This window comes from Triplophysa rosa, linkage group LG7 (genome assembly GCF_024868665.1).
Source record: "Triplophysa rosa linkage group LG7, Trosa_1v2, whole genome shotgun sequence".
NCBI classification, from domain to species: domain Eukaryota; kingdom Metazoa; phylum Chordata; class Actinopteri; order Cypriniformes; family Nemacheilidae; genus Triplophysa; species Triplophysa rosa.
The window spans coordinates 3,859,324-4,273,679 of NC_079896.1; the positions used below are offsets into that span (position 1 = coordinate 3,859,324).

A 414,356-nucleotide genomic window follows, 5' to 3' on the forward strand; every position below is an offset into this window, starting at 1 on the left:
TACATTCTTCAAAATGTCTTCTTTTGTGTTCAACAGAACAAAAAAATGATAAACTAATTTTTCCTACTATAGGAGTCAATGGGGGTTGAGATCTGTTTAATTATAAGCATTCTTCCAAATATCTTCATCAGAACAAAGAAATGTATACAGATTTGGAACAACTCGTAGGTGCTCAACCATCACATCTTCCAGAACGGCCAGAAACCTGGGAGTGGTGATCGACGATCAGCTTTACTTCACTGATCATGTTGCCAGCACCACCCGGTCCTGTAGATTCATCCTCTACAGTATTAGGAAAATTAGACCTTTCCTATCCCAGCATGCTATGCAAGTCCTAGCCCAGGCTCTTGTTCTGTCCAGACTGGACTACTGCAAAGCGCCACTGGCTGGACGTCCAGCTTGCACAACCAAACCTCTACAGATGATCCAAAATGCGGCAGCAAGAGTGGTCTTCAATGAACCGAAGAGAGCGCACGTCACTCCTCTCTTCATTAGGTCACATTGGCTCCCTATAGTCGCTCGAATCAAATTCAAGACTCTGCTCCTGGCCTACAAGACCACCACTGATTTGGCAGCCCCTTACCTTGACTCGCTAATGCAGACTTATATACCCGCCAGATCCCTACGCTCTGCAAACGAACGACGTCTTGTGGTGCCATCCCAAAAAGGTCAAAAATCTCTCTCACGTACCTTCTCGGGATCGGTTCCACATTTATGGAATGATCTGCCCTCTGCTACAAGATCAGCAGATTCTGTAGCCATCTTTAAGAACCGTCTGAAAACACATCTCTTCCGCCAACACCTGACTGATCAGTTCTGACTTCAATCTCTTTTCTACTCTTTCAACAAAAAAAAAAACTCAGCTCTGTATACTGTGGTAGGCTATATGAGACCAGTTTTCATTTATTGCACTTTTTGTTGTCCTTATGTTGTTCCAATTGCTTCCATTGTTTCCCTCATCTGTAAGTCGCTTTGGATAAAAGCGTCTGCTAAATGTAAATGTAACCAAACAAAGGCTGTATGAACACAAACCAATGCAAGTCAATGGGTACCACTGTGTTGTTTCGTAACCAACATTCTTTAAAATATCTTCTTTTGTGTTCTGCAGAAGAAAGAAAGCCATACAGGTTTGAAATGACAACAGGGTGAGTAAATGATGACAGAATTTGAATTTTCATTTTGGGTGAAATATCTCTTTAACAGTTATATTAGTTTAGGCGTTAATGTGTCAATGCACCTTAACATTGAGACATTGTTTAAAGTGAAATTAGCTCATTACAAATTGAAAACTTTGAATTGAAAATTGTTACAATATAATATAATTTTAATAGCTTTAAAAATAGTTGTAACATTACTTTTGTATCCCTTTGATTTTGGAGTGAATGTGACCTGGAGGCATTTCTGTGCCATTCCCCAGTGTTCTTTTGGTGTCTTGCTTTTTTCATTAGAGACGATGCAAATTACACTTCATTAAAGGAATAATTTTCAGAATTGATACTGGAAATTGAACATCATCTATATTCACCAGGCAGAAATTCTTGCCAGATGAAGAGTCTGATTGGATCCGCTTGTGATTATAATGTCACTGTAAATGCCTGACGACTCCATGGAAACAATAGGTTTGATCTCGGCGAGTTGTCTGTCACAGCTTACGTGGATGAAAGTTGGGCGGTGGAAGCCAAAGGTAGCGTGCAATTTGTGTGTGAAATGCTTTGTGGTTAATTAACTAGGAAAATGAGCCAAAGTTCACAAAGCACCAGCTAAATGACATTTTCCAGCTCGGCACCGGAGGCTACGTGACACTCATGGATGCATTGAGGTCCAAGAATTCAAGATGCTTGGCTTGTTGACAAAATGCTTTTGTGTTCTGATATTATTTATTGCAAAGGGATGCAGTGCTTTGTACTATGAACTTTACTGTATTATTTCACTGTATATTACTGTACATTGTGTCAAAGACAAATACTAGATATCTCAAATACTTCTCATTCCAGACCTCTTATAAGAACAGAACCCTATGAATAGTTTAAATCTCTTTGCAAGAAGTCTATAGTATGATGCATTAAATAAAATCAGTTGTAATACTAAAATATTCATAAAATATTTATAAAATGACATATTTAGAAGTGCATTAACAGCACAAAGAGGTTAAATTCCCAGGGAATGCACGTATGTGCACATACTGATAAAATGAATGCATTCGCTTTGGATAAAAACGTCTGCCAAATGCTCAAAATGTAAATCTAATTTTCAGCCTGTAAATAATCTTGCTATCACACATAATAACACAACAGGTTCCTCTTAAACGCCTTTTAATGTCAGGTAAGCCATCGATAGGGCACGACTCACAAAGAACATACTAGAACTGAACACAAGTTCATGGCATTATATGGCATGAAGCACTTAGAGACGATGTTTGTATAGTTTGTATAGTTTGTATAGAGCTCTGTTCAACTTGGCATTCAACTAAGTCAAGATTATTGCCTTAAGAACAAACATTTTAGAAGCCTTCAACACTGTCCCTCAACATTGCAATTTATCGGTACACAGGAGGCTTAAAAGAGCGAATATTGACTCAAGGCTTTCAGTGATCAACAGATGTGTTAGTGACTGCGAAAGTACATGAGAAAACATTTAAAAGCTATTGATGGTCTTTTTATCCTCAGGCTAGCTAGAGATGGAATGGAGGGCATTTGTCCATAAAGTAATCTAGACAGTCAACAACTGTTCAACTGTAGGAGGATCAGATCCCTGTCATACGTTTTTAATCAATCTATGTTTTTCTCTCGAGTAAAATTATATTTGATGCACAATTTGTATATTTATGAGCACCATTTGCCTGATTTATTACAATTTACTGTATATTACCATAGTTTAACTACATCATAGTTAGTTACTATAATGAAACTATGGTAAATTTGCGGTTCCTGTGCTATACTGCAAATACTATAGTTATTCTATGCTTACTATAGTAAAAAATATGGTTAATTATTTCATAATTTTATTGAGATATCAGCAGATCACAAGTTAACAAATGCACATTTCTAAAAATTTGCACACAGAAATTGATAAGTGGAATTTAAATTTCAAGTATCCGATTCCTAACCTTTCGATTCTGAATTGGAATTGACCCTAACACCGTGCCTACACTGGACGCGGTGATGCGACACACGGCTTGTTCTAATGGGATTGTCACGTCTCGCCGCATCCAGTATGGACAACATTTTAAATTATAATGGGTTCTAATGCGTTCTATTGTCTCTTGTCGCTTCGAGTAGCGTCCGGTGTAGACACGGTGTAAGTAAAACTAAACAAATCATAACAAAGACGAGCCATGTTTTAAAAAAGGAATTTAAAGCTGGCTAAAACAGAGCCATGATGCACCAAGGAAAGTTTTTCAAATGTTGTGTTTGCCACAGCCAATTTCATTCCAAATAAAATCCAGGCCAAAAGACTAACATTACATTAATTCCAACCAAACAGGCAAAAGAGTGCACTTGTCTTGAAGTTAAAGCTTGATCTGGCTTTGGTGCAAAAGCGTATGTGTATAGCTAGCAAACCTTGTATTACACACCCTGCAAACATGCTGCACAAGCATAATGTGAGGGAAATATTTATTTGATCCCCTGCTTACAAAGAAATGAAGGGTCTATCATTTTTATGGTAGGTTTATTTTAACTGATAGAGACAGAATATTAAAAAAAATCAGTGAAAAAGGTATTATATAAAGGTTATAAATTGACTTGCATTTCAGTCAGTGAAATAAGTATTTGATCCCCTACCAACCAGCAATTCTAGCTCCACAGATTTGTTATGTGCCTATATGGACCACAGATTAGTCCTGTCACTTTAAGAAAGTACTCCTAAGACAGCTTGTTATGTATATAAAAGATGCCTGCCAACAGAATCTGTGTCTTCCAGTTCAACCTCTCCAACACCATGGTCAAGACCAAATAGGTTTCAAAGGATGTCAGGGACAAGATTGGAGACCTGCACAAACCTTGAATAGGCTACAGACAGAAGCTTAGTGAGAAGGAGACAACTGTTGGTGCGATTATTTGCAAATAGAAGAAATACAAAATAACTATCAACCCTGGGTGTGGAGCTCCCAGCAAGATTTCCCAAATGGGGTAAAGATGATCATGAGAAAGGTTAAAGATCAGCCCAGAACTACACGGAAGAAGCTTGTTAATGATTTCAAGACAGTTAGGAACACAGTTAGCAAGCAAACCATTGGTAACACGCTATGCCACAATAGTTTGAAATCCTGAAGCACCCGCAAGGTCCTCCTGCCCAAGAAAGCCCGCCTGGCTCGTCTGAAGTTTGACAATGAACATCAAGATGATTCAGAAAAGGTTTGGAGACGGTGATGTGAGACCAAAATTGACTCCTGTTTTTGGAGGGAGAGAAATGCTGACTATGAGCCCAAGAACATCATGTCTACAGAGAAGCACAGTGTTGGAAACATTCTGCTTTAGGGCTTTTTCTCTGCTACAGGTATACAGGATGACTTCACCACATTGAGGGGCTGAGGGACAGGCCCATGAACAGTAAAATCTTGGACAAGAACCTTCTCCCCTTAACTAGGTCACTGAAGATGGGTCGTGGATGTGCCTTTAACATGACAAAGACGCAAAACATATTGCCAAGACAACCAAAGAGTGGCTTAAGGAGAAGCATATTAAATGTCCTAGCCGGTCTCTAGACCCTAGTCCTATAGAACTTCTGTGAAGGAGGCTAAAACTCCAATTTGCTGAGCGACAGCCGAAAACCTTAAAGATTTACAGAGGAGTGGACTAAAATGTACCCTGACACTTGTGCAAACCTGGTGACCAACTATCCGAAATGTCTGACCTCTGTGGTGGCCAACAAGGGTTTCTCCACCAAGTACAAAGTTATTTTTGCTCGGGGACCAAATACTTATTTCACAGACTGAAATGCAAATCAATTTATAACCTTTATATAACATTTTCCCCCCTGGTTTTTTTTTTAATTCTGTCTCTATTAGTTAAAAGTTGTAAGCAGGCAAACTTACAAAATCAGCAGGGGATCAAATAATTATTTCCCTCACTGTACGTTCCTTCATTAGATATTTTAAGCGCCAAACATACGTCTGGGGCAGCTGTGGTTTTCAGAAACTTTAAGAACATATGATGTCAGCATGTGTGGATCCAGGATTTGCCAAAAAAATAATGAAATTAAATCATTTATGCAAGGCTAGTTGTATGATTTTTGCTCCTCTGAACCCAAATCTGTTCATTTGCTTTCTTATTAAACACCTGTTCACACTTTTACATTGATAAGTAATGTATAATTCTAAGTCATATACATTACTAATATAAACAATATGCATTATGCAGAAAATGAACAATATCCCATTAATAGATAAAACAGGCATGAATGTCCTTAATTTCTTTATACTTTTTAACAGCTATCCAGAAAACTAAGAGATATGAAGAAGACATCATTGCTTCTCTTCCCAGCAGTGAGGATACATCAGAAGGAAATGTGCAAGAGTTCTTCTATAAAACCTCGTCGGTTTTATAGGTCTCTCACTGTTAAAGACCTCAGACCAGACCAATCGGTCAACGGATGCATCGGAGATCTCCTTCATCTCCTTCCTTCTTGAGGGAGAATATAGGGTTGATGAAGTACCTGGCTGTGATCAACTCTGTCATCCTGATACCCACCGGAGCAACGCGAGCCTCGGGTTGTGCTTGAACTTTCAGAAGATCAAATGCATCACTAAGTTGGATCTCTATCCTGTTAAATCGGAAGAGGAGCTGGTTTCCCCTCAGCCTCCGTAAAGGATGTTGGCATAAACTAAATCCTATTGACCACAGAGAGCTGCCGGTTTCTTTTCAGGGTGGACCAGAGTTCAAGTGTTTGATCTGCGTCCAAGTTTGGGCAGAAATTTCACACCTGTCAAAGTTGGAAAACTCTTAAAAACAGTTTTAAAAACGTATCCTGTGTATATGCAAAGATACAAAGAACTAAGTCAACATTTTCAGGCGTCTGTAGTTGAGAGAGTATTACTAATCTAAATTGTCTAAGAAGTCAATCATAAAATATCTGAGTGATGATGTACCTGTACGCCTCAACCTGACCTTTCCATAAGAGCCGCCCTGTGATCCATGTGACATTTTATCACATCATATGTTAAGGCGACAACACGCATCGGAATTATAGTGTGCTGGATTATAGAGGCTGGTCACGCTTCACACTTGCATTCGAAAATAAATTGAACCACAGCCAGTACATCATAGTCTTCACAATTCTTAAGGCAATCTCTGTACTGAGTTCACATTAATACTGTAAAAACAGCCATGAAAGCAGATTTTCATGTTCCCATGTAGCACAACTTGTGTCCACCATTGTATTTTTAGTTAACTACCGTTGGAGAAACTAATAAAAGATTAATAATACGACTCAATTTAATGCCTTAAGTCGAATATGAATTGCAATCAGAATCCTAAACGTAACCTATTGAAAATCAGAAATATTCTCCCTAAAATGTACCTTTAAAAACATCCAAACACCTCATTCCTGATTTGAAACAGAGGACAAACGGCTCGTGACATTATCACAACAGCCTCTCTGAGAATGTTAATAGTCGGGATATGTCTTATTGACCAGGTGATACGCCACACTTAATATTGATTACTCATTTAGACTCACAAATAGGCAACGACAGCAGCACAACATGAAAAGGGCACCGTCAGCACAAGAGGGCTAATTAGTAAACTGGATGAGACAGTTACACTTACGCCCGTGTACTCCACTCATTCTCCCTCTCCGGGTCAGATAGACACAAGGAAAAGCAGAGATGAGATAAAGGACAACAACCTAGCATGGCAAGAGAATCTAATCTTCTAATGGTGCTAGTTTACAAGGTTTTTCAACCAGTGCTAAATGTAATTTTAAATGTACTGCGAATACACCTATAAGATTCTAAACGTGGATACAGAACATATAAGCGATTTAATCAGAAGAATTTACGGTCTGTGTTTGGTAATCGGTCTGGCTAGTAACATAATGATTAATTTTATACTTTATTTATATTCATATTTTATTGAATTTCAATTGTATCCAACTAAAGGGACACTTCACCCAAAAATGAAAATTCTGTCATCATTTATGCACCTTCGAGTTGTTCCAAATCTGTATACATTTCTTTGTTCTGATGAACACAGAGAAAGATATTTGGAAGAATGCTTATAACCACACAGATTTTGCCCCCCATTGACTACCATAGTAGGAAAAAATACAATGTGTCATGGCTCTGCTTCCTTAGTCATGTTTTTCTTGGTCCTGTAGCAGAGCCATGACAAAGTCTTTGGTTATGTGTGGAGAGAAACATATTATTGTCCTTTTGACAATAATATGCGTTCTCTCCAGTGTCTCGTCATTGGCCCCGCTCCTCTCGTTTCCTTGTTATCTTTCCCTTAGTGTTTGATTACCCACACCTGCCCTGTGTTGTTATCCCTCGTCTGTGTTGCCTATATATACCCTCTTGTTTCTTTGTCCTGTGCATGTATTACATACGTGTATGTGTATCGTGCCTGTCAGTGGTCCTGTGATCCTGTTTTGAGAACCCAGTCCAGTCTTAGTAAGTGTTTGAGTTTAGTTTATGTCAAGTATTGTTTCTAGTTTAGTTAGTTTTCGTCCCCGTTTACCCCTATTATTATCTTGTCTTGTTTACACCCCCTCGTGGGTTTTTGTTTTGTTTTTTTTGTATAATAAAGTCTGTTGTTAACCCCTTCACTGCCGCTGCCTGCAATTGGGTTCTTCCACATTGTGATTTCCTGACACAATGGTAGTCAAAAGTGCCCCAGAACTGTTTTCTGTCCTACATTCTTCAAAATATCTTCTTTTGTGTTCAACAGAACAAAACAAATGATAAAATAATTTTTCCTACTAGAGTCAATTGGGGGCAAGATCTGTTTGGTTATAAGCATTCTTCTAAATATCTTTCTCTGTGTTCATCAGAACAAAGACATTTATACAGATTTGGAACAACTCGAAGGTGCGTAAATGACAGAATTTTCATTTTTGGGTGAAGTATCCCTTTAATATACCATAAAACCGTCTATAAAGGATGATATTGATTAAAAATCCTTCTAAATTTAAGAAGAGTAGCAAAGTCTAGTTAATGGTCCTTTAATTTGAATGACTATGAGGATGAAAGCTTACAAAATGTGTCATTTTTTACACATCGTTGGGTCAATTGGGTTGAAACTTTTTCAAGCCAAAATGCTGGTTATATAATAAATATAAACATTTTCTGGGTCAATTTAACCCAACGGTTGGGTTCGCTTCTTTTTGACCCAACGCTGGGTTTAAAATAAACCAGCATTTTTAGAGTGAAGCTTTTAAGGAACAGGAAATCACCTGTTTTAAGGCTTAACAGTAAACTGCTGGGCTTTTCTAGCCGGACAAAAGGCATTCTTAGCCAAAAAAAGAGATTGGTAAATGTAAAGGCCGAGGGCATTGTGATAGTTCTCCCATGGTAATTTCTCAGAATGAAGTCGATCAGACTGCAGCTCATTAACTAACTGTTTTGACCAGCCGAGGCTTTCTTTTCTTTTTATTTTGGTATTTCTGTTCTGATATAGAGAATAAGTCATCTAAAATTAATGGACACTTCTAAATGCGCGGACGCTGTAAAACACAAAATAATTTTTAAACCATTATGCAAACCGGAACCCACATTACATTACAGCGGGTGATTGCTTGTTTGGTTATATTTTAATATGATCACTAGTTTTAAAAGCAGACGTGCCAGAGTAGTTGACCTTTAGTTTTTTACACATTGAGGCTTGTACTGCATCCCGTCTGTTCATGACAGCTCCTACAAAAACATTTTTTAATAAGCGGCAGCAAGTTGCAGCAAACTACTGCCCAAACATTGCGATGGGTTTATATTTTTACACGCAAATGGGACACAAATTATCTACAGATTTACCAAATACAAAGGTCATATACTGTACATAGGTTAAATTCCCAGGATAAATTAAAAAACATGTATAAATGCACTTGAAGTCGGTCTAGATAACAGCATCTGATTCTACCAAATGCAAAAAAAACAAACCATTGGTCATTGCAACATAGTTAAAAAGCATCAAAAAATGATGATTTTTTTCTCTGTGATGCATTTTCTTCTAAGAGCGATCTGTTACATTTGCTTACGGCCTCATGCTGTCCAAACAGCAACCTCTCTGAGTGCTTATTTCAGCATTTATATTTGAATAAATATATATCCTGTGCTTTCCCTCATCACTAAAAACATCATTACTGAGGTGAAGAGAAGAGTAAGAGTCCACTGGGAGAGATGGTGAGCTCCTGAGAAAAAAAAGCATTAGTAAGAAGCCAAGGAATTAAATAATGATCTTCCGAAAAGAATGCAGGCTAGTGAGAAACTGCCCCATATGTACAAACCAGCAATTAATGTAAAAAGCCTACAGATATGGGGCTGTCTGAAGGGCGTCATTCATTTCTTTATTTTGGCTTCCATAGCACAGCCTGTCATATTCGTGAACCCCGTGTGGCATCACAAAAAAGCACTTGAAGGCTATACAGGAAATTTTATATCACTACTAAATGTTATTTATATCTGAGGGATGGAACTATTGATAGTTGGGAAAAATAATTTTTTTCAAAGTTAAGGGAGATCTGCCATTATGCAGTCTAGAGAAACAATTTGAGACCAACTATGCTATTATACTCATTTAAAGGCTGAAAAAATAAACACACTTATTTTTGCAAAAAATTACAAAATGGACCAATAAACTAATTAATTTGTGACCCTGTTTGTGACAAACAAGCTAAAGTGTCCTATTCTAACTGAGAAAACGAGCATCAAAATTTTAGTTCACCCATTAATTTCACTATAATCTCAATCTTTGACATGGCCTTACTCACTCAATATTAAAGATAGGCTATCAAGGTGATATTTTTTTAAAGAATGTTTTTTACATTATGTAGTATGATTTTATGTAGAAAACAGTAAATCACAAAAATGACTTTATCTCGGTTTTGAAAGACTGTCTGGGTCAAATTTGATAAGCAGCCATGCAACATGTGGAATAATAATGTACAATCAGACATTTATTATAACAAAATAAAGGAATTATTGTTATTATTAAGGGATTATTTGCCTTCTTTATATCAACAAAAAATACTGAATGTACTTTATCCTTGATCTGTACTTTATCCATCACATCTTTCCAAATTTATGCAGATGAGATTTGAGAGACAAAGTAGAAAGGAATTCAATGAATATCGATATACATTTTAGTAGAGGTTGACTGTCCCTTTAAGAAAATGTCTTTCTCAAACACACATACTGATCAAATCCACATCCTGTAAATGTACAGTAAGTGACTTTGGATGAAAGTGTCAGCATAAATTTAAATGTAAATATAATAGGGCTGTCAAACGATTCATCGGATCCACAATAAAAAGTTTGTGTTTATATTTTGTGCATATTTATTTTGCCTTTATAAACACATACACATTCGTATGTACTGTATATATACAGTATTTAGGAAATATTTACATGCATTTACTAATATTTACCAATCATTTAAATTATGTATATAAATGTTTATAATTTTTTTTATTTTTCTTAAATATATCCTGGTTGTGTGAATTCGTTTATAAATACACAATTATTATGCACAGTACACAGACAAATATTTCTTTTATTCTGGATGCGATTAATCGTTTGACAGCCCTAAAATATACATTACAGATAGTATGTAAAGTACATGTTTAGCGTTAGGAACTATGGTCATATCTGTAAAGACAAACAAAAAAGATTAATTGTGTTATCGAGCACTGTGAGATTTTAAAACTCAGCAAAAGTCTGCAGTACTGTGTCATTCCCATCGACAGACTGAGAAAGAAAAGAGGCTGAACTAACAACTATTAAACTAACATTAATCTCTATTGATTTCCCCCAAGCGTTTTAATTACTTCGGCCCTTACTGTTTTTACTTTCAGAAACCTGCTGCTAATGAGCCACATTTGTCTGAGCTGTAAGATATGGCCCGACTCTTCAAAGCAAAATTATTGATTGTAAAGGAAAGTGATGAAAGACTTCTGCTTCACAGTGCCAGAATAGTAACATTTCAAATGGACAGGCCTATTAAATATTTATAATAATAGAAGTTAATTAAGTTTTGCACTTTTAGCCTTCACTTCGCATCAGGCTCGTTCTGAAGCAGCAAGCGTTCTGTACATCTCGTATTTTCTGTTTACTTTTCGTTACATTTCTGACAATGGAAACGAGCGACTTCAAAGTGTTTGGCGCCGCGAGATGACAGCGGAACAGAGAAACGATGGATTACCAAAAATCACTGACAGTGCAAAATGTAGTTTGCATCTTCAATTCCGTTTTATCTTGGTTTAAGATGGCGCTTCTTCTCCCTTCTGATACAGAGCGTGGCCACATCTTGCAGTCGAGGCTCAGCGAGCAAAGCGAATCAGAAAAGATCAGTCCATGAGACAGTAAAACCAATGTTTCTTTTTATCGTCTCCCCTCAAGTGTTTGTCAAACAAATGCACAAAACGTGGACGGGCCACAAGATCGGACAGACATCGTCTGAGGGTCGAGGGAAAGTCAGAAGATCTGATGTGGCAGTTCGGGTCAGTCAGACACTGCAGAAAGGGGTGTTCTTAATTCTTATTCAGGCAGCAAGCCCCGTTTTATCACTAAGGCAGAAATGTTACTCTTATTTTTTTACCTGGCCTGCCATTGTGATTTGAACTTTTTATATATATATAAAATTCAGCTTGATCTCCCTTTTTAGAGATTTCCTCAGTTGTTTTTAGACAGCAGTGACATCTGCCCTTATGTATAAACTTTAAGTAGACATCATCCTTAAAGGTGCAGTGTGTAATTTTTTGGATGATCTATTGACAGAAATGCAAAATAATATACATAACTATGTCTTCAGTGGTGTATAAAGACCTTACATAACGAAGCGTTGTGTTTTTTATTACCTTAGAATGAGCTATTTCTACATAAACCGTGGGTCTCCTTACATGGAATTCGCCATGATGTTTCTACAGTAGCCCTCAACTGACAGACTGCATTGAAAAGTACACAAAGACTAAATGAGTATTAAAATGTGCGTATGCCATTTTCAATGTTCATTAGCCTATGGAGAGATGTTTGTTTACAGAGTTTGTTTTCCAGCTTGGAAAGTAACCAGCTTGTTTTGTGTACCTAAACATCCCAAGGCATTTTGTCTTGCCATTGTTGCACTGTTGCCAAATATCATCTCTTGAATAGAAGAACTTGGTAATTCCTGGATATAAAGAATCTAAAATCATGCTTTTTTAAATATCAACAATGTGTCAAACTGTGCCCAGATTTGCCAAAGTACCAAACTGTCCAAACATCACGGCCTAGTCCTGCTAAAAGACCACTAGAACGGGACACCAGCAGTTGCAGGTTAGATTTACATGGCTATGTTTTTTAAACAGCTTTACCAACAAAAAAACTAACTAAGCAGCATTGAACTCTTTCATTATTAAATGATCTGAGCTTTACTATCCACATTCATTTTATTCTAACACTTACTGTGTGTTGACAATAGTCTCAAATGTTTCCTTTTAATTTGCATTGCACTGATTTTTACTGGTGATTGATTTCAAAGAAGCCGCTATAATCGGCCATGTAATGACCTCTGCTGAGGTAAAAAATAACATTTGTCACATAGCTATTTGGCAGCTCTATACAGTGGTAATATGATTAGGCTATATACAAAGGCATTGATGTTGCATAGCAGCAGTTCAATTTCGTTAGACAACAATGACAATTTCAAGAGCTTCCTACTCTAATCTGAATGTTCTTTGCTCTAATAACGATACAATAAGCCAAAAGAGCTACTGAAAACACGCAGAAATCTGCAGCCAAATATGCTGAATAAATAAATAAATAATGTCTGATGTTGCCGCATCCTTTGCACTTCAAAGACTATCCATTTGTGACTGCAGGCCCAATAACTCTCCATGAAACTAGCTTTTTATGGATGAAAAGGATCATGAAAACAACTCTAAGTGGTAATTTCAACTCATTTGTTTTTAGATAGTATTGTTTGCACGTCTCGTGTTTTTTTTTTCACTCTGCAAAGTGCAAACAACATAATATGGTTTAATTAACACATCGAGGGAAGGATGCTGAAATAATGTTTGTCATATTTTTTGCTAATTTTGTAAAAAATGACAACAGTTAATATGAGCTTTTTGTTTGTAATTTAAAACTTTATATACTTTTATTCTATTTAAATAAATTAATTCAAGGAACCTAAACTGTTAAGTTGAAGAAACCCATCATTGTTCCACTGTATCATTCAATATACTGTATCAAATACACCTAAGGAATATTTAAAGGGGTCATATGGCGCGAATACGTGTTTTTCTGTGTCTTTGGTGTGTTATAAGTTGCCCATGCATGTATTAGACACGTAAAATCGCAAAAATGAAAGTGTGGGAACAAAAGATGCATCCTATCTAAAAGCGAATGCTTACCCAGACCTGCCTGAAACGCCTCGTGTAACCACACCCCCACGAATGTACGTCAGTTCGTGGTATGACTTGACTAAGACCACCCAAATGTATACGCAAGTAAGGTGGGCGTACTTGTAAATCTCATTGTATCGTCGCCTCCGCAGCTATGTCGAGGAGACGCTGTGTGTTTCGTTGCGAAAAGAAAAAGACTCTTTGTTTGCCCTTCCTAAAGATGAGACAACTAAAAACGAATGGTTACATTTTATTTGCTGGCTCCGCCTTCACACAATGACAAGGACCAATGCCAGCTCGAAATGCATTTTCATGTACCATTGAATTTTGCAACACCCAACACGCTGTGTAAATGAAAATGCAATCCCAAATGTTCAACCTGTTAATGCATTTAGGGAAAATAACATTAGAATTTTCATTTTGCTACAGTTTTACCTGACTATCTTAAACATATATAATCAATCCGGGGAATGCGTTTTCATTTTAATTTTGCAACTTAAAGAGTGTTAAAAATATCCATTTAAATAACATATTAAAACTAGTGTAGGAACTGACAAATGTAATTGATTTTTTTTCATTTTGCACTAAATGTTGCACATATGTTATTTCAAATGTATATTTAAATACACAATTGCATTGTCATTTTACATACTGCATTGCTATTTTGCGGATTGCATTTCAAACTGAAAGTAGCAACCAATATGCTTCCATATTTTTCAGGGTAACGTTAGGTCTATATCTCAAAGAAATAAACATGAAACCAATAACTTACACCTGTTATGCTTGTTCAGACTAAAGAATCATAATAACATTGGAAACGTAACAACGACGTATTGTGTTATCTGAACAATACGAACACGTCATAAACTACGCTAGCGCAAAAGACGTTTTCTAGCATTCACGACAAGATCTAAGAATCTTCTTTATAAGAAGTGCTGTAGCATTGCTTATCTGGCTCACAGCCTCGCTAAGCCATTTAGAAATAAAAGCGTTATAAAACCTGCAGAAAATAACAAATGAATTCACCTGTACCGACATCCACCAAACAAGTCAGAAGATGTGTGTTCCGCTTCAAGCGGCGCATGACCTCAATGTACCGCGAAAGGGATTTCAAAACATGCTGAGCGGTTTGCTCTCGAAACGCTCTCGCGGTACTTCGATATTACGCGCCGAATCCGATCGCTCTGCGCAGCACCGCATGAAATCTGAAAGAGAAACCCCAAACTGTTTTAAAAACGTGGATCGATCTCTGCGTCTGAAATCGCGTTATGCATCAGTACGTGTTAAAATGGTATAAACTAAGTTACCATTTTCTTGTCCATCAAACTGTAAGGTCTGTATAGTTGGCTGTGTGCAGTGTGCTTGTATTCCTGACACACAACATCCTCCATGTTTCATTGTCATGTGACCCGTATGTTCCCAGCTGTTCTCTGGTATTTTTATCAGATCCTGTATATTAATTGTCAATATATTAAATCATTTAACATATTCTTGAAAATAAATTGAATAATACATTGTAATATATACAATGTATTGAATAAGATAGAAGGAATTGTCGCTTTTCATATATTGAAAAATATAATCACATAGTTCCAATAGGCCTATTTGGAAATGTATTATTTAATATATTGCATTGAATTTTCCATATGTTTATATACCATATTTTTTGTTTCGTAAGGTTAGGCTACAGTATTTGCAACACTCATTTTACATATTTTGTATTATAGCCTAAGTAAATGACAAGGCTAATAAGTCTGGTATCTTACATATGCATATATTTGCATTTCAGTTTATTTTATCAATGTTCAGGAGCACACAGATTGCCTTGATGATACCAGTCATCGCAGACATTAGAAAGCCACACTGAAGCCGCAAAACTCTGAAAGCCACAAATTTTTATCAGGTCTTGACTTTGAGAAATATCTCTGCCGCTTTTTAAAATAATCGTATGATGCACTTAGAACCACAAACCACATTAGGGCCCCCCAGCTCACCTCCACAATATTGACATTGTTAGATTTGAAAGCCTTGAAAATTGAAGTTATTATCTTCAAACAGTTTTGGCACAGGATTCCTGCAAGATCATCACAAACCCTCTTTCGGCCTGTTTTCAGACCATTTTGGTCATTACTGCAAAATGTATGCAGCCTTTTGCGTGCACCAAATCCAGGTGTTTTGGTCTTTAATTTTGAATAATGAATTACTATGTCAGGCATGTATCTGCTGCTGAAGCTTCACGGATTGCATTGATTTTATATGGTTAATAATCTAATTAAAGCGAAATATGATAGTCTGTGCCAGCAGATATGAATGTACATCTGTGAGTTGTAATTGGATTGTGACCCTGTGTGTTTCATGTAAGATATATAAGCTACCACACAGATACTCTGCCTTACATGACCCTGACATGCTATGAATATAGGACCGACTCATTTCGCAGGCAAGAGGTTTGAGGGAAGAGGCAATAGGTTTTGCAATCCACTGGGACAATGAGTGAATGTGCAAATACATCTTCATTCTTATTCATTCACCCCTTTGCAGCTGGCCATGAACTGACAGGGAAATGTTAAAATGCCCTGAATGATACGCGCTTGGCATAGAAGCCGTGATAGTCAGTTTCTCTTTACAGAAATATTCAAGAAGAGATACTTTTCTCTTGCAGGGTACGATGAGCTCTGTTCTGTCTCTTCTTCATAAATAATTAACAGCCTAGTGTTTAATGCTTCCAGCAGAAAGAATTCAATGAGACATTAGTCCGTTTAATCTTTAAATAAAATGTGTTTTATTTGAAACTTGAAAGGACGATTATCGCTGAGGATTCAGCATACCATTTTTGATGAGAGACATACAAGTCATTTTCTCTTTCTTGTTCGCCATGTTTGTCTTCTTTATGCATATTTCTTTTTAATAATTCCTCTAAAGTTCAGCATTTCCTTCACCAAACATTAATTTGGGTCCAATAGTCACCCAGTCAGTTAGCCGTTGTCTTAAAAGTGGAGGGTCCTTGTTTATGTTGCAATAATGAGCATCTGACCGTACGATCCTGCTTTTTTAATGGCCACTTACCAAATCAATCAATAAAATATCGATTTAAATTGGAATTATTTTATTATGTAAAAGGGAAGAGACCACGAAGTGATATGAGAGACGTTAAACTCAAACTGCTTTGGAAATGGGTTTGCTAGGACAATGGTCAATTATGGCGGATAGTTTAGACGTCATTATGCAGAAAGATTTGACAGCGGAAGGCTGCGATTGACCCATCAGAATCAACCACCCCAGACAGCTGCGTAATAATAAATTATAATAATGAAAGGGTCGCTACAAGGGCATTGGCTGCCTGGTCTTGTTTTATGTCTTGCAGTGGCGTATAGACTACACTGATGTGTCTTCACTATGGCTGGGTTCAGATATATTCACTATCTATGTATGTATAGTGACTTACATAAACTTTACACAAAATGTACAGAATTTATGGATTTCCCAGCAGACTCCATGAATTGTGTTTCACCGCAAATTATCTTGATTTTTCTAGACAGATGTTGCACTGATGGATGTTTGCTATCCAGTCAGTACCAGAACTGGCTCAAGCATATCAAAATTCTTGGCAATGTTCCAGGTCACTTGAGTCTTGGGTCATGATGAATTACAGTGGGGATCTGGCTTGGATGCATTGGCCCTGGAATGCATCCCTGGAATCAAATCAATCTAATGCGAAGACACTGCTACATCTCCCTAGGAATGGCCTGAAAATAAAAGCAGTACGTCAGAATCATTGTCACATGAAATAGTGGTAAAACTGAATCTGTCTAGATGCAACACATCAAAGATGTGTACACATCAAAACCATATAATAATTATGTTATAGTTATTTAATATCTCGATTATTTCTCATTTACAGCAACGTGATACTAGACAGCATAGAGATATAGGGAATGTAATGTATATGTAAATATAGTTAATTATGATTCCATGTTGAGTCCTCCTTCTTAGATTTTTATCTAATATTTATTAGATTTGTTTATCAAGATATACCAACGCTTGCAATCTTAGTCATTTTTATGCTCCTCTGAAGAAACAACGAGACATGATTTTCAAAAAAAACGACCAAACTCTTAAGCAATAAAATTTGTCTCCGGGTTTGTAGTCACACGGTGAACCTTCAGATATGTGTACTTGTGTAACAAAATTGCATAACACTGTGCACCAGTTTCACTGTGTAAGACATCAAATGTTTTTCTGTGTGTGGAGGAACAGTGGAAAAGCGGATAAAAACAGGTACAAGTGGATAGAAATGCATGTCTGTGTCGCTCCCAGATTGAATCTGTGCAGATGTAAGCAGTAGTAGGGTTGTCCTCAGATAAGCAATAAAACCAGTTCCAGTGTATAAGTCATTTAAAATGCACACAATATGGTAAACATGACACAGAACATCTGTTTACCTAGCTAATGTATGTCACTGCATGACACCTCTTGAGACCATCCTTCTTGAAAAAAAACAATAGAACCCTGCACAAAACGCAATAGAAAATTGCACAGATTTTATGGTTATAATGGTAATTGCATTGGTTTGAATGGAAATTATAATTTTGTCTACTAGTATGTGATGGATTCTTTTGGTGTGGTGTTGTCTGGCTGATTAAAGGAATAGTTCACCTATAGAATGAAAATTCTGTCTTTATTTATACTACACCATCTTGTCATTTCAAACCTGTATGACTTTCTTTCTTCGCAGAACACAAAAGAAGATATTTTGAAAAATGATGGTAACAGAAAACCATTGGTTTTGTGTCCATACAATTGAAGTGGTTTTGGATACCAACATTTTTCAAAATATCTTCTTTTGGGTTTTGCAAAAGAAAGAACGTCACACTTGTTTAAAAAGACAACAGGGTGAGTAAATGATGACAGAATTTTGCTATAGTTTTAATGGAAAAAGCTAATTGTTCATAACGGTATTTTAATGGCCCATTAGAATTTATTTGATGGTTTCTATTGGGTTTCTATAGTGTTTTTCAGCTTGGATGCCTGGGTCTAGTCTAGAGGGTTTTTGAATAAATTTTGATTCAATTCTGTGTTCTTTATGTTTTGTATGATTTTTAAAAACGAATGTGTATTAACATCGTTCACGTATTTTAATGCTTATGAAAAAATAATGACTAAATAATTATTCTCTGAATTGCCAACAGGTAAAAGGTCAACACATAACAACACTAAATACACCTGCTCCTCCCCTCAAAGCTCCCAAAAAACTGATGGGGAACAGGTAAGTCTTTCAGGCCACTCCCTCTTTCCTTGTCCAGACTAAAACACACACAAAAGAAGAAAGAAATTGCCTACAAAATTACAAAAAGAACAAATCTAGCAGTCTATGTGTTACATGGTATTATATTGTGTGCTTGTGTCATTTGTCTGCTTTTTTTAGAACTAGAAATAAACAAAAATATTCATCTGGGGTTATTTAGAATGCTTATAGCACCATCCATGCATGGAGTGGCATAGGCCCGCAGCACTGGGCCCTTCATTCGTACTCAATTTATCCGCCTAAGGTGTTGATAACCTCAGAAACTTGCTGGCATCTCAGCCCAGGGAGGACGGGCATCACTGGACCGCTTCTCGTTAATCATTGTTGACATTAGCGGGCGTGGCTTCCTGCTGTCCACGCGAAGGACAGCGAGAAGCGGCTCACCAGCTGACACCAGGTGCGCGGATGAGGCACAGAGTCACGGCAACAGACAGCGACAGGAGACCGCTTAATGGAAGCAAGCGTTCGTGCATCACTTCAGTTCCTCCGCCGCAATAAACAGAGAGCAGGGGAGAAAGAAAATGAGAATGTGTTGGAGAACTCTCATGGATTCCGTGCCAACCTTTGTTACGACAAGTCAGAAGACTCCCAGGGCCACTCAATCACACGCCGCCAACGGCTCGTATTCACACCAATAATAAGCTTTCATATTTGTATACAAATGCCCCTGTTGTGGCTGCATTCATACCACGTTGGAAAAAGTTGTAGCATTGCGGATTTACCTTTGGGCGACACTGTGCTGATTGATTTTGGAGTGGCCTACCCAGGCTAGACATTAATATGGGAGCCGTTCTAAATATCCCATATTTCAGTATAAAGAGACAGAATTTTTCATGCATAAGTTTGCCTGATTCATTTCTTAATGCATTATTGACATGAAAACATGAGATCTCAATTATTTCTTCTCAATGAGATTAGATGGAGAGCAAATAGAAACGCTTGTTGTCTCCTGCATCTCTTTTCTGAGAAAAAGAGCCTGAAATCTCAATTTTCAGAAGAGATCTCAACAGTGTCAGGAACTGAGCTCTGATTTGTCAAGTCTGCAATCAAATGCCATTGTTAAAGATTTCAATATGAATTTAAACATTTCTCATCAAATTTACCCCAATCCAGATTATTTTACCTGGACAATCTACATTCGTTTTGCACCTCCATACTTTTCATGTATAGTATTTTAACATTTATCTCATGTGTATTTCTCTTTAGGAGAAAAGGCAAATAGACAAATCTGAGAGTAAATTGCTCTATAAATGAAACAGATGAGAACTCCGTCAAATCTATGAAAGAACAACCTATGGAATAAAAATGTCCTCTTCATAAATATATTTTCTAAGCATTCTTTAAAACCCTTAATTTTTCAACTTTGATATGTAACTCTACTGCACTGTTTACAGATGAACGATGCCTGAAATCATGTGGTTGTCGTGAAGAGCTGTGATGTAGCTTTGAGAAACATTTTCACGCATTTTCATTTTTCAAGTATGTGACTAATCTGGAGAATGCTGAAGGACAATTTCTGATGCATAATATATTCTACGAAAAAATGTCTTACCTTATCCTCATCTGTGAATTAAATCTATGCGTGCATTGTCAGTGAAAATTAATTCATTTCTACTTCATTTAATGCCTCCGAGGTGAAAATAAAATAAAGTAATTTACAATAGTGAAACCTGTCTGTTTGGAACATGTCATTCTGTCATCAAATCTGGCCCCAAGATGAGAGGGTTACTATAGCAACAGCCTGGGTTAATAACCCCTCCACAACAGTGTCTCCAAGCTCGACATTTCAACATGTAATATATATAATTTATATTCTGGATAAATGGGGCTCTATTGATGTGTCATAATGACACATGTGAGAAATACTGGCTTATGAAAACCGAAAAGTAAAGATATCAACCAATCTTACAAATACATGCATATTCGTTTGAGTAATGTGAATAAATCAAGGAATAAGAGACGGGAAAGAAATATCACAAATATAATATCATTAATATTATGTAGACAGAAATGACATTAAAGCACATAGTGAAGTCAAATCAAAAGATTTTGAATGTTTGAGGCTCCTGCTTCTAGGATGTCTCAAAATATCTTGAACATTTTTTCAATCAGTTATTCTAATATCAAATTAACCGAGCAATGCAATAAAAATACCTTGTATACCTCTGCAATCTAACGGCATGTAAAAATTGTCTCTTAGGAGTCTCAAGGGGAATTTGAGAAAAACATTTGAAAAAGAAACAAAAATGAGATCTGAGCTTTGAATGAATAATCTCTGAGCAATAAATGTTTCCTTCGGGAAGGGTTTATTTTAAGTCACCCCCCAAAAACTATTTTATTATTGAAGGGGAGTTCAAATCGCACCGTTTCAAAGAAACGCTGCCTCTCTTAGAGACGTTTTCGAAACTTTTGCCCATGGGGAGCTGATGGGGACAGGTTTTATCGTTTGCTATGACTGCAGGCAGCATTTTAACCCAGTATTTGAGAGCATGCAAGGTAACCTGAAGGCTGGCCTCGGGAGATTTCAAGGGTAACATGTCTATTTAGACTTACCCCAGAGGATTATGGGTCAGAGGCAGGTAGACAATGTATGGCGGTTACTTACTTTTTACTGAAAGATCATTTATACAGTATATGCTGCCTTTATATTTTCTAATTCCATTGCAGCCAGGAGAAAAAAGGATAAGGCCGTGAAGTAAATCACATCTAGAATCAAGATATAACATCACATTCCCCCTGGCACTGAAAAATGGGGCGCATTCATTTCTGTATGTTTCTATAATGCCTAATCTGACGCGTACTTTCATTCTACAATACGACAAGGCTGTATCAATTGAAATCGATTGTGATCTCAGGGCTTACAGCCGTGGCTAAATTGTAAGTGTCAGTAGGAATCAAAATTCTATTATTTTCCAAACAATCTGATAAAGCTATATAAAAATTCCAGTGCCTGGCCAGTGAAGGCACTTGTTTGTTGTACCTGATTGAGCCTCGGTCCTGTCCCGTGGGACACGCTCAATTTTCCACCGGCTTATCTAGGCAAGGTGGCCAATTTAGGTCTCTTTTGCCGCTTGGCTTCTTGAGATATGGGCCCGTGTTACAAAGGCAGGTGGGGACCTTTAAGTTTGTTGGGACGGTTACAGATTTCTGAAGGATTTGGAGTTCAATAATGTATTCATTGCCTAGTAGTGGATGTTTTGCAGTCATATACTTTTAACATTTACTATCAAAAGCAAGTCCTTGGCAGCATCTCAGATCTGCAAATAGAACTGATCGAACCCAGCCGGCCTGTCTTTCACTCCCTCATCCATAAACAAAGAGCTTTGAGACGCAGAGGGTCTCCTGGCGGTGTACATGGTTTTTTAAAACCATCTCGGTTTTCTACACCAGCATTAATAAATATGATCGACAAAACCCACACCCAGTATACTAAGAAATGGCATCGTTTAAAAGGCATAAAACTCCATGATAGAGCAAGGATGCTATTCTTTATAATAACGTTTTTTTGTATATATAGGCATGGTTAAATATTAAAGTTGATGTATTATTGACATAACTCAGTGTACAGTTGTATTTTAAATTTCATTTAAAATCAAATCTCACCGCTGTTGGCTCATGTATGCGGTTGTATTAGCACATTGGCGTTGTTACACACTGCCATCTACAGGAATAAATACGCTATTACAGTCATTTTACTAAGCCAGAGAAGGCTTGGGGTTAAGTTCCTTTAAAAATATTTATCACCGTAACTACTCACGCATAGTTGCTAGAGTTATTGTTACTATTATAAAATAAATAAATCGTGCAAATATATAATGATTTTTTTTGTTTCTCAACGGTCGCAGTTTCGCTTACGTAGCGGAAGGGAGGCGGGGCCATCGGACGCTGCTCAAGCAAAAGAGTGATAACGCTTCAATCTGATGATGACTAAAGTAATGCTGGGCAAAACAGATGAAAACTACATTAAATGATACATATATGTCATTTGGGACACAGCTATAGACTTTGGAGCGATGGAACCGGAAGTCTTAAAATGCTAACTCGCTTCCAGGTTTTGCATACAAAAATACGTCATCTCTGAGCCTCCCTATTGATTGGGTGCGTAAAAACAGCTGTTACTATATACTACATAGTAGGCGAAAATGAGCGTGAGTCAAGAATAGTATGACCGAAACCTCAGTATGCAAAAAATAGTAGGCGAGAAACACCCGGATGGTCTACTACTTCCGCCGAGATTTGTGAGTGTGGGTCGGATGGACACTTCTCTATCCCATGATGCCACGGGAGCTGAGCAGCGGTCAAATTTAAAAAGTAAATCAAATAAATATACATTTAGTCATTTAGCAGACGCTTTTAACTTACAGAGAGTTCAGGGAGCAATAAGCGATATGTCATACAGGAGCAATAATACAATAGGTCCTAGAGAGAGGGTTAGTGTATTTTTTATATATAGCGGAGAACTTTAAGGCGGATGTCCGTTTTTGATGTAAGTACCAATAAATGAATTTCTCGTGACTACATGTTTTTATCAACGCTCACGAATAGGTTGTTGTTAATACGTCATAGGTCAAAGATACGGGTCACATTACCATAAAACATGGCGGAAGCAGTATTTTATATATACAGTATATATATATATATATATATATTGAAAATAGTACAAGGGATGCATTTCAATATTATGTATAACAATACATTTGTAAACATAATACACATAAAAAGAAAAGAAAAATAAATCATAAATTTAAATGAAAAATAATGATGAAAATTATAAAAAGTACTTTTTTTTAGCAGAGTAAGGGGGTTGAAAGGAATCAATTAAACATATTTCTGTTCACTGGTGATCTAACAATTACATCTAATATTTTGTGCGTTTTAACACTTTTTTTGTTTGCGGACGCAGTATGTCCGAAAGGTATTCATACTACTCCCACTCATACTATATTGAATGTCCTGATAGGTAGGTACTTATTCAAATTCAGTACGTACTGTCACAGTATGCGATTTCGGACACAGATTTTGAAATTAAACTGGCAACAGACTGACAGTTGAAGGGGATGAGTAAACGGATGCTCCGGCCAAGCCGTCTAATTTACGTCATATCAGGTGGATAGTCATTTCAGGGCGGAAGTGCATTTTCAGATTTTAATTTAAGATTATGAGGGTACATGAATTTTAAAAAGAAAACTGATAAGATATTTACTATAAACGCTGCAATATTTCATGAAAAAATGAGAATTCTCATTTTTAATTTCACTGGGACTTTAATCTAAATAAAACAGCACCATTGTTTTGGTTCAAAAAGCCACGTACGGTATTGCGTCGTCTTCTGTACTAAATATTAATATTTTAAGTTGTATATTTAGCGTTTAATAACACTGTTTATGTATTGTAATAGACTAGGCAAAGACTATATGCAGCAAACCCTGCAATGACATCTACTGTGAATAACGAAAAGTGCAACGCTGCGAAAAAAGTATTCTACCGCCTTCTAATCGTTTGGAAAAGAAAAAAATTTCATCTTAAGAAACAACATCATGGTAGAGTTTATGTCAAATAATTAATTGTTCGTCTGAAATAAGCTGTTTAAATGTGGCCTCAGCGCGATTTTTAAGATATAGGTCTGCCCGCAGACGTAACGTAACGTAAACTTGGCTGCCGAGTGCGGTTACTTTTTGTAAAGGGTCTTTGGTTCTGACCAGGCAGGCTGTGTTCCGGCGGAAGTGTCTTTCTATCCGCAGAGTCAAGAACATGGCGGCGCTCCGTGTGGTTGTGTTCTCCGGAACCGGGAGAGCCCTCCTGAACACATCCAAAGCATTTCATACTCCACGGGTATGGATACATGTAATATTTATCTGCTTCTTCTTTCTGTTTTGTTTATCCGGCGTGTGTTGGACGGAGGCATACGCTTTTATTCATTGGGAAATCCCGGCGTCTAATAAGAGCGGACCGTGAAGAGCAAGGTCACAGCTGCAGTGGCTACTACGTGCAGTCGTGTCGCGATATTTATGTTGATATTTTACATTAATAACACAGTTGATATGTAGTATTACAGGAAATATAACCTTGTACATTTGGATGAGAAAACACGTTTGAGTCTAATAATAATAGGATTGGTTCCTTTAAGCTAAAAGGTGACATCACGGGGCTTAAAAGCTGTGATGTAATTTTAATAATGTTTATTTAATTTAAGGCAGATGACAACTGCTTATTTATTCCACATGCACTGCTATATGTTTTTGTAATGACTTAATTCACTTGTTGAACTTTATGGGGCGGTTTCCCAGACAAGGATTATCTTAAACCAGGACTAGGCCTTAGTTAAATTAGGATAATTAAGTTGTTTTAAAAAACATACTTTACAAAAAAATATTACTGTGTGCATCTTGAGACAAAACAATCACAGTGATATATTTTAAGATATGTCAGTGCAAGTCGTTTTCGATCAAGGCATCTCTCACATTTAAGTTAGTCTGAGACTAGGCTTAAACCCTGTCTGGGAAACCGCCCCTATATGGAATAGAATACATGGAGTCATATTAGAGTTACAGTAGGAACTAATATTGTGTAATTGAATTGATACTTTTTATGACCTAATTTATTCATATTTTTCTACATTTTAGAGTAAAGGTCAACTAAATCAAAACTATGAAACGACACAAATGTTACTCTAAGAATTATGTTGTGAATAAAAAAATGATGGTTTATCAATATGGTACATAATTATAGTGATTGTTTTTTACTATTGTGTGTGTCAAATTACTATAGTACACCACAGTACGCAACATAAATTTTTGTGTCATGTTTTGCAGGCCAATATGTCATTTGCAAGCCTGCCGAAGGGGAGTAAGATCGCCCTGACCACGATTGGAGTGTTGACAACAGGAGGAGTGGGTCTGGCTCTGATGCTCCAGCAGTCAGTCAAAGCCTCAGATCTGGAACTGCATCCGCCTTCATACCCCTGGAGCCATAATGGCATGCTTTCCTCCCTCGACCATGCCAGGTAAAACAAAAAACCTCGAACATGCCAGGTAAAACAAAAAAAAACTTGATTGTGATGGGTAAAACAGAAAAATCTTTCATTTGTTGTTCACCCACATTCTTCTGTGGGGCACAAAAGAAGATATTTTGTAAAGTGTTTCAGTGGGTTTGTGTCTGTACAATGTAAGTCAATGGGGGCCAAGGTTGTTTGGTTACCAACATTCTTCAATTGCTTTGTTTTTCAGTATTCGTCGTGGGTACCAGGTATATAAACAGGTGTGCTCGGCCTGCCACAGTATGGAGTACTTGGCCTTCCGTAACTTGGTTGGTGTTTCGCACACAGAGGCCGAGGTCAAGGTCCTGGCTGAGGAGGTAAACAGTTTGGATTTTCTCTTGCTACATTAACACAGAGGTTTCTATCTAATGTAACTAATGTTGATTATGTTGTCCTGTTGTAGATTGAAGTGGTAGATGGTCCTGATGATTCAGGCGAGATGTTCACCCGACCTGGAAAGCCCTCTGATTACTTCCCTAAACCGTACGCCAACCCTGAGGCTGCCCGTGCCGCCAACAACGGCGCTCTGCCCCCTGACCTCAGCTATATCATCAGTGCAAGGTAATGAATTCGTAAGAATCACCTGATGATAAACAAAGGAAATGGGAAGTTTTTCTCTAAATTTTCACAAACTTATCATGCTGGGCTGTACAATAAAAGTTATTGTTGTTTCCTTGTTGGTTAAGTTTACTTTGTATATGTAATTTTTTTGTACACAGATTTTTTGTGCTAATTTGTACTAATTCTGCAGTCTTTCATAGGGCTGTATCTTGTAAAATCAGATATTGTTATTCTAACTGTCTCTTGATGTGCAACTCTCTTTCTTTCAGGCATGGAGGTGAAGATTATGTGTTCTCTCTTCTGACGGGTTACTGTGAACCCCCAGCTGGTGTGACTTTGAAAGATGATCTTTATTACAACCCCTATTTCCCTGGCCAGGCCATTGGTATGGCGCCACCTATCTACAATGAGGTGTTGGAGTATGAGGACGGTGAGTTGTGTTTTATCTACTTAACATTTTATTAGACTCTGATACGCAGAAGAAATCATGATATGACCTTTTGTGAATTTAAAGGCTACAGTTTACAGTTACAGGATCATATCTGAATTGAAAGTGGACCACTAAGAACTACAAGGCAGGAATTATTATTATAATTATTTGTCCAAAAAATGTATTTGGGCATTTCTTGAAATATCATTGTAACATAAACATAATGGTATGACTTTTTGTCCAAATCATGCATTCTTAGTCAAAAACTCACAATGTGCCACTCCTCTCCCTATATAGGAACCACTGCCACCATGAGCCAGGTTGCTAAAGACGTCTGCACTTTCCTGCGGTGGGCCGGCGAGCCAGAGCATGACCAACGCAAGCGCATGGGCCTGAAGGTTTGTACGCACCCTAGAGGGTATATGTCAAATGTCACGTCACTAAACCGGTAAACAGGTCTCGTTACACCTGCTTGTTAGAAAAAGTGTCTTAACAGTATTACCTATCAACGATATCTCTGGATTTTTAAGGTAAACTGTTTATGTGATGGGCATCGATTTTGATCATCTTTGGTAGCTAATTTAAAGGCATTTTGAGTAAAACGACTCTTTATGTAATGAAGTGCATACAAAAAAACTTAAACTGGATGTGATGAGACTTGTTTTCCGGTTTCTGCGTGTTTTGTTCCGCATAAAGCCTATTCCAATCTCCAGGAGTTTATTTTTGTTTATTTTTTTGAAGTCAAAGTAACAGTTAGATGGTTATGGAACATTAATCTGGTTTTCTTTGCAGCTGTTGATGGGCGCTTCCATACTTGTCCCCCTGGTCTACTACATGAAGAGGCACAGGTGGTCTGTGTTGAAGAGCAGAAAGATCGCCTACAGGCCTCCCAAATAAAGCCACCCGGCTGCCTTCAGCACTGCAGCAGGCCTTGACACAACGTTAAAACCTGATTCACGTTTGTCCGATCTTTTACAGAGCGCGCAATGCATCGAGATAAGGTTGCTATCGTCAATAACTGCTGGACATCCTTTCTATTAGGTGTCCTTTCTCCTAAATGACTTGGGGAGGGGGGCTCCAGATAGACATGTGATGTTTTACTGTAAAATAAATCATCTGAATGAATTGTTGGGGTTGTTTGCGAGGGGATGTGTTCAGAGGAAAGTAAAAAATACACGTGCAACCTTCTCATGCTTTGGGAGATCTGTCTTTGCAGTAGATTCTCTACACGTTGTTGTGTAAATATTTAATAAAACTGGTATAACCAATGAAACCCTTACCAGCTGTTGCCATTTGTGAATTTATTTCTTCTGTTTGAGCTTTATAAAAATGTGGCACAAGACTTTAATAAAACGTAGGTACGAAAGAACAATAGTAAAACAATTTAGTGTTTTTAAAGGAATAGAATATGTTCCTCAGTACAAGTTGCCTCTATCTGGCAGGCTTTTTAATAGGATTCAAGTGTCTGAAATGACCTGGACGTGCCAGAATATAAACTTTCTATTTTCTTCATAGTTTTGTCCTTAAATTCATGATTAGTTCATTTTTAACCTCTTACCAAGAAGCATTGTTTGATGTCAGGACACATTCCCAACATTTCATGTTTTGTGACGGCAGACATCATGCATTATTTAAAGTTCGCCTTTTCTTAAAGCTGCTTTCAGAAGAGGCTAAATTTGTGTATGTCTGGACATCTTTTCTCAATTGTCAGCATTCTACATTAATATCACTATGATCATCAATTAAAGTAGTGTCCAGGTTGTGTCATGTTTTTTTTCATATTGAAAAAGCATCTTGTTTATGCATTTAGCCTGATCTCTTCATATACCTTAATATACTTGCACATAATACCTACAGCGAAAGGGGAATTAAACACGTTTCTGATTTTTAGAAACCAAAAATTAACACCTTTAATACTATTTTTAATATTTATATTAATATATAATTAATTTAATACAATAGCTTGTCATTTTAACATTATAGAGAATACTTGTAATTTAAAAACTTTATCTATTACTTGGTCTATTTTTGTTTAATTTCATGGCTGTGTTAAAAGTTGAGTAAGTTAATGGTTTCGGTTTCTGTCAAGTGTAGAGATGTCAACGACAGTCCTACAGAAGTAGAATAAAATATAAAGATCTAGATTCGTTAATGAATGAATGGGTATAAATGAATAAACAAATCAGTTCAAAATATTTCACTATTTTACTGCCAGTCTGCCACTAAATGAGGCGCCCGCTACGCGGTGGAATCTGGTTGGCTGAAGGACTTTCATCACTTCCTTTTTGTCCCGGAAATGGGTCACTGGAATTCGATGTGACGGCTAGCTTTACAGCCGTACGAGAGGGAGAATGGACGCGTTAAATAAACTGAAACAATTTGATGCTTATCCCAAGACTCTAGAGGATTTTAGGATCAAAACATGCGGTGGAGCAACGGGTGAGTGAGAAAACCGCTGCGAGCTTCTTTACGTGCTGAGCGTCATTCATACAGACAAGCTCGTGAACTGAACAGGCTAATTATCATAAAGTCCTAAAATATGTGCATATAATTACATATTAAAATGAGCATTTTTGACAAAATAACGCAACGTGAAGGAGTCAGTCCTCTTCATGAATCCATAGATTCAAAGATCTGTCATTAAAATGATATTTAAGGTGGCTCTGGTTTAAATGCCATGTATACATGTATGTAATGTAATTGTATGAATTATAAAGTTGGGTCTGTTTTCTAATAAACATGATCCTCCCTTACTCACTCAATAGTAACCATCATCAGTGGACTTATTATGCTGATCCTGTTCTTCTCTGAGCTCCAGTATTATCTGACTAAAGAGGTGGGTGTATGACTGTATATAAACAACAGGTTCATATTGAATATAACATTATTTGTATGTCTGTCTATTCTATACATGTGCATAATATAGTTTTTATATTATGCATATATATTTTTTTTTAGTAATTCGTTTTTTTAAATAAACAGCGCTTTTGTGCACCGTTGCATATTAAAAGAGATTGATCATAGATCAGTATTATATAGTACTACCTACCTGAGTGTGGTTTTGTTTTGTGCGTTTCTTTTAGGTTCATCCTGAACTATTTGTAGACACCTCTAGAGGAGACAAGCTCAGAATCAACATCGATGTTATATTTCCACATATGCCATGTGCCTGTAAGTACACATTATGTTTTGTATATTTGGGTGTCCAACCGTAGTAATTTTTTTTGCATCAGTTTTCTTTGTATATTTGTCAGTACAACATCTTTGTGGCTCTGTATTGTGAAATATGTTGCATTTATTTATTATTTACTTATTAAAGTAAATTGAGCATAAACGACGGTGATATAATTTATTCTTATTTTAAGTGATATTTACCTATACACCTGCCTGTGCTTAGGTGTCATAATATGAACATTAATGTTTGATTGTAACCACAATGTAAAACAGTACACATCATTATAGGTATGCTACAGCACTTTGTCATCCAATAAAAAGTGATTTTTTTATGGCCATCCGATAAAAAGATTGCGCCCTTCTGGTTAAAAAATGTAATACAAAGCTGGATGCTCCGCTTCTTTAACTGTATAAATGTACACCTCTGTTTTGGTTTGTCAGATCTAAGTATTGATGCCATGGATGTCGCAGGAGAGCAGCAGCTAGATGTGGAGCACAACCTGTTTAAACAAAGACTTGACAAAGATGCCCAGCCAGTCACAACAGAGGCTGAAAAGCATGGTCAGTATCATCTTTTTTTAGTGCACGTCTGATATATGTTACTTTTAATATTTAATTGTAGAAATAAGACCTATGCTATACTAGCAGAACGCACATTAGGATTTATTAATTGTTCCTCAACCTTCATTGATTTTTGTAGATTTTTGGAATACTGTACATTTTCCCCAGTTTTATGTGTAGAAACTTAGCTGCAAATGCATCTTGTTCCGAACTTCCTTGTTCTGAATTTTGAAAATATTTTCCTGAAGATATGCACATTTTCTTTAAAATAAAAATAAGACATTACATTGTTCATTACATTCATTACTGTTCATTAAATCAACACATGACTTTGTCCATGCTGTTTTCTGTGCAGAGTTGGGTATAAAGGAGGAAGAGGTTTTTGATGCCAGTAAGCTGGATCCTGACCGCTGCGAAAGCTGTTATGGAGCAGAAACCGAAGATTTAAAGTGAGTTCTTCTTGTTTGATAACCTACGACTCACTAATATAGCTGCTGTAGTACAGGGGAAAAAATCTGCTGGTAGAACAGGTCTGTCTACTGCTCTGAAACAGGTTCTAGACATCTTACTACACAGATTATAGGTTGAATTTGTTAACTGACCCCGACATCTAAAAGGAAATTCCTAACCGCCACATTGAATAGTTCTGCCAGATATGAAGGTCTGCTAAATGAAAAAAAAACCTTTGAATAGTAATTTACTAAGACTGTGATTTTAAACTGTTACAAACTTGTTGTCTACAGGTGTTGCAATACATGTGATGATGTGCGAGAGGCGTACCGGCGGCGCGGCTGGGCCTTTAAGACTCCTGACAGCATTGAGCAATGTAAGAGAGAGGGCTTCAGCCAAAAGATGCAGGAACAGAAAAACGAGGGATGCCAAGTCTATGGTTTTCTAGAAGTTAATAAGGTAACATGCAAGCGCCTAACTGAACTTACAATGATACAGAATCGATGTTTGAACAAAAATCACACAAAAAAATATTTTTCCAGGTGGCTGGAAATTTCCATTTTGCTCCTGGAAAGAGCTTTCAGCAGTCTCATGTACATGGTAAACAACATCTAACTAATCTAACCAAGTCCAAGCTCTCTGGTCTGTGGCATAGGCACTGTTTAGCATATTTCAGGAAAGGATGACAAATGATAAAAGCTTTAAAATCCAGTAAATGTGCCAGTATGCATCAGACCAGAAAGTGTGATTTGTATGCATGTCTTTCTCGCTCTGCCAAACGTTGTGTTGGGATCTGTTCAATGTCGCAGTGACCGCATTCGTATGTTCTTACAAAATACAGAATGTGTTTGCTTTCTCTGCCTTCTTTTTCAAAGCAGTTGATCATTCCATGATCCTCAGCGTCTGTGATTTTAACTCAAGTTCTGCTTTATATCGAGCAGTTATCTGAGATTCTGAGTTTCTAGACTGATGAACAGTGCTTACTGTCTGCTTTGTCTTTTTGTATGCAAGAATGCATTTAATACCCCTGTGACCATTGATGCTGTAAATCTATGCAGTTTCATTAATGAAATTAACCGTTTTTGGGAAGTCTGTGTTTATTTTGGGACAAAGGTGTCTATCCTTTCCAACCAAAGCTTGTAATCTTTCCAAGTAACAAGGTACAGAACTAACAGCAGTTATGTTTGGACATGCACAAGCTATTCTTCCAGTGCATATCTAATACTTTGATGCACTTAAAGGGACCCTGGATTTATCAAGCAAATTTAAATATTTTCTGCAAGGCAAGACTCCCCCCAAAAAACTGTCTACTATTGGGATGAATTTTAAGCACCAGGGTTGTCAAAATGTCTTAAAAACTTTGCTTTCAGAAAACAAAACCAATTAAGTGACTATTTTCTCTTCTTTCTGCAGTGCATGCTGTGGAAAGTAAGTCGACCTTTTATATTTTAATACATCTTTTTTTAAAGCCTCTAGACCCACATTCTTTACATTTAAACTGCACTGACAGGTTAGAATTTACCTTGTTACTACATCAGTATATTTTCAACTCTTCTTTCTCTGTATATTATGTGGTTTAGTATTTAACAAATAGTTTGTGATTTGATGTTGCAGTGGCTTTCTGAAGTGCCAATTTATTTTTCATGATTCTCATCACTTAACATACTATTGCTTTGCCTTGAAAAATTTGAAGAATTTGTCTAACTTACAGAAAACTCTTATGAGCATTGCTTAATTATTCATTTCTTTATTTTTAGTTCATGATCTGCAGAGTTTTGGACTGGACAATGTAAGTGGATTCAAAGCTGTGAACTTGCTATAAAGTGTGTCTGCCATCATCCACATTAGACCTAATTGAATTTGCTTGGTGTGACTAGATCAACATGACACACTTCATCAAACATCTTTCATTCGGCAAAGACTACCCTGGAATCGTCAACCCTTTAGATGGTACCAACGTAGCAGCACCTCAAGGTCAGTGCATGCTGTTTTTATGCCTAAAGTAAAAATCTGACAGCAGAATACAGTCTATGCAGGCTGTGTGTAGTGTCCAGGATGAACAACCAAAGAGTCAATGTATAGGCAACTCTACTTCAAATCCATCTGGTTGACCTTAACCTGCATTTAAATGATTATAATCTAACATCTAGATCTTACAATGAGCTCAGGATCTACAGAAAATCTGTCCATTCGATTGGATCAAATCCCTCTTTTTATTGAAACCCGTGTCCTTGAAGATGTGTCATCAAATCAATGAATCCAGAAATGATTTAAAGTCCCAAAGAGGTGAATTTTAGTGTGAACTCAGCAGCGGATGCCCATCCCGATCGCCATGAAGGTTCCAAACGTGCCTCCGCTTTGCATCATAGTTTTTCCAACTCCTCCCATCAACTCTCGACCCCTCATGCCGATCCTGGACAGAACAAAAAAGTACAAATGAATGCAAAGTGTATCAGTTAGCCATATTGTAATACAATGGCAGTTTATTAACATGTTCATTACATTAAACTGCTGATTGATATATCGTTTACATCACACCTGAGACAGGAGAAGGTTCCGAACATAGCGCCTGCAGCCATGCCCACTGCGAAACCCATCATGAAGCCCATCTTCACTCGGTCAAAGCAGTTGGGCTGAGCCTGGCCATACGGTCCTACTGACACCGGCATCTAGAGAGAACAAAATATGGGCTGTTTCAAGTGAACACTACCTAGGCAAATGCTTCCAAGACAGTATATCTGATAGACATTTATTTATAAATGAATATCCCAAATCGTAATAATTGAGTGCGTGCAGTATTTTTGGGCAAACTACCTGGTCTACACAGACAGTATATATATATATATAGCAAAGATACCTGATTTAATGTTGAATGAGTGTTGAATATAACCAATTTAACATTGACTCAACATTAAAAAAATATATTTATCAAGAGCACATTAACACCGTTTTGTAAACTTGCACCTGTCTGGGTGGAACACCTTTTGCAAACTTGGAATGCTGCCTACCAAGACAGCATTTTTGAGCAAACCTACGGTGCCGCCTACCTATGTAGTGTGTTTTGGAGTAAATATGATGCTGTCTACCCCAAACAACGACTAGATGCTTTCATAAAGCCCACTATTGTGATTTTACGAGGTTTTGGGACACAGCCAGACCACTGATTAACTAGACAGCATAAGGCGAGGTTGTAACGTAAGAACACGAACCAGAATTAGCTCGTTTTCCTAAATATATTTAACATAAAACGTACAGTTTATATAATACAAAGAAATGTTGCACGTGAATCGTTTGATCTTGTTAGATGTCATCAAGGTCTGGCCTTGAACGAATAACTCATCGAGACGCACGTGTGAAACGCGCTCGTCAAACTCTGAAGAGATTTAACGTTATCTGAAGAAAGACTGCTTACCTCGCTTAAATCTGTTATATTAGTAACTGGATTTAATAGTCTTCTTACAGCTTCGGTCCTGTTCAATATCTGCTGCAGGACTGTATCACACGGACGCCATTACTCAACAGGAAATGCTATAAAAGTGTAAGCGGAGAACAAAGGGAATAAAGAGCGCCCTCTAGCAGCACGGCGGCGCATTGCTTGCACAAATCTTTTTACATTTGCATTTTCTTTGTATAACAAAAATGATACTTTTTCTTATATTTATAAACATTAAACACTTGAATATATACATTCAGTATGCTGTTTATATACAGTTAGTGCAGAGGTGACGGCTATTATAGGTGTTCAGTTGAGAGAGCAAGAGGGAACCTCAGAGATAGATTGATCTATGTGCCCTTTTGTTTTTTACAGCTTCAATGATGTATCAGTATTTCGTCAAAATTGTACCAACAATATACGTTAAAGGAGATGGGGAGGTAAGTGTAAGTAAACAATAAGTTGACCTATTTTAATCGTTTCATTTTTGATGGAGATTGTTGAGGCATTTGTGAAACCGAAACTTGTCCTGTGTTTTTAGGTGGTTAAAACAAACCAGTTTTCAGTAACAAGACACGAAAAAGTAGCCAACGGACTGATTGGAGATCAGGGTTTACCTGGTGTGTTTGTGCTTTATGAGCTGTCTCCGATGATGGTCAAATTCACAGAGAAGCAGAGGTATGTTTCAGTAACATTATCTGAGCGTCTGCTATTTGTTTCCACAGCTCATTTATGTTAAAAAACTATTTGTTTTTTTATCTCAATAAAATGCACCTATTTGATATGCAAGTAGAGTTTTTATGTTTGTCTCCTCAGGTCTTTCACCCATTTCTTAACAGGAGTCTGTGCTATTATAGGTGGTGTTTTTACAGGTAACCTTCTATTCCATCTTCTAAATGAAAAAGAAACCTATTGTGTTAGAAATATATTTTTAGACCCAATCGAGTGGTACTGAAGAGCTATCCAGACTGTTTTGAATGCAAACTGATGTTTGTGTTGATGTCTCACTTCCTCCTTTTTTGATATTCTTTTAGTTGCTGGGCTTATTGATTCTTTGATATACCACTCAGCAAGAGCCATTCAGAAGAAGATTGAACTGGGAAAAGCATCCTAGCATCACAAGGACATATTAGATGCCTAATATTCTGAAAAAGCTCTGTGTTAAAGGGAAGATGCCACAATAAAAGCCCCAGACTGTTTTCACATGTGGCCACAGAGACATGCCCATTCCCTTCAAACAAGCACAGGATCTGCACAAGGACCTGTGCCGGCCAACTGCGGAGCTTACGGAATTTAAACTTGTTTGTATATCAGAGATAAGTTATGTCAGTAGTTCAGCTCTAAAAATCGAAACGTTCTTTTTGAAATTTTGGCCTTCTGTTGTGTTTCACTGATTTGATTTGAATCACTTGAACTAATTGTCTTAACTGATCACGACCCAGTGTTTTTCCGACTAAACCAGCAGCTTTGATTGAATTTGGTCCAGAAATAAAATGAGCAGAATGGAAAGCCTTTTTATAACTGGGAAGAGTCAACCGGGTCGCTGTTCAGTCCTCAAGCACACAAACTCCGTACGGAAACACAGACTGTAGTCTGTACAGGTGTCTTTTGTTGTCATGGTATTGGCACCTTTAACTCTTAATTCAGGTGCCGGGTTGTGCATGTGCGTGTATGCAGACGGGTGTCTGGGTAATCTGAGTGAACGTTTCTTTTGTGTTGTTGGCGGCTTCTCTTGTGTGCGGGACAGATGTATTTATATTTTGATTGTGCGAAAACGTTTTTAAAATGAAATAAATGTAACACTGAACTTTTAACGGCCTTGAAGTGCATAGCTTTGTTCGCATTGGTGTCGTTTCGACAAAAACAGTTGGGACATGTTAGTGTTCCCTCCCCCTTTTAAAACAGCCAATAGCGTTTAGTTCACCTCACAGCCTGGAATTAGATGAGAAGCTTGAAGTGCAGAATGATGTCATAGAAATCATTGCTACATTTCGGGTGGAAGTAAGCGATTGTACGTTTTGAATGCGTACTGTATATCCTCTACATGGAAATGTAGGATATCCTTAAAGTCACCATGCAATCAAACAGGAAAATTATAAGTGTTTTACACAGTGTTGAAGTGAATATTATTATTGATTTATCCGTGCACACCATTACTTATTCAAAATTCATCTGCACTTGTAATTTTTAATCAAAATCGGCTTCTGAAATTAGAAAAAATGTAGGGCGGGCTTTATTTTGCCCTTCCTTTTTGATTGGTTTGTTGTAAATTGGGCCTGGACGGGAGAGCTATATAGTCCTACCTCTTTTTGTTGCTGACGTCATGTGCTGAAGAGTTGTTGTTGAGAGGGGGGAGGAGCTTAACGTTTTTGATTAAAGATTAGAAGTGCAAAGGAATTTTGAAAAAAGAATGGTGTGCACGGATGAATCATTAATAATAATCCCTGCGACACGGTGTAAAACACTTCGAATTTTCCTGTTTAATTTCATGGTGACTTTAAGACTAACGTATTCAAACTAAAGCCCAAAATGTTTTGTTTTTAGAAAAAATCATGACCTTTTTCATTTGTACGTAATACAAAATACACCCTGACGTATTTATAAAGCTTCCTCCTCAGCATCAGCGAGTCTGAAACTGAATATGTATTTGCAGATGTTGCGCTGCATTAAAGGTCACTCTCTGACTTTCGCAATCTTTTGCTATGTAATAATTATTTCATGTGACTGATCCAGTGACCTTTTTCTGCAAATCCTTTCCAACAGAACAAAGAACAGATTGTGTTGTAATGATCTGCATCTTTCTGTTTAGCCACTAGAGGGAGCCCTTGTATTCTTCTGCAGGACAGGAAGTTACAGTTCTCTCATTTCTTCTTGGGATGTAACAGTTTGGGAAACAGTTTATAGCAGTCTGCAGTGAGTAATTTCCGGGATGTGTGTCATAACTGACTTAAAAAAAAAAACCTTAAATGGGTTTTGCAGTGTTGCTGTACGTCAAAATGGGGGATGTTTGGGGGTAACTGAAGACTGAATTTGACTTTTGTCTAATTCGTTCCATGTGAAAGCTTTTTCCTCAGACTTGTGCTTCCAGTCAGGGTGAACAAACCCAGACATTTAAACATGAGCCAACAGGTTCATATTTACCTACATTGCAGCCAGTGTGCATTGAATATATATTTAGGCATTTTGCCAAATTTGAAAACTAACTTGTCCATATTTATCTGCATAGATTTAGAGAGTCCTTCGCCAGGCAGAATTGTTTTCAGTCTGGCACGGGGGTTTTCGACATGCCTGTACGATAGGGAACAAAGGGAAAATCTGACAATTTTATGCAACATGAGGAAGGATTCGCAGTTTGCAAACGTCGCAAAATTGAGGCAGACTCTAATATTAAATGTGCTGTGCAATACTGATTCATTGTCTGATGTGTCTGATAATGCAGGTCTGTATCATTGTGAAACAAAGAGGGAGGGGAAGGAGAGATTAAAGAGGGAACAGAAGGACAGTTTGGAGAAAAGATGCTGTTGGGGATTTGAGTTTGACAGCCAGTGAAACGAGACGAATATCTATTGTCATTAAAATCATTTGACCCCTTATTCAAAGTGGCAGTATTGATTTGTAATAGACATGATGGAGAAATCTTTACGTGGTAATTTAAATTTAGCACACCATCAAAACGTTCACTGAAAGATCAGAAAAGAGGTTGTAGTTCAGCACCGAAAGGAATACCAAATCTGTTTTGCAATGTTATGCTATTATTGCAATGACAGGTTCATGTTGGTTCTTCTATATGACATACGGTTGTTAAAGGGGTAGTTCATCCAAAAATGAAAATTCAAACCTGTATGACTTTCTTCTGCATAAAATGAAAGAAGACATTTTGAAGAATGTTGGTAGCCAAACAACATGGGTCCCCATTGACTTCCATTGTATGGACACAAAACTACCGAGACATTTCTCAAAATAGGCTACTTCTTTTGCGTTCCGAAGAAAAAAAGAAACTCATACAGGTTTTGAATGACATAAGGATGACAAAATTTATTGAAGGATTAACTATCCCTTTAACTGGACCATTTATTTAAATACGGATGCTAATTTGCTTTCTAAAACTGAAGTGAATGTTGAACACAAAGAGAACCCTTTGGAAGAGTCGCGAGGGTACTTACCATCTAAATAATTGATGGAAAAGGCGGTGATGTCATTAATCGCTGAGCGTGCACCGCACACTAGCCGCTCGTCACGGCACGATCCATGAAACCTCAGCATCCCTGTCAATGATGATGGATTAGAGACACAGGAGGAAAAATCAAACTGAATTTAAAGCATCGCTTGACTTCGTCCCTCCCTATAATCTGCGGCTAATCTCTCCCATATATATTTATCCAAGCGTGCTTTGAGATGCAGATCATTAAAGAAAGACAGAACACCAGGCCTGGCAGCTTATGCAAATGCACGATGCTTCATGTGAAGTTTATTGATTGGTCATGTGACCACCTGGGGTATTGAGGAAACTAAGTAGACTTGCAGTCTGTGCATATAGAGGACCAGCGGAGAGACAGCAGGGCTCACTCCACCGCTGAAGTGTTTGGTTATGCGCATAGAACAGAAGTTAGTGAGCAGTTAGCACTGATAGGCCGATACACGCCAGGGATGATGGGACAGCTGTTACAGCACAGCTCAATCATTCATTGGCGGTTCAGAAAGATACCGAATTGCCCATCCATCTTTCTGAGATAATAGTGATTATAGGCCAATTGACTCTTGGGTTGATAAGTTGACATTATGAAATATACGCTACGAAACAACACAGAACGAGGCAGTAAGACTGTAAATCCACCTTTATGATGATCAGTGCCATAAATCTTTAGGTAAAAACAAATTGGCTATTATTGTTTTAAATCTTGGCTATTTCATATAATTTTTTTGATTTTGATTAGTGTTAGTAAAACTTATGTTGCCATGGTCACATCATTTTTTACAGTTTAGTATCCTATACAGGCTGCAGAAGTATGAGATCACAAGAAAAATAACTTTATATTTGTTAATATTTTCAGCATTTTTCGAAATATTGAGAAAATTGCCTTTCAAGTTGTTAATCAGAGGCGCTGTAGCAGGCCATCCACTCACAAAAATAAAGTCTTTATATATTTACGGTAGGAAATGTACAAAATATCTTCATGGAACATGATCTTTACTTAATATCCTATTTTTGGCATAAAAGAAAAATTGATAATTTCGACCCATACGATGTATTTTTGGCTATCACTAAAAATGTTCCCGTGCTACTTAAGACACATACAGTATGTGCAATCAAATTTTTCTTTATTTTCTGCCCGAACCTATTCTTTAAAATCTGTTTTTAACTATATCCGATTTACATTTTTCAAAACGCGTTTCGTTTTATTTTGAGCATTTGAAAACATTCCCATGACCCATTCCCTTTTCCCATAACTAGTTTTAGGTTGGAGGTGTGTCATGGGCTTGTTTTCCAGGGATCCCACGTACTGATTAAATACCATAAATACCTTGAATACACTGTATGCTGCTTTCAATGTTGGTCGAATGAATAAAAATATACATGTCTTTAAACTCAAAGACTTCTAAACGTTGATGAAATACAGTACACACAATCTTTCTAAGAGAGCAGAGTGTTGTAATCTAGGGTAGAAGTGAAACCAAGTTATGTAATTCACATGGGGAGGTGAACATCAGCATGTGAGCACCGCAGGACATTGTGATGCAATCCAAACTGTATTTATTGCAAATCCACTGCCCTGATTGTCAAAGCTATCCAAATATTTGTGCATTGCTTTTATTTCAATTCGTGATTTTACTGTAGTAAACCTCAACATTTCTTTTGTGCAAAGGGATAGGCTGTATAACGCATCAGTAAAGGCCTCAGGGTCATTCCTTAACAATCGGAAATAACATAAGTGCTTTATGAAAAGTGTCAATCTGTAAAATGATCAGTCGTCAGAAGTTGACAGGATAATACGGTTTGCATCTCGGCTTACTTTAAGAACGTCACAAATGGTTTAAACACTATACTGTAAATTGCAATCCTGAACCGAATGCACCGTGAGCAGTCTCGTGATTTCAAGAATCAAAAATATAGAAGCGCACATGCAGTAACGTCAAGGCCAAAGTTTTCCATTTTAAGACAGCGTTCAGCGCACAGTGAGACATTGTTTCTGGGAAGTCGGAGATCCCAGGGAATGAAGGGTTCAGTGAATGCGGGGTGGCACGCGTGGCGTCGGGTTGCGGGTCAGTTGTGGTCACCAAATGCTATGGGGCAACTGTGCCAACTCTTTTCCCTATATGGTCAAGAGAAACGGATGTGGTGTTCAATGTTCTGCTGATTCAGGGCCCCCTGGCATCTGTGGTAGCTTCACAGAGTCGCTTTTACACCCGGTGCTCGGTCTAAATTTGGGTGTACTATAGTCGTGCCCTCTCTCACCTATCTGATTTCACTCCACTTTAAATCAAGTTCTCCGCTCGATCTTAGGTCACCTCTCTGTCTCTCTCTCTCTCTGCAGTCTGGCTTTTCCCCGACACTCTTTACTGTCTAGAATTCCTATACTGATGGGAACATTCAAGGAAGAGGCTCAAATAAGTTCCTCCCCTTCACATTACTGCTGAACACTCATGTGGGTGCCATGTGAATTTCACAGAAGGAGATTTAAACAGAATCAAGGATGATTCTGATTCTGATTAAACGTTGCCGGTGCCGTATATTTTCCACTCAAGAAAGCTCACCCCAAAACTCAAATACCTTCAAACAAATACCTTTCTGTAATTTATGGAAAATGCGTATCTTGTCGTTTTTGTAATTGATATACAATCACAATCTTTCACATTGGCTATTTAGACGACAAGGAAACATTAAGGTACTTGTTGTACTCTGTTTGTAGGAAAGTGCCAAAAAAATCTTAAAGGGATAATTCACCCAAAAAATTCACCCTCTTGTCATTTCTTCTGCAGCACGCAAAAGAAGATATTTCGAAGAAAGTTGGTAACCGAACAGCGGCGGCACCCATTTACAGTACTTCTATTGTATGGAAACTAGGGCTGCACGATAATTTATCGCGATATGCAATGTGTCGACATTCTTTTAATGCGTAGCTTGTCCGTGAAGCACGTGTCTGGGATCAGTAGGAAATGCTGCTCGATCTTAAAGCAGTGCGAGTTTGAGTCGCTTATAACGTGCATTTGAAAAAGCAACACCCGTCAAACATGATGATTATAAATATACTTTATCATAAAAATACCTGATGAGGCTTGAGTAACAGTGATAAAAAGATGTCCATAGGCATTTCCTAGATTCTAGAAGGTGTTATGGTCTTCTTCTGCAGTGCGTATTTGGAGTTCCCGCACGAGAGCGCCCTCTGGCTTTCGGATGCAGCAGCATTTTCCCGTACTTCACTCAAAAGCTGTGCATAAATCACGTGATATTTATCGTCGGTTTATCGTGACAGCCCTAATGGACACAAAACCAATGCAAGTGAATGGGTGCCAGTTATCAACATTCTTCAAACTATCTTTTGTGTTCTACGCAAGAAAAAAGTCATGCAGGTTTGAAACGACATGAGAGTGAGTTTTCATTTTTAGATGAATTATCCCTTTAGGACTGATTTGCTTCATCTAGCAGCGATGACCTTGACTCGCACTGTCTGCTGTAAATGCATACGTGGAACCCTCAAGGAATTTTATATCGGGACATAGTTTGAGTTTCTCTTAGCAACCCTCTCTGATGGAGAGTTTCCCTACAAAAATAAACAGATGTTTCTTATAGAGAGACTGGAGGGCTGGTGTGTGTGTGTGTGTGTGTGTGTGTGTGTGTGCGCGCGCGCGTGTTTGCATCTGTTTTTCATTCTAATACTGAGCTCCTTCTGTTCCTCTAGTTGTCTTGGATGGACATGCGTGTGTGGTTGTGTGTTCAATGACATTTTACGTTCTCAATCTTTGCACAAGCCTTGAAGGCGCTCAAGTTTTTCTAAAACAAACCAATGATGTATTGCAAGCATTTTTTCAACTCCGAGTTGGGTGGATTTTAGCAGTGGTACATTAGCTCTTGCTCAGACTCAGGGAAAGCCCAACCGCTAACGAAACTTTATCATTTGTGTGACAGATATGATCGTGATGACACTGAGATGATAGCATGAAACGAACAGTTCACCTGAAAATGACAAACCCTCAAGTTGTTCCAAATCTGTATAAATTACTTTGTGCTGATGAACACAGAGAAAGATATTTGGAAGAATGCTTGTAACAGTTCTTGGCCACCATTGACTAGTAGGAACAATTGCTTTATACATTTCTTTGTTCTGTTGAACACAAAAGAAGATGAATGTAGAAAAGCAAACAGTTCTGGGGCACTTTTGACTACCAATGTCATTTTCCCTACTATGGTAGTCAACCATAGAACCGTTTGGTTACAAGCATTCTTTCAAATATCTGTTCAAATTTATCCATATTTGACAACTGTCAAAATGTAAAAAGTTACTTATAGATTTCACGAAAAGTTCAATTCTACATTGAGGCCTGAAACTGCATGATCAATGCAACAGATAAACTACATGTGAGAATGCACACAGAAGGCCTATGAAGGTTTTGATTAGTTAAACAAACAAACTGGTGATTTGTTTAATAAAAAAGCTGTATTGGTATTGTATAACATTATAATAAATGCTACTTTAGCCTTGGTTTCGATGACGCTTTTTGAAATGTAATGTGAGTTCTATTCAGTAAGTCTGTCTAAAAGAAATAAGCGTTGCATAAGTAACGTTCAGAACTGCTGTAGTGGCTGATTCATCCCCATTTGAGGGGCCCCTGCTATACACTCTTAACAGTTAGTGGTATGTGGTCAAATTGTCAGTGTATCAAAAGCAGAAGTGAAACCTGTCATGGCAGAAAGAGTAACAGTAAACTGGGTCTGCTTCTTTGAAACTCTTGAATGAATACTTTAAATTTTACTAGACCATTATGATTTCTCATTAGGTTTATGCCTAAAATCTTCTAATAATAAAATGAATATGTCATCTATGTTTAATACATACAGTTTATCAAACAGTTAAACTGGACGGTAAATTTATCCTTAAAATTAACATTTTAAATGGATCTTTAGCAAACAATTGCAGTGAAACACAGCAAAAGATAGAAAGAAAGAAAGAAAGAAAGAAAGAAAGAAAGAAAGAAAGAAAGAAAGAAAGAAAGAAAGAAAGAAAGAAAGAAAGAAAGAAAGAAAGAAAGAAAAAGAATTGTCAAAAGATAAACAAGAAAGAAAGAAAGAAAGAAAGAAAGAAAGAAAGAAAATGAAGATCCTAAATCAGAATTGTCATAAATATTTACACTCATTCATTCATTCATTCATGCTTTATCCAAGGCAACTTACAAATGAGGAAGCCTTATAGGAGCCAAAATGTTCACTATTTCCCAATAAAAATGTTCAAAACTTCAAAAAAAATATTTTTGCAGTTTTTCTGAAACCTTCTGAAACCTCTGTTTTTAGGAAATGGAAAAACATTTAACTTTTTAATCCTAACTCAATCATGAACATAACTTATAAAAAATGAAGACACAAGGTTTCAAAATGACAGAAGCAATATGCCTATTTTAGACGCCCTTTGTTTGGCCTGGTTGACTTCTGCTCTTACTGTCTCATTTTAAATAATTAAATAATTCTGTCATTCGCTTGGTAAACTCACGACAAAATGTGCACGCTTGTGTGTGTTTGATGTTTAAATCTATCTCACATGTTCTAACAAAGAGGAAGTTCAACCAACCAAAAAAAGGATGCAGGTAACTCAAAATCAGTCACAAAGGAAGGTGATTCTATAGAAAATCCATATCTGTTTCTGAGGAATTTCCCTCTTTCGTTGAGGCATCAGTTACAGTCTGTGTGAGCGCAGATATACTGATGTTCATTAGGACCCCTGTGGGGGAGCAAGTTCTCAGTTTAAAAGATCTGCTATCACCAAATTACAGACGACCATCCCACACATCCCCCAACACATACCACACACTACTAAGGAACGTTGTGGCTGCTTCTCAAGCAATGCTTGGTCGCCTGCTGAGAACATTGTAGGATGGTGTCTTATCTCCCTCGTCTTCCTGCATTGGCACCCCTCACTAAAGATGACAATATTATCAGAGAAAACAGTAAAACCACAACATGCCTTTGTGAATCTCTCTTACAACACCTTGTGGTAGATCTCGGTATGAGGAACCTGGTGTCCAGCCGAGACAAGCTGACATAAGTCGAGTCGGCGAGGTTAGAGGTCAGACTTTCTCAGGAACCTCTACGAGAAGATGGATCCTATTTTAAAACCAGACATGGTTTGGTGCAGATTTAGGTGGCCCTTGGGTCAGCCTCGGTCAAGATGCACGACTCAAGTAACATTACATCATATGTACATAAAACACGTTGTAGAATCAAAAGTTGAAAGTCATATAACGTTAAAAAAAACAAAAAACCTTTGTCATCATATATTTATCCCAAAAAAAATTTGTGGAACACAAAAGAAGATATTTTGAGATATGTCTCAGTGGTTTTGTGTCAATGTTGTTCGATAACCAACGTTCTTTAAAATATATTTTGTGTTCTGCCGAAGAAAGTGAAACAGGCTTGAGATGAATTATAAATTGAACGTTCCCTTTAAAATATTTACATTTTTAATACACAAACAACAAGCACTTGAAAGAAACACGCTCTTGTACAATGATATTAGCTTCATTTGATATCTCGTTTACAGTGTTGGGTAAGTTACTCTGAAAAAGTAATTAATTACTAGTTACTAATTACACATTCGATAATGTAATTAGATTACTGTACAAGTTACTCTCTTCAAAAAGTATTTAATTACTTATTACAAATTACTTTCTATATCCTACATCAACCTTGATGAGTTAAGTGATTCAAGGATAGACATGAAACGGCTCTTTTAATTCATTCAAATAAATAATATAAAAGTACATAAAGTATTATTATCAATTACAAATGTGAGAATTATACATTAAAGCATGGATTTTAAAGTTAGACTTTGAATTTTGATGTAAATTCCTCTTCTGCACACACACATATTACACAAAGTATTTAGTTCAATTACATCAGAAGTAACTGTAATTAAATTACAGAAAAATAAGAGTAATCCCTTACTTTACTTTTTCAAGGGAAAAGTAATTAAATTACAGTAACTAATTACTTAGTAATTAGTTACACCCAACACTGCTCGTTTATACTTTGACTTAAATATCTGTGTTCATCTATCCAGGACATATTCATCTCCAAAATCGGTCATTTCCTAAAAAAATGAAAAGAACACGTGCGTATCTTCTCTCTACAGCTCTGCTTGTTTGCTCAGTCAACTCATACTGTACATACTCCACCTTGGTCACACAATGTACTTAAGCAATTTCCACCTGCCGAACGCTACAATATGACAGTGTGTGAATGTAACCTCTGTGCACCTTATGCTTATCTCACAGCGTACGTCCGTCTTTACCTCATACAGTCCTGATAAGAGAGAAAACTCCACATTTCCTTTCAGATGTTCCCAACAATCGTTTTCTTTGTTCAGTGAAAGCAACCGATTTGAATTGCCTGTCCAAATGGCTGAAACCTGTAGCCGGACAGCATGTGGGAGCCATTCTAGAAATAGCTAGAAGCAATATGTACGGCTGATGCAGGACATTTAAACATGGATTCCAAGATGCTTCCCATTGAGTTTAATAACCACACACAGCCACCACAAACCACATCAAAGCCGATCCAGACGCTAGCGTTCTCTCTAAAGTGTATCCCTGTCAAATACAGAAATTAACAACGTAAAGCTGCACATATATCTTTCTACTTTCCCATGTCCAGCTCTTCACATGTCCTGTGTATTTCAGCTGCAGCTTTTGGTATTCATTGCATTGCTTTTCCTTACAAATACGAAATTGATTGTAAATCAAATTGCAAAGAGCCAAGAAGTCATGGGACTAATATAGAATACTTATGTTAAACACTACATGGCAGTGCTTAGAAGGAAAGTAAACCAAGCAGTGTTGTAACCCTGCCTGGAGGTCACTAGGGCTTGGCACACTAGCATCATTCCGTTTCTGACCTCTAGATGGCACACTGACCGTTTCATTTCTCAGGGACATTTAAAGGAACGCTTATGTTTCATTGTTCTCTTTCTGTATTGTTCCTAAATCGTTTTTGGTCGAGTATTGCATGAATCCCTGCTTTTAACACCACTGCTGGAAACTCTCTACAAGCATGCGTGAGAATTAGTGTTTTCTTTTGTTGAGTACTCGTGAAGCATGCAGGAATCTGCCCGTATGTTCAATTCAGGAGACTCATAAATCATCATGTCACCTGAGGAAAGCCATTGAGCAGGATGTATTTAGTTGCGTAATCATATCTTCGTATAAGTCTATAAACGTTTGTCAATGTGAACATTCGCTACCAAATGTATTCATTTCATTCGTTAAAACGGTATATGCATCTTATTTGTGTACTTTGGTGTAGTGCCAGATCTTTGTGCATTTTAGGGGTGTGTGTCGAAGAACACTATGTCCTTATACGTATCTTACCCGCCAAAACAGACCACATGACAACGTGATCTCGTTTCTTTCTCTTTTTTTATAGCCACTACTATCGCCATTGCAAAGAAGAAAACGCAGCACCCGGCATTTGTGAACTCGCACACGTGCTTTAGCCAGAACCCGCCTTTCCTTTCTTGGAATTTTACGGTTCATTGAGTACACGATCCCTCCGCCGGGCACTAGGTCAGCCGTACATCGCGTGGACTCAACGCCGGCTCCTTACTTGCTTTTGCGTAAAAGATTTTATCAAACAACGGAACGCAAACTATAATTAGGCGTGGTTTTAATGCCGGTTTGCATTCAGCCTTTGTCGAATACGTTTTGGCGCGAGTTTGCTTAAGCGCAAGGATACGGCAGTGCGTCGGCCTTTAAAATGAAATGGTCCCAGTTTGCCGGTCGCCACACCCACCACTTTCTTCTGTCTGCGTGGGCGCTGTCATGCCGTAGCGAGGGTTTGCGGTTTTTGTAGGTTTTTTAAATTAATTTTAAACAAACGACCGTTTTGGAGTCGTGTACGCCGTTTGCTGACATTTGCTGGTTGTTTTTTCGGCGCGATTTGTGAAGAAAGGTAAGATGTGACTTTTGCTCTCGTGCATGTGGTCTGACCGGTACCGGCTTCAGCCAGATGATACTACAACGCGAACCTCTGATCGCTTTGCTTTGGCATGACATGCATTACACGGAACACAAAAACGTGCTTGAATATTGATTTGTGTCATTTTGATCATTTTCGTGACTTTGTTTTTTATTTAATATGCAATACAACAAATGCATAGAAAACAACTGCTGTTTAGTTCGCAACATTGGTTTGACTTTATTTGTGCTGTTAAACTTATATTTTATTTACGATTTTTAGTTTTATTGGTATCATAAGAACAAGGGCGTTGTTATAAACTTAAAGGGTTAGTGCGTTCTGTTATGACATTATCATAAAACTCCGCATTGCTTATTGATCGCAAATTTGTTCTAACTCCACTGTAATGGTAAAGTCGCCTTTTCCACCTCGCAAATCTGTTGGAAACTTGTGCGGAATGAAACCCTCGTGCCGGGTCTTTCCAGCTGTTCAGTAACGTCACGCACCCGGGCGACCGTAACACCGCCCCGTGGGCGGGGCTGACCATTGTAAACACGAATAAATAGTTGCGCTTGCCGGGAAACTTTACAATCGGCAGTGCACAAGAACAACACTTCGCAGGCCGTTAGAAAACACTTTGGATATATTGTTTTGATATTTATTTCAAGGATTTTGCTCTCGCGCAGGTTTTAAGAAGATGCTGCTGGCTTGTTCTCCGTCGCACGACTGGCTCTGCGAGTCGGAACCGCTGCTTTTTGACGACGAGTTTTGTCAGAGTCTCATGAAAGATTTGCAGTCCATCCCCACGCCGCCACAGTCTCCTCCGATGAAGCCCGGACTCGTAAAACCCCTGACCACCGTGGAACAGTTGGAGTTGGTATCAGAACTTTTGATGGAGGACAGCGGCTTTCTCCACTTGGACTGGAATTGTGATTTCAATGCGGCAGCGGAGGATCCGCTCTCGGACGACTGTCTGTGGCACACCGGCGGGGATAAACACATGGAGGATAAACTTTCAGCCGTCCTCTCCACGAGTCCCCTGCTATCCGATATTGACACTCAGATTTTTGCAGAAATCGCGGGCTCTACGCTGGATTGCCACAACGTGGCGCTCGCCTGTCAGGCTCTGGAGAGCGACGATTTACCTCTGGAGAGAGAGGAACAGATCGAGTCCACATCAGACTATGGTTCACTGTCCACTGGAGGAGAATCATCTGCTAGTGATTCTGGTGAGTCTTTACCATTTACAAAATCTTTACTTTCAATTCTAATGGTTATAAGATAAATATTGATTTTAATTGTCTCCACTGGTATTGAGTTGGGTCTATTAATTTTATTTTTATTTTCACAAAGCTTTGGTGGTCATCAGAATATTACTTTTTATGAATATATATAAGGATAACTTTATATTGTTTATATTGAATGTGTGGGTAGGTAAAAAAATGGTAACAGCACCCCCTACTGTATAACAGTAAAAAAAACATGGATTGCCGGAATTTTGTCAATTGAAAAGATTTCTCGTTAACATTTTTGCGTAAATTTGCTTTAAATATGCTTCAAGTTTAGTTTAATAAATCGTATCGATCTTCTTTGTTTTCCGCAGATGAGGAGATTGACGTTGTGACTGTCAGGCGGCCAAGCGCATTGACGCGCTCTCAGCATCAACAGCTTCTGGAGGAGCAGCAGCGTGCTCTCAAGCGCCATCATTTTGAAATTCAACAACAACACAACTATGCAGCGCCACGGCCAGCTTCCCCTCCTCCGGCCCCGCCCTCTCCTTGTTCCACCCCTTCTCTCAAGCGCAGCCGCGTGCTTGGAGACTCCCACCGGAGCGGGCAGAGCTCGGGGCGCTCCCGGAACCTCGCTTCACGGCAAGGGGCGGACATGGAGGACGAGGAGGAGAGACGGAGGACGCACAACGTGATGGAGAGGCAAAGGCGCAACGAGCTGAAGAACTGCTTTCTGAGACTACGGGACCACGTCCCCGAACTGTCCAGTAACGACAAAGCTTCAAAGGTTGTGATTTTGAAGCGAGCTAAAGATAGCATCAGAAATCTGGAAGCAGAGAACAAGAGACAAATTCAGGACTTGGAGAGGCTTGAAGCGAGGAATCTCCGGTTGAAAGCCAGACTAGACGAGATTAAAAGACGTTGAACTTTTGGGGGAAAAGAAATGTTTGGGACTGCATTAACCAGCTTTGGTTACTGGTCAGAAGACCGCAACGGAGGTGTGTACTAGCAAAGCAACACTTGTTGACTGACTGAAAAAATATACCTCAATGTCTGTGAGGAGAGTTTGGATTGTTCTGATGGAAAACATGCATGGTCAATGCAAGAATTGTTCTCAGTGTGGTGACTTTGCCAAAGTCATATATTCACGAGTCTTAATGTTTCATATACTGTACGTTTAAAGATTCATTGCCAGTTAAAATCCTTGTTAGCCTTAAATCAACATTACACATTCTACCGTTTCTTGTTAGCACACAGTTATATTTGGGCTGGATCCAAAGGATGTTAAAAACAAGGGTTAATCTGTTTAATTTTTAAGATGCTGTTGATGTCAACTGGAAATGTAAAGTATATTGGATTTCCTGCGGTTTGGAGTTAAGGGGCGTGTTCATCACACTCTTGTTTTCAACACCACGTTTTACTTGGTCATTTATTGTATGTTCCTTCCCATTTTTTTTTTTTGTCTACCTCTACCAGGATAATACCTGGTTATTTTATTGCCTTCATAATGGCAAGTGTACAATTTTATTTTTCATGTAAATACAACCTGTTAATTATGTATCATAAATTATTTAGTCTTTTTCTTGGTTTATTTGCAGGTTTCGAAAAAATAGTTCTGTTCTCATCTGCACTTTGTTTTATAAAGTAATAAAGAATGGGCAATATAACATGTTTGTGTTTGGGTGTGTATTGGGGCCATCCTATAAATCGTGTGTCTTATCAGCAGACTGTTAAGAGGAAGGCGTGGCTTTCTGTGAGGTTAAATTTTTTGGCGCGGGTCAAAACCTTTGAAGAATGGGAATGTTTGTGAGCTGCGATAGAAATCAGGCCAAGGTAACGGGTGGTTGTCATCTGCTGGCCTGGGGGTATTCTGGAAAGCTGGTTATGTGACATACCCGGGTAAGTTTAAGGGTTAGTTAGCTGATAACCTCAACTTTTGGTTCAAAAAACGGAGGTAACTTTCTGGGTATGTAAGTAACCATAGCAACTCGCTCTCAGGAAAGGTAGATTATGGGTCCAGGGTTAGTTCATTTCAAGGAAATGTTACTGATCTTCAGGGGTTGTGCGCTTTTGATGAGCGTCAAGTGGCGTGGAAGCACAGATTACGTATAATATATTATGTTACAGTATTACAATGATAAAATAAAATAATCTTTAAATAAAACAATGTGAGCTGTTCTTAATGAATTTAAGGCATGTGTTTACATTGAATACTGTACGTACTTTTATGTTAATTTTTTAAATCTCCAAATATGATTGGATGCATTAATAGTATGCACACCTTACAATTCTTGTAACTTCAGAACAATTTATTAAGCGTTTGGATCTCATTACGCTTCCCACTAACTAGGTCATATTTGATGCATCTCAGGGCAGTCGTGGTGTAAGGGTTAGAGAGATTTATAGCCCAAAGGTTGCACGTTCGATTCCCAGGATAAGTTTAATTATAGGTTATCACCTATGGCATAGTGTATAGCAAAGTGTTTACAGATTTAACGTCCCTTTATCACTTTAATTCAGATACATAATAAATTACATTACAAAGTGTATTCATATAATTCTTAATAATGTTTTTCTGATCCTCAGTATACTCTACAGTATTGAAAGGCCTTTCTCCAAATTACAATTTGTTATTGGTCTTTGAAGATAGGCCTTTTACACCTCATTTAACATTTGGAAAGCCATGGCCTTTTAGCCAACAAATTCAAAAGAAACTGTATATGGATTTGAAAGGGATATATATTAGGCCACGTGACATATTGGACATGTGACTGGGCCTAACATTTTAAATTGTTTTTACAACTTTTTTAAAGTTCTTACTAAATGTTAAACTTCGATATCTAGTCAACTGGAATCTGTAACAAGCCATTAGAGATGTCATGTATAAGATGAGGCGTAAACCACAATCTCTGTAACTGCTTATATGGCGTAACGGAGCGCGTCTTCCCACCAGAAGTGCTTGTAAAACATTCAAAAGCCTTAAAGGGGAGATTCTTTCTGGTTACGTCATTTGCATATTAGAAGGAATATTTGAAAGTCAAATTCTCACCTATGAGAAAACATTGGTATGAGGAACCTGGTGTAAATGTTTGATTTATTGGCCGTTGGTTTGAGTGGCACAATTTCATGATTTGTTTATGAAATCTTTCCAAAGTAACTTTATATAGTTTAGAAGTGCTATACATACAAATGTGACAACCTGATCTCACCGGAAGAACAATTTTACGAGGTGGCTTTGTACGTTGTGAATCGTACAAAAATGTACGATTACTAGAAAAAGCAATACTTAAGCCCCACCCCTAACCTTAACGCCACTGGCGCAAAAGCAAATACTAAAATTCATGAATGAGATCGTACAAATTAGCCAAAATTAGCCACATCATAGAATAAAGTTGTTGAACATACTCTGATAAACAGAGCAACTATATTTGAAGAGTTTGGTTCCGAAATGAGATAACTGTCAAGATAAATGTTCCAATTCATATCAATCAAACTGCAGTTGGTTTGTTTTGATTCAAGCCATAATAACTAAAAAGAATAAAGCTAACTAACACAATAAAAACATGATAACATAATAAAAAACATGATGATGAAAAACGGAGTTATCTCATTTTGGAACGAAACTCTTTATGTTTATTTTATGATTATTTTTTATTTTATTTATAAAGATAAAACTGTGGAAGAATGCTTTATCTATCAGTGCAATGAAAAACACGCCAACACACTACAATATTGTTATTGAGAATATTTATTTTTGTTTAGGTCCATTTAATGTATTTTAATTTCATTGTTAAGCGCCAGTACACCAAGACTAGTTCATTTTGTAAATGTAAGTTCACAGTACTTGGCAAAAAAAAGGTGATTCTGATTCAACTTTTAGACTTAAAGTGACTGTTCTCCATCTAACATAATCCAAAGCATGACCAGGCCCAAAGCCTCTATGAGTGGGTTTTGGATCCACATTTCATCTATTGAGTCCTTTCATCTTTTGTGCTCTTGGATGCATTGGGCTGAATGAAAGCCGTGTTTCCTGACGATCGACATTGTGAATTCTGCATTCCGCCTTTAAATATGTAAATGTCCTCTCATCAGGATAACTGGCCCCTAAAAGTCTTAACCTTTGAGACGTGGAGGTGCTAAAGGAACGGGTCGAGCCAGGCAAGAACGTAAAAGATGAGATTTTGAAGAAAGATTACAAATTTTTCGAAAACTCGCCATGTTTCATGTCAAAGCCCATTTTCAAACTATCGCTTAGATTTGGTTAGAAAACAAATCAAATTGTGGTTTCTTAAGTATAAATTAAGCAAATGACAGATTAGGCAAATTTCCTATTCAAATCTCCAAAGGCAGCCGTTACATGTCATTCGGTGTGTGATGTAAATGTGAGGAACAAAAGTGAGAAAATCTGTGAGAAGGTTAAACACAAACATGTCAGGGCATGTTGAGCTCGTACCCTGAGGCCGTGTAGGAGGGAAGAAACAAAGATTCCAGGGATTCAAACGCTCACGTTTTAACCTTTCAGGAACATCACTTCTGATCCTAAATGATAAAAAACACAGTGGGAATATGCAAGAGATACGCATCTGTTTACTTTAGCCTGAGATTCATCACAACAAGTATTTCTGTGAAAACTCACGAGTTCTGCTCCAGTCATCCTTGGGAAAATAGTTTGTGTGTCTTTTCGGGTTTGTTGAACTGAATAAGACCAGAAGTAAACTTTTGAAAAGATCATTTTGATCACAAATATCATTCCAGATCCCACCCAACCGATCATGAAGTTACAAGCCAATGAAACTTCTCTTTCCCCAAAGCATTGTTTTTAAAGCCTCTCTCTTTTTCTTTCAGAAGAACTTCCAAGATGCGATACGTCTGTCACTACGTGACAATTTTGCCCTTTTCTCTCACGTGTGTGAAACTGGGTTTACCAGCGTTTTGTAGGTTTAAGTGCAGCGGAGTTTCTGCCTGTTGGTCTGATGTGGATTGAAGCTGTTGTGTTTGCTGTCATCACACAAAAGTGTCAAACCATATGTTCTTTCGCAGAAAGGTGACAACAGACACAGGTCATGTTTGTACTGGGAATGTCTCGGCTTTGTGTTCCTCTAAAATAAAAAGTAAAATTAGGAGCCGATTATTTTCAGTCTATAGGTACGTGTTTAAATAAATGGATCATTTTTTGTTTCATTCCTTGAACCAGTGATACGCTTCTTCCAAATTCCACATGAAAATATTGTTTTTATGTGCATTTATTTGGAGGAAAATGAAACCGGGAGAACTGGTCAAAACAGCAAAAAGATGCAATGTTTGCAGATCTTGAATACTGCAAAGAAAACAAGTTCATATGCATGTTCAAACAACACATTACTAATGTTTTTATATGTATTTTCAAAAATAAATGTTTGACGGATTAAGCCTGATGTTTGCATTCTCTCAGTCTGCCGTTGGGTCGTTTTATGTCATTCCTGATGTGCGGAAATGCAGATTAAAAGCAAAACAGGAGTGCCCTCTTCATTTTTACCGCAGCTATAACGCACATCCCAAAATATAATAACCACACCCCCAATGTAACTTCATTTACAGTTTTGCATTCAGCAGATGCTTTAATCCAAACTTTTTACTTTCCATCGCTTTTTATCACTGGCTTTATTCCCTGAGAGTTCAACTCATAAATTTGTCGTTGTTAGCGCCATGCGGTCTTGAGCACTGAGGACAGGTGTGGGATCAGTTCGGGGTTGGGATTCACCCTCTGGGCTGTGGTAGAAGGGGCAGTCTTGGATTTGCATGTGGATCAGGGAACAGATTTCAAGACAGCGGGTCCTCTGGTTTGTGTCAGGCCGTGATTTATGAAGACAATCCATGCCGAAACCACACAGCTAAAGTTAGTACATCCCAAAGCACATCTTCCTTGCCCTCACAACTGACAACGGAAAACAGCACAGCTGTACTAGAAATTTCCAGAAGAAACATCTCCGAGTGTCTTGAACTCTCAAGCAGAGCCTGCATCGACATGCTGTTTTCAAGAAGTTGACCATTTGAGACAGCAAGAATATTTTCATAAAAAAAACATTTCAGGTTATTACGACATTTCAGGTTATTCCTTACACAATGTCATAGATATACATTTTACATGCACAGGTAGCGTTAGCCTTTATCTAATCAAATTACAGTACACTAAAGCTATATATTTTACCATTATGTGCGTTAACTGGGATTTGAACCCATGAGCTTTGCACTGCTAACACAATGATCTAAGGAACAGTTCACTCAAAAATGAAAATTCTGTCTTCATTTACACGTCCTCAAATTGTAATCTGGATAAAAGTCTGTGTTCTGATGAACTGCCCCTTTAAGTCACAGCAACAAGCTGAAAGTTATCTGAAAGTAGTTGAAGTAACATTAAAAGAGCATTTTATCAACATATGCGCCATTGCCAATGCTTAAAATGTTCAGAAACAACATTTTCATAACTAAACGAGAATGTTAGCGTACGTTCTTAGAGCAAAAATCTGTCAACAGGAGAGCAACAGGATGGCCCACTGTATTTTCACTTTCATCATCAATGACTTGACTAATAAAAGTCACGTCATACTGTCATCAAAAGTGCCGACGGCCATGTGTTTAATCATTTCCTCGTATTTAATCTACAAGTTTATGATACGGACTAATTAAGCATGTAGTCGAAATAGCACAACACAGTTTATCTGAACTATCATAGCCTAAAACTATAAATCTTATCAACTAAACCTTATTGTCGAAACGATTAGCGGTTTCAAGGAATAACCAGCACTTCCACAAAATCATCTTAATACAAAGTAGCTTTATCTTAATCCCAATCTAAGCGCATAATGACTTACTCTTAAACCTGCTTGAGAGTAGTTCATATTTCACTTTATTTTCTGGATGTAGAAACATGAAATCTATAATTAGTGTCAAAGCTAAAATGCTTCATCAACACAATCTCTTGAGAATTCGTAACTTTACGAGGCGGCTGAATTTGTTTCTTTTGCATTGTTGACGTTGAGGTTTCGGGGTGGGGCTTAATCATTTCTCTTTTTCTAAAATCGCACATGGTTGTACGATTAACATCATATGATTTCACACAAATTAGCCACCTCTTCAAAATCAAGTTGTCTTATTTCAGTATTTGTCTTTCTTTACGATAAATCCAACGCGAACACAAACTACACTTTAATAAACCCACTTTCAAATGTCCTTTTGGTCCGAGTTCAGTAATCCCACTGAGATGAGCATAAGGGTGAAGGAGGTTTTAAGGTCACCCCCTAATGAATGCTAATCCCCCGAAGGTTAAAGGTCACCTTGTATTCACTTTCCAGGGCATAAGAAGGTTCTTTCTTTTGTGGATGTTAAACCCCCTTTTATTCGTGCCCTCAAAGGATAATGGGAGCGCAGTCACAGTAAGAGTAATGCCCAGGGTGATTAGGCGTAAGAGCTGATAGAGCATCTATAAAACATTGATGGAATGTAAGTGGATTATTCGAAGTATGCCAAATTGTATCAGAAACATTACTACACGTACAGTCTTTCGTACTGAAATATATATTTTGTACATTTCTGTATATCTGTGGGCGGCGAAATGCAGCGTTATCGCAAGCAGGCAAACAAACCCCTGCTCCACATTTCAAGAGTAATTCAAGATTGGAGCAAAGAGTTGTTGATGCTGCCCATTAACAGAAGGAAGGATTGTAAATCACAGAGCCTTCCAAGAACCTTCCAATGTGGATGGGGGCCGCGGGCCTCTTTTCCTGCATGAGGCCTTTCCTCGGGCTGTTTCCGACTCTATGGGGGGCTTCACCCTTTAGCTTCTGTAGGTGTGCGTCTGTCATCTTTAGGAACGTCCTGCAGCACATGTACGTACACATGCAGTGAGGTTAGGGCACACTATAAAATCTTCCCTCATTTCCTAGTTCGGTAAATGATTAAACCGTGAGCTCTCAATCTTTCTGCTGAACTTTCGGTTTTACACAAATCATTAGAATGCACACAACACACAAGTGTTTTTTCATGAGACACAACTGACAGTTTCTAAATGGACAGATTGTCTTCAGAAACTTTTTAGTTAGACATATCTGCACACTTTTGTAAGTAAACAGCGCTCTTTAATATTTTAATGGGACAGTTCACCCCAAAATGAAAATGAATGAATAAAATTAATGGTAGTCAAAGGTGCCCCAGAACTGGCTGTGTTCCAAAATTCTTCAAAATATCTAATTTTGTGTTCAACAGAACAACAAAATATACAATCTTTTTTTTCCTGCTATGGTAGCGGATGATGTCACAGAACTGAAAATTGCTAACATTCTTATAAATATCTTTCTATGTGTTTAACGGAACAAAGAAATTTATATAGGTTTGAAACAACCTAAGGATGAGTAAACGATGACAGAATTTTTATTTTTGGGTGAACAGATTTTCCCTTTAAGTCATTCCGAACCTGTATGACTTTCTTTCTTCTGCAGAACATAAAAGAAGATATTTTGAAGATGTGGGTAACCAAACAATATTGGCCCCCATTGACTTCCATTATACGGGCACATTTCTCAAAATATCTTCTCTTGTGTTCCACAGAAGAAAAAGTCGCGTTCAGAATGACACGAGGGTGACTAAATGACAGATTTATTTATTTTTGCTTGAACGATCCCTTTAAGTGAACTTCTCGAAGATGATTTAATGGGCACATATTTAGAATTTAGAGGAAGTTAGTGAGAAGCAGGGGGCAAAGAGAAGAAATGAGAAGTAGCGAGAGGGTGTATCACCAGATTAGCATCTGATGTTTTCATGTAGCAACCTCAAGAAAATAAAAATGTTAAAAACAACCACCATGCAGTTCCTCTGACTCATGAGAGAGTGTCCAGAGTCCCCCATGACTTTACATGCATCCCACACATGGGATGTCTTCAAAGGTCAGTAATTCTTCACCTCATCACAAACTATGTATGATCTGTATGATCTGTTTTAGAGCAATTCATGTTAGATTGTATGATCTCTGTAAAGATATTGTGTTAGGTTTGCTTTAACCTATGATGTAAACGGGTTTAAAGAAAGTTTTAATGGGAGTGCGTGGGCTTTGACACGTTGAGCTGTTGTGCTCACATGGACGATTTGAGTTCAAATCCGGCTCGCGACATTCTGTTCCCTCTCTATCCAAATTATTTCCTGTTCTCTCTCAATTAAAAGTTCAAGAGGAATAAAACACATTTACAGGAGCTACAGAAGATGATGGGAGTCAACATGAGTGTGTGTGGAAATCTACCTTACTGTAGGCTACATGTTTGGCGAGCAATACTAGCATACTGCAAAATAATAGTCCAGTACACATTATATAGATGGTTTCAGCAGCAACATTAACTTCTGGTAGAACTTCGCAAAGAATCAATAACTGTTGAGTAGTTTTAGTGTAATTTAATATAATTAATATACAATAAAATATTAATATATAAAATAAATTATGGTTATATTATAACCAAACACAGACTGGAAGTTAACTTCGGGCCAGGCGTGTGCATCCAATGAAACCGTTTATACTGTATTTAAAAAAATGCAATATCCAAAAATGAATGTTTATCCTCATTATGTTGCATTTGTAATAACGAGTGGAGTTTTGTCGACTTCATACTCAGAACCCAGATAGTGAAGATTACTGGTTTAATGTTGAATCAATTTTTTCTCAGCATTGATTCAACATTAAATCAATTTTCTTTGCAATCTGGGAAAGACTACAGCACTTCCTTTAGTTCGTCCATCCGGGTGTGTGTTCTCTCTCCGTCTTTACCGAGCTAATAGTTCAAGACAGCCCGAGGTCTCGGCCTGTCAGCCCTACCTGCAGGGGTCTGGCCCGACACCTCCTCGGGGCAATTGTTCTGCCTCTCACAACCCCCTTTACAAGCTTTAATCCCTTCCCCCAAGAATGCTTCCCGAGGGTCAAGGTGTATGAGAAGAGAAGAAAAGAACGGGGGGTTTAAAAGAGGAAAAGAGCGAATGTGAGAAAGCGAGCCCAGTTGCTTTGAACTCTCACTGGTTCAAACTAATTTTAACTGTGAATTTGATCTCGGCGCATCTGCACATCATGTCTCCAGTAAAACAACTTTGAGAATGTTACCGTTACGTAATAGTACGGCATATTGTACACTGTAAAAAAAAGTAATTTTACAGAATTTTGCTGTTATTTTTTTACGATTTTTTAAAGATTCATGTATAATGTCAAAAAACTTTTTTTCACGTAGTTTTTAAAAATACAGTAAAAATGGCACCCCAGCTGCCAGAAAATTTTGTTTTTTAAGGTATCTTCCGTAAGCAACACTCTTAAAAATAAAGGTGCTTTAAAGGTTCTTCACAGCTATGCCTTAGAAGAACCATGTTTAACCATCTCTTTCTTACTTTTTTTTCTTACTTTTTTATAATCTGAACATCTTCAGATGTTAAAGTCCTCGTGAACCGGAAGTTGCGATCGTTTTTACTTCCGTATTCTGACACATTTCCAAGTGAAAAGGAATTTCAAAGGAGAAAATTAGTGGGCGTGGCTTGCGTTTTTCACTGCGAATTGATTGGATGTGTATAAACAGCTGTTGCTTTTGATTGATTTTGAAATGAAACTGGAAACAGACTGAAAGTTAACGGATGCTCCGGCCAAGCCGTCTAGTTTACGTCATTTAAGATGGATAGTCATTTCACGGCGGAAGCGCATTTTCCGATTTTAACTGAAGATTATGAGGGTACATTCATTTTAAAAAGAAAATGACCCACAATGATAAGCTATTTACTATAGACGCTGAAATATTTAATGAAAAAATAAGGATTGTCATTTTTAATTTCACTGGGACTTTAAAGGTTCTTTATGGAACCAAAAGGTTCTTCTATGGCATCGAAGGACCTTTTGAAGCACACTTTTTTTTAAGAGTGCAGAGAATCTGAAGTTTCTAATTTTTAATACAAGAAAATTTTATTTATATAATTTTAATGAAAACAACAGACTTACAAGAGTTTAATTGAATCAAAGTGCTTTAGTTTCATAATTGTTTAACACGCAGTACTTATGAAAAAACATCAATACAAGTTTTACAAAAACAATGACAGACACATTTATACCATTTATGGAAAGAATAAAATGCAATAAACATTTTGAAATGATTTGTTTAGAAAGAGTAAGGTAGAATCACACAGCTCGGAAAGGCCACACAGTGAGAGTCAGTGAGTTCTTCCGTGCTGTTTTTGTGGGTCAGTTCAGGCACCTGTTAAACATTCACTAGAGAGGAGACATTTTGTGAGATCTTTTCCTAGAAACTCCCCCCTCTTCGGTTCGGCTGAACAGACAACTTTCTTGATGTACGGCCATGTGCACGGAGGGGCTGAGCCTATGGTGTGGAGAAAAGACATTCGTACCGGCCTATCAGCGACGAGGGTGTGATCCCAGACATGTGGACTGGAGCCCAAAGATTCATAGTCTCACAGAAACGTACTGTACCACACTGTACATGGGAACACGCTTGCAAAATAACAAAAACAAGTGTGATCACGGTCAGAGAATGAGAACTGCGGCTATAGTTCAAAGCTGAACATATGTTTTGCTGTAGAAAATCAGATAACCCAATGATATAAAAACGAAGTTAATAATACTTGTATTTAAATAGCAGACTTTAAAGCTGCAAACCATGACATTTTTGGGGTAAAAATAAACAAAAATCTGTTATTGAGGAAGTACTTAAAAACATTAGGGTTGAAATTCAAAACAGTAAGCTTGTAATAATGATTTTAAAAAGCTAAAGGGTACGAATTTGGAGGATCAGTTGGATGTCATTTTACTTCACGTAAAATCACGTAAAAATAAGAACGTAAGGTTACGTAAGTAACCTGCAGTTCTAGGTTTTAAACAGAGATGGCGATAGAGAGCCGAAAAGTTGCAGCTTTAAAAACAGCAAAGTTAAATACAAAAATAAAAAGACACAGTTAGTAGGAATTTAAAAATGGAAAAGAAAATTCAAAAGAAAAGTTAGCAAGGTTAGCTAATTATTTTATTTTGGGAGATTTTGTTTTGTTTTTAGTTCTCATTCATGGAGGATGAAACCTGCAAAACAATAAATAAATAAATGCGGAAACAAATTTTGTCATTTCCCGGTGAATTACAATGAATTAGGTATATCAAAACTTATCCTTACATCCATAACATCAGCCATCGTGCGTGTATTTCATCAGAGCGTATTCTTTCCCTTACATATCCTCCATAGAAAACTACCATCTGTGAGAACAAGAAATGACTTAAAGTCTAGAGCACTGATGGGGAGTGAGAACATGATCATTTTTCTTTCATTTCCGTTTAATTCATCTATTCATTCATTTACTGATTAATTTGTTTTTTTTATTGGTACATTTATCTATTTATTATTCTAATTTACACTTAAGTCACTTGCCTCGCTCTCAAGTGCTTTCTACTGCCATGTTGCTTTTTTTTTGGTGCCGTTGCCATGGTGAATCGTCAGATCTGAGCTCCATTGAACATGGCTTGTCGTAGTTGTGGTGCAAGCGCGTAACTCAAGGTGAGTCTACCCAGAGTTGATAGAACTAACTCAAATCAGCTGTTCTGAAACCAAAAACTCAAAGTTTCGCACCTTGGTGTAAATCAACTTGTTGGTTGAACCTCCTTATTGAAATGGACCCCAGCTAAGCTCCACCCACAAAATCGCGTCACAATGTTTACCAACAGGAAAGGCGTCTATAACCCTCTGCTTCAGATAAACCTGATTTTTCTTTTCCCTTTTTCAAAGAGCAGAACATTGCGCTAACACCCAATTCCCAGGGAGTCCAAAAGATATAAATAAATAAAGTTCGGCTTTAGGTGGCATCATGCATGAGTTTTACACCGAGAACCCTTTAAACCCTACAAACTTTTATTTCTTGTTCTCTATTTTATCTTTGAGTCAACCAGAAACGAGGACTAAATTTAGTCTCCTGAGTAGGCGTTTCAACCTAAACCTTTTTTTTGCCATGAACGTCAGATGATGAGTATGATTTTGCTGGAGGTGATTCCCCGTCCACTAATGTTTAATTCTGCCAATTCATCTCCAACGTCTGTGTGATCTGATACAGTAACTGATCAGAATCTCGTGTGGTTTTATCAGGGTGCAGGATATGACCACAAAATCTATGTATGAGCTTATTGAAAGCGTCAGAGCTTCAGAGATCATTCATATTCAAATTCAGTTATACGGGTGGTGGAGGATAATTTTAGATGGGAGTTCTCGTCATACACTTCTTCTGTTTAAATGATGCACTGATGTGATGGTAGATCATCAATGCCACACTACTCTCTCTCTCACACACACTCTTTGAACTCTTCTGGTAAAAAGGGGGAGGTTGTTGGTGGTATTACTCATGATCTTTAGATTTAAAGAGTCTCCTGTTCTCATAAACCGACACTTATTGGTTCTTGACCTCGTTGTGTTGAGATATCTTTAAAAAAAACAGGGATTTCACACCTGACATTTTGTCTATAAAAAAATGGAGCATCACTAAACCTAGATTATCTGTCATTTAACAACTGAGCCGGCTTCATTAAAATATAGAACGTTTCTGAAGCTCAACAGGTAAACCATGATGTTTCCAGTGTCATGGGTTCGATTCCCAGTACATACTCAAATGTACGGTATGTTGCTTTGAATAACAGCGTCTGCCAAATGCATAAATGTAAAAGAAACTATTGAGTTTAGATTGAGACAATACATTATGAGTGTCTTTATGAACATTTAAGCTAAAATGCACTCTTTTGTATAGTTGCAGGGAATTGATCAGACTAAAAAACTACATTTTGTGCACATTTATTATTATCATTTTTTAAGTCAAAACTCACCTTCAGGAACAAAGACCAATCAGCTCTCTAGTTTTGTCAGCCTGTAAAATGAAGCGCCACAGTTTACCGGCCATTCATTCAGAGGTCTGATTCTGACCCTCTGCCAGCTGTTGATTTTCATAACTTTTGCTCAAAAACAGGATGAAGCGTTTAAAGGGTTTCCTTGAAATTCCACAACATTTCTGCCAAGTAAACAATACTACAATCAGAAATAAAATCAAGCCTTGCAGTTAAAACAAAGGCAAATATAATATGGGATCTGTAAAGGGTTAAATTTAAAAGGGTAGGTTTTTTTGACATCATTTTCTCACCCTCATGTCACTGCAAACCTGTATGACTTTCTTTCTTCTGAAGAACACAAAAGAAGATATTTTAAAGAGCGTTGGTCACCAGACAACATTGACCCCCTTGACTCATTGTATGGCACAAAACCACTGAGACATATCTCAAAATATCTTCTTTTGTGTTGCACAGAAGAAAGAGTCACACACAGGGTTTGAATGACATGAGAGTAAATAAAAATGACAGTTCTGTACATCCACTTCCTGTTTGAATTCTATAAAGCTAAACTGATTTTTTTCCACTACAGCTTTATAAAAGTCAGCAAAGCTTTATTACGTAATTGCAACTAACGGAGCCCTAAAGACTGAAGTTAACAACAAGGTGGAAATCATGCAAATGAGCTTGATGAGAGAAACTCTAGTAAGCAACAGGAAATTGGTCTTTTTTATGTTAAACCCAGATGGGGAGCTTCCCCCTTGAGTTTCCTGCGAGTAAAGTGCTAGCATATGTGCTATAACAGAAAGTACGGGGTGAAAACCTATATGACATTCATGTGAAATGTCCCTAAATAGCTCCATTGTATAGGCTGAGCTCACGTCTCGGTGCACTTTTCAAACCGCAAATTAGAATTTCTCCAAGAAAACTCCACGAACTATTCCACATGACCTTACATGGACTTCATTCAACGAGATTTACCAAAACTGGACAAAAGTTTAGTGGTAAATTTTTTTTATTAAATTTTTTTTTTTGAGGATCTATTGACAGAAATGCCATATAATATACATAACTATGTCTTCAGAGGTGTATAAAGATCTTACATAATGAAGCGTTATGTTTTTATTACCTTACAATGAGCTATTTCTATCTACATACACCGCGGGTCCCCTTGCATGGAATTCTCCATGTTGTTTCTACAGTAGCCCTAAACGGACAAACTGCTCTACAGAGCGCGCTTCATAAATACGTTATCTCCTTCGTGAAAGAAGTGAAAATGTCTTTGTCCTGTGTCAGCCACCGTAGTGCTTCGAAAGGGAGGGGTGGAGTGAGCCATTCGCATCCTCACCGCTAGATGCCGCTAAATTTCATACACTGGACCTTTAACTAAAACGTAAACACATATAGTAATGTTTTATAAGACATTTTTATACATATATATGTCCCTTCAGGAAAGGTTACAAGGTTGCAGGTTACAACTTTGCATTATTTTTACTACAGTTTTTTTGGCTATTAAAACTGCAGCCGTTTTGCAAAATATGCCATTAAGATTGTCCATTGGGCCTCTTATTCCGTTACCGGTGTGAATGATGCATGTTTCCACAGCGCATGTCGATCAATGGGAGGATTTCCCCTTGTTGTTGAAAGCTGCACTCATGACTCACTCTCTCGCTCTCTCTTTCTCTCTGTCCGAGGGGGCTTTTGATTGTTTTGGCCTGAGGAGAAATGGGTAAGGTGGCAGGGGGTGTTTCAAGCGCGATATGAGTAAACTGCAAAGGTGTAAATGCATGACTGCAGGCAGGTGGTTAGATGCTTCAGTGGTCTTGAAGATGTCACAGCTCCCACATAGCCTGCAGTCAAGTCAGGTGATGTTTGACTCCCTGCAGAGACAAAGATGTGAGCGTTTATATTATAAAAGACTTACAAGTCACTTTTTAGTGTTGAAGAAGAAACATTATTTGATGGCATTTAGGAAGACAGGACCGTTTGCAAAAACAGACAGAAGTGATTCATTCTGTAATTGCTTAAAGTAAAATCAAGTACGCTAAAATAAAAAAAAATGCTTGAGGGGGAAGTGAAAACTGCTTTACATGCTTGTCTGAGGTTGACTCATGAAACCAGACTCCAGAACATGTATGGCCTCTATTTGATTAAATATGAAAGATAAAATAAAGAAATTATACTTCACTTAAAGACAATAAAGTATACTTTATTCTACTTTGGGGCATTATATTTAAGAGTTCCACTAAAAACGTTCATTGCTGCATTTGAATATACGTATATATACATCTAATATTTGTTGAATTGGCTTTAAAGGGATAGTTCACCCAAAAATCTTGTCATCTAGTCATTTTTAACTTTCTTCTGCAGAACACAAAAGATGATACTGTATGTTGGTAACAGAACAACGGCGGTACCCATTTACTTCTATGGTATGGACACAAAACCAATACCGTCGTTGTTCTGTTACCACTGTTTTCTGCGTAAGAAAGAAAGTCATACAGGTTTGAAATGACAAGAGGGTGACTAAATGATGACACGATTTTCATTTTTGCGTGAACTTTTACTTTAATAAATGCTGGTTAAAAACCATTGTTTTTTAATTATTTTACAATAAACTAATTGCGAACGAAGGGAATTCCAAAGAGAAAAAATAGAATATGCGCTTTGTTGTTCTGAAAAGAGTTCGAATCATCCTAAAAACATTTTCTTGACATAAAAAATCATTTCTGCTGTAAAATGTGAATGGTACATGTTTCATTGAGATCCACCCATGAGCTTCATTCAGAACAACCAGCGGCAATCCTTTTTGAATTTCATAAGCTGTCCCTGCAGAATATGATAAGATCTTTACCACTCTGGAATGTGACAACACACAGAACAAACACCTACAGGCGAATACTTCATGCAAATTCATTCAAATAAAAAAGACAGCAAAATAACATTCCAAAGTTCAAGGGGTGTGTAAGCGAACAGATGAAATAATACTGTGCCGAAGTTCACTAAAACATGAATACAATATTCCGAAAACCCTGACATATGCGTGTGTTTTGTTGGCTGATGCGTCACTAATGACTTCATACGAAATGGACAAACTGGAGAATAAGCGGCATTGGAGTTTGCATTGGATTGATTCGACACCGTATGCATGCCAGCTTGATAAAAATACAAAGATAGTAGTAAACTTTGATCCTGTTTTTCAGCCAATCTTCGAGTCCAGGAAATCTTTCTCAGAAATGAGATTTTCATGTATTCGCCATGTACCCAGAAAACTCTTAAAGCAAGGTTAGTCTGAATGTGTCCTAAGTTGACGGTGGGGTGAACAGATTCCCTTTGGAGGCACAGTTTAATTTGCTTGGCTAAAATTAGCTCGATTCCAAGCGTGCTGCAAGAAATTGGGTTTCGTGAAAATCGTCGGTCACAAATCTAAGTGCACTTGCAAAAAGCAATTTATGAACCTCTTTTGAACAAGGATCTCGTCAAAGAAATGAAAACTGAACAAAATCTCTAAACATAACCATAAACTACCCCTTAAACTAGGAAGAAAATGAATGGTTCTCAAGCCGAATGATTCCTAAACGTAAAGATTACCATTAAACCAACACTAAAATCTGATTGGTTGTCTGATTCAAGGACCAATAGGGATGTTGTCACAGTAACATTAGACAAAAATATACAGATTGAGGATTTTTCTGTGTATGGCACTATACAGTAGGTGAAATTAAAATGTTGTTTTATGCAATTTTAGTAGTGTAAGCGTTCGTTTCATTTAAGCTGTTTTCTATTATTCATCCTCTGTCTTACCGATTTGAATAAAGGCAACACATCAAAATCTCAAGACCCCTCAAAGTCAACTCGTGTGTTTTCGGCACGTGCGTGAGCTGTCAATAGGAACATGAGAGATTTGTGGGAAAATGTCCTGCGAGAAAAGCATGAAATGTGACACAGAGCAGCTGAAGGACCAGAGAGAAGAGCCCTCCACAAAAGGACACTATATGTCTGCTGTGTTTAAGCATCTGTGTATCTGTTTGGGACTGCAGTAGGCCAAACCGTTTCACATTCCTCCGACACAGTTGTGTTTTGCCTGATTTATAGTTAGTTTTAATCGGTGGGTCAAAGGTATAATTATGGAACATTCTGTACCTTTTTTTTGCATATGGAAATACACATGGTCTGCGTATGAGAACAGATCATTGACTTAATGACCGGCTTCAAAATCTTATATTTACAGAATGTCAAGCGTACTTGAATTATACATTGAGCCTATATTAACCCATTCATGCACACAGAGTGAGTGAATGTGATGTGTCTTGTGCGCAACACTTCAGCCAAAAATGAAACGTCTGCCATCATTTACTCCCTGCTTACAGAAAATAATGTTTTTAAGCAAAAAAGGCAACGCAAACCATTTTTTCCAGCAAAATTATGTCTTCCAAGAAACCTGGCTTGGTGAAATTGCATTTCATGTTTATCACTGGTGAATTAGGCAATCCAAGAAAGCACAGCAAAGAAAATGTAAATACGAAAGGTTTACATTTATTTTGCAGCTAAAAGCTAATATACAAGTTAGCTTATATAACTCTAAACTCCGCTAAATTAATTTCATCCGTCTAGTCCTGAGAAAGGGTTTACAAACGGTTTAAAGTTTATCAACTCAAAACCAGCTGATACACGTCAGGAATTTGAGGTCCGCTGAACCCTCTTTGTGCCGTAATGAGGATCCATTAACGTGTAACTCTACACTGTTCCTGGATCAGAAGCGACAGATGCTGATGTCTTTAACAGGCTTTTTATGAGGAGATGCTGTTTGCATTAAATGAAATTAAGGAGAGTAAAAAAATGAAGAACTTGAAGACAGCGGCCTGAAATAAAAACAGCATATGTTGAGTTTTCGATTCTGGCCCCCCAGAGTGGGCTCCTGGTGTCCTCGCCAGACTTCTTAACAAACTTAGCAAGACTTTCTTGGAAAGCCGGTTTCTCCAGAAAGACGATATTGTTTGACGAGTTAGACCACCACTAAACCAACACTGACCACCTCATAAAACAGCCTTAAAGGGACAGTTCACCCAAAAATGGAAATTGTGTCATTCACCCACCTGTCATTCCAAAACTGTGTATGATTTTCTTTCTTCAGTAGAAAACAAAAGAAGATATTTGGAGAAATGTTTCAGTGGCTTTGTGTCCATATTATGGAAGCGAATGGGGTCCAATGTTGTTCGGTTACCGACATTCTTCAAAACATCTTCTGTTGTGTTCTGCAGAAGAGAGAAATGAGGGTGAGTAAATCTAATCTTTAGTAAAAATGTTGAACGTTTAATATTAAGTTGATCTCTATATACTGTTTCTATCATTTCTATAATTCCAGATCACTTCACGATCTGCATACAGGATCTCAGTCTGTGAGTTTTGACCTCCCCCTATTGGAGATGTGATGAGTATTTTTAAGGCCTGTCACTTAAGTGGGGTCAGGAGGTGAGGTCACCAACCAAAAACCAAATAGCCGAGACAACCCCCATGCCACCTACAGACATCAGACAAAAGGATGGGAGCCAGTCAGATTATCTGATCTTAAAGCTCACCTGTATAAAGAATAAAGTGCAGTCTATCTAGTGTACTTAAAAAACAATTCATCTCTTTCGCCGCTCAGACAAAGAGTTCCTCCCAGATTCCACGGATAAACATTCGTGATCCCATTTTTGAAAGTTTGAGTGTTTAGAGACATGTTGCCGGGTTAAGTAGAATGAAAGTGCACTTGAAATGCAATTATGCCAATTATAAATAAACAGATTAAAAGTAGATTGTCAATTAGGTTGCATCTGAAGTGCTGTTATGCGACAGACAAGACATTTAAAATTCTGGTTCAGTGTTTTTTAAATTCACAGTGGATGAATCATCAGAACCACGTGATAAATGTCCGTGTGGTTCATTCTTAGAAACCTTCTGAGCGTTTCCCTTCAGAGAATCTGCCTTTGAGGTCAGGCGTATATTATTATATGTAATCTCTGTTTAAAAAACACATGGATTGATGCTACATGAGCAAAACACGGATTAAATGTGCTGGGCCATATTTCACCCCAGAAACTGAAAACAAGAAAAAATAAATGAGACATCTGCTTTTAGCATTATGCCATTTCATTATTTAAAATATAATACAGTGTTATAGTGGCTGCATGTTTTATTAAACGAAGACAAATCACGGGAAAACATGAAAGGATTTCTCTTTTATGGTGCAAAATCGAGCAAAGAGGACATATGTGTTTAAAACAGCGCCGACCTTAGTAGGCAACACAGCTGACCAATAACACTAAATAACATTTATACCCCCAGAATTGAGGTTTTCTTTGAGGTTTTATTTGAGTTAAGCGTCACATCACAGATGTACTCAAACTGATTCACTGTCACCTTGTTCCCTGCGGAGAGACGCTCCTGTCCAAACAAAAGCCCGCTCATCTGGACAAATGTTTTTCTCTCCGTCCCGTTCAGATGTCATTTCTCTTAGACCTGGTGGAATAAAAGTAAACAAGAGAGAGAAAGTGAGAAGGAAAGTGTTTCTGCACTGATGCAGATATAATCACCTTCACAGATGCTGTACATGCAAAAGGAGCAGACACGAGTGATATTTACCTGCGCAAAGCCTGCCAGCGTGTTGCATACATTGTTTTAAACAAACTTTGATATAAGACTTAGTTTAATACTTAGGGTAATGGGGGTTTTATACATTTCCAACACTGAGCCTTTAAATACCTTAAATAACAAGCATCCATTATGTACACATAGTGATGTTTCCTTATTGTTTGTCATTTAATACTAAGCAAAAGTGCATGCAAAATTACTACTCTAAATTGATAGTAAAGGTGTATTAGGAAAGAAGATTAGGCTTTTAAAAAGGTCAAGTGTTAAATTTAGCGGCATCTAGAGGTGAGGTTGCAAATTGCAACTAACGGCTCACTCCACCCATCCCTTTTGAGGCACTACGGAGGCGGACACAGGACTAGGATGTTGTCACGTTTTCGCTTCTTTGCCGAAGGAGATAACGTATTTACGAAGCGTGCTCTGTAGAGCAGTTTGTCCGTTTAGGGCTACTGTAGAAACAACATGGCCAATTCCATGTAAGGGGACCCGCGGTGTATGTAGAAATAGCTCATTCTAAGATAATAAAAACATAACGCTTCATTATGTAAGGTCTTTATTCATCTCTGAAGACATGGTTATGTTTATTATATTGCATTTCTGTCAATACATCCTCCTAAATATTACACACTTAGTGTTGGGTGTAAATAGTTACTAAGTAATTAGTTACTGTAATTTAATTACTTTTCCCTTAAAAAAAGTAAAGTAAGGGATTACTCATTTTTTTCTGTAATTTAATTACAGTTACTTCAGCTGTAATTGAACTAAATACTGTGTAATGTATACAACAGTGAGATTGACATCAAAATTCAAAGTCTACCTTTAAAATGCACGCATTAATGTATCTTTCTCACATTTGTAATGCTAGTCAGTTAATAAGAGTACTTTATGTAGTTTTATATTATTTATTTGAATGAATTAAGAGTCGTTTCATGTCTATCCTTGAATCACTTAACTAATCAAGGGATATGGGACATAGAAAGGAATTAGTAATAAGTAATTAAATACTTTTTGGCGAGAGTAATTTGTGCAGTAATCTAGTTACTCTACTGAATATGTAATTAGTAACTAGTAATTAATTACTTTTCCAGAGTAACTTACCCAGCACTGTACACACTGGACCTTTAAGCCTTGTCTGTGAAACCGGGCAAACGTATATTTCTGAGAAGTACATAAAGAGCACTGACTTATACATTCTTACTTTAGTTTAAAAGAAGCATACTTGAATAAACTTTTTGCAAGGGTCTTCTGAAACAGTCACATAAGATGTTTACTGTTTGTTTCGGTCTCTTCGTGAAGATAGACCTAAGGTTGACCTAGTGGTATTTTCTATCCCCTACCACCTAACCACACCCCGTTCCCAGAAATCTATTTGCATTTTTACATTTTCAAATAAGGATAATTTAGTATGTTTATCAATCAATTTCCTTCATGTGGACCACTGGCTGGTCACTGTAAGTGATCTCATTTTTTACTATCCTCGTGAGGACATTTGGTCCCACTCCCTACAAGGATAGACAAACAATAACACGCATTCAGTTGCATATCCAAACCTACACGCATGCAACATTCTCATGTGTCTTTACATGTGTTTCTCACCCACTTCCTGCCAGCTTCTAGAGTACTTCCTGTTTTTTTGTGGTTCTTGCGGTTACACATTAAGTTTTGTTTTACTACAGGTGATCCCTCTATTGCATAGCCAAACATTGTTTTTCAAACAGATCAGAGTAACCTGTACGCATAAATAAAACAGGATTCAAAGATTAAACGAGTTAAAATGATGTCACAACCCACCTCTGACATCAACAGATACCTAAGAAATACTCAAATTCCTCCAGTGCCCTTTGATGGGAAGTGCTAAAATGAAATGTGAAATTCTATGCATTGAATCACATAAATGCGTTTTTGGCATTGACATTTTTGTTTCGCTGTCTCATTTTGTTTCTGTGAAAAGGCCTAAAAAGATGTAAGAAAGAGACTTTCAGAGTTACAAAGTAACTGTGGGAGGCAACGTGGCTCCTCATCGGCTCGTCTTGTGATAACTTCAGTATCAGTCAACAGTCACTGAAAGAGTAAAGAACATTCTCAGAAGTGAAGTCTGTACAGTTAGAAGTGCTGAACGTGCCAGATGGTCCAGTATGATGCAGTGTTTCAATCAGGGTGGGCTTTATTAAACAGAAGGGGGGCATTTATCTTCCAGCAAGCTCTGTAATGAATACACCCTCAGAGAAAGCTTTAAATGACCCCCCGCGTCTAGCCCACCTCACACATACATTATTTCACACATAGGCACATTCATGCAACTTCGCTTTCATCCTGCCCGCCTCAATCTTACCCAAAATGCCATTCACACATAGTAGAGATAAAAAATGGCCTTTGGTGTGAATGCCATTGAATGGCTGCTCTTTTGATCATTCTACATTACAAAAGAACTTTAAGGAAACAACAAAGCGTAAAAGGGAGCGACATTGATGTAAATAGAGCATCGCTCTGTGGTTTATGGGAGAAAGCGGCTGATCGTGCCCACGCAACACAACAATGGGCCTACGTATTATAGCAAAAGCCTACGCTCAAGAGAAATGGTGTATGCACACATAGGCGGTGAAATTTATTTGCGTTAGCGTTGTGGGTTGCTCTTTGTCGTTTAAGCGTGGAACTACAGCAGCCTGACAGGAAGTTTCCAGTGTGGTTACCATGACGAGGGTCCTGGAGTCCAGGAAGTGGGAAGTTTTTAACATGTAATGAGACCTCAAATTCAGCAGCTTGTTGAGGAGAGATGCGATATTATTTTTAGGACATGTTCAGTGTTTTGACTGAAAAATGTTTGCATAGAAGGACGCATCTAAGCCAGATGTTTGCAACCAAGACTTCTTGAAAATGTGTTTTTAATGACAAGCCGTTCCACTTTTAAATGTAATTGCTTAAAGGAATAGTTCACATAAATATGAAAGTTCTCTCATAATCTGCCGGTTTAAATAAACCCATGTTTAGACGGCCGTGAGGTCGGACACTTCGTGCTTCCCGTAGGGAGCTGAACCTACAGCAGACCACGGGATATTATTTTCTATATCACTGATGAAGTGAATATGATGGGAATACCTGTGTTTTTGCATTAAGATCAGTACAATAAACATAAGATGTGATATAAAAATCAAATGTGTGTGAGTATAATCGTAACCGAGTGTGTCAGAATAAACACACAACACATGTCATACTGTATGTAACACGTGAACATTCTGGCCAATGAGAATAAAGTGTGTGGTCATCAAGGCTTGTGTGGTCATCACAATCTTTATAGATGAACTCATTATTTGCTATTTTTGAAGCCTGTAAAAACAATCACCAGAAGTAAAAAGTTAACATGAGGCTATAAACAGACTACACTGCGGTCGATCGATATCAACGTCACCACCAAGCCTCCGACAATTTTTTTAAACTTTCATAAAAACTTTCATAAAAAAGTAATTACTCTGTGAATAACCCTCCATCCACATTTTTAGAGTTTTGTGCCCATGTTGGATTATTTGTGAGAAGTTTAATGTCCCTGCCAAAATAGACGTTTTTAGAAAATTGTTAGCAACCGCCGTTTTTAAAATCACGAGCGGGTTAATACTGGTGTGTTTTATATCATAGATGAAAACTCGAAAATATTTAGAGGTTTTGTTAACAACAGACCTTATTTTAGGCATGAACCCATTAAAAACTTTGGGGCGATGGAACTGAAAAGGCTAAAATGCTAAGTCGCTTCCGTCTTTTGCATACGAAAATACGTCATCTCGGCGGTATTTGAATAAACTGCACTGAACTATACAGTATGTTGCAATGCATTCACAACATTTTGGTCACCAAACAAGCTCGAAATACAAAATGCATCGTTTCACTTTTAAAGACTTGTATTAACCCACCGATAGCGTGACGGTATTTTACTCTAAACTTATTTGTGTTTAACTGAGGAAACTGAAGTGTTTACCTGAAGTCATATATCTGAGATGGCATGAGGGGGAGCGAATTATAAGAATTTTTGATACTTTAGTGTACTATTCCTTTAATCAAGACTCTTTCATTATCAAAGTAGGTCAATTCTTTCTCCTTCACAAACACCGGTAACAGAAGTCCTCGCCACTCCTTGTTTAAACAGAAGGGAGATTTTTTAAGTTCTTTGGTTATCCATTATATTTGCACTTTGAGTCATATCAGCCACGACTCTTCGTTCATGATTCGACTTTATGACTAAGTGGAGACATATGAGTATCACTCGAGCACTTTAATCGTCTGTTGCATGGAGGGCCTCTCTCATGGGGACTTCACCTGTGACACTGAGACACCGTGCTATTATTGAACCTAAAAAGTCTTGACAATGGATATCCCAGGGCATTGTGTGTAACACTGCTAATTTTCTATGAAATGACTATAATGTCTTGTGGCTTATAATGTGTGCTTGAATCGTATCCTCCAAGCATAATATTCAACACCGTTGTTCCCTGAACAATGAGTCATCTACCTTCCATATGGCTGTTGTGGCTATCTCTCATTATCTTTCTGTAGCGTGTTGTTTACGCTGCCTCGTGAGCGAATGTGTCATATCGTCTCTGTGTCCGATTGGGTTACAGATGAATGTGGCCGGCGGAGATACAGATAACAAAAACATTGTGCTTAACTGAATCCTTAAAGAAACAGTCCACACGAAAATGAAGGTCGATTTGTTTACTCACTTCTGTGTCGTTCTGAAGATCGCAGACTTTGACATGAGGAGAATGTTTTGAGATTGTTCTGTTAAAGGGACAGTTCACCCAAAAGTATAAATTCTGTCTTCATTTACTCGCCCTCGAGTTGTAACAAACCTGTGTCAATTTCTTTGTTTAGAAGAACACAGAGAAAGATATTTTGAAGAACGCTTGTAACCAAACAGTTCTTGGTCACCATTGACTACCATAGTAGGAAAAATTACAATGGACGTTAAAGGTGCCCCAGAACTGTTTGCTGTCCTACATTCTTCAAAATATATGTATCTGTTTTCATCAGAACAAAGTACTTGAGGGTGAGTAAATGAATGCAGAATTTCCATTTTTGGGTGAACTGTTCCTTTAAATACAAAAAGGACAAAATGCACAATAAAGTTTCACTTCGAGAATGGACAAATTTAAAAATGTTAAGTTAAGTTTGGTTGTTGCATTACATTTGAAAGTATTATCAAACGGGCTGTACAAGTCACTTAGTTATTTTCTTTTTCACTTGAATTATATTAAACTGACTTCGTGTTGAGTTGGAACCTCATACTAAAAAAAACAGTTGAATTGCTTAAATTATTTGAATGAGTTTAAGGAAAACCAGAAACAAAACCAAAATGTTGTCATGACTTATTGATCACATCATTTTTTTCCAGTGATAAATCTTCTGTATATTATTCAAGACTTCTGGGGTCATCCAGTAACGTTTTGTATGGAGCGGACCAAAATATTTGCAAGATTTACTAATAAATCACTCCCTTCTTGGATCATACAGATTTGGAAGGACACAGGTAAATAGCGGCAGGATTTCCATTTACGGATGAGCTATTTCTTCAAAGACGTGAATCTGATCTGGAATCAGCGGGAGGTATGTGCATCTCTTGCGACCGCTGCAGGCGCAGGGGTGGATTACTCGAGCTGTGTCGCTGCAGGTGGTTTTAGGTGAGGTTTATGGTGAAGAGAAAAACACATCATTGGGTTGTAAACACCCGGGCGAGTGTGACCAGGGACACGAGCGCATCATGGACCGCTTTTACCGTCCCCCTTGCGATTCTAATGACGCCTATTAAAGACCAAATTGAGAGTCAAAACTGAGGTGTGACCTGGCAGGAAGTAAGCAGATAACAGATCTATCAGAGAAGTGTGTGTGTGTGACTGCGCGCGTCTTGCAGCCTTTAAAGATGGACAGGAAGAGGGTGTGTGTGATAAAAGCATACTGTATTGCTGTGTAAATAAAACAATAAACACCTGTCACTTTTCTTTTTCCGGTTTTTAAGGATAACTTCTTGCAGTGTGACATTCAATTCAACTATTCCAATCATGCATTATCCAGCAACCGCAGAGCACACAGAGCAGACAACAACTCCAGCATCCCACAATATTACTCAATCCCAAAACCATCTCCAAACCCGTTTTAAACCAAACCCTGACTGAATGAAAGACTGGGTAGAAGTCTGTACTGCTCAGACCGCACAAACGCACACCCACAGATCCTAAAGGAGATTCAGGTTGGTACAACATCAGGAGGCTCTTCCAAGTTTTGTTTGAACAAGCCACCCTACTTTTCGATGCCTCCGAGCGTAATTTTCCTCGTCCCTTTAATGCCTTTCTCACGGGTTCTTTTGTTCGATTTAAGGATCTGAATGATTCATGGTTTCGGTGAGCTTGTTCTGCATACCCGTATTGCAACTTTATGGCACTTAAAGAAAACATGGAAAAGTGGTTTGATAAGACTCACATATAATCTCTTTAGGAGTGTGTGAATTTATGTGTAGGTGGAAGCTAGGTCTCATTTACTGCATTGAAGAATTAATATCTGGTTCTCTGGTTACAGCGCAGACAGTTTGTGACATATTTCTTCATCTCTTGTTTAATGTAATCTGACCTTAATGCATTCAACAATCATGAACTTTTACATCCATTTACATTCATAACTATAATAACAATTATTACTTTAAAGGTTCAATGTATGATTTTTGGAGGATCTATTGACAGAAATGCATTATAATATACATAACTATGTCTTCAGAGGTGAATAAAGACCTTACATAATGAAGCGTTGTGTTTTTATTACCTTAGAATGAGTTATTTCTATCTTCATAATCGACATACACCGCGGGTCCCCTTACATGGAATTGGCCATGTTGTTTCTACAGTAGCCCTAAACGGACAAAATGCTCTGTTTTGTAAATACGTTATCTCCTTCGGCAAAGAAGCGAAAACGTGACGACATCTTAGTCCTGTGATAGCCACCGTAGTGCTTCAAAAGGAGGGGTGGAGTGAGCCGTCGGTTGCTGTTCGAAACCTCACTGCTAGATGCCGCTAAATTTCATTCACTGGACCTTTTATGTCATATTTATATCAAAAGAACAATATCACTGACTATGTTACACAAAATCTCAATCAGCACCATATAACACTTAAGTGTTTTAATGCACTTTTTTTTACTTAACGATGCATGGTGTAATGTTTTTGTAATATGAAACTTGTCATAACTTTTCACACTTTTCAGGCAAGACAATCGAAAAGTGAAAACACTTTCACAAAAAAATGAGTGCCAACCGCATTCTAATGGACAGCAATCTTCAGCTGACAGAAGACGATAATTCAGTTACTCAAGACAGTAATTATAACATCATGACTGACAGCTTGCCAAAGAATGCCACTCATTCAGCAAAAGCGCTGTGATGTTGAGTCAGTAAAACCACACGTTTGTTTTTGCATTCCTGCCGCCCACCACGTCACCTAAATCTGAGAATGTGTCAATACCACTCAAGTCATTTCACCTGTCGAACCTTGAGTCACTTTAAAAGCTTTCTTTGCTCTGACCCTTCCACTCATTTACTTCAGAACATACAAGCAACTCTAAAAAAAACATTTACACCAATGATGATAACTATGGAGATCAAGTTTTAAAATCATCCTTAATTTAAGAATCTCACTTTTAGAGCGTTTCGAATGAATGATACATTGACAGCAAATAAAAATCCACTGTAATTTAAGGGTCCAGTTTGTGAAATTTAGCGACATCTAGTGATGAGGCTATGAACTGTGACCAATGGCTCAGTCCGCCGCTCACCCCTTCCTTTAATATAATAAATACTATACTCTTGTATTTTTTCATGTGAGAATGTAAAAAATAAAAGTAGTTTCAAAGAAATAAAAGTAGTTAAATTACAGCTTAGCTAGTAGCTAAGCTGTAATTTAACTACTTTTATTTATGAGTAGCTTGTAGCTTATCTAACTACAATTTCAAAGTAGCTTCCCCAACACTGCTTCTTAATATCACACATTGCACCTTTAAAGGGCGTGTGCATTTAAAATGTGAAACTGCATAGTTGCATATGAAGAGTTTGGTTCCAAAATGAGATAACTCATGTTTTTTATTATGTTATCATGTTTTTATTGTTTTATTGTGTTGGTTAGCTGTATTTTTTTGTTATTATGGCTTGAATCAAAACAAACCAACTGCAGTTTGATTGATAGTAATTGGAATTCGCAATAAAAAGACATGATTTTTGAAAAAACATTAAAATGGAGTTATCTCATTTTGGAACCAAACTCTTCATATATAGTTATCTTTATAGTTACAGTATCATTCTTGGTGTGAAGGGGCCTTAAACAAAATGTACAGTTTTACACACAGATCAAAGTAAATGTAGATGCTAAAACATTAAAACCACAACTAATTGGCACCTCCTCTGGTCTCTCTCTCTCTCTCTCTAGGTTTGGTAAACCCTGCACATACATCATTTTATCACACCTGCATGGCTCTGCTTTTTTTTTTAAATCATTTGCCAAGGATTTCATTTTAATTGAAATCCAGTTTCGCTCTCCTTCAATATGGAAGCAGTGGCTCAGCTGTGTATTTGCTTTCAAAGCCCTGGGGGTTAGTCATTTCATAAACGCCTTCAAATAATAAGAGATACTTTCCCAACATTTACTGTGTGTGAATAGACAGTAACGGGTTTGGCATCTACAGGATGCTACTTGTAAAACAAGCCCACACAGTGTTCAGTAGTGAATCACACATTCCTAATAACCCATTATCAGTGAGAATAAACCTCAACCTCTCTCTCTCTCTCTCACACCAAACTAACTTAGTAGAGTTCTCAAAATGTCCAGATGTTTAGCACCTCTCCAAACCAAGCAAATAAACAAGAACATTACTCAAGAACACAAGTCAATAAAATTATTTCATCATCAGTCATTTTTCGCCAACTGTTATCACTTCAAATATACTCCAACCTATATTCTGTCAGTGTGTGACACGTGAACAAACACAATTCATTCATCTCTTCATGTTCCTTTCCAAACATAAGAGCAACATTTGTCCCTGTGTTGACCTGCGAGGTCAGGGTGACATTTGTGTTGCTGACCATCATGTTCTTTGCACATCCAGAGCAAAATGACCATTCAATATTACTCTACTACTTTAGCCTTTGTTGCAAGTTTTGAACTTGGATCTGAAATTTTGTTAGGTGTAAATATAATAATAAAAATGAATACTTTGTGGACTGACTTTATTACAATTTTAAGAATATTTTTTTAAAAAGTACGACAAGTTCCTGGATCAACATCACTGTTGGCCCACTAACCTTTCTATCAACCAATCAGATTGTAGGATTAGGTTTGGGATCAGTGTTAGTTTTAGGTTTAGGACAGGCTTGTATCCCACTCTTATCAGCCTCTTTTTCTCATTGCTGATTTTAGAGGTTAGCTGTGGTTAGGGATTGGGTTATAGGTTGGGTTTAGGTTAGGACATAACCAAGGTCATTTTGGACAGGGATGTTGATCCAAGAACACAATTGCTTACTTGGAAAAAGTGTTCATTTATAGCCTTTACCAAAAATCCTGTTTTATTATTACAATGGTGGTATTGGAGTAACATGCTTTTTGGAGTCATCATCAAATATATGAAACCATTGTCATCAGAGTTTATAAATGGACTGTTTTGGAGATTTTGGTTTTAACTCAAGTACATGCTGTTCTTGCAGGACAAGAAAACCTAGGACTCAGCAGTGTCACCAAGATAGCCACTAAGTGGACTGACTCGTTTTAAAAAGGCTGAGAGTTCCTAATCTCCAGTCTGCTCAACTGAAGTTGTTAATTTAAGGTAAACAATATAGACAAGGTCATGGTAAAACAGACGTGAATGTAAACACGGCAGGATTAGCAAAGCATAAAAACGCACACTGGTAAATTTCTGTAACTTTGCCTCAGGATTTTGTAAATGTTAACCATAGAGAGAGTTATCATCGTTTTTCTGCACGCCTGGCTCTTAAAGGGATAGTTCACTTAAAAATGTAAACGTCAAAATGTACTTACCCACATGTCACTTCAAATCTTTGTGATTTTACTCTCCATTTCTTCACAGGAACACAAAATAAGTGTGATGAGTGATGGCAAAGCCTTAAAAAGACAAACAGAAGTACCTTAAAAGTAATCGACAGCTAGACAAAAGTAGAAACTATCAGATGTTTATTCATGAAATCACATGCCCCCATTATGATTATTATTTTTTTATTGCAAGAAATAATCTGATGTTATTGTCAATACAAATGACTATTTATGTATCTTAAAGGGATAGTTCAACCAAAAAAACTGTCAGCATTTACTCACCCTCATGTGGTTCAAAACCTACATATGACACTTTCTTCTGTAAAACAAAATACAAGATATTTTGAGAAATGTTCATACAATGGAAGTCAATGGGGGCCAACGTTGTTTGGTTGCCAACATTCTTCAAAATATCTTCTTTTGTGTTCTGCAGAAGAACGAAAGTCATACAAGTTTGAAATGACATGAGGGTGAGTAAATGATGAAAGAATTAGCATTTTTGGGTGAACTATCCCTTTAAGAAAACAAAAATCTGATGGAAAAACTGCGGATTGACATAACGCCCCCATACACCGGGAGACAGAGGTGTCAGTATGGTGTCAAGCATGGCGCGGGTCTCCTTTAACACTGCTTTGGGCTTTTGAAGCCACCGCTAGCCAATCAACAGTACACAATGTTCAGATATGTAATCGACTCATATCTCTCGACACAACTCAGAATAGCTACACTATGGTGGGAAAATATGTCCTCCTTCACATATGGAGAGATAGAGTTTAGTGTCTAGCTCAAGCACGGACCAACAGCGAAACATACACTCCATGACCCAACAGAGATACCAAACCCAGTTAATTCGATTATATTCATTAGCTGGAACTCAAGACTGCCTGAGGCCAACATGACATGTTTCAAAGGATTTGAAAGTATGTAACTTTTGCTCTTGCAAAAAGAAAAGAAAGGTCACACTCTCAACCCGTGATGTGGTGGCGTAAAATGCAAGAATTTAAATGGCAATAAAGTGATGTAGTTGAAAGAACAAGATTACGGGTTCACTGGCTAATGTTTGCTAGCGGCTGACCTGGCCTACATGATAAGGCCAACAGATGCAATTTCTCACGGCGGCAAACTCCGCTTTGACTTCTTACAAATCATCCGGTTTTGTTTGCGTAGTGGCGCAATGGGTGAAGCGCTTGTTTGAGTACACATTAAAAACATTGCGTTCAGCTGGATGCAGGTTCAAATAATTTGATCTGTGATCTCCAGGCAAACTGGTTTGTTTCCCCATCGCCAGAGTAACACTTATCGGTTTGATGAACTGTGATGTTAGTGTGACATTTGTAGCTATCCGTCGCGTTCTCTGAACATCAAGAGCAACACGACCATTCAATATTGACTTACTGCAAACTCTTACGCGAATTCCACAGTGGATTCATTGAGAACGTGTTTCAATGAAACACATGGACCAATTGTTTGTGAATAACGCGCTGATATGCTAACAGAGCGACCAAAATAATGCTAAAATACACAAAAAAAACTACAAAATGTACCTATATTGAAAAGAATGACTGCATCAAGAACAATAATAATAACAACAACACTATTATTATTATTATGGTCATTATTATTATTGTTATTTTTATCATCTATTAATATTAATAACTGATAAAATTGTATGCTTTATGATTTTCTTTACATTTGTTTTTTGTATAATTAATAAAACCAATATTCTCTGCCATGATGTAGTTTTTGCCAAAAAAATTCAAATATATAATTTATATATATATATAAAAGTTTAGTGTTTTGTCCTTTTTGTACCATATAGCTCATATTTTGATGTCTTATTCTAACTTGGAAATGAAAACCTATCATGCTTTTTACGTTATAAACAAAACACGAATCTTCATTGAGCCTTTCAAGAGAAATGCTGTATCCAAAGTATAGGGCAAAAAAGCGACGTTAGCTTTGGTTTATTTCACAACTAAAAACCTCGCCAAGCACTCTGTTGTGAAATTTAAAGAGGTGCGGTGTACAAAGCCTCTTAACCACCCATAAAGTTTTCACTACCTTTGCTTTAAATTCTTGTGCATGAGCGTGCATGCGCGTGGCAAGCGTGTTTGCGTAGGACGACAGCACAGCTCGCAAAACGAATGCTTTTCCATTCTTGGGTCTAGAACTGTGACTGTGTGTTAGCTGGATTACAGACCACACAGTGTCCTTCATCTCGATTTTATACACTGTGGTCTCTGAGGGCGTCTGAGGATTTTCCCTATGTTCCATCATGACCTGTCAAGCTGGGATTTAAATGACCGTGCGCGTGCACACGACAAGCACATACTTATACATACGCGTGTTATGCGGACACATACTATGCATAGTTCATTGGCCCCTTGAGTAAATAACCGCTCGGGCCCAGCTCTGGACGATGTTTTAAAAGCAAGTGGAAATATTAGGAACACATGTGGTTGCCATAATGGTAAACACATACTGTACTTCTCTGTGCAATTCAGGCGAGTCTGAACTTTTGGATGTTTATGTTTCTGAGCGTCTTTAAAGGTACACTTTTATCCAATTAGTTGCTTTGGATAAGAGTGTCTGCTAAATGAATAAATGTGAATTGGGGTGGTTGCTTATTGTCCCAAGTGAAATAAAACCTGGCCCTGAGCACCAAAATATCACAGACTACACTGTAAAAACATACAGCCGCGGAACTTAAGAGACCATTACAAATTTTCATTTATTCAGCATTTCTAGCTGTATTGTGGCCATTCCAGTCCAGTGTTTCAACAAAATCAAACCTCGGGAGTGACATAAGCATGACAAGACACACGGAAACTGTGATAAAATTGAGGTTATCACATAAAAATAATCATAATTTTTTTAACTTTTCCTAATTACATGTAAAAAATATTACTGTTGCATTGTTTGTAGTTCACAGAATGAAATAAAAATGATCATTTTACCTAAACACATACCTTCAAGTAGTGAATTCAGAAAAACGAAATGATTGAAATGGTCTCAAATTTCTTCCACGGCTGCATATACTGCCTTAAACTTCTAAGGACACTCAGTTTGGGTTTTACTTAGGTCATTTAAATTTACCGTTTTGTTTAATGTTTTTAACAATATTTTAACTTTAATTTCAACTTGTTTTTTAAGTTATAAGAACTCATCAAAACTTAAAGCAACACTTTAGAACTTTTGCTCACGGCTCCCCGTGTGGTTGATAAGTGCAATTGTCTGTTAACAGTGTCGTAAATAATGTCTCTGTATAAGCTTTCCCGTGAGCAGCGCAATACACGTGAATTTATTTACTAAGCAGATGAAACCGGCGAATGCAGAAATGTCATTTGGAAACCATGTTGCACTCTTCGGCAGGCAGGGGATGGGTGGGGCTGTGTGTACCGACCCGAACACAGAACTTACAGAGTGTGCTTGTAGCTGCTGAGGCTGTTCAGGTAGCAGCGGGAGTACAATTCTTCCACCACTGAAATAATTTTAGAGACATTATTTTAAAGGGATCATATCGCGCGAATACATACAAGTTTTTCTGTGTCTTTGGTGTGTTATAAGTTGCTCATGCATGTATTAGACACGTAAAGTTGCAAAAATTAAAGTGTGGGAACAAAAGATGCATTCTATCTAAAAGCGAATGCTCACCCAGACCTGCCTGAAAGGCCTCGTGTAACCACACCCCCACAAATCTACATCAGTTCGTGGTATGATTTGATTAAGACCGCCCAAATGTAAACGCAAGTAAGGTGGGCGTACCTGTCAGTACAATTGCTTTGGAACCTGATGTTCCAAATATGGTAAGAGGCGTTACATTTCCCTCACACGCTTGCAGTATTCGACCAATCACCACGCACTGGTTAACCGGCCAATCATAGCACACCTCGCTTTTTAGAGCGATGAGCTTTGTAAAAAATCTGCGCGTTTCAGAGAGGCGGAGCAAAGAGGAGATACAAACATGCACGGTGTGTGGAAAATACAGTGGTTTTGAACCTTAAATCGTGTATACACATTGCATTACATCTAAAACAAACCAAAATATTTGTTTTAGCCGTGTCATATCACCCCTTTAAGGTCGAAAAACTACAAAGTGTTGCTTTAATATAGCAAGTTGAATTGACTTCAACTAAAGCCAAAACAAAGAAGTCTTTCCCCGATAATTTATTTAACGTTGAATCAATGTTAAATTGGTTATCATCAACATTGATTCAACATTAAATCAATTATCTTTGCAATCTGGGCTGGCAACCCTTTCAATCACAAAAAAGTACATTCTATAATCAAAAATGACACAATGCGCCCTCTCTTCAAATCTCTGTCCACCCCGATGTTCTGTTCTCCTGTCATCGCATTACGACCATTTCCATCTCGCCACATCACCATAAGGGCCTGAATACGACAACTGTTGGGGTGATCAAATGTCACATTGCACTACATTGCAAGAGAAAGAGAACTGAAACACACAGAGAGGAAGGCAAAGAAAGGGTTAGCTACACAGTTTTTCCTTTTTCATTTGCTAAAGAACTGACGTCATTTAAGAGAAGGGGAGGTCCACTTTGCCCCATTCCTGAAGGCAAATGTTAAAGATACACCCAGGAGTAACATGCGCAGCACGCGGAGAGAGCGTGGTGAGAGCATGGGAAGACCTGTCAGTTATGAATGGGTGGGATTATGAACAGGATGATGGGACTGGAGTGTAAGAACAGCTTTCGACATGCATAAGTAATGTGAGAAGGGGGGGTGGCATGGGGGCTTTTCTCAGGAAACGTGAAGGCTATTGGAGTTCTTCCGTGAAAATGCGACACGTTGACTGTTGACAGTGCCAATGGTTCTGCGGCGTGCTTGTGTTTGCTGAGGCCGACTGGCTTTGTAGATATAGGCAAATGCTGCAACTCTATTCATAGCGTTTCAGTAGCGGATTTACTACATAGCGAGAGGCCCACCGCCAGGCTGAAGCTGAAACCAGCGCCGCCCGTTTCTCATCCCCCCTTTTAAGACTTCTTTCCGGAATCCTGTGCTTCACGTATTCTCCGTTACGCTTGACATGTCCTTATTCTCTATTACGCTTTTAAAAGTCTAATTTTAAAGGTAATTCATAAAAAAAGGTTTGCTGCTACAGCAAAGATAACCTCACAAGGACCTCGATTCAAACAAATCATCTGACCGGATGTCTGCTGAGGTAACACTGAAATATCCAACTTAGTTTTCAAACGGAAAGGGGAGAAAGAAAGGCTGGTACAATGCAGCACGCTTCCTCATTCATTGTACCCTGCGTTTCTCATTTTCCAGACTCACTCCGCGCAGGGTCTTTCTGAAGGAGTCTTTCTGTGAGGAATGTGTTTGGAAGAGCGCCAGTGTGTTTGCATAGTGCGGGAACAGTCCCTCCCTTTGTCAGAACTGTACGCCATTGTAGTATCCTCTGCCAGCTGCCGTTCCGCACTGCGATTGGCCGACGTTTCGCGCGCTTTACCGTCTCCTGCAGCAGAGTGTGAGAGAACAAAAGGTCAATGAGTCCGTTGCGCTGTAAAGGAGGGGCTGCGCTCTATACGCCATCGCTCTCTCTCTCTCTCGCTCTCTCGCTCTCTCTCTCTCTCTCTCTCTCTCTCTCTCTCTCACACACGCTTGCTCTAGAAAGAACTACGAAGGAGACTACTTCCTCTCTCGTACTATAAACATATGGTTTACAGAAGCTACTGGTTAGGGGGAATATAATAATGCCTTGGCACATTTGTTTAGAGAAAGATGGATGAATGGATAGACAGACAGACATATGATTGAATGGCAGACAGAAAGACAGATACTGTATATGCATTTACAGACAGACCGACAGATGGTGGATGGATCGACAGACAGACAGGCAGGAAGACAGATACAGTATAGAGATGGCCAGACAGACAGACAGAAATAAAGATGGGTGGATGGACAGACATTTGAAATATTAACAGATGGATGGATGGACGGACATATAGACAGACAGGCAGGAAGACTGATATAGAAATGGATGGATGGATGATAGATGGACGGACAGACAGACGACAGATTAATAGATGGACATATAGACAGTCAAACAGGAAGACGGATGGATGAATGGATGGATGGACGGACGGACAGACGACAGATTAATAGATGGACATATAGACAGTCAAACAGGAAGACAGATATATAGATGGATGGATGGATGGACGGATGGACAGACAGATGGTAGATTACAGATATAGAGATGGATGGATGGATGGACAGACGACAGATTAATAGATGGACATATATAGACAGTCAAACAGGAAGACAGATATAGGGATGGATGGACGGACGGATGGACGACAGATTAATAGATGGACATATAGACAGTCAAACAGGAAGACAGATATAGAGAGATGGATGGATGGATGGATGGACAGACAGCATCCACCATCCACCATCCATCTCTATATCTGTCTGACTGTCTATATGTCCATCTATTAATCTGTCGTCCGTCCGTCCGTCTGTCCATCCATCCATCCCTATATCTGATAGATGGATGGATGAGATAGATGGATGGACGGACGGACGGACGACAGATTAATAGATGGACATATATACAGCCAGACAGGAAGACTGATATAGAAATGGATGGATGGATGGATGAATGAATGGAAAAACAAATGATAGATTAATAGATGGACATACAGACAGACAGATATTAAGGTGAATGGATGGATAAATGATTCAATGGCAGACAGACAGACAGAAGCTAGAATGAGGGTATGGATGGATGGACAGACAGACATGGATGTATATCTGGATGCACAAACAGATAAGCAGAAGGACAGACAGACAGAGATGTACTGATATCTGGATGCACAGAGCATTATACATGAATTATCATTCCTTTAGAGTCAACACAGACAGAGTTACTAGCAGTGACGTCTCATTTCTACTATGAAGGCAACACAACATGCGTCTGACTAACATTACAGAGGCATCTAGTGGTTAACTGAAGCCATGGCGACACACTGCTATTATCTTACAGTACATTCACTGAGTGCCAGTGTCCAATCAAGAACCTTTCCATTTCACAACCCATTGTGAAGATGCTCTTTGAAGTTAGAGAGGGGGACGTGTAACCCAAGAAGCTCAGAGGTAGCGAGAGATGCTGGGGATATGCCAAAGTGCATTACCTCAGCATGACACACACACACAAATCTCTGAACTAACACACCATCAGTGTGTGTGGCATCACACACACACGGGCCTCCGCTTTCACGTGGCTCAGGGTGGCATTAGAATCAGGTTTCCGTGGTAACCATGGACACTGGATACAAGGGCAGCTGCAATTTGGCGGGAAAGGTCCCTCGGAAACATGCTTTTGTGTACTTTGGTATTCTTTGTACCGGGCAGAGCGGTAGATCTCCTTTCAGCTTAGGGAGGGCGAACAGAAAACAGGAACGTTTTTCTTCTATATATCTATAAAAAAGCATGTGCAAATATTTTGTAACACACTAATGTAAGCTGTGTTTGCAAAGTACTCATTTCATTCAACAAAATTAATGGTCCCATTGTGTCACAAGGAAATTACATTTCGAAACTCATCACTCTATCAAACGTTATCACAATCTAAGGAATCGTTATCGCAATTTTTGGAAGGGCGCAATAAAACGCTCCATTGACAAACTGCCTTTTGCATCAGACTGGGATGAAGTCCAAAAGCTGTTTCTCACATGACACGGCGTGCCCACAACGCCTCAAAGACTTTTAACTGATTCACACATCAAACATAACTATAGCTACATATTAACACATTTATTGTACAGTCAGTATAATAGGATTGGTGTCACAGAACAGTTTGTGCAGAATAAGTTGGCAAACAGAAAAATAGCGCGGTTTATCTAACCGTCGAGGTCGGAAAATCATTTCCTGCCTACTGGGTGACTACACAATGCCGACTGAGCTAAAGGAATCTCTTAAAAACATTAGCAAATTTGTGAAGGAAACACTATTTAATAAAAGGGTCACAAGTCTAACATTGATGTGAGATATGAGATACTCAGAAGTAAACACACCGAAAATGATCTACACTGACTCGAGTGACATCAAATCATTAATAGCCTTTAAATATCAAATATTCATAACACGCACATCGACGTGTGTGATCGACCCAAAATACAAAAGAACGAACACACACACTAAACCAAATACGGCTGGCTTTCTGTCTATCGCCTACAGGCCGATTTTATCTAACAGCGTGTTAGATGAAAATAAATGTGAACTATGCTAATATAGTAAAATAAAGTTAAAGAGATCACCCCAAAATAAAAATTCTGTCATCATTTATTCACCCTCATGTCGTTCAAAACCTGTATGTGACTCTCTTTCTTCTGTGGAACACGAAAGGAGATATTTTGAGAAATGTCTCGGTGGTTTTGTGTCCATACAATGGAAGTCAATGAGGACCAGTGTTGTTTGGTTACCAACATTCATTCAAATATCTTCTTTTGTGTTCTGTAGAAAAAAGTAAGTCGTACAGGTTTGGAAGGATATAATGGTGTATAAATAATGAAAGAATTTCCATTTTTGGGTGAATTATCCCTTTAAATAATGTTTTCCTACTTAATGTCTATACTAATTTTATGTTCCATTTTGGACACACAGCACTGTTGTAAAATATGTATTAATGTCACGGTTTATATTTCCATGTGAATACCATGGTCTTAAATACCAAAAATCACACAATGAAATTCTGGGAACAAAAAGTCAATTGTTTTGTCTCAACAGTCATGGGAGAGCGTCAGTGTTACGAGACAGACAGACTCTGGCGTGATGCAGCTATCAGCATCAGATCAGAGCAAGTGTCACACATCTCCTTCGTGACCAATCACAGATGCTGGCACCACTACTGAAGACACAACCAGACATACGTTTATTCCCACTGTCCTGGGGGTAACGAGAAAGACATTGCGTGCCATGAACACTCAGTCCAGCTTTGGCAGCGCTTAAAAGTGACAGTGTACCCAAAAATGTGAATTTTATCATCGTTTACTCACCCTCATGACGTTCTGAACCCATATGACTCGATTCTGTAAAACGCAAAAAGGAAGACCAGTTATGCTGTTCTTTCTATGTAATAAAAGCATCTGGTGAACACACGCACAAAAAGTACTCCATTCTTCATTTAAAAGAGATTTTAAAGAAAGAGTTGCAAAGACACACAGAAAGAACTATACTGAATGGTTATTTTTTACATTGCTGACATTGCGTGCATTAATGACTGATGTGAATGTGTCACAGGTTGACTCGGACCTAAACATACACACAGAAACCGTCAAGGTCACAGACATTGACAAAGCTGGCGATTTACGTTATGGGGAGATCCCAGGGGAAGGCAGATGCTTACAGTTTAGGGTTAAACATACAAACATACATAAAGAGATAAGCCGGGAGAATAACTGGAGTAAAGGTCAAGTTCAGGGCTGGCGGTGTGTGTGTTGTGGTTAGGGAAACTGTTATTCTAACGGTCTGGAGGTGACTCAGTGCTTAATGCACCGCAATAGGATGAAAATGAGTCACTTTCCCTTTTAAACACACATACACCGAGAAGCTGTAGCGCTCACCTCTTAACTCATCCCAAATGGGTAGTCAACAGGATTACATAAGGAAGAGTAAACAGAGGGTGATGGGAAAACAAACACAGAAAAACATAAATCACCTGCAGTCTTTTAACGGTGCTTCTGAGTGTCTTTGGCAGGTGAAACTCGTTTTAATGGAGTTACCAAACGCTCCTAATATTACCAAATGTTAGTTTGATCAAATACAAGCCATGTCCAGGATTTCTTTTTTTTCTCGTTAAAAGTCACATTTTATTTTTATATATTTTATGTTCTCATTTTACCCTTAATCGGATATTATTACTATTCACAAGCATGCCAATGAAGTACCTTTAAAATGAAAAAAAAAAAGGAATATTACAATAACCAAGAAGAGTATTTTAGACACTTACAGTAAAGTAACTCTTTTCTTTTACTTTTCAGACATGGATCATGACAAATGTCAATGCATGATTTGTGTACCAAGATACCACCACAATACTTACAAAAATAAAGGTCCCCAGAAAGATGTATGATGCTGGGATGTACAGTTCCATAAAAGTTCCACCGACTAGAAAAAAGGTTGTTTTTACTAAAAAGTTGTTGGAAGAAACCCCAAAATGCACATTTTTGATTTCGTCATCTCTTTCAAAGAGAGGTTTTGCTATGTATTGCAATTGGCAGTCACATTTTTCACTGCTTTATGTCCAACCAGCTTACTGGGAACGTTCTCTCAACGTTATTAAAACATCCCTACAGTAACATTAAAAAGCACCTCATCATTTATGTCACTGCTAGACGTTGGTATAAAAACGGTATTCTTACATCGCAAGTAGTAGTAATAGTTTTCGTAGTTTGACTGAAATATTAGCACAACGTTCTTAAAACATACTTTTCTCAGCAGGCCACGGATCTCCTCCTTTTAACAGTAAATCAACATTTTCTTTTTCACACAACAGCTGACAGGAAATGTCGGATAGTATGAATAGTTTGCACATGACCACTTCGAGTTTGATTCATGCCTTGAGCCACTTCACTATCTCCCGGGAATACTGATTCCCCCACCTACTATTTTAAGCAGGAAAAGAAGCCTCTGTTCCTGGAAGTGACGAGGGGTCCCGGGCTTATTCAGCGGTTTACAGCGCCCTCATGTGTCAGCTGGTGAAACAGATCGAGGTGAGTCAGCATGGTGCAACCACACAGCAACACCGATAGAGTGACATTCAGGCCAGATGAGATCACCGGATTAACGTGGCCGGCAGTCATACGACTGATATAAAACGCTTAGTCACTGTGATACAGCTGCGTATTACATCTGAGAGAGCAACACCAAACCGGATCTCTTACACAATATGAGTCACCCGGTTTTATGTACAAAACAATGAATCTAAATGTTTTTACATAACCCCCACTAAACAACAATATAATAAAGTGAAGGTCCTTGTTATGCATTATGTAAATGTGCTGATTTATGATTACGCGCATGACGCGACAAGGTAGATTTTGAGGTCCAATCTAATAAAATCTATGTATGTATGTATCTATCTATCGCAATTGTTTGCAGAAACTCTGAGGGAATAATATTATAAAAAAGCACTTAAATCTTAGATTTCTCTTAGATTCCACTGTAATTGTATCGGAGTAAACTGCAGCTGTTAATCATAAAACAAAGTGTATAAAATGAAAACAGGGACTCAGATTTTCTTTTTAAACATTGATATATTTTTAATCCCACATTCCATTGTTTTCTGAGGCTTGAGCATTGACTTCTCTCTCTCACACACGCACGCACGCACGCACGCACGCACGCACGCACACACACACACACGCGCACACACACACACACACACACACACACACACACACACACACACACACACACACACACACACACACACACACACACACACACACACACACACACACGCCTGGCCGTAATGGTTTTTATACTGTACAAACTGTATATTTTATCCCCTAACCCAACCCCTAAACCTAAAGATCATAGAAAACTTTTTGCATTTTTAAAAAAATATTGTTCTGTACAATTTATAAGCTTTTTTGCTCATGGGGACCTCAATTTTGGTCCACACGGTTACACGAGTCCCCATGTGTTGGGGTGCATTCAGGTTTAGGTCCCCACCGGGATATACAAACTGTCACACACACACTTTTCTGAGGCTTGAGCATTGACTTCTCACACACACGCACGCACATACACACTCGCACACACATGCATGTTTTATTATCTCCGTGGGGACAGTCCATAGACGTAATGGTTTTTATACTGTACGAACTGTATATTTGATCCCCTACCCCTAACCCAACCCCTAAACCTAAAGATCGTAGAAAACTTTTTGCACTTTTTTTTAGATTTTCAAAAGTTATCGTTTTGTACAATTTATAAGCTTTTGTGCCATTGGGGACCTCAGTTTTGGTCCCCATGAGTTGGTGTGCATTCAGGTTTAGGTCCCCACTAAAAACCAAGTCCACTTTTCTGAGGCTTGAGCATCGACTTCTCACACACACGCACGCGCACACACAGGGTCAGTTATTCACACAGCTCTTTCACATCCCCACACTCTTGATGTCAATGCCAAAGCATCTTTAAATTTCACATCCAACAATAATAATACCTCCTTTTGAAATAAACACAGAATTTATCTCCAATCTTGCCACTTGCTGTAGGTTTAAAAAACAACAACGGTTGAATACATTTTCCATGTATATCAACATGTCAATATTTTCCATGTATATCAACATGCATAATGACCTTATAATGTCTTATCGCATTACTCTCTGAATAGTACGCATCAAAGAATCAAAATTAACATTTTTGTGTCTTTAATATGCTATTGGTCTATTTCATTTGGGTACATTTTATCATGACATGGCACTATTGCGGACGTCAATTTAAGGCATTAAAAAAGTCAATCTAAGCAAAGCAAATAAGAGAAACATTCTTAACTCTAACTTTTATTCAACACCCGTTGGGTAAATTCCCTCGTTTCCACCTGCTGATCTAAGAACAGTACAGTCTCTGTTTTAACAAGCACAACTAGAAACGAGTCATAAAGGCGTAAGCAGAAGTCAGACCTGCATACAAGGACAAAACACTGTATCATAGCAGACAACACTCGCTGGCCTAATAACAAGACCTTGTCCTTACACACAACTCCTTAAACGGCTTTAACATCACCACCCAATGCAAATGAGTGGAACAACATCTCACCTTTCAGAGTAAAATGATATTATTTTACATTCAAACTGAGAGAGAGAGAGGCAGCTGCAAGATAATCCTTCAGTACAAAACCCGAAGAACATTGTGTCAGGAGTCAACTTCTGTAAATCACTGTAGAGAGAGAAAACAATCGGGCATACAGATGAACAGGGGCCGAGAAATCCTATACTGGGGCGGACAGGTGTGAAGTAACCCTAGATTCAGAACGAGATGAAAAGGAGATAAAAGAGCAAGAAAACGGGGAGTAAGGTCAGTTCATGTGCAGTCATTTTATAGACGGAGAAAGGAGAACTTCAAAAAGTCTAAACAAATACGAAGCGCACCTGCCAGCATGTGCGAGATGGAAATAGTAAACGATAAGACGCATCAAAGAGTTCAGACGTCTTCCGATGGGTGCTGCCACAAAACAAAAGTGTACACACACACACAAGCACCAAACTTTGAGTCATTTCTGAATATCAGGTTTATTTACATACAGCATCATACATGGATAAAAATAGTGAGAGTACAAAGATGATGCTTGATGCAAGAAACCTGGTATTAAAAATGTTAAAACGGGATGCACTTCAAGTCAACGTCCAGCGTCGGCTTCCAATTATAAAAAGAAAAAGGCAGCAAAACCAAGAGAATTCTGGGTAAGGCGCTCTCAGATCAAATTCTAAAATGTATTTAAAATAAAGATAGGCTAAACTATGCTTGATTTTATACAAACAGTCTCCAAACGGCTAAAAAGAATCATGTGGAAAAGTAAAATAACACAGAAAAAAAAACAGGACTGATCCTTCGGTTTCAATATTCATGACAAAAGCATCTTTACGCAAACTGCATTTTATTCCCCAGGTGCGGATAACGTTGCCATTTGGGTTTAAGCTGTGAAGGATTTTGCTTTTTAGGTGCGTTTAGATGATGAGGGCCTTAAAATAGTTCACTTTGTGAATATAGTATTTCTTATAGTGTTTTATGTGAAAGAAAAGTAAATACCTATAAAACATCAATGAGTTGCAATTTTTGAAATCCAAGGCTTGTCTGTCGTAATGCAACCGTTCAAAAAAAGTCAAAGCGGGCCACAAGTTTGAGAATCAGACATGAGTCTTTATACCAAATACCTCAAGGACAGCAGCGTCGTACGCATCTACAGAGCTACAGCGTCAACGCTTTGGTAAACAAACGATTAAAAAAGATTCGCAATCAGACAGGTCGAATAAATAACCACAGTGATGCCTCGTAAGCTCTCACAGTTATATGCAACACAAATATGACGCACTATTCCAGTCCTTCATTCATCCACCCAATTCTTACTTCCTCCCTGCTTTCCTCTGATTGGCTGCGTTTACTGCAACCGCAACGCATGTCCAGTAGTTGGGCGGATTAAAGGCAGTGGTGCAGTTTTCCTTTCCTCTAAACTGTACAAAAATAGACGTCTAGCGCTGCTTTATGTAATTTCCGAAACAAACAAAAAACAAGAATAATACAACAATCTCTCAGTTCGCTAATATATACAGAGGTTTTTGATCTCTAACCAGAAGGCCGAGTGCTTTTCTTCCGCAAATACAACATAAACAAATAAATTTGATATACCTTAAAAGCTTGAACGATCAATCTGTAAATCTAAATACATATATATATATCTGTATCTATATATCAGTTTACATGTATGAAGCGCACAGCCTGCAGAATGAACTTTAACGTATCGAGGCGACATTCGTACGGACACTGCATCTACAACTTTTCCAAGTCTGACAAAGTTTGATCTTCAAGCACAGTGTAGATAAATCAAAACGGATTTTCCAGAACCGAAAATGTCTCGTTGCAGGAATCATTCATAAATGAACAGTTTTTTCTCTACTTAATGAAAGTATACGCAAATGTCACCAATAAAAAATGCTGTGAAACGAAAAGTCGCGAAGCCACACAACTGTAAAAATCTACTGATCCATTCGGCGAAAAGATCAAAGTTCAGTTGAGATGGTCGGGTGTGATGAAAGGTGCCGAACGATCGTTGGTAAGTGTCCGACGTAGTTTGACTCTGCGGATCATGCTCAGCATGTCACCTCCGCTGCCCGGATCGGGAACGCTGTCGGAGCGGTTCACAGCAGGTTGGGTCAAGTCGGGCTGGACGCTTTCGGTCGGCGCGCTGGAAATGTGAACCGTCGCATTCGGCGGCTGATGTTGGTTCTGTTGCTGTTGACAAGGATGTGTTTGAGGCTTCTGTTGTTTAAATTTCTGCTGGAGCTCTTTTTGACATCCCAGTTCTTGATACTGCTGCTGCTGCTGTTGATTGTATTGTTGCTGTCGTTGACTGTATTGCTGTTGTTGATTGTAATGTTGTTGTTGATTATACTGTTGTTTGTATTGCTGGTGTTGTTGACTGTATTGTTGCTGCGGTTGTTGACTGTATTGTTGCTGTTGTTGTTGACTGTATTGTTGCTGTTGTTGTTGACTGTATTGTTGCTGCGGTTGTTGACTGTATTGTTGCTGCGGTTGTTGACTGTATTGTTGCTGCGGTTGTTGACTATATTGTTGCTGTTGTTGTCTGTACTGTTGTTGTTGATTATTTTGCTGCTGCGGCTGTTGTTGATTATTTTGCTGTTGTTGCTGACACTGTTGTTGATACTTCCTCTGCTGTTGTTGATGCAGCGCATACTGCTGTTGTTTGCTCATTTGATAAAGCTGCTCTGCGCCGCCCACCGGTGGCTGCCCGGGGAACATGGAATAGTACGGGGGTGGCATGGCGCTCAGGCTTTGGGTGGACGTACAGAGGTTATGTTTGGTGTGAGCCAGATCTGATCCAGGTAGGCGGTTACTCTGCATCACGCCTGTCGGGCACACGGCCTCCTCGCTGCCGCTCAGACCGGCTGTGGAAACAGACGCCTTCAGTGGAACCTAAGAGTGAAGATAAAAGCGGTTTTCATACCGTACTACAATAAGAAAACAAAACCACAACTATGATAAATAGTTATATATAATAGATATACAAAATGTGGCAGTTTGTATTTTGTTGGAATTAGTTTGCTTCTAAGCCACTTGTGTTTGTTTACAAAATTGTCCAGATTATTCTAATCCCGAAATACCTGTGGTGTGGAGATCGGTATGGGAACTCCTCCACTGATGGTGCCACGGCGAATGTTGGGCTTGCTGGAGGGTTTACGGCGAATAGTTGCCGTGTGGGGCCCTATAGGCTCGGGGTCCATCAGCAGGCTGACGGTGGATGCCGGCCTCTTACTTTGAAACATTTTGCGGTAATTCAGACTCAGGTCGCTGTTGCGAGGAATCGTAGATGATTTATCAAAATCTGACTGACCGTGGCCGTCCTCTCCACCATGAAGAGAGATATAATCATAATCTGGGAGAGAGACAAAACAAAGAGAAAATGTCAGTTTAAAACAAGATCGACTGTAGTCTTTAGTAATTAGTGATAGCACTTTTAAAATCGATTAAAAAAAGAAATGTTGAATTTATATATTCAGGCAGCGATTATTGAAAAAATAACTGATCGTACACATTACATTATAACCATAACAAAAACATCATTTTTCATAGTTTTATATAGTAAAATAAACATTTTGTCGCCTTGGAACTGTAAGGTTCTATCTGACGTTTTTGTCAAAATTTAGTTACTCACATATTCTTATTCTGTGACAACTTATTTACTGTATGTGATGTTTGTTTCTTTATGTTGTGTACATTTTTTTCTTACTTTTGTTTGGAGTCAAATGGAATACAGAAACTTTGAAGCTCGTTATCTCAAAACTGACAGAATGCAGATAGAACCTTAAAATTCCAAGGTGACGATTTGTTTAAATATAAATAAATAATGGAAAAGCTATGTAAACACAACAATAGTACTGAATTATCTCCCTTAGAAAATGAATAAAAATGACTTGCACAAACTGTGAGCTCTGTGTTTTAACTCATGATATGTGAATATGGACAACAGAGATGACAGCCAATGAGATGCAAGAATCTCACGATTATACTCGATCAAGCATATAGATAACAGTCTTTAAACAAGCGTACGCCTGCGACATGACATGGATTCCTCTTAAGAAATGACATTTTATGCTGTTGATTATTTGCATATGAACACAATGAGAGCAATCAAGTCAGTCTGTGCAATGACATTCAGAAACCTACCATATAGAGGTGGTTCTTTCTTTATCGCTGTAAAAGAACAATAAAGTACGTTTAACATACATACAAAAGGCCCAAAACACGCACTGGCGAAAATCTGTGTCTGTGATATGCGAAAGCACATCAAATTGGATCTAAAATGATTATTTTATGTCAAAAAGGCAAATGTGATTCCCAAACCACAAATCAGATTATGGTGTCTATTGAGCATCAGTGATGTAAAATGTGACGTCACTAAATTGTGCTCAAGTAAAATACGCTACACCAAGGAACAGAAAAATAGGTTTAAACAAAATGAGCAAAAGTAAAATAGATGGTTTTAAAATCTCTCTGCATGTGTGTTGAAGTGTGCATGTGTAATAAAGACTCAAAAAATAGCTCATGCATAAATGTGTGATACTGACCATGCTGTGAGGGTATGGTGTCTTCAGAGCACGACGGTGTAGTGGTCTGCGTGCTGTATCCACTGGAGCAATGGAGGGAATCTCGGCTGGTCCGAGGAGCTTCCGAGTTAAGCCCGCCTCCCAGCCCAAGAGTCAGCTGATCTCTGCCTGTCTGTGGCTATGGACGGGGATGACAACCAATCAGAGTTAAGAGAAAAATTCTAAAGTCACGGTCATTGCAAAAATATATTAATAAAGTCGGCACACCAAAGCTTTACAAATGGATATAATAACAGACTCTGTGTGAGAGTGTGATGTGTCAAAGACTTTATATTTGCATTTAATTGCAGAAAATGAAAACTGGAGACAGAACTGTCAAAGTGACAGATAAGATGCTCTGTATTTTTTCAGACCTCAAGTTCATTTTTATTTTAAAGCATTACAACAATAATAATTGTATTAATACTTTTAAGGCTAATAATGTGATAATAATTTTATGTGATAACCTCGATTTTTATCACAGTTTTCATGTGTCTTGTCATGCTGTCAGTCTTTCACATTGCTGTCGGATGACCTTATGTCACTCCTGAGGTTTGATTTTGTTCATTGAAGCAGTCTGAATGAGCTCCATTTTAATCTCCATTGCAATCATATTAATGCACCAGCTCTTTAATACTTCATTATCACCCCACACTTAGACTAATAATACTATACAAAAAACGACAGTGTTCACAAGGAAGTTATTCATGCAACATTAATCAGACTTGTTCCTCTTCGCAATGTTCTGCAATTAATTCAGCCATTAACAGTACAGACTCCACTTTAAACGTCCTCTAATAGATCATTTGAAGCGTAGGTGTGCTATTATTTTTACTTGTGTAAATGTTATACTTTGTGGAAAAAATTGTGGAACACGAGCAATATGCAGAGTTATTCACAAACCCTTAACAGTGTAAAATACTTAATTCATCAATTCTGTACAAAAACAAGCGTTTACCTTGCTGGAGGTGGACAGGGTCCTGGATCTTTCCTCATGACCACCGTACACTTTGTGTGGTGGGGGCATGGAGGTCCCGTTCTCTGTGCCTGGGGCGTTTGGACCTTGCCAAGGCTGGCTGTTAATGCCACTTTGATCCTACAACAAGAACAGAGTTTCTTATTGTTCCATTGAAACACAGGTCAGGCAATGGAAAAAATGATGTACTCGAAGATTTGTGAGTCAGTTTAGAAGCAGCCATGCGGGTTATAATGGTTAATGTGCTTTTGTGTTAACGCAGAGGGGGGACATGATACAACTGATGTGACATTTAAGTTTATGTGCAGTCAGGTAGTCAATTATTGTAAATCAGACCCTGCAAAAAATCATATAAATATTGAAAAGATATTGAAATGAGCACGGCAAAGAAAAGATGACTAATAAAATCAAATAATTGTGTTTCTGCACATCATACGTTACATGACTGCACACAATTCTTCATACAACTTTCATTCAAGAAAATAAGTATACAAAGTATGAACGATGGTACAATCCATAAATAATCCATATAGGATTATCAAAAGGTGCACTTCCGTAATGGCCTGCAGAGGGAGCTCTCTGAGCCACAAACACATCCTCCACACACAGACACTGACAAATACCCATTAGAGGTAAGTGTACAAAAGTACATGCAGTGATGATTTAGTCATTGACAGTCCATTCACAGTTAACACACAGCACGACAACGAGTCGATGCTCACAGTGCTCCTGTGGCGTGGGTGTGGCCCGCGACGGGCGGTGCGGAGGATTGTGGGAGAACTGCTGTGTGAGCGAGCGCCCTCCTCTCCTCCCGGCAGGAGGAGAGGACTGCGTGAGCGCTGAGGGGTGGAGATGAGGAGCAGGGAGAAATGCAAGAAGAGAAACGTCATTAGACGGTGTCGTATCCAAACCCTGTCAAATTCTCAACATTCATGTTCTAAAAGCTCTTTGGCTCTTTAGACCTTTAAATTTCACTGGTTTTGTGAAGTCAATTATTATCATAGAAATTATACACAGCCGCAGCGTGATGTAAACAAAGCCGCATATAGTCCATTTCTCGTTTTCTGTATTCTTGATTGGGGTCTGGATTTGGCATTTATCCGGGCTTAATGTTGCTGAATGTGTATTTTAAGTGACATGCTGAAACAATTTGAGTTTTGTAGCTCTAGATTAGTGTTTGGCACTGGTAAGAAAGGAAAAAAAAGGAATGACATAGTTTGTCTGTGATACCTGTGTTACGTCTGGTGGCCGCAGGTGAAGCCCATCAACTGCACTTGATATGGAGTCCAAAGATGGGACATGACGTACAGAGGTGTAGGTACTGAAGAAAGTGAGAGATCATGTCCCTATTATATCACAGATAAAATTCTCAAAATATCAAACCCACGAGGATCCTTAGCTTGCTTTAAATCTTTAGTTACAACTTGTTAGACAAACTTTTAATTAAACGGCCTTTCACTCAACTTACCTGCTGATGCTGCTCTTGCGTGATAACGTGTTGCTAGGTGACGCAGGTGGAGTCTGATACGTGTAGCTGTAGTCAGAGCTTTTAAGATCAAGAATAACCTGCATGAAGACAACGAAACAAAACATCAGTGCGAGCAAAACTGAACGTAAGAAAGAGTAAGAATGAACTTTAAAATAGTGAGACAAGACAACAGGGAAAAGAACAGGACGAAAGGACATCAGAGAGTGAGACAGCACATCAGAGAGAGCGAGACCGGGCATCAGAGAGAAAGTGAGGCAGGACGTCAGAAAGCACAAGACAGAATGTCAGAGAGAGAGCGAGACAGGACATTAGAGAGATAGTGAGAGCGAGACTGGACACCAGGGGGAGAGCGAGACAGGACGTCAGGGAGAGCGAGACAGGACGTCAGGGAGAGCGAGACAGGACGTCAGGGAGAGCGAGACAGGACGTCAGGGAGAGCGAGACAGGACGTCAGGGAGAGCGAGACAGGACGTCAGGGAGAGCGAGACAGGACGTCAGGGAGAGCAAGACAAGACGTCAGGGAGAGAGCGAGACAGGACATTAAAGAGATAGTGAGAGCGAGACAGCACATCAGGGGGAGAGCGAGACAGGACGTCATGGAGATCGAGACAGGATGTCAGGGAGAGCGAGACAGGACGTCAGGGAGAGCGAGACAGGATGTCAGGGAGAGCGAGACAGGACGTCAGGGAGAGCGAGACAGGACGTCAGGGAGAGCGAGACAGGACGTCAGAGAGAGAGCGAGACAGGACGTCAGAGAGAGAGCGAGACAGGACGTCAGAGAGAGAGCGAGACAGGACGTCAGAGAGATAGTGAGAGCGAGACAGCACGTCAGGGGGAGAGCGAGACAGGACGTCAGGGGGAGAGCGAGACAGGACGTCAGGGGGAGAGCGAGACAGGACGTCAGGGGGAGAGCGAGACAGGACGTCAGGGGGAGAGCGAGACAGGACGTCAGGGGGAGAGCGAGACAGGACGTCAGGGGGAGAGCGAGACAGGACGTCAGGGGGAGAGCGAGACAGGACGTCAGGGGGAGAGCGAGACAGGACGTCAGGGGGAGAGCGAGACAGGACGTCAGGGGGAGAGCGAGACAGGACGTCAGGGGGAGAGCGAGACAGGACGTCAGGGGGAGAGCGAGACAGGACGTCAGGGGGAGAGCGAGACAGGACGTCAGGGGGAGAGCGAGACAGGACGTCAGGGGGAGAGCGAGACAGGACGTCAGGGGGAGAGCGAGACAGGACGTCAGGGGGAGAGCGAGACAGGACGTCAGGGGGAGAGCGAGACAGGACGTCAGGGGGAGAGCGAGACAGGACGTCAGGGGGAGAGCGAGACAGGACGTCAGGGGGAGAGCGAGACAGGACGTCAGGGGGAGAGCGAGACAGGACGTCAGGGGGAGAGCGAGACAGGACGTCAGGGGGAGAGCGAGACAGGACGTCAGGGGGAGAGCGAGACAGGACGTCAGGGGGAGAGCGAGACAGGACGTCAGGGGGAGAGCGAGACAGGACGTCAGGGGGAGAGCGAGACAGGACGTCAGGGGGAGAGCGAGACAGGACGTCAGGGGGAGAGCGAGACAGGACGTCAGGGGGAGAGCGAGACAGGACGTCAGGGGGAGAGCGAGACAGGACGTCAGGGGGAGAGCGAGACGGGACGTCAGGGGGAGAGCGAGACGGGACGTCAGGGGGAGAGCGAGACGGGACGTCAGGGGGAGAGCGAGACAGGACGTCAGGGGGAGAGTGAGACAGGACATCAGGGGGAGAGCAGGTGAGGTAGGATGTAAGAGAGAGAGTGAGACAGGACATCAGAAAGATCCAGACAGGATGTCAGAAAGATTGAGACCGGATGTCAACAGAGAGACAGGACATCGGGGAGAATGAGGCAGGGCAGACTAAGTGAGGACACAAGACTCAGAGAGAGAGCGAGACAGGACGTCAGGAAGAGCGAGACACACAACTTTATTTCTATCAAAGACACACAGTACCTGTTCACTTGCAGGGGGCAGTGAGTTTGGATTGGTCGTCAGGGTGCCAAGATCTTCTAGAATCGTCTGTAAGTGAGTGACCTCCCCCAGCATGCTTATCTCCTCGTCCTGACAGGATGTAAGACAATATTGAGGCAAAACTAAGCAACCATCGAAATTTGGCTAGACAGTGATGTATTGTGTATGAAATTGAAGACAACTGAATATTTAGCAAACGGAATATTAAACGACCTGCGCAACCAACAAACCGCTGGAGAAAATTACGATGTATTAACTTTTACAACTTCAACATGCTCACGTTTCTGCACTGTCATCCACTAGTGAGCAAATCATTCAAAACAGATATTAACACCAACTGTAACGCTCCGTTTAAACTCTCACCAGGACGGGTTTGAGCATCGTGACGAAGGAGCAGAAACGTCCTCTTTCCTCGATAAGTGCTCGACACACGGCTCTCTTCTCCGTCTCCTCCAGCACAGCGTAGCGCGTGTTGACGTCTTGAAGAGCAGAGTCCAGCTGCATCCTCACCTCGTCTTTACCTGCGCAAACACAAACCAATGAAAATATCAGAATTACGTTTTGCCACTAGGTGGCAGCACAACCTGCGCTTCACAATGTTTTTAAACCCATGCAAATGATTGCTGCAAAATCATCAGTCTTTAGCAATCAGTCCGAGAGCATCTCTGAGCTCATTCCATTGACCAATCACATTCAGGCATGACGACAGATCTATGGTTGTGTTCTGGATGGTAACAGCATTGACATTATCTATAGTAAGAGCGCACAGGTGGTGTTTATGGTGTGCATGTGTTTCATTTAAAGCACAGCTGACAGAGACAGGCCTCACATCATATAATACCTCCTAGACAGTGTTACTACACAGCACGGACTGTACGGTGTGGGTTTCAATGTTGATATCTACCAAGCACGGTAGTTGACACCATTGAATCTATGTGATAATATACAATTTAGCGATTGCAATTAGAATTTACACAAAGATGCTGAAAGTAAATTTAACATTTAATTCAAAGAAAAGATGCATATGCTTAAAGGGATACTCCACCCAAAAAGAATAACTCTGTCATCATTTACGCAACCTCAAGTTGTTCCAAACCTGTATACATTTTTTGGTTTCCGATGAACACAAAGAAAGATATTTGGAAAAATATTCGCAACTGACATTTCTGGGACATCGAGTACCATAGAAGGAAAAATTATTGTATCATTTTTTTTGTTCTGTTGAACACAAAATGAGATATTTTAAAGAATTAAGGAAAGCATACAGTTTCAGGGCACCTTTGACTACCATTTTTTTCTACAATGGCAGTCAATGATGTCCCAGAAATCTCAGTTGCTAACGTTCTTCCAAATATCCTTATGTTCAACCAAACAAAGAAATGTATATAGGTGTGGAACAACTTGAGGGTAATTCATGACTGGCTGAACTATTAAAATCTATTTTAAAACCTTTTAAAATCAACAAAATATTCCCCTTCATATCATGTATACATCGTGCATATTATATCATGATACAAAAAATACAAGATATTGCAGAGCTATGGCGATTTCTTTTTTCAATATGACGTCTCTTCAATCCTATTGGCTGAGCTGCCAACGCTTGATCCACATCAACAAATCTGCTCATGTTTGTTGTGTTCTTCCATATATTCACGTATCAAACTGTGCATTTTCTCTGTTACTCCGACAAACATACATTACATAGATTGATTTCATAAAATGACTGATCCTAGACATTATATAGATGGTTTCAAAGCAACAACATAATCAAACGTCACGGCGCATGCACGCGTTTGTGGACGGAACTTAACTTCCTGAACACATCTGCAAACAATATAGTGCCTGTAGATTATTTCTGATAACAAGCAAAAGAAACCAAGAAGGACCGTTACTTGGCTAAACGTCAATATTTTGAATTTAGACTGCGATACCAATCTCAACCGATTATTAAGTTACACGACCCATTCAACAAATTGTTTATTCCATAAAATTAACATTCAACAAAATTTAACAAATCGTTTATTTAATACAATTAGTATACAATAAAAGAATAATATAAATCAATTTAATTTTCAATATAAATTAAATATAAATAGTTATAATATTAGCCAATAGCCAGACCGATAAACAAACACAGACAGGAAGTTACCTTCCATCCAGGCGCAAGTGTCCGATGAAACCGTCTATTATTAGTTAGTTATAAGAGTTCCAAGTTCGCCGATTACTTGCAAATTAGACAAAAGTCTGGTTAAAATTTATTTAGGCATTTACTGATCTTAAATTTAACTTAAGAGCATGTGCAAAAGACCAAATAAATATAAAATGAACATTGCACAAAGCCACATTACCTAAACCTGAACCTAAACAACCCCTGCAAATCCATTAAGTGCTGCGTATGCGTTTTTAAGATTCAAGCAGTTCATACTTCTCGTTACGGTTGCGAAATCCAATTAAATTCTTTGACCTTCCGAGCATAAATGTAAACCTCAGTCCTTGAGTGTAATGACCTTGTGCTGTAGTATGTGTGATGTTAAGACCATTACACCATCATACATGGCCTAAAGGCATGACATGAAGATATGAATTTGGGTCGGGCAGGAGCAGTTTATGGACGGGGTCAGTTAAAGTGTAAAGGTAAAGGTCAGTAGGTCTGTTGATAAATCCCATGACTTGTCCACAAGATAAAAGTACAGCTTCATTTGAAGTACATCACGGGAGACTATTTGCCGTTTTAGAATATAGACGTTTCATCTTAACAACATAAACAAACGTTACTGCGCATGCGCACTTCTGTGACCCCCAACTGAACTTCCGGTACACATTCACAAACAATACAGTGCCTGTAGATTATTTCTGATAACAATCAAAAGAAACCGAGAAGAACCGTTACTTGGCTAAACTTGCCTCTCCGATATTTAGAATTTAGACTGCGATACCGAGCTCAACCGCTAGATGTCATTGTACCATACAGTTTCTTTAAATGCGACTGAACTACAGGACCTATTAAACAAATATTTAATTAAATATTATCATATTTAATAAAATGAACATACAACAAAATTAAACAAATCGTTTATTTAATACAATAATTATACAGTAAAACAATAATACAAATTAATATAAACAAACTAAAAAAATAATAAAGTGTTATATTATTAGACACTAGCCAAACACAAACCGAAAGTTAACTGGGGGTCAGGCGCGTGCGCGTCCGATGAAACAGTCTTTAGAGCCTTGAGTTAAACAAAGCGCAAAATAACGTAAAACACAAGACATTTTTTATTATGAAGCAAAATCAGGAGGAAAAGCCTAAACCATTAGGAGGAGCTGACTGTTTTATAAAGGTGTTGTGGTGGGAGCGACACGGTGGTTACTCATAAAACAAAGTCTTCATTTAAAGAGGAGATGAAGGGAACATTGTCAGGCTCTTCAGACGGAGGTGTATGAGTGTGTGTCATGTGCTTGGAAGCTATGATGTCATCACCAAACGCCTCCCCGTAAACACATCACGGAGGCAGGTGTGCAGGTTTTCTGGGAGCAGAGACGTTTAACATTAAGAGCCTTTCTTTTGTCGAACCCCAAAACGAGATATTCTCAAAAAATGTCTGAGTAGTTTTGTGTCCGTACACAATGTCTAATGTTGTACACCAGCATTTTTCGAAATATCTTGTTTTGTGTCCTACAGAAGTAAAAAAGCATAGTATGCAAACTAAAATTAGGATACAGCCGTGATGTAACTGATGTGGAAAGAAAAGGAAAGGCAAGCGAGGGGCTGTCAGGAAATCTCTCCAGAGACTGTGTTCTTCACACCATCTTAAACAGACCAACAACATTATAGGAATACTAATGTGCATGTGTTTTAATAATTCAGTTTTGCTCGGTCTCCCCCTATAGACCTCTGAGCAGAACATATATGTGGGATGTAAAGGTAAATGTGCACTTCAAGAGGCAACAGGGGTCTAGATGCCATATTTACACGCGTCTACACTAGACGCGGCGTGGTGCGATGCGACGCGACACATGGCTTGTTCTAATGGAATTGATGCACCGCATCCAGTGTGGACAAAATGTAAAATTATAATGGGTTCTAATGCGTTCTATTGTCTTTTGTTGCGTCACAACGCTCCGCGTCCGGTGTAGACACGGTGTTACAGTAATTCTCCCCCCATCTGTTATGGCAGCACACGGATGGGTTTATGGAATCACCTCTGAATCATTCAGCCCCATCCGATGAATCAGACTTCGTAATACTGACCTCAAGACATGACTGTGTTTTTCTCATACTCCCACACACACCAGGACTTGTTATATCAAAGGTCTCTCTTAAGGAGAGGCACTACAAGTATATGATTTTGGTTGATTTATTTAACACTTTATAAATCAACATGTTCATAAATATACACATACAGCCACGGAAAAGATTAAGTGACCATTCCAAAATATTGTTTAAAATCAGCATTTCCAGATGTATTGTGGCCATTCCAGTCCAGTGTCTGTTGCGTTTCAATAAAATCAAATCTCAGGAGTGACAAAGTCATCCAACAGCAATGTGAAAGACACATGAAAACTTATAAAAATCCAGGTTATCACACGGAAACATTTTTTTTAAACTTTTCCTAAACACATGTACAAACATTACTGTTGCATTGCTTCAAAGTGAATATGAACTTGTTTTCTTTGCAGTATTTAGGTCTGAAAAAATACAGAGCATCTTTTATAGTTCTTTTAACCCGTTTATCCAGTTTTCATTTTCTGCAAATAGAAACAATATTAGTATTTGAAATTTGGTCAAATATTGTTAGTTGTTCACATAATGTAAGAAAAACTATCATTTTTACCTAAACGCATATCTACAAATAGTACATTTTAAAACCAGGAAAACCAGAAATGGTTTATGAACGCAATGTTGGGAAAGATGACATGTCACTGACAGGAAGGACGTGAGACCTCTTTCCGCTCTGATAGTGTAGTAGTTTGTGCTATAAAATATTTTGGTGACAATTCATCAAAAGCATTTTGCACACGTCTGCATGAACTCATCAATTAGCCATCTCAACTCCTGATGATAAAAAACCCTAAACTGCAAATAGTGCCTGGTGCCTCATCTTTTCAACATGGTAAAACACACCACCATTCTTTCAGTCTATGATCACACTTATGTTTGAATCCACAGCAAACTGATGTTTCTAAAATCATTTGATCATGTCCTCCGGTACTGTTGACCAAGCACTTGTGTAAGAGTGGATGCGAAGTAAAGGGAGCAATGACCTCTAAAACAGACGTTTGATGACTGTTCAAGTCTCTTACTGCTGTCCACACACACACACTAAAGCGGTCGACACCCACTATAATGACAGAACGCATCTGCATGCTGTACACACAGAGAGCTCTTTCTTTCATCCCGTCTCGATTCCATTTCTTCACCTGCCTCACAGCAGAACATAGCTGTGACTTTCCTTCCATCTTAACCTTGTTTCTAACACTCAAAATTATGTAAATAATATTCAAATTATAATCAAACCTCCATTAACTGTCTATTACAAAAGGGTCGAAAACAAGTTTGGGGCTATTTTTAACGCAAAAGAACAAATCAACAAATGATATTTTGCACTAAAAAATGAGGCATACTAAATCCTACATTTTAGTTTTGCATTAAGACAATTGTTCTGAAAATAAATGACATTTTGTTCTTTAAATTCTCATTATCATAATGTATCCAAACATTGTACTTTAAGTCGTTGGAAAACCAATGTTATTGATGATTGTCACTGTATTACATTATATATTTTAAAATCAGCATACATCAGGCATTACAACAAATATTTCCATGACGTACTTTACAATTTAAAAAACTACTTGACAGTATTTTGAGTCATATAGAAATGTATTTGACCTAAAAACGGTGGCTTCATTTTTTTAATAAGCGAACTATAATTCCCCATTTCTTTCGTTTAATTTCAGAGATAAAATATGACACATTGTTGATCGCTTTAGTTAGTTTATGTTGCCAAATATTCCTTCATGATCATGCCTAGAATTTCCACGTATGCCTTGCTACAGTATTTGTCGCGCGTTTTAACGAAGCTGAGAAACAACTTAACAGAAACATATCACGTTCAGTTTAACCGGGGACAAGATTGGCAAGGATGTTGCTATAACAACACGAGGCGTGGTACTATGACAACATGGGGTGTGGTGCCAACAGAAGCCACGGGCCTGTCCTATTGTGTTAACACAAAGAGACCTGATGGAGAAACATGAGTGTGTGTCTGAAAAGATGATCAGGAATTTCTGCAACCACAAAACAAAATTACAGCACTATTTACCAAAGGTGTCCTTTTATGTTCCCCTAATAAATGACCTCAAAACCACTATAGATGGTTCTTACCTTTTTTAACTTTCTTCTGTAGTTTTATTGTGTCGGAGGATTTCTTCTTGATCTCCGAGCGTGCTTTTTTATATTCTAAAAACAAAAGAGGTGAAAGAAAACTTTAGCCTTTTCAGTAAGAGCATGATACATGAAAGACAGTCCATGTCTGTTTTGGGAAAGGTGCCTGTGCCAAAGTCAAGGTGTTTTCCAGGCCTTTGCTACAGCATGCTGTTGCTAAGCTGTTCAGAGTTTTTAGTCTGTTGCTATGTGGTTGAACCCCGGTCATCCCTGGATATGGCTTGAATCCCTCCTTCAATGGCAGTCTACAAGGGTCTGTTTAAATCGTAACCCCTAAGTATGAACAACATGAATGATGCTTGTCTAAGCAAACATCACTAAGAAGTTCTTCAAACTGACGTAGAATGAAACGAACCCCACCGTGACCTCAGAAAAACGATTGGGATAGCGTGTGGGTGTACGGGCATGCTAACTGCGGAGTAATTGACCGACTAATCTTTTATATGACATATAATGATTTGTTCTTATGAATTAATGATCCATTATGTGCTGTAATAAAAATGTTCCGAGTGACTCCCGCAGAGAAAAGCCATTCAATTATTAATAGCGTTCACCAAACACAGCTAACAGGATGGTTCATCTGACAGTGTTGGTCTTCAAGAATGAATATCTTTAGTGCTTTCGTAGTTAGCCTGAAACAGTCCCAAGTAAAGGATTACAACGGTCCTTTACCTCCTGGGTCACAAAATGATTCCTCCTAAAAATACTAAACCCATCGAATCCAGATTATATCACACAGGGAAAGAGGCTGATACCTTTGGCATGATCTTTATCCAACTGACTGGAAACCTTCTTCCACTCCTCAATCTTCAGTTCTAACGGCGCTATCAAGTTATCCATAAGGGCCCTGCAACACACACAATGATTAAACTTCTGTGCATAATGTGCTGCATAACACATAATAATCGTTGTTAATAATAAAACTAATCATCTTATGAAAAAGAAAACTGAATTGAAGAGTCTTACGTGGTGAACAATTTGAGTTTGTTCTCGATGCTTCTATGTCTCATGCACATCCTGGTCAAAGCAGATCCAATCTCTTTTGTTGCTCCTAGAGGAAAAAAGGGGGTAAAACAGGATTTACATCATTTTTCTTAATCTCATGATTATCCATTTTGCGTAACACATAACAAAAAAAAACATAACAGCAGAAAAAATATCATTACATTCATTTCTTTCTATTCCTCTCTTACTTTCTTTTTTAATAAGAACCTAAATAGACTTTATTTTACACACAGCTTGCAGCATGACCCTTATCTTTCCTAGAAACGTGTAACTGAATCTAATCACATCGGGTTTCAACAAAAAATGAAATTTGCAAAACATTTTACTTGTGTAATGTGAAAGAATATTCATTGAGAAAAGCGCAGACTGGACTTGATCGAATCTATCGGAAATAGACTGGATTGTATAGACTGAGCACATTTATATATCATTATTCTAGAAGTCATTTTAGAGGCGGAGTCGATTCGATTTTGATGAAGGATTTTGAAGACAAAGCTTTTTTTACTCTGGAATAACATGACTAGTTCACAATAAGAATAAGAACATGCATCCAGAAAGTCCAATTTTATTTCAATAACATCAATATTGTAGCTGGTTAAAATCTCTACCACACACAAAGCATGATGGGAAGCACCTAGTACAGGCCTTGTACCCGCCACAGTCAGAGCATTCTGAGTCTGACCCAAAACACAGACATCTTGACCGATCCTTGATCCTTTCAAAACACAAAACTCCTCCAAGAAGGTTCATTTAAAGATTAAAAATAGGAAGAGCAAGATAAGATCTGCAGAAGCGAGAAGAGCATTAATCTAGAAGTATGTCCTGTACTTTCGCTAACAGCTGAAAATGAGCTTATTTTGCTTGGAACCGAAACTGACGGTCCTCATTTGACCCGAAGGCAAAAATTCAACCGAGAAAAACATAAGCAGCTACATTTCTGGACAAGTACACATGCAGGAGCACAGCCAGTAAAACTGGTCTCACATCAGTGATCAAATTCAGCTTTGAGTATTTACTTAATAACGGTTCAGGTTAACACCTACAAAGAGAGAAAGATTAGCTTACCAGCACATTCGCTATGATAAATTACAAGTAAAATACTTTTAATTTTCAGAAAGCCATTAAACTGGTTTAACTATGCATTACATCTATTAACCTGCTTAGTCATGAACATAAAATGTTCAATTATCTAATGAGTCTAAATAACTGAAATAACAAAATAGCTATTAACATACTGGACTCTGTGAATCAGTTACTGAAATATTTTAATAATAACATCAGGAGTGTACAAACAGAAAATACGTAAAACAATTTGCCAGTTACTGAACTATGGACTATAGGCACGGTACGGGCAAAAATATATAATTTACACCCTCTTTGCATTCACACTGTCTCTAGCTTCAAAAGTGAATTCACTTCTTTTTGTTGGCATTATAAATCATTTTGAAATATTATAACAAGTTAAATTTTTACGTATAATAGGTTACTACAATTATAAAAATTAATTAAAAATAAAAATAAGTTAATGAGCGATTACAAAAAAAATGTGTTGAAAACTGTCCCCTTACCCCGATTGGTAAGCTTACGATGAGACACAGAGAGAACATAACAGCATTCTACGTTACCGTTATATGGTAGCAATACAAAACGTGGGAATTTGTTCATAAACAGTTTCTGGATATGTTAACGTTCATGTTCATACATGTTACGTGATGGAAAAAATAGTTTAAAGTTGGTTTACGGTCCACATAAGGTTGCGAACGGCTAGCCGTCATCTTGTCCGTGACGTCAACTGATGCGTCTCGCTGAGGTCGGGGTTGATCGATCTGCTCATTGGTCGGATAACCGACTTAGTTTTTGCCGCTCCAGACGTTTATTTCCAGGAATGAGGTCGAGAATACTCAGAATCCGAGTTGTCTGGAACGCAGCATCCCGATTTTGCTAAAAGGTGTCAGTTTGACGTCATCTGACTTCAACTCGCGTAAAACAAGCTCGTAAAGTAACTTGCCATTTAATTTTTGAAACAGAGATGACGATAGGGAAGAAAAAGTTACACATTGCAGCTCTACGGAAGAAGTTCATTTTTCTTTAAAGAGGCCTGTGTTAACTTGTAGCACACATTACATGTGAAGGTTGTCCTTGACAGCATTTTCTGTTTTAAGTCTTTAACGGTTTACCCTGTGACTTCCTAATATGTATTTCCCAGGTTTGTAGCCGGGGGCCGTGTGTGTGCGTCAGGTTCTCTAAAATCCAACTACAAAACCGCAGGAGATCACCCAGACGTGTCGGATCATGCACCTCGCACATCTTTTTGTCTCTGCGCGCGTGATCTTCGCAGATGTTTTAAAGTGAACTCATTCGGCTGGGCAGGTGAGGAGACCCGTCACACCCTGACGCCTCGGGCACACGCTCAATGAACCACGCTACTGCCGTGACATTTCACACCAGATTTCTCAGCACGCTCTGTGAGGGGAGGGGACATGGGACATTAAACATTGTCAAATGTTTCTGGTGTCAGGCAATTGGCGTCAACAAAGGAGACGGCAGAATTATTTTCTAGCGCTATAATTACAGGTATTTGTGTGTAAATCCCTTTTAAAAGGCAGGCGGACTGCCAACAAGCCAGTCGCCAATATAAAAACAGTGTGAAATTCGTTATTCTCACCTTGGAGCGATTCAGAAGAGCAACAGATCAAATTGATAGTGACAGTTGGTTTGTTCTTGTGGCCAATTTTCCAGCCATATTAAAAGCAACTGTTGTGCTTGGCTGAAGCACAAAGGGGAGCGTTCAATTAATTTCTTAACCACGCTTTATTGTGTGAAGTTGAATCTATTATTTGTGACAACACATTCGATTAGTTTGTTCATAAATTCCTGTCCTCCCTCTACTGTGCCTAAAAATAGCTGTCAAAAGGTAGCCAAAGGAAATAAAACTTAAGAGTATATTTGACAATCAAGAACATTTTCGGTACTTTAAAAGTGGGTTGAAACATAAGACATCATTTATTCAGAGCTAATGATATTTGATCTTTCCCAGTACAGTTCTATTATTAAAGGGGTACTTCACCCAAAAATCTTCTGTAGAACACACAAAAAAGATATTGTGAAGAACGCTGGTAACCAATCAACATCGGCCCCCACTGACTTCCATTATAGACACAAAACCGCCGAGACATTTCTCAAAATATCTTCTTTTGCGTTTCGCAGAAGAAAGAGTCACATAAAGGTTTGACATGACATCAGAGTGAATAAATGAAGACAGATTTTTTTGTTTAGGTGAACTATCCCTTTAAAGGTTAGAAGTAAGAAACCTCTGAATTGTATGGAATAAAACCACATGTAATTTGCATTTTCTAGCATATTCTAGGATTATTGCATAATTCAGATGTGTATTCTTGCAACTTCTTAAAACGTCTTCTGGATAACATACAAGTACTGTATAATAATCGCTGTAGTATACAGTACATTGATTTTCATACAATTTACAGGTAAGGTGTGGAGTATTCCCATCATATTTTGAGGCCGAAAGCAGGTAAAGACCCTGGACAGGTGACCAGGTATAGAGGAATGTGATGAGATCATAACACTGTGTCATATTTTTAGTATCTTTAAAAGGCAATTCAACAATAAAGAGTGTGAATAAAACGAAGTATGAAAACATTTGCAAACCTGTTTTTACAAAACCTGCCGAAAGCCAAATCAAACTAAATGAATACAATTCAAAGTCTTAAAAACATACAAACCACAACGTGAGAGCCTGAGAAACGGATTCAAAACAAGTCTCTAAGAAAGCAGATTAAAACATACAAGCGTGCGTGCTGGCGTCTTCTCCGTCTAATACAAAAAGGTTCTTCACTGTTCTTGCCAATATGATGTATGATCCCCATTAAACCTCTTAATAACACAAAGCCGGTCTTTATCACCGACGGAGAGACTGTGCGTTTCAGTGTTTCTGTCAGCGTTCAAATACTTTCCACTAAGTCGTGCCACTAGAAAATAATTCAATTCAAGTCTTTTCACACAGCGTCTTAGAAAAACAACACGCACAGTGACGCGCACCTAACAGACCGCCTCCTCTAAAAACGTTTCTGCTCAAGAGTAATAAACTTTCCACGTTTTCTTCAACGGAAAAGCTTTTTCTTGGCCACGATTGAATTTCCCTGCACGTACGTTGTCTGTATGAAGAGAGGCAGAGAGGACAGAAAGCTCATTGGTGTTTCACTCTCAGGTTTTCTATAGAGTTTCTCCGACCGCAGGTCTGTCACAATATATTCATTCAGAACGAAACCGTACCAAGCGCTGTCTGTGATACGATGCTTAACGGAGGCCGGTCTGTGGACAAAAGCGCTCATTCACGTACACAGCACACCTTGGTCGCACACACCCACATGCGCAGAGATAAAATAACAGGACAGCCCCACAAACATGCATGCGTGTGTTCACCCTCACACCGCATCCTAACCAAATGCGATGCGGTGAGATTCCTGCGCTAAGCAATTTGTTTGTCCATACCGAACGCGAAAAAGGGGCGGGACGCGACAATCAATCGCAGTTTTTATTAACTATTTTTACCTTGTCCTGGCACATCTTAAAGACCCCAAAAAATCTAAATGATACTTTTAGTCCATATCTATTAATACATCCTCTAAAGGTTGATAAAATATAGACAAACATGTCTTAAAGGTATAGTTCACAAAAAATAAAAATTCTGTCATCATTTACCCACCCTCATATTATTTCAAAACTGTATGACTTTCATTCCTCTGCAAAATAGTAAAAAATATATTTTAAATGTTGGTAGCCGAACAACGGTGGTCCCCATTCACTTCTATTGTATGGACACAAAACCAATGCAAGTGAATGGGTTCTACCGTGGTTCGATTACTAACATTCTTCAAAATATCTTATTTTGTGTTCTGCAGAAGAAAGAAAGTCATACTTCTGGAATGAATAAATAATGCCAGAATTTTCATTTTTGGGTGAACTATCCCTTTAAAATACCATGTAATGTGTCATGCTGAACCATAATGTTGCATCCGAATTTTGACCGTTTACACTTTGCTCCTGGAAGTAATAAAAACTAATAGGCCTTTTTTAACTTCTAAGGCTTCGAATAATGCTGACGTACTCCAAAAAGAACACTCAAACCCAAAGAAGCTATTTCACTGTACTGACATCAGCCAGCAAACGCCCGATGGCTAAACTGGATGGGCTTAACTACTCTCAGTTCTGAAAAAAATCCATGTGAAAACACTGAACCTTAATGACCCCACGTAAGGAAATGAAATATTAAGAGACCCTTAATGAAACTGCTTAAGGTCTCCTGCAAGCAAATTGGATTAGCATAAAGTGAACTGTATTGCATGCGCATCTTAAATGAATCTGTTGACAAACAATAACACTGCAGAGGAACAGTTGTGGTTATGCACGTTATCACAAAATGCAAGAGAAATAGGGTATCAAATAGCTGTTTACATCTTTCTTCTGAAACAAAGATAAATACTTGACGTCGAAATGTGGAATAACCTAAATATAAATGCACCACCTGTAAAATAAAATGAAATTCTGTAAGAAATCACATGAAGAAATTAGATGAAGATGCAGTACAAAAAAAAGCTCTTGACTGAATAAGGCAGTCTTGTCAATGAAGACGACCCTCCAGCACACGTCAGCACAATCTCCTGCCATCCTGCACACACTTCAGCGACCGGTAGACTTCAGGGTTACCAATACAGCTTTTAGCACCAATACTGTTATTATTCACCTGTACCTAAACTGCTCAATAGTATGTAATGGCAACATTTTGCCTCCAAAAAGCTTAAAACAAAACTCCATTCAAACTATTTTCCTAGTGACCTCATACCACACACTTAATTGCACCCAAGTGTCACGGAACCTCTCAAACGTGGCTACTGTTTTTTGAGCCGTGTTCGAATTCAAGCCAAAAATAGGAGGGGTTACGGGTCACTGCGCTGGGGGGTTTGCTCGTGTGTTTCAGAAGGAAACTGTCAGCCAGCTGCCTTCCTTACTGAAGGGTTAAGAAACTCTCGTAAACCACGTCTGGGGACAAACTTCCTCTCCAATCTGACTTTTAAAAGGTGTCACGGCATTCCTAGGCGTCGCCAGTTCTTCCTGACCTTAAGGCGTTGTCCATATCATCCATCCTTCACAACACAAATGTATCCATCCGAGAATGCAACACACACAAATACAGCCTGACGAAAAGTTTACTTGAAATTTCTCAACGTGAGAGTTTTATGTTAGTATGTTGCTTATCTAACAATGCAACAACGTAATAAGCAATGAACGCCAGATATCAATATCGATAATGAAACGAAACATTACGACAAAAAGATGTTAAAATTTGGGTTTTCAAACTGAAAACATTTTACGGTGTTGGCCCTTTATTTACACAACAGTGGCGCTTTGGGGACCCGAATAAGCGAACTTTTAAAAACAAGTATCAAAATACACGTATTTGAAAATGATATTGTTATCCTCTCTCCTATAAACAACAAAACTTTCCTGTAGCTCAGCATGGCGCTAGCAACGCTAAGGTCATGGGTTTGATCCCAGGGGATTGCACATACTAGATACAAATGTATAGTATAATGCAATGTACGTCGGTACTTTGGATAAAAGCGTCTACCAAATGCGTAAATGTAAAACGCAAATTTGTGATGTCATGCGCATGCATATTACATCACAGCTCTATAGATGAATGCGTATGTGCGCAGGCACGTATAGTGCTTCTTTACAATGTGACATCGGCAACTACTAACCTGGCATACAAAATACAACGTTTTAATATGTTTTTCGGATCAAATCGCGAACGGATTTAGCAGAATGTGAACAGAATGTACGCAGAGCCTATCAAGAATGCAAAGAAAAAACGTTTTTTTGTTGTGTGAACGCATCCTTAAATTTAACTATTTTTAACGCTTGCTTTAGTTTTAAACAAAGTAAAAATATTTATAAACAGTTCTCAGCTTATCCGACTAGCTTGATGCGTTTACTTTTCTCATCACAATACATTCTTCCTGAAATATAAGCACCGTGCTACCTTAGTTGCATCTCGCCCATTTTGAAATAGCCTTTATGTTGGTCGCATGCCATAAAATGTCTACATAGTTAAGTCGCTAGATTTAGGCACAAAGTTAATAAAAATGTGAATACATGTACATGCACATTCTTGTCTATTAAATCAAACAGGATTGGTTTCAAAGGTTTCCACAGTAAACTCATATCTCAGGTTATATCTCTCCCTGACACAAACACTTCAAACTCTTCCCACATGGACGACATTTCAGAGCCACAGACGTGTTTGAAATCTTCTTACAACCAAACACTATCGCTCAACAAATCTGAAAATAACTTGAGCTGGTACACGCTGCCAAGGAGGTTTAGACGCACATCATCAACATATCGGTAAACTGAGAGCCGGCTATTCCCTCCAACCGAGCGAAATGCTTAAAAAAGCACTGCTACAAAAGGTCATTTTGTTTTGCAAGTCAGATCATGTTGTAGGAGAGCTGACACAGTCAAACTGATTGAATTTCACAACATGTCTGTTAAGCAGCAATCTGGTGATGGTTTTGGGAATTTTTTAAATATTAAACTGGAATGTGGAAACTTAATACAAATGTATAACTTGGACTTAAAGGAAAGTTGAATCAACTGTGCGACTCCAAAATGTGTCTAAGAAAAGAGGACGTTTTCTGCTGGATCACAGGGTTGGGTTTGTACCACTTGGTTCCCTTCTCCATGTGAGTCACGGGGGCCCTCTTGAGCCACGAGCCTCAGAACAAGATAAAAGCTCAAGGCAGTTTATGTTCCAGATGAGCACTGGGTCATGCGAGTTCAAAATGTTCACCACCAAAATGCCCTTAAGCAGAGCAAAGCAGACGCTAATGAAAGATTTCGGTGGGAACTGACAACACTTTGTTTTGTACAAGCGTGCGAGTTGCGATTTTCAATGAGAAACTCCTTAGCAAGCAGATGATCTGTGGGCACAGATTGCCTAACATCTGGGTTTGGTTTTGACACGCGGCTCGAAAATCGAGAAGTGGTCAAAATGACATTATACAACGGTTAGTCCTGGTCCTTGATTCTGATTGGCCTAAGTTCTAAGACGTTATAAAATACCCCCGATTTATAACGGCTGACCGCATTACATAGCCTAAATATAATTTTATTTACTTCATTTTATGAAACTTTGCTACGCATATGGAATAACCGTTTTATAAAAGCAATAAGCCCCGCGAAGCAGTGGGTTACAGTGCATTTTATAACAGCTAAGGGGGTTTTAGGCAGAACACGAACGCCCTTAGCTGTTATAAAATGCACTGTAACCCACTGCTTCTTGGGGCTTATTGCTTTATCATGGCTTCAGTTGCTCGAAAAGTCTATTTATGGTGTGGTTTTATCCTTTACGAAACTTGACAAATGCACTGCTTGTGTTATGACGCTGTGAAACAAAATATCTTCGGGTATTAAACACGTAAAAGCAAAACCAGCTTTCTCGAAACATCCTATCATCTTATCTGTAGGTCCTCGTATCCCTTAGAAAAGCTCCAAAATCAACTTCACACTGTTTTCGTCCTTCTGTAAACGCTAGTTTAACAGCTGCCCACTCATGCCTGTCCTGCACAAAGCAAAGCAGTGTGTCTGCGGCACAAAGTCCGTCACTGATCTCACATACTCACTTCACCCACGGACTTCCTCCTCAGCACAGGCTCGACATTCAACGTGCGCTCATGATTCATGCGCCTTTCCTTTTTATTTAGACATTTATATATGAAGCAACAGATGTTTATAAACGAACACAAGGCTGTGCTCTGGATATCACCCCAACATTAGTTACTCACCCATGTGTAGGGCGGTTCAACGATTAATCGCAATTAATCGCAATTAATCGCATCCAGATTAAAAGTTTGAGTTGACATAAATATATACATGTATGTGTTTAAAAATACAACATAAGTATATACAGTGCACAGACATATAATATGTAAACACAAACTTTTATTCTGGATGTGATTAATCACGATTAATTGTGGAACAGTCCAGAACAGTAAAGAGTGATGTTTTAAAGAATATTCCAGGCAATTTTCTTAGTATAATGAACATAAAGGGACCTTTTGATCTGATTTATACGAGTGCAATATATGGGTGTGCTAAAGGACATCTTGTCTACTTGCTAGTAAAGTATCTCAAACTAAATTCCTGAAAAACGGTCTCAAAATTCACGAACTGGGTCTTTCCTTGGAAGTGCTTATTGTGGCAACCTGGGAACCTGTAAAAAACGACTAAAAACCTGTGCAACTTGACTCAACTTGATCATGTGAACTCAGCCAACGGTCGTAACCACAAATTTTTATCATTTTTGTGTGCCTCAGATGCACAGTGACTGTCGTGAACAGTCGAGAAGCGGCGTTCGATTATGCTCCACACTGTAAATAAACGTAGATGGATAGTTTAAAGGTGGACTATTCCTTGGAATTTAAACATCAATGAACGTCATACTGCATTTTGTCATGTTAAAACAATGACATTAATCTTTAAAACTCCACAGGCAGTCTCGCCTCAGACGAAACACTTGGGTGTGCCAATTTAATTATGTAACTGACACCACGACAGACCTGGCAGACAGTCAGGAGCTCCAAGACTTCCCCAAGAGAAAATCACTTTAAAAAACATTTTAAAAGCCAAAGTCATCAAAAACTGCCGCAAGGCTTTTTCATGCACTTAATGCCACTAAACAAATGATTCACACGCAGGGTTTTTGCAGGCAAAAAATACCACGTTTAACAACCAAATACTTACAAATACAACCAAAAACGTACGTTTATTATTAGTGCTGCTATCCAAGGCAAGCATCCCTACTAATAATCCATATAGTTCAATGTTGGCACCTAATTCACCCCAAAAGGGCTGTGAACGCTACAAACTCCGTGTCTTGTTGACAACAGATGCGCTTATACTATTTTTTAAGTCTTAAAACTAGGGCTGTTCAATGATTACTCGTGATTAATCGCATCCAGAATAAAAGTTTGTGTTTACATATTGATATATGTCTGTGCGGTGCATATTCATTTTGTATTTTTCAAGGGTCATGAAACCCTCCCTTTTCAGCTACAGTCTACCTCGATGTCGTTTTGAAAAACGCAACTAAAATGGGCGTGAACGCTGCGAGAAGAGTGGGCGGGGCACGAGAGAAAGTGATCCGATTCCATATCTTAAAATATATTAGTCATTACCTGCTTTATACAGTCTATGGTCATTACACGAATCATACTTTCAAGCGACATCAGTTTTACAGAAACCACTAAATGTAACATGAGTATTTAGATTTAACAAAATGCAAGAATAACTTTTCTAGTTAAAATATGACCACATTTGATGGAAAAGTCCTCAGGTCACAGTACCACATTCCTGACACAGACTGCCTTCAAGAGCCAGTCCAAAAGTCCACTTGTCTCCATTTCTAAAAGCTATCCCGAGTAAAACAGTTTGCTACTGTTCCGGCCTTACTCGCATCCATGACAAGCAGGTTTCAAACCGGCGATCGGTCCGGCATGAGAGACGGGCGCTGTAACGAGGCGACTAGCATTTGTCGCAGTGTTACCAACCGTTTGTTTGCCATGGCATTCCGCTGGTCGGGAAACCCCCTTTCGTCCGTTTCGGAAGTCCCTTCAGTCTGTTTGAGTTCCGAACGTGACACATTGAGCTGTACTGGTCCACATGAGCTCCGGCCCACCGAGAGCTCCAAATGGGCATTCGCGCCTGTTTCTGTGCCCCACAATTTCAACAACTGTCATGTATTTATCACTTTCAGTGGAGAAGCCCTTCCCCCACATATATACCGCATTTAGTGTATTTCACATAAAAATACACTTTTATATATAATTATTGGAATATGTATTTTTGCAACCCCTGGTAAATGTTCTGCTTTTTCTTCATTTATCCATCAGCTTACTAATCATGTGCCATGAACGCCTCTCTCTGAAGGGTCCGATAGAAACACACCATGCGCTGTCATGAATAATTAGGAGAAATGTCTTCTCATTGGAAAAGAAAACACAGTCTCATGAATAATTATGAGACACCTACGCGTCATCAATGTACTATCGTACATCGCCACGTCACATCCTTTGACGTCGGCCAGATGAGGATTTTAAGCCCGGAAGGCAAAAATATCGCAAAAAAGCTCAAAATTAACTAGGTTTCTTTACTGTAATAACTTACAGTTGCTAACATTGTTTTCTATGATGTGCAACACAACCAACTCTTCCAGTTTCGTGGCTCTTTAAACACATACACATACATGCATATATTTAAGAAAAAAATATAAAAATGAATTAATGTTTATATATAATTTAAATTATATATTAATACAGTATATACATGCAAATATTTCCTAAAAATATACATGCGTTTATATATACAAAATAAATATGCGCAGTGCACAGACAAATATTATTATGTAAACACAACTTTTATTATGAATACGATCAATCGCGATCAATTGCTGAACAGCCCAAGTTAAACCGGTTTAAGTTTCAAAATGACCAATTAATATTCGTAAATGTATCTTGAGAAAATCTGTTCAGTGAGATTAGATACTGTTAACACAATGCTGTATGACGTACACATTTGGGCTCATGGGACGAAACAGCTGTCCGCCCCATGCTCGAACCCTCTCAGCTGGGGTCGAGAGGGGTGGCATGGAGGGTCAGCTCTCCCGATGGCTTAACTCTCCCTACAATAAAGCAGACACCCTCGCAAACACATCAAGACTGACTTTGAGGTCCTTTCACTGCTGGCTAATCCTTCCTGTATTTGAAATGTTTGCAGTGTGGTCTGATGTTTGAGGGACAGGCGTGTACGCACATAGCCCTTGTATTTACAGACAGCTGGGGCCGGTGAGGTCCATCTATGAAAGCGTGGCAGCTGACAGCCAGGCGCAGCTTTAAACAGGTGTGGGACCAAAACAGTACCCTAGCAAGTGACGCTACAGAGGCTCTGTTGACTTTGAGACCCTCTATATGTTCTTTAGTTCTTATGAAATCTGATACTTGATTATTACATAATGTTGGTCTGACATTGGTCTATATACATGGAGACTAGAGATGCACCGATATTAGATTTCTACAGTGATACTGCTAGCCGATTAGACGAGTGATATCTGTCCATACCGATACTGAATATTGAATTAATATTTCTTAACTTTCTGAATTGTATTAATTCACTATTAATATTAAACATCAAACTGGTGATGTTTCTTAACATTATCCAAAATACAGAGCACAAATTCACTGCATTTTCCAGTCCTCTTTTGATTGACAGGATATATCGGCCCCGATCATCGGCTGTTTTTAAACTATCGGCTTTTATTCCGACTATTAGGGATGTAACAATATCAAAATCTCACTGTACGATAATACCTCGGTATAAAGTCCACGGTGCGGTATTTATTGCCATATTTAAAATGACAATCGATGACTTGGAAACGTGTCATAAGCATCCTCTTTATCCTCTAATCATAACTGTTGCTTGTATGAATTATAGTTGTGAGATGGGTCAAATGACCAAAAAAATCTCTTTTATAAAATAAAATAATTGCACCAGATGGACCTCGGCAAATATACATTCTGGCAAATGTACGAAACACTGAGCAGAGGGGTGTGTGAGCAAAGCCGGGCCTGTGCTGATCAATAAGTCCATCGATCACTTTTAAGACATGTGGGCCGGTCAGCATATCAATACAGAGACTGATTCCAGGGGGCTGGTAAAGATCAGACAGCCGCCAGTTTACGTACTGTATATGCTGGGTTTTAAAGGGGGCTTCAAAAAACACTTGTTGCTATTTTCTCCATAGTAATATACTCTTCACATACAGCATATGAGCAGCTGACATGCATGTTGCACATCCAGGGTTTTCTTGCCTTTTTTGTTGACAAAATGTTTATATGATCTCCTACTTGTAAGTCGCTTTGGATAAAAGCGTCTGCCAAATGAATAAATGTAAATCAGCAGAAAAAAATAGATCAATAATACAAGCTAGGGCTGAAACGATTCCTCGAGTAACTCGAGTAATTCGAATACAAAAAATCATCGAGGCAATTTTTGTTGCCTCGTTTAATCCATTTAACTACAGTAGGCTACACACGGAGCACTGCGTTTCCCCACGGACCGTTATTACTGACGCACAGCCCGCTAAACTCTATTCATGTTACAGGGCTCTCCAGTCTCACGCATTCACCGTGAGACACACGCATTTTAGTCTGTTCACACGCTCACACGTGTGTCTCATGCTGATAAATAACTGATAGCTTATTGAAATGGTCAACTACTATTTTACTTAGTTTTAGTCTATTTTGCGAGTGAAACTTGTTTTCCGGCTGCATTGAGTCCATACAACTAGATGCGGACTAACGTTAGTGGATGCCGAATCCTGTTATTTACACATGTCATCTGTCTGTTCTGCGTGTCTGCGTGAATGAACTGCAGTTTAACGTGCTACACGTGATGCTCATGAATTTGTCTGCGTCTGCGCTTTATGAGGACATGAACTTCATCTCCAGAGTTGCTCTGAGAGTTTATTTCAGAACATTTTACTGAGTGAAGCTAACACACTAAAAAAATAAGTGTCTTCCGACAACCTGCCAAAATAAAAGTACGGGTAACACGGTATTTTTATGTGGACAAATATATTACTATTTAATAGTAAAAAAAGAAACTAAAACTAATTTAGATAAACTAAATGCATCATGCATAAGCTGAAGTTAGTTGTTTACCTTTGAAATTATTCTTTCTATTTTTATTAATGTTTTTTATTTATACATTTGTATTAGTCCTATATTGCATTTTGATTGTAATATGGCAATGGAATGTAGTAAATGGGTTTAGTTTTCACAGATATGAATGTATGCAATTTCAGCAATAAATATGTTAATTTTTCTAAAAAGGAAACAAATTGGTTGTTCATTTTAAGAGACCTGTCTTATTTTCTCTTGTATATTTAGTATTGCTCTTTAACAAAGAAAACGTACTTATTATCCGAATACCCGATTAATCGATGGAAAATCAGTAGAATACTCGATTACTAAAATAATCGATAGCTGCAGCCCTAATACAAGCTGACACTTCGAGAATCTCCTCGTACTGTGAAAGAGATGCAAAGTATGCCAACAACAATAACTTTCTAATCAAACACAGACTACGACTCCTGTGAGGCAAAACCACTACCTTGCTCCCTCAGCACAGTTAAGACCAATTGTCCATTGTGACAGAGATATTCAGGAGGATCCTAACAGCAGAACTTAGAGAAATTCTCGTCCGGCAAACACCATTAAATGGCGTGACACAGCAGGCTCGAGTCGTGACTTTTCTTCAACGCTAAGGTGTGTCAGGTAAGTCTAAAACACTCTTCTAGTCCACCACCTTGTTCTGGCGTGTCGAGCTCTTTCCAACATTTAAGTAAACGAATTCTCGAGGGTATGCAATCATTTGCGTTCCCACCTGTGGAACTGAATAACAAACTGAGAAAAAGCTTCAAGCTAAATGCTTATATTACAGCTGTCCTGCTGTCTAATGCCTATCTAGGCAGCTGTCTTCGAAGGGAACGTGCTAGCTGAAATGATGCATCATTAGCGACTGGTCTGGAATGCAACAATCTAGCAATGGAAAAGTGCATTAGGTAAAGGCATTAGGTTTCAATTATAAAGACAACAACTCACAAATAATGTCCTATTGTTGCCATGCTTCTATGTTGTCTAACTAATGCATAAAATGGAGCGAGTCAACAATATTAAGCATACAAGCAATTTATGTCTAAAAAAATGTTTGTCACCGTCCATCCTCTGTTCAAGTAAGAGTAGTGAGACTACATTTAAACTAGACATGAAGCGTGAACAGAACTGTCTATGTTATTGTTTTGCTAAAACCATGGAGAGTGAAGCGACGCACGGTCAAGGTAAAATTCTTCAACTATCAGCAGCACGAACAGCGTCAGGGCTACATCACACCAGCGTTATAAAGACCTAAACAGACAGAGAGCGTAATGGCTACAGAAAACAAACATGTCACCTTAACTAGAAGCGGGGCTGTGTAACCTAATCCGGGTCACTGTGAGACAGTCAAACCTTCCTCCGATTGTCTGAGTCGAGAACAACAGCGTGATGACCTTCCTTTCACTGAGCAAATAAAGCTTGTGCGTTTGTTGCTTGGGGTGACAGAATTTACACTGCCCTAATGGAAACATTTTTTATTCGGTTATAATACAAATGAAAAGTAATACACTTAAGGTAGACAAGACAGAATAAACCGTATTACCGGGGTAATATGTTTGTACTAAAATGCAACTACAATTTTCAGTAATAACAATTTCTCTTAAAGCAGCAATCGGCAACTTTTTTTGGTTGAGAAAATTTCAGTTTGACATCATCTGACTTCAAAGGTATAGTTTGTTCTGTTGAACACAAAGAAAGATTTTGAAGAATGTGAAAAACTAAACCGTCATAGTAGTTTTTTCCTTGCTGTGGAAGTCAATAGTGCCCCAGACCTGTTTGGTTACAAACATTCTTCCAAATATCTTTCTTTGTGTTCAGAACTAAACAAACACATGTTTGGAACAACTTGAGGGTGAACAACTGATAAAAGAATTTTCATTATTGGGTGAACTGTCCTTTTAACCCACATTAAGTCAAAGTAACCTGCAATTTTATGTTTCAAACAGAGATGGCGATATAGAGGCAAGTTTTTATGATATGTAATTCGAATAGAGAATTGTCGTTTTGATCTGTCCACGCATCTCATATAAACACCCTCTAAAACAAGGGCTGGGGTAGTTGACAAGCACATTAGGCAACCCACTGACTAATCAATTATGTACATAAAACCAAGAAAAGTATGCAAAGCTAAGCTGGACTCCAGTATATTCTCTCTACTACACAGACTATATCAATTTTTATCATTTTTGAATGGTGTGCTTCAAACCTGCACCATATGTGTAAACAGTTCCAGTTTTAAATTCCAGAGGTTTCACATGGATTTACTTCTTGGTTTTATGTGCAACATCAGGAGTACTATCATTCTGAAAGCTGTAAAACATGCCGTTTTCTTACGTCAGGGTTACATCACGCATATCTGCCTTTAAAAGTTAAAGACGTTGGGCCCCTAGCATTCTGGATAAACCCGGAGGTGTTCAGAGTTAACGCAGTTCTGATGAATAGCTGTTCCTGTGAAGTACGATTTGTCTGTTTTGCTCATTACGAGCACCAGAACGACAGTCTGTTTGTGTCAAGAAACCGAGAGAGAGAAAGAGAGAGAGAGAGAGAGAGAGAGAGAGAGAGAGAGAGAGAGAGAGAGAGAGAGAGAGAGAGAGAGAGAGAGAGAGAGAGAGAGAGAGAGAGAGAGAGAGACTAAGATGGTAAAGATCTCATCTTACCTCTTGTTCCAGTTGCAATGTCAGCCACTTTCTGGAATGCGTCCAGGAACGAGCTAGTGACAATGATTGTCGTCCTAGACAAAAGAAAGAGAAAAAGGCTGTTTATAGGAAAATGTACAAACTCTTCAGTAAAGTATTTGCCTGGATTTCACTACATCAAAACAAAAACATCCACAGACAGATTTTTGGAAGTTGCAGCAGGTATCGTCATACGAGCCAACATTAACAATACTGCGTAGACCGCAATGCTTTGGAGTAATGATGTTTAAATACCTGAAGATGTTGATGATCACTAAAGTGCAACTATAGTACTAAAAATCTGATTTTTTTGCACATATTGTGGAGGAAAACATTTGATGGTCTTCCACCAAGATCATTTAGGTAAATATTGTTCATGAAACAAGAGTACTACATTCTTACATTCTTGGTAATGGCTAAAAACAAGCAACTAAAATTTTAAAATGAACAGCAAGGGGCTTCGAATTTTAAAAATGACAAGAAATCGTATTCTGCGAAAACCGATTTCTGTTCAATTCTGCAGGTGAAGAACCTACTTCATTCATAACTCGGATTTCTCATTTTATAAGTGAAACACCATTACCATATATTTAACGTATACCCTTATCCAGGTTAGATGGAAAAATATACAGCTAGAGGTCAATGGAAAAAGTTCATCAGCTGAGACGAGGGCCCATGCTCTGAGGGTCAATGGTACTATTGTAGAGATTCATTCAGAGCCTTCATTCTGAAGAGAGAGATCTCAGCTTATCAGAGAGAGCTCAGTAGTATCAGGTGATACAAACTACAAAGTACAGCCTTTCAGCAATTCCTCCCCGGAGCTCCCCCCAAAGTCCTACTAAAGCTTTTGTGCCCGATATGTAGACGCTCATGCAGACATCTCCATAAGAGCTCTTCTGGTTCGAGTCTAAAATACGTTCACACTTCAGTGAAGCCGACTTAAAATTGAAAACTACTCTGTACTTCTACTGTTTTCGTGTTGACTAACATTTAAGCTAGAGTCTATTTGCATGTGCTATGATGTAGTTCACATAATAGGTAAACATTACTCAAGAGTCAAAAAGATCTCAGCTCCTGGTAGTTCAGACAGAGGAGCTGGCAGCAGAGACGGTTTATGTGAGTGAAGCGTGTTTGATGTTTATCTGCAGGAATGAAGTGGACCTTTGGGAGGGTCATTAGCCTGTTTACACTCCCGGGACATAGAACAGAGAGGTCATGCTGAGGGAATATGCCGTAAAATAAGGGACAAACAACTACAAGATCTTCTCCTTTCTGGATATGGCTCCGTTTCTGCATGCTTCTATTGATTTAGAGTACACGGTACGGACCTTAGTCAGGGTAGACTCTATCATTAGATGCAAATAAACTAGGGCTGTGATTGACGGAATTACAGTTTGTTCAACAAGTTGCACCCTGGCGTTGACCGTTAAGCTGATGAAACAAAATGTGCCTTTCGATAACGTACAGCTAACAAAAAAACAAGATAACATGGGTTATGAAAATGAGTGCAAATAGGCCAATCGGTTGTGAACATGTTGCACTGACCCTGACTAAAGTCCACATGTCTCAACTCAAGCCCCTTCCTACATCTTTCAACGTCTTTTGCCTACAACGCCTCTTTTAAAAGTCAATTTTTGACTTGGCTGCGACAGTGAATCTCTGTCAGAATCTGTCAGACAGCACACCAGTGTTAAACAAAACCACACAGGATTATGCCAGAAAGCCCGTTTTGTCTAGCATTTTCATAAGCACAGATTGCGATGTGTTAAATAAAACCGTAACCGAATGCAGAGAGTTGGGAAAATGGGAGAGGCGTCAGATCGGCGTAGAGACCGCTCTTAAAGGGGCCGCAATATTAAACCTGCTGCTGTGACTCCTGTCACTAATGTTAATCAAACAATAAAAGAAAAGAGGAATTCAATGCGCTTTGTAGCTTTAATGAGAATTCGTCTGTATTTAATGTAGAATTTAGCATTTAAGATTGTAAAGTGTCTGAGAACTTCATTCAATTTCTGTATATTTTCTACTTGTTAGACATGATAGCTCTCAGTTATACTGTTGAATGGCTATAATGAATGTTAAAATAAATAAAAAAATAAATCAATTGCAGTACTAATATCAGAATGTTGGCTTTCATACATAAAATAATGCTGTTAAAGAAATCAGTTGTTTCGACATTAATTTGGAGATTAAATGTGAAATTATTAGAATATGTAAAAGTATATTTAAAACATTAATGTTGTGTGCGATTAATCGCGATTAATTAATTAATTAATTGTGATTAATCAGATTATTATTTTTATTGATTGACAGCACTACAATTTTTCAAATATTCCTCCATTAGCTGTATTCAAATACAATACCTTCATGACAAATAATTTCAGACTGATGTAATTATGAAGCACATTTCCTGCTTTCAAAACAGGATTACTATAATCAGTCCTTATTCAAATGAACACAGAATGCATGTGTATGGAAGGAGGTCCGTTCTTACCTCAGCTGAGATTGCAGCTTAGCCCCTTTAGTGACAAAGTCCTCCCAAGCAGGATAACTCGCCTATAGAATAAACAGAGTGAGACAGAGAGGTTAACCAGGGTAAATCAGGGTAATCATTACACTTTACCCAAAGGGCACTGGTCTTCATGACAATATCGGTCGGTTTAAAAGACAATTTGTAATTATTGACTAAATCCATATGGTATCCCAGACATGCACGAACTCCACTGATCGTTCCACCAAAAACATAAATGGGAGTCACGTAATGTAAATTAGAAACAAAAACTAGATTTTTAAAGTTTCTGAGAAACATTGTTGCTTGTTTGCTATAACATAGCTATGGTATTGTGAATGTTTGCTATGCAGTTGCTAAGGTGTTCTAGATGGTTGATCAGTTATTGCTCACTCATCAAAATCATAAGAGCCCACGCCAAACTCTTTCTGATATTCTTGTTCCTAGAAATGCTTTGTGCACCTCTCAAACACCCAATGTGAGCAGTTGCTACTAAGTTGCTTAGTATAGCTATGCAATTGTAAAGCTAAGGTCACATGACAGGAAGTTGTTGCTAGCGTACATTGTGTTTACACCATAAACCTTTCATACTGGCAAACACAAGGTGAAGGCTTCTAAGGAAAACTTTAGGAGTGTAGCCAACAAATGGTGATGAGTCATTCACCTTTTAAAACAGGTTGTCACATCCAAGTTCGCTGACTAACTGGTTACACAACAAATCAAAAGTAGGTGCTGCTAGCTGGATTTCAAAGCTACGAATCAAAGTATGAAAGGTATTGTTCAAACCAATTCCCTTGTTAATCAAACTCTTCATGTTATAGTCTGTTCTCACTCAACCAGTTCAGTACCACAGACTATTTGCATAAATCAAACGTTTTTTCGTTTTGTTTGTTTTCCTCAGAAGATTCTTTCTCATGAGTGACCGCACGTTACCTGAAGAAATGCTTCCAGAATCTCAAATGAGTCTGAAAATGTCACTTGTCAAACAACTACATTCCATTGAGGCGGCATCCATTTGTTGACCTACATTTGAACCTTATTAAATTCTTCAAAAACAGTTCTTGAAAGCTGACAGAAACATACGTGCACATACTGACTCCAATTTCTAAACATTTTAAGGAAATTAACAAGAGCTATTCATAAAATTTTGTTGTTTACATCCCTAATTTGTCACTTATTTATGCTTTTTATCCATGTACTAGGGCCGAGAGACGATGACATTGTCCATCGCAGATGGCTGACAGCCATCATGATGTTGGGCCGGCATCGTGATTCCCAAGCATGACGCAATTTTCGTCATCAGGAGGGTCCGCGGTCATCCGCTGATGCGTACAGCCCATTCCCAAGACAAATGTTGATAGCTGAGTCCACAGTATGACATTCTGCGCATGTGTCGAGCTCGTCCATTCGCGCTTATCCGCGGTTGAATGTGATTTGGAAGCTGCGCAATGCGTGTGTGCACGAGACTGAGATGGACGTAGAAAGTGAAAGCAAACAGTGAATCGTAGTTATTCTCTCACGTTGTGTGTGTGTAAACATGTCAATGACGACCTGAACTGTGCTAGTCCGCGATGGTACCGGGAAACATCAGTGAAGCGTGACTAGGGATGGGTACCGAGAACCGGTACTTCTTTGGACCGGTACATAATTGGGTCGATACCAGAGTATCGATAAGCTTCATGACAAACGATACTGTTATCGATACTTGCGTTGTTTTATCTCTGTGTATTCGTGTGTTAAATGGCGAATTAGAGGCTGCTGCCTGTCATTTTCCATCCCTGAATGATGTCCGAATGGCTTAAGTTTGCTCGACGTATGTGTGATATCTAGGGTCATATGATTTCCGCGATGTATTTGTAATCTGCTTGTTTTGCGTGTTTATGAGTGAAAGAGTGGCATGGTTGCGCTTGTGGAGCTTTCAGCGTCCGCGTTTCACAACGAGGAAGCTTCCGTCAAACACCCCTTTGCGGAAACCCGTCAAAATAAAAGTCCTTTATTTGAGAACAAGTTATAACATTGTTTTTAATAATTCGGCCACGGAGTATATTTACTTACTTTAGTAAATTGAAGTAAATGTGCTAGTAAAATTATAAAAAATAGTACATATAATTTAAAAAAAAAACTTTATTATACTAATAGTATTTATGTAGACCTAAAACCAGAAAGGAAAAAAGAAATACGGTCTACCAGCCAAATAACCATAGTGATGTAAAGTAAATATGTTGAATTACATTATGATGTGCTCCTATGCACATGTACTGTAAGTGCCGTAAGTGGTATGCTAAGGAACACACACACGTTTTGTTATGTGGCATTTTCTGTTTGCTCAGAAGTATTTGTAAACTGCCGTTCTAAAGCTCAGCTGTAATAAAGAAACTTAAAATGTTTAACATCTTGTCACATCATGTGTTTTTGCATCAAATTATAGAGCGTAGTATCGATAACAGTATTGATAAGTACCGGTATCGATACGCAGTATCGATATCGATACAATCTTAACGATAACCATCCCCAAGCGTGACCCACGCAGTAGGGTTGGGTGATGTCTACCAAATTAGCATCGGACGATGCCTACAGTGAAACATTGCGATGGACGATGACATCGCACTGCGGCATTTTAAAGTGAGGCGCGTCTGGCACGAGCTACGCAGAGACACATCTTTATACAGCGCGAGCTGGGCAGTTATCACTTCAGGCATCTGTACAGCGTGAGCTTCACAGTTATAAAGTGAGGCTTGATTGTATTCTTATTCTGATGTTATATTCAATAAAAGAGTAAGAAAGTGAGGCGGGTCTGCTCAAACTGCGCGTCCTCTTTGTACCGCGCAAGCTACACATTTATAAAGTCAGGCTAGTCTGATCTGTACAGTGCAACGTTTTATGCCTCTTAGCCTTATTCATATTTGTTTACAACACGCAGCCCGCAGCAGCGAGTCACGTGACGAAAGTGAAACATTTGTTGGAATCACGATGCCGGCTCAACATCGTCATGTCTATCAGCCATCGGCCCAACCCTACCGCGCTGTTGACTAATAACACACACATCCTAAACTGGTGGGCTCACGATCTACTCGTCTTTCCACATGAAATAACAACTGGAAGAAATATCAAATTTGCAGGTCGTACATGCGCGAATACTTGAATATAAATGCTCATGCTGTCTTAAAAACGGGTCACAAAATGCGATTTGGTCGCAGTCTGGAGCCCCGATATAATTGTTTTTAATGTTTTGGCAGATGGTCAGCTAGCAAACTGATGTACTGCTCATCTCTGAGAATGACACATGGTACAAATCAAAGGTAACAGCTTAATAAAACATATATAACAAACATCTACACCCTCGCATGGACATTCTGTATCTCATCTTGATATTGGACTGTCAGTGTCAAATTATTGAAATGCAATGAAACCTGTTTACAAGGTCAAACAACAAGTGCAAGTGTGTCGCAAGCAAGTTTGAGCGAACAAGGCTGCAAAACCTTTTCCAAAAACAAACAAAAAAACAGTTATCATCTGACAATAATGTGACAAACAACTGCCTGATGAAACAATAACAACAGCAAGTATGCCATGTCAAGTGATAACGTGTATAATATATAAACAGTAAATGTGTTGTGGTCAGCCAATTTTACTTCAGCAAAACTGCAAACCAACCAAAATTTGGATTTTAATATTGGTCCAAAGAAATGCTCAATATTGTTTATTTAAAATATAATCCAAATCAAGATAATGCTGCAATAACCGATAATCTGTAACCGCTAATCCTTCTTAAAGAAAGCAGCATCCGCCTCATAAACCGCTGACTGCTCCATCTGCAATTAATACGGTTATATTATAATTAAGTTGTTTGTGGATTAATTCATCTGTAAACAAGTACAGAGAATACTACAGATATAACGAACAAAATGTTACATGATGGCAAAACATAAATACTGTATAGCAAATGTTAAGACGCATAGACATTTTAAACTGATTTCTCCTAAAGATTGTCCACTTCAGATCCACATGAATAAAACTGTAATATTGATTAGTTGAAATGATTAATAAATCTAGAATTGACATTCAGACAACGAACAGACACTGTTTAAATGTAATTGTGGTCTATAATTTCCCTCATTGTGGGACTTAAAGGGCTCTGTTTTCATAATAGCATAAAGTTCCTGTTTCTGAAATCCCTCTCAACCTATGTAAATGTTTTACTGGAGTATCACATGATCACGTTATTTTATGAGACTTTGTTTTAACAGCTTCATTTCAAATCAGAAAGAGGAAGAGATTCAAATGCAAATCTGCATAACTTTTGCACATTTTTCTCCCAAAAGAGGAAATAGTCTGAGCTAAAATCACCAACAACAAACAAAAAAATGTAAAGACCTTGACATTGTTTCAGAACAATACTATTATTCAGCTCTTTCATTATTTTCAATTCCTTATTTTCCATCACAAACAAATGCTAACTACTGTAAAATGTAGACGTGATGCCCGTCTGCATTCTCATACTGACCATCTCTCTGATAACCATGGTTACAGAACATAAGGTTATCACAACATGTGCTTTATCTCTTAGGAAACAAGTGGACGTGATTTGTACAGACAGCTCCAGGGCTTTCCTGAGCCTGTCAGAAACTTGAAAGAATGATCCACCCACAAGAACCCGCCTTCGAAATGTCTTCCTCGAACTCTCTTTCAAACTCTCAGCTCTTTTTATGTCTTCTGTGAAGTGACCCCCCTGAGTTCTGCTTTCAACCGCATGAAAGAAATATATGATCAGTTTCTGTCTTCAAACCATCTCATCTTCGCCTGTTACCGTGGTAAAGAGCCGGTGACAAAGCGAAGACAAAACCTGTCGGTCCACTGTATCAAATAACAAAACAGATCCATGCATAGCATTCGCAGGCAAAGGTTTCAATCAGAATTAGGGATGAATCTCAAATATAAAAAAACTCTTACTCGCAGACGAATGCTTTGATTAATAATACATGTAACGAAAACAAAATCGTTCTTAGTCTCATAACCGTTAACAGGGGGCCCAAGGTAGAGATGTAACGGTGTGAACATTTCAGATCACAATTATATTTAACAACATTATCACGGTTATCAATATTATCACAATTTTATTAACATGCTCTGGAAATGTCAAAAAACCTGTTTACCTGTAAATGCACTTTTTTTTATTTACATCAAATAAATAACATTAATATTAGTCATGGCAGGTTGGGGGCATGAGGTGAAAGTTTCCTAGTTCAGATTAAACACAACCTTAAGTGAGTAAATCAGATTTTCATATATAAACAACACAATTCAGCAAATCATCCGTCTGCACGTGTTGTGAAAAGGGATGTACTTTAGGACAAAGGAGAAAGCAGCATGACATCGGTGCTCATAACAGCGCTCATAGCAGAAGAACCAAGCTGAATGGAGTTTCAAACTCATATCACATCATTTAATGGAAAATGAATAGAAATGATGGGTGTGCATAAAGAAATATGAAGTAAACGTGTGTCAGTATTAGGGGTGCTCCGATCAGGATTTTTGGGGCCGATCACCCATCCTCGATCACTGAAAGCTGTATCGTCCGATACCGATCACCGATTACAGGAGCTATTTGAAGCTTTCTCAGTAGCAATATTTATTAAACTATATTTAACAACAATGTATATCAAGTATTCAAATTAAGAGAAGAGAAAGTCTCATGAATTGACAATTGAATATCGGCAAGTAACATATTTACATAAAACATAGCAGCCTGTGACATGAGTCGCAGAAAATCTTCGTCTTCCACAATATATAGTGGCTGATGATCAAAGAAAATGTATTCCATTATTTTATCTGATATTTCTGTATGCTTCTTACTGTCCTTGCAGTAGGGTTGATGCTTTTGAAACATCTCTGTTACCGACAGCTGAGAAGAGGTTGCGCTAGGCTTTCATTTTAGACTTTTCATTTATATATTTAATGTTTCTGTCATCAGACATAAAATAATAGGCTAATTACAGACAAATGTTTATGTTCAAATGTCCAATCAGTGACAATGACAGGTGCCTGTAAAAGGTGTTTTGTACTCTGTACAAGTAAGCAAGCTGTGGTTTGGTCATATATGTGCTGCTTCTGCCGCTCACTGAACAGAGAAAACACAGAGAGAGAGACATTTTTCCACTCACTGAAAGCTATTATTTATCAAGAAAGATCTCTGATGACCACACGTGCGTTTTGCAAAACTGACCAGGCATTTGAGAGTAAGCTAATGAATAGGAAACACACGTCCCTTCGCGATAGCCTACCTCCTGCCACTCACAATCACGTTCAGTCCATTAACGATCACATTCTGATGAAAGGAAATTATAAAACGGGGAATTACAAATTAACTTTATTGTAACCCGTCAAAATTACAGATTGCCTTAAGATTTTTCCATCACTGATAAAAAAATCACGGAGAATTTTCGGTTAACGCGAATCACGATCTCTGCAGCCAAGTGGCGCTTGAGCTGCTGAACGGTCCCGCTCCCTCTTAGCGCTAGCTAACTTTGAAAACTACTCGCACTCCTTTACGTGACTAACCTTCAAATGTCTGATCAGGTTGGTGATGTTAAAATGTTTTGGGTGCTTCATGCCTCGTGGAATTTGCTTGGTACACACGTTGCAGATTGCCTAATGTATTGTCTTTTTCACACACCTTGTAGAATTGCCAGACCGGTGAACACATTTTCTTGGGCATAAAAAAAGTTCTCGCGCATTTTGCGTCATCTCATCGGCTTTTCTGGATCGGCCTTTATAGAGACCGCCGACCGATCAATCGGAGCACCTCTAGTCAGTATATCTACATTTTCACGAATGTAAATATTTTTTAATTAAAGTCCTAATTAGTGAAGCACTGTCATCACAAACTCACAGGAGCAGACGTGAATAAATAGGTATGTCTCGCATTATTTTGTTGTTAATGTCAATACTCCTGACTCCTGATTTACTCTCCTGACATAAATGAACAAAACCCACGTTTCATGTTGCATCTACGTTATACTCTTGATAACTTTGTTTGATGGTGGACAGGGTTTTTCAAGCCGTAATACTAGGGATGTAACGATTCACTCAGCTCACGATGCGATGCGAGTCACGATTATGATCTCACAATGCGATTTATTCACGATTTACTCACAATTTATTTTTACAAAATGAGTTGAAACAAATTAGAAATGAACAACTTCCCTTGCATTATTTCTTAAATGCTTCACGTTTCTTTGTATAATAAAATAATGTTTTATTTCAAATAACAAAACTAAACTGCAATTTTATAACAAATTAATAATAGAAAAAGTCTCTTTAATATAAACAAACTAATACTGTCTGAGCTTTTCTTGGATTTTTTGCATTTAAGAAATATCAGCATGTCCACGTTTAGATTTGCAGTGAAAATAGCGGCCCCTGCTGTTCAAAAAATGTATTGCGATTCAGTTCACACCTCAAACGATTTGAATCGTCACTCATTATAACCGATTTTCAACCGGCTCACGGTGAATCGTTACATCCCTACGTAATACTAACCGCTGGATGTTCTTATCATGGTAAACCATTAAATCGGTAATCATTACATCCCTAGCCAAAGGGAAGTGTCGTATGATGATTGGTGTAACCCGTCAGCACCCAAAGTGCAGATCTGATCCAGAGATCGAGAGAAAATTAAATTGCTATAATCCGATCAGCGAATCCGAGAATTATTCATTGCGAGCTAAAAACATTGCAATAAAAAAGGAATGATCGTCATAGTTTTTAATAAAAATAGACTTAACACAAAATAATTACAATGTGACCCAAATAGGCTAAAATAACAAAATTGGGATGCTTGTCATTTACGATCTAAACACAGGCCTCAAAGTAAAGTGCAGTATGCTAGCAGTTCATTCTAAACACAGCCTAGCATAGCCCTTTCAATATCAAAGAACCTTAAACAGTCTAACGCCTCTCATTAGCAAAAGCTTTGCATGCCTCAAACGGGCACCTGCGAGGGTGTGTCCACATGAGGGTGTGTCCTGTATGTTTGCGTGGGTGCATGCATGTGTCCTAGGATGCACGGGTGGCCTTTGAACGCTGTACAAAAGGTGATTCACAGGCAGGCCTGTGCACGGCAGCTTCAGTATTTAAACGCTAAAGACAATTCCTGTGATGTCGGGGGGTTGGTGAGGGGAACGTCGTGAAGCAGGAATGCACACAGGCAGCTCCCCGGCTGTAAACTGCCGTCATCCTAAACCGGGAGGACAGAAATCATTACCTTCTCCAATACGCCTAAACTTCTCTGGAACAGACCGACAAACCCCTTTGATGATCAGAGTGATCTGGTTGAGGGGGAAGGTCACAAAATGGCCGTAGTCGTACAGAGATAGCTAACAAGTGGTGGGTTATTAGATGTTTCTAACACGCTTTAATGTGGTTGCTTGTTGGCCAAAGTAAATACAGCTCTTTCCCAAGCTTCTACCATCTTAAGACAATAAGGTTTCCTTGACACCAAACATCCCCCTAAAATACAAAAATACATATCAAAAACAGTGCAACAGAAGGGGAAAACTCTCGGGTTGCCTGCTGGCCCCCCGTTCACCGTCTAGTCTGTTACCTCATGAACCCTACAAAGAAACATCTCTCCACCCAGGTCTGTGTATTATGATAGGAACTAATATTTCACGGTATTTTTGCAGGTGGGGATTGACTTCTGTTGATCGAGTTTTGCTATGCCTTTGAACAAATATATCGAGTCGTCCAATGATACCAACAAAGCTTAGTCTGTTGCATTGTACTAAGCCAAGAAATAGTTCACAACACGCATTTCTTTAATGGTATGAGTACATGCAACTGTTTGAAGGCCATACAGTATTGTTTCGCCAATCAGGTTAGTAAGAAAAGTGTTTACGCAACAGGAATGCTTATTCTGTTGAAGGAGCTGTAATGCTTGTGAAGCAAAATCAGAAATTGGTTTGGAATCAATGATGAAAAAAATGAATTTCTCAATAGTGTAAAAGGAAAAAATGAAGTAATGCGCATTCCTTTGCAAGCAACATTTGCTTGAATCCATAAACTGTCAGGATAAGCACCAAAAAAAGTTTTAAATGCTCCTGTAGCCTATTTGTTTCTCCTAAATATCTTGTATACTAGCATGAAATTCTTAGAAGATCAACCAATGACATTTTGTCTACGTAAATTATATTTGCACTTTTGGATTGCACAGCCTACGCTTCAACTGAGTGCTGTCTCGCCATGCAAGTGACATTTCACATGAGCAAGCAGCTGCGAGATACTCTGAGCATGTTAAACGCTGCGTCTGTGAGTTCGGGATACATGCATCGCATCCAAAATACATGAACAGTAGGAAAATGCTCATGTATTGTGAGTATTAAAAAGTGCAAAGCTATGAAATTACTTTATATTCCCAAGCCCAGCACATTGCTGCTGTCCATCGTATCTTCATATCTGGTGGTGATTTTTATTTTTTGCCATAAATCATTATTGGTAGTCACCCTTTATGTTTGTCACTGGGTTTTGCAAATATCTAACCAATAAAATATATTAATAAATGCTTGTCAACTTTGACAACACAGTTTGAAATCATTTAAAAAGTGCAGTGTTTTTTCAGTTTTCTGGAAAATAGCAAATTTGGACATAGTAGGTTTTGGAAGGACAATGACAATATGCAAGTTAAGAACATTGCCAATTTGGCTATTTGCTAATCATGCTAACTTGACCAATATTACTGTTAGATTTAGATCTTCCTTAGTAAAATAATGCAATCACAAAGCAACCTATAACAGAGTAAGGAAATTAGCAAGCAAGATCTGATCTTAATAGATTAGTTTAAGGAATAAGTCCCATTAAAATTCAAGTATGGCAGCACGTCTCAAAGGTCTCGTGACTAGCCATATGACACTCTTGTTCCGCAAGAACCAAGAAAGCCGTATTTAAATGTGACTCTTTGATCTGCTCGTTTATATCAAAACATAGTGCATTATTCACTAAATATGCTCTTAATGTTAATCTTTTCTTTCAATATAAGTACTATATTATGAGACAATTTTCAGATTTGGATAAGATAAAAAAAGTGCATTCTTTTACTCACCCATATGACACTCTTTATTCACAAAATTTCAAAGCTGCTCTTTGGCATACTACAAAAATTGGAACAAGCATGAGTTGAACAGACTAACTTTCTGGGGCTTTATGGGCTTGATAGCCATTATATGCTTTCATTCTGAAAAACATAAGAAAAACGTCTCAAATTGAGTTCCACATAACAAGGACACTTTCCTAGAAAACTATGAAACAACGGCATACATTCACTTTTGGGTAAACTATTCCTGTAAAGTATCTAATCTGGTCTAGTATCTATCTTCTCTTATATCTCTCTCAGCTTACACCTGCACGTAAGTGCACACTAAGGTCAAAGATATTTATTGAGTATTAATAAGCCCAAAGTAGCCTATGCCCTACAGCTGTTTTTCTGTGAATCATAGGTTTCCATGCACGCAAATGCATGTGTGCACGCGCAAACACACACACACACACACACACAATCATGGGGATATCCTGTACACTTCCCCCTTCCGGCGAGTCCAGAGACCTATTTCCACATTAACAGCCTGCATACAAAATGAATCACCAAGACTCTGACAATAAACTGAGATGCAAATGTCTTCTCAGAGCATGCTTCAAATGAGTGCAAATAAAACCATAAAAATACACTTAAATGCAGAAAAATATAGCTGCTTGGCCTAATAACTTGAGTAGAAAATGTTCATGACTGATAAGCAGCAATAATGTAATGTACATTTGCAAATATAAACCTACGACTAGAAACATACTCTACATTAAATGTTAGGCATTACATTTACACTTATGGATTTGGCAGACGCTTTTATCCAAAGCGACTTACATTGCATTGTATTATACATGGCTTGATACACAGCAGCCACAAAAGGTAAACACTTAAGACACATTTCAAACTGTAATTAAAAAATACAGATTTTACATTGGGCCACTCCAGGTTCAAACATTACATAAACACAAAACCTGCAGTTTGCTGTCCATTTGCAATAACACAAAGTAAACAAGATCAAACCAAAGGCAATCTCACAGCACCAAATTTATCTCTGACTTGGATTATGGAGAGTAAACACAAATGTTTTGAAACATCGACAGTCAAATCAGACGTGGGCAATTCCGCGAAAATGTCAACCTAGCCACGAAAAAATTAAGTTTTTACCAGCGGTTTTTACTTTGGTAACAGCACAGATTTTAACATTTGGTGGTTCAAATACCCATATGAGATCTCTCTTCAAATTTGTAAAGCATTTGTTTTATTTTTAGTGCATGATTTTTCATAGTCAGGTAAGTGCCATTTTCAGGATCGTCACATCCATAACGCTACATATTCCTCATAAATGGACACATGAAAATGAATATAAAGTAATTATTTTATGTTCTATAAAGAGGCATCCCTTCTCCATTCATTGGTTATTATTGCTTCAGGATTGTGCATTTTATTTTATAGAAATCCTACAAAGTTTATCGTCTCCCAAAAACCGCGTCCTTTTTTTGTCACATCCATAACGCATGTTTATTTCCCTTTTTTAAATATTTTTTTTTTTCATAGACTGACATTTTTTGATGTTTAGACTCTATCACAAGGGTTCAGTAAAATATAAACAGATGGTTCAATATAATCATAACAAATTCATTCTCTGAGTATTTTTATGTCACGTCCATAACGCAAAATGTCACGTCCATAACGCTGGAATTGCCCAGGTACAGAAGTGTAGTTTTGTAACATTACACCTTCACAACCAAAAACGTATTGATTTCATGAACATGACGTTGCGTAAAAACGTCAAAAAGCCTTTGTGTGTTATAGAAACAATTCTTGACTCATAGATTGAGCCATGTTTACAACAGGATATGACATGCGCTCAATAACTTCCCGCTCACCTGTGCACACACACACACACACACACACACACACACACACACACACACACACACACACACACACACCTGTGTGCTTTCTATTAGGCAAATGATTAGTCAGAGTTATTATAATGGACAAGAACGAACATTGCATATGCATGTAAAAACACTATATACGTATGTTCTCTCTCGGTCCTCGCTTATCTTTATACAGGGCACCAAAAATGACAACTTCCTTTTTGAGAGAAATATAGACATCATACATGGGTCAATAGCATAACGTTATAGGTCTGATTCACTCTGTGAATGTGAAATAAGCCCGACTGTTCTTATGGTATAATGACATACATTACACTATTAGCGTATTATATTAACATGGTACTAAAATTGATACCGTCTCTTTTTCCAGAAATTCTTCATTATATTACCATAGGACTATGTTAAAGTGAATAGATGGTAATACACCATGGAAAATAATATGATTACCATGTTCATCATTACCATGAGATCTAATAGACATATACCACAGTACAAAATAATCACATATCTATGCCACTCCAAGGAACCTATGACAAAAAAACGATTACCATAGTACTCATGGTGACCACAACATTCGTTTTTGAGTCCAATGGATGGAACTGTAAACCAGAATAGGCTAATATTTACCTAAATTTGACATAAGAAAGCACCACCATCTTTTAAACTTGCAGATGAACGCACACATCCAGATACACAGATGGTGAATTGAAGGGGACACAGACACACATCACATGTATCAGCACCCGGCCAACCACAGAACTGTTGCCAACCCTCCAAAACAGCTGGAAAATAACTAATTCCGAGCATTTTCCCAAGCAGAACCCCAAACCACCCACAGTTAAATCAGAGCATCTCTGTATTATTTTAATGTGACGGGGACTCACCTTCATGTCGTTCATGATGGTTTGGAAGAGCCCTCCCAGAGCGCTGCACTCCTTCTCCATTCCTGCATCCATTTTAGCTGCCCAAAAAACACGCACGCAGCCCTGACACTTCTCCTTCCCACGAAAGCCCGGCTCGAAATCTGCTGTCAACGTTTAAAGGGCGCGGTACGCGGCTATCTTCGAACGTCGTTGTGAGTAAATCAAAATACGGTAAATTAACCATAAAAAGAGTGTGTTACTAGGTTGTCGCGCAGTTAGCGCGCTGACTGGCCGCCCGGCGTAAGTAAACTAGTGCTAGCCGCGCAACTTACTAAACCTCTGAAAATACATCGCATCGCCACGGTAAAAAGTACACAAAACAGGTAAAAACCGAGGTGTTTTAAACTCGTCTCCACGAATAAAAAGTGCCACGTAAGCACAGGTACGACAGCAAAAAACGTCGGTTGAAAGTCAGCGCCGAAGTACCTGGCTCGGCGTTTTCAAACACTCGGATCGATAGTAACGTTAGTTTAGATCGTAACGATCTCCGCGCTTTTTATTCCTCATGGTTTCATTCAGTCGTTCCCGTCGCTGTATCCGCAAGTGTATTGATTTCGAGCGGTAGCGGTTTGAATGGGCCTTTCGAGCGAAATTAATACCGCAGTACCTGACTAAAGTTACGACCTCTAATACATTCCACGGTGTGAGTGGTAAACATTATTCACTCATGACTCGCTCTCTCGCTTTCCATTCGTTTTGCGAGGATCGCCTGGCGCACGAACTCAAATGTGGAGGCGGGGCGTAGACGCTTCGGGCATCTTCGTCCTTTTCCGTCAAAGTTTTTTTTGTCGTCAACAGACGCATGCTTTACCTTGCAAATTTTCTTTGTGCAATGGTAAACGTTGTTTATTTCTTTTTAAAACACGTTCCTGTACATCCAAAAAAGGCAATTAATAAATACAATTTAAATTCAGTTTGTTTACCAATGCCTAAATCCGCTTTAAACGTACCCTACTTTGAATACAGACAGACCAACTCGTAACTGTATCTTGTTATATTTCTCTACAAAGAAGTGGGTTTTCAAATCACATGTATGAGTCAGCATCATTGTAATGTTACACAACCCTTTGCCATTACCTGACATTACAAAATGAGTCCACCTCTCAGCTCAGCACGGTCTCATAGCAACACAGACATGATAAATTCAGCATCACGTCCTCTAGTGGCCACCTGTCTCTCTGCTAAGAAAAGAGAGGTCACCTTGGACACAGTGGGCATCTACCCATGTACAGCATAATCATTCGGGTAGGTCAGTTGGTTAGTCGTTAGTGTAATAAGGGCTATTTCAATTTAGTAGCCCTAGTTAATTTGAGGATATTAGTCCAGAGGAGGTTTTATCATTCACAAATATTGTATATTATATTTGTTTGAAATCAAACACAAAGTACATACTGTAGATTAACACTTTATACTATGCAAATGTACATAAGTATGCTACTGCAGCTATATTTAAAACGCACTTCAACTAGTTTAATGCACTTTAACACTTGCACTGGCTGGAGCGATGATTTGCTGCCATCTTATGGTAAAACAAGTAGTTCAGGAGTGTTTAACAGATGTGAGCTATGTTGAGACTGGAATACTGGCGTACTGTATACTTTATCCTGTGCAAGGTTATTATAGTATACTAAAACTAAACATTTCTTTATTTTAAATCAAATAAAATATCACTAAATATCATATGAAAAACTCAAATTAAACGAAAATGATAAATATTACCTCAGCAGTATTCTAAATTAGGCTGTTTAAGCACTAAAACTCTTAACTGAACCTAAATAAAAAATAAAATAAAAATACATTAAACTTATACAGCAATATAAAAATACACGATCAAAATGACAAAAGCACATAACAAAATTGCTAAAATTAAACTAAAATTGTTATGAAAAAAAATAATTCAAAATATGAATAAAACTGAAAACAAAACTATAATTACTGATCTTGTGTACTGCCTTCCTAAAACTATGTGAAATTGTATACAGTATGAAAACATGGCTAACAGGCATATTCAGAAGTCCCCATAAAGGGATAGTTCACCCAAAAATGAAAATTGTGTCACGAATAACTCAACCTCAAGTTGTTCCAAACCTGTATAGATTTCTTTGTTCAGTTAAACACAAAGAAAGACATTTGGAAAATGTTAGCAATTGAGATTTCTGGGACATCATCCCCCACAAAAAAACAACAACAAAATAGTAGTCAAAGGTGCCCCAGAACTGTTTGGTTGACTAAATTCTTCAAAATATCCCCTTTTGTGTTTATTATACAATATTTTTTACTATGGTAGTCAATGGTGCCTTAGAAATCCCAGTTGCTAACATTCTTCCAAATATCTTTCTTTGTGTTCAACCAAACAAAGAAATGGATGGAACAACTTGAGGGTGAGTAATTCATGACAGAATTTTCATTTTTGGGTGTCATTATTTAAATTCAATATTTATACTCATGTTCTATGTACGCACCGTTATTTATACAGACATGCTCAAATTTGTAGGTACCCTTACAGCTCATTGAAATAATGCTTCATTCCTCCTGAAGAGTGATGAAATTAAAAGCTATTGTATCATGTATACTTGCATGCCTTTGGTATGTCATAGAATAAAGCAAAGAAGCTGTGGAAAGAGATGAATTGTTGCTTATTCTACAAAGATATTCTAAAATGGCCTGGACACATTTGTTGGTACCCCTTAGAAAAGATAATACATAATACATAAAGCCACAATCCTTCTGGGAGAATGTCCTTTGGACAGATGAGTCAAAACTGGAGCTTTTTGGGAAGTCACATCAGCTCTATGTTCACAGACGAAAACAATCAAGCTTTCAAAGAAGTGAACACCATACCTACAGTGGAACATGGAGGAGACTCTGTTATGTTTTGGGGCTGCTCTGCTGCATCTGGCACAGGGTGCCTTGAATCTGTGCAGGGCACAATGAAATCTCAAGACTATCAAGGCATTCTGGAGCGAAACGTACTGCCCAGTGTCAGAAAGCTCTGTCTCAGTCGCAGGTCATTGGTCCTCCAACAGGATAATGACCCAAAACACACAGCTAAAATCACTCAAGAATGGATAAGAACAAAACATTGGACTATTCTGGAGTGGCCTTCTATGAGTCCTGATCTGAATCCTATCGAACGTCTATGGAAAGAGCTGAAACTTGCAGTCTGGAGAAGGCACCCATCAAACCCGAGACAGCTGGAGCAGTTTGCTCAGGAAGAGTGGGCCAAACTACCTGTTAACAGGTGCAGAAGTCTCATTGAGAGCTACAGAAAACGTTTGCTTCCAGTGATTGCCTCTAAAGGTTGTGCAACAAATATTAGGTTAGGGGTCATTTTTGTCCATGACATCTTCATTTGTTTTATTATTTACAATATGTTGAAGAAAAAATCAAAAGCAAAGTCAGATTTTTTATTAAATATGGAATAAACAATGATGCCAATTAATTACTTTTGTCAGTTTCAAGTTATTTCAGAGAAAATTGTGCATTCTTCGCTTTTTTGTGGAGGGGTACCAACAAATTTGAGCACGTCTGTATATTCACACATATTAGCGTACACATGTATTTTTTTTATTAACCTGACAAGTAATTCTTTCTAAATGTTTTCACAGTTCTTTGTATTTTTACTTTTATTGCCATCCCTGAACTATACAGCAAACATTTCACTATTTATCATATTGCGTATGCTGAACATGAACTGTATGTGTGATATACATACATGTATCCACATTGTAATGTGTATTTGTAATTATTTATGTTTTATTAATGTGTGTTCTGAGCCTGTTTAAATTATTACTGTAGCACACTGAGTTTTAAAAAAACAGTGCAATGCCGGCCTCTGCCAAAAGGGGGCGCCTAGGGGTTGTCATGGTGACGCGCGTGTGTTTACCTCAGACGCTGCCAGCCGCATCTGAGGAAAGCCACAAACCGTTTCTTGTGAATATTTCTCCTGAAATTTCAGGTTTTTAATCTGCCTACGAGTTCCACAGACGGGACCCGTAACATATACATACTAAATGCAAAAAAAAAGTATAAGTAGTATCGTAGACCAATAAAGAAAGACACAATGTTTTTCTCACTCGTTTTAATAGTGTCTGACAGCATCAATTCATGTACTAAATTTCATATCAAAGTTTTTTTCCAGAAACTTACTAACAAATTTTCATTCTCAACATTCTCAAATTAGAGCTGCCAGGGATAAAAAGAGGCAAATCACACAGCAAAATGAGATTTTAGAATTAAATCCATGTTTCAAAATAGAGACAAGTACTTTCTTACTGTATACAAACATGATATGCATTCAATATGTTATTGTGCAACATTTGACAGAAATCCTTCACCTTTAACATGACTCATTTACAGGTTAGAGACTAAATTAATCTCGTAGGCAAAGTTACATATGGCCCATAAATCTCATTGCATTAATAACCATGTTATGTAGGACACGTCATTTATCTACACAATGTAATTCAAGTTAACTCACAAGGATAATCATGTCTGATGGACATAACTGGCTTTATAGTTGCTGTGCACAAAGCCCTCGTGTGGGCAGTTTTGTAAGTGCAGCCTGACCTCACAGAGGTTTTGGCTTCGGGTTATGCAGAGTTCACACTGCATGATTTTGGCCCCGATTTTCAGTCGCAGACAGGTTTTGACAAATCACAGACAGATTTCCGAAATCGGTGCCCGTTCACGCGAGTGACAATCATGCATTGTGATGCCCGTGAAATACTTGCCATGCTAAATATATGCACCTGTCGGCGACTCAAAATCCTGTTGTGTGAAATGAGTTCTGACTGAAAAATACAACGGCGATGACCTACAGCCAATGAGAAGGCAAGATACAAGGCAAAATGAGGTTCGGGGAGAAGACCACAACATCGGCAAGCATGGCTTCCAATGTCGCGTGAGAACACTGATATCATGTTTCACTTCTCGCCTGCGTTTGGTTGTGAAATGTTGTTTGTGGACCAGACAGTTGTCGCGATTCTGACCTATTGTAAAGTCATGCAGTGTGTAATCTCCTGTCGCCGATCCGTCGTTCAATGTGAACACTGGAGCAACTGAATGCTATCCCAGATAGTCATGCTGTGTGAAAAGAACAGTGATGCAACGACTTTGAAAACTGGGCAATGTGAACTTGGCATTAGTAAGAGCAGTAGACAGTTCCTCACTTTAGACCATCTGTTCCAGTTGTAGGTATAACCTACGGACAGTGGCATACTCTACTAGTATGTCCAGAAGAGAAACATTTTTAGGTAGTATAAAATCTTGTAATGCTGGTTCATTAACCCAAATAACACTGCTGAAAAAGAATAACGAACAAATATAAAAGCTAGATTCCATATTTATACAAAGAAAACACACCGCATATCAGCAATACGTAATGCTATTACGTTTTATGGTGTCGTGCTTATTTTTCTGAATAGAACGAAAACGAGCATGTTAGTACCAAGATGATACATCCACAGTATTTGCCTGGCAAAGTTTAGTTTTGAGTTTTCCTCACGTCACATGAAGAAAATGTTCTGACCATAAAAACACACTGTGAGTACAAACGTTAATTTGGCACAACATGAGACGACGGCCGTAAGAACTAGATTAGTGTTTCGGGTGAGCAGGCATGTACAAGAAAAAACCCTTAAGGCGTAAAAGCACCTTCCGTCCGTCAATGTTTAGACTCACGTTCATATTAGTCAAATATTTACAACAAAAATCTATGTCAGTGCATTTACAGTTCAAATCCTGCTCTTCATGTGCAAGATTTTGCTTGGGGCAGTACAATGAGTACTTCTCCATAAGCTTATGGTTCCGGAGTGATTCGAGCATTCATTGATGGAAGCTGGTGGCAAAAACGGGTCCAGATACTTATAAAATATCCCCCCTTTCGCCCTCTTAAAAGTCTTTCCACCTTTTATGGTCCTGATGCTTTTTATGCCTCCAAGTTGCAGTTGGTCAACTGATTAACCAATAAGCTTGTTATTCGGTTTTCTGTCGTACTTTGCCGTACCGTATTGTGTTTACGTGCAATGTCACATGCAATAGCCAGAGCACCGCCTTTCAGAAAGCGCACAAAATTTTCACCCACCAGTGGCCCCATGGCATACATACCCGGCCCCTTCGAGCACTCATACGTGTATGGATCCACATCCAACGGATTTCGCCGGCAGCTAATTGGCTCTTCGGGATACAGCCCCAGCGGGCGGCCGTGTTCTGAGAGAAATGACAGGTTCGGATGGGCACCGATCAGAACAAGCACCATTGACACCTGCAGAGTGGCTTGTAGCCCTCCTTCACCCTCTAGGACACATTTGCCATCAGACTTAAAGGCAACCACACGATGATTTGGGAAGCTGAGGTAACCTGGGTAACTGGTGTAAGGGATTGTACCATCAGCAGGTGAAGCCACAGGTGGGTTGGAAAGAATGACCACCGTCCCGTCCTCTTTGTGCTGCTGTTGGATCATCATCTGATGCACTTTGTGGTACTCAGGGTAGAGGAGTTTGGGCAGCTGGTTGAAGATGAGTGCCGGATCGGTCACGGATCTCCGAAAGGCGTGATATACCGGCGTGTTCAAGTGGTGAGCTGCGAGAACAGCATCTGCTGCTGTCAGCCCAGCACCCACCACAAGAACTGGTTCGGAGGCTCGATCCAAACGTCCCGAGGATATAGCAGCCTCCAGCTCCCAGAAGCTGTGGCACACAAAGGGAAGATTCTCACCCTCCACGGCGAGACGGGCCGGGATGTCGTGGGTTCCTGTGGCAAGCACAACGTTCTCTGCATAAACCGAGAAAGGGACCTCAACCTCTTTTTGTCCTTCACCTCGCTTGGCTCTCTTTTGGAAACCTTGGATCTTCCAAACGGTGCGGCCGGATTCCAGTGCAACCCGATGGACTGACGTCACGGTGGTGCCGCAAGCAAATCTCTTCCCCAGTCCCATTTTACTCACATAGTGCTGGTAGTAGGATGCAATCTCAGCTGGTGTGGCTCTGTCGTTACGTAAATTTCTAATAAACACATGAAGATACAAATCTGTTACAGGTTTTGCCTGTTTTCGGCATTGAATGTAGATTAAACGACTGACAGTATCTTAATAAAGTGTGAGGTATTCTTTACGTCTCAACATTTATTCATAACATGCATTGTAGTAGCGGCCTAAAAATAAAAATAATTTAGTTCTAGAACAAACTCAGTAAAGAAGTCAAATTATTTTAAAAATGTATTTTAGACTTGACAGAAACTCTAAACAGAAAGAATCTACTAGAGACAGAAGTAAAAACAAACTGCCTTGGAATGCTGTTTGCTAGGAACGCTAGCCTTCGTTTTCACTGACTGTTCTAAAGATAACTGATGTGTTGATTATTTACAATTAACATCTTCGTACCTTCGTTTATCTCTCATCCAGTCCTTCAGCTTCAGACCGGGGAGTTCCATCCAGTTTGCCAGGCTGAGAGTCAACATCGAGCCCTCCATTGCCTGTGGGCATCAACCACAATAATCAACAACTTCACATGCTGCTTTATAATTAACTGCAAGCAAAGTAAAAGAATCTGATCACCAGATAGAAACACTCAATAGTAGAGTTGTTTACAAAAGTGCAAACTTTGAATCACATGAGGCCTTTTTCCCATCAGACCTGCAGGGCTGTACTTTTGAGAATAAAGCCTATAATTATGTAATATATGTTATATTCTAATATCTTTTCTTTGCATGGAAGTTAATTTAGCTTTAACTCTCAAGGGATAGTTCACCCAATAATGAAAATTCTGTCACCATTTATTCACCGTCTTGTCATTTCAAACCTGTTTGACTTCCTTCCTTCCGCAGAACACAAAAGAAGATATTTTGCAGAATGTTTTTAACCGGCACCCATTCACTTGCATTGGTTTAGTGTCTATACAATAGAAGTGAATGTGTGCCGGCACTGTTAAGTTACAAACTTTCTTCAAAATATCTTCTCGGAAGAATATCTATCTCACCGCTAAATTTTATAAACTGAACCTTTAATTAAGAGTAAAAGGTTGTTGAAGTGTGATGACTTACATGCCAGGCCCCTCCAGGTGGTCCCTTTCCCAATACAAGGTGGGGTGTGGCTCTTTCCGGCTCGTATCGCCATGTCAGTGGTGAGGGGCAGTCCACTCCAAAGTCTCCATCAGGGAGCAGGAGGGCATCGAAAAGCACAGCCACAGGGTTCGATGAACGACCCTCCACACCCTCACACAGGTATTCTAGATCCTACATGCACATAAAAATATTCATTTGAGCATAATGATTTTTTTACTATGCAGATTGAAACATAATGCACTCGGCAAAGAGTTGCTTAGTACGTTATGCAAACACATGCAGCTGCCATTCGCTGTGAGGTTATTATATAATAACTTGAGCCGTGATTGACTCTGTTGAGACTTGCATGGTATGCAGTCAAAAGCTGACTGAAAATCAACACTAAGAAGCAGTTGTTATATAAATAGACGTAGAAATAGTGTTTATGGTAATTGCGTTCTGTGTATGTATATGTGTGTTCATTACCTGGTCAAACAAAGACAGATTGGGGTTTTCTGACAGTTTGTTATGCAAAATGGGGTTGGGATGGAAGCCGTCGGAGGATAGATAAGGCGTGTAACCCGACAGCAAATACGAAAGACAAATCCCTGATGGCCCATTACCTGTAAGAAACAAAGCCATGCAGGTGAAAATTAGAAATGCTGTTCACGACTACCCATTTTTTTGTTGTTGGAAAAACATGTTTTTTTTAGTACAACATGAGCAATTTGTCCTAAAAAACATCAAAAGTTCCAAAATAGAGAGTTTCAAAATTGGTCAGATTGTCTAGTCTACAATAGAGGTGGGCGGAATGAGTCATTTTATTTCACGGTAACGGTATATTTCAAGGTAACAACCTCCCATTATAATTCTATATATTATACCTCATTTTTCTGAGATTGATTTGATTTATTTATTTGTTATTTTCCAGGATCTCTGTGTGAAAAGGGCTTTACAGTTCATTTGAATGCTCACCATAGTTATAACGTGTGCAAGTTGTGAAAATGCACTAAAGATATCAAATTAAGTTCTGATAATGAGATTTATTATTTATTCATATTTATCTTCTGGCTATATCATATGTATACAGTAGGAAGAGAGACAACATGTATAACAATTAAGTATGAATATGCACAAACAATGAGTACAGTACAGACTGGTGTTATTAACTGGTGGGGGTTTGTACTGTAGGTCATCATCGCTCTTCACTCTCTATAAGATGCGGACTTTTAGCGTGTTGCGACTCTCTGTCTTTAGGTTTGTTTATTCTCGCGCTTGTCTTTGCACTGCGAGTCTCTGGTGACTCCACACGAGTCTCCCAAAACGGGGGTTTGCGGCACGTCGCGTCAAAGCGGCGAGCATCATTATTGCGCATTTCAACGCACGTTTCGCCTAAAGTTGAACTTTATTAAAACTATTAACAGCTTTACAAAACAATCTGACTTTTGAAAAACGTGAGAATGAGCTTTTTTAAAATGCACCCCTGCACGAGCACTGCGGTTGAGAGAGAAAGCGCCGGACTGGAGCGCATCACGTAACTACAGACTGAAATAAGGTCCTGAAAAAGATTTGATTTGTTGATTTGTTATGGGTGCATTAATTCACATGGTTTTTCATCCTAACTCCCAAATTGCAGAGCGCCGAGTTAACCACGCCTACTTGTTTACATTCCGCGGATACACGGAATACAAAAATATCTTACGGTTGACGGCAATCCTTCATTCCGCCCAGCCCTAACATAAATGAAAGTAAAACAGAAGCAAAACATCAGTGAATTATTACAGGAAAGATCAGTATAACCTATTACCATACTGAAGAAAACACAAAACAAGCATAAAAACCAAAATACAAAGACTCTTACCGACAATGACAACAGGCAGGACGTCATCAGAAAACGTGTCTTTATTATGGAGCTCCATATCGTCTCACCTGTTAAAAGCAAAAGGAGATTAAGTTAAGTATCATTCTGGGCCTAACATCACAACCATACAACCTACCCATCCCTTTGTGCTTTAAATAAGGTCATGACATTTTAGTTGCCTGCCTGTGGTCATCAGTGTTGGGTAAGTTACTCTCAAAAAGTAATTAATTACTAGTTACTAATTACATATTCAATAGTGTAATTAGATTACTGTACAAATTACTCTATACAAAAAGTATTAAGTTACTTACTACGAATTACTTTCTATATCCCATATCAACCTTGATTAGTTAAGTGATTCAAGGATAGGCATGAAATGGCTCTTTTAATTCATTCAAATCAATAATATTAAACTACATAAAGTACTCTTATTAACTGACCAAAGTATTACAAATGTGAGAATTATACATTAAAGCACAGATTTTAAAGTTAGACTTTGAATTTTGATGTCAATTCCACATACATATATTACACAAGGTATCGAGTTTAATTACATCAGAAGTAACTAATTAAATTACAGAAAAAATAAGAGTAATCCCTTACTTTACTTTTTCAAGGGACAAAGTAATTAAATTACAGTAACTAATTACTTAGTAACTAGTTACACCCAACACTGGTCGTCATCTATTAAATGACCCTTTGAACACTTCTGGTATGCAAAGACTGCATGTAGTTCCACTGCCACTTGACATGATTTTGACAGAGGGCTTACTACAAGAGGAAGGTCGGGCATCCTATGTAAAGAAATATATATAAATAAACTGTCAAAAATAATTGTGGAAATTCTCATCGTAAACATAATTTGAACATGTCTAAACTCATTGAAAACGTATGAATACAATGTTCCAGGAAAAAGTCTATTGAGAATAAGCTGCAGTGTTGTTATATAACAGCTTCACTGTTTGGTTAACAATGACTCTGCAGAAATCTTAAACCAACAGCACGCACGTGACATTTCACGCCAGTCACGTTCGCTGAGTCATTCTGACTGGTGACCACACCACCATGTGAATGAAATCGAACTGTGTGCCACTTTTTACTCTCAAGTGCAATTTTAATATAATTGTTATATTATTCATCAGATTTGAAACCAACAAGAGCGCATGATTATGCGCACGTGTTTTTTTTACACAACTGTACTGCACGGGGTCCAGAGGGGGCGTGTGAGCTTGAAGCATATTTACGTGCGAAACGTTTTCTGTATCCGAGTGGGTTTACGACAAGAATAAAAGTTGTCCAAGTCTGAAGTCATAAACAGGCAAATTTAATGAAGACATAGGTCAACGTTTAGAAAGTGAGAATGTGGTGCGTCAAAATAAAACGCTTATTAACAAACCCGAAGCAAAATCTATAGAATTGCACGTTTTATCGATTTGTTACCGCTATATCGTCATTTACGCTAACTTGATCCCGATGATCAAAACTTCCGAAGATCACCGTGACAGCAAGCCTCGCGCTCTCGCGCTTACTTAACTGTACGCTTCACGAAAGACGTTCGCAAGTGGCCAAAATTAGCCGTCAAACGCATGCTCTATAATTTATAATCTATTCGAGATGGTCAGCATCCCCCCCCACAGAACCTTCCAGATGAAGCGACATGCTCTTGTCGGTTTCATAGTTCACAGTCGTACTGCGAAACCGGCCACTCTGCCCCTTTAACTGGCAGGATGCGCGAGTAGCCTGACACCCACCGCCGGACATTAAAAGTGGACTTCCTTTACGGGAGATTACGCAAAATCCCATTGAAGAATCCAGTAACCACCTTGTGCGTGACCCAGATGCTTGAATGAATACAGTGCGCGTGTGCTTTCATAACTCCGGTGCTGTCCGCTGTCCAGACATGCCCACCACACACATGTCCATATCCGACGGACGCATTACGAGGCGACACCAAATTAAGAAAACAACGTTCGTAAAACCCAACACGAGTAATAACGATCCATGAAATGAAATGGTGATGCAACACGTAAACATCAATCATCAAAACTAACGTAACATATCACTTAAAGCCGCGTGACGAAAGCGAGTCATCACAAATGAACGTGGAAATTCACCTCACCTGTGTCTGAATTGAGAATGAGACAAGAGCGGCTGCGAAAATGTTTTAAGACGCAGTTACACACGTGCAGCTTCTATACGCCGTGGCCAGTGGTTGAATCTGATCTTACAGAGAGACGCGGCGCCGTAAAATACAACCTACTGTAGACACTCGTGCGGTGATGGGTTTTATAATTCTTCACTATCCGGCCCATGCCAGCCAATCATTGACCAAAAGACGTGACGTTTAGGACTATGATTGGTGTGGTGCCGAATGACGAAAGCTTCGACCTTGTTTTCCTGAAGATCCCCGATTGGCCTGCTTCCCGGCATCAGCCAATCAGCAAACGCGAACGGTGCTGCTGTATTAACCTTGCAACGGCACAATGAAAGGTAGATGTAAAATCTTAACAGTGTACTGTAGGCGGGGTCTTTCTTATTAGTCAAGATATGGTTTGTTTGTAATAAGTGATAGTAACACATTTCGATTTATTACAGTACACATTTACAAAAGACACTCTGAACGTACAGTTGAGAAAACAGTGGTTCGTGACTGGGTGACATGCTTCATGACCCCCAACCTTCCCATAACGAAAGAATGTTTTCATTGTTGAGAACAACTAATAACTTAAATCCTCATTCTTTTCTCATGCTTGCCCCCGTGGTTTTTCTTTTGTTGTGAAATAAGACTTTCTCACAATAGGTGAAATTTTACGTGTGAAATAATTATATGAAGGACATTTACAAAAAATGTAGGCTATTGTGGCCTTTATCTGATATAGTGGTATCAGATAGTACTACCATGGTATTTTGATATCAGCGGAAGATTACAATATTTGTTGTGATATTTACAAGGACTGAGGTACAGTGAGATTACAATGGAAAATTTGTAAGAAATCAACGATTGTAAAATGGTACCATTGTCCAGAAAATAATGACATAATCATAACGTCTATGAAAATGTCTGGGGTGGGAAGGACTAGAACGTTCAGAACGTTCTTGGACAGTACAGGTGTCTTTTTGCAAGATTAAACCTGTCCAACGTGTAAATGTGTTTTCAAAGATTAAACGGCAATGGGTTTTATAATTCTTCACTACCCGTCCCAGGCCAACCAATCATTGACTAAAAGACATGACACTTCGAACTATGATTGGTATGTTGCCAAAGGTTGCAAACGCCTCTTCGAGCCCGTAGTTTTCCACTCATTGAAGATGATCTAACCCCTGATTGCTCCGCATCGGCCAATCAGCAAACGCGAACAGTGCTTCTGTATTACCGTTGCAAAGGCACATTGAAAGTAAAGAAACTTGTACAATAACCCATGTTGGTTTTCACATGAAGGAGATTTATAAAAAAAGTAGGCTACTTGTAAAAAAGACATCATCATTATCATATGAAAATGTCTATTGATGGGTGGATAAAATGATGGGAAGGACTAGAACGTTCGGAATGTTCTTGGAAAATTCCAGATTAGAAGATTAAATGTGTCATCACAATCTCACTGGATAATAAAAATCTTTAAAAAAAGAACGATTTAATGGCTGGAATACACAACAAGACTTTTAAAATCTGAACAGACATCATACACTTGCAGACTTTTTGACAGTTTCAGATAGAAACACGCCAACTGATAAAATTTGCAGACTGGCTCAGACTTTCTGCAACAAGTCCAGACTGAAAATCTGGGAAAAAGTCTTGTGTATTTTAGCCTTAAGTAAAAGCAGTGTAATGCATTTAATGTTTTGACACATATCTGGATAATTAAACTCACTTTTTGTAATTCTATTAAATGAACCTGTTTGCATTTCACTTGTTTTATACACTCCACTGAGTTTTAAAGTAATCACACATCAAGTTTTACCTTTAAAATTATGGCGTGGGTACATTTTCCTGTTTGTAACAAGTGGTTTCTATCAAACATTTTGTCGTAGACCAAAAGTTTTCCTTTTAACCCTGGACCCCAGGAGCCTCCTACATCGGCTGGCTGGTCAGCATATGACTCAACAAGTTTCCATTTGATGAGTGGCTCTTTTCAATAGGCTTCTAAAAGCATTTCCCTTTAGTCTATCCAAGAGTCAACGGGACTCACAAAGGAAACCGAGTCTGTGTCAAAACAATATGTCGCCTGACCAGCTCAGGAGAAAAAGAATGGTTCAATGTTTAATGCCATCTCATTTGTTTAGTGTTTAATGCTCCCTCAGTCGGGTTGTATAGGCATCTGCTTAAGGAAATGTAAAGGTTAAGTCTGATTCAACGGTTGTGGTTGTGGAGAAGTTATGTAAATGCTTATGCAACATTATCCAGACAGTGCATGCAGAAAGTGCTGTGGTCTCAGTGTGACATGTGAATGAATTGTGCTGTAAACTTAAGATGTAGTTGGCAAGACTATTGTTAACAATGTAAAACCAATTACTCAAGTCAAAATAGATAAGTCAAACAATCACTGAAATATTCACTTATGATTTACCAGAACTGTCAAGTTGTCACATTTATAGACAAATCGTTAAAGATAAACATTTAAATGAAAATGATCTATAAAAAATGTCTATGATCAGGATATCTTCCTAAAAACCCTATAACTATCTCCATTGAATAAGGTGAAAGGACACGCCCACATACAGACAAAATAATGTATTTGAATAATGTGGTTGCTACTGTATGTGCATTGTCATTGTGACTTTTACAATGAAGTCTGGCTTAAATTCAATGTTAATAAAAACATAATCTTGCTATTTTGTTAGATCGTACTACAGACAACACTTTCCAAATACTACCATAAAATATAGGCTACTAAATATAAGGGACCAGGTGCAGGGACCCTACAGTATATTGCGTACTTCATAAAATGAAGCATTGCATTTTAGGTCTGGTCATAGATAATGCTTATATCACATATTATATAAAGTCAATTCCTCTTTTCAAAGAGACACTCCACCCAGAAATGAAAATTCTGTCTTCATTGACTTACCCTCAAATTGTTTAAAACCTGTACAAATGTATTTGTTCTGATGAACACAAAGACACATATTTGGGAAAATGTTAGCGACATCTCTGGGACATCATTGACTTTCATTGAAGGAAAAATTATTGTATCTTTTTTTTGTTCTGTTGAACACAAAATGAGATATTTTGAAGATTATAGGAAATCAAACAGTTCTAGGGCACCTTTGACTACCATTTCAGTTTTTTCTACTGATAGTCAATGATGTCCCAGAAATGTTGCTAACATTTTTTCAAATATCTTTCTGTTCAACAGAACAAAAAATTTACACAGGTTTGGAATAATTAATGACAGATCATTTTTGGGTGGAGCATTATTTTACATATGTTCACTATAAAAACAAATCTTCTGGCAGCTGCGGTGCTATAGAAAAAGATTGTAAAATTACCTTTTTTCATGTAAAATTACACATTTAAGTGAAACAAAACTATCACTGAAATATTCACTTATGATTTACTAGAACTGTCAAGTTGTCACATTTATAGACAAATCGTTAAAGATAAACATTCAAACGTAAATTATCTATAAAAAAAGTCTATGATCATGTTATCTTCCTAACAACCCTATAACTATCTCCATTGAATAAGGTGAAAGGACACGCCCACGTATACAGACCAAAAAACTTATTTGAATAATGTGGTTGCTACTGTATTTGCATTGTCATTGTGACTTTTACAATGAAGTCTGGCTTAAATTTAATGTTAAATAAAAAACATAATCTCGCTATTTTGTTAGATGTGTCATCCTACTACAGACAATATACTTTCCAAATCTGAGATTACTACCATAAAATTTAGGATACAAGGGACCAGGTGCAGGGACCCATATGAATTATTGCATTTTAGGTCTGGCATAGAATGTAATGCGTAAAGCACCATATATTATACAGTAAATGTATTCACATACTTTGTTATAATGCTTATATCACATATTATATAAAGTCACATACTCTTTTTAAAGGGATACAGAAATGAAAATTCTGTCTTCATTTACCTACCCTCAAATTGTTTAAGACCTGTACAAATGTATTTGTTCTGATGAACACAAAGACACATATTTGGGAAAATGTTAGCAACTGACATCTCTGGGACACCATTGACCTTCATGCAAGGAAAAAAAATTCTAATTTTTTTTGTTCTGTTGGAACACAAAATGAGATATTTTGAAGATTATAGGAAATCAAACAGTTCTAGGGCACCTTTGACTACCATTTCAGTTTTCTTCTACTATGATAGTCAATGATGTCCCAGAAATGTTAGTTGCTAACATTTTTCCAAATATCTTTCTTTGTGTTCAACAGAACAAGAAATTTACACAGGTTTGGGATAATTAATGACAGATCATTTTTGGGTGGAATGTTATTTTACATAATATGTTCAGCTGCGGTGCCAGAAAAAGATGTAAAATTGCTTTTCTTCACGTAAAATTACACATTTTTCATGTAAATTTGCCATCTTTTCACTGTAATTTGACAATATGGCCGTATCTCAAAATTATGTGGGAAAACAGTAAAATTCTGTAAAATGTTTAGTGTGTAGGAGAATGTTAACTATGGTTGATAGATACCTTAATGTTGTATTTTTGTTTCCATTATTTTAAAAAGAACACACCATTAACTCTGGCCTATTATACACATTTATGCAATTGAAACTGAATCTCAAGTGCTTTTATTTCATTCAGTTTTCTGGAAACAGAACTAATTTTTTTACCGTTTACTCGTAACAGGGCTACACACTCATGAAAGCAAATCTGTCATCTATACGTACAAAGCTTATAGGAAAGTATGTTAGTCAATGACAGCTATATTTCACAACAGACTAATCATTTGCGAAGATCCACAGCTACTGGACTACATTGAATGCTTGTATTCTTTTCTCTGATGATCTAATAATGGCAATGCTATTCACTTGAACTCTGACATACAATCCCCGCTGACAGAACAGATTACACTTCAGGTTTCTCATGAAAACCCATGACAGTAAAAGGCTGAAAATAAAGGCCTTTTGTCTTAAAGTAAACAAATCATAAGACTTCTTGGAACACACCCAAATAACCGACCAAAACGGGTGGAGAAGTTTTCTGGAGGTTTGACAACATGTGGCAAACGGTAATCAGGTTGTGGTTGAACTGAAAACGAGACAAATGAGAAATATTCTTTATTGGCATTTTCATCAAAGAATTTACAAATCATTTAAAATCAGTGTTATGACAACCAGCCAAACTCACTCTTGGCTCCAATAGGGAACAGGGCCAGGATGAAACATAAGTGATGAATAATACAAGTGTGCACATTTTCGTAATAGTGTAGTGAAGTGAATAGTCATTCAAAAACAGAGAGAAGTTTTTCAAATAAAAAATCCCTGCACCATTCCTTATGTGAGCAGGATAAGCCCTTAATCATGCTATCCACTTTATAACATTCTCCATTCCATACAAAACATGTCCAGTTTAGTACCGACAAACACGTTGCAAACACATTCAACTAAGGTACGTTTTTTTTTTACCACTTTGTCCCTTTATTAATGTGTAAATAAAAGCAAATGCATGAACAAAGTACCTCTCACCAAGTCAACATTAATTACTTATAAAATAATAATGTTAAGAATAATGATGTCATCAAGGTCAGTAGCTTCAGTCAATATATAATATTAGTCCTGTAGGTCACTATACAGTACAATACTGACGAAAACTTTGTTCTTTTACATAAAAATGTTAATTTGCTTTCTGTTATCGTTAACAACATATTGCATTTAAATGCACCGACGAGATATCATTTGTTTGTAAACCTTGGCTGTCTGCATCCTTTATGACTGAAGTGATAACTTTCACATACTAGACTTTGGATCAGACGACCTCACAATCTTATGTTTACATTCTTCTACCTGGTCAAAGCGCAGATTATCTGAGAAAAGGAAAATTCTGAAAGCAATACAGACAATGTAAAATTCCTCATTCAAGGAATACAAAGAAGAGGGACTATCAAATAGCTGTGCAATTGTTTGGATCACATGATGTCACGTGGCATTCTGGGTCCAAAGCTTGCCGGGTGCTTCAGAATTCACTGCAGGTGTGGTTTAGGCGTGTGGTTTCTAATCTCACGCAAATCAAAGAGTGGCACGATTGGAATAAATAAAATCGCAGTGCAGGTTAACAAAAAATAAAAACGAGCAAAAAAAGTACAAAAAGACCTGGAGCTACTTATATGACTTATTTGACAAAAATCGTATTCATAGTTTATAAACTCTCCATATTGGATGGTCTGATAAACCTCCCCGAAGGCCCTGAAGGGTCAGTCAGTTTGGGCGAGTTAGCATTGTCGTGTTACGCCCTCTGCTGACCAGGACTGCAAACAACAAAAGCATTCATAGAAGAAAAATAGTCTCTCAGTCACTTTTGTCAAAGTCTTACAAACAGCTTTGGTCCCACATCCAAACATGAGGTAAAACTCACAGATGCCCAAAAGAAAAACAGTGGAGAATTACATGAAAGCGGGAGCAGACAGAAGTTAGAGCATAATGATAAATAAAATGTAAACCATAAATAAAAAAAGAAGACAAGAGAAACGATGGATATGGGGGCGTGAGGCAGCCGGTGAGGTCTCTCAGTCCGATGATTGAGGGTCATTTTAACACCAGCGTGGCTTCAGTTCCATCCTTCTTCTTCAGGTACAGACCGTGAGTCAGGTGATGTTCTCGACGCAGGTACGCGTAGAAGTAGTCCGACACCAGTAGGATCTGTTGGGGAGCGGACACACAAACAAAACAAAAATATGTCATCTATAGGATATACTGTGAATTTTAAAGTAGATTTTATATACAAGACTAAATTAAAATGTTAATTGCTTGTAGTTTCCTGACTCGGGTATTATTCAGAAAAAACAATTTCTTAGTGTTCGTGCATACAGTAAACAATTGGAGGAATGGTCATGGGTGAGATACTTCTCATCTCCACAACATATTTTTGACGGAAAAGGAGGAACGTGATCTCAGATTGTGAATCAGGTGCACGTGTCTATGAGATAAACAGCTCTTTCACTGGCGAACTTAATACGCGCCTGTTTGGCTGAAACTGATACAAGTTAATGAATAATGAAACCTTGTTCCTACATCGATTTTCCACTCGCTATTGGTCAGCCAGGTAGCGGTAAAAACATCATCTTAGCCAAACCCTCTTAACATCAAGTTAGTGAGTTATATTGTTAAAAACAAGTACCACCATGTTTGCATGTAAAAAAGAGTATTGGTAGGTTTAATTAAATAAATGTATTTAAACACCAACACCAGGTCAAGGTCTAATGAGCGACCAGATAACCAAACGGATGCTCTGCCTGTACAAGTTCTGATGTTTTATTCAAACTGTACCTGTCCAACGTTGAAGAGCAAGGTGATGGCGTAGTAGAAGTTGGAGTTGGCACTGCCAGCATAGATCCAGAGATGCCAAAGTACAGGAAATAGCGCAGAGCACGCCAGCAGCACGCATGACACCAGAAAGATGTTTCTCAAAACTTGAGGGAAAAAATGAAGAAATGTTGCGCAGACAATATATTATAAGGAGAAAATCAGGAACTGTAAATGGTTCGATTATAAACATGTCAGAGTGTACAATCTGTCAAAATTGGTAATTTATCAAACGCAAGACACTGACGTAAATCATTTGCTATGCAAATGTGAAGCGAATAGTCCGTCAACACAAGAGAAAATGTCAAACCCGTGAGGTCCTTTAAAGCAGATAAAAGGGATTCTCACATCTGTAGAGATGATCCCAGGCTGGTAGAAATGCCATGTAGAGAGCGACGTCTCCTACTGTGGGGTACGACTTAAAGATGGAGATAATGGCAATCTGCATAAAGATGAGGAACACTGGATGCTCCCTGTGTACAGTCAAACATATTCAAATGAGTCTCATGCCTTTACAGGAAAGTCCCACGCGTACCAGAACAACTGCTGTTACGACATGCAAAAATTTACATTCAACCATATTTGTAATAGTTTATCATTGTAATCTGGGGAGAAATCCATTAAGTGAACATGACGATCTTCGTTTAGATGCAAAATGAATTAAAACATGCGAAATAATGCAGATTTCTTCTTTTGTGATTACGAGGGTGCTATAAATATTAATTATACTAAAAGACCTTCTGGAAGACGATTGCAGTTTCATTTTTATTGTATAGATAAACCGGATGCATGCGTCTGGCCCAAACTTAACTTCGGTCATGTCTGTGTTTGTTTTATTTGTATCAATTTCTATTAACATTTTATTGTATATTCATTTTTTTTTTAAATAAACAATTTGTCGAATGGGTCGTGTAACTTTGTCACATTTAAGATTAGCCAAGTAACGGTTCTACTTCTGGTAACCCAAAATAATACTGGCTTTTGTTAGCTAATGTAATTTACTTGTTATTTCTTTTGCTTGTTATCAGAAGTAATCTACAGGGACTCTAGTCTTTGCGGATGTGTACCGGAAGTTAAGTTTGGGCTACAAAAGCGCACATACGCAGTAACGTTTGTTTATTGCTTTGAAACTGTCTATAATGATCATTTAATGTTCATTACTTTTGCCTCTCTATCTCTATCTCTGCACATGATCAGCTGTATCAGGGACCTACTTGAGTTTGATGGAGAGAGGAATGGTGTAAAAAAAGACATTGATCTGGAAGACGCAGATGAAGAAGAGACGAAAGTGCTCGAACATCTCGGCGAAGAAATACCAGAAGAGTCCCATGTTCGGGGTAAGATCTGGAACAGTTAAACTGTGGAAAACACACGACCAAAATCATAAAATGCACAGCTCAAACATCATCATCTAAAAAACAGTGTGATGATAAGATATGACCATTGCACATCAAAACAACAACAATTTAACTGTTATCTCGTCAATCTTTAATAAAAGTGTATAAAGCTTCGTTAGCAATAAAATGTCTAACAAAACAGGAAATGCTTGTAATGAGTGCACTGAGTGCGAACTCACATGAATCCATAAACAGAAGGGATGAAATCCCAGGAGCCCAGGAGAAAGAAAGAGAGTCCAGTGATGACCACCACGCTGCCCACATATATGAAGACATACTGAGAAGTAAAGAGCCAGAAACTGCTCCTCCACAGATTCACAGGGATATACAACCTCTGAAAGACAGCCAAGAGAGGTCATGAAACTCCCAAAAAGATGCAGGTTCAAGTCTGGCCTGCATCATATTCTAGTACTTTTGAATCAAAGCATGGAAGAAAATATATTGCTTGAATCAGAAACATTAAGACAGGATATTGATTTTAAAAAATGGGACAGTGCAATACTGATACTCTCTCTTTTTTGAGTGGGATTCATTGGCAAAAAAAAAGCAAAATAAACTCCATTAAAAATGAATTTGACAATAACATTTTTTTTTAAGATTGCATAGATATCCGGCTAACATTGTGAATTCATTTGACCACAATAACCGTGTAGCAAAAATCAGATATTGTGACAGCCCTACTGCACTACTAAACATTTATTTTGACTGATGTTTTAAAGTTGTTTTGTATTCTAGACTCACCTGAAGGAGAAACAGTAGAGCAGGAGCGAACAGAGTCAGAGGATAGATAGACTGAGTCGTGGCCAACGCTAGAAATATCCCGCTCAACAAGGCACTACCTGAAGAAATAAAAGGCAACACGTGGTAAGCATGTACAATACTGTAAGCTATAGATAATGTCATGAACATCTACAAACAATACTTAATCATAACAGCTCTGAAGGTCTTTTCACACCAAGAATAACTATTAGCATCCACAGCAGATGATATTGTTGTGTTTATTCGAAGCTCACACGCCACAGTTTTACATTGGAAATGCTAAGCTTTATAAATTAAAATAAACTTTGATTTTTAAAACTTTATCTTTATTGTGCTTGGTCTGAATGGGACTTTTTTTTAACATCTTCATAATAACTCAAGACTGCTGACCCTCAATATGTCTGATCTCAGTTTTGTTGACAAACCGTTAAACGTTCTCTCATTTGTAAGTCGCTTTGGATAAAAGCATCTGCTAAATGAACAAATGTAAAATAAATGTAGATTCCCAAAAGTGTGTACTTTACTTTCACCACTCGAGCAATGTGTTGTAGAAGAAAGTGAATTGGGATGCAATCCAAGACCAAGTGTCAAACACACTTCAGGAGCGCTTACCGTTTAGTGTACAGAGGATGAAGAGAGCTATAATGGCATTGTTCAGTCCACATGTCGACTTGGCCACACAAGACAGAATAGTGAAGGGGTTTAACAAATAACTGCAAGACAAACAATACACCATAATTAACGCCTTAGTTGAAACGTTATTAAAAACACTATCTTTTTTGAATAAAAAAATATACTTACAACATGGCAACCTTGAGAGGAATGTAGAACATCTCCTTGGGAGAGCGGAGAAGCTCCAAACTATCGTGTGGATACCGATCCGATTCCAAGGCATACTTCTGTTTTCTAAACTATGAAGTACGCACACACAAAACACAAAAAATGAAAACATTTACAATAACTTGTGACGTATGCACTGCTTAAACCTAACAAAATGGTACTGTATAACAAAACTTACCACATTCTTGTTATAAGTCTGGATTGATAGATAGAGAGCCACTGCTGTAATACCATCTGCTATCTGGTGACGACAATCAAAAAAACACTTAAAAATCTCAAAATATTTCCTCAGACGTCCTGTTGGCATCAACCTAAACCATGAGACATTTAAAGTAGCACACCATTCACCACTGAGATGTCAACAAAGTACTTACTATGAAAACGATCTCTGCATAGTCGACCATAAAATGAAAAAAATATATCATAAGGGGTGTCTGGAAGAAAGACATAGAAATATTCAAATGCTAACATTTAAGCACAATTGAAAAGAATTGATCATTATATATATATATATATATATATATATATTCTAAAAGGTACACCAAATGAGTGAACTTACTTCATGAAACACATCTCCTGAGTAAGGCGAGACCCCCAAATCCAACAAGGCAAGACCCTCCACAACTGTTTAAAATATACACAAACCAACCACATTGTTGTGCATACATTCTGCCAAATTATTATAGTTGTTGCAAGTAATATGAGAGATTTATAGGTTAAAATTGGGGTGTTAAGGTTATAGTTCACCCAAAAATGAAAATTCTGCCATCGTTTACTCACCCTCTTGTCATGTCAAACCTGTGTGAGTTTCTTTCTTCCGCAGAACACTAAAGAAGATATTTTGAAAACTGTTGTTGACCGAACAGCGATGGCAGCCATTCGACTGCATTGGTTTTGTGTCCATACAATAGAAGTCAATGGCTGCCACCGCTGTTCGGTTATCAACATTCTTCAAAATATCTTCGTTTGTGTTCTGCAGAAGAAAGAAAGTCATGCAGGTTTGAAATGACAAGAGGGTGAGTAAATGATGACAGAATTTTCATTTTTGGGTGAACTATCCCTTTAAGACTTGCTAAAGTCAATATCTGCCCAACAAAGCATTAGTTGCAGTTGAACATTTTTGATCAGTTGAAAAAATGACAGTAATATCATTAACAGCCATCAAAGCATAAATAAACTATGAAAGCATCCCGCGCAGTCAATGTCTTTAAAAGCGTGTCTTTATTTGACAGCTCAGCAAGCAATGAAGCTGCAATGCAAACCAACACCAAACAGCAAATCCATGTAGACAAAATGCACGAACAAACCTCGTTTCCACGCATTCAAAGGCGACACAACCTCGACCCTCTCCGAAATTAATTCTGCCAAACTGGATCGGAATAAAACGGCTCTTATTGTAACAGCCACTATTAGCAGGAATGTTAAAGGAGCCGCCATTTTTGTCGCGAGGAAGAAGCTGTCGTCGCGATGCACTCTGGGATACGACGTTCACTGTCCTTTCCTGCGCACAGATTCCAACGTGGTAAAGCTCTGTGTTGGACTACAATGACAGGAAACGCTTTAAAATGTGAATTATACAGTATTTCCTGTGTATGCTATTTCTTTTTAATAATTAATAGTTTTATTTAAGATATACAACTATACTTAACTGGCAAAAGAAAGATTGAGGATTTTAAATCGAGTACGATTGATACAAGATGATACAAATAATAGTGGGCTGTTATTATTAATTTAAAGCTCTTTTTGGGTGTTGCCATTTCACTGTGTCAGCACATAATGAAGCATACAAGATGGCAATAAACTGGTTAGTAAGTAGGCACCGTTTTGAATAGATAATAAAAAGCTTTTTTAAAGTAATTTTAATTGTAGTCTTTATAATCGTAGTCGTATATCTTATGAACACTTGACATTAAACGCGGAACACACAACTCTATTTTACATTATTGATTCACCAAATTTGCACATATCAGACCTGTACATACATAATTGTCTATATTGTATATTGTGTTTTTGCTGTTTTGTACATTGCCTATTTCTATATTAATGTATATTATTATTTTTTTATCATCTGTGTTCTGTCCTGTTGCTGTCTTTCTGTTGCACTGTGGAGCTTCTGTCACTATAACAAATTCCTCGTATGTGGAAACATACTTGGCCAATAAAGCTCATTCTATTCTATTCTATTCTATTCTAAAATATGTCATTCTGGCTGGTGCACTGTGAAGGCTGCCATCTTATGTATCTGTTCCTGTCTGTTATATTGTTTTTTTTAATCTCATTATTATTGTATTATTTTGGTTTACAATTTTTTCATTTTTTTTCTATATCAGATTTTTGTGTTAAAATGATTTTTTTTTTTAAGTTACTTTGCAACAATCCCATCGTGAAATATAAATTAAATTGAACACTGATGGTCGTTTTTATCATCATCAGGTTAAGCATCTGATTTCATGATATTGATGAAATTGAAAATAATTCATTTATTTTATACCAAAGAGTATGGATATTATCAAGACGACTCAGTGCTATTACTGTGAATGGGGGAAAGTGCAACACTCAGTATAGCCACTCCAGCGAATGAAGTTCCCCTTCCAGTAAAAAGAGCCAATCGTCAAAGAGTAATTATTTTTGGGGGACGGGCTCTAAACCCTCGCGCATGCGCAGTCGCAGCCTGTAAAGAGTTTTTAACGCAATTTAAGATTAAGAAGCAACATTTTGGTACAGTGTTATATAGTCTTGATGTCATATATTGTTTAATTGTGACCTCAGCACGCGATTTTAAAGTTACCAATCTTCCCCAATACAAGTAGATAGGACTTGGTCTTGTATGACTAAAATAGCTGCATGCGATGACTTTCCTTAGAGGGACTTTGAACTGATGCGAATACTGGAAGGCCTATTTGCCGCGGGAGACGAAATCTGTTGTCTCGTGTGTAAACAAACCCTCTGGATTCTCAACCTTTCAGCGCTACAAAATGAGCGAAGAAAGGTACGTAGAAAGAAACTGGACGGAATCCGAGACGAGAGCGCTGCTCCGCATCCGAGGAAACGAAGAGTTAAGTCGGCAGATTAGCGGAACCGTTCGCGATTCTCTCATTTACGGCGAAATCACGAGGCTCCTCCGCGCGCAGGGGATAAACAGAAGCCATCGACAGGTCACGAACAAACTAAAGACCCTCAGAAATAAATTTCGGAAAATTCATGAGCATCACAAAAACAGCGGCCTCGGTAGAGTTTATTGGAGTTTTTACGATCTTTGCAAGTCCATCTGGGGGACCAGGCGCCCCGCAAACACCTCGGTGCCTAATGCTAAAAACGTGAAACTCGAAGAACCCCAAAGCACGTCCATCGAAGAAAACAGATCCACTGACATTGAGGTATCGGTCAGTAATGATGAAGAGACGGATATCACACCAAAAGGTGGGTTCCTGCTTGGGAAACTTTCCATGGGAGTTAACGGGAATATATTGGAATTACCGGGAATAAACTGGAAAGTTGCAAAATTGCAGTTAAAACCAGAGCAGGGAATTTACGCGTAGTGAAAAACAAACAAATGTAATTTAAGTTTCTGAAACGTCACCCTGTGCTTTCTTTAATCCCTTGCACAACGCACTTCCTGCAACTTGGTATATGAGGCCACACCCCCTACACACACTGAGCATTCCGACGTCACATAAACAGATAATTTCCAGAATCATTTAGAGCAGTAGTAGGACACTTCTGTATTTGAGCCCAGGGACTACATACAGTCAAGTAAGTTTTTATAATATTACTACGGAAAATATATTTGATCTATAAAATTAAAGTTTTATTCTCAAAAACTACATTTAAAAATGTTTATACAGTAGCTTGCTAGCGACTAAAATAAAGATAGCTCACACCATTTCACTAACCACTTAAAAGATTGTTATCATATCGTGTAATCTAGCATGTTCTTATTTTGAGCCTTTTTCTGTCTCTATTGTTGTGGTATTTCATAGTTTTTCATAGGAGTTTTCTATTATTCTAAAACATATAAAAATGAAGATTAAGTGAGTGTTTCAAAACTTTCAAACGGTAGTGTATATCCATGCATGTCACTGCATTAGTGTTTTTGTCTAATCTTATTCTACAGAACAATGCCACGTCCGTTGTCTGATGTGTGGATACATTTCATCTCAGCCAGTGTAGAAGGAAAGGCTATGTACATTTGCAAATACTGTGGAAATAGCTATGTTAAGAATGCCACAAAGATGCAGAAGCATATATCCAAGTGCCCAGAGTTTCCCCAGAGCTTAAAACAAGCAACACCACCAGGCAAGAGTTCTTCGGCTTCCATTCAAAGTGAAAATGATTCAGATTTAGACATGATTAAAGACTGACTGAAACACTCAAAGCTGATTCGAGTTAAAACTACTCACAAATGTATCATGTCAAAATGTTTATATTTAAGTGGGTATTAGTTTGCATGCATGTTTGCTTATGATAAGTGAAGAACATTTTTATATATATTTGGATTTGAAACGGTTTGTATAAATTCCCACAAATGTCCAGTTAATTCCTGTAAATTTCCGTTAAGTTCCCAACTTGGACTTTTTCCAAAATTTCCCAGCTTAACTTCCACTGGAAAGTTTCCAATGATTTATGGGAAATTCCCCTCTCCTTTCCAACCCTAGTCTCTACTAAAAATGTGTTGAGTTTTTGGATGTGAACCAAAGAATACCATTAAATCCCACTGGAATAAAGCCCCGCACTACATATAGAAATGTTGTTCTGGTTGTTGTCATGAGAAAACGTTGTGGTTCATACTTGTACCTGTAATGACAACCTTAGAACTTTGTTTTCTTTCATCTTTGTATTGAAGATGAATAGTTGTATTTTCAGTCCAAGTAAATACAGCATAGAATTTCCATGTAGACTGTAACGGTCTGATTCTAAATGTTTGAGGAAGTTACGCCGATGTTTGGTCTGGTTTATTTGTCATTAAAAACGGAAGATGTGCAATAACTGGCTGTCATGTGCTGTACTTTTAGTTACTGAGCCTCCAAAGAAAAAGGCAAAAAAAGACCACATTGCTGAATCCATAGGAGATGAAGAAGCTTTCCATATCCAGGACGAGAGAGAGTATGAGGAACGGTTGCGTAGAGAAGCCAGGGAGGAGCAGAAGGAAGAAAGGGCAAGTCTGATGTCGATGTGGAAGGAAATGATGGAGTTCCAAGGGAACCTCTTAAAGGAATTTATACACCACCCGTCCCGGCCTGCATCTGGGCCTTACCACAAACACGCTCATTACAACCAGGGGTCCTCTTCTTTTGCAAGCACTAGCTACACGGCACCATACGACTCGCCGGGGTAAGTCTTGTGCCTCTGTCAAACACGTATGATCCTGCTGTATTTATTGACCCCAAAATGACAATATTCTCATCATTTACTATTTAATTTTGTCTTCTCACAGAATGGAAACTGAAAACGAAAGTGCGATCTCACAAGAGGAAGAGGAGGAGAAATACCTTCCGTCTGAGATTCCTGTCATCGTAGACGTTGCATCTTTGAAACGTACTAACGACGACCAATCAAATATCACACTGCCTCTTTCGCCCCAACCCACACAATCGACAGAAGAGACAGATCTACAGATGTCTGTGCTCCGCAGACAGGAAAAAGTGTTGCAGCTACAGGAAGAGTATTATACAATCAAAATCAAGTACCTGAAAGACCAGATGGCCAGAGATCAGGGACAGATTATTAAGTGTTAACCATATTAAAACGTTTTCAAATGTAACAATTTTTGTTGTTGTTTTTTAAGGTTTTGACTGTGTCAACTGTATAATGTTACTGTGCATTTAAGCAGTCCCTACCTTACTCTCAAATGTGTAATGGAATGTCGCATATTTTGACCAGTAGATGGCGGAATGGTTCCTTTTTTTTACTGCCGTCACAAATTCGAGAGTATAGGCTAATAAAAACCCTTACTTGTAAAATCGTGAACCACATAAATATCCATACATTTATTCTCGAGAACTCCTTCAATTGCTAAAGCCATGCTTTGTTAGTTTTATGACAAAGAGAGTGCATTTTTCATTGGAATCCTGTCCTTGGCGTCAACATAAAATCTTCATTAATGAACTTGACTTTGTTTTTTAATGTTTCATTAAACTGTGTACATTTGAAACTGCGCTTTAATCAATTCCAACGCCCTAAATTTAGAATATCCTTAAATAAAATGGTTGTTTCTTATTTTGATTTAGCTCTATGTTCTCTCAAGCCTAAATGCTGTTTTGCGCTCCAAACGTGATCATTGCTTTACTTGAACTAAAAACATTAGCCTTTCATCATCATAATTATTTAGAAAACAAAATCAAAGGCATTTTATTAGTGGTTTAAGCTTATTCTATAGCTCGAATCATTTTTCTCCTCAAATGTTTTTATATCATATCTCTTTCTCTTATTCCCCCCTGCTTTTTCTTGTCATAGGCAGAGATTGCATTTATAAGGAACCACTCTGTCTTTGTTCGGCGTTCTTGTTTTGAAACAGCGTGTGATGGCATATTGGCTTTTCTTTTTCATTACTTGCACTTTGTTCGTTTTTTGTACAGGTAAATAAAAGAGTGAACCAATTTCAGTGAACTTAAACAGATTACATTTATTTTTTAATCAAATTGTTTGTCAAACAAGCTTCATATAATGATTTAAAAACAGTATAAAACATTCTCACATCTCAGAATAGTATAGATGACTACACTGTTTATTTGTTGATTTCATCTCTTGTTCCTGTAATATCACAAATGAATGATTAAATATTTCAGAATAGATATATAAGAAGCTCATAAGTATTCTCACATGTATGAGTTTACAATAAGAGGCGTATAGCTGTTGGGAAATGTCAAGTATAATGGGCATGATTTTCTGTCAGGCAGTTGTTCTTGGGGTCTTGCTGAGTGGGATTACACTTAACACTTCCCTTCTGGGTGAAATGTCAGCCTCAGACTTGAAGAATGGCTTTTACGGTGCTACAGTCAATATGAAAAAATCTGGGTTAGTCTAGACTTGGATGTTCAGTACAGTTAAAGGGATACTTCACCCAAAAATGAAAATTCTGTCATCATTTACTCAACTTCGAGTTGTTCCAAATCTGTATAAATTTCTTTGTACTGATGAACACAGAGAAAGATATTTGGAAGAATGCTTATAACCAGAGAGATTTTGCCCCCCATCGACTTGAAAAAAAAGTTTGCTGTCCTACATTCTTCAAAATGTCTTCTTTTGTGTTCAACAGAACAAAAAAATGATAAACTAATTTTTCCTACTATAGGAGTCAATGGGGGTTGAGATCTGTTTAATTATAAGCATTCTTCCAAATATCTTCATCAGAACAAAGAAATGTATACAGATTTGGAACAACTCGTAGGTGCTCAACCATCACATCTTCCAGAACGGCCAGAAACCTGGGAGTGGTGATCGACGATCAGCTTTACTTCACTGATCATGTTGCCAGCACCACCCGGTCCTGTAGATTCATCCTCTACAGTATTAGGAAAATTAGACCTTTCCTATCCCAGCATGCTATGCAAGTCCTAGCCCAGGCTCTTGTTCTGTCCAGACTGGACTACTGCAAAGCGCCACTGGCTGGACGTCCAGCTTGCACAACCAAACCTCTACAGATGATCCAAAATGCGGCAGCAAGAGTGGTCTTCAATGAACCGAAGAGAGCGCACGTCACTCCTCTCTTCATTAGGTCACATTGGCTCCCTATAGTCGCTCGAATCAAATTCAAGACTCTGCTCCTGGCCTACAAGACCACCACTGATTTGGCAGCCCCTTACCTTTACTCGCTAATGCAGACTTATATACCCGCCAGATCCCTTCGCTCTGCAAACGAACGACGTCTTGTGGTGCCATCCCAAAAAGGTCAAAAATCTCTCTCACGTACCTTCTCGGGATCGGTTCCACATTTATGGAATGATCTGCTCTCTGCTACAAGATCAGCAGATTCTGTAGCCATCTTTAAGAACCGTCTGAAAACACATCTCTTCCGCCAACACCTGACTGATCAGTTCTGACTTCAATCTCTTTTCTACTCTTTCAATAAAAAAATAATCTCAGCTCTGTATACTGTGGTAGGCTATATGAGACCAGTTTTCATTTATTGCACTTTTTGTTGTCCTTATGTTGTTCCAATTGCTTCCATTGTTTCCCTCATCTGTAAGTCGCTTTGGATAAAAGCGTCTGCTAAATGACTAAATGTAAACGTAGGTGACTAAACGATGACAGAATTTAGATTTTTGGGTGAAGTATCCCTTTAAGCCTAGATTTCCAGCATCTTGCTGTGGTGTGCAGATTTCTGATGTTCTTTCAGTTACAGTAAATACATGTTTGTGAGGTTGTCGATTTATGATGCAGAAATCTGTTTACAGGGAATTTAAGTTTGTGTGCCTTTTTTTGGGTAGCCTGGCAAACGTTTCTAAAATGTGCTTGCAAATCCAATGTCTGGTTACTTTGAAATGCTACATTTCAAAGTTTATGTGGGTGCAAGACGTGTTGTACTTTTGACTGTAACACTTTTTAATAGGGTTGTATTTGTTTAATGCATTAGATCCTATAAACTTGCAATAAGCAATACAGTTTTTCAGCATTGATTCATCTTTGTTCGTGTTGATGTCAGTCATGTTAGTTCATTAACCAATGTTAACATTTATATTTTATTTTATACAGTAATGTATAAGTAAATGCTGAAATGAACATGAACGGAGATGAATAAGTGATGTAGAATTATCGTATATTGTTAGCTAATGCATTAACTAATGTTAACAAGTACTGAACTTTCATATTTGGGTGAACCTGTCAGGCTGGTCTTAATGTACAAAGTAACAATGTTTTAATAGCACCACAAAGCTATTCTGTAGACTTTATGGGTAAATCAACCCATAAATCGTTTAAAGAATTTAACAGGCAATAAAAATCACATTTTGTCCAATAAAGCACCGTTATGGCCTTTCCTGTCTGTCCACCTTTCTGTATTTTATTCATGTGTCAGTTTTTCCTTGCACTGAACTCTACGTATAACCCAGGCAGGCTTGACGGACGGTTGAGATGTCGACTGTTTTCTCTGCAGATCGTCAGTAAAAGGCTGCATACAGGCTATGCTTATCTGTCAGCTTTATGTGGCTTTGCGACTCTACGCGTTGGGATGATATCCACGCTGTTTCTTTGTGACACTCAACAGCCCAAATATAACCGCTGTGCACTGAGTCAACTGTCACTGAAACTTTGCAAGACCTGAGAGGCGCACCAACAATAACTGTAAACAAGTTTGAAAATATGCAAGACCCCCTTGTCACCGACGTGTCCAGTTCTCCAACAGACAGAGGCGGTGACATGTGGTGGGGCGGCCCATTATAATGAGCGCTATTCTTGTACGTTACGTTAATTTATTTTTTTTCTATTCCCCGTGTTGTCACAGGGTTGTGACAAGCTCTGTCACCTCAAGGTAAGGCTTTGCCATCCGAAAGGCCATCCTGTATTTAGAACAGTCTTGACAATTCCACTATAACCGCAAGTTAAAGCTGTCGCAGGTTACCTGCGTTGGGTACATTTACATTTGCAAAGTACTGAGATGGTGAGATATTCCCTATCGTTTTCTGTTTATTGATTCTGAACCCCACTTTCTTTGCCAAATGTATAAGAATCATATTTATGTTGAAAGCATGTTACCTTTGTGCATTTGGCTGATGTTTTTATTCAAAGTGACTTCAATGCATTCAAGATATAGATTTTTCAGTATGTGTGTTTACTGGGAAACAAACACACAACATTTGTGTTGTTAACACAATTTTCCAGCAATTGAGCTACAAGATTGTTAAACCATAAAAACCAGAAGGCTACACTCTATTTAGGTAACCTCCAACGGCATGGTTATCCAACTATTGGGTTTATATTGACTAATGATGTCAAATCGATTAATCGCGATGAATCGATTCCAAAATAAATGTTTGTGTTTGTATATTATATGTATGTGGCATGTATGTTTATGCATATATAAATATTAGGGCTGTCAAACGATTAATCGCGATTAATCACATCCAGAATAAAAGTTTGTGTTTACATAATATATATCTGTATACTGTGCATAATAATTTTGTATTTATTAACACATACACATACATGCATATATTTAAGAAAAATCAAAAAAATTATAAACATTTATTTCTAATTTCAATTATTGGTAAATATAAATAAATATATTTAAATATTTCCTAAATATGTATTCATGTGTATGTGTTTGTATTTATAAATACAAAATTATTATGCACAGTACATAGATAAACATTATGTAAACACAAACTTTGTTCTGGATGCGATTAATCGCGATTAATCGTTTGACAGCTCTAATAAATACACAAACATATATGTACACATATATTTAAGAAACATTACATTTTCTAGGTTCATTTAAACCAATGGTTGGGTTTGTCCATATTTTACCCAACCATGACGCAACCCAACATTTTTAGAATGCACCATACACCATTTACAGCAGACTGGTCATCTGATTTTCTCGATTCTTGATTGAAGCCGGCAGGTCTAGACGCCATGTGCCTTATTTAGTTAGACAAGAAAACATTAATCACAATTGCATCCCAGTGGCTTCAAATTAATGCACCCTGTGAACTCCATATCTGACACTAAAGAAGAGATTGATAGGAGCCGAAGGACAGTTCATTAGATCTGAGACGCTTTATAGATTGACTCTCTCGCTTTCATTTTTCCCTCATCTGCTTCTGAGAGATTAAACACTGTAACGTATCGATTAGCCTCTATCTGTGAACCAATGGCAAACTTCGTTGGAATGAATCTGTCTGTCTGTAACATTTCGCAGGTCTAATCCAATCACTCATTTGGTCCTCATGCAGGATCATAGACAATATGAAGTCTAAAAGAAAAAAAACAGGCAGTGAGTATATGATTTGTGTTGACCAGGGGTTGAGCACGAGGCGTAAAAATGAGTAAGTATGCTATAATCTGGGTTATGCTGAATATGTGCCTCGGTTTTAATTCAAAAATAATCTAAGATTTATTGTTATGTCAATGAGTTTGGAAAATTAGCTTTTTTCACATGTACTGCAGCAGTCGAAAGTTTGCACTAATTAAATGGCATAACTTCAACTTTTTAAGACTTCAAACACTCGATTCTGGTATCTGATAATAAAAGCAATAACTCAGCCATAATCTTCTATAAACTCTCTCTGGTTTTATATGCCCCAGTTTACCTGACAATAGCTGATTCGGCAAAACTGTTTTTAAATTGAGAAAATTATAACCAGGTTTGTCATATTGTTGTCAAGAGGGCTTGCCTGGATGTCAGGTTGTGTTAAAAAGATTTGCCATTATTGCAAAGGTAATAAATATAGATCATCTAGTGTGGGGGTGTGACTAGTTATACCACCCTACCACTAGAGGTCACCATCTCCTATATACTGAATGACCAGGTCATTATTGCTCACATGCTTCATTTCTTGTTTTTAATATTTTCAGCCTATATGTCAGATGTTGCTCATACTCATTACTCATGTCACTCAAAACCTGTATGAGTTTTTCTTTCTTCTGCAGAACACAAAAGAAGATATTTTGAAGAGCGTTGGTAACCAAACAACACTGGACCCATTGAACACATAACCATTTATACATTTCTCAAAATATCTTTTATGTTTCTCCCAATGGGCAATGCCGGGTCTCAGGTTATTATTCCATTCATTCCCTTTATATCTCTGTTTGGTTTTCAGTGCAGCACATATATGCACATTACATCATTTGCTTCCCCAAAGTCATGATTTGGGATTTGTGTGAAGCAGTCATAATAATTGCATTGTTCTTATACAGTATTGAAGAGCAACATCTTTCATGCTTATCTTATAAACAAGCTAGGATTGAGAAAAAAACATTTTTAGAGTGCCATAAAGAGAATAGGAAAACTAATGAAACAGTCTGCATTATTGATCTGAATTTACAAAGATGCTATCAAATAAACAGACTTATTTCCTCATTGTTGATGCTGAATCATATTGGTCTAGTAAAGCAGCATTTTCACTGCAGTAAATTCATACCCAGGAGAGCTGCGCCTGCTTTGAAAACTTTGAACAACTCTAAAACTTTGAGTGTGCACAGATTTTGTCATCTGTGCATACACAAAGATTTAACTTTGCAAATGATTATGCATGAGTTATGCAAGTGTTGTCACATTTGCATGCCATTTCATCTAAGAGTGCAAAAGTGGTTGATCTTATGGTGGGAAAATACTGTATTTTGATAAAAATGGGTATCGGTGAGAATGCATTCCATTCGGTTGAAAGTGATACACTCTTACAATTTACATCCTCCATGAGTGTGGAGGAGAAAGCATCACTTTTATTTGTAAATATATTTCGTTTTGGTGACTGCACAATTCCCTAAAAATAGACTGCAGTATATTCTGCGACACATAAAACCGAAGAATCAGAGAAAGAAGAAAATGTGATTTTATTAATAATAGATTAACACACAGGCATGCGCACACACCCACATTTATGTGTAGGTCTAATATACAATAGTAATGAATTTCTGTAACTGATTATTTTTTAAATTATTTTAATGACTGTAATTATTATATATATAATATTTGTTCTCATTTGTAAGTCACTTTGGATGAAATGAATAAATGTAATTTATATAATTTACATTATAGCCTATATAATGTGTATTATTTAATAAGAGAAAGAGAGAATAGTCACACTCAATAATATAAGTCTATTTTTATAAAATATATATAAAAATACAAGAATACACGAATATATATAAGAATAAAATAAACGAGGCATTACAATCGTATTGTAATAATGTTTCTTGCTTCAACACGATTCATAGTAATACCAAACTTTGATTTACTTCTATTTTTTAAAAAAATAAAAAATTCCGTTGTCAGAATGATTCAATGATTAGAGATTTGAACACGAGATTGCAGCGGATCACGGCGGACTCTTCACTCCGGGAATCACACCCCCTGCACCCGCTTCTGTGGAGGCTGTTTTGACTCTGTCACGACGGTAACGCTTCGTTTTCAGATTTGTATTTGCTGTTGCTCATCTTAGCTTTACATGTAACGTGAACTAGCAATACATTTCTGCATTAACTATTGGCAAGAGTTTAGAAGCGGCGCACTGCAACACTTTATTTACAATAGTTTTCACTTCCGGTGGGCTAAACAGGTGCGCGTGGCTTTAGTGACGTTAGCTGCTTAGAGGCAGGTGAAGTTATCGTTTTTGTTTTATAATTGATATAACAAATTGTCGCAAAATTACAAAACAGGTTTCATTACAATTAAGAATAGACTCGTGGAAGACGTGGTTGGCAGGGCGTTGCTATGCAGTTGCTAACATGTAGCGTGTTGCTGTACGTTAACGTTACGTGTTTACAAGTGAAAAAAAGCTAGTGCCAGCCTTTAAGACAAGGCTCGAATACCTCTCTTTATGTAAATCTACGAGTTTCCCCCCACATTATTAGCTGCCAGGTGTAGGCTACTTCTGATCGTTTAGAAATGTAATTTTATTTCATTCCTGCCTGAGCGGTGCAGGATGATTTATACGCATAAGTTAAATGACTAATAATGAATATTGATGATGCACTAGCAAGCTCCATTAAATAATGTGTTCAATAAACCGCATTTAACTTTTAATTCAATCATAGTATAATCTCAGTCTTAGGTTATTAACCTCAGTGGCACTCATACATACATGTCTATACATTTGGGAGAGACAGCATCAAGCAGAAATAGGCCATAAAGCATTAGCATATGGTACTCACAAGTGACTGACTGCTCATTGCCGTCCACACACGGCCTCCTGGCCACACGCTTCCATATCCTCCCCGCTGCTCCCAAGGCTTTTGTGCTAGGCTGTGATCCGTGGATCCGAGATAATGTTCTGTTTGCTCGTTCTGGGTTTAGCATGCCCAGTACCGCCAGGGGGTAGCAAGGCTGATGAATAGTGAGCAAGCCCATGTCGAGGTTCTTCCCTTGAGGACGGGCATTGGCAGGCTCACGTGGAGCGACAGCCACACTGATTTGAACTGCGTCTGATGGGGGTTCAACCTTTACGATGGCGATATCTAGTGTGTTGTTAGTTATCAGACTCTTCAAATGTGGGAGATTGTCTGTTTGTGTCTTCACAAGGGCTGCCAAAGTTAACATGTTCACTTTTGAGATAAACGAAATGTTGGATGTCAGTGTTTTGCTAACTCTGCTGGTGCTGGTGGACTGATAAAAATGTAGGGCTGTCACGATAAACCGACGATAAATATCACGTGATTTATGCACAGCTTTTGAGCGATGTACGGGAAAATGCTGCTGCATCCGAAAGCCAGAGGGCGCTCTCGTGCGGGAACTCTAAAACCGCACTGCAGAAGAAGACCATAACACGTTCTAGAATCTAGGAATAGCCTATGGACATCTTTTTATCTCACTGTTACTCAAATGGTATGCGAGAACTTGGATGCTCTGAATGCAGATAGAACCTTATAATTCCAAGGCGACGATAACATGCAACTTTATGTTTCAAACAAAGACGTTTGACGTTGTTGTCTTTGATGCGTATTTTTAAAATCTAGCCTACCTACTGTTCTAATGTTTCTTTATCTAATGCATACTCTGCCTAGCCAATGCTAACGTTTATGAGCAACTCAGTGTGAGATTGAAGTTGATTTGTCATTGTCGTTTTTTTACGACGACTTGACTTGGCCGGATGTTGACGAACTGTGAAGTCGTCTAAACCACAGTAGCACAGCTCAGATGGGATAATCGGTTAATCCATTATCTGCTTAGCTACGGAGGTGGTTGCCCGTGTGTGTCTCATTGGCCCTTATTAATTGATGAAGAGACTTTTCACAGGGAGCGAGAACTAAAGGGGGATTTCGAAGAGCAGGTTTTTTGACAGATCAAAAGCTTCGCACAGCTTTTTACAGTGCTATCCTTACCTGACCTGTGACTTAATGAAACGGTGAATCTCGGTTGCCATTTCAACGGCCTCTTCCAGGCTTATTATTGACAATAGTGAAGATCAAAGGGACGAATACCTCGTAAATCCTTGTTGTGATTGCTTCTGTGGAAAACATGTTTGCTCAGATACAAAATGCCCCATCTTGGCATTCACCTTTCATCTCCAAATCCATCTCTCAAAAGTTCTGTGACAAAGTCTGTTCTTTTAGCGCTAACTGTCAAAACTGGCTTTTTTCCTGAGGAGGGATTATATATCTTTTCGCAAGCCTTTCTCGGGTCTTTCAGTCTTGCTGTTAGATGTCTCTTTACTTCAGGCAACAGGAGACGTGTCTTGTCCCGCAGGAATGGCAGGAGCGCCTGTAGGGATTAGCATTAGCGTTGGATTAGCGGAGTGCTACCTTTGCCAAGCTCCTTTTGCATATCATCTAAATGTAGAGTCGTGTGTCCACTTTATGTGTCCACCCAACTTGTGTGAACACACAAGCATCTAGTCTGCTTTGATACAACAGAAGCCAATTGGTTGCAGTTGTTGAGCCTTGCTATTTATAATTAAGAACGGGATCAGATCACCTTCAGTTGCTTAGTTAGACCAGCTGAATCTGTGACCAATTCCCTCTTAAAACCACCTGTTAATTCCTGTAATCCTTTGCCTTTGTAGATTTACCTTTTGTGGCTGTAAAAACTATAGTTTAGTTCAACCAAAAATGAAAATTCTGTCATCACTTACTCACCCTCAACCCTGATAGTCCACACACATCTGGGAGACGTCAGTTTGATGTCTGCATTTACATTTGCAAGACATATTTTTTTTATTTTTGCTCACCTGCAATACATCTTTGAGATGTCTCCTGTCAGATGTCATATGGATTCATGTTCATGATTTAGAATGGATGTAAAACTGCTTTTCGAAGACGTTTATCAGATGTTTATACACAGCCGATGTTTTCCAGATCTTTAGCAGAGATCTTACAGACGTACCAGTGCGAGGTTGTTTTAAACATGTAGAAATTGTTAAACACAAAAGATATTTTGACGAATGTGGAAAACAAAACAATTCTGGGGCTCCATTGATCACAGTAGTTTGTAAATACTTGTTATTAATACATGTTTGGAACAACTTGAGGGTAAGAAAATAATGACAGTTTTTTTTATTTTTGGGTGAACGGTCCCTTCAACTACAACTTTGCCCCATCATTTGATGTATCTTAAAATTGTACACGCTGTAAATAAACTACTTCTAATATAGGGCACATGTAATGTATTAATATACATCAATACAGAATATGTCTTTTTACAGCTGTTTTTGTGATTTTTGTTGCCTTAAATTATTACAAATATTGGCTAATATTTTGGTAGAAAATTACCAGTACATTTTCAGTTTTTACTTTCATGTTTTTTTTACAGTGAAAGTGCTAAATCGAATTGTAAAGGAAAAATGTGTAAATAAGAATATTTAACCCTTTGTGGTGCTTGGGTCTATGGGACCCGTTTTCAGAGTAAAAAAAGAAAGATTAATTTTAGTAATTAAATTTTTCAATCAGACATTTATATTTATTCTTTTCGCACATGCCATAGATTTTCTTGTCTATATTTGTCCGCCAAAACTGCACTTGAACTGCTTTATTCATAAATGTGATTTAACAGAGGAAAATGACAAATATTAACCATACACTATGTTGTCTATGTTTCTTGTAATTTGGATAACGTAAACATCTGTAAAATATTTTTGCATAATTTGGCTGTACTGATTTAAAAAACATTAATGCAAAACATGAACACCATACAAGGGTTATTGTTAAGTGAATATATTTAACCTTAAAACCAAATTATATAATTTAAAAACATTTTATATCATTATTTATATTATGTCTTTTTGCCATTTGGCGATAATGCATTATATTATGGAGAATAGAATATTTTACATTTATTGCACAAATGCATGCAACACATGGTGTGAATTTATATTGGAAAAAGTATGTGCAATGATGTAAGATATAGCACGTGTGCAAAGATTTCAGAATTTCACCTCCTTGTTGCAACTGAACCCATATTTAATGTTGTCCAAGTTATGTTTTCTTTCATCTTGTGTAGCTTACTGTAGCTGCTGGGTTACAAGAATGGGGCAACTTGTCCATGTTAAAATCTTTAGTTCACTAGCTTCTACCAAGTGGGAAATGAATTTTGGCAAAAATAAAAGCATTTGATTGGACATGACCTGTGACACTCCTAGCCATGCACAGATTCAGCATGTAATTATAAGCATCCTTTTCCCCTGCTCTCCTAGTTTTGGGTCAGGACCCACCAGTTCACAACCCCTGCCCTTTTGTTATTCTAAGAGTTTTGTGCACCCTTGGGCTTGTTTATTGTAACCAAATTTGAATTGGATACAGACATTGAATGCTAATGTATGAGTGTGGAGTAGCGTGATCTGACAGGCCAAAAGGTTACACAATTGAGTCCTGGGATGAGAACTACACGAACAGTTGAGTTGTTGAAATCTGTACCAGGTTATATGGAGGCTTTCCAGGAAAAAGTGCAAAAATGAGAGCTGACCGTGTAGAACATTCTCAAAAATTCAAACCTTTTCCTTCTTTTAAGATTGATTAGACTGCTAGATTTGTTAAAATTCGGATATAAAATGAATTTCAATCCTACCAGCAGAAAAACATGAAGTATTAAGGTATTGTTGTCTTTGTAGTATCCTAGCACAGCTTTGTGTTTGTGTGTACGTGTGTGTATGCGGTGCACTGCTGTGCGATGATGATTTAATAACAGCCGAGAGATGATTTCACTAGCACAGATCAATGCTGAGTGGCCAGAGAAAGAGAAAATTATTACTCTGCGCTCCCAATACTTTTACAACAGAATCCTCTCATAGCATCCCATTGCACCACTTTTATCAAACTGATATGGAGCGGGAGAAAATCATATAAAAATGCTATTTATTTTTCATATCCTCTTATATTACACTTGTGCACTTCTCCTGCCTCGTCTCCCTGAAGGGTTTGAGGTAATCTTTGGGGCGAAATTGAAACAAATGCTGCGCTTTCTATGCGCGTAGGCTTTGGTGTGTCGTACGGCGGGCTAAGCAAGATGTATGTATGGACAGCGTTTTTGTGTCATTATGTTCTGTTTTGAATTGAAACGTGCATTGCATGTTCATGATGTGGCCAATCCGTGTCTTTTATAACTCAGAATTTACCTTTTAAGCATCTCGTGTGGACCTAAATATGACCTACGATGCCAGACACGAACAAAAACGAGTTCTTAGCAACTGGTTTAAACGTCTGAAGTGTAATAATTTCATAGCATAAAGGCAAGAGTTCTTTAATTAATCCCATAAATTTTACCCCAGCAATTACACCGAGACGAAAGAAAGCTGTTTTTGTGACACAGAAAATGTATGATTTAACACTCCATTCAGAGTGAAAATGAACTCTCAGGTTCTTTGTGTGGGGGTTGACATGCAGAGCCTGATTGCCAAGATTATTTAATTATTTTTTATCCAGAAAAGTTCTAGAATTTGGTATTCTTGTCAGTTGACTTTCTAGTTGACAGGCAACCATTCGGCATTGTTCTGGCTATTGATATCGTCTCGCAAATATTGACCTGAAATTAGACGAATTATGTTCGAGTTTGAGAGCGTGCACGCACATGCACAAGATGACAAACTTCTTACTGCTATGTTGTTTAAACAGATCGGTATTGGAACACATAAATTATTCATATTGTTAAAATCCTAATTCCCATGGCAATGACTGTTTACGCACTGAAATCCTGGCGGGGCTACAAAAAATGTGATGTTGCTTTTAAATATCTATTATGACTGCTATAAAATCCACACTATATAAATATATTTAGAATTTTATGGTTGGCACTCAATTGAATTGAACGGTTTAAAGTTGTGTTAAAGTTGAAGCGTGTAATTGTTTTGACTGTGAAATACTTTGTTTTATGCCAGTTAGACATGTTGCAAACACTTTGGCTCTATAAAAAAAATCTTATACTAAGTTTCCCAACCAGTGCAAGCATCATTGCTTTGGCCAATAGCTATCTGTGTTTCTGACCAATGAATGACCAGGAGAGGCTAGAAAAAATATTGAAAAACATTCATTATTTTTTAGATATTTACCTCTTTTGTCCAATGCATTTTTTCCTGTTGCAGATCTCCGTTTAATATATTTATCCATTTCTTTGCAAAATTGAAATCTAATTTTGGTCTTTTGGGAAGCGCTCATCAAGTCCTCCATAATTCGCTATATTCTGCCACTCTGTGATTGAATCAAAAATATATTAACCGTCAGAGTCAGCACTTATGAAAAGTAGCGTTGGTCTGCCTCTGAGGGTGTTATCAGACATTATGGTCCAGGCCTCATTCGTGTGGGTGCTTTTTGAAATGATAGACTCTTAATGTGCACAGCACATAAGATTATGACTATTGATTACACAATCATTAAATTATGTCCAAGGTAGTGCATCGAAATTGATTCATGCAGTTCATGAGATGAGTAATGGGTTTCAGCCTTCGCTCAAGTTTCACACTGAATATACCTTTTCCAGCGTTTACCAGACCTTGACTGCTTAACGGACCCAAAAATGACAGTTTTGTCAATATTTACTCAATTTAATAATTTCCATACATTTTTAATAGGGTATCTGTGAATAATAACTTTGAAAAAAAATTGAGTCTGTTGCTCGCGAATAAGCTATCCGCTTGTCAAAGGGTAACTCTGCCATTAATTACTCACCCTCAAGTAGTTTAACATCTGTATGACCTCCATTTTCCCCAAAAACGCAAATTAAGGTAGTTTTGGAAGCTTTCTGACTCCTCCTTAGATTGCAACACAACTTCTGTGTTAATTTGAAAGTGCCTAAAGACATCGTAAAATTGTCCACGCGACTCCGGTGGTTCAGTATAAATTAATATAATGCGACGAGGATACTTTTTGTGCGCAAAAAGTACCAAAAAAATACTTTTTGGTCCTTTAAGCCTGACGTCCCTTCAATTTCCGGGTCCACACACAAAAAGTAGTAATTCTCAGCTAGTTGTTCTTTCACAACAAGCTATATGACTTCATAAGACTTAAAGGGATAGTTCACCCAAAAATGAAAATTCTTTCATCATTTACTCACCTTAAGATTGTTCCAAACCTGTTAAAATGTCTTAGTTCTGCTGAACTCAAAGGAAGATATTTGGAAAAATGTCAGTAACCAAACAAATCTTACCCCCCATTGACTCCCATAGTATTTATTTTCCCTACTGTGGCAGCAAATGGGGCATGAGATCTGTTTGGTTACTGACATTCTTCCAAATATCTTCCTTTGTGTTTAGCAGAACAAAGTAATTTATACTGATTTGGAATAATCTGAAAGTGAGTAAATGATGACAGAATTTACATTTTTGGGTGAACAGTCCCTTTAAAATATAGTTTTCTGGGAATACAGTCTCCTTTTTTTGGAGCGCAACAAGGTGTGGTCTTTTTAACTGTCATTGTATTAAAATAGTTGTTGGAAGATTCTTAAAAATTCTTATTTCCACCAGAAATAACAACATTCAGATTTAAAACATTATGAGGGTGAGTAAATAAAGAACTTTTATTTCCTTTAATCTTGTTAGAACTAATGAATGGAGTCTTTGTGTCATCTTCACAGCGCACTTGAAACGCGGCCCTCCGGATCCATCCGAGGTCTTCGTTCCGGTAGCCCACTCTTGTCAAACAGCGGGGGGTCCCAAACCTCTCAACCACACATACGTTGGTATTAAAATGCCAGCGAGGCGGTTCCCCAACGCAGAGGTGAAGCTGGTTTTACACACATTAGTCTTCTCATTAAAGGGGTCTGCGGGGAGAGACGTTGTTTGAGCGCTTTTAATTGAAAGAGAAGTCATGGGTGGGAGCCATGTTTCCGTGTGATGTTAAGCAGTGGAATCAATAGGGAGCTGCCCTGGAACAGAGGACCTAATATCCCTCGAACCCGTCGATGCTAGGCAAACGAGGTTTTCTAAGTTTCGCCATTGTGTAATCTATTGTGGATGATGGTGACTGCTCATATGGAGCTCATTACACAAAACTTGGTTTGATTAAACTTCTTTCATAATTGCAGCTGTTTGCGAACGTGTTTGTGAAGCTTAAAGGCGACGGAGGCAGTTAATTGAATTGGAAGTTGTGTTTTGGTGTCGGCTGAGGCTTGAAAGTTGGTCAAACACTCAAACTTTGTACGATGCAAGAACGGAGACGTTTGAAGTCGTTTTGTTGTTAGTTTGTCCTTGGGTTTGTCAAACTTGAGGTCGTTGGTCATGTCATAGGGTTGGTTCATGGAGAAAGGAAAGTTTGATCATTATTCCCTTAACAGTATTTTTCTGTATATTAACTGTCAATATGAAATAATTTAATATATAGATGGTTTGATCGGCAACGACATAAACAAACGTTATGTGGCCCAAACTTAACTTCCGGTAGATGTCTGCAAAGAATCAATAACTGTTAAGTAGTTTTAATTTAATACAAAAAAATATTCATGTAAATTCATATTTATATGAATTAAATATAAAATATTTAATTTTATATTACTAGCCACTAGACAGACCGATAACAAAACATTGACTAATACATTCTTAATATATCATAATATTGAAGTATATTGAATAAGATTGCTGCTTTTCATATATTAAAAAAAATATTATAAATATAAGCACTTTGTTCCATGGAAATGCTTTATTTAACATTTTATTATACTTTCCAGTATATTCCTACATATATATATATATTTGGCAGGGTTTACTAATCCTCATTTTGTTTCAAACCCATTTGTCTTTTTTTCTGTGAAACACAAATATGATCAATTTGCTTTTTTACATCCAATAAAGTGAAGGGTGTCAGGCATTGTCCAGGTCCAGAAATGTCAAAAATATGCCATAAAAGCAGTCCATGTATGTTTGGTCTTCTGGTATTCTTTTTAGACATCTGAATATCCTACAATTTTTGTGTTCCATGGATTTAAAAACAATACAAATGTGTTTTGAATGACAGGAGAGGAGGATGCACAAGAAACGATAATATGAGAAATTATTATTTTTTGGGTTGAACTGCTTCTTTAACCTTAGTTCAAATGAAATCGATGTCAGTCCTGAGATGATGATAAGAAGAAAATGATTGAAGGAACCGAAGAACGATTTGTTAGTCTCACAGTCATAATGTCCCAATAAACTGACCTTCAGACCCATTCTGGTCTTCCATGTCGCTCAAAAATCTGATCTGGCCGGCCACAATTTCCTGTTGTGCTGTCTAGTGTATTTAATGAAGGAGAGCGTGTTATGACCGAGAGTGTGCGGGAGGAATTAAAATGAAGTTCTAGAGGAGTTTTGAAGGTTGTTGGCCCAATTGCGCAGAGAGTGAAAATTAAAATCACTCAGAGATCTGCACTGTAAACAACAGGCTTTGTGTTATAAAAAGCAAAAACTCGAACGCAGACAAAATACAAATGGAAATACAATAGAATAAAAGCTTTTTAATATGCCCAATAAACCCTTGATGGTACAGCTCTTCGCAACAAGCCGACATTTCTTTATAAATTTAGAGATACGTTTACAAAGTGCACAATGTCTGTATGTAATATTTGCAGTGATAAAATCGCAGCAGTAAAAGTCACATTAGGAAACGTCGTATAGAATTATTGTCAATAAAAAAACTTTTGCACTGCATTTGGATGCTGTTGAAGATTCTATGAAGACTTGTAGATTTTAATCAATAAGTTCAAAACTAATATGTATGCATAATGCATGAATTTAACACCGCGCAACAATCTTGCCCTCTTGCTTTTTCAGGAAACGTATCGAATTCTCAACAGCAAGTCCAGGTTCATAGTGATTAGAAAACACTTTTCCCACCGGTATAACTCGGCTGCAACATACTGCTCAGAGAAATATCATTAGCTCATACATTCTGGGATCTCCTCTTAAATCTTCCATCTCGGCCCAGCAGGCTTTGAGCTGCCCAATTAAATCTATTGACCGAGCGAGAGATGTTCCCAACACGCTAAAGAAAAGATGAGAGGCCGTCGCTCCTCATGCATCTGATGATGGACAATCAATCTGACTCCGCTTTCTAATGACCTTTCTGATGGGGATGAGCATGTAGATGAAACCTGCAGCACATATTGCACACATCTATGCTGTTGCAGGACCTCCTGGTGGCTGTAACTATTGGCAGGTGTGTGTGGGGGGACCGCCTACCTCTCTCAGCAACAGAATGATTTGCACCTACAGTATGAGGCTTTTCAATCCACGACTCCAAACTGTTTATTAACTTCTGCTGCCTCTCGAGTCTGTTCTTATTCTGAGTCTGTGTGTGTAAACACATATATATTGTTCACCCAGAAATGCAAATTCTTGCATTATTTACTCACACTTACTATATTATTCCAAACTTGAATGACTTTTCTTTCTTCAACAGAACACAAAAGAAGATATTTTGAAGAATGTCAGTAATCAAACAACATTCGACCCCCTTACCTTCCATCGTATTGACACATCATTTCTCAAAATATCTTCTTTTGTGGTCCACAGAAGAAAGAAAGTCATACAGGTTTTGAGTGACGTGGGGTTAATAGACCAAAGGTTCTCAGACTTTTTCAGGCCCCCTTTGTGTAGAGTACATCACTCTGTGGCCCCCCCAAATAAAGACGTATAATATAACATTTTAATTCAACCAAAAACATATTCAGTTATACCATGCTGTAACATTGATTCTTTTGGTTGGTGGTTCTGATGTTTGATTGCAAAAATCGGTGATACATTTCTATATTTTATGAAATGCCACAAAATCTGTGGCCCCCTGGATCCATCCTGGGGCCCCCCAGGGGGCCACGCCCCCAGTTTGCGAACCACTGGAATAGACAGTTCGCCCCAAAATAGAAATTCTGTGACCTTCTCTTTATCCATATGATTTTAAATAAGCGTATTTTACTCATCCATTTCGCTCCGCTTCATTGCATTGTTGTTATGGCCAAATGCCATAAATTGGGTGTCAAGCATAAAAATATATGATGCTTATATTTTATAGCACCCATTACAGCGACACTCACAGCGTTAGACAATATTACAGATTTACACAGTTCTTTATCATGTAGCATAAGTTAATATGGTTCCACTTTATTTTAACCTGCAAGGCTTTTTCATGAGGTGAAAAACAACAGATGATACTGAACATCACACTGCGTCTGTGTATTCATCGAAAAAATCCCAACTACTGCATGGTAGGCTGAAGTTCTCCTATTGTAATACTGACTTGAAGTGGTGGTATTTTGCATGGAAATAAGTCCATGGTGTGATGCAGAGCTGTTAAACTGGGAGTGGCTGACTGGAGGCGTGGGGGGCTCACATCGATATTAAGTTTTAGAGATGTACATTTAGGATGTGCTCTCTCTCTCTGTATTTGATTACCCACACCAACAACTTTCACACAGCATTTGTCAAACGCAGTTGTATGAGTCATACTGTAGTTTAGCTGCATGTGTCAGTGTTACTCTGTTGTGTTTGGATAGAGAGATAAATGTAGTCTTGCACTCTCTCATTATCCTGTTTATGGTTATTCAAAATAAATGTATTAAGACAAAGATCAGAAGTTCGCTCAAGAAATGCCAAGCTCGCTGTCACGATACTCGTGTTGGGTTTTTTAGGGCTTGTAAGCAATACGATGTTAAGAGTGGTTGTTGCATGATGCTATGCAGTTTTTGTTGTGTGGGTGTGTCTTTGGGTGGTTACTAAGGTGTTGCTAAGGTGTTTGTGGGTCTTTGGTTATCTATTCCAGACTTGTGAACAGGAATATTAAAAGGGAACAATTGAGGGTGTGGCCTGTTTTTCATTGGAAGCTGGCTGGATGTAGAAAAGTAGGCAGTTCATTCAGAGTTGGAACTCGCAGCAGACTGACAGCTGGAGGGGAGGAGTTAATGGATGTTCTGGCTAATCTGTCTAAATGACATCATCAGAATCACTTTTTTTGTGGAATGAATTGTTCACCAGACCAGACAACTAGAAATGCTTGCTATCAAATTAAATCGAGTTACATTTGATTTCATGCAGTTTTTTAAACATTTTCAGATTGTTGAGTTTATTTAATAAGATGAGCTTTGGGCAGAGAGAATGAAGGCTCATGTGATATGAGGGATGAAAGGGCACCTTTCTGTGTTAATGAGGCATTGATTTCCACATCACTAAATAATGAATTCATAAATTAGGTCCAACCATTAAACACTGAAACTTAAATCTGCCCACTCAGAATGCCCCCCCTGTAACAATGACTTAAACGTTGTTCTACCGCCTCTCGCTTACATTGACTTAACCTAACATCATCAGATTTATTTATGCATTTAATTTGAACAGCGTCTGTTGTTTTCTAAAGTAAAAAATGACAAAACTCTTTCCCTTATGAAAATGAATTAGGTTTAATTACAGTGACATATAGTAACAGTTGTTTATGGCTGATTGATTACTATTTGTGTTAAACTATTTATTGTGATTTTAGTTTAAATACCATGTTCAACTATGGTCACTGTAGTAAAAGCATGTTTAAATTAGTAAGACATGAGGAAAGGCTTTTATTTTATTTTATTTTATTTTTTTAGAGCAACTTTATTTAATGCAATGATGCATTCATGCATTTTTTAATGTGGCGCAGGTGTTGAAATACTTTGAGGGGCCACTGTGCCATGTATTGTGCAAAACACAGAAACCAGAGCCTCGTCGAACCTCCCTTATTCATTGCTTGGAGTTCTTTTTGGTATAGAATTACTTTTAGTCAAGTGCGCACCCTGCGTAAGCGCGCACGACATCGCGCAGTGCACTACAGAGCGTTCATCTCTCTCTCTAAACTCAGCGCGTAACCATCACACACGCACTGGCAGTTTGGCATTGCGCTTCGGAGCAGACTGGCACCGACGGGCAGGTCTAAGGACCTGGGGGATACTGGTACTCTCTCCTCGTTCATTCGCACCCACACTACTCCACGCGCGTGCTATCGTGGCAGTACAGAAGCCCAACAATCAGACAGCTGTCGACTTCATGTCCGAGTCGCGCGCTACATCACCAATGCCGGGATACGGTGCGCGCAGTCAGATCTCCAGCGTGAGGACGCACGGCGAGTATGTGAAGTAGTGACCGCAAGAATGGACCGAAGGAAGTACTTCACCCTTCTGCTGCTTGTTTTTCACCTTCAACGCGCGTTCGGAGAGTTTTTTCCAGGCAAGTTTGCATTCTCTTATGCGGCTTTTGGCCACTTTGTGTGCGGTTTGAATTCCGTAACCCAAGACAGGATGAAAGTTTAATCATTTCAGCCGCGCGCGGAAGACGAATTTAACGTTGTGCATATAATTCCCACCACGTAGCCTAGTTGTGAGTTTGGTGTTGCTTTCAGTCTTTATTTGTTTATATTGAGAATAGTAGAGAATGGCAAAGCATTTCAAGTATGTATCTGAATTAAAAGATGGCTAAATATGTGCGAGAATAGATTAATAAAGTAGTCTCATATGCAGTATGTGCAAAGACCGTTAGAATAGTTTAATTGACATTTATGTTGTGATGCGAGGCTCAACGTTGACGTGTATGTCCCTATGATACTCGTAACCTCTCTAAAGAAAAGTTTACTCTGTCAATAATTAATGAATTGTGAGTTTATCCGGATTAAAAAAAATATCTATTGGTAAATAGTGACTTAAAGCGCTTAGTGTATTTTTTTGCATTTATAAGTGATCGCTTTGGGCATTGGTACGAACAGGGATCAGATGTATGAAGTGAGAGACTCGACCACCCGTCTGCTCACAGGATGCAGTTCGTCACTCTGCCAGCGGATGGCGCTCTGGGTACATCCAACCGCAGCTGCCCGCTTTATTCCCACATCCATGTAAAATCTTCTTTTGTTTTGAATGTCATAATTAGTTTTAAACAGCATCGTTTCTGAACATTCTGTCGTGCTCAAAGAAGCTACTTAAACAAAACAAACCAAATTAAATTTTAATAATGATGCTGAATTAATGATGCAGCCAGTTGATGTGCTGTTCTTTCTAAAAACAACTTTCCAGATGTGTATGGATTTAAATGACTTAAGAGAAAGTTAACAGCTGTTTTATATTTATTGTCTGAGAGGTTGGTGAAGTCATTTCAAATAGCTGTTAGTGTACTTAATGCAGAAAAAGATGTTCACATCATCTCATCATTTGTGGCAAATAATAAATAAAGCTAGCTGCTACCTAAAAACATTCATTAGGACAAATATTGTTCTTTTTTTTAGCATAAAAGGGAAGTAATTAATTTCCAGGAAACACACTTCACTTCATTGATTTAATTGTTTATGCCTATTTATCTACAATACCTAAAGCCTATTTAAACTTATTTCCAGAGCTTTTTTGCATTTAACTAAATGCTGTACGAAAACAGAAAGCTACTACTTAAACAAAAATAGTAAGAAAATGATAAAATAGTCAAATATTTGTCTTTGCTAGCATCACTTTCAGAGGTTGTCTGCTGAACCGGTGCAAATCTCTAAGCTCGTTGGAAATATCCGAATCTATGGATTTTGTAAATTGTTGATGTTTGACAGCCTTCTGTTGACATGTTGAACAAATGTCACATGCTTCTGTTATACGTTTCATGGCCAGCATGGATTATCATGTTCATTTTATAAGCCCCCAGACCTGCATTTTTACATTTCAACGCTTTAAAAGCCACGTCTCTAGTCTGGCTCTTGTTGCGAGGATAATTTGTGTTACATTCTGTCTTCGCCTGTAATTTTGGCAGGGCCAACAAGAGTTTCTCTGTGCTTCAGTGAACAACCTGACAAGTATAGGCCTATCTTTATTCACCAGTGTGAAGAAATGAAAGAGCGCTTCACATTCGCCAAAATTCACCAAAAAGTATATTTGAACATGTACCATGGTAGTACCACGGTAATCTTTGAAGTACTTTCACTGAAAACCCACTGTTGATGTATACCATGGGTTTTCTGGGGTACTCCAAGGCACCTTCAAAACTACCATGGTACTTATCCTAGAACAGGGGAGTAACTCGGTACATACAGTACATGGTAAAACTATACTGTTTTTTGTACTTACTAATAAAGGTCAGAGTACAGTACAACGAAATATCATTGTAGCCAACATATAAAGCTTTACTGTAAGTTGGACCCTTAAAGCACACCTAAACATTTCCATTAGATTTATTTGCTCATTGATGGACAGCTTTTATATTTTATTGAGGTTTACCCAATTTAGAAACAGTTTCAGCGCACTTTTTTATTTCTATTCCCATTCCCTGTCTATTGGTGAAGCGGTTAATCGCTTTAAAGGTGTCAGTTATTCCACCGAAATATTTCCATTTAGCATTTAACTGAATATCTTTAGCTGGCAGAAGAGAGACAAAAAGGAAGACCTAATATATCTGATTCGACCCGTTTGCCAGCGCTCCTTGTCATCCTGCTGTCATGAGGTGTCACGCTTTGAAACTTCAGCTCTGTCCTGTCTACTCTTTTCTAGTGTTACTGTATCCTACAAAAAGTACCACGGTACAGGGATGGTACCATGGTACTTCGCTTTAGACCGCTAGTAAGAAATTTGGACACACCTTCTACTTGCTCATATTTACTAGATTTTGCACATAAAATATTTTCAGACACGTATGTTTAAGCATTCAAAACAACATTTTTACAAGATTATGAAAATGTCCATACAGTATACCATGGTACTTTAAAGACTACAATGGTAAAACCACGCTACTGCTGTATGTAGGCCTAAGGGCCATTTGAATTTGACTGACATAATGATAATATATTTCAGGGCCAGTGTAGTTGATCTAATACGGAGGCATCATTTTGTTATACGCCTGCCAGAATTTTTAATTTCGTTGAGGTTGCAATGCGACTACCGTTATTAATAAGAATGATTAATTAAACCTAATGAGAGATCATATACCCCGAGGGAAGCGTGGATTTGTCTCTCTCTCTCTTCTGACAGCTTCTCATTTGCAGTTCAGTGAAGTCTCTTATCATCTGTACCCTGCCAGACTAATGGCTAATCCAGAAACCGCCAGACTACGGGATAATCCACTTCAATTGCTCACTCAATATGTATGAAAGTGTGTGGGCTTTCATTCCTTGAGCATGAGAGGACATTTATGTGTCGTTTTATGTATTATTAAGTTTAGATATGAATGCATAGTAGGCCTGTAGTTCTGTTTGCCTGCTGGTTCTCTTCATTCACTGTGTTTCTTTGAAGGACAGACTGCTATTTTGTGAGTTAAGTGCTTGTTTGTGATTGAGGACTTAATGCATTTCACACAGTTTAGAATAGATGGTGTTTTAAACAATCGAGCTCTACACGTGTAGTATTTTACAATGTCTGCAAAGAATACGTTGTCCCTGTATTATTTGCAATTTAGATTTTTTTTGTCAGTATGAAATGGCGTTCGTAACCTATTTGACTGCAAGGGGAGAGGATTTTATTGATCAGAGATTTATTGGATTGTAACGTGGTCTCTATTGAAGTGGTTAGAGCGGAATTTTTATACATTAATAAAAAATAACTGTCTCCTTACCTTACCCTGATCCGATCGATCATTTGAGCTGTCGATTTAGGTGTGAGTTCGTGAAATATATGAAAGAGAGGCGAAAGCGCTATATACACGACTATGAGAGCGATATTTCATTTATACAACAGTTCGACGTCACACGTGTGTAGATAAATCAGAAACAACATAGGAGTGTCTTTCAAACCCTCCGGTTTTTAAAGGAACAGGGGAACTACTTTCTTCTGGCAAGAATTCCAGCCCAGCATAAAGGGCCGTTCACATTATAACGATAACTATAAAAAATAACGTTTTAAAAATCGGAGAATTTAATTAATTCAGGAGAATAGCGGGGTTCACACCATAACTATAACGATAAAGATACGGAGAACGATATCATTGGGATCACTTTCAGAACGATTTTTTCCCAGCTGATGAACGATAAAACATACTGGCGGACAACACGGCTTTTATGTCAGAATTAAAGACTGTAGTGGTCGGAAAGCGGTGTGTTTACAGCAGTATATTATATAGTCAGCAAGCTGGCAAATATATGCTTTACGTCCCAGACATGAGCGCACCTTCAGCGTTCAGAGAGAGCATCCAGCCTTTGCTGTCACATTTTGGAGAAAAGACGTTCGGGAATGAAAACGAAAGCATCAGCAGGTCATTTACATTCATTTTAGTGACTGAGATCACTGCAGCCCGCGGCGGGCTTAAAATAAACATAACGTTATTGTTATCGTCCGCTGGTGTGGACGCAAATATAGTTATAGTTACAGTTATCTTTATAATGTGAATGGCCCTTAACAGTTAAACAAACCTCCGTTACTAATTCCAAACCGTCACTTCTTTTAAATATGCGCTGTGCTGAGAGAGACTTTTAAAAGGCAACTCACCGAGAATGTGTTAATCACATTTCTATTATCTTAAACCTGTGATCGAAACCCCAATTTTTTTAAACAATGAGCGCAGAGTGCTATGAATGCATTGCTAAGAGACACTGCCAACACTAATGATCATGTTGTGTAGTTGCCACCTAGTGGCCATTTTCCAGTATTGAAATTTGTTATTCCATACATGCGCAGTGTTGGTACAGACTCAGTCATGGTACAGATTAGATTCGGTTCACCACGCGAACAATTTTTGACGATATGCCTGTAAGTTTATGTACTATCTGTAAGCATTCATATTATGTGTTAACATAATATTGATTCTTGGAAGTTAAACTGTGATCGATATAATACAATAATGAAAGAAAGTCCTATTGCATCACATGTACACCCATGTGCAAAATGCAGTACACGTGTTTATATGTAGGCTATACCAAACGAATTAATGTGCAGTTTTTTCATTTCATATCTTGTTTATTGTATATCAGTTTTCCAAAAAAATGAGAAAGCATCACAGAAGTAAACATCCTGGAAAGGATAGACTGCTTCGTGTGTGTGTCTGTCTAACTTCTTCAGAGTAACGGACAGCATAGTCCGAGTTAGTTTAGTGGCGGAGGGATACAAACAGTCAGTGAAGCGGTTCAACAGTCAGTTCCCATGGTGGAATATCTCATGGCTCTCAGCCAATCAGAACCGGGAAAGAACTGCTTTATAATTATGTATATTATATTGCATTTCTGTCAATAGATACTCCAAAAAATTACACACTGGGTGTGTAAGTGTTTGATGACGTCATCTTCAAACAAGACTGCGAAAAGTACTAAAAAGTCCCGAGTGAAGTGGCTACAAATGGCATGAAAAACACCATTAAACTTCATTGAGAGTAACCAGCGCGCGGCGAGAGCGATTTCTCGGCGAGGCTGCCGGGGGTAAATGAGCAGGCGAGTCTGAAGGCTCATGTGGAAAAAAAACGTCTTGCCTGACTGTGTCGGCTCTATGTTTTGTTGTGATTGCCGCACTAGACCGAGATGGAGCTCGCGTCTGAGGGGGTGGCATAACAATGCCAGGAATCGGGGAGAAAGGCAACGCTGAGGGCCGCCGCTGAGAGATAGCCGAGAGAGAAAAGAGATGCCGGAAAAAAAACGACGGTTGAAGTGGCCTTAGAATCGAGACACCCGAGAGGACCAACAAATGACTTTGCGAGGGCTGTCGGGACATAATGGATTTCGCACACACGCACGCACACAGGAACATGATTATTTCCCATGTGTCCATTAGAAAGCACCGGGCCGTAATTGTTTTCTTTGACCTGCTTGTTATCGCTGCGCTCTTGGGTTGCCAGGTTTCAGCGCTCCAGTCCTGCCCTCTGACAAGCTGTCACTCAACTCCCTGTTTAGTATTCGGGCGAGAGCGAGAGAGAAAGGCAAGCTGTCACAGGCGTTATCTGCATGAATGTGCCGGTCTAATCCTCCCCACTTATTCTATTTGGGTGACTAAATGACAGCTCAATACTGGAGTGCAGGCCAAGTCCACTATAAATGAGACGTCTCCTTCTTATGCTGTAGAGAGCGTGAATTCTTTGCTCAAGCCGTCTTTAATACCTGAGAAGTTATTTGGGGCTACTGTTTTGATGAAAACAGAGAAAGCTATTTGGAAGAATGCTTGTAACCAAACAGTTCTCGGCCACCATTGTCTACCATAGTAGGAAAAATGACAACGGTAGTCAAAAGTGCCCCAGAACTGTTTGCTGTCCTACATTCTTAAAAATATCTTCTTTTGTGTTGTACAGAACAGAAATTTACAAAGAATTTTTCCTACTGTGGTGCCCAAGAACTGCTTCGACGACCCATGCAGTTATTTTATATAGAAGTGTAGATCTGTTTTGACTTTTCTAAGTCATTGACTTCAAATTAATCAAGCATGCACCGTGAAGGTCTTACTTTAAGAGAGCGAGAATGTATCAAGAATACATATCGTTTCAATCGTCTTTCATCCGTTTCTCCAGGGTTCAAACATCATTTCTACGTCTGTCAGATCTCTTTCTCTCCAGCAGGGTCATGCTTATTCTGGATGGGCAGAAGGACCCTCTCTGAGGTGTCGGGGGTTTAATGTGTGATAAAAAGTAATTATTTTTTCCACTGTGTGTGTAATGCCGGATTTACAGACCTCGGGACTCTTTCTGAAAAATGTATAAGCGTTTCATGAGTTTACGAAGAGTAAGAGAGAGAGAAAGGTTTCTATGAGGAGACAGAAAAAAGTAGAAATTTGAACAAGGTATTAAAGGTTGAAAGGGAGAAAGATCCAGGATTACTAGTAAACGCGGTTTGGTGTATTTTATTTCTCGACGTCTTGTAGTTTTTTATCTGATAACGTTGGTTGATCAGAGTGTTAGATACGCACACGCACAATAAAGCAATAATACCTAAGCGTTCACTTAGTAGACTTCTTAAAAATCCCCAGGTGCCAAAACCTCGTTTGTGTTTTTTCTTCCCTAAAACATTTTTACTCACCTCAGTGTGGAGAGATTGAGCTGTTTTGTTGCCGTAGCGTGTGAGGCTCAATTACAGCGCCATTACGGCTGTTAAAGAGACAGCATGCGTTTGACGCCCCATCAAACCTCCGTGCAGCCGTCAAGCGAACGCTCTCAAATCAATAGAGCAATAAAGAGCTGTGGACGGCAACAGCGAGGGACTCATTTGAATGTGTGACGCCTTGTACCGTTCTGTTCAGAACACACAAGCAGCGGATGGATTTCTGCTCATGGCTGTAAGTGTCTCTGAAGAAATGTGCTAAGGAACGCTCGGAGCTTATAACCAAAAGAGGGAGAGGGAGAAAAAGGTGGTGTATGGGGTAAAAAAAATGTGGTAAAACTACTGTAACACGCAGCCTCGTGTGGCTTATCGCTTTGTTAAAATGCAGGCAACCTTAATGCGATCAAAGACGGCGATGTTTAATAAACACGTGCTTCCGGCAAGTAGTCTAGTTCATTAGCTTAGCTGTAGGGGGGCTGGTTGATATATCTAAAACATTACATCCCAATTTTTTTACATTTTGATCTTATTTAATATGCATTTCTGTGTTTAAGTATTTGCAGTGTAATGGCTTTAAACGATTATTTATTTGCTGTTAATTAGAGGAACAATAGACATTAAATGTAAAATGCAAGAGCTAAAATGCAATAAAATGTTATTAAAGTACAGTAATAATGCCATGTTTTAATGCCAGTACAGTAATAATGCCATGTTTTAATGCCAGTACAGTAATAATGCCATGTTTTTCTTCCAGTAAAGGAACACGAAGAAGAATATTTAGTCATTTTAAAAGGCATATTAATACAAGCACAATATTTTGCATAGTTTTATGTGGCCAACAAAATAATTTGGTATATATAAACTATGGTAAATACTCGTCATATTAAATTGATGTGAACATTTCTCATCAGATGTACCAACCTGATCTTTTTCGAGGTGGCGTTTTTGTGCGAATTTGTTTGATGTGAATAGTGTGAAATATATATAAAAAGGTTTTATAGGAATTTGTACGATTATTTGAAAAGCAAGTATGGCGGTCCACCTCTGAACGCTATAATGTCACTTGGTGTGAAGGCGCACTGTATGAAAATAATTGAATGACATTTTACACGTTCAATGTACACATACGAATTAGCCACCAATTTGCTCAAATGTAAAAAAAGTTGCCGTTGGGTGTTCGTGCATTGGTTAAGATTTAAAATTCGTTCAATTCTGGAGTCTTAACTAAGCCGGGTCGGTTTTATAAATACAGTTCTGGAACTAATGGAGATGATGTACTGTATGTTGTTGCACTGCTCGTGGCTTTTAGCTGGACTATCTGTTTGTAAGCAGGATTGAAGGAGACGCAGAAGTTCCTCTGAGAGAAAATGAAGTATGAAGGGGTTGAGATTAAGATGATGAGGGTAAAGTTTGCTGGCAGTGGTAACCCTCAGAGACAGAGAGAGAGATGTTGGCAGAATGATTCAGACAGGTGCAGGTCTGGAGAGAACTGAGCAAACATCAGATGGGTTTGAAAAATATCCAGTCCTTCTGTTTACAGACCCACACAGACCGCATTGGTGTCTGACACACACACACGTGCGGTAATAGCCATCAATTGACAAATTTATTTTAATTGGATTAAGACCCAGAGCTTGTTGAACGTGAGTTTCATTTGATTAATTGATAATCAAATCCAACATTATGATGACAGATTGCTTGTGGTAGTTGAATGGCAGAGTAAAGGTGTTGGAAAAACTCCATTCGGTCCATTGTGCTGTATTAACTACCCATAATCCAGCTGTTTCTGTACGCTTCAATTCAGACAAGACCGTTGAAGGCTTTGGGTTTGTTTGCTAAAGGTCACTTTATGGAATGTCCAACCATTAAGCCTATCAAGTTAGTTTCATCTGTCCTATCCATCTGATCTATTCACCGTCATGTCATTCCAAACCTGTATGACTTTATTTCTTCTGCAGAACACAAAAGAAGATACATTGAAGAAGAACGTTGGTCACCAAACTACACTTGCCCCCATTGACTTCCATTGTATAGACACAAAACCTCATATACAGGTTTTGAAAGACATAAGGGTGAATAAATGATGACAAAATTCTCTGTATGAAAAAAAACAAACTGCTTATGATAGGAGCAATGTCTTTTAAAAGAAAAAAAAACATTAAATAGTTATTTTACAGCATCTATGAAGATTGTAAAGATTGGAAACAACAAAAGCGTGGTGGTTTTCAAAAAGTCAAAGCTCTGTCAGGAGTTAAAGAGAGATTAACAAGACCCTGCGTGCATTCATTCTTTTGTGTTTCTTCCCTCCAGAGACACTATTAACCTTTAAGGGCTCCGGTGGACATGCAACAGATACTTTGGGCGATTGGCGAGGGAAGCTTTGCTCCCCGGCGGAAGATTAAAAAAGCTTTTAATTGGCATGGGTAATGGCGATTTGCCGGAGTGGATTCACGCTGTGGTGCGTTATTTAGGCATTTGTGAAAAGGTCAACTACTGGAGCGGTGTGTTAGAGGAGACGAGTTCAGGCTGTGTTAAAGGGGTTTAATGAGAGAGAGAGAGGTGCACACTCTCTTCCGGTCTTTGAAATGTATTTTAAGCAACAAACTAGATAACAATGAACCATTGGAATGTGAACTAATAATTGTGTCGTTTGCGTGGGAGAACTTCTCTTATCAGTTTATTTACTGCAGTTAAACCTGTGGAAATGTGATCTTAATGTCAATACACTAAAAAATGTTGGGTTATTTCAACCCAGTGTTGGGTCAAAAATGGACAAACCCAACTGTTGGGTTATAAATTTACCTATGCTGAGTTGTTTCAACCCAAAACGCTGTGTTGTTTTAACCAATTTTGGCTTAAATATAAACATTTCCTGGGTTAATTTAACCCAACATTTGGGTTTGTCCATATTTGACCCAACAATGGGTTGACAAACTCTAAAAAATGCTGTCTTATTTCAATGGGCAAACCCAACTGTTGGGTTGAAAAAACTTATGCTGGGTTTTTTTAACCAAAAATTCTGGGTTGTTTTAACCCTTTGTTGGGTTTGTCCATATTTGACCCAACGATGGGTTGAAATAACCCAACATTTTTTTTTGATTGTACTTTTTCAAAGCTGCAATCTGTAATGTTTGCCTCTTTATCACCCCCTCTGTTTAAAACATGAAATTGCAGGTTACTTTACGTACTTTTCTTTACACAAGAGTTTAAGTCAAATTAAATTAATCTGACATTTCCCAGGAAATCATACCCGAAAACTCAACTTAAAATCATTATAATGAGTTTATGTGTGAAAACGGTTATTGCAGCTGCGATGTACAATTCATCAGTGTATTCCAAAGAAATACAAAAACTTCCTCTGTCTTTGAAACAACTTCTATTTTTGGATGACATCACCAAGGCCAATCAAATTTTGAACCATTGGGTTGCCAGCGTTAGAGTGGAAAGTCCATTTTTCACATGTCACTAAATATATTGGAAAACAGTCAAAACGGTAATATATCTGTGAAAAAAGATAAATTGAGTAATCCCACACGATCATCCAAATCCAGTCAGCATTTTAGTTTAACTCCCCATTGAACCATCAGCTCATCTATAGCTCATCCGATTTCTGTTTGAATGATGAACCTCCACATAATCTTATTAAAATGAATAATAAAAACGTCAGCAAAGTGCGTTACTTTCTAATCCACTGTATTGTTTTCAAGGTGTACTCAGATTTACAAAGCCTCTTCTGTCTGCGTGTAAAGACAAATGTTCCTCTTTTCTCATTTTCTCCGAGCAAGTGGCTACTACTTCATCTACTCGAAGGCGAACGCAATCGTCTTTTCCGCCTTGCCATTGTTCATAGTGACAGTGTTAATTTGAATGTTTTCTCGTTCTTTCATCTCCTCGCATTTACGTCCTGCTGACGGCCATTAATTATGTGAAAACTGAAGCCGTCGTATAAATGATGGATGAGTTACGCCTCTGACATGATGGCGACTCAATGGGAACTCCTTTGTGCGGACCATTTGGCTTGATCGCAGCTAATGGGAAGTATTAAAAATGTGACTTTTTGACCTAAATCCAGCAAAGGAGTCTTTATTATTGAATTGGCAGAGCATTAGGCTGCTTGTTGAATTCGGAAGGTTGAACTCCAAACGTTGGGGTCTATTTATTTCAGTGGAAACCTCTTTTCGCAAATCCAGATGGATAAAATGACATATTTTCCAAATGGACTTTCACTTGACATGTTTCTAAGAGGAGTGTTTACATATGACCTGATCTTGTGTTCAGAAATGTTTAGACGGCAAAACCAAATTTAACAAAATGGTGGTCTTTTGACATGCTTTTTAAACGTTTTACCGCCGGTGTCCAAAAGGATTTTACCATGCAGACAGCTGAAATATTAAAACCTAAAACAACCTAAAAAAAATATATATATAAGGGGCAATATATAATAAAAAATATAAAAGTAAAGAGTAAAAAAACTTTAAATATAAAATTAAAATTAAATAAATGGAAGGAATGTATAATAAAAAACTAAAATAAATAAATACAAATTTTAAATACGAGAAATATCTAGTTAGCTTCTCATCTAAGTGTAATAAAAAAATGATGGATTTCATTGTGAAGTTGCATGTCAACTTTTTAATGTCTGATCCTTTGTTTCATACAAACAAACAGACATAACAAATATTGACCGATTTTAAGGTCAATAGACTGGAAAAAAACAGGAAATTGTATTTATGTGGTAGATCCTTGCGTTCTTATCTCTTGGCTCTCCGCAGTCTATTAGACACCACGGGTGAGTTATACTGTCCGGCAAAATAGAATCATAGACCATTAGAATCAGATGGGAAGGAAAACTAAAACACCATTAGCCGTAATTCACCCCATCAGACCTACATTTTCTTTCTATCTACAGTATCATCTGTCTCCTCTCCTCCCTTTACAGGCCTCGTGTGCACCTGCGTCTGGTCAATACCACACAGCCATTAGTTGATTTATCATCATTATCGTCTTTTCATACCTGTGGTTTATATGATGAAGCTTTATCGTGCCCTGTTTTCACGCTCTGTAACTCTCCTTCACTGTGACTGTAAATATGTTATATGTATAAGGTGAGATAAAGTGAAAGAGTAGGTGGGTGAGTATTAAGATGTTCTTTTTGAATCCTACATGTGTCTTGTGGTTGTTTTGTATTATTATTGTATTATTATTCATCTTAGCCAATGCTAATCTCATACTTAGGGTCATTTTAAACCTGTATGAGTTTCATTCATCTGCAAAAAACTAAGAATGTTGATGAACAAATATTATTGGCCCCATTGCCTGACACACAACCACATAGACATTTCTCAAAATATCTTCTTTTGTGTTCTTGTATGGCATCTCTCTATGTTGTCTTTATTATGATTATTATTAGGCTGCAGTACTCTTTGCATGCTGAATCCAGAAAGGCATTTGGTAAGACGCCATAAAAGTTTAATGTGAGAATGTATCACACGTCCCCTGTTTCTGCTCATAAATGTGCCCGTGGCATTATAAAAGCTTGTTGTTCTTGGGTTAATGTGCGTGTTCCCTTACTTTCTTCATTAATGCAATGATAACATTGTATCATCGGGACTGTCAAGGACAAGTTTGTGCCGACAAAGTGTGAAAGCGTTTGTTGTGTGTGTGGACGCTCTTTCTTTATGAGTGGAGTCAGTTTCACAGTCTCCAAGGTTTATTATTAGTTCTGGGTTTGATGTGTCAGCTGTATGTTGCAATATTGTTGGATGACTGTCATAAAGCTATAATCCATTTCATTTAATATATCTTCGTTTGTTGCTGCTGGTGTCAGACTGTTAGTGGTTTCTCCTAAATTGTGATGAGATTAAATTGGGATTTGCTACTCTGAGAGAAACATCCTACTGGTCTCACTTGTGTTTCTGGTTCTGTCATTGCTCTGTTTCTTATAACATTTTTCTTCAACTAAATTATCTTAACGACTCAACCCGTATCAAACTATAGTTAGCTTTTTAATATTGTACAGTATGTCAACAACTGAAGAGTTATTAAGCAAAAACAAATAACTTTTAAAAAATCATTAATGTTTTTATTGTGCATTCCAATTAATATCAATTAAACTGCGGCTTGGTTGTTTTGATTAAGTTATAACTAAAAATAAATAAATGAAAATTAATACAGCTAACCAACACAATAAAAACATAATCACATAATAAAAACATAATTTATTTTTTAATGTGTAATATTTTTTGTTTTAATTTATTAAAAATAAAACATTGAAAATGTTTCTGTTTATTGAAATCAGATAAAATATTGGCCTAAAATTATTGGAAAAACTTAAAATAAACGAAAAATTGAAATGTTGCCTCAGAAATAAAATGAAATAAGTTTAAGGCGCTAAAATAATAATAATAAACAAAAACTAAAATAAAAATAAATTAATCTTATATACTGTAGCAACATAAAGAAAAAACAAATAAATAATAACAAAATGGCTAAAACGGTAACTAAAATGAACATAAAAACAAAAAATCTAAAAATAAAATCTAATTTAACATATTAATAAAACTAACGAAAAACAAAACTATAATAAATTTTTTTTTTAAATACATTTATATTGTTTCATTTATGTCTATGCTTATTTCTCAAGAGGAAATAAAAAGAAAATCTGAGACAAAATTGATCAAATTTACTCTAACATTACATTACTGTAAGTTTTGTGCAATAACATTTTCTACACTCAGTGATAGACTGGTTTATATAGACTGCCTTATCTTGATGCATCATCAGGTAATTGAAAATGCTTTTTAATCGTAGTTGACCTGAAAGAAAATTTACCATAGAAATTAACCATAGAAGATGATTTCATACCTGTTATAGCACCCCTTGTGGCAAGGCTGAGAATGCATCACGCTTTTCTTTTACTTGTGTCTAAAAAAACAGAAGTTTCTGCCAAACATGGGTAATGAAAGTCAACACAATTTCATGGCAATTCGTAACTACATTAAGGTTACTGTTTTCTGTATAATTTGCGCATCTCATTTGTACATTTTAGAACTATGTTGCTTTAGGTTTAGAGGTTTGGCTTTATTCTTGCTTTTTTCAAATAACCACACGCAAGTCACGTTGTACGAATGTCTACGAAATGGCACCGTAAAATAGTTACGTCTTCCCTTGAGATTAGGTTGTGTGAGTGCCAGCAGCCAGTCTTGCAATAGTGCCTATTTACTTCATTTATATGGTGTAGGGCTATTGGACGTACACAACATGATTAATATTTATGAGTCAAGCAGATAAGTGTTGTGTATAATGCGCTCACACTGGAGATCAAAAACAAAGCTTTAATTTGTTGGAAAGGATGTGTAAACGTGCAGTGACGCGCAAACTCGCCGCCCTCCCTGTTGTCAGCAAGTTACAGTACATCAAAATGTCACCTCGTAAAAACAAGAACGTTTCATGCAAACGGTATGCAAATATCCCCGGTGCTAGTGTGTAAGTGGTCCACCGCTGACGCTATGCAAATATTTTCTTTTCTTTTTGATGCGTGTCATTATGGCGGAGGGACTAATTGAGTTTACACCAAGTGTCGTCTGGTTTCAACCTCCGTCTGTCAGCAGTGCTCCGAGAGCCTGACAAGGGAAAGTGGATCTTGCACACTAATGATACGCCAGCGAGTCACACGTCGACGGCGCCAAACGCGCAAATCTGTGACCCGAGCACCATGAGCTACATTTAGTGTTTTAGGGTTGTGTGAGCATATTGATGGATGGGATTCAATATATTTGAAACCATAGCTGTAGAATTGGGATAAAAGTAAATGTTGTGGCTGAAATAAAAAGACAACTTACGCGAGGAAGTCATACGGGCGACATATAATCATCCAAATGACATTAACGATTACAACATTACAAAGCACTTGCCTCCACATAGACTCTCATGGCCGGAGATTTCACAGACCCCAAGCATAAGATCTTCATTTGTATGTGTGGCACTGGATTAGTCCAGCCTGTCAGGCTAATGATAGATCAAGCAAATGTGTCGCTGTTCAGCTCCTAATGGACCGCCACCGTATCCCCCCCACCGGCCCTGGAAGCATTTTACTCAATCAGCCGTGGCCCCCGGGGTGTGAAAACACACAAACACACACACGCATCATGACGCTGATCATAACCTACACGGCTCCGCCCGGCACCCTATATAACCTCTGTTCCGCTCTGAAAAACACACTCACCCGTCACTCTGCCTCAGTGGCCCCGGCATGGCCCCGTTTGCCACAGGGCACCGATGTTCTTGACGCGAGCCTACCGAGCACAGAAGACCAGGATGGTGTGGAAGCGGACCACCTGGTCTTTATTTCTCTGCATTGTTTTTTCTTTCACTGGTCATGTGTATGTCAGCGTGTGTTTCAAGGACTGTGATGATGTGTGTGTGGAGTTGTGATGAATACTCGGGACGCTTGACCCTAAGGGTGTGTTTGTATCTAACCTGTTCTGCTTTCCGCAAGGTCGAACTGTCTTGTGTTTGAATTCAAACAAACGCCCCTGAGTGTCAGTAAACCTGCGAGTGTCTTATCCTGTACTTTTCATTTTAAGAGGTTAGCTAGCTGTTAGCTTTTGAAGCGGATAGTTCACCAAAATATGAAAATTCTGTCATGAATTACCCAACCTCAAGTTCCAAACCTGTATACATTTCTTTGTTCTGTTAAAAACAAGAAAGATATTTAGAAAAATGTTATCAACTGAGATTTCTGGGGCACCCTTGACTACCATAGTAAAACATATTAAAATGGTAGTCAAAGGTGCCCCAGAACTGTTAGTTTTCCAAAATTCTTCAAAATATCTCATTTTGTGTTTAGCAGAATATACAATATTTTTTTCTTCTTTGGTTGTCAATGGTGTCCCAGAAATCTCAGTTGCTAACATTTTTCTAAATATCTTTCTTTGTGTTTAACAGAACAAAGACATTTATGGACGGTTTCATCTTAACAACATGAACAAACGTTACTGCGCATTCGCACTTTTGTGACCCCAACTCAACAAAAGAAACCGAGAAGAACAGCTAAACTTGTCTTTCCAATATTTTGAATTTAGACTGCGATACCGAGCTCAATCGCTAGATGTCGGTGTACCATACGGTTTCTTTAAATGCGACTGAACTACAGGACCCATTCAACAAATCGTTTATTTAATACAATTATTATACAGTAAAATAATAATACGAATTAATATTAACATAAATAAAATATAAATAGTTGAATTATTAGACACTAGCCAAACACAAACCGGAAGTTAACTGGGGGTCAGGCACGCGTGCAAGAAATAAACGGTGAACGATGAAAACGATGAAAGGTCTTTACAGGTTTGGAAAAACTTTAGGGTAATTCATCACAGAATTTTCATTTTTTGGGTAAACTATCCCTTTTAACAAGAAAAAAGGCAAAAAGTGTGTGAATGTTGTATAGACTTGCTTTAAAGCAGTAGTTCACCACAAAATAAAAGTCATCATTTCATTTATTCACCCTCATGTCATTCAATGACTCTCTGATGAACACAAAATAAGATATTTTCAGAGATGTGGCTTTTTAAAATGTCTGCAGAAGAAAGAAAGATCTAGATTTTTAGTTTAGTTTTTAGTTTATTTTAATGCTTGATTTGTCTTTTTAGTTTATTTTAGTGCTTGATTTGTCTTATTCTAAATCATTTGAAGTCATTTTTGGGCTCCCTTGGAAGTTATGTTTTAACCTGACCCTCCTTTCAAAAACACTGTATTAGACACCTGGAGGAGGTTTCAACTGATGTAGAAGCAGCAATGATCTACAATCACCCTAACAACCACATGGTAACACACTACACTCAGAGCACAGCAGCAGCCGCATGGCAACACCCTAGCAACAGCAGCATCCTTGAAGCATGTTTTGCACAGACATACACTTGTACAAAAGATAAAAATCTAGTACTCTATAACACATTTCATGTATAGCAATTAAAAAATATGCAGTTTTCATACTGTGTGTGACTGTGTGTGTGTGACCCACAGTGAAGAGAAGTTCAGATCATACTGAAGATATCAAGTCAGGAGGTAATGCTGAGAACAACGTAATTGGTTCAGTAATATCAGGAGAAAGTGTGTGAAGTTCAGATCATCTGGTGTAGAAGTCACAAGCACAATTTCCTTTGCTCAGTAATGAGTAACACAACAGGAGGTGACTCACACACACACACACACTTCAAGGTTTCAGCAGATTGCCCTGAAGCTGTAATATTCTGAGGGATGCGACTGGCAGCAGCGGTGCATTTGACGGAGCGGCCATTTGCATTCTGGACCTATTTATTCTTATTAAGTCCCCCTCTGATTTGTCTCTGTGGGTCTCCTAAGCTGCAAATAACACATATGGCTGTGCCCTGGGCCCACTGCATGCATTTTAATTAATAAATAAATTAATAAAGCCTACTTAATGGCTAAATGTCCAGCAGGCTAGGAAAATATGAACAAAGGGCAGTGGCGAATGATATTTCCGTTTTTTTCCAGGGACTCCCGTGTTCATGTACTTGTATGATGAATCATGTTTGTTCAATGCGCATCTTCCTATTAATCCAGTTAAATTTAAGAACAGATCACCCATGTAGTCATCTTGTTTCATATGATGGTTTGTTAAAGGGAATGTGGACTGTTGAGCTTCAAAAAGATAGAAATGCATCATAAAAGTATCATAAAAGACCATTTGAGTGTTACAATGATGTGCAATTCATGTTAACTGGAAAATATATGGCACTTTTTTATTTTTGGAGCTTGAAAGCTTCAGTCCCTGTGCAGTCAAGCTTAGCTCATTTTATGCCTAACATCTCTTTTTGGTGTTTTAAAAGGTTTTTATCAACATTTAATATTTGGGCGAGCTGTTTCTTTAAAGTAATTTTAAAGAAATGTACTGTTTTTTTTAAACAGATTTTTCACATTTAATGTAAAAACTGTAATTTAACAGAATGGTACACAGTAAAACTTTGCTGTAATTTTGCAGCCGGTAGCCAATAACTTACTGTAGATTTAATGTACAATTAAATAATTAAGCATAAACTTACCTAGTTTATATATTTTTATTTCATAAAACAAGACTAAATATCTTGGGTCACTTTTCTTGTTATTTGTATATTTTTACAGAAAACAAGAGAAAAATGCGTAGGAAGAATGTCATTTTTTGCAATGTTGCTGTGCTTGCCAGTCTCTTCTTGCTCCTTTTGAACCTCAAAAGTCAAAGTGTTTTAATTTTGATTAAAGTAAATGAAAACAGCACTAATTGGAAAGTATATTAAGTAGTAATTAAATCTACAGTAAGGTACTGGCAAACCTGCTGCAAAAACCACAGCAAAGTTTTGCAGTGTACATATTTTGAAATATGGTAAAAACCCTTAAATTACAGAAAAAGAAAAACATGATTTACAAGAAAAACATGAAAATGTTTTTTTTCAATAGTTTTTACAGGATCTTTTACCGTGAATTCTGTTACCGTGAACTACAAAAAAAGACTACAAATTTACAAGAAAGACAAAAAACATGTAATTGTATGTGAAGCCTGTTGTCAGGAGACAACTATTGTGGTTTTAAACATCGAGATGAAATGCTTATGGGACTCCAGATAGAATATTTGCAATATTTTGTATTTTGTATTTTTAGGACATATTTGGACACAAGGTCATAATTTTCATGATTTTTTTGTTTCTCTTGTTCTACACACACACACACACACACACACACACACACACGCACACACACGCACACACACACACACACACACACACACACACACACACACACACACACACACACACACACACACACACAAACACACTTGCAAACTAACACACGCACCTCATTTGCGTATCCCATCATGCACCGCTGTTCCAATTATGAAAAGAAACTCCCCTCGCTGTCCTCTGCACGGGTCATTTGAAAATGGCTTTGCCGAGATGTTTGAAGCACCGTGACGGAACCACCCTGCATTGCATTATAAAATCCAAATTTAGCATGAAGAGCTGTTTAATTGTTCAACGGGATGCCTTGTATACTTCACACCCACCAAAGATTTGGACACCCTGTTTTTTTATTGGGTTTGCAAGACCCCTTAATGCTAGAATACAGTGACAGGCGACAGGCAGTGAGTGCCATTTTTGTATGCAACGAGGTCTGAGAAGAATTTCTGTTACTTAAGTAATGGTTTAAAAACGAAATATTTAACATGCAGAATTTGATCGCAGCGTCCACATACAGTAGCGTAGTTTAAGTTTTGATTCTGTAATTGTTCCACACTGGCATCCTACAGAGAGTTCACCTTTGACCTCACAAATCTCAGGCTGTCCATCAGGATTCCTTAAAACGATGAAATTATTCTCGGACCGCACACCGGCGCCCTCCCGTGCTCTCCTCCCAGGGCGGTCGAATCACTTTTCTAGTATTCTCTTCCTCTGTCTGTATATGGTTATACTGTTGGAGCTAATTGCCTCATAGCTCAGCTACAAAAAGGCCCCCAGTGCTGGAGCCGATTGTTAGCTTCATCACGCGGAGAAAAGGCTAGGTTAGGCCTACATTAGCATTTAAATTAGCTGGAGACGAATGCTAATAGAGAGGAGTGACACTGGCGGTCAAAGAAGATACAATCTTTAGCGTTTTAAAGAAGTACTTTTCAAACAGACCTTTGGTTTGAAATCATATAAATGTTAATGATATCAAATTATTATCATAATACACTGTCAAAAAGTGTTAAATAATAACACGTTTTTGTGTTATGGAATTTTAACACATTTTGTGTTGAATTTACGTTAAATAAATAGAAAGGACAACACAAAGTTGAGTTAAAAATAACTAAATGTTAGACAGATTTGTTTAGTTAATGAAAGGTTGTGTTGTTTTTAGCACACTGCATTTCATTTCACTGTCTAGTTGTCTAGTACTTGAGAAGGAAAGTGACCTAAAATATTTAGTCTTGTTATAATAAAGAAAACATAGAAGAATCACGTAAGTTTATGTTCAAAACAAGCAAAAAATTTGGTAAGAAAAATAAACTTGATTTTAGTTTGACTTTTTTTAAGGACCTGACACTATTGGCAGATTTTTTTGCTTGCTTTTAACACAATTTACTTAATTCTTATATTTTCTTAATGATAACAACACCAATGTGACTTGATTTAAGAATATGTAGATATTTGTTTTTAGAGTGTACTGTAGGTAAATAAAACACCACAACCATAGTACTTTGATTTTATTTGTAATAAAACCGTAGTAACCATAAATTTACTGTAAACTTACGTAGTTGAATCGTAGTTGTTTTTAGAAAAACTATGGTAATACAAATAGTGATCGATACACCAAAAAGCATGGCTGCTTTTACTTTTGACACTTTTTCTATAATAAAACCATGCTTGCTTTTCCCAACTGCATTTTAATTGAAAATCAATTCATTTTTAAAATGCCTCTTTATATTACAACTCGTTTAGATGTACAATAAATAAACTAGAGTGGTTATATTGACATAAAATGTGTGACCTTGGACCACAAAATCGGTCATAAGTAGCATGGGTATATTTGTAGCAATAGCCAACAATACATAGTATGGGCCAAAATTATCGAATTTTCTTTTATGCCAAAAACCATTAGGATATTAAGTAAAGATCATGTTCCATGAAGAAATTTTGTACATTTTCTACCGTAAATATATCAAAACTTTATTTTTGTTCATCTACTCTCCACAACGCCATTACAACGGTAAGCCAATAGTGAGCGTTAAACCAAACCTGTTTCTTCTTAGCAACGACCTGCCACAGCACCTCTGATGGACAAATTTAAACTTAAAACTCTCAATATTTGGATTTTTTGCACCCTCAGATTCCAGATGTTCAAATAGTCATATCACGGCCAAATGTTGTCAATGGAAAGCTTATTCATTCAGCTTTCAGGTGATGTATAAATCTCAATTTCGAAATTGGTTTTGTGGTCCAGGGTCACATATATTCTTTGCAAAGTGAACGGTTGCTGGTATTCTGTGTGTGTATGTGTCTCATGACATTATTCGACATGCTTGTAATTGCTAGAAATTGGTCTGTGCACCTTATGGAGTTTGCACACTCAAAACGGCCTTGTAAGGTATAATGGCCATGGTTGCACAAACACACATACACACATGTACGCACGCACACACTTTGAAGTCATTATGGTCCATATGGTGCGATGCAACTGGTTCAAATGTGTGTTGTGTGTAGTAGCATCTAACCTAATGCCAGGTAAACCCGGACTCTCTCAGGGAGAAATTGCTGTCTTTGTCCTTGCGGGTAAAAGCTCTCTGTGAACCTCATCATTTATTACCTGCTCACAGGTGCAAATAGAGAAAATCGCTGCTGTCCGTCAGGCAGTGGGAGGCAATGGGGTGTCCTGCTGTTTTACTGACCATTCTTTATGCACGCAAAGCACACACACATGTTGGGTTTCCATGTTTTATGGGGACATTCCATAGACGCAATGGTTTTTATACTGTAAAAACTGTACATCATATTCCCTAACCCTACCCCTAAACCTAACAATCACACAAAACTGTCTGCTCTTTTAGATTTTCAAAAAAGTTAATTCTGTATGATTTATAAGCTTGTTTCCTCATGGAGACCAAAAAATGTCCCCACAAGGACAAGGATTTTGGATATTGCCATCTTTGTGGGGACATTTTGTCCCCATACCGTAGGGTTTACCCTTCCCCCACACACACACACACACGCGCGCACACACACACACACAGACACACACACACACACACACACACACACACACACACAATGTCATAAAAAGCCCTTGTATGTTAATGTGCAGGTCTGCAATACTGGAGGAGCTAATGACTGGAAAAAACTGCTGGATGTAAACGCTGATGTTTGGGGGGGGCTAGGCCTTGCCCCCCCCCGAACATTCTGCTTAATGAGGCGTCCCATCTCTGATCAACACACACACACACAAAAACACATTCCACTATCAGTTTAGACAAAGTCTGGCAGCGCACAGCTGCTCAAATGAACCCAGAAATTAAACGTGCGACCTTGAATATACATTTTGTTCAGCGGTTAAAACCTTCCTCTTTTTACGGCCTGCAAAAACACATATTCAGAATTGTATAAGACAAATGAAACTGCTATTCTGTGTCATTAAAACCGCAGGCCATTAAAACCGCAGGAATATGATTAAACGTTTGAGTTATCTCATATATATATATATATGCTGTCTTTTTTTTACCTGTGTTAACCACCGCTTCTTTGTTTCTTTCTTATTTCCTTGCTTCTTTCCGTTCATCTGTCTTTTTTGTAAATTGACTGTATTGCATTTTAAACTTGGACTTTATATAATTTAGAAAAATAGATGAACCTTCCAGTTTTAGTTCAAGAATTACTGTTCCTTCAGTCGTTTGTCAAGCCGTAATCACTCAAATAGCTTCTTTTCTGCCTTGATAATGAATGATGCTGAATACCCGGCAAGTGCTTTTCAGATCAACAAATCCAGCGCTTGCGTGTTCGGTCGATGAAAGATGTTTATTTAACTGGGGAAATGAAGTTTGTGCAAATAGACTTTGATCTCCGGCCGAAATATCCTATTATTTGCCCGAAAGACATGAACGCATTAAACAACCATTTCTTTTTGCAAATTTGTAATTTTTTATTCAGAAATGAGAGAGTCATAAGAAAGAAAAATCACAGATGTGATTCATTTACTACACCAGTTATTTTTCCTAGACGTCGATGAGATTAAATGATGAGGAAATGGAAACTTTTCTCCTGTGTCTCAGATATTTCTTCTGAGATCAAAACAGCGTCACAGACTGAGCTCAGATTTGACAAATCTGCAATCAGAAGTCAATATTATTAAAGATCTCAATATGAACACAAACGTTTCTCATCAAAGTTACCCAAATCCAGATTATTTTTCTTCATTTTACTTCAATTTTTACATTCATTTTATGCCTCCTTTTTTTGTTTTAACAATGTTTCTTTTTCCTGAGCAATTTTAAGAGAAACATCTGAGACTAAGTTGATACTTGCATGACCGATGTTATGTAGTGTGTAAATCTCAGGTACTTCCTTTCAGACTTGCATTTAAAGTCTGACTGGCTTGACACAAGCGAAAGCGAGAGAATGAGAATTGTTGGTGCGTGTCTCTTTGCGAGTTGTTGGTTCTGACGGCAAATGTGTGTGCGCTTGCCTGTCAATGTTGAACCCTAAAACTGCTGACGGCACTTAGAGGTCACAAAGGTCACCGGAATGAACTGAACCGAACCACCGTTCCCTGGTTCCATGCCTCCTCACCTGCCAATCATTCTCTCAGCCCTGTAGAAAGAAGAAAGAGACATTCAGTGAAACGAAAGATTCAAGTATTAGTTCACACCAAAAATCTAATGCTGGAAAGTTTCTTAATTTTTTTTTTAATTCAGCACTTGCGGGTCAGGCCGCAAGTGTACTAACCAAAGGGCTATTTGCGCCGACAACTTTTCTTCATTTTTTATCATTTTTTTTCTTCTGTGGAGCATCTTTAAGCTGCTATGTTAGATGCTGCTGTTGTTGTCACCAATGAATATGTATAAAGTTTTTTTTAAAGGCACCATTTACAGAGATAAAAATAAAAATTCTGTTGACATTTACTTTTCTTCTTAGTAACCCAAAAAAGATGCCTCAGTGGTTTTGTTTCCATACAATGGAAGTCAATGTTGTTTGGTTACCAGCATTCTTCAAACTATCTACTTTTGTGTTTCTTGGAATAAAGAAAGTCACACAAGTTTGGAATGACATGAGGGTCAATCATTTATTTTAAGAAATCTCATTTTTAGGCAAACTAACCCCTAGTGATCAACACCTTTGGTCCTTTAAAGCCATACAAAACCTTTATGTGCGGAAGAGAGAAATGTTCCCTCAGAATTTCTCCATTCATTGTAGGCCACAAATATCATTTGCTTGTGTACATTTTCGAACATTCCCCCATTCGCAATACGCTCTCATTGTAGAGAAAAGTGCCCCTCGCCGACTCCCCTTCCACTGATGACATCACAGGTTTGGAATATATGATTTTCAGTCCTTTTTATGATGTTACTTAAAACATTCTCTTCTTTTCTCATTCAAACCCATTTGCAATGATTACCTGTGAGAAAAATGAGTTGTATCGTATATTAGAGAAAATTACGCTGATTATACAATTACAGCGCAGCCATTCATGTATATAATGTGAATTTTCCACCTTCCCTTTCTCGCGCTGTAGTCTTTAATAGCTAAAGGAATCGAAGAGGAGGACTTCTGAAAGGCAGAAAAGAGTTTCTCACAAATCCGGTGAATTTTGAGGTGGAATCATTCATCATCCTTGTCATTTTTGTCTCAAACATCTGTGTCTTTTGGGCCAGCGGACATGTTTTTTGCCTTCGACGTGCTCACGGAACCACATTCAATTCCCACCGCGGGTCTCTATGCCGTCCATCTGCCAACTATACACACACAGGTTTCACGTAGCCGTGCCTTTTCATGCCAAAAAGATACAATGGAATATGTCTAAATGTGCCATAATTGTTGCATGAAAAATACTGATATGTGGAATTGCAGTGCTGGGTCTCTCCAGAGAAGGGCGTTATGGGGGATTTAGATTTTGGTTCAGCCTGCCGTGCTGAGATATATTACCCACATGGCTGTGGATGTCTGAGGTGCTCTTGAGATATAGAGGCTGACAGAGAAATATCTGTCCTATTTAAAGGTTGGTTTGTTGTGCGTTTAACTCTATGGATGGGATATCGGTAGATGTAGCTGAACGTACGACCTTTCTTCAGGCCTGAACAAACCGCTAGTTGGTTGGAAAATCAGGGCGTTTGATGAGAAGAAACCTTGAAATTCGTACTAAAAACACTCGGTCGCACACACCTCACCCACCAGATTATTCATTCATTTATGAATAATAGTGCTGTTCATCTGTCAGATGATTCATCACTTTTACACCTGAAAAAATACAATGCAACGGTAGATACTGTAAATGTACTGTAAATTTGACTCAGTCAATGTTTCATTCTTATAGTTAAATTTGAATCCATATGGATTATATAAATCAATTTGCTTTAAAGGGACACTTCACCCAAAAATGAAAATTCTGTCATCATTTATGCACCTTCGCGTTGTTCAAAATGTGTATAAATGTCTTTGTTCTGATGAACACAGAGAAAGATATTTTGAATAATGTTTATAAGCAAACAGATCTCAACCCCCATTGACTCCCATAGTAGGAAAAATTACTTGATCATATTTTTTGTTCTGTTGAACACAAAAGAAGATATTTTGAAGAATGTAGGACAGCAAACAGTTCTGGGGCACTTTTGACTACCATTGTTTTTTCCCACTATGGGAGTCAATGGGGGGGGGGGGGTTGGGGGGGGTGCAAGATCTGCTTGGTTATAAGCATTCTTCCAAATATCTTTCTCAGTGTTCATCAGAACAAATACATTTATACACATTTGGAACAACTCGATGGTGAGTAAATGATGACAGAATTTTCATTTTTGGGTGAAGTGTCCCTTTAAGTCTTACTCCATCTATAACTGGTATATGAGAGCCATCTAATCTAAATACAAAGTTAAACGTATTCGATTAGAACTTTAAAAATGACACACATTGGTTATATAGCGTTGCAGCAACCTGCAGTCAAATTCTTTTATGTGTTGAATTCGTGCTCAGAATGAGAGGAGGCGCTTTTTGTCCGTTCAGCTTGAAGGTTTAAAGGCGCATCTGGCTTTCTTTACAGAGAAAGCAGTTGGAGAAAGTTGAATAGAGTTTTCTTTCTCTCTCAGCCCTTCTTCAGTCAGCGTGTGACTGATGAGGCCGTCTGAGATTTGTTTTGTGCGTGTTAGCAGTTCTGTGTCTGCCTATAAAAACCCGAGTGAGTTTTGTCAGCATATAGAAATCGCTAGGTTTGGGAAGCATGATGGTATATAGCATTGCGATGGAATAAAATGTTAAAGGGGTCATATGGCGCGTGTTTTTCTGTGTCTTTGGTGTGTTATAAGTTGCCCATGCATGTATTAGACATGTAAAATTGCAAAAATGAAAGCGTCGGAACAAAAGATGCATTCTATCTAAAAGCGAATGCTCACCCAGACCTGCCTGAAAGGCCTCGTGTAACCACACCCCCACAAATCCACGTCAGATCGTGATATGACTTGACTAAGACCGCCCAAATGTAAACGCAAGTAAGGTGGGCGTACCTGTCAGTGCAATTGCTTTGGAACCTGATGTTCCAAATATGGTAAGAGGCGTTTCATTTCCGTCACATGCTTGCAGTATTCGACCAATCACTGCGCACTGGCTAACTGGCCAATCATAGCACACCTCGCTTTTCAGAGCCATGAGCTTTGTAAAAAATCTGCGTTTCGGTGAGGCGGAGCAAAGAAGACATACAAACATGCACGGTGTGTGAAAAATACAGCGGTTTTGAACCTTAAATCCTGTATACACATTGCATTACATCTAAAACAAACGATAATATTCGTTTTAGCCGTGTCATATGACCCCTTTAATCTAACATGTTTTTGCAGGTACATATGTGGGCGTGGCAAAACAACGTATCACTTTTGCACGTTAGACGGAGTGAGATATATATTGTGATTCATACTTTGAAAAGATTTTTGGTCACCCCTGATAAAATCACCTATTACCAAGCCTAGAGGTGTCACAATATTGCCGTGACGGTAATAATCGTGATTATTGATAATGTTATAATACTATACATCGGTTGTTGACAGTCAAATGGTTTGACATATACAATATAAAATGACATAAAAGAGATTTATCTTCAATAGTTTTTGGTTCTTTCAAGAATATGTTTTCTACATTTTTACTACCACACCATAGGACACATGTACGATATATTTGTCGACTACCCACATATGATAGTATTGTAAATACTTCAGCGCCAGTATCTGGTTGACACTCCAACATAGTATGTGGCGACTTTGCACCCATTTAACATTTCGCCTAACACAATCTCACAGGAATTCGTAACAATTTTACGAGGTGGCTAATTCGTATGAATTTTTACGATCTTATTCATACGTTTTACAGTTTGCTTTGGTACCAGTGGCGTTAGGTTTAGGGGAAGGGCTTCAGTATAGCTTTTTTCTAATAATCGTATGTTTTTGTACGATTCACATCGTACAAATTTGTACGAATTATCCACCTCGTAAAAAAAGTTACAAACTGTTGTGAGATCAGGTTGGACTATCGGTCTCTTTCCCTCTGTACACTCATATATTTTTATTTATTGGCCAAAATAAACAAAATAAAAGTTATGTAGGAATGACACTTAACATTGAATTAAGCATATATCGCAATAATATTGTTACATTCATTATTTTGGCCAAAATAATCCTGTTGTAAAAACCTAATATTGTGACAGCCCTACACAGGACAGTAAGAACAGCATTTGTGTGTATGTGTGTGTGCGCACAGTTATGTACATTTGGCATATCTAAGTGTGTTGAGTTTCGTACTTAAAATACTAATCGCATGATGTTGTGTCAGTTAACAGGGCTACGTATCTCAACTGCTAATTAATTTGCTGTGTAATTGCCGTGCAATTAATTGCCTGTTAGGCAGCGAATGAAGTGCGCCCTCAAAGTACCGCAAGGTCACTCGCGACTGAGGGGGAAGCCAAGCGCTGCGTACAGACGAGTCGATTCAAATTAACTGTATACACCTGACGTACTGTGAACTTCTTGCCATTCTGGCGGTTGGGTATGGATGTGACCTCAATTACGCTGGCTAGACATTAGAACAAATAAATAAATATTGTTTCTTGTTTGCAGGCGGTAATGGTTAGCATGGATTGCCTGCGTGTGTGTGGTGCACCTGTCCAAATCCATAAACCCACTGCTACGTGTTTATAGCAGCTTTGGAGCCCATAGCGATGCCTCCAACTCATTTGACTTTCTCTGAGTAACGAGTGACCTCCTTTGTGCTCTGCGCAGGGCAGGATGACCCCAGGTGTGTGTGTGTGTGTGTGTGTGTGTGTGTGTTTGACACACACTCCACTTTTCAAACTCGATTTTCAGTATATTAAGTACAAAATGAATGTGTTACAATAGGGCACTTAAATACATCATGGAAGTGTGCTTAAATAATCTACTTCGTGCACTTTTTTTACATCATGTAATATTAACATGCAATTTTTGTTTTGAACAGAGATGGCGACATAGAGGCAAAATACAGATTGCGCTTTGAAGATGTATAAAATGTAAAGCTGTGACTGAGCTTAAAACCATTTTAACGTTCCTTTGCTTCATGTGATTATTTATGCAATGATTACACTCAATTTAAAATGTTTACATTTTTATAACGACCTATAAACATGTAGTATTTTAGCTCCATTTTACACATCCTACCATTTATGACTCTATTAAGCAGAAAACCACAGAATCAGTATAAGTGCGGAAAGCTCCATGTGGACCTTAAGTTGTGCTGACAGTGATATTACTATTTACCTGATGGTGTGTGTGTGTGTGTGTGTGTGTGAGGCAGTGCTGTTTATATTGGCAAAGTAATAAAATGTCATATCAGCAGAGCTCAGCTAAACGGTACGAAATCAGAAGCTCTAAATATTCATGACAGGTTACAGGAACGGGGTGTGTATGTGTGTCCCGGCTCCAAACGACATCAACACAGGACAGATTCATGGCATTGTACACAAGAAAATAATGAACGGTTGAATTAAAGACGGTTTAAGAGTCAATCATGTCTCTTTGACTGCAACCCAGTCCAGTTAAAACAATTCCAGTGCCAGATTTTCCCATTGAGTTACATTCAAAATGTGTGTGTGGGACAGTGGAGTACTGTAAGATTAGATGCTCTGCTTGACTGGGCATCCTCTCATAATATATAATAATTACACGGATCGTTGCTTTCCCACCTCAGAGAGAGAGAGAGAGAGAGAGAGAGAGAGAGAGAGCTTCATGCTGTTGAGGAGAAGGGCCTGATGGGATATGGAGAGGATGACATCACTCGTTTCACTAATCACTCCATCATCCAGCACTTCTGGGCTGTTCTCATCTTCCTCTGTCTGCTCATCTATCTGTCTCACTGTCTTTCATGTCTCTTCTGTTTTGCCTTCAAACTTTGTAGTAAAGTTAAAACATCCCTGGCTGGAGATCTTTCCGCTGTGCTCAGATCGTTGTTCTGAAACATCTCTGTCTGCTCTGACTATCTGAAGGACTATTACGTATATTAAAATATACAAACATGTAATTTTTGCTGACCAGCTAAACCGTCACCCCCCAAATCTTACTTTTAATCTTTGTGTCCATGTCATTTTAAGGTAAAATGTATACTTTAAATTTGAACGCGAGGTCACTTTGGATAAGCAGAAATGAACAGTGGGCCATGTGGCATTACATCACCGTGCACTCGGATGAAGAACACAAGGGCTTAGGGCACCATTTGAGGCAGGACCCTTCTGCGTCTAGTCCCCCTTTCTCCTGTACGAGCCCCTCTTCAGACAACAATGCGTGAGAAAGGAATGAGATGGCGAGGTTGAGTGGGTATCCCGGCGGAGCTCAGCTCAGACCTGTAATGAGCACCTGAGAGAGAGAGAGAGAGAGAGAGAGTCCTCAAGAAGAATCAGCTCTGAAACATGCAGCGTTTCTCCACATGACTGTTTCTCTTTGTGGCATTAATGTAGGGGGTTAATTGTTGGCTCAACAGCTGCTTGAAGGCGACCACATGAACTCACAAATACACACAAACAGAAGTGCTAGACCTGATGCAGCTGACAATTCTGGGTCAGAACTAGACCTGAATACTGACAAGTTCCTACATAATACACAAATACAAATAGTCTCGTTGAATACTAATACACACCCAGCTCTCACTGAGGCCACATGGGTGTTAAATTAGATTGGCAATTGAAATATGTTTTTATGGTAATTTACTGCCTCTGTTTTCTTTAGAAAGATATTCATTAGCTGCTTTCTAACACCTCGCTAGTAACTGACCGGCCGCTTTAAAGTTGTAAATGAAAATACAACTTAATTTGGTCTTGTAGGCACTTGCACACAAACATTTTAGTTTAATATTTTACTTTCAAATGTGTTTCCTTTATTTTAAGGAATATAAGTGAATGAAAAATGTTTCATTATTTAATAAAATTATTATTTATTATAGCTGCCACTGTAAAAATATCCCGTAAAAATGGGCATTTTCTGGCAACTGGGGCGCCTTAAAATAACAGTTTCCCCCGTAGAATTACACAGTTTTCCTTGTAAATTTCTAGTCTTTTCTTGTAATTTGATGCTTTTTTTACTGTATTTCAAAAATAGACTGGAGAAAAAAACAGAAATTTCGTGGCAGCTTGGGCGCCAGATATATACCTTAAAATAACATGTTTTTCATGTAAATGTTTTTCTTTTTCTGTAATTTGACCGTATTTAAAAATGTGACAAATCTCTAAAAAAAAGTAAAATTACAGTTTTTACAGTGTACAATCCATAACTTTGCCTCTATATTGCCATTTCTGTTTGAAACATAAAATTGTTACTTTATGTACTTATCTTTAGATGAATCAAACTGATTTATTTTTATGTACCTGCTCATTAATTGTTTTTTATTTTCAACCCAAAAAGCTTTAAATAGACATAATTATTAACTGAAGGCTGTTAACTCTATTCTACTTGTTCACTATGAGCTGTCCTTGCAAAAAAGAAACATTTCTCCTTTTGTGTTGCACAGAAGATAACTAGAATAATAACTAAATAATAGTAATTAAATAATGGCAGAATTTACATTTTTGACTAAACTACGTCTTTGCATCCGAGCGTGAAAGACAAAGCGATAAATGACTGCAATCTGCTCTCAAATAGCAGGGTTTTGTGTGTTATCATGAGCTTTTTGCAAGGACGAGCATGCGGGTGAAGAACTCTGAGAATCATTTCTCACTCAGTACTTGAACTTTCCTTTTCTGCCCCTCTGATATTTTACACTCTGGGGTTTTTGACAGCCCGAGCGCTGTGAGGATTTCAAATGAGCGTGTTCTGTTCGAACCCGCACGGAAGGGCACTTTAAAGTGCACTCTGACAATGCTTTTAGTGTTCCTCCTAAAACGCTCTCAATATTTTCACGTCTCTGCTGTCTTTTAGAGCTTCGATCGTGCCGCTGCATGCCACTTTTGTCTTTCTTTACACTGATGGTTTTGTCGAACAGGTTTCGCACGTTATGGAAATGTCCCCGGAACAAAATTTCCCAAGAGTCACAAGTGACCCTGAGCATACAGTACGGAGACAAACAAAACCTAACAAACTGCAGTGGTTAAAACAGATCCATTATTTCTTGTATATTAAACATGGAGTTTTATGGTTTTACTGATTTGTGCAGTTTATTGTTGTTTAGTATTCATGCTATTTGTAGAACGGTGAAGGGTTTGGTTAAAAAAGAGAATTGAGTATTCAATAGAGATTTTAGAGAGTCATGTCTGTATATTATAATGTGAAATTTCTTACTTTTTATGTCCAAATGTAGTACACAGTAAAATCGCCAGTGTTAAAAAAATCAAATTAACACTCACAGTGTTTATATAATCCACACTTTTATAGTGTGGATTATATAAACACTGTGAGAGTTTATTTGACCCTTTTTAACACTGGCGATTTTGCTGTTATAGGCTTTTTAGATGTAAGTCAACCCTGTTGATTTATAATATGAGCAATTGTATTGGTTATTAGCCATTAAACATTCATTGTATTTGGGGTCGGCATCTCTTTATTGGTCCATACAACCTTATTGGTCGATAGGTGCAAGTGGCAAACGTATTAACAAAAAAATGTGTTAATATGGGAATAGAAATAGAACAACTTTATTGTCATTGGACAGCTTTACAATGCAATTTTAGCTCTTTCTTTGGTCATAACACACATACAGTAGTTTTGTCTTAATAACTGGCCACTATTAAACACAGTATGAACAGACAGAGTACGCCGCTTTCAACTCTATTTATCACCTTTGCGTAGATGAACAGCTCCAAACTATGTTTGTGCGAGGAAAGCGTTAGATCCTGAATAACCTTTACCTCCTGGGCTGAGAAGTCTTAAATGGAGAGTTTAACAGCTCTTTGAAGCGTGTATTCCTCTGGCGGATGTGTGTGCGCACGCGTGTGGGTGTTCGTGCATATTAGCAAGTGATGGCAATTGAGCTGTTCGCAGCAGACAGAGATGGATGGTGATGTACTAACATATTAAAGCTTCTGTGTAAATGTGGGTGTGTGTTTGTGTGAACGTCTCTCTGCTGACTGCTGGGTTTGGACGATGGACCGCACACACAGACTCGCATCTTTAAATGCCAGCAGAATCTCTAAACGTGTCAATTTCACAACATGGTGCTGATCATAAACGGTATGTTTGGCATAAAGGATGTTTATTTCATGACCTGACCTAGTTTATGAAGGTTATTGCATTGTGAAATTATTCTCATGACAATAAAACACCCCCACCCCTCCAAATTTATGTTACTGTAAACTTTTGAGGTTTTGTTTATACAAACAAACTCTAACGCAAAACATTAAGGTACATTACAATAAGGAGAATTTTGATATGAAAATGTGTTTTCTGTCTTGAAATAATGTAAAACATCCATGTAAATTGACATCATTTTTACTTTAAAATATTATGAATAATATGTATTTACATGCATACATATTTAATATCATATATCACATTATTTAAACAAAGCCACAATGTAAGAATCATGAGGTATCTGTGTTTGTCCAAATGTCCTCACCGTGTCTTCTCCGGGACAACCAGGAGGACATTTTTATTTATGACCCATCCAGAGCAGCAGAAACAGTTGTTTAGAGTTGCAAACGCAGACGCGTTTTACTGCCCGAATGAGCTTTCATTTCTCTAGTAATCATTTTTTAAGGGAAGAAAAACTGCAGGACATGCAGTTTGTGGCAGCTAATAATTTTTATTGGCAAATTTTTTAAGACCTAAAGTGCAGCGCTGGAACATTTGTCATTTTTAATCAGAGAGAGAGAGAGAGAGAGAGAGAAAGAGAGAGAGAGAGAGAGAGAAAGAGAGAGCGAGAGAGAGGGCCGAGTCTCCTGAGGTGTGTTACCTGGCGAGGCAGGTCTACCTGCTCCGCGTGTGAATTTTGCTGTTTCCCTCCGTTGGCCTCTGTGGAGGGAAAAATAATTAACTTCCAAGGACACCGTGTGAAGCAGCGAGTCTCTCTGTCTGCGGGGGGACCTCCAGAAATGCAGGTAGAAAAGGGAGTTGTATCTTACACTAGATACAACGTCCCAGGGAAAGGGAACAGATTATTTCTGCAAATATTATTAGCCGTAGTTGCTTAGATGAGTGTCAGCTATTGTTCATACTCATTTTATGATTCTTAAATGTCCAGTGTATGAAATTTAGCAGCATCTAGTGGTGAGGTTGCGAATTGCAACCAACAGCTTACTCCACTCTACCCCTCTCCTCTCCCTTTTGAAGCAGTATGGTGGCTGACACAGAACTAAGACGTCGTCACGTTTTCGCTTCGTATTTACGAAACACGCTCTGTAGAGCAGTTTGTCCGTTTAGGGCTACTGTAGAAACAAGATGGTGAATTCCATGCAAGGGGACCCGCGGTGTATGTAGATAGAAATAGCTCATTCTTAGGTAATAAAACATAACGCTTCATTATGTAAGGTCTTTATACACATCTGAACACATAGTTAATAGGGGTTTTCCTGCATAGAAAAATTGGAGGCGGCCACCTCTGTCAAATTTCGTGCCGCCTCAGTCTCTCTGTGTCTTCACAAAAAACACTGCGTGTATTCAACAGACTGTCATTTGTAACTGCAGTTGCGGGCTTAAATGAACATGGCGGACATCATTGTATGAATCAGCTTTATACATAGTATTGTACACAGCGAGTTCGCCAGTATGAACCAACCCACATTGCGATCAGAACGACTCGCAAACAATTGACTCATTTGAACCGATTCGTTTGAACTGTTGAAACTTTTCAGTCACTAGCGAATATACAAGATCAGTGAATCATTCAAAGCTCAGTAAACCACAAGAGAACGCAGGATGTGAATGAGCTTTTCTCATTTAGTAAGACTGGTTAATTTAGTTGGCCATTGTGGGCTGAAAAGTTTAGTTGAAAAGGATAAAAAAGCTTTCTGTTTGGTTAAATAAAAGTAATGTTTTATTTAACTTAATAATTGTCATTTTCATCTAATTTTTATGTTTTAAAATGTAAAGTGTTTGGTCATGCCACTTTAAGGTACGGTTGGCCTACATGTGTGTGTGTGTGTGTGTGTGTGTGTACAAGTTAAGGATGGCACCACCTCCGCCTCATTTGAGCCAGGAAAAACCCTGATTTATGTATATTATATTGCATTTCTGTCAATAGATCCTCCAAAAAATGACTCGGGGTTTAAGCTGACCTGCAACAATAACTGACCTGTGGTATAGTTCTGGACCAGAAATGGCCATCTAAAACCAGTTTATCTTTAAAATTTTGCCGATCCCCGCATCCCTTATGTACTGTCCCAATGTATTATAGAGTGAAACTGAACATCAGATGCAGTTTCTTCTAAAGATGAGAAAGGGATTTAACACAGGCTTTTGCAGTAAAGCACGCGGGGTCTGTTCAGTCCAGTGGGAAAGTTAGAATAATATCCGTATGAATCCTGCGTCTGTACAGAGACTCATTCCAGAGGTTCAGGGTTCAGAACAAAGCAAGTCCTGAGAAATCTTTGATGCCACATTTCAGCTGAGTCAACTTTCAAGTTCTGTTGGTGAACATATGGCACATGGTTAATTCTTGCCAGTTACAATTAACAAAAGACTCCAAATAAGAAATAAAAACCTTGTCAGTCGACTGCAGGATATTTGATTCAAATTTGCCAAAAGCTTGTTACATTTTCTCTTGCTCGGCAGGGGGAACGTGATCTGGCATCCGATTGAACCCTGCTTTTCTAATGCTGATATTTAACTCCAAAGTGTTGCAACCGAAGGTGTAAAATGTGATTTTAGCGAGTCGGGCTACGTGTGGATCCACAGGGGTATCGAGCCCCGTAATCCACGTAGCATTTTGAAGGCGCGAAAACCTACTCGAGCTGCACCACACTTCCCACTCGCGATGGAAAACGTGTGAATGTCTGTTGTTGGACGACTGAGTCCTGCTGTCTTTGTGTGGGTGTTGTGTGTACTAAATGAAATGCATCTGGTATATGGGGACGTATGAATGAGTTTGAACAATTAGGAAGTTGGCGTCGGGTAGGGTGGTAAATACCCGCCGTCACGTGGGTGGAAGGCCAGTTTGTCTCCCCCGCTAAGGATGGGAGCTGTCCCTTCTGTTGTAAATGAAACTGGGAAATCAGTGTCCGTCAAGCGGGCATGGCTGCACCTGTAACACAGATGATAGATGGGACAGATTTGTGGAGCACATTGGATTCGGTGGCCCGAGCCGACAAGGTTAAAGGCAGCAGGTGAGGTGGAAACAGTGGCATTAGCTCGGGTTAAAGGAGCTTTCTAAAATGAATGAGTGACAAGCCCGGTAGGGAGTGGGTGTTTGTGTCTTTTCGTGTTCTAGAAGGTGTCGGAAGACAGGAAACAAGCTAGCGTGTGATGTGGAGTTTCCTGGCGCATTGTACGGCCGCGTCAGGCCACTCTTGACTAATTCAGAGCGACAGGCTGTGCTGGGTTTCTCTCGAGGTGTGTGTGTGTACACGCGCTTGTGTATGTGTGGGTGTGTGCGTGCACACCTCGTGGATTAAATTGGCCCGCTTGCTCCTGGTTCGTGCTCCTGCTTGATCTGATTGGAGTTGTTCGGCTCACTGGAGGAGGAGGGGAGCTTTCCCGCTCTGGAACGCTGTAATCACAACAGCTGCCTGTTTCTTTCTGTAATATTTACAAAAAATGTGGATATATATATACAATGATAAAAATTTCAATTAAGAGACCACTCCAAATGAGCATTTCTAGATTTATTGTGGCCATTTCAGTCTAGTGTTGAATTGAATTTTAACAAAATCAAACCTTTGGAGTGACAAAGTCATCCAACAGCAATGTGAAAGACTGTGACTGCATGACAAGACACATGAAAACTGGGATAAAAATCAAGGTTATCACTTAAAAAAACAATTGTTGAACTTTTCCTAAATACGTGTACAAATATTACTGTTGTACTGCTTAAAGGTGAATATGAACTTGTTTTCTTTGCAGTATTTGAGGTCTGAACAAAATACAGACCATCTTTTCTGTTATTTAGCATAATTCCAATGGTTTTGCATTATTTCATAATTTTCAAAAGTGTACGAAATTTTCAAATTACAAAATAATATCAATAAATGACACTAAACGGTGTAAATAATGGGAACAAAACTCATCTGTATGGTAGAAATGACTTGAATTCAATTCAATTGAATGTTAATTGAATTATAGTAATAAATGTAATTTAACACGTTCCTTTCACGCAGCTGAAATAGAAACTAGATCAAGATGATGATATTACATGCAGCACTTGACTGCCGTATAAAGGAAGATATTTGAGCTATTATCTGTGCTTACTGACGTGGACATAATCGCTTTAGTTTCAAACCCAGCATTTGGCTTTTCTATAAATGCCGCTGGTGAAGTCTTTATGTCTAATGCAATTCAACTCCTAAAGATGAAAGCAACGTCAATATCTATGATATTAAACGGGACGAAAACTGTAGTTTAAAACAAAAGATTTAGATCGCCAGTCTGTTCATGTGACGGTAAAGTTAGCCGATGATGAGAATATAATGGGTTTACATTGCATTGTGTTGTGTTCGGCATCTACAAATAACAACAGTATGCATCTCTTTTAATGCACACAACTGTTATTCTTCAGAGTGTAAACAAACTGTTCTGTCAATCTAGCAGATGTTACCCAACTACCCCCTCCACATCCCTTCCATATCGCACATCTTCATCTCTTCTGTCGCCAAACATCATGGCCAAGTTCATCAAAGTCTCCTGATAGGGCAGCAAGGAGGCCTTGATTTGATAAACATCGTATTGACGGTGTGCCAGCAGCAGGGCGTATGTCAGCTACTGTATATTTCTCCTCCCATTGAGCTGTGAGAGAGGTAGAGGCAGATGTTAGTGATTTTGAGTCTGGATTTATTCAGCTGCCACGTCTGCTGATGATGCGCTCGCTGTTGCTTCTCTGCTTTGGGGCAACTTATCAATAATGGATCAAATTGGTAGGCGAAATTAATTAGAGGAGAGATGAAGAACTTGTGCTTGTTTTAGATTCGTGGGGAAGCGTGTGTGTGCAATGTAATCTGTGGGGTAGCACATAATGCACATTTAAATGCACAATCGACGACGATCAAAAAACAGAATCAGGGCATCTTAAACATAAACATTTATAAGTGTGAAAAATAATACTGTACTGTAACTTGACGTACGTATTTTTTTACATAATAACACATGATATGATGTGATAACACATTGGCCTCATTTTTTTCTATGCGTTTTCCAAAAGCTTGATAATTGTGACAGCACTTGTATTTTTTTTGAAAGAATTTATGTTTTAGATGCTGCATGCAATGGTGATCTTTTAAATGGGTAAAGCACAAAAATATTTGTATATACTTTATATACCTACACATATACTGTATGTATGAGATCTTCCTGATTGTTTTTCATTCTTTATTGAACTAGGTTAAAAAAAACAGGTTTCCAAAAGTGACTTGGCCGAGAAAGCAGCAACATTTAACAAATCTATTGATATAATTGGCCACGTCCAAAATGCACTTTATGTATGATGGAAACTATAGGTCTGGGTGTCATGACTGTTTACTTCATAGCCGTGATATGAGCCATGGTTTACCAAAATGATGCTAGACCTAATTTCTTCTTTATAACAGCTGTCTAACTCAACCCCAGCGGGTCGACGTGTTCCACAAAACCACGTCTTTGACTGCTTAATGATTTCCCTCTTTAGTTCGTTCGCCTATCTGGTGGCTCCCCCTGGAAACGTCTGAATATTTTAGATTTGTTGTTTTTTACGTTTGTGCGATTTCTTTGAGAATATCTTTGATGTGGTTTGATATTCTTGCCGGTATTGTAAGATCCGTCTTCTTTCAGCGCTTATGGCAAATTTGTGATTTGTTGCATTTTAATCCTCTTGTGCAGCTTAATACACGAGGGCAAATTAAGACGGCGATGAATATTCTGTCCTTGAAATATGCAGGAATGTAAATGTAAGTGTGCCGCGGGCAAACGTTTCATCATGTTGAAGTTGCGTTATTAACAAGAAGACACACTAAAGCAATTTCCACATTGTGTCGTATGAGAAAGTAAATCTGTTAGATTTAAGGTTGTTTGACGCGTTGTCACCACCCTCCAAAGATTGGTAGAAGGATAGTTTGAGAAAAGGATAGAAAGGAATAGTTCACCCCAATATGAAAATTCCTTCATCATTTACTCACCCTCGTGTCATTCCAAACCTGTGTGACTTTTCTCTCTTCTGCAGAACACAAAACAATATATTTAGAAGGGCGTTGGTAACCAAAATAACATTGGCCCCCGTTGACTTTCATTGTATAGACACAAAACTACTAACACATTTCTCAAACTATCTTAATTTGTCATACACAGGTTTCGAATGATATACTGTAAGGGTGAATAAACGATGAAAACATTTTGATTTTTGAATTAACATTACAATTCTAAATGCAATTCATTTTACCATTAGTAGTGTTAATTTATATGAATTATGTATTATTATTATATAATTTATATATTACATATCATCATTGACAAAAAACCTCCATGTACTATATTAATACGTTATACTTTATAATATTTTCTTATTTCCTTATTCCCTTATTTCTATACTGTTTATTCTAAATTTGTTTTCTGGTTGGAAAAGAGGGGGGGACACGGGGGGGGCGGAGTTCTACATCAAAATGTTTATGATCAAGATTTTTATCTTTTATACATGAAATGGCATCTAAACACTACGCAAATTTTCTATATACTTAAAGTGGCATTTTCTCCATCTATGGTCTAAAAATATAAAATATGTGCCCAACTAGAGTCCCCCCAATGAATCTCGGCCATTTCCACCACTAGAAAGCTAAAAGCTGCTTTGCGGCACTGCAAACAATGCAAAGCACTAAGAAATCTATTCGAATGGAATTGAACAGTTGACAGGGGGTCTCACTGTGCATTGTTTCTCATTAGCCTCTCATTAGCCGTGACTATATTAACAACATATCACAGCAGACTCTCGTACCGTCCTGCTAAAGCTAAGTATGGCAAAGCTCACGGTTACGATGCTAGAAGACGACGCCTTAAACCGAGTACATTTAATTAGTGCTATTTCATTCTGCCTTTTAATCCTTAGCTCGCGGCTAGCATAAAGCTTAATGCGGTGGAAAATGGTGTTTTAGTGGAGATGAAGTAATGATGGTACTCTGTGGCTTAATCATGTTGACATATGCCATCTTCTCCCCTTCCCTCTCGTGTTGTTTCTGCAGGCAGCTGTTCGTTTGAAGAGCACTACAGTAATTGCGGCTACAGCGTGGCGTTGGGGACTAATGGCTTCGCCTGGGAGCAAGTCAACACCTGGGAGAGACCCTCCATGGATGCCGCGGTTCCCACAGGTATGAGCGCGGTGCAACTTCATCTTTCACTTTTACTTTCTCTTTTCATACTTTTAAAGCGACAGCTCATTGTTGATGCCCAAAACCAATTCGAGTGTGCAGACAGATGTGGTCACTATGATGTGCGTTCCACAAAACCAAAAGGTTTGTGACGGATTTGCTGAATGCTGGGAGTGGATTAACAGGTTAAGCGATTCCCAACGATCCTTTCTCCTCACTCATCTCTATCACCTCTCTTTAATTCTCTTCACTTTCTGTCTCATTCTCCTTCTGTTATATTGTGGAGGCACTTTGGCCTCCCCTCCGTCTGGACGTCTATCTCTCCCATCCCATCTCTCTCGGAAACTCGGCAGCAGTTCACAGCGAGACAAATGGCAATCAAGTTGGCTGTCAGTCTCACTCAGTCGTCTCCTGCAGCGCTCAACAACCTCTGTCTCGCTGCGCCCTCAAAGACAATAGAGTCAGCTACACAACTGCGTCTCGCCCACGAGCTTATTTAACCCCGTTTGCTCCCTGCACACTACATCTGACACTGAGCCGCTGCGGCTTTCACACACGCCGCAAGAAAGATGTTAGATCCTTATAAATGATCATTTTGGGTTTAGTTTAGGCCCCTAAAATATTGTGGAGTCATATAATGAAAGCACCTTTGACGGAACAGTGGTTTGTTATGGTGTTCACATATGATTGGAGTTTGATAAGTCAGTGTTTTCCAACTAGAATGTCACAGACATCAACGAGATGAAATGGAGAGCAGATGGAAACTTTGGCTTAAAGGGACAGTTCACCCAAAAATTCAGATCTGTACGAATTTCATTGTTCTGTTGAACACAAGAGAAGCTATTTACAATAATATAGGAAACCAAACCATTCTGGGGCACCATTGACTACCATAGTAGTTTCGTTTCCTACCATGGAAGTCAATAGTGTTCGGTTACAGACATTCTTCCAAATATATTCTTTTGTGTTCTGTGGAAAAATAAAATGTGGGTGAGTAAATGATGACAGAATTTTCATTTTTGGGTGAACCGTTCCTTTAAGTCTCCTCCGTCTCTGATGTCTCCTGAGAAAAAGAGCCAGAAATCTCATAAACGTCTCCATTAGTTTCAGAAGAGATCTCAAGAATGTCACAAACTGAGCTCAGATTTGCCAAGTCTACAATCAAAAGTCAATATTATTGAGGTTTTCGATTTGAAATGAAACGTTTCGCATTAAATTGATCTAAAATTCATCAAATCCACATTATAGCTCGTCCCCTAAAATACTCTTAATGTATTTTAATAATTGTCTCATTTGTATCCATTTCTGTTTCGGCTCAGCCATTCTAGGAGAAACATCGGAGACAAAGTTAATGAAATAAAAGCCGAGAACTCCATGAAATCCCCCAAGCTGTGAAAGAGCAACATCTAATTTTACTCCGATTTAGGTCTACAGCCAGTGTAAAGGCCTAAATCAAAACCGATCGAAACCCCCACATTTAAGAAATCAGGGTCATCATCAGCATCAAACAAACTCCAGGAGAAAACATCAAAGTCTACAGATTTTTTTTCTCGATCGAGGGCACTACCATCAGGCTCAATCTGATAAAAATACACAAGCACCCATTAATAAATAAACGTCTGGAGCAGCACCATCTGCACGCGCGTAGATGTCATCATGATCTGTTTGTCTAACCAGGAGAGGAAATTGGGCCATGGCACGATCCTTCCGTCATTAAACCCCACGGAGACGTGCGGATATCAGCCCGTCTGTCCTCTGTGATTGTGGGCGGCACTTAGCGCAATGTTCAGCGAATTACACGCAGCGTGCAGAAGACTTAATGAACACGATCGGTTGTGGAGTTAAGGAGAGGGAAATCTTGATGCTCAGAGGTTGCTCTTACAAAGCTCACGAGACTTAAAGCGGATTTGTGTCATTGCTGCTTTATTTGCAATCAATGTCATAAGAAAAAAAAATCACAGATGAGATCTTTTTTAATATTAAAAGACATCAATGAGATTAAATGAAGAGCAAAGGGAAACTTTCGCTTACGTCTCTCAGATATTTCTCCTAAAAAAAAAAGAGTCAGAAATCTCACAAACGTTCCATTAGAGTTTCAGAAGAGATCTCACCAATGTCACAAACTGAGCTCAGATTTGTCAATTCTGCAATCAAAAGTTAATATTATTGAAATTTACCCAAATCCAGATTATTTTACTTTTACAATCTACATTCATTTTACACCTCCATACTCTTCGTGTATTTTAACAAACTGTCTCATTTGTTTCTCTTTTAATTTCCCTTAAAGCGGCCCTAACACATGCGGTTTCTGCCAATCTCATATTAATCTTGAGTACCTATAGAGTAGTATTGCATACTTCGTATCTTCGAAGAGTATTTAGTTTGATCACATTTATAAAAGATAGATACAGCTGTACGATTATTTCCGAAAGCATACGGCGCGCGCGGGGGGGAGGGGTAGGCTGAACTATAGCACGTGCGCACCCATTGCCAACAAAACACAGACATCAGTTTCAACGCATGCGGTTCATGTCCGGCATCTTTTAGTGCTGGGACGGCTCCATATATCAGTTTCAAACGATCTCCAAATCCAGCGTTATATCCACTGTTTATATAACATTCATCACCCAAATGCAGTGAACAAACAAACACCTGAACTTCGTGAACGTATGCTCTCTCTCTCTCTCTCTCCTGCACACAAGTGAAAGTGATGTCTGCGCATGCTCCTTCTCCTGCTCTCCTAGCTGCCGCGTGGGCGTGCCACATGCTTTTCCGGGAGAATTGTCCAACAAGGGACTAAGAAAAATTGTTACGAAACAGTTTTATATGATCGAAAAAAACTTTCTGAAACCTGTACGATCGCTGTTGGTGTGTATCGAGCACAGAAATACTACGTAATACGCCCAACTCGTTTTTTGACAAGTTGACCATGTTAAGCATGAGAAGACAGCACGTTTAACATTGTAAAGAAGTCAGAATGCATGACACACCGTTGCATCACCCCTTTAACTATTTTGGGAGACAAAGTTGATACGATTGATACGTAAACATATTTTTCCCAATGAGACTCTCGATTTGCTTCCTGTTTAGTCTCATTGCAGTCTATGAGACACAAATGAGGTTTTAAAGAGCTCTACATGGGCCGAAAGACAAAAGGCAGGAGGTCAGAGAGGTGGTGAGAGATGATGGAGACTCAGGTGTGGATGAGAAGGTGTTATTGTATTCTTACAGGAGGGTGAAGAGGCCTGTCAGTCACCGCTGTTTCTTTTCATTCCTCCGTGGACCGCGGGGTCACGGGCATCAATACAATCCATTCTTCTCATTACTGCAGCTCTCAGGGGGTTTCACAGACAAGCTCCTCCAGAGAAAACACGACTTCTCTAAAGTGTTTGTGAATGAATGCTGCGGACAGGTGCACAAGCTCTTATGTGGCAGGCTGGGTGAGGACACAAATGGAGAATTTCAGTGGCAGACTCTTCTGGTTGTTTATTAAAGAACCATCAGGGACCAGTTCTGTACCATAGTATACTATAGTATCATCCGTTTTGATGTTTAAAGTAGTAATTCACCCAAAAAATAAAAAATGTTTAGTGGGTTAATAAATATCAAAACGAAAAAGCAAAATCACAGGTTTTTGAGAGAGGTGCAGCATTGAATATTTTTGCTCATTTAGTGAAACTGAAACCAAAATAAACACATCCAAGTGATACAAACTGTCAAAACTTTGAATCTCATAGGTTCTTGCTTGTCTTGTCATGTCATATGATGTTTTCTCACGAGAGATGCGTAAATGAGATTTAAAGTTATCGACGTGTTGCCATATTTGAATTTAGCGCTCTAATTTGCTTATTTTGGTTTCATTTTTGCTAAATAATCTTGAAATATGTGTTGTTTTCTCTCACAAACCTGTATATGTTTTAACCAATTGGAGTCATTTGGATTACTTTAATGATTATGTACGGGCTTTTTGGAGCTTTATATGGATAGTTCACCCCAAAATGAAAATTCTGACAAAGAACACAAAAGAAGATATTTCAAAGAATGTTGGTAAACAAAAACCGTTGGTCCCCACTAAAAGTAAATGGGGTTCAACGGTTTTCTGTTACCAACATTCTTCAAAATATCTTCTTTTGTGTTTTGCAGAAGATAAAAAGTCATACAGGTTTGAAATTACATGAGGGTGACTAAATGATGACAGAATTTTCATTTTATGGTGAACTATCCCTTTAAAATTTAGAATCTCGTAAAAGATGACGACAGCATTTTAATATAAAATGATTTGTGTTTAACTGAAGAAAAGAAGTCATAAACATCTGGAATGGCGCTAGGGTGGTAAATTATGAGAGAATTTTCATTTTTGGGTGAACCGTTCCTTTAAGTGAAGTTCAAGTATGCTGAAGTTTGGTAGTTTTGTCATTTTACTCCAATCAAAATCGTTTTCAGACACATCAAACTCAATTAGTTGTAATCATGCCAAAGCCTGTTTCACGCGTTTCATTTCATGTTTGAAATATTAGATTAAGACGTCTCCAGTGTTGCGTATTTTTAGACTGTCAGAGGGTCGCCGCTGTGCTCTCTAAAAATGAAAAATCCTTTCGAATGGTTTAGACATTGAGCAGCATAGCAATATATTTCATTTATAAAACCTTTTGAAATCTTTTACGGACTTAGTGAGGTGTGCTCAACGTGTTTATTTTCAAATGTGTTTACACTGCGTTTGACAGACAGATGAAAAGCCCTCGGCCTAATTTTAGTTTTCCTTCACTTTCTTTCTTCCGATTTCTCATGCTTGTCTGATATTTGTCTTACCATCTCTTGCCTCTGATTGGCTAAAGCTGTCAACAAATCATCTGCAATCAAAACCCATGTCTCAGATCTGTCATTTAATCATGACAAATGTTTTACATGCGGGCGACCACTCGGGTCTCCACGGGCCCTTTACGTACAATGCAGTTTTTGGTATGGTAATGGAGTTGTGAATTATGGGTTGTCTGGGCAAAACTGCAATAATGTGCTTGTTATAAATGGTTGGCGAGGGTAAACGGCGTTGTTAGCCTTTCGCTTTTCCTTTTTTCGTTTACGTCTTTTTTTGTTCTTGGTGATGATTTGAGGGCTCTCATGGGCCGCACTGCTTGATTGCGTGTCTGATTTTTTTCTCTTTACGATTAGTGCGTGGGGTTGAAAAGGTCATGACTGAAGATAAATTGACAGGGAAAGAGCTTTACGCAAGCGGTTGAGTAAAAACACACAGATTAGTCATATAGATATGTTTACAAACACACACACTTGGACATACTCATGTTCACACACACCAATGTTTAAAGGGATAGTTCACCCAAAAATTCTGTCATCATTTACTCACCCTGATGTCATTTCAAACCTGTATGACTTTCTTTCTTTTGTAGAACACAAAAGAAGATATTTTGAAGAAAGTAACTGGTAACTGAACAGCGCTGGCACCCATTTACTTCTATTGAATGGACACAAAACCAGTGCAAGAGAATGGGTGCCGGTTTCCAAGATTCTTCATAATATCTTCTTTTGTGTTCTGCGGAAGAAAGAAAGTCATACGGGTTTGAAATGACAAGAGGATGAGTAAATGATTTTCATTTTTGGGTCGCTTTAACTTACAGTAACATTCCGTCTTAATATGATAAGTGCATTGCATTTAGAAATATATCTTTTATGTTTGTGCGGTCAGAAAATGACAGAGAATGATTATTTTCAGGTAACAGCCAATCAGAAACCAAGAACACATTTTAATTAGTATGAGACTCTTAAGGGAGCCCTTTTTGTGGCAGATTGATTACCATTTGTATTACCATGGTTTTACACTATATTTCAAGTTATATCATTTGCTTATAGTTATTTATTATGGTAAGACCATAGCAAATTTGTTTCTAAAAAGGTTACTGTAGTTTAAAGATGGTTAAATGGATAGTTCCAAAATCCCCCCAAAATAGAAAATTCTGTCATTATTTTTCCCCCTTCATGTCATTTCAACCCTGTACGTGTACAGTATATGAGTCTTTCTTCTGTGTAACACAAAAGAAGATATTTTGAGAAATGTCTCGGTGGTTTTGTGTCTATTCAATTGAAGTCAATGGAGTCCATTGTTTGTCTTTCAAAATATCTTCGTTTGTGTTCTGCAGAAGAAAGAAAGTCATACAGGTTTGTTGGGACATGAGAGTAAATAACTTGTTTGAACTATCCCTTTAATTTTTTGTAAGGAGTCTATGGTTCTTAACATTAAACAGCCTTATAAACATTAATGTGTTAAACCTTATTGAGACACCTAGAAGAAGAGCAAGGACCAAGGGTTTCCAAAGCTTTAAAGGGATAGTTCATCCAAAAATGAAAATTCTGTCATCATTTACTCACCCTCAGGTTGTTTCAAACCTTTTTAATTTTTTTTTTTCTATTTTTTTTTTTTAATTTTTTTTGTATTATTTTTTTTATTTTTTTTTTTTGGTTTTTTTTCTTTTTCTTTTTTTGTATTAAAATTTTTTTTTTTTTTGTTCTGTTGAACACCAAATGAGATATCTTGAAAAATGTAGGAAAACAAAGAGTTCTCGGGCACCTTTGACTAGCATTTAATTATTCCCACTGTGATATTCAATGATGTCTCGGAACTGAAAGTTACTAACATTCTTTCAAATATCTTTCTTTGTGTTCATCGGAACAAAGTAATTTATGCAGGTATGAAATTACATGAGGGTGAGTATTTTTGGGTGAACTATCACTTTAAGTTTGCCTGCGTGTCTAAAAGATTGACAGAACAAAAGACAAAACAGGCAGCTTTAGAGAGCGTAGCTTTAGCAGTCTATCTCAGCACACATCACTCTTGTTTACTGATTTCCAGGCTCCAATAAAGCAAAGCAGCAGCTTATAAGAGTGTCCTGCTGTGAGCTGCTGGAATGAAGCTCTCACACTGGGGACCCGACTGCTAAGAGCCCTCCACTCTTCCCTATTCCTTTCACACCCTCCTCTTTTCCTTCCTCCCGCTCCCGTATCTGCCGAATTCATCACACCTTCCGCTGACACGCTGCTTTCATTAAACCTTTCTCTGGCCCTCCACTGACTTACATCACTTTGTTCTGGTTTACATGCATCGACGAACACACTCCGAGCGACGCAGACTGGCACACTTACGCACGGCTCGCTCGGCGGGACAGAACGCCGCTGTGCGGCTCGGGTCAGGAATCAGAGATTGTGATTAATAAGAAAAAAACACGTTCATTAAAAAACTAAATGTTTGGTTTTCCACTTTGCGTCAGGGTTTTCACACATGCAATCTGGATTTTCCTTTTTTTAATGATGTATCAAATAACCTGTTCACCCTTCAATTTCAGCCTAAATTACATATTCAATGTGTTAAAAAACCATCATGATGTAAAAAGCTTCATTAGGACTCTTTATGAAAAAGTGGTTTAGAATAATTTCAGTATCGTTTATTTTCTTAACAAAGTTATTAATCAACCTGTTCTTTGATTCCAACGTGTTTTTTTAAGATTGGGATCCAAAATTCCCTTAACGTTATAGACTTAGTGATACTGCAAGACTTCTGTTCCTCTCAGCTTTTGTGTTTGACAGACATGCAGACTCGAAGGCCCTGTGATCGTCTGTCAGAATCATTCCCTTATACTTCAAAACATCCATCTTTTTATCGTATCACTTATGTCTTCATCTTCTCCATTTAGTAATCCTTTTGTCTAGTGCTTGGATAATACAATTTTCGAATCACATCTGTGTCAGAGTTCATGTTATCCATCACTTGTAACAGAGGCCGGCGTTTTGCTGTCTGGTGACGACCTTGACAAGCTTGTGGTTGTGTGGTCTTCTTTTCCTGCATTCCCAAAGAAAAAAGAGGAACGGGTAACCATGAGTCAATGCCATCGTTTGACTGGCAGAGCATTTTTAAGCCATTGCTGTCAGAAGCAATATGACCCCAGAGAGAGACGGAGGGAGTTTAGGATGGACTGGTAATATCTGTTTTGTTTTTTTGTGGTGAGGATACAGTAACATGTATGCAGCACAGGCTTAATAAGGACAAAATTAGAAAAACAATAGTTTACAATCTGCTTTAAAACAATTGATGGTTGTGAATGGGTGGATCATTATACCTGCCTTTTTCCAACAACTGTATGTTTTTGTATCATTTACATTGTACACATTTATACGAAATCACCACCTTGTAAAATAGTTACGTTGTCCTGTAAGATCAGGTTGGAAGTTGGTCATATCATATTTTTAGCCACTCACACGACGTAAAACACTTTGTAGGGCTGTTCAACGATTAATCGCATCCAGAATAAAAGTTTCTGTTTGCATAATATAAGTCTGTGCAGTGTGCATATTAAGTTTGTATTTATAAACACATGCATGTAAGAAAAACAATAAAAACATAATTAAAATGATATATAAATATATACATGCAGATATTTCCTAAATAAGATACATGTATGTGTACGTCTATGTTTTTATAAATACAAAATAAATATGCACAGTATGCACATATTATTCTGTAAACTCAAACTTTTATTCTGGATGCGATTAATCGTTGACAGAACATTTTGAAACTGTGGAAAAATGTAAAATGATACTCTTTACAAACAAAATCTACTGAATCAAATAATTTTTTAGAATTAAATAATGAACATTGGAAATTAAAGTCTGTGCATAAGAAGAAAGTCATTGGTCCAAATTGAACCCTCAAGTTCATTTTAGAAAAGTTCTTGTAGAGCATTTTTTGTGAAAGCCTATCAAGCTTCAGTATTAGACTAAACATCTGTTGAGCCCTTCTATTTCAGATTTTTTGTTTGTGCTTTTAATTGATTAAGGACGATATTAAAAATGTTCTACATATCGTTGTCATTTATCAAGTCTGTGCAAACTAGATTTAATCACAGAGATGGGGAATTGTCGCTCATTAATCCTTGTATTAGTGATGAGACTTTTAAATAAACAAATGAAAATATTCTGCATTGTAATTAAACAAATACAGTGTCTTGCTCATTTAGAGGGTTGCGCACATGCCGATGAATCACACGCATCTGTTATTGACAGTTTCATATGAGTAAATGATTCTTAAGGGATATTACAATATTGTGTAGCTTAAATAAACTTTGAGAGGAGCTTGTTCTTTTTTTGCATTGTGCCGTACGTCTGCAGCCTAGATCCTCACACCGTGTCTACACCGGACGCGACCAGCGCGACACGACAAAAAACATTGGAACACATTATCTTTTTTTTTTTTGCCCACACTAGAGGCGCCTGTCGCAACCGGTGTAGACACGGTGTCACATGTCATTATTTCAGGATGAAGGAAGAATTTTTTTTTTTGTAGGTTAAAATAAGCCAAATCAACATCATATGAACATGGTGTACATTTACTTGCTTGGCTTTAGTCTGCTTTCTTCATCTTTCATTAGTCCCTCATTGTTTCTTTTGTTTTCGCTTTTAAAATCTCTTTCCCGAGCATCTGTTTAGATTCTTCGCCTCTTGTTCCACGCGCTGTCACAATTCAGCAAATTGTCCTCAACAAATCGGTTAACTCACTTCACATTACATCTGTTTGAAATGATTTTATGAGACACAGCACCTTATGTTCCACCAAATTTCATTCACGGGGGCCATTTCTTCACTGGAATAGTTTAATCCGAAATAATGTGACCAGAAAGATTACATTGGGCTGGCAGAGAGAGGGGCATAATTAATTTGATGGTGACTTAATAAATGCGGGGTGACATATGAGACACTGGAAGGCATGCTTAACAAGAAGAGGAATAAAAATGAGAGAGACAGACAGCAAGAGAGAGAGATCGAGAGAGACCGTCTCTGTCCACAGATTGTGAAACAGACAGCCGGGCCTGAGGCGATGAGAGGGCCACTTTACAGCTGAAATTAAGTACAGCAAGAGAGCTTTGACTCAGAACAGTTGAACCCAGTAGATCCATACTGATCCTGGAGCTAAACTGACATTACCTCAGTCTTGCTGCCAAGAACGCTCCGTCCAGTGTGTCTCGAGCCACATTAGTCAACTTTTTTAGTCACTTTGCCCTTTAGCTGATGCGTTTCAAAACCAAACTACACAATGTTAATTCTTGGAAATAAAATGGAGCATCTGTGGTGATGGCCTCGTTTGAAGATGACGTAATAGGATTTAAGAGCGATTTTGCAGCTTGTGAAGTTAAATATTGCAAAACGTGCAGAGAACGTGTCTGGGTTTGTATTTTGTCCCATAAAGGTTCATTTACACTGACGGCGACATTCTACCAATTGCGTTAATTGGCTGTTGCATTCGGAATGAATAAGGTAGTTGCCGATCGTCCGTGTTTGGTGGATTTTGGCTGTTTGTTTGTGTTTGTGTTGTGTTCGAGGGATCTGTGTGAATTTGCCTTGACGTTCTGTCTTCGTTTACTCACCCTTGAGTATAAATTTCTTTGTTCTGATGAACACAGAGAAAGATATTTGGAAGAATGCTTAAAACCAAACAGCATTCTTCCAAATAACGTGTTCATTCAGAATAAAGAATTTAACAACTCGAGAGTGAGTAAATAAAGACAGAAATTACATTTTTTGGTGAACTATGCCTTTAATACATTAGCTACTTATAACCTTTATGCTTTTAAGACATACATTTGTATTACAATGTAATGTTATTAATAATGATAATGTTAATAAAGACAAATGTATTCCTTGTCAGAATAACAAATCTTTTACCTATAAATGTAGTTTTAGCAACATAGCATATTTATCATATTTGATTAATTTTATTTAAAGGTCCAGTGAAATCTAGCGGCAAGGTTGCGAATTGCAACCAACCGCTCACTCCACCCCTCCCCCTCCCGTTCGAAACACTACGATGGCTGACACAACATTGCGAATTGCAAGGGGACCCGCGGTGTATGTAGATAGAAATAGCTCATTGTAAGGTAATAAAAACTTAACGCTTCATTGAAGCTCTTTATACACCTCTGAAGACATAGTTATGTATATTATTTTTAATTTCTGTCAATCCTCCAAAATATTACACACTGGACCTTTAAGAGTCAGTTTATATATAACATGTATACACAGTACATACACTGCAAAAAATGAATTTCTTACTAAGCATTTTTGTCTTGTTTTCTAAATCAAGATGCATTTACAGTATGTGACAAGAAAAGTGTCCAAAGCTATTTAGTCTTGTTGTGTGAAAGAAAATATAAGAATTAAATTTATGTTTCAAACAAACAAAACAAGTCTGCCAAGGGATCAAAAAATATTTTTATATATAGAATTAGGTAGGTAAGAAAAAGTGAATGCTAAATTCAAGTTAATCTTTTTACCCCATTGGCAGATTTTTTTTTTTTGTTCGTTTAAACATAGCCTACATTTACATAATTTTCTTTCATAAAACAAGACTAAATATCTTAAAGTAATTTTTTTAAATATTTGTACTCGAAAACAAAACAAAAATGCTGATTAAGAAATTCATTTTTTGCAGTGTATTATATTGGATTTTTTATGACGTCCGTGCAAGCTCATCCAATCAGAATTCACAACTGTCTTTGCAATTCGGTTCGCCAAACAAAGTGTTTGTTTTCGCTTTCTGAGAACCATAGATATACACAAGCTATACGTGCAGCTCAGTTCCGAAACATTAGCTTTAAGCTACGCAAGCAGTTGATATTGACCTGCGCTGATGGCGGTTTTATGAAAGCTAAAAGCTGATAAACTGTTTGAACAGCGGATCTGCACTGGGTACAGATATGCATCGTCTCATCAAACATGCCTTATGTTTGTGGAATGACTGTTATAATGCCGTATTGGGATGGCCCTGGTTTGCACCTGTTGTTATTGCTGCCTAACAACAGGTTGTGTAAGGTAATGCTCAATGGCTATTCATTACAAACTGACCACAAAGCTTTTAAGCAGAGTGCCTATTATGTGCACATTGTGCATGTGAGTGCAGGGCCGTCGAGTCTGTACAGCAAAGGGCCAAATCAGAAATCAACAGATGGTTTGCCAGACAAAGGGACACCCGCCAGTATCATATCTCTCTTACTCATTTAAAAAAAACACTACGACTGCAAGCGAAGAAATTGTGCTTTCAGCCGAACGGACCATTTATTGTGCCCTTAAATCTCTGTTCTGTCTAGTGTTTTTTTGGTTTGGCGATATTGGAGTCTTGCAGTAGCCTCCTGTGTCACAATACACAACACAAATCTTTTTCTGTGTGGCTCATTTAGTGTCTACAAATCATTTATTGTAAGCACCCGCCTCAGTCTTTGCCGTTTTGTTAGCCAACCTCGGTTATCCTTTTCTCTCTCCGTGTGTGTGTTTAGGCTGTTGCTTATCAGCTGATATAATACGGGGTTTCCACCTGAATGCTCTTTTGTGTGGCTCGCAATCAGAGCCGGCCGTGGCCTTTGTTGAGAGAAGGTTTCTCTCCGGCCCCCAGGGAACAACGCGGGCTCATCTGAAAGCTTCATCCGTTGCCGTCCAAGAACGGCAGGCTGGTTACGAGAGAGAGTGCACACGTGCGTATGCGCGATATCGAATAGGCCCTCTGAAACCAATGACCTTTTCTTTTGCCAAACCAACAACAGATTTCACTTTGCAACTACCTTGGGGACAATTATGTATCGGCTTTTTTCACTTCTCTCTTATTTCTCTCTCGCTCTCTTTGCGCATTTGTTGTGTTGGCGGAAGGTCAGCTGGTTCGAATCATTCGCGTTTCACAGGTATTCTTGCGGCTGGGAGTCGTTCCGCCTTTGGGAAAACACTGAGATGTCATCTTCGATATGTTTTATAAAACGACTTCCACACATCTCTGTTAAAGCTCAATGTGATGTCCAACAGCTACATTCTTGAGGTTCTGCAAATGTTTAACCATTTATATTAGAAATGCAATACTAAATACTACATTTCTCCACCGATACTCATAGCCTATTATTCGGAGTGGTATCGATGCCGATATTTCCAATGCCGATAGTTTGGTGGATATGTCAACTTGCATTAACTTAACTCTGAAAATTACAATAATATTTCTGAATTTTCTGAATGTTAGTAATGTTTTTTTAAACTATGATGGGGAAAATAGCTTTTATCGACCAATACCGATGATTAGCCGATATATCGGTTCATCTCTAGTTTATATAGTACCATTTTAGTTCCCTCTGAAATGTTTTCTGGGGTAAGAAATGTAGTGCGGCTGTTTCAAGAAGACTCAGTCCATGTGTTCTCAAGATCTCCTAACAGTGTCAATCAGCTGGCCGTGGTCTATCAATAGTTCCATATCTCTTTCATTTTCTTTCCTGCCCTCTATCAAAGATAAAGTGTCCATTGACCTACTTTTTTTTAGAAATACAACCGAATTCAGCTTTTTCTCATTCTCTCTTTGACGGTTATAGTGGAAGGAGATTATTACTTCTATCACCGCCCTGTCAAATCCACAGAAGTGGCGATGTTTTTTTTTGATAGCACCACCCTTTTCACAAAGACCTGCCTGTCCCTCGATTGGCTTCTTTTCTCCTGTCAGGCAGGCCGATCCTCAGATCTCGTGAAGTGTTGAAGAGGATGAGCATGAGAGTGTGTCTGGCTAACCTGAGAGACAAAAATGTTTGATAAGAGCTGAAGGAGAACATCCATTTGTATGCGCTCTTGCAGGCAGTTTGAGAAGTTGCCGTCTGCTCGGCGGTTTCTGCACATGGATGGGAGAAAGGAATAGAACATCAAAAATTACTACATCAGCTTTAACTCCTGATTCAATCACATCCTATTTAATTTTAAATAACATCAATAAAAGCTGCGTATTTGAGCGTCTTTGCGCGTTCAATGAGAATTACATCACAATTTGAGATCTAATTATTTTAGAACACGCATCTGTAATATTGATATTTTTATTATGCGTCTACATTTATTCAACACAGAGAGGTGATTTATCTCACTTTGTGAGTGTATCTTTAACCTCTCTCTCTCTCTCTCTCTCTCCTGCCATTAACTAATTATATGATTTGATCACTTATAGAGTAAAGGCCACATTTAACTACACAAAACATGCTGCCTTTAAAAAGCTCAACTATAAGTCTCGTTTTTATTTAATATAAAAATAAAAGCGAATCGACATGTGTTTATTCAACTATTTGATAAATGACTTGATAGCCTAATGTGCGGTAAATATATCCTTTGCGCAGAGACCCAGTGTTTTAACTTAAAGGAGACATCAGATAAGAACCCAGTAAGTTTGTTTTGTTGTGCCTTTCCCTGCAAACATGTGAGAAATCGAGCCGTTCAGATTTCGCTCCGATTGTGACGTCCAAAGCGGATTTTATTATAATGTTACCGCCCCTTAATCTACACAGTTCCACCCACCGCGCTCCGCCATTGTTGTTTTCACAGTGGTGTACGTGACGCCATGGCTAAAGTTCGTGGACAACATGCAATGTAGTCGCTGCACAGAGTCCAAACCTAGGAAGAGACAGGAGTGGATTTATTTTATTTTTAGTGGAAATCCATCAGAAACCATAAGTAAAAACCTGCTTGTTTGCGCGAATCACTTCAAACCGGAGTGCTTTTTCAACCTGGGACAGTACAAGCAGGATTAGCTTCAAAGTTGTTCCTCAAGAGGGATCGAGACCGACTGAACGAGACAAAACTGCCGATGTAAGTAATATTTATCAACAGTCTGAATTGACGTAAATGTACCGTATATATAGGAGGATAACGTTAGCATATGCTAGCAAAGGGAGCTAAGTCAGTCACGGGCTAAATAGAACATTCAAAGCCAGTGTTAAACTTACTGTATATAAGTGCAGATGGACACTTGGAGTTTAGCTGTATGAATGTTAATACATTATGTGCGTTAATATGTTTAGCTGCGGCAAGCTGTTTTTTTTGCTAATGAACAGGGGCGAACACTGGGGTTAGTTTCTTTTTTAACGTCTCAAATTATTCGTGTTTAGGTTGAAAAATCTGTCACAGCAAACTAGCTCTCAGTTGTGTGTGTAACGTTATAACTTGTCAATGACAAGTGCTAAAATCCATGTAATTCCGCTGAGATCTGCAGTGGATTTTAGGTAAGCATACACGCACAACGTAAGCGCATTAGGATGCGCTGTTTGCTGTGACTGATTTGTTTTTGTCTCCGGACGAATGATTTGAGACGTTTAAGACGAAATTAAGATAAACCATTGCCATGGCAGTGTACTACACAGTGTTGTGTTGACACGCCGGACAGAAGGGGGGTGGGGTTCGCTGTAACTCATTATCAGTTAAAGAGACATGCACCAAAACGGGTTGCTGTGAGCATAGCTGTTTTTGACGAGGCAAGAAGGGTTTTGTTTACACAGCCACAGAGTGTTTTAGGCAAAATATGTTCCAGACATTTGATGAATGTAACATGTATTTTTATTGTTTCCAAACACTATACCTTTATCGACTACAATTGGTGTTTTTATCAGTTGGAAAATTAAGGAATATACATAATAGTAAAGTAATGTAAATTCTGGTGGTCTCCCAATGGGATCATGATTCTCACTCCAGAATAGCACGATAAGAAATCACAAACATCAAACCAGGGAAAGAAATAAAGAAAACAACATCCTGCCCCCAAAACAGGATAAATGTCTCCCAGAATTCCCATTTTCCCCCCTGGCCTCACAACAATTGGCCAGAGTTTGATAAATGACAAGGCTACAGAACCAATGACAGTTTTGTTGCTCTGGGATATTTTTATACCCAGTAGGGTTTTTAATGATAGATAGCCTCTGGTATGAAACGCCTGCCTGCTTTTTTCCTTTGTCCTATTTGTTCTGTCACAATCTAAAATTAGCTAATGTCATGGCACATAACCAAAACTTTGCATCTGTCCTAATCTCGTTCAAGTGGAATCATTTCTTAAACGTCTTATTTTGGTGAAAGTGTGTCTTATGAAATGTCATCTCTTCAAATCAGATCAAAGATCTTATTTACAGTGTTCCTGTAGCTCAGTTGGTAGAGTATTGCGTTACACACATAATGATAAAAGTGAATGCACTGTAGTTGCTTAGGATAAGAGCATCTGCCAAATGTATAATTGTAAATGTTTTCCTAACAGCACCATGTTGTCTCTTAGGATCTCATTTGTTCCTTCTATAGAAGGCAAACAATTACACAGAGAGCAAATTGAAACAAATGTTAAACACTTATCGATTAAATGTAGGCCTATATGGGGAATGAACTATAAGCATCTTTGCATAAAACATCCCCAAAATGTATACATGCAAATGTAAACATTAGTAAGAGTCAAGGAAAACTCTGAAATATAAATGAGCAACCATCATTTTTTCAACAGTGACGAAGAACACATATCAGTGTGTTAATAATCACTTAGACTAAAAAGAGACTAAGACATGGATTAAAGTGTGTGCGTGTGTGTGTGTGTGTGTGTGCAGGCATGTGCAGTATGGATCAATATCACCACTCGATGTGTTCAGCTCTTGTTAGTGGCGTGAAGCAGCGCGTTCAAGTGTAGGATGTTAGTGCATGTGGAGCCGTTGAGTGTGCACGTGTGTTTGTTTTTCGCTCTGATTGGCTCTTGATACTCTCATTGGGCCTCATTCATGAAACATTCGTAAATATATGTGTAAAACAGACCTTCCCGAAAACTCTCCCCCGGATTCACAAATACTTCGTAAAGGTCAGATTTGATAGTAAAATGTGTGTGTGTTAATTAATTCCAATCACTCGTAAACAGGGCGTGCACGCTCATTCATAATTAGCATAATCCCGCCTATGAATTACGCTACGCAAATTGCGTATCTAGGAATGCTGGAATCCTCTGGACTTCATTCTCTGGTTTGGCTACATTATATTGCATAAATGCATAAGAGACTGATAGGCTATATGCTTACCAATAAATTCATCAATTTAACTGTGTCCATCAAAGCGTTTTTAGCAAGCTAAAATAATAATACCTGGTGCTCTTCTGAAAACGACCAGTGGGTAGCGCATGAGAACGCTTTGGAGGCACTGCGCGTTATTCCGGAGATGCGTTGGTTGGTGTGATTTAGAAAATCCGCAACAGTTAGCCTACCTGTTACTAGTATCTTATTTTAAAGAATATTACAAAATGCAGTAACCAGCAATATTAACCTCTCTTTTGTTGTGTATGATGGTTGGTCAATGTAGTGTTTGTCCTGCTTCTTCTCCAATGTGATTGGACGGCTGTGTCTAAAAGGACAGTGATGAGCTCTGCGTTTTACCCAAAGTAAAAAAGTAAAAAACGATAAAAGACAGGGCAAAAGAACTCGTGAAATATCATTATGATACATAGTGCATCAAAATGCAGCGTCATCAGTTTGTCTAAAAGAATACAGGACGTTACGTGCAGTTTTACTCACTATTTACACGTGGTATGGAGCAGGTGTACATTTTTTTTGTACCAACTAACATTTTGAAGATACGAACATTTTCACGAATCTGAAAATTTACGTCAAAACGACTTACACATAAAATCGTTCTGCTCGTGTTTCATGAATGAGGCCCATTGTCACTACTGATGCAGAACGGAGCGCAGGGCAATGTTCCAGTTGTAGGTCATTATCCCCTACGCCATACACCCTGCCAAGTGCACTTTTCTTTCACTGACTAAAACACTGTAATAAGTCATCATGGTGCCGCCAAGTAAGCAAGCGAGTCTTTCTCACCCTTTAGTTTTGGCCGTTTTTAAAAATCTGTAATGTTTTTTAGATGAGCACCGGATATGTGAAATCAATCGAAAATGTACACATGCAGTAGGAAACAACCACCAAAAATAATGAGTCATTAAATTAAGAATCTAATTTCTCCATATTTTCTCTCTTTTTTCTCACTTCCTTTTTCCGCCTATACTTCCTCATTATTATTCTATACTTCATTTCATCTCTTATTTACTTCCTTTATCTTGCTCCCCACTTCCTGTTCATTCTGTCATACTTCCTTTCTCTTTTTCCTTACTTCATATTTATTCATCCATACTTCCTTTTTCCTCTTCTTTTTCTTCCTCCACACTTGCTTTTTTTGTCCATTCTTTCTCTTTTCTTCCACTTTCTTCCTCCATACTTTATCTGTATCGCATTTGTCATTTTCCTGCACTTTGTCCTGCTGCTTTGACGCCCTTGAGAACGCTCCTCTGGAAACCCCCGTGGACTTGCATCGGACACGTCTAATTTCCAACTTTAGGAGTGTGCTTCTGTTTTTCATTTTCACCCAAGGTGAATCCATCCATTGTTATCCGTGAACGTCTCTCTGTCTCTGGGATTTGAGTGCCTCAGCTTGGCTTTTAGCGGGCCAGCTCTGTGTGAAAACATACGGAGGACCTCGAATAACCGTCTGAGAAAATCGCTGGTGGCTCTCTCTCAAGGGCTTATGAATGCACTTCCCTCTGTGAGGTTGAAGAGTTCAGCAGGAGATATTTTATAGCACCAGTAGCACAGACTAGAGTGTCCAATTCCTCCCAAGAGAGCGGTAACAGACTACTTAAGAAGCTATGGACTTCTGGTCACCATAACAATTAACTAAGCCAAGACATCAACTGAAGAACAAGTGGCGTAGGCGTAAAGATATAAAAGCTGCAATGGTGATATAAGTCGTGTTATATTAAGTTATTTAATATATATATAAAACTGTCTATACAGCCGCAGAAAAAACGCAAGACACCATTACAAATTTTCATTTAATCAGCATTTTTAGATGTATTGTGGCCATTCCAGTGTCAAAATCAAACCTCGGGAGTGACATAAAGTCATCCAATAGCAATGTGAAAGACTGACAGCATGACAAGACACATGAAAACTGGAATGAAATCGAGGTTATCACATAAAAAATAATTTTGAACTTTTCCTAAATACATGTACAAATATTAATGTTGTGTTGCTTCAAAGTGAATATGAACTTGTTTTCTTTGCAGTATTTGTGGTCTGAAAAAAGACAGAGCATCTTTACTGTTATTTTGACCTGCTTCTCCATTTTTCATTTTCTGCAAATAAATGCAAATAGAAACAATATTTTTATTTGATATTTGGTAGAAATATTGTAAGTAGTTCACAGAATGTAACAAAATGTATCACTTTACCTAAATACATACCTACTGTATAAATAGTACATTTTAAGCGATAAAAAAATTATTTTAAAATGGTCTCCTTACTTTTTTTCCACGGGTGTATATATATATATATGTATATACATTTTTTGTTGCTTCCCAGAAAAATTATATTTATTAATATTCTTTATATTAATACTATTCTTTTTTTATTATTTTTATTATTTTAAATTTGTTATTTTATAACAATTTCATTTTTAGTTATAGTTATATAGTTATATATATGTATCAACAATTTATTATAATAATTCACATAATATTAAATAATTGTTATTGTAATATTTTTAATAATAATAGTTGTTTTTATACCATGTTGATAGAATAACCTTTTTTTTTTACTGCACTCCATCTCATACATCCTCTTTTTCTATGGTAAAATCACTAAATAGATATATTTAAAAAAGAAAGAGTCTTTAGATTTGAACTTTGCACAACTATGGTAGGAATGTTCCTCAAAAATGTGTATCAGTTGACAAATCTAGTATTTTATCACATCGGCTGGTATATCACTCATCCCTGACAGCAGTGTTGTTCGGTCTACGTCACGCGTTCCTCGAGGACAGTCAATCCATGCGGGGGAAATACCGGCCTCAGCCAAAAAGTGTCACTGGATTTATGGCAGTATGACAAGGTGCAATAATCTTCAAATTCGCCTCATCGCACGTCGCCGCTGTCGTGCCCCTCCTCTTCACCACCTGTTTCTGTCATGAACCTGGATTCAGGCCGGCAATAGGTGACTGTAATTTGGCTCTATCTACCAACTCTTAATTTGATCCCAAATCGGTTTACCTACAGCTGAATTGACTTGTTTTTGAGTGTAAATGCTTGAGCTTAAACTAGCTCTCTGTTTCCAAGATTTTCGTTTCTGGGTCCACTTTTAAAAATCTATCTCCAATGTGTCAGTTGATTATTATTGCGTCTACTTTTACTCAGACTATTTGCAGCAAATATGAAGTTTTCTCAGACAATGCACCTCTGCTCTGTTTAGACTGTCTTTCTGGAAATGATTGGCGTCTTGTATCTCTATTTATTTCCATCCTCATTGTATTTCTTCAGACCTCTCTCTTGTTAGGCTAGATACCATCTCCCCCCTGCAATTTGGCCGCCGTTGGATGATTTCATCCCTTTCACATGCTAATAATAAATGGACAGACTACAAAGTACATTCAATTCGAAACATTCGTATCCTAATTCAGCTACTTGGCCACAGAGGGCGACTTTACTAAGAAATTATAAAAGGCCATCCTTTGTTCCAGAATGAACAAATAAAAAAGAAATAAATGAGAAGCGGAGTGCTTTTTCTTTTATAAGCCAGGATGAAATGAAGAATTTAGAATTTCAAATAGCCGTCATTCAGACGGCAAGTTTGAAAAAGCAGTGATCAAAAGAATGCCAAAATAAACATAAAAATGGGACTGGGTATTTCTTGAAGATTTCTTGCAAGGAGAGCGAACCCAAACGTATTTGGACACTTAATTGGATTATATAACAAAGTAGAACATAATACATTTTAAGGGCACTGTCTTTGGCGAGATGAAACAATTTTTTTTGTAGGTTTTTAATGATGAAACAATAGATACACGGATAATAAGGGTTTGGACCGGTTTAGCAGAACTGACTTCATTCATCTACGAAAATCTGTTTCAGGTCAGATGGTTAAAAGTAAATGCTAAAATGCCTCAGAAAAGTGTGGTTAGTTTTGAGAAAATGTCTAGTTTTACTTATCTGTGGATGCCACTTCCCATAAAATTAATTGAATTGTTGTTTTGTGAGATTTCTCTGTCTTTTGTCAAGAGAAATATCTGAGACATGAGCGAAAGTTTCCATTTGCTCTCCTTTTATTTTCATTGCTGTCTATGAGAAATAACTGAGGTCGTTTGTATGGGGATATATACCTTACAATAACATTAATACTCTACTGTGTCCCTTAAAGAGATAGTCATATCTATCCATAAATGATGATTCTGTCATCATTTACTCACCCTAATATCATTTCATACCTGTATGAATTACTTTGTGCTGATGAACACAGAGAAAGATATTTGGAAGAATGTTAGTCATTTTCAGCTCTGGGACATCATTGACTACCATAGTGGGAAAAAATAAATGATAGTGTAATGTGCCCCAGAACTGTTTGTTTTCCTACATACTTCAAAATATCTCATTTTGTGTTCAACGGAACAAAATAGTACAATCTTTTTTTTCCTACTATGGTAGTGGATGATGTCACAGAACTGAAAATTGCTGACATTCTTCCAAATATCTTTCTCTGTGTTCATCAGAACAAAAACATTTATACAGATTTGAAATGACATGAGGGTGAGTAAATGAAGACAGACATTTTATCTTTGGGTGAACTATCCCTTTAAGCGACTGTACGTATCTGAAATAAATCCTCATAGTGTAATATTTATTTGTTGCCTTGCCTCTTGTTGAACGTAAAAGGCCTCAATGTAAAAGGCCATTGGTTGGCTCTGTATTTAAATATGCAAATACTCTTGATTTTGAGAAGCCCCTGCATTAGCATCAGTTCCTCCACAGCTAATCAGCAGGCTGAAGGCTAATGAAGCATAAAGGAAGAGCTGAAATCCTTATCCAAAGATGAAGTTGTTTCTATTGGATGTGATTCACTCATTTGCATTAAGCCGCTCTACCATGACGCCTTCCCTCTGATAATGACACTTCAATTATTGATTTTCCACTTATCAGATTATCACAGTCTTCGGGGTTCGTGACACGGCCCGCAGTCTGCCAGAAAACAGCTGTAGGATCTCCTGGGAAAAGGGCACGGGAAATATTGCGGTGATTTTAAAGGGCCAAGACCAATCACGGCACACAGCTGGTGGGTCGTGCCGACTGCGTGCCAATCACGTATCATTTGGCGCGACAAGCGAGGCGAGACGGTTTCTGCTCGGGTTGAGATGGAGGATGGGCGCGTGGATGTGTGAGAAGTAATAATCAGGGCATGGGGAACTTGGATAGCACCACATCATGAAGGTCCATTACACATCCAGGACAGCAAACATATGGGGCCTTACTGAAGTATCCAACTGCCTCCCTCTATGGTTTTTTTTCTGCAGAATGGATGCTTATTCTGTCTTCATGAAAACATTCATTCCATTTACACTCACAAATGCACCTTCACCCAACACACACACCCCGGTTGAGGTGGGATTTAACATGCTTAAATGTGTGAAATGGGTCATAGAACAGATCTGCGCTGCTCATGGGACTTCATGAAGAGTATGTATGTGTTTTTGAAGGGAAGGCCCATCTGTAGATTAGTTTGTTGTTGGGGGAAGTGCTTCAGAGATGCGTCACCTTTCATTCACAGCTGCTCCAAACTAAACTATCGCAGAGGATGCATCACCATTTTATGTTATGTTATGCTTTTTTAATGGCCAGCATGTACTGTATTGATGAAAGATTTAAAGGTGTTTATAAATATGTTATATTGTTCTCTGATATCTACATAGAAAGTATGTGGGTTTATTAAGTGCAAAAATGATCCAGAAACGGTTTAACATGTCCATTTACAACCCTAGGATTTGTGAACCCTAGGATTGTTTTGTTTAGATTGGCCTGTTTCTTGGTGGTCTTTTGCATGCACACGATTAACACAAGTAGGGGGAAACAATGGTGTTTGATGCTCATGATATGTCATTTCCATGTACAGACCTCTTATTATTCATCTATGCCTAAATACTGTTTTCATTCTATGGCACCTTTAAGGGTTAAAGAAACCTACCTGCGAAGCTGCCTGAAAAACGTTGTGCAATTGTAGACATTTATTCGTAAATAAATGCATTAGCATTGCCACCTTACAGAATAATAATAAATAAAATGTATAATAATAATAATAATAATGTAATAATAATAATAAAATGTAAGTACACAAATATAACAAATATACAGAATGTAATGTATATTTATATTTTTACATAATATAAATTATATTTGAATATAAATTTGCATACATTTATATATTATATATTTTTTACAAATGCATGTATGTGTGTGCATTTTATGATCAAAAATGACCCTTTTTGTTTCATTCTGTAAACTACTAGCAATATTTCTCCCAAATTTTACATAAAATATTGTTTTGATTTGCATTTATTTGCAGAAAATGAAAACCGGTGAATCAGGTCAAAATACCAGAGAAGATGCTCTGTATTTTTTCAGAACTCTAATACTGCAAAGAAAATAAATTCCTATTGACTTCCAAGCAATACAACAGTCATATTTTTACATGTACGTAGTTCAAAAAGTTATGATTTCTATATATCATTTATGTTTTTATTATTTATCCATTATTTGCCCCAGTTTTTTGGAGGCCAGTACGCTACCACCCAAGCTCAAGCTTTTTTCTCTTCCTCTTTATTCAAGCTTGTGTTTTCAGCATTAGCTTTTCTGCAGTATGTAGCGGATTAGCGCCCTTGGTTGGCTTAATGGTAAATAGGTGCTTTATTGTTCCCGGAATAAAACTGCCAGGCAGAAATGAAGAATGCCGTGACTTTATCAGACCGAGCAGCAGAGGGCCCAAAGTAAAGCGACCTGCCATAATTGCATATTAAAGTGACAACGAGAATAGTTTTCGCTATTTGTCATGTGGGGGATCATATTATGATGGCGAGAATGTGACATTTAGTGCAAAGAGCTCCCCGTGGTAATACTCAGAGGGAATAATGACTTTCGCCGGCGAGTGTTTCGCGGCCCCACGCAGAAGAATCCACTCTGACGAAATGACTCGAAATTGCTGCGCAGGCCGGGCGCCTCTAAGATTGATGTGAATAGCACGTCATTCTAAGGCACTTGGATGCTTTAACCGATAAATCTTGAAATCAAGGGCGTTTAGGAATAAACTAAATTCACGTAATGTCTCCTTACATTAATGCAGGGCTGACAGCTGTCAGCTAAGCCGGAGGGTGTAAGTGGCCCCATGAAGACATTTCACATATTGTTGTAGAAAAACATGAACGATCTCATCATTGTTGGCCTGTCTTTGTGTGCTGGTTATCGGTGGATGTACTGTAGATGTCGTGAAACTTCTCTGGACTCTATTTCATTCCCGATAGCTGCGAAAGACTCTCATATTGCTATCGATTCTAGAAGAGATCATTGAAGTGCACTATTTTACTCCTGAAACTGTTTTCATTCCGGGGAAGAAATGAGAGAATTCGTTTTCTGTATTGATCTGTATTTATCAGCGCCCGCAGTTGTAGGAAACCAAATTATCATCCAAATTGTTTTCTTTACGGAAATGCTTACGCTCGAGGAATCACACAGCAGGGTTTACATTCTAGTATCTCGCAAAACATTGCCTTTTAGGGGACAACGATTTTTAATAATACTTTTATTCACCTTGTCTCTTTAGACCTCATTAATAAATGAAATAAACGGCGAGCGCCTCCGACGCATTGGGACGGCGGGAAGTAATTGAAATCATGTCATATCATTGAGTCTGTGTTTTTAATCAGTTTTCGCGTGCGAGGTGCGGCAACATCGGCATTTCGTTATCTTTAATAGATGTAAACGTTCATTTCCAATTCTGTAATTTCCATTCTGGCAAGTCCCACAGCAAGGTTGTGCCAATCACATGTTTGTAGCGTTGTCATGGTTGTGCGGCCTGATTTGTCAAGAGCGTTTTTAGCATCCAACAGCCCACCTGGAATAAATAACGTTGAATTATTTATCATAGAGCCATTACATTCAATTTCACATTAGATGAGCTTAAGACGGTACGGTGTAATCTACTGAAGCAGCCATCGCTGTGATTGAGGACACTCGTATTGACCACAGACGGTGGCCTGATTGCTCGCCTGGTGCTTTCCGTCTAAATTACCACTTTGTTCAAAGGCCTCCCTTTGCCTGAACATATATATTGGTAATCATCAACGGTAGGGAATATATAGATGTCTGCCCAGAATGCCTGATGAGAAAAAGCACGTGGGCCGAGAGGGTTGAATATGAAATGCAATCAGGCGAGTTCACTAGCAGCTCTCTGTTTAGGGAGCCTTCGCTAGATTGGATCAGCATGCCGAATTGATTGGCCTCATCCTGGTGCCCAAGGTTGAGTCGATTGATAGATGCGATGCGTCTGGGGCTTGTGGTCATGTCTTAGATAATACACGTGATGAATAGGGTTATATGGCGATGGCTACCTCTGTCCAACTTGCAAATTGTGCATTGTGATGTAGCACAGCGGTGACCTAGAGGTGAAATTTATAGGGATAGGTTACCAAAGAGGTTACCAAAAAAGAAAATTCTTCATCATCTACTCAACCTCTTGTTATTCCAAACATGTATGACTTTCTTTCTTCTGCAGAGCACGTAAGAAGATATTTTGAAGAACGTTGGTAACCAAACAACATTGGCCCCCATTGACTTCCATTGTATAGACACTAAACCACTGAGACATTTCTCAAAATATCTAATTTTGTGTTCCATAGAAGAAAGAGTCATATACAGGTACATGTTTTGAATGAGGGTGAATAAATTATATGAATTTTTATTTTTTCACTTTAACACAAGCATTTAGCTTTTAAAATGGTCGTAGGTCATAGAATCACCAACCCAATGGTTTATAATTGCTATTAAAGCACACACACACACACGCACACACACACACGCACACGCACACGCACACACACACACACACACACACTTATTCTTTGGAATAGTTAGGATTTTGATTGATAACCAAACTGTCACATTTGTTAAGCCCAAAACCTTTTCCCTAACCTAAATGGATTTAATTCCTTTGTGGGACTTTTTTAAAGAACGATGAATGAATTACAATAATTTATGAAAAATTGGCACCTTTGAGCCTTTAGTTTAGCTAATTGCCTTTCCCGTTAGAAAGTGAATGATTGTCACCTCTTCCGAGAAAAATCATGATTTTTTAAACCCACTCATACTTTATTCTTTCTAAAGCAGCATCACTATTGGTATTGACTTGAACCAGACCCCTTGTAAGCCTGTAAGATAACATATTGTCTCATTAAACTTGAGTGTAAAGGACGTAAAGCTGTCTGCAGGGTCATTTCATAAATAGTCTATCAGCAGCATGGTCTAAGTCTGGTTTTATTGCAGTTCTGCTGGTCTGTGAGGAACTTACTAAGACATAAAAGACCATGAACATGATGGTTTGGATCGTTTAGATGTGAATATAAGATCATCAAAGCATTTTCCAAAAGCTGTCATGCTAATGAATATTACTTTAACGTCATGACATCCTTTTTAATACACACTATTATGTGAATATTCTATTCTACTTTATTCTATTACAAACTTGATAAACATCTTCTTCCTCTGTAATCTAATAATTTGACTTTTTTCATCTGCAGAACACAAAAGAAGATATTTTGAAGAACGTTGCTAGCCAAACATCATTGGCCCCCATTGACTTATATTGCATGGACACAAAACCGCCGAGACATTTCTCAAATATCTTCTTTTGTGTTTCCAGAAGAAAGAGTCACATACAGGTTTTAAATGACATGACGATGACAAAAGTATGGCAGACGACATTTTAATCAACAGTTTGATTACATTTGTGATCAATTTGATCCGTCAGGTTCCTTTATGATTGTCAACGCCTCTGGTCGTGCATCGGGTCAGAAGGCTCACCTGCTCCTCCCCACATTAAAAGAAAATGACACCCACTGCATCGATTTCCACTACTCCCTGTCCAGCCGGGATGGGACGAGTCCCGGAACCCTCAACGTCTATATAAAGGTGGACGGGGGTCCGCAGGGGAACCCCATCTGGAACGCCTCGGCTCCAGTCACTGAAGGTTGGGTGAAAGCCGAACTGGCCATCAGTACCTTTTGGCCCAACTCTTACCAGGTAAGATGAATATTTCTCTCACCTGTAAGACAAATAGAGTCTATAAAGTGTAAAGTGCTCTGTAAAGTGAATAGCACTAGCAAGGTCCAAATTCATGAGATTCACAAGGAGCATAAAACAGAACAGCAGTATTTATTTGGATTGAGTCTTAGTCATAGACTTTTATCTAAAATGCAATTTAGTTTTAAAAATATTTTAGTCGTCTGCGTTGTTTTAGTTTAAGTCGACTAAATGTCATAAGATTTTATTCATGGCACGCAATAATGTTTCTAGTCTGTTGTGTTTTTACCAGCGAACTTGGTTTACGAAGGGTTTTTTTATCTGTGACCAAATCAAAAGTGAAATGTATCTACAGTATATGTCCGAAATTCTCTTTCTCATGGTACATTTTCTATACAGTTTATTAGACATGTTGTGTATGCATGAAATACGCAAACCAGGAGTAATACATTCCTGCCTCTCACCTTCGCCTTGTACCATCAGCTTGAAAACGAATTATTCAAATTGTGTGCATCTAACCTGGAGACACAATTATAGTTTGGAGATCAATTCTGATTGGTTCTCTTCCCAGATCATCCCTCAGTAACATGTTCATCCTGTTTTCATTAGTTGCTGAAAATGTCAATATATTTCCATCATAGTTTTTATCATTATCATGTTTTTTAAGTTATCTTGTTTTGGACGAAAACTATGACAGAGAAAACTCCAGAAAAATAACACTGCAGTACTATGGTTGCAAAGTTTTTGAAAACTTAATGTATGAATGTCATTTCATTAAAGAGATGTAAGAAAGTTTTCTTTAATGCAAGAAAGACTTGACAGATTTGCACATTTTAATTTACACAACAGATTAGAGACCCCAAAGCGCTAAATGAATAAACGTAAACATGCTTGAGATTTCATATCCACCAACTAGACCAGTTCTAGACCAAATCCAGACCAGCATTAATTCAGCCCGGACCTGATGTTTAAAGGGGTCATATGACACGGCTAAAATGAATATTATCGTTTGTTTTAGATGTAATGCAATGTGTATACACGATTTAAGGTTCAAAAGCACTGTATTTTCCACATACGGTGCATGTTTGTATCTCCTCTTTGCTCCGCCTCTCTGAAACGCGCAGATTTTTTACAAAGCTCATCGCTGTGAAAAGCGAGGTGTGCTATGATTGGCCAGTTAGCCAGTGCGTAGTGATTGGTCGAATACTGCAAGCGTGTGACGGAAATGTAACGCCTCTTACCATATTTGAAACATAAGGTCCCAAAGCAATTGCACTGACAGGTACGCCCACCTTACTTGCGTTTACATTTGGGCGGTCTTAGTCAAGTCATATCATGAACTGACGTAGATTTGTGGGGGTGTGGTTACACGAGGCGTTTCAGGCAGGTCTGGGTGAGCATTCGCTTTTAGATAGAATGCATCTTTTGTTCCCACACTTTAATTTTTGCAATTTTACGTGTCTAATACATGCGTGGGCAATTTATAACACACCAAAGACACAGAAAAACACGCGCCATATGACCCCTTTAAATCAAGTGAACCTCCACAGTAAGCCCAGCAACCTAACCGTGCAGCAGATTTCAGCCCCTTGACCAGAGAAATTGACTGAACGAGTTTATTTTCAGTCTTATATTCCTGGTGAATGGCACCGATGGAGGCTCAGAGTGGGGCAGTAGATTGCTCTCTGCTCCAATTATCATTGCAATCACAGTTGCCTAATCTCACCCACAAATGGCTTTGGTGAATACGCTTTTAGCCCTTAATTTTAGATCCGTCTTTGTGTTTATTATCTTTCACACTTGCTCTCTCTTTTTCTCTTTTTTAAAGTCATTACCTCTTTGTACCCAGACTTGCTGGTGTATTCTGCACCTCTGTCTGTCTGTAGATTCACTGGTCAATCTGTGCGGTGAAATACGCTCGTGAGATTAGCCGTGTAATTGAATTAAGTAATGAGGAAAACAAATATTTAGCCTGTGCTGGGAATACTGGACTCCTCTCTGCAAACAGCAGTCTAATATTTGCTAAGGCCAATATTTGCTTAGGGCATCTCTTTGACCAGCAGGCAGTTTCAAAGCTTTTGTGCATGTGTGTGTGTGTGTGTGTGTGTGTGTGTGTGTGTTTTCACGTTTTTATATCCCGGTGGGGACCTAAACGTGAATGCACACCGACTCATAGGGACTCGTGTCACTGTGGGGACCAAAATTGAGGTCCCCACAGGCAAAAAAGCTTATAAATTCTACAGAACGATATTTTTTGAAAATCTAAAAATGCAAAATGTTTTCTATGATCTAGGTTTAGGGGTTAAGGGTAGGGGATAAAATATACAGTTTGTACAGTATAAAAAACATTACGCCTATGGACTGTCCCCACGGAGATAATAAACCAGACATGTGTGTGTGCGTGTGTGCGTGCGTGCGTGTGTGTGTGTGTGTGTGTGAATTTGTGCATCTGGGGTCCAAGTCACATTTCGCCCCAAAATATATAAATGATTGAGTGAATAAATAAATGGGTGGTTGACAAATAAATCGCAAATTTGCCCTATGGTAGAACCGCAAATATTTAGGAAAAAATTGACAATGAAAATAAATATTTATATTATAAATATAAATAAAAATAATTATTAACAGTTTGTTTTCAAAAATTTTGCTTTCACACCACAGGACACATGTACGGTATATTTGTCAACTACCCAAATAAATTTTGTTCAATTCTAAATGCCCTTGATTACAAGATTTATCTATTTAAATAAATACAGTTTTTTGTATTAAGAAAATGTAGTCTATTTAGACTGCATTTTTTATAGTTAAGTACTTTCCCCACCCATTTTTAACCACAATGCATCTGTGTATTTCTTTTTGTAGTTGATGTTATTATTTAGACATTTCAGTAAATTATCATTATTATTTATGAAAAAATTTATTTAATGAGCGTAGATGCAGTGCATTATTAAATATAATAAACTGAATATATTACATATAAAATATATAGATATTATAAAACAAAATAGCATTAAATGAGTTAGTGGGAGGGGCAATATTTGTTTAATTGTCATGATTAAGGATGATCATTAAAACAGACTTCATTTCTTTCTTCAGATTTTGGTGTATAATATGACCTGACAGGCTCTTGACAGGTGTGCTTGCTCACTTGCATGTTCTTCTCAGTGATTACAGACATTGCTCATTTTCTTTCTGCTTGGTGTTTATTATCAAAGGAAACCATTTAGAGTTTTAAAAAGCGTTCGCTTCTCTTGCTGGGTTGAACTTAATAAATTGGCTGTTAAATATTGCCTAATATCTACCAGAAGTTTTGTCTCTAGGTTCATAAACTGTACCGAGAAATAAACCCCACTGGGAGTTTGATTAGAGCAACGCATTTGCCAGATAAGTGGCCAATTTTGCCCAAAGGAATCTCTAGGTTAATTGACTTGTTTCCTGCAGCGATACAGTTGGAAACGTAGGGTGCCACTTTCAATGTGACAGCATTTAAAGGGTAAAGACTGATGATATGCAAAAAGCAAATGAATTCTCTTTTTGAAACTCGTGATGGTACATTTTACAAGCGGTTCCAGTTCTCCGTGTGATGACAGTTTTAGAGATCATTTGAGTCGGCCGTGACGGTCTGAATGAATTTTGAATGCAGCATTGCCCTTGAGCTGGAGCTTGGCAGACAAAATTACGATGTTAAAGAAATAGTTCAACCAAAATGAATATTCTGTTAACGTATACGTAACTTCATGATATTGGCAGTCTCTGGTCACTGTATGCTTTCGTTCAAAGGTCTCAGCAGTGCCTGGATTAGATTTTATTAATGCTGTAAAATAGAAACATACTGTACTAACTGTGCCAGATGAGAAGGAACAGAAGTTATCAAGAGAAGTTTTAATAGCAGTTTTGAACTGAATACCTGGAGGCAGTTGTAGATTCAGGCGCCTCTTGACTCGTCTCTAGGCTCCTTGGGGAAGCCGGAGACTAAAGTGCATCCTGTGCACAGGTTTTGGCGGGCGTTGTTTGGCAAAGCTCAGAGAGATAGAGACCACCGATCAGACCACACATGTCTCTGCCACATGGCATGTACAGTGTGCCACGCAAACCGTGCCAGCCAGCCCCATATGCGTGATTCGGAGAAAAAGGTGATCAGTTTATACTGGTTGAAAGGAAGACATATTTGGGCAGTCTATTTATTGCTATTTATCTGCATTCATTAAGTGTGGAAAGTGCGCCTTAGTTATCTTTCTTTAACATTAATACCTCTTGGTTTGATTTTTTGCTGTTTAGTCTTACCTTTTAGGTGTAGCTTTAATTTATTTTGAGGGCACCGTGTGAAGGTAAACTTGGCAGGTACAGTACATATGCTTTCAGTTTAGACCCAATCTGACTTGATTTAACTGCTTGATCTTCTTTCATTTAGGTGATATTTGAGGCAGTGTCTGTTCAGGGGCATCCTGGATTCATCGCTGTGGACGAGATACATGTTTTGGCCCACCCTTGCCGTGAGTCTACACATGCACACACACACACACACACACACACACACGCGTGCACACACACATGTTGGGTTTCCATGTTTTATGGGGACATTCCATAGACGCAATGGTTTTTATACTGTACAAACTGTATATCATATTCCCTACCCCTAACCCACCCCCTAACCCTAACAATAAACCCTAAAAAATGTCCCCACAAGGACAAGGGTTTTGGATATTGCCATCTTTGTGGGGACATTTTGTCCCCATACCGTAGGGTTTACCCTTCCCACACACAAACACACACGCACACACACACACACACACACACACACACACACACACACACACACACACACACACACACACACGCACACACACACAGAGCCTACTTGCTCTCACATTTGTGGCGACACGGCTGGAGTTCAGTCTGTCAACACGAGAGTTGGACAGAGATGGAAACTGAGAGGAGAGAGAGAGAGAGATTGCATAGCCGAGTTTTAGGCCCCATCTTTCTTGTTATGACCGGAAAACCTTAGCTTGACCCTTTGCCTCACTGACTTGGATCTTTCTCTCTACATCAAAGTATGGCAATGAGGGTCAAATTGATAAAGTCAACAAGAAAACAAACTAAATTTACCCTTTTGTTCTATTTACTTTCATAAAGGAATAGTTCACCCTAAAATGAAAATTCTGTCATGAATTACTCGCCCTCAGGTTGTTCCAAACCTGTATACATTTCTTTGTTCTGATGGACACAATGGAAGATATTTGGAAGAATGTTAGCAACTGACATTTCTGGGACATCATTGACTACCATAGTAGGAAAAAAAGTTGTATCATTTTTTTTAATTCTGTTGAACACAAAAGAAGATATAAAAAGAAGAAAATAGAGGGAAAAATCTAAAGAAATATAGGAGAGCAAACAGTTCTAGGGCACCTTTTACTACTATTTCATTTGCTACTACGGTAGTCAATTATGCCCTAGAATTGTCATTTTTCCAAATATTGTTCTTAATATTAAAGATCATACTGTATGTAGATGTTGTATGAATGTAGCACTTACAGTTGTATTTTACTTTTTCAATGTATAAAAATAACTTTTATATAAGTTAAATAGTGGCTTTTTACTACACAATGCAATGACATTAATGCACATTTAATTGTGGCTTAAGATGCCAAATACTGTTAGAATGTTTACTAGGCACATGTGGTTTCAGTGATTTGTATGTTACATTGTGTTTGTGCCAGTACACATGTGGCTTTCTTTTCGTTCGGCAGGCAAGACGCCGCATTTTCTGCGGCTGCAGAATGTGGAGGTGAACGTGGGGCAGAACGCTACCTTCCAGTGTATTGCTGGAGGCAAATGGTCACAGCACGACAAACTCTGGCTTCAGGTGAGTCGTGTATCGTATGCACAGTATTAGCATTATAAGGTTCTGACCCTCCATCCGAAGAAAAATCATGTGTCAAAACTTAATAACTTGTTTTTGTCGGCAACATTTCTAAGCCAGTTTCTGTGTCTGCAAAGTCTCAGATAAAATTTTGTTTTCTCTTTGGCTAGAAACTTTAAGCCTCCATTTATCCTGTTATACAGCTTTGAGACATAAAGATAGAAGGCTGGCTTTCTGTGCACAGAATGTTTTTAGGGCTTTAGTGATAGGGCTTTATCTCTGTCTTTATGTGACTGTAATCCAATGGGGAAAATGTACGTAACTTTTCATCATTTTTGGGGAAATCTTTACAGTCAGTACAGAAACTGTGAATACATTTGTACATATTGCAGACATTATGTGTAGTCATACTAATATGTACAAGAAAACCTTTGTCAAGGTGTCTGAAACGTCGGTCTAATAAAAAGCTTGCACAAGTGAGTATGCAGTCGGTTTTTCTTGTACATAGATATTTATCTTCCTTGACCGGCACCTCTGAAGGTGTGCGTTTGCTTCTTTACACTTTTGAGCTTTAGTCTTACTAATAACCATGTAATAACCCCATGATCTGTTCCCTGATAGCACTTGATAGCATTTGACATCTGCATTTGCAACTGCAAGACATCTGCGATACATAGTTTGCTCATCTGCAATACGTCTCAGAGACGTCTGCTGTCAGATGTCATATAAACATCTAGAAGACGTCTTTAAGATGTTTATAATTTAGAATGGATGTAAAACTGCTCTTTCTAAGATGTTTAGGAGATGTTTTTACACAGCAGATGTGTTCCAGATCTCCTGATCTTTAGCAGACCTCTTACAGACATACATGTCTAGCTGGGTTCATATATAAGGAAAGAGGTTACATATTTAGTGTTTGTTCATCTTACAGCAATGGAACGGCAAGGACACATCTCTCATGGTGACCCGTGTTGTGAACCATCGGCGGTTCTCGGCCACCGTCAGTGTCACGGACACATCACAGCGGAGTACCAGTCGCTATCGCTGCGTCATACGCTCCGACGGGGGCTCTGGGGTTTCGAACTACGCCGAGCTCAGCGTCAAAGGTGTGTATTCATTCACTCCAATTAACCTCTAAAACTCTGTGATGTTATTTACAACGGCTTTCTACAGTATTTGCGATTGCATTGCATGCTGTCTTTTGTCTAGACGGCTTAAAGCATGCCGAAAATCCATTAAAGTTTACTCTTGGTTTACGCACATTATCGCAACTTACATTTCATAAATGTAGCCCGACGTTAAGGGACATTGGCCCACAAATGCTGGCACAAACATTGAGAGATTCTCGCCAAAGCGCACACACAGAGCAAACACAGCCCAAAATACCACATCAGGCGTCGGCAGCAGGATTTCTCTGAATCATTACACACAGAACCTTCATTATTTCAGCTAGCATTGCTAACAACTAGTACGAAGCTCTTGATTCTCTCTCTCTAGTGAAGCTCTAACTGTACCCCATTATCTTAAGAGCTGAGAGATTGTACCACTTAAGGAGACAAGAAAAGCAGAAATAACAAAAAGCTTTCGAACCCGCCCCGCAAAGGCGCTATGTGCTTGTTAGCATGTAGCGCAGTCATTAGACATGAGTGGAACGCTAACATCTGTTTGGCTTGGCCATGCCCCTTGTGACCTACTATAGCCAAAACCACCTTCAGTCTTTGCTAAGCTCTGCCTGATATGTCTCACTGTTGAGTATCTTTATTATGATATGTTTTTATTCACTTAGTATCCTAGAATATATTTGTATTTGTAGCTAACGTGAAGTTTCAGTAGCTATAGACAACACGATCTGATATAGGAATTGGCTAATTCGTATGACTACGGTACGTATGATCTAATTTGTATATTTAAGTACAGTCTGCTATTGCACTAGTGATGAAATGGTTAGGGGTGGGGCTACATTATTGCTTTTTTAAATAATCATGCATTTTTGTACAATTTACTGTATATGAATTCAGTTAGCCACTTTATAAAATAGTCTCGAATTCCCATCAGATCAGGCTGATGAAACCTACTACTATATGCACAATGTTGACGTTTACCTACTGTATTTATTTACATTTACAGACTTAGAAGATGCTTTTATACAAAGTGATGACCCAAGGTATACATTTAATTTACATGTGGGAATTAAACTCATGACCCTTGTCCCGCCAACGCAAGGAGGTCAACGTACTGTATATAAATGTGGGTGTTACATGCATTGGATTCCTTTGGTCACCATTAAATGTATTTAATGCAGTTTTTTATAAATATGTTCAAATCTATAGTTTGCTCTAACCCTCCATTACACCCCCATCTTCCATTGTTTAAAGGAGTAGTGCACCTTCAAAATGAAAATTCTGTCATCATTTAATCACCCTCTTGTCATTTCAAACCTGTATGGCTTTCTTCCTTCCGCAGAACACCAAAGAAGATATTTTGAAGGATGTTGTTAACAGCCCCCCATTCACTTGCATTGGTTACAATAGAAGTGAATGGGGGGGCTGCGCTTTTCTGTTAACATTTTCCAACATTTTTCAAAATATCCTCTTTTGTGTTCTGCCGCAAAAATGATAACAGAATTTTAATTTTGAATGTGAACTACTCCTTTAAGTAGTAAGTGCTGTAGCTAAGTAAGAAGCTTGAGTTGTCGGTCCATTCAAACAAACATTTTCAGCAAAACAGAGCTACAGTTTTGAGAATGAGTTATTCTCTGCATTTCAAAACAGGATGGGAGAAAGGATTTTATTTCCAGTATCACGTTTAATATCACAATGACTCAAAACATAATTTGAAAAGAACTGAGTTCTTCAAACAGGCTGTAAAAGTTTAAGGTAAACACTTTTCAACACTTCACAGCCAGCGATACTGTCGGAATCACGCTAGGTGTACCCAGCAGGACTGCAAATCTAAAGATGCTGTATTTTGCAGGTGATTTAGCATTGCTGTTTCTCTGTAAGTGAACACTGCGGGACAGTTTCAACTTCTGTTACTGTTCAGAAAGACCTGCTTGTGACAGGAATGTTAGGTGAAAAAAATCATATAGTAGAAATATTGAAAAGCGCAGAATAACTGTGGTCAATAGTTGATGACTTGAAAAGTACCTTTCTGCATTTGAAACGTTACAAACAGATGCATGTTAGGAAGACTTCTGTCGTGGTGGTTATACATCACAGACAAATAGCCAAGAGTTGTGTGGGTATTGTACAACCAGTATTACCCAATCTGGCACTAGTGTTTTACAGTAACGGCCAATCCCTCGTCTGTAGTATTAGAATGTGTTTCATTATACTCAGCATATGCCAAATATAGATGCTGACTGATACAGTGGCATCACGATGGGTTTTCTCTGGCGGCGTGCTTGTTGCTTCCTCTGCCATCTGGTCGGCTCAGCGTGCTCCGGGAGGGGCGACAGCGTCCCCCAGGCCATGACTGCCCGATGGCTATCGGACCCTCAGGTGTCCCAGTGTCATCACGGGAATTCAGAGGTGTGTGCCGTCTGCGTGCGCGATTAGGGACGCCGACATAGAGGTGATGTATAACATCATTTCCCGGGGGAAATGAATAAAGTGCAAGGCAATATGCTGCGGAGCAAAGGCATGCTAAATTAAATATGCATTAATTAATGCGTGCGGTGCCAGGGATTCAGTCCAGGGGAAGGGAGGAGGGTGTGTATGGCAGGAGTGGCACTATTCCAGACAGACGCTGAAAATTAATAAAGAGAACTTGCTGGGGGCGGATCTTTTAAGGTTAGCCGGACTGTAATGGCTAAAAACTTTGGCCTCGGTACGACTGTAGATCTGCAGAGCCGAAGCTATTTGCGGTCATTTAAAGGAATGGCTTTGAAATGGTTTAAATCTTATTTATCCGACCGTTTTCAATTTGTAGCAATAAACAATGAGTTGTCACGCAAATTGCAAGTCCAGTACGGTGTACCACAGGGCTCAGTCTTAGGGCCTCTGCTCTTCGCATTATACATGCTACCTCTAGGAGATATAATAAAGCGACACGGAGTTAGCTTTCACTGTTATGCTGATGATACTCAACTTTATATTTCCTCGAAGCCTCATGAAACACAGCAGTTCCATCGAATAATGGAATGCATAGTCGATATAAAAAAACTGGATGAGTAACAACTTTTTATTACTGAACTCAGACAAAACAGAAGTGTTACTTATTGGACCGAAAACTGCTATAAGTAACAACCAAGAATACTGCTTAACTATTGACGGATGTTCCATAAAACCCTTGTCGTCAGCAAAGAATCTTGGCGTTCTATTCGATAGTAATCTGTCATTTGAGAGCCACGTCGCCAACATCTGTAAAATTGTGTTTTTCCATTTTAAGAATATATCTAAACTACGTCATATGCTGTCAATGTCAGATGCAGAGAAGTTAATTCATGCATTCATTACATCTATACTAGATTACTGTAATGCACTGTTAGGTGGTTGCCCTGCAGGCTTATTACAAAAACTCCAACTGGTCCAAAACGCGGCAGCTCGAGTTCTTACACATAGAAAAAAGTATGAACATATTAGCCCGGTTCTGTCAACCTTGTACTGGTTACCTATAAAGCATCGTGTTAACTTTAAAATCTTGCTTATTACCTATAAAGCCCTACATGGTTTAGCTCCTCAGTACTTGAATGAACTCCTTTTGTATTACAGTCCTTCACGTGCATTACGCTCTCAGGCGTCCTGTCAGTTGGTAATACCTAGAATTTCAAAATCAAGTGCAGGTGGTAGATCCTAAACTTTGGAATAGTCTTCCCTGCACTGTCCGGGAGGCAGACACACTCTGTCAGTTTAAATCTAGACTAAAGACGCATCTTTTTAATCTTGCATACACTACACTTCCATAATATAAATCCTCTGAGGGTTTAGGCTGCATAAGTTAGATCAACCGGAACCAAAACCACAACTGATGTACTTGTTGCATCAAAGAGTTCAGAACAGTACTCTACTCTCAGCCAGTCTTGTCTCATTGTTCCAAGGTTACCACAGCGAGCAGGATGCAGTTCATGGCCTGACCTGATGGTAGAGCAGAGAATGGGAAGCGCCGACCTGACAATTGCTGAGATGATAGAGCTGGATAAAGAAGGACGCGGTCTCTTGACATGTCTTCACCACAAAATTTCAAATGCTATTAGATTATTAATGATAATCTTAAACTATAATTAACCTTATTAGTAAGTTCATTTATTTTATTTAGCCTTGTTGTGCAAGTTCTCTGGAGCTTGTGCAGAGGCAGCAGCTTTTGCCAGAGGGGAACTGGAATCCCCTGGTTGGGCCTGGGTTCACCTGAGGTTTTTTTTCTCGATTAGAGTTTTGGGTTCCTCGCCACCGTTTGCATACTGTTTTTGCACTCTCTGCCTGACCGGGGAGGCTGCTTTAGAATTTTAAAGTTTTACTTAATTAATATTGCATATAGGAATTTATAGTCTGTTATATTTGACCTGTGCTTCTCTCTCCTTTATCTTAAATGTGTGCTCTCACTGTGCGTGTGTGTGTGTGTGTGTGCGTGTGTGTGTGTGCGTGCGTGTCTTTGTGTGTGTGTGTGTACTTGTCTGTGTACGTGTGTGTGTGCGTGCACATCCGTGTGTGTGTGTCTGTGTGTATGTGTGTTAGTACGTGTGCATATTGTGTGTGTGGAGTGTTTTGTATGTGGGTATGTCTGTCTTCTTTGTTTTCACCTTTTTCTTGTTTTTGCAGGTACAACTTTAATTGGTTTGCTTATAGTCAATATGTCTTATGTACTGCTGCTTTGTAACAATGAAAATTGTAAAAAGCGCTATATAAATAAAGTTGAGTTGAGTTGAGAATTAGGTAACATCCGAGAAGGGTAGAGCACGTTTTAGTTTCAAGATTTAGGTATGGGATGCGCATTTAGATTCGTTTCCATTATGCAGACGCTTTTATCCTATAGCGACTTAAAAAATAAGGCAAAAACGCAAGCCATTCGTCATAGAGGAACCAAACAGTATTGGTAATGCAACAGTACTGGGTTTAAATTGTACACAGGCATGAATAAAACAGAAAATGCGGAACAGATGCAAAAAGAGAGAAACAAATAATTATTTTTCCTAACTCTTTAAACTTTGCCCTTGTAAAACTTTTCCATGGTAACCAGACTTCTACCAAAATGCCATAGTTACAACAATTATTATTGGTGCTTATACCAATGCAAGCATCACTCTTACAGTGCACTGTGTTTACCCATAGAGAATGTTAAGAGTTGATACAAATGCTATGTATTAAACTTCAACATTAAAGATTTTAAAGGCCCCCTAATCTAGCCCTTTTACAAAATGTAATATAAATCTTAGGAGTCCACAGAATGTGTCTGTGAAGTTTCAGCTCAAAATACACCACATCTTTTATTATACTGTGCCCTACACGTCTGTTTTTTGCCTGTGAGGAAAAATAGGCTGTTTTGGGGTGTGTCTCTTTAAATGCAAATGAGCTGCTGGTCTCCGCCCCCTTTCCAGCAGAAAGCGCAGGGCTGTATGAGCCGGTGCTTCCAGTAACAACAAAACTGAAGAGAATGGTCATTAAGTGAATGAGAAACACTCTCATCTTTAAAAAACAAACACATTCTTTTGTATAAGCGAGAGTACATAAGACAAATGCATTATTTGTTTAAAAACTGAGCACGCTGTTTTCTGAGTGAATGCACAAACGCGTTACGTCTTTAAATCCGGCTCATTGCTCTTATACGTGAAAGTTAACATGATAAACGCAATATATCTATAAAAACATGCTCTCTATGAGTGAATGCACAAACGCGTTATGTCTTTACAACGTGCACATTGTTTTTATAAGTGACAATACAGAACAAACGCATCTATAAAAACTGAAAACATGTTCTCTATGAGTAAATACACAAATAAGTTATGTCTTTACAACATGCACATTGTTTTTATAAGCGACAATACACAGGACAAACATGTCATATGTTTAAAAATTGAAAACACGACCCATTATGAATCCAAGATTCGTTTGTGAAGCATCCTGGTGTAAAGTGACTTCACCTGATGTCTTCTGCACATTCCATTGAGAAATAAAACTAATCCACAGTGTCTTCAGAGACTCAGATGTCGGGAGTAAATGAAGATTTATGTTCAGTCTTGCATCCAACAACAAAACACCTTGTTTGTTTACAAAACATTCTCGTAGCTCACTAAGTAGTCCAGCGTGAAAACAATGGCGGACAGTGTACATACAACTCGATGAGGGCGGAGACAGCAGAGTCCATCAGCAGTTACAGGCAGGGCTCAATCAATGTGACGCCAGGTTACATTTTCTGGATTAGGGGGCCTTTAAAAGATTTTTTACTTGAATGATATTAAAAATCATTTTCTTCACTAAATGTAAAACTACTGTACTGTAAAACCATAGTAAATGATATTATAGTACTATATATCAATGTACTGTAGTAAAAAGCGTTTACTACAACTTTTGCCTCTCTATCGCCATCTCTGTTTATAAAATAAAATTGTAGGTTTTTACTGTTTTTACATGTATTGGAAAAAAAATGTGAAAAAAAACGCTTTTCGTGATATCATACCAAAAGCACAAATTATAAATCATTAATATAAGCTCACCGTTGTGAATCGTGGTAAGATAAAATTACTTTTTTGAACACTGATTTAGTTATTTTTAACCAAAAATATTGGAGATTACAGCTTTAATAACAGCAAGTTATTATTAAGAGAGCAAGAGTTTTATCTCGATCATGATTTATTATTGTATGGTATTTTGACCAAACTGTGGTAAATGCCATGGTACATTTTTCTAGGCTATTTTTCAACATGAAATTCAAAAGTGTTCTTTGCAGCATGTGTGCAAAATGTGTTTGAAAGTGTTTTTGACAGTAGTCTCTGGTTGAGCTTCAGAATTAGAGCAAACACTGGAGGAAAGAGTAAAAACGGGCCGGTGTGTCTCAGCTGTAAGTACTGGCCGCCGTATTCTCATTCCCCCATAAAGGTGTCAGCTAGTGAATGTATGAGTGTGTTTGGAGACTGAGGGAGTGTGTGGGAGAAACACATACTGGGAGAGATTAAAACGGGGAGTTTTATAAATGGGGTGCTCACGGAGGGGTGCAGGGGTCATTAATAACCACCGGCTGATGGAAAAGAGATAGATAGAGAGATAGGAGGTGCTGGTATGAAGGAATCTCTTTCAGGTGACTGTAGGAAAGTCCTGTTTTTTTTACATTTTCTCTTTTTGTTATTTTCTGTCTTTCTTTGTATATTTTAGATATTTTCAAAGTAGGGGTGCACCGATATGTAAATTTTGGCCGATAACCGATAATTCTTTAACATTGGAACCCGTTAACCGATATATGGTCGATATACAGTATCTAAATATTAATATAAAATTCCCTAAGACTAAAACAAAAGGCAAAAAGTGGACAACTGCTTTTATTTGAAAACACTCACTGCAGAAAACAAGGTAACCATTAGTTCTCTTTTATTCCCTGAAAATCATGTACCAAGCCTACTTTAAACTAGTTAACGATTCTTTAACCTTCAAACTTTTCTGGTATATTTTTTATTCAATAAATAATTTATCGATGTTCTTCCAGAGCAACCCAGAAAAATGTTCTTAATAGCCACGTGTCTAAAAGGTCTCAAGACAGAAAGCATTCAGACAGCAGTCTGATTCAAACTAATTGCTTTTGTTCCTGTAATTTACACATTCATAAATATCTACATACTGTACCTAAATCAACAATGTTTGCTAATAGCAGTAAGTGAATGATCACGACAGAAAGACAGCACTGTACTGTATTTTAACTGTGAGCAGCGTGCAGCTGAAGAAGTTTAACCAGAGGAAATGATTTAGGATTTATCGGCTATAATACTATATCGGCCTAAATTTTATTATCGCCCGATACGATAACATTAAAAATGACTGTTTATCGGCTGTTACCGATATGGCCGATAATTTATCGTGCATCCCTAATTCAAAGTGTACCCAAATAATAAGTCGGTTGTTTAATTCGGTGCAGGATTTATTTGAACATTAGCAGGGCTCGGCAAGTCATCGTCCATAGCACTTAGAAAGAGTATTGAGCAATAAAATTAACCTTTTAGCCTTCAAACGGCTAATTCTAGCAAAAGCAAGTTGAAGAAATCTCAGTGTGGATGTTAACTGGTTAATGCGGCCAGCATAGCTCATATAACTTAATGTAGCATAATTGGAATGAGAAATCTTTGAGTTTGCTTAAAAATCTTTTACATTCACTTAAAATCTGTAGGCTGATCTGAGAACTGTTTGAGACACTGTTGAGATCTCTTCTGTAGAGGAGACATGTCAGAGTCTTTTTAACAGAAAATCTGAAAAGCAGAAGATGCCAATTGATCAAATAATTTGCTCTCCATTAAATCTCACTGGTTTCTTTTCTCCTCTTCCCGCTTCACTCAATATTAAGGTGCTTTTTTGTCGAAATGGTTCCAAAATGAACCTTTACCATCTGAAGAACCTTTCTGTTTCACCAAAGGTTCTTTGTGGCTAAAAAGGTTCTTCAGATTATAAAAAGGTAAGAAAGAGATGGTTCTGTAAAGACTAAATGGTTCTTTGTGGAACCAAAATGGTTCTTCTATGGCATCGCTGTGATGGCCATTTTAAGCACCTTTATTTTTAAGAGTGTTGGTTGCTTCTGTCTGTACACTTGGTTTCTACCTCAACGCACATTTGCACACACAATAATCTTCATCTGTTCACATTATCATAGCTCTTTGTCTTTCACTGCCATCCCTGTTTTCTTTATCTCTAATTCAAGCCTCTGTAGTGTCAAACCTCTCCTACCTTTCATATTTAATGTATGCTAATCTGTGTTAAGTAATATTCATCCTGACAGTCATTTCACTCACTCTTGTCTTCTCACAATCGCAGCCTGATGCAATTTTAACCCAAAAGCCTCTTCGCTTTATTACCCCAATCATATTTGCATCACTGCCAGAGAGAGAGAGAGAGAAAGAGAGAGAGAGAGAGAGAGAGAAAGAGAGAGAGAGAGAGGTGAAAAGTATGAGGTAAATTCTGTGTTGAAGAGAATAGTTAACCATTAGCACAGATTGTTACAAACTCTTTAAAGAGACTATTTTTAGGATTTAAATAAGATGGAAACTGGGATTCGAACCCTTATGGGAATTCAAGTGTTTGTAGCTCAACTTCAATAGATTTCTTTAGGTATTTCTAATGGTTCCCCACTTCACATCAGTGCGTTTCTTTCAAGCGAGTTTATGTCAGTGAAAATGAAAGCATGAGAAGCATGTGGAATCTTTTTAGCGAACATGAAAACATGAAAGTTATAAAATGTTCAAATATACATACCTTAGCAACAACATTTGTAGGAAGAATTGTCTGTAGGTTCTTAATCCAACTGTTATATTTCAATTTTCATGGAGGACATGTCAGAGTCTTTTTAACAGAATACAAACATCTGACAAGCAGAAGATGCCAATTGATCAAATAATTTGCTCTTCATTAAATCTCACTGGTTTCTTTTCTCCTCTTCCCTCTTCACTCAATATTAAGTGCTTTTTTGTCGAAATGGTTCCAAAATGAACCTTCAACATCTGAAGAACCTTTCTGTTTCACAAAAGTTTCTTTGTGGTGAAAAAGGTTCTTCAGATTATAAAAAGGTAAGAAAGAGATGGTTCTGTAAAGAACCTTTGACTAAATGGTTCTTTGTGGAACCAAACAGGGTTCTTCTATGGCATCTCTGTGAAGGCCATTTTAAGCACCTTTATTTTTAAGAGTGTTGGTGGCTCAATTGTAGTCAACAACTGTTACAAACATTCCTCCAAATATCTTTCTCTGTGTTCATCAGAACAAAGACATTTATACAGATTTGGAACTTTTAGGTGAACTGTTCCTTTAAGCGTGCGTATCAATCTTTATGTACGATAAACATTAGTGACAAAAGGATTTTGTGGGATTGTAAACAGAATTTTGTATTCACACCGTGAGGTAGCTAGTATATATCTTAAAAGATGATCACAGTGAATGCTGGGGGATACGGTTATGGTGAATGCACTGCAATGGTGTTTTGGGTTAAAGCATCTGTCAAATGTATAAATGTAAATGTATATTTAAAAAAGCTTAAGACATTTGCATTTGGTCGATAGCAACCCAAACTTCCAACAAAATCACCGTTTTTAGAAATTCAGTGTTCTGAAATGAAGCCTTCTCGAATATTTTCTCAGTGAGGGTGCGCTAGGCTAGTTAGCATTCAGGTCTTGGCATCCCCATGGTTCATGAAACCCCTTTCTGTCTCTGACAAGACAGAAGGCCCACGGGGACCTCCACTCCACAGCACTCTCTCCCCACAGACCCTCATCGGCAGAAAAATAGCAAGGTGTGTATGTCTATGTGTGTGTGTTTGTCCAGTATGGCCTTATTGATATGCCGCTAGTCAGTGCCGGACCTTTCATGTGAGAGTGAATGAAAGAGAATAATATAGTGTTGATATAACTAATGGATTCATAAAGAAAGAGGGATGGCTGGAGGGAGAGCTGTTAATGACAGGTGACAGGTGTAATTTAAGAATGTACTCCAGGCTGTAATCTAAAGTCTCTGTACGTAGTCTGTATGGGGTGTGAAGTCCGTGCAGTTGATAAAGGGCACGTGTTGAATGTTAACTAGTGTCGGAAGAAACTGAATCTCGCTTTCTCTGTTAATATTATGTTTATTAGGTTGTATTTTTAATTACTGTGACTAAAACTGTACACAAACGAGTGCAAAATATGTATAATAAAATAAATGACCAAACGCGCAAATAGGGTATAGCGATTACTATTAAAGGGATAGTTCACCCAAAACTATTTTTTTTGTCATCATTTACTCACCGTCATGTCATTTCAAACTTGTAATGCTTTCATCTGCTGCAGAACACAAAAGAAGATATTTTGAGGAATCTTGATAACCAAACAACGTTAGTACCCATTCACTCGCATTGGTTTTGTGCCCATACAACAGAAGTGAATGGGTTCCGTTGTTGTTCTGTTACCAACATTCTTCGAAATATCTTCTTTTGTGTTCTGCCGAAGGTAGAAAGCCAAACACGTTTGGAATAACAAGAGGGTGAGTAAATGGTGACAGAATTTTTATTTTAGGGTGAGCTATCCCTTTAAATATACTAAAATAAAACATTTGGCAAAAAATAGTAGCTACCCCTTAGAAAGAAAACAATCACAGATGTCTGTAATATTTATCCTAGACACAATTAGATTGAATAGAGATTAAATGGAGGGCAAATGGAAATGTTTCTCCTGAGGAAAAGACACATAAATCTAACGAACGTCTCCATTGCTTAGATCTCAACAGTGTCACAAACTGAGCTCAAGTTGGCAAGTTGGCAAGCCTGCATTGAATATTTCAACGAACTCAAACATTTCTCATCAAATTGATCCAAATTCCAGATGATTTGTCTCATTTGTTTCTAATTTTATTTTGTTTAAGCAATTTTGGGAGAAACTTTAGAGACTAAGTTGAACGAAAGACATCTGAGAAATTTCTGCTCTGGTTAGATTAGGTACATTTTCCTCAAACGCAAGTTCACGAGGAACCAGTGTGTTTGTGCTATCAAGAATATGGTGAATTTGCAAATATACAGATATGAAAGTGTAAAGCACACAGTTTCTGAATGCCAGGTCTTTCTCGTGTATGTGTGTACTTTGAGATGTGTGTGCGCATGAAGGACTGTTATCTACACACAGACCGGGTGGAATATTAGTAAAGAATTTTGGATGTGTGTGTCCGTAGACTGGCTGGGAGCAGACTTCACTAGAGAGATGGATGAAAGCGCAGTAATACTACAGCCCAGATAAGCAGGAGGCGGAGAGTTAGTACTTCAAACACTCAGGGACACTATATTTCTCTGTTAACATTTATTTATTTACTTACTCCTGTAGCCTCCAGATACACATCAAAAATGTGTCTCGCCCTGAAATAGACATTTCACTCAGCCACCGTCTCACTGTCTACTGTATATTAGGAATAGAGTTGTTCTCTTGCTGTTCTAGTAGGCTGCCTACCTAGAAATAGTTCACCTTCAAAATGAAAACTCATTATTTACACGTCATCTTGTCATTTCAAACCTGCATGACTTTCTTTCTTCTGCAGAACACAACAGAAGATATTTCGAAAAATGTTGGTAAACGTTGGTCCCCATTGACTTGCATTGGTTTTGTGTCCATACAATTGAATTAAAAGGGGACCAACGGTTTTTGGTTCGCAACATTTTTCAAAATATCTTCTTTTGTGTTTTGCAGAAGAAAGAAAACCACACAGGTTTAAAATGACAAGAGCTGGAGTAAATGATGACAGAATTTTCGTTTTGAAGGTGAACTATTTCTTTAAGGCTGCTGGTGGTCTCTATAAAAATACATAAACGACTCTCTGTAGAGCATCGCAGAAATGTTAAATATGTTCAAGAGGACAGTGTGTTTTTTGTGTGCCGCCTTCTACGTTTGCGTACTTTCCGGCTTTACGTGGTTCTGTTGTAGCTTGGTAGCTCGCAGGTTTTAAAAAAAGAGCTCTTGTTTTGTGTCTTTCTCGTCCCATTGACTCCAGAGATGTTTTCGGAGCAGAATTTTAAATTTTATGCACAGGTGTCCTCAGCATGCCGTCTTTGAACAGCATCGGGTTTGTCGATTCAGTCTAGCGAAAGATGCCTCCTCCCTTTTGCTTTATCTCTCTCTCTCTCCGTTCTCCATCTCTGAGCTTTGCATTTGTTCATCCATCTCTTCAGAAAGAAGGTTTGAAGTGCCCTCACGTTGCATCTGCGGTGCGTTTACGGCATCCCCTCTCATACTTCTACCCTTCCCCGCTCTTGTGTAATGCTCAATATGGTGTTTTGATTAAAGCATTCTTTGTGAGCATCCAGCAGAAACACGGATGCACTGCTATAAAAAACAGAAGGAGATGGAGCGGGGAATAAAGGAGGACTGTTGTTTCTCGTCCCTGACAAATAGAATCAAACCACCAAAGGGATACAGCATCAAGGGACAGAGGTCAGGTGATAGCACAGACAGCGGCTCTCATGCGATTCCCCTGAGCCGTCCAGGGTTTGATCCACACTATAAAGTAAGTCACTCAAAATTCTTGTAGGCAGCAGGTATGGGGAATGCAGGGTACTATAGGGAGTAGTATTATAGCTTGGGTGTGTTTTTAATGTGATGTAATTCTGTAATGCAAGGCAACGGAGAATGTTGCTGAATAGGAGGTTTGATGATGCTGATGTTGTAAGGTTTTCAGTCATTTGCGCTCAGTGATGAAGGGAACATGACATTTCTGATAGAAACATGAAACGTGAAGTAAACAAAGTTAACGCCTGAAGTGAGACTATGTTGAAGTATAAGGATTGGATTTTAGTTTAGAAACAGAGGTGCATGTGAGGCGCATAAATTACTTTTTACAATGCAAAAGTTTTAGATTGCAAAGTTTTTAGTTTAGTTTAAACAGGTGCGGTCTCTATTAGGTGTAGGTATAGGCTATAGCTGCAAAATTTTATAGGAATTATTTTGTAAATATCTTTTTATATACAGTACTACGCAAAAGTCTTAGATTGCAAAAGTTTTTAGTTTAGTTAAATCAGATATGCATTTTTGTATTAGGTATTAAAGCTAGCTTCAAAATTGTATGTACATTATTTTATAAATATCATATTACTTGTTTTTAATACGTTAGGTGACATTTTAGTGAATTGTGGCTAATTCATATCATTTTGTAAAACGTGATGACATCTTTGTCCTGTGAGAGCCGCCGTAGTGCTTCTAAATTGGGAGTTGAGAGAAATGCCGCTAAATTTCATGCACTAGACCTTTAATTGTGATGGAGCTAATCTGAGATTACATGAAGCTAGAATTAAAAAACAGACGTCCTAATTACTTTTGATTATTAAATGCAAAAGAATATTAGGACGTTAACAGCCAGTGCCGATCATAGACGTCCTGGGGTCCCTATGCAACCCTTTGAGAGGGGCCCTTGTCATAATAGTTAAAATTAGATGAGCATAACTGTAAACTATGAGAAATAAAAAAAATCAATTAACACACTTAAATTAAAAAAAATTAATCTGACATGGCTCTGGAACCATCTAGCTTTATACTAATCAAATGAGTGATTAACAAAACACATCACATCGAAAACACATCGAAAAACACATCAATTATTCTCTAAATGTGATGACGCAAAAATTACATATTATCATGGGCAAACGAAATACAATGGTGTGCATTATAGCTCAGACTCACATGAACATTGTACAGCTAGTTTTGTGACTGTAAATCATTGTAAATGCAATTGAAGTTAGAATATTTATGTGTATGTAACTTTGGAAACGGTCACTAAATTCACGACTATCGAACGTCCACAGTCAAACCAACTGTATGCTAGTGGACAAATACTGAATTTGTAAATCCGTACTTGCAAAATTTGGCAAAGCTAAATAAGACTATGCCTTCTTGTTCTTTTGCTTCACGTTGTTGCCGTTTTTTCCCACTACAGGCACATAGCTTCGTTTTGAAGCCATGGCCATATGTAAAGATGCATCATCACACTTTGAGCAAACATTCAATACCACGCCCAGCTCCAGTGTGTATGTAAGCGAATGGGTTTACATTTATGCACCTGTTCAGATGTGGCTTCTGAGAAATACGTACACTGTAGATTAAAGAATTGGTGATGAACTATCCTATGGTCTATATTATCATGTATCCTATCCTCAAACTTTCTCCCACTGAAGCAATATTCTGTCTCTTTCTCGCTCTCAGGCCCTGTTTTTGGTTGTTCCGATGGGTGAAAAATCAGATTGCAATTATTGTTGTTTCACAGCTACAAATTCCCATTTGATGGTGGTGTACATCTCTCCCCTCCATTCCCCTATCAGACAGACCCGGTGGGCTTTGATCAGATAGCAAGGTGGGATTTCTGGAGATTTCTCGCAAATCCAGCTGGTTTTAAAGCCTCCTTGCGGACGCCGGGGTGATAAAGGCTAAAATTACAGGTCGGCTCGGCCACATGCACACGTGCGCAGGGGTTTCGAGCGGTGTCCAGTAGCCTTGGTACTGCTTATATTCCAGACAAAGTATCGGTACAAATGGGAATGAACTTTATGTATCAAGGGAACCTGATAAGAAAAGATGAGAAATTGCGTTTAGGCTTCTAGCCTTATACACATGTGAACTCGTGTGTGCAGGAAACCTCTGCAGGAAATGGTTTTTTTCCCGGAGTGAAAGGAGACCCTGGTGAACAGGTAATGCTCCTTTTGTTATCAGTATCCCTGCCGTGTGGGATCGTGTGTTTGTGTGTGCTTGTCTGGACTATCTGAGCGTGGCATATTGCCCTATTTATTCTCATTTTATCTCACGTGTCATACCGTTTGAGAGTATACTGAGAACAGAACTTGAAAAGTGGCTGAGCTGTGTCAAACCCTTTGTGTCAACTGTAAGTTTGAGTTGTCCTGATAAAATTTCAGTCAATGCCAATTTCTTAATGTCAGTTTTGATAGCAAGTGTTGTGAAAGTATTAAATGACATCTGCAATCCATAACTTTTTTGAGGGGTAAAAATGAACAATATTCTGTTATTGACAGGGTACTTAAAAATCTGCGTCTTGCGACGTCAAGCTTACAAGAGAGTCATGAATCAATGAGTTACCTGATTGAGACTACACATCACATTATTTTATAGATGTCAGAGGTTTCAACAGTTTTTGTATAAAGCATTGTTGTGACCACAAACCACGGTGCCAATCAGCAAACCCATGGCACACAAATCATCAGTGCTTTCAATGACGGAAACTGAAAATAGCTTGTCAATCGTCGAGAGCACAATAACAACCAGTCATCAACAACCAATCAACATTCAGCCTGTCATCAACATCATCCAAACCTCATTTCAATCCAGTGAGCCGCAATCATGAACTCTCAAAAACAGTCTGCTAATCGTTGAGTCTATCAACTGCAGAGCGATAAATACCCACGCCCGGCCAATGTGCTGACGTAAGGATGCTGACCCTCCGGACCACAAATGCGTTACATGATGAAAGTGTATTAATGGTCGAAATAAAAGTGCTATTTCAAAATGATATCCAAAACATTTATGCACACACACACGCACGCACGCACGCACGCACACACACACGCACACACGCACACACATACACACACACACACACACACCAAGAATGACTTTAATGGTAATCTATTGTATTGGTGTCCACACAAACAAATGATAATGATACATTAATTCTAAAAGTATGTCTTAGTCTGCGGTTTGTCATTGTAAATGTGCAAGCCCTACAAATTCAAATGGATTTTATTTGTCTGCCGATAGTTATCGTTCATCAGCTGGAAAAAATGGCTCTGAAACTGATTAAAATGATATCCTCTGTATAGTTGTTGTATTCTTGATACGACTGGGCCTTAGCCTTGGGTATAAATGTTATGCATGTAATTCATTTATCTTATACATACTGTATAGTACAACCATCCTGGCAACCTACCTAACCTCACAACACTGGCTGTGAGTTCTGCATACACAAACATATTGTTTTCTGTGTTTATGGTCAATTCGATTTATTTTTGTATTACTCCTTCCAGCCTCATTTTCATTCGGAGCATTAAACACTTTTAAGCTCCAGAGGTTGACAGGTCATGTCTGACTTCCCTCTCCGATTTGGAGAGTCGTCTTTCCGGGCAGCGGAGGGAGTCGGTGGTTATCAGCTGTGGGTAAATGGTCTTTGGTAATCTGGCTCAGTTGATTACATGGCACAGCAGAGACAGCAGCCTCTCATTAGAGCGGGCCTTGGTGGCTCTTCTATGCTCCGATAAGCCCTTCATGCACTGCCGCGCCGCTCACCTTTAACCCTGGATTAGTGTCTGTCTTCTGCCGAGAAAGAGACAAGGTGACAGGAAGGCGATGGAAGATAGACGACAGGAATAAAGAAAGATGCAGAGCAGTGGTTCACAAAGTTTGTTATTTATTCAAAGTTGAAAGATAAACGTAAGGATTGTGTAAGCAGGACATGTAAACTTATAAATTGAATGCACTGTAAATCACTTTGACTAAAAGCATCAGATGGATAGAAAGGAAGGAAGAAACGAAGGAAGGAAAGAAAAATGGATGGTTAAAAGGATGGATGGATGAATGGATAAATGCATGAATCAACGAATGAATGAAACAGAATTATAAATAAATAAATAAAGAGAAAGAAAGGATGGATGGATGGATGAACTGATGGATGAATGATAGACACATAAAAAACAAACAAGAAAGGAAGAAAGAAAGAAAGAAAAAGAAAGAAAGAAAGAAAGAAAGAAAGAAAGGATGAATGATAGAGAGAAAGAAAGAAAGAAAGAAAGAAAGAAAGAAAGAAAGAAAGAAAGAAAGAAAGAAAGAAAGGGTTGTGGTTGGTTGGTTGGATGGATGAAAAAAGAAAGAAAGAAAGAAAGAAAGAAAGAAAGAAAGAAAGAAAGAAAGAAAGAAAGAAAGAAAGGTCAAATGATAAACACATAAGAACGAATGTATGAAAGAAAGAATGATAGACAAATAAGAAAAAGAAAGAAAGAAAGAAAGAAAGAAAGGTCAAATGATAAACGGATAAGAAAGAATGGATGAATGATAGACAGAAAAGAAAGGAAGATGAGAAAGAAAGACAGGTAAGAAAGAAAGAAAGAAAGAAAGAAAGAAAGAAAGAAAGAAAGAAAGAAAGAAAGAAAGAAAGAAAGAAAGAAAGAAAGAAAGAAAGATGAGAAAGACAGACAGGTAAGAAAGGAAGGATGGAAGGAAGGAAGGAAGGAAAGACAGATGAGAAAGAAAGATAGATGAGAAAGATGAGAAATAAAAACTTTATTTACCTTCAACACCTTTAGGTTTGTTGTTGAATCTGAGGTTCTCAATGGCTGAAAGAATTTGACAGGACAGCAAAAAGAGAAGAAATAAAGTTAATGCAGTGCAAGCCATAAGCCGTCTCCAGTGGATTTACTGTGAGTGGGTAGCAAAAAAAATAGAACAAGAAGAGAAAACAGAGAAAGATGAAGTGAGGGAGAGAGAGAGAGAGCTTAGTTAAGCGTTTAGGGAGAAGCTCTAGCCCACCTTCTCGACTGGGATTCCAGTAACGTTTTATTTCATTTATTTGAACAATTCTGTCAGGCAAGCAAGTCTGTCTGATATCCCTTAATGAGCTGCAAAGCTTCAGCCGCATGTGTCACTATAATTCCAGCCTCACCCAAGCGTCATTTTCTTCACCGTCTCCACTGCAAAAGCGAATGTGAAATATTAGTGGTGTAGTGTAACAGCTAAGTAAGCTTGCTTGCTGCAGCCCTTAATTGCTCTTTTATAACTTTTTGTTTTTGCTGCAAAATTATTGCCCGAGACGGCTCATGATGATGCTCATTGTAGTGCAGCTATAGCACAGATTGTGTCTGTCTGCTTGTTTAAATGTGGTTTTGGTCATATTGAGACATGGAAAAATGAATGGGGTACTGTGTGTGATTCTTTGTGTGGAAATGAAATCAAAACTTTTTAAAGTACTGTTTACTTTCCTAAAACACATTCTTCATACATCATTTCAAAAAGAAAGAGTAACATATTAAATCAAAATGTACTCTTTTTACTCTCTTCTCTAGCTCCCCCCACACCCATCGCTCCCCCGGAACTTCTCGCCGTTGGCGCCACTTACCTATGGATCAAGCCAAATGCCAACTCCATCATTGGTGACGGGCCCATCATCCTTAAAGAAGTGGAGTACCGCACCACCACAGGAAACTGGGCCGAGACGCACGTCGTAGACGCGCCAACTTACAAACTCTGGCATTTGGACCCAGATGTGGAATATGAGATTAAGGTCCTGCTGACCCGGCCTGGTGAAGGGGGCACGGGACCCCCGGGGCCACCCCTTATCACTCGGACCAAGTGTGCTGGTAAGTGTTCTTTACATGAAATGACCCAATAAGATAACACGTATGCAGTTTGCTCCAAATGGTGAACTTGTCTTTGTGTACTGTAGTACTGTATGCTTTTTTTGGGCTTTTAAAGGAGCAGTTCACCCAAAAATGTAAATTATTTTCTGCACCCTCATATCATTCCAAATCCGTATGACTTTCTTCCGCAAGAACACAAAAGAAGATATTTTGAGGACCGAACAACGGCGGTACCCATTAACTTGCATTGGTTTTGTGTCCATGCAATAGAAGTGAATGGGTACCGCCATTGTTTGGTTACTAGCCTTCTTCAAAATATCATCTTTTGTGTTTTGCGGAAGATTGAAATTCACACAGATTTAAAATGACAAGATGGTGTGTAAATGATGACAGAATTTTCATTTTTGGGTCAACTATGCCATTATAAAAGGACAGAATATAAAGAACAGAATAAAGCAGTGAAACCAAGCTAGAGTGTTATAGTTTTCAGTGAAGGAAAAAGAGAAACGAGAGATGATTTGATATGATTTATGAGGAGGCGAGAGCGCTAGGTGTAATGATAATTGAGATTGTTGCATTTATATCGGCAGACGATGAGGAGAGCGGGAGAGAAGAGAAGGGCTGTAGGTGGGAACAATTTTCAGGTTTAATTATGAGCGCAGTAGGGCGGCGCGTGGAGCAGCGCTCGTGTAGACGGAGACGCTCTTGATCTGATAAAGTGACAGATAATGAGATAAAGGCAGCAGATGAGAGAGCCGCAGGAAGTAGAGAAGACTGTGATCCAGGTGAAGGAAGCGTGCGTGTGAGAGAGAGATCCAGGTGAGGGTTATGTGATAAAGGAGCTGGATTGTCATTGATGACACAGCAGGGGAGAGCCAGAGGGGCTCTTTCTCGCTCCCCTCGCTCTGCCTCACTTCCTCAGATGTTTTTCAGGCTCATTCTTTGACACGAGCATGCTGACGTGCATAGTCTCATACTTGATGGGCGATATGCCTGGGTGTGTTTGTGTGGGTCAAGTTTTGACTGTAAGAACCGTAAACATAGCTTTCCTGGAGCTCAGTGGTTAGAACTAGAGCACGGCGTTAGCAACGCTAAGATCATGGGTTCGATCCCAGGGATTGCACATACTCAGAAACAAATGTGTAGTACAATGCAATGTATAATGGATAAAAGCGTTTGCCAAATGCATAAAAAATGAGCTTGTTGACTTTGGCGCCAACAAACGCCGCAGATTCTGAGACCACCTTCCTCCAAAAAGCTTGTTTTGTTTAAAGGGGTGATTTAACGCTGTTTCATGCATTCTGACTTCTTTACAATGTTAAACGTGCTGGCTTCTCATGCTTATCATGAAAACTTGTCAAAAAACGAGTTGGAGGTATTACGTAGTATTTCTGTGCTCGATACACTCCCCCAAGGTTCGTAAAGGTTTCGAAAAGTTTTTTTTCGAATAGTAAAAACCGCTACGTAACAACTTTTCTTAGTCCCTTGTTGGGAAATGATCCCGGAAAAGCACGCCCATAGCAAGGTGAAAGAAATAGCGCGCCCACGCGTCAACAGACGAGCTGTAGGAAGACCCGGCTACCATCAAGATTGGCTGAGCTGTGGTCCTGCAGCTGCAGCTCGTTACTCTTGCAATAGTGAGAGAAGTTCAGCTGTGTATGTTTGTTCACGGCGTTTCAGTGATGGATGTTATATAAACGAGGCTTCCCGTACTGCGAGCTCTCGCTGCTCGACTATGTATTAACGTTTCCCCAGCAAAATGTGGATTTGCTGCACCATTAAGACCAACGGAGACACACTATTTACATTCGCCAGACTTTAAACACACGTATACGTCGACCAACGGTATTAAAAAGCACTTTTGGCTTATAACTGTGCTTGTGTAGGTGCCAAGGCACGTCCTGTTTCTTTACACAGCAACATCGCCATCCACTGGCCTGGCGTGCTTACTACACCGGTTTCCTGGATCCGTGTAAATGCAGACTGTTTTGATAACGCTGTCATGTGTACGTGAAACTTTTCAAAAGCGCAAAGGAAAAACTTTCCGTTTTTCATCGTGTAAACGTGGCCTAAGTGCTTCTGGACAAGTCACCAGAAAGTCACCACTCTGACGAAAGAATAAGTGTGTGTGTGTTTGTGCTTGTAAAGACATTTTTACTCATTCAGGTGAAGCTGTTCTACATAATCAGTGCATTGATGCCAGCTCACCACAGGTAGCCATCTATAAAAACGCACACACAGATGCTCACACACACATTTCTGATCCAATGAAGTAGCTTCCAGCCGACTGCCCTGATCTTCCTTGTCCTTCCGATTCAATTTCTCTCCTCCACTCCGCAGCGCAGGAGATATATTGGTATGCTAATACAGTCGCACAGAATCTGTCCTCTTTAAACTCCACCAGCAGCCTGGAGTTTGTCATTTCACTCACAGACACACAAACACATCTTGTTTTTTCTTTGTTCAGTATTTACTTAGAAATGCAAATTGTGCACACTACGGGCACTTCACATTGAAATAGACGGTCAGAAAAACATGCACAGTAAGCAATGCACACAATTTTTTAAATAAAGGTGCTTTAAGCGTTTTTGGCTGTATAGTGTATAGTTTCAGACCCAAAGAAGGGCCTCTCCAAATCTTTTGCAGCACGTTTATTTTTAAGAGCACATTATTTGTAATTATTCGTCAGATTTGAAGAACCACTTTTTCGTGTAAATGCTGAATGAAAAGTATACACCTGTCAGTTTATACATGACATCCACTGATGTGGCAGACCTGCAATTTTCGACCCCACAACAAATCATTTTTCAGATTCGCACACTTTTGTGCAATGGAGCAAAACTGACACGGTTGACGTGGTCCTCGTGAGACGCGGGCTGTAGCTCACCTGAACTGAAAGCCGGGCGTCTTCGCTCACACGTGCACATGGTGTTCCCAGACCTCGAGTCTGACCTGCAGTAACCAAAGCGTTTTACAGCAGCTAGCTCGGTTTTAGCTTAGTAGCTTAGCATAGCTCATAGCATTGGGATAGCATCGCAAAGAGTGTGTGTTTGATCCCGAGGGAACACGAATATTGATCAAAATGTAGGACTTTGATGCAAAGAATGAAATAATCTGCCAAATGCAGAAATGTACATGCAAAACGGTTGTCAGTCCTGATTTTTAGCAGTTCACAAACAGTACTGCAACGTACAGTAGCATGAATTTGTACTTCAGGTACTATCACTATGGTTACAGGTGTAATTCACAGCTATAGCAAGGCCGTTGACATTGTCCTGTTCATAACCCTTTTCATGAACAAATAATCAAATTTTAAGGTCGCTGCTGTTAGTAAAAAGTTTTAAATCCCATACACTGACTGTGGATGTAGCCAAAAGTCTACAAAAAGTCAACAACTTCCACTCTGTGTAAAACTGGTGGTTTTACATTGATAAAGATTGATGGCATCAAGGTCAGTTTGAGATCCACCGTCAGTTCTTGTCATATCAGGAAGACGAGGCGGGGGTTTAGAGGGGCGACGCGTGACCGAAAGAATGTGTTTTATGAAGTGAAGGCACACACATGCATACACATGTTTACCTGTCACACAGAGCTGATTAGAGCAGACAGGTGTAGAAGTGTTGGTCTGCTTGAGGATGTGTGTGTTTTCATCCTGTAGGAAAGTTATTGGGTCATGACAAAAGATGGATTGACATACTTGATTTAGTACTGGTGTTGTTTCAGTTTGGACCCTGTGTATGCAAGAACGTTTGGCTCTGAAGCCTCGAGAAAATATCCTGAAATGTTTCTGCTCAATCAAGTTAGCTGTGTTTGAACAATGAGACCCAGTTCAGACTTATTTATACACTGTGATATTCATTTTGCTTTAATAATTTCTTTTGACATTTAGGAGCTATCCATTGGTCTACCCATCCATCCACCCATCCATCCATCCATTTTCTCTCTTCTTTCCAATTTCTTTCTTTCTTTTTCCTTGCTTTCTTTTTCCATCTATCTATCTATCTATCTATCTATCTATCTATCTATCTATCTATCTATCTATCTATCTATCTATCTATCTATCTATCTATCTATCTATCTATCTATCTATCTATCCATCCATCCATCCATATCCATCCATCCATCCAACCATCCATCCATCCATCATCCATCTCATTCCATTTTCTCTCTCTTTCCAATTTCTTTCTTTCTTTTTCCTTGCTTTCGTTTTTCATCCATCCATCCATCCATCCATCCCATCCATCCACCCATCCATCCACCTCTTTCTTTCTTTCTTTCTTTCTTTCTTTCTTTCTTTCTTTCTTTCTTTCTTTCTTTCTTTCTTTCTTTCTTTCTTTCTTTCTTTCTTTCTTTCTCTTTTCGTTTTACGGTGCTCCATAATTTTCTCTGCCCGGTCTTATTTTTTCCCCTCCTCTCTGTCATATGCAGTCCCAGAGATCTCTCATGCATTCTTTCTCCCCTCTTCCAGCAACACAGATGATGGATTTAGTTTAGTCTGCAGCTTGACTCTCCAGCAAAGTGGATTTATTTGAATACATTTCCACATCGCTTATGATAAATCGTTATCCTCTGCAGCGGCAAGAAGATGGAAGTGATAATGTGTGTGTGTTCTTAATTGCTGAATATCCATCGAGGTGACTCTGCTGCTCTTAATATTTAATACAGCAATTTTTTTATAGCAATATCTCATCTTCACCCCCCCCCACTTTAAATTCTTCACTGAGATCTTAAAGCAAATTTACTCCACCTGTGGATGGTCCTTCATCACGCTTTTCTTTTTTTCATGACAATCTAGGACGGTCACACGGGGAGAAAGAGAGTTAGGGTCTCTCTCTCTCAGGTCAATTACCGCCCCTCAGCCTGAATCCTTGAGATTACACCCGTCATAAAAAAACCTTTTTGATTTGCTGTGCCCTTTAGGACTTCTTTTTGTTAAATTTACGGCATTTTAAAACACCTCCACTTTACGAGTTAATTACCAACATATTTCTGAGTTAGAGGTTGCTAATGTGTCTTCTGGCTTACGTCCGAACATTATGAATGAATAGTTTATTGATACCAGCCCTCCACAGCACATCAGCTAATGATATAATACAGACAAAAACTGTCGGGCAGCTGTAAAAGTGTTGCTCATCCTGTATGGAACATTTGCATCCAGAAACTCCTAATTCTGTGAAACGTCTTGCATAATTTCCATACGACATTCACGCACTAGCAAGTATATACAGTAGAACACAACAGTAACTTTGTAGAAACACCCTGGCAACCACCTACAACACTCAGCATCATGGCGAAGAGGTTTTGCATCGGCACCTACATTGTCTTCTGGAAATGTTGTTATATTTGCATTTCATTCCGCGCTGCTGGTGGTTTTGAAATGACGTAAGAGGCATGGCCTCTGCTACTTTGTGCCACTGTGTATGTTAAAGATCATTGATACATTGAATAAAGGGTTTGCTCTTCCTTTTTAATAAGTTGAGCTAATGAGGCAGGAGAGAAGAGGAGAGGCTATCTTTAAAAGAGCAGACCAGGCTCATACAGATACAGCAAATTGTCTTTCCTGGCACGTCAGGCGGTCACGGTGCAGAGATGGTGAATAATGCACAGGGGGCAGAGAGAGAGAGCGATAGGCAAGTATGGAAAGAAAAAGAAACTTTATTTTCGTTATGCTGAAAGTTGATTCGGTTTTGCGAGACCTCAGCTGTGGAGTTTGAAGCTGGTGATGTATGAGGTTGTGATTATATTTCGGTTCATTTCTCGGGAAACTCAATAATGCTATTCTATTCCGGCTGTATGCATAAATTGAAATTATGTAGATATTTTTATACAGCAAAGTATATTTCTGTCTTATGTCTCACAGAACTGCACAGTTCATTAATAGGAACGATTCACCCAAACAACAACTTTCTGTCAGCATTTACTCTCATGTTGTGTTGCGTACTTTTCAGAGCTACTTTTTTACAAACAATGATATATGCACCATATTACATGTTATATTCACTGTTTCACATTAGTTTTATTACAGTATTGGGTTTGGAAATGCCTTGCATCTAATTTGACATGAATGACCCAAAATATTATTCAATCTATCGTTGACCTCAATCAACCATCTTAAAGTGATAGTTCACCTAAAAATAAATATTCTGTCATCATTTACTAATCCTCTTGTCATTTCAAATTTGTATAACTTTCTTCCGCAGAACACAAAAGAGGATATTTTGCAGAATGTTTTTAACCGGCACCCAGTGCATTGGCTTTGTGTCCATGCTATAGAAGTGAATGGGTGCCGGCACTGTTCGGTTACCAACGTTCTTCAAAATGTATTCTTTTGTATCGTGCGAAAGAAAGAAAGTCATACAGGTTTGAAATGACAAGAGGGTGTAAATGATAATAATAATAATACATGTTATTTAAGGCGCCTTTCAAACCACTCAAGGTCACCGTACATCAGTAGTAATAGAGAAGACAACAACAAGTATCAATATCAATAAAACACAAAGAAGATAAACAGTAGTTACGAAAAAAAAAGAAAAAAGATGATATCAGAATTTTCATTTTTGGGTAAACTATTACTTTAACCATCTTACAATAAGAACTAGCTCTATATTTTCATAATATTACATAAAATATATTATTGCAAATATTCATATTTGGAATAAATACTGCTTGTTTTTCTCAAGATAGTTCTAAACCTGTTTTTGTGTTGTAGTTGTAGTATATTTTTGGACGCTCACGGTATTCTAACAGAAGCTTTAAATCTCCCTTGTGGCAAATCTGAGGTCCCATCACACCCCATTTGCCAAACACAGAGCCGCCCGCCCCCCTGAGCAACATCAGAATATATTGAATGTCTGCTCGTGTTTTTGATGGTTGATCACACCCTTAGATTGCCCTGAGGGAGATGTTCTCTGAATTATAATACAGTTGCCATTCTGTATTTTACATCAACTGGAGAAGTTCCTTCTTTGTATCTGTCATCCCAATCTCTCAATAAATATGGGTTTCCATTTGAACGACAGAACTGTGACCGAAGGGTTTTAGTTAGTGTGCAGATACGTACGCTATTGATAGAATCAGTCACATGCCGCCAGTAAATAGTAAAGAAAATAATTTTCACTTGTAAACCAGGTTACTAAATTGAGTGTTAAATGAAATGAAATCAGTTCTTTTCGGGTACTTTACACATACAAGGCTAGTCGCATGTCAACGTGTTTTAAGTCTTGCAGTTATACTTTCTAAACAGTGTGTAATTTACCGTTAATTCCAGTGCAAGGTCTTTTGCCATATACTTTAACTGTAAATGTATTACTATAAATGTGAAAATTATAGACGAGACCAAATTGTTTTGTGTGGTAATCCGGCACCATGTATTGATCCAAGAATCTATATTCTGAACACCAAAGGCCAGTAACTCTAACCCGAGAAGCTTATGTAGTAGATGTATTTATTGTTGGGTTTTATTGATTTATGGTGTGCTTTCAGAGGATTCTGGTTGCGACTTGCTAATATTTGGTGACGGTTTTCAGAGTTTGTAACTGTAATGAATGTTGTTTGGAATTTGGTTTGACTTGAATGTATGACCTTCCTAGGTGAAAAAAAGAGCGAAATAAAAAAGCGAGATACTGAGTGGAAAGAATGGTCCAGCGGAAAAAAATCCAACATAAATATTCATTTCTCCGAAACGTCCCAGTCGGATTCATGCAGGAATCCAATTCCCCTCAAAAATGTTTGTTATTCATATGCTGACGTAATGTATTAACGCAAAATACGTCAAAACAAAATCACTGCTGCATCTGAGCGCCGCTCCCCCGGGGATCATGGGAAAAGTGGCTTTACCGTGTTTTAGATTTTAGAAGAATGAAATCTGTGTTTATAAATCAAAGATTAACAATCAATAAAATCAATATGTTTACTGCAAGGAAAAAAATATACAATTTGAAATGTAACTATATCTCAGAAAGAAAAGGGAACTACAGTAAAAATCGCAACGTTCCAGGTTTTTTCTTACAACACATTTTTTTATATTGAATAATTTGATGTAGTAAATGCATTTATTGTTGGGTTTTATTGATTTATTGTTTTGTTACAGAGGGTTCTGGTTGCGACGTTTTTTCAGAGATTGGTTTTGAAGAAACTGTAATGAATGTTATTGGGGATTTGGTTTGACTTGAATATATGGCCTTCCATCTAAAAATAAAGGTGCGTTAAAGGTTCTTTACAGTGATAGAAGAATCATTTTCGGTTCCACAAAGAACCATTCAGTCAAAGGTTCTTTAAAGTACAATCTCTTTATTACCATTTTATAATATGAAGAACCTTTTTTTAGCCATATAGACAAACAAGGTTCATCTATGGCATCATGAAGCACCTTTATTTTTAAGAGTGTTAGTTAAAAAAGAACCGAGCAAATGAAAAATAATAAAATTATGAATATTAATAATAATAAAATCATATATAAGACAAATACAAATATATATAAGTAAATATTACATTTCATTTATTATTATATTTGTTAGCTCCCTTCCAAATGTTGTCCTCCAACACGGTTGTTTTCATTGAATGAAAAAAATGAATGGCCACAAATATCTTAGAATCGTACAAGCTAAATAATGAATTTCAAATCATTCAAAAAAACAGATGCTGTTCAGAACAGCGAAAAACATAAAAGTTTGTTAATTTGAATATCTTAGTGATGGATGATAAGTCGGTTCGGTTATACAAATGGGAACGCCCAGTGGGCACCGACATATGGAAGCTGTGTATGGCTTTGGGTGACGTTTAATGAACTTCTGATGATTATGAGTTCCGATAGCAAAAACACCCCCAGAGGACCTGAAGGAGGCCCGTATCTACAAGGAAAACAGAATCTGTGGTAGCTCTGGGTCGTATTCTTTTGAGATGCTGTGACTAAACCCTGTGTTCACGTGCAGCTCGCTGGCAGCCAGATGTTTCTCCAGACAGGAGTTGTTTGCTTGCAGGCCAATCTGGAGGGCACCTTTCCATTTTGATGGGCCATGAAAAACAGAAGAGTGATGAATTGGAGCAAGATTGCAGAGAGAGAGGCTAGCATTAGTTAATGGCCCATGAGTAATGCAGCGGTGCTTGTCCAGTAATCTTTGAGTCTTCATCGGGTGTTTTAAATGAGCTTGTTTGCGGCGGGTTACGCATGCTCTTCTGAAATTAGGGTGTAAATCTTGTTGTTCTGAGCTTCAGAAACACTCAGGGGTAAAAAAATAAAGGTAGTGTGTCAATTTCGGTCTATTCTCTATACAGAGCTATTGTAAGATTTTACTCTTGGAAGTCATACGGATGTGTTTTTAATAGTGATGTTACGTTCGTGAACGAATCGTTCTTTTTGAACGTATCTTTTAAGCGAACGAATCGTTCTCGTTCACGAAAGGCAATGACTCATATTTCTCGTTCACTGAAATCTCTCCTTCGAGCACAGAGCGTCTTGCCTTAAACTGAACGAACGAGCTTGTGTTTGAGTCTGAACGAGAGAGATCTCTTTCCTACACGAACGAAAGGAGTCAAAGGACCCGCTGATTCTCGTTCATGAACGACATGAACGATCAGTCATCTCGTTCGTGCGAATGGAATGAACGAGAGTGTACAGGGCAGGTCGGTCATTTAGCACGTGAGTCTCGTTCAGCAATCAGCAGAAAGCGCAGTTACAGGTAGGCTACGTTGCACGCTTGTTTATTTAAAATACATAAACTTCACGTTTAACATAATCCCAGATTTATGAATGTGTAAATGACCAAACAATTAACTTTTTAATTATGCAGAAAAACCCTGTGCGTTGGTCATCTGAACCACTTATTTAGACTTATTTTATGTATTTAATAAGTAGATTAGAGAAACACATTTTAATAAAGCCTGTAATCAGTTTATACGTCCATTAATACGTTCGTTGACATAACACGACTCTTTTTCGCCACCTGCGGGTGTATTATAGAAATGGTCACTGAACGAATCCGTGAACGAATCATTTTGGTGAACGAACTGAAAAAGAACGAATCGCTCAAATGAATCGTAATTCCCATCACTGTTTTTGAATGTTTTTTTAGTTAAACTTGACACACTCACTGTGCTCGCCAGCATCACTGACTATAATGGCATGTAATCTTTAATATCCTTGCAACATTTTTATAGTTTGGAACACAGCCTGTGTCTCTATTTTCTATTCTCCTTTCTCGCTCGCTATATATTTTGATCTGTCAGCCAGGTGCCCTTTAGGTTTTGCTGTGCCACATGCTAAAATCTGATTATTGAGCAGGTACATAAGCTGGAAATGACAATGTCAGATTCTCAGCATGCAAAAACGATCTACGGCACCCAGCGGGAGAAATCATTAATAACCAGCTCGGGTTGTCTCTGTGCTTTATTCAACTCATTCAACGCAGTGAAAGAGTGGCAATGATTTAATCGTTGACTGCTTGGCTGAAGTGTTTCTAAGAAACCCGTTTTAACCGTAATGATCTCAAATTGATGAAGGAACAGGAAAGGAACTTTAAACAAAAGCTGCAACGTGGAGAGTTGCTGCACTGTCAGACATTTTCGTCAAGGAAATAAAGAAATGAATTCGCAGAGGAGAATCGCCGGCCGGTTTTGGCTTTCGATTTAATGAGGTGTTTGTTCTTGTGCTGTTCTGACCTTTCAAAATCAACAAATCTGTTGGGGATTAGAGAGTTAGTTCACTAAACGACTGAGAGTAGAGATGTTGAGGGGGTCTTATTAGAGGGAAACATAAAGCACTGGAAAGACAGAAGAATGCAAAATGTATAGCAGGCAGAAGAGTTGGGGAGAGCATGCACACTTCACTTCTTTCGCTCCCTTTGGAGCTGTCACCCTGTCTTGACATGCATGGCTGCGGATAGCATGCTGACCAGAGGAGGCTGACAGGTGGGCAGCACCCCTCACCCAAACTCACAGAAGCACCTCAAAAGTACATGACCACGGGCACAAGCATTATAGTGTGTCTAGAAACGACACATAGTTAGAGAAACAAAGAAAAGTGTAATTTACCATTTTGTGGACACTGGATACAAATGCAATGATGTAAAAATGATGTTAGTTGACTTGGAACTGCATATTGATTGATATTGATTAACAAAATAGAACATGATGAGTTTACTCAAGAAAGCTAAGCATAGACATCAATAATTCTCTAAATGTGATGACACACAAATGACATATTATCATGGGCAAACGAAATACAGTGGATTGCAGTGGTGGTCATTATAGCTGAGACTCACATGAACACTGTACGGTTGGTTTTGTGACTGTAAGTCATTCCCTTTAAATGCTATTGAAGTTAGAAACACGTATTTTAATGTGTAGCCTATGTATCTTTGGAGACGGTCCCTTAATTCAGAATATCGAACGTCCAGCGTCAAATCAACTTTATTCAGTGGACCCTGGATCACAAAACCAGTCTTAAGTAGCACAGGAACATTTTTAGTAAAAGCCAAAAATACATTGTGTGGGTCAGAATGTTCAATTTTTCTTTTATGCCTAAAATCCATAGGATATTAAGTAAAGATTATGTTGCATGAAGATATTTTGTAAATTTCCTACCGTAAATATATAAAGCCTTTATTGTTGTGATTGAGTGGCCTGCTACAGTGCCTCTGATTAACAACTTCAAAGGCGATTTTCTCAATATTTTGATTTTTTTGCACCCTCAGATTCCAGAGGTTTAAACGGTTGTATTTCCGCCAGAAATTGTCCTATCCTAACAAGCCATACATCAATAGAAAGCTTAATTATTCAGCTTGCAGGTGATGTACAAATCTCAATTTCGAAAAATTGACCCGTAGGACTGGTTTTGTTGTCCAGGGTCACAAATACTGAATTTGTAAATCTGTACTCGCATAGTTTGGCAAAACTAAATAAGAATATGAAAATAGTACAAAAACACATGCCTTCTTGTTCTTTTGCTTCGCATTGTTGGCGTTTTTTTCCGCTACAGACGGGTAGCTCCGTTTTAAAGCCATGGCCATATGTAAAGACGCGCGTAAAATCACTCGCGTGCATGTCATCACCTACCGCGCACTACATGATGTCCGAGACCGAGTAAAGACATTTCCAAATGATTCCTGTAAAGTTGCATCCACAAGTTATAAAAATAACGTCTTCTTTACATTTTAGGGCCCGATTGTACACCCGGCGCAGCGCAAGTGTTTTTGCTAGTTTCTGCCCGACGCAGTTCTCATTTTCCCGTCCTGCGCCGTATTGTTTAAATAGCAAATGCATTTGCGCTCATTTGTGCGCCCATGGGCGTGTTGGTCTAAAAAAGAGGTGTGCTCAGGCGCATTTGTTGGCGCGTTGCTATTGGGAGGAACTGAAAATAGACTGCGCCATAGACCAACTCAAACCTGGTCTAAAGTCAATGGCGCAACATTTTTTTTGTTATTTAAAGAGCGCATTAGGAATATGCGACTATAGGCGGGTGCACAGCGCTCGTACATTCTGCTTATTACACACAGAGGGATGCGCAGCAGCACACAATAATGCCAAATATTCACATAAATGGATTACAATATAAAATATTATTATTGTGGACATAAAGATAAAAATGGTCTGCTTGCGCGCTTTAACTTCTCGCACGAGCAGACGCGTTTCCTTTTTGGGGAAGTGTCTGCTCTTCCGAAATCCGCCGTGTAAATAGCGAATCCGCCATGGCGCGAGCGCAACTGACTCTTAAAGGGAATGGGAGATGAGATTTCTTTACTGCATGTTTGGCCCACAAAACACCCATTACTCATCAAGAGAATCTGGACAACCCGTTTAGACCATGCGCCCGGGCGCGCCGACCATTTTCCCGTCGTTAGCAAAAGTGGATTCGGAAGCGCCCTGGACTATGGACCCAACTCAAAAGATTGTTTTATATAACGTTAATATATAATTGTTCTATTGTTATATACACACTCTACTTAATAGATATAATATATACACACTCTACTTAAGTAACTGCTTAAGCTGTTTGTGTTTTAAACATTTTAGTAGTTGCCTCACATGAGCCTCAATCATGGTAACAATCATCAAACATCATTAAACATCATATAGTTAAAAAAGGAACTCTAAATACTAAAGGTAACTTACAATGACAACAAAAACAAAAAATATAGCCAGCAAACACTAAAATGGCAATCATTTTAATGGCGAATTGAAAATTCTGCAATGCATGCTGGGAACTTTCAAACACGAATACAGACATAGATACAGAAAATTTTGAGATTGTTACATATGCATATACAGATACAAATATTGGCTCCGCTGCACACCCCTAAAACTTGGAATAGCCCCAAGAAGTATTTTGAATTTTATACCTCATAAAAACTGTATGAATGTTATTGCATGAGATAATAGCTGACTTCATACATACATCGCTTCATACATCACTAAAAATCTAATTGAAGTCAGATGGTTAAAAGTAATTGCAAAAATGTATTAAGTTAAAAAATTTAGGTAATTCCTTCATTTATGCGCAGAAAGGTTTATAACATTTTTACGTATCTAAATACTTTCCAACCATTTTGAATTGACTTGTCGATTAAAATAAGTAGCCAAGTTAAACGGATAGAACTGCAGTTGATGATGAAATCATTCTTTATGATGCAAATTGTCTCTGATTTGTATGAACTCGCACAAATAACTTTGAAATAATAGCACAGGTCTGCTGTCAAGATCACCGTTCAGATCTGTTGCCTGGGAGATGTGGACCGCTCAGAGACTTCATAATTTATGAATAACAATGGGCTCCGTGCCCTTTTCCAGTCGGGGTCACCCTGGACAGAAAGGTCGGTCTCTCTCAGTAGAAGGGGCATGACAGTATTGTAACCTTTTTTCAGCGTTTGATTTTCCATCAATTAAAATTTACATTGCGTGACCCCAGACTCATTTAATGACAGCTTAGAACTTTATTTTATGCAAGTTGCATTCAATAATTTGTGGAAAAAATGTTGTTGGTTTGCTTTTTTGATACGTTTTTTTAGTCATTTTTCTAACAAAAAAATGCAATTTTACAAGTAATGGGTCGTGAAGAGGCTAGTAAAAAATGCTGTAGGCTATTCTTCTAGTTTAATCTTCACGCCAAAATAGATGACGATGAATGCATTGCATTGTGGGATACAGTGTCTCATGCATGTGGGTAGTTGACTAATAAACCGCTAATGTGTCCTATGACACAGCAAACATAGTACGGTTTATTCATGCGATACATAAATGCTGCGCATACATGGAGAAATAGCACGTATGGAAATTTGATGCAGTTAAAATGTAATGGTTTGGTTCTTAAGAATGTTGTTTTGTGTAGAATTGTAGATCTGAACGTTAGTTCAAAACACACTGAGGCCAAACTGATTCCTGTGGAATTTGTCACACCCGGCAATCCTCAGCTCTGACAAACGCCATCCACAACACACTCAATTACCGCCTCTGTCACGACTGTCTTCTGTAGCAGGTTACTTCTTGAAGTCTGTTCCGACCTCATCTGATTCAGAAGCTCTTCTAACCTCTCCACGATCAGCCCCCGCGTCCCCCCACAACAGATTGCTCACAACACACCCAGTCTTTCCGTAATATCCCTCGGCCTCCCGCCGAGTTCATGAATATAAGCACTCTCTTCCTCCACTCTTATCCCGGCTCCCACCGATCCGCTCACCCGCCGTTTGATATATCATGATCCTCGTTGCGTGAAGTCATTACTGCGAGGAACGGAGAGAGAGGGAGTTCACACTGTTTTGCTCTTGGAAGGTTTAAATGATTGGAATCCCGGTGCTTATGATTGACTGGGGAAGAGGGAAGCGCGATTGCTTTTCCCCGTCCGGCGGCCGGTTGAAAGCTGAGCAATAACCAGGAGTTTGAGTCGTCTTTTGGGAGCGGATTGTATGAGGGTGTCTTATGGCTTTTTATTTTATACCTCCTTTGTGTGCGTCTTTTTTCTGTCTTTTTGTTGTTTATTTTTATTGAACAATGTGCAAGGCTTTTCCTTTTTTGGCCGTTTTTTAACTCCTTTATGACCATCAAGTAGCGAAGGATGATTTTTAAAATTGCAGTTTTTCTCTCTGGGGCAATGGGAGGATATTATCTTGAGCGTGTGAATAGGCACTAAAAGAGGCTTTAATTAGTGGCGCTTGTTAAGACAAACATCAGTACTGTTTTTAAGCTCACTTACACTTACACTTACACTTAACGTTAGGGATTGAAACAACCCCCTAACCCCAAATATTACACTTCAGTGTGCTTGTATAGAGCAGGCCTAAAGAGATGAGTGTAGTCATGTTTTCATCCTGGTTAATGATGAAAAAATCCCATCAATTTTTTCACGACCATTCTGTGAACTACTAACAATACTTCTCCCAATTTTCAAATAAAAATATTGTTTCTATTTGCATTTATTTGCAAAAAATGAAAACTGGAGAAACAGGTGAAAATAACACAAAAGATGCTCTGTATTTTGTAAGAAAACAAGTTCAGATTCACTTTTAAGCAACACATCAGTAATATTTGTACATGTATTTAGGAAAAGTTCATAAAATGATTTGTTTGTGACGAACTGGATTTTTATCACAGTTTCCATGTGTCTTGTCATGTTGTCATTCTTTTACGTTCATTTTGGATGACTTTAGATCGGACTGGAATGATCTCAATACATCTAGAAATGCTGATTAAATTAAAGTTTGGAATGGTCTCTTAATTTGTTGCATGACTATATATATATATATATATATATATATATATATATCTTTAATTTTATTTTTTGAGATTACACCTCTTGTGTCAAACCTTTGCTAATACGTGTGGCACAGTTTTGAACAGTTTTTAATAAAAGCAGCACTGCCATTGGATCAAATTTCAGTGATATTAAATTTGGCCATCTGAAAAAACAAACAGTTTCAAAGTGAGAAAACCAACTCAAGCATCTCTTGTCACCTCAGCGGTTTCCATGGCAATAAGGTAACATGAGAAAGAAAGACAGTAGATCCTCCTACTTCATTACATTCTCTAGATGCACTTGTTGTTAAGCTGAATGAATGAACGTGATAAAAATATATTTGATTGTTTCCACTGTTATTAACAGGATCACTGAGCAGATTTTGTGTTTTCTCTGACTCACAGCATTAAAGCTTTCTGTATGCATTTGTGGTCCCGTCTGTTAGTAAACAGTTTGATTTGACAAAGCATTCTCAACTATTTAGACTTTCACGGGTGTTTGGAGAGATTTAAAGAGGTTGACAGTTTCACAGGGAGAGAGAGGCAAAACTATACGCCTTAAGAAGATGTACTGGGGACTCGACCATGGTGCATAAAACCAGCAGGTGGTACCATTAAACTTTGGTACTATACTGATGTATATTTACATTAAAATACCACGGTACCAGCACGTACAAATACAAGTATAATAGTCTTGTTATAGTTAACGTTCGTACCTCATGCAATGTTTCAGTAATGGTAGATAAATTGAGATAAAAATGCAGGGAATTGTTATTTTCTTAGTGTTCATGACAGCTACATGAATGAGCATTTGCTAATGTCCTGTTAGGCATCTATAATGTAATAATGTTGCTTAATGTTTTTAATGATGGTTATTGTCAGTTATTACACAGAAAATCTAGCTTTTCTGGGTTGGCTGAGAGTCTGGGTGGCAGGTTCACGAGGCTTTAAACACAGACAGGTTTGTTGACTCAGAATCTAGTAGAGATTTGTGTTTAATAGATAATCTACAGCATCAAATTCACAAACAAACAACAGTGTCTGCCTCATATTTTGTCGAGTATATTCTGTCTGATCTGCTGAGTCTCTCTCTCTCTTTGTCTCTCTTCCAGTCACTCTCTCTCTTTCATTCTGTTTCTCTGTTCTCCTTACTCTTTCACTTTTTCCCTGAAGATCTTCAGTGTGAAATCACAGTGTTTTTAACCCAAATGTATTGTGCTTCCTTTGCAACACTTGCTAATGTTGCCAGCTGCTACTTAAAGAGACTGTGCATCCAGCGCATCAGCCTTGTGTAGCATCAAACCTGACAGTTTATTTCATGGTTTTGCCTTTAGTTAGGTTAGATAAACAAGACATTTGGGTGTGTTTTTCAAAAATACACAGTTTTCATTTAGTATTGACATTTCTTATTTTATGAGTGTCCGGGAAACGACTGTCAACCCTGTTACTAGGGTTGGGAATCGTTTCAATTTTATCGATTCCAATTCCGATTCTGCTTATTGATTTCGATTCTTATCGATTCCCAGTTTCGATTCCACAGTTGAAGTAAAACATTTAGTAAAACATTTAGATATCAACCTGTGTGGTCATTTAGCCTGCTTATTGACTTGTTTGCAAATACTGTATATACTGTATATATTTATGAGCAGCGTTTGGGGATATTTACACATAGAAACACACTTTTTCTGATTTATTACAATTTGTATTATAGTTGAACTACATTGTGGTTAAACTGCAGTTACTATAATGCAACTATGGTTAATTTGTGATTCCTGTGCTTTAATGCAAATTCTATAGCTAAACTATGCTTACTATAGTAAAAAATATCGATAATTTTCATAAGGGCTTTTATTGAGATATCAGCAGATCATGCAACGCTTGTACTTTTCTGAAAATATGCACACAGGAATTGATAAGAGGAATTCAAATTTTAATCTCAAGTATCCGATTCCTATTCCTTTCGATTCCGATCCGATTCCTAGCCTTTCGATTCCGATTCCAAATTGGAATTGATTTTCGATTCCCAACCCTACCTGTTACCCTCTAGGTAAACCTCTCTCAAAAAAGAATGGATTGTCCCAATCTCACATATTTTGCAGATTGTGATGTCAAAGAAATGCGTGGATGAAATACTAGGAAGCATGTCCTCTCTCTATTCCCAAATATTGGTTAAAATAGCAAACGTGTCAAGAGTGGATTAATTATAGTCAACACCGTTACTCAAATTATTGTTGCACATTGAAATTGAAATTTTGTTTCGAGTAAAATTTATGTGTATGAAAATGTATTTCATTTCTAAACATACTATGTGCTCTGAAGTTCTTGGCTTCCATGTTGATTATAAGCCCAAAATGTTTTAAAAGTGTGAACTATGTTATTGTCCACTCTGTTACTCAGTAAAGTAAAAATATAAGGAACAAAAATCCAAAACCAGGTATCCCTGAGATTATTTAACAGAATAAGTATTTTCGTATAATGACTTCGTGTTTAAGGTCGTGATTGTTTTTTGAGGGAAAAAACTTTTCATTTTCACATTTCTTTCTAAATTTCTTATGCTAGATGTACCTGCAATTATAGAATGACCCATTTAAATCCCTCTCCTCTTCTCTGGCCTCACACCGCAAAGTTCCTGTATCATTTCCACAGTGTGAAATTGCAACACTGCACTTTCCCGAAACGCCCTTTCAGGTATACCATAAAAATCGAGTTTTTCCTTTTTATAGAACATCCTTTAAAATGTTGAGGTGTGCCACACGATGACTCCTAACCTTTCAGCATGCCCTCGGCCCAGTGCTGCAGCACACTACAGCAGAATGTTGCTTCGCTGGGTGACTTTTAATACTCAAGGCTGTAGCGGATGTTGAAACTGCTTGTCCTGCGCCAATGGGGAACGTTTCTGTGATGCCAATTGTCCCGGACGTGTATAGCTGCTGCCGCCAAAAGAGATGTTGTCGCTGCGACATAAATGTCAACTTCCCAGTGTGATTCACAAACTTTTGCTTCACGCTGCGAGAAGGATTTTCGCTTAACGTCACCTAATTAAAGGGGAAAAGTTTTAAAGTTTCGTCTGGAGTTAAACGCTAAGTATTGTTTACTGCTGCAACAAAAAGCGAAGACAGTAATTAAAAAATGCTGGGGAGAGATACGACCCAACATCTGTTCCTAGTGTTAATCTAATTGATTTGAAGTCGTGTCGCTGCATGGGGTCTCGAGAAACTTCAGGCGACTTCGGATATCAAATAGTATAAATGCATTAATGCCACAGACATCCAGTTTTCATCCACTACTCAACTAGGTTATAAAGTTTAATGTACCTATGGTGTACAAAGTTTTTTTCTTTCATTTTGTCAAAATCTTATGTCATAAAAAAATGAACGCTGAACGTATTAAAACGCTGAACACTGTACGTATTAAAAAAACCCTTTATTTATCCTTGAATTGCAAATAAGCAGAAACTATTAAAGATGTGTGCGCCACTTTATTCACAATAGAAGCGGGATGAAGGTTTTACTGACAGTTTGAGGATCCGATGGAGATACATTAAATGGAAACTAATTTTTATTGGTTAAATAATTGCAGATGTGAGGAGTGACCAATGGTATGGATTATGTAAACATTTTTTCTTGAAATATGGAGACGGTTTTATTGAACTCACACGCCTGGCCCGAAGTTAACTTCCGGTCTGTGTTTGGTTATAATGTAACAATTTATTTTGTATTTAATTTATATTAATATTAATTTATATTTATTTTATAATATATTTTAAATTAAAACTACTCAACAGTTATTGATTCTTTGCGGAGGTCTACCGGAAGTTAAGTTTGGGCGACGTAGTGTTTGTTTACATTGTCTCCGCTGAAACGTCTATATATACAGTATATACAGTGTTTGTAGTATATATGTATATATATACAGTATATAATGCATTGTGTAAAAAATTTAAATATGAAAGATAATTAATACTATTCAAAGATGTCTGTGTATATATGTCACAAAACATCACGATGTTAAAACATTCTAACCTCAAACTTCATGTAAATAAGTTGCAGTTCACGTTTCTTGTGCTGTCTGTGTGGCATATAGACCTGCTGCTTTTTCAGTGCCTGTGAGGTCCAGTTGGAGTTAGTATGCTGCCCAGCATTCCACTAGGTTTAGAAACAGAGCTTCTAGATTTTCTGTGCATCTTTTCATTATTGATGAGCCTCATTCATAGGAATGGAGATATTTTTATGGTTTATCGTGTTTTCTTGTAACCGTTGGGGCCCAAATGACCATTGAAGGGACTGTTAGTTTGTTTTGAAAGTGCAACCTTGCAGAAATTTCCGAGCACTGAAGAGAAGCGCAGACGCTTTAGGAGTGATCATGCATCTGTCTGCCTGCTGTTTTTATTGTTTTCTGCTGGTCTCATGCAGACTCAGCCCACGCGCTTGCTCTCTCTCTCGCTCGCTCTCTCTCTCACACACACGCACGCACGCACGCACGCACGCACGCACGCACACACACACACACACACGCACGCACGCACACACACACACACACATTCGCCTAATTTTTTTTATCTCCTAAAGCAAAAGGAACAGGGTAGATGTTTGACTTTTTCATTTGAATAATGTTTCATTTTGTCTTCATTTGTTCTTGTTTTCTCATTAGTATTTCTCCAGCTTTGGTTTTTGTCTCCTCTGAGTCGCTCAGTTTAAAAAATCTCACACAGTTGGGTACGTGGGACACCTGTTGATATGTTTATTGCTTGCAGTTTCCCCCCTGACTCCACAGAGAGATGAGAGAGAGAGGGAGATGGGTGGTGGAGGTGTGATAAATGTTGTGGGGCGTTTGGGTTTGGAGAGATGGTGGCAAAGCAGCACAGCAGCAGTACTGAAGATTGATATCTCTTATGCAATTCTCCCCAACGTCTGCGATTAATGACCCTTTACGCTTGCCATCCATCAGCATCTCCCCCTGCTAAACCACACCAGCCCTCAACCAGGCACCAAAAGCCCACCTATGGCACCACATTTTGCCCCGCTGCCGCGCATTAACATATCACTAATACGCTCCAGCGTTCACCTCTTTCTGTCAGATTAATGATGATACGGTTACCCTCCACCTGTCCACCAGTCAAATCCCCCACTGCCCCAACACCTTCCCTCAACGGGGGGCTGCGTGTTAGGACACGGACCCTCGCCGGCCGCCAGCCAGAACATTGCTCAATCAGACATATGCTCGAACTATTCAAGCGAGGCTTAGCCGCATCGGATTTACAGTCTCAAACCTGCTTAGATGACACCTTTAGATAAGAATCGGTGCCGAATAGCTTTAATCTGGCCTTCTGGAACAAAGGATTTGTTATTGCGGGTCATTTACGCTAAATTGCTTGGATAAAATTAGGCAAAAGAGTTTAGCAACAGTACGCATCTCCCGCTGTGAATTTGAGACTTTCTGTTGACAGAAGTACACGAAAAGAAAGCCCATTATTTTCATCTTCTACGCCAATCGCTCTAGCTTCAACACAATACGGTTCAATGATATTTCAAAGTTTGTAAGACTAGAAGTCCCATATGTAGACTGCACAGATGAATGAGCTATTGAAACAGCAACAAAACATTGATGTCGGCTCCTTCCTAGACTGTCACCACATGTACTCTGGAACTTTCTGAACTCGCACAATTTTGAGAACAAATGCGCCCTAAGAGAACTGGAACTATGTAAACTGTCTTAAGACATTAAAACTCTATTTTACTCGGCTCTTTCACGGTCCTTACAAGGTCGGACTCGGTCTCAGGACTCTTTTATGCGATTCTTCTAATCTAGAGGAATTAGTAGGATGTTGAGGACAAAGAGATTCTCTCCATCCGCCGCTGAATGTCTGATGCTGCTTGTTTCACTGTTGAATAGTGTTTAAAGATCTTTAATACTGTGCATCATGGGATGGTTGTAATGCTTAGATTTATTTATTTATTAGAAACTTTATTACGGTTGGCACGGTTGTGCTTTAGATGTCGAGTAGTGGTCAAAGTAGAGATCAGAGGTTACATTGAAAACATGTGATTTCAAAATTGAAACCAGACATAAGCAGCATCTTTAAGATGTTGGTCGAAAAAAGGAATTTTATGAATAATTCCTATAAAAATTCTGAACTATTTCAGGGTCACCAAGAAACTTGTAATGTCATTGTAAACATGTGGAAACAAACCTGCAGTTTTATGTTTAAAACAGAGAGGGCGGTACAGAGGCAAAAGTTCGAATTTCCAGGTTTAAAGGGATAATTCACACAAAAACTACATTTCTTTCATCATTTACTTACCCTCATGTTATTTCAAACCTGTTTGACTTTCTTTCTTTTGCAGGACAGAAAATAATATATTTTAAAGAATGTTGGTTACCAAATAACATAAGCCCCCATTGACTTTCATTGTATGGACACAAAAGCCCACTGAAACATTTCTCAAAATATCTTATTTTGTCTTCCACAGAAAAAGGAGTCATACAGGTTTTAAATGACATGAGGGTGAATAAATGATTACAGATTTTTATGTTAATTGTCCCTTTAAGGGACAACTATAATAGTTCTGTTGATCAGCCAATAAGATGGTTAATTTAAAACCAGCCAATAATTGGCCTCTTCATAATGATTTTGTCATCACGGCAAGTCTAAATTGTTCAACTTATCTAACTTGATTTCTTTATTTCTGCCGGCAGATCCAGTCAACGGTCCGCAAAACGTCAACGTGGTGGACATCCGCGCGCGTCAGCTGACCCTGCAGTGGGAGACCTTCGGGTATGCGGTGACCCGCTGTCACAGCTTTAACCTGACCGTTCAGTACCAGTACGTCTTCAACCAGCAAGAGTTTGTAGCTGAAGAGCTCATTCCAACATCTTCTCATTACACGCTGAGGGGACTCAGGCCTTTTGTGACGGTCAGACTGCGTTTGGTGCTGGCCAATCCTGAGGGCAGTAAGGAAAGCGAGGAGATCGTCAAACAGACAGAAGAAGACGGTGAGTGTGTAAATAAAGGCGAAAAAGTTTTAGTGAAAAGCATAGGTGACCTCATTCATTAACATTAGTTAATGCCTATTGGCTAACATGAACAGATGAGAAACATACTTTTAGAGGCTTTTCTCATTCTATGAGAAAAAAATATAAAAATAAAATTTTTGATGTTTATTTACAGTATGTTACTTAATTGTGCGTTAACCCGTGTTAATATTTACAACTTTTTATTTAAAAAATGTATTAATCAATGTTGAAATGAACATTAAATTAATTAAAATGCTAAGTTTGTTCTTAGTTTAGTTTATTAATATTCACGAATGAAACCTTATTGTAAAATGTACAACAAAGTATTTGATAACAGAATGAATTGACCATCAGAATCAAGATCCAGCAATCTGCACAATATATAATTTAAAAAATATGAAAATAATAAAAAAATACTAAATGTCTCAGCAAATTATCATTTGCTTGCAGTTATCAACAAAATTTAATAACTACTTGATTTTACACCTGATATCTTCAGTTTAGCCTTATTAATAAGGTTTCTGGTGAACAGGAATAATTGTCCATTTTAAAAATAGGCAGATTGCCATAATGACCTCTCATTGAATTTATAGGTCACACGTTACTAGAAGGTCACACGAGATAGGGTTATAAAGCTTGATTTGTAAAGCACAGAATCCATTAACACGTTTTCTTGGCATTTCTTTTTTTTTAATTGATAAAAACAATGTTTACTAACCTTCCCAGGTAGAATGATGAATATATGGAGGGGAAGGAGGTTAACACTTTTCAACAAAGAAGTAAAATACTGCCTTTTTAAAAATATTTAAATCCGTATTAATTCGCTTCAGCGAGCACTGTACACTGTTATGGCTAATGTTGACAGTCGTAGCTTTTGGCTAATTAGTTTCCCAACATACCCGGACCCTTTTCACATTCTCAAATGAGAAACTGGAAGTAGTTCAATGACTCCGGTCCATTATTGTAATTATCTTATGCTTTAATGAATGACTCTTACCTCTGCTCCTCCAGGGCTAAAGTGCCTTTGGTTTAGTTTGTAAGTCTTTGTCCTGGTGCGGTCACATGATCATTTTAGCTGAATGCTGTTCGATAGCTTTTCAGAGCTTGAGCGTTTGAGAGAGGGTGTTCGTTAATACTGTAGCTATTCAAGGCTCTTAGTTTTGTGCGGTTTCTAAAATGGACGATTTAAATATCCAGAAATAATTTAAAGGCCGGCAAATTGTGTTCTTTTTTAGTTATTATAGTCTAAATGGGGGTATCGCCACATTTCTGTGCATTTATTTTGTATTTTTAGACACAAGAACCAAAGACATTAAAGTAGAAAAAGGACGTTTTAGACAGTTACCATTACATGTTGCAAAAATTACATGCTGTTATTAAAATAATAATAATAATAAATATATGTGCGTTAAACTTATACTATGAAATAGATTCATTTTATATATATATATATATATATATAAATAAAGCCGCGAAAAAATAAGAGACCATTTCAAATTTTCATGTCAAATAAGCATTTCAAGATGTATTGTGGCCTTTCCAGTCCAGTGGCTGTTCCAACAACAATGTGAAAGACTTACAGCATGACAAGACACGTGAAAACTGTGATAAAAATCCAGGTTGTCACATAAAATAATACATTTTGAACTTTTCCTAAATACGTGTACAAATATTACTGTTGTGTTGCTTAAAAGTAAATATGAACTTTTTTTTGCAGTATTTGAGGTCTGAAAAAATACAGAGCATCTTTTCTGTTATTTTCACCTGTTTCTCCTGTTTTCATTTTCTGCAAATCAATGCAAATAGAAACAATATTTTTATTTTGAAATTTGCGAGTATTGTTAGTAGTTCACAGAATTAAACAAAAAAGATAATTTTACCTTAACACATACCTATAAATAGTAAATTCAGAAAAACTGAAATGGTGCTTTGAAATGGTCTGTATATATATATGTATATTACATTAGATGTATTTTGAACTTTTTCTTGTGTCCTTACTTAAATTTGAATGTATCTGTTTGCTTCACTTTATTTTTGCATTGTCAAGTAAATCAGAATTGTCATTCATTAGAATAGCTTTTAAACAGAGAGAATCCTATATTCTTAAAGAGATATATACTGTATATTCTTAAATTTCACCCTAAAATGGAAATACTGTTATAATTTACCCTACTGTAATTTTCAGCCGGTATGATTCTCTTTCTTCTGCAGAACACAAAAGAAGAAACAGTATATCGAAGAATGTTACAGAACAACGGTGGTACCTATTCACTATGTCAGTGGGTACTGCTGTTGTTTTCATTTTGGGGGAACTATCCCTTTAATGAATCAATAATTTATTAACCAAAGTTCATGAAGATTTATCAAGTTTAGAGATTCAGGAAACAATTGTTTGTTTAAAGAAACGTCTTTAAAGAACATAATGAATCAGTTGCATCATTTTGAAAACATTAAGCTGAAACCAGGAACAATATTCACATTTGTTTTAGAATATAGCTCCTCAGATCCCACTGCCTCTAATGTTCATATCTATGAATAATTCATATTTTTCCCGTTTAGATTAGATCTGTGTATTGACTACTTGAAGTTTTATATAGATGGTGAAAAATCAGGTCCACCTTCTTAATGAAACCCCTAACAGAACCTTAGTACGGCTCTGTTTGTTAGAAAAACAAAACAATATGTAACAGTAATGATGAGAGCTTTCCTCCTTTCAATCCATTGATGTGTTGCAGTTAAAAGGAAATCCCAATGTAGACCGTGTTATAGCCTCGCGGTCTGTGAAAAGACACAGTGTTTCTCAGACACAAGCAGGTTTGCAGGCGGCGTTTAATTTGAAAATTTCCCAATGGGAAGCATTCAGGCTCCATTTACAATTCATTTCTCCCAGCTTGTTTCTAATGCGGAGCAATAAAACTGAAAATAAAGGCTATTGTCAGAGGCAGGGTCTTAGATTATTAGATTATAGCGTATGATTCAAACTCATCTAATTTTCCAGTTCCCCCCCGTTGGGTTCTGATGGGTCTGTTTTGATGTGGATAAAACTCTTCTGGTTATTCATTATCTCACTGATGTTTTTCCCTTTTTTATGTATTTTTTGCATATGAAAACCTATAATTGCTGCCCTTTGTGTTAGCAAATTGACGGACAGCTGCTAGATATCAATAGTGAAGCAGGTTTATCTCTCTGTTCAACCTTATATGGGGATAATTGCGAGAGGATGAAATTAACATGAGAGACCCACAGGTTTCTTTCCTTATTAGGTAAAGAACAAAGCGAATGTTGCATGTACAAAACCTGCTTACCCGTAAACAACAGTGGACCGAAGTACAGCCCGTATCTCTCTCTGTATGCTGTTTATCATTTATTTAGAGGTGAAATTAGTAAGATTAATAGCTATTACAAGCCATGTAACACTTACCAAACCTGCTGGAAGTTTCATTTAGTTTCATAGGAGGAAAAAACATGTTCTGCACTTGGAACTTAATTAAATGACTCGATGAATGTGTAACCGTCGGTGTTGGGTGTAATGGAATAACTAATTACTATAAAAAATACTTTATCGATGATTATCGATGTCATGATAATAATAATGTAAAGTTTTCTTTAAGAGCCACAATGGTTACGAATTTTTTCTAATCCTTTACACCTGAATTTTAAGTGTTACTTGTTGACCAAAAAAGGAGAGCACAAAATATATAAAATGAAAGGCATATTTGACTAATAGCATTATTTGTTAATTTTTAAAAATCATTTAAATAGATATCGTGATAATGGTGTTACCGTGAATTCTTTAAAGGTCACAATAACAGAGAAGTGAAAATCTGGTACTACAGCCCTAGTGCAGGTTTCTCTTTATGTTCATTTAGCATTACTGTACAATATAAATACGATTGTTTTGTTGCAATTCAATTGAAAATATACTGTACAATATTGAAAAGTGTAATGTTTACATCTTGTTACAAGCAACGTTTAATTTACGTTAATCTTACGTTAAAGGAGTAGTGCACTATAAACTTAATATGTCATGATAATTCACTCACTCACATGTCCGTGTGTCCGATTTCTTCTTTCGAAAACAAATTGAAGCTTTTGAGGAATGGTTTCCAGGGTTCCTATCCATATAATGGACTTCAACGGGGGGCTGTTAGTAAAGGTCCAAATTTCAGTTTCATCGCAGCTTCAATAGGCTCTAAACGACACCAGCCGATGAATAAGGGTGCTGTCTAGCGAAACGATTGGTCATTTTCCAAGAAAACAAAAAAATGATGTACTCTTTAAACATAATTATATGGCTTGCTCTGCCTCGGGGTGCCTCCATGTAGCGTGTCCACGAGTTCACGTACTCTGTAATCACGTTGTCGCTTGACATAAGCGGAAGTTCCGAACCCGTGTTTGCGAAGAAGACATGTATGTACATCAAAATGAATTTGATGTTGAATGACATGTTATACTCTATGTTTTTGTGCAAGACCATTGTTTAAAATGGTCAGTTCGTGTGCATATCAGGGATGTTTAAATCTTTTACAACCTACATCACGCGTAACCTTTCCAACGTGATTGCGTAATACGGAAGTCATAGACGCACATCCTGGAGGACCAAGCCATATATTTACGTTCAAAAAGTACATCGTTTTTTTGTTTTCTTGGAAAATGTCCAATCGTTTCGCTAAACAACACCCTTTTTCATCGCCTGGTGTCGCTTAGAGCCTTTTGAAGCTGCAATGAAACTGAAATTTGAACCTTAACCAACAGCCCCCCGTTTAAGTGCATTATATTGATAAGAACCCTGGAATCCTTTCCTCAAAAGCCTCAATTTGTTTTTGAAAGAAGAAATAAACACACGGACGGCGTGTATGACATGTGGGTGAGTGAATTATAATGAAATGTTACATTTTTAGTGAACGACTCGTTTATTCTCGGTTTATTGCATCAGGAGTTGCTTGTGTTTTTAGTAGCTGTTGATGTAGCTATGCTTAACTGGCTAAACTATTTAAATCAGATTTAAAGAAGATTGAATGTTTTGAAGAAGTCATTGCAATTGCCTTTGTATCTGTTTGTGCAGAAGGTCTCTTCTCCATGCGGCCCTTATAGTCATGCCGAGCTCGTCTTTTCATCTGCCCTCCCAATTAGCCATGACTTAGCGCAAAGCAAACAGAAGCGCTAGGGCTGCTAAGTTGGACTAAATGGCCTTCTAGCTAAGTCATTAGATCTCTTTGCACATCGCCAACAGTCGAGATTAAACAGACACATAACAACTAGCCTCAAGTTAACCTATCCCAAAATAACATGTTACCATGCTGTATTCTGAAATCGTCAAGTCATAGCGTCTCAAAACGCTACGCTGGAACCTGATGAGGTTTGGATTATGACACCTTGGAAACAGCTTTTTAGAGTGTTAATGAAGTACGTTCGGAAAGCTTGTAGATGTATGCCGGAGAGGATGCGCTCACAAACATATGCAAATAGACACGCGCGTATGGTACTCGTAGCACTCGTTAGCACCTCTCGATGCCGAAGGGTAGCGAAGCTGTTACAATTTACACTTCCAACATTGCGGCTGAGGTGTGTTTGACATAGTTTTACTTAGTTAGTCAACCAATCACCGCTCGCCTCCTTTCACCCTTTACCCAGCAACAAAAGCCATTTGTGTCATCATACGTCACCTCTCTATTCTCAAAACAAACAGGTTTTATATTAAAAGGTGTTGATGTAACAGTGAAATATTCTAAATCTAGGTAGGATATGTTCTGAATTACGACGCACAAAGCCACTTTCTGTGTAATTTGGATGTTTTTGGTTCGTTAAATATATTTGTACAGTATATGTGTGTTTGTTCATCCACAACAGTTCCCGGCCCCATTCCAATGGAATCTATTCAGACGGGCCCATACGAGGAGAAGATCTTCATGCAGTGGAAAGCCCCCAACGAAACCAATGGGGTCATCACTCTATATGAGGTGAGAAAATGCATAAGAAAACAGAACAACAATTCATGTTTTTTGTGCATTTCTATGGAAACATGTGGAGGCGGATAAACTCAGGATTGTTTTTCCTCCAAATGTTGTCGGACAGCCCTGATCTCTTGCAAATCAATTAGTTATCTGTCAATGCGTGTAATATCCTCACTAAATAAATCAGCTAAATGAAGTCGTGACATTACAAGAACAAAATGTGAGCTTTTGAGTGGGCCGCACACATAAAAGAACCACACAATCTCTTAGATTTGATGAGGATGACCGCGCACGAGCCATTGTGCATATCCTGCTACATCATTAAAACCGGGTTAGTGTGTGTGTGTGCCATCTTGGTGATAAGAAGATTGACAGAATTTACTAAATGCATCGAGCGGACACAATGCAGTCCCATTTGGCCGGATAATTGCTATAATAGCCCTCATTGATTTAATTAGCGGCGTCCAATAGAATTATCCAGGAGATCTGAGCGGTCGTGTGCCTCCTCTCAGCGCTTTTAATGCTTCAGACAAATTAGACTTGGGACAAAGAGCTCAGAGACAAGATGAGAAAGGTAGACGGATGAATGCAGTGGCGGAGGGTTGTATAAAGAGAGTTTTTTTACAAGCACATTTCTAAGTGCAAAAGTATGGACTCGGAGACTCATACAGACAAACTCAAAAGCTTTATTGCCTTCATTCCAATAAATAGGTTTCAAAAGGGGTTTAAAGCCCTGGTGCTATCAGAGAAGATTCATGGCTCTCTTAAGACAGCAATCTATGTAGTGGTGCTTCAAACAACCCAGTGGGGCTTTAGATGTGTTGTTGCATCAAAATCTTAAAGTCCCCATGAAGTCAATTTTTTCCCTTTTGGTATGAATTGGTTGGCTTGAACATAAACTAGTGTGCTCTGAAACATTGACAAAATTCACATTTAGATGATATAAGCATTCAAAACTTACCATCTCTCACTTCCACCAATACGAATCAACGATTTTGATGACATCATTCTGCCCTTTAGCTTCTCAGCAGATTCTGGGATGTGAGGTAAACTAAACAATTGGCTATTATAATATGTTTCCACATAACTTCTTGTTTCAGTGATTTTTTGGAAAATACGTGAATCGTTTTGTGAATCATATTGTAAGTTGTAAACAACTGTAAACTGTTTTAATTGTAAATAAAGTAAACTATATCAGAATTAGATTTTTTTCAAAACCTGTATGTGACTCTTTCTTCTGTGGAACACAAAGGAAGATATTTTGATAAATGACTCAGTGGTTTTGTGTCCTTACAATGGAAGTCAATGGGGGCCAATGTTGTTTGGTTATCAACGTTCTTCAAAATATCTTCTTTCGTGTTCTGCAGAAGAAGGAAAGTCATACAGGTTTATGTTTCATCTGTACTTGTAAGATGCCCGCAAAGTACGAGACACACACACACGCACGCACACACACGCACGCATGCACGCACGCACGCACACACACACCGAAGAGTTTCAGATTCTGATCACCTGAGATGTGGCCAGCATCAAAATCCATACTTTTGATCAAATTTCACTCTCTCTCCCTCGCTTTCTGTTTTCACCCATCTCCTTATTGTGCAAAACAGCTTCCTGTTATCAAACCATCAAAGCCTTCCAGAAATTAATTGCTTTGCTGACAAAATAAAAGAGCGAGCGTGAAAGACTGAGAGAAGTAAGACAGAGAATATCCTCAACAGCTTCTTATTAATCAACAGTGAGACGTGTAAAGGGAAGATGCCCTTTGTCTTCCTGCGACTGCTCTCTCTTTATCTACATGCAAATGAGAAAGTAAATAGCGGATCTTTTCCACAGCCGCGTGTTTAGCCCTCGATCTTTGTCTGGTTTAAATCTCATGACACAATTTGTGATGTGATGTCACTTACCTCTCAGCGGCGGGTGTGATGCCAGTCACAGAGTTTGAAGAAAAAGCGTGTCTTTTGAGAAGTGATGGACAGGTGCACAGCACTCTTCTAGACTTCTGGAGGAGGTTACTTTGTTATTTCATAAGCATATTATTTAGACTAAAATTAGATTTAGGCTATTTTTTTATTTTGTTTTTAGTAACAGAGAAGTACATTTACTATTTACTAATACCATGGTATTTCCTCGATCTACTATGTGAATCATTCACTGCCATGCCAAATATCACTTGCCGTCATATGTAAAATTATTTGTTGACTAGTGAGGCTTTTAATTAAGATTTATTTATTTTATTGAAAAATATTTTGTAAATGTAAGATTTTTTTTATATGTAATAAAAACAGTATTTTTCATGAATATTATTAAACATTAATAAAGGCAGAATTAGTATGAAATTAATATGAGAATATTGTACCATTGTTTTTTATTAGATTTTATCAAACATTTTTACCATATTTAATAGGGCTGTCAAACGATTAATCACATCCAAATTAAAACTTTACATTATGTCTGTGTACTGTGCATATTAACTTTGTATTTATTAAAACATACACGTACATGCATATATTTAAGAAAAATAGAAAACAGAAAAATTTATAAACATTTATATATTTAAATGTTGGTAGATATAAATAAATACATGTAAATATTTCCTAAATATGTGTATGTGTTTATAAATACAAAATTAATATACACAGTACACAGTTTATGTTATGTAAACAAAAACTTTTATTCTAGATGCGATTAATCACGATTAATCATTTTACTGCCCTAATATTTAATATGTTTATCATTAATCTTCGTAATTTACTTTTTACTACATAAAAAAGTATTATAGTCTTACTGGATATTTAAGACTATATGAATAATATACCTCTTGTTTGTTTTGCGCTCCATTTTCTTTTATTTGTGTATTCTTCTATTTTAGTGTCTGCTGAATTTGTCACACAGTAAGATTATATTATTGCTTCCTTTCATAAATACAGTCTCTTTTCTTTCTGGCACTGGAAAACCTCACAATTCATGCCCCAAATTTACGAAACAGTAAATATTCTGTGCTCTCAGCATGCCTGTTTATCAAGTGTAAATCTCAGGAGAGGGTTGGCTTCAACATGACTCTTGCTCGAACATTCACTATTCATTCCAGCCTGAGATTCCCATTCTACATTTAGAACAACTGCTTAAGAGTCTTGATAACAGGGGCCTCGGATCGCAAACAAAGTTTTCTGGTTCTGTTAATCTGCAGGGTTGAAAGTCCATGTGGAATGAAGTTGAGAAATGTATTTTTGGCTTTGAAAGTTTTTTTGGTGCTCGCCGGCAAGAATCAGTATTACTTTTACTTAAACTTCGGGTTAGTTAACTTGAGCAAACCTCTTTTGACTTGGACTAGTAAGCGACCATCATGGAATGACCTAAAACACCTTAGCAACAATCATTTAGACTGTTTTATGAGGTGTCTGTTGAGTATGTACAGTATTTATCCAAAAATGTTCACATGAAATTTTATGAAAAAATATGAATTAGCCATCTCCTAAAATAGTAATGAATTTCCATAAGTTTGTGTCGAAACATTCTAACAACTAAAAAGGAACACTTGAAAGCATTCATAACAACTTGGCAACCACGTAGAAACACCCTGGTTACCATTCACAGCTCCTTTAGCATGACGCTGTTGACTTGCAAAGATCTACAGAACAAAACCTGATTTGTTACTTTGTATATCACAGAATAAATCTTGATGATGACCAGTAAACCAGTATCCCCCGCAAACAGAGCTGTTTTCTGCAAATGACCCATCTCCACCGGCAAAGCCAGTCTGAAAACGAACCCTTTTCACATCAGCTCCGGTCAATTAAACTCAAGCGGCTCTTTTAACAGAGGTCCACAGTGCATTAGGCCACTTTTAGCAGCCGGTCATGTGGCATCGCATGTCCCCTGGCCAACACTTACCGTCTCCCATGACAACAGAGTCTGAACTGAGAGAGAGAGAGAGAGAGAGACCCACCCATCATTCTCACCTCTCTATTTCATACTTTCCGTCTCGTACCGCACTGATCATCCATTGTTATTTCCCTGTCAGGGTGACAGCATTTAAGTGGGGGCTGATGACAGAGTAATTGGAGGTCTATTGATCTCCACTGTGGCCTTTGGGCTGTTATGGTCTTTTCATTTAGTGTCTGGAAAATGGAAAAACGACTGTATTCTGTGCATGACACGGCTGTCAAAAGTAAAATGACTCGAAGGGATGGACTAGTACATTTAAATGACAGATAATAAATGGAGTACAATTTTGTGTACAGAAATTACATGCATTTAAAATATAATAGAGTTCTGAAATGTACTGTAGCTCTTAAAAATATTTTGAAACTTGAAAAATGAGTGTAAGTGCATTGGGTAACAAAGCACCAACCAATATGCATTTATTTAAGAGAAAGATAGAAGTTTTGTTTGCAGCTTGGTTTGATATCTTATCATATGCAATGCCATTCATATAATTGGCTTAAATAAGATTGATCTGGGATAAATCTGGACCAAACCTGAGGTCTGTGACATGATTTTTCTCAGAATCGAGTAATCTGAACTTCACAAATCTTTATCATATGAACAATACCTTTGTACCCCATCACACTTCGATTTCATTGGGCTGTAAAGAATCTGTGTTTTACGAGATATGTTCGATAAGACCCGCTGTTGGCTGAGTTTATTAACACCCAACAAGGGCGGAAATTTACAGAGGGGCTAAACTAAAGGGAATCGATGAAATGTTATAAGCCCCTTAAATAAAGGGCGGCCGTAAATCTGTTATGCCCTTTTGTTAACAAGAAAAGCTACAGTATGAATGTAGTCTAACTAAAATACAGTAGTATCTTGGCAATGCTAAAACTCTAGTTTTAAATGTACTATTTATGCAATGTTCAATTTTAAAGGGATAGTTTGCCCAAAAATGAAATTTCTGTCACCATTTACTCACCCTGAAGTTTGGTTCAAACCTGTATAAATTACTTTGTTCTGTTGAACACAAAGAAAGATATTTTGAAGAATGTTAGCAATTTTCAGTTCTGGAACATCATTCACTACCATAGTATATACCATAATATTTTTTTTTTGGACACAAAAATTGGATATTTTGAACAATTTAGGAAAGCAAACAGTTATGGGGCATCTTAGACTACCTTTTTAATTTTGCTACTAGTCAATGATGTCCCAGAACTAAAATATTGATAACATTCTTCCAAATATCTTCCTTTGTGTTCGGCAGAACAAAGTAATTTATGCAGGTTTGAAACAACTGGAGGGTGAGTAAATGATGACAAAATTTCCCTTTTGGGGGGAACTCCCCCAAATTTCTTTAACAAAAAGGCCCAGACAAAAATAACATTAAAATACTTTAAATTTAATATTCAAGTCCCAGTGAAATAGTTTTAGCTTCAGGACATCAACTTCTGGCTCAACCAATGACGTGAGTATAAGGCGGATTTCCTGTTTGTCAGAATTCCATTTGCCGCTGGTAATGATGCTGAAATTGCACATTTCACATTGACCACTGCAGTTCCAAATCTCTGATTTAGAAACCATTACATGTAGTTTTCTTCCCAGTATATTACTTACAGCCAGCTTACATTATAGCACACACACCCAAACACCTCAGTGACACAGTGATTTACTGACCGAACATGAAATCATAAACACGATAGCCTACTAAATCAAAACTACCATGCTGGAAAACATGAAAAAAATACTTAGACGTGATATAAAACAAATGTGATAGATTGAGCTGGTGCTGTTTCAAAGAAGGCTTTTACTTTCGTATGTATATGTGAGCAGTCAGATTTAACTTCGTGCTGAAAATATATTAAAGGGATAGTTCACCCAAAAAAAGGGAAATTCTGACACCATTTACTCATTCTCATGTCATTCCGCTTTTTTCTGCAGAACACAAAAGAAGATATTTAGAAGAATGTTGGTAACCAAACAACACCGGCCCCCATTGGCTTCCATTGTATATGTACAAAACCACTGAGACATTTCTCAAAATATCTTCTTTTGTGTCCCACAGAAGAAAGAGTCACGTACAGGTTTTGAAAGACATGAGGGTGAAAAAAAGATGGTAACACTTCAGTATAGGGGGCAGTTCTCACTATTAACTAGTTGTTATTAGCGTGCCTATTATTGGCTGTTTATAAGCACTTTATAAAGCACATATTCTGCATGACCATACTCTACATCCCTAATCCTACCCAATCCCTAAACCTAATAACCACAAATTAAGAGTTAATTGGGGAAAAAGTCATAGTTAATGGTTTGTTAATAGCGAGAATTGCCCCCTATACTGAAGTGTGACCAAAAATATGACAGAATTTCCATTTTTGGGTGAACTATTACTTTGATGTGAATGCGCTCCTAGTGACTGTTTTGTAGCCTGTGGTCAGTGCGCAGTTGTGTGTGTGTGTGTGTGTGTGTGTGTGTGCGTGCGCACGTGCAAGTGTTTAGACGGCTTCTGAATCACCCCACTATGCATGAAAGGCTTTTAGGCAGAAGGCCTGCCGGGCACCCAGCTGTCAATTTATATAATTCGAGTCCTGGAATGGAGTTATGAGGTGTGAAACGTCAGGGCTAAAATGTTTTGATTACCCCCAAACGCTGTGGCCATCAATTTCCATCAATCTCCCCCGAGATGCGACGTACGTGCGTCTGAGCATGAAAAGGCAGCGCTGATATCTGAAACCTGGTTTAGACATTGTTTTGGTGCATGTTAATTTTGAGTTGTCAGTTGTTTGCAAAAAATAATATACTGTATTGACATCAAGTTTTCCATATCTGCCTATACAAATAAGAATTTGTATTGCGCAGTTAACTGAATTCACTTTTTGATTGTAATCTTTTGTTATATACACTGCGTTCCAAATTATTATGCAAATTGGATTTAAGTGTCGTAAACATTTAATTTTATATTGTTCAATTAAACTTATGGATGGTATTGTGTCTCAGTGCTCTTTGGATCACTGAAATCAATCTCAGACACCTGTGATAAGTAGTTTGCCAGGTGAGCCCAATTAAAGGAAAACTACTTAAGAAGGACGTTCCACATTATTAAGCAGGCCACAGGTTTCAAGCAATATGGGAAAGAAAAAGGATCTGTCTGCTGCCGAAAAGTGTCAAATAGTGCAATGTCTTGGACAAGGTATGAAAACATTAGATATTTCACGAAAACTTAAGCGAGATCATCGTACTGTGAAGAGATTTGTGGCTGATTCAGAGCACAGAAGGGTTCGTGCAGATAAAGGCAGAATGAGGAAGGTTTCTTCCAGACAAATTCATCGGATTAAGAGAGCAGCTGCAAAAATGCCATTGCAAAGCAGCAAACAGGTATTTGAAGCTGCTGGTGCCTCGGGAGTCCCGAAAACCTCAAGGTGTAGGATCCTCCAGATGCTTGCAGTTGTGCATAAACCTACTATTCGGCCACCCCTAACCAATGCTCACAAGCAGAAACGGTTGCAGTGGGCCCACACATACATGAAGACTAATTTTCAAACAGTCTTGTTTACTGATGAGTGCCGTGCAACCCTGGATGGTCCAGATGGATGGAGTAGTGGATGGTTGGTGGATGGCCACCATGTCCCAACAAGGCTGCGACGTCAGCAAGGAGGTGGCGGAGTCATGTTTTGGGCTGGAATCATGGGGAGACAGCTGGTGGGCCCCTTTAGGGTCCCTGAAGGTGTGAAAATGAACTCTGCAAGGTATGTAGAGTTTCTGACTGAGCACTTTCTTCCATGGTACAAAAAGAAGAACCATGCCTTCCGTAGCAAAATCATCTTCATGCATGACAATGCACCATCTCATGCTGCAAAGAATACCTCTGTGTCATTGGCTGCTATGGGCATAAAAGGAGAGAAACTCATGGTGTGGCCACCATCCTCCCCTGACCTCAACCCTATTGAGAACCTTTGGAGCATCCTCAAGCGAAAGATCTATGATGGTGGGAGGCAGTTAGCATCAAAACAGCAGCTCTGGGAGGCTATTCTGACATCCTGCAAAGAAATTCAATCAGAAACTATCCAAAAACTCACAAGTTCAATGGATGCAAGAATTGTGAAGGTGATATCAAAGAAGGGGTCCTATGTTAACATGTAACTTGCCCTGTTAGGATGTTTTTGATTGAAATAGCTTTTGATTTCAGTAAATATGACCTCCTAATGCTGCAAATTCAACAAATGACCATTTTCAGTTTTTTACAACCTATGAAATGTTTTCAAACTCTGTTGTGCATAATAATTTGGAACAGTGCATTTTGAGTTTTTCATTTTTTAAATAAATACTGTTGTCAGTGGGAGGTTTGTTCAATAAAATTCCAAATGTACCCTAACTGTTGATTACTTGAAAATTATACTGACTGTCATTTGCATCGACAAATTAGGAAAACCAGAGAAAGATATCATTTGCATAATAATTTGGAACGCAGTGTATAATACTCCAGTTATATGTCTAGTTACTAGGGATGTAACGATTCACCGTGAGCCGGTTGAAAATCGGTTATAATGAGCGACGATTCAAATCGGTTGAGGCTTGAACTGAATCGCAATACATTTTTTGAACAGCAGGGGCCGCTATTTTCACTGCAAATCTAAACGTGGATGCTGATATTTCTTAAATGCAAAAAAATCCAAGAAAAGCACATACAGTATTAGTTTGTTTATATTAAAGAGACTTTTTCTATTATTAATTTGTTATAAAATTGCAGTTTAGTTTTGTTATTTGAAATAAAACATTATTTTATCATACAAAGAAACGTGAAGCATTTAAGAAATAATGCAAGGGACGTTGTTCATTTCTAATTTGTTTCAACTAATTTTTTCAAAATAAATCGTGAGTAAATCGTGAATAAATCTCATCGTGAGATCAGAATCGTGAATCGCATCGCATCGTGAGCTGAGTGAATCGTTACATCCCTACTAGTTACTGTTCTTCTGAATAAATGGATGGAAGATTTAAATGCAGAAATCATTTGAAGGAGTAAACACTCATTCGAGTTTCATTTTTGGGTGAACCTTTAATATAATAATAAACTTTAAAGCTTCAATGCACAACTCTTTTGGTTAAAAATAAACAAAAACTGAGCAATAATAATGATTTATAATTTGAGCTGTCGCGTACGATTTTGCCTGAACCTGATCTAACAGGAATACGTAACTATTACGAGGTGGTTTATTTGTATGAATTCCTACGTTGTGAATCATACAAAAACGTGTACGTCTACGTTTACTAGAAAAAAGCAATACTGAAGCCCCACCCCTAACCCCAACGTCACTGGCGCGGAAGCAAGTCTTACTAAAACGTAGGAATGAGATCGTACGAATTCATACGAATTAGCCAAAATTAGCCACATCGTAAACTATTAAAAAAATTATTTTGCTGGAAATGTCAGTTTGACGTCATTTGACTTAAAGCTGTCGTAAGCGATTTTTGTAATCTGCTGTTGATATTTGAAATCTACCACCAATCAAACACAACCACACAAAAAACCGCGCCCCCCTACATTGCTCCGCCCTCAAAATAAAGAACATTCTGTGCAACACAGGCATGAAATTTACCTTTTTTTCATAGCTGAGACCACGCAAATTTATGCAAAAAGCAAGCAAAGATGACATGACTATATAAAGTATAAGGTACCTAACGTAACCTGCAGTTTATGTTTCAAACAGAGATGGCGATAGAAGCAGAAGTTGCGTTGTAATTCAATACACAAGGCTTTTGCATCTCTCTTTGTCTCCTCTCCTCACTTCTCCTGTCATCTCCTCCTCTATAGATCACCTATAAGGCTCTCAGCTCTCTGGACCCCACTGCGGACTTGACAACACAACGCGGCCGTGTCTTCAAACTTCAAAACGAGACTCATCATCTCTTTGTGGGCTTGTATCCAGGCACCACCTACTACTTCACTCTGAAGGCCAGCACGAATAAAGGCTTCGGCCCACCTGTGACCACACGAATAGCCACCAAGATTGCAGGTGAGGCCAAAGTTTCACATTGCTGGATATTTTTTAACACAGTTATATAATAAAATAAACACATACGTACGTCTTTATGTATATTAAAACAGTATTCACATTGGCCAGACTGATGATAACGTATTAAATTATTTCAGGGTATATGGACTAATATAATTGTTTACCTAATTATCGCAATACTTGCATTTCTCAAATTTGCATGATTAGTTGACTGGAGCGAAAATCTAATTAATGCGCTGTGTTATTGGCATAAACATTATTGAAATACAATTAATGTAAAGTGAACGAAGTAATGAGAACATGAATTGTAAACAACATCCTCCTCAAGTTCAGCTCTGTTTCTCTGGACCGCGGCATTAACCGCCAGTTAGTTCCATTTCATAATGACGCGCGGCATTTATACCGCACGCCAGACACCATTTATTAAAAGCCTATTGTTCACTGAATCTAAACAACATAATGAGACAGATAGAAAGAAAGTGTACTGTATGATTACATTATAATGAGTCTGGCTTCACAACAGTATGCTTTCTAGGAGGAATTTTTGGCAAAAACAATTATTAATGTATGTTTGGTGTTTGAGTGGCAGATCATTTTTAAAGTCAAGAGAAATCCACCCACCATGACTTGTGCATAACATTAACAGCAGTTCCAGGGTTATTTAAACTGTGTACCTGTAGCTCAAACAAAACGCATTGTTAAAATATATAATTGGCTTTACGTTTATGTTTTCAAACATTGTGATGAGCTCGGCCCCATAGACTTTTATTACAAGTGCTTTACTGTAAGCACAGCTTTTGCTGTTGAGTTGTAACAGATGGTTTCCGTACAACTTCGCATGTTTTGAACCCAGAAGGTTCATATAAAGCTTCATTAAAAATGTTATCCCATTACATACATATGAATATTTTTATATCATTTTTATGTACTCTACCATTCAAATGTTTTTTTCTTGACCTTACAAATCGTTTGATCTGAAGGCATGTGCTTACACGTCTGAAAATATTTGGTAGACAACAATATAATTGTGCAAACATATCAGTGTCTTTCATCACAAAACTAACATTTTATGTAATAAAAATGTTTTTGAAAGGGGTGTCTTGGAACAAATAATAAAGAAAAAGTAGCCAATAAGCCTAGAATGGATGTGAATTTCTTCAATAATTCTCAGGGTAAAACCTCAAGACGTTGACTTATAAAATACCAGGAGGATATTTTAACTATATATTTATATAGTTTTAAGAGTGACTACACTGAACATGCTAAATATACATCAAATAAATGATATTTTGTTGTCACACAATTCCCATATTTACATTTGTGTTAGTTCATACTGTAATTTTGTTGAGTTTTCTATTATATGAAGAAAATAGCAAGTAAGCGTAATCGTTTGAACAGTAGTGTATGTGTTTTGTATGTTTACAGCTCCATCTATGCCGGAGTACGAGACCGATTCGCCACTCAATGAGACTGACACGACGATCACTGTCCTCTTAAAACCCGCCCAATCACGAGGAGCTCCAGTCAGGTGAACACACGTCTCTCTCACAACATTAGACATTAAGGAAGATTTCTTGTGCTGATGTCCGATTTGAGTAAATGTTGGAATGAACGGTTCATTAGACTAATAAATGACAAAGTTTGTCATCGCCATAGGTTGGACACTGACAATCCCCGAACCCCTTCATATGTTTCATTCTAAAGATCTTAAAGCAAAACACAGTGAAGGACAAAATACACCACAAATTCCCCATGATCTCTCTTCTCATCCAGGCAGCATCTAGTTTTTGGGCTGAATGAAGAAGTGCAGTACTGTTGGTCCTGAGGGTTTTTAAATGCACTCATTCAAATAAGCGTCATTTGTATGCGAAGCCTCCGAGGAGATCCTGGTCCATTTGGCTGTGTTTTGGCGCAGAAACAGAGCTGTCCTCTGTGTTCAGACTCAGTTCGTGAATGTGCAGCAGATTTTGGCAAGTTCTTGAAATTGCACGTCGCCACATACTTGGAAGAACGACTCTACTCAAAACTTAATGTTCAACTGGAGTCGATCAGGGATTTTTTAAATGATTTTATTGCATGGACTGTACATTGAGTTGTATTTTACTACAACCAAAAATGATGATAGATGAAAATACAGTCAGTGTAACTAAGAATTAAATATTTCACTTAAAAATTGCCCCCATTGACTTTCCATAGTCATTTTAATTCTACTATGGAAAGTCAGTGGGGGCAAATTTTGAAGTGAACTTCTCCTTTAAGTGCCGTTTATTAAATAAATTGGAACATTACGTTATAAATTGCTCCATATCTATTCTATTCTTTACTAGTTTTTGTTTTGTTTATTTTTATAATTCTATTTTGTTTTATTAATATAATACAATACAATACAATGTAATATTCGATCTAGACATGTTTTATGGTTAAACCCACAGCCGGTAAGATTAAATCAAGTTTTTATTTTATTAAAGTATACACAATATTGTCTTCTTGAATGTCAATGACCCCGAAAATCCATAAACTTCTTTATAAAGAGTATACAGCTGAAAATATTTATAAGTACAGTAGCTTATAATATTTGGTCTACACTGCAAAAACTGATGTGTTAAAAAACAACATCACTGTGTTAATAGTATAATGACACATGCTGTGTACTGTAGATTTCTACACACATCGTGTGCATTTTATTAAAAAAATACCACTGGAAAGATTAACACAGTAAATGTGTTATCTCCTGAAGGGAGGGCGTAATTTTAAAACTAAAATACTTTACATGGTAACACATTAATTGCTTAAAAACACACATTTGTGTGTTAAATTATCTGACACAATTTGTGTGTTAAAATGGCTTGCACACATATTGTGTTAAATTTGACACAACATGTGTTGTCCCTGAACACACTCCCTACATGTGTTAAAATTTGACACAACATGTGTCATTTTTAACACATCACTTTTTCCAGTGTAGTTTATAGTGTAAATAAAATTGAATCAAGTAAAATTAAGTGAAGTTTTATTTTTATTGTTGTATTGTGTTCTATTCTGTTCTATTCAAATAATAATATATAATATAATACTGTATATGAAGAGTTTGGTTCCAAAATGAGATAGCCGTTTTTAAAAAATTTCAAAAATCATGTTTTTTTATTGTGCATTCCAATTAATATCAATCAAACTGCGGTTGGTTTGTTTTGTTTTAAGCCATAATAACTCAAAAACTACAGCTAACACAATAAAACACAATAAAAACATGATAACATAATAAAAAACATGATTTTTTAATCATTTTAAAAACGGAGTTATCTTATTTTGGATATTTGTAATATAATATAATATTTGATCTAGTTTTAAATCAAGTTTTACTTTTTATTTTATTGAAGTATACACATTATTTTTTTCTTGAAAGTCCATGACCCCGACAATCCATAGACTTCTTTATATAGAGTACACAGCTGAAAATTGTTCATAATTACAGTAGCTTTCGACCAGGGGTTACTGCGGACGCATAACATTCCGCGCGCACTTAAAGCCATTAGTTTGAAATGGTGCGCTTCTGCATCTGAATGAAAAAGGCAGGCAAGCACATGGACCATCTTTGGTCATAGGAAATTATCCCTTATGAAAGATGCCAGATTAGAGGCTGGGATAATTTGCCACGTCTTTTCGGCGAAACATACATTTCCCTAATTGCACATAATTGGAAAGTATGTTCTTGCCGTAAGACCGCGTAATTACGAACAAGTACTATTAACATGGGGAGCTCAAAAGATGTCCTTATCTATTCACAGGGTCTGCGTACTGAAACACGCACGTGCACCTCTTCAGTCCTTCCCCATAACAAGCACTTTCAAAAAGCCCCGTGCGCACGAATCCGCCGCTTCCCCCTCGAGCTAATTACGGTAGTAGAGATTTCCCTCTGCTGGCCCTCTACCGTATCGCCTGCCTCATGGGGAGATGCGTTTTTTTGCTGGTTTAAAGAGTGTTCTTTCCAAGGAGAGAGTTTAATAGAGATGTTTAGCAGCTACTTGTAAATGTTCGAGATTTCTTGATGGTTGACAAGGGCTTTTGTGCTTCTTGGAAAGCCATGGGAAGAGACGTTCTTGATGGTTTAAATGGCACTGTAAATTGCCCGGGGCACAACCCCATGGGTGTTTTTGGTTATGCTGTCACTACCTGAAGTTATCTTCCAAATCAGACACTACTGTGTGCTTTGAAATGATCTGTTTTGAACAGCGCTATACAGTACAAATAAAACTGACTTGACTTCAGAAGACTCCAGAACACACAAGGAAATGCAGTCAATACAACATGAAATCAAAATACATATTTGATTTGTGGTTTTCTCTACCCACTTTTTATTTTAGCTGACATCACCAAGGCCACAGGAAAAATATTTCAGTCAATAATATCATAGCACACAAATTAAAGTCTCTCACTGAATACTCTGAATACACTGAATAAGTACATTGATGTTTTTCTTTCACCAGTGCCTATCAAGTTGTGGTTCAAGAGCAACGCAAGCAGAAAGTTCGTCGAGCCACTGACGTGTTGGAATGTTTTCCGGTTCCAGTCAGCTTCAGAAACGCTTCCATCTTGGATTCACCGCACTACTTTGCGGCCGAACTCCCTCCGGTTAGCCTCGCCGTGGTACAACCCTTTACTATAGGAGACAACAAGACGTATAACGGTTACTGGAACGCTCCACTGTCACCAGCCAAGAGCTACAGCATTTACTTTCAGGCCATGAGCAAAGCCAACGGGGTGAGTATGCAGTGGGGTCATTTCGATTTCAAATGAATTGGGGAACTCATTTTTATAAAACCTATGAAGAACATGTCATAATTCACACCAAATCAAATAAAAGAAATTATATTTTACACGAAGAAAATTATACAATATGTGTAATTGTGCTTAAATGTGATGAAAGTAATGCCATATAAATATAATATAATGCTATATTGTATATATATTAGGACTGTCAAACGATTAATCGCGATTAATCGCATCCAGAATAAAAGTTTGTGTTTACATTATATATATCTGTGTACAGTGCATATTAATTTTGTATTTATAAACACAAAACATACACATACTTGTCTATATATTTAGGAAATGTTTAAATGTATTAATTTATATTTACCAATAATTTAAATTCTAAATAAACATTTATTAATTGTTATATTTTATATTTTTCTAAAATAAATGCATTTGTGTATGTGTTCATAAATACAAAATTAATTAGCATAGTATACCGACATAAATTATGTAAACACAAACTTTTATTCTGGATGCGATTAATCACGATTAATCGTTTGACAGCCCTAATATATATGTGTATACTGTATGTGTATATATACAATATATATATATATATATACTGTATATATTTTTTATTTTTATGAAATGTGACTGATGTGTGATTACAGTTTTTAATAAAAATAAGTTTGACCGCAGAAAAACGCACTTTAAAATGAATTTTATTTATTTTCTGATGGCCAAATGAGTTGAAATATACAGTAAAATAAATTAAAACAATAAATTATTGTACATTAGTAACATTGGTACAAAGTATACTGTACTGTACAGTAAACACAATTTTGCAATTATGCAAATCTTATAAGATAAATATTCTAGTTCACAGAGCATTTTTTTATATATAGCCATCATATAATCGGGTATAGATATTAATACATAGATCTACATCACGGGTCAGGATCTCAGCAGGCGTAATGCACTGTGTAAAGGCTCTGCCTGCATAGCTCTGGTTTCTGATATATGTGGCTCCAGATTTGATTGGATTTCATTCAATTCGATCTTTCAGTCTCAGGCGAGTGGAGAAAAGCACTCAAAAACAACCTCAGACCGTGACCCAGATAATTTGATTGGAGATTCATGCATAAAATATGGATTTAGGTTGGTAGTTCAGATTTGTTTTCAACTTACCTTGTTCCAAGTGTGCTCGAGAAACCCTTAGTGTAAAAGAGAGTCGTCGGATTTTTCCATTTGCGTGCCACAAAGTAACAAATAGATTCACAATGCAATTTGCTGTAGAGATTACCTCCTGTATTGATAAATATTCACACTGACTTGACATCGCATATACAGTATGTATGCTGTATATACAATATTGTTTGAGCTTGAAAATCAAAAAAGTGTAGTTTATACTGTCAACCTTGAAAAATATTTGTACACTTCATATAAAAATGTATGAAGTTGATTGCATTTGATAACACAATATCAATTCAGTGGCATTTATTTTAAAGAATGGTAACAATAACCTTTAATGAAACTTACTTTATACAGTACATCCACTAAAATTGCCTTGATATCAGCGAAAAAAGAAAAGTCTAAGAAAGTAAAGTTAGTTTTGTGAAAGCTCTAGTACTTGTTTGCAAGTGTCACATTGTGACATTTTATCTAATGCCTTGACATTCATACTTTTGTAGGTGTGGCTTATGTCTTCAAATACTTTTAGGGGGTCTCTGTAGAGTCGTGTCACATGACCAGTGCCTCATTTCTAATGTCTATAATAAACTATATTTGATCAATGTCTGCGGATCTGTAGTGCACATTAAACGTTGAGTTGCTGCTCATTATTTCTAGAAAATGTGGAAACTGTAGAGACTTATAAAGGCCTCCTCATTTGCTTAAAGGTGAATTGTGTTGACTTTCTCCCATCTCATTTTAATATGCAGAGTCGGTAAAGTAAGCAAGCCATTCGTAGGGTGATTTATGCCTGACGCAAGCGCATGTTTACATAGAAAAAGTTGCAAAGTGGAACGTAAAAATGTGTTTTTTTGTGAATGGCTGCTGTACATTTCTGTAATGACAGAAGCGGTGAGAACCCATATCTTGTTATAGTCTTCTCTTCAACATTTTATATTAAAAAATATGTTTTTTTACGGAAAAGTCTACAACTCTGAGAGAAATGTTCATCCAAATCAAAATAAAGTAAGGCATTTTGGAACCAAATATTTTCTTAAATGGATTCCAGCGACACTACATCCATACGATACGGAGATCTCATAAGGGATTGCCTTGGGTTGGGTTCATCGCATCGTTTTGCCAAAGATGCGCGAGAGAGATGGAGAGAGAGATTAAGAGTGAGGCTTCGGGAGTTGGTCTGAAAGTGTTTTAAGCTAAATTAAGATTCCTCCACTTGCTTTCTCCCTCCGGTGTGTTTGTGAACGCCACAGACGCTCGGACTAAAGAGCAAGTAATTGCAGCTGCAGGCGTCTTTTGTTCAGTACGGGGACACACAGTAGAGAAGAGCCACTCGGCCGTTTAAGTGGCTGAAGAATCAGACAGAGATTGAAACAGACAGCTTTTAACAAATGGAAACCGCACTCCGCGTCCCGCCGGCTCTCTGGCAGGTAAAGGACAGCCGTTTGGAACACTTTGTTTCGAATGGCGCGTATCATTTATGGAACAGATGCGTTCAGGTACGACAGCAAAAAAGAAACAGAAGGACAAATGCATGGCATGCATTTAAAATCCAAAGGTAAAAGCCACTGTTTGATGGAACAGCACTTTATAAAGTTTATAAAGAAACAAAAATAAAAAAACACATCCACACTTCCACACTATCAAATTTGAGAAGTTTAAAAACTCGTTGCACTGAAAAATTGTTTCCTGTTGCACTGTAGTTTTCATTTGATTACGGAGCCCTTTTAGGGACATGGGGTGGAAAAAGTATGAAAGGGAAGAGAAAAATATTTTTTAAAGCTTTTGCGTTCTCTCGCAAACATTTACGTTATATCGCAAAACGTTATCGTTAAATCCATAATTGAAGGTTAATATCTCCCTCTTGCAGTTTTTTGGTACATTTAATTCGTGTCCGAGCGCTCATATCGAAGCACAAGAAGACAAAACATCTCTCTCATGTTGGTTTGTGAGTGGTTTTAAACCTCCTCGAGCGTCTCGCACATGCTTTGCACATTGTCTGCGAATCTCCCGCCGTTTCTTTCTTCATTTACACCTCGCGCGGCACTCAGCTGTCACTCTCACCTCTTTATGTAAAGCGCACTGCTCTCCATGAATGAAAATGCACTAGACAACATAAAGCCCGTCTGATATCTGGTTTCTCTTTTGTTTAATCTTCTCGCTAATACTTCGCCAAGACGAAAGGTGTTACGCTCAAAGCGACATCTCCCGGAATAGTCACGGCTCCATCTCAGATACGCCCAGATGGAGCTTTGTTATTCCTTCTTAGTGAAGCGCTCTTTCTTCTCGGCTCCTAATGTGTAGATGATTGCCTCCAGAGCGTCTTGTCATCTTTTATTCTTGCGTTCATAATTCGTGATTATAAGCATCCATTTCACAAAATAAGTGGAAACTGGGTGAACTTGAATGAAATTGTGAATTACTTTTACACGTATTTGGGTTTGTCTCTTTTTGTGTCCTAGGAAACAATTTTTACTTTTTTGGTGTTCAGGTGATAGCTGATTGAAAATCAAGGACTCATTGCCATTGGTGCAAATGGTTGCGTCCTGGTTAAAAGAGCCCGGCTTCATGTCTACATTTATACTTTAATATTTATAGTGTACTTGTACATTCCCAGGATCGAACGTATAAAGTGTTCGTTGCTAGCTTTTATAGACAAAGATTACTACAAGTGTTGTAGGCTGATATGTGCTTTAAAATGTGTTTAGTCGGTGGATTTGATACATTCTTTTTTTTACTTATAGCGGCCTAAATTTATTGGACTTTGACCTAGCTCATTGCTGTTTCCTTCAGAGGTTGTCGATGTTGTTGTTATCAGGCGAGAATTGGCACCAGCATGTCAAGATAAGCGTTATGCTAACTAATCCATAACATGGTTGAGAATTGAGTGAGTGACCAACTAGAAAACTTATTGACTGTAAATCTGCCGTCACATGGATTATTTTTGGCAGGCATGGCAAAAAGACAGCGTGACGTGAAATCCATATTCCTTAACTTTCCAGGATAACTGTTGAGTATTTGTCATAAGACGTCTGTGGTCTTTTTAAACATGTCAATAGAAATGCATCACTCAAGCTTAGAAACACTTTAACACCTGTCGGTGAAAAGTTATTTCAATACTTTTTAATTACAGCTTTTCTGTTTGTGGGGAGATATTCTGTCCATTTTAATTTATTTTCTTTTAATTTATATTTATTTAATGTTGACATATACATGTACTGTATGTATATAATAATTATTATAAAAATTATATACCGTGTATATATTTATATATATATTAAATAATAAAAAATAATCAATATATATATATATATATATATACAGTATATAATTTTATGGATGAGTGTGTATGAAAAATCTATACAAAGTCGGCACACCAAAGTTCCAAAATGTCACACGTTTCGAAATGTCACACGTTTTGTGAAAGTCGATTAAAACTTTTGACATTTTTTGAGCTTTTGTGTGCTCACTTTGTATATATTTTTATTTGATTCGATTTTGGTTGAGCACCCATTTGAAGCTGATGTGCGAGCTTTTACTGAGTTCTTTTCTATGGATGAGTATATATTAATATATATTAAAATGAAATAAAGAAAATGATTTATGATAATAAATAAGAAAATACATTCAATATATGCTGTGTATAGTATGTATGCATATGTATGCATAAATAAATATAGATAAAACATTAAAAATACATAATACATGCTGCATACGTTTACACTGAAGCCGACCTGAGCAGAGGGCTCTTTACTTTTATTTATTCATTTTTTGGTATGCAAGCAACCAACCAGAAATTCCAAACCACACAGCGCACAATGGTAATACCACGGTACCTGTTGTTAAAGGAGTAGTTCACTTTCAAAATAAATTTTCATGATAATTTACTCACCCCCATGTCATCCAAGATGTTTATGTATTTGTTTCTTTAGTCGAAAGAAATGAAGGTTTTTGATGAAAACATTCCAGGATTTTTCTCCATGTAGTGGACTTCAATGGACTCCAAACGGTTGAAGGTCAAAATTACAGTTTCAGTGCAGCTTCAAACGGCTTTAAATGATACCAGACGATGAAGAAGGGTCTTATCTAGCGAAACGATCGGTCATTTTCTAAATAAAAAAAAAGTATATGCTTTATAAACACAAATGCTCGACTAGCACTGTTCTACGATGCGCGTTCATGACTTCACGTAATTACGTTGAAAACTTGCACGTTCAAATTGTAAACACTGACTCGGTACTTCCGCCTTCGTCAAGCGTGACCTTTTCTATATAATTACGTATTACATACGTATTACGTATTACATTACAGTCATGACCGATCGTTTCGCTAGATAAGACCCCCTTATTCATCGTCTGGTATCGTTTAAAGTGAAAAAAAATGATGATTTTGTTTTCCCCTTCATCAACATTGTGCAGTAAGTCCCAACAAGCTTATTTTCACCTACTTTTACAATAGCCATCCAAGTCTGGCCCTGCTTCTCTGACAGCAGCCTGTGACGGACAGATGGAGCGGCCACATACTGTATGGATCTTTCTTCGCTCTGTCGCGTCAGTCCAGTGGCTTAAACAGATGACGAAATGAGCCTTCACTGACAGCCAGGTCACATGTTTGTAACTGCCCCAATCCAGCACATTGAGAGTTAACCTTTCAGTATCAGCAGTGTGTGTTCAGGGGTGTTGTTGTGTTTGCATTCATCAGCATCTGTTAGATGTGTATTAAGCAGTCTTATTGGTTCGACTGCCTTGAGGCAAATTGATATGTGCAATGAAGTGTCGTCAAGGGGATTTTTGATATTTTTTTAAGAGTGACGCCTCCAAAGACATATTGAGGTTATAAAATAAGTGCAAGGAGAGAGAGATGCGTTTTTATTAGTGGGGTTTGCCAAGGCAGGCATCGCCATTACCATTGCTTACACTTGGGGATCTCGGTTATTTGAGCCTTACAGAAATTTAAGCCTTATAGTCTTTTTTCACCCTTTCGTCATTCAAAAACTGCGCATGACTTTTTTCTCTGTTGAACACAAATGAAGATATTTTTAGAAATGTGTCAGTGGTTTGGTGTGCATACTATGGAAGTCAATGCGGGTCATTGTTTTTTTTAGCAGAAATCAGCAACCAAATGTTTTCCAGCACCGGGACATATAATACATCACTATACTATTTCATTTTATTTTTAGCATTAGGAAGGAAACATATACCTTGGCGTTATCTCTCCTCTCAAGGTCCTGTGCCGCGTGTCCATTAATTCTACACGTCTGCTGCGATAGTACACAAGAACAGCAGATCTAATCAAAACAAGTGGAGGTTGTAAACGCTCTCGCAGAAGCACATGGTGGCATCTGTCTCCCTGTCTCATAGCTCTAAACTTCCACGCAGGATTCGCGCCGAAATCTGCCGACTAATTAACACCTGTCACACCGCACATGGCATTTGGAGGATGAAGCTGAGATTTCTATCATAACAACAGACATCGCAAAGACAGCCACGAATGCCTAATGCCTCCTGAAAAATACAATAGAGCAATGCTTACATGGTGTTCTGTATACTTGTTTACCATGGGATTTACAGGGTGCTAGAAAGAATTGTAGTACTTACTGATAATATTGATACTGAAAATGTGTACCTTGAATTGCTTTGGGTGTAAGTCGCTTCCAAATGCATTAATGTAAATGTCAGCATGGTATTACTACAGTACATTGAGTAGAACAGAATCAATGTTTTATTGCACTATTCCGATGTCAACGTTGTATTCCATCTTTGCTTAAGGCCTTTAAATGTGTTGTACGATATCCTAGTGCATCAGATTTAAACGAGGTACATTCTGTTAGACAGGTGAGAAACACACGTTTTCGGTAGATAAAGCATTATAAATATTGTAAAGCGTTGTGTAGAACTTTGTGGCTTATGAAATATAGCAAAGATTTCTGCAGTTATGTGGCCACGGAACCGATGCAGATGTTTCTGGAATCGTTGTTCTCTTTTGGACTCATTTTGTAGTATTGCAGAAATAAAAGACTCAAGATGAATGTTTAAAGGTACAGTTTGCCCAAACATTTTAATTATTTAATAATTTATGAACTGAACACAAACAAATAATTTTATTCCGTCAAGTCATTTTGTTTCGTCATTTTATGTGGGTTAATAAACGTAGTCTTAAATGTGTAATTTGTGTAATTTTTCCTAGGATCTATCGACAGAAATGCATTATAATATACATTGCTATGTCTTCAGAGGTAAATAAAGACCTTACACAATGAAGCGTTATGTTTTTATTACCTTAGAATGAGCTATTTCTATCTACATACACCGCGGGTCCCCTTAAATGGAATTGGCCATGTTGTTTCTACATTAGCCCTAAATGCACAAACCGCCCTACAGAGCGTGTTTCATAAATATGTCAGCAAAGAAGTGAAAATGTGACAACATCTTAGCCCTGTGTCAGCCACCGTAGTGCTTCGAAAGGGAGGGGTGGAGTGAGCCATTGGTTGTAATTCACAACCTCACCTCTAGATGCTGCTCAAGTTCATACACTATACTTTTAAGTGAAACGATGCGTTACACTTAAGAAAGAAAACCAGTCATATTTTGAGCTAATTTAGCAAAGTGAGTATTTTTCTATTTTTCTATATAGCCTCAGCGTTGTGTTTCTGTATCCCTCACTACCATTAAAATATTGTTCTGTAATGAACTGCGTCTTCATGTCACGCACTTCGTGATGAACGTAACCTGCACTACGTTATGTTGCAATTACTAAGATCACTGTAGCTTGACAAAAGCAATGTTCCTCAATTTAATATCATTCTGACGTTTAATTAAAACGCTAACTCTCTCTTCTTCTTTCAGGAAACCAAAATCAACTGTGTGAGACTAGCTACCAAAGGTATGAGAATTGTTTCACTTATTTTTAGCTCGTACGAACGACACGTTTTACTGTTGGGAGTTATTTAATATGATTATTATTTGTGTTGGTCGTGCTTTGGGAAAGTTAATTGGTTCAGTTGACATTTCGGTCGTTCAGTCTAATGAAATTGAGTCACAACTGAAGTCCCCGTAGCCTAAGACACCGAAAACCTATTCATGTTTCGGTTGGAATTAAGCAGGCCTCACCGATGGATTATTAAAGTGATATTTGCCTCCACATCCTTAGAGACCTCTGGTTATATTGTGGAACCCATTACTAAACATGATGAAGGACAAAGGCGTTTCATTTAACGCGTACAGTCTGAAATACCTTAACAGTTATATCAGACTGAGATTGAAAACCCGTTTTATTTTACCTGCATGATTATTTGCCTCCGGCCAACAGTTCTGTTCAATTTATTTTGCTCCATTTCATTCCCCCTCCCGCTGTAGAAGATCCTTTTACATAATCACATCCAGATATAGAGTAATCGCAAGAGACGTTCTATTATTTAATGGACATCACAGAAGTAATAGGCACTATAGCCATTCAGCGCTACAGAGACATCACATTTTTGATTTTACCTTCTCAGTTTTTCTTTTTCTTTTCCCTCTGGCTTTCATCCATCTTATTCAATAAGCTTCTGCACACACCTGTTTGTTTGTTTGCTTGCTTATTTTTCTGAACTCATTTCGTTTCGCTCCATGTCAGGCTTTTTTGCTCTTGTCATGCCTTGTTTTCCTTTCATATCCCAGGTAGTGCGTCTTAAGTTGGGTTCTTATTATGACTGTCAAACAACCAATTACTTTTATGTTTCTGCTTTAGGAAGACATGCTTTGTGATACGAACGTTGAGAGTTTAATCTTTGTTTACGTCTTTTCTTGCCTTTATATTGCTGTTTTTTATAGGTTTAGATTGAGGGGCGAATTCACTAAATGGTTGTCTCATGTGAGAACAACCGGAAATGTAGTTTAACCATGTGACATGCATTAGCCCCGTTTGATGTTTTCAAGCGCGCACATTTTTTCGATTACGCTTACAAAACTAGCTCTATTTAAGAGATGTATTTACTTGTGTATGTTTTGATTGTTTGTTGAATGTCGATTCAGATGTCTTGGTTGCTATGAAGTATGCAATATTTGTGAGCATTCTTCGCAACCAAAACGACAGCATTCGAATTGCGTCGCCGATGCAAATTAGCTTAATTCATGTATCAAATTGTCTGCTAACAGCGCAGACGGCGCATGCTTATAAATGACGTGCAAATCATTCTTAGTGAATTCCCCCTCGTGCATTTGGGAAGCATTTCTCTTATTCCTTTCAGTTGGAATAGAATTGCAAAGCCACATTTATAAAGGCTTAGAAACTTGGAAAGATGAAAGATAAAGGAATTTCTTTCCTATGAAAGGAAACTAACTTTTCTAACTTTGCTATAACTCTCATATCTTCCCTGTCAGTTCCACCAGATGATTCTGGAATCAAATTAATTCTCCCTTGCGTAATAACCTCTCGACTCATGACATACAGTATATGTTTCCTAAATGTATCCAACGATTATCAGTTTCCTTTCCAGCCAAATGTTACTCGCTCAGAGAATCGATGATCAAGATGAAAGCATAAATCTTTAGACTATTTTTTTCTTTCCTTCTTTTCTCTCATGCATGCCGGCCTGGAACTTAAAACCTTGTCTTAGTGGTAATAGGTAGGGGACAAAATACCACGCCCTACATTCTTGTAATTCCCAGTGAAGGTGAATATTTTACCATAGTCAAATTTTGCTTTCTTTTTTCTTCATTTCATTCACATACCCCGCGCTGTTGTTCGCCTCACTCCTTTTTTCCTTTTGCTTTCGGATCTTGTTCTTTTTTTTCTGCTTCTCTCCATTAACATCTTAATGCATTTTTTTGCATGCCTGGTCCACTAAAAGTCTAGCTGGTTTTCATTGACCTCATTGACACTGCTGTAACTGAGACCCTGAGAATGTGCAGTGCCACCCACATGTCTCGATTGACCGTTTTATTATTATTATTTCATGTCGAATAAGGACAGAAAGCCTCTCTCTACTGTGGTTTTGCTCATGATCTTGTTAAGCTCTGAGAAACTGAATCCGTGATCCAACAATAGTTCTATTCAGGGAAATAATAGCTATCCACAAATCGAAAAGTTGCAGTAGGTGATTCGTAATTTTGATTCTTCAGAAATGATTGTTCAATTCGACCATTGAAAGTGGTACATTGTAGGACTGGGCGATAAATCGGATATTTACAACATGGACACAAGAATGTGATGACTTTCTACGAATGTGATATGCAATACTGTATGCGATGTGATAATCCAACACAATCTCACAGCAAAAACGTGACTAGTTTACGATGTGGCTAATTTTGGCTAATTCGTACAATCTCATTCGTACATTTTAGAATGATTTGCTTTTGCGCCAGTGGCGTTATAGCTTTAGGGGCAGGGTTAGGGGTGGGGCTTCAGTATTGCTCATTTCCTAGTTATCGAACGTTTTGTACGATTCACAGCGTACAAATTCATACGAAAATCAATTTAAATTTAATAGACTGTACATAAATATTTAAATATTCAATAAAATAGCTTTAAAATGAATAAGTTAGGCTATGTGTAACCAACATACATATTTCACATTCTTTCTGAAAAATAAACTTTGACTATATATAACTTTTTGAAATAATCAAATCATGCAGTTATTGCAAACCATTATTTCAATCATATTTTGCAGCCCTAATTTACAGTTTTCTTTTAATGTTGTTTTGAATTTAACCAACATTGTAAATACAGCTATTCATGATATTTAGCTATAAACTCTCTAAAATGCACACGCTTTGGGTATACATGAAGGTATTTTAGGCTTTCACTTGTCAGATATGCATAAGAGCTTAATAATATTCTGAGCAAATGTGCAAAAGAGAGATACATGTACGTTACCTTACCTACAACTCCACCCTTACATATGCCAGTGACGGCTTCACCCGACATGACCCCAGTCATACACTCTGACCTTCCAGCCTAACCTCTGTATATGTGTGGTTGTGTGTGTGGTGTGTGTTTGTCGGCATGTGTTATTGTTCCTGCTCATTTAATATATGTATGTGTGGGAAAATTGAGTGTGTGATCTATCTATCTATCTATCTATCTATCTATCTATCTATCTATCTATCTATCTATCTATCTATCTATCTATCTATCTATCTATCTATCTATCTATCTATCTATCTATCTATCTATCTATCTATCTATCTATCTATCTATCTATCTATCTATCTATCTATCATCTATTTATCGCACACACCCGCACGAACACACACGCAGGTGTCTATACACGCAATGCGGTTCGGTCAAACACGTCTCATTGCTTCTTCCTTTCCCTTTACGATCACATACAATATGTTCAATCGCCCTGACTGAAATTACAAATTGCTGGCACTAAAATAGCTCACTAGTAGAGTCCGTTAGCGGTCCGTTATAATGCTTAGTGAACTGATTCAGACAGAAGCTGTGGTCATTATTCTTTAAACTGTTTTAATAATTCTTATGTTTTGACATTTGGTTATAAGGAAGCATAATAGCATCGTCAGTATTAAATCTGAGCAAACTTGAAAATGTATCTTGGTTGTCAGATATAAGTGGAACACGACCGCAGTTAATGTGACGAACTATTTACAGTACATCAACAAATCACCTTGTTGATTATATTAGTGATTGCAGAAATTAGCAAAAAGAAGTGAAACCAACTCGGTCTGGAATCATTTGTTGGCTTAGTTTGATATTTTGTAACTAATGCAGTAGCTTTGGCCAAATACATTTCAGAGACACTAACAGGGACTATGTGATAGAAAGACAAAAACAAAATTGTAGTATATGCTGCCATCTCTGTGCAATCTCAAAACCTTTTTTTGTCTAAAAGTATGATGCATTTTGCAAGCAGACTTTGAGATTGAAATCAATTGGTAGTTTACATAGATCTCTTTGTTTTCTAAAATGTGAGTAAATGCTTTATACCAGCATTGTTTAATAGCAATGCTTTATTTTTTATCCAGAACCCAAACGAAATTGATTTTATACTAACTGCCATTATAGTTCACTGTTTAACTTTGAATCTGGCCAGGACTTTTAGCATCATGTGTCATTTACATGACGGTGTGATCTTAATCCAGATCCATTTCAGATTGTAATCCTGTTAAATTCACCCAACTACGCAGCTATAATCTCAGCGACCACCCAACAATAGTGATATCTGTCTCTGGCACAAATGCCATCGCCCTCCATAAAGCCCACAGACTTGCTTTAAATAAAGTTTGATACAGCGGTAGCTTTTCTGCTAACAGATCCGCTGAAAGCCTTGCAGAATGATGCCAATTAAAACGCCCACCCGTTTATGATAGGGATTAGATTTTAATATTATGAGCTTTATTAATAATTCCTTTTTGGGACTTCGGTTTTACCCCTTTAAATGGTTTGCATATTGACATTTTTATTGAACAGTGGCTTGTGGGTGAGTGGACATTTATGACAGTGGCTTCTAATCAAGGGTGCATTGTGTTTGCGTTTTCTTACCGTTTCTCAATCTTCTTACCTTAAGATGTTGGTATGGTTTTTCAAGGGTGTTGAAGCAATGAAAACACACACAGCGTAGGACATAAGCAGCAATGCACTTACAATAGTCTCTTTATGCCCCTGTTGGGAAACCCCAGACGAAAACTTCCATCGCAAGCGTGTCATAAAAGTTGGGAAAATGAGCCAATCTTTTGGTCGGATATTGGAAATGTTGTCATGTTTGGAGAATAGTGTTGGCTAGGATAATATCAGAAATAGATTGAACAGCCGGTTGGAGATTTGTGTGTGTGTGTGTATCATGAACTGTTGAACCCAATCAGATTTGACCAGACTGAGGATATCGAGTTCAGTTACTACGCTGTTAGAACCAAAGAACAGTATATTTCCCGTCCACATACACCATACACATCCCAAACATCCTCCTACAGACAGCTTTAGATGAAGATAAAACGTGTTTGGGTGGAAAATCACTCTCAGAAAAGAAAATAGTTGCAATGTTAGAACATATCGGTTGAGTTTACTTTCAGAGGTCAAAGAGAAGCAGAAGTTGTGATTTTGTGTCTCAGAAAGATGTACTGTATGATTTGGGGTTATTTGGAGAATTTTTTAGTAAATATGAGCAATTTCGGGGAAAGTTTAACTGAAGTTCTCAGAACTAAATTAAGATACTAAATTAACTTTGTTAGTCGTACAATGTGTAGACTCGTACAATTTACCATAAAGCCATTAAGTGTCTGTTAATGGGGTGTTTTGGGTCCATTCATACCCAAGAATGATGACTATAGCTATGAAGTTTTAAAAATGTCTTTAAATTGAAGGAAAGTACTGGAGTTCACAGCACAACTTTAACTTTAACCCTACAGAGCGCGTTTCGTAAATACGTTATCTCCTTCAGCGAAGAAGCAAAAACGTGATGACATCTTAGTCCTGTGTCAGCCACCGTAGTGCTTTGAAATGGAGGGATGAGCAGTGGAGTGAACCGTTGGTTGCAATTCGCAACCTCACCACTAGAATACATTTCGTACACTGGACCTTTAAAATCGAAACTGCAGCGTTCAAACTTACAAGAAACATAAAGATATTTTCTTGTGTTTGCTATAATATTTATTTTTATAGTTACTTTATAGCTTTATAACTTTATAGTTATCATTTTTGGCGGGTCATTAGGGTGTTTTTTTCAAATGCATGAGATTCAGGATTGCTGGTGTAGCTTTGTCTTCTGTTTTAGATTGGGTTCATATAAATACAGTTCAAAAAAATGAAAATTTTTTAATCTTCTCACGCTCATAAAGAACCTTACATTTGGTGGAATTAAAAAATAAATACACATGAAAGCGAGCCACCCCCACACTTGTAAACATAGATCAATGCATTAATACTCTACTGATCGTCAAAGGTTTCGCACTGGCACAAGCACAAGTTAAAAGAGAAGGAGATTTCAATGTAACACAATTGTTTCGTCTTTGGAGAAGGCAATTGCACGCTTTGAGATTTGTGCATAGGTATTTTAGGCAGCCATTCATTTCTGTCTTTTTAACGCGCTACAGCCTTTCATTTTGGATGTAATATCAGGATTTATGTCGATTATTATGCGTTGGAATAGGTTTCATTTTAGTTCGCCTTTTAAAAAGCCATATGAAAATGTCAACCCAATGATCACAATCTTCAGCTGTGAATTTATGGCATCAACTGCAGCAGCTGATGTTCTTTCTTAGAAATAATGGCAATTTCACAGTAGAATTACACACCTGATGAGGGCAGATGAGCTGTTCGCTGCCGGGACACGCTATCTGCACAGCATTTTCGGAACGTCATGCATGGCCATCCAGGTTTCATACAGATGCCATTATAATAACAATAGACCTGCGAGTTGTTGTGCATGCAAGTATTTAGCACCCGTGCATACACAAACACGCACACAATTGCCCTGCATGATTTTATCATCATCCTTTTTCAAATCTTTGTTTGGCTGATCATTCTTGTCTCTATATTTTGCCTGCATTTATTGCGTTTATTTGTCTTTGCATTCACTTGCATCCTCACGAGAGCACTTTCTAACCCAGAATCCATAGGCCCAAAATGTTTCATTTCACCATAGTGATGCAATATTTGAAAGCTCCTTTAGGTCTTTTTGTCTCTTTGTGTGTTTCCTGTGAATTAATACCATTCAGTAAATGATTCCCCTTTGCCATAGACCCACACATAGTAATTATCGATGTCACTTGTGCGTTTGTTTTGTCTGTATTTTAATGCCTTTGATTCATTTGATTTTAATTGCGTGTTTGTGTGTGTGTCTTTTGAGTCTTTTGTGTTCGGATGAGACTTTGGATTGATGTTTATGTGTGATGTTTGGGTGTGCGGGAGATTGAGATGTGTTGTGTTTTCTTTTTATCCATGTCACTGTAGAGCATTTCTCGGCAGCTCTTGTCTTAGTTAAAAGCTCCTCTCTCTTGTTTGTGATGTACTTGTTGCTTCAAAGGTGCATCTACCCAGAATTCCAATGACACAGAGCCTGAAAAGCAGGTGGATAGCACAGTGAAGATGGCAGGTGTCATTGCTGGAATCCTTATGTTCGTCATCATTCTTCTGGGCGTTCTCCTCACCTTCAAACGCAGGTATGGCTCACACACACATAATTCTAAATAAATAATAACCATAAGTTACAAATACAAAAAAACCCATTTATACTGTATTTGAACAAGAATACATATGACATATTTTTAAAGATTCTGATGTTGTCAGTAAGCGTTGCTCTCGAAATACTCTTTTGTAACGCTTTTGTCTCCTGGTGAAACATGCACACTGGCTTTCTTTCATTGCATCACTTCCTGTCACCTACTTTACCGCCCACCCCCCTTCTCAACACATCTCTTTCTCGCACTTTTGTTTTCTGAATCAAGCCCACCTCTCATGTCATTCTTTTTACACGAATCCGCCACTGCCCAAAATGTCTCCTGCCTTACACCCCCTCATCTCTGTTTTTGGTTTCTTATTGGCCGTATTGTCTGTTTATGTCTTTTCAACTGGATGTGTTTTTAGTGAATTCCCAAAAGTACTTGGGTAAAATGTTTACCAAAAACCGTTTGCATCTTTTCAAACAAAAATAATCTATTACTACAAATTTTGCGATTGCTTACTGCTTCACTCCAATGATGAAGCTGATGATGAGTATGCATTATAGCGTAAAGGTCCAAGGACAATAACTATAAAGTAAAGATGCACCGATACTAAATTTCTCCACCGATAGCCGATAATTCGGAGTGATATCTGCAGATACCGATTTTCAAGATTAGATGAATATTTCGTAACGTTCTGAATGTTATTTATTCATTTAATGACTATTAATATTAAACATCAAACTGGTGATGTTTCTTAACGTTTTCTATATACAGAACACAAATTCATGACATTTTTCCTGTCCTCTTTTGATTGACAGGATATATCGGCCCTGATCATCGGCTGTTTTTTAAACTATCGGCCAATAGTGTGAAAAATAGATTTTTTCAACCGATACCGATTTTTGGCCGATATATCGGTGCATCTCTACTACAAAGATTACTATAATGAAAACTGTCCACACCAATGGAAGATTAAGTTGTGTTAGATTACATGCTGCAGTTTTACACTTAACATGTGCCGGCCCTTTAAATTTAAAATGAATTTTGATTGGCTGTCAATGTTTTGTCATTCAGAAACGGAAAACGAATCACTCTAAACGTGATCAATCATATCGTTCTTCTGTATTTATACACTCCATGATTCTCTCAAATTTGTAACCATTTCTAAAACTTTATCTTTAGTTATCGTCTTTCCTTATGCTTGAATTTTTGTTTGTTTCAAAAATCTGATTTGCTCAGGATTGCAAGGTTATAACCTGGATGTTCGTTCGAGTTTGAGGCACATTGCCCACGTGAGCCCCAGCTGGATGTACAATAGCGGTTAAATCAATAAGCTCTATAATTACTATGAATTGTAAAAGAGAGCTTGTCAGCACCATTGTTAATGTTTTAATGCTATCTGGAACAGGGTGAATTGAAGCATAATGACATATGTCGCTATTAAAAGAACAGAAATCAAAAGGTTAGCCGTGAATAGTCTGGCTAGGTGTTTATCTTCCACAATCTGTGGCACTGAGGCACTTCTGGTATTTACAGGGCAGAAACTTGAAATAGGCTCCACTCTTATATACGGGAATAATAGCTTGTGCCTTTTTTCTTTTTAAATTCTCTGTTGCATTCTTGAGACATAAGTTATAGGCAGATACTGTACAGTAGCTCCACAAGTCTGTGTTCTCAAATAGGTCCTGTGTAAAAAATGTAGAAAGTTTACTTTTACTTATAGTTAAATGGCATTCAGGATTCTGTTCCAGACATGTAGCAAACTGTGTTGCTGTCTCCATTGTATGTTTGATAATCAATATTTACTGATTGATTTGCTCTACATGGGAAATACGTCTGTGAATGCAGGAGAGACCCAGCTAGAGATAAGTTATAATAGAAAACACATCATGCAACATGAGGTATCTTTCAAAATGTATTTCAAAGCGCCGTTTTATCCGTACAGTTGCTTTGAATCTTGTGTAGTTAGAAAGATTATTAGGGTTTGGAACGTAGTATTCAAGAATTCTCTAGACTTTAAACAAGTAATGTACTCCGTTTTGCAATTATTGTAGATTTTCACCCTAGTTAAAGGACAATTTACAGGACATGCTCTGTATTCAGAGAATAAGCAAAAATGGCTTGTCTTTTAACTTTGATCATTCATATTTTAGCCGGTGACACCAATGGTTAAGTCAGACGATGATGTCTCATGGATTTCAGCATTTACATGTTTTTACGTCATCATGAATTATTTGTATGGCATAAAATGCACGTTGGCTCATAAACTATGCTTATTCATCTGTTGGAATTTCTGTAAGGCATGTTTTTGGAAGACAAGAGAGATGGACTTCATTTTTAAACTAATAACACAGGGATGAATGGAGTGGACAGGCTGGGTCTAATGGCAAATTGATGTTTTACTTCTTGGTAATAAAAAGTCCCCTCAGGCATCTTTGACCAAGTCTGGGATAGATTCAGATTAATAATGTATGACTCATATATCTTTTAAAAGTTGGAATTGTGGCATTTGGCCGTCTTCGTTTTCCACAGGAGATTTGGCTCTGTTGATGTTTAATTTGGACACCTAAATATACTTATCCCGAAAGGATTTTGTAGCATTGATGGTGATGGTTTCTGTGTGCTGCCTGTTATGTACAAGAAGACATATTTTACCCTAAAAATGGAAAAAATGTGTCTCGAAATCTGTCAAAAGTGTTGGCATTAAATACAAAATAAAAGTACAATTACAAATTCTTTAAGGAAAAAATGTGCAATACAATATATATATATATATATATATATATATATATATATATGCAATACAGTATATATTATAGAACTTCTAAATGTACTTTTAATTTGTATTTACTTTTTTACTTTTGATGTTTTCTGCATTTACCAGTATTTAAATAATAATGACAATTACATATTCGAACAGTGAAGTGAGCAAGTTTTAATATTTTTAGATATTTTTATGATATTCTTAACACTAACCCTAACCGAAAATGGCTGGCTTATGTTGTCAGTTGTTGGTTATTAAGCTGGAATAGGAAGAAATTAACATTAAAATAACAAAAAAGGCATATCACGTTTAAATATTCTGAGTTTGTTTTCTATTAAATGCTTCAGGGGAGAAAAGATGCTTAGTTGTCATTAAAAATATGCAAAAATTCACATCTCAAATGCTATATTTTCTTAGAGCAAAAATATTATTTTTATTTTATTTTTAAATTATTTAATTTTAATTTTTTTATTACTTTTTTACTTTATTTTATTAAATTAGAAATAGGACACAGGCCATTTTCATGGTTGTTTTTATGGCAGATTCCTTCCACTCCTAAATGTGCTTTTTAAAACTAGCCTCACAATAATGTCAGATTTGATTTGAAATTGGCAAATACAGTAACTGGAGACATTTCTGACGGCAATGTTTTTACCCATATCATACATTATGACCTGTATTATTAACCTTCAGTTTTATAGTGCCTAATGTGATTTACTCACACATTTGTCTGGAACATTTTCATCTCAACATTCACCTGCTCATTCAAGCTTCTCCATTTCTGCTATTGTACGATGAGTTCAGATGAGATGCATGCGGCGCAGTATACATTTATTCAGTGTTTGGCCGACCGCAGGAAAGATGCTCTATTATAAACTGATGCTATAAAGGTGATAGTGTGTATGTGTGCGCGTGTGTGTGTATTAACCTGTAGACTCATACCGTGTCTTTATTCCTCTCCTCTGCACTGCGTCTGCTAGAGAAATCCACACCTGGAGAACTCTAAGTGTGGGGTATTGTATGTTTAATTCTAGCCACAGTACACATTCACTGCCTGTTTGCGCACCATTTTGCTTAATTATTTGATCCCATTTGTGACATCTTTTTACGCTTTATTCATTTTTAGTTTTTTGGGTTTTTGTCTTTTACAATTTGGCACATGCACTGAATCTTTATTTCATTTGTTTGTGTTAGTTGTTATACGCAAGCTTTGTTCCAAAATCCATTGAGCTACATCAAAGCCTCCTAAACAACCTCCTAACGTCACATTGAAGGGATAGTTCACCCAAAAATGAGAATTCTGTCATCATTTTCTCACCCTCTTGTCATTTCTTTCTTTCTTGTGCAGAAGAATGTTACCGGCACCCATTCACTTGTATTGGTTTCGTGTCCATACAATAGAAGTGAGAGCCCAGTCTCATGAATTGCGTATAAATAACACGCGCGTTGCATTATCGTGAAATACGTACGCCAAAGTTAGATTTTGCGTGCATATGATACGCCTATTTTTGCATGTATATGATACGCCAATTTAGCGCACGTGCATATTAACCGGCAATTTGTCTTATTAACCTGTCCCCTAACCCAAACCCTAAACCTAATGTTAGCGTGCGTGCATATTATAACCTCTACCCAAACCCTAAACCTAACAGTATTATTTTAATTATTTCAGTGTTTCCTCTTCATGTACGTTTCAAAATGGCTGCTCTCCAGCGAGGTGCACGCAAACATTGGCGTATCATATGCACGCAAAATCTAACTTTGGCGTATGTATTACACGATAATGCAACAGCATGTTATTTATACGCAATTCATGAGACTGGGTTGGAAGTGAATGGGTGCTGGCGCTGTTCGGTTACCAACTTTCTTCAAATTATCTTCTATTTTGTTCTGTAAGAAAATGAAAATCTTACAGGTTTGAAATGACAAGTAAGTAAATAATGACAGAATTCTAATTTTGTGTGAACCATTCCTTTAACCTCACGAGTGACTGATTTGGAGCACCCTACATAGGCAGCATCAACACACCATGCAAACAGTGCTCATGACAAGAAACACAGTTTTGGGTAAATTACCATATTTAGCTATGCTACCTATTTTGCGATGCTACCTTAGAATTTGGCATCTTTTGAGGTGGCAAATTTTGGGTGCATATGATGTCTTAGAATGCTTATTACTAGGTAGCTCATTTGTTTTTGGAACACTGCACATGAAACTTTCGCTCGCTATCAATGTGGCCTGTGTTTGATGTGCATTTTGATTTTTTCCTCCTGCTTTTTCCGTTCTCATTTTATTTGCTTGCTATGCATTGTCGCCGTTAAATGTTTAGCAACATCTCTGCAGTGATTTGTGCCAGGAACTTCAAGTCTGGTTCAAATGTCAACAAATGACCACATTAAAATAAGTTTAATTAAATAGGACAACTTCAAGGCTGGTTCAAATGTCAACAATGTCAACAAATTACCATATTAAAATAAGTTTCATTTCCACAGCGAGTCCCATAGCCTGTTAGATCACCTTCTCATAAATAGCATTAACATGTGTCCCACGGTGCAGCAATTACAGTGAAAAGGGCACTTCATGCGCTCTCGTTCACTCAAAGAGCGGCTTCGGATGACACTGCCGCAATCCAGGCTAGCTGGTAATTATTCCTCTGAAATGCCGTCACAACCCGGTCCTGTGTGCCGTTAAGCTAATATGTTGTGTTCACGAAGCAAAGCCCGATTACTCCCACGCCACGCCACCTACAAGTCACACGGTATAGTGGATTTAGCTTGAAGCTCGGAGGTTGCCAGGTCTTTTCTAACAAAATCCACACGACTGCTTTTTTTGTGACATTACAGAGAAGACATTATAATAGAGGTGCTAAAGGAAGTTTGGCTTGGATTACAGAGGGCAGAAAGTAACAGACGAATGATTTTATGGTTTTTGGCAATTTAATTCATGTTGGAATTATATACCCAGTAAAGTGGCTCTTGAGATTCAGGGCTTTGAACCAAAAACCTGCATTTCTGGCTGGTTTATCGAGTAGGCCTATTCAATTCTATTCTATTCTAATGCTACAAAAAGAGAGGTGTAAAAGCAGGTCACTCTGAAAATGCTTAAATCAAACACACTGGAATGCGCTCTAAACAATGCTGGGTTATTTTCAACCCAGCGTTGGGTCAAAAACGTACAAATCCAACCGTTGGGTTAAATTAACCCAGAAAATGGTTATATTAGAAAACAACCCAGCATTTTGGGCTGAATCCACCCAGCATAGGTTAATGGTTGGGTTCATCCATTTTTGACCCAACGCTGTGTTGAAAGTAAGCCAGCATTAACCCAAAAGCATTATTCACTTACACATTTACTAGTAGCAGGTTTGTAACAATCTGTTATGATTGGCTAATCTTTCATCATGCGATATCAATACATTTCTTTACTCACAGGTTGCAGGTTTTCTGAGTCAATATACTGTAACTTGGACTGCCGCACCCTTCGGTAACAGCAAAAGTGATTGACTTCCAAGTTTCTGAACACAGAATAGGAATGGTAGATGTATGGAAGCGTGACCCTGCACTTGTCACATGGGGTGTGTCTTGCACATGTACTGTATGGTTTAGATCAGTCGACAGTTCTGTACTCATACATAAAGCAATTTGAGATAAATAATAGATGATCGGAGAGTGATGTGATAGCATAAAACACAATAGTGTTGTAGTCTCGCATGGCCAGACCTTTAGACTGATAGATTGTCGAGACTCCATAGCAGCTTTCATTGGCTAAGGACCGTCCAAGACTGTTTGGAGTAGAAATGTCAATTCAATGTCCAAAGGCATCATGGAAACCTGTGGACTTGAGATGACGACTTTAAAACTACTGAAATGTTTCCAATTTTGTGTGTTGTATGCGTCAGACATTCAGACAACAGTCTGTGGGTGTGATGTTTAAGGCTGAAAAGTACAGAAAGTAGAGTATTTGTTTTCAGTATGTAGAAGTTTCATGGTATATTAAGATGGTAATATTTCGGACCATGCTACATGCAATATATTGCTCTTCACAATTATTATCTATTTGAGACCACATTGTTTATTGTTGTATTTTTTATATTTGTGTAGTTTAGCCATACATACAAAATGTGTAAAGTAAAATGATTGGTAAGTGCTTAGTTTACTGTCTTCAAATTTAAGATTAATATACGAATTTGTGTTAAGTTTAGTATTTAGTAACTATAATTAGATTTAAAAAAATGGTATATCATCATTTAGTTAACTGTGTGTGTGCGCGTGCGTGTCTGTGTGTCTACTGTAAGCATTAAAGCCTGAACAAATGAATGAAGAACTAAAAACTACAATGCTTTTTTAATAGTCATTAACTAAGTTGTCTTAAGGATTTGTAAATTTTGTAAACGGACAAACTCAAGTTTCGAAAAAACAAATAATTCTACAGCACTTATTTTGCCCTCATCTTGCTCCCACCCCGTAAAGTGGCTGCACAAACTCATAGCATGCGTAACATCACAAAGAAACACACTTTCTCCTCACGCCAGGAGCTCATTTTGTTTCAGGAATGATGATAAATTACGGACAGCCCCAAAAATAATAAAAGGGCCACTTATGCCGCGAGCTCCTCGCAGTTCTACTCTATTAATATTTATGGCCACCTTCGCTCGCCGCTGCGCTCTTCACTTCACTCTCTTTTATTAATATCATCAGAACAATGTCAGCAGGCCGCTTTAAAGGGCCATTGAGATGAAATGACCAAAGATGGATGCGCCTGCTGCATATGCATGCCGACTGTACGCATCTGTTTCAGCACTGTCAGGCGCTCGCAAAGCACATTCGCCATAACGGCCCGAATCCCAACTGTGTTTTTATTGCCTACAGAGAAGTCACAGGGTCATTAATTATATATATACTTCGGTGCTGCTTTAGAGATAAAGTGAGCGGTTTCGCAGCCATTACTCGCTTTTATAAAACAGGAAAATATGTGACTTGATGCAGCACAGTGTGCAAGTGAATAACTCAGACTGATGCGACATTACTGTAGCATGTTTGTGTCGCTGTAAAGGTTTGTGCAAAGTTGCATATTTTAAAAAACATACACTAATATTTTTTGCTGCCTTAATTTTTTTTACAATTACATTGGCTTTACAAGTAATTTTACCTTAGTATTTTTAATTATTTTTTATTTTAAATACTATTATAAAAATATTTTTTTACATTCCTTCAAGTATTACATTACTAAACGGTTGGCATAAAGACTTACCTTACTAAATAGTCATTTACTATTTTAAATTACATTGATTTCTTTACATTACTTCAATTTTTTACATAACCAAATAGCTTAAAAAATATATTTATTTATTTTAATATTTTAAACATTTTTATTTCAAATACCGCTTTTAAAAAGATCATCCTACGTAAGTAGAAGTTTCAGCCATCGTGAAGGCCTTCATTAGACGATGATCGAAACGTCACTGGTTTTAAAATTATAGTTATATACTTTTTCTAGAATAAGTGTTGACCTTGTTGACCTCTAGAATAACCATTTTTTCTACTTAGTATTAATTGTTGGTTTTTGATTGCACCTCCTCTTTTTGTTAGTTGAGCATCTCTTTTAAATTTTTGTATCAATTCATCAAAATATATTAAAGGGGTCATATGGCGCAAATACGTGTTTTTCTGTGTATTCGGTGTGTTATAAGTTGCCCATGCATGTATTAGACACGTAAAATTGCAAAAAAGTGTGGGAACAAAAGATACATTCTATCTAAAAGCGAATGCTCACCCAGACCTGCCTGAAACGCCTCGTGTAACCACACCCCCACAAATCTACATCAGTTCGTGGTATGATTTGACTAATGCTGCGTTCCCACCAGACGTGAATGAAGCGTTAAGCGCGAGTGATTTACATGTTAAGTCAATGCAGACGCGATAGGACATCCTGCGGCACGATTCGCGTGAATTGAGCGTTTCGGGCGAATCACGCGAGTTGAAAAATCTGAACTTTGGCGAAAATTTGCGCCGCCTTAACCAATCTTGCTCTAGTTGTGACGTGATTATGACGTAGTGAGCGGAGGCAGAAATCCGAAACAACAATAGAGGACAAAATCATTGTCGCTGTATGTGGACACCCGGAGCTGTACGATACATCTTCTTAGTTTTATCGAAACAGGAATAAAAAGGATCTTGCTTGGAATAAAGTGAGTGAGGAAGTCGGACAATCGGGTAAGTTGTTGTAAGTTTGAGTTATATATACACGTGACTGGAGCCGCCTGGCAGAAGCCCCTCCCATGAATTCCCCTCCCGAATTTGCGTCTGTTGTGAAGTGAATTTCATTCAGCGCATTTCACGCGCGAATGAAGTGAGTAAACTCAAAATTTTCAAGCGTCCAACTATGCGCGAATAGCAAGTCGCGAGTCGCAAGTCGCGTCTAATGGGAACACTCTATAAGACCGCCCAAATGTGTACGCAAGTAAGGTGGGCGTACCTGTCAGTACAAATGCTTTGGAACCTGATGTCCCAAATATGGTAAGAGGCGTTACATTTCCGTCACACGTTTGCAGTATTCGACCAATCACTACGCACTGGTTAACTGGCCAATCATAGCACACCTCGCTTTTTAGAGCGATGAGCTTTGTAAAAAATCTGCGCGTCTCAGAGAGGCGGGGCAAAGAGGAGATACAAACATGCACGGTATGTGGAAAATACAGTGCTTTTGAACCTTAAATCCTGTATACACATTGCATTACATCTAAAACAAACGATAATATTCGTTTTAGCCGTGTCATATGACCCCTTTAAGCGACTTTAACTTAATTTTATAAATTACAGCAACTCACCACTGGTCATGACGTACTCAGTACTGTATAAATGTACACTTAATATTTTTTGCTGCCTTCATTTTTTACAATACAATCAAATTTTAACTTATGCGCAAACTTTAAGGTTATTCGTAAACTGTTAGCGTGATTTGTTTCGGGAGCGTGCGGGCAGGAAGCACGCATCCATGAAGGCGCTAATTAACAAGTTTACTTCACTTGCATGTCACCACCAATATTACAGTTAATCAAATCGCCATTAACAGATACCATCTGGTCTTTATTATGCGATCGGGCTCCTACCGCTGTCCTAGCTTAGCAGATGTCATATCCTCTTGTCTTTACCTGAGAAGAATCGGTCCGCAGAGACTGCAAAATCAAGACGTGCTGATGACAGGGCCTCATTTTGGAGAGCTGAAAAGCGATACGTTCACCAACTGCTGTCTGCATCTCTCGTTCCTCTCTGTATTTCTGACTCTTTTGGTGTCATAACAAAATGTCTGTGAAACACCCACCATTTCTGTCCATCCCTATAGCTGTCCACACGCATCCACCTTCTCTTTGTTCTCTCTCACTCCACGCATTATTTTTTTCACTTGAAGCCAGATGTGCAGTTTCATCCATTCCATATATAGTTTCATGCTCATGTTTACAGATTCAAGGAATAATTCACCTGAAAGTTACAAATGGGTCATTATTTACTAACCCTCATGTTGTTCCGACCGCCATTATTTTTTATGTGGAACACAATTGTAAAACTGCTCTTTTCTTTACACCGAAAGATAAGCTGTCGAGCTCCAAAAAGCCACACGACTCCATATGACACAAAGCTGAGAAGACAAACTGGAATACAATGCATGAATATGGATTTCAATGGTGTCTTTCAGTTCTAGCAAGACTGACATGGTCAAAGTGAACTGTTGTGGTTTGGAAACGAGCCACGTACACATTCTTCCCATTTTTTTCTTTTGTGTTCCGCAGAAAAAATGATAACGGGCGGGTTTGGAACCACATGGGGTGAGTAAATAATGGCACAATATAAACTTTTGGATGAGCTTAACTTCGACTGATAGTTTAACAAGTATTACTCACTGTTACTGCTTTAGCTGAGATATTTTTAACGCCATGTGTACCTTGAGCCATCCATCATCAGTTAGTGAAAATTTCAAAGGCTTACCATTCATTTGTTCTAGATTAAATCAATCAATCCAAGTTATCACTAGCACACAAGACAGCAGTTAGATTTCAGTATTTTTATCATTGTCTTGTCTCATTATTTACAAATCCAATCACTAATCAATGTGTTTGTCCTTTTTTGGCTTGCTTTTATTTGATTTTGGTTTATTTTGTTCTTGCTGCTTCAGAAGAAATGCGTATTCCTATTCGTATTACCTGTAAGTAGCATTAAACACAGAATATCATGAACAATCCCTGTTACATTTACCTGCTTTTCTGTGAAGTACTTTTACATTTCTGAGGGGTATTTTTGGACCTTGAGTTAAAATTTTCATTACAGTCAGAAAATGACAGCATTATTATACAATATAAATGAAATAAATGACATAATCGTAGGCTCATAAATCTCTCGACTTTGCCATGGTGAACAAAGCTGCTCAAAATAAAGACTTTTTTTAGAGTAACACTTGAGACGGTTTTCTACACATTTTTTGCTTCTCCCCTTGATACTGTGAATTGAAATATTAGCGGTCGTACAGTTCAAACTGTCTTTGTGTTTAGCTGAACGGTTATGGCTCTATCTTTACCTTATTATTATCGACTATTTCTACTTTTTCCTCAAATCCACTAGGACTGCTATGATATTCCTTTTTGTTACGCTTAAACTATTCTCTGCCACGTCAGCTGTTACGCCCGCCTCAGCACTTTAGCGCGCGGGGTTGTTTCATTTTCTCTCTGTGCGACAGAGCCTTGCTGCAGGATGTTTACCTGGCGTGTTAAAGGATTAAAAAGCTCAGATTCACAGTTGGACTTACCATGTGCAGTCTACTCACTCCTGAAATATAGATGAAAGGAAGTACGCAACCAGGAGGACTTCTTTCAGTAGTTTGCTACCTGAGAGAGCTACAGGCTAAAGCTAACCGCTACGGCATGGCACAAAAGCTAGTGGAGTCGTTTTCCTATTTACTGTGGTTATTTTATGAGCGTGATTTTGAGTTTTGTTGTCAAGTTGCATGTTGAGGTCAGCACATTGAGGTTTTTATATTTGGTTTCATTTGAAAAAACAAAAAGGTTTTTTACTTTTGTCTTCGTCCGGTCACAGAATGTGTAACTGTGCAACAAGACAGCTAAATTTCAATTGAAATACTGACACATACGAAAAGTCTTTTATTTCATATTTATTTATTTATTTACAAATAATTTTATTGATGAATGTTTGAGTTTTTGCATGAATGGAAGAAAAAAGGTGAGGACTGACTTCATTTCTTGAAAAATCAGATTTGCCTTCTGTTTCGTCTTTATACTCATTCTCTTTCTCTTCTATTCCCCCTCTCTCTCCATTACAAGACAACATGAACAAAGTCAAGGCTATAAAGACGGTTTATAGTGTCCTAACCACAGGACAGTGTTAACTTTTAATGAAGTGCTTTTCTGATATTCATTAAATAAGGATTATCTATAGTTTATTGCCACTTACAATATGACCAGAATTTGGTGCTCCAAATGGGATTCATTACGCTGCCATTCAACTGATTTTATTATTTGATGGGTTTTGTGTCATCAAATGTTCCTGTGACCTTTAGGGCACATTGAGGTACCCTAACTTGGTCATTTAAAATGATTCTTGGCACCTTTATTGTGCCATACTAGATGTTTGTAGCACACAAGGGTTTTAAATATAAAAATAAAATACGACACATGCTGCTGTAGGTGTTTTAGGACAAAGAATTTGAGCATAACACTGTTTTTTATCGTTTATAACCAATGTGCCCACATTGGTTGGTGGAACAGAGTTTGTGTCTTGCACTTTATCAAATACAATTGTATTACTTTATAGCAATTGCACTGATAAGTAAAGATTTTAAACTTTTAAGGTCTCTACTGTTTCTCTTTTGAACCATATCCACCAAAGTTGCACCATTTTTGGGCATACCATACGTGAACTTGAACCTCAGCAAAACGACTCCAATTTCAGAGGTTGGCCTGGTTTTTAAGGAAGCTAAAATGTTATATATTCTTTCATAAAAGTCTTTTCCAGATTCCTAGAAGAGAAAATAACAAAACGTGGAGTTATTTTAAGCTGAGGCCTGCAGGAGAAGGGAGCACATATTGAGGTCAAATGCTGTTCTGTTGAACCTAGAAAATCAAAGAGTCATTTTATTGGGATAACTCTCCAATCCACCGCTGACAAAAATACCTTCCTTCAAGATCAGTGCAATAAGGTGTGCTAAGATTTAAGCTTATGGACAGCTGCACTGTCTGAACCACATCAAGGTTTTTGACACTTTTATGTGGCGGTGAGTGGTGGGACTATGATGGATTAGTATACAGGGTAAAACAGAATTGGGAGATGTTGCGAGCCAGATTCAAACCTGTCATTGTGTTGTAAAATGTGTTCTAACTGCTAAGCCACCGGTGCACTGTATGAATAATGAAGCATTACTGCTGTCTTCTCAGGTATTACCCGAGTTGATGACATCATAGCTACTCAAATGCTCATTGGATGAATTAATTCAGATAAAGAAAAACATTTTTATTACTGTAATGCATTGCAGTTGTAATGGTAATTTATTGAATATCGACTTTTTATAAGAATATAAAAAGAATAAGCCAAGAAAATGGCTTTGTTCTACATGGCAATGTTGTGACTTTTCTGTGCCTTGGTTTTACTACTTTTTTGGTCTGGCATATATCACTGCAGAATATGAATTACAGATGTCTGTCTTCGATAAAATCATGTTGTCTATGTGCTCTGTATCTATCTGTGTGCTTTTGTCTTGTGTGTTCTGTCTTAACGTCATGTTTTGGCAATGCTTGGGTTTAATGCTCCTATGCTGTGCATATTCATATCTAGGCCAAAATTGGCAAGTCCATTGAAAATCAAAATGTATCACAATAAATGAACAACATGTGCCCAAAACAAATAAACGCGTACTCAACACATTGTGATGTGCACAGCTAGAGTTTCCAGCCGAAAGCATTTCCCAGACACTGAAGTGTATAGACTTGATGATATGTATGAACGTGTTCTGTTGTGAATGGATTTGAAGGAAACTGGCTAAAAAGCACAAGGAGACGGCCAGCAGCAGTACGCAGAGGGAGATGGGGCCCGTCGGCACGGCAGATAAAAGCACAGGAAAAGTCAGCACTCTCCATAAGGACGATCCGTTCTCCACCAGCAGCCAGGACCTCAACGGATTCTGTGAGTTCAGCAAATCTATGACTGTGACTTTATGATTCAGCTGCCCTGCCTTTTTTATGATCTCCAACAGATATTTCATTGTGCTATAGTAACAGTAGGTGAAAGAGAGGAAAGTTGGCATTCGGTGAATGAAAGAAAGAAGAGATTAATAAATAAGCAATCATAGGAATGAATGAATCAATGAATTTACTAAGTGCATATTTGATGGGAACGAACGAACAAATGAAGTGGATATATAAATGATCAATTCATGAATAAAAAAATTGAGAAATTAATCATCTAAAAACTGATTTATGTACGTGCAAAGTTTTGAAAGAATGAGTGAATTACCATGTGCATTTTTGTTGGGAATGAATGAATGATTGAAGGAACGAGCAAACGAACGAACAAACAAGTCCATATTTTATGAGAATGAATGAAAGAGCAAAGTAATGAGTAAATGAATGAATGGATGAATGATTTACTAAGTGCATATTCAGTGGGAATGAATGAACGAATGAATGAACGAATGAATAAATGAATGAACGAGTCCATATTTGATGTGAATGAACGAACAAATGAGGTGGATACACTATTCAACAATTTACGAATAAAATAATGAAGAAATTAATAATTACCAAAATTAATGATTTAGAATTGAAATCAAGTGAATTAATGAATGAACAAACAAAATATGAATGTATGAAAGAATGAATGATATAACGAATGAATGAATCAACAAGCTAATGAATTAATGAACAAATCAATTTTTAGCATTCCTGTACAAAGTTGAGAAGCAGTAGTCACAATCATTTTAAACTCCGTTTCCCTTTTTTTTAAAGTTTTTTTTTTGCAAGTCACAAAAGCCAAAGTCCACAGGTCAGGTAAAGTCAGATTCTCCAAATACCACGGTCTCCTACCACCATTCTCAGGAGCCATTACTGCAATCACGCAAACTTCCTCCTTGTGCCGCTATCATGTTAATGAGCTCGGAAAGAGCCTAAAAGGGGTCAAAAGGGTTCAACGATCTGTCGTTTTACTTAACTCACCATTCTCCCTGATTTTCTATACAAACCCTTTGTCAGGAAACCCAACCATAGGTCGGCCGGTGTCTCGCGCCTGCTTTCGAGAGATCCACGCATGGACCGGCGCTGAGAGCTATTTTGGATCCGAACAACATGGAACCGGCCGCTCTACATATCAAGAGGCTTGGCTATTGACTCACTGGTTTAAAAGGCGCTGGAGAGAAAAATAGCGAGTGGCATTTGGACTAGGCGTTTTTTCTTTTTTTCGCTTTCATTCTCAGTTTTAAGTGGGGCCTGGCATGCTGTGAAGCGGCTGTAATTAGGAAGGGTCTTTCTTAGTCGCTTTCAACACCAAATGTCACTGTGGCCTTTGTGTACGGAATCATTTGAATAGAACTGGAGGAAGAAGAAGAGGCAAGGAGAGAAAGAGCGAGAGAGAGAAAGGCGTGTTATGCGTAATGATCATATTTATTTCATTTAAAATCAACACTGATTGACCATGCGTTTCGCACGGTTAGTTTTTTCCAAATGGCCGAAGTGAGAGCAGCAAACGCAGTTTATTTATGTGCTTGTTTTGGAGTATTTCAAGCACGGAGTAATTGCAGACCATTATTGGATCTGTTGCTTGTTTCTAATGGTCCGAGAGGACGACATTACGGCACAGTGCAAGATCTTTATTATAGACATGAATCTCAGCTCGCATGTTAAAAATAATTCAGAGCTCAGCCGTAATTGCTGTTAGTGAGAAGTTCTTTAAAACGAGTGTTGAAATAATGTGATGCACAACTTTCCAAGACTTTCAGCCTGGGCTTTAGAAAGCTTGCCTTGTTTTAATGTGTTTTTGTGCTTGGCCCTTTTGCTGCTTTTATTGGTGGTGTAAGGTTTGGAGAGGTGGAGATAAACACCAGAAGTGTGCCAGAAAATCAAATTTTATTGGGTGTGATGAGGGTCGAGGAGGTCACGATTGGTCCGAGAAAAAGGAAGAGATAATGATGCGAGCCAGACTCGACAGAATCTGTAGAATATTGCCATTTTTACATTGATATTGGTGGAAACAAGGTAAAATGTTGCAAATCTAAGAGTCATGAGAGTAACTACACTTATACTGATAGCTGAAAGCATAACAAAATTAGCCAAATTAATTCATAAACAAACACACAGTGGGCGGGAACAGTATATCCAGAACTTGCGTTCGCCAGCATCCGTGTGGTCCTTTTCACCCCGTACTGTAAATGGCTTTTTTCTCCCTTACATCCGAACTTTCCTCTCACGTGCTCCACTGTTACAATCATACATTATTTTTATATCAAGGCTTTTAGAAGATAATTCAGTGTATATCTGTGATATTCACATCCAAACTCGGCATTTCAAAAGTATTACCATTTAAATGAACAGAGAGACACCTGCCTCTCAAAGCTTTCTTTATTCAACCTTTCCAAACCTGACGGCTCCTGAGCTTTTGCTGTGAAAGCAATTTTTGCGCCACGGAGAGCAGAGATCCTTATGCTAGTGCACGTGTATGAGAATCGGGGGATTTCTGTGAAAGGGGGGTATGGAGAGATGGGTGATTATAATGGAAAGTAAAAAAATATATTGGCTATTGCAGAGGGTAAAAGAAGCGTGGTGAAAAGTGTGGTGATGGACTGCATTGTCTTCTGCTTCATTTGCATAACTTTCCTTTTGTTTGTAATGTGTCACTTGAATTTAGTCTGTAAATATTGAAGGTCTTCACATTATTTAGAAAAATCTTGATTTAAAATATGTGTGGGTAGAATGTTCAAAATGTTCAATGGCAGTTAGAGGCCTTGTTGACTCCAGCCGTCGCTAAGTGAAATGTCTGTTTGGTGGAAGTGACCTACGCATTCTTTCTAGTGCTTTTTTACGAGTTCACATAAAAATGTATTTGAATAAATAAATAAATTAACAAGATGCTGCAGTCCTGTTACTATGGGGAAAAGTGCAACGCTCGATATGGCCGCTCTAGTGACAGGAGCCCCGCCTTACAGTAAAAAGGGCCAATCATCAGTCGCTAAAGGAGGAATTGATCCCAATTTGTTTAATTAAACAAACTAACATTCAATCGGTTGATGAGTTTGTGATTGATATGGGGTAAGCAAACAGTTTTGGTATCTGTCATCCACAAATTATTGCAAATTATTAGTCACTTGACCAGAAAATTTTTACTCCGTTTTTTTTTTAATCATGCGATGATTTTCTTCATAGTGTTCAATTTTTGCTATACCGTGCACAAGGCTATGTGAATCTGCAGTGTAATGTTGCTGCTATTATGCCGAGTAATAATCCAGTAGTGATGTACTGTATACATACTATGCTCTATGTACAGTATGTAAGGGTATATAAGTATTCTTTCTCTCTTTCCCAGCATCCTCCTCTCCGTGTTCCTTCTCCATTCAGGGTAAAGCCCTGCAGAGTAAAACGCTCATCAACTCGTATTACTCAGGTAAGCAACATTTATTTGATTATTGTGACGTTAGAGGTCAAATATCTGCACTGGTAGCCCAAAGGTTGTCTGTTTAAATCCACGGGGGTTTCATCCGCTATCGCCATCGAATATATTCATGATTAATGATTTTGGCTAGTTTTATTGTTTTTAGCTATGAAATGTAGTTTTAGCAATGAAAGTGTAGTTGGAAACTCTGTATTATAGTTAAATTCATGCTGCACATTTTTATTGCCGAAATTTGTGCTGAAAGGGCTATCTAAACATCTGTGGAGTTCAAAGGTGGACATTATTCTTACAAAATGCATTTTGAAGTATATGTACTTCATTAAAATGTTTTGACCTCACTGCATTATAGACCTCTTCGGATGACGTAAACAACACTGGTTTAACGCTGGTCCAGAAGAACTTCCTGTTTTAGTTCTTCAACACTACACAAACGTTTGAACAAAATTCAACCAGCAGAATATTTATAACTGATTTAAAATGTTAAACTAATATCTTTAAGATTCACTAATAATAATTAAAATGAAACCAGAAGTGCTTCTGGACCAGTGTTTACATCTTGCAAAGTGGTCTATAAAGCATATATCATACTTTTTTCCTCAATACATTTGATAAATTCATGTTGATTTTTTTTCCTTTAATATTCAAGTACATAAAAAATCTATTACTTTCTTTGCTCAAGTATTTTGTGAGTATTTTGTGAAAGTAAGATTTTGTATGTACTTAAGTATTAAAGGTAAAAAAGATCATTATGAAATGCAGTGAAGTATGATTTATAATGTTGATTTATAAGTTGATTTATTTATAATCATTTTTTCCAGGGTAAAATCACTCTGATAAAGTACAGATACTTCATCTGATACTTTTATTATGCAAAGAGTCTTAGATGTAAAAGAATTGTTCTCCCAAATATAAAGATTCTGTTATCACTTACTTATATCAAACTCATACTTGATATCATCCCAAACCTGTATGACTAACTTTCTTTTTCAAAGTGAGATAATAAATTATTTATGAGTATCCGGTTGGTGGATTCAGTGGCTGTACAGTACATTATGACTCATAGCTGGATATCTAAGAGCAACTCTCTTCAACAATACTTGTGTAAACATTTATGTCAAAACAAAATATCTTTTTCAGTTTTGTCTCTTTTGTATTACAGTTTCTAAGGAGCCCGTTCCTGCCACGACATCCATAGGTAAGCGTAATTTTTCCTCTACCACTAATAAACCGTTTTATTTGTGACTAATCGTGCAATGAACTACTTGTTCATTGTTCATCTCTGATGTGAAGGTATAAGGAAACTCTGTAGTAGATTAAAATAGTCCTAGACTAAACCAGCATGCATTGATTTTGTGGGTCTCTTAAACATCTTTTAGTCATAATGTATGGGTTTAGATGATGAAAGATCTTAACATTGACCTTTGATGTCACAGCTAGGCTCCATCTACTCTCTCCATGTGATTAAATGAATTGCAGCTTGTAGTGTCGGTGCAGCTGAATGTGGTTTAAGTGTTGGTGTGGGCGTCGTCCTCGCGCCGATGCGTCTGTCTCATGCTGGGTGAGATTAGAGGAATGAAAGCCCTCTGTCAGTTCAAACAAAGTCTATGTTTATATTCAAATGTGTGATTTGAATCAGATCATCAGTCGTCGGAATACTAATGTTCAGATTTGGCAGATCAGTGTGTGACGCATAAACACACACGCACTCCTACACATTCTTGTGTCTTTTCAAAGGCAGATTGACCATTTCACAGCCAACTCCAAAAGCTGATAACAAAGATGAAAAGTAATGACATCATTTTAGCATTTCACCCAAAGTTAGTTTGTTTCTTTCTTTCTCTCAAGATTCAAGATTCAAAAAGCTTTATTGGCTTCAAACGCTGATATTTAAATATTACCAGAAACATTAGAATTTTGTCAATTGTAAACATTTGGATTGTTGCAAATGGTTAGAAATAGGTTGGAAATGGTTAGAAGTAGGCTGGAAAATGGTTAGAAATAGGTTGGAACATGGTTAGAAATAGGTTGGAAAATGGTTAGAAATAGGTTGGAAAATGGTTAAAAATAGGTTGGAAAATGGTTAGAAATAGGTTGGAAAATGGTTAGAAATAAGTTGGAAATGGTTAGAAGTAGGTTGGAAAATGGTTAGAAATAGGTTGGAAATGGTTAGAAATAGGTTGGAAAATGGTTAGAAATAGGTTGGAAATGGTTAGAAATAGGTTGGAAATGGTTAGAAATAAGTTGGAAATGGTTAGAAGTAGGTTGGAAAATGGTTAGAAATAGGTTGGAAATGGTTAGAAATAGGTTGGAAATGGTTAGAAGTAGGCTGGAAAATGGTTAGAAATAGGTTGGAACATGGTTAGAAATAGGTTGGAAAATGGTTAGAAATAGGTTGGAAAATGGTTAAAAATAGGTTGGAAAATGGTTAGAAATAGGTTGGAAAATGGTTAGAATAGATTGGAAAATGGTTAGAAATAGGTTGGAAACATGGTTAGAAATAGGTTGGAAAATGGTTAGAAATATAGGTTGGAAAATGGTTAAAAATAGGTTGGAAAATGGTTAGAAATAGGTTGGAAAATGGTTAAGGAAAATAAGTTGGAAATGGTTAGAAGTAGGTTGGAAAATGGTTAGAAATAGGTTGGAAATGGTTAGAAATAGGTTGGAATGTTAACATAGGGATGCACCGAATGTTCGGCCACCGAATATATTCGGCCGAAAATAGCAAAAAACGCATGTTCGGTATTCGGCCGAATATGTGAAATGGCCGAATAATTTTACCGAACATGACTCGAGAAACGATCAACTAGCAACCAGCGCAGAGAGAGAGAGAGAGAGAGAACGTGCGCTTTATTAATGCCGCAAACTTTTTGGCAGTGTGTGTGTGGAGCATTTTAAGGTGTCAGAGAAAGACAAGCACGGGACTTGCCGCACGGAAGTAAATTTCCGAATGAAAGCGTCTTTACCGGTCGGTAACTTGTGGCTATTCAGACGGGAGCGGGCTGTCTGACAGTAGCCCCGCCGCTCGCGACATCCTTTGACATCATACAGTGGTCGCGCGCACACAGTTCCCTGTACTAAACAACTTGTCAAAGTATGTTCTGTGCATCCCGGCCACGAGTGCACCAGAGAACAGTCAGCTTTGTGGGCGGAGTTTGGGGAGAGACGTGAACTGATATGGTTGTCAGTCAGCATCAGTCAGAATAGCTTGCGTTCGATGTTTTTTTTTCTTACAATCATTTTGCAACGTAGCCTATAATAATCCAACAGTTTTAGTTTATTCGTATTTTTAGTTTATAGGCCTAATGTGGAATGACACTTTTTAATGAACTGTTTTGTTGTAGGGGTACAGAGTAACTTACATTACATTCTTTTACCAGTCAGTTATAGGCCTAATTAATATAGGCTATTAAATTTTTTGTTTTAATGTATTTTGTTTTGCTCAATTTTATATTAAGTTGTATTGTATTTTATTGAAAAGCAAGACAAATTTTTAAAAGCAAATTTTGACTATTCAGTTTGTGCAATAGTGAAAAAATAGCTTAATAAATAGAAGAAATGCAAAAACCATATTCGGTGTTCGGTATTATTCGGCCTTCGGCCAAGTGTTTCACATCATGTTCGGCTTCGGCTTCGGCCAAGAATGTTAGATTCGGTGCATCCCTAGTTTTAACAATGGACACACTTCTGTTGTGTTGGCATACTCACGTTTTTGAGGATCTGTTGAAGAAAAACAAACCAAAGGCACAATTTTGTCATGGCGGTATTTCTGCTTTAGCACTGCCGACAATTTTTGCCGGTCACGCAAAGCCTCCCGCCATACTCCGCCATACTATTCTTCAGGAGATATTGAAAGCGTTCTTTAAAGGCGGGTTTTGAGAGAGGATTTCTGATGGATATCTTGGTGGGATCGGGGCTTAGAGTCAGTCCAAATGCTCATTTCAAAGGTTGGCTCTGAAAGGCTCGGATGCAGGGGTCTCCAAACACGCACCTCTGATCCTGACACTTCCTAGTTTTGAGCCTTACGCTCAGCAGCTTGGGCTGCAACTCGCCCAAACACACTCACTCAATGGCAATAAACCTCTAAGAGCAAACGTATTTACAGAGGTTATGAAGGTGGAGACAGCTGCTTTATGTGAGGGGAAGAGAAAAATCAAGACGGAGGGAGAAAAGAGCACAACAAACCTCGCCTTCAAACACTGGCTGGCTTTACGCGGGTTGGAGGCGTTTATTGATCGTGGCAGTGAATTTTTACTGTAAGATGTTTGTACATTGGAGGTGATATATGCCACGATTACATTCTGCTTCCTACATTCAGAGTTAAATGTTTTCTGACAGACATCTGGCCTGACCCGGCAAACGGAAAATATGAGCTAAACAGAGATTAAAGTTCGTATAGGAAACAATAGAAAGCAAAATAGTGTTTCGTGGTTTAGTTCTGCGTAAACGAAGAACACTGTTGTTATTTCCCTCAGCATGTGTCTTCCCTTAAGAAAGAAAAATCTAAATGAGATGTCTTTAATATTTCAATTATTCCTTCTAGACGGCAGTGAGATTTAATGGAGAGCGAACGCACCATCCTCTAGAGACTCAGACTTAAAAGTATAGTTTACCCAAAACCAACATTTTTGTTATTATTTACTGATGTCGTTCAAACCCTTGAAGGCTTTTTTCATCTAGTGTCATTTTGGGTTTTCATGTTACAGCTACACGACTTATACATGTTATAATCAAATAACAGATTATTTTAGTTTTATACACCAGACCCATTTGTATGCCTTCAGGACACTTGAAACACGTGGCATACTGTAAGTCAGGCGTTATTTATTACATTCGTGTTTTTAAGTCAAAAATATAAAGCACACCCAAGGCTGACACTACATACAGAGGCTTGCCGGCGGTGTGATAAGGATTGATTTTGTAAAGAAGAATTGGAAAGGCAGAGCGATAATATCACATAAGAAATACAGCCACCTGTACAAGCGGAGATAAAAGAATCAGGCATTTAAATGAGAAGAAAGAGCATTTCAATCTGTTTTACAGACTTCATTTCTGGCTCCGGTCATATATCTACAGACGCTCCCTGCTCGATGATGTCGAGCTGAGATTACGAGGTTCCGAAAGACCGGTTGACCCCCTCATCATTTATAAACCTGCCTGTTATCCGGGGCCTTCCACTTCATTTATAGGCTATCGATCATGCCGCTGGATGAAGCTCCAGAAATCGCATGCAGGGACGGTGATAGAATTCAGCTGGCCGTTTTTTAAAATCATATTTCCGGTAAGTCACTGAGAGGATCGTCCACGCAATGCAACGAATTTGTTACAAAGACAGCATGAAGTTAGTGAAGTCGCAGTATTAGAGGAAGATAAAGAGTGAAAAATTGAGATGTTGTAGGGAAGTTGAGATATCTGTGAGGCTGATGGAAGCTTAAACAGAACGGAGAACAGAGATAGAAATAGAGCGAGAGAGGGAGAGGTTTTGTTTCATGGAGGAATGATCGTTGGATATAGAGAACCCGCTCCGGGACGGGCTTGATTTTGCTGGTTTGCTACAAGATGCCCGGCGACTCCGGTTTGACATTGAGTTTAATGACATTGCTTATGTATAGCTCAGGAGACTTTAGGGAGTTCTTAGTTACATTTAATTTAAGTAAGATGCTCCTGTACTCAAATGTCTTATTTGCTCCTCATGCCACGTTGCTAGGTGGTTGCTAAGGCATTTTGAATGGTTGCTAGGTGGTTGTCTCTGATCGTTGGAAGCATCTGCTCACCGGCAACTATTCACATCAGATCACATTCTACATATACGTATTAGTTCATAGTTGTATTACATTTCTCTTTATGTGAGCAAATAAGAGACCCTTTCCCAGATGACATTTAGAAGAAATTTACAGTGTCATTATTTAGTCACCTTTGCTTTGCTGTGACTTGTCAGGTAATTATTCCTAATGGCAAACACTGTAGCAGTTTATCATAATGTAACCGGGCCGATAATTGAGGCTTAATGTGATTCTCACTCTAATCATCTGAACGCACGTAATGTGACGGCAGCAAAGAGTTTATGTATAAATTAATAATACTTTTCTGTCTCATAACGCTTTAAAGTTTCCGTGAACCGGAAGTTGCGATCGTGTTTACTTTCGTAGTCTGACGCATTTCCGAGTGAAACGGAATTTCGAATGAGATAAAATGTGGGCGTGGCTTGTTTTTTCCCCTGTGATTTGATTGGATGTATTAAAACAGCCCTTGCATTTTGAAATGGAACTGGGAGCAGACTGGCATTAGAAGGGGAGGATTTAACAGATGCCCCGCCCATGCCGTCTAACATACGTCATTTAAGATGGATAGTCACTATAGGAGGGAAGTGCATATTCAGATTTTAACTCAAGATTATGAGGGCACACGATTTTTTAAAAGAAAAGGACCCACATTGGTAAGCTATTTACAATAAACATTGCAATATTTTAAGAAAAAATAGAATTTTTTATTTTTATTTCACTGGGACTTTAAATTTTAGGTTTATTTCAAAGGTCCAGTGGATGAAATTTAGGGGCATCTAGCGGTGAGGTTTGCAAATTGCAGCCAACGGCTCACTCCACCCCTCCCTTTCGAAGCACTAAGGTGGCTGACACAGGGCTAAGATGTCGTCACGTTTTCGCTTGTTTGCCGGAGGAAATAACGTATTTGCAAAAACACGCTCTGTAGAGCAGTTTGTCAGTTAAGGCTACTGTAGACAACATGGCAAATTCCATGTAAGGGGACCCGTGGTGAATGTAGATAGAAATAGCTCATTCTAAGATAATAAAAACATAACACTTCATTATGTAAGGTCTTTATACACCTCTGAAGACATAGTTATGTATATTATATTGCACTTCTGTCGATAGATCCCAAAAATTACACACTTGACTTCTAAATGTTTATTATACTGTGTATCATCTACTGATGCGGAAATACCGTATAGTATAAACTGTGTAATATTGAGTTGTGCTCATGTAAATACACAGACATTAAACCCAAGACGCCCGTGTAGACTTCTCCACGACGTGCTGGGTGTTTGTACATGTTTCACTTTGATCTCAGCACACATCGGCCAACGTTTACAGAGGTGACAAGTGTACAGGGTGAAAACAAGAAGGTATGCTTTCGATTGAGTCTTTTTCAATTGCCCCGTGAAGGTATTAGGTTAAGAAAACTCCATATTACACATTTTATAAGCGAAGTAAGATAACTTATTCTATTTAGAATGTGGAGTTGGTTGCTAAGGTACCTTGTGCAAATGACGTTACGTGTTTACTATCTGTAAGTGTCTCTCTTTGTGCAGTGATTTATAACTGAGGAATTGGTGCCATTGCGATTTTCAGTAGATAAACTGTAAGAAGTCCGTTTCTTACAAGTGAACCAACTAGAAAGTGTACAAATACATTTTGAGCATTGTTACATCTTTCGAAACCCAGCAAATTATTTTTTTGGAATGTCATCCTTGAAAACTGTAGTATCGTTTTTTATAAGTTCAACAAGTTTTTTTTATACTGATGCAGTGCCATCTAGATATTTTTACATTACATATATTTTTTTGTTCAAATAAATTTTGGGCTGCTGTTTAAAAGGTTACATACAGTGTAAGTTACTAACATGTTTAAGTTAAAACTTCAAATAATATACTGTGAATTTTCACATTTTTTAAATACATTTTTTATATATTTTACATGCATCACTTAAAACTCCATTTCAAATGTTATATACTGTATTTTCTTTATGGCTCTATATGTTTCCATACAGTCTTAGCGTGCTTGTGTTTATAAGACAAAATGTATCCAATATGAGACTCTTTATCTTGGTTTATGAACTTGTAACCATTTAATAGATTCAACATTACAAATCTTTCAAGTGAAATATCTGTGTTACTTTGACCTTCCGCACTTTCTCTCTAATCTGCATATATATAGCATCCCTTACATGATGTCACCTACAGTGTACATTTGACCGTTCGTTTCTAGGCCCGAGATCAATATTTCTCCTGATGGAAGGCAGCAGACGCTTCTCTCCGGTCATTTTAACAACATAATACACCCACCGGGCTGCCACTTAGAGATTCGCCCTATGCAGCAGAGACGAAAACACATGAATAATTAATTATGAAAGAACTGATAGCGACAGAGGGAGGGGGAAGTAAATGGGTTGAGGAGTAATTTGAGAGACCCAAGAGTCTCTTGTGTATACTTCTCTCTCTCTTTCTGTCTCTCCTGCGCACCCTTTCTTCTTCTTTGACTGTTTATATGTTGACTTCTTTGCCCTTAGCACAAAATGTAGTACATTTACAGACACTATAAAAATGCAGGGTTACCTAATGGTTAGGTAAAATATAGACAAACCCAACCATTGGGTACTGGGTTGTTTCATCCCATGGTCAGGTTAAATATATGGACATTTATTAGGTTCATTTAAACCAATGGTTGGATTCGTCTTTATTTACCGACCTAGCATATACACATTTCATAATTTTCAGAAAAAATGAAGATTGCTACAATGGTGAGAAAAACTAGAAACTTGAAAAAACCCATCCTCAAGTCTCTACACATACGTCTTAGGAGCTTTATTCAATGTAAATCTATGGGAGTTTAATTTTATTATTTAATATTACTAGCCAAAATTCAACCTTTTATCATTTTGAAAAGTAATAGTCCACCTTCATGTCCGTATAATGGTGTCCGTTGTGAGCAACCGTGATAGTATGAGTAATAGACATTCATATTCTCAGTTGCGTCTTTCCTGAGGCTATGATTCGGCGGTAATTGTTTTCTTAATAATACATTGTCTCCTCTAATACTTTCAACTTTCTCCTTGTGGCATTAGAAACGCTACAGTGCTAATATGCAAAATTACTCGTATTTCACCACGCCGAAAGCGGAGATGTTTGGCGTGTGTTATGAATTTTTTAGCCTGAGAAATGCTTTAAGTGCGTAATGAATTTTCAAGGCGATTAAGATGCTAATAGCCACATTAATAATTTGTGGCGTAATATTCCACCGGCTCTGCCTCTCATGATGCTTCAGGTGTTTAAAGAAGGCCGTAGGAAAGAGGTTTTGTCGTTCGCAATTTTGGTTTTTCAGGTTAATGAACTCATTATCATCAATAACTACTTCAGTTCTGCTAATCTTGTTCTAATGAAAGAGTCGCAAGGACGTACTGTGTGCTCGGGGTGTGTTGTCATGCGTAAGTGTCCCCGCTTGAAGTTTGCTGTTTGCTAAGCTTTGATTGAATGAAACTCGCTGTAGTGCCGGTCTTAGCCGAGCTTTCAAGGGCTTGCTTGTGATTGAGAGGTATTAACGCAAAGTAAACAAAGCTGTGCTTTTTTTAGGACAACGTAACATCCAAGACTATTTCTCCAGATACCAGAATTGACATTGACATGAGGTTTTGAACATTATTACTTCATAGTATTTTTTGAGAAGTTGGTTGTGGTTGCTATTTTGCAAGTTTGGCATACTACAGCAATGAATTCTTAGTATTCTAATATCACACATTCTTTCCTCCACAGATGGCAGCCATAGTGAGATGTCCCAGCCCTCCATGACCATCCAGACGTACCCATATGGAGGCTGTGAGTCCGTGGAAATGTCCTACCAGGCCGGTCAGTTCCAGCCGGCAATACGAGTGGCGGATTTGCTTCAACACATCACCCAGATGAAATGCGGCCAGGGTTATGGGTTTAAAGAAGAATATGAGGTAAGCATGGGATATTTTTAAATGACAAATGATTTTTTTTAAATTACTCATATTTATGTTGTTCCAAACCTCTATGACTTTCTTCTGTGGAAAGTCCAACACCAAAGGAGATGTTTTAGGATGTGAGAGCTGCTTCAAAGGGAAAGCGTTTTAGCTAATTGAGTGGCGTAAATTTCACTTAAAGCTGCTGTCACGAATCGTGGTGGTGGAAGAACCCAAGCGCAGGCAGGCAGTGAATTAAGGGGTTAAACAAAAAGACTTTATTTAAACAATAAACACAAAACAAAGACCCACAATGGGGTAAAAACAGGAACAAGGAAAAACACTAGCACAGAGCAAAAACTAACTAAACACTAGACATGAACTAAACTCAACACTTACTGGACTAGACACGGAACTGCAAAACTGGCACTGAGGCACAAACGGCAGAACGCACGGGTGGCACACTGAACACAAGGCAACTGGAAACATACAGAACACGGACCGAACATAGTACAGATACAATGACAGAGCACAGGACAATGAAACATGAGGACTATATAAAGGGGAGGAAATCAAGAGGGAACAGGTGTGAGACATGAACTAATCAACAAGCAATAACGAGGGATACAAAAGGGCGGGAACACAGACAAAGACCGGAGAGAGTATCGAAGACCGAAAGGGTCAAAAAGACTCTCTCCACACATAACAAGGGATCCTGCCGTGATTCTGTCCCATAACCAAGATAGACATGACATGATGAGGTAGAATCACGACAGCTGCAATCCGTAACTTTTGCTTCTATATCACGATTTATCTTTTAAACATAAAATTGCAGGTTATTTATTATACAGCCGTGGAAAAAAATAAGAGACCATTTCAGGTAGGCTATTTGTTCATGTAAAATGATCATTTTTCTTTCATTCTGTGAACTAACAGTATTTCTCCCCAATTTCAAATAAAAAGATTGTTTCTAATTGAATTTATTTGCAGAAATACCTCAAATACTGCAAAGAAAATAAATTCATATTCACTTTTAATCAAAACAGCATTAATATTTGTATTTAGGAAAAGTTAAAAAAAAGTGATAACCTTGATTTTGATCAGTTTTCATGTATCTTTCACATTGCTGTTGGATGACTTCATGTCACTCCTGAGGTTTGACTTTGTTGAAATTCAACAGACACTGGACTGGAATGGCCACAACGCATCTAGAAATGCTGATTAAATGAACATTTGGAAGGGTCTCTTAATTTCTTCTCCGGCTGTCAAATGACAGTAAAACTGACATTATCCATAAAAACAAACCCGACAACTTAACTAATAAATAATTTCTCCTTAAACTTAAATAATTTTTAGGTTATTTTGTTAATTTTTTATTTACCAAAAAAGTCACAGATTGCAACTTTAAAGGAGTAGTTCACTTATCACTAGTATTTTTTATTCCTACTATGGAAAGTCAATAGGGGTAAATTTTGAAGTGAACTACTCTTTTAAGTGATGCTTCGTTTTTTTTAGGTTGACGCTGTTTACTGAATCGTTTCCTATTGTATTAAAACAAATCTGTAAATGACGGTTTTATTTGTGATGCTGCAGTGAGACAAATATGTCAGACGGATCTTCTCACAGTAATTTTGATGAGAACTGTGCAGCTATGAAATTTGATTTATGAAAAGTCTGATTATGAAAGTCTGCTTCATTTAGCGAATATTTAAGGGAGAAATTATTTTAAAACCATATTATTGAAGGATTATTAAAACATCCCCAACATGTTTTTGTTGAAAATCTCTCCATAATGACTGTCATTTCCAGGCTTTATGTTTCTTCTCTCTAATATTTTGTCGCCTAAACCAATTTGAATAACTAATTGAAGTGACTCGATGCTTATTAAAAGCGGCGGGTCTGTTTATCTCCAAGACATGTTGGCATTTTGTACAGAAAAGGTCACATGAGATACAATGTGGTTCTTTAAAAATCTGCCCACACAGTAGCTTACAAAAGATCATCCCCCTGACAATAAAACCAATTATCTTTTACTGTCTAAACCTTAATGCCTAGAAATATGCGGAGACCTTTGCGTCAATAACGTGACGTAAAAACACCGGTTTGGTTTTATATCTGATGCCGAACTGATCTCCACTGCCACCACAAACTCTATCACTTTATCACAAGAATATCTAGGCTCATTCAAAACGATGAAGGTCGCCAACACAAAAATTGCGTCTAGATTTTTATCCTTGTCACTATAAAAGAAAAATAAGACTTTTGTTTCTTTTTTTAAGCTGCAGATGTGTTTTAATAGTGTTATATGGATTGGAACATGGCTTGCTGTGATCTCAAACTCTTTTAGAGTAAACAGGAGTGACTTTTACACTAGAGGACAGGTCCAGATCCTGAGATGCATAAAATTAACTTTTGATTTTTTTTTCTTAAAGAATTTCTGTGCATTGAATTGCATCTTATTTTCCAAGGCGAGAAGTATATACAGTACTTTGACTAGATAGTAAGGTCTGTATGTTGTATATTGTGATGCTTGCAAAGGCGTTGTACACATGGCGGACGAATAGAGAAAGATTTTTCAAAAAGCATCTAGTTAAAAGTTGCATTATTCTGTTTAATCTGTCTATACGCTATTGGGTAGGCTCATTACAAATAAAATACTGTAGCATATTTGACTTTATATGAAAACCGTTATTCAGAATTCTGGTCTGTGTAATTCTATTCAGACGTCTAATACTGGCACATTTTGTCAGGCGGGTCTGAATCGGTTATTCTGAGCGTGCGCTTTGCTCTGTGATATTTGAAAACCCTAAGTAGCCTATCAAATAAACATATAAACACATTATTGTGTAGAGAACTTTATTTGAGGTATGAATCATATTTGGCACACTATTCTGTATTCAGAAACGGTTCTGAAGGATAGCTCTGGCAACAAGAGATATGTGTAAATTAAACGGGGGTGGGTGGTCTTCGCCTTCCAAATTTTCAATCACCTGGATGGAGTGCGTCTTTAAAAGGGCCAAAGGCTTTCATTTTTAAAGAAGAGACTTTCATTAATAAAGAATGATTCACATTCACGTCTGACGCTCGGTTTACTTGGAATCGTGTAACGGAATACAAATAACAGATTGCAGCGCATGCTGTCTGGTATCCATTCTGTCCGATTTACGTAGCACTCACAATTGACATTGGGAACGACTTTGTCGACTTAGTCATTTTATGTTAGGTTTCTTGCATCAAAAACAGTCATTTAGTTTTTATGTCCTGTGTCCAATGTGTGATTTTAAGGAGGATCTATAGACAGAAATGCAATATAATATACATAACCATGTCTTCAGAGGTGTATAAAGACCTCACATAATGAAGCATTTTGTTTTTCTTACCTTAGAAGGAGCTATTTCTATCTACATACACCTCAGGTCCCCTTAAATGAAATCTGTCATGTTGTTTCTACAGAAGCCCTAAATGGACAAAGCGCGTTTCGTAAATACGTTATCTCCTTCAGCAAAGAAGAGTAAACGTGACGACATATTAGCCCTGTGTCAGCCACCGTAATGCTTCGAAAGGGTCGGGTGGAGTGAGCCGTTTGTTGCAACCGCTAAATTTCATACACTGGACCTTTAAAATGATTGACTTGTAGGTACTAGATTAGCACTAGTTTAATAGGAATAGATTGGAAATGTATGAGCTGTGGTTTATGAAGTCTAGAAGAAAGCATGAGGCAGATGAATTGCTGGAGGCTTCTGCGTGTCATAGCAGGTCTGATATCACCAGAGCTTGTGGATCCTGTTTAAAGGGTCATTCATCAAGGCAGACATTTTTATACACCCGTTTTGTTATCACTTCTCTCCTCTAACCTGATTTGCCCCACAACTCCCGCAAATGAAGTTGACTGCGTTTTCTACCCTCTCCTCTGAAAATAAGTCATATTTTTAATATGCAGCGACTGGAGAATGAATACGAGGTGGAGTGTTTGCTTACTGGCTTGTGACTGGGGGAAACGAACAAAATACTGCATTTCCCATAATGCTTTGAAAGGCATGTAAATGAGATTTTAATACGTCGTAACATAGATTTAAGACATGAGATTGTGAGGGTAAAGATGAGGTGCGATGGACAGGGAACGAGAGATAGGATGTCTATACGACCATGGTAATGAAGGACACCTGTGTATGTTTGTCAGCATCATTAATCTGAGCCTGACAGATGTGTGTTCATGCATCCGTGTGCATATGAAGTCAAAATAAGGAGTTAATGGTACATATAATTATGCTATAAAAAAGTTTTTTGGACATTGATTGATTTTTGATTCTACAATAATTTGACTGAGTTATTATTTTAGGGTGAGCTTTTCATTTAATAGTGTCAAAGATGGAAGAATGTTTTATGTCCTTAGATTTAAAAAAATATATATATATACTGTATATATATGTATTGCTGCAAACTAAAAGGCAGAAGTTAAGGCCTTTTGTGAATAATTTTAGAGCAATAGCAACTCCCAAACAGTCAGTTAGTAAACTAACTTCACAATTATAAAGAGTGCCTTACTAGGGTTGCCAGATCCCAGCCCTTCAGCACTAACAGTGTATATCTAAGGGTTGCCAGATCATTTTTAATTCAGACATAAAAGCACGGTTCGACAAAAACGAGCGTGCAGTTTTCCGTTTTCACAGGTGCCACATCATGTTTAATGCACATGAAGGAACAGCTATGCAGATATGATATGGTCTGTATGTTCCGGTGTCCACGCTTGGCTGGTTCCAGATGGGATGCATCGTGCGGCTTTGGCAGAAAAAACATAGTAATCTCTTTTACAGTACATGCTGCTGCTGTTCAGCTTAGTCAAGCATAACAGTAGATCATCTCAGAACGTTGTATGTACAAAACAAGCGTTTCGAAAATCCAGTTTTGTGACATGTAGAAGTAGAATGGATTTGGAATACTGTTTCATATTTACATGCTATGTTTTATTATTATTTTTCTATAATTATTAACGCACAGAGAACATGTGGACTTGTCAATAATGTATGAGGTCATGTGATGCATTGTGTTATGTAGATTACTGAGAACGGTTACAGTCACCAAGAAAGAAAGCTTGTGAGACATCTCGAGGATTCTGTGAATGAACTCTCGTCCTTGACAGTTCTCACATGCGTCTTTTCGAAATGAACCTTCACCAAATTACACCATCACTTCTACAATTCAGGTTTTAAAATGTCTTTCTCGAGCGTTTCTAAAGCGTCTTTCTCATTCAGGCCGCTATTGTTTTTCACATCCAGTCACAGTATATGGTTTGTCTTGGTGTTTGGTGGACAGGATAAATATTGCTTTACGCTTTAAGTGGCCACCATTCAACACTTTTGTCTGACATTTAAGAGTTGTTTCTTTGCCCCAAGGCTAAAGGACGACTCCACAATTGCCAGACTCTTCTACACATAAGGGGCTCTCGGTGATATCAAGAGATACACCTGACTTGACTTACAGTACACGGCATCTTATTCTAGAAGTTGCAGAAAACCTTTTTATATTGAGACAACCTGTAAAACATCAAAGATTACCGAAAAAAGATGCACTACGTGAGGTGCACTAAGACCCCCAAGATTATGGGATTAATAGACTTGCTGATTGAAATGTATATCTTGATTCACTTTGGGTAAAACATTAATGGATTTTCGAACGATTTTTAATGATTTCAGGGTCTGGCTGAGGGACAGACGGCCCCGTGGGAAACCGCCAAGAAGGATGAGAACCGTAACAAGAATCGCTACGGCAACATCATCGCTTGTGAGTACTGAAGCAACTTTCTGGCTTTGAGCATATGAATATGTTATCTTTAGGAATATCTATAATCTTGTGTTTTTCAAAACATTGGACTACAATTTGCATTTAGAAGATTTCACATTAAACACTATTGGCTATTTTAAAAGGGGGAGGGGCCACTCAGTATGCCCTGCCCTAATTTCCTGTTTCATGTCATCAAATTATATCGGAGTAACAAAAAGCTGCACATTTCAAAGCAGTGAATCTATGTGAAGTATACCGTAGTATAACCATGTGCTTTTTCTGAAAAACACAGTGGTATCAGGCTGTGCCTGTTAATCCAGCAGCACGATTCATTATGCGATAAATCTGTCACTGACATTATATTCTTTTTCGAAAAGATTCAGCTGTCACTCCTTTGGTACTCTTAAATGCGATGAAACACAGGGGAAAATGAAATAGCTTGTCTCTCGCTGATGGCCGACGGGTATTATGATGAATTTGCTATTAGTTAAACCTGCTTAATTATACGAGTTGGTAATGAAAACTGTCCATCATGCTGTTCAATCGGTACAAAGGATCATTTTTGTGGAAAAACAGTGTTAAAGGAAGATGACTTTATTTAACACGAGGTGCCTTCGAGCAACCTTTATCTAATGAGGCAGTTGTTAGTCCCATTTAACTGTGACTTCAGCCAAGACTGGTGTCATAAAAATGATAATAAACTGCGTCTACGGGAGCAAAACATTTATTTATCACAAAGCCGCTTAAAGCTGTGTAGCTCCTAAATGCTTGTAGATGCATACAAATGTCTAGAACAATATGTATCATAAAACATTCTGTGTTCTGAATGCATATTGGTTAGTGGCCATATTAAATAAAATGGTAACACTTTACATTAAGGTTCCCTTCAGAAAGCATTTATAAATGTGTTCATTAATGATTAATAAGTCATTTACAAATGCATTATAAAGCAGTTATAACGGCATAAATAAAAAGGGGGATTCTAATGAAATACCTGCCAAATAGTGAGCCATTTTTAACTTGCATGTTATAAATGCTTAATAAATGTATTTATTCATTATTTATTTGACTGGAAAGCCGATTCATTGTTATCTTGATGTTGTTTGCAAAATAGGCTGTAAGATGGGAGACTGTAGGGTGTTATGTTGGTTTTTCTTATTATTGTATATCTTATGTCACTTTTCAAACCATGTTGCTTACTTGATCCGATTCCGAATGTCTTACGGTGCCCTCCAGAATGCCTTCAGATCATGATGCTTATCCAATTCAGTTTTTGCTTGCTTATCAGTATAAAAAAAATAAGAGTTATAAATGTTAGCAAACCATGAAATTGTGCCTTAATATAGTAGATTCATGTGAACCATTTATGAAATATACAATAATAAGAAAAATCAACATAACACCCTACAGTCTCCAGTATGACAGCCTATTTTGCAAATAAATAATGAATAAATACATTTATTAAGCATTTATAACATGTGAGTTAAAAATGGCTTACTATTTGGCAGGTATTTCGTTAGAATCCCTTTTTATTTACGCAGTTATAACTGCTTTATAATGCATTTGTAAAAGACTTATTAATCATTAATGAACACATTTACAAATGCTTTATAAAGGGAACCTTAATGTGAAGTGTTACCAATAAAATTATATATATAGATGCGTATGTACTGTGTTTGCTACTATGAACACTGTAGCATCTGTTTACTTACACGTCACGGTTTATATCTACTGACAGAAGGACGCCACTTCATTGATTTGCTTAACAGAATAATCTTTCAATGAATTTGTGTCAATATTTCGAATGCCGAAAGGGCAGCAGCACGTCTCGTACCTCAAATCAAGGATTTTCAAACATCATTATTACTGGTTTAAAGGTGAAGTGGGTATTTTCTGCCCTACCAGCGTCAGGCTGGTCTTGATACTCAAGCAAACAGAGAAATGTTTTCATAGTGCCGGAGTGTTTACACTTTTCTGCTGAATGAACCTGCGAATGGTGTACTTAATAGTTGTCCCTGCATATTAAGCTGACATAGGAGAAAGTATTTTAACTAAACACATCGGCTTCAAAATGATTAAGCTAATGTGTCTGCAAATGTTGGCGTTATTTCAGCTTTAACTCCTGTCAACATTTAATATTAAAGTGATATCGCATTAGAGCTTCAATCGAGCTTAAAATAACCGAACGGGAGCCAAAGGAGCCAAAAGAAGTTTGCATGAAGGATTTAAAGATGTGTTCACAGGTTTAACCAGCCTAAATTGGAGCAACTTTTTACAAACCGTGCCAGGACGGAAAACGCAGAATTGGCCGGGTGCTCCTTGATTAACTTTCACAATTTATTGGAGACAAGAAAAGCCGTTTCAATTGGAGACATCTGTCCTGTTTCGCTCATCTCTTCTGTGTTTTTAGCAGCCAGTGTCAAACATTCAAGCCCATATGGTCATCTATAATTCACAAGACTCTTCACCCAAAATAAACTGTTATTGGCAAACATTTACATATCAGAGAACCAGAAGGGGGAAATGAGAATATGGCTAATATTTCCCCCATATGACTTCAAAGCGAATTTCTGCTTTTCTGTATTCTTAAAGGTGCCATGAATTAAAACCACAATTTTAACCCAAGCTTTTTTTATATAAGAGGGAATCGTAATCACGCGAACATCATGTAAGTGTCAGAACTGAAAACGCCCTTGTTACTTAGATTCCATCTGTTATTGACACCAGGCCCAGCAAACGCCAGATCCTGGAGTGCACCTATCTATGACGACATTGATAGGTTGAACACCGCCTCCACAGGAAGAATGTCAATGACTACTTCTCTAGCCCCGCCCACTGGTTCACGCATGACAATTCTGAAGTAACACAAGTGGCGCGTAACCAGATAGAGTGAGTGAGCAATAAACAAACATGCCGTTAATGATAGCTAAATATTGTGCCATCCCTGGTTGTGGAAGAACACAGTCGCTGTATAACCTTCCTTCGGATTCTGATATTATGAATGCGTAGTTAAAGTTTATTTTTATAGACTTTCAAGCTCACGTGGGAAAAACATGGAGCGTTTGTTCTTTTCATTTCTCCGAGGATTCCTTTGTGAACAAGGCCCAGGTCGACGCTGGATTTGTGGAGAGACTAAAATTAAAAGCAGTGCTGTGCCGTCAATATTGGATCCGATAGGAATGGCGCAACAATCTTATGTGAGTTAAACATTTTTGTACCATGCGTCACTATTGCTTTGTTAGAGATCGCTTGATATGCCCTGAGCACTATTCGCACGAGATTAGTATTACCTGGGGACCTGTAACGTTAGTCATTTGTATTAATTGCAGAGGTTGTCTGTGATCTTAAGCCTGTGCGAATCGGGATCTCTGTGATTTGGCGGTCTCATATATGATTTTTCAAGGTTTTATCCACCGTTTGCGAATAATAGAGGCTGTTTTGAAGTGTTTTGGCATTATTTCGGGTGCTGGGTCATATCCATAAGTTACCGGGAGTCTCCCTTTTTTTTATTTATCATGGAAACTCTCGTAACATTTGAGACCCGCGATCGCGGTGATCTTTTGTCCGGTTCGCAATCGCAAGTCTCAAATGCTGACAGGTACGGTCATATATCATTAAACGCAATACAACTATAGGCTATACAAACTATACGCAAATGCCATCACATCCGTGAAATAAGTCAGTAAATTTGAGTAAAATCATCCCGTGCGAATGCGTCACATGAAATAATGATGTGGGGAGGTCATTTATAAATCACACGAGGTCCCCAGATAATGCTTTTATAAAACGTTTTTTCCATACGTGTAGTAAGGTTTCATGAAATAAAGTAAATAAAATGATATTTAGGCTATGTAATGCGGTCAGCTGTTATAAATCGGGGTATTTTATAATGGCTTAGCACTCGGCTCAGCCAATCAGAATCAAGGATCAGAACTGACCGTTTTATAAAGTTTGTTTTTAAAGTAAAGGGAGATGTATATAGAAAAAAAGCAGCGACTTTGACTTGGCACGGGGTTGTTTGACAGATGTGAGCTGTTTAGTTTGGATTTGATTGGCGTGGTGGAATGAAGCCCCTCTGAATGCTCTGTTTGGACCGAGATCGCAGGAAATGCATTGGCAGCTGGTCAGTTAAAGAACGGATGGCACAAAGAGGAAGATGCAACGTACCTAAGGGTCTTATCGACGAACAGAGGACGACGATATCTCAGAGATCCAGATGCGAAAAGAGTACAAACAGATGAGAAAGTAGAGAGGAAGAGCAAACATTTTAACTTTCCACTTGGAATTGAGTTCTTTCTCAGGGATTTGAGTTTAATGCAGCATTCTAAAGAGTTAGTCTTCTCCTGAGAAAAGCAACTTGAATCTTAAAAAGCAATAGAAAATAAACCCTCATCTTTAGAGTATTGATTCAGAGGGCATTGGGGAAACTCTGTTAGTTTTGATATGTTCTGTCTGCACATCTTCTGAAGTAGCAACACAACCGAAAAGTGTTTCTATCAGTACTTTTTTGTTATTGTTAAATGAAATCACTAGACTCCATGCTGCTCTGCAAATATATATATTTGTTACTTGATACAAATTTCTTAAATCTGAAAAAAATTAATCATTAGACATTTTCTTCTAAAGCAAATTAACCTGTCATGTTTTTTTTTTAAAAATAAGTGTGTTTATGCTTAAAACCAGCAAAAAATGGAACAAGAAAATATAATTTTTTGAGTTTGAAGTTTTTATATTAAGTCATCAGGTTTGTTTTTCTTCATTTGCTTACTGACTGAAACTCAATAAATTTTGATATTTTCATTCAGGAAACAAGAATGAATATTTTTGGTCACTTGGTATAAAACGAGACAAACATTTTATCGAAGAAATTCATTTTTATTCATAAAACAAGCAAAACATTTTGCCAATGGGGTACGAAAATAGAAATTGAGTTTTAAGTTTCTATATTAAGTATTTTGTTTTCGTACTACATTGACAGAAATTTTAACTTAATTTTTAGAATTTCATTCAGAAATCAAAATGAATTTTATTTGTCATTTTACTTCTCAAGTACCTTTATTTTGGATTTTTTTTAATATTTGTATTATAAAACGAGACAAAATTTTAAGAAAGAAATTCATTTTTATCCAGTATAGGTAATGTTGTGGCACGGCGTTGCGGTATTATGTTATCCATTAAGATTACATACGATGCTGCCTTTTGGCCAAAATAAGACATCTTAGAAGGATGCACACTGTTCTTCTGTACTACTGTTGTTGCCAATTACCTCCATGCTTCACGTCAGGAACACGCCTATGATCCCTATGTCAAGTAGGCAGATTACTAGATCTAATAACTTCCCACCGAATGAGACCTTGAGGAAATGTTCCCTTATATCTTCATACAGTATGAATTGAATATGCTCCTGTCACTGAATAAAAATCATTCACCTGATGCAATTTTGATGTATTGCACATCAGCGTCACTCAATCGTCCCTTGAAAGGGAAGATACCCCGATGGACAACCAGCACACATTCTCTCATTACACAAACCGTCACTCATTTCAACCAGTTAGCATCTTTCCCTCGGTGGATCTGAGGTTAAAATATGCAAGGTAAGGTACCCTCTGAATAATAAATGTCCAGGCTGTTCGTCTTCATTAGTCCAAACACAAAAGAGAGCGTGCCTTGTTCTTTTAAGTCCTGCGGATGTGTGGATCTTCTCCGCGAGCCCTTCAGAATCTGACGTGAATTCCCTTCACGTAGTGCTGCCAGCATCCTCTGGTTCCTCTGAAGTCTTCCTGTAAAAACCCTCTTCTGATGTATTGACCAAAGCTCGAGGTTTAGCATTCACGTGTGCTGGCTTGTGTAGAATGCTCACAGATGCTTACGATATCTACAGTTGATCAAGAGAAGTCTACTGTATGTCATTTACATAACAAAGCCACTTACTGTTTGATCGGGTCATGTAAGGTTTAATGGTATTGCTTAGATGGCACTTGGTTGTGTTTAAGGTCAAAATGAAATCAAAATGAGCCATGTGTACTTTCTGAAAAAGAAAAGTTATTCCAAAAGAAAATACAAAGTTTGTCTTTACCCTTTTATCATTCAGTATGTGCTGCAACAATTGTCTTTTCCTGATGACATCATCAAGCACTTTTATTTTTTCATGTAGAGACTGACATACATGAGCATAGAGCCTTTACCTTAAAGGTACAATGTATGAAATTTAGCGGCCACTATGGTGGCTGACACAGGACTATACGTCACGTTTCACTTCTTTACTCAAGGAGATGACATATACGAAACGCACTCTGTAGAGCAGTTTGTCTGTATAGGGTTACTATAGAAACAACATGGCGAATTCCATGTAAGGGGACCGGCGGCGTATGTAGATAGAAATAGCTCATTCTAAGATAATAAAAACATAACGCTTCATTATGCAAGGTCTTTATGCACCTCTGAAGACATAGTTATGTATATTATATTGCATTTCTGTCAATACATCCTCCAAAGAAATTACACATTGGGCCTTTAATATAGATGATTTAGCCAGATAATTTGTAGTGTTTCATGAGAAATCTCAGACTTTTGCTTGCATACGTTGGTATTTTGGCAGATCTGAGCACAGTTTGTAATCTCTGTACTTACTGTCTAGAAGAAACAGATTGAACATTAAAGAGATCAGACCAGACGTTGGTATCTTTGTAAATCTAATCACACTGTAGTTCGAGACGTTGTTAAAATCTTCTTTGAAACACATAGACGAGACACAAGGGATTTGGAGGTCCTTAAACAAGTCCCCATTTAATCTCGTTACCGTCTAGGAGAAACAATCGAGATATTAAAGAGATCTTATTTGTGTTTTAAGTAATAGAATCACCACCCTCTAAGGGATCATGAGAATTTCAGGCGGAATTCAATTTTCTTGTCTGTAAAATATCTCATTCATTCCTGTAGTTGCAAATGAACCGTCTGTAATGACTCGCGTTTAAATATGGAGGACACTTGTCTTAATGCCAAGCTCTCAAAGCGCTCGCATAAACACTTCTGACTCTTTCTAAAACCCCTTCCACTTCTCTCAGGTAGACTTCACGAGCAAAGCGTCTTATCCCAGAGCGGATGGAAATGGATTAAAGTGGATTAGAAAGGCTGGCACTCGCGCCACAAGGTGTGCGGAACAGCACTCGGCCCGTTTGACAGTGGAACTTCTGTGCTGTCAGGGGGGGATTTAATAGCCTATTTAGGTATATAATGCACTGGGCTATCTGACAGCGCTAGGAGGTTATATATGAGAGCTGTGAAGACGACACGGGCTTTAAAAGTGCTGATTAAGAGAGCGCTGACATTTTTGGGACGGTACTTTCAAAGAGACGAGTTTTCACATAGCTTTCAAGGAGCTGTGCTGTTTGTGTTTAAGCATTTCATGAAGGATGTTTTGGTTACACTTTATATTAAGGTACACAAATTCATCATTAACTACTTGTTTATTAACATGCCTATTGGTTGTATATTAGTATGTATAAAGCACAAATTAATGCCTCATTCTGCATTACCTCATTCTACATACTTTAATCCTACCCAATACCTAAACCTAAAAACTACCTCATATACATTAATTAGGAGTTTATTGAGACAAAAGTTGTATTTAATAGCGAGAATTGGTCCCTATTCTAAAGTGTGACCGATATTTTTTAAAGTGGTATGGTTGGGATGCTTATGATAGACCTTTTTTAACAGTATTAGGATTTTAGGTAACACTTTAGTATAAGGACCAGTTCTCACTATTAACTAGTTGCTTATTAGCATACCTATTATTGGCATATTGGCTGTTTATAAGCACTTATAAAGCACATATTCTGCATGACCATACTCTACATCCCTAATCCTACCCAATCCCTAAACCTAACAACTATACCTTACTAACTATTAATAAGCAACAAATTAAGAGTTAATTAAGCAAAAGTCGTAGTTAATAGTTTACTAAAACCGAGAACTGGACCTTAAAATAAAGTGTGACCGTATTTTATTACCTGCATTGATCAGATTAGTTTGGGATAAGAAATGTATAATTCCTGTTTTTATTTGGTGTAATTGTTTTTTCCCCCTTACGATAAACAATTTTTTTTTAAACGTAAAGTTACAAAGCTGTGATTATCTTTATTGTAGTTTTAATAATATTTTTAATTTACTTGTATGTAATATTTTTAGTTTTCAAGTTAATTTTGATTAATTAATTTTATGTTGCTTTTGTCATTTTATTTATATGAAATATTGTTCATATTTTAAAAAACATTTTTACTGTTTTTATAATTTTAGCATTTTAATACCTCTAATGTTTTTTTAATTTTTAATAATTTATATATTTTAAATACTTAAATGTTTTAAATATTTTAGTTTTTATTTATTTCCTGTTATTTTGGTGCCTTAACTTATTTCAGTGTATTGCTACGACAACATTTCTTATTTTGGTTTAATTTGTTTTCAGATCATTTTAGGCCTATATTTTATTTATATCCAATTACAGAAATCTTAAGTTTCAATCATCGATAATACCCTGGTACTTATAAAGCAAAATTTAAGGTGGAATTCGTAACTTTTGCCTCTCTATCTTCACCTCTGTTTGAAACATAAAATGTCCGATTTCTGACAAAATCGTACTTGCCGGCTAAAATTAGAAATCATTATCATAAACCTATTTTTTAAATGTGGTATGGTCAGGAGACGGTTTTAAACACGGACGCCGTGTCTTTAACAAAAAAGTCATAGCTTCAGTTATTCAAACACAAAGTATTTCAACAAAATAACACAGCTGTTCTCAAAACATTCTTGGCCCCAGCAATCCTTTCTTCTTCCCCTAAACAGGTGATTATCCAGACATCTGAATAGTTTTACAGGAATAACTAAGAACTGCTGTACATGCGTCACGGTTCGCCCGCATTTACAGTCCGGTCGTTTCTCTCCCAATTAAATCTTTGTTTCTGGCCCCTCGCTGTGAAGAGGATCCCCGCCTCGCTCTCGCTGTTATGACAACTGACTCAGTGGAGTCTAATTAGCCCCGTCTCCTTCTCCGTCCACATCCCTCCGTCTCCTTCGTTTGTGCCTCCCTCCCGCACGTTTCCTTTCGGGGAACCGAGAGGTCAGCAGACAGATGAAAGCACCTGTGAGAGACAGCTGAGTTGTTTGTGAGGCGAGAGAGAGAGTTAAAAAGGTAAAAATATAATCTGGTGAATACCGAGCGGATAGAAGAACAGTAACAGGCTTGAAAAGCGGGTTATGTGGGAGTAAACAATCGTGATGTGCTCTCACAGCGATAGACGTGGACCTGTTACTCCTAAAGGAACGTCAGGAGGGAATGGGGGATTGTGCGGAGTTTCCTGCCATCAGAGAACGTCCGCCGGCTTACAGTCGACATGCCTAAACACCGTATTTGCATTCTCCATTTGATCAAAGCAGAACGCCACACGCGAGCGCGGAGCAGGTGTCAGACCCTTCCTTTAACCCTCCTCCTTTCCACGATCTAGCGCGGTAATTGCCGAAACGTACAGGTTCAGTTTTTGAGGGTGGAAAGTCTAGTGTTAAACTCTTGGCAGTTTTAGGAAAGACAAGATGAAGATTGGCGGTTCAAGAGTAATTAAATCAATTACATGCCATGAATCATCTCTCCTCTGTACCTTCTCTTCTTCTGATGGGAAAATGGCCTGATTCTTATTGTCACTTTGCAGAGTGTGCCGTTGAACTTCGGGCACACGGGCTTGAGTTGCTTAGAAACCAGACGTTTTCTTTTTTAGAAAAGTGTTTCCAAACCCATGACTATTTTTCATATGATAGGAATTTAATTCTGATTGTATGAATAATGTATCTAGTTATTGCCTTTGATTCGTTCTTCCTCCCAAAAGTACATTATGTGTACAAAAGTTGTGTTTGTCGGACAGCCGATGCATTTGTAACTCCCCTTTAAAGTGTATGTGTAACTTTAGACTGGCTCTTCTGTGAATATTTGACCCCACAGACGAGCACACTCGTGTCCGGCTGCAACCGCTGGAGGGAGACCCCCATTCGGACTACATAAACGCCAACTACATAGATGTAAGTATGACATGGTTGCATTAAACAAACCTGACTGTGTGTCTGCAGTTTAAGACTCTTTATGGTGACCAAAGCCCTGCATACAGCCATATGGACCAATTTAAATGTATTTTTATATCGCATTTTGCATTGTTGCAAAGCAGTATTACAGAAAAAAAGGACATTTCAACAGTAGAGACATACGAAAAACAGTATAGAAATGAGAAAAACAGCAAAAATTATATTTGTAAAAACTGAATAAAAATAGTACAAGTATAAAAACTTTTTCTGTGTATTCACACCATTATTAAGATAGAAGGTCCTATTGAAGTTTTGTTTTAATAAAATGCACATTAGCATTACTGTAAAAAATGTCTATAGGATTGTAATATTATATTCATATAATATCCACTAGTGCTATTATGAAATGATATGCGCCTTTAAGCTTCTGTGTTGTGTAACCCAGTAGTTCTCAAACTGGGGGCCGTCGCCCCTGGGGGGGGCCCCGAGATGGATCCAGGGGGCCACAGATTTTGTGGCATTTTATGAAATATAGAAATTGATCATAGATTTTATGCAATCAAACATCAGAAAAATAAGACCACCAGACAAAAGAATTGATGTTTCAACATTGTATAACCGAATATGTTTTTGTTTAAATAAAAATGTTAAATTTAAGATTATAAGTCTTTATTTGGGGGGCCGCAAAGCGATGCACTCTACACAAAGGGGGCCTTACAACGAAAACGTTTGAGAACCACTGGTGTAATCTTCCTAAAGTGCGAGAGGAACTTTATTCTTTGCCGTCAGAGAAAGGCATAATAGATGAATTCATCTTTTGTGATTTGAGCTGCTTATAGTGAATGAAACGTACATCGGAGTTCTCTTCTCTGCCTAAACACTCCCATGAGTTACTGTGAATTACACAGCTAATGTGCCACGTCCTCAGTTAGCGACAGGTCAAAATGAAAGTATTTCCCTTGCGCTCTGAATCCAACACGTTGATGTAAATGGCATTATGATGCTGTCGACATGATTGTTTTTATAACAAAATGAATGAGAGTGAATATGTCCATATATGTTATAGACGAGCTTACTCAGACTATAATCGCACCACCCAATCTCATTCCTGAAAATAAAACAATTACCGGCACCATCATAGGAGAGACCCGGTCATAAACCTCAGCAGTGTGTTTAAGAGCTTGACGGGAGCAAGGCTACGCTGGTCACTAATTTGTTTTGTGGTGGTTAAAATGCTAATGGAGTGAAAGCTTCGGAAAGTTAAATTTTAATGTCTCGTTGAATGCAGAATTTGTTTCAAAGTCTGCGCTTAAATGAAGTTCATTGTTGCGTGCGGTTTGTGCAGGTGAAAAAATGAGTTTCATCTGGATAATTTTCATCTTTTTCATCTTGTTTCCCAGGGCTACCACAGACAGAGGCACTACATAGCCACACAAGGTAATTAAGAGAACAAAGATACAACATCAGCAAAACCAACAGAGTTTCTGAACCCAAAACTATCAGTGTGCGTCTGTCTCTGTATTCAAAAGCACACAAAAACTGACTAATTGGAACATCCCTGCTGAAAAAAGCATAGAAATCCTTTTGATCTTAAGGTGTATAGACATGATGATGTGGAGAAAAATGTAATGGTGCCAACATATCAAACTCAAATATTGAAAAAGTTGAAAAGTTGAAGAGTTGGGTACTCCTTCAATCCTGTCACGGTTTGATTTTCACGGCACGGTTATCACAGCCAAAAGAATTCATGTTCACGGTGTTTATCGCGGTAATTGGCGACATGTTTTAGGCTGAAAAAACTGATGCCATTTGTTTTGCTCAATGAATCACGGTTAGCATGGCCAAAAGAATCCACGATAACGGTGTTATTATGCTATTTATCAACATCATTTTAAAAATAAAAATTGATCTTTGGTCAATGAATCACTCTCAAACTACAAGTGTATGAGCCAGAGAGAGAGTTTTGAACCATTGTGACACTTGAGGCTAAATTTGAAATGGGTGCTGAATAGTTTACGGTATGCGTAGAATTATTACAGTATCAATGATCGTGGTATTTAATATCACGCTTATCGACGAAAACTGAAACAACATACATATGAATGGGCAATACGTGTTGAATTATTGTATTGATCTATTAAAAATGTTGAAATGAACACCAGTTAAGATTAATAAACGCGGTAGACGTGTTATTTCTTGTTTGTTCACTAATAGTAACAAAATAGATAGTAAAGTGTTACTGTAGTGTCTTATCTGTAGTTATGTTGGTGCAAGATCACATTGGTGCCTTTGTTTCTAAACGTGTTCCTCCTCATCTCCCGTAGGCCCCATGCAGGAAACAGTGAGGGATTTTTGGAGGATGATTTGGCAGGAGAATTCTGCCAGTATCGTCATGGTAACCAACCTGGTGGAAGTGGGCAGGGTAGGTGTTCTTCAATTATCTCTTCCCTTAATAATTATCACAGGATTAAGGATGATGTTTAGAAAGCGCGCCTCCACTTGATACACATTTTACAATGGTTTTAAGGTTAAATTGAAAGAGTTTAAGCAGTGAACTCAAAGTATACGATTATAAATATGTAAGGCGGGTGGTTGCATGTCGAGGTCATACAGTATTTAACCCCAAAATGAAAAATTCTGGATTGTAGTCATGAGAATCTGTCTGATGATAATAATAAATAGATGCATTACAGTAATAGAAAATCTAATATCATATGTGGATGCTTTTATATTTTTTGTCAAATATTACACCGATATGTCCTTGACAGATTTCGCGAGACACAAACTTTTAGAGGACATCCTAAAATGGACCACATTTAGGTGCAAAGGTACTTCTCGATAGTCCCAATGAGAGCCGTTTGGTGTCACAGTGAATATAACGACCGGTGTTCGATGATTTGCTCCAGTGAACTCCAACCGCAGGGGTTGTTAATACAGAGATAGCATCTTCTCTGACACGTGGCCAATTACAGCGCTTTGTAATGCTATGTCATCCGGGACTTGTTTGATAATACTTCTTCTAGAAACGGTTTGTGCTGCAATGTAGACAAAAATTCTGTAAGATGAAGGCATCATAAATGTTGATGTTGTATGCGGATGTCTGCGTGTTTTTTAAGGTGAAATGTGTGCGCTACTGGCCGGACGAGACGGAGGTGTACGGCGACATCAAAGTGACGTTGATCGAGACGGAGCCTCTTGCAGAATATGTGATCAGAACCTTTACTGTCCAGAAGGTAAAACTTTTAATACATCTATTTATCCTCTGAAACTTTAGAGAAGACACATGTGAGATCACTGGGGTCTAGAAGAACAGACCTCCCCCTTGAGATACCACATAGATCTCATTAGTGCTTTCTTGTCCAGCAGGTACGTCTGTCCTTCCATCCCTTTATAATTGAATCCTGTTCTCCATCAGCCTTATGCTCACGGAAACCCCACGAAGCATCAGTTCGCGTTAAGCCTGTAATGCGTATTTCGCTCGATCACTTTTAATGTTTACATTGTTCAAGGACAGATTGACTGCAGATCTGCATAAATTAAAAAGCAACTTCTAACAGACAGCCTGGATGAGATCTTAAGCCCGCAGATGATATTTTGCAACGAAAGCAAATCGCCAAGCTCTCAGGAGCAGCTCGAGTTTGCTTGCGGAAGCCTGTGATGATCCAAACACAGCAGATGTAGAGAAAGAGATGCTTTGATAGTGGGAGTCTTTGGGAGTCGTTTAGAGGGGGCGGTGCGGTATGGAGCGGCAAGTCATCAGCGAGTTTTTGAAAGTCCTCGATCCATCTGTCTCACGAGTGTTTCAAACATTTCTTCAACTGTGAAAAGAAACCAGTCGGTTTTTTGCCTCAAGTGCGCATGATGCATCTCACTATCTCTGTTGTCTCTCATAGACAGCACTGATGCTAAACAAAGAGCAAATGGAGAATTTTAAGTCTTCTGCTTCTTAGATTTCTGGTAATGAAAACGAATTGTTTTCAAATCCCTCTCCGTGTAGTTTTACAGATTTCAAGAATGCCGTGTTCATGTGATTCAACTGCTGAAAGAGATTATTTCAATTATGAAAGGTGATGTTATTGGTCGCCGTGATAAACTGTTCACTGATGTTAAACTGACCAGATGCTCTTTCGTTCAGAAGGGCCATCACGAGATGCGCGAAATCCGGCAGTTTCATTTCACCAGCTGGCCTGACCACGGCGTTCCCTGCTACGCCACCGGCCTGCTGGGCTTCATTCGCCAGGTCAAGTTCCTCAATCCTCCAGACGCCGGGCCCATCGTGGTCCACTGCAGGTGCGGACCCCTTTAGCCATAACATTTCCATTCTGACTCATGCTCCGCCTGTCTTTGTTTCACACACTCTCTCTTCTAAGATGCATCGTAGCCCAAGGTTTATGTTTTCAAGTTGGATTGATGGTGTGTCTGTGAATCCAGAATGAGAAAACCATTGATTATTTAGATTATACAATATTCCCGGAGGGCGTTCAATGGCTGTTATGAATACAGTATCATGGTACGCAGTGTAAGTTACGTTTCTTCAGGGCAGTTTTTAAAGGAATACTTGGCACCGCTTTAGTTATTATTTCTTTCTGTTGTTCCAAACCTGTATGGTTTTATTCATGGAATACAGTGCTGTTTAAAAAGATGTTTGCTCACATTTTCTCACACAATGAATATGTCCACAACATACTTGCAGGCACATACACGGCTACACGCTTGTGGGGTATAACTGGGAGACACTTGGGAAATGTTTTGGGAAAGTAAGAATAGGAGGCTTTGAAACGGGACAGTGTCCATTTGAAGCTGCTCAGAGACGAACCAGATTTGAGAGTAGATAGATGAGCAGAAGAGTTTAGGTGCTCTCAGAGCCCGGCAGCACTGTGCATTAACTTTCAAATAATTGAACAGCCCGTCGTCAATTATTCCTTACTTAATGCACACCTACCAGCCAATCAGAATCGAGTATTCAAATAGACCATGGTATTATTAATTTTATTTTATTTTGTCAATGTTTGGATGATATATATAATTTTAAATAAAAGACAACATTTAAATGATTGTCAATTAAAAAAAATATTATGCACATATTAAAGGGGTCATATGACACGGCTAAAACAAATATTATCGTTTGTTTTAGATGTAATGCAATGTGTATACACGATTTAAGGTTCAAAACCGCTGTATTTTTCACACACCGTGCATGTTTGTATCTCCTCTTTGCTCCGCCTCTCTGAAATGCGCAGATTTTGTACAAAGCTCATGGCTCTGAAAAGCGAGGTGTGCTATGATTGGCCAGTTAACCAGTGCGTGGTGATTGGTCAAATACTGCAAGCGTGTGACGGAAATGTAACGCCTCTTACCATATTTGGAACATTTGGATTTGTGGGGGTGTGGTTACACGAGGCGTTTCAGGCAGGTCTGGGTGAGCATTCGCTTTTAGATAGAATGCATCTTTTGTTCCCACACTTTCATTTTTGCAATTTTATGTGTCTAATACATGCGTGGGCAATTTATAACACACCAAAGACACAGAAAAACACGCGCCATATGACCCCTTTAATTTACTAATGACAGATTCCTACTTGGAATTTAGGCATGCTCTCTTGAAAGGACAGAGAGAGGACATCCTCTCTCTCTCTCTCTCTCTCTCTCTCTCTCTCTCTCTCTCTCTCTCTCTCTCTCTCTCTCTCTCTCTCTCTCTCTCTCTCTCACACACACTCTGGTTGTTTACCAGTCATGCCATAAATCACTGAGAGTGACGGGCAATCTGTGGCTCTGTGGAGTTACTCTGTGTGTGGGAAGTAGTTTTAGAGTGACGGATAGCACATCTTCTGTCCAAATGCTCACACACACACACACACACACACACACACGCACACGCACACAAACAAACACCTTATTCTGCCAGAACTTTGTTTTTGTTACAACTATCATTTAAATGCTGGCAAAACTATAACCTCAATCAATGTAGTGTGTGTATGTGTTATTAAGCTGACATTATTAATATGAGCAGTTGTATGCTTGCTTGCTTGTTGTTCTCATAGTTTTAATATTAACAGTGAATTATTTATTCATGTTATTTATCAATACATGCCATCATTCTCTTTTGATTCTCTGGCTGTAAAGTAAAATGGAAATGGGTGTATCACAGTGCAGTGGTGTGTGATAGAGTCATAGAGATGGTTTATTGTTAATAAGCTGTGTGTCTCGTGTGTTTGTGTTTCATGCAGTGCTGGGGCCGGCAGAACGGGCTGTTTCATTGCTGTGGATATTATGCTGGACATGGCAGAGAGTGAAGGTGTGGTGGACATCTTTAACTGTATCAGAGAGCTGCGATCACAAAGAGTTAACATGGTTCAGACCGAGGTGAGCGATGCTGTATTTACATAATCCTGTTGAACTCACATTTACTGTAGTTTATCATATACAGTACTCACACGCTTTAGATCTGTCATCAGTCTCTCGCTCACTCACACACACACTCACACACACACACTTATATACAGTCGTGCTCAAACTGATTCAACAAGCACAACTGTAGCTTTCACTACTCACTACTTGATTCATTCATTCATTTACAGAACATTTTACTGCCTCGTTCATTTGATCAGTCACATAACCTTTCGCTACCTAATTTGTTCATTCGTTCGTTCATTCACAAAACCTTTTAATACCCAATTCATTCGTTCATTTGTTCATTTATTCGCTCGTGCGTTTGTTGTAAGCTTTCACTTCGTTAGTCCTGTCGTTTATTCACATCACCTTTAATTACCTGATTCAACATTGATTCACATGAATGTTCAATACCTCATTCGTTCGTTTGTTCATTCGTCTATTCATTCGTTCGTTTGTTCGTCCGTCGTTCGTTCGTTCGCTCACATAACCTTTCTCTACCTAATTTGTTTGTTCGTCCGTTCGTTCGTTCGTTCGTTCATTCGTTCATTCAAATAACCTTTCACTGCCTGAGTTATTAATTTACACACATAACCTTTCATTACCTGATTCAATCATTCATTTAACCTTCAACTTTCTAAATTCTTAATTAAATTACATAACACTTCACTATCTGATTTATTCATTCATTTGTTTATACAACCACCAAATTAATTTGCTCTTAATTAACTCTTTATGTCACTCACTCCTTTCTTTCTTTCTTTCACTTTCTTTCACTTATTTACATTGCCTGTCACTACCTCATTTGCTTTTGCTTTTTTCATTTTCATTACTCCCCCTCGTGGAGTAATAAAATAGCAATATAATAATAATGCAAGAGTTACACAGTACTCTAAAGTTGTTTGGTTTGTTTTACTGAGTTATTTGATTACATATCAGCGTTAACTGTTTTAGTCTTAAAAATGAATCATTTTATTTGTATTGTATATTATGTATTTGCCATTAAACGCTTTACCAAATTGATATTTGGTTTTATTTCTGCATTACTCCCGGTCTGCCAGTGCCCAGAGCATCATGCGCTATTTCACATGGACACGCTGTTTCATTCTGATGTAACACAATTTTGCAATGTGGACAGCGTGCTTTTAAAAGACTAACACTAAACACAGCGCTGGCGATAATGGGTTCTGGGAGGCAATTTGTGTCATCCGGCGGCCCCATTCACAGCTAATCCTCCACAGACACAACATAAAGCAATTAATCTTTTAAAAGGCTTTTTCTGCTCTTTTTTTCGTTCCCGTCCTCAGCCGAAGTTCTCACCGGGTTATGAGTAATAGGTACGGGAGGTCATCTCAGCTTGACTTTAGTTTAGCGTGGATCAAAGGCCTGCATTAACATTCAAACCCTTAAGCCGCAGGCATTGTTCAGTTAAAATATGGATAATTCCGCCGCATATTGAGGGCCGGGCTTTAAGAGAGAGTTTAATATCAGCCGCAGGATGCTGACAATGCTTCCAGTGGCCCCTTGATCTCATTTTAAGGCGCGTTTGGAGACGTTTTAGGGACACGCTGTTTGAGCGTGAGAAACTGCAAAAGTTGAGATGCGTCGAGATCCCTGACGCTGGAGTCATTTCACCATCAGCAAAATAAACTTTATTCACTTTATGCACTGTCATAGAAATATTTGTTTCGTATTTCCCTCATGACTTCCCTTGATGCTGTGATGTATTTGTCATAGCTTGATGTCCGGCTACAGAAATTTACATGAATTATGTAGATTGCTTGGTTTGAAGATGTAAACGTGTAAATTGAGCCTTAATTGTTTTTGAGCTGATATGGTTTTTAGTATGATAAATTTAGCTCTAAAATGCCTAGAGTGTCACCATTGAGTAGCAAATCTCATGTGACCTAATAGACAATGTGTTTTTTATCAAAAATAAAGTGTTTGGCTGTGACTGTAATATTGCATTAATTTAATTAAATGAACTAAAATACAAAAAAACATGTTTCCAGCAAAGGAACTAAATGTTCAAACCTCTCTTCAAAAACATGACTGTAGAACTAGCAATGACTTTAATTTTTTCTGACTTGAGTAGAAAAGAGGCAGGGCGTGCATCATTGGTTACTTTGATGGAGTGATGTTTTCTCATTCTTAAAATGTCTCTTCCAATCATATTCAAAGACCACATACTGGATACAGTAGAGTATGTGTCGTAGTTTTATCATCTGATGCCATCATTGTACCCCTGTACGTCCACAGTGCATTGTTGTAAGGATTATTTGTATCTTTCTTTCTCTGAAGGAGCAGTATGTGTTTGTGCATGACGCCATCTTGGAAGCGTGTTTGTGTGGGAACACGGCAATCCCAGTGTGTGACTTCAGAGCCATTTACTACAACATCAGCAGACTGGACTCTCAGACCAACTCCAGTCAGATCAAAGACGAGTTTCAGGTGAGACAAAGAAGTCATATAAGAGCCGCTACTACAGTTTGTGATTTAAAAATGACATCTTAAAACCAGAGGTGGACAGTACTTCATTTTAACTCTGGTGAAGAACATAATCTAGAAGTACTAGATTTTTAATTAAAGGCGCAATGTGTAATATTTAGGAGGATCTATTGACAGAAATGCAATATACATAACTTATGTCTTCAGAGGTGTATAAAGACCTTACATAATGACGCGTTATGTTTTTATTACCTTCGTAAATACGTTATCTCCTTTGTCAAAGAAGCGAAAAAGTGATGACATCTTAGTTCTGTGTCAGCCACCGTACTGCTTTGAAAGGGAGGGTGAGCCGTTGGGTGCAGTTCACAACCTCACCACTAGATGCCGCTAGAATCTACACAGAAAGTTGAAGTATTGAATGTAAAAAATCAATGCGTATTTATAAAAGTATGATATAAGCTTTATAATGTCGTGAAGTCAAACTTTTCCAAAGTAAAAACATCTAAAATACAGAGATTTCAAAATGTACTTGAAAGCGAAAAGTAGGGATGCACCGCTCGTACTCGTAATGACACACCGATACCAAAGACCGATACCTCACGTGACATAGCCTACATAGAGCCCTATGATTTCCGCAATGCGTTAAACGCGGACGGAATCGAGGAATCCAGGCATTTCCTAACAAGAAATTAGCGCTGAACAGCTAAAACCTAACGCAACAGTTAACGAAATATTCAGATACTGTTTAAATATGTATTCTGCTTGTTTTACGTTACCGTGTGTGAAAGAGTGGTGCGGTTGCGTGTACTGAACGCATTGTGCTTGTGGAGCTTTCAGCGCCAGCGTTTCACTGCACGAGGACACGAACACATAAACAAACACCATTTGCGGCGATCCGTCAAAATAAAAGTCTGGTTAATTTAAACAAACGCTCTTTGCGGCGTCCATTCAAAATAAAAGTCCGATTGACTTGAACAAGTTATAATACACTCACTTTTTACCACACCACGCCCCTTAATTTTTTTATAATTTGACCACAGAGCATATTGTTTATTGTAAATGCGCTAATAAAATTGTGCTACTTATCATATAAAATAGAACTTAAATTTAAGTAGACCTAAAAACAAAAGAAAAAAAGAAAATGTACCAGTAAGATACTGGTTTATTAACATTGTTGTACATTATACAGGCATCGGTTATAGGTATCGGTATCGGCGAGTACCAGAAAAAAAATATCGGTACTCGTACTCGGTCTTTAAAAAATGGTATCGGTGCATCCCTAGCGAAAAGTACTGTTCATCTTTATTTGTTTCTTTAACAAAGTGTTTTGTTGTGTCTTGTATGTCATTATCTTTTTTACAAGGTTATAAGGCAAAAACCCCTATGACTTAATACTGAAATCCTTAACTTTTGACAGCAAACTTTGTAGCAAAGTCAGCTCTGGAAAAGCGGTTTCTGGAGCCTGTTCCCCAGGATATCAATATCCTCCATTTGCTCTCCATTAAATCTCATCAGCTTCGAAGAAACGATCGAAAAATTAAATAGATCCCATTTGTGATTTCTCATCCCTACAGGCAGTAAAACAGTAAGAACAGAGAGCATTTTTTACTTTATGTGGCTGGAGCTCTTAAAGCATAATCAGCGAGACACATGACCAGCCCACGTACAGTCGAATGCATTGAATCCTCTGAGGTTTTTTATTTTTGCATATTGGCCGAATTATATTACGGCCGAAGATCCTGCAGCTATTTCCAACAACTTTAACAATCTTTCACGAGGCTCATGCGCGATTCTATCACGGTTTCTCCTCGATTCAAAGTTCTTTGAAAAAGTCAATCGGCAAAGCAAAGCAGCTCCCATCATGCATGTAGATGAGGCAGGTGAGTAAAGACGCCGTGACTCAGACATGAGGGGAAAAATGCTTTTTTACGAGCCATTGGCAAGCTGCTGGGCCTCATAAAGTCCAAAGCCGAGCTATTTCTTTTCATGGCGCCTTTATGTTTTGTATTCCTTGTGAAATGAGCGAGTCGCCGCCGTCTGAAGAGAAGGAGCGCTTTAGATCTGTGAGTTGTCTCATAAAATATGATGAATATGCTTCTATCTTTCTTTCCTTCCGATCTTTCATTTTCTATCTAGTGCGGCATCCCTCTATCTTGTAAGCCATTTTTCACTGTCGCTCTCTCTTTGTCTCGCTCACTCACTCCATCTCTCTGTTATTCAGTGTGTCTTATACATAAGTAATGACTGACCTTCAGTTTAGTATAATATTTGCGCTGGTTGCGGTCGAACTACAAGTGCGAGCGGAATTGCTTTTATACACACTTTTTTTCTTTCAATCAGCTTTATTTTAGCAAGAAAACAGGGAAGGGCGAGTTTTGGTTCTGTATTTTAAAGATGTTTATTGGACGGTTCTGTATGATTTTTTTTGTCAGACTCTGAATATAGTGACCCCGCGTGTTCGCCCGGAGGACTGCAGCGTGGGACTGCTCCCGCGTAACCACGATAAAAACCGCAGCATGGACGTCCTCGCCGTGGATCGCTGTCTGCCTTTCCTCATCTCGGTTGATGGCGAGTCGAGCAATTACATAAACGCAGCGCTAATGGATGTAAGTTTGAGAGGTTTAACGTTAAATTGGACTTTTCAACTATGGATGTAACGATTCACTCGGCTCACGATGCGATGCCATTAACGATACGATTCATTCACTATTTATTTTTACAAAATGAGTTGAAACAAATCACTTTTATTATTTCTCAAATGCTGTACATTTCTTTGTCAAATAAAAATTAATTTTATGTCAAATAACAAAACTAAAATGCAATTTTAAAACAAATTCCAAATCAAATAAAGAAAATGAATAACACAAAAGTCAAGTTTTTCAAGTTTGCAGTAAACACAGCGGCCCCTGCTGTTCAAAACATTTATTGCGATTCAAATAACATCTCAACCGGCTTGAATCATCACATATTATAATAGATTTTCAACCGGCTCACAGTGAATCGTTGCATCCCTATTATCTACTATATACTGTCCTATAGTTTATTTAAAGAAACAGTTCACTTAAAATAAATATTCATTCATATTTTGCATTTTTGCATTCACTTTCGTTCAAATATGGCATCTTCTACCAGGTTTGTGGTGGTGTGTGATGTTTGTATGTACTCGAATGAGATTGGAGAACATTAATGGAGGGTTTTCTTTTTGTGCGTTTTGGTTTCACCCTGGAAAACCGAAGACCTAGGAGATAACATAGCAACGCTCAAAGAAACAATGGCGACAATCTAGCAGTACAAGATTAGATCACATCTCTATAATCTCCACACATCATAATCACACTCGTATCAAAAGCAACCATCTTCACACAGCATCCAACACAACACGCACTTCAGGTGAAGAACAACACAATAAACGGATAAGAGATAAGATGCAAACGTATTAATCAGGTTATGATGTGAGGAACACTGCTTCATACAGACCCCCATGACTTCTCATCCCCGGCAAGATCATCACTCAGTCCCACGGGTGAATTCAATAATTCAGTGTGAATTCACCGTAGACAAGCACATTTCCGGCTGCATTTAGCACAGAATTTTGGGCCACATTTACTCTGTTACCTGATTTACATAATTCCTTTAGCATATTCAAACTCTAAGGCAAGTCTCCGTGCACATCTTCATTGAGCTCATGTCATTGCGTGTGTGAGGCACGTTGGGATGCATGGAGTTCGAGAGGGCTAACATGTAAACATGTTCTCTTATTGATCGTCCCAGAGCCACAAACAGCCGGCGGCCTTCATTGTAACGCAGCACCCGCTTCCCAACACAGTGGCAGATTTCTGGAGGCTGGTGTTCGACTACAACTGCTCCTCCATCGTGATGCTGAATGAAATGGATGCTGCGCAGGTACGTGGTACCCGGAGGCTGTGAACTACTTGACCTCCACCTCTATTTAGCAACTATTATCTGTTGGAATTTGTCGTGTTTGGGTTAGGCGGTGTGATTTATTTTCCTGATAGAGTTTTATTGATTTTTTTGTGTGGATATACAAAAAAGCAGGGAATGTAATCTAAACGCAAAAAAAAGAATACTTGAAGGAACAGACAACTCATTTATCTATGAAATTCTTATTTTATTTTATTTTATATTTTCACTTCACTTCACTTGACAAAATCTAAAAAACAGATTTACAAATGTTCAAAAATCATGATTCTTTTGTGCATTTCAAGAAATATCAAGCAAATTGCAGTGGGGTAGTTTTGATTAAGTAATAATAACTAGCTAACTAACAGAATAAAACACAATTACAGCAATATAACTCAATAAAAAACATGATTTTTGAACAAACAAAGGACAGACAAAAAGTTATCTGTTTTTGCAAATAAACTCTTCAATTCTAATAGGTTTTCATACAGATATTCTAATATAATTGTTCACCTGACCTTTTTTGCACATCATCTCTTGAGTCACATTGCACGTAAATTGTATTTATTTTGTTAAAAATCTCTGCATCCCTACAGCTCTGCATGCAGTATTGGCCCGAGAAAGGTTCCTGCTGCTACGGCCCCATTCAAGTTGAGTTCATATCTGCCGACATCGATGAAGATATTATCAATCGCATCTTCAGGATCTGCAACATGGCACGGGTAAATGCATCCCAAATGGATTACATCCAGTTTAAGCCTGAACCCAAAGAAAGTCCAAACAACAACACGTCTCAGTAACCACAGCAAGTTAGACTATTGTGTATTTTCAGAATTGATGTGTTTTGCTAGCAAAAAATTCAGTATTTGAGCTCCATAATCGCATAAACATAAGCAGAGCTCATATTTGAATATGGCTTGGCATGCTGTCATGTGTTTCTTCTTTGCCGTGGCGTAGCTTTACATTAGCATTCATTACTGCAGTTTCAGGTGTTTCTGGAGGTGTGCAGCGTTACTAACACTCATCCCCGGCGTTTTTTTGCTCTCCCCGTTCTTCTTAACTGCTGGTGACAAGCGGCGTTTACCGGGCAGCTAATCAGTGTCGGCGCGGCATAGCGGCGCGAAATAAATAAGTGCCACAGCGGCACAAATTTGCCGTGAAATGGCCCCATCGATGGCAAATTGCGTGTAATACGGTTCTCATTTAGTGGATCTGATTGTATCCAGTATACGACTCTGTTTGGTTTCGCTTGTCTTTGTGTTGTTTCATTTTTTGTTTTGTATCGTGTCTGGTGCAAGCGGAAGAGCTGAATGATATTCATCCGTCCAAAACAGAACGTATGCCAGTAAAGAAAAAGATTGTATTGTGTTGTTTCATTTACAGTATCAGTGTTGTCTCAGATGTTTCTCCTGAAATTCCTGAGGAGATGAAACAAAAAGCTTAGATAATTTGGGAAAATTATTGCGAAATGTTCATACTGAGATCCTGAGTTTTGATTTGGGCGTCTTGGGTCATTTGAGCACAGTCTGAGATGTCGTTGAGAAGTCAATTGAGATTTTAAAGCGATTTGCTTTGTGGTGTGTTCGTGCAAAACTGTCAAACACAACATCAAATGTTTATGAATAAAAATTCACACGGCTTGTGTTCTGCTTCCAGCCTCAAGACGGCTACCGGCTGGTCCAGCATTTCCAGTTCATTGGTTGGCCAGCGTACAGGGACACTCCGCTGTCCAAGCGCTCCATCCTGCAGCTGGTCAGACGATTGGCCAAATGGCAGGAGCAGTATGATGGAGGAGATGGACGCACGGTGGTCCACTGCCTGTGAGTATAACCCTCGAGAACATCAGCGACCTGTATTCCCGAATGAGCAGTGATGTAAAATGAATTGAAATATCAGAACCCTACAGTCATTCATTCTGTTCGGGTTCATTCCCGAAGGGCCACGTTCATTTCCAAACCTAATGTTGATAGCATATGTTTACACTCTTAAAAATAAATGTTCTTTGCTTGGCTGTACGGTACCTTATCATTCAGATTACCTTCCAGTTGCACAAATGGTTATTTGTAGCGGTCTAGAACAAGGTAAGAAAAATGGATCTTTTGACCGAAAGGTTCTTTGGAGAACCCCGAATGGTTCTTCTGTGGCATTTCTGCAAAGAAAAAGAGTATATGCCACTAAAGATCAGAATCCTAAAACTCCAGCAACTAAATGACTAAAGGATAAAAGCGTACCGCCTTTGAGCCAAGGACAATCTTATCAGTGTCACAAATTAAATCCAGACAGATACAAAAGATCTGACAACTCTGTTACCTTCCCTTCGTTGTCAAAAAGTTCAGAGCAGGTGTTGAATGCAGAGCAATTTCCCGAGCAGAACTTATTTCAAAATGTCATTCTTGTCAAATAATGGTGATGTTCTGCAAACTAAATATTCACTTTGAAGTCGCTTTTTCAAAGCTCGTACCGCTCACATTGAAATCCGCTCAATCGTCAAACGAATCAATGAAACGCCTCTCCATAAGACCATTAATAATACAATTTCATTTTTATGTACAGGAGATACCCTTGCTATAAAAGACCAGCTTTAATGTCTGTTTATCATGGTTTGGATTTTGTCTAGCTAGTAGTTGATGTAAATTAATGTATTGCTGGTTGCTACAAAAAATCTGGAACTAGCATCTCAAACACAAATTTACTACAGACTGTACTTGATCACAGTTCCGTCTGTTACCATGCTGTATCATGGTAAGGTGTTTCTTTTAAGGGCCAGAACTGATCAAATACAACCCTGATGTTTTATTTAGCATATTCCTAATTCCTAGCTCTGGTTGGAGGGTGTTTGCTGGTGTAGTATGAATGACTTGAATTCCAAACACGCTATAATATGGCATCTTGGGTCTTTGAGAGCCAGAAAGGGATAATCGTATAATAGGCTTTGTGTGTCTACAATATTTAAATAGTACTGGCAGAACGGTAACTTTTGATAGGTGGGCCAAACTCGCACCAGACCTTCTGACTAACATCGGTTTAAAAGCTGTGATAAGAAAGAAATAACTGACATGATTAAAAATATTTAAAAAAAAACATATTAAAAATATAATTTCTTAGTTAAGTACTTATTTCTTTTCAGTACACAAACTTAAATAATATATGACAATTTTAGATCATTTTTTATTTGGTTTTTAGAGAATTTGTATATGTCCCGCTCATAAAAATCACTTCAATGATTTTAAAAGATTTGATTAAGTCAATATAGCTTTTATTTATGTGATATTTTTAGAGTGTGGTTAATACACCAGTGTGTGTAAGCTCGTTACTCACAGTAGTATTTGTAATATAATTATAATGAATAGTCCCAAAAATAAAAAATATAATTGTTATCCATGAATTTTCAAATTTACTGTTTTATAAGAAAAGATGATTTTTTTCTTTACATTCAAATGCCAAATTACAGTTAGTAACTTGCAGTCCTTAATAGAAACATATAAGCGCGTTTCTTAAATACGTTATCTCCTTCGGGAAAGAAGCGAAAACGTAATGACATCTTTGTCCAGTGAGAGCCGCCGTAGTGGAGGGGTGGAGTGAGCCATTAGTTGCAATTCCTCACGGCTAGATGGCGCTAAAATCTCCACATTGCTCCTTTAAACAAGTTGTTCGCAAATTCCAAAAATATATGTTTTCTCTATATTATGACAGATTGTCTAATCAATTTGTTAAGCACTATATATTTATTTGTTTTGAAACAAAGTAGCCAAAACTTGGGTCTTTCATTGTTTAAACAAAAAAGTGGCTCCGCCCCAAACTCACATCATTGAGCTAGACCTTACACTTATCTGGAAGTCAAACTACGGTTCATACACTTAAAAATGAAAAGGCTTTATCCACTTTAAGGTAAGCCATGTTTAGAAATGTAGCACAAGACAAGCTGTGAAATGATGGGATGTTTGGTTTGTTTATCGTTTATCTCTTCAGGACTGGTGGAGGACGCAGCGGGACTTTCTGTGCCATCTGTAGCATCTGTGAGATGATCCAGCAACAGAACATTGTGGACGTGTTCCACACAGTGAAGACGCTGAGAAACAACAAAGCCAACATGGTGGAGACGATGGTAAGTTTCGCTCGTCTACAGGATACCTGCGTCCCAATGCATACACTATCCGTCTTAAATAGTATTCGATATTAGAATTTGTATGTCCCAAATTATAATGTGTTGACCAAGACGGTCTAGTATTTCGGATCAAATTTAAAGTGGTTCTGGATTCAGGTAGTCACTAACTTCAAGTTTGTCGAAACTCCTGATGAACGTTCCACTTGAAGCAACGGCTCCTCTGGCCTCCGTAAAGTGCTTGTCGTTCTTCAACGCTCCGAGCCGGAAAAAGATCGTAATTACTCCCTCACCCCTCACCCGTGAGACAGACAGCTGCAAATTCTGCAGTTGGTGACTCCAATTCCGAGACGCTATGTTCCGTCTATAACCGGCGACCGCTGCAGGTGCAATTAGACATCTGTGTCCAACCTCTTCCCCTGATTGCACTCCAAGCATCTCGCTCAGCTGGACATGACTGAGAAATACGTCTGAACTCCAGGACTAACATCATGGTTCCCAAAGTCATGTTAAAACCTATTTTAAGATTTGGAAAAGCCATATTTTACTAATAATAATATGTAACTTGTAGGGTGTATATTTGTTTAGTTATTCCTAAAAAATGTACTTTCGCCTCTCTGTTGTCATCTGTGTTTGAACCCTAAAATTACAGATAACTATATATTTTCGTATTGAAGTCACGTGACATCAAACTGCATAAATCGTACCCGGCACCTCGAATTATTAGTCATTGCTTATCATTATGAATCATTATGATCTTTATGTACTTGCCCAATATTTGTTTTTAATAAAAACTGAGGGATTGCAGCTTTAAAATCCTTATCTAGTTATAATAAGTGAGTGGAAATATCTGACTAGATGGCTTTGATTCCGCTTTCTCCATTATAACCCAGATGTTTTATCTATAATGAAAGTGACGCTTTAATATAATTGTAATGTATTATTAATGACGGGGTGCAAGGAAAGCGCAGCCAGAATCCCCCGAGTGCCGTCTCCCTTTCAACCAGTAATGAATTTTTGCCCTGGCTTTTGTTTTTATTTAGGAGCAGTACAAATTCTGTTATGAGGTGGCTCTGGAGAGCTTGAACGGCTTCTAAACACATGAAAGGTGAAGACGAGAGAAAAACAAGGCAGGCAATCTTCTCTTCCTCGGAACGACATCTCATCTCAACACGGACTCGCCTCTCCTCTGAGCTTCTGTGATGAGAAACAAGCTCAGCCCTCGACTCGGGGTTCGCTGTAAAATACTGTATAAATAAAACGAAACGTTCTTCGCCATTTCTTTCTTCTGTCAATGTCCAGTATCCTGGGCCGTGAAGTGAATCTTGTACAGGTTTTCCTTTCTTTTTAGCTATACGCCTTGAATGTTTCCCATCCGTGTAAGGAACAACGGTGATAACAAAAGGTTCTTTCTACGTGCCAGCTGGGATTAACCAAATAGACTTTCCCTGAGCTATGTACAGATTTAAAGAAAATAAAAAGACAAAAACAAGAAAGCTTAAGCGAATTTGTGGAGAAACGTGAGGACGGATATTTTTGTTATTCTGATGGTTTCGTGGTTCCTTTCTTTGACGCATTTGTCCGTCCGCCTGCAGTCTCTCACACGTGTGCAGTTTGCTACAGAACATACAGATATCTGTTCATTGGAAAGTTGGAATCTTGGGGTAATATTTGTTCGGTTGATATTTCTGTCTCTTTTCTTTCAGTGTTGCTTCTTTCTATAAACGGCCGATGCCATGTTGAATTTAGTTTTCTTGGTATGGGCAGTGAATGAGGATTTAAAGTATTTTCTAGTTTGTCATTTGCACTTTACATGTGTTACGCCTCCAAAGGAAAATTTTATGAAAGCTGTGGAGAAATATCCGGGTCATATTTCAGGTGAAAAGAGAAATAAATATTTCGCATAAAGCAAGGAAAGGATCATTAAGATTTTGACATGACAATAAAGAACATGTAAACCCTCCTTTTATCAGAGCTTACTGTAATGTAAAAATAATATATTATTTAAGTGATTCAAAAGTACATTTGAAAGCTTATGTATGAACATGATACTATTTAATGAATTTAATTTTCAAAAATTCAAAGAGAATGGTTTTCATTATATCCTAATAATGGAAATGAGATTCTAGAATTAGATCATTGTAATGAGAATATGTAAAGAAACCTTAATTCGTGAGTCGTAAAAATAACCAGTCCCAGTTTTCTTTATGCAAAATATACATTTATTAATTTTTTTTCTATCGATTTTAGACTGAAACATGACCTGGACACGCTCTTGAGATTCACCCTGAATCTTTGTGTTTGTAAATCCTCTTGCGTCGTCCGATTTGATTTAAAGTGCCATATTCTCATGTTCAATGAAACACTTGAAAAACTGCCACCAAACCACAGATGGGATGCATGTCAGAAACATGCACACAACTCTTTTGACCAATAAAACAGCTGGCATCAATACAACTTTACCAGTGTTTGGTTGCAGGAACTCCATACGCTTTTTAAACAGACTTCGACTGATCAGCAGTGTTTTTCAATGTGATAAAAATGCAAGAAATTTGAGTTGTAAATTCAAGACTTTTGCACGAAAACTGTGACTTGACTGTGATTTCTGCTTCTTGAACTGCTGAAACATGTATTTGCAAGAATATATGTTGTTTAGAATATCTTTAAAAAAAACAGCCGTTACACAATGTCTATTGGACACACAACCAGAGTTTGTATTCACAATGAAAGAAAAAGAAAATACTTGCTAATTTGTAATGTAAACATTTTTTTTTTTGCAATGTGTTCTTGATTTTTTTCACTGCCTGTGTTTTGTTTGACCACTTTATTTTAATTTATTTGTACTTTTTTAAACTATTATTTATCATTTATTTGTCTAGAGAAGTGGTTTATGTAGAGCTGGTTATTTCATTGGTGGTTCTGTTGCTTGGAATTGTGATAACTAATAAAGGGACCAAAATGTTGAACAGCAACTTTTCACAATGGCTAACGTTTTTTTTACGTTCATAAACAAGTGACGGTCACGTTTCCCCAAAGATGACACACCAGTCTCCAGTAATAATGGCTGAAGAGATTTACAACACTGAAGATAGCTATAACTATGAGGTCATTGTCAGGAAATGATGTCATTCATTTGCACCTAAAAATGAAAATGTTCATATTTTTATATACAGGTAGATATACAAATGTGTGGGCCCTTTACACAGTTTTGACTGTACTATAGTTGTCTATTCTGATTCTGACACAACATCTCTCCATAAAAAACTACATACTAACACCAATAACACTGGTAAATAAAAAACAGACTTCCAAACTAACTTCAAATTTGATTTAAATAGCAATGTAAGACATGCAAGTCCATCGGTCTACAAGGTTGTTTTGGCGAGAGTGCTCTGAATAGACAACCTATGCTGTATCTGACCATAACTCACATCAAACACACTCAAGAGTGAAGGTGCTACTTTAAGAAGTCGAGACTCCAGCAGAGGCTAATTTAAAGAAGACGAGCTTCGTCTGAGCTCCACTTCACATTTCCAAGCACAGAAATAACCTCTCTGTTCTCACTTTGATGTCAAATATATAAACCAAAACAGAAATTTTCTGATGGAAAACAACACAGTTCTTACAGTTTCAAGCAATTTCAGGCTGTTCTGTTATGTATTAGTTGCTCAGCGGTTCATTGGCTTAAACTCTTTATATTTCTAGTAAATGCTGTTTTTACGTCACAGTGTTCAACATTGTGTTTGTGTGCAAATGCACTTCCAGCTTTATGGAAATTCTCAAACAATATATATATTACCAATATATTAAACCGGACATCATATCAGTCTATGCAAGAGTTTTCTATTTATGAAATAATGGATGTGACACAACTTACATTACGTATTACAAAAATGACATATTTTGTAGGATTTCTGTGAATTAAAACCCAATAATACGCAACAAATGGAGAAGGGATGGTTTTTTAAAACTTAAAATAGTTATTCGATTTTAATGTGAACATTTACGAGCAACATGGATGGTTATGGATGTAACAATTATTATACCAAATATGGACAGAGCTATCGGTTAAAACCCAAATCAGTGTTGAAAATAACCAGTTTAACATTGATTCAATAATAAATCGATTATTTTTGCTACCTCATGACCATCATGTGCATCTTTCTAGTACACAAGTCACTGTACTCAAAAGATTAGTGCTAGCAAGCAATTTTCACACCAAAGTAAATTTCTTCAGTAAAGCCGTTTTAGTCTTGAAAATGACATTTTGACAAGAATGCGAAAAGAACCTCCAAATTTGTTAACAGCTCCACGGAGAAGCTTTAATACTTGAATAAACATTGTTTTGTTGTGTTGTTAGCCTGTTCTCTAGGCTAATAAGAGGCGCGTCTTGGGTCGGTCTGTGTATCTTCAGTTAACGACCAGCCATTATAACTCTTGTGCTATTTCACACACTCCACACAGCAATTATGCTTCACGTTGTGGAAAAACCTTGCTTGTAAAGTTATTATTAGGCTTGAAAAAAAGCTTTGTTGAACAAACATGTAAACGCTCATGTCACTGCATGCAAACAAATGCTTTGTTTGTATTTATATTAAAGCGGTGTGGTTTGCTCGTAACTAGCACTCAACACCACAGAAAAAAACTCTGTCCCAAAGAAATCTACAGTAAGAACAGAAAGCTACTGCTAGAAAAAGTATATTTTTTGCTTTTGAGAGCTTTCCAAAAAACCTCGACGTAGAATTGTTTTCTCGAAACATCGCTGATTTCCAGCATTGATAACAATGTCACTTATGCCATTGAAAACAAACGTTGAAACAATGTTGATTTTAGTGGAATCAATAATGTTATTCAAATAACACGTTTACTTCCCTACGTAAAGCAGACTAAAATGATAATTTAGTAAAGACATCACATTTCATTTGCTTATTTATTCAAAATATACACAAATACATTTACATCTTCGATTTTTCTACATAAAAACAGCCACACGAAGAAAATGCCTTTCTGGTTCATTCGCAAACAGATGTAAAACTATACAAATGTTTTTATACCTCTACCGCACACAGCAGGCACTTTATAAAGAAACGTTACCCTTTAAAATCGAAATTTAATGGACACCGAGAAATAGACGTCAGTTCAGACACAAGTCAAGAACTGTAAGCTTTAATCTGTAAACTCTTAAAATCTGTCTGGGCCTCACAGAACAAAAAAACAGAAGACCTGCAAAAAATATTGAACATTGAAACGTAAACGAGATGTTTTTTGGGGGTCATGCAGTAATGTGTTTTAGGTGCTTTTTACTACAGCAGTTAATGTGCACACGGGTAAGTTAAACATCTACTTACAGTCCAAACTCTGCCCTCTGTTTGACCGCATTTCTAACTTTAAAATTGAATTCCCATCACCAGCCTGCAGTACAGTATTTCCCTCCTGGCATTTGCACCTTTTGTTAACTCAAACTTTAACAAATGATTAGATATTCCTTTCTCATTCCATGGCCCCTTTTTGTTGTAGGGACTCGATCCCTTTTCACAGTTTCTTATTTTGTTGGACTACAAAAGAGCTGAAGCCATGGGCCATTGGGTTCTGACAGTTCATCTCCAGAAGGTTCTGGTGGTCCAGTATTTCAGGTGTGCAGCGATAACTTCATAGTGTATATGTCAGTCAACTCTGTCAGCCTGGGGCCTTTTTTCTCTCACACAACTACAAATTATTAATTCCCTCTCGCAGCAAGGCCATTGCAAGGCAGGTCAGCGCTGATGAATTATTAAGGCTGTTTATAAACATTATTATTTTACACCTGTGGTACATGTGAGTAACCTATAGAGAAATGCTGCCACGGGTATCATTCAAAGTAAAGCAAACCCAAGGATGTAAGATAATTTGACGGCATACTGTAGATCTCTGATCGGTTGCAGGGTTTTGCTTTGAATGTCAAAAAAGAAGAAGTTTCTGCTTTAATCTCCTAAAGAAAGAGATTGTCTTTGAATGCTCTGTGTAGCTTTAATTATAGATAAAGGCTTGAAAGATGTGAATGGACCTTTGCATTGCATATGTGCTGTATGTACATATGCAATGCAAGACTGACAGCATGACAAGACACATGAAAACTGGGATGGATTCGAGGTTATCACATAAAAAAAGAATTGTGAACTTTTCCTAAATACATAAACGGGCAAATTTTACTGTCGTGTTGCTTAAAAGTGAATATGAATTTCTTTGCAGTATTTGAGGTCTGAAAAAATACAGAGCATCTTTTCTGTGTATTATTTTGACCCGTTTCTCCAGTTTTCACTTTCTGCAAATAGAAACGACATATTTATTTGAAATGATTAGTTCACAGAATGAAAGAAAAATGATCATTTTACATAAACACATGCCTATAAATAGTAAATTCAGAAAAAAACAAAAATAATTTTGAAATGGTCTCTTAATTTTTTTCGCGGCTGTATATTGATAAAAAAAACATATAGCTTAAAAGCAGTTTTGTTTTGGATAAAGCCAAGTAGATAAATGCAAATGATTTATCAGTCATAAATCATTCACTTGCAAAAACGTTAAGTCCAATGGCTTGGAAATGCAAAACCAACCAGCTGCACAATTTGCGTCGCATCGCTAAAATACAAAACATTTCACATGGACAATTTTCCATCTTTTTGTAATTGTCCAGTAAAGTGTGAATTGAAAAATTGCTATTTAGGAATTATCTGACAAGACAGAATTCATACAGTAAGACCGCCTGTAAAATTACCTCATACAACCCAATCTGTTCGGAATCAATCTGAAATCTTTCCTCTGCCAATCCCGTGATGTCAATCACTTGAAACTCAATTCTAAATCCGGTCGTGCAACCAGGAATCACATCATCCACTGGGAATTCCTAATTTAATTTGTCAAGGTTACCCATTTGGCACATAATGGCAACATTACACTGAGTGGCATAAGATGGCAACCGATTTGGGTCAAGTACAGAGATTCCCCCTCCCCGACCTTGAAAGCGCGGATGCGGTCGGAGGGACGAGATGTGCCCTGTGTGTCAGGCTTTGCTGTTGGCGTAACTTTCTGGCAGTGTGTCAGGGCTGTTTGGAGACACTCGGAGGTGGGCGGCGCGGGGCTGAACGGGGCTGTGGGCCCTGCAGATGGTGGCTGATTCTGACACGCGTGGAGGTCAGCCAACAGATTTTTATTAACGGCTCCTGGCTCACAGGGGCCACGTGGAGAGCAGGGAGGGAGGAACATTTCGGAGTGTCAGTCGTCATTGACTTTTGAGAGTAAGGGAACGGGACTTGAAGGGCCATGGGGGAATGATAAAGGTGTAAAGTACGGCAAAGAGGAGAGAAAACACAACAATATTGTAAATGATAAAAATATATCATCAAATCATTTCAAAGTTAACAGAAAAAAACCACGAATTAACTTTAAAGTCACATGTTGACATCAAAGTGCATGTAACTGAAGAACTGATGGCTGAAGATCAAATGTGAGATCTGAATCGTAGATGATACTGTCATGGTCAATTTTCTTCTATCCAACCCATTTGAAAACAAATATGATGATGGGCATCTCTACCTCTACTTGAACCCACATTATGCACATTACAACAAAAGTAACAGCTGGACAAGGTCTGATGGCCAATCACACGTGTCCAGGGTTTCGTATAGGCAATTCAAAGCGAAGCTCCAATCCCTCTACATCAGATAGCAAAGATCACTTCAAACAGCATGGCCCAGATTCTCTGTAATAGTATCATTTCACAGTACATTTCTGTCATTATTTGCTATTCCTCCAACAGGGCCAATCACAGGGGTTAGATGACAAAAAGCACGGTGTAATTTTGCGAAATTGCCACGAGGTTTCAGATTTCCTATAGACTCTTTGGTCGGCACACTGTATAAGGGACACCATTGTGTACACACAATTACACGCAGCCTTTTCAAACTTTTAATAAAAGCTGACAAGAGCAGAGTTTTCGTCGTGTTCTGTAAGGTCACTGCGATAATGGTTACGCAACACAATAATTGCATGTGCCACAAGACAGCAATTTTCTTTGAACACAATCTTTTGCGGTTCGTTTTAAGTCGACTGTGAAGGTGAGCGCATGATACCGTCATGATGCGTCTTCTCTGATTAGGCAACACTTTTGCCAGACGTGGCCGTTCCCTAAGTAATTGCCTCTCGAAGAGGGCCGTGCTCATTTAATTGTGTAAATATGTGGCTTGCTGCTGGACGCTGCCCACCTGGTGATGAAATGTTTGTGTTGATGGGTCGACAGTTGAGGAGGGCTGAGATTAAATTGCACGCCGTGTCCTGATGTCCTCCCGAAGCTCTTGAGATGATCCAATTACAATTATTTTACTACTAACACAATTTCGAAAGGGTATTTTGCATAAGGGCCCGGTTTCACAGACAAGACTTCGCTTAAGCCGGGACTGTGCCTTACGTAATGGGTATTTAAGTCAATTTTATGAAAATGCCTTTTCAAAAACATTACTGGTGTGCATTGGCACTGACATATTTTAAGATATGTCAGGACAGGTTATTATCAGTTAAGACAGCTCAAACATTCATTTAAGTCTGGGACTAGCGTTACAAGCCTTATAAGAAACTGTGCACATTTGGCACACCGCAAAAATGGTTTTCAGCAGTTAATTATATTTTCAATGCATATCTTTCTTTACAATATACATTGGACGTACTAAACACTATAAAAATGTGCTCATTAAGTCATGTTAACACATTTTTCTATTACTTTAACCAATTTCAACCAAATTTAAATTAAAACAAAAACCAATCTAAAATAAATTGATTTACTAATTTTGTTGAATTTGAGTTTGTTGAATAAGTGTTTACAGTTTACTGTAAGGACCAATGTTTGCTTTTAATGCCCCCTCAGGTTAGATTAAAAACCATTAAAATATGAGGTGTGTGGTAGGGGACTTCTAGGGTCCAAAAATCTGCGCTCAACCTGAAATGACCCAAATTAATTCTTACCCGGACCCGACGTACATAAATGAATTGTGTTGAAAGAAAGACCCGACCTGAGGCAGACTGGATAAAATTGGTCTGGACTGACTCTGCGGTAATTTTTTTTAACCCAACTGGGCCCGGATGTAAACGCCATCGACGTTTGTGTTCAGCCTGCTACTCCGCACACAAACCGACTAAGTTTTAGAATGGAATCCGCTCGGATCTCAGGTCGGATCTCGGGTTTTGAAACTAAGTGGACCCGTGAAGGCCTCTAGTGTGTGGTACAAAATGAACAAAACACAAAACTTTTAAAGCAAACTAAATAAGCCAACCACCATGCAAGAAAAGGTTCCATTACTGTCCTCAACCTCTCTCACACTAACCGTAGGGCATCAGGCCAACCTCACGGTCAAGCGGTGCCAATTCTTCTACACACTCGCCACTTGACAAGTGTTACTTCTGGACCCTGTTGCTCTCTTTTTGTAGATTGAGACAGTGGTAAGCACACCCTGATGGGTTCTTCCATATAAACCTGAGCTAAACTTTAATATGACAAAAAAAATCTCTTGAACTTGAGGTCAGCGCTCAATCTCCTGAGAACAGACAATCACGTTCTCTCCTCTTCATCTCAGCGCTGCAATATCACACATTCTCACCATCACACGTCACCACTCCGGCATGTCCATTGAGCTTCTGGCCTGCTGGCCCGGGAGTTTCTTGCTGTTCGGATGTCATTTAAATGTGCTGAGTGATGATGCTTTTTGGGGGCCGGGTTTCATCGCAATGTCATTGGGTAATTGAGGTTGCCGCCACCCACCGTCCTCTGTGACTTCATCAAAGCAGGTCAGGGGACGAGCGACGCCCCCTTCGCAAGCGCTGCTGATGGCTCAGCGGTACGAGTAATAAGAAAATATTAAAGGGAATTGAATCTCGGGCCTCTCCCGCTGCATTTGTTATTGGTTTCCGCGTGGAGGGATGAAATTGTGAGGGTTATAAATATGAAGGAACTGCTGGAGATCAGTGAAGATCTGAAGGAGTCCATCAGAGTTTCAAACACAAAAACAAACACAGTCAAGAAAGTAAGTGTCCATATGAAATTATTACGTTTAAATGATAAATAATAATAATGTAATAATGTCCCACTTGAGAAAGCCAACATAAAATGATCAATTCTGCCGAGCATTAGTAGAAAAGTTGATCTTTGGGAAAACATGGGTGTAATGACATGGGCATCATTCACTTGTTTTCTAGCATGCGCTTGTTATTTTATAAGGCTTCTTGGCCATTCCAGTTCATAACAACATATTTATTAACTCGCAGGAGTAATAAAAGCAGTCTGACCAGATCTAGTACGAAGAAGGATGTTATTATGCAGCGCCGTTTTTAATGTCTGGAACCGATTGTGCACTGATGTAAAGACAAACAGCTATCATTTGTCACCATCGCATTTCTTATTTATATGATAACAAGTTTCATTAGTATTCTATAAAAAGCGTAGCTGAAAGCTTCGCTGATTGAACGTATTTGTGAGGAGAAACTCCGTCCGCAGAGAATCGTTTTGGACGCAATTTGCAAGATTACACAGTTATTGAGGTGTTGAGAGCTCAATTGCTGAATGCTTTGTAAAAGCATTGTGAAACATGAAAACACACAGGCTCTTCGGGATTCTGTTGGTTATAGAGTTTCTGGAAGGTTTATGCTCCATTTCTTAAGTGAAATAGTTTAACTGTTTGCTTTTGTTTTTAAATGAAGTTCAAAGACTGACGGGTCTGTAATTACAGTTTACATAGAACTTTTGTGGACGCTCTCTGGGGGCCCTATGCAAACCTTTGTGAGGGGCCCTTGTCATAGTAGTTAAAATTAGATAAACATAACTGTAAACTAAAAGAATGAAAAAGAATACATCAATTAACACAATTAAATTAATTAAAACTGAAAGACAAAAAACATTAAACTGACAGTAAGAACAATGAAGCATAAAATTAAATTCACATTTTGCTTCACATGTAAATATTCCTTTACCCACAGTAACACGTGGCTCTGGAACGATCTAGCTTTAAAAAAAAACTTGCAGTGCAGCGTGTTTTTTACTAACCAAATGCGTGGTTAACTTATTAAAATAAAGCATGATAAATGTAGTTTACTCAATAAAGCTAAGCATACGAAAACACATCAATAATTCTCTAAATGTGATGACACAAATATTACACATTATCATGGGCAAACGAAATACAGTGGATTGCAGCGGTGTGCATTAAAGCTGAGACTCGAACATGAACACTGTTCAGTTTTATAACTGTAAGTAGCCAGAACTTTTTTTAGAGGTGGCCAGACCCAGTGACCAAAAAAATCCTTACATACAGAAATTCTTTAACTTCTACTGTAATTTACACCAATTCTTCATTACACAGAGTTTGCTGGTCAAAACACAAAGAATGTAAAGTAAACAATTTATTTGAAATGCTTTCATGTGCTAACATTATTTAAAAATAATTTGCTAGCTATTTTTGGTGTAAGTTAGCATTTGTTATAGAAAATAAACATAGCAGTACCCCAACTTAAACTTTGCAAAAATGTAATTAATGGATGAAATCCAGTTAAACAAGACTGATTTTACTGACCTGATCCTTCTGCTCGCGATGAACTTCCATGGTACACAGACAGTACACTGTCACGAAGTGGTTAGCAGCTGTTCAGCTATAGCGCTCAGACTGTTTGCGTCAGTGCGTCCACGTATTACATCATATTAACGCGAGAGTAATGTTCTCGCGTTACTTTCAGTGCATCCGCTAAATGATCAGTGCATACGCCACACACATCTTAAAACTGCTTCGCACAACAGAGGTGGCCAGATAGGTGGCCATCCATCATTCAGGGGTAGCCGTGGCCACCCATGGCCACCATGTAGCTACGCCCCTGCCTGTAAATGATATTGAGCTTTAAATAATGGTATATTTTGTGTATGAACGCATACAGTAGTGAAATAACAGTATTTACGTATGATTTATCAGTTTATTGTAATATATCAAACATGTAAAAGTGTATATTAATGTGTATGTAACTTTGGAGACGGCCCCTATGTTCACGACTATAGAACGTCCAATGTCAAACCAACTGTAGTGGACAAATACTGAATTTGTAAATCTGTACTTGCATTTGGAAAAACTAAATAAGACTTTGAAATAGTACAAAAACATATGCCTTCTTGTTCTTTAGCTTCCCGTTGTTTAAAAAAGTTATAAAAATAGCGTCTTGTTTACATTATAGTGTTTTTGATTCGGTCCTCAAGGGGGCCCTCTGATGGTGCAGAGGCCCTACGCAACTTGTGTAGTTTGCATATAGGAAGGATCGGCTCTGCTCTCCAGCACGGAAATGAATTTTAATATGCAAGATGCAGATTGTGAAGGTTGTGTAACATGAACCTATTAAAAATGCCAAGTGTTTTATTAACTTAACAGGCCTTAACTAAGACTGACTTAAAATTCACCACATTATATTAGATTTATTACAGATCTTTAGCAGACATCTTACAGACGTACCTGTGCTATCTGGGATGCATTTGACCGACACTTTTATCCACAGCAATTTGTAACACATTCAATGTCTATAAAGTATTTTATCATTCTTGTGTTTCCTGAGAACTGAACCCATGACATCAGCATTACTATAACCATGTATTACCAACGGAGCTACAGGAACATACCCTCAACACCCAAATCTAATCCAAAAACTTGTAAGAACGTCTGAATGACCCTCAGTAAGCTCTTCACAATGAGCTCCAGAGGTCCACGGGTGTTGTTTCGCTTTGTCTGAATTTCTGCTTGGTCAGGCTTGGCAGCTCGCATCTTCTATTCCTCCTCCCAAATCCTCTGAACTTGTTCCCAGTCAACCCCTGCAACACTTGTGTACCGACGGCCTGACAGTCCTGATCAAACACAGCAGGCCGCGCTTCCCATAGAAACAGCACGGCTGAGATAATACTGAAGTGAGAAGGGAGATCTGACAGGACTCGTGTCAGCGAGAGCCCATTAAAGATAAATGAGAAATGCTGATGGCATAGCATGGCTGACAGGTCCAATATCAGCTTCCGAAAGGGCTTGTGACTCCTCTGATCCTGTCATTGGAAAAAGCTGGCAGAGGCTGGAATTCTCACCTGGATTTAATCGTAAGTGCGATTGTGAAGCCATCGGATTGAATTAGTGTGCTAGGCTGTAAAATGGCTTTTGGAGAATGTAACAAAGGGTTTAAAGTTACTGCACTCCACAGATACGATGGAGAAAAATGACTCACGCAAGTATGTATCCAAGACTTTAGACATGCAGGATAGGCCCTGAAAATTGAATGTTCTATATAGACTGTTTCATTGTACGCATGCGCCTGGCCCGAAGTTAACTTCCTGTCTGTGTTTGTTGATTGGGCTGGCTAGTGGCTAATAGCCTAATATAGTAATTTATATTTTATTAAATTTGTATTAATATTAATTTATATTATAATGTTATCGTATAATAAATGTCTTAAATCAACAATTTGTTGAATACTGGCTGGACATACTTATGTGTCACGGTCCCACCGTCTTGTTTATGAAATTCTAGTCGTGTGGTGGGATCGGGACAGAGTTCTTGGGTTTTATGTGGGAAGACCATGAGATGTTTATGCCTCTCATGTGTTTTTCCAGTGTCTCGTCTCTGTTCCCGCCATCTCATTTCCTCGTTATCCTTCCCTGAGTGTTTCATTACCCACACCTGCCCCATGTCGTTATCCCTTGTTTGTCTTCCCTTTAAATACCCTCTTGTTTCTTTGTCTTGTGCTCGTGGACTGTACTGTATTCTTATGTACCGTGTATTGTGTTCATGCCTGTCGTCTTGATTCCGTGCCTTGTCCAGTGTTCCTGTTTCCAGCCTTGTCCTTGTTCCGTGAGTCTTGTGGTCTACCCTGTTGTGTTTTTGATTTAAGACGTTTGGTCGTGTCATTTAGTTTAGTGTTCTTGTTTTCATTTTGCCCCCTCGTGGGAAGTCTTTTATTTCAAGTTTATTCCTTAGTTCTGTTTTCCCCCATTGTGGGTGTTTTTTGTTCTGTTTTGTTTAAATAAATATTTTCTGTTAACCCCTTCACTGCCTGCCTGCGCTTGGGTTCTTCTCTGCCCACAACCCTGACAGAATCCACGAGCCAGAACTGAACCCAGCAGGCAGCATGTCCACCCAACGATCCCGCCAGACTCACCTCCTCTGCAGCCACCGTCAGGGAGATGACAATATCATGAACTATGTCGACCGCTTCCTAAAGGCTGCAGAGGAGGCAGTTTATACAGAGCAGGTGGTTTTTGGGGAGGCGGAACTCGCGGTCCTGTTCAACGGTGGCCTCAGGGATCCTCTGTCGCGGGCGGAGATGACGATGCTGAGACCACTGGACTTCGAGTGCACGGTGAGATATGCCATGAACCGCCCGGAGTCCAGGGTCTCAGCCCAACCCAATCCATCTCCCCTACCCGCGATCCC

At 38.1% G+C, this 414,356-nt stretch overlaps 9 protein-coding genes across 32 annotated transcripts; 5 read left to right on the top strand and 4 right to left on the bottom strand.

Moving 5' to 3' along the window:
* Positions 1 to 24,537: 24,537 nt before the first annotated feature.
* On the top strand, positions 24,538 to 28,141 carry LOC130556852 (cytochrome c1, heme protein, mitochondrial). Its single transcript, XM_057338168.1, has 7 exons — positions 24,538 to 24,667; positions 25,648 to 25,838; positions 26,062 to 26,188; positions 26,275 to 26,432; positions 26,702 to 26,862; positions 27,160 to 27,260; positions 27,655 to 28,141. Exons 1-7 carry the CDS (start codon positions 24,587 to 24,589, stop codon positions 27,757 to 27,759), a joined length of 924 nt encoding a protein of 307 aa, XP_057194151.1. The 5' UTR covers positions 24,538 to 24,586; the 3' UTR covers positions 27,760 to 28,141.
* Positions 28,142 to 29,159: 1,018 nt separating this feature from the next.
* On the top strand, positions 29,160 to 37,325 carry ergic3 (ERGIC and golgi 3). Of its 4 annotated transcripts, none has more exons than XM_057338720.1 (14): positions 29,160 to 29,301; positions 29,628 to 29,698; positions 29,946 to 30,033; positions 30,478 to 30,597; positions 30,953 to 31,046; positions 31,341 to 31,506; positions 31,590 to 31,647; positions 32,461 to 32,475; positions 32,805 to 32,836; positions 32,925 to 33,021; positions 34,856 to 34,926; positions 35,022 to 35,158; positions 35,297 to 35,352; positions 35,515 to 37,319. In XM_057338720.1, the coding sequence occupies exons 1-14, from the start codon at positions 29,214 to 29,216 to the stop codon at positions 35,592 to 35,594; spliced, it is 1,173 nt and encodes a 390-aa protein (XP_057194703.1). In that variant the 5' UTR covers positions 29,160 to 29,213; the 3' UTR covers positions 35,595 to 37,319. The 4 variants fall into 4 exon arrangements, with proteins under 4 accessions (XP_057194703.1, XP_057194705.1, XP_057194706.1 ...); XM_057338722.1 differs by having other exon boundaries at positions 34,856 to 34,920; positions 35,515 to 37,310; XM_057338723.1 differs by lacking the exon at positions 32,461 to 32,475 and having other exon boundaries at positions 35,515 to 37,325.
* romo1 (reactive oxygen species modulator 1) lies at positions 33,051 to 34,595 on the bottom strand. The gene is made up of 3 exons (XM_057338725.1): positions 34,460 to 34,595; positions 33,586 to 33,716; positions 33,051 to 33,460 (listed from the first exon to the last, which is right to left on the bottom strand). Exons 2-3 carry the CDS (start codon positions 33,714 to 33,716, stop codon positions 33,352 to 33,354), a joined length of 240 nt encoding a protein of 79 aa, XP_057194708.1. The 5' UTR covers positions 34,460 to 34,595; the 3' UTR covers positions 33,051 to 33,351.
* Positions 37,326 to 47,132: 9,807 nt separating the features above from the next.
* mych (myelocytomatosis oncogene homolog) lies at positions 47,133 to 50,986 on the top strand. Its single transcript, XM_057337931.1, has 3 exons — positions 47,133 to 47,633; positions 48,326 to 48,868; positions 49,243 to 50,986. The coding sequence occupies exons 2-3, from the start codon at positions 48,337 to 48,339 to the stop codon at positions 49,791 to 49,793; spliced, it is 1,083 nt and encodes a 360-aa protein (XP_057193914.1). The 5' UTR covers positions 47,133 to 47,633; positions 48,326 to 48,336; the 3' UTR covers positions 49,794 to 50,986.
* Positions 50,987 to 92,666: 41,680 nt separating this feature from the next.
* On the bottom strand, positions 92,667 to 141,282 carry mtss1 (MTSS I-BAR domain containing 1). 4 transcript variants are annotated; one of them, XM_057337722.1, is made up of 16 exons: positions 140,523 to 141,282; positions 127,645 to 127,706; positions 125,133 to 125,206; positions 108,644 to 108,728; positions 108,433 to 108,524; positions 107,618 to 107,692; positions 101,593 to 101,750; positions 101,212 to 101,319; positions 99,219 to 99,316; positions 98,981 to 99,071; positions 98,473 to 98,589; positions 97,733 to 97,870; positions 96,757 to 96,913; positions 96,356 to 96,382; positions 95,293 to 95,564; positions 92,667 to 95,104 (listed from the first exon to the last, which is right to left on the bottom strand). In XM_057337722.1, exons 1-16 carry the CDS (start codon positions 140,592 to 140,594, stop codon positions 94,178 to 94,180), a joined length of 2,553 nt encoding a protein of 850 aa, XP_057193705.1. In that variant the 5' UTR covers positions 140,595 to 141,282; the 3' UTR covers positions 92,667 to 94,177. The 4 variants fall into 4 exon arrangements, with proteins under 4 accessions (XP_057193705.1, XP_057193707.1, XP_057193706.1 ...); XM_057337724.1 differs by lacking the exon at positions 98,473 to 98,589 and having other exon boundaries at positions 140,523 to 141,281; XM_057337723.1 differs by lacking the exon at positions 96,356 to 96,382 and having other exon boundaries at positions 140,523 to 141,281.
* A 3,355-nt stretch (positions 141,283 to 144,637) lies between these two features.
* osgn1 (oxidative stress induced growth inhibitor 1) lies at positions 144,638 to 152,764 on the bottom strand. Its single transcript, XM_057338947.1, has 6 exons — positions 152,577 to 152,764; positions 150,463 to 150,525; positions 149,088 to 149,224; positions 148,602 to 148,793; positions 147,943 to 148,034; positions 144,638 to 147,565 (listed from the first exon to the last, which is right to left on the bottom strand). The coding sequence occupies exons 2-6, from the start codon at positions 150,518 to 150,520 to the stop codon at positions 146,491 to 146,493; spliced, it is 1,554 nt and encodes a 517-aa protein (XP_057194930.1). The 5' UTR covers positions 150,521 to 150,525; positions 152,577 to 152,764; the 3' UTR covers positions 144,638 to 146,490.
* Positions 152,765 to 157,710: 4,946 nt separating this feature from the next.
* pigu (phosphatidylinositol glycan anchor biosynthesis, class U) lies at positions 157,711 to 166,556 on the bottom strand. The gene is made up of 13 exons (XM_057338550.1): positions 166,432 to 166,556; positions 164,262 to 164,494; positions 163,514 to 163,578; positions 163,329 to 163,388; positions 163,133 to 163,195; positions 162,916 to 163,025; positions 162,727 to 162,827; positions 162,097 to 162,194; positions 161,535 to 161,689; positions 161,173 to 161,316; positions 160,307 to 160,431; positions 159,923 to 160,065; positions 157,711 to 159,295 (listed from the first exon to the last, which is right to left on the bottom strand). Exons 2-13 carry the CDS (start codon positions 164,389 to 164,391, stop codon positions 159,182 to 159,184), a joined length of 1,308 nt encoding a protein of 435 aa, XP_057194533.1. The 5' UTR covers positions 164,392 to 164,494; positions 166,432 to 166,556; the 3' UTR covers positions 157,711 to 159,181.
* On the top strand, positions 164,405 to 169,659 carry si:dkey-6e2.2 (uncharacterized). Of its 3 annotated transcripts, none has more exons than XM_057338554.1 (4): positions 164,405 to 166,374; positions 167,069 to 167,250; positions 167,967 to 168,285; positions 168,389 to 169,659. In XM_057338554.1, exons 2-4 carry the CDS (start codon positions 167,073 to 167,075, stop codon positions 168,687 to 168,689), a joined length of 798 nt encoding a protein of 265 aa, XP_057194537.1. In that variant the 5' UTR covers positions 164,405 to 166,374; positions 167,069 to 167,072; the 3' UTR covers positions 168,690 to 169,659. The 3 variants fall into 3 exon arrangements, with proteins under 3 accessions (XP_057194537.1, XP_057194535.1, XP_057194536.1); XM_057338553.1 differs by lacking the exon at positions 164,405 to 166,374 and adding an exon at positions 166,636 to 166,707; XM_057338552.1 differs by lacking the exon at positions 167,069 to 167,250 and having other exon boundaries at positions 168,389 to 169,654.
* Positions 169,660 to 188,745: 19,086 nt separating this feature from the next.
* Positions 188,746 to 402,857, top strand: ptprt (protein tyrosine phosphatase receptor type T). Of its 16 annotated transcripts, none has more exons than XM_057337370.1 (36): positions 188,746 to 189,195; positions 228,455 to 228,576; positions 255,261 to 255,532; positions 259,944 to 260,025; positions 261,280 to 261,395; positions 262,324 to 262,498; positions 281,076 to 281,369; positions 303,786 to 304,082; positions 309,954 to 310,063; positions 319,806 to 320,007; positions 321,433 to 321,535; positions 324,492 to 324,765; positions 332,793 to 332,829; positions 334,544 to 334,600; positions 339,911 to 340,046; positions 343,794 to 343,826; positions 350,600 to 350,635; positions 350,983 to 351,012; positions 353,845 to 353,996; positions 357,384 to 357,461; positions 358,630 to 358,665; positions 367,012 to 367,199; positions 372,875 to 372,962; positions 382,954 to 383,030; positions 384,431 to 384,467; positions 385,355 to 385,452; positions 386,147 to 386,263; positions 387,166 to 387,320; positions 389,258 to 389,393; positions 391,728 to 391,871; positions 394,301 to 394,474; positions 395,640 to 395,771; positions 396,386 to 396,511; positions 397,446 to 397,609; positions 399,759 to 399,894; positions 400,935 to 402,857. In XM_057337370.1, the coding sequence occupies exons 1-36, from the start codon at positions 189,116 to 189,118 to the stop codon at positions 400,986 to 400,988; spliced, it is 4,548 nt and encodes a 1,515-aa protein (XP_057193353.1). In that variant the 5' UTR covers positions 188,746 to 189,115; the 3' UTR covers positions 400,989 to 402,857. The 16 variants fall into 16 exon arrangements, with proteins under 16 accessions (XP_057193353.1, XP_057193350.1, XP_057193352.1 ...); XM_057337367.1 differs by having other exon boundaries at positions 188,748 to 189,195; positions 391,722 to 391,871; XM_057337369.1 differs by having other exon boundaries at positions 188,748 to 189,195; positions 387,169 to 387,320; positions 391,722 to 391,871.
* The last annotated feature ends 11,499 nt before the right edge of the window (positions 402,858 to 414,356 follow it).

Bases quoted from the DNA above. Each gene is read 5' to 3' on its own strand.
- pigu (XM_057338550.1), bottom strand. From the start codon at position 164,391: ATGGCGGCTCCTTTAACATTCCTGCTAATAGTGGCTGTTACAATAAGA. The intron at 160,432-161,172 runs GTAGGTCCCTGA...GACTGTACACAG, and splicing joins CCTCTCTCCATCAAACTCAA to GGAGCATCCAGTGTTCCTCA. The intron at 159,296-159,922 runs GTACAGTTTGAA...GCTCCCCAACAG, and splicing joins TGCTCTTCAACGTTGGACAG to ATCCTACTGGTGTCGGACTA.
- ergic3 (XM_057338720.1), top strand. From the start codon at position 29,214: ATGGACGCGTTAAATAAACTGAAACAATTTGATGCTTATCCCAAGACT. The intron at 31,047-31,340 runs GTGAGTTCTTCT...TGTTGTCTACAG, and splicing joins GCAGAAACCGAAGATTTAAA to GTGTTGCAATACATGTGATG. The intron at 35,353-35,514 runs GTAACCTTCTAT...ATATTCTTTTAG, and splicing joins TATAGGTGGTGTTTTTACAG to TTGCTGGGCTTATTGATTCT.
- osgn1 (XM_057338947.1), bottom strand. From the start codon at position 150,520: ATGGAGCTCCATAATAAAGACACGTTTTCTGATGACGTCCTGCCTGTT. The intron at 149,225-150,462 runs GTAAGAGTCTTT...TGTTTCTTACAG, and splicing joins CCTGCCTGTTGTCATTGTCG to GTAATGGGCCATCAGGGATT. The intron at 147,566-147,942 runs GTACGAAGATGT...TGTGTTTATTAG, and splicing joins TGGATGAGAGATAAACGAAG to AAATTTACGTAACGACAGAG.
- si:dkey-6e2.2 (XM_057338552.1), top strand. From the start codon at position 165,930: ATGAGCGAAGAAAGGTACGTAGAAAGAAACTGGACGGAATCCGAGACG. The intron at 166,375-167,966 runs GTGGGTTCCTGC...CTGTACTTTTAG, and splicing joins GACGGATATCACACCAAAAG to TTACTGAGCCTCCAAAGAAA. The intron at 168,286-168,388 runs GTAAGTCTTGTG...GTCTTCTCACAG, and splicing joins GCACCATACGACTCGCCGGG to AATGGAAACTGAAAACGAAA.
- ptprt (XM_057337367.1), top strand. From the start codon at position 189,116: ATGGACCGAAGGAAGTACTTCACCCTTCTGCTGCTTGTTTTTCACCTT. The intron at 340,047-343,793 runs GTATGGCTCACA...TGCGTCTGCTAG, and splicing joins CTCCTCACCTTCAAACGCAG to AGAAATCCACACCTGGAGAA. The intron at 396,512-397,445 runs GTAAATGCATCC...TTCTGCTTCCAG, and splicing joins GGATCTGCAACATGGCACGG to CCTCAAGACGGCTACCGGCT.
- mych (XM_057337931.1), top strand. From the start codon at position 48,337: ATGCTGCTGGCTTGTTCTCCGTCGCACGACTGGCTCTGCGAGTCGGAA. The intron at 48,869-49,242 runs GTGAGTCTTTAC...TGTTTTCCGCAG, and splicing joins ATCATCTGCTAGTGATTCTG to ATGAGGAGATTGACGTTGTG.
- romo1 (XM_057338725.1), bottom strand. From the start codon at position 33,716: ATGCCGGTGTCAGTAGGACCGTATGGCCAGGCTCAGCCCAACTGCTTT. The intron at 33,461-33,585 runs GTGTGATGTAAA...TGTTCTGTCCAG, and splicing joins GGAACCTTCTCCTGTCTCAG to GATCGGCATGAGGGGTCGAG.
- mtss1 (XM_057337722.1), bottom strand. From the start codon at position 140,594: ATGGATGCAGGAATGGAGAAGGAGTGCAGCGCTCTGGGAGGGCTCTTC. The intron at 125,207-127,644 runs GTAAGAACGGAC...TCTTTTGTCTAG, and splicing joins AAGCTGCAATCTCAGCTGAG to GACGACAATCATTGTCACTA. The intron at 96,383-96,756 runs GTCAGTATCACA...GTTCTTTTACAG, and splicing joins CACCATACCCTCACAGCATG to CGATAAAGAAAGAACCACCT.
- LOC130556852 (XM_057338168.1), top strand. From the start codon at position 24,587: ATGGCGGCGCTCCGTGTGGTTGTGTTCTCCGGAACCGGGAGAGCCCTC. The intron at 26,863-27,159 runs GTGAGTTGTGTT...CTCCCTATATAG, and splicing joins GGTGTTGGAGTATGAGGACG to GAACCACTGCCACCATGAGC. The intron at 27,261-27,654 runs GTTTGTACGCAC...TTTTCTTTGCAG, and splicing joins GCAAGCGCATGGGCCTGAAG to CTGTTGATGGGCGCTTCCAT.